At 46.6% G+C, this 576,716-nt stretch overlaps 3 protein-coding genes and 4 long non-coding RNA genes across 12 annotated transcripts; 3 read left to right on the plus strand and 4 right to left on the minus strand.

Annotated features, from left to right (window-relative positions):
• Positions 1–411: 411 nt before the first annotated feature.
• Positions 412–82,050, minus strand: apoba (apolipoprotein Ba). 3 transcript variants are annotated; one of them, XM_038800179.1, is made up of 29 exons: positions 81,872–82,050; positions 81,194–81,232; positions 80,496–80,611; positions 79,613–79,758; positions 78,437–78,590; positions 77,713–77,868; positions 77,476–77,597; positions 75,595–75,680; positions 72,898–73,123; positions 71,926–72,153; positions 69,051–69,168; positions 68,814–68,960; positions 59,195–59,406; positions 58,623–58,860; positions 55,464–55,643; positions 55,177–55,365; positions 54,590–54,757; positions 52,014–52,219; positions 51,755–51,919; positions 46,301–46,422; positions 44,294–44,504; positions 38,549–38,727; positions 35,112–35,311; positions 30,742–30,884; positions 18,907–19,298; positions 10,722–18,533; positions 10,247–10,361; positions 5,015–5,198; positions 412–2,011 (listed from the first exon to the last, which is right to left on the minus strand). In XM_038800179.1, the coding sequence occupies exons 1-29, from the start codon at positions 81,927–81,929 to the stop codon at positions 542–544; spliced, it is 13,782 nt and encodes a 4,593-aa protein (XP_038656107.1). In that variant the 5' UTR covers positions 81,930–82,050; the 3' UTR covers positions 412–541. The 3 variants fall into 3 exon arrangements, with proteins under 3 accessions (XP_038656107.1, XP_038656108.1, XP_038656109.1); XM_038800180.1 differs by lacking the exons at positions 75,595–75,680; positions 77,476–77,597; positions 77,713–77,868; ... (3 more) ...; positions 81,194–81,232; positions 81,872–82,050 and having other exon boundaries at positions 71,926–72,152; positions 72,898–73,117; XM_038800181.1 differs by lacking the exons at positions 72,898–73,123; positions 75,595–75,680; positions 77,476–77,597; ... (4 more) ...; positions 81,194–81,232; positions 81,872–82,050 and having other exon boundaries at positions 71,922–72,136.
• A 62,811-nt stretch (positions 82,051–144,861) lies between these two features.
• Positions 144,862–164,885, minus strand: LOC119967515. Its single transcript, XR_005461006.1, has 4 exons — positions 164,687–164,885; positions 155,106–155,203; positions 147,371–147,537; positions 144,862–145,090 (listed from the first exon to the last, which is right to left on the minus strand). It is a non-coding gene; the product is annotated as an uncharacterized LOC119967515 (long non-coding RNA).
• A 26,608-nt stretch (positions 164,886–191,493) lies between these two features.
• Positions 191,494–296,452, minus strand: LOC119967514. Its single transcript, XR_005461005.1, has 3 exons — positions 296,004–296,452; positions 206,822–207,003; positions 191,494–193,006 (listed from the first exon to the last, which is right to left on the minus strand). It is a non-coding gene; the product is annotated as an uncharacterized LOC119967514 (long non-coding RNA).
• A 240-nt stretch (positions 296,453–296,692) lies between these two features.
• LOC119967516 (tudor domain-containing protein 15-like) lies at positions 296,693–327,177 on the plus strand. Its single transcript, XM_038800183.1, has 3 exons — positions 296,693–296,860; positions 307,388–313,576; positions 326,454–327,177. Exons 2-3 carry the CDS (start codon positions 307,393–307,395, stop codon positions 326,510–326,512), a joined length of 6,243 nt encoding a protein of 2,080 aa, XP_038656111.1. The 5' UTR covers positions 296,693–296,860; positions 307,388–307,392; the 3' UTR covers positions 326,513–327,177.
• LOC119967517 lies at positions 309,237–367,888 on the minus strand. The gene is made up of 3 exons (XR_005461007.1): positions 367,488–367,888; positions 333,608–333,780; positions 309,237–309,454 (listed from the first exon to the last, which is right to left on the minus strand). It is a non-coding gene; the product is annotated as an uncharacterized LOC119967517 (long non-coding RNA).
• A 1,682-nt stretch (positions 367,889–369,570) lies between these two features.
• On the plus strand, positions 369,571–418,024 carry dusp23b (dual specificity phosphatase 23b). 2 transcript variants are annotated; one of them, XM_038800184.1, is made up of 3 exons: positions 369,571–369,692; positions 371,850–372,127; positions 417,372–418,024. In XM_038800184.1, the coding sequence occupies exons 2-3, from the start codon at positions 371,861–371,863 to the stop codon at positions 417,555–417,557; spliced, it is 453 nt and encodes a 150-aa protein (XP_038656112.1). In that variant the 5' UTR covers positions 369,571–369,692; positions 371,850–371,860; the 3' UTR covers positions 417,558–418,024. The 2 variants fall into 2 exon arrangements, with proteins under 2 accessions (XP_038656112.1, XP_038656113.1); XM_038800185.1 differs by having other exon boundaries at positions 369,576–369,712.
• A 981-nt stretch (positions 418,025–419,005) lies between these two features.
• On the plus strand, positions 419,006–438,526 carry LOC119967519. Of its 3 annotated transcripts, XR_005461009.1 has the most exons (5): positions 419,006–420,340; positions 429,322–429,458; positions 431,814–431,936; positions 432,649–432,780; positions 438,026–438,526. It is a non-coding gene; the product is annotated as an uncharacterized LOC119967519 (long non-coding RNA). The 3 variants fall into 3 exon arrangements; XR_005461010.1 differs by lacking the exon at positions 432,649–432,780; XR_005461008.1 differs by lacking the exon at positions 438,026–438,526 and having other exon boundaries at positions 432,649–433,599.
• Positions 438,527–576,716: the final 138,190 nt, after the last annotated feature.

Genomic DNA, 576,716 nt, shown 5'->3' on the forward strand with positions numbered 1-576,716 from the left:
ATTAGCAAAGCTGAACATGATAATTTTCCTTGCATATACTGTTGCTGAGGGCATAAATCCAGCACTGACATTTTGCAGCATTATTGATACCATTAGCATTTGTTGAGTCGTGATAAGTTTACAAAAGATTTAAGATTTAGATGATTGAGGTGAAAAGAACAGAACCCAATATAATCGGGGCTCACTCACCTGCTACGTAGGTGGTGCTGTATGGTAATAAAAGTGGAGGAAATGTGTCTCTCCTGTGCACTTGTTCAAGTTAAAGAGACTGTTGCTCAGCTAAAATTAGCCAAAAGGGCTTCATATTCTAACTTTAATCCTTCTGTTTATCGACTATCACCTGATTATTTGTAACAAACCACTTGTTTCATATTAACAAATATGAAAACGAAATGATACATGAAGAACTTGTCAAATTATTAAAAAGTTTATATTTATTACAATTAGATATGTTGACAGAACAAATGATTGTTTATTTTGAATTCACAAGCATAGAATATTATTCATGGTACATAGTTTGATTCATAACAATTTTAAATATTCAGTTGAATTTTAAAACTTTGATTGGTTCTTTGTTTTTTTCTCCATTCAGGGACTTTTTATCTTTTTGATAGCTCTCCATAATCTGTTGCCAGGTGAGAGCTGTGCTTCTTTGAAGGATTTGCTGTCCCTTAATGTGTAATTTACTGAGTGTTCTTTCATTCAATTGAGGCACATCATCAAACGATTTCCACTTAAGAGGGTGAGGAACATTAATTATAAGCTGCCCAGGTTGCCTTTTCACATAAAGCTCCATTCCACCAGTTAGTTTGTTTGCAATCTGTTCCAGGAACCTAAATAGTTGTTCAGTAAATTTGCTGAAGTTTTCAATGAACACATTAACTGCATATGCTCCTTGAGCAATTAACTCTTCATAGGGTTCATTCAGTTTCAAAATAGCTTCATCTAATTTAGTTTTAATTGTCCGTTTATATGCAGGTATTTGATTGTTAATGTCTGAAAATGTACGATTCAAAAATTCATTGACTGTCTTAATATATCCAGGAATTGTTCCTTTTCCAAACTCTTGTAAAATAGTGAGCGAGTATTTAAAATATGTATTAAAATATTCTGTTGTATTTGTAATGAATTTTACTTTCTGCTTCAGAATATTGGCACTTACAACATTGGCATTAATTAAGTCTTCGGACCAGGTCTGTGTATAACTTTTAAAGAAATTTAGATATTGTTCGGCATCAAGATGAGACATCTTTGTTAAAACATCAATCACTTTTGTTAGAACTTGTTTTAGAGACCCTCCTAACTGAGAAAGTATTTCTGAGGCTTTAATGGTTGAATTATTACCAGGGCCCATGTGAAACTCCAATTCTCTGATATATTCAACCGCATTGTCAAGATGACCTTTTACAATATTATCAAATTTCACAAACAATTGTGTTGTATGATTTATGGACATTGTGTATAACTCTTGTCCTGTATACTGGTCAGCAAATACAGGTAGTTGAAATTTGGTGTATTTAAAAAATTTGATTGCTGCTTCAATTAATTCCTTCAACTTACTTTGATATTCTCGTGTCAAATTTGAAATGGCATCTAATAATGTAGTGACCTTTTGCTCAAAGTCTACATTTGCTAATTTGTCTGCTGCTGTCTTAAACAATTTATTTGTGGCTTCTTTCACTTTTTGATACTGTGATGCAGTATCTACTGTAGACTGGAGGTAACTTCCAACTTCCTTAATACGATTGCGTGCTTTTCTGAATGCTTCATCAACACCCTGTTTGATCAAATCTTTGCCTTTTGAGGATGCAACACTCATCTCTATTCCAAGGTGTTCAGTGTGATATTTGTTTACACACTTATAGATGGCTTGAATCATCCTGGGTACCCTTTCCTTCAGGCCGTCTACCATATCTGTAGTTACATCATTTGCCCAGTTGAACTGCATATTAATGCTTTCAGGGTTCTCCAGTGAAACTTTACTAGCCAAAATTACTATTTCGGATGAGGTCTGTGGAAAGAAAATTTATGTACATTCATATTGCATGTAAAGACTAAGCTATAAATATTTTGAAATAGCTTAGAAGTGGCAGGTCAGAAAATGCATTCATCCTTAAAATGCAACATTTTACACGGGGTGGATGGAATTCTCCCATCCTGTCTGTGGCGGGTTTGATGGTGGTTTGGAGTGGAGAATCCAGCGGAAGCCGAAAAGTTAGAAACCAGCTGGTGTAAAAACAGTATGAAATTCTCCCAACACTGGGTTAACGGCAGGTTGGTTCTCCAACTGCCTGGTGATAGAATGCTTTCTTCATTTTATATCTCATAGTCGGAATTCTCCGTCTGTTGATATTCTCTGTTCATGCGCAGTGCATCCCTACCCGCCGGGTTTCCGGGCAGAATGGGCTGGCTCCAATGGGATTACCCGTTGACAAGCGACGGGAACAGAAAATCATGCTGCTCGCGTACAGCGTGTCACTGAGAAACATGCAGCTGGGGGACCGGAGAGTACAGCTCCATGAATTCTCATTAAAACAGACATTTGTTGATGTCTCTTCAGGATTTCCAATCTTGCATCAGCCAGTAGGAAATCACATCGGCATAAAACCATTTGGAAAAAAAAGAGTAACGTGCACTCAAAACTCTGAGGTGAGTGCAACATAGCATACCCGCCATAGCGCTGTGCCGATCCTGTTGAGCTGAATGCCATTCCGCTGTAGCGGATGGTTGTGTGCCCTCCAGCTCCTTTGCACGCTGTGGGACACATGGATCCTCCACTCCAATGGACCAAAGTTCAATCGGGGATGGGGCAAAGCCATTGGCTCATCGTGTATGCACTGGCTTTCCAAATGAGAATTAATAATAATATAATCATAATCACTCATTGTCACGCAGAGGCTTCAATGAAGTTACTGTGAAAAGCCCGTAGTGACCACATTCCGGCGCCTGTTCGGAGAGGCCGGTACGGGAATTGAACCCACACTGCTGGCATTGTTCAGCATTGCAAGCCAGCTATTTAGCCCACTGTGCTAAACCAGCCCCTGTCCACATTTCCACAAATTAAGTCAATTATCATGGCGGTTGGGACAGAAAGTCTTCCAAACTACAACCCGTTAAGAACCTAAGAAGCAGGGGTTATCACTGACCGCCTCCCCCGAGAAATTGAGCAATTCTGGGGTGCTAAATTGTACTGGGTGGAACGGGCCCTCTGGGGTCCTGTCTGACCCTGAAACACCCTGTGGCAGCTGCTGGGATTTCCTCACTACCCCCCCCCCCCCCCCCCCACCCGCCTCTTTTCTTTCTGGCCGCGCTATATTGTGGTAAAAGTATAATTGGTACTCTAAATTTATTTTTAAAAAAGAAATCCATGCTGGTTCTTTGTAAGTAACCCACATTTTCCATGTGACTACTAATTCTAACCCAATTAACTATTTCTAGAAACTTGCCCACCACTAAGAACGCCATGATCTCATTGAATGGTGGAGCAGGCTCGAGGGGCCAGATGGCCTACCCCTGCTCCTAGTTCTTATGTTCTTATGTATCCCCCACTAATCGATTTGTGAGATCTATGAAGAGAGTAGCCATTTGAGTATGTGATGCCCAAATGAGAATTTGATAGTGGAGGGAGCTGAGGGAGGGTTTATCCTGGTGGACCGGATGCGATCATTCATCCACTTCCTTCACTGAATGATTATCAGTCATGCCCCTATGCTGGAGAGGTGATGTGGTGTGCTTCTTGGAGCCATCCCTTGGGTAGAGGATATGCTGCTATGCCTGGAATCAAGATTTAAGGATGTTTGGAAACAGTTAATGTTTCCTAGTGCTTAAGTTAGAATTGGAACTTTAATGGACCACACTGATTGTTTGATAGACTGCACAGATTTCAGAGGATACAGGTGACACTGTGCAGTTGGAGGAGAAGTGATCGTAGAACCAAATAAAACTGGAGTTGAAGAGGCCAAGACTTGCTTTCCAGTTCTTATCACAAAGATATCACTGGGTTCCAGACATCCTGCATGATTGCATGAAGACTGGTTGGCTGCGGTGAATAATATGAGCATGCTGGACTGGCGTTTACATATAGGGCGGGATTCTCCATTTTAGCAGCAGAGTGTTGACACCATCGTAAACGCCGGAGTGTTTTACAACGGCGTCATCTGGCCACTAGGAGCAGCGATCTCCCAACCCACAGGGTGCCAGCACGGCACTGGAGTGGTTCACACAGTTCTAGTTGCCGATACAGGCCCCAGCAGGGCCGGCACGGATCTGCGCACCGGCCCCCATGCAACATGGCGGAGACCTACAGGGGCCCGACGCGGAGGAACATAGGCCTCCCCGGAATTAGCCTGCCCACCGATTGGTAGCCCCCAATCGCTGGCCTGGCTACCGTGGAGGCCCCACCCCCCCCGGAGTCGGATCCACCCCCCCGCCGCACCAGGACGGCCCGCAGCCAGAATGCCGAGGTCCTGCCGGGTTGGACCACACGCGAATGACGCAGACGAGACTTGGCAGGCACTCGGCCCGTCGAGCGCGGAGAATCGCCGGGGGCAGCCGTGTTCAGCGGCTCTCAACCGGCGCAGCGGTCGACCGCAGCAACCGCACCAGCGCCACTGGTCGCTGGAGAATCGGCGTGGCTGGATTCGCGCCCCCCCCTCGGCGATTCTCTGTCCTGGTGCGGGATTGGAGAATCCCGCCCATAGCTCCTGGATCTTTGAACCTGCTAGCTGACTGCGGGCAGACTAATCATGTCCCATCCCATCCGGTCATTCAGACAGATGCTTGCTAGTCCAATGTTAATGAGGCTGCAAGTGTGGAATTGGGCGAGGGTTCACACCATTCTAGCCGGTGGGAATGACCCCACCAGAAACACCCGCCACTGCTCTTCAAGACAAAAATGCAGAATTCCTCCCATTGTATGTGCAAGGACCGTGAATGGAAACATTCAATAAATACAGAGATAATTATTTTGGGCATTTAGTTCATGTTTATCATCCATAAAAATGAAGTTACTTACTGGTTTATGGATATATAGTTTTCCATTCAGAACATTTGATCCTTTTCTTTTGATTACCAGTCCTAGGAATCCAGTAGCTGGAGAGGAGACTGATGAAGTAATTTCACCATTATTCTCCTGCCAACGAATATTTAGGTCTGTGAAAGTTGGACTGGTAACATCTACCCTCAGATAACTTGTTAGTCTAGTAGAGAAAAATGTTAGAAAAATGAATCATTATTTACTGTATGAGAAAATGACATTTTCTCTTTGTACAATATCAGAATTCATATTTAAAGCGACTCAAGAAACAATCATGTTTTTTTATTTATGTAGCAGCAGATCACCATTTCCCAATTCTTGGTCCTGTAAAAACTGTGTGATCTATTGCACAAAATTAACACATGAACAGTGAAGATAAAAAACTTGTCCACCAAGTAATTTAAATTAAAAAATTATTTACGGGATGTGGGTGTCACTGGTTAGGCTTGCATTTATTGCCAATCCCTAGTTACCCTTCAGAAGATTGTGGGGACTTGCCTTCTTGAACCGTTGCAGTCCTTGAGGTATAAGTACACCCACTGTTCTGTTAGGGATGGAGTTCCAGGATTGGACAGCGAAGGACTGGCGATATACTGGAGGGGAATCTCCAGATGGTGGGGTTCCCAGGTATCTGCTGTTCTTGTCCTTCTAAATGGTAGTGGTCGTGGGTTTGGAGGGCGCTGTCTAAGGAACCTTGGTGAGTTACTGCAGTGCATCTTGTAGATGACACACATGGCTGCCACTGTTGGATGGTGATGGAGAGTTGAATGTTTGTGGAAGGAGAAGCAATTAGGCGGGCTGTTTTATCCTGGATAGTGTTGAGCCTTCTTTAGTGTTGTTGAAGCTGCACTCATCCTGGCAAGTGGAATGTACTCTATTATACTCCTGAATTATGCCTAGTAGATAGTGGACTTTGGGAGGTCAGGAGGTGAGCTACTTACCGCAGGATTCCTAGTCTTTGACCAGCCCTGATAGTCACAGTATTAATATTGCTAGTCCAGTTCAGTTTCTGATCAATGGTAACCCAGTGAATGTCAAGGGGTGATGGTTAGATCCTCTCTTGTAGGATATAGTCATTGCCTGGTACTTGTACGGCCAAATGTAACTTGCCATTTGTCAGCCCAAGCCTGGATAGTGTCCAGGTCTTGCTGCATTTGGACATCGACTGCTTCATTATCTAAGGAGTCGCAAATGGTGCTGAATATTGTGCAATCATCCGCAAACATCCCCACTTCTGACCTTGTGATGGAAGGCAGGTCATTGATGCAGCAGCTGAAGATGGTTGGCTGGGTTGGATTTGTCCTGTTTCTTGTGTGCAGGACACACCTGGGCAAATTTCCACATTGCTGGGTAGATGCCGATGTTGTAGCTGTACTGGAACAGCTTGGCTAGGGGTGCAACAAGTTCTGGAGCACAAGTCTTCAGTACTATTGCAAGAATATTATCAGGACCCATAGTATCTGCAGCATTTGCAGTATATGATCCTCTGCAGTCAGCCCCTCAATAAGCGCAGGCAAAATTGTGAGAATACACACTAAATTTATTGGGGAACCAATGCTTTAAGATACTAAAATACTTTAAAATTAAAAGTTATAACACCTGAAAAGACAAAAGGGAGCTAGGGCATAACCAGAGAGGGCAGCAAAAAATATAGGAACTGCAGAATTAGAGGAGTCTTTATAGCCTCGGGAAGAATTTTCCACTCCCATTTTCAGGGGGCAGGATCGATGGCGGGAGTTTTACGCTGGTGGGATTCCCCATTCTGATTGTCCAGCCCCCACCACTGACATAACTTGTCCACATTTAAATGCATTTAAATGTAATTATCAGGCCTTTTACACTTATAAAAAATTTAGTGTACCCAATTAACTTTTTCCAAGGGGCAATTTAGCATGGCCAATCCACCTAACCTGCAGATCTTTGGGTTGTGGGGATGAAACCCACGCAAACGTGGGGAGAATGTGCAAACTCCACACGGACAGTGACCCAGAGACGGGATCGAACCTGAGACCCCAAAGCCGTGAGGCAGCAGGGCGAGCGCACTGCACCATTTCTTCCCCGCCCCCTTGTTAGATTGTCCATTCTCGTCGCTGTGAGGGCACACCAACCTGATGCACAATGGGTACCTCACAGCGTACACCAGTGAAGCAGAATCTGCCAGAGGAGTTCAGCTGAGTGATTGGCTCAGGAAGGGTAAGGTTCATGCCTGGACACAGCCCCCTAACAGTGCTCCATCAGGCAGTGTCAGGGTACAGTGCCCAGGCACGACCCTCTCGTCCCCTGAGCTCAACTAAGGTCCTCTGGCAGATTCACTGGTTCTGCTCAACAGGGGCACACTGTGGAAGACCTGTCGTGGTTCACGCTGGCATGCCCTCACAATGACGTGAATAGACAATCTAACGGGGAGGAAAATTAGCCTGCCCTGCATCTTGGAATTTTTTTTTTTTATGTGTCACAATGTGGTGGAGGAAGCCGTAATTGGGACCGGCGGCTTCCAAGCTATTTTTACCACCTGTTACCACACTCTGCAAAAACATAAGGAACCCTCAGTAATCAAACCTATATTAACAAAACATGCACTATTTTATTTCTCATACCTCAGTCAAGTTGTCATACGGAAGGGGGACGTTTTGGGTATTCTGAAAGACATTAAGGTGGACAAGTCCCCAGGACCGGATGGGATCTATCCGAGGTTACTGAGGGAAGAGAGGGTCGAAATAGCTGGGGCCTTAACAGATATCTTTGCAGCATCCTTGAGCACGGGTGAGGTCCCGGAGGACTGGAGAATTGCTAATGTTGTCCCTTTGTTTAAGAAGGGTAGCAGGGATAATCCAGGGAATTATAGACCTGTGAGCTTGACATCAGTGGTAGGCAAACTGTTGGAGAAGATACTGAGGGATAGGATCTATTCACATCTGGAAGAAAATAGACTTATCAGTGATAGGCAGCATGGTTTTGTGCAGGGAAGGTCATGTCTTACAAACCTAATAGAATTCTTTGAGGAAGTGACAAAGTTAATTGATGAGGGAAGGGCTGTAGATGTCGTATACATGGACTTTAGTAAGGCGTTTGATAAGGTTTCCCATGGCAGGTTGATGGAAAAAGTGAAGTCGTATGGGGTTCAGGGTGTACTAGCTAGATGGATAAAGAACTGGCTGGGCAACAGGAGACAGAGAGTAGTGGTGGAAGGGTGTGTCTCAAAATGGAGAAGGGTGACTGGTGGTGTTCCACAGGGATCCGTGCTCAGACTACTGATGTTTGTGATCTACATAAATGACCTGGAGGAAGGTATAGGTGGTCTGATTAGCAAGTTTGCAGATGATACTAAGATTGGTGGAGTTGCAGATAGCGAGGAGGACTGTCAGAGAATACAACAAAATATAGATAAATTGGAGAGTTGGGCAGAGAAATGGCAGATGGAGTTCAATCCAGGCAAATGCGAGGTGATGCATTTTGGAAGATCAAATTCAAGAGCGGACTATATGGTCAATGGAAGGGTCTTGGGGAAAATTGATGTGCAGAGAGATCTGGGAGTTCAGGTCCATTGTACCCTGAAGGTGGCAACGCAGGTTGATAGAGTGGTCAAGAAAGCATACAGCATGCTTGCCTTCATCGGACTGGGTATTGAGTACAAGAGTTGGCAGGTCATGTTACAGTTGTATAGGACTTTGGTTCGGCCACATTTGGAATACTGCGTGCAGTTCTGGTCGCCACATTACCAGAAGGACATGGATGCCTTGGAGAGGGTGCAGAGGAGGTTCACCAGGATGTTGCCTGGTATGGAGGGTGCTAGCTATGAAGAAAGGTTGAGTAGATTAGCATTGTTTTCGTTGGAAAGATGGAGATTGAGGGGGGACCTGATTGAGGTCTACAAAATTATGAGAGGTATGGACAGGGTGGATAGCAACAAGCTTTTCCCAAGAGTGGGGGTGTCAGTTACAAGGGGTCACGATTTCAAGATGAAAGGGAGAAAGTTTAAGGGAGATGTGCGTGGAAAGTTTTTTACGCAGAGGGTGGTGGGTGCCTGGAACGCTTTACCAGCGGAGGTGGTAGAGGCGGGCACGATAGCATCATTTAAGAAGCATCTAGACAGGTATATGAATGGGCGGGAACAGAGGGAAGTAGACCTTGGAAAATAGGAGACAGGTTTAGGTAAAGGATCTGGATCGGCGCAGGCTGGGAGGGCCGAAGGGCCTGTTCCTGTGCTGTAATTTTCTTTGTTCTTTGAACCCACTTCCTAGTCCGCATAACGATCCAATTGCAGCTAAAGTAAATCTTACCATATTGGTTCAATTTAAGAATCTGGCATTTGATGCACGGCAGAACTTTTTGTTTCTGCGGGGAACACAATACCCTCACAATACAGCCCTCTTGATTTTCCTTTATCCTACAGTCAATCAGGAAAGGCTGTATAATCAGCAACTGATCAATTAACCTTCCGTTTGTGCTCCTGCTGCAGCTGTAAGCTCTGTCCTAAACCTCTCATTTTGGGTTCATTAATCAGATCATAGATCATTAAATCCCTACAGTGCAGACAGCCATTCAGGCCATCGAGTACACACCAACCCTCTGAAAGAGCACCCTACCTAGCCCATTCTTGGCCCTTTCCCTGTAATCCTGAAACCCACCCCACCTAACCTGCACAGCTTGAAATGAAATGAAATGAAAATCGCTTATTGTCACGAGTAGGCTTCAATGAAGTTACTGTGAAAAGCCCCTAGTCGCCACATTCCGGCGCCTGTCCAGGGAGGCTGGTACGGGAATCGAACCGTGCTGCTGGCCTGCTTGGTCTGCTTTAAAAGCCAGCAATTTAGCCTGGTGAGCTAAACCAGCCCCTGGTTTGGACTATGGGAGGATTGTGGGAGGAAACTAGAGCACCTGGAGGCATGCAGTCAAGAGGAGAAGGTTCAAACTTCACATAGACATTCACCCAAGGCCGGAATTTAACCCGGGTCCCTGGCACTGTGAGGCAGTAGTGCCCATAATGTCTTTGCATGCAATCCTTTTCGACAGGGTAGGAATCCCTTGAATGTGACTGACACTTTAATCTATTATTGGTTGTCATCCAAACCAGCATTAACATAAAATTTTAGCTCTACCAGTAAACCGGTTTATCAAGCTACTGATGACATTTTTTTGGTGATTAAGCTAAATTAAACTTTAAAACAGAAAAGTTATCATCTATAAATTTAATAAAAATATGCAACGTACCCTGAACGTTGAAAAGTACAATTCTGCTTCCAGTCAATACTTAAGTCAGGATGGGCAAATGTATATTTTCCATCAAGCTTGTAAGTATTAATGGTGGTGCTTAAGGTTGCACTTGCTATATAAAATGGGGGGGAAAAGTTTTAAAAATGCACATAAAATGTCATCCATTAATTTTAATGCTAAATTCTTCTACAAGAGATATATTGAAACACATAAACAAAGTAAATTGTCAATATTGTAAAAAAAAAATTATCTTCCATAACAGGTGCAATAGCATAAAAATGATGTATTTAAATAATCATTAAAAAATTGCTGAATTAAATTTTCTTGGAACAACCCATTAAGTAACTGTAAAAAGTAATGAGCTACCAGAGAAAAAGGGCACAAAGGTAAAATGTGTCAATAATGTGTCCAATGTGTCAATAATTAAATATGACAGTTTTTAGAAAAACAAACTGCTATATTTTCAACTTACCATCTATTTCATATTCCAGAAACCGCAGCGTAGAACTGGATGTTGCATCTACTGCTGCAATGAGGATTTCGGCTCTATTTTGATCCGATTTCACACTTGTAATCCATGTCGTATTGTATATCGGTGACACAACTTTGACATTTCCAGTAAAAGACTTAAATGCTGGCAAAACAAGTGCTAGAGGTAATTTTGCCTTCAATGGTGGAATCTCCACTGTCTTTGCTGGGATTCTTATTGTCGGTAGCTCAAAGTTTGCAATTTGCTTTGCAATGTTGTCCAACTGCAAATAATGTCCAGCAATTTTGAAGGATTTTGGTAGATCAAACTGAGAAACAGAGATTTTGAATTCTGGTACTGCAATTTCAAGGTAAGGAATCATGTAACCACTAAGTTCAAGGTAAGTGGAATCAACGGTCACTTTAGGAAAGCTAACAGTCGGCAAATTTGGCAAGGTTAGGTCAAATGGAAGAAAATTTATCTTTGGTGGTATAGCAATATCTGTTAAATTAATGGTGTATGATGGTATCTGAAGGGTAGTATATGGAACCATAAATTCAGGAGTGATGATTATCCTAGGTAATTTTAATTCTGAAAACTGGGATTTATATGATGGCACAACAATATTTATCAGTGGTATTATGATTGTTGGAAACTCAATTTCATCAGGAATGTGGAAGTTTGCGATCTGTGGCATCATTTCTGGTACATTTTTGACCCATTCAGGTATACGAAGAGTAATCTCAGGAATATTTATCTTTAGACCATTGGCTAACATCTGCACTGGTAAAGGGATAAATAAATTGTTTTCACTCTTTGTGAACACTATTAATGCAGATACATTTAAGTATTGTCGCTCCTCTTCACTGGTAGTCAAGTCAAATTTCAATATGTCCCACAAACTTTTTTCATATAACGGAAGCTCAATTTGTTTCAGAAAATTCACATATCCCTGCAAGGAACCAGTCAAGTCAAGATGTATTTCTGCTCCATTATTTAATAGTTCCACCTCATCACTGAAAACTGCCGATAGGAGGTGACCATTATTATTCCACTTTACCTTTTGCATCTCTGGTTTGATGATTACAGCTATATCATTTTGTACATCTGCTTTCTGCCACAGGTCACTGGTTTGATCAATCTCAGTTTGTAACTTTGCTGTCAAACTCCAGAATTCTAATTCTAATGTTGCTTTAGATTTTTGATGACCATTTGTTTCAAATACTGATGGAAGCATCAGAATATTATCAGCAGAATGATCCCAGGTGGCATAAATTTGATCCTTGGATGTCGCTACAGCAAGGTTTTCATTTGTTGTCATGTTCCAAACATTTCCAGAAGTTGAATCGACTGATGAACTTAACTCAAGTTTTACACTGGAACGTGTATTATTTGAACTGAGATAAATACTTGCTTCATTGTTCATACTGCCAAAAAATTTGTATTGCATAGTTCCTTCAATGTGAGCATTGGTTGACGTTTCCAAATTTAAATAAGATGCAAAGTCTGCCAAGGTAAGAGAATGGATGACACTTCCTTGAACAATGGGAACTTTGTTGTCAGTTGAAGGTACTGATAAACGGTATTTAAGGGAAATCTTTGATTGCACATTAGGCGTAGGTTTTGCTTTTCCATTCAGATTATGTTTGAAATTAAGAACAAAACCATCAAACAATTTAATTAATGCTCCAGTACTAATTGAAGCCTCCATGTTCCTCTTTGTTAAAGTAACGGTACTGTCATGGTTTCCTCGAATGGTATCATGGTTAACAGAAATAGTTGTTGCTAATTTCAGTCCTCGCCGTCTTGCCAGGCTTGTTGTTCCTTCTGCTTTGAAGTTTGAAGTAAAGATAGATGAAGATGAGACACTATAACGAGCAATTATGTCTGACTGGTTGAAGAGCTCAAAATGAGAGTTAAAAACTACTAAACTTGATTTAAGTGAGAAATCATACGTCAAGTTACCCATAGCAGGAACTTCGATGGTGTCTTGTATACGTGGCATTTTGATCTTTGGAAATGACAATGTATACAAACTGTCCGGTATATGTATCAATTTTAACCCAAGAAATGGTATAGCAAAAGTGTACGAAGGCATAATGAAATTAATAATGGGTAGTGTAAATGTTGGAGTAGTAATAGTTCTTGTAGTGTCAAAATTGAAAACCGGGATTTCTAGTCTATAAGAGGAGACTTCGATTTTTAGTCCTGGTATAGTATATCCTGGTATATGAAGCATTCTTGTTGCAGGATTTTCTTGCAGTCTATCATGCTGTATTTTCTTTAGTAACTTCAAGATATTGTTTCTTGCCTGTCGAAATCGATAAGCAGATGTCGTAAGGTAATCATTAATATTATTGTAAAGTGGCTCCATGTCTATTTTGAAGCTATGAAAATCTTTATTCTTTCTGTATTCAGTCTTTATACTTAAGCCAAGTGACTGTCGGGTTGTTCTCAAGAGGTTTTTCAGGTTTGTATGTTCCCACAAAGAATAATTATGAACCGGGCGAATTCTGAATGATGAATAAGGGAGTGAAATTTCAGGGATGGAAATGGGTAGAGTTAGGAAATCAAGGTTTGCATCGCCATTCAATTTAAGATGCATACTGATATTTTCTTCACTATTAGCTACATAAATATCATGCATATATTTGTACTGGTTGAATGTAGAATTTACTTTCCAAGAGAACTGTTGTTCATTTGGATTTAGTGTCAACTCATAGTTATTCAGAAACTCTAGTTTGCCAATGAGTGTCAAAGGGAAAGAAACCTTTACATCAGCACTATTCTTAGCTTCAAAGCCAACTGAAAATGGTTCTACTGTAAAGCTAAATGAATTTGCCACTGCCCCCACTGCTCTACCATTAAGGTTAGTATTGTGAGATCCTCTCAATTCCACTTTTAATGGTACTAGATCTGCTTTTCCATTCGCAGTCACAAAACAAACGACAACATCAGCGAAGTTTGCCTCGGAGTTCAAAGTTAATCTGGCAGAAAATGAAGGGGAGATCTCAGTCTTGAAGCTTTGTTTTATCTTTATATACTTGGTGTTGGTGTCACCTGAGAATGTAACAATAAGAACAGGTGCATCCATGTTCAACTTCAGCTCACTTTTGTATGCTCCTTCATCAGAATAGCCTTTAAAAGACCATTTTCCATTTGCAGTAGTTGTGATAGATAATGCTGCTTTTTTTTCATTAGGAGAGGTTTGAATGATGTTCAGAAGTGAAACTTGGCTTGACAGCTGTTTATGTGGAACATTGAGGTTGTGACTATAGGTTGTCTGCATTTTTGTGGTAAGTGCTCCCTGTATTTTCACTGTAGCTATATTTATTATTTCTCCATTATAGGCTTCAGTGGTAATTGTAATCTTAGTCTCTGCTTTTCCATTCACAAAGGGCCTTGTAAAAGTAAGATTACCCATATGACCAATGGTTATAGCTGTGTGGTCAAACGTTATGCTTTCACTGAGTTCCAAATGATTTTGCTCAGGAGCTGACAGACGGGCATTTGCTTCTAAGTCAAAGGATAGAGCGCTTACACTTGAAATACCTTTCGCTGTGATAAAAGCTAAAAGTTCAGTGCTATTTTTAACAACATTAATGTTATGAATACCTGCACTGGTATGGAGTCCATAGACAGGACAATTAAAAGTGAATGTACCACTGAGTTTTCCGAATGCAGGAACTGACACTTTGTGAGGTATACGAGGAAACTGGAATTCTGGGATCTGAATATCATCTAATGAGAAGTGATCCAAATTCACTTTTGGAATTTTTATATCAGGCATGTGGAATGCACTGAAATCTATTTCAGGAAATGTTACATCTGGCAATGACATAGCTAGGAAATTTAAATCTGAAAGTGTATTGAACTCTCCGATGAAAATCTCAAAATTGAGTATATTTTCTATAGTTGTGATAGTAAAATTCTTAATCTTTTCCAAATCAATTTGGATGGCAGGAACAAAAATTGAATCCAAGATAACAAATGGTGGTATATCAAATGTAGAAGGAATTCTGATTTCACTCAGGTTGTTTAAGTTGATATGGTAGGATCGAATGTTCAGATTAGTTAGAGGCACTTTAAATGATGGAGTATCGAACTCTCCTTTTCTGATAGCACGAATGCTTATTTCAAATGTAGGCATAAATATTACGCCAATGTCCAGTTCTGGAACAATAAAACCTTCTTCCAGGTACATTTCGATTTGAGACACAACTTCTTTGAAGTCGTATCTCGTTGCCAAAACCATCATTTCAATTTTTACATAATTATATGCTGCTGAGAGGTGACTCGCAATTGTTTCATAATAGTTCACAGCATCCTGCCAATATATTTGCAGTTCCTCTTGGATATCCATTTCATTGATCCTAACTCGGAGGTCCTCGAACATGTCCCCAAACGTGGCTCCCAGGTAATTTTGAAACGATGTAACTATACTTCTGAGCATGCCTATGAATGGGCTCATCAGTTCGTCCATGTTTTTCTGTTTCAGTTGCTCAATGTAGTGAACCATATAAGACTGAATTTCTTGTGAAAAAAATTTCACAGTCTTAACTTTCTGTAGAATTTCTAAGTCTTCCATTTTATCCTTGATGTCATTGATTATGGATAGGATCTGAGCATTTTTTTCATCAACAAAAGCATTATAATCAAACTGTCTCAAATTTGTAACAATGATGTTGAGGAGACCATTAATTTTGTCAAGCAGTTTTTGGTAATCATATAACTTTATCTGTTCAGTTGCATCATCAATGTACTGAATTATTCCATTGTATGATTTCCCAAGTATTTTTTTAAGAGAAATTATGGCTCCTTGTATTGTATCCTTTATCTTGGATGTTTTAACAAGTTTCACTGTTTCATCCAAAAGTTTCTGAACCAATATGTCAATTTCATATGTAGTGATTACCTGCTGCATCTTGGCATTAATGCTGTTAATGTTATCATTAATTTCATAGTGCTCCAACAGCCATAAAATCCCCTCATATATATTCTTAATTATTTTCTTCATCTCTTGATCATATGTATTCAGATATTGTTCCAGTTGTTCAATAAGTGCATTTAAATTAATTTGTTGTGTTAATCCATCAGCAAATTCCTGCAGATTGATATTCTGGAGGCGCAGGTATAGTTCTTTTAATATATCTTGGAGCTGAGTTTTAATTTGATATTCTTCCTCAAAACCTTGAATCCAATCAGCAAAGTTACTTTGTACAGCATTCTGGTAGTATCTGCTGGTAACTTCCTGCATTTGAATAATGGCGTTGCCAGTTTTTTCGCTTATTGCGTAATCTTGATCAATTTCTATCAATGCATTCACAGTTAGGTTAATGAAGTTTGCAATAGCTTCCTTCAATTTAGTTTTGTCATATCCTTTCAGATTGAAAAGAGCTTCTTGCAGATTGGTCAATGTACTGTTGTGAATCTGTATTAAAGCAGACGTAAGGTATTCGGGTATTAATTGATACTCTGTTACAAACACAAACACTTTATCCCTTACGTCGTTGACCTTGATGTCTAAATTCATGTCCCTAATGAAATCACTCATTTGGGTTAAAGTTTTCTTGCATTGCTGGACAAACTGATTAATTTGAATGTCCTTCAAGTAATTTTGAATGCCCTCCAAAGTATTTAAAATTACAACTTTAAATGACTCAAAGTAAGCGGGTAGGTGTTCCAAGAATGGAATGTCAATAACATGAACATCCCCATTTTTATCATATTTCAGATTTCCTGAAATCTGAATCTTCTGAAGCCCAGCTTGATCAACAGACTCAAGCACCTTGGAGGGAAGGAAATTAACTTTTTTTAGGCAACTAAAATCAACCTCTGCATCACTTGCAATATCTATCCCTATTTTTTCTGGATTGTTGTAGGCATTAATAGTTTGCATATAAGTATTATTGTTTAACTGACTCTTTATTATCCACTTGCTTTCCTGCTCAGTTGGAATGAGCATAATATTCAAACTGTTTTCCAGAAGTGACTTCAATCTTCTATCTGCCAGTTCATGTTCAGAAATTCCTTTAAAGTCATGATGAAGTGCAATGGCAAGTGGTTCTGCCTTCATTTGGAGCTTATTGTTAAGCTCGCCACTGTGCAAACCCCAGCCATTAATAGATCCCTTAGCAGAGGTATCAGCTGAAAATGTAAGCACAAAGGGTATAGCAGTAAAACGTACGTTATTTTGAAACTTCAGTGCTCTTGAATTGCTGGACATGTCACTAGAGAATTCTGCAGAAAGTCCATTAATTTCCAGGTTCAGCTTGTGGTTAATATTCATATTATTTAATCTTCCAGTTGTGTTTGCACTTAATAAAGTTTTCAAATCAGCATATTTCAAGATATAAATATGAACCAAGCGATTCTCCTTCTGCAATCCTGTCAATTCCCCCTTAAGTTCAACCTTGAAAGGTTCAAGTGAAAGTTGCACAATGTGGGAAGCATGTAGCTGTTGATACTGGAATTTGTTGTCAAAATTGATTGAAACTATGAAAGGTCGCATATGCACTTCAAATTTTTGCTTGTATTTGTTGTTAGAATCTAAATAACTGCCAGTCTCAATTGTATTTGAAGAAGTTAATGTCCAAGAACCAATGGTAAGGTGATTCATATGGTTAAATGTTGTTTCTTTGAACAATGCCTTTGTCATTGTGTTAAACATCAGCCCTTTCTCTTTATTAAACTGAAGATCAATTGTATTAGTTGCTTTAGTTTGCAAAATAACACCTGAACTGGTGACGTATATTCCACTACTGTTTGCTTTTCCTTCCATGTTCAAATTAATTAAATTACTTTTTTGATCATTGATACCAATGCTCATGATGGCTCCATGTTGATTAATGACAGTTGTGAATACATGTTTCAGCATGAAAGAATGCACATTTACACTTGAGGTCACTTCAGTTGACAGAGCACCGTTACCGAATTTCAGAATACCTTGGTTAGCTACACCAGCAAAGGCAGTGTCAGACTTTAGTTCAAGGGCACCATCATTAAATGTGCCAGACAAGATGCTGTGGAACTTCTTGTCATAATAATCTGCATTCCACTTATGTTCAACTTCAACATGCTCCCCCAGTACTAAGAGACTCAGACTGTTGGTTGTAGCCACCTCGTTGTACTTTCCAGTTGTGTTCAAGGAGAGACTAAGTCGGCCCTCACGATAGTTTAGCTCGTCTTTGGTTTCTAATGTAGCCCCGTACAGTGCTCCTCGCAGTTTATTCACCACTTTTAGTACTTCAGCACTTTTAATCAATTTTATGTTACTGGTGAAGTTACCATTGCTGAACTCGCCTGAAGTGTCACATTTCAGTTCAAATTTCTTAGCCTTTGAATTCATTTTTATGACATTTTTCAAATTTAACCATGATCCTTCGGTGTTTGATGAGAATGTGACAACATCCTTGTTATATTCGCCATTCATTTTGTTGGTAACTTGGAGCAATGCTGAATTAAAGTTCAAAGTAGAATCTCCTTTGCCTTCCTGGTTAATGGGATCAATTTTTTGTGAAGTCCTGTAATTCAAGGTAGCATCATATGAAGCTACATTTAAAGTTCCTGTTGATTGTCCTTCCATTTCTATGATTGGTGATTTATTCACATTAATCTTATACCATGAACGCAAAGAGCCTTTTGTTCCTAAGTTACTGAGTGCATCGCATTCATAGGTCGTCTCAATCAGGGTCTCATCAGGAGAATTATGCTTCTGAGATAGCTTTATGGAAGACTCTAGTAGTTTATGGTGAAATGACGAAGAGATGCTGCGAGTAAGCATGTCCTCTGTGTCTTGTTTTGAAAATGCAGAACCTATTGTACATAATTATAGACAAATATATTTTAAATTATGAATGCAGTAATGAAATGTATTCAAAGCTGTAATATTTCTAGCCATGAAAGTTCATAATATTTAATAGTTCTAATTAGGTTTCACACATACCAGATGCTGTTTTAACTATCATTATAATTTTGTTCTTTTTATTTGCCATAATATGAGCATCACATGTTAATTTCAAATTTTGAGTGGAAATCTTTGCCATGCTTTTTGTCTTCCTATCAAATTTATAACTTCAGACATGCTCTAGTAATCATACAATGAACAATTAATACTCTTAAAGGACAAGTATGTTTTCAGGAATCCACAGAATTTTATTTCAAAGATGTTCATGAAGAAGTCTCTTACCCTTCAGATGATAGGACAGATAATCCAGATGTGACACTGCTCGGATGTCTACATCAGCAGAAAATTGTTTACTGTCACTGTTATCCGTCGTGAAGTTAGAGGAATACTTGTAGTAATTACTGTTCATCTGTGTGGAGAATTCCAGCTTGTTAATTGAAGGGATGTGGAGATTGTATATTTCAGGAATAGTAATGGTTTGAGTAGAAGTTACTTCTTCAACAGTTGGCTTGCCGTACTCATTGGAATTCATTCCAAACACTTTCATAACCATTGGTTGTGCACTTAATATTTTTGAAAAGAATGAACTTCCTTTAGTCACTATTGCAGCAAAAGGAATTGGAACTTTAATAGTCCACGTATTACCGCTCAATGTGCCTGCGATGGAACCATGACTGCAAGGGGAAAAACAAGCAAAAAAAATAAAATGCAATAACAGAATAAAATTTTCACAAATGTATCAAAAGCACAGCCACACTAACAAAATAGACACCAAATATTGGGAAAAGGCAGTGATACATAAATGGTAGCACTGGAAAAGGAAACCAGTTGAAAATAACATTTTTAGTGGGATTTTGAGTCCAGGATGAATTGTAGCAAGGCAAAGAGAACTGTTTAAAAAATTCCAAATGGTAATTATCATCCACCAATAAATGAAGCAAGGATGAAGGATACTGACCAAAGGCAGGAAGAAATCACTATGGTAAGGGAAAGAGGATATAAAGAGATTTGAAAAGGCAGCATAAATCATTTATAAATGTCAATATTTGCATATTTTCTATTCTGGTCCAGTTTCTTTTTCTCTTATTAATTCTGGATTCATTGGTCCTGACATTTACAGGGAGGTGGAAAGGGGTTGGGGAAAGCTCAGCAAGGCATGTGATGTGAAGATGCCGCTGAACTTATAAGCAAGCTCTCAACCGGCTAATTGGGGAGTGGAGATTTATATGATAGGCCCATGCTCCTCTTGATGCATAAGGGTACTGCAAAAGGCACTTACCATCTTGAACTGACAGCTGCCACCTCAGTTTTACCACCACATTTCCTGAGCCTCAGAAAACCTGCACAGCAGTAGCTTTTACATTTGCTTCAGGCTCCCTATTACATTGTGTGAACCTGATGTTAATGACGTATAATGAGACACTTCAACATGCTTATTGTGGTGGATGGAGGGATTCCAATGAGTAGAGTCCCAACCTATTTAACCTCTCCTCAGAAGATAACCCCTCCACAGTAGTGATCATCAGAATGAATCTTCTCTGAACCACCTCCAAGTAAATAATGGCCAGATTTCTCCGGTCATTGGGATTCACTTTCCCACTGGTGGTGCACCACCGCCTGTGGGTTTTGTGGTGGTGTGGGGTGTTTTCAATCGGAAATCCCATTGGGTGACTGGAGAATCCCACCCAATATCTTTCCTTAAATGAGGGGACCAAAACTGCTCACAGTACTCCAGAAGTGGTCTTACCAATACCTTGTACATCTAGGGCAGGACCTCCCACCTCTTATACTTTTGAAATACGGGCTAACATTACATTTGCGTTCATGATTATCTGCTGCACCTGTTTGCTAGCTGCTTGGGTGGAATTCTCCCCCCCCACGCCACGCCGCCCCGGCACCCGCATGCAATTCTCCCACCCCCACCAAACCAGCGCGGCGTGATTCATGGCTGGCCGCTGGGAGAATCGCCGCTCGCCGTTTGTAATGGGCGAGCGGCAATTCTCTGGCCCGAATGGGCTGAGCGGCCGCCCCAACACGATAGGTTCCCGTTGGCGCCGTCCACACCTGGTCGCTGCAGGCGGGAACAGCGCGGGAACGCTGGAGGGGGCGGCCTGTGGGCTCATGAGGGGGGTTCTTGCACTGGGGGGGGCCTCAAAAGGGGTCTGGCCTGCGATCGGTGCCCACCGATCGGCGGGCCAGCCTCTCTGAAGGAGGACCTCCTTTCCTCTGCCGCCCTGTAAGATCCATCCAACATCTTCTTGCGGGCGGCCGCGGGGAGGACGGCAACCGTGCATGCACGGGTGACGTCATTTACGCGGAGCCAGCCACGTCATTTACGCGGCGCCACCGGCGCATGTAAATGACGCGGCACCGCTCCTAGCCCCCCGGGGGTGGGAGAAGAGGGGGCTGGGAGTGGGCTCCGATGCGGTGTGAAACACGCCGGTTTTCACTCCGGCGTCGGGACTTAGTCTCCCAATGGGAGAATTGTGCCCTTTGTGTTTCTTACATATGTACCCCAAGTCCCTTTGTGTTGCAGCTTTCTGCAGTTTTGCCTCCATTTAAATAATACTGTTCTTTTGTTCTCCCTTCCAAAATGAACTTTACATTTTTCCATATTATACTCCATTTGTCAACTTTTTGCCCACTTACTTACTACATCAATAATTTATTTGAAAACTCTTTGTACCCTTCTCACACCTTGCCTTTTCACCTATTTTGTGTCATCTGCAAATTTGGCTACAGTACATTTGCTTTCTTCCTTCAAGTCATTAATATATATTGTAAACAGTTGTGTTCCCAGCACTGATCCCTGTGGAACCCAAGTCTCCAACCTGAAAAAGAACCCCTTATCCCCACTCGCTGTTTCCTGCTTATTAGCTAATTCTCTATCCATTCCAATATACTACCTCCAGCACCATGAGCTCTTATCTTATGAATTAAGCTTTTGTGAGGTACCTTGTCAAATACCTTCTGGAAGTCCAAATACAACACACCTGCAAATTTCCTTCAATCCACTCTGTTTGAGATTTCCTTGAAAAACTCTAATACATTTAGTCAGACATGATTTCCCTTTCATGAAGCCATGTTGACTCTGTTGATTAGATTATGATTTTCCAAATATGCTGCTATTACTTCCTTAATAATTGATTCCAACATTTTTCCAACAATAGATGTGAGGCTAATCGACCTATAGTTACCCACTTTTTGCCTCTCTCCCTTTTTGAGTAGGGGTGTCACACTGGCAGTTTTCCAATCCCCCAGGTCCCTGGCGCGCTGTGAAGCAACAGTGCTAACCACAGTGCTACCGTGCCGTCCATCAATCCCTAGAATCCAAGGATTTTTGGAAAATTATAATCAGTGCATCCACTATCTCTGTAACTACTTCTCTTAGGATCCTAGTGTCATAATGATGGTGCATAGACACACACTGACTGACACACTGAAAGACCAATAAACACACAGAACACAGCAGCCAATCACCAGACAGGACACGGCCACTATAAAGCAAGAGGGCACTAGTTTTCCCGCTCATTCGGGATGCAGCCTCTGAGACTGCCAGAGCCCGTAATCAGTAGCACAAACATCTACCATGTGCTAGCAGTATAGTCTAGTCAGGTTAGCCATAGGTCTTCAGTCAACCTAACATAGTGTCGACCCACAGTGCAAGTATGTTTAACAGCTCATAGTTAAACAAAATAGAGTTGTACTTCTACAAGTGTTGGTATCCTGTCTCTCACAGCTCTGGTAAATGCAGTACTCACAGACCCAGCATACCCAACACATCACCTGGGATGTAAGCCATCAGGGCCAGGGGACTTATCTGCCTTTAGCCCCATTAGTTTGTTTAATACTACTTCTCTAGTGATGGTGATGGTATTTAGTTCCTAGTATTAATGGGATATTCGATGTATCTTCCATCGTAAAGACTGATGCAGAATATCTGTATAACTCTGCCATTTCATTGTTCCGCGTAGCTATCTCCCCAGATTAATTTTCGAAGGGGCCTATGCTCATTTTTACCTCTCTATTCCTGTTTCATTATTTAAAGAAGCTCTTATTGTCAGTTTTTTAAAATTCCTCGTTAGTTTTCCCTTGCAGTTTATTTTCTCTCTTTTTGAATTATCTTTTTAGTCCTGCATTGCTGGATTTTGAATTTATCCCAATCTTTGGGTCTCTCACTGACTTTTGCCTCCTTATATGCTTTTTCTTTCAACTAAATACTCACCTTAACTTCCTTGGTTAGCCATGGTTGGTTTATCCCTCTCTTAGAATCTTTCCTCCCATTCTTAACATCTTAACCTACCTTGGCGATGCCGAAGTCCAGCCTCCTCATGCTACCTGCGCGTTCCTTGCATGCCTTCCCCCGGTCACTACCGGCTCTGCTTTGTAGCTTTCAGACTCAGCCACGCCCATGACTGACCTTAACTTCCTGCTGCTTCCCCATAATAAAGGAACACTATCTATAAAAATGCTGAAATCCCAACATAATTAAACTTTTTATATGAAGTTAAGAAAAAAGGAACAACTTGGAATATTTTGAGGTGTGCATTTATTTTCAAAAGCTGCTGAAATCTTTAATTTTGCAAAATAACTGTCTGGATTTAATCTTACTAACATTGGGCTCAATTTAATAGGAAAAATTCTAAGTGTCATATCAGGCGCGATTTCCCGATGGCCGAACCGGCGAAAGCTGCCCCGTATTTAATGGCACTTAGTGCCAGAAATGATCCCACACAAACAACAGAGGAACTGGCTTTCAAACCGGATGATTCACCTGAACCGCGCCTGGCAGCTCTCTGCTACAAGGGGGAGCAGCTCATAAAAACTCCCTCTAAGCCAATTCCTAAGCAGCACACGATCATTGCACCACGAAGACCTGCTCCACACTTTGGATATGCCTACCTGGACAGGCAGGCAAGCAAGAATATCCTGTTTCCCCCAAGGGGGTCAGTGGTCTAGCAACAGGGCCGCCAATACGCCTGGGAGGTGGTGGCAGTGGCTGTCAGTTCGGGCAGCGTGACCAGGAGGACCAGTGCTGTACAGTGCAGGAAGAAGACCAATGACCTCTCCTGGAATGCACGAAAATACCCTCCCCCTGGCATCAGTTCCACCTGCCACCCCTCTGACCTCTGCACCGCCCCCTACCAACAAGTCAGCAGCTTGCACTTCACAGACTCCTCACGCATCCTCACAGCATATCACCAAGCCTGCGCCCCAGCACACCCTGGCACCCACCAGCAAAACCTTTTGATGTGGAACCCAAACATGCCACCTAACCCTAACCCTAACGCTAATTTTTTAATGCCCCCTCTCTCTAACCGCAGAAGACGTTGACCCATAACAGGTGGAAAGTGCCCAGAGAGGCGTTGGGTTCCAGACATCAGGGGCGGGATTCTCCGACCCCCCACCCCGCCAGGCTGGAGAATCGCCGGGGGGGGGGGGGGGGGGGGGGGGGGCATGAATCCCGCCCCCACTGGCTGTCTAATTCTCCGGCGCCAGGTTTTTGGCGAGGACGGAAATCGCGCCGCGCCAGTCAGCGGCCGTTGGCAGCCCCCACCCCCCCCGGTCATTCTTCGGCCCGCGATGGGTCAAGCAGCCGCCTGTTTTAGGCCAGTCCCACCGGCGTAAATCACAACAGTTCTTACCGGACCTGGCTCTGCGGGTGACCTCCGAGGTCCTCGGGGGGGCGGGGGGGCGGGGGGGGGGGGGGGGGGGGGGGCGCAGGGGGGATCTGGCCCCGGGGGGGGTGCTCCCGCGGTGGCCTGGCCTATGATCGGGGCCCACCGATCCGCGGGCGGACCTGTGCCGTGGGGGCACTCTTTCCCTCCGCACCGGCGGCTGTGAACCACTGCACATGCGCCAACTCACGCCGGTCGGCGGATGCCCTTCGGCGCCAGTTGGTGTGCCGCCAAGCCCCTTCCACGCCGCTTGGCATGGCACCAACCCCGCCGGCGCCGGCCTAGCCCCTGAAGGTGCAGAGGCTTCACCCCCATTGAGGAACGGGCCCTGGAGATCATGGGGCTGGCCAAGGATAGAGCAGTCACTGACAACGAGCTTGGTCTGAACTGCAGAGGTGAGGATCCACTGCCCCTTCACCCAGACGACTTGCCTCAAGTGAGTTGTCATGTCAGACAAAATGTTCCTTCCCTCTCATTGACCACATGCCATTTTCTCACAGGATCTCCACCTGATGAGGCTAGGTCATCCCAGGTCCTTCCCTGCCCCCCCCCCCCACCCCACCCCACCTTCCTTACGCCACCACCCAAGAGAACACCTCAGAGGAGAGCTCTGAGGAGACCGCCATCGGGTGTCACAGCTGTCATCCCAACCCTCCAGCAGCACAGAGACACACACCTCGAGGCACAATCTGGTGAGAACCAGATAGTTGCTGGTAAACATCAAGTGCTGTCAGGAACATCCAAGGGAAACAGCTGGCGGAGGATTGATGGATCCCAGGACTCATACTGAGCCTCTAGGAAAGGTCATTACAGAGTTGATGCAGTCACTGGGGCACGGCTGTGAGATTTAGGAGGAGATGTTCGCGACATGATACAGGCACAGGAGTATGGCACCGGCAATGCATGGCACCAAGGCCAACACTGCTAGGGTGACGATCGTAGTTGAAAGCCTTGAGCACGAGGTCAGCATCAGTGATGGTTGTCCAAGGTGTGGCTCAGTCAGCATCGACCATGGCTAGGGCCTCAATATCATGTTCCAGACTTTTGAGAGATGTTTGCCAGATGCAGGTGGACATTGCAGAGGCCCTGCAGAGTATGTCCCAGTCATTGAGGAGCATCGCCTTGGGCGCCAACACCATAGTGCAGACAACAGGGAGGCATCAGGACCGGCTGAACCGGAGGATGCATAGTCCCCTGGATTCACACCAGCTGTCCCTCTATCCCAAGAGGACCCCAGAGCCCCACGGGCACTGTCCGGGATGAGAGAACGCTGGTGGCTGACCCAGTGCCTTCCACCAGGGAGACTATGGTGGTCACCACCTCATCCAAAACCATCCCCTCCTGACACCTGCTTGTCTCAAGGTCAGTGGGCAGAACAGGGTGGCGTGGTGATGCCAGTGACACCGGTAGGTCAGCCGTGGCTTCCGGCTCCAACCCCTCCCAGAGGAGACCCGCCAAGGGCATAAAAGGCCACAGTGCCTCATCCCAGCCTTGCATATCCTACCTTCTCTCTGAGTGCCATCCGCCACGTCGGTTGTGCTGGAACAATGCCAATTTCTTATTAGCAATAGGCTTTAGCTGTGAAGCTGGAGGCTGCTCTCAGCCAAAGGGAGTTAAAATGACCTTCAGCATAGAACAAAGAATGGGCCTCTGTCCTGGAAGTGTTTGGCAGAACAGACGGGCAGGCGCTGAAGTTGCCTATTTTATGGGTATACACCATATTGGGTTAGACCCGCAGATGTTAAGCCCCTCAAACTTAGCCCAGGGGTGACCTCCTGACCTATGGCGCCCAGCCGCCCAACCAGGTCTGTTCTCACCCAGGTGAAAAACCAATCACAATTTCACAACCTACAAAATTATATTGCATTCTCTAAAACACTGGTTAAGCCTCATCTAGAAAATATAATCCTGTTCTGGACACCAAAGTTTAGCTACAATTTGAAGGCAGAAATAATTCACAAGAATAGCTCAGGAATGAGGAAATTCAGTTGCACAGATAGATTGAAGAAGTTGGGATTGTCCTCTTTGGAGAAGGAGAGGATTGAAAAGAAATCTAGTAGAGGTATTAAAAATTATTAGGCGTCTGGATAGCATAGATATGGAGAAACTGTTCCCTTTGGAAAATGGATCAAGAATCCGGTGAATTTAATCGAGGACACTATTCATAAAGCCAAGAATAATATATGCTTTATTAATAGCTCTCTCTACCTGTCTTGTAACCTTCAATAATCTTTGCATGTATACACCTAGGTCTGACTGTTCCTGCACCCCTTGAAGAATTTGGCTCCTTATTTTCTATTGTCTCTCTATGATCATAGAACATTACAGCGTAGTACAGGCCCTTCGGGCCTCGATGTAGTGCCGACCTGTGAAACCACTCCAAAGCCCATTTACACTATTCCCTTATCATCCATATGTCTATCCAATGACCATTTGAATGCCCTTAGTGCTGGCGAGTCCACTACTGTTGCAGGCAGGGCATTCCACGCCCTTACTGCTCTCTGAGTAAAGAACCTATCTCTGACATCTGTCCTATATCTATCTCCCCTCAATTTAAAGCTATGTCCCCTCGTGCCAGACATCACCATCCGAGGAAAAAGGCTCTCACTGTCCACCCTATCTAATCCTCTGATCATTTTGCAAGCCTCAATTAAGTCACCTCTTAACCGTCTTCTCTCTAACGAAAACAGCCTCAAGTCCCTCAGCCTTCCCTCATAAGATCTTCCCTCCATACCAGGCAACATTCTGGTAAATCTCCTCTGCACCCTTTCCAATGCTTCCACATCCTTCCTACAATGCGACGACTAGAATGTGGCCGCACCAGAGTTTTGTACAGCTGCAACACCATGGTGCAGACAGCTGCAACCTGTTGGCTCCGAAACTCAATCCCTCTACCAATAAAAGTTAACACACCTACGCCTTCTTAACAACCCTCTCAACCTGGGTGGCAACTTTCAGGGATCTATGCACATGGACACCGAGATCTCTCTGCTCATCCACACTACCAAGAATCTTACCATTAGCCCAGTACTCTGTCTTCCTGTTATTCCTTCCAAAATGAATCACCTCACACTTTTCTGCATTGAACTCCATTTGCCACATGTCAGCCCAGCGCTGCAGCTTATCTATGTCCCTCTGTAACTTGTAACATCCTTCCGCACTGTCCACAACTCCACCGACTTTAGTATCATCTGCAAATTTACTCAGCCATGCTTCTAAGCCCTCCTCCAGGTCATTTATAAAAATGACAAACAGCAGTGGCCCCAAAACAGATCCTTATGGTACACCACTAGTAACTGGACTCCAGTCTGAACATTTCCCATCAACCACCACCCTTTGACTTCTTCCAGCTAGCCAATTTCTGATCCAAACTGCTAAATCACCCTGAATTCCATGCCTCCGTACTTTCTGCAATAGCCTACCATGGGGAACCTTATCAAATGCTTTTCTGAAATCCATATACACCACATCAACTGCTTTACCCTCATCCACCTGTTTGGTCACCTTCTCAAAGAACTCAATAAGGTTTGTGAGGCACGACCTACCCTTCACAAAACCGTGTTGACTATCTCTAATCAAATTATTCCTTTCCAGATGATTATACATCCTATCTCTTATAAACCTTTCCAAGACTTTGCCCACAACAGAAGTAAGGCTCACTGGTCTATAGTTACCGGGGTTGTCTCTACTCCCCTTCTTGAACAAGGGGACAACATTTGCTATCTTCCAGTCTTCTGCCACTAATCCTGTAGACAAGGGATACAAAGATGACTTAAAGATCAAAGCCAAAGGCTCATCAATCTCCTCCCTCGCTTCCCAGAGAATCCTTGGATAAATTCCATCCAGCCCAGGGGACTTATCTATTTTCACACTTTCCAGAATTGCTAACACCTCCTCCTTATGAACCTCAAGCCCTTCTAGTCTAGTAGCCCGAATCTCAGTATTCTCCTCGACAACATTGTCTTTTTCCTGCGTGAATACTGATGAAAAATACTCATTTAGCACCTCCCCTATCTCCTCGGACTCCAGGCACAACTTCCCACTACTGTCCTTGACTGGCCCTACTCTCACCCTAGTCATTCGTTTACTCCTAACATATCTATAGAAAGCTTTAGGGTTATCCTTGATCCTACCTGCCAAAGACTTCTCATGTCCCCTCCTCGCTCTGCTTCGCTCTCTCTTCAGGTCCTTCCCAGCTAACTTGTAACTCTCGAGTGCCCTAACTGAACCTTCACGTCTCATCTTTACATAAGCCTCCTTCTTCCTCTTGACAAGTGTTTCAACTGCTTTAGTAAACCACGGTTCCTTCGCTCGACCACTTCCTCCCTGCCTGACAGGTACATACTTATCAAGGACACGCAGTAGTCCCCCTCTTTTAGCACTTTCCCTGAGCTTATTGAAATATCTAAACCCCGGCACCTGCAACAACCATTCCTGTCGCTGCTCTATCCATGTCTCCGAAATGGCCACAACATCGAAGTCCCAGGTACCAACCCATGCCGCAAGTTCACCCACCTTATTCTGGATGTTCCTGGCATTGAAGACATACTTTAAACCACCTTCCTGCCTGCCGGTACACTCCAGCAACTTTGAAACCTTACTCATGACCTCTCTACTCTCAACTTCCTGTATACTGGAGCTACAATTCAGGTTCCCAATCCCCTGCTGAACTAGTTTAAACCCTCCCGAAGAGCATTAGCAAATTTTCCCACCAGGATATTGGTACCCCTCTAGTCCAGGTGTAGATCATCCAGTTTGTAGAGGTCCCACCTACCCCAGAATGAGCCCCAATTATCCAGGAATCTGAAACCCTCCCTCCTGCACTATCCATGTAGCCACATGTTCAACTGCTCTCTCTCCCTATTCCTCAACTCACTAGCACGTGGCACGGGTAACAACCCAGAGATAATAACTCTGTTTGTCCTGGATCTAAGTTTCCACCCTAGCTCCCTGAATTCCTGCCTTACATCCCTATCCCTTTTCCTACCTATGTCGTTGGTACCTATGTGGACCACAACTTGGGGTTGCTCCCCCTCCCCCTTAAGGATCCCGAAAACATGATCCAAGACATCATGGACCCTGGCACCTGGGAGGCAACACACCAACCGCGAGTCTCTCTTGTTCCCACAGAATCTCCTATCTATCCCCCTAACTATGGAGTCTCCAATGACTAATGTTCTACTTTTCTCCCCCTTCCCTTCTGAGCAACAGGGACAGACTCTGTGCCAGAGACCTGTACCCCATGGCTTACCCCTGGTAAGTTGTCCCCCACAACAGTATCCAAAGCGGTGTACTTGTTACTAAGGTATAAACATTCTTCCTACCAAAATGTATCACCCACAATTCCCCACATTGAACTTCATCTGCCACCTATCTGTCTACTCTATCAATTTGTCTGTAACCTTTTGAAGATCTACACTGTCTTCTTCACAGTTTGCATTACTTCCAAGTTTTGTATCATCCACAAGCTATGAAAATGTCTCCAGTACACCAAGATCCGGATCATTAATGAAATCCTGCATAGTCCCTGAGGACAATCGGCTGATCTCCATTTTTGAGAGAGAGCTGACTGCTGGTGATTTGACCTGAAGAGTCACCACATCTCAGGCAGAGCCTTCATGAATAACCTTAGCTGGTATGGGAATTGAACCCGCACTGTTGGTACCACACCCCATCATGAACCAGCCATCGAGCCAAGTGAGCTAACTGACCCTTTGCCAGGTCAATAATATTTAATTAAGGCTCCCAATACTAACCCCTGGGGATCACCACTACAAATCCTCCTCCAGCCCGAAAAATATACACCAAACATTACTCTCTGTTTCCTATTATTCAGCTAATTTTGTATTCATGCTGACACTGACCCTTTTATTCCATGGGCTTTAACTTTTCTCACAGGTCTAGAGAAGACTGGAAGATTTTGTAAAGTGCTACAGTAATTTTGATTCTTACTTTTTTGACATTCCAAGGATGCATCTCATTCGGTTTCGGAGCCTTGCCAATTTTAAGTACCGACAGACTATTGAACACTTCCTCCTTATCAATTTTTAATCTCCTGGAGGCAGAGTTTCCTCATCTATCTCCTTGGTCAAGCATACTATAAAGTGGAGGGGTAATAATCCTAGTAATGGCAAGTGAACAGGCTAATCCCTGATCACCTGGTGGACATAGGAAGTGTGGCATATAGCAACCCTTTCTCTGACCATGTTATTTTTAAAATTAGGGCGGAAGTCTATGGCCTCTTCCACCTGCGGGATCTTCCTCTCTCACCGAAACTAATGGATCTTTGTCCGCTGTGACAAGGCCATAAAATCCTGCTGTTGGTGTCTGCAGACACGACTGTGCTGGGGAAAGTACTTTATCCAACATTGATATTAATTGCCTTGACAAGTTGTAAAAGCAACTACTTGCCCTTGAAACAAGAAACAAAATGACTTACCTCTTCAGAAATATGTTTTCTGGAGGATTAAAATATGATTTTATTTTCTCAAAATCCACTGTCCCCAGAGCCTTCAGATTTCTTTGAAAGGTGTCAAAATGTGGATTATTTAAAGCAGCCTGTTGTAACCAGCTATTGCCAGCCTGACAAAAACAAAAACAGTATTTTTTTAATTATGCCCTATAAAAAGGAGAAATATTGGTACAGGTCTGACTACTTCACACTTGGTCTTGCTGAGACATGCACACTTTGTGCTGCCTGTTCATCGAGTCACAAATCACAGAAGAGGGCCATTCGGCCCATCAAATAAACTGCTCCCTTAGAACATTCCAATTAGTCTTATTCCCCTGTTCTATCCCTGTAGTCATGCAAATTTACTTATCTTAAATGCCTCTTTTAATAACTGATCTAATCTGATTCCACCACCCTCACAGGCAGGAGCTTCCAGGTCATTACCACTTAAGGTTTACAAATATTCTTCCTCACATTTCCCCCCGAAACTCTTGTCAAAACTTACCTTTCCACTTTAAGGGATTTAGTTTACATGCTGGCTTGGATTTTCATTGAGGCGGGAAGACTCAGGAAACTTTAAAAAATGGTGATTACAGAATTCCTGACATTATCCCGAAGCTGTCTGATTTCTGAAAGTGCTCTCAGCCAGGCCTCATTATGTATGCCTGGCTGAGAGACCAAGCATTCATTCAGCTTGCTGAAACAACTTTTGTTTTTATTAATTTTTACAGGATGTGAGCTTCGCTGGCAAGGCCAGTATTTATTGCCCATCGCTAATTCCCCTTGAAAAAGTGGTGGTGAGCTGCCTTCTTGAACCAATGTAATCAATGAAGTGCTTTTTGGAGAGAGAGTTCCAGGATTTGCACCCAGCTGTAGTGAAGGAATGTGATATATCCAAGTCTGGATGGAGAGTGACTTGGAGAGGAACAGGATGGAGAGTGATTTGGAGAGGAACTTCCAGGTGGTGGGGTTCCCAGGTATTTGTTGCCCAAGGAGGGAGTGGTCGAGGGTTTGGAAGGTGCTACCTAAGGACCCTTGGTGAGTTCCTGCAGTGCATCCTGTAGATGGTACACACTGCTGTCACTGAGTATCAGTGCTGGGGGGAGTGAATATCTGTGGAAGGGGTGCCAATCAAATGGGCTGCTTTATCTTGGATGGTGTTGAATTTCTTAGTGTTGTTGGAGCTGCACTCATCTAGGCAAGTGGAGAGTATTCCATCACACTCCTGACTTGTGCCTTGCAGGTTATGGATAGGCTTTGGGGAGTCAGGAGGTGAGTTAGTCGCCATAGGGTTCCTAGCCTCTGATTTGCTCTTGTAGCCACAGTATTTATATGACGAGCCCAGTTCAGTTTCTGGTCAATGGTAAGCCCAGGATGTTGATAGTGGAAGATTCAGTAATGGTAATGCCATTGAATGTCGAGTGCCGATGGTTTGATTCTCACTTATTGGAGATGGTCATTGCCTGCCACTTGTGTGACGTGAATGTAACTTGCCACTTGTCAGTACAAGCCTGGATATTTTCCAGGTCTTTCTGCATTTGGACATGAATAGCTTCAGTATGAGGACTTGTCAATGATTCTGAACCTTGTGCAGTCACCTGCAAACACTGCCACATCTGACCTTATGATGGAAGGAAGGTCACTGATGAAGCAGATGCAGATGATTGAGCTTAGTACACCATCCTGAGGAACTCCTGCAGTGATGCCCTGGAGCTGTGACGATTAACCTTCAACTAGCACAACTATCTTCCTTTGTGCCGGGTATGTCTCCAGTCAGTGGTGGGTTTGTCCCGATTCCAATTGACTCCAGTTTAGCTAGGGCTCCTTGATGCCGTGCTCGATCAAATGCTGCCTTGACGTCAAGGGCAGTCACTCACACTTCACCTCTGGCATTCAGCTCTTTTGTCCATGTTTCAACCAAGGATGTAATGAGGAAAGGAGTTGAGTGACCCTAGCAGAGCCCATACCGAGTGCCAGTGAGCAGGTTATTGCTAAGTAAGTACAGCTTGTTGGCACTGTTGATGACCCCTTCCATCGTTTTACTGATGATTGAGAGTAGACTGATAGGTCAAGAATTGGCTGGGTTGGTTTTGTCCTGCTTTTTGTGTACAGGACATGTCGGGGCAATTTTCCACAGTGCTGGGTAGATGCCAATGTTGCAGCTATACTGGAACAGCTTGGCTTGGGGCGCAACAAGGTCTGGAGCATGTCTTCAGTATATTGCCGGAATATTGTCAGGACACATAGCCTTTCCAGTATCCAGTGCCTTCAGCTATTTCTTGATATCATGTGGAGTGCATTGTATTGGCTGAAGACTGACATCTGTGATGATGCGGACCTCTGGAAGAGACTGAGATGGATCATCTACTTGGCACTTCTGGCTGAAGATTATTATGAATGCTTTGGCATCATCCTTGTTGGATGTGCTTCTACTGATGTGCTGGGATCCTCCATCATTGAGGATGAGAATATTTGTGCAGCCTCCTCCTCTCGTGAGTTGTTTAATTGTCCACTACCATTCACGGCTGGATGTGGCAGGACTGCAGAGCTTGGATCTGATCCATTGGTTAGCTCTATCATTTGCTGCTCATGCTGTTTGGCATGAAAGTAGTCCTGTAGCTTCACCAGGTTAACATCTCATTTTTCAGTATACTTGGTGCTGCTCCTGGCATTGCTCTCTTCATTGAACTAGGGTTGATCCCTGGTTTGGTGGTAATGGTGAAATGGAGGATATGCTGGGTCATGAAGTTACAGATTTTGGGGGTGGAATATAATTCTGCAATAGCTAATGGCACACAGCGCCTCATGGATGAGGCTGAATTGCCACACAACACGATGGAGGGTATCCTCAATGTCAAGATAGGGTTTCATCCACCACAAATGTGGTGGTCACTCCTACTGATACAGTCATGGACAGATGCATCTGCAGCAGGCAAATTGGTGAGGATGAGGTCAAATGTGTTTTTCCCTCTAATTGATTCCCTCACAACCTGCTGCAGACCCAGTCGAGCAGCTATATCCTTCAGGGCTCAGTCAGTAGTGGTGCTTCCAAGCCACTCTTGGAAGATGATGGATATTGAAGTCCCCCTTTCTGAGTACATTCTGTGCCCTTGTTACCCTCAGAAACTCCTCCCAGTGGTGGTTCAAAATGGAGCAGCACTGACTCATTAGCTGATTTTGGACGGTACATAGTAATTAGCAGGAGGTTTCCTTGCCCATGTGTGACCTGAAGCCATGAAATTTCATGACGTCCAGAGTCGATGTTGAAGACTCCCAGGGCAACTCCCTCCTGACTGTATACCACTGTTCCGCCGCCACCTCTGGTTCTGTGCTGCCAGTGGGACTGGACAGACCCAGGGATTGTGATAGTGGTGTCTAGGGCGTTATCTGTTAGGTATGATTCTGTGAGTATAACTATGTCAGACTGTTGCTTGACTAGTCTGTGAGACAGCTCTCTCAATTTTGGCACAAACCCCCAGATGTTAGTAAGGAAGACTTAGCAGGGTCAACAGGGCTGGGTTGCTATTGTCGTTTCCAGTGCCTAGGTCGATGATTGGTGGTCCATCCCATTTCTTTCCTTGTAGAATTTGCTGTGGTTTTAGATACACTGAGTGGCTTGCTGGGCTATTTTAGAGGGCATTTAAAAGTCAACCACTTGCTGTGGATCTGAAGTCACATGTAGGCTAGACCAATTGAGGGTTGCAGATTTAATTTTCAAAAGGACATTAGTGAACCAGCTGTTTCTTTTTTAATAACAATCAATAATGGCTTCATGGGCTTCGTTACACTTTTAATTCCAGATATTTATTGGATTCAGCTTCCACCATCTGCGGTGGCAGGATATGAAACAGGGTCCCAGGATATTACCTTGGGTCTCTGCTTCACCAGTCCAGTGACAATACACCTCCGCTTCCACCATCTGCACCCCAGAGAAAACACAAATTTACAGCTCAGGCTCTCTGAGTCAATTTCAAAATGTTTTGGTTCAAGGACTTTCAAGAGGTTCTATTTGTGCTGTTGACACGTTTAAGGGCCTGCCTCTGTACTCAGCAGCCTCCAGAGGTCTTCAAGGGTTGGTAGCTGGCCCAATTCCAGCCCATACTGCCTTTGTGGTTACTTTCTCTCGAGGTGGGCAGGTTGAGCCAGGGATTTTTGCTGACATACACTATCCACCTTAAAGATAAAAATCCAGACCCCCGCTATTTTTGGAACTTCTTGTTTTTATGCCAGATTTCCAGCATTTACATAATTTCCCTGTTAGTGGACTGTATTTGTAGATCATTTTCCAAAATATCACAATTTTGAGTACTACTAAGCAGAATATCACATATTCCCCATATTAAAATTCACTGTCTTACCTCCATTGATTTGTCCAAAATGTGCTTTAGATTCATATCAGTTTCTGGAAGTTGTTGATCGAATAATTTGTCAAAATAATTATTCACATTCGTTTGGTATTGAGACATATCAGGCATTTCCATGTTTCTGATTTTCTCATTAATTGGTTTAAGATCAGATGTTACTGCTGAGTCCCATGCAACTTGAATCTTCTTGTTATCTAAAAGTGTAATAGAGTGGAATAAATTCACAAAGTCAAGATCACAGGTCATTTGATGATTTTTAAACTGCTCTATAAATTTGTTTAATGTGATCATTTTAATATCACTGTATACTACAGCCTGATCATGACGAATAGCTCGCCCACAACCTTGCATTATGTATGTGTTATAAGCGGAGGCAGCTGACTAATTAAATCACCAGTTGCCTCCACTAGAGTGCAATTTTGGTAGAACCAGAATGTGAATCCAGAGTATGCAGCATAGAAAAGATCAGAGGAAGTCTGAACTTGGTGGATGTATTTAGGCAGCCTGGATAACCTTTGGAGAGGCAAGACATCCTTTAGGAGAGTTAAAGCACCCTTTGGGAGAGGCATGGCATCCTTTGTGATGGTTAAAATTAAAGCAAATTTATGCATTTTTATGCGCAAATTCATTAGAATTGTCAAGCTGTCAAAGAGCTGTCCAGCTGTTTAGGGACTGTTAGTTTTCCATGAACTGTCCAGCTGTCAAGGAAATGTTGAGTTGGCATGGAACTGTCCAGCTGTGAAGGGACTGTTATCGAAGTGTCCAGCTGTCAGGGGACTCTTAAGCTGTCAAGAAGCTATCCAGCTGTGAAGAAATTGTCAAAGAGCTGTCCAGTTGTCAAGGATCTGTCTGGCTGTTAAGGAGTTATCCAATTATCATGGGCATGTTAGGGAGATATACAGCTGTCAAAGCTACCCAGAAAGAGTCAAACCATCAAAGCTACCCAAGAAATGTTAAAATTATCCAGGAAATGTCAAACCTAAAAAGCTACTCAGGAAGTATCAAAGCCGTCAAGGAATTTTCCAAGGATACTCAATGAGTTTGCATGGAGGAGTTAAATACAAAGGATGGTGGGTGAGGGACATGGGTTGGCATGAGTTGACATAAGTTAACTTGGATGGGGCATAGGGAATTTGTAGGGCTGAAGAATTGTGGGCGAGAGCTGGAGGAATGTGTTTTATTTAATTATGTATGCATATATTTATTTATTTATTTAAATACAGAGCTGAGACACAGATGCAGGCCTTGCATCCAGACTGCCTCTTTAACCAGCAACCTGCATCGAATTGGAAACGTCCACCCTGGCTCCTCTTTTAGCCCACAAACCCTGATCAAAAATCCAACTGAAATCACCTGACGGGTGGCATGGTGGCACAGTGGTGAGAACTGCTGCTTCACAGCGCCAGGGTCCTGGGTTCAATTCTGGCCTTGGGTGACTGTCTGTGTGGGGTTTGCTTTTTCTCTCCATGTCTGCGTGGGTTTCCTCTGGGTGCCCCGGTTTTCTCCCACAGTCCAAAAATGTGCAGGTTAGGTGCACTGGCAATGTAAAATTTCCCCTTAGTGTCCAAAACATTTGGTGGGTTAAGGGGATAAGATTGGTGCATGGGCCTAGGCAGGATATCCTTTCCAAAAGGTCAGTGCAGATTCATTCTGCACTGTAGTGACTCTATGACATAGAAAATCGATCTAGGGATGAAAATCTAGGCCTAACTCATTAGTATTCAAAGGTACTCAAGGTCCATGAGCAGTCTTGTGGGACGCTTTTAAATGGGGGCAAAGTCAATAAATTATCCAATCAATTTGTGCTGGCATGTGCTTTGAGCCATTTTGAAGCCCAAACTCCATTAACATACAGCCAGCAAGCTGCAGGCACCAAGCAGGAATCTTGCTTCATCAAAACAATTCCAAGAGAGTGGGTAATTAGCCAGTTCTCAGATTGACATAAGCAACAGATCAGGCTGAGGCAAGTGGGTGAGTGATCCTGAGTGAAGTTGACTAAGGGGCCAGTGGAGCAAGGAGCTTTTTCAGAGTTTTTTTCCCTGTGCACACCAAAAAAAAACCACGTTTCCTGGATCATCTTTGATTGTCCTTGCATGATCATTTTAAGGACTGCAGATTAGGCTGCTCAATTGAGCAGAGTGTGCATGGCACATGTCCCACATTTTTTACTTGTTGCAAGTTGAACTCGACAACTGCCATCAGAGAGGCAAGTAGTATATTTCAAGAGTCATCGCTTGTTTCAGACAGACAGACTGTTTGCCTATTACAGACCTGAAAATTGCCTCAGGTGGGCCTTGGCCTTTAATGGACTGGGAAAAGTGACCACACTCACTCGCCCACCATCACCTCTGATTTTCAATTGCTTTTCTCAGGCACAAACTGATGGCCACGGTTATAGATTTTTTTCTTGAGTATATTATTTTGCCCCATTCTCGCTTCAGAAAAAGTATGGAAGGTATCGGGCGGGATTCTCCAGCTGCGCCTGCCCGGTGACCTTCACATGTTCCCCGGCCCACCCGTGACAATCTTGCACCGGGCGGGGAGGAAGAATCCAGCCCATTAATATTGGAAGAACAAATGAGACTATTCAATTTGAATAATTAGTCATACAACACAGAATCACAGAATACGAATACTACATACAGTCCTGCTTTCTTTTCCCCCTTCCCCTATCTGGTCTCCACAATTTAACAGTTGAAGCCAGGACCTTACAGTATGAGGAATTGTAGGCATAGCTCAATTTCTGTTACACTGGGTTAGTGTGACACAGATGCCATTTTGGCCATTGGTTAGGATTATGGTACTCTACATATTCTACATCAAAATACAGTAACAGGTATATTTACCTGTTGACTATATAATCCTAAATACTATTAAAATATACATTTATTAAAAGATTGGAATTCTACTATTTTAATTAATGCTGTAATTAGAATTTTTCCCATTATCCAGGATCCCAGTTTATTAAAACATAGGGAAAAGGCTACATGAAATGTTATAGCTGCCAACATTTTGAGGGAAAATATGTTGGGATTGATAGTGTTAGGTTGGAGATTTGTGCTGATGGTTCCTAACTATATTATGGGTAGGCTAAGAACATTCCCATGAGCCAAGTAAAAAAAGAAACACAATAAAGTCACTCAGCGGGATTTTCCGGCTGTTCTCGCCAACGGGAACTACTGCGGCCAACCCTCGCCACAGGTTTCCTGGCAGCAGGGAGTGGATTCAATGGGAAATCCAATTGTCAGTGGTGGGATCAGACGATTCCGGCGCTGGCCATTGGCAGGCTGCCTCCCTCCGCTGAGAAACTTGCTGCGGGAGGCATGTAAATTGCCCCCCCCCCCCCCCACTCCGCCCCTCACTACCTGCTTCAACTTCAGAAAGCCTTTTATAAAATAGTAGGTACAAAATAAACATTATTACTAGCGTACCGTATTTGTAATTAGTTTGGTATGAAGCCTTAAGGTATGGAATAGAAGCTTCTATATTGAATTCTGTAAATGATTCATCAGACGAATGCCGAATCTGAGTTCCAACATTTGTATTTATATCTAGTTGAGGAATGGAGAAGATACCCTGCAGCAAGAGATCTTTCTGTTCATTGTCGTACCTTTAAAAGGAAAATATCACAGGTTGAATTGGTATTTTCATTGCCATTATATCTGCATTGCTCCCTATGTTACATGGGGTTACCTCAATGATGGTTGATCATATCAACCCTATTTTCTGGATTTGGTAGGAGGTTTTATTTGGGCCAGTGGGGAAAGGACGGTACTTGCTTTTGGACAAAATTTGTTGTACATCCCTGGTTGCCCTTAAACTGAGTGGCTTACTAGGCCATTTCAGTGGGGGCAGTTAAGAGTCAACTGCATTGCTGTGTGGGTCTGGAATCACATGTAGGCCAGACCGGGTAAGGATAGCAGACTTCCTTCACCAAAGGAAATTAGTGAACTCAATGGGTTTTTATTACAATCATCAATTGTAAATACAAAAGTCATCGTTTGACTTTTAATTCCAGATTTTTTATTGAAATCAAATTTCACCATCTGCCATGATGGGATTCGAACCCAGGACTTCAGAGCATTAGTCTGGGTCTCTGGATTACTAGTCCAGTGACAATACCACCAAGCCACCGCCTCTCCCTCTTCTCACCACTAACCTTCCCCTGTTACTCAGGGGATTGGTGCTCATCACCATGGCTGCCTGAAGCTTTGTCTGAGTAGTTTTGTGGAACATTGGTTCCTGCAGTAGGATTGAATCTGAAGCACCTCACTCACAAGGCACGGGTGCTGTCACTGGAGCCAAAAGACCAGTGTTATTTATCCCCGCATTGTAAATTCAACATTTTTAAAGATTTGTATATTGCAATATATTTTTTTATATTCATCAAAGTATCAGATGGCAGTATTGTAAATTGATCATTTTTAGCTTTAGAACTGAATGCTAGCATAATAATAATAATCGTTATTGTCACAAGAAGGCTTACATTAACACTGCAATGAAGTTACTGTGAAAATCCCCCAGTCCCCATACATCGGCGCCTGTTCGGGTACACAGAGGGAGAATTCAGAAGGTGGGATTCTCCCATCTGAAGGCAGAGTGTTGACACCGTCCAAAAAAACTGGAGAGTTTAATGACGGCGTCATCGGACTGCTATGTGTAGTGAACCTCTACCCTACAGGAGGCCAGCACAGCACTGGAGTGACCCACACTGCTCCAGCTGCCGATACCAGCGTCAAATGAACGCCACGGGTCTGCGCATGTGCACTGCGACTGGCGTAAATGCGTGCATGCGCGGTTGCGTCCTTCTCTGCACCGGCCCCAACGCAGCATGGTGTAGGGTTACAGGGGCTGGCGCGGAGCAAAAGAGGCCCCCACCAGGAGAGGCTGGCCCGCCGATCGGTAGGACCCGATCGCGGGCCAGGCCACGGTGGAGCCCCCACACCCCCCCCACCAGGCCGCCCCAGACCGGATGAATGCCGAGGTCCCGCTGGGTAAGGCCAGATATAAACGGCGTCAGCAGACCAGATATGAATGGCGCCGGCGGGACTCGGCCCATCCAGGGTGGAGAATTGCTGGGGGGGGCCGCTCCGGCACCGGTGACCGGCAAATCGGCGGGCCGGCGGGACTCAGGCTTTTTTGGGCGGCCACTCGGCCCATCCAGGGTGGAGAATTGCTGGGGGGGCCACTCCGGCACCGGTGACCGGCAAATCGGCGGACCGGCGCCCGGGCGTTGTCGCGCGAATTGCGCCCAGCCCGACATTTCTCCGACCTGGCATGGGCTGAGAGAATCCCACCCAGAATGTCCAACTCACCTAACAGCATGTCTTTCGGGACTTGTGGGAGGAAACCAGAGCACCCGGAGGAAACCCACGCAGACATGGGAAGAACGTGCAGACTCCGCACAGACAGCAACCCAAGCGGGAATCGAACCCAGGACCCTGGCGCTGTGAAGCACCAGTGCAAGAACTTGCCTGCCTAATATAGCAAGGACTGAATAAAAGATGAAGATCTGGCCAAAAACATGCTTGAGAATGAGCCTCAGATGGCTCCATTACTGCACACTGATAGTTTCTCTGAACATATGTTTGCTTGTAATTTTTTATGAGTGAAATTGGCATCTTAAGGCCAAGTTATTTTAAATTGCAAGCAGTACATTTGTGTTGTTGTTCTTAATTCCATTAAGTATTTGGCTGAGACCTTACCAAGTAAGTTCACATAGGATCTTGCAACTGAAACCGAGAGGAGGCCTTCAATCACTTGGGCTGGACAGGATGGACTGGATTTTCCAGTTCCGCAGTGGCGCGTTCTCCCCAACGCACGCAACACGCCATTGACCGCTGGTGGGATCTTCCAGTCTGCTGAAGTCTATGGTGTTCTGCATGGCTCACCTGCCTCAATATGGGTAAGGGCGGAAATTCCCACCCTATGTCTGAAGTATCCGTCTTCCTTTTTCTCATTAGTTATTGATAAGAATGTTATTACTTTCAAAATTTTGCGTTTTCTTTGATATATTTTTTTAATTTCTAAAATTTAACCACAAATTACCATCAAATTTCTCTCATCAAAGAAGAACGCCATTGCCTTCGATGTTTTCAACCTTCATATATTTTTAAAAGCTACTTTTTTTTCACAATTCTAACTAAGACTGCTATTTGAGTTCTCAGAGGCTTTTAGATTTAGTTTGATCACAATTGTTTGGTCTTTTGGCATTAGTAACACTGGCATTAGTTCAGTAATTTTTAAATAACAAAGAAATAGATGGATTCTCCACTTCACAACACAAGAACTGAGAATTGCAATCGGGCGGAGAATCACATAAAATAGAAAAAAATATCCCGCCGCCGAATCTGGCATCATGCTCCGGTCCCTAGCTGGTGGCAATATTGGCCCTCAGATCCATGTAAAACTGTTACTTTCATGAATTTTAATTTCATTAACAGCTTGGGTGCTTCATGGTCCATGCCTCTGTGATGCTCTGCCCTCTTAGGCATAAGTGTCGCAGGCGCGAATTAGTTCAAGAATTTACAAGGTGGGGCCTGGGTATCATGGCTGCAGAGGGGGAGCTGGATGCGATAAAATCTCTGAAAAAGCCTTAAAGGCTGTTGAGCTTGCTGGCGGTAGCTACTAGGGTTGGGGGCATAGCATGGAACAACTTGTTGCCAGGTCCATGGACTCAGGGGGCTGGATTCTCCAATTTTGGGGCTATGTCCCCATGCCGGCGTGGGAATGGTGGCATTTTACGCAAGAAAATCTGGCGCAAAATGGCCACCTATTCCCCATTTTTCTGGTGGCTAGCAGGACGGCAGCGTGGAGCACCCGGCTCTAGCTGCCGATACGCCCCGGAGAATTATCAGGTCCGTGGCTGTGCAAGTTGCATGGTGGCGGCCGCTCGTGGACCCGGCCCGCAAAATAGTCACCTCCTTCAGCTGGCTCACGCGCCCTGGACTACCCCCCCACAGTGCCCCCAGTTTTGAATAATATCTTCCCCTCCCTGCGGATCAGCCCTTCCCCGACTGTGGCAGCGCTGGATTGGGTCCGCAGCCGCCACGCCGCGTTCCCGATGGGTGAGACCATGAGACCCACGGCGTTGGCAACTCAGCCGGTCAAGCATTGTGCATTGGGGGCGGGCCGCAGGCAATATCCTGAGGCTGTCAATACGCTTTGACGGGGTCGGAGTGTCGCAAAATCAGCCCCCCCAGCCCCCCCCCCCCCCCACCACCCTGATTTCGGCGCAAACTTGGATTCTCCGGCAGTTCACCAAACCCGATTTTGGCGTCGGCCACCGGAGATTCCAGCCCAAGGTGTCCCCTCTGGATCAGGGTGGCCTAGGTCAGACTGTCTTGCTGCATTCTGTGTTTTAAATGCACCCTTCTGGTGCTACTCACAAGCTCCTGACTGCTTACACAGCTGAGCGCTCCCTGTGTCCTCTGAATGCTCAGAGAGCCTCTGGTCATCTGGGAGCCCACCCAAGCCGTCCCTCTGGAAACCCTCATACCCCAACTGTTTCATCAATGAGATGAGTGCGGCCAAGTTCAAACAGGGGCCCACCAGATGTTGGCAGTCCTCAGAAGCGCTGTCCCACTGCAGAGGAGGCAGTGGATCAGCAGAGCTCACCCGAACCAGAAGCCTCTCTGGTTCTCTGCCTCTCTCATGGCGTTGCCGGTGACTTCGCACTCCTCTGGATCACCAGCTGTCTCCTCCTGGTGAGGCTGGCAGTGCTAGTTGCCCCTGCCACCACCTCCCATGCACTGTTCAGGAGGTCGGGCTTGAGTCTGAGCCCTCTCTGGGGAAGAGAGTGTCCCTCCTCTGCTCACTGGCATGAAGTTGTGGGTCTGCCTTGCACTCCCAACCTTGTCATCTGTGAGCCATGTTCGTGGCTGCAGTGAGTGTAAGTGGAACGCTTAAAAACAGCTCCAGCTGTCAGGCTCTTTGGCATTAGTTCTGGACCCAGGAGTTACAACGCCTGCTGGGCTGGGAATTGCTCTCAATTTGCGCCGGCAAAGTGCTGGTCCATTTGCATGTCCTGACTGGCTTACCAAATAGTGCCCCAACGAAGAATGAATCTTAACGCTATTCACTCCTAGTGGGAACACGTAGGGCGTGATTCAACTACTGCGTTGTGCCCGACTAGGAGCCAAGCACAATGGGTAAATCCCACAAGCGTTCCACATTGTGCTCCACCCTGGGCGACTCGCTATGCTTGACATGATCTGGATCACGCCTTCGCTGCACCTGATCCAGATAATAATATTTAAATGAACAGTTAGGGTCATTTAAATTCCTGGGCGTTGCTTTCACCCGGTGCCCGGGAGTCAACAACCGCACCTGCAAGACCTAACCAGGTGCCGTTTTGCTCTGGTTTCTACAATCGTCATGATGGCACCTCAAGCATCTTGCAGATCATTAGAGACCCTGCATGGGCAGGAACAGGGCAGGGTAGTACCTCGACACATGGCACTGCCAAGGGTCTGACTCATGAGAGGTGCGTGGCGGGGGGGGGGAGGAGTTTTAGGGGCCAATAATAGGTTGGAGGGGGTGAAGGAGGGACCTGAAAGTGTGTGGGGGGGGGGGGGGGGGGGTAGAGATTCAAAGTGGCACAACAATCTGTGAGAAGCAGGTCCTACTGGCAAGCTCAGCTCACCCATGCAGGAAAAGAGCCCAAGTGCAGCCCCGATGGGGAGAAACTCCCCAAGGCCTAAAAAACTGACCAAGTGCCAGTGAATAGCAGAGTGAATCTCGGTGCTGCAGCCGGCGAAAAACACCCCACCAAATGTGCCCAAAAGCACACATTTAGGGTGGCACGCTAGCACAGTGGTTAGAACTGTTGCTTCACAGCGCCAGGAACCCGGTTCGATTCCCATTTGGGTCACTGTCTGTGCAGAGCCTACATGTTCTCCCCTTGTCTTCATGGATTTCCTCTGGGTGCTCCGGTTCTCTCCCGCAGGATGTGCTTGTTAGCTGAATTGGACGTTCTAAATTTTTCCTCTGTGACCCAAACCAGCGCCGGCCGGTGTGTGGCAACTAGGGGCTTTTCACAGTAACTTCATTGCAGTGTTAATGTAAGCCTACTTGTGACAATAATAAAGCTTAGCTTATTGCATTTAGATTTATTTCTGCTGAATCTCGCCCTTGGTCTCCCAAACAGAGAATTCCGGCCAACATTTGATACGCACCTTGCACGGCCTGTGAGTGTCACCTCAGGCACATTTCTGTTTGTGATATCCAATTTAACAACATATGCGGTGTTTTGTGGTGCAGATTTATCTTCAACTCCTAGCTTCATGCCCAACTCGACGTCAAATTTTGGAACCTGGACATCTCCTGTAAATGTTTGCTTATTGACGTTGTACTTCATTTCAACTGTAGCCTCTGCATTTTCGCTGCCTGTTTGGTTAGAAATAAATTATCATTACCATGACACTTCATTCCATTATATGTTCTTTCATTTAATTGTGCAGAAAATCATGATGAAATACATCTGAACTACTGCTATTGGTTGTTATTAGGCAAAGCGTTGTAAAATTCCCGAAATACAATCCGTTCCCTCAGTGAGCAGGTGACAAAAGTTATCAACTGCCGTTCGAGTGGAATTCATTTTATAGTCCTTCGCTACATATTTTGTTGTACATCAAAAATGAGCGTTAACTTTCTTTATCTTTATCCATAAGTAGCAGGAGGCAGTTTGACCCTCCTGAGTAAGTTATCTGTATTGCTTCTCATTCTTCACCAAGGCAGTGAAGGGCATTATCAATAGTCGTTAGATCAGAAATGCTGACGGAATTTAGAGGGCCTGTTTGCAGGCACAAATCCTATTAAGGCCGTTAAATCTCGTGAGAGGGTCATGATGGGATTTCCGCTGGCGAGACCTCGGTTTGAGATCCCCTGCGCCACCGGTGGCAGGATCAGGTTAGTGCTTTTTCTGGGTGTGAACAAAATTTCCAGGAATTTTAATACATCTGAATATTCTTAAATGGCTTTACACCCAAAAAAACATTCTGGAACTGCTACCCCCCACCCCAAACCATTGGAGGCGTAACATCACGCAACACATATCACTGCTGGTTTTCAAAAGTGAAAAACAGTCATGGTGACCACGCTAGGGGGTGGGGGGGGGGGGGGGGGGGGGGGGGGGGGGGTGGGGGGGTGGGGGGGGGGGTGAATATAGATCCCGGGCAGTGAGGAGCCTGGCTGGGCCAGTAGCAGGGCCTAAACGAGCTCCTTTTGGAGGTGGGGGGGGGTCGCTTTATATGTGTATGCAAGAAAGTGGCCCAATGGTTTTCATGGAGGGGGTTTTGAGCAGCATTGTGGTGTTGGGGAGGGTGCGGGGACTGTAGAGAGGTGGTGGGATGGTGCCAGTGATAGGGTGCGGGGTACAAGTAGGAGGGGATTGGGTGCCCCAATTCTGGTGGGAAGGGATTGGAATTCGGGTCACCCAGTGCTTGGGTGTGGTGGGGCATGGGGTGCCCGAATCTTTGCGTGATGGGTAGGTTCTTGCCCTTCTGCGTGTGGAGATTGGAGGTTCTCCTTATCCACTGGATATCTTAACCCAGACTGAGGGTTACTGTGAAAATGCGCGAAACTATTCCATTGGCTCATTTGCCAGGAATTGTCTGCTAGTGAGCTCCACTCCTGAGCCACATCGACTTATCCAGGATTAAGCTCAGTTATGACTGGCAAACAACCAGTGAGAAGTGGGAGAATAGCTGCCTTGTTAATTTTCTGAAACTTCTTACCAATTAGGCACTAATTTTAGTATATTTTAAGGAAGATCTCCGGGGGGGGGGGGGGGGGGGGGGGTCCCCCAGTTTGGTGTCTCACACCCATGCTCAGTAGAAGGGAGGTAAAATGTTGGGCACTAATGTCAGAATTCCATCCTGACCCTGCCCCTTCAGAGTCATGAGATATATTTGGGAGAAATGTCCAAACAAATCTCAGCAGAAACTCAGCCTTGCCCAATTTAGCCAGGTTACAGCCAATTCCCTGCAAATTAGTGCCTAATTGGGAAGAAGTTTCAGAAAATTAACAGGCCATCAGCAGCTATTCTGATGCACATCCATGGACATTTTGCTGGGAGTGTTCAAATGAGTACCATGAGCTTTTGACACTGCTGGATTAATATGTTAGCTAAGGGAATGCTGTCGATCCTTGACACCCTGCAAATAAAATGTAAATCAACGTACCTTCTGCTTGAACAGTAAATTTAAGGGAGTGTTCCATTTCCTCTTCAATTCTTTGTGATTGATAAGCAACTGCTGCCGCATAGTTTCTCACATTGCCTGTAGGTTCAATTTCAACTTCAAACCTAGGATTCAAAGAATGAATAAGAAATTTGAATGAACCAACACTAGATCAACTATAGAGAGGAAGTAGTTTTGCAAAACGAGATGTTACATCACCCCAAGGTACCTATTAATAACATTTTAAAACTTTATTCTAATTTTTGGTGACAATCCAGAATGCTAATTGGTTTGATGCATGAAATGAATGAGCATCATTTATTATATTTGTAGTAATAAAATTCAAATTATTTCTTTAAGTTTTAATGATTATGGCACAGTATCACAAAGGGAGGCAGTGACGTACTGGTATTGTCACTGGATTAGTAATCCAGAGACGCAGGGTAATATTCTGGGGACCACTACAAAACTTCCTCATGCTCAACAAATATCCAGTGACCATACTCTCTGCTTCCTATTATTCAGCCATTTTTGTATCCATGTTGCAACTGTTCCTTTTATTCTACAATCTGGAACCTTTCTCATAAGTCTGTTGTGTGGCACTCTGTTGAATGGCTTTCGCAAGTTCATTGCCGGGATTCTCCGAATCTCTGCGCCGAAATTGCGCTCGGGGGCAGAGAATGGGGCATCAGACCTGTGATTGGGTCCAATGCCTCCACGCGATTCTCCACGGAACGGAGAATCGGCATCAGTCACACGAGAGCGGTTAAGTCGGTGCCAGTCCGGGGGGGGCATTGAAAAAGCCTCTGCGGCGATTCTTCGCCGGCAGCTGGCTGAGTTCCCGCTGGCGTGGTTCCAACACGGTTCCACCCGGCGGGCACACAGAATGGCGGCTGCCCTGGTAGGGGAGGGGGGGTCCTCCAGGACGGCCAGGGTTCAGGGTTCCGATCGGGGGCCACCGATCGGCGGGTGCGGCCGATCTGGGGGGGGGGGGTGCTATATTGTTGCGCCCTGCTTGCTGTGTGGGTCTGCCATATGCACATGTGCGGACCCGTGGCGGGAAGTGCAGGGCCCCATATCGGCAGCCGGAGCTGCGCAGAGCACTCCGGCGCCCTGCTGGCCCCCTTCAAGTAAGTGAATCACTGGGCCAAGGGGCCCGTTGACCCCGGTGTGAAACTCTCCGGTGTTTTCGCCGGCGAGAACACTTAGCCGCCGTTTCAGAGAATCCTGCCCACATCAACAGCATTACCCTCATCAACTCTTTCTGTTACCTCCTCAAAATATTCCAGAAAGTTAGTTAAACACCATTTCCTCTCTAGAAATCCATGCTGGCTCTTCCCAATCAACCTACATTTTGCCATGTTACTGCTAATCCCAAATAAGTGCTTCTAGATGTTTGCCCACTACTGATGTTGAACTGACTGATCTGCAATTGCTGGAGCTATCTTCACAACCTTTTCTGGACAGGAGTGTAACGTTTGCAATTCTCCAGTCCTCTGACAGCTCCTCTGATTCTGGAGTACATTGGAAGATTATAGCCAGTACCCTGCTATTTCCATTCTGTTCCTTCAATATCCTTGGTCCCAGTGCCTTATGAACTTTAAGCACGACACAATTTCCACGACTATCACCATGTCCTGTGTAACATCTACCAACTTTGTAAAGACTGATGTAAAGTGTCCATTTAATACCTCAGCCATGCCCCTGCCTTCATGTTTAAATTCCCTTTTAGGTCCCTGATCAGCCCGCCTTGCACCACTCTTATTATTTATATGCCTATATATGATTTTGAGATGCTCCTTTATGTTGGCTGCCAGTCTGCTCTCATAATCCCCTTTAACTTCTCCAATGTGCTTGATGCACAATCAATTACACAAAGACGAGAGTTGGATACAATCGAGGCTTTATTACACTAAGATGTGTGGCCTCCTGCAGCAGCTGGTGAAATGGCTGCTGTACAGGGAGCACACATATTTATACTCCGCCTACTGGACGGAGCCAGCAGGCAGGGAACTACCCCCGTACCTGTAGTACAGGGCCTTACCATAAAGCGCCTACATCGACATCCTCTATATACAATATATACAGCAGTGGTGACTACCACAGTGCTTTTCCACCTCCCCTCTGAAATTTCTGCATTCATTTTGGCTCTCAGCTGTATTTTCTAACTGATACCTGTCCTTATCTTAATTTCTATTTGCCAGGAATGGGCAATAAGTGCCAGCCCAGCCAACAATATCCACATTGAATGAATTTTTAAAATCATCAATGTTAGTGTGCAACAATGACATGCAAATCACTGTTTTTTTTACAATCATAACCTCTGCCGGTGTGAATGGAAGTATATATAAGCTCACCATGAATTTGCCCAGTCAGCTGTATGAAGCATAGTGGGCTGTTTCTGAGACAAAGTGTTGATACCAACGGAGAATCCGTGGACTTTTACGACAGAAAAACCGGGATTGATTCCGCAACCATTGAGGGGCTAGCACCATTGCCGCGTGGAACACACTCAATTCCACTGAAAAATGGTACCGGATATGCCTTGTCCATGATCAACACTCGGGAGGCTGCAGCCACACATACACATTACAATCCCACACACATTCATCCCAGCTAAAAACATGGCAATGGTTGTGCTGTAGCGCATCCATACAGCTGATGGGTCATCTGGGGCCAGAGGACACATGGGGCGTGCCCTGGAAGGACACCTATATAACCCATGGCACCAAGTTCAAAGTGGGCTATTAACAGTGTGCCCAGCTTCATGGCTGCCTTGCTGGCTGCGGCAATGTTGAACTGTATCCGTCCACCCTGACCCCACAGTCCATCTCCTGGCCAATCCTACCACTCCCCCTAGCCCTGGCAGAAGCCCCCTGGCCAGCGGCACAACTGTCAGCACACTATATCCGTACCCACTCTCTCTCTTATAAGACCATAAGACGTAGGAGCAAAAGTAGGCCTTCAGCCTATTGAGGCTGCTCTGCCATGCAATGACATCATGACTGATCTGATATGATCATCCTCAACTCCACTTTCTCACTTATTCTCAAAACCCTTGATTCCCTTCCTGACTAAAAACAGATTTCTATCATCATTGTCTAAAATGCTTCCCAATTTCACTCCTAGATGTTCTAGCTCTAATTTTAAGATCATGTTCTGGATTCCTCCGTCAGAGAAAATTGTTCCTCTGCTTCTATCCCGTGAAATCCCTCCACATTTTAGAATTTTAATTAGATCACTCCTTAACCTACTGAACACAAGGCAGTATGAACCGAGTTTATGCAATCTGTCTCTGCATCTAAATCTTTCAGGCTGCAGTATCATTCAGGTAAATAAGTTCTACATATTTTCTGATACACAATGCCATTACTCTAGATGGGGTCTAACTACAAATTGAAAGTTGATGCCTTATTTTTCTATTCCAAACTGCTTGAAAGAGTAACCAGCATTCCATTAATCTTTTTGGTTATATTTCTTTGTACCTGTGCACTGACACATGGGTGGAATGTGAAGAATTTCCAAAGGCAGACATGAGGTTCCCTTAAATATATATTCATTCATGTAGGATGACCATGGGTGGCAGATACAGTCATAGCTTGACCACCAGAATTTAATTAGGTTAATTGCCCAACATCCTCATCAGAACGGATAATGACACAATGACACAGTGGTGAGCACCTCACTGCGCCAGGGGCCCAGGTTCGATTCTAGTCTAGTGTGACTGTCTGTGTGGAATTTGCATGTTCTTTCTGTGGCCCCATGGGTTTCCTCCAGGTGCTCTGTTAGGTGGATGTGCAGGTTAGGTGGACTGGCCGTAATCAATGCACGGGTTACGTAGATGTAGCAGAGAGTGGGTCTAGTAGGGTGCACTTGTGGAAGGTTGGTGTAGACATGAGGGGGTGAATGGCCTCCTTCTGTATGGTAAGAGATTCTATGGATTCTTCTAACTTACTTTCTCATATATTTACTTTATTCATTTAGTGTCCCCACAAAAAGTGGACTGGATTCTCCCAAAATGGAACTATGTCCCCTCGCCGGCGTAAAAACGCAGACGTTGCACTCTCGAGTTAACTGAAAAAAATACAAGCCAATTCATTACCTTCAGGGGACTAGCAGGTACCTGGAGTGCTTCATGCAGCTTTGGCTGCAGATCTGGGTCCCTGCACTTCCGGTTTCGAGTACCCGCATGAGCAGGGCAGTGGCCTCCAGCAGCCTCGCCGAGTGCCATGGCAGACTCGCACCATGGAGGCACCTGGAAGTGTAGGCCCCCCATCGGCCGCGCGCCCAAGAATCTGTCCAGCCTGATCTCTCCCCGGCCGCCCCAAGACGCGCCACCCACCAGGGCTGGCGCAGACTGAGTCCGCAGCCGTCACGCGAGTGTCTCGACCGGCCATAACATGTTAGTTCCATGCCGCCGGAAACGCAACCGGTTGGGAGCGGAGGATCGCTAGGCGGGCCTCTAGCAATGGCTCCCCCAGCCACGCAGAGTAATTCGGGCCTGATTTTGGCGTGAAATTTGATTCTCCGCGATTTCGGCGTGGGGCTGCAGAGAATCCAACTCAATGTTTTTTGTCTTTTGGCTGAAAAACATTCATTGAAAAACAAGTCGTTTATTAGCACATTCAGTGTAGGTACACATTTCCCAGGCAAAGGTACGAAAAAATGGTGTTGGTCACATGATCCTTTTGGGGCAAATATAAGAAAATTTGATGTTTTTTTCCTCCCAAAATACTGTGTTAAAGACAGAGCAAGTTTATAAGACAGTTGTTTAGTCCAAGGTTACCTAAGTCAAACTAATTTTTCCATCTTTCTCCATTGCAGTCAACAATGAAATATCCTTGACTGCACCTAATATGGAAATTGCAAGCTCTTTATAGGAAATTGCTAGATGACTCCATACTCCTTTTATCTCCAAACAACTGCTCCTGAAACTTCTCTCTTTAACCCCTGCGCGCAGCTCTAACAAATGCCAGAAGTGCATTGATTTCTTAACTTACAAGTTAGAGAACAACTTTCTGCCACCTCTTTTGGTTTCACTCACTTCCCTTGTCCACTAAGGAAAAGCTTCACTCTAATCCTACCCACATCCTAAATCTGAAATGTCACCCCCCACTCCCGTTCTCCACATCCTTTTGTTTTCTTTTCTCTCTCCAATTGTATTTAATCTAATCTTTTGCTTCCCAAAATTCAGTCTCACTCAGCTCCTCACCAGACCACTTAATGTCTTGGACTTAATGCCAACTGAACATTTTTCCCTGCACTGATATTATCCATTATCTTTCAAAATCATCATCAGCATCCTGCCTTTAAAACTTGGCTACCCCTCTTCCCATCTCTATGCCCTTCATCCTTCAGCTCTACAAACCTGTTGACAGCTTCTGAATCTGTGCCCATCTCTTCACAATATCTACCCATCATCATTGATGAACAATAACTTCCTAACACATTACTGACCTTAATTCTCCAGTGAGTGGACAACTGGGTGTATCAGGGTATGTGGCACTGCTGCAAATTGCAAGTCCTATAAACAATGGTTTACATGATTTCCAGGTTTGTCCTTTCTCCGTCAGGAATGCAATCTTCTCAGTTTTTGTATTATGTATCAAAGACAGTCCATTGCTGTATAAAGGGCAGATAAAGATCTTGTTAAATGTGTGGCCATGCTTTTGTTTCCGTGAAAATTAAAAGGATAAAGAAATAACCTTACACTGACCTAATACTTAAAAGTTTGATTGGTTCTTTGGGTGCTGGAATGCTGAATTTTATCTGATTATTACTCCTCTTGATCCGGGCTTCAAAACCAGATTCATGATACAAATTATGATTAATCTGTATTCCATTCCTGGCAAAATTAGGTACATTTACTCCCAGTTGGGTCACAAACTCAATTGCAACTGCTGGCTTGATGAGACCTTCACTCTGCAATAGAAGAAATATATGCTTTCATTAACAATTTTCCAAATCGGTGATCAATAAGTAATTTCCATTTTGCTGAAAAGACGTATTGCCGAAGCTTTTAATCTTTTCTGGAGAAAAAGATGCTAATTAATTGGCCATAGGTTGCCATGGAGAAATCAATAGGGCAGGGCGAGAGGCTTCCCAAGCTCCTGGGTAATTCAGTTAAGATTCAATGGTTGGGCAGCACGGTGGCGCAGTGGGTTAGCCCTGCTGCCTCACGGGGCTGAGGTCCCAGGTACGAATCCCGGCTCTGGATCACTGTGTGGAGTTTGCACATTCTCCCCGTATCTGAATGGGTTTTGCCTCCACAACCCAAAGATGTGCAGGGTAGGTGGATTGGCCACGCTAAATCGCTCCATAATTGGAAAAATGAATTGGGTACTCTAAATTTAAAAAAAGAAGAAAAAAAAGATGCAATGGTTGAACATGTTCCTTTTACTTGTAGAGAAAGTGCTCCTGTGTCTGAATGTATTTTGCTTCTTGCAAGTGAAATAAGCCATGTTATGAGCTCAACTCATTATCCAAAATTGGTTATTTTTGCAGCTATTTGAGCACTCATGGTTGTTTAACAAATGATGTCCGATCATTAAATCACACCTAACAGGAGACATTTTGTATTGGGCTTTGAAAATGCGGGCTGGTTCAGCATGATCTATATTCTGTCTATTCCAAACAACCCAAGGAGCATGCTGTTTGATTTAGCCAATCACTGGGGTGTGCGGCCTATATATGGCATCACACCAGTTTGAAATTTAATAAGAATATTTATTAAATATATATTATTTTTTTAAATGTATATATTAAGTATTGAAATTCAATATTAGCAAATAACTATACAACCAATTTATGATAATCAGTTAAACTTGTAACATTTATGTTTACTAGAAGCAACATACATTCATTTTTTATTATTTTAAAAATAATTTAGAGTACCTATTTCATTTTTTCCATTTAAGGGGCAATTGACTGGTCAATTCGCCTACCTTGCACATCTTTGGACTGTGGGGGCGAAACCCAGGCAAAAACAGATAGAATGTGCAAACTCCACACGGACAGTAACCCAAAGTCGGATTAGAACCTGGGACCTTGGCACCGTGAAGCGGCAGTGCTAACCACTGTGCCACCGTGCTGCCCGCAACATACACACAGAAATTAATTGTTTGGAAACAAAAGGTCTCCAAATATGTTCAAACCTTGTATCTTTTTTGAATTACCTGAGAGCTTGTGAACCTTATAGTTCCTGTTGCTTTAATTTATGGCAATGCCTCAGCCAATCAAAGTTTACTTGCTGACCAAACAGCACCCTTTTTATCTGTAGTGTATAAATTGTTGTGATAGTTTCAAATTTTGTATTCATGTGTTTATCCAGATGAGTACAAGATGAAAAGCTTGGCAACATAGAATCTCTAACAGTGCAGAAGGAGTCCATTCAGCCCATCATGCTTGTACCAATTCTCTCTGAAAGGGCACCCACCTAGGCCCACTCCCCCACCCTATCCCCATAACCCCAACTAACCTGCATATCTCTGGACACTAACGGGCAATTTAGCATGGTCAATATACCTAATCGGCACATCTTTGAACTGTGGGAGGAAACCGGAGCACCCAGAAGAAACCCGCGCAGGAATGGGGAGGGCGGGCAGACTCCACACAGCCACCCAAGGCCAGAATTGAACCCATGTCCCTGGTGCTGTGAGTTTGCAATGGTAAACACTGTGCCTCGTGCCGCCCCATGTCTCTCCTTTCTACAATATTCAAGTTCTGTGCTACCACAAGACTATCAATAAGTAAATTACATAGTAGGCATAATTTTTCACTTCATGCTTCTTGTGGAGAGCTTTGCAAATGAACATGCATAACACCATGCAAAATCAAGAAAGCTGACCCGGTATATACATTTGATGATTTTTAATCAATTTAAACTTAATTCAATTTTGTAACAACTCAATTTGTTTAGATTATATATGTATATGGATTTCATGACTAATGTATTTCCCAGTTGTATGTGAATGCAGAATTAAAGGATTGATTTCTCTCCCTGCTCTTAAATATTCTCACATGAAAAAACCTAAGGGCGGAATTCCTGTCTCCTCCTCTCCCACAAAGGGCAGGGTGTTTTGCAGCAGTGGAGGAACCCGGCATTGACTTTCCAAGATTTTCCAATCCTGCCGGGAAACCTGTAGCGGGCAGCAGGGGTGTGAGGGGGGGGACCTAAATTCTGGCCTGAATATTTGAAGATGTCAAGAGAAGAGTGAGGAAAAGATGATCTGTCAGTGATTTCTCCCATGAAAAATCAAGTCCTAATTTTGAGCAAAATTAGGTAAATATTACCTTCTTTCCTGAAAATCGTATCCCTGCTTTGGCACCAGGAGCAATTGTACCAGACAAAGACAACTTAAGAGGAAGACCAGCTCCAGTGGGGAGATTAAACTGGGTGTCCATGAAGATATAGTGAGCAAATAGGTCACCATTTGTACCTTTCTGCAAAGCTGCCATGAGCTAGAAATACAAAAAATAGTAAATATTAATATATAAAACAGATATTTAAACAGTTTAAAGTAATGTATTTTATACAGTTAGTTTTAAATAAAGTTATTTTTTAAAAAATCCTGTGCCTATTAGTATCTCATGCCAAGCTTTTCTTCTTTTAACAGCACAGAATTAAAGTTACCACATTATTGAAGTTTCACAGTATTAAGAATCATTCTTTGTATCTTTAAGAAGGCATAATCACATGGATCATCAGGTAATGTCTACTGATAACAATGCACATTCAAATTAGCCAATTGTAGTCAGAGGTACACGTTTTCTCAACCACGTATATTACAGCATCAAAAAGCCAATTCATTTTTAAGTTTTTTTTGACCAAATAATAATCTTTACATCTATTCTGTGCCTTGTTATTTAATGCATGGTACCTTTGGTGGAAGGCTTCGGAATAGTTGAAAAGCATTTGACATCATTTCTCTTGGCAGTTTGAAATCACTGCCTTTAATATATCCTAGTTCATTTCCAAATATTCTCAAAAAAGCCTCTGCTTCTGGTGTTTGTTCTTCAAATTTCTTCAGCATTTTGTGGAAATTATCTGTGAGCTTTTTCAATAAGTCCTAGTAAACAGTAGAAAGGTAAAGTATCGGTAAAACATGTCAGCATATTCTAAACAGTAAATTCTGGAACAAACTAAGTGTCAATCTCAGATACATACTTGTTCTGAATCTTCTTCATCTTTACTGATTCCAAACCAATTCAACATCACTTGTGATACCTTATCTGGAACTTTACCATTCATCCAGTATAATGCCTTCTTTGCACTGTCTGGAAAAAATCCTTTCGATCCAAAAATTGCTTCCAGAGATGGCTCAAATCCATTGCCATCCAGACCAAACTGTTTAAAGAGAGAATTTTAATTACTTTGTATGAATTACTTTTAAATTATGCATTAGCATTAATAATTATTGGTTTTAATATAATTCCAATTATTGTTATTTGTATTAGTTGTCCCTTATCTATTTTCCCATTCTCTGCCCTTCTTGCTTGTAATTTTCGATCTTTCACCTTGAGAGATATTCGCTCCAATACTTATAGGGAGGCTGGGAATCTCACACCAAGTTCTGTTCCCCCATCATCATTGTGTTCGCTGACTGATATTGACTCCTCAAATCATAGAATCTTACAAAAAGAGACCTTCGGCCCATTGTGTCAGCACTGACCATCAAGCATCTATTATTCTAATCCCATTTTCCAGCATTTGGCCTGTAGCCTTGTGTGCTCTGGAATTTGAAGTACTTCTTAAATGCTGTGAGGATTCCAGTCTCTACAACTCTTTCAGGCATTGAGTTTCAGATTACCACCACCCTCTGGGTGAAAAAGCTTTTCCTCAAATCCGCTCTAAATCTCCTGTCCCTTACCTTAAATCTTTGCACCCCAGAACTGACCCCTCTACCAAGGAGAAATGGTCACTTCCCTCTACCCTATCTGTTTACCTCACAAATATATCCCTCAGCCTTCTCTGCACTAAGGAAAACAACTCTAGCCTGTCTTCATAGTTAAAATGCTCCAGCACAAGCAACATTCTTGTGAATTTCCTCTGCTCCCCTTTCTAGTACAATCACATCCTTCCTCTAGTGTGGTGACCAGAACTGCACACAATACTCTAGGTCTGGCCTAATGCGCATTTTACACAGCTCCCTGATAACCTCGCTGCTCCTATATTCTATGCCTTGGCTAATAATGGCAAATATCACATATGCCTTCTTAACCACGCTATCTTACATCTTGCTGACTTCAGGGATCTATATACATGAACCCAAGGTCCTTCTGGTGCTGTATATATCTTGGCATCATTGTGTATTCCCTTGGCTTGTTAGTTGTCCAAAGTGCATTCTCATTCTCACTTAAAAATCCTTCCATGGTCTCAGTCTTTCCACATCTTTAATCTCCTCTAGCCCCACAATCCTGCAAGATATCTGCACTCATCCAATTCTGGCTTTTCGTTCGTATGCCCGATTTAAATTATTCAACCAATGGTTGCCATGTCTTCTCGGTGCTAAGCATTTGAATCTCTTCCCTTAACCTCTCCTCCTCCCTACCTCCCTTTCGTCTTTTAAGGCCTCCTAAAAGCTGCCTATTTGACCATTTTTTTCATTGGCCCAATAATATTGTTCTTCATGGCATAATGCCAGATTTTGCTTTATCACACACCTGTAAAATGCCTTGTGATACTTTATATTAGAGCTCTATATGAATACAAATTATTGATGCTGTGAGGTGAAGAGAAATAAGATGCAAAATGTCTGCCAAATGTTAACTCCTATTAATGTAAAGTAAGAGATCAGCACCTAACAAGGTGAATGGTGGGTGAAGGGAGGGTGACAAGTTAGGGGGGAGTGCCACGATATGTCTCTCTCTCCCCGGGGGCTATACTTATCTTGGCACCCCGGAGGGATCCCTTTGACTGTTCATTGTTTTAACAAAGAGGTTGTAAACCTCGCCAATATGATGTTACATCGGTGATGTATGAATATTTATTTGGGGGGGTGGGGAGGGGATCAAGTGCCAGGGAGACCCATTAATGCTTTTAAAATGTATTAAAATCCATCTAACTGAGATTCCCACCTTTTGTGGGGGTAAACCTTGTGTGTCACCAGCGAGGAAAATGAGGAAATGCAATCTTTCCAGAAAGAATTGCGTTTCCGGATTCTCTACAGATTTTCCACCCACATCACTATTCTCTCTGACGGCAATCATGGGCTGAAAATTGTCCCTGAGCTTCTACAGCAATGAGGAGAGGCTGTAATTGACAGAAGGATGGCCAAAGACTTAATAATAATAATTTTATTGTCACAAGCAGGCTTACATTAACACTTCAATGAAGTTACTGTGAAAAGCCCCTAGTCGCCTGTTCAGGTACACAGAGAGAGAATTCAGAATTCTCAGCTGGTACAGGAATTGAACCCGTGCTGCTGGCCTTGTTTTGTATCACAAACCAGCTGTCTAGCCCACTGAGCTAAACCAGCATCTCATTAAGGCTTCAGTAAGGGGCTGGGAGCAACACTCTTACTCTTCCTGCCAGACAAGGGGTGCTCTGAAAAAGCATTAACCAGCTGGAGCTGGCAGCCCTTGTATCATTTCACTGCCAGATTACCCAAGCTGCGAGAAACCTTGCCAGCAGCTATTACATTTCTATCAGGGTCCCAAATGCATTGTTGGAGTCTGAATTAAGTACTTTAAGGAAGAGCTCCACGTTTCCAAATTACACATGCACCCTGTCAACTTAAAAATGGTGGCAGGTGAGAATGCAGTGGGTTGGGGACACATTGGTTATTTTTAAAATTTTCAGTCATGACCCCAACCCACCCTCAACTGTCTGCAGCCCATCATGAGGTTGGGGGTTAATATTAAGGCCACAGTGTTAACTCGGCACCAGTAAGCCTCTGAATATAACAGCAAAAAATTCAATCATTACATGTGAGTTTAGTCAAGAAATACCAGTAGGTTATTTAATCCCCCCCAGCTGATTTCAGTCTTCACCACAGGCCGCTGCAAAGGGGAAGGTCTTAGTTAGCAAACACAGCAGGGAGCCTGACTTATTTTCCTCGCCTTAAAGTTGTTCTGCTTAAGATCAACTAACATAAATGTATGCTAGACATGAAACCTGAGACTTTCTTGCTCTGTATGATTAAGTTAAGCAGTAGCATGGCATTGGCCGACTGAGCCTTCGGGAAGAGCTAGCGGAAATGTTCAAACTTTCTCAATTTTAAAACTCTTGAATAAGTAGCTGATATCTGCTAAAATTTGTCTAGGGAGGATTTTAAGTTGTTTATAAATTAGAGGCAATCAGATTTGGGTTCATATGTGCACCTACCTCAAAAAGATCCATGGATTCACCAAAAACATTTAATGTAGTTTCCAGCATTACTGATCTTGGCAAGTATTCGCCTTGCTCAAAAATGACATTGCTTTGCAATCCAGCTGCCAGAGCATCCTGTTTTCCTGGAAGGTTTATTTTTTTATACACGTTATAGTTTCTAGAAAACTTTCTAAAATTCATGGGACCTGGGAGATGAACGTCTTGTAGAGCATCTGATAATTTGTTTTTCAGTCTGTGCAAAAGAAAGCACAGAATAATTTAGCTGAGCCACACATGAATAGTACTGTTACATTCGGGTGTTTCTTCAAAATGATCAGCAATACCCATACAACAGAATTACAAAGACATGGATGATTTTTAACAATTCTAGGTTCTAATTATTTAATAGACCAAGGGAAAGAAATATTCATTCTCATCAGCAACTTAAATCAACATTAGATTAACATGGACATTGAAATGACATAGGTAACGGTATATTTACAAGACAATGGACATGCCAGTATCTTCACAGTCAAACATGGGTGTGCACGTTAATCCTAAAATTTGAACAACAGTAGTTTACTTACACTTGGACATTGGGAGCCTCAGATTTGAGAATATTGGAGAGATGTGTGGAAACAAAGTTTTTTACTTGGATATTTTCAATCTTTGGTAGGTATCTTGCAATTTTTTTTAGATGGTTTGATGATGGTTCCTTCATCACTATTAAATAGGCTCCTAGCCTCCTTGGCACAGATCCTTTCACATCTTTGAATACTTCAAAAAGCACATTGCGAAGCTGAAATTAAAATTATTAATATGGTAACATTTTTATCTGCACACAAAACTATTCTTCAGTAGCTCTGCCAAAGGTAACGGTGGAAGTGACAATTGAACATCAGAAATGAGTAACTTGGGCTACAAACTCAACATGAGCAAAAGCGAGATCTTCCCGGTACACCCAAAAGTAAGTGGGGGCAGCACTAACGGGACTGCTGTTTAAACAAGCCCAACACAAATTCCGCTACCTGGGGATCCAAATAGCCCATGACTGGAAAGGGATCCACAAATGCAACCTCACCAGTCTGGCGGAGGAAGTAAAAAAGGACCTGCAAAGATGGAACACACTCCCGCTCTCCCTCGCGGGGAGAGTCCAGACGATCAAAATGAACGTATTGCCCAGGTACCTCTACTGACTTAGATCCATTCCGATCTACATTCCCAAGGCCTTTTTCAAAGCACTGGAGAAACTAATCATGGCGTTCGTATGGGGGTGGGGGGAATGAATGCAAAGGATCCCAAAGAAGGTCCTACAAAAAAAAAAATTCGGGGGTGGCGGGGTTGCCCTTCCAAACCTACAATTTTACCACTGGGCGGTGACGGACGAGCGAAAAATAGGATGGATCAAGGAGCCAGAAGCAGAGTGGGTGCGTGCGGAGGAGGCCTCCTGCATGGGGACCTCCCTCCGGGCCCTCGTCACGGCAGCACTCCCATCCCCACCCAAAAAACACTCCAGCAGCCCGGTGGTGATAGTCACCCTCCAATCCTGGAACCAACTACGGCAGCAATTTGGCCTGACCAAAATGCTGGACAAAGCTCCCATCTGCAACAACCATAGGTTCACACCAGCACTGACTGACGCCACCTTCAAAAGGTGAGGGCAGGACGGAGGGACACTGACAGTCAGGGACCTATACACGGGTGCAGGATCGCAACACTGGACAAACTGACAGAGAAATTCCAGCTAGCCAGGGGGAAAGAGCTAAGGTATCTACAACTCAAAAACTTCCAACGAAACAAGACAAGGACATACCCACAACTGCCACGATAGACATTATTGGACGCGTTACTGGACGCAAGCATACTAGATAAAGGAAACTAGCGACATGTAGGACCGACTGGTAGAGAGGGCCGACACCATACTGGATGCAACAAGAAAGAAGTGGGAGGAGGATCTGGGGATTGAAATAGGGTGGGGACTCTGGAGCGAAGCACTGCATAGGGTCAACACCACCTCCACGTGCGCAAGGCTCAGCCTGACACAGCTAAAAGTGGTACATAGAGCCCACTTAACAAGAACCCGTATGAGTAGGTTCTTCCCGGAGTTGGAGGGTAGATGTGAACGGTGCCAAGGAGGCCCGGCCAACCACGCCCACATGTTCTGGTCTTGCTCCAGACTTGCGGGGTACTGGACAGCCTCCTTCGAGGCAATGTCCAAAGTGGTGGGCACAGTAAGAAGTCTTACAACACTAGGTTAAAGTCCAACATGTTTGTTTCAAACACTAGCTTTTGGAGCACTGCTCCTTCCATTCACCTGAAGAGGGAGCCGTGCTCCGAAAGCTAGTGTTTGAAACAAACATGTTGGACTTTAACCTGGTGTTGTAAGACTTCTTACTGTGCTCACCCCAGTCCAACGCCGGCATCTCCACATCAAAGTGGTGGGGATGAAGGTGGAGCCATGCCCGAAAGTGACGGTCTTCGGGGTTACAGATCAGCTAGATTTATTCCTGGGGAGGAGGGCGGACGCCCTTGCCTTTGCCTCCCTGATCACCCGCCGTAGAATCCTGTTCGGCTTGCGGTCAGCAGCACCACCCAAAGCTGTAGACTGGCTGTCCAACCTCTCAGAATCTCTCCAAATGGACAAAATCAAATTCGCCATCCGAGGGTCAGACGACGGCTGCCACAGAACGTGGGAGCCGTTTACCCAACTGTTCCGGGATCTGTTTGCGGCCAACAAACAAGCAGCCAAGAATCAGGGGAAAGTAGCCAAAGCATGAGAGGGAGAGAGGGACCAGGAATAGGGGGGGGTGGTGGGGGGGGGGGGGGGGGTGGAGGGGGGCAGGGAACAAGAGAGGAGAACCAGGGAGGTGGGGGAGGAGGCAGATAAATGACAGTCCGAAGGAGGATATGCTAACAAACTTGGCATTTCCAGGAACAGAGAACAAGGTGAATACAGGCGAAAGACGGGAGGAACGGCTGAAGCGGAGGTGAGCGCGAGACAACAATGGTAGCGAGATCTGTCCAGGAGAAGCAAGTGACGACACCAACACCAATCCCATTTGAGTATTGCTCACTGTAATTGTTTCTCTGGCACCCAAATGTATATTTACCTCCCCAGTCTCCACACCCCTCCCTCCCCCCACAAACAGTCACCTACTTATGTGCTGTAAATAATTTTGCCAGTTGTACAGAGTTGCTGCTGTTGAGCTGGTGCACAATACCCTACCAGTTATTCTATTTAAAAAAAATAAATTTAGAGTACCCAATTAATTTTTTCCAATTAAGGGGCAATTTAGCGTGGCCAATCCACCTAGCCTGCATATCTTTGGGTTGTGGGAGCGAAACCCACGCAAACACGGGGAGAATGTGCAAACTCCACACGGACAGTGACCCAGAGCCGGGATCGAACCTCGGCGCCATGAGGCAGCAGGGCTAACCCACTGCGCTACCGCGCTGCCCTTCTATTTTAATTTTTATTATTACTTTTTTTTCGTATGTTTGGGTGTGCCCTTCTCTTCTCTATATATATATATTTCTTATTCTGTGTACATAACGGTAAATATACTTTGTTCAAAAACCCAATAAAAACATTTATTTTAAAAAAAGAAATGAGTGAGTGCAAAAAATGGACAAGATTCAAGTTCCACTCAATCATAGGTTAGTGAAGGTATCAATCTGCACAACAGCTGGGCACGACATTTGGCCTTAATACCCTGGATTAAGGGGGAGTAATTAAGCCAGTTTATCTGCTAATGATCACAACAAGTAGTTTGAGTTGGCAAAGCCATGTGTACATTAATTTTGAGTGAGTAAAGAATTTGGTTCAGCTCAAAAGATATTCTCACTCTGTCTACACTCAAAAAGAAAAAAATTGTCATTAAGGCGCGATACAAAAGGATAATCAAAACCCACCAAACCATGGCTCAGATGCTTTTAGTTATTTCTGCTCCACTGCTGATCACATTTTCATGCACAGACTGACATAGATGAGGGGGAGACAATAAAGGTAGAAGGTTGTATATTTTCATCCAAAGACACATGTAATTGGGGTGTAAAGGTTGAGAAACCACCCAATTGTCCTTGTTCTTTTACACCAGAGTACTGATCCCTTCCCTGAACATATTTCAACTCATCTTATGGCTCCTGCTCTATGTTAAAGAGCCAGATGCACAAATTTGCTGAAATTATCCTGGTTCAAAATTGTATATATTTAAATCCACCATTAAATTGGTGCATCAAAGGGCAGTATTTACTGGCCCCACCATCTCCGTGATTGTCCGGCCCTGATGAAGGTCAATGGATTTTTGGCTACCCTGCCATATCCCCATAGTGGGTCTCACCGCTGGAAAGATCCCAGCCAGTCATTTTTCTGTTGTTTTGCAATTTTCTGAAGGATTTAAAACAAAATTATCCTTTTCTGCACAGTCTTTTCTATTTCTCAGAATGCATTTTTAGAGCATCATGATTAAATGCATTGCCCAGTGTGCACGAGTAATGGATAACTTGATACTAGAGAAGAAATATTTGGTTTGTGTTTGATGCTTTCCTCGGGCCATGATTATGTGTGCTGACTTATTCTTGTTTATACCATTTAAATTAGGAACATTGGAAGTAGGAATAGAAACAGGCCATTTTTGGGCCTGCTCTACTATTCAAACCGATCATTTACCCCCTTACGCGATTGTTTCTATGAACCGCATATCACCCAACGTCATGAGGATCCAGAAATCCTCTCGACTTCTGTCTTGAACTTGGTGCACTGACTGAGCTACCACAGCCCTCTGAGGTAGAGAATTCCAAAGAATTACAACCCTCTGAGTGAAGATGTTCCTCTTTGTCTCAACTTTAAATGGCCTGCCCATTATTCTGAAATTGTGTCCGCTGGCTTTTGAGACACCAACCAAAGGAAACATCCTGTCCACATCCTGTCCACGTCCTATCTACCCTGAAACACCCTGTAATAATTTTGTAAGTATCAATGATATCACCGCCTCCCCCCCACTCTTTGAAACTCTGGAGAATACAGATTCAGTTTCCTGAATCCCCCTTCAGAAAACAATCCCTCATCCCAGGTGGATGGTGGATTTAAATAAATACTATTTTGAACCAGGGTAATTTCAGCAAATTTGTGCATCTGGCTCTTTAAGATAGAGCAGGAGCCATCCCAGGGAGTAGTCTAGTGTACCTCTGATGCACTTCTGCTGTGGCAAATGCATATTCCTCAGATAACTAAACCAAAACTGCACACAATATTCCAGGTGCTGTCTCACCAAGACTTTGTATAATCGCAGAAAGACATCTTTAGTCCTGTACTTAAACCCCCTTGTAATGGAGGCCAACACATCATTTGCCTTCCTAATTGCTTGCTGCACTTACATATTAACTTTTCATGACTCATAAACAACGACATCCAGGTCCCTTTGGACGTCAACACTTAACAATCTCCCATATTCAAAACACTATGGTATTTTCTATCAAAATGGATAACTTCACACTTACTCACATTATATTCCACCTGCCATTTTCTTGCTCATTCACTGAGCCTATCCAAATCCCCATGAAGCCTCCTTGCATCATCCTCACAACCCACATTTCTACTCAGTTTTGTGTCAACAGCAAATTTGGAAATATTACATCTGGCTCCCACATCCAAATCATTTAATTTTTTGTGGGCAGCACAATAGCATAGTGGTTATCACTGTGGCTTCACAGCTCTAGGGTCCCAGGTTTGATTCCCTGCTGGGTCACTGTCTGTGCAGAGTCTGCATTTCTCCCCGTGTCTGCGTGGGTTTCCTCTGGGTGCTCTGGTTTCCTCCCACAGTCCAAACATGTGCAGATTAGGTGGATTGGCCATGATAAATTGCCCTTTGTGTCCAAAAAGGTGAGGGGTTATTGGGTTAGGGGGAGAGGGTGGAAGTGAGGGCTTAAGTTTGTCGGTTCAAACTTGATGGGCCGAATGGCTTCCTACTGCACTGTATGTTCTATGTTCTTATTTTCCATATACGTTGTGAACAGCTATGTCCCAAGTCCTGATCCTTGTGGAATCCCATTAGTAACAGCCTGCCATCTTAGGGTGACCCATTTATTCGTACTCTCTGTTTTCTGTCTGTTAACCAATTCTCAATCCATAGCAGTATGCCATCGTCAATCCCACATGCTCTAGTTTTGTTTCTTCACCTCTTACATGGGACCTTATTGAAAGCCTTTTGAAATTCCAAACACGCCATTTCCAATGTTTCATCTTTATCTATGCTTCAAGTAACATCCTCAAAAGACTCCAAAAGGTTTGTTATTCTGGTGAATGTTAATAAAATTGGCATAAAATCTGGATGTAGACAGACATTTGGTAAAACTTCAACTTTATCTTCCTAATCATGTCCTCAAGGACATTCCACTTATTGGTCTCACGTGTATACCGACTCCAATAAAGGACCAACATGAACAATCAAGGACTAACACAAATAACAAAAAAACAGTACAGCACAGGAATAGGCCCTTCGGCCCTCCAAGCCTGCGCCGATCCTACCTGTCTGAACTAAAATCATCTGTACTTCCGAGGTCCTTATCGCTCAATTCCCATCCTATTCGTGTATTCGTCAAGATGCCTCTTAAATGTCTCTACTGTATCTGCTTCCACCACCTCCCCTGCAGCACATTACAGGAACTTACCACCCTCTGTGTAAAAATCTTTTCTCGCACATCTCCTCTAAACTTTTCCCCTCACACGTTAAAACTATGCCCCTAGAAATCGACTTTTCCACGCTGGGAAAAAGCATCTGATTACCCACTCTGGCCAAGCGACTCATAGATTTTGTAAACTTCTGGTAGGTGCCCCCCGCACCTCCCCCTCCCTCCATCCCCCAAACCTCCTTATTCCTAGAGAAAACAATCCAAGTTTATCCAACCTCTCCTCATAGCTAATACCCTCCAGACCGGGCAACATCCTGATGAACCTCTTCTGTGCTCTCTCCAAAACAATCACATCCTTCTGGTAGTGTGGCAACCAGGATTGTACATAATATTCCAAATGTAGCCTAACTAAGGTTTTGTACAGCTGTAGCATGTCTTGCCAATTTTTATACTTAATGCCACCACCAAAGACTTGCATGCTGTCTGCCTTCTTCACTACCTTATCCACCTGCATTGCCACTTTCATGATCTGTGGACTTACGGCCAAATCTCTCTGCCTGTTAATACTCTGCCTGTTAACACTGCCGTGTATTGTATAATTCCCACCTGTATTCGACCTTCTAAAATGTATTACGTCACATTTGTCCAGATTAAAATTTATCTGCCATTCCTCCGCCCAAGTCTCCAACCAATCTATATCCCACTGTATCCTCTGACAATCCTCTTAATTATCCACAACTCCACCATCCTTGTGTTGTCTGCAAACTTACTGATCAGACAAGCTATATTTTCCTCCAAATCATTTATATATATTACGAACAACAAAGGTCCTAGCACTGATCCCTGCGGCACACCACTACTCACAATCGTCCATTCCACTGCTACCCTCTGACGTCTATGACCGAGCCAGTTTTTTCTAGCTCACCTCTGACCCCGTGTGACTTCACTTTCAGTACCAATCTGCCATGAGGGACCTTGTCAACGACTTTACTAAAGTCCATGTAGACAACATCCACTACCCTTTCTTCATTAATCACCTTCATCTCTTCCTCAAAAAACTCGATCAAGTTAGTGAGACATGACCTCCCCATCACAAAATCATATTGCCTATCGCTAATAAGTCCATAGCCGCTCGTGCCGGTTTTGACGCCGGCATCAACACTTGGCTGGGATTTTGGAGAATCCCGGCCCATTTGTTTCCAAATGTAAGTAAATCCTGTACCTCAGAATCTTTTCCAATAATTTCCCTGCCACTGACATAAGGCTCACCGGCGTATAATTTCTTGCATTATTCCTGCTACACTTCTTAAACAAAAAAAACAATAATGGTTATTCTCCAGTCCTCTGGGATCTCACCCGTAGCCAATGAGGATACAAAGATTTCTGTCAAGGCCCCAGCAATTTCCTCCCTTGCTTCCCTCAGTATTCTGGGGTAGATCTCATCAGGCCCTGGGACCTATCTACCTTAATGCTTTTTAAGACACCCAACACCTCCTCCTTTTTGATATCAACGTGAACCAGACTATCTACACACCCTTCCCTAGTTCACCAAGTACACCTCTTTGGTAAATATTGATGCAAAGTACTCATTTAGGACCTCGCCCATTTCCTCTGGCTCCACGTATAGATTCATTCCTCTGTCCTTGAGTGGGCCAACCCTCTCTCTGGCTGCCCTCTTGCTCTTTCTACACGTATACTGACATATCCTGACCCTTCAAAAAAGACTAGTTGTATTTATTTTGACTGCTTTAAATGCATGCAGAGTGCAACTACAAGGAACTAATTTTCTTTCTATGGAGCTCTCAACAATCTCTTCTCCAACACAACAAGCTTTGGCAAATAGTTCCAAGTGTGTTCCAACCCTGAACTAACAAAGCACCCACCATACATTTTTCATCTACCTGACCCCAATAAGATCAGTGGTGGGGCTGAGGGTAAGCCTTTATGTTGGGATTGTAGCCATCTGGAATGGCCACTTCCAGAATACAAAATGGGTGATCGCAATGACTGTAGGGAAATATGGACAATGTTAAGAAAGCAAGCAGGCACAGAGCCTGGATGCGTATTGAGAAGGCAACTCCCAGATGAGACTGAAACTGTAAGGCAATTAGCATATTGATGGCCCATCTCCGGGAACAAAGGAAAGACACTCAAGTAACCGATACTATTGCAGACACCCCGGTGCCAGAAAGACACAAAAAAAGCAAGGCCAACAGCCACCCAGGACACACCCAGCCATCAGGACACCCACCCCTTTATTGGTCAAGATCAATACCAGTGATCAAGATACGGCCCAATTAAGCGGGGCCAAGTTCAAGGCCCGCCCAAAAGCGCGTGAAGCCCCTTCAGGTATAAGAAGCCCCCGAAAGAGAATCGCTCTCTTGGACTCGGCTCTCGAAGCGGAGAGACCCGTCCACCAGCTGCACCAGAAGCAAATAAGTCCAAGGTCAATGCTCGCCATCAGACGGATGACCTTAGCTGTTCTCCTGTTACATCTTCGAACCCAACAGCCTCATTGTTCCTCTGACTGAGTGGGCACCCGAAGTTAAGTATAGGCGTTAGCGTTAGAGATAGTTTAGTTTGTGGTAGTTTGTGCATGAGTAAATATTACTGTGTGTGTAAATAAATAGTATTGACTTTGAACTAACTAACCGGTGCATTGGTTCTTTGATCAGTATTCGGTTTTGAACCTTGTGGCGGTATCGAAAGATACCTAGTGACTCGAGAGCAAACATAATTAGGATTAAGGAAGGCGACCATATTGACCGCTATATTTAGAACCAGATAAATATAGCAACAGGATGTACGTCACCCAGGATTTTATAGGCGGCATTATTTAACGAATTAATCAAATAGTCAATAAATTGCTGTTAACTTGCAAATGTGGCACACAAACATAAATGTTGGCAAAAAAAATGGCCAATGATAAAATTCCCTCGATCCAGTATCACTCGAATCCATATTGTTGAATCTAAATGTTGCCGTGTAATAAACTGCGTTGCAGGTATACATAATTGTGGTTACTGCAAGGACACATTGGGTTGATTTCCAGAGAAGCTTCGAACCAAGCCCTCTTTCTGAGGTATCTGTACCCAAGAATAACTTCAAGGCTAAGAGGGAAGGGCAGATGATACATCTCCAATACTATCATCTGTAGTTATCAATTATGCCAAGTATAGTGGGAACCAATTCAAGATGGATTCCTTCCCAATTTCTTGCTTATCTACTCCTGGAATGTCCGATGTCCATTCCTAAAAGGGGAGGCCAGAAGTAATTAGCCACAGATATCTCCATCATTACTGAAAATAATAGATTACAAAATTGAAAATGTTCTTGTGATGGCACCTTAATAGAAAAGTAAGAGTCATTCTCAGTACTTATTCATTTCCAAGCGCTCAGAACGATGGGGACTGTTTCTCTCCCTCACTCTCTCATTCCCTCTCTAACTAACATACTTTTAAAGTTCAGAATTGATGTGACTTAAGAACTATTAATCAGTTGTTTCTTTGTTGTATCCTGTTTTATAATAAACACAGCAAATATTGTCATCTTTATGTCATCCAGAACTGACTTTACCTCATTGTTCAAAGTTATCTGTCTCAGAGCTTGAATTGCAGCTTGTTGAATAGAGGGGGAGACATTACTGTTGTTAATACATGCTATAAGATTAGCATTTATTCCAGGTATTGCATTCTCCATTGCCTGTCCCATGTTTCCCAGTGCCTGCAGAATGAAAACATAAACCACAATTATAGCTGTATTCAATCCATTTCCAAATATTAAATAATTTTTTAGCAAATCGTATACTGTTACCTTTAGAGTCAGGTAGACGCTGTCTTCATCACCAGAGCAGTCACTTCCAATTATGGACATCAAGTAATCAGCAACAGCTTTTACCTCTGGAACTACAGACTTTGTTTCATCGTAAAATCTAACAGGATCATGAAAGGATTAAGTGTTGAAATATGAAACTAATGTCATCTATAAAGTCATATCACAACATCAAAATATTTCAGTATTATTTTACAGCATGATATACCTATTTCTACGTAGAACATAATGTTAAAATAAAAGCTCTAACAGAATACTGTTTTACAATTGATTTGTCATATTTAATATCACTTCATCTGCTGCACCATTAAAATGACTTTGCAATTGTTGAAATCATAAAATAAGTGTATTCAAGCAAAGGTTAAGAGGTGTTTTGGCTGCTCAAGGATTTAGGGGATATGGGGATAGTGGAAGATATTGGAGCTGGGGGAGAAAAAATGCCACCATCTTGTTGACGTCGAACAGTGTCAAAGGGCCAAGTGCCTTACTCCACCTCCATTTTCTTAAGTTTCTTGTGTTTCCCAAATGATCAGGCTTGTGTGTATTATGAGCTTTCAATGTATGCTACACTATAATCATTCATTCATTAATAAAATCCTACTCATAAATAATAAACTATAGATTTCTGACATTTTATTTTCATTCAAGTGTTCATTTTATACCTTGCTGAAATTATTTTACAATCTAGACATTGTAAAAGGTAATCCACTAAATTAATAGTTTGCATTGACTATTTTATACAGGGTGACGTCAAAATATTTAAATGAATGTGAAATGCATGAAATTGTGCTTGGCTAAATTTTTACTGCTTGAGAAATGCAAACTGTCAATTTTGCAAGACCATGGGTGGCAGCCGAATAATCAGCGATGATCCCTGGCAAACGCCCAAGTGGCCACTGCTCATGATGGTGCTGTTGCAGATACAGGGAAATTGCCATTCCTCTGACTGGCTAGCAGCTCTCAAGAGAGGGATAACAACCCTGCTTTAGCTTAATTTAATGGGAAGTAGGGTTCAGATCCCACTGACTTCCCCTGATTAAGCTCCAGATAAAAAGGGTGGAGGGAAGCCTTCCCCCTCTGAGGGAGGTCAACTGAGGCCCTGAAGTAGCCAATTGAGGGCTACTTAATGGGTTTCCCCTGCCGCTGATGGTATTCAACCAATGGTGAGCGAGGAATTTGCCATCTGGGAAGACTGACCAACAAGATCTAGTAAGTTTCCCTGTAACCTAGTAGGGGGAAGGGTCTCTCATTCTCAGGCACTCTGTGCCTTATCAATAGGGAAGGGCCGGCAGAAAGCGACCCCTGACCCTACTTGTGAAGACCTTTTCCACTTCGTCAGCACTTCCCTCCCTGTATGCGGCCACTATACTGCACATACTTACCTCTCTTGCTCACAGGGCCAAATGGTCTACTCCTGTTCTTTGTTTGCATGTTCCTACGTTTCAGGGATCCAGCAACAATCCCTGGTGAAGGTACAAGTGGCCACCATTCTCAGTGGTATTGCCAGCATTGGAGAGCTGCTAGCCAATCACAGGCTGACAGTTCTCAGGCGCAGGATATCTTCCTTGTTTGGGGCTTAATACAACAGGTAGCCCAGAACTGTCCAGATTTCATCGGACTTTCTGGAAAAATGCAACTTGGGATTCACACCAGTGGGAGAATGGGCTCCCCCCATCACTAACATTAAATTCCACCCATGCTATGCCCAAGTGTAATGATGATGGGGGAGTGGGGTTCAAAAATGCAGCAAGCCGTGCAAAAGTCCACTGACTTTGGCGGAAAATCCCACCAGCGTAAAATTTCACAATCTCTATTTAAAGCTTTGTCATGAAGATGATGAATTATTTCTAACCACCTCATTTTGGTCACAACTTGTAACTAAAATATGGCAACAAATTGTTTTCAAGTAATTAACATTTTTAAAATTACAACATCAGTACTCTTCTGGACAGCAAATATTTTTTACGTCAACAGTTAGGCTAGCTGACGTATAACTGTTGAAATCTTTTCATGTAAAAAGAAGTAACAGTAACGCTTTTCTATTTGTTTAATATGCCAACAAGTAGAGCAACTCTCGTGCTCGAGTTATACCTTTCCATTCTGAAACTCTAACCCCCATTGCAAATCATATTAAAATCTCTCTGCCTGATTAAGAAAATTACAGTCAGCTATTTGATTTTCCACTAGATGGAGCACTGCAGGGTTTGTCCCCTCAGAAACCTGGCAGGGTAAGTATCACTCTTGATGAGTTTGTCCTATTAACTATTTATAGGAGTGTTCGGATAGCTAGCGAGGTCGGCATCCCAGAAGAACTTCCCTTTGAAAAACAAGCAGAACTAACTCTACATAGTAAGAAGTCTCACAACACCAGGTTAAAGTCCAACAGGTTTGTTTTGAATCACAAGATTTTGGAGCACAGCTTCTTCCTCAGGTGAATAAAGAGGTGGGTTCCAGAAACCTATATATAGACAAAGTCAAAGATGCAAGAAGATGCAAGTCTTGCATCATTGACTTTTTATATATATATATATATATGTTTCTGGAATCCACCTCTTCATTCAGCTGAGGAAGGAGTTGTGCTCCAAAAGCTAGTGATTCGAAACAAACCTGTTGGACTTTAACCTGGTGTTGTAAGTCTTACTGTGCTCACCCCAGTCCAACACTGGCATCTTCACATCATTATTCTACATAGATATTAATCTAAGTAAGGAAATAAAGGGAAAGGCATTTTTTTTAAAGATTGTTTGATATAGTTTCATAAGAATCCTCAGGATATTTGAAGTGAATAATACAACTCATATTTCTGGAAATGTTTGTCAAATGTACGAAAGATGTTCTTATCAACTACTGCACTTACTTTCTTATTGTGTGGCTCAGGGCGTAAAAGATACCCCGTGTATGCCGAAGTTTTGCCTGATTAAGGGTTTCCTGTATCATACTTGCAGACGGTGAAGCCATAAGTCCTATGGCATAGGTAACGGCATCTGCCACCATTGGAGGGAATTGATCACTTTGTAGAATTTTCAGGATCGCTCCAAAACACTCTGGAGTACCACACTGGAGAAGCGCTTGAAAAGTAACGAGCCTTTTGAAGTGTCAAAGGAAGTTTAAATAGTTACTCAGGTAAGTATTATATATCAAAATGAACAGGTTATAATAACAATGAGAATACATTGTTAACCTTTGAGGTAAAAAGCACCTTGGCCCTTTTAATTTCCCTGACTCAGGTGGGTACTTGACGGCCCAGCAGAAAGCCATGAGAAGATTGCCATGACCACAGCAAAGACATGCAAAGAGCAGTCAGTCATTTTACAGAATTTTTAGCTGCTTCCACCCTGTTTCTGTCTTGTAAATTCCCTCAAACCGTGTGCCAATTATGGCAACTCAGGTTGGAAGCAATGACCTCGAAGGATTATATTGAAAGGAAAATAACTTCGGACAACATTAAGAAATATTAATAATCCCTTAACAGCCTCAATATTATAAACATATTTTAAATTATAAATAGGAAGTTGGTAGTAATAACTACTTTTCTCACAGAGTAAAGGGTTTGAAGTGTGTTATCATTACCGAATAATTTCTTTAGCACCCACTCTTTTATTTACTTTTTTAATCTTTTCCAATTAAGGGACAATTTAGCGTGGCTAATCCGCCTAGCCTGCATATCTTTGGTTGTGGGGGTGAAACCCATGCAGACACAGGGAGAATGTGCAAATGCCACACGGGCAATGATCTCGGACATCCTAACCATAGTGCCGCCTGCACTCACTGATTTATTCTCCTTTTATGGATAGATACAGTGGAACAAGTGCCAAATTATCTGGATTACCTGGATGCTTCAATTTCATTGAGTTTAGGTAAAGCAGTTTCAAAAGTATTTTTCTCCATCCTCCTCAATTCAACGACAAACTTTTGAAACAGATTGGCTCTTTGTTGGTTCGAACCACTCTCAGGCAGTCTGACCAGATCCTGTAGTGATGAAAGTGCAGTATCTGCATTCTTTGCTCTACTATCAGCATGCTCCAAAGTCAATTCTTTCATGATTGTTGATTCATCTATAAAAAAATCATTTAAAACAAGCTCTTAGTGTCCACACTGAAATAAATATATTATCCATAATAATGCTGCTGCTCAAAATTATGAATGTTTTATAATCTTGTCATTCATTCCATAATGGGCATTACAAGAGGAGTTTAACAGATGGTTTTGGAGGTATGAAATGGGGTTATGTCAAGTCCACCTAACATCACCTGTTTGGGAACCAGGCTACAAGATCATTATAAATAGGAACACGATTTGGGAAGGTCACAGCTGTGAATTGCAGGGTTTAGAGTCAACCCACCCACAGAGGAGTGGAGGGGTGATTGAAATAAGTGGTGGGAGAACACTTTAAGCTATGTTGCGAGTGAGAAACAGGGAATTCTAGAGGCCATACTTTTTGTGGGTTGGTGAAATACTCCTGCACGCTCTGGACACATTTAGGAAAATTTCTGTCTTCCTCCCCTTCCCCAAGTTTTACTGTTGATGGGATAAAGTCAACAAAATTGATTAGCCTTCAGGGCGGCATGCGGCGCAGTGGTTAGCACTGGGATTGCGGTGCTTTACAGTCATTTGAATACAGTGGAATTGTATTCCCTATTGTAATGTAGGTAATACAGCAGCCAATTAGCTCAGAGTAAACTCCCACAAACTGCAATGAGATAATAACTACAATGTGATAATTACCAGATAATATTGTTTTGTGATGTTAATTGAGGTATGTACATGGGCTCGGACACCAGAGAAATTCCCCTGCTCTCCTTCGAATTAGCATAATGGATCTTTCACATCTACCCAAACAGGCAAATGGGACCTCGGGTTAATGTCCCATTCAAAAGACGGTGTTTTGAGGTTATTATCACAACATTAGGCCAGCTGCTAATGTTACTGCAAGTTCGTCCAATGTCTTGTTTCCCACCAGGTTTCAGCAGCAGCAGCACGGTAGCATTGTGGATAGTACAATTGCTTCACAGCTCCAGGGTCCCAGGTTCGATTCCGGCTTGGGCCACTGTCTGTGCGGAGTCTGCACATCCCACGTGTGTGCGTGGGTTTACTCCGGGTGCTCCGGTTTCCTCCCACAGTCCAAAGATGTGCAGGTTAGGTGGATTGGCCATGATAAATTGCCCTTAGTGTCCAAAATTGCCCTTAGTGTTGGGTGGGGTTACTGGGTTATGGGGATAGGGTGGAGGTGTTGACCTTGGGTAGGGTGCTCTTTCCAGGAGCCGGTGCAGACTCGATGGGCCGAATGGCCTCCTTCTGCACTATAAATTCTATGATAGTAGATAGTGAGTTGGTGGGAACTCACCAACCAGCACACTCCTGTGCTGAGAATGGTGCAGCGCCTTTCCATACTCCTTTTTTTCAGAATAATAATGAAGCTGCCGCCATTTGCAGTGCATGTGCTGACCGCAAAACTGAGGCCCAAGCAAAAATCACGAATGAGCATGATTCTGGTAAGAATTTAGCATATTCTTTCAGTTTCATCCTGGTATCATCCCATTAATGCTGAAAACTGGAGCGAAAAATAAATTAGAACCTCTATCTAATCTTGCCAGTAATGGTTTTGCCTACAATTTATCAAAAATCCTACTTTTACATTTATTTCCTGGAGCACATATGCGATATTGCGCTTATTTCCTATGATCATCCATTCATTAATAAGAAGAACATACTAAAATCCCTAAAATGGGTTTCCAATGAATGAATATTGAGAATGTGAAGTGATAAAATTACCCTTCATTTCAATATACAAAAACTTAAATTTACTGGGCTGGATCCTCCATCGTCAGGATGCTCAGTTTGGCCAGCAGCCCGGGGGTTTTCCAACAACGTGGGGCTGCCCCACAATGGGAAACGCCATTGGCCAGCCATCGTAATGGAGCATCCCGCGTAATGAGGCATGTTGAACCAGAAATCTGGCATGGCGGGATGGAGAAACTCGACCACCGTGTTCCAAAACATACCATATTTTATAGAGTTTTAAAGAAATGTAAAGTGACAAGCTGGAGACTTTTTTTCTCCATGTTAATAGAAAATATTTCCATGTGTAAAGTAAAGTCACCATAGTCCCAGATGCTTTCCCCTTTGAGTGGGGGGGGGGGGGAGCTGACTGGTGGTGATTTAACCTAGGGTCACCACACCTCAGGCGAGGAGCAAGGTTGAGAAGGTGGGGCCTTCATGAATAGCCTCAGCTGGTACGGGAATTAAACCCACAATGTTGGCCTTGTTCTGCATCATAAATCAACTGTCTAGCCAACTGAGCTGAACTGGCCCCTCAAGATATAAAACCAAGATGAAGGAATACTGTAAAAGGATCTATAAAACTATAATCTGTAAGACTTGGCATCTATGGAGAGAGAAACAGTATCAATATTTTGAGTCGGTGTGACTCTTCTTCAGAGATGATGCTGCCAGACCAACTGAGTTCTTCCAGCATTTTTGGATTTTATAGCTATAACACAGTCATCCATTAAGATCAATATCTTACCATTAGCAAAGTATCTGGTATTGGATGGACTGAAACTTTCAAGTTTAAGCGTCTGCTTTACTTGTGACATAACTCCGTGTGGATTCCTAATAAGGAATAAAATGTTAAATCACTATTACAAGTACTTTCTAATGGTTCGGTTGACAAAATTCAGTTTTAGGTTTCTAATTACATTAGGTTTAGATGAAAAACCATTTCACATATACTTGGACAAGAGGTGGAGGGTCTTCTCCAACTTTTGATGCTAACATTTTTAGAAAGATTCCTCTATTGCCCAGTAGACGTCCTTCATTTCAGCTGTGAGATTTAAAAAAAAATCTTCTTTGATATTAACTGATAGACATGTGGTTCTCTGATAACATCACAATGTAACGAGAGCTCTGATACTGGTACACAAAATGCTACAGACTTATACAGAGAACAATGGAGAAGTGCTGCTCCATGCCCAATTGCTACATTTCTGAAACAAGAACTGCAATTGAAGTGTTCTTACTTCCAGGAGTTCAATAAAAAAAGGTAATGGATGGAGGTTTTGAAACAGCTTCCACTGGTAAGGTGTGCAGAACAAACCAGCCATCTGACTTAAGCAACCTAAGGCCTCGCAAATTCTTTACTCTACTTGCTGCAGAGATCGAATTAGGCAACCGCCATGGAAGCTGGAACTAACTTAAAGATTTCTCCTGACAGCTTGATTAATTGTTTTGCATAGAGAAAACATTAATCAAATTAGAAGGTTGAAAAATTATAGTCTTTCTTTAACCAATTGGATAGTTTAGACATGAACTTCCATGTACAAGAACATTTATGGAGTATAGAATAATGCGGAAGATACATGCAGCGAACAATGATTAAGAGGAAATATGTCAAAGAACATTGTAATAGCCAAAGCACTAATAGTTTATTTTTCCTAAATTGCCACTATGGGTATTCAGCAAAATAATTATGTTTCCCAAAGGTTCTTAAGAGGATTCTTCAGAATATTTACTTTTTTCTTTGATAGTTACCGGTTTGAGAAATGCCATAAAATTGTATGGGTGTCTCAGTTTAAAATGCGTTCTAATATGAAGGTTCAGGAGAGGGAAGCGACAGGACAAGAGCGAAGTGAGCAGGAGGATCAGCATCAGAGGGGGCAAGAGGGAGATCAGGGAGAGAAGTGGAGACTGGGAATGGCAGTAAGCCAGGAGAGGCGGCGAGCAGGAATGTGCAAAAGGGATGTGGCGACTTGGGAGGGTAGGGAAGAGAAGTAAAAAGCTGGAGAGTAAACAAATAAAGTGGTGAGTGGGAGGTCAGGGAGACCAGGTGACCAGGGTATTCAGGAGAGGTGACGAGTCAGGAGAATAGGAAAGCGACGTGGCAAACAGCAGAGGTGGCAAACTGGAGGGTCAGGAAGGGAAGTAGCAAGTCAGAAGGCTCGTCATGAGCGGAAAGCAGTGAGCAGGCAGCAAGTTGAAAGAGTTACGAAGTTCAAAAGTTAGTAAGTTATTAGGAGTTCTTAAATGATTAATAATACATATGATGATTTTTGGGTCATTTATATTCGAGGCAGCCAATAGGTGTTAAATGTAAAAAATAAAGGTTATGAATGTAACTTACTCGTATTACATGTTTTCTAATGGGGAAAGTGCGAAACGAGATGTATAGAACATACATAACAACATCACGCAATACAGCCCTAAATCTACCGTACGAGTAAAATTAAAAAACCCAAACTCTTTAAAACACAGATTATTAACCTAAATTAGATATTAAAGATGTAAGAGCAGATATTCTTGTGTTTTCTTGCAATACTTTGCTGAAATATAGTTTTAAAATCTATTACAAGAAAATGTCAAGATCCGCAATCCAGAGGTATTAAGTGATACTTTAGGTGAAGCAACTTACTCATTAGAAAGAGACAGAAAATTGTGCTTTTCATTGCAAATGGCTTCTGTTACATGCTTCTTCGCATCGAGGGAATAGTTGCAAGATTGACTGCTACTCAGAAAGGATGGCATGACCATATGCTGCGTATATTAAGAAAAAGCTTTTAAGGAAGAGACGTCACATAATCAAACTTGAATTTGCAACAAAAAAAGTGTTTTAATAATATTCATATGTTAGTAGGTATTATTTTCTTACCGTTCCTGTAACTAGTGCCAAAGGACTTCTGTAGTCTGTGATTGGTGTGAATCTATTACAGGCAGTAAGATCTCTCTTGACTGTCATATGAGTAGCTACATTGTTTACTCTGTTGTTCACTGTGACCTCGCTTGTGCAGTTACCATACACAGTAGCCTGAGTTACAATGGAAAGAAATATTTACATTTTTAATAAATATAGATTTGTTTTAAATTTCTTCGACAGAAAAAAAAATGCTAATGCCAAACCTTTTGAAATTAACATCCCAAATAAAAATTGAATGATCTGGCCCTTTTCCTTTTCCCATTTCTTAGTTTCTCCTGCACTTTGGAAACGTTAGTGGATTTTGATTGAAAGTATATTTTTTATGAGTTTCAGGAAAATAATGATGTTTTGGAAATGTTCTGAATTATTTTTTTCTCAACATAAGAAAGCTCACATTCAAACGAACCAAACAAAACTGACTAAATTTTGCACATTTTCCAGGAGTTGACACGCAAGAAAAAATATATTTTCTTAAATTTAAAATTAACCAGTTTCAGTCCCAGGCTGAAAATTCTACACCAAGCTGTAGAGAGGCAGCTAATAATGTTCTTCAACAGTTCATAACATTTCAGCTTTGGACCAAGTAATTTTATTGTAGAAGCTCTGCTGTGGAAAGGACAATTAACTTTTTTTAGTAAATGCACTTGAACTGTTATGAACTAATTTTTAAAAATCTTACTATGTCAAATGTCTGTACATCTTCTTTAGATTCCATTGGCAGCAGAAGAGCAGAAATGATTCCTCTTTTGATGTTGAGAATATTGGCTGTTTCACTTTTACTTGGATATAGATTGACACTCAAATGTCCATATGTTGTGAATTTTAGTTCATACCTATGGGGGAAAATATTTCATAGAATTGAGAAGTATATCATTTGGCCCATTGTGAGCTAGGCAGTGTTGGCTCTTCACATAGATTGTTTAATCCAATCCCATTTCCTTGTCATTTCCCATATCACAAGATTATTACAGATGGGGAGTGTCACTTGATCCATCTTCATTAATCTTTGCATTTAAGCATCCAATTTTTTCTTGAGTTATTCCAGGATTTCCAAATTCCTTTTGGAAAATTTAGGTACAATGGCCTATTAATTGGACCTCACTGTGCCTGTTTTATGTATAAAATGTGCACAACTAAGGTCAATATTGAGGACCAACATGTCACAACCAAAGGATACCTAAAACATATCTAAAATTGGGCTGCACCATGTTTTAAACAGTTATGGATGAAGGTCCTTGAGTACAGACATGAGAGGTTGATAGCTGATTAAGAGGCCCTCTTTGAAATTGGACATTGCAAAGTTGAGGGGAGCTAGCTCACTCTGCTCCAAATACATCATTGGCTGTTACAGTCTAAGCAGCTATCAGCCCCAAATATTAAATAAGCCACAACTAATGAATACAATCCTATTAATTTAGTGATATTGTAAGCTAAGTGGCATCCACAAGTCACAAGGAGCAGTGGAAAAAGTCTACAAGCAGCATACAGTGAAGGGGCATTTGAAGCTTGTCCGTCAATTGTTTTCAATGTGATCTTAACTCATTTATTTTAAATTGTAAAATCAAGAACTGAAGAATGACTTATGAATGTGTTAAGTATTAAGCTGCCTGTAAGGCAAATAGTCATTTGTAGCATTGTATCTTTTTACAGACAAAGAAAGAAGGCAGAATGTATTGCTGAGCCCCGCTGCTCGTCTGGCATCATTTCAGATGAGGTGCTGTGGTCGCCTACACACTGTGTGTTGTTTACACCATTTTACCAGGTCTGGGACTGTTCTGCTAATGCTATCACAGGTGACATGAGAAGCCCCACTGAAATTCATGCATTAAGATTCAGAAATACTGATGTTCCTCACTTGGACATAGCTTCCTGAAACTCTTCAGTGTCCTTGGAAAGCACAAAGTTAGGTTTGCCATCAGCACTGATGCCGCTTACTTCCTTCAGGGTGCATGCCTTTATCCGCATGGAGTAGGCACAGTACTGAGGAACTTCAAGTTGCACCTGTTGAAAAGAAACCAAAATAAATAGATAGTTTAACTGTCTTTTCAATTTCAGTTTGTTTCTAATTAGTACACAAATTAGAGGCTTGTGTAACTAGAAGATACATTAAAATGCTGCTATCTTTATTTTTAGGAAATATTTTAAAATGCTTGAATGTTATTTTGGCATGTACAGTAAGGGAACTGGGGGTTGCTAGTCTGCACACCCTTAAAATATACAAGTAGACACATAAAGATATATCAATTTGTCTTCAAGATTTAAATAAAAATTGTATTTTACTGGGAGTTTCCAAGCACTGACAGAATAAGTAACCAATTAGCCTGCCACCCTGGAAGAGGTATACTGTACAAGTTTTGGTAGTTTGTTTGGAAGTGTTTTAAAAGGATAACTACACCTGGGCACAACAGTAGCAACTCCACTATATTCATTTTACATGTTTAACACCGTATTGACAGACCTTTTCACTGGGTTAGAATCAGAAACTTGTAAAATACATTATTTTTTATTTAGTTTTATAAATTGTATCTCTTACGTTATTTGGGCAGAAACATGTACATTTGAGCAAGCGAAACGTATTGAACGCACCCAAAATTAAATTATAGATGCAGATTCTGTCATTAAGAATCCATTTGAAAATATACAAAGATCAACTGGAGGCTCTTCAAATGTCTCTTCGTGAGTTCCGGATTGAAATGCTGCGTTTCTGGCACGTAGAAATACTGCAACTTTCAACTTACCCTGCAGGATATCTGGACACCCGAGCGGGAGCTTGCAGTCCCAGCTATTCCGTTGGAGGTTTCAGCTTCATAGTTGTAAAAATATGTCTTCAGGTTTTTGAAACGAGTTGTTCGTTCTGCATTGGGTAAAATAAGTACACGTTGTAATTATCAGGCCGGATAAACCTACATCCCCAGCAACCCCACTCTTTAGATTTATATCATAATGTTGATCGTCACTCCGGGTGCTAAGATTGACAGATGTCCTTGTCAGGATGGTTTGTAGGGCTGCACCATTCCAATACACCAACGGGCGGCGCTGTTCCACCAGAATGGTCTCAATGAAGCAAAACTCCCACAAACAAAATTCTTGACAGATTTTGTTCGGCAGATACATCCTCCATATGCGGCAGTCACCAGGAGGCAGGACGGTTGCGTCTCCCCCTTTATTAATCTTTTAGTCCTCCGACTCCCCGACTCCAAATTCCAGAATTGCCCCCAAACCCTACTTTTGGCATGACAGCGCCTCCGAATAACAACCTTAACAATTTAGTCCCTTCTGCGCAAATCGTGAAACTGCAGGTTTTGTGTATCACTGAATGCCGAGCAAACCAAGGTGCGATCTGACCTCCTCTGGTTTCCAGGAGGTGATCTCAAATGTCTAGCAACGGAGGTCAGGTCATTTTCAACTTTTACTGCAGTTAATGCATATGACTTACTTAAACAGTGTGCCGTTTCTTTGTCATCAGATCTGCCTTCTGAAAAATGAAGAAACATTTTTATGTGCAGATTTAAAAAAAACGCAAATGCAACTAAACTGGACAGCGTATCTTTCCTTTCTCCGCCACTGTCCTTGAGGCGAGAGACATTTCAACAGGTCATTCACTCTTTGAATGTTTTTTTTTGCTTCTGAGCAAACAGCCCCAGATCCCGACTGCAATTTTCTGTCTCGCGCTGGTGCAAAGGTAACATTTCTAAAATGAAGGGATTTCTAAAACAAAAGTTCAGCGCACCTAGTTTTTGAGATGTTTCAAGCAATTTGGGCTTAAACAGTTGAGTAGAATTGAATACTGCTTTTAAAATAAATCCTTTGATTTAACAGATTAACTTCGCGCGTTGTGACTCAAGTTCTTGGGTTGGTAAAAGTCATTTTTGTTTGAGCAATTTGAACGAATGTCAACTCATTCTATTCGACAGATAATCGTATTGCCTGTGAATTACCGCCTTTCCTCAGACACGCATTCACGTAGGTTGCAAAAGTGTAAATGGAATATACATTAATAATTCCAAACCTGCTACAGCCCACAGCATGTAAAACACGGTACCGAATACAACTGCATTTTACACCACATTCAATGGGCCCTGGATTACTGTGACAAACGTTAACGACAACTTACGTGCAACAACACAACTGCCGAACAGCAATAGAAAGCAGAGCTTCGTGATGAAGCCCATGTTGAGCTGTTCTTCGATCCGCTGCTGAAGTGACTCGGTTGTGACCTGGCGCAGTATTTATATAGTCACTGATACTGAGCCAATCTGTTGATGAAGTTCATTGCAGTTGCAAATGTTATCAGAAGGTCCAAAGGTCACAACTTCGGTTTTTTAAAAGCAATTGGGACAAAGAGAGCTGAGAATTTTTCATAACTTTTACAATTTTGCCCAAGGAATGGTTTTCCGTTCCTACTGACAAGCGAATCATCTTCTTCACGAGAAAAACACCGATGACCCGCGGTTGATTCTACACCGATATGATATTTTTTTTAAATGACCCACGCCTGTTGAAATTGGTTGGAACTGGTTTAACACGGACAGACTAAGGTGACATCATTAAACTCAGAGCGAAACTCAGGCAGTCCATCAAGATAATTTTAACTGCACAAGTGATAGTGCCGGTGGACATACTTTACCTCGAATGAATATAGGTGGAGTTTGTGGAGGGGTGGAGAGGAGTTAGTTGGGTTTTTTGACACAACAAATCATGACCTGCGATGATTTGACAAGAAGTTAGTCCCTATCGTGTGATTCGGCACAATAAAAAGCAAAATTCTTTACAGAGAGTCTAGGCCCTAGGACATCTCAAAGTGCTTTACAGCCAAGTACTTTTGAATTGCAGTCGCTATTTGTAATGTAGGGCAATGAAATAATGGAGGAGGAGGCTCCACAACTATCACCATTCTCAGTGATGGAGGTCCCAGCATCATGGTTGTCAGCCTTCAGCCAATTCAATTCACTCCACCTGATATCAAGAAACGGCTGAAGGCACTGGACACTGCAAAGGCGATGGGCCCTGACAATATTGTGGCAATAGTTTTGAAGACATGTGCTCCAGAACTTGCTGCACCCCTAGCCAAGCTGTTCCAGTAGAGCTAAAACACTGGCATCTCCCAGCAAAGTGGAAAATTGTCCAGGTATGTCCTGTACACAAGAAACAGGACAAATCCAATACAGTCAATTACTGCCCCATCAGTCTACTGTCAATAATCAGCAAAGTGATGGAAGGGGTCATCAACAGTGCTATCAAGCGGCATTTATTCAGCAATAACCTGCTCAGGGACAATCAGTTTGGGTTCTGTCAGGGTCACTCAGCTCCTGACCTCATTACAGCCTTAGTTCAAACATGTAAAAAAGAGCTGAATGCCAGAGGTGAGGTAAGATTGACTGCCCTTGACATCAAGACAGCATTTGGTCGAGTATGGCATCAGGGAGCCCTAACTAAACTGGAGTCAATGGATGTCAGGGGGAAAATTCTCCATTTGGAATCATACCTGGCACAAAGGAAGATGGTTGTGATTGTTGGAGATCAGTCATCTCAGTCTTGAGACATCACTGTGTAAGGGCAGCATGGTAGCACAGTGGTTACCACAGTTGCTTCACAGCTCCAGAGTCCCAGGTCGATTCCCGGCTTGGGTCATTGTCTGTGCGGAGTCTGCACATTCTCCCCGTGTCTGCGTAGGTTTGTCTGGTGCTCCGGTTTTCTCCCAGTCCAAAGATGCGCAGGTTAGATGGATTGGCCTTGATAAATTGCCATTAGTGTGCAAACAGATTAGGTGGGGTTATTGCATTGGGTGGAGTTGTGGGCTTAAGTGGGGTGCTCTTTCCAAAGGCCAGTGCAGACCCAATGGGCCGAATGGCCTCCTTCTGCACTAGAAATTCTATGATCTATAATCCTTCCTGGTTATTCCCTGTTTATTCCCCTATTTCCCCTTTCTTTTATTTTGCCATCACATTTTTGATCCATGGATGATTAATGGACATCTGTCTTTAAGGTAAGCAGCCTGTCTATTTTATTGGAACAGGAAGAATCCAGAACGCTGTGCTGGTTTAAACTCGAGTTGCAGACTGGCCGGCATCAGTGACAGAGCTTGGTTGGGACTTAGTTTGATTGATTTGGCTAGTGGCCAATGAATTAGCCCAAAGGCTGTTTCCTGCCTGGTATTGTGATCCTATTCCACTGAGATGCTTTTCAGAGTCCCACGGTTTCAGTTTGGTTTCAGTTTTGATTCTGGCTGCACAGTGTAAGAATTCAGCTATCTCTCTCCAGAAAGATACAGCCAACTCTCTGGCAGCTGTGTGGGCTGCCCCTCTCTCTCTAGAAAGACTGTGAGTCCTCTTTTCCTGAGACCACAGTGGCCTGAATGCAAACCTCAAATTGAAAGCAAAGTTTGAACAGAAATAAATGCCTCGCCAGAAAAAAGGTATGAGTAATGCATTTCTAAACAACAGAGAAGATCATTACTTGTTGAAAGCCAAATACTTTAATCTGCAAGCTGGCTGTGAAGAAAAGTGCATTAAAGACCATCATCTGAAACAAAGACTTTCTTCTCTCCGTTTGTCTTTATTTTTTTACCCCTTTCCACTCCTCTCTGTTTGTCTATCTTGTGTGTGTGTGTGTAGAGGATGGGGGAAAGTTAAGGTGGAGACTAGGTATTAGCTAATAGTTAACCAGTTGTATTTGTTGCATATTGCATTATAACTTTTGTTATATATGAACATCTTGCCAAGGTCATCCCTACACCCCCACTACTTGCTTTCAAACAACCATGCAACCTCAAACAAACCATTGTTTGCAGCAAACTACCCAGCCTTCACGACACCACATAACCCTGCCATGGCAATCTCTGCAAGACGTGCCAGATCATCGACATGGATACCACCATTACACGTGAGAACGCCACCCACCAGGTACGCGGTACATACTCTTGCGACTCGACCAACGTTGTCTACCTCATACGCTGCAGGAAAGGGGTCCCGAAGCATGGTACATTGGCGAGACCATGCAGATGCTGCGACAACGAATGAACGGACATCGCGCAACAATCACCAGGCAGGAATGTTCCCTTCCAGACGGACAACACTTCAGCAGCCAAGGGCATTCAGCTTCTGATCTCCGGGTAAGCGTTCTCCAAGGCAGCCTTCAGGACGCGTGATAACGCAGAATCGCCGAGCAGAAACTTATAGCCAATTTCCGCCCACATGAGTGCGGCCTCAACTGGGACCTGGGATTCATGTCACATTACATTCATCCCCCACCATCTGGCCTGGGCTTGCAAAATCCTACCAACTGTCCTGGCTTGAGACAATTCACACCTCTTTAACCTGGGGTTACCCCTATCTCTGGATCTGTAACGACTTAATCACCTGCTGATGCTCGCATTCCAAGCATTGTCTGGCATCTTTGAATTTGTCTATATAGATGTTTCTGGAACATACACTTCATTCACCTGAGGAAGGAGCAGTGCTCCGAAAGCTAGTGTTTGAAACAAACCTGTTGGACTTTAACCTGGTGTTGTAAGACTTCTTACTGTGCTCACCCCAGTCCAACGCCGGCATCTCCACATCATGGCTCCCATCGACACCGCAAACTGCCGGCTCAAAGTGGAGAGGATCTCCAAGAAGATCACACATATCGACACTGACATTAAGTTTCTACAAAGATGCAAGAAAGCAGACAAGATCCCAAAAGGACTGCAGATCACAAACCCACTCAGGTCGACCTACAACACAGACTACGCTGAGAGACTCTGCCGTTGCACCTCTCTCACACTCATAAACCACCTCATACGCCAGCTCTACAGCAGACGACGCAACCTGGAAACCAAGATAGAGGCCATATTCTCAACTTGCGCTCAAGACGCAGCAGACCAGCTGCGGAACACCGCCAAACAGATGAGACAACGATACTATGCCACCTATATGCACACCAAGAACAGGAAACTTGAGAAACTCTGCATCACCACCAGCAGCAACCAAGCCACCCCCTGTACCACAGTGGAAAACAATACAGGGAAATCTTATTGTCAACTTGTCGGACTACAGCCTTCAACCAGACAAAATCAAAGTCCTCAGCAGAGGGCTCAATTTCTGCACCACCATCAAAATGGCAGACACAGAGGAATTCATCAGGCGAATGAGGCTCCGGGAATTCTTCCGCAGACCCCAAGAGGCTAACAACAAACCCAAGGAGACGACCAATGAACCGGAACAGCAGACCGAGAAATCTGCGATCAGCAACCGAAGAGGAAAGAGTCGAATTGGACCCCTCCGGAAGGCCGCTGCCCTAGACTCGACATGTATGCTCAAGCTGTCAGGAGTCGCGTCAATGCCAGATTCATCAGTCGCATTCACAAGACAGCCCCGAACGTCACCCAAGCAGAACGCAACGCCATCCGAGCTTTCAAGACCAACCGCAACATCGTCATCAAACCAGCAGACAAAGGAGGGGCCACCGGCATACTGAACAGAACGGACTAGTGCAAAGAAGTGTACTGACAGCTCAACAACCAGGAACACTACAGACAGTTACCCGTAGATCAGATCAAGGAACACATCCGCCAACTCAACAGACTGATCAAGACCTTGGATCCAGATCTTCAGAGCACCCTACGTGCTCTCATCCCATGTACTCCTCGCATTGGAGATCTCTACCGCCGCCCGAAAATACACAAGGCCAACACATCAGGCTGTCCTATCGTTTCAGGCAATGGGACCCTGTGTGAGAACGTCTCTGGCTACATCGAGGGCATCTTGAAACCCATCGTACAAGGTACGCCCAGCTTCTGTCGCGACACGACGGACTTCCTACAGAAACTCAGCACCCATGGACCAGTTGAACTGGGAACATTCCTTGTCACAATGGACGTCTCAGCACTCTGCACCAGCATCCCCCATGACGACGGCATTGCTGCAACAGCCTCAGTACACAACACCGACAACTGCCAATCTCCACACGCAATTCTGCAACTCATCCGCTTCATTCTGGATCACAACGTCTTCACCTTCGACAACAAGTTCTTCATCCAGACACACGGAACAGCAATGGGGACCAAATTCGCACCTCAAATATGCCAACATCTTCATGCACAAGTTTGAACAAAAAGTCCTCACGGCACAGGACCTTCAACCGACGTTATACACCAGATACATCAATGACATTTTTTTCCTTTGGACCCACGGCGAAGAATCACTGAAACGACTACACGATGACATCAATAAGTTCCATCCCACCATCAGACTCACCATGGACTACTCTCCGAAATCGGTTGCATTCTTGGACACACTAGTCTCCATCAAGGACGGTCACCTCAGCACTTCGCTTTACCGCAAGCCCACGGATAACCTCACGATGCTCCACTTCTCCAGCTTCCACCCTAAACACATTAAAGAAGCCATCCCCTATGGAAACGCCCTCTGTATACACAGGATCTGCTCAGACGAGGAGGAGCGTAACATTGGATTGGATTTGTTTATTGTCACGTGTTCCGAGGTACAGTGAAAAGTATTTTTCAGCAAGCAGCTCAACAGATCATTAGAAAAGGGAATTAAACAAAATTCAAGAAAATACAAGAAAATACATGAGAATACATAATAGGGCAACACAAGATATACAATGTAACTACATAAGCATTGGCATCGGTTGAAGCATACAGGGTGTAGTGTTAATGAGGTCAGTCAGTAAGAGGGTCATTTAGGAGTCTGGTGACAGTGGGGAAGAAGCTGTTTTTGAGTCTGTTCGTGCGTCTTCTCAGACTTCTGAATCTCCTGCCCGATGGAAGAAGTTGGAAAAGTGAGTAGCCGGGTGGGAGGGATCCTTGATTATGCTGCCCGCTTTCCCCCGGCAGCGGGAAGTGTAGATGGAATCAATAAATGGGAGGCAGGTTTGTGTGATGGACTGGGCGGTATTCACGACTCTCTGAAGTTCCTTGCGGTCCTGGGCCGAGCAGTTGCCATACCAGGCTGTGATGCAGCCCGATAGGATGCTTTCTATAGTGCATCTGTAAAAGTTGGTAAGGGTTAATGTGGACATGCCGAATTTCCTTAGTTTCCTGAGGAAGTATAGGCGCTGTTGTGCTTTCTTGGTGATAGCGTCGACGTGAGTGGACCAGGATAGATTTTTGGTGATGTGCACCCCTAGGAATTTGAAACTGCTAACCATCTCCACCTCGGCTCCGTTGATGCTGACAGGGGTGTGTACAGTACTTTGCTCCCTGAAGTCGATGACCAGCTCTTTAGTTTTGCTGGCATTGAGGGAGAGATTGTTGTCATTACATCACTCCACTAGGTTCTCTATCTCCCTCCTGTATTCGGACTCGTTGTTATTCGAGATCCAGCCCACTATGGACGTGTCATCAGCAAACTTGTAGATTGAGTTGGAACCAAGTTTTGCCACGCAGTCGTGTATGTACAGGGAGTAGAGTAGGGGGCCAAGTACGCAGCCTTGCGGGGCACCGGTATTGAGGACTATTGTGGAGGAGGTGTTGGTGTTCATTCTTACTGACTGTGGTCTGTTGGTCGGAAAGTCAAGGATCCAGTTGCAGAGTGGAGAGCCAAGTCCTAGGTTTTGGAGCTTTGATATGAGCTTGGCTGGGATTATGGTGTTGAAGGCGGAGCTGTAGTCAATAAATAGGAGTCTGATGTAGGAGTCCTTGTTTTCTAGATGCTCTAGGGATGAGTGTAGGGCCAGGGAAATGGCGTCTGATGTGGACCGGTTGCGACGGTATGTGAATTGAAGTGGGTCAAGGCGTTCCGGGAGTATGGAGGTGATGCGCTTCACGGTCAGCCTCTCGAAGCACTTCATTACAACTGACGTCAGGGCCACCGGGCGGTAGTCATTGAGGCATGTTGCCTGGTTCTTCTTTGGTACCGGTATGATCGTGGTCTTCTTGAAGCAGGTGGGGACCTCGGAGTGGAGTAGGGATAGGTTAAAGATGTCTGTGAATACCTCTGCCAGCTGGTATGCGTAGGTTCTGAGTGCACGACCAGGGATCCCGTCCGGGCCCATCGCCTTCCGTGGGTTCACTTTCAGGAAGGCCGATCTGACTTCGGAAACTGTGACGGTGGGTATGGGTGAATTATGGGCTGCTGGGGCACTCGACAGCGGATTGTTGGTTATCTGCTCAAACCGAGCATAGAATGCATTAAGTTCATCGGGGAGGGGTGCACTGCTGCCAGAGATACTGCTCGGCTTTGCTTTGTAGCCCGTTATGTTGTTTAGTCCTTGCCATAAACGCCGAGAGTCTGTCTGACTCTAGCTTAGTTTGATATTCTCTCTTGGCATCTCGGATGGCTTTGCGGAGGTCGTACCTGGATTTCTTGTATAGGACAGGGTCGTCTGCCTTGAACGCCTCAGATCTGTCCTTCAGTAGGGAGTCAATCTCGCGGTTGAGCCATGGTTTCCGTTTGGGGAACGTACGTACTGCTTTCTTTGGCACGCAGTCGTCCACACATTTGCTGATGAAGTCTGTGACGGTGGTGGCATACTCATTTAAGTTAGTCGCTGAGTTCTTAAATATGGGCCAATCCACTGTCTCTAAGCAGTCACGTAAGAGCTCTTCTGTCTCCTCGGACCAGCACTGCACAACCTTCTTAGCTGGATTCTCCCGCTTGAGTTTCTGCTTGTAAGCCGGGAGAAGGAGCACCGTCTTATGGTCTGATTTCCCAAAGTGCGGTCGGGGGATGGAACGGTAGGCACCCTTGATTTTTGAGTAGCAGTGGTCAAGAGTGTTGTCGCCCCTGGTGGGACAGGAGATGTGCTGGTGGAATTTTGGCAGTACACTCTTGAGGTTGGCTTTGTTGAAGTCTCCGGCCACAATGAACAAGGCCTCCGGGTGTTCTGTTTCATAGTTGTTCATGACTGTGTACAGTTCATCCAGCGCCTTCCTCACTTCTGCCTGGGGTGGGATGTAGACCGCTGTGATAATGGCTGAAGTGAACTCACGTGGAAGATAGTATGGGCGGCACTTTACGGTCAAGTATTCCAGGTCTGGGGAGCAGTAGGTCGCCAGGGTCACTACATCCAAGCACCAGGAGGAGTTGATGAGGAGGCAAACCCCTCCACCCTTCGCTTTGCCTGAAGATGCCGTGCGGTCCGCCCGGTGAATAGAGAAGCCTTCAGGTTGTATGGCACAGTCCGGTGAGGCGTGGGTGAGCCATGTCTCTGTGAAACAGAGCACACAGCAGTCTCTTACTTCCCTCTGAGAGGTAAGTCTGGCGTTAAGTTCATGCAGCTTGTTTTCAATCGCTTGGACATTTGCCAGGAGTATTCTGGGGAGAGGGGTCTTGAAACCGCGTTGCTTCAGTCTAACCTGCAGACCGCTGCGTTTCCCTCGCTTTCTCGGTCGGCGGCTGCTGCTGGATGATCCTGGGATCCGATGGGAGACGTCAGCCCTTGTGGAAGGTAGGTGGTTGCGTCTGGCGGGGTCCAGGGTGCTAGCGAGGTCCAGGACGCTGTTTACATTTCCGGGGTCGTGTCTGGCAGGGTCCCGGGCGCTGGTTGAGGTAGCGGGGTTGCTGGGGGGGTGAGTTTGCGATCCGGATGGGTCCCGGTGTTCTGCGGGCGCGGGAATACCTTGCAGCGTGTTCGGGTCCTTGCGCGCAGTCTCTGTTGTTTCTGGGGTCCTGGGTCGTGGGCAGGGGCTTCCTGGGGCAGATTGGGCTAGGTCCCATGGTCTGTTCCCTCCCTGGGCGCTCCTGGGGTTCGATCTTGAAGTCGGCATGGTGGGGCCTCCATGTGGATTTTTCTTTCTTCCATCACCAGGTAGGTCGGGTTGCTGGGCGGGCCTCTCCGGGTCGGGTTGCTGGGCGGGTCTCTCAGGGTCGCGTTGGGCCAGGTCTTGCCGTCGGGGGTCGGGTCGGGAGCTCCAGGGACTAGGCCGGGCGATCCGGTCGCTTGCGTCGGTTGTTAGGTCGGGTTTGGAGCTCCGAGGCCCGGGTCGGTTCCAAATTGAGGTCGGGGCTTCACTTCCGGTTTGGGCCCGATCTTCTTCCAGATCACGGAGGTCAGGTCGGGTCGGGTCAAAAGGTCTCCAAGGGCCTCGGAGGATCTTCAAGCCTGCAAGAGAAGATAAAAGAGAGAGGTTAGTAATAATATTAGCTTTAGAATTAATTTTTAAGAGGTTAGAACGAGTATAAGTTAAGTTAAAAGTGGATCTGTTGGGGAGAGCTTGCAGAGAGTCGCCTCGCTCTGGCGCCATCTATAGACGCTGAAAGATGCCCTCGTACGAACGGGATATGGTGTTCGACACATCGATTGACAGTTCCAATGCGCCACAGCAAAAAACCACACCGACTTCCTCAGAAGACAAACACGGGACACAACCGACAGAGTACCCTTCATTGTCCAGTACTTTCCCGGAGCGGAGAAAGTACGACATCTTCTTCGCAGCCTTCAACACGTCATCGATGAAGATGAACATCTTGCCAAGGTCCTCCCCACACACCCACTACTTGCCTTCGAACAATCGCGCAACCTCAAACAAACCATTGTTTGCAGCAAACTACCCAGCTTTCAGAACAGTGACCACAACACCACACAACCCTGCCATGGCAATCTCTGCAAGACGTGCCAGATCATCGACAAGGATACCAGGATTACACGTGAGAACACCACCCACCAGGTACGTGGTACATACTCGTGCGACTCGGCCAAAGTTGTCTACCTCATACGCTGCAGGAAAGGATGTCCCAAAGCATGGTACATTGGCGAGACCATGCAGACGCTGCGACAACGAATGAACGGACATCGCGCGACAATCACCAGGCAGGAATGTTCCCTTCCAGTTGGGGAACACTTCAGCAGCCAAGGGCATTCAGCCTCTGATCTCTGGGTAAGCGTTCTCCAAGGCGGCCTTCAGGACGTGCAACAACGCAGAATCGCCGCGCAGAAACCTATAGCCAAGTTCCGCACACGAGTGCGGCCTCAACCGGGACCTGGGATTCATGTCGCATTACATTCATCCCCCACCATCTGGCCTGGGCTTGCAAAATGCTACCAACTGTCCTGGCTTGAGACAATTCACACCTCTTTAACCTGGGATTATCCCTCTCTCTGGATCAGTAATGACTTAATCACCTGCTAATGCTCGCATTCTAAGCATTGTCTGGCATCTTTGAATTTGTCTATATAGATGTGTCTGGAACATACCTCTTCATTCACCTGAGGAAGGAGCAGTGCTTCAAAAACTAGTGTTTGAAATTAGCTCACTGAGCTAAATCACTAGCTTTTAAAGCAGACCAAGCAGGCCAGCAGCACGGTTCGATTCCCATACCAGCCTCAATGGAATGTGGCGACACGGGGCTTTTCACAGTAACTTCATTGAAGCCTACTCGTGACAATAAGCGATTTTCATTTTTTTTTTCAAACATGTTGGATTTTAACCTGGTGTTGTAAGACTTCTTACTGTGCTCACCCCAGTCCAACACCAGCATCTCCACATCTTTGTTATAAATAAACAGTAGTTGTGTTTACATTTACAAACCTGTGACTGTGATTATTGGGCAGCCAAGAGAAATATTTTGAGTATTTCTATGAGAATTATTGGTTCATTCACTTGTGTTGTGACTCTGAGTCATGTTGGGCTAGAATTGACCACACACTAGCCAAGGTGGCGTAACAACTGCAGGTGTTCCCCAGGGTGGTGTCCTAGGCTCAAATGTCTTAAGCTGCTTCATCAATGACCTTCCTTCCATCATAAGTTCAGAAATGGGGATGTTTGCTGATGACTGCACAATTCATGACTCCTCAGATTCTAAAGCTGTCCATGTCCAAATGCAGCAAGACCTGGACAATATCCAGGCTTGGGTTGACAAGTGGCAAGTCACATTCATGCCACACAAGTGCCAGGCAATGACCATCTCCAAAAGGGAGGATCTAACCATCACCCTCTGACATTCAATGGCATTACTATCAGTGAATCCCTCACTATCAACATCCTAGGGATTTCCATTGATGAGTAATTGAACTGAACTAGCCATATTAATAGTGGCGACCAAAGCAGGTCAAAGGCTATTAATCCTGCTGCGAGTAATTCACCTCCCATGCAGCAGTGTGTACCATCGACAAGATACACTGCAGGAACTTACCAAGGTTCCTTCGTCAGCACCTTCCAAACCCAAGACCACTACCATCTCGAAGGACAAGAGCGGAAGATACATGGGAACACAACCACTTGGAATTTCCCCTCGAAGCCACTCACCATCCTGACCTGCAAATATATCGCCATTCCGTCACTGTCACCAGATCAAAATCCTGGAGCTCCTTCCCTCACTGCACTAAATGTGTACCTACACCTCCGGGACTGCAAGTTCAAAACAACAGCTCACACCACCTTCTAAAGGACAACTGGGGAAGGGCAATAAATGCTGGTCTAGCCAGCGATGCCCACATCCCATAAATACATTTTTAAAAAGGAAGTCACGGCCAATTTGTGCACAGCGAGATGCTGCAATCAGCAATATGGTAACAACCAGAAAATCTATTTTCTTTATATCAACTGAGGATAATGATTGGCCGGGACATCATAGATAAACTGCAGTGTTCTTCTTTACCATAATGCCATGGGATCTTTGATGTCCACCCTAGTGGAAGACAGGGGCATAGTATAACATTTAATTTGAAATCTGAAAGAGAGCACCTCCAATAATCCAGCACTCTCTTAGTATAGTATTAGAGTGTCAGGTTTGATTTTGTGCTTAAGTCCAGGGGTGGGACTTGAACCCACAACCTTATCTTGACAGACACATCCAAATTCAGAAACATAAAACAATTTACCATCTCCATCTTATCCCCTAAAATTATAAGTATGCGGCACATGTAAACCAGCACCACACTCCAAAGTAAATGACAGATACGGCCATAGCAGATACTGTGGATTTTTCAACAACATATCCAGATGCCTGCCAAACCATGGGCGAAATTCTCCGCACCTGCGGAAAGTCGGCAAACCGTCGTAAAAATCGGGACCGTTTTACGACGGTCGCGAAGGCTTCATTTCCCGACGGATTCACTTCCTGGAAATGGGCTAGTAGCGCGGCCGCGTCAATTACGTGCGTGATGACGACGGAACGCGACGACGACACGAACCCGCCCATGTGACGCCGCCCGACGCCGTAAAAAGGCGCGGGCGACCACAGAATCTGTCGGGCAGAATGTCGGAGCCTAGGCGAGCTGCTCCTCACTTTATAGATGCAGACGTCGAGGCGCTGCTCGATGCCGTGGAGCAGAGGAGGGGCATCATCCGCCCACGGAGAGGGCATCGCCAACCTGCCAGCACGGTACGCCAGGCCTGGCGTGATGTGGCTGCTGCCGTCAGTGCTGTGGGGCAGACCCCTCGCTCAGCAGAGCAATGTCGAAAGAAGCTACATGACCTCACCAGGTCTGCCAGGGTAAGTGCCATGAGGGTGCCCCCTAGTCACAACCATCCCCCCCCCTTAACTGCCTGGGGGGGGGGGGGGTGGGGGGGGGGGAGAGGGATTGGGGCAGAGTTATTTGAGGGTGGTTCACAAAGTTGTCACAGACCCAGCGCTCTGGCCCCGAGGAGAGATGCAATCATCTGATGACAACTTGCCCCCCCCAAACTGTGCCAGTATCTGAACGGACTGCTGATACCTACCGTTTGTAATGATCTACCTATGTTCCCTCCCCCAACAGGCCAAGGCCGGTCATAACCACCGTGAGCGGCACAAAACTGGAGGGGGTTCGCCCAACATGCACCCCCTCAGCACCTTTGAACAGAGGGCACTGGACCTTGTTGGGGGGTCTGCCACCCGCGATATCGCGCAATGCGAGGTTGGCGGAACTGCAGCAAGTGAGACAACCCTCCCTGACAAACACCCCCCCCCCTCCCCCATCCTCTGTCCCTTCACACACCCTGCCCACTGGGACACCTCCCCATCCTCTGTCCCTTCACACACCCTGCCCACTGGGACCGTCCAGCGGCCTGCCGAGCAAATCGAAATAACCCGTCTCATTCTCTTCCCTAGGACGTGATGCCGAACGACCAGGGCCGTCTGGCTGCAGACGGAGACAGGAATCTGCCGCCACCTCACCCGGGGCCTCACAACAGAGGGTGCCCGATCAGCGGGCAGCCCTATCCGCCCCAACCCAATCTGCGGACCAGGACGCACAGAGGGTTCGAAGTCCACCACCACCACCAGAAATGGCCAGGGACAACCCTCCTGTCGCTGAGCAGCCCCACACCATGGACGAGGACCTAAGCATTGAGAGCGTCGGGCTTGCGGCACTGCTTTCTCCCACCACATCCATCATCGCAGAGATACACACCCCGGCGGGCCTATTTAGTGATGAGTCTCCTGGGGCACAGTCTGGTTGGCACATCACAGATGAGCAGGTACAGCAGGTGGAGGTCGGAGCAACAGAGGGCCCGGACTCGCGGAGGCCAGACCAGGCCCAGGATGCAGCTGGCTCCCAGACGTTTTCTGAGTTCCTGGAGTTTATCAACCCACCCGCACAGCCGATGCCTCAGGAAACCCAGGGAAACAATGACGGGATGAGGGCTTCCTTCCAGACTCTGCAGACGCTGTTAGAGGAGTCGAACCGCGTCCAAGAGCAGGGAGTGGTGCCGCTCATGGCAGAGACCCAGTCCGACACCGCACGGGTGGCATCCGCGGTGGAGGCAATGGGTCAGGTTATGCAAGACGTTGGGGTTAATGTGCACGCGTCATCCTCGGCCCTGGACAGGGTTGCCCTCTCACAGGCAGCAATGTGCCAGAGCCAAACCGACATTGCCGGCGCCCTGCGGGCCATGGCCGAGTCTCAGCAGGTCATTGGCCAGTCGCAGCACGCCATGGCACAGTCCCAGCAGTCGATAGCACAGTCCCAGCTGTCAGTCGCGGAGACCATCAACCGCCTGACACATGTGCTGGATGGCGTCGTGCACACACAGGTTGAGATCGCACAGTCCCTGGTGGGAATGTCTAACTCCCTGGACTCCGTCTCTGCAAACCTTCGGATCCTGGTGGATACCGTTGCAGGCCTCCAGGACTGGCAGCGCCAGGTGTCGGTGGTGCGACGGGGAACCTCCCCGCTCGCACCTCTGTCCCAAAGTGAGGCCCGGGGGCCACCGGGCTCCCCGAGGGAGGAGGAGGTTTCGGGGCCCGTCCCATTAACTCCATCACGGGACGTCCCGGAATTCTCGGCCTCCCCCCGTCCCATCCCTGGTGCATCGGGTGGGCAGCAGGCAGAGCAGGGTGGCACAATGTCACCCGAGACGCCCGCAGAGCAGCCTGGCCCATCAAGGCCGGGTCGCCCCAGGAAACGCATAGCCAAGGAGAAACGAGTCGAGGGGGGCGATTCGCAGCAATCCTCCTCCACTCCTGCTGTATCATCTGGGGATTCACTTAGACGTAGTGGTAGGGCCCGTAAGGCAACTAAGATAGACACTGAGTAAGTTGGCACGGGTGAAGGGCACAGTTTAGTTGTAGGGGCTAGGGCACCTGTAAATAATTGTTAATATTAAACGCACTGTTCCACCTTACTTGTAATACCGTGTGATTGTTCCACAGCCACAGGAATCGTGATGGTGACCGAGTGTCGCTGGGGGTGACGGGTGGTGAAACCTCGGTGCCGGGTGTGCAGTCCCTGCCCCTACCCCCCTCCCACAGCTAGCCCACGCGGGCACGTGATGGAGTGTCAGTGACAAACTCAGCGGCCACCAAGGTGGATGGTTCAGCTAATGCCATGGGTCAGACTCTCTCTAACGATTCTGAGCTCACAGCTCTTCGCAGAGCGGGCTGTCATCATTCCACATGGCACTGATCACACCCGCTGACACAGCCATCAATGTTGTGCCATACCGTCTGTACCCAGTGATAAGCGTCATGTTGAAGTGGAGCAGTGTACACTGAGGGGGGGGGGGTTGTGGTGGTGGCAGTTGTGTGGTGACCCTCTGCATGACTAGCGATGCAGGTGGTGGTTTGGTGTTCATCGGGGACGTCACATGCGATGCGTGAACCGTGCTGCCACCATGGCGTCGCGTGCCCGCCGTCCTTGCCGGGTCCGTCGTGCCGCCTCCTGGACATCACCAGCACCTGGGTCGTGTCTGCGTGCTGCGCCCGCCACTCCGCCAGCGTCCTCCTCCTCCTCCTCCTCCTCCTCTGTGCTGGCACCACTGCCACTAGCTTCTCCCTCTGCCTCCTGCAACAGGTCATCTCCCCTCTGCATCGCGATGTTGTGCAGCGCACAGAAGACCACTACAATGCGAGCGACCCTGTCGGCCTGGTACTGCAGGGCCCCTCCGGAGCGGTCCAGGCACCTGAATCTCATCTTCAGGAGGCCAAGGCAGCGCTCCACCACACCCCTGGTTGCTGCATGGGCCTCGTTGTATCGTGTTTCTGCATTGGTCTGACGCCTCCGTATAGGCGTCATCAGCCAAGACCTCAGCGGATAACCCCTGTCACCTAACAACCAGCCCCTCAGCCGGGGGGGATGTCCCTCAAACATCGCAGGGATGAACGACTGCGCTAGTATGTAGGAGTCATGCACACTCCCTGGGAACCTTGCACAGACGTTCATGAACCTCATGTGGGGGTCGCATACCACCTGGACATTAATGGAGTATGTCCCCCTCCTGTTTGTGAACGCGTCCCTGTCCCCTGCAGGCGGGCGCATGGGGACGTGAACACAGTCGATTGACCCCTGAACCCTCGGTATCCCGGCCACACTGGCAAATCCACGGGCCCGTGAGTCTTGACTTGCTCGGTCCTCGGGAAAGGTGATGTAGCGATCGGCGATGGCATAGAGGGCGTCGGTCACATCCCGGATGCACCTGTGCACCGATGACTGGGAGATCCCAGAGACGTCCCCGCTCGGAGACTGGAAGGAGCCGGTAGCATAGAAGTTCAGAGCGACCGTCACCTTGATGGCTACCGGGATCGCGTGTCCTCCCCCCGTTCCACGTGGGGCGAGGTGCGACAGGAGTTCGCAGATATGTATCACCGTCTGCCTACTCAGCCGGAGTCTTCTCCTGCAGGTGATGTCCGGCATTGTTAGGAAAGAGACCCGGACACGGTACACCCTCGGCTTTGGTCGTCGCCTCTGACGCCGTGGCTGCACCCTCACTCTCTCCTCTTCCTCTTCCTCCTCCTCCTCCTCCTCCTCCTCCCCCCCCCCACCCCCCCCATGCTGCTCGACGACTGGCAACTCCTCGGCCCTTCCCTCTGCTGCTGCAGCTGGCCCTGCAGCCACTGCGGGTTGTGGGTGTGGATGCTGCTGCATCTCCAAATCCAGTAGAGCGGCCCCAACCACTGCGCAGAACATAGCCGTTCTGTTCCCATGCATCGTGCTAACCTACAGAAGGGTGGTAGGAGGCAGAGAAACGGGACATGTTAGACGGACGTTAGTCGACACCTCGGCAGCCGCCAGCCATGGGATACCAGTGTGTCCCGGTGGCCTGGTCGCGCTGCTGACACGCGGTCAGCCTAACCCCTAGTCACTTTCTGCATCCAACGGCCAGTAAACTATGGCCTCCTCACGGGTGCGTCAGTGGCCTGTGTCCGGAAGCCACAGGGGAACCAGCGGCCGTGTCCTCGTCACCTGCACACCATGGCATGGTGGCAGACATTTTGTTACGGGGTTGGACGGCTCACTCTCTACCTAACCCCCCCCCCTCCGTCGCCCCCCACTGCCCCCTCCGTCGCCCCCCACTGCCCCCTCCGTCTCCCCCACTGCCTCCCCCGTCGCCCCCCCACTGCCTCCCCCGTCGCCCCCCACTGCCTCCCCCGTCTCCCCCACTGCCTCCCCCGTCTCCCCCCCACTGCCCCCTCCGTCTCCCCCACTGCCCCCTCCGTCTCCCCCACTGCCCCCTCCGTCTCCCCCACTGCCTCCCCCGTCGCCCCCACTGCCTCCCCCGTCTCCCCCCCACTGCCCCCCCCGTCTCCCCCCCACTGCCCCCTCCGTCTCCCCCACTGCCCCCTCCGTCTCCCCCACTGCCTCCCCCGTCTCCCCCCCACTGCCCCCGTTCTGGACCCCCTCCCGTTCCCAGGGATGCCTTCCCCGTTGTGGCCAGACTCGAGCGGTGCGCTGAACGGTGCGCTGAGCGGTGCGCAGAGTGGTGCCCTGACCTCCTCCAAGCAGTCGTCAGCCAGGCCAACTGGTTGACGAATTTAAAAAGCAAGTGTGTTTCACGACGTCCAAACAGGGCGCCATGACGTCGGGACTTCGGCCCATCCGGGCCGGTGAATAGCGGGGGGGCTCTCAGTGGCGATTCTGGTCGTGTCAGGGGCGGGAAGGAGGCGTTTGTCGGGAAACGCGACTCCGACAATTTGCGGGGTTCGGAGAATAGCGGGAGGGCGTCGGAACAGCGTCGCCGTAAAAATTTCCGACGCCCGCTATTCTCCGAACCGTCGTGAGTCCGGAGAATCGCGCCCCATGAGTCAACTCGTCTCGTTGGAACTCTGTCTTTCTCAAGAGAGTTTCCAATCTTCACATTTGAAAAACCCACCTTGGAATTCTCTTCAAATATCGCTCCCACTCAGTTGGCTTCAAGGATCCACTTCCAGGGTTTCAATCTCATATTCTGAGCTTCCCTTTTGCTAAATCTCTGAGTACACTCAAACTTCACCTTCCAAACGCAATTTCAGATCCTCAGCCATGGCCAGAACACTACTGCTCCAAATGGCCTGCAGTAAGGAATCACCAACCTTAGGCTGCCTCCTCAGATCTTCAGGACTTCTGTCAAGCCCACCTTGCATCAAGTCTGCTCCCTGCAACCCTGTCTTTTATTCATAGCTTATTTATTGGCTCTTTTCTTTTGACTTAACTTATAGAACATCTTTCTGTTGCACTCTGATTTGGGATCTACTCTTTAGTTTAGGACCTTCTTCCTCTCCTCCTCCCCATGTGCTGCTGCCTGGAACACCTTCTTTTGAATGGTGTTCTGGTTCAGATTACATGCCCTGCAGTTACATGCTGTTTTACTTCTTTTTTCTTCTGCGCATGTACATAAGGCCGCTTTCTGGCTTAAAGATGTGATAATGAATAAACTGCATGTGTGGCCATTTCCGAGGCCCACCGGAAATTGGAGTTACTGGCCTCTAGACTCTCAATTTCTGACTTCTGGCTCATGATCTCAACATAAGGTAAGATTCATTTTGAGGTTCATAACATTGAAGTTGGTGTACTGCATTTATTAGCTGTATGGAGCTTATGGCCTCCTCCTCCTCCAATGCTCTCCTCTATCATCCAGCTGAGTACCACGTCATTTCCTGGTTCCAGTCCAGTAGTAGCCAAATAATCGGCTGCAATGGGTTCTCTTCCCATTCCTCAAGGTTAACATTGGAGTACTCCAAAAATTTATTCTTGGAAACTACCAACCCTCTTTGTGTATTTCTCATTTCAATGCTGAACCTCAGCAATATCACCTAAAAACATGTCCTGCTTGTCCCAACAGATGCAAACAATAAGCAGTTCACTGGTATTTATTTTTATTCGTTCATGGGACATGGGCATGGCAGGCTGTGCCAGCATTTATTCCCATCCCTAATTGCCCTTGAGGGAGCACTTGCTGTGGATCTGGAGTCACACATAGGCCAGACCAGGTAAGAATGGCAGATTTCCTTGCCTAAAGACATTAGTGAACCAGATGGGCTTTTACAGCAATCAACAATGATTTCATGGTCATCATCAGGCATTTAATTCCAGATCTTTATTGAATTCAAATTTCATCAGCTGCAGTGGTGGGATTTGAACCTGGATCCCCAGAGCATTACTCTGGGTCTCTGGTTTACTAGTCCAGTGACAATACCACTACGCCACCACCTCCCTGCATGAGGGCCACAACTGCAGCATAACTTCCGTGGAGCATATGTTCGTATCTGGGATTTCCAATGTGGTACAATGGGCTGCAGAGGAGCCCACACTGATGGTTGCACCAGAACCTGTCAGTTGGGAACCTGGGCTGTTCGCCCAGCATGTACATCAGTTTTTACATGGACTTTTAAAAGCTGCCCCTAGCATGTATACACTGGATAAAAGCAAATTACTGCAGATGCTGGAATCTGAAAAGAAAGAGAAAATGCTGGAAAATCTCAACAAGTCTGGCAGCATCTGTAGGGAGCGAAAAGAGCTAGCGTTTTGAGTCCGATGACTCTTTGTCAAAGCTTTGACAAAGACTTGCTGAGATTTCCAGCATTTTCTCTTTTGTCCGAGCTTGTATACAGCTCGGACAAAACCATTTACATCAATCGGAGTGTTAATAAATTCTGGCTCCTCTAGAACCCCGACTCATCCTACATCCCTAGCACCACACGCCATGCTCACTCAGTTTAATTTTTGGAAAACTCTCATCCATGGTTTTAATATCTCTGGACTTGACTACATCAAAGGTCACCTGGCTGGCCGTTCATCTTCCATCAAAAACTCCATTGCCTGTATCCTAACTTGCAGTTCTGATCTGTGTTCGCTGCCCTACATTGGGTATCATTTTAGAATGTTCAGCTTTGTTTCAGATTCCACCATGACAATGCCCCTTACTGTCCCTGTAACCTCTTGCAGGTCGACAACCCTCTAAGAAACCTTTTTGGTTGTGCGCTGAGGCATATCCAGCTGGGTAGCTGCAGCCATCTGGTATATCACCAGCTCTTTCAGGAAAAAGTGGTGTATGATCATTGTTATGGAATGTTGCGAGACTTTGTGAACCAAGTAGTGCGTATCATATTGAACCCTTCCATCATATTCAAATGGGTGTTTATCTAGTCTGAAGTACTAGATAACAATCCAGACTTAAGAACATGATGGTTTTCCCCCTTAGCACGGGGTCATGAGATTAAAGGCATTGCCTATACTGCTCATTACAAAACTGTATTGGGTTAAAACAGCTAATTCACCACAGATGGGAGATCAAACTTGCAACCTTACTGGTGAGTACCACTCTGAATCATTCAGAAGGACTTTTATACCATCTGTTCCCATCATCTTACTGATCCTTCCTCACAAGGATTGTGTGTGCAAGTATCAGTTTGACTCCTGTCAGCACAAAGGCAAGAATGTTCTCTTGCTTTCCAGAAAATCTTAGTGCTGTGTTTCTGACCTTGCAGTGGACCTGAATGCATCAATCAACAGGAAAACCTGGCTGCAAACAAAGACCAGAACCTGTCATCTCTCTCCAGAAAGCCTGTGAGTGCTGTATTTCTGAAATTGCAGAGACCTGAATTAACGTAGAATAAAATGACAAGCTGAAAGCAAGACTTGAGGAGAAGTAAGGTGCTAGAAACCAACGTCTGAAACAAAGACTGTTTTTACCGATGATATTTTATCCCTTTCTTTCCCTCTGCGTTTGGGTGTGTGGGTAGAGGGTGGCAGCAATTTAAAGTGGGGTATTAGGAATTAGATAATAGGTAACCAGTTATATTTGCTGCATATTTCATTATAGTTCTTGTTATAAGTAAACAATAATTGTGTTTACATTTACAAACTTGATGATTGTAATTATTGGGCAGCCAAGGCCAAAGACTTCAGGTATTTTTCCAAGAATAATTGGTAATTCACTTGTGTTGTGATTCCGGGTCAAGTGGGGCTGGAATTGACTGCGCAATTGCCCAGGGTGTCGTAACAGGACACATCCTCTTCCTGCCCTGCCACAACTGAGGCCTTTTAAGTTGATTATTAGTACCTACTTAAGAACCTCGTCCTACTGCTGCTGCTATTAACCCAGCAGTGAGTGAGGGAATGCATCATGTGGAAAGCACAACAAGCAAACCTGTGTGGAGTTGATTTCCAGGCTCCCAAGAGAAGAGGGGCTGCCATGTGGGCCTTGTTCAAAGGCACTCATTGCATGATAAAAGGACTTGAAATCAGTAAGAAGGTGATCACTGAGGGTCACTCCCCCACCCTTGCAGCTGATTTCCCCCTACACTGCTCCACTACTAATCCCAGCCTGTGACCATTCTCTTGCCATCACTCACCTGTGATCTCGGTCTTTCCACAATCTAAGGTCTTGGGTTGGCGTAGTACTGGCAGCAGCCATTCCCTCCCCAACAACTCTCAGTGGGAAGGACTTCTGCCAAAGGTGTTCTTGCTCCGAGGAAGGCCCACTGCTGGTCCATCCCGGAGACCCAAAACAGGGCAAGCACAGCTGCAGCCTGTTTGTCCTGCCAAACTTTCCCAGTTCAGAGGCTTGCTGTGATTTCTATCCTGAAAGTCAATTTTACTCTCTTTGACTGTGAGCAGCCTCTAACTTCACAGCTGAAGGCTATTTCAAATGAAGAATTAGCCTTGTTAGTGGTGATAGCACTTCACATTTCTCAACTCTCAAGTGCCTCCTTGAGGGCAGATGTGCCATGTCTCAGTGGATGATTAGTGCAGACAAGCAAACTTGATGCCTGAACAATGTGCCTGAACATTAGGAGTGTCAGCACCATAGAGGCAGCTGCCAACAATCAAACACTAAAGAGCAGGGCTTCAGCACTGTGGATCTTCTCGTAACCAAAGGGTAAGTATCAGGGGAGTGCACTTGAGCAGGGCCTGTGGTCTGGGGTCCAAGGGCCCCTGACGTGGCTGGTGTGAGTATGCAGAGCAAGGTTTGCCAGTGCAATTGGCTGACTAGATGGCACTCTGAGAGAAGGTGGCCACATAAGGGCGGGAGAGGCATGGGGGGATTTGAAGGCCCCAGGATGGAAGCCCAAACTGATTGTTGGTCTCTTTCCTTCTCCAATTCCTTCCAGATCAAAAAATGTTTTCTGGTGTCAATCTCGCAGTGGCTGTCCTCGGGTTACTGGTGGAAGATGAGGAAAGCATTTCATTTGATTTATTATTGTCACATGTATTAGTATACAGCGAAAAGTATTGTTTCTTGCATGCTGTACAAACAATGCATACCGTACATAGGGAAGGAAGGAGAGACTGCAGAATATAATGTGACACATATAGCAAGGTGTAGAGAAAAGATCAACTTAATACGAGGTAGGTCCATTCAAAAATCTGATGGCAGCAGGGATGAAGCTGTTCTTGATTCGGTTCGTACGTGACCTCAAACTTCGGTATCTTTTTCCTGACGGAAGAAGATGGAAGAGAGTATGTCTGGGGTGTGTGGGGTCCCTAATTATGCTGGCCTCCTTTCCGAGGCAGCGGGAATTATAGATAGAGTCAATGGATGGGAGGCTGGTTTGCGTGATGGACTGGGCTACATTCATAACCTTTTGTAGTTTCCTGCGGTCTTGGGCAGAGCAGGGTCCATACCAAGCTGTGATACAACCAGAAAGAATGCTTTCTGTGGTGCATCTGTAGAAGTTGGTGAGAGTCGTAGCTGACATGCCATATTTTGGCAAAAAATGCGAAAAAGCAGACACCGGAGAAGGCAGCAGCGCTGATGCAGGCTGGAAGTTGCTCCCCTCGTGCGGGGGGCTGCCGCACACCTTGGATATCCAGCCGTCCAGCAGGCTGAGGAGAGACCCAGAAGAGAATGCCAGTAACAGCACAAGACTGATTGGACCCCATGTGCCGCAGAAGACCGCATCTCAGCAGAGAGACAGAGCAGCACCTGTGCCACATCCTCACGGACATGGCACGCTGTGGAGGTGGATGACACCCACTGCCGGTGGCCGTGAAAGTCACTGCAGCTCTCAACCTTTTTGGCACTGGGTTATTTCAGGCCTCGAGTGAGCACCTGTGTGGCTTATCAAGTACTGGAGGAGGAGGTGTGTGACATGGGGCATTATCTCAGGAGGAGTAGGTGGACACGGAGAGGGTGGAGGACGAGCCCGAGGGATGAAGGACAGGTGGTGGAAAGAATGCGACATGCCAGCAGGACCAACAGGTGCATCAGTAGGTGACGGATGCTTGAATGCCCGAACATCAGATTTTATCACCTTTGCGTTGGACCAGGCCCACCAAGGTGCCCAGGCTGCAGGACTTGCTGCCATCACCGGAATGCCCTAGATCCAGGGGGCAATCAATCAATGGCACACAAGTCACCCTTCAAGTGGTGATGTACCATCAATTCGACTCAAGACACAATTAGGATCCGAACTGTGGCTATAATCAGCTAGTTGTTAGCCCGGTGGTCGACTACAGAGAATGGCCGACCGCCGGGAACTCTGGGTACTTATACCCCGCCTACTTGCCGCTCGACCAATTGGAGAGCAGTCACATGACTAGTCCCAACCAATCGGACGGGAGGCACATGACCAGCCAGAGCCAATGGGAAGCCAGTGCTCTGTACCAATGGCAGTGCTCATATCCATACCACCACAAGTGGGGCATCAGGCAGTACCTTATATTAACAGAAAGGAGTTCCACTCCCTGAATGTTCAGATTGTGTGCGACCACCACCTCCGTCTCATGCATGTGTGTGCCCCTAGCCAGGGAACATGCATGACATGTACATCCTGGGGTACTCCGAGATCCTTGGTGTCTTCGAGGACCACCCCAGGATGATGGGTTGCTTCGTGGGGAACAAGAGATACCCGCTGAGGCTATGGCTAATGACCAGTGTGGAGGCCTGAGACCGAGGCAGAGACCCGATATGTCCAATTCACCCAACAGCACGTCTTGCGGGACTAGTGGAAGGAAACTGGAGCACCTGGAGGAAACCCACGCAGACACAGGGTGAATCTGCAGACTCCGTGTCTCTGGCACTGTGAAGCAACAGTTCTAAGGGCTGTGCTACCATGCTGCTACTGAACCTCCCCAGTACCCACTCAGTGTTCCTCTTGATCTTTCGTGGTCTAGTGCTACGTCTAGATCGCCCCAGGATGCACATCAGAGGTAGCGGCGGCTTCTGCTTTCCGCACCCTGTAGCCTTTGATGTCCTTGGCAGATGTCCTCCGGAGGGCTTGGAGCCAGAAGGCCCCGGCTGACTTATTAGTGTCACAGGTGTCACTGTGCTATTCTCTTCCACCTGCTGCCCTTGAGATATGTTGGTGTCAGGAGGGGAATGCAGAAGAACTAGAGATCTCCATTGTCTCCTTTGTAGCAGGCCCCTGGTTGGCCTCCAGCACTACCTACTCCCTGATGGTGCCTATAGAACCCTGGGGGACTCCATATGAGGAGCAGCTAGCAGCTGAAGGGAGCTCCAAAGGCCTCTAGGTGCTGGAGGCCCCCCATTGCCTAAACCATGGTGTGACCACCCTCAGCGATGGTCCTCAGTGACTGGGCCATGCTCCGGCAATGTTCACCTGCATCAGGGAAATTCCCTTTGGTACATTTCACGCTGTCAATGCCCTCAGCCATGGTTGTCAGAGACTGAGCAATGCCTTGGGCACCACCACTCAAGTCCCAGACGTCGTGCTCCAGGTTTTCCACTGCGAGTGTCAGCCAAGCAGTGTTGGCCTAAGTGCCAGGCATTGCCGGTGCCAACTCCTGCACCCGGAACCTTTGGGACTCCTTCAATCAGCTTTCCAGTCACTGAAATGTCGCTGACACCCCCCACTGAATGTCACGGCTCTGGCCTGTCATCTGCATCAGCTCTGGGAGAATCTTGTTCAGAGGCTTGGCATCTGACTGGGATCCAGTAGACCTCTGACTGCTGTCTCCCTTGGATGTTCCTGCCTCTACCTGACGTGCATCAGCAACTGTATGTTGCTCACCAGATTGTGCCCCAGATATCTTCTCACTAATGTCGCCCATCGAGGTATCTGTCTCTGCGCTGGTGGAAGGTGGGTGTGATAGTTGTTATGCCTTGATGGCGGTCTCCTCTGATTTCTCCTCCGAGCTGCTCTCTTGGGTGATGGGCGGGATGGTGGGAACAACTCTGGGTGACCCGGCCTCATCTTATGGAGATCCTGGTCAGTGACAGGGAAGGGTCATTTAGTCTGACATAAATAACTCACTTGAGACAGGTCATCTGGGTGGAGGGGCAGTGGATCCTCACCTTTGTGGTGCAGCCAACCTCGTTGTCGGTGACTCCTCTCTCCATGGACAACCCTGCGATTTCCAGGGCCCATCTCTCATAGAGGTTGAATCCTCTGATTTCTGGTATCCCACCACCCTTCTAGGCCCTTTACCGATTATTATGGACTATCTTCTTGTGTGGAGACAAGGCATGATGTCCACTCCAAGAGTTTTGGAAGCTATTGGAGCCCCTGGATTCGTCAGGGACAGGACAGTATACTGGCACTCCCTCTGGCACCCGGGCACCCTGTCAGTGCGAACCTTGCACCCCATCTGTGTCAATCTGACACTCATCATGAGGATGAGTGTGCCAGGATGTCAGGGTACTCTGCCAGGCCGGTGGTGCTACAGAGCCTGGGTGCAAGGTCGGCACTGCCAAGGGTCAGTGCTTGAGGGGGGTACATGCCCATGAAAGGGTGGGTTGAATGGGTGTTATAAAGGATAGAGGGGTGAAATGGGGTATGAAGGGGAATCATGTAGGTCGGGGGGGGGGGGGGGTGAAGGGGAGTCCTGAAAAGGAGGCTGTCCTGAATTTGAGGGGGGGGGGGGTGGGCCTCAGTGACCCCATAGTGGGGTGTGCCCACTTGGGGTAGGAGAGGCCTGGGTAATGCCAATTTCTGAGGGAGTTAGCATTGTCTGTGGATTGGGGGCATGCCGGTCTCTCAAGCTTACTTAGAGATGGGGGAACCCTTTCAAAATGGTACCCCAGTCTCTGAGGAGTCAGTCTCGCTGGCGCGTTCAGCTCCCCACTGCTGAAAAAATTTCAAAGTGTGGGCTAGACCAGGGAGAAACTCCCCAAGGCCTATGAAAATGACTAAGAACATGATTTAACAAAGAAAACAGGGCGAGATTCTCCCAAAACGGGAGAAATCGTAAAGCTGCCGTAAAACCCGGGCGGGTTTTACGGCAGCGCACCCCTTCCCGATGGGGGACCGATTCTGGTCCCCGGTCGGGGCTAGCAGCCCGACGCCGTAGGCTCCGGTAAGACGGGCTTAACGAAAATCGTTAAGCCCGCTTACCGGAGTTAGCGCCGGCTGACGCGTCATATGACGTCAGCCGCGCATGCGCAGTTTGGAAGACTCCAACCCGCGCATGCGCGGGTGACGTCATCGCGTTTTTGCGCGAAACCCGCGCATGCGCGGGCCGGGTTGCCCCTCAGCCGCCCCGCGAATGGATACTGCGGGGCGGCGGAAGGACAAGTAGTGCGCGGGCATCGGGCCCGCTGCCCGCGATCGGTGCCATGGTTATAAAAAGCGAGTTGGTGACGCCGTTTTTACGAACGGCAAGACCAGGTGTGTTTGCCGTTCGTGAAAACGGCGGAAAGGGCTGGGACTTCGGCCCATCTATCAGCTGTGAATCGCTGCCGGCCGTAAAAAAACGGCGGCAGCGATTCGGGTCGGGACTTCGGCGGGGGGGTGGGAGAATAGCGGGAGGGCGGGAAAAATGTCGGGAAGGCCCTCCCGCTATTCTCCCACCCGTCGTGGGGGGCGGAGAATTTCGCCCACAGAGTCCATTTTGGGTGGGAATCGAGAGATGGTTCCGGGCACTTGTCGTGCCAGGAATGACCCTGATATCTAACGACACTCTGGTTTTATTCGGTCCACTGCATGGAACACCGCACCAAGGCCGCATATCCTGCACTGAGGATCTCCGATAAGCCCGGAACTCCTCAGGAAGAGATAATGGCGCCCCCCATCTTGCTTACCCCCCCCCCCCCCCCCCCACTCATCCCCAGACCCGACCAGTGCTCCAACTCACCTGTTTGGGGGTCCTCGAGCCCTGTCCCCATACCCCGCTACATACCGGCAGGGCATCCTCAGGCCTGATCCCCAGACCAGGAAAATGCCAGCTTTGCATTTTGGCATTGCCAGCCTGTTACCTGGGTGGCATTGTCAGTGCCAGCCTGCCACCCTACCCAGAAGCTGACCACCCAGGGGCCTCCGATCACCTACGAGATCCACCCAGGTGCCATTCCACCTGGCCCCTGTTTGAGGGGACCAGTGCTAAATGGTGCCCAGATGGGATCCCTTTGGCAAGGCCAGTAGATGCCGGGTGGCCGTTCGCTCCAGCCACGTGTCTGCGTGGGTTTCACCCCCACAACCCAAAACGATGTGCAGGGTGGGTGGATTGGCCATGCTAAATTGCCCCTTAATTATGAAAAATGAATTGGGTACTCTAAATTTATAAAATAAAAATTTAAAAGTCTGTGGCCTCACATTCTTAACCCTTCTGCGAAAGGGAAGCTTTGCCGATAGCTTTTTGTTGTAGTTTTTATAGGATGATCCTTTTCGGATGGCAAATTTCCTCCCCTGAAGGAGAGTACAGTGAACCAATACAGTTTTACAATATGATACTACCTTTTTATTCAAGGTATTATTTAATTAACAGAATTTTAAATCCTCATCTACCATGTTCAGATTTTAACACATTACTGCAGATCTTTGAATTTCTGACTAATTAACATAACAACTAAGTTACCGTGCCTATGTCAATTAATGCTTTTGTGAAAGAGAAACTTTGTACAAGAATAGTGGCGTCTTAAGACAAAAACACATATATCCTTGCCAGTAACCCCTCTTATTCCCATGATTGAAGTCCGAGATACCTAGAGGTGCAAGCTGATGTCTCACTGCTCCAGAGAACAGTTTATTAAGGTTTAATTGAAGTGCTCCATTGCACATGATTACCATGCAATCTTAAATCAGTGCTATCAAATTCCCATTTCACAGTTACGAAATCAAATCTGATAAACTGTGGTGGACTAACAGCAAGAATCAAAGGCCACATTTCAGGCAGTTGAATCACTGTGTTATTAAGGGAGGTCTACCTTGTTTTTACATTTCAAAATACTGATTTGTTGTTAACCAGGCAGAAAAACAACATCAACGAAGTCAAAAGAATCAGGCAAAAATCCTGTGTGTCATAGGTCAGAATTGTCTAGCTAATTTGTCTGCACTTTGCCCCAAGCCTTAAATTAAAGGCAATAGCTTGTTATCTCTGGCGTTTACTGGTAAACTGAGGAAAAAAGTCATAGAACTCTTGTGTGCACATTTCTTCAGAGTTGCAATGATTAAGTTAAAATTTGTATCGTTTGGAGAAAATTGTTTATTTCTGGAGGAGTAGAGTTTTCGCAGGAATTTTCCCAGCCTCTCATTGTAATTTTGATGAGGATTGGCAGAAATCTCAGAGAAACAGTGTAAAAGAAATTCTGGAGTTTCTGCTCATTTTCTGCTGAAATTCGAACAGGAGAATAGGAGAGCCTCATAGAAATTCTCGCCCCTAATACATGTTCCATGGAAAATCAATATGCTAATCTAAAGGTGGGCCCCAAATTTCCAAATAGGTGACAGGTTGGAAGTAGCAGGCTAAATTGTTCATAGACTGGACTTTTGCGCAGACTTTAGGCTCCATTTTGACATATTTTGGAAGACCCCATTTACATGGAATAATTTTGAAAAATATCATCCAAGAAATTTCCTTTTGACATCCCTTTGTATGTTGGAGAAAGAAAATGGTGAGCAAGAGGCAATCCATGGTAGCATTGGTAGGAGCGACAACTGCAGAATCCCTGTGGAGATGAAGTACTGTCTTCACACTGAGGATAACGTCTAGTGTGCTGTGTGTGCATTGCCACTGTGCTAAATGGGATAAGCAACTCAAAACTGAACATCCATGAATCGCTGACTACCATCAGCAGCAGGAGCATTGTATACAACCACAATTTATAACTTCAAAGCCCAACATATTTCTCCACTCTACCATTACAGTCAAGACAGAAGATCAACCCTGGTTCAATGAAAGAAGGACATGTCAGGAGGAACACCAGACATATCTAAAAATGAGGTGTTAACCTGATGAAGCTAAAACACAAGATGACTTGTATGCCAAACTGTGGAAGCAGCATGTGACAAACAGAGTTTTTTTTAAAGTGAATTTAGATTACCCAATTAATTTCTTCCAATTAAGGGGCAGTGTGGCCAATCCACCTACCCTGCACATCTGTGGGTTGTAGGGGGGAAACCCATGCAAACACGGGGAGAATGTGCAAACTCCTCACAGACAGTGACCCAGATCTGGGATCAAACCTGGGACCTCGGCGCCGTGCGGCAGCAATGCTAATCACTGTGCCACCGTGCTGCCCTGTGATAGACATAGTTAAATGATCCCACAACCAGATCTAAGCTCTGCAGTTTTGCCAGACCCAGTCATGAATTGTGGTGGACAATTAAACAACTAATTGGAGGAGGCTCAACAAATATACCGATTCTCAAGGATGGGGGAGACAAGCTTATCAGTGCAAAATACAAGGCTTAAGCATCTGCAACATACTCAGCCAGAAGTGCTAAGTGCATTATCTATCTCTGCTATTTTTATTCATTTACAGGATATGGTTTTCGCTGCTAGGCCAGAATTTATTGTCCGTCTCTATTTGCCATTCAGAAGGTGGTGGCGAATTGTCTTGTTGAACCACAGCAGGGGTGATGCAGAATTCCAGGATTTTGACCCAATGACAATGAAGGAACGGCAATATATCTCTAAATCGGGATGGTGAGTAGCTGGAGGGGAACCCCAAGTGGTGATCATTCTTGTCTTTCTAGATGGTAAGTCATGGGTTTGGAAGGTTCTGCCTAAGGAGTCTTGGTGAATTCCTGCAGTGCATCTTGCAGATGGTGCACAAGGCTGCCACTGTTCGTCGGTGGTGGAGAGAATGAATACAGTAAGAAGTTTTACAACACCAGGTTAAAGTCCAACAGGTTTGTTTCAAACACGAGCTTTCGGAACACTGCTCCTTCTTCAGGTGAATGAAGAGATATGTTCCAGAAACATATATATAGACAAAGTCAAAGATGCCAGACAATGCTTGGAATGCGAGCATTTGCAGGTAATCAAATCTTTACAGATCCAGAGATAGGGGTAATCCCAGGTTAAAGAGGTGTGAATTGTCTCAAGCCAGGACAGCTGGTAGGATTTTGCAAGTCCAGGCCAGATGGTGGGGGGTGAATGTAATCCAAGATCCCGGTTGAGGCCGCACTCATGGGTGAGGAACTTGGCTATAAATTTCTGCTCGGCAATTCTGCGTTGTCGCGTGTCCTGAAGACCGCCTTGGAGAACGCTTAGCTGGAGATCAGAGGCTGAATGCCCTTGACTGCTGAAGTGTTCCCCGACTGGTAGGGAACATTCGTGCCTGATGATTGTCGCGTGATGCCCGTTCATTCGTTGACAACAAATGAACAGGAATGTTCCCTTCCAGTCGGGGAACACTTCAGCAGTCAAGGGCATTCAGCCTCTGGTCTCCCCGTGTCCGCGGGGTCTCACCCCCACAACTCAAAGATGTGCAGGGTAGGTGGATTGGCCATGCTAAATTGCCCCTCAATTTGGAAAAAAAAAAGAATTAGGCACTTTAATTTAAAAAGTTTTGCTCAGGCTCCTTGATGCTATACCAGGTCAAATGCTGTCTTGATATCAAGGGCAGGCACACTCACCTCACCTCTGGAATTCAGCTCTGTTGTCAATTTTGAACCAAGGCTGAAATAAGGTCAGGAGCTGAGTGACCCTGGCGGAACCCAAACTGACTGACCATGAGCAGTTTATTGCTGAGTAAGTGCCACTTGATAGCACTATTGATGACCCCTTCCATCACTTTATTGATGATTGAAATGGGGCGATAATTGACCTGGTTGGATTTATCCCGTTTACAGGACAAACCTGGGCAATTTTCCACATTGCCAGGTAGGTGCCAGTGTTGTAGCTATGCAGGAATAGCTTGACTAGGGGTCCAGCAAGATCTGGAGCACAGGTCTTCAGCACTGCTGTCGGAATATTGTCAGGGCACATAGTCCTTGCAGTATCCAGTGTCTTCAGCATGATATCGTGCGGAGTGAATTGAATTGGCTGAAGACTGACATCTGTGATGCTGGGATTTCTGGAGATGGCAAAGATGGATCATCCACTCAAGACTTCTGGCTGAAGGTTGTTGCAAATGGTTTAGTCTTATCTTTTCTCTAATGTGCTGGAATCCTCCATCATTGAGGATGGGGATATTTGTGGAACCTTCTCCTACTCGTGACAATAACCGATTTTCATTCATTCATTCATTCCAGTGAGTTGTTTAATTGTTCACCACCATTCACGGCTGGATGCGGCAGGGCTGCAGAGCTTAGATCTGATCTGTTGGTTGTGGGATTGCTTAGCTCTGTCTATCACTTGCTGCTTATGCTATTTGGCATGTACGGGGTCCTGTGTTGTAGCTTCATCAGGTTGACACTTCATTCTCAAGTTGCCTGATGTTGCTTTTGGCATGCCCTCCTGTACTCTTTATTGAACCAGGATTGATCCCCTGGCTTGCTGGTAGTGGTAGAGTGGGGATATTCTGGCCATGATGTTTCGGATTGTGGTTGAGCACAATTCTAGTTGTTAGATCTGTTTGAAGTCTATCCCATTTAGCACGGTGGTAGTGCCACAAAAAATGACTGGGGTAACCTCAATGTGAAAATGGGACTTTGTCTCCACAAGGATGTGGTCACTTCTATCGATACTGTCAGGCAGAGATGCATCTGTGGCAGGAATGTTGGTCAGGATGAGATCTAGTATATTTTTCCCTCTTGTTGGTTCCCTCACCACCTGCCACAGTCCCAGTCTAGGAGCTATGTCCTTTAGGACTCAGCCAACTCAGTCTGTGCTGGTGCTACTGTGCTACTCTTGGTGATGGATATTGAAGTCCCCCACCCAGAGTATATTCTGTGCTCTTGCCATCCTCAGTGCTTCCACAAAGTGATGTGCAACATGGAGGAGTACCTATTCATCAGCTGAGGCGGGATGGTACGTGGTAATCAGCAGAAAGTTTCCTTGCCCATATTTAACCTCAGGTCCGAGTCAATGTTGAGGACTCCCAGGCACCTCTTTCCTGATTGTATACCACTGTGCCGCCTGCCACCTCTGCTGGGTCTGTCCTGCTGATGGGACAGGACATGCTCAAGAATAGCCATGTGGTGTCTGGGACGTTATCTGTAAGGTATGATTTTCTGAGTATGACTGGTACTTGGCTAATCTGTGAGACTGCTCTCTTGGTTTTGGCACATGCCTCCACATGTTAGTGAGAACTTTGCAGGGTCAACAAAGTTGTTGCTTCTGGTGCCCAGGTCAATGCTGAGTGCAGGTTAGCCTGGTCCATTCCTTTTTGTTGTCTTTGTAGCAGTTCAGAAGATCATACTTGGTGATAATCAGATCTTGCTTCTGCCAATACCCTGGTCTTCGGTGTCTCCACAGTATCTCAGGTTTGCTGTCAAAGAAGATGTCAAGTATGCAAAGTTCACTATAACAGCAAAGCTCAAGTAGTTTCTATTCTTGTTTATCTTTCTCAGACTATGATGATTTTGGCAGGACCACCCTTCATTGTCTGTGCCCACTCTTGCGCGTAAATCCTCCAGTAAGCAAAGATGTTCTGTTTTGGGATTCTGTTGATAGCAATGTCAAGCTCCTGATAGAACTGGTCTTTTGAATTTGTAGTAGAGTATGTTTGTGCATAGATGTTCACAGGCCCTGTTTGAATTGAAAGGCAGCTGGAGAGAACCATCTGAATCACTTGTTGGGGGTTCTAGCATCAAGAGTACTGCGTTCCTTGCAGCAAAGCCTACTACTTGCTCACATTTTGTCTGAATACTTCCTCAACGAGGTAAGGTTTCTCTTTCAGTGTCATGTTCTTGGCAAACCTAACCTCTTTTAGGGACATTTTGTCAATATTAAGCCTATTAATGTTGATCACTGCTGTCTTGTCTATGTTACCAACCAGCTGCAAGTCACCTGTCAATCCTGTGCACATGGTCCTGACATTCTAGTTTGCCAATCAAAGAGTTGTCATCTTATCTTTGTTTGTTTGTCTGTCTTGTTGAGGAAAGACTCCAAGTTCCAGGCTTCGATTGAAGATGGCAGTTTAGCACCTTTCAGCCAGGCGATACCCGACTTGAGGTGGTGGGGGCTGGGTGCGGTGGGGAGCGAGGCTGTGGGCATTGATGACTGGGATGTCCGACCAGTGGGAGATGGTGGTCTTTCCCACAATTTGCAAGTCTTCATGGCAACACACGGAAACTGGCGTGAGCTAAAGCTTCTGTCGCTCCTGCAATCAAAGACAACTCGACGGGGCAGCATGATGGTGCAGTGGTTAGCATTGCTGCCTCACGGCGCTGAGGTCCCAGGTTCGATCCCGGCTCTGGGTCACTGTCTGTGTGGAGTTTGCACATTCTCCCCGTGTTTGCGTGGGTTTCGCCTCCATAACCCAAAGATTTGCAGGGTAGGTGCCATGCTAAATTGCCCTTCAATTGGAAAAAAATGAATTGGGTACTCTAAATTTTTTTTTAAATGACAGCCTGACAGCACTAGGTCTCCATATGAATTGTGTTAGGCCTATCACTCATAACTGCTGTCTCCCGTGTTGTGTTAACCTACTGTAGCAAAACTGGAGTGTTCACTCCAGGGAGCAAACCAGGGCAAAATTTAGAGAGAACTCTGCCACCCAAATGTCAGCCTCAGCCCAAAGGAATGAAAATAATTACATTTGGCAATGGCTTGCTTGCAGGAATTGCCAAAAAGATAACATACTTCGACATTAATCTGCCTTTGGCTGCCACTCCAATTTTGTTTTTTCGGGTTTACTCCTTGAGCTTTCAACTCTCCTGGGGAATCTATTAAAGGAGTGGAGCTATTTTCACATAGCTTGGAGTTTGGTTCAGAAATGTTAAGGTCGAGTTCACATGATGCTGGGCTTCTACACTGCACATCAGGAGGCCAAACCATGTTGAAGTTTCTATGAAGCTTTATCCTGGGCCAATTTCCATGTGTCACCATGAAGACTTGTCAATGGAGAAGTTGTTTACTTACAGATTTACTTACACATTTTGCTCTCCTTTTCACTTTCTGTGTGTCCAACAAACCAATGCGATGTGCATAGTGTACAGGTGAAGAAAGTGAGCATGTTTTTTGCTTTAGTGTACAGGTATCCTTCTCTTTTTCATTCTCGACCACTGGCTCTCAAATTCACTTAAGTGAAATAAATCATCAGTTGCTCTGTATGTTCATTGCTGTCATATGAAATACCTTAATGATTCAAATCTGCCCACATCTTACTAGCTGTTTTCTTCCTCCGCCTTTGTTGAGGCATAAGGTGGCAGAATCAAGAGTTACAGATATCATGCTCAGATCACAAGGCAGCACCATTGTTTGGTCCTTGGGTTATGTATTTGTGTAAGTAGATATTGGACACTGAGTTTAGTCAAGTATATAAATAGTGTGAGATCTACTTCGCAAGTGATATCTGAAAAAGTATCAATAGAAGACACAAGCTTGTAACTGTATAACCCCCACGAGACCCACAGTGATGACCTGATTGATTTTCCCATAAGGCTCTTGGAATACCTGCTGAGGGGCGGAGGTCTAACAACAGGCTCATTAAACCCCACTGATAAAATCCAGCAGGGAAGGGAACCAACATCTTTGGATGGTCCCGACTGGGACTAGTTGTACGTCCTGCCGCTTTGCAGCTTTGCTTTGGCTTGTTGAATAAACCTTTTTGTTTGAATACTTCCCGGGACTCCTGTGATTGTTACAGTAACCAAAGCAAGAGCAGACAAATTAGGAAAAATCTTAAGTTGGTGTGTCCAGTGAACATTCTGTTTATGCTTAGCACTAGGGGCCGAAACATATCTCTGGTGATGCAAGCTATGCACGTGTTATTGTGTTAAGGTTAAAATTTAGCCCAATCATTGATTGAAAATTTCCTTACTCAAACAAAAGTGCTGCATTCTTTGCTTCTTCACTCATGGAGGCTGATCTGAAACTGATTGCACAGTTATACAAAAAAAATCAGTTCTGGAGGCTGTAGCCAAGAGGAGTATTGAAATTATTTTTTTTAGAGAAAGGATCCATCTATATGTAGTACTAGATTTATTCAGTGTGCTTATACAGCTGGAAGAATTAATTTCCAATGTTCAATGTGATGTGACCAACATGATCTGAAGAATTGAAGACTAGTGGTTAAATTTTCATTTAAGTCAGTTCTATTTCAATTACCTGGTAAGTAAATTGTGCTAAAATAAATCATTGTGTATGGGTTAATACAACAACAGTATTTGATATTCTGTTTGTGTATAAAATAATTATTGTTTCACACTGCTTTAAACATTATCAACATTTTTAAATCCCTGTTTTATTTTTCAAAAATAATTTTCTTTGGCATCACTGAGCTGAACAACTTCAGCATTTTACAAAATGAGGATACATAGAGTTTCTTAGTCCCCAATTATCTATGTGAACTAGATAGATGTTGCAATGGATTATACCATAATATAGAGAGAATGTTTCAAGGGAATTATTATAAATACTGAAGATGAATTTGGGAATGAGACATATATATGGACTTTTCATTATAATTTGCTGGATCCTTTCCATGTTTGCTGTTTTCTTAATTTTGTAAGTTTTCTTTATGTTCATGTAAATTTCAACAAGCATGAAACTAGATGACAGTTGATGTATTGACCTATAAACTGGATCAAGCCTGGTGCAACACATCTGCACATGCCTAATCAGGCCCGTGACAAGGTCACAGGAAATTGGTTCGCCAGCCTCATTTATTATTGGTGAGTTGCATGCTCCAGTTGCGGCTCCTGAGACATTTCCAGGTATTAGGAAAATAGCTTGTAATGATAATCTAAGGATGTAGGGGGGAAGATACAATTGGATGGGGTAATAACAGTAGTTGACAGAAACCAACAAACTTAATGTGGAACTGGAGGGAATATGACTGCTACTCATAGCACCAAACTTAAACAGGGAAAAAGTTTTCAATTTACATTTTTGAAGTAAACCTCCAGTGCTGTTGTGTTAGGTATAGGAAGATGGCAACATAGATCATCCATTCAGCACTTATGACTACAAACACTTCAGCCTGGTCTTTTACATTGACATGCAGCGCTCCCCATCATTTGGGGAAGTGAATATTTGTGGAATCTCTTTCATTGGTTACTTGTTTAAATGCCCACCACTATTCATGACAGGATGTGGCAGGTCTGCAGAGCTTGGATCTAATTCTTTGGTTGTGAGATTGCTATATTGCATTCTGGCTCTGCTATTAGCATGCATATAGTCCTGTGTTGTAGCTTAAGGTTCATACCTCGTCTTTAGGAATACATGCTGCTAATCCTGGCATGTTATACTGCATTCCTTATTGAACCAGGGTTTATTCATCTGATTGGGAAAGCAATTATAGTTCAATTTTGGGTTTTACAATCCATTCAACAGCTTCAGTTGACATAGTGTGAATGGCTTTGATACCAATGGAAATGGAACTCCCAGTGCAGAAGTTGCTAGTGGGCGATGGTCTGACTTGGATAGCCACAGTCACAATTCAAGCAGTGGGGATGTTCTATGATGACTGCACGATGTTCAGCACCATTTGCGAATCCTCAGATGCTGAAGCGGCCTATGTCCAAATGCAACAAGACCTGAACAATAGGTCTTGACAAAGACTTTGACAGCCATCGGACTCTAAACGTTAGTTTTTTTCTCTCCCTACAGATGCTGCCAGACCTGCTGAGATTTTTCAGCATTTTGTCTTTCATTTCAGATTTCAGCATCAGTAGTAATGAGCTTTCATGTAGGACTGAACAATATCCGGGCTTGGGCTGACAAGTGGCAAATAAGATTTGCTACACAAGTGTCAGCAATGAGTATCTCCAGCAAGCAAGAGTTTCAACATCACCTCTTGATTACAATGGCATTACCATCATTGAAACAGCTTCATGGAGATTATGTTTGACCAGAAACTGAACTGGACTAGCCTTATAAATATTATGGCTACAAGAGCAGGTCAGGGGCATGGAATCTTGCAACAAATAACACCTCCTCACTCTCCACAGCTTGTCCACAAGGCACAATTCAGAATACTCTTCACTTGTCTGGATGAGTACAGCTCTAACAACGATCAAAAAGCTCAACTCCATCCAGGACAAAGTATCCTGCTTGATTGGCACACTATTCACAAATACTCACTTCCTCCATCACCGATGCACATTGGTAGCAGTGTGTATCATCTAACAGATGCACTCCTTAGACAGCACCTACAAAACCCATTTATAAGGACAAGGGCGGCAGATACATGGGTACATCACCACCTGCAAGTTCCCCTCCAAGCCACTCACCATTCAAAATGGGGACGAAGAGTCTCTTTCTATGCTGTAAATCCCTATGACTCTATGTGTTTGAGATATATCACTGTTCCTTCACTGTCACTGGGTAAAAGTCATGGAACTCCCTTCCTAACAGCACTATTGGTGTATGTATAGCACATGGACTGCAGTGGTTCAAGAAGGCAGTTCATCAGTGCCTTCTCAAAGGCAATTAGGAATGGGCAATAAATGCCACCCTAGCCAGTGGGGCTCACATCCCATGAACAAATAAATAAACTCTGGACATTTCCCAGGTTACAGATGGTGATGTTTGCAGTCAACTGGAATGTGCACTGATGAAAGGTAGGGCTGTAGTCAGTTTGCAGAATATGGAGTGTGTTCCAGTAGGGCATTTGGGATTTCGTACATGTGTGGGGAAACTTTTTATGGTCCTGCATCAATGGATTAGCTATCAGCTGGTGATGTTCTTTGAGGATTATTTTCCCTGTGAACATCAGATTAATCAGTTGAGCTGTTCTGATCTCAATGTCCCAGAACTTCCTGGAGGTGGACATTTACCACATTTGTTGGGCTATTCCTGAGCCAGGTTCAGCAGCAGTGCTCTGTGGTTGGGTAGGTGAGAGCGAACAAAGCATTGTGTATCTAGTCCAGTTCAGGTATGAAGCTTCCCAGTTCTCTTTCGCCTGCAGAAATTTTGCTGACTGGGCTGACTTCTACAGTCAGAGAGAGATATTAGTGCAAAATGGCTATTTTCAGGGGTACTGTGAGTGTACTTGCTGGCTTTTACTTCTGTGTCAAAACCTCCAGCATCTGTTCTAACAGAGCACACACAAACTTGGGGCTATTTTTAAAACCTACTCTTTATATATTTCAAGTGGGAAGGGGAATCCACAAAACTTTGTCTGGGCATTCCAAAGAAAATCTCTTGCAGAGATGGCTATTATGTCACATTGCCTCTACTGGTGATGGCAATTAGTTTCTAGATGCTTTTACAAGTACCTTGTCTGGCAACAGGATTGGGTCCACTCTTTCTTAGAGGATGGCCTTCCAGCAATTCTGCCAGTGGCTTGTGTGTGTCCATTTAATTAAAAAACTCAGGTCTTATTGCAAGTCCAATATTTCTGGACAATTTGACGTTTCTTCCTTCATTATTACAACTAGGAGCTGTAAAACAACACCAGCAGCACTGATTCTGGGCCACTGGTGTGGTTGTTGCTCAGATGTTCCCAGGTGGTGCGAGAGAGTTTCCTCACCATCTGGCTTAAAATGTGCACAATCAATCTTCTCTGGTCAATGTTTCCCACCATGAAGCATATTCATCAAGGGACTAGAGGAGTGCTGTTGCCACATCGAGGTCTTCATTTCCCCTGTATTCTTTCAGGACCCGTTCATTTTCCAGGATACAGCAAGGGATGAAAGTTTTCCTGAAGGCCCGAGAAACAAATTTGGTGGCTGCCGGTTTGAAAAGTCGAGTAAAATGATTGTAGTTTTCAGGGTGAGGTGGGATTTGATTAATGATGGTTTCTACATGTCTGAGATGGACATTCCAATTGCCCTTCTGCAGATTCCAGCATTGTTTTGACTTTGAATTTATGTATGGTATTTCAAGACCAATCCAAATGAGGGCACTATTTTATTTTTACGTTTGTTTCACACAAACGTACCAACCTCACATATGATTGGTAAACTAGACATAGGTTTCTTTCACTTTACCACACACATCACGGCTCGGCATACAAATTTACCTTACGGATTCAGCAACTTTTACTTTCAAGGACCATACTACACACGACTAACTGCTCTAAGTCCTGTGCACTTGGTCATTTGCATATTCCCTTAAAGTGAGACCACACCATGCCCTTTTTTCACCCAAGATAACATTAAGCAAAAGATAGATTTCTAAGAGTTTAAAAAACCTAAAGTCATCACAATGTGATGTACCATCAATTGGACTCGAGTCGTGAAGAAGTTCCAAATATCAGGCTTTAATGAACTAGTTGTGTGCCCGGCAGTCAACGTACAGAGAAAGGCCGACTGCCAGCTGCTACGGGTTCTTATACCCCGCCTCGTAGGAGGGGCTACTGCCCTCTCGGCGAGCAGTCACATGACTTACCTCAGCCAATTGGCAGAGAGACACATGACCTGCCTGAGCCAATGGGCAGCGAGTCCTCTGCACCAATGGCAGCACTACTCTGAGGTACCGTAAACCTCCTAGTCATACCACCACATTCACCCCTTGTGGAGAAAGAAGCCGGGGGGGGGGGGGGGGGGAAGACGTGGAGAGGAGAAAAAGGGCGGGGGGGGGGGCGTCGAACTGGTAGTATGACTAGAGAGAACGAGGTGTACCGAGATGTCTGGTGGCTCCCCACTGGCCCGCGACGAATGTACAAAAGAACAACAATACCGCGCACAATGCACTTATGAACAATCGAGGAACAAACAAGCAATAAAAAAATGAAAAAGAAGATGCAACAGCGTTCAAGGGAACGCTGAACAACACGAAGAGTCCGACAAAAAGTCCAGTGGAACATCAAATCGACTTGATCAGTCTGACGGGTGCCTTCAATGTCCTGCTGGACCTGCGCAGTGGCACCGGTGATGTTGGAGCGGTGGTCGTCCATGATTCCGGAAGCGGCGGTCGTGGTCCTGTGTCCCCTGGTCGGTGCTAGCGAAGCTCTGGCCGGGGGGAGAGGGTTCCTGTGCGCTGGGTTGCGGGGGCGCTTGGGGGGGGGGGAAGGGGGGATTGGGGCTGGGGGAAGGTGTTGGTGTGGGGGCTGTGGCCGCACACCGGCGGGTGCCAGTTTCCGAAGGGTGACCGTGTCCTGCCGACCATCGGGATACTCCACGTACGAATACTGCGGGTTAGCGTGCAGTAACTGGACTCGTTCAACCAACGGGTTGGACTTGTGCACCCGCACACGCTTCCGGAGCTAGATGGGCCCGGGGGTGGCCAGCCGGGTCGGGAGCGGAGATCCTGAGGATGACTTCTTGCGGAAAACAAGAAGACGTTCATGAGGTGTTTGGTTTGTGGCAGTACAGAGGAGAGACCGAATCAAGTGGAGGGCATCTGGGAGAACCTCTTGCCAGTGGGAGATAAGGAGATTTCTGGACCGTAGGGCCAGTAGGACGGTCTTCCAGACTGTACCGTTCTCCCCTCGACCTGTCCGTTACCCCAGGAGTTATAACTGGTCTTCCTGCTAGAGGTGATGCCCCTGCTGAGCAGGAATTGACGCAGTTCGTCACTCATGAACGAGGACCCCTGGTCGCTGTGGATGTATGCGGGGTAACCAAACAGGGAGAAAATGAAGAGGAGGGCCTTGGTGTGTTGTGGTCATGTCGGGGCAGGGGATGGCAAAAGGAAAGCGGGAGTACTCGTCAATCACACTTAGAAAGTACATGTTGCGGTTGTTGGAGGGGAGGGGACCCTTGAAGTCCATGCTGAGACGTTTAAAGGGGCGGGACGCCTTCAGCAGATGCGCTTGCTCGGGGCGGTAGAATTGCGGCTTGCACTCTGCACAAATGTGGCAGTCCCTAGTTACAGTCCTACCTCCTCGATGGAGTAGAGCAGGTTGCGGGTCTTAATGAAATGGTAGAAGTGGGCTACCCCTGGATGGCAGAGATCCGCGTGGAGGGTGCGGAGGCGGTCTATCTGCGCACTGGTGCAGGTACCGCGGGACAGGGCATCAGGAGGCTCGTTGAGCTTCCCAGGACGATACAAGATATCGTAGTTGTACGTGGACAACTCGATCCACCACCGCAAGATCTTGTCGTTCTTGATCTTGCCCCTCTGTGCATTATCAAACATAAAGGCCACTGACCATTGGTCTGTGAGGAGGGTGAACCTCCTGCCGGCCAGATAGTGCCTCCAGTATCGCACAGCTTCGACAATGGCCTGTGCCGCCTCCTCCACCGAGGAATGGCGGAGTTCGGAAGCATGGAGGGTCCGTGAAAAGAAGGCCACGTGTCTGCCCGCTTGGTTCAGGGTGGCTGCCAGAGCTACATCGGACGCGTCGCTCGTAGGAGGGGCTACTGGCCCCTCGGCGAGCAGTCACATGACTGACCTCAGCCAATTGGCAGAGAGACACATAACCTGCCTGAGCCAATGGGCAGCGAGTCCTCTGCACCAATGGCAGCACTACTCTGAGGTACCATAAACCTCCTAGTCATACCACCACACAATGTATGGTGGTTGGCTAATCCTCACAGATCTTGTTATGGTATGACGTTCCTGATACCTTGATTTGTCATTTAGGCGTTCTTGACTTGTGGATGCAATGGCATCCTGTGTATTATTAGAGTGTTGTTGATTATTTTCGTGATGGTATTCCACCGTTTCAGTTTTCAAGTTTGGATGTGTTTTAGATGCAATTAGAATGCAGCATGTTGTATAGTTGTACAATTATTTTATCTGGCTTTGGTTTCTTCTAATGTAATTCCATTCACTGTTGTGACCTCATAGGATCTCGGCTCACTTCACACATCAAATATTTCTGCAAGTGACTAAGTTCCGAGGGTAGGATGCTTGGTCCAAACCCTTTTGTCCTATGCACAGTCTAGGCAGTTCTGCACCTGTACACCAGTCATTGGCTGTCTTTGCTGTCTCTTGTTTTTCCACAATGATTAGGAGGACATAGCTTAGCAAGGTTTTCCTAAATTGCCTTCTGCACATGATTTATGCCAGTGACGATAAGCACATATTCAAAGGTGTTGCTCTTCAGTGTAACATGGCAAAACCTTGTTCTGCTTCCCTGCACTTATGATTAATGCCTTAACTGTGTGAACCATTAGCTCAGCAAGAATGTTGGATGTAGGATAGTGTGTTAAGGCTCTCATGTAGTTTATACCCATTGAACACACTGTCCCAAAAATAGTCTACCAGTTTCCTTTGACCAATTGTCCTATATGATCTTATCAGGTGTACCAAACAAACTGAATATTGCGTTCATTGGGGGTGATCTTTCACCTGCTTTAGCCATCAGTGATGATGAAAACGTGGGCGCAAAATATTGCAAGAGTTGAGAAACGTGATTCTTGCCGGCGAGATCGTGTTTCCCGTTTTTCCATGTCCTCCCTGATGACATAATGAGTTCTCACCCACAAAGGGCAAGAACCTTATTGTAATACATTTGAATGATTTTAATGTAATTAACTAGCCCCACGCCACATGATCTCCCTTCACTTACTATTCATACCTCGCCAACATGACGTTGCAGTCAAGTGTGTACCGCTGGTGGCCCTGTGGAAGGATATTCCTGGGCAGTGCCCTGATACTGCCTCTTGGCACAGCTTGGTACAGTCTGTGCCAGATTGACACAAGTTGGCACAGGTCAACATTATCAGTTTGGCACAGGTTGGCACTGTCAGGTTGGCACAGCGGAGAACCCGGTTGCTTGTGCTGTGGTGGGAGGGCTGGTGCCGATGAGGATGGTCGTCCATGGGGGGTGCTGGGGGACATTTACATATTGTGCTGTTAGGGATGCTCTTTAAAGACGCCACCCGATCCTTGTAGACCTGGCAGGACATGTCGTGGGAGACTTTTTATTATTTTTTTATTTTTGTTAAATTTGGAGTACCCAATTTGTCTTTCTTTAAGGGGCAATTTAAGTGGCTAATCCACCTAACCTGCGCATCTTTAGGTTGTGAGGGTGAAACCCATGCAGACATGGGGAGAATGTGCAAACTCCACACAGACAGACCCAGGGCGTGATCAAACCAGGGTCTTCAGCACTGTAGGCAGCAGTGCTAACCACTGCACAACCTTACTGCTGCCTACTGCAGCAGACTGATACCGAAGACCACGGCCACTTATTTGTTTTTCAGTTGCCAGAAAATCTGGTCTAAAAACCCGGCTTCGCGGCTGGAAAGCTACACATTGGTTTTCAATCAGGGTCTGACACTCTGAAAAAATATGAGAAAATTCTGCCCCTTGTGTCTTCCACAGATATACTTGAGGTATCCTTCAATTGTCTGATGCTTGGAAAATTGGAAAAGTAGTCAGTGACTAAGAGAAAGTCCTCGTCACAGATAGTGAATAAATCTATTGGAATTTTTGACCAATGGTACAATGCAATCTCATGAGGGTGTAGCGGTTCTTTGTGTTAATGTAGTTGATGATAGATAGATAGATAAATACAGCACAGAACAGGCCCTTCGGCCCACGATTTTGCGCCGAACTTTTGTCCTAGGTTAATCATAGAATTTTGGACAATTTTTCATGGCCAATCCACCCAACCTGCACATCTTTGGACTGGCATGTATGCACATCCTCACTACCTTCTCAATACTGTTGTTGATCCCTGGCCAATACATTTTCTCTTGCCAGTGCCTTTGTGCCTATATGTTCCTGGTGGAACTATGGCCATATGTCCTGGTAAAGAGTTTCAGGTATATTCACCTATTTTACCTTGAAATACCTAGTTCATCTCTGTGCAGCATATGGCACTTCTTGTATTCTATCAGGCTAGCTTTCTACAATAACCCGCTATAATGCCTTCAGTTATGGATCATTGATTTTTCTGCCTGAAGGTGTTTTGCTTTATTAATTTATGGGAGATGGGCATCACTGGCTAGGCCAGCATTTATTGCCCATCTCTAATTGCCTTTGTCAGAGGGTACTCTTTGCCCTTGTTCAGAAAGTACATAGAACATAGGACATTCGGTGCAGAAGGAGGCCATTCGGCCAATCGAGTCTGCACCGACCCACTTAAGCCCTCACTTCCACCCTATCCCCGTAACCCAATAACCCCATCTAACCTTTTTTTGGTCACTAAGGGCAATTTATCATGGCCAATCCACCTAACCTGCACGTCTTTGGACTGTGGGAGGAAACCGGAGGACCCGAAGGAAACACACGCAGACACGGGGAGAACGTGCAGACTCCGCACAGACAGTGACCCAGCAGAGATTCGAACCTGGGACCCTGGCGCTGTGAAGCCACAGTGCTATCCACTTGTGCTACCGTGCTGCCAAGAGTCATCTTTACTTAAGAATGACTGTGGATCTGGTTCACGTGAGGAAGGAAAGTTTCCTTCCCTAAAGAACGTTAGTGAACTGGATGGGTTTTTATGGAAATCAGACTTCTAATTCCAGATTTTGTTTTATTCAATTCAAATTCAAACTCCACCATCTGCCATGGTGGGATTCGAACCGGGGCCACAAGAGCATTATTCTGGGTCCCTGGATTACCAGTCTAGTGACAATATCACTCTGCCACGTTGGTGTTGACCAAAACTCATCAGGTCAACATTGAGTATACCTTCAATAGAATTGCATCTCCTCTGAGTGTAGAACAGCATCACTTCTGGAGTTTCCTATGGTGTCAAATCGGTCTGAATATATCTGCTGCAGGTCATAAACTGATTCGCTACAATTGCTCTTGGCCTCTTTTGCCACACTTAGTACATTGGTGATCTTGTGCATGATAACAATGCTGGGTTCCATAAACATTGGTAAACCAGCTGGTCCGCTCGTGCCCACCAGGTAGAATTCTTGTGGTCTCCATGCAAACTTGTCATAGCTGGATTTCAATGTCAACAATGAATGAATGATCCATTGTCTTAATTTTTTTTGTCATTGCTTGTTTCATTGATTTCCAATGATCCAGAAACATGTCCTGGAGGATCCTGACTGGTAAGATGTTCACACTCACCCCTGTGTCAACATTGACTGTGAGCATCTGTTTGTTGCTTCTCTTCGGGTCTATGATGCTGAAAGCCTCAAAGTGTTCGACTTCATACTTACAATGTGGAAAACCTGGTCACTTTGTAATTGAAGATTCTTCCATTCTGAATCTCCACTCTTGTTCATATTAGGGGTTCAAACTTTGTCGGTGTACTCTGGGTGTCAATATCATATGCTGCCAGCATGCTGCACATACCTTTTGTTTGGTTGTATCTTAGTGTATCTGGTCACACCGCTGGAACCATAATGTCTCACACAGGAAAGGCGAAAGTCCTTTTAAACCACAAGCTTTGCAAAAATCCTGGAATGTGGGACATATTCACAGTGCGTGCAGCTGACCGCACTTTCTATATGGCTTGTTTGGTTTCTGCATTCTGGCTACTTCACCAATTCTAATAGCTGCATCTAATGCTTACAGGTGTTCTTGTCCAGCCACAACTTCATATTTCCTTTTTATTTAGCCGTGTGGCGAGATCATGACCTTTCTTTTTCTCCAAATAGTATTTTTTGCAAGTTTCAGTTGGTGTCAAAGCTATAGCCAGCTCCATTATCTGTTAAGATAGCTCAGCTTTGAAAAATTGCAGATCTTGCCCTTATCACAGAACCTGCTGACAAAATGATTAGTTAGATTCTTATGGCTGTTTCTGTAAGATGACAGCTACAAATGATGAATTATGAACTTCACTTGTAGATGACGCTGATCCTCCAACATGTTGCCTGGCTTAACAGGTTCCTTCCGATCCTCTTCAGACAGGCCTGAAATGTTGACTATGTGCAACCCCTTGTTTCCAGTAGCTACCTTTTTTTTCACCACTTGTGTATTCAGTTCTGTGACGGATAAATTGAAAAAGCATTGTTTCATCCTTTCTTTGAAAAGGCTAAATTTGACCTGTGGCCTTCCAATTGATGCTGGGAATCTTGTGATCATCTTTCTGATGTGTTGGGGATTTGTAATCTCTTTATTCAATGGAGAGACTCATCAGTGTAGCTGCTGTTTCTTTCCTTCTGTCTTGTTTTGAGACTGTGGTTCAGGTTTTTCCCCCCATTTCAGATGCTTTCGTCTTTTGCGTGGGACTGTTCACCTGAGGACAATGAAATTATCCCACATGTCAGAACCAGTTTAACAGCGCAACTCTGAACCAACTTGTTGCTCCCATTAACCACCGATCTGGCGGGGCCACAAATCAAGTACCCACTCCAATGCAAATCACCCTCTGTAGAGGGACTCTATCTCTCATGATTTTGATGTACAGCCTCTGTATTGAGTTAAATCATGTTGCGGCTCATCCTGTGGCATTCAAATTCACATCACTGCCATCATGTTATGTTTCTGTGTTTGCCTCACACAATTTTACCAATCTCACACATAACTGGTGAACTAAATGTCGGTTCAGTTCATTTGATGATAGGGCATAGGATGGCTCAGCAGGCAGATCTTTATGGATTCAGCAAGTATTATTCATGAGGACAGCACAGCTGAAAATCCCACACCGCACTACTAGCTGCTAGTCACCTGCAGCTCTACAGCCTGGTAACTTGCTCATTCACAAAATCCCTTAAAAGTGATCTCACAACATATGCTGTTGGGAATGGGGGAAGGTAGGCAGCACTTCTCAGGAGCATATCCGTTGTCGGCTATTGTCACTGTAGGTCAAGAATCAAAGGTCAGGCAAGTATGCCTCTTCTACCTGGTGGAGTGGAATAGGAGGGAGAGAGCAACTTTTGCACAAGCATCCTGTTAAAGTAAGTTTTCCAACTTGAAAATCTGTGATTCGATCAAGAAGGTGACTGAAACCTGGCCATTAGGCTCCCGATCCAAGCAGCACAAATCCATTGGAACTAGAGTTGATCTCTTGACTTGGTGGCAAGGATAATGAGGGCTATTCCAAGCCATAAGGCTTCTGGTGGTGCACACATTACCACATGGCAGTTTTACACTGCTAGATCATTTGTGAATCTATCCTTTTTAGGACTAGCAGTGACACACAACACAGTAGTGTCCTCAGTGTGAAGACAGTATGGAGAATATTAGATGACAAAGGTTCCCTCTGAGGGTGGACCTCTCTTTGCACCTGTTGTCACCTCAGCCATTTCATGACATCTTTGATCACTGGAGGGAACTACCATCTGGAGAACAGTTGGCATCCAATGTTTCATTGTGCCACTGACTGGTTAATGCTACAGACTGTATCAGGCATTCCATGCATTCAGTGGTCTGTTCCTGCATTTACTCTGACCGATTCCATCGCTGTCCATAAATTCAAAGCACCAAGACATTGTAGAGCACATGGAATGGATTCCTCCATTCTCATGCCTCAAGTAACAGTACCTCAACTAACTCTGACATGTGGGTACAGAGAAACCTAGGTTTCTAGTACAGCAGCCTGTTTTGTGACTCCTGAGACACTGCTGTGCCACTATTAGAACAATGTTTCTCTCCCTCACCACAAACAGCTTTTTGTTCACATAATATCTTGAAGTCTGTACTCCAACATCACTAAGGTTCTGATCATAGACACTGCTGTGCTTGTCTTCCCTATTGTCACACATGAACTTTAGAAAAGTTACAGCATAGAAGGAGGCTATTTGGCCCATTTTGTCCATGCCAGTCCACGGGGATACTGGTGCCATTTCTAATCCCATCTTCCTGCACCCGGTCCATATCCCTGTAGCTTAAGCATTTAAGGTGCAGATGCAGGTATTCCACCACCAACTTGGGCAGCTTATTCCAGCCACCCACTACCCTTTATCCAACCTGAGGACCCCCCTCTCTCTTCCACTTTGGTAACTGGTGAGCAAGTGGCATGCTTTATCTTTGACTCAGCTTTCTCACTGTTAAAGGACAGTGTATTTAAATTTCGGGTCTGTGTAATTAGGTTGTTAAAACTAAAGGAAGGCCTAAATGGTTTGCTGGAAGATGAAATGCATTCATTCACACTTGTAGACAATGGTAAAGGCAGCTGTGATGCTGGTGGACAGACTGAGTTTCCAAGTCCTGAGGAAGTGGTAAAAATGTCAGGTTGTAAATGGGTACCGTTTGAACTATCCTGTCGATTCCACTATGCAACAAAGTTGGGCTCTAAAGAATAGCTAATCAGTATTTTTACTTGGATGTAAGGCCAATGTTATTCACTTCATCATGGAGCAAAGAATTGATGAAGTAATTGTAAAAATCAGATGATTGGTTTTCCCAAAATAACATTGTGAATATCACAGCTCAGTGGGATAGTCTGCCAGTGTCTGGGAGAGAGAGAGCAGCTTAAGGCTGAAAGTCTCTGTGGTTCATTGCACCAGACACTTGCACTCAGATTGAAAATAAAAAAATCAAGAAGAATTAAAACAAAGCTATAATAATTACCTGGGAGGATCTCCATCAATACTCACCATGAAGGATAGTTTTGTGGTGAGAAGTTACCAGGTTGAGAAAGAAAAAGAACAGAACTAAACTCTTGGGGACTAATAATTATTTTCACTGACTTTGGGATTGAAGATTTACTTAAATGACTTACTTATAAATTACACCTCATTGTGGGCTTTACCATTGTTTTAAAAGTTCTGCAGTCATTTAAAGTATAAGTGTCCTACAAGGACAGTTTTTTGTTGATAGTGATTTTATTATTTTGTTGCAGTGTATATCTAAAAATGTAAAATATTCTAACATCATCCTTTCAGTTGTTAATTGGATGGTCAACTTTCTTTTTAAAAGTCACATTTTTGGGGAGCATAGCAAATTAATTTGACTGATCCACAATCCAAGTTTTATTTCCAAACTCAATATTCACCTGAAACTCCATCTGGATTTTCCTGCTGATGTAAAACAAATTGGCTTTGAGGAAACATAAATATCCTCAAAAATAATAACAAACTATTTATTGCAGGCATATGTGCTAGTGCCCTGGGGTTTCTGCCTGTCTTTGCCAGGGTTGTTGCAGATGATCAGAAGACCCACCATAGAAGTTCAAGTCCCTTAGCTCCAAAGCATACCAAAACCAAGTATAAACCAACTCTGTAGCCCTTCGCAACTGCAAACAAAAGCCCTACTTGAACCCTAAGCCCAACTCCAATTGCAACCCAACTCAGAAAGATTTTATTTCATGTGCATTTCATGTGAAGTAAGTCAGCACCAAAACTAATGAGGTTAGCGACAAGGTCAATGATGGAGAATCAAGATCAACGGGAGACCGAATCAAGATAAGTCAGAACAGCAAATAGACTAGAAGTAGCAGAATATGTTGCAGGTTGGAAGCAAGAAGGTCAGTGAAACAGCAAAAACATGACTGGAGAGAAAAAAGGCAGTCAGGGAAATTATGGTACAGTTCAGTCGCATGGTTGGGGATTTATCATTGCAGAATTAAATAAGGAGTGTTCACAACTGCATAGAATTCAGGTTTTGTGACAAAGGGACAAAATAAATTTTACAAAAAGGAGCACCTGGTGATAGAATGATGGTCATGTGGCATATCGGGTAAATTCCCTGCCTCTTAGCCAGAAGCTCTGGGTTCCAGTTCAACCCCAGGACTTTATGGCCATGATCTGTATTGGTCTAACATCGACTGCAACTGGATGCAATAAAACGAGAAACAGGCTTCCGACACAGGAGATGGTCCAACACTGTTTTATTGAACCTGTTGATTGCAGTACATAATCTGCTGTGGGTTGACACTCTATTAACCTAACTGATAACCTCCTACTGGCTTGACCAGACTAGCTCTCTATCACATAGTGATGATGTTCATTGGCCTGTGCACTGTGAATATCTCCCTGGCCGTGTCCTGTGAGAGAGAGAGATCCTTAAAGTGGTGGTGTCCTGTCTGGTGATTGGTTGTTCTGTGTTGTGTGTGTTCATTGGTTATCCTATGTGTCAATCACTGTGTGGTAGTATGACTAGAGGTACTACAGTACCTGGGAGTGTGAGCTACTATTGGTGGAGAAGGCTCGCTGCTCATTGGCCCAAGTGTTGCTTTCTCATTGGTCAAGATGAAGGTAGCTTCGTCCAATGAGGCGGAGTATAGGAACCCGTGTTTCCCAGCAGCCATCATTCTTTCTGTACTCAAGCTGCTGGGGAAACATCTTGTAGATTAAAGCCTTCAATTCGGACTACTCCTTCGTTTCTGTGGTTATTGATCGCGCATCAATTTAATCTACAAGATTTTAAAGGATAGAGCTCCGCATGAAGCCGGAGTGTCTGCGACTCTGCCCCATGCAGCTAATGCAGCAGCCACATTCAAGCATTGGCTAGCTTGTTTTAACAGCTACCTCATCGGAAAATGGAAAACGTACCGACGAGGGAGTAGAAGCTAAACATCCTCCACTCGTGCGTCAGCACCGCCATCTACACGCTCATCGAGGACACGACCGACTACGACACGGCCATGGAACTGCTCAAAGGACACTTCATCCGGCCGGTAAATCAAGTTTACGTGCGCTACTTACTGGCCACAAGGCAGCAGATCCCTGGTGAGTCGTTGGACGATGTTTACCCTGCAGTCCTCGTACTGGGGAGGAACTGCAGTTGCGCACAAGTGTCGGCTAGTGAGCACACTGAACTCCTCATCCGAGACGCTTTTGTTGCGGGCATGCAGTCCCCACAGATCCGCTAAAGACTATTAGAAAGGGAAACTTTGAGTCTCACAGAGGCACGGGCCCTTGTTAACTTTCTAGATGTCGCGAACAGAAACGGCCACTCATACGCCCCCGACCATGCACGGGCCCCCTGGGCAGTGTGGAATTCAGCCTCCCTCTCCCCCCACAGACTCGGACTCACCCCAGGCCTGCGCCGCAAGACGTCCCGAAAAACCCGCTGGCCCCCGCTGTTATTTTTGCGGCCAGGCGAAACACCCCCGACAGCGTTGCCCAGCCCGATCGGCAACGTGCAAGGGCTGCAGGAAGAAAGGCCACTTTTTGTCCGTCTGCCAGGCCAAGACGGTCGTTGCAGTCCCGGGCAGCGACTGCGGGACAACCCCGTCCCCTCTCGCCAAGGGCTCCATGCGGTCCGCGAACTTCTCTGCCCCATCCCCCAAAGCCACCTGCGGCCTCCAGGCGCCGCCATCTTGTGTTTCCGATGCCACGTGCGGCCTCCGGGCACCGCCACCTTGTGCCTCCGATGCCACGTGCGGGGTACGGGCGCCGCCTTTTTGTCCACCCCCCGCCATGTCCGACCGATGGGCGCCGCCATCTTGGATCGGCTCCAAGGACCCCGGCGCGGGTGACTACGCACCGCCCGATGATGACTCCAATTTTCTGCCACGATTCGCTTCAGTCACTCTGGACCAGTCTCGACCCCGCACCCTCGCCACGGCAACACCGAAGGTCCTGCTCAATGGACACAAAATGACCTGTCTACTGGACTCTGGGAACACGGAGAGTTTTGTACACCCTACCACGGTAAGACGCTGCGCTCTCCCTGTATATCCCATCAAGCAAAAAATCGCCCTGGCCTCTGGCTCCCATTCAGTGGAGATCACGGGGTATTGTATAGCGGACCTCACGGTCCAGGAGAGGAAGTTTAAAAATTACAGACTCTACGTCCTCCCCCACTTCTGCGCGGCTGCACTCCTGGGGTTAGACTTCCAGTGTAACCTCTAGAGCCTAACATTTAAATTCGGCGGCCCTATATCTCCCCTCACTGTCTGCAGCCTCGCAACCCTCGAGGTCGATCCCCCGTCCTTGTTTTCAAACCTCACCCCGGATTTCTAACCTGTCACCACTAGGAGCAGACAATACAGTGCCCAGGACCGGGTCTTCATCAGGTCCAAGGCCCAGTGGATTCTGAAGGAAGGGGTAATCGAGGCTAGTAACAGCCCCTGGCGAGCACAAGTTCTGGTGGTAAAGACCGGGGAGGAGAATAGGATGGTCATAGACTAAGGTCAGACCATCAACAGGTTTACGCAACTGGACGCATACCCTCTCCCCCGTATATCCGACCTGGTCAACAGGATCACACAGTGCAAGATCTTCTCCACGATAGACCTGAAGTCTGCCTACCACCAGCTTCCCATCCGCGCGAGCAATCGCAAGTACACTGTGTTCGAAGGAACGGGTGGCTCTACCACTTTCTAAGGGTTCCCTTCGGTGTCACAAACGGGGTCTCGATCTTCCAACAAGAGATGGACCGAATGATCGACCGATATGGTTTACGGGCAACCTTCCCGTATCTCGATAATGTCACCATCTGCGGCCATGATCAGCAGGACCACGACACCAATCTCCGCAAATTCCTCCAAACCGCAAAACTCCTGAATTTGACTTGTAACAAAGACAAGTGCGTGTTCAGCACCGACCGCCTAGCCACCCTCGGCTACGTAGTGTGAAATGGAGTGATAGGCCCCGAACCGGAACGCATGCGCCCCCTAATGGAGCTCCCCCTCCCCCACTGGTCCAAGGCCCTGAAGCGCTGCCTCGGTTTCTTCTCGAATTACGCCCAGTGGGTCCTCAACTACGCCGACAAAGCCCGTCCCTTCATCCAAACAGCCACTTCCCCCCTGTCGACGGAGGTCCGCCAGGCCTTCAGCCGCATCAAAGCGGATATCGCAAAGGCCTCGATGCACGCTATCGACGAGTCCCTGTCCTTCCAGGTCGAGAGTGACGTGTCCAACGTAGCTCTGGCAGCCACCCTCAAGCGGGCAGACCCGTGGCCTTCTTCCCTCGTACCCTCCATGCTTCCGAAATCCGCCACTCCTCGGTCGAGAAGGAGGCACAGGCCATAGTAGAAGCTGTGCGACATTGGAGGCATTATCTGGCCGGCAGGAGGTTCACCCTCCTAACAGACCAACGGTCAGTGGCTTTCATGTTTGACAATGCACAGACAGGCAAGATAAAAAATTAAAAGATCTTACAGTGGAGGATCGAGTTATCCACCTACAACTACGACATCTTGTACCGTCCGGGGAAGCTCAACAAGCCTCCCGATGCCCTGTCCCGCGGCACCTGTGCCAACGCCCAAGTGGACCGCCTCCGAGCCATCCATGTGGACCTCTGCCACCCGGGGGTCACCCGCTTCTTTCATTTTGTTAAGACCCGCAACCTGCCCTACTCCATCGAGGAGGTCAGGACAGTCACGAGGAACTGGCACATCTGCGCGGAGTGCAGTCGCACTTCTACCGCCCCGAAAATGCGCATCTGATAAAGGCTTCCAGTCCCTTTGAACGCCTCAGCATGAACTTCAAAGGTCCCCTCCCCTCTACCAGCCACAACACGTACCTCCTCAACGTGATTGACGAGTACTCCCGCTTCCCGTTCGCCATCCCCTGCCCCGACATGACCACAACCACCATCATAAAAGCCCTCCACAGCATTTTCTCCTTGTTTGGATTCCCTGCTTACATACACAGCGACAGGGAGTCCTCCTTTATAAGTGATGAACTGCGCCAATTCCTGCTCAGCAAGGGCATTGCCTCAAGCTGGACGACCAGTTATAACCCCCGGGGTAATGGACAAGTCGAGAGGGAGAACAGCACGGTCTGGAAGACCGTCCTACTGGCCCTACGGTCCAGAAATCTCCCAGTCTCCCACTGGTAGAACATCCTCCCAGACGCCCTCCACTCCATCCGGTCGCTACTTTGCACGTCTACAAATCAAACTCCTCATGAACGCCTTCTTGTCTTCCCCAGGAAGTCTTCCTCAGGGACCCCGCTCCCGACCTGGCTGGCTGCCCCCGGGCCCATCCTGCTCCGGAAACACATGCGGGCGCACAAATCGGACCTATTGGTCGAGAGGGTCCAGCTGCTCCACGCTAACCTGCAATATGCGTATGTGGAGCACCCCGATGGCTGACAGGACACGGTCTCTCTACGGGACCTGGCGCCCGCCGGATCCCCACCATCGCCCCCGGCACCAGCCCCACCCACCCCCGTCCAACTGCAACTACTCCCCACAGGTGCTCCCCTCCCTGGCTCGCCAACCCCCTCACCGCCTGGAGGACCAGACACCCCCCCCCCCTTACTAGCTCCGTCTAGGGGTGTTGAAACCTCCATGAGGACTGAATCATCGCTCCCTGAGTCATGGATGCCCGCAGCTCCAACATCTTTGACGAAGCTCCGCCGGTCGCAGAGGACGTCCAAGGCCCCCGATCGTCTGATCGAGTCGATATGAACTCTTAATGGACCCTTTTTTTTCTGACTCTGTAAATAATTTGCCGTGTGATAACACAACTCTGTATATAGTTACGGGCCATTGGGCAGCCGCCGTTGGAGCGGCATAATCCCATATCACTAGTCATACTACCAGTAAATTGTCCCACCCGCACTGGACCCCCCCCCCCTCCCCCGGTTCCTTTCTCAACAAGGGGTGAATGTGGTAGTATGACTAGAGGTACTACGGTCCCTGGGAGTGTGAGCTACTATTGGTGGAAACGGCTCGCTGCTCATTGGCCCGTGTTGCTTTCTCATTGGTCAAGATGAAGGTAGCTCCGCCCAATCGTTCTTTCTATATTCGAGCTGCAGGACAAACATCTTGTAGATTAAAGCCTTCAATTCGGACTACTCCTTCGTTTCAGTGGTTATTCATCGCGCATCATACTGCCTGTCTGCATCACATGATATACATGAATAGATATTATGACAAATGGAATTCAGCGTCCAGTGATGTACCACAGATATCTATGTTGGGTCCTTTATCATTCATCATTTATATAAACAACGTAGATAACTATTGGGGGGTAGGATCAGTAAATTAGCAAATTACACAAAAATGGGCCAGGTAGTTAACTGTTGAGTGTCTTGGGTTATAGGAAGATATAGACAGGATGGTCAAATGGGCAGTCAAGTGTCAGATGAAACTTAATCCTGAAAATTATGAGGTGATACACTTTGGAAGGAGTAATTTGACAAGTATTGTATTAACAGCATGACACTAGGAAGTTCGGAGCAACAAAGGGACCTTGGTGTGTTTATCCATAGATCTCTGAAGGTAGAAAGACACATTAATAGGATGGTGAAAAAGGCATATGGGACACTTGCCTTTATCAATCGAGGCATAGATTACAAAATCAGAGAGGAATAGAACTTTAGTGAGGACACAGCCGGAGTACTGGAACTGTGTGCAGCCCTGGTTGTCATATAATAGGATGTGATTGCACTGGAGGGGGTGCAGAAGAGATTCACCAGGATGTTGCCAGGGATCATAAATTGTGAAGAGAGGTTGGATAGGCTTGGGTTGTTTTTGTTGGAGCAGAGAACACCGAGGGGTGACCTGATCGAGGTGTACAAGATTATGAGGAGCATGGACAGGGTGGTTAGGGAGCAGCTTTTCTCCTAAATTGAAGGGTCAGTCATGAGGAGACACAAGTTCAAGGTGAGGGGCGAGAGGTTTGGGAAGGGAATGTGAGGAAGAAACTTTTTACCCAGAGGGTGTTGATGATCTGGAATGCACTGCCTGGGAGGGTGGTAGAATTTCTCTAAAAGTACCTGGATAAGCACTTGGCACATCATAACATTCAAGGCTATGGACAAGTGCTGGAAATTGGGATTAGGTAGGCAGGTCAGGTGTTTTTCAGGTGTCAGTGTAGACTTGATGGGCTGAAGGTCTCTTCTGCACTGTTTTGATTCTGCAATTATGAGTCATTTTCTGTAGAATGCCAAGCTCCTGACCTGTTCTTGAAATCACTGTTTATATGGCTGCTCCATTTAACTTGCTGGGCAATGCTGATCCCCTCAGATGTTAAGTGTTGGAGGAGTTGACGACAGAAATAGCACTAAATGTCAAGGGGGAGTGGTTAGAATTCCTCTGTTCAAACTAGTAATTTTTGGGCACTTGTGTGGCAGCCTAAGCAGACTTATAAATGGAACTGAACACTGCATAGTCATCAGAGGACATCCACACTTTTGGTTTAATGATGGATCAGCTGAAGATAATTGGGCCAAGAACCCAATTACCATAAGAGTCTTGTAGCTGTGTCCTGGAGCTGAGATGATTGGCTTCCAATAACCATAACCATATCGCCAGTGTAACGTGTGGCTGCACAGCAACTTTAAGAGGTATGGTTGCTCTTGGTGCAATTCAAACTGAGCATCGGTGAACAGGTTATTGCTGAATAAGTACCATTTGAGAGCACTGTCAATGACTCCTTCCCTCATTGATCGGGTGGTAATTGGTCTTATGAAATTTATACTGTTTCTTTTTCTGGATGGAACCTATAAAACATACAGCTGGACAAGTTTCCACTTGGTCATGTAAATACCAGGGCTATAACTGCACTGTAACCCCTTAGCTAAAGGTGTAGCCGATTCTGGAGCACAAATCCTCAACATTACAACCAGGATATTGCCATGTCTTTGGTGTATCTGGTGCTCAGCCGATATTTGATATCACAATGAATGAATCAAATTGGCCAAAGATTGGCAATAAAGATGGTGCAGATCCAAAAGTAAGTCACGATGAGTCAGTTATGCAGCATTTCTTGATAAAGTTGGTTGCAGATGTTTCAGCCTTGGCCTTTGTACTGAGGTATTGGGCTCTGCCATCAGTGAAAATGATTTGCTTAAGTGCAAAGTGTCACAACAACCATGTTCACAACATGAACCCCCAAAATCAAATAAACGGCAGTTTGCACACCATTAATATTTGGATGCCTCCCGACAATAGAAAAACAGTTCTTCACGTTAATGACCATAATCTCAAGAATAGCCATGACTCTCTCATTATGCAGCAATTCATGGTGTCCCCATTTTGGAAGTAACCCTCTTTCTCTCGCTCTTTGCATCCATGGTTGCTAACTCCCTGTGAAGCCAACTGGCAAGAGAAACGTACCGTTGCATGTACATCTTAGCATCTGTTTGCTGCTTTCAGTTGCCACCTTCGTCTTCAGGAATAGTCTGTCATGCAATTTATATGCAGTAAGAGTTTTAGTGTTTGTGCTGAAAACTTCAATACCTCCCACAGGACCTATCAGTTCTCAAACTTGGAGAAATCTGTTCAAAAACTATGAATGTATTCACTTTTTTTGACAACAAACCTCTTTCTGATTTGTAACCACAAATGCCCCAGGCAAACTGTATTGACTTGATCAATGCCCTTCTTTCATCCAGCTGGTCATAGATCATAGAATTTACAGTGCAGAAGGAGGCCATTCAGCCCATCGAGTCTGCACTGACCTTTGGAAAGAGCGCGCTACTTAAACCCACGCCTCCACCCTATCCCCATCACCCAGTAACCCCACCTAACATTTTGAACACTAAAGGCAATTTAGCATGGCCAATCCACCTACACATCTTTGGACTGTGGGAGGAAACCGGAGCTCCAGGAGGAAACCCACGCCATCACAGGGAGAACGTGCAGACTCCGCATTGACAGTGACCCAAGCCGGGAATCAAACCTGGGACCCTGGAGCGGTGAACCAACAGTGCTAACCACTGTGCTAGCATGCCGCCAGTGTTTGTGCTCTTATTGGAAATTGGTCATCAGGCCCAAATTAGATCAACCTTCTTTGGAAAATAACCTGCAGAGTGAGCTCCAAATCTAAAGCATCAGAAGCAGTGTTGCTCAGATGTTTTCATTATATGAGAGTAGAACTATTATCTGTTTGGCAGTGCTATAAATGTGCAATGAGCTCATTACCATGCTGTCGTACGTAGCCCCCCCCCCCCCCCCCCCCCCCCCATTTGTGCAAGTATTAGATAACACATGGCATTCTTAAGTCTGATAATACGCTTTTTAAAAAATATAGCAGCTTCCTTGGAAAGTAGGGGGCTGGATTCTCCGCACCCTGCGCTGAAATCGTGGCCGACGCTGGGGCGGAGAATCCATATCCCCGCACATAATCGGGACTGGTGCCAGTTCCCCAATTCTCCTGGCATATCACCTACCTGCGGCCATTGCTGGAGGACCACCCTGCCTTTCTCCACCCCCAACCAGACCTGACGGCGTGGATCTGACATGGGCTTGCCAATCAGGATAATAGCGGGGTGGCTGCGGACTTAGTTCGTGGCCACCCTGGTCGGGGGCGGGCTGATCGGAGGGTGGTAAGTATCTGCAGCAAAAGCTGCTAGTTTTACGTTGGTTCACTGCTAGTGCCCTGCAGGGCTAGGAGGGGCACCACACCACGTGGCAGTTCTGGAAATGAAAATCTGCCAGCGGTCTGACTAGCCAATAGCTCTTGGGGGTGGGCACCTGACCTTTAAAGGTACAGGAACACCAATGCCAAGGAGCCAATATCCTGTGCATCACTTAAAGTAATCCTGAACTGCTTAAAGCTGGATTAAAGAGGAAGAGAGCTGCTTTGTGGTTAAAGAAGAAGCTGCCATTCATACAATGTGACTCCAACCTGGGAAACATTGAAGAATGGCACAATATAAGAGACAATAGATCACAATATTTTCTGATGCTGCACTGGAGGATGACATAAAAAGAGAGATGATTTGTATCTACAGGGGGCTGAAGGCCTTACATTCAGAATGCAGTAAGAGTAATGTGGAAGCAAATGAACATAAGAAATAAGAGCAGGAGTAGGCCTTTAAGCCCTTGGGGCATGCTTTGCCATTCAATGAGACTTTGACGCCATTTTCCTGCACTTCATGTTTTTAATATGTAGAAATTAATAGATTGCAAAACGAACATACTCAATGACCGAGCCTCCATAGCTTCACCACCCTCTGAGTAATGAAATTGTTCCTCATCTCTGTTGGGTTATTAGGGAGGCACAACGGAAATTCATCCCAAGGAGGAGAAAACATGCTTAAGGGGAGGACAAGGCATCCATGGCTGATGAGGGATGTCAAGGACAGCATAAAGGCTAAAGAAAAAGCATACAACGTGGCCAGGATTAGTGGGAAACCAGAGGATTGGGAAGCCTTTAAAAGCAAGCAGAAGACAATTAAAAAAGCATTAAGGAGGAGAAAATGAAGCAAGCTAGCTAGTAATATAAAGGAAGGGAGGAAGAGATTTTTTTCAATAAATAAAAGAGAGAGACAAAAATAGACATTGGACCATTGGAAAATGAGTCTGGAGAAGTAATAATAGGAAACAAAGAAATGGCAGATGAACTGAATAGTTACTTTGCATTAGTCTTCATGGTGGAAGACACCAGTGGGATGCCAGAGCTCCAGGAGAACCAGGGAGCAGAGGTGAGTGCAGTGACCATTATTAAGGAGAAAGTTCTGGGGAAACTGAAAGGTCTGAAGATGGACATGTCACCTGGACCAGATGGACTACATCCCAGGAACCTAAAAGAGATAGCTGAGGAAATTTTGGAAGCATTAGTGATGATCTTTCAGGAATCATTGGAAGCAGGAAGGGCCCCAGAGGACTGGAAGATGGGTAATGTAACGCCCCTGTTTAAGAAGGGAGGGAGGCAGAAGACAGGAAATTATAGGATGGTTAGCCTGACTTCGGTCATTGGTAAGATTTTAAAGTCTGTTATTAAAGACGAGATCGTGAAGTACTTGGAAGTGCATGGTAAAATAGGACTGAGTCAGCACGGCTTTGTCAAAGAGAAGTCGTGTCTCACAAATCTGTTAAGAGTTCTTTGAGGAGGTAACAAGGAAGTTAGACAAAGGAGAACAAGTGGACGTGATTTATTTAGATTTCCAGAAGGCCTTTGACAAGGTGCTGCATGGGAAACTGTTAAATAAATTAAAAGCCCATGGTGTTAAGCGTACAATCCTGGCATGGATAGAGGTTTGGCTGATTGGCAGAAGGCAGAGAATGGGGATAATGGGGTCTTTTTAAAGATGGCAGCCGGTGACTAATGGTGTGCCTCAGGGGTCTGTGTTGGGACCACAACTTTTCACAATGTACATTAATGATCTGGAAGAAAGTACTGAAGGCACTGTTGCTAAATTTGCAGATGATACAAAGATCTGTACAGTGAAAGGTAGCATTGAGGAAGCAAGGCGGCTGCAGAAGGACTTGGACAAGCTAGGAGTGTGGGCAAAGAAGTGGCAAATGAAATACAATGTGGAAAAGTGTGAGGTTATGCACTTTGGAAGGAGGAATTTAGGCATAGACTATTTTCTAAATTCTTCGGAAATCAGAAGCACAAAGGGACTTGGGAGTCCTTGTTCACGATTCTCTTAAGGTTAATATACAGGTTCAGTCGACAGTTAAGAAGGCAAATGCAATGTTAGCATTCCTGTCAAAAGGGCTAGAATACAAGACCAGGGATGTACTTCTGAGGCTGTATAAGGCTCTGGTGAGACCCCATTTGGAGTATTGTGAGTAGTTTTAGGCACCGTATCTAAGGAAGGATGTGCTGGCCTTGGAAAGGGTCCAGAGGATGTTCACAAGAATGATCCCTGGAATGAAGAACTTGTCGTTTGAGGAAAGTTTGAGGACTCTGGGTCTGTACTCATTGGAGTTTAGAAGGATGGGAGGGGATGTTATTGAAACTTACAAGATACTGCGAGGTCTGGATAGAGTGGACGTGGAGAGGATGTTTCCACTTGTAGAAAAAACTAGAACCAGAGGGCAACATCTCAGACTAAACAGACGATCCTTTAAAACAGAGATGAGAAGGAATTTCTTCAGCCAAAGGGTGGTGAATTTGTGGAACTTTTTACCGCAGAAAGCTGTGGAGGCCAATTCACTGAGTGTCTTTAAGACAGAGATAGATAGGTTCATGATTAATAAGGGGATCGGGGTTATGGGGAGAAGGCAGGAGAATGGGGATGAGAAAATATCAGCCATAATTGAACGACGGAGCAGACTCGATAGGCTGAGTGGCCTAATTCTGCAATGTCTTATGGTCTTCTCTCAGTCCTAAGTGACATGCCCCTTACTCTGAAACTGTGGTTCTAGATCCGTCCCAGCCAGGGAAACTTCCTTCCTGCATTTACCAAGCTGAGCCCTGAAAGAATTTTGTATGGTTGAACAAGATCACCTCTCACTCTTAGAAACTCTAGAGAATAAAGGCACAGTCTATTTAATATTTCCTGATAGGACAATCCATCCATATCAGGAATTAATTTAGTGAACCGTTGCTGCAATCCTTCTATGGCAAGTATATCTTTCTTCAGGTAAGGAGATCAAAACTGCACACACTACTCCAGGTGCAGTCTCACCGAAATTATTGTGGGGTATCTTTACTGTAATACTCAAATCCTCTTGGAAAAAAGGCCAACACACCATTTTCCTTCTTAATTGTTTGTGGTACCTGCATGTTAGCTATCAGTGATTTTTGAACAAAGACACCCACGTCCCTTCAGAGGGACAATTCCCAGCCTCTCACCATACCAGTGCATTATTCCACATTATATTCTATCGCCATAGAATCTCTGCAGTCATTAAGCCCATTGAGTCTGCACCAAATCTCCAAAAGCGCACCCTATCTAGGCCCACACCTGCGTTCTATCCCCATAACCCCTTAACCCCACCTAAACTGCTCATTTTTGGACATTAAGGGGCAATTGTAGAATGGCCAATTCACCCAACCTGCACATCTTTGGTGCAGGAAACAGAGCACCAGAGGAAACCCATGCAGACACAGGGAGAATGTGCAAACTCCATATGGATAGTCACTCAAGGCCGGAATCAAACGCAGGTCACTGACGCAGTGAGGTAGAAATACCAACCACTTTTCCACTGTGCCGCCCTCGAAGATCTAGTTGTATGGCATAGACATGGGTGTTAGGCACTTGTAGATAGTGTTCACTTCTGTAAATAAGCTCTCACTTATTACAACCTCTCTATGGCTCCCTGTTCTGATGAGATGTCTTTCTGTAGTGCTGCTCAGACACTGACCAGGATTTTCCCTTCTGGGGATTAGGTCCCCACGTCGGCAGGAGAACCGGTGTGAACGGCCCCTGAAAGTGCGGAATTCTCAGACTAGGTGGGATGGCGCCGCTCCAGACAGCGTCGAAGGGACTAGTGCGAGTTTGCGCATGCGCCAAAAGACAGGCATGATCTCGCACATACACGGAACCGCCGGACATGGTTCCGCGCATGCACAGACCAGCCGACATATTTTGGTGCATGCGCGAGGGGGTTCTCTTCTCCGCGGCAGTCATGGCGGAGCCCTACAGGAGCTGGCGCGGAAGGAGAAGTGCCCCCCACGGAACAGGCCCGCCTGCAGATCGGTGGGTCCCAATCGGATCCCCCCGCGCCCCCTCGAGGACCGCCCCCGCCGACTTACCTGTCAAGTCCTGCCGGTATGTGAATCGAGTGATTTACGCCTGCGGGACTGGTCAAACATGGAAGGCTGGTCTACCCATCGGGGCCTGGAGAATCTCCGGGGGGGGTGGGAGGGGGGCAACGGCCCCCGATCGGCGTTGCGTGAATCCCGCTCCCGCCTGAAAAACGGTGCCGGAGAATACGGCGGCCGGCGTCGGGGCAGGATTCTCCGACCCGACGGGGGGGGGGGGGCAAAGAATCCCGCCCATGTTCCTGTCGCACAGAAAGGCATAGTGCTCACTCCAGAGCTTCCTCCATGTATTCTCTGAAAGCTTTCCAGCACATTAGTGGCATCCCTCACATATCAGTGATGCTTGTTTCTCGTAGGTAGAGAAGATGTCTCCCACAATATATAGGGTTACCGTCATTCATCCCAGTCATTGGCAATGTGTGCTCTCTGAACATTTTTCCTTGCTGCTTGACCCAATAAAATGTTCACCTAAGCCTCCATTGTCACTGAAACTCAAGGGCACTAAGGAGCACCTTAGATCAGGAGAGGTAAAATTGTCCATGTGACATCACCATATGACTCTGGCCAATGAGCTGCCTTTAGGCAGATAGGATTCAGACATTCAAAGTAGCGCTTTTGAGTATCAATGCACTATTCCCACTGTAAGTCGTAATCACCTTCCTCAACATGAAGACTATGGACAACTGCTCCTTCGCAATGACTCGAGCCTTATCTGTGAGGGCGTGTGCAGCCAGTTGGAGAGCCATGATCGTAGAAGGGACACCATCATCCTTCATGAATTGGGCATCCCGATTTCATCTGTCCCATTTGGCCATTGTCACTGTCTCACGGCCAACATTCTCGCCATTCAGGACCTCCTCTTCATCATCCGATTTGATGTCCTCCTCAACCGAGGAAGCATGCTGGTCTTCCATCTTCTCTTTAGGCAGTCGTCCCCCCCCCCCCCAGCATTGAAATGCCAGGTTTTGAAAGGCACAGTAGATGAGCATGATAACTACACCCGCTGCAGATTGTACTGCAGGGCTCCACCAGACTGGTCCAGAATCATTTTCAGCATCCTGATAGTCTGCTCTATTATAGTTCAAGTAGCAACATGAGCCTCTGCTGCTCCCTCCTCACCCTTGTAGGTGCCCTCCCTCCCGATTCAACAGTGCTGAGTGGCGGAAAACCCATTACATCACTGGCGGGGAGTGGCAGCGAGTTTAAATGCGATTTTGGGCCTCTTGCAGGACTTTCCTGTCGATATCCTACCTAATAGGAATGGGAGCGGAAAACCCCAGCCATGATTTTTATTCCGTTTCGCACTGTCAGGTCAGTTACTTTTATCGTTTCTTCCTGTCAGGATACAAACAATTTTATTTGCTATTTTAGCCATATTCCTTCATTGGTTGGTAACTCATTCCTCACTGGGTTTGTGCAAGGGCCTGGGCGTTGCTTGCAGGGTACATTCTGGTATGGGTGCCATTTCCATTCATATCAACCATCATTTGAATTTGACAGGTGGTTTGACAGCTTGATGAAATTCCTGGCACTGTAAGTAGTTTTGAGGATGGCGCAGAGGTGGGGTCTGCAGATAGATTTCATTAACATGGTCAGCACTTATTGCTCATCACTAAAAATGTCATAACCTAAAAATTATCAAGGCGCATGAATGAACTTGACACCAATTTGACAAAGGATTTCCTGCAGAGCTTGGAGTTCATCCTTTCCAGCATGAATAAGTGGAAAACATCCATTTGCACACTTGTGGATCCAACCGTTATGCAAAATCTGACATATGATGCCACAGCTTCCATCGCAGCACAGGTAGCAGCCATCCAATGTCTGAGTGCTATTGGTATTGGCTGGGGATTGGGCAGGAAGGTGGTGGTGGGAGGTGTGGAGCAAAAAGGGGTCAAGGTATTTAGCCATAAAGATTAATAATCTTTATTATTGTCACATGTAGGCTTACATTATCACTGCAATTAAGTTACTGTGAAACAGTGGTCGCAACACTCAGGTGCATGTTGGAGTACACTGAGGGAGCATTCAGAATGTCCAATTCACCCAACAAGCACACCTTTCGGGGCTTGTGGGAGGAAACCAGAGAACCCGGAGGAAACCCGCAGACATTGGGAGAAAGTGCAGACTCCGCACAGTGACCCAAGCAGGAATCAAACCTGGGACCCTGGCACTGTGAAACAACAGTGCTAACCACTGTGCTACCAGGCCATCCATGGATGTAGCCACCTAAAGGTTTCTATGTTAGGATGGGGGATGAATTTCTGTAGTGTTTAGGAATGGTGAAAATTGTTCCAAATATTCCTCAACCTTGCGCAAAATGGTGCCGATTGCTAAATGAAATAACCACTAATCCTCTGTTGTTGGTTATGAAGTGATATTCTGGCACATACAGTGAGTGAATCACCTGATTGGCAATTCAGGGCAACCTACCCAGAGTGACAATGTATCGTGACTGACTGGAATTGACAGCTGGACTAAGTGCTGTATACAATAGCTACCAACCCAAAAACATGTATTGAAAGATGGTGCACTTTAAAAGATCTGATCAACAGTAGTATACACCAGGTGGATAGGATATGAGCAAATTATAGCTAAATAATGGCCAGAATTATACGCTCCCCACTCCTCCCTCTACCCTGCACCCGGTGGGATTCCCTCCAAGATCCTATCCATCTCGGCCTAGTCACGATTTTATGCCAGGGAGGGCAGGGCCTTGGATGGAAAGTCTGCCCTTTCCCCAATAAAGCCCTTAAGTGGCCAGCTGATGGCCTTTTTCTGTTCAGCCTCAAATTTTAGGCTGGTAGGCAGATGATAGGTTGGGAAGGGAAATCTGAAATTGAACAAATATTCAATCTCGGGTGGAAATTATTAGGGGAGCACCTTACTAAGATTGGGGCCTCCCTCCCCTTTAGGGCCCAGTGATCTCCGGACAATCCTTCCTTCCCCTAACCTATTCCCTGAGACCCTGATTTCCCTCTAGTAACCCCCATGGTCCCCTACCCTTACGTGACCCCTGCCATTTACCTTTCCCTCAGTTAACAGCACAATTCCACGTAGCTAGCTGCAGTGCGTTTCCTGGCCACTGCAGTGCAGTTCCTGGAATCACTAGGTCCTCCTCCTAGTGATAGGCAGAAGTCCCACCTCCTGCCAATCAACACTTGTTAGAGTTAACCATTGGGCTTGCTGGTGTCAGCGGCAATGTGCTTTCTGGAATCTCTTCAAATGTCTGCAAGTTCTAGCCAGTTTGTTTCTTGTTTACTGCTTGCCCATTGTAAGGCTGCATATGAATTTAAGCTCCTTTATTGCATCTCATACTTCAGTACAGATCAATTTATAATAAAACATTCAATATGTTGGACAGGCAAGAGCAGTGACACTGTCTACTTTCAGAAATTAACCAACATGCTGACATTCGGCATGCATGGCATGCTGTTCAGTGGGAAAATATATAAAATGCAGGCAATGCTGACTACCAGATATTTCACATTTTTAATGCATATGTAGGCATCACATTATATAGCTGGTCAGAAGTAAACCATTAACATAACAATTGAGGACGGTATCTCACCACTGTGGTAATTTTGCTGCCAGTTTCAATGCCACAGATATTTTGAGTTGTTACTCAAATTTTTTTTAAAGGCTGAGGGCAGGGAAATGGGACTAAAATAAAAACTCTTAAGAGAACCAACGCAGGCGTGATTGCACAAATAGATCTTTGTACTGAAAACATATTATAAGAGAGATAATTATGCAATTAATTAATTGTGTTTGGAAGCAGTCTGAACTCTTCAGCTCGATTCTTCAGGAGATGGGCACATCAAATCTCAGTGGGCAAAGTGCTCACCTCTCTTATGCGGAGTGCTTTGAAGCTGAATAAATTGGAACTCCCAGCATAGGCAATCACCATCCTTAGCTCCATCCACTCAGCGACAATGGCCTGCTGTGGTCGGGTAAAATTATCACCTCAAATCAAGTGCTGCTGGAGTCTCACTCGTCTAGGGCATGGTATAGCTGGAACCAGAGTTACAGTGAGATTCTGCTTAACTGGCTAGAAAAATATATCAACACCTTTATGTACAATGCCTAAATCACTGAGATACCAAAATAACTTGAGCTTGGGGTACCTTATTGAAGGCATAGGAAATATCTGGAAAATATTAGTTTTATTGATGGTTGTCAATAAGAGGGATATGATTAAATTGGAATCCTAGCACCTCTACAGAAATTTTAATTGTTCTTATCTAACCAGCTGTAAAATTGCCCTTAATCAGAGTAAATTGGTCTGAACAATCAGGTAGTGATATTTATGTGTAATGCACAGGTCGCAGACTCTGGGACTTTGCACATGAATAATCCAGGTTGGCTTAAACTTTGAACAAGATAATAAAATGCATATGTGTGGCAAGAATTTCACCTGGTGATAAATGCAGCTACAAATACAGTTTAAAAGATTTGCCATCTTCGTTTAAATGTGGTTTTTTTCATTGAAACTATTTATACATATTTTCTCTCAGTTAGGTTTAGTGGACAACGTTCTACAAAACTGCATTTACTTCCTCCCCTCTTAATGAAATGATCTAGCACCTAGGGCTTGGAATAATATGAAAATGGCACACTAGGCCTTTCAGTGGTCCTTTAAAATTATGTTTTTGATCTTTAAAACCACAAGCAAAATCCAGCTCTATTCAAAACCTGAAACATAAGATTAGACTAGTTTGAATTGCAATCCTTCAAGTGGCATCCATATCTTGTAATAATGTTTCTGTCAGTTTGCCATGAAGCTTAAAGTTTTTGATTGTCAGAATGGTCCTTTCATGAGATTATAATGTATGTACTTACAAAGCTGTTCAACTGATCTATTTTAAAAAGGTAGCAGGTGGATGTCCATTGAACAACTATTGTTTCCAATATTACATGCTATATTGATTCATATTGGCACGACATGCTGGCAATGCGTGGTCAATTCCAGCCCCACTTGGCCCAGAGTCGCAACACAGGTGAATTAGGATTTTATTAAAAATATCCAAGGTCCTTGATTGATAACTTTAAAGCAAGAACCTTTTATTGCATACAGTATTAGAATTAAACAGACAGAAAATGTAACTATCTAATACTCCTTTCCCAAGCCCCCCTTCCCCCCCCCCCCCCCCCCCCCCCCCCCACTAACTACCGCGACACACATAGCCAAACAAAAAAGAGGGGCAAGGGAAGAAAATATTATAAAAATAAAAGATTAAGAATCCTTGATGCGCAGGGGTGACTCCTAGCCAGTGTCTTTCTAAAGTTCAGCTTTCGTCTTGATACTTCTTCCTTCTAGGCTTGAGATATTTTCTCTCTGGCAAGGCTGTCTACTTTCTGTGCAAATTCTGCATCATTCCAGGTTCATAGCAAAGGATGCACCGGGCAATCACTGCTTTCAGAACAATAAAGCAGTTCTTTCACTTCAGCAAGCAGGAGATAGAGAGCATTCTTTTCGCTCCAAGGTCTAAACACTTCTGCCCAGTTCGCTTAGAAAGTATCATGCATGAATCAATCACTGACTATTGTCAGCAGAACATTGTCCCTGGCCAACTCACCTGTTGCCAGTCAACCAATTGATCTGACTCCCTCCAAACCTGATTCTGAAGACCATTCGTTACTGAGGAGTTTGGCTTCTCCTCTCCAAAAGCAAAACCTGGGAACATAGTATCCTGAAAGCAGGCTGCTTCAAATTTGAGTCTTCTGCTTAAAGGCACATTCCGATAATGGGTCCACGGGCCACATTAACAAAATAACATAAAATCAATGGGATCAAAGGAAATAAACAGAAAGGACTCCTGCAATAAACTACTTGATTTTCAGTTTTGAAAGATGTTTGGATAGGGAACAGGTGGAATTTGCAAGATGTCAGCCTAATGTTTGTTGAAACACTTCTCAAGGGCTCATGACCATTGTGTTGGCATTTATAGCTTGTCAATCAGAGGGGTTGAAAATGAAAGTTGCTCAACCGTGAAGCTCAACTAAACCAGATTTTCAGAGAAAATTAAAGGTGGGAATGTTGGGGTTGACTTCTGTTGAGTCATTTACATATAATTTTTTTGAGTTGCCTGCAGCAATTCCCATTGGTTAATCTACACCACTGTCAAATTATGGGCTGATTTTTCATGCTGATGCCAACAGTGGTGTTTTATGACAAGAAAATGGTGCAACAGCTGGACCAATTCAGCAACTCTAAATGGCTAGCCCCATTGCCACCTGGAATACAACAAGTTGCACGCAAAACGGCGCCGGATTCGCCATGTCCGTGATTGGCGGACATGAGGCTCAAACGCTGCAGCTGCAGTTAAATGATCAATCCCCCACACATCCTGTCCCAGCCACCAAGATGGCTGGAAGGAGAGCAGTGCCACGGTTCAGGAACGATGAGCTGGACATTCACCTGGACGCTGTGATGGGGAGGTGGATGACCCTGTACCCTGGCCCGCGTGGAAGGCAGCCAGGCACCGCCATTCACCATCCCTGGGCGAAGGTGACAGGGGCGGTCAGCGCCGTGGACAAAGTCATCCGGACTGGCAGGAAGAAATTGCATGACTTCCTCAGGGCGGCCAGGGTGAGTAGACAGTGCTGTTCCCCTGGCACTAACCCTGCCCGCCCACAACCCAGCCCTTCCCCCTCAGGTGACCGCTGAACCCCCATTCTGCCCCACATGACAGCACCCATGCTAGCCAGGTGCCATGGCCATTGATGCCATCAACTACCCAGCCCCTGGGCTGCATGTGTCAGAACGTCTAATAGTTTGTTGTTTGTGGTTGCCCCCCCCCTCCACCCCACCACAAGGAGAAGGCTGCGCCCAACCACTGAGAGCGGGAGAAGACCAGACCTGCAGCTTCTCACCGCGCCCGAGCAGAGGGCACTGGAGGTGGTCCGCGGCACGGGGGAAAGGGAGGTCGCCAAGGTGGCGGGCGGTAGTGGGCGAGCAAGTGAGACCCTTGAAACATGTGTGGACAACCCCCACCCCACCCCGCACCCCCCTCAGCCCACGCCCCCCTAGCCCGCTGTCTAATCATACGAGTCGTCTTGTGTCTTACAGGACTTGCCGGAGATTTCATAGAACTTACAGTGCAGGAGGCCATTCGGCCCATCGAGTCTGCACCGGCTCTTGGAAAGAGCACCGTACCCAAGCCCATACCTCCACCCTATCCCCATAACCCAGTAACCCCACCTAACACTAAGGGCAATTTGGACCCTAAGGGCAATTTAGCATGGCCAATCCACCTAACCTGCACATCTTTGGACTGTGGGAGGAAACCGGAGCACCCGGAGGAAACCCACGCACACACGGGGAGAACGTGCAGACTCCACACATACAGTGACCCAAGCCGGGAATCGAACCTGGGACCCTGGAACTGTGAAGCATTTGTCCGAAACACTATGCTACCATGCTGCCCCAGAAGCTAAAGTCCCCTGGGAGTTATTCCACCAACTGCCCAGGTGAGATTCGAATCCAGGTCTACCATCACCCTGGATCTCTGGATTACTAGTTCAGTGACAATACCACTACACCACTGCCTTCTCTAAGATGCGGCCGGTCCATCCGGTGCCCCCCTCCCTCAGCCAGTGCCAGAGCCAGTGCCCCCGCAGATGGCTGAGCACTGAAGGAGAGAGCAGCCCGAACACCAGCCCTCTGCCCGAGACTCAGAACACCCCAGAACTCGGGTAGGAGGAGGATACCCAGAGGGAGGTGTCCCAGTCCCAGAGGAACTTCCCGTCACAGCTGTCTCCAACACCCTCCACCATTTCACAGACTATCACCTCGGTTGGCCACTTTAATGAAGAGGATTCTGGGATACTATCTGGTGCACACCACGCATCGCATCCGGTACAGTAGGTGGAGGTAGGAGCAGCCGAGGGGTCGGAGGGGACTCCTGGAACCAGCTGCCGTCCAGATGGGTCCTAGGCACCTGGAATATCCAGTCCCAGCCACAGTGGAGATGCAGTCAGAGACCCAGGGACTACAGGAGGGGTGACGATGGGTTTCCAGCACCTGCAGGCACAGGTGGAGGAATCCATCCGCGAGCAGGAGTAGGGGGTGGTGCCGGTCATACATGCCATCCAGACATCCGCAATGGAGGCAATAGGGGACGATGGTGTCGGATATGGGTCAGAGTGTGCAAAGCCTGGTGCATTCTGTACAGGCGGGGGCCGAGGCCCAGGAGTGGGCTGCCCTCTCATAGGCAACCATGTGCCAGAGCCACCTGGACATTGCAGCAGCGCTCCTCAGTGTGACCCAGTCACAGCAGGCCACAGCTGAGAGCGTCAGTGGCATTGCCCAGGCGCTGGCCGGCTTGGTGCAGACACTAGGTGGGGTGACCCAGTGCCACAGGGAGGTGTCCCAGTCCCAGAGGAAGGTGTACCAGTCCGAGGGAAGTGTCCCAGTCCCAGAGGAGGTGGCCCACACTCAGAGGGAGGTGGCCCGGACTCTGGCTGATGTGGCACGGTCCCAGATAGAGATGGTCCACTCCCTGTGCTCCATGACCATGAATGTGCAGACCTTGTTCGAGAGCAGAGTGGACCTCCAGGACTGGTAGGTGGTGGTGGGGAGGGAGGGGCGCCTCAGAGGATGGCTATGTTCATACCCCCGGCCCACCGAGTAACCGGGGGCCATCGGGCACCCCGAAGGAGGAGATGGTTCTAGGGCACATGCCGGTGATTTGGGAAGGGGAGGTGCCGGAAGAGCGCAGCACTCCGGACTCACTGCCTCCTGTCCCTCATGCATCTGGGCAGCCACCCGGGACACCCAAGCAGTGGCCGAGCCATCCAGGCCGGGTCGCCCCAGGAAACGTGCACCAACGGGGACCCTTGTCGCAGGGCAAGAGTCACAGCAGCCAAAGGAAAATGTTGGAAATTCTCAGCACATCTGGCAGCATCTGTAGGGAGAGAAAATAGCTAACATTTCAAGTCCAGATGACCCTTTGTCAAAGCTAAAAGACAAAGAAAGTGGGAAATATTTATACTGTGGGGTGAGAGAATGAAAGATGAGTCATAGCCACAGCACTCAAGGGAACAGAGTGTTAATGGCAGTCCCCAGAGAGAACAAAAGGTGTGAAAGGTTAACAGCAGAGAAACTAATATCAGAGGGTAAACTGTGACAGATGTCGATGTAATAATAATAATTTTCACTGTCACAAGAAGGTTTGCAATAACACTGCAATGAAGTTACTTTGAAAAGCCCTTAGTCACCGCATTCTGGCACAGTTTCGGGTACACAGAGAGTTTAGAATGTGTAATTCACCTGACATCACGTGTTTTGGGACTTGTGGGAGGAAACCGGAGCACCCGGAGGGAACCCACACAGACACGTGGAGAACGTGCAGACTCAGCACAGCCAGTGACCCAAGTTGGAATTCGAACCTGGGACCCTAGAGCTGTGAAGCCACAGTGCTAGGGGAAGGGGAAGCAAAGAGAGAGTGATTGTTTAAAGTGGTTGGGGTGCTGATCAAGGAGGCTGCCTCATCTTGGATCGTGTTGAGCATTTTCATTGCTGTTGGTGTGCCACTAAAGACCATTAATGGGTAGGGCCTTCTATTGAGAGTTCTGCTTCTCATTCCTCTGAGCACTGCTTTCTGTCACTGCTGCATCTCCAAGTCATGTTGTAACCTATTACAACAGCAGGCATTCTCCTGATACAACAAATATTCTGACCTTGTCAGGATCCCACATCCCTCTCTTGAAAATCGAAGAAGTTAGCAAAACTTCTCCAGTTACAAAAGTATTTGCATTGACACTAAACCAACAATAGGCAAAAACCACTTCACCTGAAAGTTGGATAGTTAGCCCTTTCAATAATCTTCATGGGGAGAGGTGGTATGTGTTGCAACAGTCCTTACGCTGCTGAATACATAATCAGCTGGGGCGAGGAGATGGCATTAACTCTAACATCCCTATCCCAAATAGCAGATTGTGCATCAAATCAGCTTTAGAGGCTGTTTGACGTTACAATCCGTCAATCTGCACGCTTCCTGCACATGCACACCAGTGCTCTGTCGGTCAAAGTGGGCTGTGTGCACCAGAAGTTACTGGAGACATTCCACTGGTTTTTTTTTTCTAAGTTCGGGGTTTCCATAACATTGGCAAAAACGCTGCTAAGAATTCTAATTCTGCAGCCAATAACTTGTATGGTTATAACAAGTTGCATTTTCGCTTGCAAATCTTTTTTATCCTCAATGCAAAACTTTAACATGTACAAGCTAGTTTGGATTCTTCATTAACATATTGGCTAAGTCAACAGACATGGAACAAAACAATACTGATTCAGAACTAATCCAGCAAACATGCAGGGTCTATTTGATTGTAGTATTTGCTTTAGATAAAACAGTAATGTTCTCTGCCGTGACAGTTATTTAGCAGTAAAAACATTGGGAAAATGTTATATCAGCAGCTCTGTAAAGATACAAAAATGAGATTGCACAGATTTTTCTGCATGATGGAAATTATTTCTAAAGCTGCTAAATTGAACAAAAAATTGTACAGAATCCTAAAAACTGTCAGAACAAAATTAAATCGTTCAAAATTGGAATTAAACAATGAACAATTGGAAATGAATGGAAAATGAAAAACCTTTAGTCTTTTAGGTGGTGTAACAGAGAGTTCAATAATTGTACCAAGGTGAGATTGGCCTTGGTGGTGTCGCAGTGCACAGAAAAACTTTACTTAGATACCGATGAGAACGTTATTGATTTCCCATAATCTAATACTTGTTTCTGTTGCTCAATTTTGCTTTTAAACCTCTACATACAAGGGTCAGATTCCCAAGTGCAAACACTGTAAGGAAGAGAGAGCAGCAAAGTTTAACTGTGGGTAATTTGTGCAGACTTTTTTCCATTATTAATTCTGATTTTTTTAACGGTGTAGCAAGTGCCTAGTTTGACAGGTTATTATCCATTCTTAACTGTAGCTGTGTGGATTGGAATGGCTGCTGCTATGTTTCCAATGGTGACCACAGCAGATAGTGGTGTTATCGTCAAAGGGAGTTGATTAAATTTCTTTTGATGTCTTCAACATTATTCTAAGGGGCAATTTAGCATAGCCAATCCACCTAACCTGCACATCTTTGGACTGTGGGAAGAAACCCGAGCACTTGGAGGAAACCCACACAGACACAGGGAGAAAGTGCAAATCAACAGTCACCCGAGGTTGAAATTGAATCCGCTTCCTGGTGCTGAGGCAGCAGTGCTAACCACTATGCTGCTGAAAATAAGTGTTGGGGCACACAGTGGCTAATGGCCAATGTGCCTCAGTCAACATAAGGTGAGTAAGATCAAGGAAAATTGACAATGCCTTCTGCACCTTTGTGCTCTGAGTGAACTCTGTGTCACCAAGACCTTCTTTCAACATGAGAAGGCACCATCTTCCCAGAGTTCTCCTCATCGCATATACCACAATGCAGATTGTGGTACTGGGCATTCTTGTCAGCAGCAGCGAGAAGTGACTATGAAAATTACACAGATCCAAATGCGACAGCCTGCCACATATCAACATCCTTTGCACAAGCAATGATATCATGCCTGCACTCCACAGCCGCTAGAATGAATGCTACCTACCAAAGATTTATGAGGAAGTGCTGATGATGTTATAAATGAAGTTTGAGGAAGCACAATCACCCATGAAGCAGCAGGAGCATAATTTATAAAGATGGACTCTGAAACAAGAAATGGTTCAAAATCGACTCAGCTAAGATATCTCATGAAAAAAAAATATCGAAGCACCTTCCTGACACACAACAGAAACCTAAGCACTAACATTGTACAACATGAAAGTAGCCAAAGAAAAACATGCAAAATGACAGGGTGAAACCGTACAAACACACACTTGATCAACTTATGGCAAAAAAATCTACTTGTGACGATTGAAATCTACAGGCTATGTACAAAGGGATCAATACGGCGTTTGGCCTTGCCATTGCCAAAGTTGCTGCCTTGAAGTCAGTGTATAGTAAAGTACTCTCGACAGAACATGTCCTGCTGCGCCAAGCACCACTGTGATCTGTACTCACGGACATCTCTCAGTCCATACTTGATGCTCACCCTTAACTTCCTGTCGTGGAGGAGTTAGATGAAGAACCTTCATCACTTGAACTTAAGAAGACCATGTACCACCTAGCGAACAGAAAGGCAAGGGCCAGCTGTTTCCTGAACATTAAGGACACAGTGGACAACGTAATCTTGTCAGAGTTACAGCTGCAGAGCTTTTGGAGCCAACTGTGTCTCATCCACCAAGTGTTCCTGGAGTCGGGGCAGCACGGTGGCGCAGTGGTTAGCACTGCTGCTCACGGAGCCGAGGTCCCAGGTTCAATCCCGGCTCTGGGTCACTGTCCGTGTGGAGATGGCACATTCTCCCAATGTTTGCGTGGGTTTCACCCCCACAACCCAAAAATGTGCAGGCTAGGCGGATTAACCATGCTAAAATTGCCCCTTAATTGCAAAAATGAATTGGGTACTCTAAATTTTTTAAGTGTTCCTGGAGTCGTGGGTGGAGTTGGAGCAGTGCATAGCAGGAGGCCATAAAGGGGATAAAATGCTGAGGACAGTCCTCGTCAACCAGAGGCCGTTTAGATGAAGATCATTCCTACAACCCAGAGTAGATAAGCCTTGCCTCGATTACCTCCAAATTTCAGAGAGACGATGACATTCTCTGAGATCATTGTGTATATCTCAATTGGTTGTCATGGGCCTGTGTGTCATATTGCAGGATGACGTAAGTCCTTTGACTCAGAGGTAATTAAGGCCTCTGACTCAGAGATAATCCATTCATCTCTTGCACCCATGTGTTCTTTCTCAGAGATTCACAGATGTTTACAGCACAGAAGTCCATTTGGACCATGTTCACGCTGATCAACAAAGATCTGACTAAACAAATCCCATTTTCCAGCACTTGGCCCTTAGTCCTGGAGGTTCTGGCAGCGCAAGCAAATATCTAAATACTTCTTAAATGTTACTATAGTTTCTGACTCAAGCACCCTTTTAGGCAGTGAGTTCCAGACTACCACCACCCTCTGGGTGAAAATGTTCTCAACCCCTCTCTTAACCTTCTGCTTCTTACTTTAAATCTATGTCTCCTGTTATTGACCCCCTTACTAATGGAAAAATTGCCTTTCTTTTCACCCTATCTGTGCCCCTCATAATCTTATACACCTCCAACTGGTCCCCCCTCAAACTTTGCTTCTCAAAGGAAAACAGCCCTAGCCTGTGCAGTCTTTCTCATAGCTCACACCTCCAGCCCAGGCACATCCTGGTAAATCTCCTCTGTATCCTCTCCACTGCGATCACACCCTATAATGTGGTGACCAGAACTGCACGCAATACCCCAGTTGTGGCCTAACCAGCATTTTATACCTCCCTGCTCTTGTATTACATGCCTCAGTTAATAGATGTAGGTATCTCATATTACTTCTTCACCACCTTAGCTACCTATCCTGCCACCTTCAGGGATCTGTGGGCATACACTGCAAGGTCCCCTAATTGTAAGTACTTTCCAGGGTCCTACCATTCATAGTGTAACCCTTTGCTTTGTTAGCCCTTTCCAAGTGCATTAACTCACTTTTCTGGCTGGAATTCTATTTCCCACTGCTCTGGCCACCTGACCAGTCTACAATAAAAAAATTATTATAAATTAGTATATAAACATTATTATTACATTTGTTAAACATGACCTACCCTTCGCTAATCCATGCTGACTATCTCTGGTTAATCTGTATCTATCCAAATGCAGATTTTTCTGTCCCTCAGAATTTTTTCGAGTAACTTTTCCACCACTGAGATGAGTGTGACTGGCCTGTAGTTTCCTGGTTTATTCCTTCCTCCTTTTCAATCATGGGGCAATATTAGCAGTCTGGCACCTTACCTGTGACCAGAGAGGATTTGAAAATTATGACCAGTGGTCCTGATATCTCCTCCCTTATCTGCCTCAATAACTTGGGATACATCGAATTAAGGCCTGCCTATTAATTCATCTTTAAGACCACTAAACCTGTTAGTTCCTTCTCTCTCTCTGTTAATTTCCTCTAATATTAGTCCTCCACCCTGATGACTACGCTTGCGTCCTCCTTTTCCATTGTGAAGACCGACGCAACGTATTCTTTTAGGACTATACCCACACACATTATATGGTTACTTATATGGGGCGGGATTCTCCGACCCCACGCAGGGTCGGAGAATCGGCCGGCAGCAGCGTTATTCCCGCTCCCGCAGGGTTTTTAAATCTCCCACCGGCCAAAAACCGGCGTTGTGCAAATCCCGCCGGCAGCCTCTGAAAACAGCTGGCGCCGGCGGGATTTCATTTTTTTTTTAGTGTCCACAAATCTCCGGCCCGGATGGGCCGAAGTCCCGCCGACGTGGCCATGGGTCACGTCGGCGAAAATCAAAGTTGCTTTAAAACGGCGTCAACCATTGATGATGGTTGACGCCGTTCAGTGACGGGGGGCGAATGCGCGTGGGGTGGGTAGCGGCATTGGAGCGCGGTAGAGGAGGCATTGGAGCGCGGTGGGGGGCACGGTAGAGGAGGCATTGGAGCGCGGTGGGGGGGCGCGTTAGAGGAGGCATTGGAGCGCGGTGGGGAGATAGGGGATGGGGAGGAGGTAGGGGGGAGAGAGGGGTGGGGAGGTAGGGGGGATGGGGTAGGGTGGGGGGGGGGTAGTGGGTTGGGGGTGTTGGGAATAGAGAGATCAATCACTTACCTCGAGTGCCGGTAGATTGGGGGGGGAGGTGTTTGTTAAGAGAGAGAGATCAATCAATTACTTTAGTGCTGGTAGGTTGGGTGGATGGATGGGGGGGGTGGTGGGTTGCGGGATGGGGGGGTGGGTTGCGGGATGGGGGGGTGGGTTGCGGGATGGGGGGGTTTGCGGCATCGGGGGGGGGGTTGCGGCATCGGGGGGAGGTTGCGGCATCGGGGGGATGGGTTGCGGCATCGGGGGGGTGGGTTGCAGCATCGGGGGGGTGGGCTGCGGCATCGGGGGGGCGGGTTTGCGGCATCGGGGGGGGTTGCGGCATCGGGGGGGGTGGGTTGCGGCATCGGGGGGGGGTGGGTTGCGGCATCAGGGGGGTGGGTTGCGGCATCGGGGGGGTGGGTTGGGGCATCGGGGGGGTGGGTTGCGGCATCGGGGGGGGGTGGGTTGCGGCATCGGGGGGGGTTTGGGGGCAGCGGCGTGCAGAGAGGGGGGGGCGACGGATGCCCGGGGCCAACGCACCGTCGCCCCCCCCTCTGTACGCCGCTGCCCCCTACCCCAACCACCCCCCCTCACCACCCCTACCTCCCTCCAACGCCCCTACCCCCCCCCACCACCCCTACCCCCCTCCCCAACCCCCCTCCCCACCACCCCTACCCCCCTCCAACGCCGCCCCCCCATCTCTCGCAACGCCGCAACCCCCCACCCTCATCGCCGGGTCCCCCCCCCTCAACGCCGGTACCCACACACCCCCCTCTCTCCTCCTCTCCCCCTTCCTTCCTCCCCCCCTCTTTCCTCGTCCCCCCTTCCTTCCTCCTCCCCCCCTTCCTTCCTCCGTTAGTGGGGGGGGGGGGTGTGCGGCGTTGGAGTGGGGTAGGGGTGGTGAAGGGGGTAGGGGTGGTGAGGGGAGGGGGTTAGGGGAGGGGGTTGGGGTAGGGGCAGTGGCGTGCAGAGGGGGGACGACGGTGCGTTGGCCCCGGGCATCCGTCGCCCCCCCCCTCTCTGCACGCCGCTGCCCCTACCCCAACCCCCCCTTCACCACCCCTACCCCCCTCCAACGCCGCACCCCCCCACCCCCCACTAACGCCGCACCCCCCCCCCCCCACTAATGAGGAAGGAAGGGGGGGAGGAGGAAGGAAGGGGGGAGGAGGAAGGAAGGGGGGAGGAGGAAGGAGGGGGGGGGGTACAGGCCTTCAGAGGGAGGGGGGGTGTGGGTACCGGCCTTCAGAGGGAGGGAGGGGGACGGGGTGTGGGTACCGGCGTTGGGGGGGGGGACCCGGCGTTGAGGGGGGGGGACCCGGCATTGAGAGGGGGGGGGGTTGCGGCGTTGCGAGAGATGGGGGGGCGGCGTTGGAGGGAGGTAGGGGGGGCGGCGTTGGAGGGGGGTAGGGGAGGCGGCGTTGGAGGGGGGTAGGGGAGGCGGCGTTGGAGGGGGGTAGGGGAGGCGGCGTTGGAGGGGGGTAGGGGAGGCGGCGTTGGAGGGGGGTAGGGGCGTTGGAGGGAGGTAGGGGTGGTTGGGGTAGGGGGCAGCGGCGTACAGAGGGGGGGGCGACGGTGTGTTGGCCCCGGGCATCCGTCGCCCCCCCCCTCTCTGCACGCCGCTGCCCCCAACCGCCCTCCCCCCCCGATGCCGCAACCCCCCCCCCCCCGGTGCCGGGTCGCTCTTCTCCCCCCCCCCCCCAATGCCGGGTCGCTCTTATTCCCCCCCCCCAATGTCGGGTCGCTCTTCTCCCCCCCCCCCAATGCCGGGTCGCTCTTCTCCCCCCCCCCCCACCAATGCCGGGTCGCTCTTCTCCCCCCCAATGCCGGGTTGCTCTTCTCCCCCCCAATGCCGGGTCGCTCTTCTCCCCCTCCCAATGCCGGGTCGCTCTTCTCCCCCCCCCCCCCCCCAATGCCGGGTCGCTCTTCTCCCCCCCAATGCCGGGTCGCTCTTCTCCCCCCCAATGCCGGGTCGCTCTTCTCCCCCCCCCCCCATATGCCGGGTCGCTCTTCTCCCCCCACCCCACTGGGTCTCTCTCTCTCCCCACCACACAAACGCCGGGACTCGCCACTTCCGCAGCTGGAGAAACCGACGCCTATCGTGTCAGTCCGCTGCTGGCCCTTCCGGGAACGGAGATTGCCAGCTTAAAAGAAGGCCCGGACGCCGGAGTCATGCACACCGCTTTTTCCCGCCGGAAATGGGCGTCACGTCGGTCCGCGGAGAATTTCGCCCCTGGTCTCTAATTGACCCTATTCTTTCCCGTTATTCTCTTGCTCTTTATATGTTTCACTTACCTCGAGTGCCGGTAGATTGGGGGGCGAGGTGTTTGTTAAGAGAGAGAGATCAATCAATTACTTTAGTGCTGGTAGATTGGGGGGGATGGATGGGGGGGGGGGGTGGGTTGCGGGATGGGGGTGGGTTGCGGGATGGGGGGGTTTGCGGGATGGGGGGGGTTTGCGGCATCGGGGGGGGTTGCGGCATCGGGGGGGGGTGGGTTGCGGCATCGGGGGGGTGGGTTGCGGCATCAGGGTGGGGTTTGCGGCATCGGGGGGGGTTGCGGCATCGGGGGGGTGGGTTGCCGCATCGGGGGGGGGGGGGGGTTTGGGGGCAGCGGCGTGCAGAGAGGGGGGGGGGGGCGACGGATGCCCGGGGCCAACGCACCGTCGCCCCCCCCTCTGTACGCCGCTGCCCCCTACCCCAACCACCCCCCTCCCCACCACCCCTACCCCCCTCCCCACCACCCCTACCCCCCTCCAACGCCACCCCCCCATCTCTCGCAACGCCGCAACCCCCCACCCTCATCGCCGGGTCCCCCCCCCTCAACGCCGGTACCCACACACCCCCCTCTCTCCTCCTCCCAACCTTCCTTCCTCCCCCCCCCTCCTTCCTCCCCCCCTTCCTGCCTCCGTTAGTGGGGGGGGGGGGGTGTGCAGCGTTGGAGTGGGGTAGGGGTGGTGAAGGGGGTAGGGGTGGTGAGGGGAGGGGGTTGGGGTAGGGGCAGTGGCGTGCAGAGGGGGGACGACGGTGCGTTGGCCCCGGGCATCCGTCGCCCCCCCTCTCTGCACGCCGCTGCCCCTACCCCAACCCCCCCCCTTCACCACCCCTACCCTCCTCCAACGCCGCACCCCCACTAATGAGGAAGGAAGGGGGGGAGGAGGAAGGAAGGGGGGAGGAGGAAGGAAGGGGGGAGGAGGAAGGAGGGGGGGGGGTGTGGGTACAGGCCTTCAGAGGGATGGGGGGTGTGGGTACCGGCCTTCAGAGGGAGGGAGGGGGACGGGGTGTGGGTACCGGCGTTGAGGGGGGGGGACCCGGCATTGAGAGGGGGGGGGTTGCGGCGATGCGAGAGATGGGGGGGGCGGCGTTGGAGGGGGGTAGGGGGGGCGGCGTTGGAGGGGGGGTAGGGGAGGCGGCGTTGGAGGGGGGTAGGGGAGGCGGCGTTGGAGGGGGTAGGGGAGGCGGCGTTGGAGGGGGGTAGGGGCGTTGGAGGGAGGTAGGGGTGGTGAGGGGGGGTGGTTGGGGTAGGGGGCAGCGGCGTACAGAGGGGGGGGCAACGGTGTGTTGGCCCCGGGCATCCGTCGCCCCCCCCCCTCTCTGCACGCCGCTGCCCCCAACCCCCCCCCCCCCCACCCGGTGCCGGGTCGCTCTTCTCCCCCCCCCCCAATGCCGGGTCGCTCTTCTCCTCCCCCCCCCCCCCCCAATGCCGGGTCACTCTTCTCCCCCCCCCCCCCCCAATGCCGGGTCGCTCTTCTCCCCCCCAATGCCGGGTTGCTCTTCTCCCCCCCAATGCCGGGTCGCTCTTCTCCCCCCCCCCCCCCCCCATATGCCGGGTCGCTCTTCTCCCCCCACCCCACTGGGTCTCTCTCTCTCCCCACCACACAAACGCCGGGACTCGCCACTTCCGCAGCTGGAGAAACCGACGCCTATCGTGTCAGTCCGCTGCTGGCCCTTCCGGGAACGGAGATTGCCAGCTTAAAAGAAGGCCCGGACGCCGGAGTCATCCACACCGCTTTTTCCCGCCGGAAATGGGCGTCACGTCAGTCCGCGGAGAATTTCGCCCCTGGTCTCTAATTGACCCTATTCTTTCCCGTTATTCTCTTGCTCTTTATATGTTTCACTTACCTCGAGTGCCGGTAGATTGGGGGGCGAGGTGTTTGTTAAGAGAGAGAGATCAATCAATTACTTTAGTGCTGGTAGATTGGGGGGGATGGATGGGGGGGGGGGGGCGGGGGTGGGTTGCGGGATGGGGGTGGGTTGCGGGATGGGGGGGGGTTGCGGCATCGGGGGGGGTGGGTTGCGGCATCGGGGGGGGGGGGTTGCGGCATCGGGGGGGGGGTTGCGGCATCGGGGGGGGGTTTGCGGCATCGGGGGGGGTTGCGGCATCGGGGGGGTGTGTTGCCGCATCGGGGGGGGGGGGGTTTGGGGGCAGCGGCGTGCAGAGAGGGGGGGGCGACGGATGCCCGGGGCCAACGCACCGTCGCCCCCCCCTCTGTACGCCGCTGCCCCCTACCCCCCTCCCCACCACCCCTACCCCCCTCCAACGCCGCCCCCCCATCTCACGCAACGCCGCAACCCCCCACCCTCATCACCGGGTCCCCCCCCCTCAATGCCGGTACCCACACACCCCCCTCTCTCCTCCTCCCCCCCTTCCTTCCTCCCCCTCCCTCCCTCCTCCCCCCCTTCCTGCCTCCGTTAGTGGGGGGGGGGGGGGTGTGCAGCGTTGGAGTGGGGTAGGGGTGGTGAAGGAGGTAGGGGTGGTGAGGGGAGGGGGTTGGGGTAGGGGCAGTGGCGTGCAGAGGGGGGACGACGGTGCGTTGGCCCCGGGCATCCGTCGCCCCCCCTCTCTGCACGCCGCTGCCCCTACCCCAACCCCCCCTTCACCACCCCTACCCCCCTCCAACGCTGCACCCCCCCACCCCCCACTAACGCCGCACCCCCCCCCCCACTAATGAGGAAGGAAGGGGGGGAGGAGAAAGGAAGGGGGGAGGAGGAAGGAGGGGGGGGGGTGTAGGTACTGGCCTTCAGAGGGAGGGGGGGTGTGGGTACCGGCCTTCAGAGGGAGGGAGACGGGGTGTGGGTACCGGCGTTGAGGGGGGGGAACCCGGCGTTGAGAGGGGGGGGACCCGGCGTTGAGAGGGGGGGGGTTGCGGCGTTGCGAGAGATGGGGGGGCGGCGTTGGAGGGGAGGGCGGCGTTGGAGGGGGGTAGGGGGGGGGCGGCGTTGGAGGGGGGTAGGGGGGGGCGGCGTTGGAGGGGGGTAGGGGCGTTGGAGGGAGGTAGGGGTGGTGAGGGGGGGGGGTGGTTGGGGTAGGGGGCAGCGTCGTACAGAGGGGGGGGGGGCGACGGTGCGTTGGCCCCGGGCATCCGTCGCCCCCCCTCTCTGCACGCCGCTGCCCCCAACTGCCCCCCCCCCCGATGCCGCAACCCCCCCCCCCCCCCCCCGATGCCGGGTCGCTCTTCTCCCCCCCCCCCAATGCCGGGTCGCTCTTCTCCCCCCCCCCCCCAATGCCGGGTCGCTCTTCTCCCCCCCAATGCCGGGTCGCTCTTCTCCCCCCCCCCCCCCCCCCCCCCCCCAATGCCGGGTCGCTCTTCTCCCCCCCACACCACTGGGTCTCTCTCTCTCCCCACCACACAAACGCCGGGACTCGCCACTTCCGCAGCTGGAGAAACCGACGCCTATCGCGTCAGTCCGCTGCTGGCCCTTCCGGGAACGGAGATTGCCAGCTTAAAAGAAGGCCCGGACGCCGGAGTCATGCACACCGCTTTTTCCCGCCGGAAATGGGCGTCACGTCGGTCCGCGGAGAATTTCGCCCCTGGTCTCTAATTGACCCTATTCTTTCCCGTTATTCTCTTGCTCTTTATATGTTTCAAAAATGAAGGCATTGATATGTGCGGATGAGGTAGAAGCAGACTGCGGAGTACAATACCCCCATCACCTGAAATAATCCGTCTGCCCATCCTTTGGTGTCCAAGACCTACAGCTTCCTGGCATTCTATAGGGTTCCTGCATAGATATAGGTGTATTCTCTTTGGCTGCTGCTATTTGAGGTGTTGCTGTCAGAGGGGCTGAGGAGAAAAGTAGACTGGCATTCCTTCTCACTCTGTGCTTAATGTTACTTCCCAGACTACAGGAGGAGGAGTGGCATGTCCAGGTGAATCGCTCATCTCTTACCTGACCATTGCTGCACAGAACTCTTGGCTAGAGTGATGATATCTGGGTCCGTTTGCATACTTAGCAGCCACTTGGTAGTCCTGCTGAATCTGGCTATCCATGAAGGTTGCCAAATTCTCCATGAAGGGAGCTATACACTTGCACATTTCAGACATGGCAGAACTCAATGGATGGAGCCCTATACGGTATCACATAGCTGCATATAACCTCTCTGAGATTTACCAGATTTTCCCCAGTGTTGCTGCATCTCAGGTGGTTTTGTATGGCCGTGACCAGAAGGTCGTCATCCGCCTGGAACTCAGTATGGACCTTACCTTCAACAGCCCTCTGACTGGCTGGTCCCTCAGCTTTGGCAGCTTCCATCAGTTGCTCCAGCATGTAGGTGATGTGCTCTCTGGATTGTGACCCTGATTCTAGATGTGATTCTATATTAACCATCTGTATCTGTGCTGGTGCAGCGTTTATCGAAAAGACTCTTTCTCAGAGGTGGACTGCAGAGTCTCAGACAATGAAGCAAACCTTCTCTCTGAAATGCAAAAATCTGTATCTGAATAAAAAATTAGCTTCACCTTTTTCAGAATCTCAATTTTGATCCCTCTCTGCCGAGCAAGCTGAATGCCTCATTATTTTCTTCATTCTGTAATCCTACTTCACCACCCATGATTACTCAGCCACCCTTTCAGGTACCTGTGACTGGATGATTAAATTCCGCTCTTTGAGTCAATAATAGCTGCATCATTTTATGACGTTCTGTATATTCACTGCATAGCAATTATCAGAGTAATGGTTTCTCCTTTCCCCAACCTTATCATGTTCAATTTTTCTGACTTGGAAGTAGGGGCTACATTTGACTCTAGGTTACTGAATCGCACATATATGATCATTCTTGCTTCATGGGTTCCTCTCCGGCATCTCAGTTTATAAGGTTGTTTTTTTTTACTAATATTCCAACTAGAGACATTCTAACGAGAGGAAAATTTAACAACAGGGACTGACACAGACAAGTGTTGAACTGCAAGGTGTAGCCTAATTCTAGGTTTTGGGCTGCAGTCATCACAAACCATTTAGTTTCTCAGCGAAAAACAAAATATATCAATAAACTTAGTAAATTAGATCACTGTATGCATATTAAAAATGCAGGCAATTGTTTCGAAAAACATTATTGCTGTCATTTTGTAAGAAATTCATCCAGTTCAGAATTGTGAGTACTGTTCAATACTAAATTGTCATATCAGTAACTACAGTATTAGAAACACTCTATGATTTCATCGTTATTGGTGTCACAAATTATGTGAGTAAATTGGAGTGGTGTATTTGAAGTAAAGTTCTTAGCAGTAATGCCTTGCAATAGAGATTGAGTATCAGTTTTTAGCCAACTGGAAATAATGTGATAATTTTAGGGTCAGCCACTGACTCCAGTACTTCAGTAAATACTGAAGATGTTACAGGTGAATAATGGAATGGCTTGTAAATTGAAAGATGCCTCTTGTTAGGCTGCAATCATTGCCCATCCCAAGATGGCGAAGGGCCAGCTCCCTAATTTTAGGGAAGATTAAAATTTCTCATTGTGGCCACCCCTCGCCGCCGGTAAACCCGGTGCAACGGAGAATCCTGCCGATGGAGAATCCAATCGATCTTTTTTTCTGTACCATAAATGTTATTGATATAGTTATTTAAACATATATAATTAAAAGTGTTGGTTAGGTTTCTCAGCGTCTTTCTATTGATTTAATTTCAGCAAATCAGCATGTTTTAAGTTAGTTATTGCAACCAAATAGAAAAATAATAAATTAATCAGAGAAAAAAAACGGGGTGGATTCTCCGCTGGTGGGATTCCCCCTTTTGCCAGCGCCCTGGGATTTCCCCGACGGCGTGGGGCTGCCCTACAATGGGAGACTCCATTGACCGGCCGGCGTAACAGAGAATCCCGCCGGCAGATCAAGGCTGAAAAGTGGCGTGGCGGGCCGGAGAATCCAGCCGTTGGAGTTACACTGAAGATTAATGTACCGAGGTTCATGGCTATACTTACTCTAATTTCAGAATATCTGCACATCGACGTTTACTCTTGAACATATCCCATTGGTTTAGACTGTTCCAAGCCAGTTTATAACTAGAAATCATATTAGCAAGCCATTTTAAATGTGTTTTTAAGCACCTGATGCTTGCAATGATATTGATTTAGCCTGGAGCGGGCTTTTCACAGACAAGGAGCGGTAACTGCAAAAAACACTTGCTGATCGAGAATACAGTTCTCAGCCAATTTAACTCCTCGGTTTAATTTGATTCATGACTGTTAGGAATGGGGAACCTGTCCCATTTTTAACACACCATTTCCATTGGGTCCCTAGAAACCTTCTTAAGATGAAAATGCACCTCTTTTGGGAGTTGCTTTGTGAGATTGCTTCAAAAGTTCATGCAGCAATGAATTTTCTTGCATCAATATGCTGGAAGCAAACATCCAGATTTTCAGGGGTCCCCAGAGATAATGGCCAAACAAGTAACAAGGAAAGACATTTACTTTTCAACTAATGCAAAGACAATTCCAAAGTACATCAGGCATTGACAAAGATTCCAATGATTATTACCACCAGCAGCAACACTACTAGAACTTCAGTGTAAGAAATGTTTAATGGTCTCGCAGCAGCCGCAAGAGTGAACTGAGCTCTTAATTTCTCTGGCAAAAATACCTGGCAGTAGACATTCTCCCACTCCGAAGTTTCTGTCCAGCATTATATCCTTCACCACCAACCACATAAGTAAACAATATCACAGTCCAAATATGCCCTTAATCTTGTTTCTTGCTTTCACTGTGGCCAACAACATGGTTCTGTTCTCATGTGGTACCAACTTCAAAAGAAGAAAATCTTCAGATGATTTTTTTCCTGACTTTACACTCTAGCCACTTGTTTTCCATTTATTCCTCTCCGCTGTGGTTAGATTTTGCTTCTGCTTCTTCTCAGCATATACACAATGAATAGAGGAGAAACTCATTCACTGCCACCATTCCTAGAGCACATCACAAGGGAGTTGAGTAAGATCCAATCTGAACTTGAGCAGTAAGTTTTCAGGATGAGTGGTCACTTGAGAGCAGTTGGGCATGGAAGTTTTGAGGCGTATCTATCTGAACAGCGTTGTGTTCTGTGATCTTATCTAGCAATGAATCTACAGAATTGCTGGTGACTTGGCCAGATCTCGGATTTATTAATGCACACATGGTAAGGTAACAATCAGAGACAGACCAAGTTATCACAGAGTTGCAGTAGACTCTCCTGGAACTACCCTTATGTGTGACTGTCTTCATGTACACTTTACAACCTTCTGCTGGTAGCCAGATGTCACCTGAGTTATATCTGACGCCACCTGCTGGTGGGAGGTTGCACTGCTGAGTACATTAAATATTATCTGCAAGCATATCACCACAAACAGGACCCTGATGTTGACTTGGATTGCTTTGTGAACTTCACGAAAACACATAACCAGCCAACTTAACAACCTCAAGTTGTCACTTGCTACTGCCTACCCTGTGAATGACTACCTAACTCTTTCTTGTCAGTTCTAGTCAGCTGCCAAAGCTTCCAAAAGAATAACATTCTGAGGAGAGTAACTATTTTGAGGAGGTGCCATGCCCTACACCCTTCCCAGGAACAAGCACAGAGATTGGCACCTTGGGACAAAAGAGAGACCTTGCAAGAGTCTGCATATCGTGACATGCCCAGCAGGACTGAGCAGAAGGACAACATAGTAATCCTACAGGCTGTTGGTGTTGGGAGATTCAGTGATGGGATGCCATTGAATGTTAATGGGAGATGGTTAGATTCTCTCTGGTTGGGGGTAGTCATTGCTTGGTTCTGTGTGACCACACCTGGAACACTGTATCCAATTTTGGTCTCCTTATTTGAGGAAGTATATACTTTCATTGGAAAGTGAAAGTTCACCAAATTGGATCCAGAGTTGAGATGATTGTCCTATGAGGAGAGGCTGAGTAAAATGTGTCTGATTAATGGAGTTCAGAAGAATGAGAGGTGATCTCATCAAAACATTCAAAATTATAAAGGGACTTCACAGGCTAAATACTGAAGTGTTCTCCTACCTAATGAATCCAGTTTTACGATAAGAGGCTGGTATTTTGGAACAGCGATGAGATTTTTCTTATCAAAGATTATGAATCTTTGAAAAGCTTACGAGTCTTTAGAATTCGGAGGGGGCCATACTAGACTTGGTATTGGGAAATGAGCCAGGCCAGGTGATTGATGTTTCACTGGGGGAGCATTTTAGGTTTGGCGACCATAATTCCATGAGATTTTAGGTAGTTATGGATAAGGACAAGAGTAGGTTGCGGGTGGGGGCCAATTATATCCAAATAAGACAGGAACTGGGGAATGTGGATTGGGAGCGGCATGAGGGCAAATGCACGTCTGACATATGGGAGGCTTTAAAGGCCAGTTGATTGAAGTGCAGGACAGGCACGTCCTCTAAAAAATGAAGGATAGAAATGACAGGTTTGGGAACCATGGATGTCAAGGGGAATTGTGACATTGTAAGCTTCGTCAAAAGGAAACATACGCTAGGTCTCGGCATCTAAAAACTGATGAAGCCCTTGAGGAGTACAGTGAACCTAAACGTGGAATTAGGATGGCTAAAAGGAGTCATGTTGCATTACATTCACCCCCCGCCATCTGGCTGGACTTGCAAAAAATCCCATCAACTGTCCTGGCTTGAGACAATTCACACCTCTTTAACCTGTGATATTCCCTCTCTCCAGTTGCTCCATCTGGACCTGTAAAGACTTAATTACCTGCAAAGACTCGCATTCAAAGTATCGTCTTGCATCTTTGACTTTGTCTATTGTTTCTTGAACCCACCTCTTCATTCACCTGAGGAAGGAACTGTGCTCCGATACCTAGTGATTCAAAATAAACCTGTTGGACTTTAACCTGGTGTGAATGGAACACTGTTGTGATGCTCCAATCTGTGCATGCAATTTTAATAATGTCTGTACTGTAATTAATTATTTTTTACCTTCCTTTACCATCAGTATATTTAATTGATGATTTTAAATTTGACTTGATGATTTTTGGAGTGGACCGAGTAGGGAGCAGCTTTAGACCCTGTAACTGCAATTTTAGCATCATAGCAGTGTGCTTGTTTCCAGCTGGGAAGTTTGCTTGATTTGCTGGCCTGTTCCTTGTCAGGTGGGCAATACTCTGGAGAAAACCACAGGCTAGTAGGGAGTATGCAGCTGGACTTATTGTTGTGTAATGTGCTCGGAGGGGGTATGAGTGGTGGAGAAAGGAGTGGTTTGTGATCTAATGGCAAATAGGGAAACAGGTAAGCTTGGTGGACAGTGAGGAAACACTCCTACCCTGTTGCACACATTGTGCCGTTAAGACATTGACCTCATCAATAAAACAAACCTTCCCTCCCTTCAACTGAACATTTCTGAGGCCAAGAAGACCAGGAAGCAGCATCTGAGATACACAGGCTCATTACATTTCAATGGCCAACCCACCTCCTATGAGCAGGTTAGTCAGCCGCCCAGTATCCCTTTTCCATTAAACACAGAAATGGCAAGTTGGGGTCTGATCTGAGATTGCTTTGTGGCCACCGAAGTTGGCCATTCCCTGAATACAAAATGGAGGAATGCAAAGCATATAGGATAAAATGGACAATGTTTGCAGCGCCAGCAGGCTGCACCTAGCAGGTGTAGATTCTGTCTGCTAAGAAAGCAGACAGCACCGAAACGAACATTCCGCATACTAATGAGGCAATCTCCGGGATAGTTTACATGTTAATGGAACGATTCCAGAGTCAATGGACACAAATGGGGAAGCAACTGCAACATTGTAAGGGATACCAGACACTCAGGCACCAGCAAGGTTCAAAAACAAAGAGCCTGAAAGCCCGCCCAGTAGCTAAGGAACAGCCTCAGTATTGGGGGGGATTCAAACATATCGATTGGGAAGAGACCCAATCGATTCCAAGCAGGTAAGGGAGTCCGCCCAAAGGGGCGCGGATCCCTGAGACCTATAAAAGATAGGTCCCACACATGGTTGTCTTCTCGTCCAGCCTTCCTCTCTCCTTGACTAGCACTCCTCCGTGGACCAGCACCTCGACCAGCTTTTGCCAAGAAGACCTTGAACAAGAGAAGGAGAGGGTTCAGACAGCAGCCGCCAGCAAGTAAGTGTCTCACAGCGATCGCTACCAGAGATAGACACTCCTGACCTCTTTTAACTTATACCAACCTGAAGTCTGCAGACCAGAGCAGAGCAAGAGGCCTTGTTCCCTGACCCGGCAGTTCCTTCGAGATAAGTATTAGTTTATTTAGCGGTAGGAATAGCTTAATCCTTTTAGCGTGTGCATGGGTAGTTATTATAATTGTATTATAATAAACTCAGTTGCTTGAACTTACTAATTGGTGTATGGTTTTATTGCTTTGAACTTCACCTTGAACTTGTGGCGGAATCTTAACGATACCTTGCGACTCCAGAGCTAAGTAAAGAAACAGATCCAAATTGAGTGTTAAGCACACTCACCCAGAACGACCAACAGCTTAAATCTTTGTATCTCACTCGTCCAAAAACCATCCGTTTTGGGGGTTAAAACTTCCCTTAATGCATCAGATGATTGCAGCATCTGTTGTTTACAATGCTCATTATTTATCAATGTCAGATGACCAGATACAGAAACAAAGTTGATAAAGTTCTAGGTCACTTGCTGTTGACAAACGCACTGTTCTCTTCCAATGTTTAAGTAAAACATTTTCAAAGAAAATATTAACAGATTATCTCTTGGAACAAACATTGAAAGAGGCATCGGATGTTTATAAGCTGAAATGGTCTAATTTTCAAATAACTGGTGCGTGCCCCATCGCAGAATTGAAATAAAATCAAATATCTTTGAAAAGATAATACGCAAAATTTTTTAACTCCCATCCTATTTGAGGGCCATGTGAGCACAATGACCACACCACCCATTTAGTATTGCCGCTCCTGAGTTTCTGGGATCCATTTGAATATAGCCAACCATCTATGGACACTAGATGGGCACCTTGATGCACCATGCTGGCTATGGGAAGACAGAAATCCTATGTTGGGCCAGCTAGCAGCTGGACCTTGGAAAGAATCAGTCCTGGTCCTTGAACAGGGCACAGACCATTGAGCCACAGAACCTTTGCGGAGCCAAGAATACGTGTGCTTCTGACTCAATAACATTTTCTGGGCTTTGTGATTTGGCTTTGTAGAAGTGTATAGCCTGCTTATTTATAAGCCTGCTTCAATATTACAGCAAATGAACCTTAAGAATCCATTGAAGCAGTCAAAGATCCCCTTTTTCTATTGATATCTGTAAGCCGCCACTATTGTACAAGGAACCGATGGCCAGCAAATCACTGACAATTTAGTTTTATTTATTAATTCACGGGACATTGGGAGTTACTAACTAGGCCAGCTTTTACTGCCCAATATTTCTAATCGCCCATGAGGTGGTGAGACACCCTCTTGAACCACTGCAGTATTCACAGCTGTGCATGTAGGTCCACCAAAGTTAGGAAGAAAGTTCCAGGAATTTGATCCAGTGACAGTGAAGGACCGGCAACACAGCTCCAGTCAGGATAGGGTGTGGCTTGGATGGGAACTTGCAGGTGGTGGTGTTCCCATGTATCTGTTACCCTGTACTTCTAGGGCAGAAGCCTTGACCAATTTCTGAAGTTCATCTTGTCGATGGTGTGCACTGCTGCCGCTGTATGGTTGTGGTGGAGGAATGAATGTTTAACATTATGGACAGGGTGCTGATTACTGAGTTGTTAACTTTATATAGCTGCTTTTTTCCAAGATAACCGTTTCTCAGGGCTCTTGGGATGAGGATTCTTTCAATTGGCACGTTACCGGCAGAGCTGGAATACCACATGGCAACATGAATCCACTATAAACCTGCTGCAATTTCCTTCAGCAGCCCTCATTTGCAATGTGAAGTGAGTTTGGAGCAATATCACTTCTGAAAAGCTTCCCATTGTTGGGAGGAAGAAACCTGCAGTTTTAAAGTCTGCAGCTAACAAGGGATGTATCGGGGGAAAACCAGCAACAATATTCAAAGCAGTAACAGCAGCATAAGTTCATGCTTTTGGCTTCCCTTAGAGCTTCCTGCTACATTTCTTCCTTCTGTGTATATAATGTAGAGAGGAATTCGTATTGGAAGGCTCATTCCTCAGATACCAACTAAGTAACTCTCTTGAATGATGACAACTTCCAAAGTATTGCAGAGTACAGGGGAAGATTTTTCAAGTATAAGTGTTATTTCCCCTTATAGTACATGAAGTGAGTACCATGCGAAAGCCAAAAGACTCCACAAACAATTATAGTTAACCAAGCATTCACTCCTTGATGAATGAGTTCAATAATCTCCTGTAACTGTCCAAGGTCAGTGAATGAAACTTCAAAAGCCATATCCTACCAATTGGACCGCCAGCCTCAGACACTATGAAATGTATGATATCCTCATCACTCACCTATCAACAATGACTGTCAATCAGGACTGTTACCTAACATTTATATCTGAATTTGGGTTGTGGGGGTGAAACCCTCGCAGACATGGTGGGAATGTGCAAACTTCACACAGACAGTGTGGCATAATTGCATTTATTAGCCAAATATATAATATAAGAGCAGGGAGGGTATGATGGAGCTGTATAAAATGCTCGTTAGGCCACAGCTAGAGTACCGTGTGCAGTTCCTTCATAGGAAAGATGTGATTGCACGAGAGAGGGTGCAGGGGATATTCATCAGGCTGTTGCCTGGGCTTAAGTTGTTTTCTTTAGAGCAGGGGAGGCTGAGGGGGGAACCTGATTCCGGTGTACCAAATTAAGAGGGACATAGAAAGAGTTGATAAGAAGGAACCATTCATTCCCCTTAGTAGATGAATCAATACCATGGGGCATAGATTTAGAGAGGATTTGAGGAAAACCTTTTCACCCAGTAGGTGGTGGGCATCTGGGTCTCAATGCCTGAAAGGGCGGTAGAGACTGCAATTCTCACAATATTTAAGAAGGACTTAGATGAGCATATGAAACATCATGGCATACAAGGCTATGGAGTGCTGGAAAATCGGATGAGACTAGATAAGTGCTTAGGGGCGGCATGTGGCGCAGTGGTTAGCACTGGGATTGTGACGCTGACGACCCGGGTTCGAATCACGGCCCTGGGTCACTGGCTGTGGGGAGTTTGCACACTCTCCCCATATCTGCGAGGGTTTCACCCCCACAACCCAAAGATGTGCTGGTTAGGTGGATTGGCCATGCTAAATTGCCCCTTAATTGGAAAAGAAAAATAACTGGCTACTCTAAATTTATAAAAACAAAGAATAAGTTAAGTGCTTGATAGCTGGCATAGACACGATGAGCCGAAGGGCCTCTCTTGTGCTGTAAAACTCCACGGCTCTTTGACACAGAACCACATTCAGCACAGTTGCAAGTTCCACGCCCAGATCTGATAAGAAGCATTAACTTCCAGCTATTCACATCATGCAAACAAATTGTACTACACTCACTGACATATTTCCCTCTCCCTTGTAGGTGGTGCGCAATCTGAGAAAGCAGGAGCTACCTCACCCCTGCATGCCCCTAATCCCTTGTTGGAAAAGATGTTTGCCATCATTGAAGTGGTCATTGATGAAGCCATGGCCAGTGACAGGGTTCAATTACAAGATGGTCTTATCCTCATGCGTCAGCCTCCTCAAATCTCATTTATACACTAATCCACAATCTATTCTGCAGATGATATGAGCATGCACCTCTTGTTTTCCCTCCCCAGTTTTATGATTTGTGCCTTTGTCCTTCCTGACAAGAAGTACCACTTGACAAAGCAGTGATAGAAGAGCAATAGGTCATCATCAAAGTGCCAAGCGAGAGACATAGGCAACCATAGTATTCCAAACTTTCCGAACATAGCAACAGTGAATTAACTCATGGTTGGAATTCAGGTTAAGGTAGTCTTTAATGTTGTTAAGCTACTTCCTTCCTGTTAGTCTCTCGCTCCTCTTCCGTTAATCTTCCAATGATGATAACCTTCCTGCATGGATAACATGCTGAAGAACTCCATTTGTCTTCTTTTAAAATTGTTTAGGTGCTGTCTTCCATCCTCATTTAGTATTTCTTTTTTAGTTCATTCTCTCTTCGGATCCCTTTAAGCACCATTGATTTTTTTTCCCCTGCTTTTCCAAAGCTTTATGCTTCACATTCATAATTCTTTACTGATTGGACAGAACCTTTGGTACATAGATTCTCATTTCAGGCCTCAATCGGATGTTTCTTAGAATGTTGCTTAATGTTCTAAAAACACTTGGATCCTCCAATTCTTTATCAGATTTCAGTAACATTTTTGACAATGGATGTTTCTGTGCTTCTTAGATAATTCAAATAATTGACATGTTCTAACTTGCTTTGATTTGTCCTTTTACTTTATTATTGTCATTGTGTATGTTTCTTGCAGTTATGTGTAAGCCCCTTTCTATCACTTTCCTTTATGCTTATGTATTATTTATTGCAAATCTTCATAATTTGTTGTATGTTGGCAAAGATTATATTGTTAATGACTCTCCCTCCTTTCTTTATACATTCCATCCCTTCATTTTCTCTGTACAAGGTTAAATAGTCTGGTAATAGAATGCAACCTTGGTTAACCCCTCTGTTCATCACTATTTAATCACAAAGTTTGTTCTCAAATCTGGTCATCACTATTTGACTCTAGTAAATATCCTTGATGAATTGATTCTTTGGTTTCTAACTCTCGGGTTGTTTCAACAATCTGTTTTGTTCGTTCATCTAGTTGCATTGCTTTCCCATTTTCATTTCCTTCACTGCAAGTTACATGTTTTCTCACCAAGTTTCTGTGCCTGTGACTTCATTTTTGATTGGTGGTAGAGGTCCTCTGTCATCATCATTGACGTAGCAGATGTTGTTAATGACTCTCCCTCCCTTCTTTATTTCTCTAAGATTCAATCAGCGTACGAGGAAATAATCTGGTGATAGAACACAACCATACAATTCTTAAATGCAACCAGGGGTTGGTTAGCTCACTGGACTAAATCTCTGGCTTCTAAAGCAGACCAAGCAGGCCAGTAGCACGTACCAGCCTCCCCGGACAGGCGCTGGAATGTGGCGACTAGGGGCTTTTCACAGTAACTTCATTGAAGCCTACTCGTGACAATAAGCGATTTTGATTTCATTTTTCATTGCAATCTTTCCCTGATTTTGTCCTTTTATATTGGTATCAAACCATCATACGCTTTCAAACATCATCTGGAGTTACAAGCACTTCTCGTCTCCAAGTTTAATGACCAAGTTGAAGTTCCTCTGGAGGAAGGTTCTTCATTGGCTCAATTGAAATCCATTTGTCATTCAGCTACTTTTTTTCTTCTCTGCCTTTCCTTTTTATTTCTTGGTTCAATCTGTTATATTCCGATTAGAATCATTTTGATTTTTGCCTTTCTTCCATCATTTTTTCTGTACCTATTTTCTTCAAAAAGTGCCGTGTACCCTTTCGTATCTAAGAGCAGGCAAATATCATCCAAAAAGCATTCAATACTGCATTGTAGTCTGAGCATGGATCATGGGAAAAGTCCATTGTAGAAATTAAATCAAAGTTTACTACTCAGTGTGCTTGTTACTAAGACTAGGATGTTTGAAAAGCAATATTAAAACGTTTGGTGAACAGAAGAAATAGTCACAATTTATTTCTGCATATATATTGGCATGAATTCTTCTGAGGTTGTGATTCACTTTTCCTGCCAGCAGCGCACTCCCACCCTGGCTTCAATGGGAAATTCCATTGACAAATGGCTAGAGTACAGAATCCCGCTGCCACGAATGGCGCGCCACCGAGAAACATGCAGCTGGGGGACTGGAGAATCCAGCACATCATCCCAAGGAACTTTCAAACCAATCAGAAGAAATATCACAGTAGCTACAGCAAACGACTAATCCATAATTAGCAGGGTTAAATATTTACTCTATTAGCTATCACTGCTTTCATATGACAAGAAAAGCATATAAATGGGATGTTTAATTTGACTACCTGTGACACAGCCTCCTGAGGTGCAGAGTGGAAAAATGAGGTTCCTCCTGAAATAGGTCCCAGTGGGCAGGTTGATGTGATGTAACCAATGTCCTGGGACACAACTGCACTTCAGTTAGTCCATCATTTTCAACAGATAGAGCAGGTGGCTGTACAATCAAGTCTTGTACTGGTTTGTATACACACTATCCACAAGAGAAGACAAAGCCAAGGAGCTCTGCCATTGGGTCAGTGATGAGGTGCTGGTTCATTATGCTGTCATTCATGATTCTATCCATGTTAATAATAAGTTGATATAAGCTGCATGAGCATTAGTTGCTGTTTTCCAGAGTAGCTGGTGTGATTTGAAGTGCTTTTGTGTTGGATTTTCCAAGTCTTTGTGAATGGGACATTTAGTGCTACTCATGATATTTTCAATTTCATGGAGCAGGATGGCATCGGGAAGAAGGGCTGATGGGAGAGTACTGACAGCCACTTAGTTGGAATGAACTTTGACACATTCCTGACACTGTCCTCACGACAGCATTTAGGTGCATGCCTCCAGTTTTGGTAGGGCAGCTGCGGGCCATGAGGTAGGGCAGTATTCTCCAGCACAGTGGACGTTTTTCAACCATCTCTGGAGATGTTCTCCGACCGGCAGGCAAGGCATACATAGGTAAACTCGAGCCTTTTGACCCCGACGATAGGGCCCAGAATGTCGAAAGACTTCAACTTTTTTTCCACACGAACAGCATCACCAGTGACGTGAGGCAGACTGTCACCTGACTGACCGCCGTTGGCGGACCGACTTATGCACTAATCAGGAACTTGACTTATCCGAACAGGCCAGATGGGTTGCCATTCGCCGGGTGGGCTGTCACCTAAATGGGCCTCACGGGCTTCTCACCGCAAATCACGGCTCACCAGCTGATTCGCCAGGAATGCGCTCACCAGCCCACCACTAACAAGGTTGAGCAGCAATTGCTCAGCTAACCCCAATCAGCTCGCAACAGTGGTACCGGGAAGACCGACCCCAAGATTCGGGGATGCTGACCTGGGGAGGCTGCTAGACGCGGTGGAGGCCAGGAGGGCTGTCTTGTTCCTCCGAGAGTTATGGAGAGTCAGCCACAAGGTAGCCAGTGCTGCCTGGAATGAGGTGACGGCAGCGGTCAGCTCGGAGTGTGACCAGGATTGACCTCCAGTGCCGGAAAAAAGGTCAACGATCTACACCGGGCAGCAAGAATGAGTAGACACCAACACCCTCCAAGGGAGCATCAATCCCCCCCAGACCCTCCCTCCAGAGGGGAAGAGATAGCAGAGCCAGAGGCGGTCGTAAAGAATCGGAAGAAACCGGAAGACCAAAGATTGTACCGTTTGCGGGAATACCAGAAGGAAGGAAGACTAAAAGACATCTATCCGAAAAAACGTCTAGACTGGGGTAAGAAAATATTTTTTCACCCATCAAAAGTCTTAAAGCAGCACCGGCTAGTGCAACAAGCCCCTCTAGAAAGGACCTGTAAAGAAAGAGCTATTCAATCTGGTGCAGGCCGTACAACTAAATAAAATACAACTGCTAAGTTGTGAAGGTGTAATTTCAAATGACGACATGAGTACTTTACTGATTTATGCAGTCGCTAACGATAAGTTTGAATTACAGCCACCTGTTTCCGACCAAAAAAATTGGACTGGATTTGTTTATTGTCACGTGTACCGAGGTACAGTGAAAAGTATTTTTCTGCAAGCAGCTCAACAGATCATTTAGTACATGGAAGAAAAGGGAATGAAACAAAATTCAAGAAAATACATAATAGGGCAACGCAAGATATACAATGTAACTACATAAGCATTGGCATCGGGTGAAGCATACAGGGTGTAGTGTTAATGAGGTCAGTCAATAAGAGGGTCATTTAGGAGTCTGGTGACAGTGGGGAAGAAGCTGTTTTTGAGTCTGTTCGTGCGTGTTCTCAGACTTCTGTATCTCCTGCCCGATGGAAGAAGTTGGAAAAGTGAGTAAGCCGGGTGGGAGGGATCCTTGTTTATGCTGCCCGCTTTCCCCTGGCAGTGGGAGATGTAGATGGAGTCCATGGATGGGAGGCAGGTTTGTGTGATGGACTGGGCGGTATTCACGACTCTCTGAAGTTCCTTGCTGTCCTGGGCCGAGCATTTGCCATACCAGGCTGTGATGCAGCCCGATAGGATGCTTTCTATAGTGCATCTGTAAAAGTTGGTAAGGGTTAATGTGGACATGCCGAATTTCCTTAGGAAGTATAGGCGCTGTTATGCTTTCTTGGTGATAGCGTCGATGTGAGTGGATCAGGACAGATTTTTGGTGATGTGCACCCGTAGGAATTTGAAACTGCTAACCATCTCCACCTCGGCCCCGTTGATGCTGACAGGGGTGTCTACAGTACTTTGCTTCCTGAAGTCGATGACCAGCTCTTTAGTTTTGCTGGCATTGAGGGAGAGATTGTTGTCGTTACACCACTCCACTAGGTTCTCTATCTCCCTCCTGTATTCTGACTGGTCGTTATTCGAGATCCGGCCCACTATGGTCGTACCGCCAGGAAAGTTGTAGATGGAGTTGGAACCAAGTTTTCCAACGCAGTCGAGTGTGTACAGGGAGTAGGGTAGGGGGCTAAGTACGCAGCCTTGCGGGGCACCGGTATTGAGGACTATTGTGGAGGAGGTGTTGGTGTTCATTCTTACTGATTGTGGTCTGTTAGTCAGAAAATCAAGGATCCAGTTGCAGAGTGGAGAACCAAGTCCTAGGTTTTGGAGCTTTGATATGAGCTTGGCTGGGATTATGGTGTTGAAGGCGGAGCTATAGTCAATAAATAGGAGTCTGATGTAGGAGTCCTTGTTTTCGAGATGCTCTAGGGATGAGTGTAAAGCCAGGGAAATGGCATCTGATGTGGACCGGTTGCGACGGTATGCGAATTGAAGTGGGTCAAGGCATTCCGGGAGTATGGAGGTGATGAGCCTCACGAAGTACTTCAGGACCACTGGGCGGTAGTCATTGAGGCACGTTGCCTGGTTCTTCTTTGGTACAGGTATGATGGTGGTCTTCTTGAAGCAGGTGGGGACCTCGGAGTGGAGTAGGGCTAGGTTAAAGATGTCTGTGAATACCTCTGCCAGCTGGTCTGCGCAGGCTCTGAGTGCACGACCAGGGATCCCGTCCGGGCCCGTCGCCTTCCGTGGGTTCACTTTCAGGAAGGCTGATCTGACTTCGGAAGCTGTGATGGTGGGTATGGGTGAAATATGGGCTGCTGGAGCACTCGACAGCAGATTGTTGGTTACCTGCTCGAACCGAGCATAGAATGCATTAAGTTCATCAGGGAGGGGTACCAGAGATACTGCTCGGCTTCGCTTTGTAGCCGTTATGTTGTTTAGTCCTTGCCACAACCGCGAGAGTCTGTCTGTGCCTCTAGCTTAGAGGCTAGAAAATCAAAAATTGATTTTAAGGCAGGATTTATGGCGGAAGTCTAAAATAGGCCCTGTTCCTCCCAAGGGAAGCGCACAGCTTCCCACAACTTCAAAGGGAGGCCGAGCTGTAACCAGAGATATCTATTGACGATATTTGGGGAGACCTTAAATCTTCTATTTCCCATAGACATTTTGGATTGTCTAAAGTAACTACGAAAATTGAATCAAATATGGGATTCCTAAAGGACAGTGGTCAATTGGCGACATTAAAAGAGTTTGGGGAAAAACCACACAATTGACCAACAAAAACACGAAATGGTCTTTTGTAATAATGCAACAGCTCCGTAAGCTACAAGAGACAATCACAAACACAATTGCGAACTTAAATCTGCCAAAGAAAAACACGTGGCAGTCACAGACCAATTGCGAGCTGCAAAATCTGAGCTCAAAAAATCTGATCAAACTGAAACACGATTGGCAGACTCCAACTGCAGAACTCAGCAATTACTGTTACAAATTGGTGAACACCAAAAGAGAAATACTGACTCAGAATCCACAGTTCAACAGTTAAGATCACAAATTGATACACTAAAAATTCAAAATAACCATTTACTTGAGGAAAAAAGTACTTGGGAGAATGAAATGGACACCATGAAATGTCATAACAAATTACTGACAGACAAATTAACAGCTCAGAAGCCTTCAAATCTGTCTTTAAAACCTCAGCTATATCTCAATTCTCCAAAGCAAACAACTCTGCCAGAGGAAGATGCAGAAATAATTCTAATCATGGCTGTACCGCTTGCAGATCCCACAATGCAGGATCTGCAAGCTGCTACTGACATGACAACTATCGTTCTGGGTTCAAGGGGGCCCTTGCCCCAGAAAACAAACTGTTATCTCACTCTGAGACCGACCAAGACATGCTGCTGGCCCCGATTCAAAAGCCTCTCATGGCAGCTTCAACAGACTCCTAGATTGTTTAACAAAGAAAGCCTGTTCAATTGAACAATGATAGTTACAAAAAAGATGAACCCCAAACTGTTCAAAACCATTTAAAAGATCTCACAGACTATGATTAAATGTTTCAAACAGTTTGGAAGGAATATTCCAGAATGGAACTCCAGCCACGAGAGGAAAACTGTGATGAGTACATTAGACACCATTCAAAACCGCTTTTTGTCAGTGGTTTAGACCAGAGCTGTCTACAGCTTTAAACTGGGAGCTAGAGGGTACTACCTTCAGGACTTTCACAGAACAATGCATTAAACCGGACTGTAGCTTGCAAGTTAATAACTGTAAGACCTCAGCCCAGTCCGAACAAGTAACTGCTAAAAAAGCAGTCGCAGCAGAAATTACTTCCTTTCCTCCTCCGGTAACACCAACTGCGAGCCTTGTTTTTACTCCAATAAAGAATTCCAGAAAAGACAAGGAATACCTTTTCTGTGGTGAAGTCGGTCATTTTGTGCGAATTTGTGCACTTTCAGATTTCATGATGACAAAATGGATTCAGATGACCAAGACCCGCTCCCTTACTGTAGAGATACGCCCCAAGTCACGTATCGCCAAGAAGGCTATAGCTACCCAACACAATTATGTTGCCAGAAACTATTGACTTGAGAAGGGATAACTGTCATTTGATGAATGATGCTTTATTAATTATTGTAAAAAATTAACAAGCCTTGTTAGTTCTGCTGACCAACAGATTACGCATGGCAAGTTTAACAGCCTAGAACACCTGGCGAATCCATCTACAGAAAACCAAGTCCATTCAGAGCAAGATTGATTCAGTCATATATTCAACAAGTTATTGTGTTTGGTATTTTAAAATAATGTTTAAAATTAGTTTGGAAATTAAACTTCATACAATGTGGAAGCTGTTTTAAACTCTTATTTAAAAAAAAATTAAAACCTCTAGGATCAAAGACAGAGGTTTGAAAAGATAACCCATGTTCAGAGCACACTGTTCCCAATACAAAGATAAGGATGTTTGGCAGCCAGTCCATTTGGGTGATAAAAAAATGTTATACAAATTGCATTATTCCAAGTTATCTGCCCATTATATAGGCCCCTTTTGTTTCTGCAGGGAAATTAACCATTTCTCCAGGCTTTGGTGCACAATGTTGCACATACATCCCAGATATTCAGAAGATGTCAAAGACTTGGCAATACACATCCAAAGCAAAGTTAAAAAACTTGACCAATCCTTTGATTACACTCTTTGGGGTTGGCTTTCCGGATGGTTGGGTGGCACAGGAATTAACATCATTCAGGGACTTTTCCTATTTTTGCATATTTGGACTTATCATTTCGGACTGATGTTGCTGATCAGATACTTTGGCTAATGCAAGCCTACCCATAGTTCCACACCAAACCATGTGGTTCATAGTAATCCATATGCACTACCAAGCCAATAACATCAAAATGGAAAGTTTCTGTTGATTTGCTATTTACTGCATTATTAATCATTTATTAGTGAATTATATTAATAATTTTATTACTGAATTACATAATCAATTTTAATAATCATGTTACCAATTATTACTAAATCACATACTCAACTTCAGTTATTTTACTGTATAATCATTTTATTTGTATACATGAAATAATAATTATTAATCATTTATTACTGAATCATGTAATCATGATATCAATTTTTTTAATAAATGTTTTATTGAGGTATTTTTTGGTTTTCCAACAACACCAAAATAAACAATGTACATGAATTTTAACATAGTGCAAAAGCCATCTTCCTCCCTTACAGGTCCCATCCTAACTCCTTTACTAACCTCCTACTCTAAACTAATCTAACCCCCCAGACCCGCCCCCCCCCCCCCCCCGCTGACGGGTGAATTTTTCTGCGAAGAAGTCGAAGAGCACTGCCACGTCCGGGCGAACCCTAACATTGATCCTCACAAGGCGAACTTAATTTTTTTCCAGAGAAAGCTAGCCATGTCAGTTAGCCAGGTCTCCGTCGTCAGGGACTTTGGGTCCCTCCAAGCTAATAGAATCCGTCTCCGGGCTACCAGGGAAGCAAAGGCTAGAACGTCTGCCTCTTTCTCCTCTTGGATTCCGGGTCTTCCGAGACCCCGAAAATCGCCACCTCTGGACTCGGTGCCACCTTTGTTTTTAACACCTTGGACATGAACTCCACAAACCCTGCCAGAATCCCCGAAGTTTCGGGCATGACCAGACAGAACATACGGACATGGTTCCCTGGCCCTCCCGTACACCTTGCACACCTATCTTCTACCCCAAAGAACCTGCTCATCCGGGCCACTGTCATGTGGCCCGGTGAACGACCCTGAATTGTATCAGGCTGTGCCTGGCACATGTTGTGGACGCGTTGACTCTACTCAACGCGTCCGCCCAGAGGACCGTCCTCCTCCAAACTACTTCTTCCCACTTGCACTCAGGCCCCTCAGTCTGCGTCTCCTCTGACCCCATGAGTTCCTTGTAATGTCAGAGACCCTCCCTTCTCCCACCCACACTCTAGAAACAACCCTGTCCTGTATCCCCCTTGGTGGTAGGAGCGGGAAGGTTGAGACCTGCCTGCATAGTAAGTCCCACACCTGCAGCTACCTAAATTAATTTCCCCTCGCTAATCCAAATTCTCTTCCAGCTCCCTCAGGCTAGAAATGCTCCCCTCTATAAGCATATCCCTCATACTCTTATTTCCTGCTCTCTGCCATCTCCGAAACCGTCCATCAATCCTTCCCGGGCAAACCGGTAATTATTACAGATTGGAGGCCACACCGATGCTCCCTCCGCTCCCACATGCCTCCTCCATTGCCCCCAGACCCTCAGGGCCGCCACCACCACGGGGCTGGTGGAGTACCGTACCGGTGGGAACGGGAAAGGCGCCGTTACCAATGCCCCCAAACTGGTGCCCTTGCACGAAGCCGCCTCCACACGCTCCCATACCGACCCTGCCCCCACCACCCACTTCCTGATCATGGCTATATTCGCCGCCCAATAATAATTACTAAGGTTCGGCAGCGCCAGCCCTCCCTCCCCCAGCTCCACTCAAGCATCCCTTTTTTACTCACGGGGTCTTACCTGCCTGTACAAAGTCAGTGATTACCTTATTGATCCGTTTAAAAAAGAACCGTGGAATAAAGATGGGGAGACACGAACACAAACAGGAAACTCGGGAATCTGCACCCCCCCAAGCTAGGACAACGGGAGCGCATCCCTCGTCCGAAAATCGTCCTTCATTTGGTCTACTAACGGGCCAATTTAACTTGTGTAGCTGTTTCCATTCCCTGGATGCCTAGGTACCGAAAGCATCCACCTACCACCCTAAAACGGCAGTTCCCCCAATCGTCTCTCCTGCCCCGTTGCCCGGACCGCGAACATCTCACTTTTCCCCATATTTAGTTTATACCCCGAAAACCGGCCAAATTCCCCCAGAATCCTCATAATTTCTTCCATCCCCTCCAATGGATCTGATACATATAGGAGCAGGTTGTCTGCGAGACTCTGTGTTCCACTTCCCCTGGACCAGCCCCTTGAGGCTCTCAGTACAATTACTAGCGGCTCTATGGCTAACGCGAACAACAGTGGGGAGAGGGGGCATCCATGTCTTGTCCCCCGATGCAGCCTGAAATAGTCCGATGTTGTCCTAATCATCCGTACGCTCGCAACAGGAGTCTGATACAACAACCTGATCCAGTCAATAAAGCCCCAACCAAATCCGAACCATCCCAGTACCTCCCGCAGATATTCCCATTCTACCCAATCAAAAGCCTTCTCTGCGTCCATTGCAACCACTACCTCCACATCCCTATCTTCTGGGGCATCATGATCACATTTAACAACCTTCTATCATTGGCCACCAACTGCCTACCCTTAACAAACCCCATCTAGTCCTCCTCAATCACATCCGGAACATAGACTTCAATCCCAGAGGACAAGATTTTGGCCAGCAGTTTGCGTCCACATTCAATAGATTTATCGGCCTGTTGGACCCACATAGCTCCGGGTCCTTGTCCCGCTTCAGGATCAATGAGAGCGTGGCCTGTGACATAGTCGGGGAAGCACCGCACGCTCCCTTGCCTCATTGAATGTCCTCATCAACAGCGGCCCCAAAATCCCAGAGAACGTTTTATAAAACTCCACTGGGTACCCGTCCGTCCCCGGGGCTTTACCCGACTGCATGGCTTTCAGACCCTCTGTTATCTCTTCCAACCCGATCGGGGCCCCCAGCCTTTCTACCAACGCCCCCCATCCACCTTCGGGAAATTCAGCCCCCTAAAAAGTGCCTCATCCCCTCCAGCCCAGTTGGGGGTTCCAACCCATACAGCCTACTGTAAAACTCCTTGAATGCCTGATTCACCTCTGCTGAGTCTCCAACCAGGTTCCCGTCTCCATCCTTTACTTTCCCAATCTCCCTGGCTGCCTCCCTCTTTCTTAGCTGCTGCGCAAGCATTCTGCTGGCCTTCACCCCATGCTCATAGATCCCCCCCCCCCATAGCTGCGCTACCGCCCTCCCTGTAGTTAACAAGCCAAACTCTGCCTGTAGCTTCCGTCATTCCCTGCCTCTGGGGTCTCAGCATACCTCCTGTCAACCTGTAATATCTCCTCTATCAGTCGGTCCGTCTTTGCACTGCCTGCCTTCTCCCTATGGGCCCGTATCGAGATCAGCGCCCCTCCAACCACCCACCACCTTCAATGCCTCCCAAACCACCACCGCCAAAACTTCACCCGTGTCATTGACTTCCAGGTAGTTCTGAATATATTTCTTCAGCAGCCCGCACACCTCGTCGTCAGCTAAAAGTCCCATGTCGAGCCTCCAGTGCGGGTGCTGGCTACTCTCCCTGCTAACCTGTAGGTCAACCCATTGCGGGGCATGATCTGAGATTGTGATCGCCGAATATCCCGTGTCCACTACCCTGTGAGTAGAACCCTGTTCAAAATTAAAAAAATCAATCCAGGAGTACACTTTATGCATGTGTGAGTAGGAGAACTCCTTCACTCTCGGCTGCCCAAATCTCCATGGGTCCATCCCCCCCATAAACCCCTTTAGCATTGCTGGCATCCGGCCTGTCCTTCAGCTCGACCAGTCTAACCCAGGGTCAATAACTGTGTAAAAGTCCCCTCCCATGACCGACTTATGCAAATCCAGGTCCGGGATCTTCCCCAGCATCCTCTTTATAAACTCCACATCATCCCAATTTGGCGGGTATATATTTACTAGTACCACCTGCAACTGCTCCAGTTTCCCACTGACCATAATGTACTGGCCTCCCACATCTGCAACTATTCTTCCTGCCTCAAATACCACTCGCTTATTAATCAGGATCGCGGCCCCTCTAGTCTTCGAGTCCAGCCCCGAGTGAAAAACCTGTCCAACCCATCCCTTCCTTATCAGTTGCTCTAAGGTGTGTCTCCTGTAGCATTACCATGTCCGCCTTCAGTTCTCTCAAATGCGCGAACACGCATGCCCTCTTAACCGCCCATTTAGCTCTCTCACATTCCATGTCATCAGCTTAGTTGGGGGGCTTATCGCCCCCCCCCCCCCTCGCCGATCAGTCATCACCATTCTTGGGCCAGTCTCCAGCCCGCGCCCCATGCATCTGCCGGCCCGCACCCAGGCAGCCTCCGCCCCGAACTCCTTTCTGTCCCATAGCAGAAGTCCCTCCCCTGTCAGCAGAGCAACCCCCTCCCCCAGTAACAGCACTATGCAAACCGACCCCTTCGACGAGCCTAACATCTGCTCACCCCGCACTGCGCTTCCATGAGCTAGCCCACCCAGCTAGCTTGGTGATCCCCGCCCGTGGCGCCAGACATTCTCCCACCTATTATTCCCTCCCCCCCAAGCAGTCCCAACACAATTGCCCTAAAAAAAACCACAATAAACAAAGAAAAGATCAAACAGAAGATCCAGTATCTAACAAACACAACTCCATTCCCCATCAGTGCAAATGTAAACGTTAACTCACTCAGCTCTGCAACAGGCTCCAAATCAATACAGAAGGCATTACAAATAACGTCCCCAAAAATAAAAAAAATTTTTAACGTGAGCGTTGCAGCAAATTTCACAGTCCTCAGTCCGCCACCAGTCCTTTCCTTCTAGCGAAGTCCATCGCTTACTCGGGCGACTCAAAATAGAAATGTTTCTCCTTGTACGTGACCCAGAGAAGGGCCGGATACAGCAGTCCAAACTTCACCTTTTTCTCAAAAAGGGTCGACTTTATCTGATTGAACCCCGCTCTTCTCCTGGCCACCTCAGCACTCAGGTCCTGATAGATCCGCAGGATACTGTTCTCCCATTTACAAATCCATCTCTGCCTGGCTCACCGTAAAATAGGCTTCTTGTCCGACAACCTGTAGAATCTCACCACCATTGCACTTGTGGCTTCCTCGCAAACGCTCTGTAAGCTCTGTCCACCTCCAAGGGTTGGGAGAACATCCCATCCCCCAGCAACTTCTCGAACATGCCCGCTATGTATGCCCCAGCGTCCGCTCCTTCAGACACCTCTGGGAGACCGACGATTCTCAAGTTTTGTCGGTGGGACCTATTCTCTAGGTCCTCCAACTTCTCAAGGAGCCTTTTCTGCTGGTCTCTCAGCATCCCCACCTCCTACTCCATTGCAGTTTGATGTTCCTCCTGCTCAGCCAGCGCCTTCTCTACTTTCTCAATCGCCCGATCTTGGGCATCCAATCTAAGTTCCAGCCGCGCAATCGATTCTTTAATCGGGTCCAAGCATTCCTGCTTCTGATTGGCGAAGCCCTCCTGAATAAACTGTATCAGCTGCTCCGTTGACCGCTGGGTCGACAAGCCAGGTCTCTGGTCATCCGCCATGCTTTCTCTCACTGCAGCTTCAGCCCAAACCTTCTCTGTTCGTCTATTTCTTCCTTTGCAAGCACTTCTAGTCCGCCTCTCCATGCACCGATGTAGGAAACCACTTCACAACTGAGTCTACCATCAACTTTCCAAATCAAGTCCGTTAACAAAATCGGGGGAAAAAGGTCCAAAGGTCCGAGCCGAGCGGGAGCCACCAAATGTGCGACCTACTCCTTCATTGCCACCACCGGAAGCTATGATATAAATTTTTTATCAATATATCCATTTTTAATAAGTATATCAATTAAACAATTTATCAATTTTTACTAAGTTATCTAATCAATATATTATCAAGTTCAATTATTAAATGTATTAATAGTTTACAATATTTTATTTGATTTGTTTTATTGAATTATCAAGATGTTTGTGATGCTTGAAATGCAAAGCTCTATTGTTGAAGGCTGTTTTCAAACAAGTAAACCATCAAAGACAATGTGAATGAGTTCCTCTTCGTGCTTTTATCTATCCTATTTCATTTCTTTTTCCTTCTATTTTATTATGATTCATCTCACTTAATCTTTCGATTTATCAAATGGAGGACTGAAGGGATCTGACTATTTCTGATAGGTTAAAAAGGTTAATTAATTAGCCTTTGAATTATGGGTTTAAAAATCTCAGTTTTAATGTCATTTTAAATGGATTCCATCATGACACTGCAAAACTGTACAAACTTATCAGTCTTCAAAGCACATAGCTTACAGAAATAAGACATAGTATTTGAAACCATTTGCAAACGAGCTAAAAGCAAATGCAACATTTCTACTGAAGGTCAAGTTGACATTAGAGTTCATATGAGCTTTCCATTGTTCGAAAGAAAATTGTAGGATTCAACACATACCAGTCCAATGATAAGAACAGAGTTTGCATACCAACCCACACTAAATAATTCAAAGATGCAACATGGCTGATAATTCAAAGGTAATGTTGCATATTGAAGACTGACATCCTAATTATCGAATCAAATGTACTGAAGACTCACCCAAACCAATCAGCATGTTACAGGGGCAGGAACAGATTGACTTAGACTGATAACAAATTTCTTAAAGGTAATAGTATTAGGTTATTATTTCCATTCTAGAATCACCTTATACGGTTTGTCTGGCTATCTACTATCTTTGTTTCATATTTTCCATTACCACTTCTAACCTGCGCAGCTGTTTGCTTTGAGCAAAGAAACCGTTACTGCTTTTGCATTTTGAATTCAAGTCGTTCTGTAAGTTACAAAGTATAATCATCTCAAGTAAAGCCTTCTGCTGGCAGGGGCCTGTATTGAGAATATTTGATTTTGTAACCACAAGAAGATTACTCTCTTTATAATCAATAGATACCAACAAAATTTCATTTCACATCCGAGAAGTCTAGTGCAAATTACTGCCTAGGTAAGTGTATAGGAGAATACATTAACACAAAGGCAGTCTTCAACAACCCTTCTCCCGCTTCAAACTTCCTTCCATAACCCCCCCCCACTATGAGCCACGCATGTACTAACCATGCCCTCTCTTGTGTCTCTTCAGGAAAATCTCTCCCATAATAATTGGGAGATGGCCCAAACTGACGAAGGGGTGCCGGACCCAAGAATCCTCACCTCCTTCGAGGGGCATGCCCTGGAGGTGATCGTGGTTGCCAAGGACAGAGAGGTCACTAAGTGGAGATTGTCAGACATCGCAGAGGTGAGGAACTGCCAGGCTCCACCCGGAGGACCTGCCAAATGTTCCAGAAAACATTCCAGAAGACCAACAATGAAGCACAGGAATAGTAAAACCGTGCACATGTAGCAACACTTCAGGTGGTGGAGAGGACAATTGGATTTTAAAGTCATGGTTTTGATGCCTGGACAGGTCAGGGGGCACGTTACAATATGCACCTCAGATTTCAAAGATTATAGTAGTATGTTCTGCATTGCATAACTTTGCCTGTCAGTGGGCAGCACAGTGGTTAGCATTGCTGCCTCACGGCACTGAGGTCCCAGGTTCAATCCCGGCTCTGGGTCACTGTCCATGTGGAGTTTGCACATTCTCCCCATGTTTGCGTGGGTTTCACCCCGACAACCCAAAGATGTGCAGGGTAGGCCGATTGGCCACACTAAATTGGCCCTTATTGGAAAAAATGAATTGTGTACTTTTAAAAAGAAATGTTCCCCTTAGCAAGGACTGAACCTTCACCAGATCACGGCACCAGAAATGGAGGAGCTCGGAGAAGGGCAATGTGGAACCTGATGCAGTCATGCCTTCTTGAGGAGGCCCAGCTCCTATTGACGCAAGGGGACTCGGGATTGCATGGTCACTGCTGCTTTTGGTACTGAACATTAAATTAATGATATATGCCATCACTCATTCCCTTTCTTACTCATTCCCTACCCTCCCTCTTTCATTATCTTCCCTCCTCCCTATTCACAAAAATGAGGCAACAGAACTGTCATGGTAAAGTTAAAAAATATTTTATTAATAAAATTTGAAAAGTGAAGGTAGTTTTTATTCTAAATACCATACTGCAGCTGCCTTAAGTTCAGTATTAATATGGTGTCAACATTTTGTATATCCAACATTACTTTTGTTAATAAATGTTTTTCATTTAACTTTACGGATTGCTACAAATGTTGTATTGCAACATCAAAACACAACTGTAACTGAATAACATAACTGAAGTAACAACAAATCTGAATCTGAAAATTTTAAATGAAGGCACACATTTTCTAATAAAACAACACAAACCAAATCAGTCAGGTATAAAAAACAATTTTACAGTTACGTCATTGGCCAGCACACAATGAATATAGGGCAGTTTAAGAAAACAGGCATAAGAAAAGGGGGCTGGATGAGGGATAGTAGACAGTGTTGCAAGAACAGGAGAGGGATCCAAATTCCTTCACCATCCACGTGACGTAACTTTCTGTATCCTTGATGGCACTGCAACCTTTACAGCAGCATCTGTCTGAACTGGGCAGCTTTTGGCCAGAAGGTGCAGCAGAGGTTCTCTATTTTATTGAGAATCTCACAAAGAGGACTTGTTTTGCTGCCTGTCGTCAGCTCAGTTTCTGCTGTATCAAAATCTCATTGTGATGCATCCGAAGCAGATTCTGTTCTTGAGAAATCTGCATGTGCTGAGCACTGACCTCTGCTAGTGTCTGGACCTGCTGGGAGACATCATTGCAATTGGATCCTTGCACTGGCCTCAAAACCTTTAGCCCTCTGCGATACATCCTGACACAGACACTGAATGATCAATTCATCACTGCCATCATCACCGGTCCGATCTGCATGTGAGGTCCTGGAGGTGTGGATTCATCCACTGCCAATGCCACACTTCATCCCTAAAGGCTTGGGTGCCCTCCCTCCAAACACAGCAGACATATCACAACAGGCCTCCTCCTGCTCAGCCACCATTATACTCAGTATTAACACTGGATCTTCTCAGCATCGCCTTCAAGGTTGAAATATCACTCTCCTGCAAGGTCCCCCCTCGTCTGCTGCAGCTAGTGCTGCGCTGCTGCAATGCACTCTCCTCCATTAAATCCATCTCACGTATCTGCTGTTGTATGAAAGTTACCTACATTGTGCTCCATCGGTGACCATGACACCCAGAGCTCAAAAAAAAATCACAAGTTATTTTGCACAAATTACTGTCACCTTGAATAATCAATTAGGTTTACTTTTACCTTAACTCAGCCCTACATCTGAATGACTACTGTTTCTAATGGTGGCTTTGGACGCGCAAAGACCCCATGTGCGCTCCTTCTGTTCAGTTAGTTCCTTTAGTGAGCCTCCCCCCCCTCCCCCCCCCCCTCCAGTCATTAAGCGCTCCTGGACATTATGGGCTTGTTTTGCCCTGCAGGACAAATGGAACTGTTGTTTTGAAAATCTTACTATCCTGTCCTGAGACGTATTTAACAACTTCTGGAGGCAGCTGAAAGCGTGTACCAAAGAGATTTTGTCTATTGTAACACTGTCACAAAGCACGCCGATGTTATCTGAGAAGGTGTCCCACCTTGAAACACTGGTTCGTGGGGGTGTATAGTTTTGTTTTCTTTTGGTGTGAGGAGACAAATGAAACTCCAGTGAGAATAACAGCCCAGTCACCATGTAACAATTATTAAAAACTATTTAAATGTATGAATTACCGAACACACACAGTTCCTATAGAACATACCCTTTGTCATAAAATATATCTGCAACACCTGAACACTGAGACAACCCAAACAGCTATTAAAATAAAGAAAAGCCAGATGGGATACACGCAACTCAGTGTAAACTACATATACAGAACTTTGAGAGTACTATCTCAAATATTTGATTGGGACGGTCCAAGAGATATACATATGTTAATGTATAGTCAAGGAAGTTGACAGGGCAGACAGCCGAATATACAGAAGGCATAATCAAAGAACAACAGAGGGAACATTGCCCAGACGCTGAGAAGCCAGGAGTGGCAGCTACCATCTAGCAGCCTCAGAAAGCAGACAGGCCAGTTTCCAACCACCAAGCCTAAGGCCAAGTTTACAGCAAGTAAGATTCTAAATTTAAGATTCAAGACAGTGCAGAAAACCTTTGTAACAGTCGCTGGACCAGAAGAAAGATGGTTCGTATCATCTCTGTATTGTATGTTAATAGCTGGTTTTTCAATTTGGATGGTGTTTGGGGAAAACTTATATTTTTCTTTGTTAATTCAGAAAAGGTCAACTGTCTGCTGAATGGTTAATGTTTCCTGCAGAACCTAAGGGGGCGGAGAACTTGGAATGATGCCATTTGCGTCTTTTCACACAATCTAAAAACGTATTCATGTTCAATTACTTTTATTCGTAAAGGCATTTTCTTTCATTTAAACTTATTTTAATTTCCGATGTTTCAGTGCTTTAGAGAAATCTCAACACAAATCACTTAAATTATAATCTTGAACTCACAATATCAGATGACAAAAAATACAACCCACATAGCACTTCATGCTTTTGACTAAATTAATTGGTTAAACAGCACACAGATTCTCACAGCTTACAAGTATCAGTTAACGGCTAGCATTATCTCACAGCTAGACAAATCTGAATTCCCTTTTAGACAGGAAACCATCTGTTACGCTTTTACCTTAATCTTCAATTTACTTTACTCCTGTTTTTTTTCGAGAAGGGGGTTAGCTTTATTTGATTCCTATAGGTTTTCCTACCTAATTCCGTCACTTTCTTTTCATTTTCTTACTCATTTTGACTCACTGATCTGTCCTCTTTAAGGAGTTCACCTTCTTTTTCACTCCGGATATCTTTACCGAGGCTTTGGGACGACCTATGAGGGGGTGTTGAGTTTATTGCTCATCGTTCCTTCTGAAAAATACTTTGGAACATATATATATATATATATAATAACAATGACCGCGGAAATCATTTACAAATACTACAGGGAGCGCACGCCGATGTTTATCCTTTCGCGAACCTCAAAGTCTTTTTCTAATGTAAAATCAATATTAGTCTCTATGGCACCTTTTTCTTCCCATGCAGCTATCGTTAATTTATTAATTAAGATAGCTTATCCTAGCATGAGCCACTGGCCAGCAATTAAGGCTGCCGATCACCACCCCCCCCCCCCCCCACATTTCAGCTGGGGTCGCGCTATGGCTCTTTCCCATTCAGCTGAGAGAGTCCTATCTATGGAGTCCTTTTAGGGTTCATGTCCAATTAAATTAGGGAAACAGCAACGACTACGCCAATTTCTCGTTCGATTTAAGGAAATTTATTTACACAAATAATTGCGGAGAGAGTGTGTTCTGGCTGCATAGCCAGTCCACAGCACTCTGAAATTCGACCGAAGAAAGCATATCTTTATAGTCTGAAATAATAGCTTGAAGTAAACAGCCATGTTTATATTAAATAGACCTTGGTAAGATGAAATACGTAGTGCGTATGTTCTTGTCCTTGGCTAAAAACAACTCGAGTACACATTTTGTTATCTTTCGGAGGACAATCATAATAAGGCCAAGACCGAAATATTAAGCAGTATTTTGTTTACGTTACCTGACCTACATTTTTTTTCATTCAAAAGCAGTGTTAAACTATATAGTCAAGCATTTCCCCAAGCGTGCTTCTAAGTTGGCAACTCATTAATTTCCCTTCCACAATCTGTCTCTCCTCCACAAGCTGTTCACACTTGATTATTATCTGAACTGCCATTCTAAACTTTACCAGGGAGAGGCATACCAATTGAGGTCTTGTTGCTCGTTATGCTCTCCTTAATTTGCTGTTTTAATTATGCTTGCTCAAAAGTCGGCAGGTATCTTTTCGATACCGCCACAAGGTTCAAAACCGAATACTGATCAAAGACTCGATACACCAGTTAGTAAGTTTGAAATCAATGCACATTTATTTACACACAGTCAGATTATACTCATGCCCAAACTCTACTCACTAAACTACAAACTAAAAGCCTATACTTAGCTTCGGATGTCCAATCAGTCAGAGGACAATAGCCGTTGTCCGATTCTGAGGCTGCTGGCATCAAACTGGTATAGAATAGTAGCCGGAGCGCCTATCTCATAGCGTGCGTTGACTTTAGACTTACGTGGCTGGTGCTTGGCGGGTCTCTCATCGCTGAGAGCCAAGGCCAAGATAAAGGTGAAGAGAAAGAGAGTGATCTGTCCTTGGGGGCTCCTCTTTATACCCAAGGAACTTCGCGCCCTTTTGGGCATGGGCCTGAACTTGGCCCCAATTAATTGAAACCATGTTCCTAATCATTTGTATTGATTTTCTCGAATAAGGGGTAGTTGCTTGATCGCTGGGCAGGTCCTAGGTGACCGTTGGCCTGCCTTTGTTTTAGTCTCCACTGGCACTGGGGAGTCTGCCCTGGTACCGATTGCTTAATGTTTCTCTTTTGTCCCCGGAGATTGCTCATTACTATGCTAATGGCTTGTAGTATCGGTTTTGTCTAGGAGCTGCAAACTCCAATCCACAGGCAAACACTGCACCTGCTTGTTATCTTAGCACTATCCAATTTTCCCATTACCCTTTGCAAGTGTCCATTTTGAAATTGGGACGTGGCCACCCCAAGTGGCTACAATCTGTTGAATACCGTCTACTGCTGTCACCATGCAGATTCATGACATGAACTCCACCCCCCTCCTCCGCTTTTTAAAAATGAAATGTCTTAATTTGAGTGACGTGTTATTTCACAACCCTTCTTTTTTTAATTTTATCTCATTAAGAATCACAACATTTTAAAGCTTGCATTGACAGAGAAAACTAACCCAGAAAACTTCCCACCGTCTCTAAAAGTTTATTTTATATTCGGGATAAAGAGTCCGCAATGAAGTTTTCTTTCCTGGTACATGAAAGATTTAGTTACGTGGTTCCAATAACAACCCCCATCGAGATGTCCAAATGATCCAATCTTGGAATTTCTCCAGAAATTCTGAATGGTTGTGGCCCATGACCATGTCCCAGATATCAAAGTTTGGACCTTAACAGAAACACTTTTCGCTAGGTTCATCGCAAGATTGGCTTCTTCTAATCGGCCAGATTGTTCCCTTATGTGGTGCAGCTGCTCTTCCCACTTCTGCATGAACGCCACTAAGTCACTACTGTATACGGCACAGTGATTCCACCCTCGTATCTGTCTGTTTGTAATCACTGAAGAGTTGCAGGGACGTTCTTCCTCCTGACCGCCTCAACTTGGATTGATAGTCCTCGGGGCAATCCCACCAACAGCAACCCGCCTTTACCTCTCAGTCAGAGGTACTTGCCCATAGCCTTTTAGCAAGGATATGTGGGTGATAAATTGTGACAGTCCATTGTTTTTGATGCTGTCCTTCCAATCGTGGAATTATGAAATCAGTCCTTCTGGATTACGGCAGTCCCCCTTTATTGTCCCATCTGGTCACTGGTTTCATCCAGCTCGCGCACCATGGGGAGTTCCAACCATTGGAGCTCAATTCAATTTAAGGGTAGCATGGTGGCACAGTGGTTAGTACTGCTGCCTAACAGTACCAGATATCTGGGTTCGATTCGAACCTTGGGTGACTGTCTATGTGGAGTGTGCATATTCTCCCCATGTCTGCTTGGCTTTCTGCCCGGATTTCTTCCGGATGCTCTGGACTGTGGGAGGAAACCAGAGGAAACCCAAGCAGACATGGGAGAATGTGCAGACTCTGTACAGTGATACGTGGGTTTGAGTAGGGTGATCATGGCTCGGCACAACATTGAGGGCCGAAGGGCCTGTTCTGTGCTGTACTGTTCTATGTTCTATGGATTGACCATGCTAAATTGCTAGAATTATAGGGAAGTCACTGTCAGAATTTGACCCCATCGTCTTCCCCTGCTCATTACTGACAAGGACCCCCTGCTTGTTCTCATCTCCTCTAAGCCATACTTTCTTAACATGTTCACATTACACACTCGTGTGATTGCGTCTATCTGGGTTGTGTACTGGACAGCTTTCTTCACTCATTTTCCTTTCAAAGTACCACGGTCCACTGAATCTAGCTTTCAGAGATTTACCTGATACAGTTAACAACCTGAGTACTCTGTCTTGGTTATAAAACTCTGAGCCTGAGCCTTCTATCAGTGCTGACCTTTGCTCCCTACTGGGTTGTCTTTAATGTCTTACCTTTGAGTCAGTATGTTGTAATTCAATCAACATCTTTGAATTGAATACATTTGCCTCATTCTCTTGTCTGTCTCATTATAATTCCAGCTGGCTAAAAATTGATCTGATAACCTAAACTCACTGGCCTCGCTCTGTGCTTGCAACTCAGCCCCCTTCTATCTTAATGCGGCCTCTGACTGCATCGGGTGCTCCGGTTTCCTCCCACAAGTCCCGAAAGACATGTTGTTAGGTGAATTGGACATTCTGAATTCTCCCTCTGTGTACCCGAACAGGCATTGGAATGTGCAGACTAGGGGCTTTTCGCAGTAACTTCATTGCAATGTTAATATAAGTCTAATTGTGACAATAAAGATTATCACCACGTGATCGAGAAATATTGCGGGGGGGGGGGGGCTTGTTTGGAATCTCGCTATGATAGGATTTGCGATCGGCCGTTCAACTATAGAAGGCATCACTACTATCTCAGATCCCGCAATGTCATTCCCAAGAATGAATGGATTGCCTGCAATGGGCAAGGTTTCTATCAATAGTACCTGTCTTCTGGTACCTGTACTCTGTAAGCTTATTTTACTAAAGGAATTCCTTTCCTTTCTGATCAGCACTGTTTCTTTTAATACCCTTTCTGGTCAACAAATATCTTTATCCCACGACATTAAGGACTGACTCAGCCCTGTATCTCCTAATATTTTAATATCTTTTGACCTTTGTTCCAGGAAATATTTGAACCTGACCACCAAATTCTTAAACATGTCTGCCACCTGCTGGTCATTCTGTCCCTATGCAAGTTGTGCACACAATGGGGCTGGATTCTCTGCAGCCCCACGGCAAAAACGCCTTTGGCGTGTGGACGGGGAATCCAATTTCACGCTGAAATCAGGCACGGCGATTCTCTGGGCCCCGAAAATGGGCATGTTTGCCATCGTGCTCATGTGTGGACTCCAAACTGGAAGTGCAGGGGCCCTTATCCACAGCACAGCTAACACTGGGTCCCTGCTAGCCACCTGCAGGTGAGTGAATTGGCTAATCTTTTTATTGGAAACCCTGAGTAAACGCGAGTGGGGACATAGTCCCATTTTGGGAGAATCCAGCTGATGTTCTCTCCTATTGTCTATTCCTTTACTCGGTGTACAAATCCCACCAGTTTCTCTAGTTCTCCAGCCTCTAATTTCTTATTTCCAGTTTTAAGGTATGTAATAACCACTGGCTGTCCATTTAATCACCGGCATAGTGATTTGGTGAGGCTCAGTTTATTACAATGAAAACATCCGTCCAAGATGTTTGGACTATGGGACTTTGTTCCAATTCAGCTAAATCGTGCCCTCTATCTTTCTTTTTTATCTTACTCCTTATTATTTTCACTCCTCTGAGTTTGTTTTGTCATGCGTGGGTAGAGGGTGGGATGGTTAAAAGGGGATAGTAGTCAACGAAAGACGTGCTGTTAGGTGAATTGGGCATTCTGAATTTCTCCTGTGTACCCAACAGGCGACGGATGTGGCGACTAGGGGCTTTTCACAGTAACTTCATTGCAGCGTTAATGTAAGCCTACCTGTGACAATAAAGATTATTATTATAGGTTGGCTTGTTGTTATTTCACTGTAATTACTGCATATTTCATTTTGGTTTCTGTTATAAGTAAACAGTAATTGTGTTTCAACTTACAAACCAGGTAACTGTAAATTATTGGCCAAGGGCCAACAGTTTCAGGAATTTTATATGAATGATCGGTTAATGTGTTGGGATTCCAGGACCTGTGGGGCTGGAATCGACCTCACACTAGCACAGGGTGTTGTGACATATTTAACTTTGTGCTCACAGGAGGAACGCGCGTCTGTCAGAAATCTAGGCGATGTAAATTATTTTCAAATGAGTTAAATGTTGCAACACACACCTCATATCTGACTTTCTGATGTATGCTCCCAGCAGTGACATTCCCCTCTAGAATGCAATGTCAGAAAATTAACATCATACTATCAATATCTGTCAACAAGTACTTCCACGTTTTCACACTGGACAGGCAACTTCAGATATTTGGTCACCATTGCCTTGATGACATTAGCTGGTGAATTCTCAATAAATTAGTACAGGGAGAGCAAAGCTGTATTTTCCTATCCTAAAGTGGGATGAAGTGGAGGCGAGATAGAGCAAAAAAATGGCCACTAAGCCGCACAGCCACTTCCAGAGCCAATCATTTTCAGTGATCCAGAGAGGGCATTGTGGTGAACCACTGTGCACCTGTATTAGTGATGTACGGTAGGACCTGCACTACAGGTTCGCCGGTAGCCCCTGCCAGCTAGCTCCGCCCACAAGGAGCTGTATAAATATGCGTGACCTCCTCCTGATCAGCTGCAGTAGGAGGCCACGCATCTGACTGTAATAAAGCCACAATTGTACCAACCTGAGTCGTTCGTGCATCAATTTATTAGTCAGATTTTTCTACATTATGGACATCAGGATCAAACCAGATCGCCTGCAGCTGGATCCGCACTCGCACGACGCTAGAAAGGACTTTAATCAAAAGCTGGCTTGTTTTGAGGCCTAATCAACGCTGCGACCCCCACGCCGACGAAAGCTCAGAAGATCCAAGTTCTATACTCCAGGTTGAGCTCCAGCGTGTTCCCGTTGATCCAGGACGCCCCAAGTTACGCGGAAGTAATTACACTCCTAAAAGAGAACTACGCTCAGAAGACAAACACACTCTTCGCAAGACATGTGCTCGCCACTCGCGTACAAGTACCTGGTGAGTCGATCGAAGACTTCTGGCGGGCTCTTATCCCATTCGTACGGGACTGTGACTGTCAGGCCGTCACGGCCACTAAACATTCCAATCTCCTCATGCGTGACGCATTCGTAACGGGGATTGTGTCGGACCCCATCCGACAACGACTGCTGGAAGGTTCAACCTAACGGAGACAAAAACTTTAGCGCTCTCCATGGCGGTCGCATCTCGAAACGTCCAAATCTACCCCACTCGCCGCGCGGCCCACCCCTCCTGGACCCCGCAAACACCCCCCCCCCCCCCCCCCCCCCCCCCCCCCCCCCCCCCCCCCGGCCTGGGGCCCCATCTAATCAATATGCCTGCGCCGCCCACTAGCTACGCACCCTGGGGGTCCCCGCTGCTACTTCTGCAGCCAGCAGAAGCACCCCCGGCAACGCTGCCCAGCCCGCACCACCAATTGCAAATCTTGCGGTAAAAAGGGGCCACTACGCAGCTGTGTGCCAGGCCCGTGCAGTCGCTGCTGTCGTGCCCGCAATCGTGCCCGCAATCGCCCCCTCCCCCTGGCCGAGACGCACAATGGGTGCCGCCATCTTCTCCTCCCGGGGCCATGTGCGACCAGTGGGCGCCGCCATCTTCTCCCCCCAGGTCCACATGCGGCCCGAGGGTGCCGCCATCTTGCCCCGCCCCCACAATGTGCGCACCATGGGCGCCGCCATCTTGCCCTGCCCTCACAACGTGCGCTCCATGGACGCCGCCATCTTGTTCCCAACAAGTCCTCTGGACGCCGCCAGTTTGTCTCCTCCCACAGGACTGGACGATGGATCCTAGTCGCCGACGCTCTCCATCTGAATCCTCGGACGACCACCGCACCTCGCCTCGATGACACTGGACCAGTCCCGTCCTCACAACCGGGTCACCGCTTCGATGACAGTGACAATCAACGGCCACACACGACATCTTGCCTGCTGGACTCCGTGAGCACCGAAAGCTTCATTCACCCAGACACGGTAAGGCGCTGCTCCCTCGCGGTCCACCCCGCCAACCAATGGATCTCCCTGTCCTCCGGATCGCAATCTGTCGCGATCCGAGGGTTCTATGTGGTCAATCTCACTGTTCAGGGTGTAGAATTCAGCGGTTTCCGCCTCTACGTCCTCCCCAACCTCTGCGCTGCACTATTGCTGGGTCTGGATTTTCAGTGTAATCTCCAGAGCCTCACCCTCAAATTCGGCGGGTCCTTACCTCCACTCACCGTTTGCGGCCTCACGTCCCTCAAGGTTGACCCCCCCTCCCTCTTTGCCAATCTAACTGCGGATTGCAAGCCTGTAGCCACCAGGAGCATACGGTACAGCGCCCAGGACAAGGCCTTCATCAGGTCCGAAGTCCAGCGGCTGCTTCGGGATGGTATTATCGAGGCCAGCAATAGCCCCTGGAGAGCCCAAGTGGTAGTAGTTAAAACTGGGGAGAAACACAGAATGGTTGTGGACTACAGCCAGACCATCAATCGGTACACGCAGCTCGCGCGTACTCCCTCCCATGCATATCTGATATGGTCAATCAGATTCCACAGTACCGGGTCTTCTCAACAATTGACCTGAAATCCGCCTACCACCAGGTCCCCATCCGTAAATCGGACCGTCCGTACACTGCCTTCGAGGCGGATGGTCGGCTCTATCAATTTCTTAGGGTTCCCTTCGGTGTCACTAACGGGGTCTCGGTCTTCCAAAGGGAGATGGACCGAATGGTCGACCGGTACAGTCTGCGGGCCACATTTCTGTACCTGGACAACGTCACCATCTGCGGCCATGACCAGCAGGACCACAACGCCAACCTCTCTAAATTTCTCCGCACCGCCGCTCTCCTCAATCTTACACACAAGGAGAAGTGTGTGTTCCGCAAGACCCGTCTCGCCATCCTCGGCTATGTAGTCCAAAACGGACTCCTGGGGCCCGATCCCGACTGCATGCTCCCCCTCATGGAGCTCCCCCTCCCCCAAGGCCCTCAAACGCTGCCTTGGGTTCTTCTGCTACTACGCCCAATTTCCCCTCACGGCCGAGGCACAACAAGCACTCGCCCGTATTAGAGCAGACATAGCCAAGGCTGGGATGTACGCAGTAGATGAGACACTGCCCTTTCAAGTAGAAAGCAACGCTTCAGATGTCGCCCTCGCCGCCACTCTAAACCAGGCAGGCAGATCTGTGACATCCTTTTCCCGCACCCTTCATGCCTCTGAAATTCGGCACTCATCCGTTGAAAAAGAGGCCCAGGCTATCGTTGAAGCTGTGTGACATTGGAGGCATTACCTGGCCGGCAGGAGATTCACTCTCCTCACTGACCAATGGTCGGTAGCTTTCATGTTCAACAACACGCAGCGGGGCAAGATCAAAAATGATAAATATTGCGGTGGAGAATCGAGCTCTCCACCTATAATTACGAGATTTTGTATCACCCCGGCAAGCTCAACGAGCCCCCAGACGCCCTCTCCCGAGGTACATGTGCCAGCGCATGACCCGGGGGTCACTCGATTGTACCACCTCGTAAAAGCCCGCAATCTGCCCTACTCCATCGAGGACGTACGGACAGTCACCAGAGACTGCCAGGTCTGTGCAGAGTGGAAGCCACACTTCTATTGGCCGGACCGCGCGCACCTGGTGAAAGCATCCCGTCCCTTTGAACGCCTCAGCGTGGATTTCAAAGGGCCCCTCCCCTCCACTGACCGCAACACATATATCCTCAGTGTGGTCGATGAATTCTCCAGGTTCCCCTTCGCCATCCCATGCCCCGATATGACGTCTGCCACCGTCATCAAGGCCCTCAACACCATCTTCGCTCTGTTCGGTTTCTCCGACTACATCCACAGTGACAGGGGATCCTCATTCATGAGTGGCGTCAGTTGATGCTCAGCAGGGGTTATCGCTTCCAGCAGGACGACCAGCTACAACCCCCGGGGAAACGGGCAGGTAGAGGGGGAGAACGGGATGGTTTGGAGGGCCGTCCAGCTGGCCCTATGGTCCAGAAACCTCCCAGTCTCTCGCTGGCAGGAGGTCCTCCCTGATGCACTACACTCCATACGGTCTCTACTGTGCACCGCCACAAAAAAACACACCCCATGAATGTGTTTTTACGTTCCCCAGGAAGTCCACATCCGGGGTGCGGTCCCGACTTGGCTCGCAGCTCCAGAACCAGTCCTTCTACGTAGGCATTCCGACTCCACAAGGTGGAGACAAGGTCCACCCTTGGTGGACAGGGTACACTTGCTCCACGCCAACCCCCAGTATGCCTATGTGGAGTTCCCCGACGGCCGCCAGGATACGGTCTCACTCAGGGACCTGGCTCCCTCAGGTTCCACTCCCACACACTTCCCCACCCATGCACCACCCTTCCCTCCCCCGGTGCTCTCAATGTTAGCCCCACCAGGTCCATCCTTCCTTCCCCTGCCCATGCTAGAGGACGAGGAAGATTTTGGCACGCTCCCGGAGTCATCCGACTACTGGCCAGCACCAACACCGCTAGCACCGACGTCACCGCCACCGTTACGTCGCTTCCAGCGAACCGTCAAACCACCGGACCGACTTAACCTCTGACGTGCACCGGACTACCAAAATGGGCATATTTCTTTCAACTCCCCACTGTAAATTATTTGTAAATCTGTATATAGTTCCACGCCACCCCCACCGGACTCATTTTTAACAGGGGGTGAATGTGGTGAACCACTGCACCTGTATTAGATGTACGGTAGGACCTGCACTACAGGTTCGCCGGTAGCCCCTGCCGGCTAGCTCCGCCCACAAGGAGCCGTATAAATATGCGTGACCGCCTCCTGATCAGCCATTTTGCCAGCTGCAGTAGGAGGCCACGCATCTGACTGTAATAAAGCCACAGTTGTACCAATCTGAGTCTTTCGTGCAATTGATCATGCATCAGGCATGGGCCTTGGAACAGATCTGTGCCTATTAAAAGAGCAGTTAATTTTCCAACTTCAGACTGAATAGAGCTTTGCGTGAGAAACCCGGGATTCATGAGCTCACAGGGGTTATGCCTGGTGAGGGAATGTGTGAATAAAAACAGAGGAGAGTCAGAAAGCAGAGAAACATTTTTGAAGTTCAGGTGAAATCTTCCAACTGGTTGAAAGCGTTTGCTGCATTGACTTCAAAGTTGCAGGAGGAGAATCACGTGATGTGAGCACGTGATGGCCAGTACAGCAGCAGTTTTTAGCACTGTTGCTTCACAGCGCCAGGGTCCCAGGTTTGATTCCCGCTTGGATCACTGTCTGTGCAGAGTCTGAACATTCTCCCCTTGTCTGCGGGGGTTTCCTTCGGGTGCTCCGATTTCCTCCCACAAGTCCCGAAAGACTTGCTGTTAAGTGAATTGGACATTCTGAATTCTCCCTCAGTGTACCTGAACAGGCACCAGAGTGTGGCGACGCGGGGATTTTTACAGTAACTTCATTGCAGTGATAATGTAAGCCTACTTGTGACATTAAAAATTATTATTATTTTCGCAAGCTCTGGCGGCACTTAATTATTTGATGCTGTTTGGTATGATTTGTGTTATGTTCCTGGAAGATCCCAGCTAAACTTTGGCATTGGAGAGCCAAGTTAAGTCAAGAAAATCCTTGGTTGAATGACGCAGTCGGAGGTGGCCAGGGTGGAGCCAGTTTGCAATGGCGGTCTCGCTGGTGGGCGGGCCTAAACTTTGAGATAGCGTTGGTGTCGAGATGTTGGCTTTCATTGTGAGTAAAGTTGTGGACGACAGTGTCTGCTCCCCGGCAGGTTATTGGTGCTCATATCGATGAATTGCAAGATATTCTAAAGAGAATGGATGAAGTGGAGGAGGGAATCCGCTCAGTCGATAGGACAGTTTTCTTGGTGGGGACTCACCTTCAGTCCTTGGAAATCCTGCAGCATGGAATGTTGAACAGTCTGGCTGTTTTGGGGAGAAGGGGCCGGAGAAGGCGTATCTGTGCGTCTAGTCTCCGGAGTGGAACTGGGGATGAATTCCCGGCCAAATTTAAGAACTGGCTGCCATGCTTTCACAATCTCAATTTGAAGGCTGGGCATTTTGAGTTTGATGGAGCACATTTTGTCTGGTCTTCAAGACCTGGGGTTGAGTGGAGACCGCAACCTCCAGTCTTACTTTGTCTTGCCCTCGGTGTTCGTCGAGAAGCATTAGAGGCGGCCAGAACCAACGTGTCGACATCACCTGCGAGGGCCTAGGTGATGCAGGGTCTTCGGTAGAACTCTGGATAGATCCTGATTGTTGCTGGATGATCATGTCATGGCTTTGATCTTTCCAAGCTGCATGGATAATTATATTATCCTGCAGTTCATCATTAATCCTAAACTTTCTTCCTTTGTGACTTTATGCTTGACTTGTTACTGCCTTTTATCCCAATATATGTGATATCTGAGCTCAGAGACATGTGTTGCCTGTTGTACTGTAAAAATTATGCTGAGATGGTTGCATGGCATGTACAATATTAACCTGTTTTTTTCCTTTTTTATGTGCTATAATCCGTGCTTTTATCTTTGTTCTGCCATTAATTCATTCTGATCTCTTAATGTGCCGCCATCAGCACCATTCCTAGCCTTAATCACCCCCATTTACATTCTCTGCCCACGGTATCTTTGTCAATCTCCACCTATCGCTGGCCCCCTATCCAGCCCAACTGCTCCAAACCGCCACAACAGTATAAATCTGGCCCGATTTCCAGTTCTCTCCAGGTTTGACAGAGCCAGACAGACTCGAAGCTTTAGCTCCCTTCTCGCTCCACAGAGGCTGTCAGACCTGCTGAGATTGTCCAGTATTTTCTGTTTTTGTTTCAGATTCTAGCATGCGCAATAATTTGCTTTTATATTTGCATGAAGACTTGCTGGTCTTCTCTTCTATATATGTGGAATAATGATGTACTGTACTTGATTTGGGGGTTTTTCTGTGTCCTGTGATTGTATGTAAGCTATCCCCTTAGACCCAAGACTTTTGCGAATTCTTTCTTTGTTTTTTTTCTTTACTTTGGAGTTAAATAATTATTGACTGGATCCTGCAAAGGTACAGGCAGGTGTGTAATATGACAAAAATACATCATGAAGCGTCACTGGCACCTTTGATATGATCGGAATTGGGTGAAGGTATGTTCTGGTACATACCCAAACAGGACACGAAAACCTTATCCTACATTTTCTTTGGCTGAATGAGCAATCGCTACGCATGAAGGGGTGCACCATTTTTACCTTGTTTTCATGGCTTTAGTCTCTTCTCCAGTTTTTCCCCCGTTTATCCGTTCACCGTATTCCCCGGTATAAAAGGAAGCAACAAGTTTATTGTTGGCTTTTCTGTATTAATGTACGCAGAAGCATTTATACTGTAATGTACCAGTTTTGAGGGTTTAGACATAGACATAGAACAGTACAGCACAGAACAGGCCCTTCGGCCCTCGATGTTGTGCCGAGCAATGATCACCCTACTTAAACCCATATACCCGTAACCCAACAATCCCCCCATTAACCTTACACTACGGGCAATTTAGCATGGCCAATCCACCTAACCCGCACATCTTTGGACTGTGGGAGGAAACCGGAGCACCCGGAGGAAACCCACGCACACACGGGGAGGATGTGCAGACTCCACACAGACAGTGACCCAGCCGGGAACCGAACCTGGGACCCTGGAGCTGTGAAGCATTGATGCTAACCACCATGCTACTGTGAGGCGTTTGTTGCGTAATTTGTAAAAATAGAAAAATTCTAATAAAAATGCACACATATATATAATTCAGGTTCGCCGACATCTTTGCCAACGGACTCTCCTGGGGCCATTAAAGGGTTCTTGTCCTCACCCTCGGTGGAACCAAACCTGCCATCTTGGAATAAAGAATATCATCCCAGTGGGGAGCCTGAGAGTCTCTGGAATCCCCGAAGAGCTGGCTTTACTCACCCTGTTCATCATGGATCACTACTCTGCATGGCTTCTTGTGGATCAGCGATAATGAATGTTCTTCACAGGACAAGCTACACAAGGCCCTACCCCGCGTGTAGCAATAGTCAGCATCTTACTAGTTACAAGAGTGAGCCATACCCTGAAAATGCCTCAGGAGAAGCCTTGTACTTCAACCAAAATCCGTGAAACCTCCCCCTCCAGAGCCAAGTGAGTCCGCACAAGCATGTTTCAACATGTAGCCTTCCCGAGCAAATGGATTCCTATTTGCTTTGAAGTTTAGCTCTTGGCTCATTGTTGATGGTTTTCATTGTGAGGGTAATTATCATTCAGCAACCTTTCTTTCTCTGTCTCTCTCTATTTCATTCTCTGTTTCAGCACGGTGGCATAGCGGGTGGCACTGTTGCTTCGCAGCTCCAGGGTCCCGGGTTTGATTCCTGGCATAGGTCACTGTCTGTGAGGAGTCTGCACGTTCTCCCCATGTCTGCGTAGGTTTCCTCCCACAAGTCTTGAAGGACGTGCTGTTAGGTAATTTAGACATTCTGAATTCTCCCTGTATACCCGAACAGGCACCGGAATGTGGTGACTAGGGGCTTTTCACATTACCTTATTTGAAGTATCAATGTAACCCTACTTGTGACAATAAAGATTACATATCGATACATACATTAAAAGAGGGGCAGGAGCTCCTCTTGAGAGGGTGGAAGAGCAAAGGTGAGGCCCTTGCTAGCCTGGTATCATACAATCAGACTGTCCGGGCACATTCTGAACAAGAGGAAGGATGCACCCAGAAATGGGTTATGCAACATAACAAATAGAGGGCAGCGAAGTTTTGGAATGGCAGAATGCACAAATAAGAAGGGATCCCAACATCAGCAGGCTACAGAATAGGTGAAGACAGAACTTACCAGACCAGACAAAGCTACCTGAACATTATAGAATGCCCTTGGCAATAAGAAATTAACACCTTGCTCCACTCATGGTCAAGCCTTGCCAGTCGTCAAGTGTTGTCTTGGATTTCTTCATCACTGGATCCCTTCAAGTGGCAGATTCTGTGACATCTCATAGTTTTCGACGCACCATTATCATGCTGTTGACAGTAAAGGGGGTGAAAAAATAACGTTAGAGATGCAAAGAGGGATTATGAGAAAAGACTCGCAGCCAACATAAATGCGATCTCAAATTGCTCTGTAGGCAAATAAATAGTAAAAGGGTGGCAAAAAGAGAAATAGATTAGGCAATTAGGGGTCTAAAAAGGAATTTACACATCAAGGCAGGGAGGATGACTGAGGCATTAAATGAATACATTTCATCTGACTTTCCAAGGAGGACGATATCCAGGGCATGGTGACAGGAGGGAACTCTGGTCATTAGAAGAGTTCAAAATTGAGGAGGAGGAAGTGTTGTATAGACTGTGTACTTAAACTTGACAAGACACCAGGACTAGATGAAATGTATCCAAGGATATTGAAGGAAATGAGAGTGGAAATTGCAGGGGGCGCTGTCCATAATCTTTCAGCCTTCCCTAGATTCAGAAGAGGTGCCAGAGAACCGGAGATTTGCTGTAATGTTGTAAGGATAAGCCCAACAATTACAGACCAGTCAGTTTAACTTCAATGGTGGGGAAGTTTCTAGAAATATTTATTCAGGGTAGAATTAGTAGTCATATTAAAAAATGTAGGTTGGTTAGGAAGAGGGAGCATGGATTTCTAAAGGTGAATTCATAATCCAGTGGCAGAAAACCATAGCCTGCTAACAATAGAAGACTTCACGTATCCTTTGCTGAAAAATCGTGATCCAACTCCCAATCTGTGCGACTTGGAACCTGCAGCGACTCAATCTCCACAGATCCCAGCACAACGCAGGAGGAATGTAGCCACGCGACCTGATGATGGGACTAGATTGGGAACACCCACTGAGGACATCCTTTGACAAAGCAGTTTGAAAGTGAACAGACAAACAGGGATTCCTTGCTATTATAAAGATATTTTTTCTGTTTTTGTTTTGTTATCTCTTTAAAAAAAATTAATGCTTTTGTTATTAACTCATGCAAAGTCTAAGTTTTATTTTTTTATGATAGAAGAGAATTATTATTCAACATTTATAGTTTATCTAATTTAAATCTGTAATATTACTAAATCTGCAATGTTATTGAATGACTTGTGACATTCTTAAAGGTATTCAGATGTTTTAATTTAGAATGTGGCAACTCAAGATTTACTAATGGATACCTAATTGAATGAGGTTGAACAGAGATGAGTTAATATTGTTGGTCGTGGAAAATCTAAAGCTCCAAGAAAACTTCAATCTATGGCTTGAAAGCAAGTCGCTGCAGTAGTCACAGCCATCAACATAGTGCCGAGGACAGCAGATCCATGCCGGAAGAAACTTAATGCTTTAATGCATACATAAAATAATCAATAAAACTTAAAATCCTGGTTTCTGGCTGTAAAATTTACGGAAGGGAAGAAACCGCTGTTCTCTCAACTCTGTTCCTGAGGTGTCAAATGCAATTTTGATAAGTCACAATGCAATCTCTTTGCTAACTTTCTGCGGTGTCATAAAATGCCTTGAAGTGACTTGGTGATGGTTCAGACAGTCATAAATATTTGTTATGAATCTGCATAGAGACTGCAGTGGACAGTATTCAAAGGACCTGAACTGGCATGCTTCTCTCCTGGTAACAAGTTTAGAACAGCAGTTTAGATAATAATGAAATGTGAATAGCTTATGGAATTGAAAGAGATTATAGACAATTAGGAAGGTCCATGAGATACACATATGTTAATGTATAGTCAAGGAAGTTGATAGGGTAGACAGCCAAATTCACACAAGGCATAATCAAAGAACAAGGGTATAACTGCCCAGACACTGAGAAGCCAAAAGAGGCAGTTACCATCTAGCAGTCTCAGAAAACGGACAGGCCAGTTATCAGCCAGCAAGTTGGAAGGCCACGTTTACAGCAAACAAGCTTCTACATCTTAGAGCCAAGGCAGTGCAGAAAACGTTCTTAACAGTAATTTTACAATATCTTTTCATTTAGCAGCGTGCATCTTGACGTTTTTTAAAAAAGTATTACCGAAAACCGTGCTATAAAACATTTGCTTTAGATAGGGGGCCTTTGCAGGGAATGCACGGCCGTGGCTGCACGTAGCCCCGTTTTGTGCACTGAGGAGCTCCGCTTGACGGAACTGCTGTGTATTGAAAGATCGGGACGCCATTCAATCTCCGAGGCCCCTGAAGTTACCCCTGCCCCATCCCAGTCCCAAAACACTATGAGAGGGTCTCCGCCATCCCCCGCCCCAACATCTGAGCAGGGCATCCCCGGCCCGATCACTACCGCATTAAAACTGCCTGACTGGCAGTGCCAAGGTGCTCAGTTGGCATCAGCAGTGCCAAGATATCACCTTACCCAAAGTGTGTGCGCCTGGGAGCCTCCGATGCTCTGAATGGCGCTTGCCCAAGGTCTCTGAGGCGAAGGAGATAGATCCCACGCCTTGGGAATCTGCACATTAACGTGAGACAGCTGTCTCACTTTAACGTGCAGATTTGTTGATCCCGTCCACAATGGGTGGGATTTGCATCGCAAAGTCTTATGAGCCGCAGCAGATCTCACGAGGTGTTGCCAGCTGGGTAGATCCCAGGAGTGGGGTCTCCTGACTTTCATCGGCCACGCTGCGCCAAGCAGCCATTCGGGTGCAGAGTGGCTGTAAAATTGCACCCACAGTTCTTGCTTTCAATGTTGGGATTCTTTTGCAGCAGGTTGTCCTCCCAGCACACTAAGCGATCAAAGCCAACATGGTACATTTGGTGACGATCTTCCAGCAGAAACATACATTTGGCACTCACAGGCAGTAGCATATCTTCTGGAGGGACACTTTGGCCTTTATTAAACTGGGCCTTCAACTTAAAGGATCATCTTCAGACCTGTTTTCTTCGACTCTTTGTCTCATCTCAAACCCAACTCCCAGCTAGAGTTTTAATCTCACTCCTTTTACAGTTTCACCAAACCAACCTCCAGCCTTCTGGGGAAGGAAAACATTTCTTACATGGGATTTTTAGAGAGAGTTCAACATTTCTGAGAGAGAGAGAGAGAGAGAGAGGGAGAATGAGAGAGAATCAGAGAAGCTTCTTCCAGCTTCTGAACTAAAAGTGAAACTGAAAACAAACTCAGCATAACTGAGGAAAGAGACATTTCAGAGAAATCAGAAACTAATCACCACGGACCAACTGCAAAGCCCAGCATTTTGAGCCAATTCATTGGCCAAGTCCATCAATCTAAATTATCACTGATGTCAGTCAAATAGTTCTAGAATCTGCTTGTTTGAATGATAGGCAGCACAACCCTGTGGAATCTGCTGGTTTGAATTACAGGCAGTTACTTGCAGATCAACCTTCAATTTATGCCAGCCTGGGATTCTGTTCGAATTGAAGGCACAGTCCCATCGATCCTCCATGGATCAAAAGATGTTAATAGTGAAAAATAAAAATAAAAGGGGAAAGCAGAGCACAAACAGGGTTTAAACAGCATCCTTACAAATACTACCCTTATAGAACATAGAACAGTATAGCACAGTACAGGCCCTTCAGCCCACGATGTTGTGCCGACCATTTATCCTATTCTAAGATCAACCTAACCTACACCCCTTCAATTTACTGCTGTCCATGTGCCTGTCTAAGAGTCACTTAAATGTCCCTAATGACTCTGACTCCACCACCTCTGCTGGGAGTGCATTCCACACACCCACCACTCTCTGTGTAAAGAACCTACTTCTGACATCTCCCCTGTACCTTCCTCCAATCACCTTAAAACTATGCCCCCTCGTGACAGCCATTTCCGCCCTGGGGAAAGGTCTCTGGCTATCCACTCTATCCAAGCCTCTCATCACCCTGTACACCTCTATCAAGTCATCTCTCTGCCTTCTTCGCTCCAGTGAGAAAAGCCCTAGCTCCCTCAACCTTTCTTCATAAGACATGCCCTCCAGTCCAGGCAACATCCTGGTAAATCTCCTCTGCACCCTCTCCAAACCATCCACATCCTTCCTATAATGAGGCAACCAGAACTGGACACAATATTCCAAGTGTGGTCTGACTAGAGTTCTACAAAGCTGCAGCAAAACCTCGTGGCTCCTAAACTCAATTCCCCTGTTAATGAAAGCCAACACACCATACGCCTTCTTAACAACCCTATCAACCTGGGTGGTAACTTTGAGGGATCTATGTACGTGGACCCCAAGATCCGTCTGTTCCTTCACACTTCCAAGAATCCTGCCTTTAACAGTTTATTCAGCATTCAAATTCGACCTTCTAAAATTAATCACTTCACATTTATCAAGGTTGAACTCCATCTGCCACTTCTCAGCCCAGCTCTGCATCCTGTCCAAGTTATTTATAAAAACCACAAAGAGCAGAGGTCCCAGAACAGATCCCTGTGGGACACCACTGGTCACCGACCTCCAGGCGGAATACTTTCCATCCACTACCACTCGCTGTCATCTTTCGGCCAGCCAGTTCTGTATCCAGACAGCCAAATTTCCCTGTATCCCATACCCCCTAACTTTCTGAATGAGACTACCATGGGGAACCTTATCAAATGCCTTACTGAAATTCATATACACCACATCCATTGCCCGACCTTCATCAACGTGTCTCGTCACATCCTCAAAGAATTCAATGAGGCTTGTGAGGCATGACCTGCCCCTCACAAAGCCATGCTGACCATCTTTAATCAAACTATGTTTTTCTAAATAATCATAAATCCTATATCTCAGAATCCTTTCCAATATTTTTCCAACCACAGACGTAAGACTGCAATTCCTAGGGATTTCCCTATTCCCTTTCTTGAATAGGGGAACAAAATTTGCCTCCCTCCAATCATCCAGTACTACTCCAGTGGAGAGTGAGGATGCAAAGATCATCGGCAATGGGGCAGTAATCTCCTCCCTCCCTTCCCGTAGTAACCTTGGTTATATCCCGTCAGGCCCAGGGGACTTATCTATCCTGATGCTTTTCAAAATTTCTAGCACATCCTCCTTCTTAATATCAACCTGTTCGAGTCTATTAACCTGGTTCACACGATTTATATTTCCTGAAAGAATCTAGTTCAACCAGTTTAGTCACCTGGCATGTTACGTTTTTGGTAGAGACTGGTAACTTTTAAAAAGAAATCCTAACTTCCAGTTATTAATCTGAAAAGACCACACAGCACGATTAATTTTTTTGAAAGGAAAAACCCTTTACTGACAAAAATTAACAACTTGCTTTCTAAATTTGCACTGTACCCACAATGGTGAGAGTTTCTTTAACTCAACAATATCATCCACTACGGTGTTACTTGACAAGTTTCCTTTTTTGGAAACAACCCGCAGTGCATTTTCATTCTTAGTTGTGCTATAATGTGGTCTTTCGGGCAACATTAGTTGGACACTACATCAAAAACTTCTGGCCTCATCATGGTGAGAAATACATTAACTTCATCATCCTTTAATTTCCTTTCATCCAAATTTCAAGCCTTCATTCATAATTACTCCAGTCCTCTTTTTTAGGGTTGATTTTTCCCCCCATGACCCGAAAAATGCAACATTGGCAATGTTTGCGCTTACTCATCACAGGCACAACTCGGTCTAAATTTATAACTGTTCACAGCTCATACACCTGTGATGCAAAAATGTGGTAGTATCAACGCAATGGGTAGAATTTTACATTGGCTTGGAAGGCGTATGCCCAACCTGGAAGACATTTAATTATTATCCCCTTGGCAGCTTTTTCTTCAATTGTCCGTCCTTTGGATTTATATCAACATCAGAGAGATTCTAACACACAATGTCAGGCATCCTAAAGTACCTTCAGGGAGTCAGCTTACATCTGAATGACGTCCTGGTTCATGGGGTTATGGAAGATGAGCATAAACAAAGATTCATGGCAGTCCTGGAGCAGCTGCAACTGAACGATAAATGTGAGTTTACCAAAACTTCCATCTGGTTCCTGGGCTACACCATCAGGAAAAGAGGTATCACAGCAGACCCACACAAAGCCAAGGCATTTACCGACTTCCTCACCCTTCCTCTGTCTTTGGTGAACCAGTCGACAACATTTTTGCCTCACTTGGTACAAGTTACGAAACCATTGAGACACCTGCTCAAGAAAGGCCAAGTGTGTTATTGGGACTCCTAACAGAGCATGAGTTCATTCATATCAAGGAAATGTTGCTCTCTATGTGCGTTCTGGCCCGCTATGACCCAGCCCTGCCCACCACCATAAACAATGCTTTGTCCACAGGTTTTGGGGCAGTTCTCTTTCGAAGGAATTGGATGGCAGTTGGCAACCAGTCTGCTACACTTCTAGAGGACTATTGGACACAGAAAACAGCTATGTCATATTTGAGAAGGAAGGGTCTGTGAGAATTTCTCTATACATTATCTGCCTCAAAATTACGATCAAGACAGATCAATAACAATTTGTCTCCTTGTTAAATGGTTTCAGGTCTCATCTACACTCATGGAATTATCCTACGAGACCATTTACGTCCAGGGAGAGAATCAGACAATGGCAGATGCATTTCCAAGGGCCACTGTGGAACCTCAGACCAAACCCACAAGACCTACCAGCCAGCAAGACCCAGCTCCAACAGATCCACCAAGAGCAACTTGGTGATGAAGAATGTACCCGCATCTGCAGCTACTGTGAACAGGGCGGCCTTGTCACAAATGGTTGAGTCAAAACATGATTTAAACAGCTGAGCCAGTCTTGGTGGCCTGCTGAGTGCAGCAGGCTATTATTCCTGCGTGTCTTGCTTCATTTCTGCATCCTGGAGGCCATTCCAAAACCGGAAGATGCACCTCATTTGTGCAGGTGTTGTTATCAGCTCCAAATGCTTCATATTTTCTGCCATCTTTCAGCAGTGTGACTATATCAAGACATTTATCTTCTTTCAAAAGATCTTTTTGTGAAGTTTTGAATGGCGTTGAAACTATCACCAGATCTGTTATATTATGAGAAACGGGACAGGATTCGCCAGATTCGTGATTGACACTCAGGAGGCAGACAAGCTGCAGCCGCATATACACTTCACTCCCCACTCAGACCATCCCAGTCAATAAGATGGCAAAATAATACGATTTACGGATGCAAAGCTGGAGAGCCTGCCGGACGCGATGGAGAAGAGGCAGGCCATCCTATACCCTGGCCTGGGAAAGAGGCTACCAGCCATCGCCATGCCTGGTTACAGGCGGCAGAGACAGTCATCAACACCAGCAGCACCATCCGGAAAGAGCATCATTGCTGGTAAAAAACTGCATAACCTCATCGTGGCCAAGGTGAGTAGGCAACTCTGTGCCCCGAGCACTAAACCTCCCCCACCCTACCGCTAACCCCCCAACCCAGAGGGCGTCTGAACCCCCACCCTGCACCACATGCCGGCACCCATACCAGCCGCCATAGCTGGGTGCCTGGCCACTGAGGCCACTATCTACCCACCCCATGTACTGCATGCGTCGGACTGTTTAACACTCATTTTCTGTCCCTCCTGCCCCGCCACCTTCCCAGAAGGCCGCCCATAATCTCCAGGAGTGGGAGAAAACTGGAGGGGGACCGGCAGACCTGTGACCCCGCAACGTGACTGAGCAGTGGGCCCTAGACGTGGTTGGCGGCCCAGAGGAAAGGGAGAACTGGCCCCAGGCAAGGAAGTGAGACTGTGTTGAGTTCCCGTTCCCTGTGACAGATGTGTCAGCCCCGCCACCAATACCACTTCCCACCCTCACGCCACTCTCACCCTGATCTCCACCCCACCCCCCCAGCCCACGGTCTAATAATGCGTCTTGTCTTTTGTCTTGCAGGACCTGCTGGTGATGGGACCGGTCCATCTGGTGTCCACCGCCCCCAGCCACAGCTGGAGCCCCCCCTCCCATGTGTCGAGCAGCAATAAGGAGAGCAGTATGGACAGGGGCAATATTCCTGTCACCCAAGTCCCCCGAAGCTTGAGTCCAGGGATGACACTGACATCCTGTCACAGCTGTCTCCAAAACCCTCCACCAACCCAGAGATACTCACCTCGGTTAGGCACTTTAGTGAAGAGGCTCCTGGGACACTATTTGGTGCTCATCCTGTACATCAGGTGGAGGTAGGAACACCCGAGGGGGCGGACTGTCGTAGGGTGGGCCGACCTTAGGAACTAGCTGCCGTACAGATGGGTTTCAGGCTTCTGGAACAGACAGTCCCATCGATGTGGATGTTGTGTTTGGTGTTCGATGTCTAGCAAGGAATCGATCAAACAACTTGACTTGTCCAAACAAGGATTCTTATTCAATCACATGTGGTAAGATAGCGATCTGTTACAGAGCAAGTTATCATGGGGTTTCTTTGTACTCCTCTGAAACTGCATCTGGCACGACTATTCACTTATATGTTTTACAACCATCTGCAATGGCCAAATGTACCCCCACTTATAGTGGAGTGCCTTGTCACATGACCACTGTCCTGAGACCGCATAGTGTGTTTGTAGCACCACCTGCTGGTTGGAGGTCGCTGTGGTGATATGATTTGCATAGCTGTCTGCCATTGGGGCAGAACACCGGCTTACCATTGGCCCTGGTCGGTCATGTGCCTCTCGACCGATTGGTCGAGAGGCTGAGTTAACCACGCCTCCTTGCCGAGGTATAAATAATCAAACGCCCAGCGGTCGTCCATTTTATTATAGACAACCGCAGGGCTAAGTTCTAGTTTATTAAAGCCTTACTTTTGTAAAGCAACTCGTCTCTCGTGCAATTGATGGCTCATCAATTTAATAAACTAGATTTTTGAATATGGAGTTCCGCATCAAGCTCGAATGCCTCCGTATCAGCCCGCAAACACCGAACTCTGCAGAACTTTTTCAACATTGGCTGACATGCCTCGAAGGATACCTGGAATCTGCAACCAGCCCCCTTACGATGGCACAGAAGCTGCACATCCTCCACTCCAGCGTGGGTATCGACGCCTACGCGATAATCAAGGAGGAAAAGGATTACAATGCAGCAATACTAAAGCTGAATGGACAATTCATTAAACGAGTCAACAGGGTATTCGCCCGACATCTGCTGGCCACCAGACAACAGCTCCCCGGTGAGTCACTCAACCAATATTACCAGGCCCTTGCTATCCTGGGGAGGAATTGCTCCTGCCTCGCAGTCTCAGCTACGGAGCACATGGAACTACTGATCAGAGACGCTTACGTGGCTGGGATGCAGTCCCCCGCTATCCGCCAGCGGATGCTGGAAAGAGATGACCTCAGCTTAACTGAGGCACGGACTCTCTCCACCTCCCTGGAGGTCGCTGATCAAAACGCCCGCGCCTATGTTGCCAGCCGTGCCTCCTGGCACGCTTCCCCACTGCCATCCGCCGCCCCCGACCTCCCTCAGGCCTGTGCCGCGGGATGCCCCGACAAGTCCACGGGGCCCCGCTGCTACTTTTGCGGGTTCGCGAAACACCCTCGCCCGCGCTGCCCAGCCCACTCCGCCCTCTGTAAGAGCTGTGGGAAGAAGGGCCTCTTCTCCACTGTCTACCAGGCCAAAACGGTCTCTGCGGTTCCTCTAGACGCCACGCAACACTTCCCCCCCCCCCCCCCCCCCCCCCCCCCCCCGGGCCCCTGCGCCCGGCCTGTGCGCCTCTCTCTCTCCTCCGGGCCCTCTCGGTCCCCTCCTGAGCGCCGCACAACTCTTCCCCCACCCGGCCTGCGCGCCTCCCTCGCTCCTCCGGGCCCTCCCAGTCCCCTCCTAGCAGCCGCGCAACACTCTCCCCCTCCGTCCCAGGGCCCCCGCGCCTGGCCTGCGCGCCTCTCTCTCCTCCGGGGCCCCTCCAGCGCATCGCGCTCCTCCCAGCTCGCCGCCCCCGGGCCTGGCCTGTGCGCCTCACTGCCCCCGCTCGCAGCCGCTCCAATCGGCCCGCCGGCACCGCTAGCCCCGCCCCCAGCAACCACGAGGGCCCCACGGGCGCCGCCATCTTGGGGCCCCGACTCCACGTGCGGGTCCTGAGCGCCACCATCTTGGGATCCTGACTCCACGTGCGGATCCTGGCCACCGCCTTCCGGGACTGGCACGCAAGGTCCTTCCAGCATCTACTCGGACGACAACGACGAATACGGATTTTCTCCACGCCTTGCGGCCATTCAGCTCTACCAGTCACGTCCACGCACGCTCGCTAAAACGACGACGCTCATCTACCTCAACGGCCACGAGACGGGCTGCCTGCTGGACACCGGGAGCACGGAAAGCTTCGTTCGCCGTGTCACGGTAAGACACTGCGCGCTCCCTGTCCATCCTGTAAAACACAAAATCGGGTTAGCCTCAGGTTCGCACTCCGTCCACATCACCGGGTGCTGCATCTCAGACCTCACGGCCCAAGGGAACGTTTTAAAAAATTATAAATTCCTTGTCCTCCCTGACCTTTGCGCACCGGCACTCTTAGGACTGGACTTCCAATGCAACCTGCAGAGCTTGACCTTTCAATTCGGCGGCCCTATACCCCCCCTCACTGTCTGCAGCCTCGCGTCCCTCAAGATAGACCCCGCCTCCTTGTTTGCTAATCTCACCCCGATTGCAAACCCGTCGCGACACGGAGCAGACGGTACAGCGCCCAGGACCGGTCATTCTTCAGGTCCGAGGTTCAGAGGCTGCTGACGGAAGGGGTCTTCGAGGCCAGCAACAGTCCTTGGCGAGCCCAGGTGCTGGTGGTCCGGACTGGGGAGAAAAACCGGATGGTCATCGACTATAGCCAGACCATCAACCGGTTTACACAACTGGACGCGTATCCTCTCCCCCGTATTTCCACAATGGTAAACGATATCGCGAAATACAAGGCCTTGTCCACTGTGGACCTTAAGTCCGCTTACCACCAGCTTCCCCTCCGCGCGAGTGACAGCAAATACACCGCGTTTGAGGCAGATGGGCGCCTCTACCACTTCCTTAGGGTTCCATTTGGTGTCTAGCACCGACCGTCTAGCCATCCTCGACTACGTAGTGCGTAAAGGAGTGATAGGCCCCCACCCCGAACGCATGCGCCCCCTAATGGAACTCCCTCTCCCCAATACCCTCAAACGCTGCCTGGGTTTCTTCGCGTACTACGCCCAATGAGTTCCCAACCCCTCTGTGGAAAAGGAAGTCCAGGCCATAGAAATGAAAAATGAAAATTTGAAAATGAAAATCGCTTATTGTCACAAGTAGGCTTCAATGAAGTTACTGTGAAAAGCCCCTAGTCGCCACATTGCGGCGCTTATTCGGGGAGGCTGGTACGGGAATCGAACCGTGCTGCTGGCCTGCTTTCAAAGCCAACAATTTAGCCCAGTGAGCTAAACCAGCCCCTAGTCGAAGCGGTGCGACATTGGAGGCACTATTTGGCCGGCAGGAGGTTTACCCTCCTCACAGACCAACGGTCAGTAGCCTTCATGTTTGATAATGCACAAAGGGGTAAGATCAAGAATGACAAGATCTTACGGTGGCGGATCGAGTTGTCCACGTACAACTATGAGATCTTGTATCGTCCTGGGAAGCTCAATGAGCCCCCTGATGCCCTGTCCCGCGGTACCTGCGCCAGCGCGCAGATAGACCGCCTCTGCTCTCTCCACGCGGATCTCTGTCATCCAGGGGTGACCCGCCTCAATCATTTCATTAAGGCCCGCAACCTGCCTTTCTCCATCGCGGAAGTCAGGACAGTAACCCGTGACTGCCACATCTGCGTAGAGTGCAAACCGCACTTCTACCGCCCCGAGCGCGCACACCTGGTCAAAGCATCCCGCCCCTTCGAACGTCTCAGCATTGACTTCAAGGGGCCCCTTCCCTCTAACAACCGCAACATTTACTTCCTGGCGGTAATTGACGAATTCTCCCGCTTCCCCATTGCCATTCCCTGCCCCGACATGACCACATCGACCGTCATTAAGGCCCTCCTCTCCGTCTTCTCCCTGCTCGGCTACCCGACGTACATACACAGCAATCGGGGGTCCTCATTTATGAGCGATGAGCTGCGTCAATTCCTGCTCAACAGGGGCATTGCCTCTAGCAGGACGACCAGCTATAACCCCCGGGGTAACGGACAGGTCGAGCGGGAGAATGGTACCATCTGGAAGACCATACTACTGGCCCTCCGGTCCAGAGATCTCCCTATTTCCCGATGGCAAGAGGTTATCCCCGATGCCCTACATTCGATCTGCTCACTCCTCTGTGCCGCAACTAATCAGACACCTCTTGAACGTCTTCTTGTTTTCCCCAGGAAGTCATCCTCCGGATCCCCTCTCCCGACGTGGCTGGTTACCCCTGGACCCATCTTGCTCCGGAAGCATGTGTGGGTGCACAAGTCCGACCCGTTGGTGGAACAAGTCCAGTTACTCCACGCTAACCCGCAGTATGCGTATGTGGTGTACCCCGACGGTCGGCAGGACACGGTCTCCCTCCGGGACCTGGCACCCGCCGGCGTGCGGCCTTCCCCCCTCCACCACAGACCCCGCCCTGTTTTTTTTCCCCCCCAGCACCCCACTCAGGTCCCCCCTTCCCCATCCATGGCGTCTCCACAGCCAGCTCGGGTGAGGGAGACTATTCAAGGACCATCGCTCCCGGACTCCAGGACGTCAGTGGAACCACCGCCATCAGCCGACCTGACGTCACCTCCTCCACTGCGACGGTCTGCCAGAACGTCACGGGCCACGAAAAGACTGATCGAATCCATCTAAATTTCAACAACTCCATGGACTTTGTTGGGACTTTGTGTAATATTGCTTATTGTCTGGGCCAGTGGGAAGCCCCCAAATTTGATAAAAGGAGAGAAAATTTTTGTCCTCCCGGCTGCTACTCATATCACCAGTTCGTGCCCCCCCCCACCCCCCACCCAGGCTCTCGTTGATACCCCCCGGCTTCTTTCTCCGCAAGGGGTGAATGTGGTATGATTTGCATAGCTGTCTGCCATTGGGGCAGAACACTGGCTTACCATTGGCCCTGGTCGGTCATGTGCCTCTCGACCGATTGGTCGAGAGGCTGAGTTAACCACGTCTCCTTGCCGAGGTATAAATAGTCAAACGCCCAGCGGTCGTCCATTTTATTGTAGACAACCACAGGGCTAAGTTCTAGTTTATTAAAGCCTAACTTTTGTAAAGCAACTCGTCTCTCGTGCAATTGATGGCTCATCAGTCGCACCACTAGCCATGCTTGATATTGCTTACAGACATATCACCACATTTTCCTTCCTCAGAAAACATTAAGATTTGTTTACAACCAATATTGATCTTTTAACTTTATACAATCATGATAATGTCTAACAATGTGAATGAGTTTAACTCGGATGTCCATAAACATGATATGGCTGGCCAGTGTCCCTCTCTTTCGCACAGGTCATTTGCCTCCCTCACAGGATCACTGTTGTTGCCAGCCTCTTGGAAGACTTGTTTACGTGCCAGACTCTTGCTTCTTCTCCACTTTGCCAAGCTTGCGCCACCAGCCTCTTTCTTTTGCGCTTCCTGCCACAACGCCGTTTCCTGCTTCTCTTTGTTTCTGGTTTGTTCGTGGGATGAGCAGGCTCTCACAGTCTTCTCCTCTTTCTCCTTTTTGATCTGAGAATGGAATGACGAAGTCTCTTGTGTTTGTGTTTAGACTTGGCAGCCTCTAGTTCTATGCTGGTCTTCACCCTGTGTTGTAAGTCTCTGGAGTTTCAGGTGAATCCTGAGGGGCCGACGCGTCATCGCTGGGTTGTGTGACCACGCCCACTTCCGTGGCCTCAACGAACTGTTGAAGCGCCTCGGTTTCTGGTGCTTGAGTGGAGATTGGAATTGCAGCAAAAGGTGCCGCCCCTTCTTGGCTCACTTGAATATCGCTCAATCGCTCTTCTTCACTAGAGATCACGATGCTCTCTGGTCGTGATGATCCAGGCGTTGGGTATTCTTTGTCAAATTCAAGAATGCACGAGTGATCCGTGGAGCTGCATAGCAAGATTATCATCAGCTCCTCCTCTAGGTTACTCTTGGAGTTGCCAATCACTTATACATCCAGGTTGCTGTCCTGGTATTCATCATCAATGTCTTCCCATTCATCATCAGTGTCCTCAAGGATCTCCACTGTCTCGGTTTTGGAGTCGACAAGCTCTCCAGCATCATATAATGCTGTCATCGTCTGCATTATTAATGTCTTCCCACTCATCCTGAGTGTTCTTTATGATCTGGGAATCGACTACAGGAATCATTCAAAGACATGGAACGAGTCACCACGTACCTCTGGAGCCAGTTTCTCTAATATTGGGATTATTTCTTCTGTTTCTAGCTTGATCAGTGGCTGGTCCTCTGTGGTATCAGCAGCTTCGTTTGCAGCTTCTATTTTCGAGTGCGCCATCTCCGAGCTCCCGCTCTTCGCAGTGGTCTGGAGGGCACCTCGTCATTCCGTCCAAACCACTGGAGTAGCGCTTCTTCTGCCTTTTCATTGAGCCCATCTTTGCTCCTGTGAAAATGATCTACAAGCAGTTCATACTGGTCTTCTTCGAAATCTTCAAACAGTCATCATAGGATTCAGCATCTTCTGCAATGATTTCCCCTGTAAAATATAACATTGCACACAGAATTATGTGTTCACGCAGTAGGCCGCCAAGTTCAAAGTCCGCCTTGAGTTTGGTTGCTGAACTTTAGCTTAACTTTCCATGCTGTGGAACTTCAGGAGGACTAGAGAAATTCATTTTCTTATGGTACAGTTTTCGTGATTGTTCTGCGAGTGCTTCAACCTTTGTGCTTCGGTTCAGTTTTAGTTGCTTTCATTTTTACCTTTTTGCCCTCCCTCCAGTCGATCTTACAGCCAGTGCACCCCATTTCTGGTTTATCAAAGAATGATTTAAGCAGCCGCGAATCCAACTGATGTGATCACTCATTTGTGAAATACTCATTCAGCTTGAACTTAAACTCCAGAGTGAAGCCTCAGTTTCTCATGCTCTGTCCATTTAACATTCACACCTTGCAGATGCTTTAATACGGGCTCCTCGTGTTCCTGCACCATGCCACTAAGCACAGGCATGTTCTTGAAGACTGTTAACCAGAATTACGGAATGCTCACTGGCTGTTCCATCTCTCCATCTGATTTGTCGTCTTCCACCTGGATTCCTTCTGAATCTTCATCAACCGTGCGCACTGTAATATCTTGTAGGGATCTGTAGTGTTCAGCAAGCCAGCCATTTTCCGGGACACACAGTCGCTCAACTGAATTCAAGGGTTCACATGAATCTGCTCCTATGATGGATTCAATGTCCATGTTTACAATATGAAACAGTAACATGTACCTCATGTTGTCTGTGGAGTGCTCAAGTTCGCATGCACCGAAGGTTTCCATTGTGCTTGTTCCAAAGTACACTGGCAGCCCTGGCCGATCAGCAACTTTAAGCTGCATGTTCAGCTTTTGCAAAGCAGACCAACTGAGGAAGTTGTGTCTCATTTTCGTGTCAAAGTCGCATAAAAATAATGTGTTATTCAGGAATACCATTGATTTCCATCTAGTTTTAATGGTTTCTGGAGAGTTCTTGCTAGCTTCAGTCTTAAAATTTTGTTTTCATCAATTTTTATTCGGACTCTTCTGGTTTCTGGTCATGATGAGATTGATGAAAAACTGTTCTTCGGTATTCATCTCATCAACTACATTTAGGTCTCAGGCCGAAACATGGAGTTGAACTGCTGCTTGGATAGCTGCTAGTTTTTGTGTACATTGCAGGATATCTGAAGCTGGTGGGGGTCTCTCATCTCAGTCCTTCCATTTTACGCTTCAGCTTCCTCTAGTGCAGTCAGTCGCCTCAGCCTGCAGTTCATCAGTTTGGTCTGTCTGCTGAATTCCTAACTTTGCCATTGCCATCTTGAAATCTTCAGCACACTTGGTACCATGTTGTGTTTGGTGTTCTATGCCTAGTAAGGAATCTACCAAACAACTTGACTTGTCTAAAACCAAGGATCTTTATTGAATCACACGTGGTAAGATAGCGATCTGTTGCAGAGCAAGTTATCATGGAGTTTTTTTGCACTCCTCTGGAACTACACCTAGCATGACTGTTCACTTGTACATCTTACAATCATCTCCTGGTGGCCGGATGTGCCCCACTTATACTGGAGTGCCTTGTCACATTACCACTGTCCTGAGACTACATGGTGTGTCTGCACCACCACCTGTTGATCGGAGGTCGCACCACTAGCCATCTATTCTATTGCTTACAGGCATATCACCACAGTGGGGATGCAGTCAGAGTCAGGGACTACATGAGGGGTTGTCGGCGAACATCCAGCACCTGCAGTTGGAGGAGTCCAACCACATGCAGGAGGTGGTGCCGACCATGCGTGCCACCCAGGCCAACCCTGCAGGGGTGGCATCCGCTGAGGAGGCATTGGGGAGCAAGGAATTCAGTTATGGATCAGCAAGTCCAAGTCCTCGGGCATTGTGTGTTGGCGTTGGCCGAGGCCCAGGACAGGGTTGCCACCTCACAGGCAGCCATGTGCAAGAGCCATTTGGAAATTGCAGCCGCGCTTCTGAGCATGGCCCAGTCACAACAGGCCATGGCTGAGAACATCAGTGACATTACGCAGAAGCTGGCTGATGTGGTGCAGACACAGAGGGAAATGGCACAGTTACTGGCGGATGTGACACCGATCCAGAAGGTAGTGGCACAGTCAATGGGGGATGTGGCGCAGTCCCAGAAGGCGATGGTTCACTGCCTGTGCTCCATGGCCATCAGTATGAAGACCCTGGTTGAGATCAGAGCGGGCTTCCAAGACTGGCTCCGCCAGGTGACGAGGGAGCCTCAGGGGACGCTCCCCTGTCCCATGTAGTAGCCTGGGGGCTACTGGGCTACAGGCCTCTGGCGTAAACGATTGCACAGATTCACTGCCCTGAGAAAATAAATTCCTCCTTATCGCTGTCTTAAATGGGTGACTCCTAACTTTGAGATTATGCCCTCTGGTTCTCGACTTTCCCAAGAGGGGAAACAACCTCTCAGTATCGACAATTTTCAAGCACACGATGGATGATGCAATTACTCTTCATGTCATCCAGCTCAATCTTTAGCTCCTCCTGTATGTGAACACTGCATTTCATAGGAGAGTAAATCAATCAATTTCAGATCTTGACGTAACAACACTATGCCAAATTTGTCTAGTTACATCTGTTGTAGGTCATGGACTGACTCAATGCAATTATTCTTGACCTCTTCTGTTGGGATTGGAATGTTCGTGATTTTGTGGTTGGTCACAATGATGAGGTCCAATCTTGCCTCCACACCTGCTACTGCTGGGATGCACGTGTCCACCAGTAAAAATAGTTGCGAATTCCATGCAGACTTGTGTATCTGCATTTCAGTGCCAACGTACCTATGGAATGAATGGGTAAGTTAGTGCGCAGTTAGTTTCTCTGCCATCGGTTGTATCATTGATTCCGGAGATCCAAACACATGTTCTTCGGGATCCAGACTCTGCCTGTGAATGTGACTGCTGCATTTCTTTGAGCATATGATGTTGACAGTAGCAAAATCTTCTGACCTTTGACGTCACCCACACATTGTATCATACTCACAATTTGGAAAACCTGTTCATTCTCTAGTTGAAGGTCTTTCTGCTCTGCATCTTCACCTGGTCTGTCTTCCTGCTAATCTTGTGTATGTACTTGCATTTATGTGGTCATCTGGCACAATGTTCCTGCTGCCAGTTTGCTGCATATACTTTCTGTTTGTTTGCATCTTTCCTTTGGTGGTACATGTGGAGCCAGATTTCCTGTATTGGTGAGCCTAATCGCCGCTTATCCTGTGTTACGATCCCAACTGATATAACTGCTGGAGAAGTCAGATTGCAGGATGGCACCTGGTTTCATAGAACTAACTTATACATTTTTCTTAGATATGTGGAAGGCAGCTACTGGACAGAGTGACATGACTGCTGATGAGCTTTTCATAAAAGATCGAGTCAGATAACAGGATGGAACCTGGCTTCATATATCCTAACTTATATTTTTTGTTTAGTTATGTGCAAAGCAGCCACTGAACACAGTAGTAACAGTACTGCTGATGAACTTTTCACAAGAGTCAAACATTTGTAAAACCAGAAAAGGTTACCAATAATACATGATTCTTTCACCCCGGCAAAACCTTTACAGACATATACAGACAGACGAGGATAACACAATTTGCAATATCTATCTTGATAAGTACACAGTCCATGTAAACCAATAGGCAAACTGTAATCAGACTCTCCATAGTCTGAAGCCAAATGATAGATGCCATCCAAAACAACATCAACCCCCCCCCCCCAAATGCTCGTCACACTGAGAGCCACAGGGCTCCCTGGAACTCTGACTTTCATATGAGGGTTTCCAAATCTCGCATATGAAAAACATGCCTTGGAATTTACTCCGAAACAATTTGTTCTCTTGGAGGTCGACACCAAAGATCCACCCCCAGGCTTCCAACCTATTCATCTGCCAGAGATCGCCACGTGCATTCAGGCTTCCACGCAATCACTCAGATACCAAGTCATGTCAACAGAACATATTGATTCACAGGTTTTATCAAAGTGTCACCAACCTTTGGGTCACCCAGACCTCTGGCTGTCACTCAGACCTCTGGCTTCTGTCAAGCTGACTTTAAATCTGTTTCCTAAAACTGAGCCTTTAAATCCGAGCTCTTTTCCTGCTTCTTACCTTACCTCCGCTGAGCAGAACCATTTTTAAAATCAGATTCCTGTTCTTTGTTCCTTTGAGTTCACAAACCTCCTGGAACTCATTTCTGTCTTATAGAGGTGACCCCAAATTTAAAAACTGAGCCTCCGAGTTCTGATCTCACCCACAAACGGAAACATCCTTTCAACGTCCACCTTGTCAATGCCCTAGAGGATCATAATTATTCCAATGGAGACACCATTCACCCTTCTCGACACTAGTGGAAATAAGCCCAGCCTTTCCAAGTGATCCTCATCAGAAAATAAATAAGGAGACTAATAGTACAGAAAGTATTCGACATGTAGTTTCTCTAATGCCTGATATTTATCTGATCACACTGAAATTATGCGTATCTACTATTCAATGTCTACACCATCTACTTGTTGGTCTAGCAAGACATCTGCATTTTGTTTGCTGGTTGGTTAAGCTGGTCAGTGTCTCTAAAGTAACCATTTTGCCACCAGGTTTGTAACAGACTTCAATGTTGTGGCCCTATATTTTATCATAAGTCACTATGGTCTGGGTGGCGAACTTGACATTATCTTGTGCCAAATCATTTCCAGTCCGGTGGTTTGTGGTCAGTTAATCGGTACATATGTGGTGAGCACTGCTGCTTACGCTCAGGATTCGATTACGGCTTTGGGTGACTGTGTGGAGTTTGCATGTTCTCCCCGTGTCTGCATCGGATTTCTTTGTATGCTCAGGTTTCATCACAGAGTGTAGGTTAGGTAGACTGGCCATGCGAAATTGCCTCTTAATGTCCAAAAAACTGCAGGTTGGGTAGGATTACCAAGGTAGGACAGGCCTTAGGTAGGGCACTTTTTCGGTTTGGGGAGGGGCTGATTAGCCTCCAAGTGCACGGTAGTGATTCTGTGGATATGGGACCCTTGATTCCTAATACCAGAACGAGTGTCATGCTCTACGTTCAAATAATTGGATTGCACTTGTGGTAGTCGGTTTTCCTTCTTGTATAATGCACGCCTTTAATCTTTTCTGACATTCATCAGCTTCTAAGATCGTCTGATTTCTTTGGTCATGGCACTGTAGGACATATGTCTCTTCTGGCAATGCCTCTTTAAGTGACTCGAACGTGTGTTGATGGTCCTCCTGCCATAGATATGGAACATACTTGCCATAGATATGGAACATCCTTAGAAGCTTTCTTAGTGATTATGCTTTCTTAGGCATGCCTCATATCTTGGAGTTTGCCTGGCTCACGACAGATCCAAATACTTGAATAGTGAAACCAATAAAGTTAATCTGACCCACATTCATTGGCATTTATGCTGTTGAAGACAAGTCTTTCACGATGACCATTGCAATATGATGGTGAAATATTGTGTGGGCACAAAGTTAGATTTAGACAACTTGGGTCCAAGCATATTTGGCTTAAATCATTAATTCTCAGTATGCACATTATAGAACATGATGTTCACGCACATGAGAGATAGTACACCACCACTTCTGGCATCAAATCTGGCTCCTTCACCCGGCTATACCTTCATACACACATGCAGATTTTTGAGGATAACACACCTTACAAAAAAAAATCCCAGTAAGGACAGTCTGTGTAAACCAATAGGCAAACTGTGATCAGACTCTCCACACTTAGAAACCAAGTGATAAGATGCCATCCGTATCTATGGATTTCACATCAATTCCCCCTGGCTCTTGAGTATTCGATCATACTTTCACCATTAGGTGTCTGTCAGAAAACAATGGTCAAACAGGCCAAGTAAAATGTAGCAGAAACCTCATGGATTCACACTTGAATGTGCACCATTATTAAAGGGGCAAATCCATCATTGAGCATTTGGCCCTTGAAACTAGAACTCAGATCCACTAGTTATTCATGGATTTTGAAAATATTAATAGGGTACTGATGCACCATCGATTGCACGCGAGGCGAGTGATTTACCAATGTCAGGCTTTAATTAACTAGAACACAGCCTGGCGATCGTCTACAGTGGAAAGGCACGATCGTCAGGCTTCTGAGCATTTATACCTCGTTGGTAGAGGCGTGGTTAACTCAGCCTCTCGGCCAATCGGTCGAGAGGCACATGACCGACCAGGGCCAATGGTAAGCCGACGTTCTGGCCCAATGGCAGACGAGTATGCAGATCATATCATCACAGGTACCCCTTCAATCAGCTCAAAATACTGACCCTGAACCCCTCTCACATGCTTCCAGTTCACTCTTTTATCCTTTTATCAAACTTGATTTTCCAACTGCACCATCGCTCAGTAGCAGTACCCGACAGCTTCAAATGCCCACCTCTTTCTTCACATCCTCCCAAATTATTACTGCCTCCAAATTCTCATCTCTCCCATAACTCTCCAGTTTACGCCTGATGTACATCAATGACCACGCGATGAATGGTGAACTATTGTGGCTTTATTGTGCTGGATGTAAAGCCTACTGCAACTGGACCCAAGAAAGGGGGCAGTGCAGGAGAGCGTACACTTTTATACAGAAACTGCTGGGTGGAGCCAGCAGGCCGGGTTTTATCGTAATAACTGGAGTACAATGGCAGTGTACCATAATACATGTAATGTACGAACAGTGGTTCACCACAACGCCTATTACCCTTGAGCCCATCATTGTTCATGTTGACATTTCAGTTTGTCACCTGTTTAAATTTTTTTTCACATTTTCTTCAAAATTTACACCCACCAACAAACATTAAATGGTAACGAATACAATGTCAAGCCCCTTATTAACAACAACGATCCCATCTTCCCACCAACCCCCAAACAACAGCCCGCATGACAATATGAACATCAAATAAACAAAAAACAAAAAGGAATCAGGAATCGCCCATAGTCACCATTAACATATATAGTCCACCCCAACGCTAATATTCAAGGCCATCCAATCCCCGAAAGTGTACAATGAATGACACACATGAATTGTAAACCACTCCACCCCCCTCCCAGACTCCTCCCCTCCACTTCCTCTCAAAAACACCTCTCCCAGTATCGGTCCCTTCCCCCAACGTTTCACCCGGATAGGCTCATCGAAACCTGTTCTACCAGGCTCTGATGGCCGCAGCCGCTCCCCCCACCACACTCCCGTTCACTGACATGCTTAAACCAGCCAGTGTGGAGGCCCCTGCCCGGGTCTCAATCCCATCCCCCCCCCCCCCCCCCCCCCCGGGCCCGGTCCTAGGAAAACAAAGAAATCCCCTTAACACACAACCCCAGCATAAATACACAAGCCCCAAAGAACTATAATTGCAAAACAGAATCCCAACTCTTACCTTCTCCAAATAGACAACGCAACTCGTTTAGTACATATAACAACATGCAGTGAAAAAATAAAGCTACATACTCTCCTACCAACCCCCTACCCTCAGTACACGACCAATCCTCAGTCCCATTCCTCAATTCTGGCACAGTCCTTCTGCCTTCATAAGCACCTCCGCCGCTTCGGTCTCATAATAAAAATCTTTGAATTTGTAGGTCACACTCAACACAGCTGGGTGCACTATGCCACACCGCACCTGGCTGTTATACAGTGCTGTCTTCACTTGGCCGTTGGCCGCCCGCCTCCTCGCAAACTCCACAGTAAAATCCTGGTATATGCGTATACCAGCTCCAGCCCACTGCACCTCCTGCTTCTGCTTTGCCCAGTACAGGACCTTCTCCTTCATGCGCTACCTACGGAAACAAATAGCCACTACTCTTGGTGGTTCACTCGCCTTTGGTAGAGGCCTCCACGACCTATGAGCCCGACCCAGTTCGTACCGAGAGGGATACCCCCCCCTCCCAATAGCTCCGCTAACATCATGGCAAAATGCTCCGTCGGCCTCGGGCCGTCCACCCCTTCGGACAGACCCTGGATCCTCAGATTCTGCCACCTGGATCTGTTTTCCAGGTCCTCCATTTTGGCTTGCAGACCCTTGTTGGTCTCCACCACCCTCCGCAGAACCTTACCCATCGAGATGAGTTGCAACAATGCCTCTTCCACTTCCTTTAGTGTCTCACCCTGCTCCCACACATTGGCCGATGCTCTTGATACCGCCGCCCACACCAGGACAATCGCCTCCTCCTTTCAATACCGCCCATCTCCTTCCTCATCGCTTCCATGTGCTTTGTGAACTTTTTTCAAAGTTCCACTCCCATCGCCTCGGTCATCCTTTCTGCCGTGAACTGTGCGGCCTCACCCGGCGACCCAGCCTCCGTCTTCCTTCCAGTTCATGAGCCGACCTTTCCACTCGACAGCTCATTTTCATTAGCCCCCTTTTTCACGGCCGTTTTTCTTTGGGATTTAGACATCTTTCTTCTTTATGTCTTCCTGCACTTATTTTTATCAAAAATTGCCCCGGGACCGGGTATCAAACTCCAAAAAAAAATCAAGTCTTGAGCGGGAGCCCTCCAACGTGCGACCTCCTCCTACATGCCACCACCGGAAGTCAGTTCCTGTTAAAGCTGATGCCCCATAGCATTTTGTTGACCTGAACCCCCCTCTTTATCGAGTCCAGCTTTAACTTCTAACATACCTCCTACACGTCTCCACCCCAGGACTCACAACCATCCAAAGAGACCATCCAATGCCCTACTCCCCCCATGACCGCTCAATTTTAGACTAACCAAATTAAAATGCCTCGCCATTATGGGCAGAACTGAGTCGTGTAGGCCATGTACAACCATTAATTATGCCTGTACAATGTGGTACATTCCCTGTACAGTCTATTGAACAGATCTTCAACATTTGCAGACAATCTCTCTGGGTGGTTTTTCACCCTTCCCCTGGACAATTTGGTAAAATATTCTGAAGGACAGTCTTCCACACTTCCCCTCCGGCTCTTTCCCAAACCCCAACTTGTCCTTTCCTCCAGTCCTGGCTCTGTGCTATCCCATCCCCGATGGACATTGAAACCTCTTATATCTCCATCTCAACCTTTCCCTCTGCCCATTGTGTCCCCACCCAGTTCTGCCTTCTTGTCACTTCATGTTCTTCCCTCTGTTTTTGCACCACCTTTTCCAGCCACCATCACAAGTCTGCAACTCGGGTCCTGGTCCCACTCCCCAGTCCTGACTCTGTCAAGCACTCCACCCTGGTACCTGTGCCCCTCCACCCACCCCTGCCTCTGTCTCACCCTTCTCTATGTAAGTCAATGAATAAGTAAAATGTATTTCTGACAATCTGGCCAGTGTCTGCAATGTTTCACACATACTCATGGTTTTCTTGATATCATTGTTGAACCCTGACTAATACACAGTACCAAGCGCACCTCCTTCGCTCTACGCCCGTATATTCCTGATGTAACTGTGAAATTAGATCTGGGTGAAAAGCTTCAGGTAAAATAACTTGTTTATCCTTGAAATCAGACCTCTTGGAACACCTAGTTCAGCTCCACACGAACATAACCACCTGAGTGTCTGGTACTGCTTTTATTAGATCAGCTCTGTGCCAGTTTCCACAAATAGATACATGTGGAACATTATGCTGCCGAATCACAATGAGTATTTCATGTTCCATGTTCAAATCATTGATTTTGTTTGTGATCATTTTCCTTCTTGCATAATGCAGACTGCTCATTCATTCTGACATGTATCAGCCCTAAGAGTGTCTCCATTTGAACATAGGAGGAGCCGAAATAAGCCATTAGTCTGCTCCGCCATTCATTGAGATCATGACTGATCTAACAACTCTACTTCAACGCCTTATCCAATTAATCCTTAATCCCCTTACTGATCCTGAGTTACATCAGGAACATATGGGCATAGAAGAAGGAGGTGCGCATGCCAAACGGTGTATTAGTCAGGGATCAAAAAGACAGTGAGGATGTGTGAAACATTCCAGATATACTGTCTATTTCAGTCTTGAGCATACTTAATGATTCTGACTCTACAGCCCTCTGGGGTAAAGAATTCCACAAATTCACTGCCCTCTGAGAGACCTCTTATTCTGAGAATTCTATGTGCTTCTCAGTGTTGTCTCTCATTCTTCTAAACTCCAATGAGTACAGGCCTAATCGAGTCAACCACTCCTCATAAGAAAATCCCTCCATGCTGGGGTCAATCTAGTGAATCCTCTCTGGACTGCCACCAATGTCAGTATATCGTTCCTTTGATATGGGGACAAAAACTGTTCATAGTATTCTTGGGTAATAGTATTGTGGAAAAAATGTCTTTGCTGTCAATGCCTCTGGAAGTGACTCAAACAAGTGTTGATGGCCTTCCCACCATGTATAAGGCACATCCTTCTTTAGCAACTCTCTAGGTGAGTGTGCTCCCATAACAAAGTTGGGTATATATGAGGCGAAGAAGTTGAAACAAAAGAAGCATCTCTTCAAGGTCTTTCATTCCTGGGGACAAAGTATTTCGGGTTTGCCTGGGTTAGACATTCCAAGGCGAATAAAAGCCAGTGGAATACTTTTAACGTGTAATTGCTGTCGTAATGTGTGGGGGGATGTGTCAGTAAATGTACATTAATCAAGATCCCGCAATGAACAGAGATAATAACCATGAATTTGAATATGTGGAACAAATAAAGTTAATCTGTTAAAGACGAGTCCTTCCTGATGAGCCGCTGACATTTGGGTTCAAGCGCATGACGGATGATGCCATTATTCATCTTGTCATCCAACTTAATCTTTAGCTTCTCCTGTATGTCAACAATGCATTGCCTCGAAGAGTCAATCAATCAATCAATTTCATATCTTGATGCACCACCTCTGGCATCAAATTTGTTTGGTACATCTGTTATAGGTCATAGACAGACTTGATGCAATTATACTTGACCTCTTTTGTTGTGATTAGTATCTTAGTGATTTTAAGTTTGGCCATACTTGCTACTGCTGTGATACATGTGTCCACCAGGAAAAATAGTTGTGAATTTCATTCAGACTTGTGTCTGCATTTCATGGCCAATGTAGATATGGAGTTAATGGGTGCCGCATTCTACGCAGTTAACTTCTCTGCTATCAGAGAATTGTAGCATTGATTCCGGCTTTGAGATACATGTTCTTCGGATTCTGACTGATAAGATATTCCTGCTCGTGTCGACTCTGGCTGTGAGTGTGTCTGCTGCTTTTCTTTGCAAAAATGATGTTGATAGTAAAAAGAACCTCCGATGCTTTGACTTAATTCACACATTGTATTACATTCACAATGTGGAAAACCTGTTAAGTCTCTAGCTGAAGGGTTTTCCACTCTGCATCTTCACCTGGTCTGTCTTAATGTTAATCCTATGTATGTGCTTGCAAATTGGTGGTTCTCTGACACACAGTTACTGCTGCCAGTTTGCTGTATATACTTACTGTTTTCCGGCATCTTTCCTCTGGTGACACCTTTAGAACCAGAGTTCCTGCTTTGTCCAATATCCTTTTATCCTGTGTTTTGATCCCAGATGTGTGTTGTTCCTCGTGTCTTAATAAAGCTCGCAGTCTCAAGTGTGGAGAAGATGCTTTATTGTGGGTTCGTTCAGTTTCCAGAGCTCGACCTAGAACTACCTTCCAGTGCTAACTACCAGCTTTGCTTGCTGTGTGTGCTTACCAGCCCGCCTGCTGTGAAGAGTGTGTCCTCACTTCCTGTCCTGATCTATTTATATGGCTCTCCCGTGCTCCCTCTAGTGGTCGCTCAGTTGTGTTGCATCTGGTTAACTTGTGATCACCACATCCCCCTTTTTCTCTTAACATATTTTCTGAACATCGTTAAAGAAAATTGTACATCCTGTCCCAGTGTATTTATAGCTCTCCCGCTCGTGTTTGCTCTGTTGTTTTTGTATCTGGTCAATCTACAATCACCACATCCCCCTCTTTCTCATTACATAGTTTCTGTACATCATTAAGGAAAATTATACAAAACAGTAACTTATGATATGCGTATCTATACAAGTGATGATGCTATTGCTTTAGTTAACAAAGCCAATGTATTTATATGTCCAAACTTAATAAACACATTTATGAGTCCAAACTTGATGAATTTGTTCAGAGCTTTTTTTTTCTTTTTGTTGTTGATGACGTGGTGATATTGATATTGCAAGTCCGCTGTGAATGTTGTTGGTGTTCCTTGTTATCTTAAGTACCCAATGCGTCATCCCGAGGGTGTTTGCATGGTCATATCACTGATGTTGACTGGCATGGACTTTTTTTTTGTGCTTGTGGTGTTGATTTATTGTCTCATCCGCCTTGGATGCTGGTGTGCTTGCTTGTTCTGGAGCAGACGTGAATTTGTGCGATTCGTTGTCATCCCATGACATGTTTGTAGTCTTGTTATCGTTTTGCAGTGTGCTGTGGCATCGTCCATCATGTGCCAAGTAGTGCCATTGTGTACAAGTCGTTGTTTCATTGCTGTTGTTTCTGTCGTTCCTGTTTTTGTTGTTTCCGTTTCCGTACTTGTCGCTGTTTTTGTCGTTTCCGTCTTTGTTGTTGTCGCTATCTTTGCTCCTGACTTTGTTGTGTTTGTTGCCATTCTTGTTGTTTCTGCCTCTGTCGTTGTCGCTATCTTTGTGCCTGACGTTGTTGTTTGTCTTGTTGCGCTTCATGTTGCTTTTATTCTTGCTGTTGTCGTTCTCGTTTCTGCTGTGCTTCTTGCTATTGTTGTTTGTCTTGTCGCGCTTCATGTTGCTTTTCTTCTTGCTGTTGTCGTTCTCGTTTCTGCTGTGCTTCTTGCTATTGTTGTTGGTCTTGTCGCGCTTCATGTTGTTTTTGTTCTTGCTGTGTTTCTTTTGACTTTTGTTTTTCTTGTTATACTCTATGAGTGTCCCGAGTGGATAATTTGAGTCATTCCGTCTCGCGAGTGGTGCGAATGATCTGATGTTGCATCGGTGCAGGTGACATCAATCAGTTGTGGAGAATTGGATTCCGCATCTTTGCTTTCTTGGTGCTCGTCTTCCGGAGTCAAAGTCTTCTTGATTACATTTGACGCGGTGTCTGTGGACTCTCGGCGCTCCTCTTCTGGAGTCCAAATCTGCATGATTTCAGCTGACGTGGTTTCTCTAGACTCTTGGTGCTCCGCTTCTGGAGTTAAAATCTTCATGATTTCTGTTGATGTTATCTCACTGGACTCCAGGTGCTCCTCTTCTGGAGTCAAAATCGGCATGGTGTCTTTTTGTTTGATGTCTCTGGACTCCAGGTGCTCCTCTTCTGGAGTCAGAATCTGCATGGTTTCTTTCGGCATTGTCTCTGTGGACTCCAGGTGCTCCTCTTCTGGAGTCAAAATCTGCATGTTTTCTTTCGGCATCGTCTCTCTGGACTGTTGGGTGGCCCGACTCTGTGCTTCTGTACAGACAAGCTGAGAACTGTCAGTCTCACTGTGATCCTGTACGTCGAGTGCGAGCACCTTGTCACTGTTTTCGCTCTGTGCTTCGGTACAGACAAGCTGAGAACTGTCAGTCTCACTGTGATCCTGTACGTTGAGTGTGATCACCTTGTCACTGTCTTCGCATGCAGTGGGCAGAGGTGCATTGTCTTCTTCTAGTTCCTGTGAGCGTGTTGGACTTTCATAGTCCGCTCTTTCTTCTTGTTCCTGTGAGCTTGGTAGACTTTCGTAGTCTGCTTGCGGTTGCTCAGGTACAGCGGGTTTACCTTCATGGTCTTGTTCATGCTTGGTGTCCGCCCGGGAGTGTTTGCTTGCATCCCTGTTGGCGTCTTTCATCACTCGCACTGTGGAGCCTCGTAAGAAGTCTTACAACACCAGGTTAAAGTCCAACAGGTTTGTTTCAAACACGAGCTTTCGGAGCACGGCTCCTTCTTCAGGTGAATGGAAAGGCTTGTTCCAGAAAGTTCTGGAACAAGCCTTTCCATTCACCTGAAGAAGGAGCCGTGCTCCGAAAGCTCGTGTTTGAAACAAACCTGTTGGACTTTAACCTGGTGTTGTAAGACTTCTTACTGTGCTCACCCCAGTCCAACGCCGGCATCTCCACACACTGTGGAGCCTGTCATCGCTCGCTCCGTGGAGTCTTCCTGTGCTCTCTGTGTGGCGTCGTCTTCGTCTTGGGTATTGCTGTCATCCAATGCATCGACGAGCTGCCATGGCACCATGGTGTTGGATTCATCCACCATGAGTAGAGTCGTGTTGAGCTTTGCAACGGTGTCGCTGATGCTGTGATCAGCATGTCCAAATAACTCCTCCATGTCTGAGTAGTATTCTTTGAAACCCATTTCATCTTCGTTGGCTTCTTCTACCACGAGTTGATTCGTGTTGAACTTTGCGACCGTGTCGCTGATGCTGTGATAAGCATATCCGACTGACTCAGCTGTGTCTGAGTAGTATTCTCCGAAAACCAAATCATCCTGGTTGGATTCTTCTACCACGAGTTGATTCGTGTTGAACTTTGCGACCGTGTCGCTGATGCTGTGATAAGCATATCCGACTGACTCAGTCAGGTCTGAGAGGTAATCGTCGAAAAACAAATCATCTTTTGTTGTTTCGGAATTCTTTTTGTTCGCTTCACTGTGTGTGGTGAAGGCAGCTTTTTCCAAGGTTTTGTGCAAGTTGTTTTTCACTGTTGGTTTAAGTTCAGGCGTTTTTCTGTGTTCTGAGGCAAGAAAATTTGGTTTTACCACTTTAAGTGTCTTGGTTTCAATTTTCGGGCATTTCCCTTTTAAGTGGGCGTGGTCAGGATTCTCAGACGTCATGCGTTGGCATGACTTGCGCATGCGCAAATCGGCTTTCTTGCCTTGTGCGGTTCGGTGTCCATCGCGCATGCGCGGCTTGCGCATGCGCATGACGGTCCGCGACGAAGACTTTTTTTGATTGCGCATGCGCGGCTTGCGCATGCGCATAACGATCGGCGTCGCGATCTTCTGTAAACTGCGCATGCGCGACTTCCGGTTCCGGCGCATGCGCAGACGCGATTTGTAGTTCTTTGCTTACCAGAGACTGCAAAATGTGCTCCGACGCCATTTTATCGCGGATTTCAGCGTTTTTTCTTTCTAAAAGTTGTAAGTTACCTTTTCTTTCCGATCTGGACTGGATTTCAGCGTTTTGGCTTTGTGAGAAATTCTTTTTATTTCTTCTTTTTGATCTGTACTTTTCATTCGCGATTTCTTGCTCTTTTCGTGATTTTTTAAGTTTTGCATCACTCAGTCTCTGTGCAGTTTGGACTCTGAGCATGCCTTGCTGTTCAAATTTCTCACAGTACTCTTCAAATTTGTTTAGTAACGTTTGTAAGCTGTTTTTGTCTTCACCTTTTGAGTATTTAAATCCATTATAAACTTTCCTAGCTTCATGTCCTTCGATGAGGATTGCTATTTTAATTTCGTCTGAGGCTGCTGCTGCATCATATGCTATGATACCGAAATCGAACATTTGTTTAAACCTTTCCCAGACACTTCTTACTTTTCCAGTCGTGTCCAGGTGAAGTGGGTATCCAAGGCACATCCTCTCATCAGCAATGTCTTCCCAAGTCGAATGTCCAGCAGGAGATCTCCATGCCATTCTTGGTTGAGATTTCCATGCCATTTTTTTTTTGTTTTCTGTATCTGCAGCTGAGTTGTCCTGTCATAAGCGTCTGAAATCACTCCTGGGTACCATGTGTTGTTCCTCGTGTCTTAATAAAGCTCGCAGTCTCAAGTGTGGAGAAGATGCTTTATTGTGGGTTCGTTCAGTTTCCAGAGCTCGACCTAGAACTACCTTCCAGTGCTAACTACCAGCTTTGCTTGCTGTGTGTGCTTACCAGCCCGCCTGCTGTGAAGAGTGTGTCCTCACTTCCTGTCCTGATCTATTTATATGGCTCTCCCGTGCTCCCTCTAGTGGTCGCTCAGTTGTGTTGCATCTGGTTAACTTGTGATCACCACATCCCCCTTTTTCTCTTAACATATTTTCTGAACATCGTTAAAGAAAATTGTACATCCTGTCCCAGTGTATTTATAGCTCTCCCGCTCGTGTTTGCTCTGTTGTTTTTGTATCTGGTCAATCTACGATCACCACAAGATGGACAAGTCAGATCACTGGACCTGACTGATACTTTTTGATCCTAACTTCAACGTTTTGTTTAGCTGTGTGCAACACAGCCATTGAACAGAATGTGACAGGACTGCTGAGGAGATTAATGATAATACATTACTCCTTCACCCTGGCAGATATAGAGATATAGACAGATTTCTGAGGTTAACACAACTTGCAAAATCTAACTCAGTGAGTGCATGTGAACCAATAGGAAAATTGTGATCAGACTCCCCAAAGCCTGAAACCAAGTGACAGATGCCATCCAAAACAACATTTATGGATTTCTCATTGATTCCCTCTAAACACTTGTCACACTGGCAGCCAACTCGTCTCATGGAAACTCTGCCTTTCACATAAGCGTTTCCAGACTTTGCATATGAAAAACATGCCTTGGAATCTGCTCCCAAACAATGCTTTCTCTTGGGTGTCTACACCAGTGTTTTTCAAACCCCCCACCCCAAGACCCACTTTTGCCAACTGGCCAACTTTCGGGTCCCATGCCATGATTAATGGGTGCTAACTTTAAAAATAAATACACAAGATTGTATTTCCCTCAAAAAATGTTTACAATTTTTAAAATCATACACTGAATTCTGCACATTTATTTTCCCTGTGAAGAGATGACCCCTCCCCAACCACCAGTAAAATGTGGAAAATGATAAATCCCTAGCTCCCAATTTCATAGTCAAAAATATTAGGAGCATATTTCAGCTTTATAGAAATAGTAAATTGACAAGGGAATGCATTTCTTGCACACAAGCCCAGCTGACTGACCAACAGGAAAGGACAAGCAGCACCTTACACTGAAAAATGACACTTCACATAATAAAACATTCGGATTTAAAAAATGATAAAATACATATAAACACTACGAATGCTCTCCGGATGCAGGATATTCAGATTTTGGTTCCATACCACTGAGATGATTGCAATAGTGTTGCATGCAGTTGTTATTCCAATATCTTGTGTAACAAGTTGATGGAGCAGGAAAACATCCAAATGCACACCACACAGAAGTCATAAAAAACAGCCATTTGAATAAAATGCATAAGTGCTGGTACCATTATACCTTCTGTGCTCAGAACAAGGTTTTTCAAAGAATGGAGCTGCGTATTTGCATGACTGTGTTAGATCCCTTTGTCTCGGCTTTTGAATATCACAAAAACCACCGAAGAATATCTGCCACCTGGATGTGAGACTGAAGGGGAGGTTCATTCATCTTCCCATCACCTGGATTAATTCCACCCGACCGCAAATCTTGTCCAAGCAGGATGGATTATCTCCATGGGGCATTAGCCTCCCAATGTAACAGATGCTTTTAACCCAAACACTAGCAATTTTAACACGACCACTGACAATGGTAACAACTCTACCACCCGCTCCATTCCGACCAGCAACAATCACATCTTCAAACACATTACTGCCACGCTGTCCTGACCCATTTTTGTTATCTGGATGATTGGCAATGCAACTTTGCTGAGGATTGCCATAAGGTACATCTGCTTCCATCTGGATCTGGATGCGCGGCATGGCTAGCACTGTTGCTTTACAGCACGAGGGTCCCAGGTTCAATTCCCAGCATGGATCACTGTCTGGGCTAAATCACTGGCTTTTAAAGCAGACCACGCAGGCCAGCAACACGGTTCGATTCCCGTACCAGCCTCCCCGGACAGGCGCCGGAATGTGCCGACTAGGGGCTTTTCACAGTAACTTAATTGAAGCCTACTCGTGATAATAAGCGATTTTCATTTTAGCTATCTAATCTAAGTCACTGGTAGAAATTGTAAAAGGTCGAGGCCTCAGAAAAGGTCGCTCAGAACACGTCACATCCTACCAATCAGACAGGCCCATTTAACCGTACTCTGTTTTATGCAAACCTGGCTAATAGGTTATCCCCTGGACCATGAGCTTTTATTTTTGCAATAACATCCGAGGTGCTTTCTGGAAGTATCTATCCACAGCATATGAGACTCCTTCAAAGAACTCCAGCAATTTAGTTAAACATGATTTTACTTTCATAAAGCAATGCTGACTTTTCCCAATTATGTTGAGCTTGTCCACATGCCCAGCTAAATCTCTTAAAAAATTTATTTTCAAACCTCCCACAATAGATATCAAACTAGTTGTCCTATAATTCCTTGTTTTCTTCCTCTCTCCCTTCTTGAAGAGGGGTTTTTGTTATTTTCAAGTCTGATTGAACCTTTCCACAATCTAACATCTTCCCCAGAATGTTCCATTTTGGGGGCTCCTCATCTATTCTTCTCGAGACGGTTGCACTGCGGGGGGGTGGGGGGTAGTGAGCTATGAGCTGCAGCATCTGAATGTTGTAGAGCAGCACTGTTGGAGTCTGTCTGCAGTTGGAGGGTAGGCTGGGTGGGCGAGGTATCTATCCACAGCATATGAGACTCCTTCAAAGAACTGGTGTTATATAAAGACTTCCCTCCTTCTTGACTCCGAGGCTCCCCGAAGGGCGCAAAGTCCTGTTTCTTGTGAGGGTATGCTAACTGTCCCGGTATCCCCTTTGTGAATGTGTACAGTATCATATCTTGTCACACATTCTTTGGCTCATCCGAGAGTTCTCTTTTTGCAGTTTCCTTTACTTACTTGAAAGTGTGCTAATACAAGCTCCTATTTTATTATGTCTTCGGGGGTTTCCTTATTTTGTCATGAAGAGGATTGTAACCCTCCCAAGACACACAGTTGATGGGTGTCTTGACGATTTTCCTGTTCTTTGTTGCTGGGATTTCCTCGGATTGCGCAATCTTCTAGTATCGGAAAATTGCCGTAAAACGGCCACCGATTCCCCGTTTTGCAGGGGGAGAGCAGGGAGCAAGCGTAGAGCTCGCAGCTCTAGCTGCCGATATGCCTTCAGCACTTCCAGTTCTGAGGCTGTGCATGCGCACGGTGGCGGCTTGCAGCAGCCACACGTGCTCGATGGTGAACTCAGCCCGGGGACCTAGACCACTAAAGTAGTGCCCCTCGTTGGCCACTTGCGCTCCCGGACCGCCCACCCAAAGTGCCCCCAGCCCCGAATGAGTCCGAAGCCGCCATGCTGAGTTCACAAACTGTGTAAGCACATGTAACCCACGCCATCGGGAACTCGGCCGGTCGGGGACATAGCTTCGCCGGGTGGGCCTCAGGCAGTGGCCTGAGGCTGTGGATAATCGGTGCGGCATACTCCTAGAGTACGTCGCTTTTCAGGGGGCAGAGTTCAAAATCCGGCGCCGCTCCCGATCTGGGCGGCAAAACGGATTCTGATTCTCTGCCCCATTGCCAAACGCAATTTTGGTGTCGGGGACTGGAGAATCCAGCCCCTTATGTCTGAGAAAAATATGTCTTGTGTTATTCATGCCTCTGTTATGATTGGAGTTGGGCGAGATATGTTCTGGTACGTGTCCAATCTTGGCCTAAAAACAGCCACATCCTATATTTTGGTTAGCTGCACGAGCATTCACTACACATGAAGGTATACACCATTTCACCATGTTTGCATGGCTTTATCCTTTTCTCACTCAATCTCTATTTTGCCTGTTGGTACATACGGAGGGATCAAATTTAATGATGAAGCTGAACCAAGTAGTTTCGTTCTTGTGTATTTTTCTGTATTTATGTATACTGAGGCACTTATGCTGCACTCTTCCATTCCTGCAGATTTATTCCCTTATCTTTAAAAATGGAAATTCTCTTAATAAAAATATATATTTTTTAAAAATCATCTGCCTCATTCACCACCAATCCAGCTAACCTTTAATCAGGTATTCGCTGCTCCGTGAAACAATCTGTGGAGGAATCGGTATATACAAAATATTGTGTGTGGCATTTCTTGTGATCTTCTCATCTTTATTATTTATTTGAGAGGAATCATTGCTACTTCGCATATTGTATTTCTTACTTGCTTCATGCAAGTTTACCAAATTAATACTGGACAAATAAATTTGAGTTCACTTTATTTGAAGATGTACGACAAGATTGAGCAGACAGATTTATTAAAATACGAACGTCCAACATAGGGGAAGTAGACATTTGTTTCCTTGGGCATGCTCTGCCATTCAATAACATTTATGGCTGATTGTTTGTGCTGAGTTCCACATTCCCCATCTACTCCAGATAACCTTTGATTCCCTTGTCAACAAGAATCCTATTTACCTCCACCTTAAAAATATTCAGTGACTTGGCTTCCATCGCCTTCTGTGGCAGAAAAAGTCGCACAACCTTTAGAGAAAAAAATTATTCTAATTTCTGTCCTATAAGGACATACACAAATTTGAAAATGGAGCATTCAAGTTCTGGACTTACCGACAAGAGAAAATGTCCTTTCAACGTCCAACTTGTCAATACCTTTGAGGCTATAATACTTCATCACGCCATTCTTCTATACACTAATGAAAGCAAGTCCAACCTTTCCAAACTACCAGAAAAGATATTCCAAATATCATAGAATTCCTGCAGTGCAGAAGCAGGACATTTAGTCCATCAAGTCTGCTCCCACCCTCTGAACAAGAACAATCTACCTAAGCCCTTTATGCGTACTCCGTTTTATGCCAGCCAGCCGATCTTCAATCCAGGCTGATATGTTATTCCCGAAGACAGGTCAGCCCACGGCGCCATCAGTTTGCTCAGATCCCTGGCGATTTTAATTTTGCCAAGTTCCTCTCTCTCCTCCACCTCCCGATTTACAGCTATTACCCGAGTTTTTCTTCTGTCCTCTATCCCAGCATTTGCCAAACTTTTCCAACTGCAGAGCCCCCAGTGCCCTCCAAGAGCATCGGGAACCCCAAACAATTCTCAGAATGTCAATGTCCCTTTTTTGCTGCGAGATTAAGGGCAAGCACAGAAATCAAATATAGACAAGTTTTTTCTAGCTATGCATTTATCACCAATAATTTTATCACCACAAATATTATTACGACCTGAATGCTGAATTTCATGTTGTCTTCAGTGTGAGGAGATACTTACTCCATTGAGCACAAATCCACTTGATGTCAGAGGTGATGTTGGAGGGTTGGATTCTCATTTCAGGTGAGGCATTCACTGTTGCGTGGCAAAAAACTGAAGGCTGACCTTCCTGTTATCTTCAGTGTGCGGATGGACCAGATTCGCACAAAACCTGTCAGGGGTGGATATTGGAGAGCTGGATTCTCTTTCAGGTGCAACATTCAGTTGGCTCTGCTTTTGTGTCCTCTGTATAGAACATGGAAGCAAAATATCTGTTCCATTCATCCCCCATTTCCTTATTATTTACTATTAAATCTCCATTCTCATGCTCTGGAGGACCAACATTCATTTCACTTTCTTTTTTGCTGTTCAAATACCTGAACTCTTGCTATCTGTTTAACATCCACAGTTAGAATCCATTCATACTCTAATTTCTTTCTCCAAACGTTTCGCACATTCTCTGCCGTTCTTTATATTCTGGCCGTTCATCAGACCAAGCACCCAACTTTGTACAGTAATGTTTGTTAAGTCTGATGATTCATCAGTTATTTTCAAACAGGAAAGTACAGCTGCAACTCCATGACACCACATGTTGCTACTTAAACCAAAATAAACTATAAATAAGGTTCGCAAGTCGCATGGTTCACATCACCACTACTTATTAGCATATTATCTCTTAAAGCGATATCACAATAATCATCATCTAATCACCACATTCTCCAAGAGGACAGTTTCACACGAAGGCACAAATTGATGGTCAAGAGAACTTTCATGGAATGACAAGAAGCAAAGAAAGACACTAACATTGCCTCATTGTCACTCAGGGCCACACCTCTGAAGACTAACATAAAATTACCTTCAGAGCTACACAATGGTAGAAAATCCTAATCGTCATCGCGAAAAAAAGCCCCATACTCCAAATGGAGTCAGTAACTTAACAACTCATTGATACATAGGTGGGGAGGAGGTGAACACTTTAACAAGCATCTTACTTTCCTACCTGAGTTGTTGATAGGACAAAGATTGCATGCACAGGATCCAATCATGACAACCTGGAACTCAGCAAAAGATATTGGTGACGCTGAGACTTCAAGGTCATACACATCATCAAAACTGAAACCAGTAAGTAAATGACAAAGAAATGAGTCCATATTCAATGTGTAAAAGAGCTGCAAAACAGAAAAGGTCACTAACCCCACTGACATGTGGTGCAACTTCAACAAGCAAAACATCACCAACATCAGGCACAACATCACCAGTATATTGTGCAAACTCTTCACCAACAGCAATTAATGCCAAATCCACGAGATGGAGGCAAAGCATCCATGTAAACAATACTAACAATATTATTTTTTTTAAAATTAATGATGCAAAAGGTACATTGAGGCAAAGAGGCATTATTTTAAGCCAGAGGAATACAATATTGTTCTACTGTTCCAGCATGATTTGATACTTGTACATGTCTATCAAAGATACATTTTCCACGGTATTAGTAAGGTGTTGATCAAGAATATATCAGTCGGGCAGCATGGTGGCGCAGTGGGTAGCACTGCAGCCTCACGAGGTCCCAGGTTCAAATCCGGCTCTGGGTCACTGTCCGTGTGGAGTTTGCACATTCTCCCAATGTTTGTGTGGGTTTTGCTCCCACAACCCAAAAAGTGTTCAGGTTAGGTGGATTGGCCACGCTAAATTGCCCCTTAAGTGGAAAAAATTGGGTACTCTAAATTAATTTAATAAAAAGAATATATTAGTCCACAGCGTGAGGTGAGATTTGTGAAGTACATTGGATGATAAGCGCCTGCATCCATCAAAAAAGTGATTATTTTGAACTTCAAGAAACCAGAATACATCTAGTTCCAAATGCTAGCCTCCAGGGAAGGAAAAACGTACCAACCTTCACTGAAGCAGATGTTTATATCAAACATAACAAACTGACATCATTTCAATTAGATTAAAACAGCAACAATTTGAATTTACAAAACACTTTTAAGATGTCTTCGAGGAGCCAAACAAAATTCAGCTCTGATCTACATTAAGATTAATCCACTAAGCTTCACATATTAACATCTGTCTGTAGACAATGGAAAGCACCCGGGATGAATGCCACTTCTGGGTTAAACATCATCTGTCCTCACTGTGGAGGCTGATTTGTGAGTGACAATCCATTCCACAGCTGGCATTGTCTCAAGATCAACTGGATTTTCTTCCTTTCGGCAAACTCTCCTTTCTGCCATCAGATTACTTAATTTGTTCTCTGTATTTACACGAGTTGCTTAGCAGCTTGTCTCCAGGTGACCTGTTCATCAACAAGAGCTTCCCATGCACCAACTCCAATACTGCTGACTTCAGGAAAAGCAATATACTGCAGATGCTGGAAATATGAAAGGAAAACAGAAAATGCTGGATAAACTCAGCAGGTCTGGCAGCATCTGTGGATTGAGAAACATAACTTTTAGCTTGAAGAAGGGTCATAAGGACTCAAAAGTTTAACCCTGTTCCCTCTCCACAAATGCTGCCTGATCTGCTGGATTTATCTCACATTTTCTGTTTCTATTTCTGGTTAGCTTCAGGTATTGCTGAAAAAGGTCTTTGTATCGCATGGCATGGGTGACTTGTTGGTCTCATACCAATAGCAAGCGCGCCAAACTAGTCAAATGTTGACCATGAAAATACTGCCGATTACTGTAAAAAACCTATCTGGTATCACTTCAATATGGGAAACAAAATCTGCTCTCCTGACTGGTCTAGCCTCCAAGTGACTTCAGACCCACAAAACATGCTTTACCTTTAACGCTTTCTGAAATGGCCTTCAAGCCACTGAATGAAATTGCTGCCAAGGGTGAAAGGAATTAAACCAGATGGACCACCCGGTATCAACCGAGGCACACAAGACAATAACACTGTATCCAATCCTTACTACCATCAGCATGATACGATCAGCCACGGGAAAGATTATCGTGAGAATACTCCTGAAAAGCCTCCTCCCAGTAACTGAAGAGCTCCTCGCTGCGTCTCAGTGCAGCTTTCGCCCATCAGGAGGTCAATGACATGATAGAACATAGAACAGTACAGCACAGAACAGGCCCTTCGGCCCTCAATGTTGTGCCGACCCATGATCACCCTACTCAAACCCACGAATCCACCTTATACCCGTAACCGAACAACCCCACCCCCCCTTAACCTTACTTTTATTAGGACACTACGGGCAATTTAGCATGGCCAATCCACCTAACCCGCACATCTTTGGACTGTGGGAGGAAACCGGAGCACCCGGAGGAAACCCACGCACACAGGGGGAGGACGTGCAGACTCCACACAGACAGTGACCCAGCCGGGAATCGAACCTGGGACCCTGGAGCTGTGAAGCATTTATGCTAACCACCATGCTACCCCTAATCCAGATGAATCCAGGAAAAGTGCAGGAGCAGCATCAATCTCTGTATTTGACTTCTTTGATCTCGCAAAGGCCTTCGACTCTGTCAACCATGAGGGATTATGGAACATCACCCCATTCAGCCTGCAGAAATTTGGCACCATTCGCCGCCTGATCCACAATGACATCCAAGGTGTGATCCTCACCAACAGAACCACCAGACACAATAAGTGTGCAAACTGGGGTCAAATAGGGCTACGTCATCGCACCAATGCTCTTCTCCATTTTCCCACACCCCATCAACCCGAAACCTCTCTATGAAGTGGAGCTAATTTACTGGACAAGCAGGACACTGTTCAACCTCCGACGCCTCCAGGCCAGAACCAAGACCACCCCAATCTCTGTCATCGAGCTACATTATGCAGACGTCTGTGTGTGCGCGCACTCAGAGGTCGAGCTACAAACCATCGTCGTCGCATTCACCAAGGTAGATGATAGAATGGGCCTCAGGCTAAACATCCGGAAAACAAAGATTGGGTACCACACAAAACTGTCTCCCGACGATCAAGATCCAGGTGAGACCCTGGAGGGATCATTTCCCCGATCTCGGGAGCCCCCTCTCGGGGCGATCAGATATTGACTTGAAATCCAGCATCAACTCCAATATGTCAGTGCAGTCTTCGGCCACCTGAGGAACAGTGTTCGAAGACAAAGACCTTAAATCCAGCACCAAGCTCATCTTCTACAGAGGAGCCGTGGTCCGCACCCTCCTGTATGCATCAGAAACATGGACAATGTAAAGCATACACCTCAAGTCCCTTGAGAAATATTGCCAACGTTGCCTGCACAAAATCCTGCAAATCGACTGGCAGGATCGGCGTACCAACGTGAGCGGCCTCTCCCAGGCTAATATCTCCAGTATCGAGGCACTGGTCACGCTTGACCAGCAACGATGGGAGGGCGACATTGCCCGCATGCCCGACATAAGACTCCTGAAACAAGTGCTCTACTCTGAGATCCGCAAAGGCAGGCAAGCAAGCAATAGAAGGGCAGAGGAAAGGCTACAAGGACACTTGGAATAAATGCAACATCCCCATCGACACGTGGGAATAGCTTGCCTTAGAATGCAGAAACTAAAAAATAAGCATTTATGTAACTAAATTGACATTTAAAAAACAAAAAAAATCACCTCGGGCATCATCAAGCACCACCTGCCAAACCTGTGGCAGACTCTACGGACCCAGGATTGGACTATTCAACCTCTGCAGAACACAGTCCCCCTGAGTGGAAGCAAGCCATCCTCGACTCTGAGGGACTGACCAAGCAAGCAAGCAAGATACGGTAAGGTACATACAGCCAGTAATCTACTTCTTCTTCAGCGATCACTCGCTAACAAGCATGATTGTCCACCTAAGAAACGTCGTTTTACTGGTCATGGGTTCTTGCATGGCTGAGGAGCCCGATCCTTGGCCGGCATCTGTGGTAAACCACCGTTACACCTTTATTAGGTGATGTATGGTAGGACCTGTACTACAGATTCGCCGGTAGTCCCTGCCTGCTGGCTCCGCCCAGTAGGCGGAGTATAAATAATATGTGTCCTCCATGAAGCAGCCATTTTGCCAGCTGCTGTGGGAGGCCACACATCTTAGAGCAATAAAGCCTCAGTTGTATCCAACTCTCGTCGACTGTGCATCAATTTATTGCTCTAAGATTTTCTAAAAATGGACCTCCGTTACAAACCGGATCGCCTGCAGCTGGATCCACAATCAAACAACGCCAAAAAGGACTTTAATCACTGGCTAGCTTCTTTCGAGGTGTATATCAACTCAGCGTCCAGCGCTATCTCGGAGTGTGGTGGTATGATTAGCATAGCTACCTGCCATTGGTGCAGAACACCGGCTTACCATTAGCCCTGGTCGGTCGTGTGCCTCTCGACCGGTTAGTTGAGACCAGTCATGTGACGACTCCCCGATTGGTTGAGAGGCTGAGTTAACCCCGCCTCCAGGGCAGGGTATAAATACCCAGTACTCCCGGCGGTCGTCCTTATACTGTAATCGACCGCAGGGGTAACATCTAGCTGATTAAAGCCATACCTTTGTCCAGCAACTCGTCTCGCGTTCAACTGATGGTACATCAATTTAAACAGCTATAAATTTGACGATGGAGCTCCGGATCAAGCCCGAATGCTTCCGCATCAGCCCGCAAACTCAGAACGCATCGGAAATCTTCAAGCATTGGCTGGCGTGTTTCGATGGCTACCTGCCGTCCGCAAGCAGCCCCCCCACCATGACACAGAAGCTTCATATTCTCCATTCCAGCGTGGGCATGGCGGCCTACGCGATGATAGGGGAAGAAAAAGAGTACGACGCGGCCATGGATAAGCTGAAAGGACAGTTTCTTAAGCCGGTAAACGAGTGTTCGCCCGACATCTGCTGGCTACCAGACAACAGTTCCAAGGTGAGTCATTAGACGATTTTTACCAGGCCCTCGCTGTCCTGTGGAGGAAATGGACCTGCCTCCAAGTTTCAGCCACTGAGCACATGGAACTTTTGATCAGAGATGCTTACGTGGCCGGGATGCAGTCCACCGCTATCCGCCAGCGGATGCTGGAAAAAGACGACCTCAGCCTAACTGAGGCACGGACTCTCTCCACCTCCATGGAGGTCGCCGACTTAAACGCCCGCGCCTATGTCCCCAGACGCGCTGCAGCGCCCTGGGCCTCCTGGCACGCTTCTCCACCGCCATCCGCCGCTCCCGAACCCCCTCAGGCCTGCGCTGCAGGACACCCCGACAAGTCCGCGGGGCCCCGCTGCCATTTCTGTGGGTTCGCCAAACATCCCCGCCCGCGCTGCCCGGCCCGTTCCACCCATTGTAAGAGCTGCGGGAAGAAGGGCCATTTTCCGTCGGTCTGCCAGGCCAAATTGGTCGCTGCTGTGCCGCGCAGCGACCGGGGATCTCCTCCTCCGGGCCCTTCCAGCGTACCGCGCCAATTACTCCCCCCCCCGCCACCGGGCCCCTGCGCGCCTCTCTGCCCCCGCTCTCAGCCGCTCCGATTGGCCCGCCGGCACCGCTAACCCCGCCCCCAGCAACCACGAGGGTCCTGCGGGCGCCGCCATCTTGGGCCCCGGACGCCATGTGCGGGTCCCAGGCGCCGCCATCTTGGGTCCCCGACTCCACGTGCGGGTCCTGGGCACCGCCATCCTGGACTGCCACACAAGGTCCTGCCAGCACCTACTCAGCCGACGACGACGATGGATCTTCTCCACGGCTCGCGGCCATTCAGCTCGACCAGTCACGTACACGCACGCTCGCCAAGACGACGACGCTAATCTACCTCAAAGGGCATGAGACGGGCTGCCTGCTGGACTTCGGGAGCACGGAAAGCTTCTTACACCCTGACACGGTAAGACGCTGCGCGATCCCTGTCCACCCTGTAAAACACAAAATCGGGTTAGCCTCAGGTTCGCACTCCGTCCGCATCACCGGGTGCTGCATCGCGGACCTCACGGACCAAGGGAAGGTTTTTAAAAATTATAAACTCTTGTCCTCCCTGACCTTTGCGCACCGGCACTCCTAGGACTGGACTTCCAGTGCAACCTGCAGAGCTTGACCTTCCAATTCGGCGGCCCTATACCCCCCCCCTCACTGTCTGCAGCGCTGCAAGGAGTGGATCCCCCCTCCTTGTTTGCTAATCTCACCCCCGATTGCAAACCCGTCGCGACCCGGAGCAGACGGTACAGCGCCAATGACCGGACCTTCATCAGGTCAGAGGTCCAGAGGTTGCTGAAGGGGTCTTCGAGGCCAGCAACAGTCCCTGGCGAGCCCAAGTGCTGGTGGTCCGGACTGGGGAGAAAAACCGGATGGTCATCGACTACAGCCAGACCATCAACCGGTTTACGCAACTGGACGCGTATCCTCTCCCCCGTATTTCCGCCATGGTAAACGAGATTGCGAAATATAAAGTCTTCTCCACTGTGGACCTCAAGTCCGTTTATCACCAGCTTCCCCTCCGCGCGAGTGACCGCAAATACACCGCGTTCAAGGCTGATGGGCACCTCTACCACTTCCTCAGGGTTCCATTCAGTGTCACAAATGGGGTCTCAGTCTTCCAACGGGAGATGGACCGAATGGTCGACAAGTATGGATTACGGGCTACCTTCCCGTACCTCGATAATGTCACCATCTGTGGCCACAACCAACAGGACCATGACATCAACCTCCGAAAATTCCTCCAAACCGCAAAACTCCTTAACCTAACTTACAATAAGGATAAGTGCATGTTTAGCACCGACTGTCTAGCCATCCTCGGCTACGTAGTGCGTAACGGAGTGATAGGCCCCGACCCCGAACGCATGCGCCCCCGATGGAACTCCCTCTCCCCAATACCCCCAAATCCCTTAAACGCTGCCTGGGTTTCTTCGCTTACTATGCCCAATGGGTTCCCAATTACGCCCCCACAACTCAAAGATTTGCAGGGTGATGTGTTGGGCAGGCTAGGTTGATGTGGACTGCACTTGATGCAGTGTAGCGAGAGATAGGCTTCCAACACTTGAGGAGATGCAACATGATTTTATTTAAAATCTAAACTATTATACATGTTCAACTGTGGGTTGACACTATGCTGACTTGAGTGGAGACCTGATGCTAGCCCTACCAGACTTACTAGCTACCACATGGTGTTTGCACTGGCTAGCTCACAAGCTCTGACTGTCTCAGAAACTGGGTCCCAAGAGAGCGGGAAAACTGGTGCCCTCTGGCTTTATGGTGGTCGTGTCCTGTCTGGTGATTGGTTGCTCTGTGTGCTTACTGGTCATCCTGTGTGTCAATCACTGCCTGTCTGCACTTCATTATATACATAGATGTATATTATGACATCCCCCTTTTTTAAATATTGTTTGTGTTCAGATAATAAATATTAAGGTGCATGTGCGTCTGGATATGTATATGTGCGTGACTACATACAGAATGTGCTAAAATTAACTTATATACATAGGAAGGTGTCGCTAGTGCATATATAGGGCAGATGAAATGGTAAAAAATGCTTTTAAAATGGTCAAACCGATGAGGTAACAAAATTGTGCGAACATTCAGCCTATAAGTTTAGTCTTTGTGGCGGGTGACGAATTCTGGTTGACCACCTCAATGGTGAATCAGGGGTCGCCTGCACTTGGATAGGCGGGACTGCTGCCAATGCGGTGGTCGCAGAGGTCGTCAGGATTGCTGGTAGATCGGTGGCCTCATGGTAGGACACATCCGAAGGAAGCATTGTGTGAGGTGGGACATTACGGTTGGGTGTCGAGCGTGGAACTCTACGCAGCACCCGTCTGTTTTGTCGTAGGAAGGAGCCATCAACCATGCGGACGAGGAACGATCTCGGGGCCACTTGCTTGACCACCACAGCTGTTGCAGACCAGCCGCCGTCAGGCAATTGTACACGAACATGATCAGTTGGGACCAGCTTGGGGAGATCCGTGGCATGAGCATCGTATGCTGATTTCTGTTGGGCCCGAGACTGCTGCATCTTTTGTATGACCGTGAGGTTGTCAAGGTCTGGAACATGGATGGCTGGGACCGTGGTTCGCAGAGTGCGATTCATGAGCATCTGCGCTGGAGACAACCCAGTGGACAGCGGGGTTACTCTGTATGCCAGCAGCGCCAGGTTGAAGTCGGAGCTGGAGTCTGCAGCCTTGCATAGTAATCTCTTGATGATATGGACCCCTTTTTCGGCCTTCCCGTTTGATTGCGGGTAGTGGGGGCTGGAGGTGACGTGACGAAAGTTGTATAGCCGGGCAAAATCAGACCACTCCTGGCTGTAAAAACAGGGGTCTTTGTCACTCATCACCGTGAGCGGTATGCCATGCCTGGCAAATGCTTCTTTGCATGCTTTAATCACCGCCGTCGACGCGAGGTCGGACAGTTTCACCACTTCGGGGTAATTGGAAAAGTAGTCGACCAGGAAGACATAGTCACGCCCCTTGGCGTGGAAAAGGTCGACACCGAATTTGGACCATGGGGAGGTCACTATCTCATGTTGCTGCAGAGTTTCTTTAGGTTGAGCTGGCTGAAATTTCTGACATGTAGGGCAGTTGAGGACCATGATGGCAACGTCCTGGCTGATGCCCGGCCAATAGACTGCCTCCCGAGCTCTGCGTCAACATTTCCCGACCCCCAGGTGACCCTCGTGGAGTTGGCCGAGCACCACAGCTCGCATGCTCTGCGGAATCACGATTCTACTGAGCTTCATGAGGATGCCGTCCACCACCATCAAGTCGTCCTTGAAGTTGTAAAACTGGGGACACTGTCCCTTCTGCCAGCCATTCGGGAGGTGCTGCATAACACGCTGTAGCAAAGGATCCTTGGCCGTTACCTCACAAATTTGAATGACCCTCTCATCAGAGGCCAGAAGGTTGAAGGCACAGAATTGCACCTGCGCGTCGATTTGGCATACAAAGTTAGTTTGCTCACACGGTATGATGATAGACCTGGAAAGGGCATCTGCAACAATGAGATCTTTGCCTGGCATGTAGACAAGTTCAAAGTCGTAGCGGCGTAGCTTGAGAAGGATTCGTTGTAACCAGGGTATCATGTCATTTAAGTCCTTCTGAATTATGTGGACTAATGGCCTGTGGTCCGTCTCAACCGTGAACTTTGGGAGGCCATACGCGTAGTCATGCAACTTGTCGATTCCCGTTAAGAGGCCCAGGCATTCCTTTTCAATTTGAGCGTACCCTTGCTCAGCAGGTGTCATGGCTCTGGAGGCATACGCAACTGGGGTCCAGGAGGAAGAGTCATCCTGTTGGAGGAGCACCGCCCCAATACCGTCCTGGCTCGCATCAGTGGATATTTTGGTTTCCTTGCTAGGGTCGAAGAACGCCAGAACCAGGGCTGTGGTGAGTTTTGCCCTCAGTTCACGCCATTCTTTCCCATGAGCGGGCAGCCACTGGAATTCCGTCGACCTTCTGACGAGATGGCGGAGGGCTGTGGTGTGGGACGCCATGTTGGGAATGAACTTCCCGAGGAAGTTGACCATCCCTAGAAAGCGGAGGACCGCCTTCTTGTCCTCTGGGGTCTTCATGGCGTTGATCGCCGAAACCTTGTCAGCATCTGGCCGCATGCCTTGCTTGGCCCTGTTGAGTCGGAGGCCATGCTCGTAGATTCTGTGGAATACCTGCTTGAGGCGAACAACGTGTTCTTGAGGAGTTGTGCACCAGATCATGACATCGTCAACATACACTCAGTACCCTCCATCATCTCTTCCATGATACGGTGAAATATCTCTGAGGCAGAGATGATGCCAAAAGGCATCCGGTTGTAGCAGTAGCGACCGAACGGGGTATCGAATGTGCACAGCTTGCGACTGGATGCATCCAGTTATATTTGCCAGAACCCCTTGGCGGCATCCAACTTCGTAAAGAATTTGGCATGAGCCATTTCGCTGGTCAACTCTTCTCATTTTGTTATCGGGTAATGTTCCCTCATGATGTTGCAGTTTAGATCCTTGGGGTCGATGCAGATTGGAAGCTCCCCTGATGGCTTCTTGACGCAGACCATGGAGCTGACCCAGTCCGTGGGTTCTGTAACCTTTGATATGATGCCCTGGTTCTGGAGGTCCTGCAACTGCTGCTTGAGGCGGTCCTTGAGGGGTGCCGGCACCCGACGTGGTGCATGAACCACAGGGGTGGCATTTCGTTTGAGTAGGATTTTGTATCGGTATGGGAGTGTGCCCATTCCGTCGAACACACTGTGGTACTGCGTGATGATGTCATCAATTTCAGCCTGGAAGTTTTCATCAGGTAAGGCCGTCGCCTGTGAGGATGACATGGTGTGGACTAGCTGAACCAGGTTCAGGAGTTTGCAGGCACGAGCACCGAGCAGGGATGCTCTGTCAGGTCCTGCGATCTCAAATCACAGTGTCGTTTTTGTGGTGAATGTGTAACCACTATAATTCACACTGTACATTACTGTGTCCCTGTGGGCTCCATCTATGAGCCATTGCGCGGCGGTATAAGTGCTGCGGTCCTGAGAGTCCGCCCTCAGTTCACTACAGTCGCAGGCAGGCTCAGTTGTAAGTCGATTAAAGCCACAGTTTACTTCAACTCGTGTCTCTGAGTGAATTGATGGTCACATCAATTTAATCGACTTAAAAATTACTATGGAATCAGCCCTCAAACCTGACCGACTGGAACTCGATCCACAGGCCGCAGAGGCAAAGAAAGTTTTTTTGCATTGGCTTCAGTGCTTCAAGGCCTACCTGGCTGCGTCGACTACCTCCTCTGTTACAGAAGAACAGAAACTAAGTCTTCTCCACGCACCTGTGAGCCATCGTATTCCTACTCAACTTGATGAAACTGACTCTTATACTGAGGCCCTCGCGATACTCGACCGCCTGTACGTGCGGCCCGTGAATGAAGTCTACGCGCGACACATCTTTACAACTCACCGCCAGCGCCCTGGGGAGTCGCTAGAAGACTATCTGCGCGACCTTAAAGCCCTAGCACGCGACTGTAACTTCCAGGCCGTGACAGCCTCCCATCTCATGGAACTCGCCGTCCGAGACGTGTATGCTGCAGGGGTCCGATCCAATTAACGAGGTCAGTTTCCAAAGCCTAACTGCATTCCCGGCCGATCACGCAACACCATCATGGACCCGCGACCAAAGACTGCCCCAGACCTGCGCCGCGCGGCCACCCGCCCACCACGGAGGACTATCATGCCCCAACACCCCCGGCAGCAATGCCCGGCCCGCAACGCGACCTGCAGCAGCTGCGGGTGAAAAGGGCACTCTGCTAAGGTCTGCCTGGCCAAAGCAAAAACCTCGAACCCTAACCCGAACACTCGCTCCTCTGACGCCCAGGCCTGCAGACCCCGCAATGTGGCAGCGTGTCTGCCGACTCCACACAAGTGCGACTGAAGGGGGCCGCCATCTTGGCGATCCTCCCCCACGCGGCCAGCCATGTGAGATTCATGGGGGCCTCCATCTTGGGCGCCATCTTCCTCGCCGCTCGCCACGTGTTATCCATGGGGCGGCCATCTTGGATGCCATCTTCCTCGCCGCCCGCCACGTGCGATCAACGGGGGGGCGCCATCTTGGCCTTCACCCACCACGCCACTCGAAAATTACGACTCCGCGGACATTCATCACGGGGCCGCTCCAGCACCGCCGACCACGCCACCAACTACCCGCAGCTCAGTGCAGTCACTTTGGATCAGTCGCGGCCAAAGCATTTCAAGAGCTCCATGATGTCCGTCCAGATCAACGGATACGAGACACCGTGCCTGTTCGACTCCGGGAGCACTGAGAGCTTCGTTCACCCAGATCTGGTAAGGCGCTGCTCGCTCCCGATATTCCCAACACAGCAAACAATCTCCCTCGCCTCAGGGTCGCACTCAGTTCAAATACAGGGGCGCACTACTGCGACGCTAACAATACAGGGTTAGCCAATTTTCAATTGTATGTGCTCCCAGACCTCTGCGCCCCCTGTCCTCCTAGGACTGGATTTCCAGTGCAACCTCAGGAGCCTAACACTCAGCTTTGGCGGACCCCTTCCCTCACTCACTATATGTAGTCTAGCAACTCTGAAAATCGACCCACCTCCACTCTTCGCTAATCTCACCGCCAACTTCAAACCAGTGGCCACTCGCAGCAGGAGGTATAGCCTGCTGGACAGGGTGTTCATCAGATTCGAAGTCCGGTGTCATTTGCGTAAAGGAGTCATAGAGGCCAGTAATAGGCCCTGGAGAGCTCAGGTGGTGGTCAAAACCGGGGAAAAGCTCCGGATGGTTGTTGATTACAGCCGGACCATTAACCGGTTCACGCACTTTGATGCGTACCCCCTCCCCCGGATTGCAGACATGGTAAATCAGATCGCCCAGTACCACATATTTTCCACGGTGGATTTGAAGTCAGCATACCACCAGCTCCCAATCCGCCCGGAGGACCTCCACTACACGGCGTTCGAGGCAGACGGCCGCCTTTTCCATTTCCTCCGGGTTCCCTTTGGCGTCACAAACGGGGTTTCGGTGTTCCAACGAGCAATGGACCGAATGGTAGACCAGTACGGGCTGCGGGCCACTTTTTCGTACTTGGATAACGTCGCCATCTGCGGCCATGACGCCAACCTCCATCGATTTCTCCAAACCGCCCAAAATCTCAATCTCACCTATAATAAGGGGAAATGCGTTTTCCGCACTACTAGACTAGCCATCCTCGGCTACGTCATAGAAAACGGGGTCCTAGGACCCGACCCTGACTGTATGCGCCCCTCTTACAACTCCTTCTCCCTCACTGTCCCAAGGCCCTCAAGAGGTGCCTCGGATTTTTTTCATAATACGCCCAGTGGGTCCCCCAGTATGCGGACAAAGCCCGCCTACTATTTAAGGCCACACTCTTCCCACTGTCAGACGAGGCTCGCCAGGCCTTCAACTGCATTAAGGCGGACATCGCCAAAGCCGCCATGCGGGCGGTAGATGAGTCCGTCCCATTCCAGGTGGAGAGTGACACCTCAGAAGTCGCTCTCGCTGCCACTCTGAACCAGGCAGGCAGGCCAGTAGCGTTCTTTTCCCGCATCCTCTCCGCTTCGGAACTTCGACACTCCTCAGTCGAAAAGGAAGCCCAAGCCATTGTGGAAGCCACTGGGCACTGGAGGCACTACCTCGCTGGTAGGGGGTTTACCCTCATCACCGACCAGAGATCGGTTGCCTTTATGTTTGACTACTCGCAGCGGGGCAAAATCAAGAATGACAAAATCTTGCGGTGGAGGATTGAACTCTCCACCTATAATTAAGATATAGTATATCGTCCTGGGAAGCTCAATGAGCCCCCAGATGCCCTGTCCCGCGGCACATGCGCCAGCGCGCAAGACGACCAACTACAGGCTATCCACAATGACCTCTGCCATCCGGGTCACCCACTACATCAAGGCCCGCAACCTGCCCTTCTCCACCGAGGAGGTTAAAGCCGTCACCAGGAATTGCCCGATCTGCGCGGAGTGTAAACCGCACTTCTATAGACCAGACAAGGCCCACCTGGTAAAGGCATCCGGCCCTTTGAACGCCTGAGTATTGATTTCAAAGGGCCCCTCCCTTTGAACAACCGTAACATCTACTTTCTCAATATTATAGGCGAGTTCTCCCGTTTCCCTTTTGCCATCCCATGCCCCGATATGACCACCCCCACGGTTATCAGAGCCCTGCACAGCGTCTTCACCCTATACGGTTTCCCCAGCTACGTCCACAGTGACAGGGGTTCGTCCTTCATGAGCAACGAACTGCATCAGTACCAGCTCGGCAAGGGCATCGCCTCGAGTAGGACTACCAGCTATAACCCCAGGGGGAACGGGCAGGTGGAGAGGGAGAACGCGACGGTCTGGAAGACCGTCCTACTGACCCTATGGCCCAGGAATCGCCTGACATCCCACTGGCAGGAGGTCCTCCCCGATGCGCTCCATGCTATTAGGTCTCTCCTTTGTACGGCCACAAACCAGACTGCTCATGATCGTTTATTTGTCTTCCCTAGGGGAACTACCACGGGAGCCTCGCTTCCATCCTGGTTGAGGACACCAGGCCCTGTCTTCCTTCGGAAGCAGGTCTGGACACAGAAGACAGACCCCCTGGTAGAGAGGGTCAAGCTCCTGCATTCGAACCCCCACTACGCGTTTGTCGAACACTCCGATGGCCGACAGGACACCGTTTCCCTCCGGGACCTGGCACCCGCTGGTTCCACTACCACTACAGCCGATGTACCCCCCACACTACACCCCACCCGACCTCCCATGCCCTGCGCCCCTGCACCTATTTGCTTCCAACGCTCCCTTCCACCCGACACACCAGTCCGTAGGAACGAAGCTCAGGAAGAACCACTCCCGGAGTCCACCCTCGGACTCGCACCGAACATCCTTCCACAGCCATCTGAAATGGCTGCAGCACCAGTGCTTCGTCGGTCGCAACGCACGATTCGGGCGCCGGACCGACTGAACTTGTAGACCCGTCACCCCCGCCGGACTTGATTTTTTTTAACAGGGGGTGAATGTGTAACCACTATAATTCACACTGTACATTACTGTGTCCCTGTGGGCTCCATCTGTGAGCTGTTGCACGGCTCTGCCCACAGGGGAGATGAGGAGCATGTACAGGGCTCCGCCTCTATCAGAAAGTATAAGTGCTGCTGTCCTGCGAGTCCGCCCTCAGTTCAGTAGTCACAGGCAGGCTCAGTTGTAAGCCGATTAAAGCCACAGTTTACTTCAACTCGTGTCTCTGAGGGAATTAATGATCGCATCAGCTTTAAATGACTTATTGGAAACTCCGAGTTGGCATGTGGCACTGGCAGCTATGGCATTGCCATTGTAGTCAAGGAGCTGGTAGGCCGGTGGAAGAATGCTTGGTCTGACGCTGATGGTGTCGAGATCTGATTTTGAAATGAGGTTCGCCGATGCGCCGGTGTTCAGCGAGCCTGGTTGACTGTGAGGACAGCACACCACTCGTCATCTTTGTAATGATGCCCACCCGGTATGGGGATTTGAGGCACTCAGCATCAGGATCTGCTGGGCTGTCGGGGTCGGTGTCTGGCATGGCCTGCTGTATTGAACGGACGCTTCTGCGCCGTGGCTGGGATCGCTGGATATTGGGCAGTGGAGCAGATCTGCAAAGGGCTGCATAGTGGCCAAGCTTGCCACACTGGAGACACCGTCGTGATTTTGCTGGACATTGCCGCTTTAAATGGGCGGGGCCACAATTCAGACACGTCGTGACGCCAACGTCAGCGTGTTCTGTGCGCCAACGCGCATGTGCAGTCGAATGTCGTACGCACCTGTGCCAGCTGGTCGTCGGTTTCGTCGTCCCCTCGGTTGTGGCGTGCATGCGCTGGAGCCCGGCAATAGCGCTCAAAATGGCCACTCTCGCCGATACTTAGGCCCTGCATTTGTGCAATGGCCTACACCCATTCCGCCTCGTGGGAGGTTAGCTTTGCCGTTTCTGCCGCCCTGATGTGGGAATACCGATTGTTAGCATGTTCGTGGAGAACGCATGTTTCGATGGCGATGGCAAGGGTGAGCTGCTTGACTTTCAGGAGCTGTTGGCGAAGGGAAACGGAGTGGACTACGAAAATGATCTGATCCTGGATCATGGAATCAGTTGTCGAGTAATAGTGACATGACTCCGTGAGGATGCGGAGATGGGTCAAAAAGGATTGAAAACGTTCATCCTTACCCTGAAGCCTCTGCTGGAAAACGTTCCGTTCAAAGCTCTCATTCACCTCAATGTCGCAATGGCTGTCGAACTTCAGCAGGACTGTTTTAAATTTCGTCTTGTCTTCGCCTTCAGCGAATGTAAGGGAGTTGTAGATGTGGATGGCGTGGTCCCCGGCTGTGGAGAGGAATAGTGCGATCTTTCTGGCGTCCGATGCGGCCTCGAGGTTGGTAGCTTTGAGATAGAGTTGGAACTTTTGTTTGAAGATCTTCCAATTTGCACCGAGGTTGCCGGAGTTGAAGAGGAGGGGGGACGTTTTCCATGTCATCGGATGGCTGTTTGCTGGTCAACGCTGATTCACTCAAGGTAGGTCCGTCAATTTTCAGCATCACTACCTGGTACCATGATGTGTTGGGCAGGCTGAGTCGATGTGGACTGCACTTGATGCAATGCAGCGAGAAACAGATGTACTTTTATTCTTCCTGAATTCACGAGACCAAAACCGTACGCAATAATCGAGAGAGCTTTTTGCAGTTGTGTATGAATGTGAGTAATTACAGGCATTCCTCTATGGAAGCAAGTTCATTTCGGAGCATGATTATTGTCGACTTGAGCATATTGACAAGAAAATCTATTTAGAACTCCAGCAAGACTGCAGAGGTTACCCTTGAGTTATGACTTTGCTCTGAAGTACAAGCTTGGAAGAGAAATGTTAAAAGCACTATTTTAATTTCTGCCGAATGAGAAGCAGAAGATAAAATATCCTAGTGTATAGGCCTTTAAGCAGTGATGCAACACCACCAAAACGGACTCAAATTTGAGATGAGACAAGCAGCAGAGTTACAGATCCTCTTCTCAGCAACAGATCCATGGACGGCATGCTAGGGTAAAGTACAGACAGCCAGAAATACAACAGTATTGGTTGATCAGAGATAACATCGCACTGGATGATGATGCTCTGCTGTACGGATTGAGGAAAATATTTCACAAAACAATGCAGAGAATTTCTCCAGAATATAAATGAAGCCACATAAAAATGGAGTATATGTGTGCACTAGATAGTCATCTGTAGACTTCCGGTGGGGGCAATGCGGAGCTAAGCTGCACATTCGTCAGCTCCCGCTTTTTTTGGATTTTCGGGCTCTTTTAATGAAATGAAATGAAATGAAAATTGCTTATTGTCACGAGTAGGCTTCAATGAAGTTACTGTGAAAAGCCCCTAGTCGCCACATTCCGGCGCCTGTTCAGGGAGGCTGGTGCGGGTTTTAAGAGCCCGCAACGGCGCTGTTTCGACTTTTCCCCCGGGGGGAAACACAGCAAGTGTGCTCAGCAGCCGGTGGATGGACTGGACTTGCAGCGGAGCGGTCCAAAAATCGGTTTTACCTCAGAGAACGGCGAGAGGCAGAAAAGGCAAGATGGCGGCGGGCGGGGAAGCAGCATGGCAGCTGTGGGTGCGGGAGCAGCAAGAGCTGCTTCAGCGCTCCTTCAAGGAGCTCAAAGCCGAGATTCTGGAGCCGTTTAAGGCCTCACTGGACAAACTGGTGGCGACGCAGACGGCTCAGGCCGGGGAGATTCGGGAGCTGCGGCACAAGGCCTCGGAGAATGAGAATGAGCTTTTGGGCCTGGCAGTGAAAGTGGAGTCGCACGAGGCACTGCACAAGAAATGGCAAGCGAGGATGGAGGAGATGGAGAACCGCTCCCGCCGGAAGAATCTACGGATTTTGGGCCTCTCGGAGGGGCTGGAAGGTTCGGATTTGGCGGCCTATGTGGTCCTAATGTTAAACTCGCTGATGGGTGCAGGGTCGTTTCGTGGTCCCCTGGAGCTGGAAGGCGCCCATAGAGTGCTGCAGCGGAAGCCCAGGCCGAATGAACCGCCCAGGGTGGTGCTGGTACGTTTTCACCGCTTGGTTGACCGGGTGTGCATGTTGAGGTGGACGAAGGAGAGGAGCAGCAGTTGGGAGAATACGGACGTTCGGAGTTTTCAGGACTGGAGCGTGGAGGTGGTGAGGAGAAGGGCTGGCTTCAATCGAGCGAAGGGAGTGCTCCACAGGAAGGGGTGAAATTGGGCCTTCTACAGCCGGCTCGCCTCTGGGTCACGTACAAGGACCGTCAGCTCTACTTTGACTCTCCGGAGGAGGCCTGGGCTTTTGTCCAGGCTGAGAACTTGGATTCGGACTGGGGGGAAATGTACTTTGCTTGGAGGCTTTGTCCTCTTGGGTATCCTTTCGCCCATAGTGGCTGTGTTTGCTGATGGTTGTTTCCTGTTTGTTTTCGCCGTTTTTGCTATTGAGGTATGGTTATTTGGGTTCTTGCGGGGTTTCTTTGGGGCTGTTGGTTATTTATTGTGGTGTTTTTTTTGTGGGTTGGGGAGTAGTTTGGGGTCCCGATGGGTCATGTGTCCGTCTTTTTCCCGCGTGTTGGGTCGAGGGGCGGGGATTGGGTTGGAAGTGCGGGCTTTCTTCCCGCGCCGGAGGAATTGGGGGCGGGGCCAGCACTGAGAGGGAGGGATTGGCGGCTGTGTTGCATCCGGGTGGGAGGGTCGTGGTTATGGCGGGAGTAGCCGGGGTCAGCAGAAGTCAGCTGACTCACAAAGTGTAATGTTGGGGGTAACGCAGCTAGGGGGCGGGGGGGGGGGGGGGGGGGGGGGGGGTTGCCCCGGGTTGCTGCTGCAGGGACTGTGAGGGAATGGATGGTGAAGGGGCGGGGGGGGGGGGGGGGGGGGTTTGCCACCGTGGGGAGCGGGCTTGGGGATTCCCCGGGCACATTGTGGGTTGAGGAAGGGCTATGGCTGATCGGCGTAAAGGGAAGGGGACGGCCCCTCCGGTTCGGTTGGTCACATGGAATGTGAGGGGGCTGAATGGTCCGGTGAAGCGATCCTGGGTCTTGGCTCACTTGAGGGGGCTGGGAGCGGATGTGGCTATGCTCCAGGAGAGGCACCTCAGGGTTACAGATCAGGTGAGGCTAAGAAAGAGTTGGGTGGGACAGGTGTTTCACTCGGGGCTTGATGCAAAGAACTGTGGGGTGGCAATTTTGGTGGGTAAGAGCATGTCGTTCGTCGCGTCCAAAGTGGTGGAGGATAGTGCAGGTCGATATGTGATGGTGAGTGGGAGACTTCAGGGGGAGCGGGTGGTCTTGGTTAATGTATATGCCCCCAACTCGGATGATGCGGGCTTCATGCGGCGTATGCTGGGCCTGATCCCGGACCTGGAGACAGGGAGATTGATTCTGGGTGGGGATTTTAACACGGTGCTGGATCCGGCTCTGGACCGCTCGAAGTCTAGGACGGGCAGGAGGCCGGCAGCGGCCTCAGTGATGAGGGGGTTCATGGATCAGATGGGAGGGGTGGACCCTTGGAGGTTTTTGAAGCCGGGGGGGTAGGGAGTTCTCCTTTTTCTCCCATGTTCATAAGGCGTACTCCCGGATTGACTTTTTCGTGCTTAGCAGGGCGCTGATCCCGAGAGTAGCGGGGGCGGAGTATTCGGCGATAGCCATTTCTGATCATGCTCCACATTTGGTGGACCTGGAGCTGGGGGAGGGGAAGGATCAATGCCCGCTGTGGAGGTTGGATGTGGGGCTTTTGGCAGAGGAGGAAGTGTGCGGTCGGATCCGTCGGGGTATCGAGGGGTATCTGGAAACCAATGACAACGGGGAGGTGCAGGTTGGGATGGTTTGGGAAGCGCTAAAGGCAGTAGTTAGAGGGGAGCTGATCTCTATTTGGGCTCACAGGGAGGGGGGGGGGGGGAGAAGAGGGTCGAGAGGGAGAGGCTGGTGGAGGAGATGGTCAAGGTGGATAGGAGATATGCAGACACCCCGGAGGAGGGGCTTCTGAGGGAGCGGCGCCGTCTCTGTGGTGAGATAACCACTGTAGTTATGTGTACTGCAGTAGGGGGATGTATGCCTGTACCTGTAATACAGGTTCCTCCGGTCAGCGCCTGCCGGCTAGCTCCGCCCACAGGGAGCTTGTGTATAAATATGTATGAGAGCTGCTCAGACCCTCAGTCTACAGTTGCGGATGGAGGGACAACATCGTACAGCAATAAAGCCTCTATTGTACTAGTCTCTCGGCTTTGAGTATAATTGTTAGCGCCACAATTTATTGCTGTACGATTTCCCAGTCACCACGGACATCAGCCTGACCGTCTGCAGCTGGATCCACATTCGCCTCACGCCAGAAAAGACTTTGATCACTGGCTCGCAGTCTTAGAGGCCTACATCTCTTCAGCACACCCTCCCCCGACGGAGGCTCAGAAAAAGCAACTCCTGTACTCCAGACTTAGCTCCAGCGTCTTTCCGCTCATTCGAGATGCGACCGACTACACCGCAGCTATGGAACTGCTCAAGGAGAATTATGCACCATCGACGAACACCCTGTTTGCGAGGCATCAACTTTCTACTCACGTCCAGCAGCCGGGTGAGTCGATTGAGGACTTCTGGAGGGCCCTTATACCTCTGGTACGAGACTGTGACTGCCAGGCCCTCACAGCCGCGGAACATTCGGACTTACTCATGCGCGATGCCTTCGTTACAGGCATTGCATCGGACCCCATCCGGCAACGACTGCTGGAAGGGGTCGCCCCCGACCTCGCGGCCGCAAAGGCCCTGGCGCTCTCCATGACGGCCGCCTCCCGTAGTGCGCATTAGTGCGTAGTCCCCCCTGGGAACGCTTTTAGGTATATGCAGGTCAGTGACTTTGTTAAGAGGCAGGTGGAGGAGTTTCCGCGGCTGCCGCCAAGGGGGGGTGCAGGACAGGGTGCTTTCGGGGATGCGGGTCGGGGAAGGGAAGATCTCAGCTATCTACCAACTGATGCAGGCGGAGGAGGAGGCCTCAGTAGATGAGCTCAAAGCGAAATGGGAGGAAGAGCTAGGGGAAGAGATTGAGGATGGGACGTGGTCGGACGCCCTGGAGAGAGTGGATTCTTCCTCCTCTTGCGCACGGCTCAGCCTAATTCAGCTGAAGGTGCTGCACAGGGCTCACATGACGGGAGCAAGGATGAGCTGGTTTTTCGGAGGGGAAAGACAGGTGTGGGAGGTGTTCGGGTGGCCCGGCAAACCACATCCATATGTTTTGGGTATGTCCGGCTCTGGAGGGGTTTTGGAAGGGGGTGGCGGGGATTTTGTCGGAAGTGGTTGGGTCTAGGGTCAGGCCGGGCTCGCGATCTTTGGGGTAGCTTCGGAGCCGGGAGTGGCCGGCATTCTGGCCTTTGCGTCTCTAGTAGCCCGGCGCAGGATTCTGTTACAGTGGAGGGATACGTGGCCCCCGGGTTCGGAGACCTGGGTCAACGTCATGGTTGGGTTTATCTAGTTGGAAAGGATGAAATTTGCCCTGAGGGGGTCGGTACAGCAGGGAAAAAGGCAGTATTCCCTGCATCCTGCATTCCCCACTCCTCCTAGTGTCTGTAAACCAATAGATTGGAGACATCATTGAAACTTCCTCTTGCCTGCTCTTCTCTCCAAACCAGCGTCAAGCCATTGGCCTGCCCAATTTAGACATGGCATCCCAAGGCAAACCTTTGCAGGTGACCTGCAAACTAGAGGTCCATAGGTGCTGAACATCCCCTTCAGACAAGACTGTGCTTTCATAAAGTGGGTCTTGTTCAGTGTGGTTGGAACTATGTTCAAAAACCTGCCCGACCACAGGCAACTGTCAGCTTGGCACCATAAACCTCACAATAAATAACCTTGCCTTACACAAATACCACATAAGCATTGCGAAATAAGCCATGGAATATAAGCCACGATGATTATGATTGAGTAGTGTTCATGGAGCTTCTGTCCAGCAGCCCTGGCTCTTGATTATTCGATCGTACTTTCCTTGTTACCTGTCTCTTTCAGGAACAGATGGCCAATCCGGTCAACTCAACTGTAACACAAAAATCTCAAGGATTCATCCCTAAATGTGCATCATTGATAAATTATCAAACTCCATCAATGGGCATTTGGCTCTTGAAACCAGAAATCAGCTGACATTTGTTCGCCATGGTCTGAGAAAATAATTAATAGGGTACCCCTTCAATTAATTCAAAATACTGATCCTGAATTCCTCACATGCCTTGAAATCATCCCAACCAACGAGACCGTCCAATAACCCCCACCCCTTGACTCAATTACTGATTTACCAAATGCATCCACGCCATTATGGGCAAAACTGCGCTCCCAAAGAGGACACCAGAGCTCAAGTTATGTATGCAATATACAGTTCTCTAAATGCGACAGTAATGTGGTACATTCCCCGGACAATCTATTAAAAAGGCCCTCAACAGCATGACCTAATTTTCAGACAATCTCTTTTATATGTACCTGGGCGGTCTTTCACCATTCCATGGACAATTTATTAAATTTTTCTCATCGCTGGCCCTTTCCCCAATCCACCAAACATGTCCTGCCTCAATCTAATTACTGCCCTCTCAGCCTTTCTCACACCGAGTCCTGGCTCTTTGCCACCCCATCCCCCATGCATCTTGTCATGCCTCCATCTTAACGTGTCATCTGGCCACTATGTCGTCGTCCCCCACCCCCACTCCACCCAGTGCTGCCTCAATCTCACACATGCCCTCATTCCAGCACCCCTTTTTCCAGCCTCCATCACGTTTGTAGCTCTGTCTTGTGATGTCCTGATTCTGTCTCACCACCTCACCATGGTACCTGTGCCTCACCACACAGCTTGATTCTGTCTCACCCTTCTCCTCCTCTGTCTTCCGATATATTTAATCCCGGAGTAATATATGGCATATCATGTGCACATTCTTCACTCTATGCCCATATGTTCCTGATATAACTGTGAAACTAGGTAAAACTGAAAGGTTTCAGGTCAAATAATCTGTTTTCCCTTGAAAATCTCACTTCTTGAAATATTTAGTACAGCTCTGCACGAACAAAGCCATCTGAGGATGTCTGATACTCCTTTTATCATATCAACCAAACCTCCTACGATGAGACTCATAATTCACTAAATCATTCATCATTTGCTACTTTATCCTGAAGTTGATTGCCCTTGTATTGGCCATAATTCATCAAATTGTCATTGAGCACACCTTCAATGTCGATCTCTGCCATCTACTTATAGGTATAGCGAGACATTGGCACTTTTCATTGGATTGGGCAACCTGGTAATTGTATGTGAAGTAACCATTTTGCTATCAAACTTGTAATGGACTTCAAAGTTGTAGCTCTGACTTGTTATCAGATGCCATTGGAGTCTGGGTGGTGCACTTATCAGTGGCTTGTTAAAAATCATTTCCAGTGGTTTGTGGTCAGTTTTCTCAAGAGTCATCATCAAAAGGCACATGTGGAACATTGTGATGCTGAATACAGAACAAGTGTCTCGTGTTCTTTGTTCAAATAATCGGATTGTGCTTGTGAAAGTCAGTTTGCCTTCTTGCAACAGTGCTCATCCATTTTATCTCCATGTCGGAGCAGAATAGGCCATTAAGCCCATAGAGTCTGCTCTGACATTCAATTAGATCATAATTGATCTGATAATCCTCAACTCCACTTTCCGACCTTGATCACCTTACTGATTAAAATTCTGTCTAACTCTGCCCTGAACATACTTAACGACCTAGCCTCTACAGCCCTCTGGGGTAAAGGATTACACACCAATTCCTGCCCTCCGAGAAAATAAATTCCTCCATTTCCCTCTTAAATGGGTGACCCCTTACTTTGAGATTCTGTCCTCTAGTCCTAGACTCTCCCACAAGGGGAAATAATGTCTCAGCATCTACCATGTCAATCCTCCTGAGAATCCTATATGTCTCACAAGTGTCGCCTCTCATTCTTCCAAACTCCAAAGACTATAGTCCCAACCTACTTATCCTCTCCTTGTAAGAAAATCCCTCCATACCCAGGATCAAACTAGTGAATCGATGCCAGTCTATCTTTCCTCTGGGACAAACACTGTTCATAGTGCTCAGGAAAAAATATATTTTCAGGAAATGCCTGTTGAAGTGAATCAAACACATGTTAATGACGCCCCCCACCATATATATGGCACTAACTTCCTGCAGCCATATATATGGCACATCCTTCCTTAGCAGCTAAGTGATTGTGCTCCGTTCACAAAATTGTGTGTGTATGGTGCTAAGAAGTTGAAACATGTGAAGCATCTCTGCACTTCCTTTCAATCCTGGCCATGAGGCATGCCTATTTTATTGGGTTTGCTTGGGTTAGAACAGAGCTAAGAACTTGAATTGAACATTTTGAGTTCCAGCACATGATGGATGATGTCATTACTCGTGATGTTATCCAACTCAATCTTTAGCTTCTCCTGTACGTGATCACTGCATTGCCTAGGGGAGTCAATCGATCAATTTCATATCTTGAATCACCACCTCGGACATCAAATTTGTCTGGGTACATCTGTTATAGGTCATGGATGGACTTAATGCAATTATTCTTGACCTCTTCTGTTGCGATGAGTATCTTGGCGAGTGTGTGTTTGGTCACAATGTTGAGTTCTTAGCGTGCCTATACGCTTGCTACTACTGTATGTGTCCTCAGTTAAAATACTTGTGAATTCCTCGCATTCCTGTGTACCTGTATTTCAATGCCAATATACCAATGGAATGAATGGGTGACCCATTCTCCGCAGTTAGTTTCTCTGCCATCGGTTGGATCCTTGATTTTGGTGATCTAGACATGTGTCCTTGGGTCCTGACCGATATTCATGCTCACTCCAGTGTCGACTGTCTGTGAGTGTGTCTGCTGCATTTCTTTGGGCATATGATTTTGACAGTGACAAGAGCTTCTGACTGCTTGACTTCATCCACGCATTGTATCACATTCACAATATTGAAAGCCTGTTAATTCTCTAGTTGAAGGTCTTTCCGCTCTGCATCTTCACCTCGTCTGTGTTCCTGTTAATCCTGTGTATGTGCTTGCCTTCTGTGGTTCTCAGATGCACTATTGCTGCTGTATATACTTACTGTTTGTTTACATTTTTCCTTTGGTGCACTTCCGGAACCAAACTTGCTGCACTGTCGAGCCCAATATCCTTTTATCCTGTGGTACAATCCCAGCTAATGTTACTGATGGACAAATCCGATCGCAGGATGGAACCTGGCTTCATAGATCCTAACTTTTACGTTTTGTTTCCTTACCGTGTTTGGGGGAGGCTGAGAATCGTACCCCTCCCAAGAAGCCCAGTTGGTGGGTGCCATGACGATTCTTCTTCTCCTTGTTGGTGGGGCTTTCTCGGTGGACGATGGTCTAAATCCTCCAGTATAGATAGGTACAAAGCGATTCCTCTGGTGTGGCTGGAAAGAAGTTGTGCCGTGTAGCGAATGGGTGTGGGTATATTTGGTTAACTGCCTTATTTATATGAGAGTGTAAAGTACCAACCTATGTGTTGAATTGAGGGCAGCATCCTGTTATTCTCCATTGCTTGGGATGTTCCTTCTTTGTCTGGATGTCTTGAGAGGCTGGGTTAGGTTTCAAAACATAGTTACTATTGTCCTAACTTACTCGATCATGCTTTTTTCTTTTAGTCTTCTGGTGGGGTGGCATGTGCCAAAGACCATGTGCTCATGGCATATTCTGGTATCCAGTTATCTTGTGATCCTCTGCTTTTGGTAGTACCTTTTTAATCCTGTCATTGTCAGTGTGTTGGGAGGCACCAATGGCAATGATTACAATCTGAACCAACTGTATGTATATTTGCTGGTCTTCTCTGTACAAATGTTATGAATGATGGTCGTTCTGCATTGTGCTGGATTCTTGGGATTTGTTGCATCTTGCGGTTAGAACTGAAGTCTTTGTGATTTTTTTTCTCTATTTCCTTTTTATTATTTTGGGGTTAAGGAATCATTGACTGGTTCCTTCAAATTTACAGACAGATCTTAAATCCAAGGAAGACGCCATAATGTGTTATTGATGCCTCTGGTATGACTGGAGTTCGGGAGATATGTTCTGTTTCTGAACAAGGCGCAGAAAGCTTACCTGTTCATTCTCTACTGTACTGTACATGCAACCTATGAAGATGTACATCATTTAACCGTGTTTTCATGACTTTATCCTCTTATCCCTTTCTCTTGCTTAACTGTTGGTACACACGGAGGCATCAAGTTCAATGATTAAGCCAAACCAACTGTATTGTCTTTTTCTGTATTAATATATCCTGAGGCACATATGCTGTTCTATATCATTCCTAAGGATTTGTTGCACTATTTGTAAAAATTCTGATTCACCAAGGATCCAGCTACCCCCAAATTAGGTCTTCACTGCTCTGTGAAATAGTCTTTAGAGGGATCCATCTCGCAGTCTTCACTGGTAGACAAAATCTTGTGTGGCATTTCATGTGATCTTCAAACATTTATCAACTGCTGAAGAGGAATCACTGCTGCTTTGCATGTATTTCTATATTTTGCTCCATGCAAGCTTACCAAATTAAATCTTGACAAGTAAATCTGGGTTCAATTTGCTACCTATGAAGGTGTGCACCATTTAACTGTGTTTTCATGACTTTATCCTCTTATCCCTCATTCCCTTGCCTAACTAAAACCATATCTGCCTTAAAAGTATTCATTGACCCGGCCTCCACCACCGTCTATGGCAGTGTTTCAAAGTCGCACAAACTTCAAAGAAAAAGCCTCTCCTAATTTCATCCTATAGGGGTGTCCCCAAATTCAAAATTGGAGCCTCCGAGTTCTTGACTCACCCACAACTGGAAATGTCCCTTCAACATCCATCTTGTCAATACCCTGGAGGATTATATATATTCCAATCGAGCCACTCTTCTAAACACTAGTGGAAGCAAGTCCAGCCTTTCCAACCTATCCTGACCAGAAAATAAATTATTCCAAATATCATAGAATCCCTTCAGTGCAGGAGGCCATTCGGCCCATCTGGGCTGCACAAACCTTCTGAAAGAGCACTCTACCTCGGCTCAATCCCCCACCTTATCCCCGTAACACCACCTAACCTTTGGACACTAAGTGGCAATTTAGCATGGCCAACCCATCTAACCTGCACATCTTTTGACTGTGGGAAAAAAACAGAGTACCCAGAGGAAACCCACAAAAACTTGAGAAGGTGCAAATTTCAGTCACCATAGGTCGGAGTTGAACACGGGTCTCTAGCACTCTGAGGCAGCAGTGTTAACCACTTTCCCACCATACCATTATAAATATCAATCTAGCAAAACTCCCCCTCTGATCTGCCTTCAAAGCTCTTCCAGCTTTTCTTATATAAGGAGACCAATACTGCCGATAGTATTTGAAATGCAGTTTCACTAATGCCCAATATGTATCGCACCAAAATCATATAGACTATTACGCAACATCTACACCATCTACCTGTTGATCTAGCAAGACATCTGCATTTTGTTTTCTGGTTGGATAACCTGGTCAATATGTCTGAGGTAATCATTTTGTTTCCAGCCTTGTGACAGACTTCATAAGTCACTGTGGTCCGGGTGATTATTATCATCTTGTGCCAAGTAATTTCCAGTCCAGTGGTCTGTGATCTGATTCCAAAAAAGAATCATTGATTAAATAGGTACATATGTGGTTAGTTATACTGCCTCACAGCGCCAGGCATCAGGGTTCAAATCCGGCTTCGATTCCGCTTTGCGTCACTGTGTGGAGTGTGCACGTTCTCCCCATGATTGTGTGGGTTTCCTCTGTGTGTTCTGGTTTTCTCCCAAAGTCCAAAGATGTGCAGTTTAGGTGGATTGGCCATGCTAAATTGTCCCTTAATGTCCAGAGTGCAGGTAGCGTAGGGGAGTAGGCCGAGGTAGGGTGCACTTTGACCCACATTTCTTGCTGTTGAAGACGAGTCTATCACGATGACCTTTGCCATCTGATGGTGCAACATTGAGTGGGTACAAAGCGAGATTTAGACATCTTGGCCGGGATTCTCCCTTCTGGGGACTAAGTCCCCATGCCAGCGGAAGAACCGGCGCCAACCACTCCGGCATCAATAGCCCCCGAAAGTGCGGAATTCTTTGCATTTTCGGGGGCTAGGCGGACGCCAGAGGGGTTGGCGTCGTTCCAGCCGGCAGCGAAGTGACGGCACGGGTTCACGCATGCACCGAAGGGCCGTTGTGATCTTGCACATGCGCAGAACAGCCGGCATGATTCCGCGCATGTGCTGACCGGCCGGCGTACTTTGGCGCATGTGTGAGGGGTTCTCTTCTCCGCACCGGCCTTGGCGGAGCTCTACAGTGGCCGCACGGAAGAAAGGAATGCCTCCACGGATCAAGCCCGCCCGCAGATTGGTTCCCCCCCCCCCCCCCCCCCCCCCCCCCCGAGGACTGCGCCCGCGACTTACATGCCAGGTCCCGCCGGTACGTGAGCTGAGTGATTCACGTCGGCTGGACTGGCCAAAAATGCACATCCGCTCAGTCCATTGGGGCCCGGAGAAACACCAGGGGGGGCTGCCAACGGCCCTCGACCGGCGTGACGGGGAGTCCCGCCCCTGCCCGAAAAACGGCGCCGGCGAATATGGCAGCCGGCATTGGGACGGGATTCGCGCCTCCCCCCGGGGATTCTCCGACCAGGCCCCGGGGGGGGGGGGGGGGGTCGGAGAAAAACGCCCCTTGGGTCCAAGCATACTTGAATTATACCATTATTTCTCAATACACGTATGATAGAACATGATGCTAATGCTCACAACTATCGTACACTACCACCTCTGGTGTCAAATCTTTCTGGGTACATATGAAATAGGTCCTGGACGAAGTCAATGAAATTACTCTTGATCTCTTGTGTCGCAATTGGTATTTTGATGAATTAATGTACGATCACAATGTTGAGTCCCTTGCGCATCTATAGCCTTACTGCAGTTGTCCGCTTGCATCCACTAGGTAGAAATCTTATAATGTCCATGCAGACTTGCCATATCTGTATTTCAATATTAATGAACCTATGGAATGAATAGGTGACCCATAGGTGACGCAATTAGTTTGTCTGCCATAGGTTATAGCACTTACTTTCAATATCCAGGTCCTTGTCCTTCGGCATCTGACTGGCAAGATATTCATGCTTACTTGTGTCGGTTTCGGCTGTGAGCACCTGCTGCTTGCCACGTTGCATATAACCGTTTGATTTCATCCATACATTGTATCCTATTCACAATATGGAAAGCATAATCAGTTTCTAGGTGAAGAGCTTCCCACTTTATATCTTCACCTGGTCTGTCTTGCTGTTAATCTCGTGTAGGTGCTTGCACTAATGTGGATTTCTGTTGCACTCTCTGTTATTGCTGCTGGTGGGACCTGTACGAGAGGTAAATGGCTTTTGCACTATGTTTATGGTTTCATGTATATTGTTTATTTTAAAAAGAAAAAGGGGAGCACGGTAGCATGGTGGTTACCTCCATGGGTCCAGGGTCCCAGGTTTGATTCCCGGCTGGGTCACTGTCTGTGCGGAGTCTGCACGTCCTCCCCGTGTGTGCGTGGGTTTCCTCCGGGTGCTCCGGTTTCCTCCCACAGTCCAAAGGTGTGCGGGTTAGGTGGATTGGCCATGCTAAATTGCCCGTAGTGTCCTAAAAAGTAAGGTTAAGGGGGGGGGGTTGTTGGGTTACGGGTATAGGGTGGATACGTGGGTTTGAGTGGGGTGATCATTGCTCGGCACAACATCGAGGGCCGAAGGGCCTGTTCTGTGCTGTACTGTTCTATGTAGCAAGTGCTTTCTCTTTGGTTCCATCTTTCCTCTGGTTACACCTCCAGAGCCAGATTGACTGCATAGGTGTGCCTGATGGCAGCACGGTTCCTCAGTGGTTCGCACTGCTATCTTGCACCTGCTGGGACCCAGGTTCAATTCCAACATTGGGAATCTGTCTGTGTAGTTTCCACGTTCTCCCAGTGACTGTGCGTTTCTCCGGGTGCTCCTCTTTCCTCCCATAGTCCAAAGATGTGCAAGTTAAGTGGATTAGCCATGATAAAATTGCCCCTTAACCTCCAGGCATGTGCAAGTTGAGGGGATTGGGTGAGAGATTGGGGCTAGGTAGGAAACTCTTTCGGAGCGTGCGGACTTGATGGGCTGAATGGCCTCCTTCAGCACTGTTGGGATTCTATAATTCTTTATACGGTCTAGCTTATAAATATCTTGCAATGCAGAGAGCTTCGTGCTGGGTGCAGCAGGCCACACTTCTCATATGACTTGCCTGGTTTCCACATTGTGGCTACAGCACCAATACTGACAGTATGACTGTTGACTCATGTCTCTGGTCTAAAGCTTGTGATGATCTGCTTTGCAGTTTAGCAGTATATCTTATTCACAGCCTTTCAGGAGAGCTCCCTGACTTCACATCAAATCTTTACTGCAAAGAGAGCTCACAGATACTGGATTCTGCTTGCATCAGCCTTTTCTGCAGAGGGTTCATTTCCAGTGACCTTTTGGTGAGAATTCACTGGTTAATTCTGGAAAAACAAAATGGGAAAGAGTGGTTTTCTTTTTTAGGTGCCAAAGTGAAACTGAAACTCTTCGGTCTCTGAACCACTTCTGTGGGAAGAGATCCAATCACCATCGCCTTTTAGGCCAACTCATTGGCCACCATCCAAATCAGTCAAACCGAGTCATCACTGATCTGTCCTGCTGCTGGCATCCTCTGCTTGAATTAAAGACACAGGTCACTTAAAGCTGCTTTCCCTTTAAGTCACAGGTCCATTAATCATCCATGAATCAAAAATGTAACAACAAAAATAAAAAGGGGAAATGAGAGGATAAACAGGGAACAAACGGGAGGTACCCTTACACTAGATTCCATTCATACTCTTATTTCCAGGTTCAATTCCCATCTTGGGTCACTGTCTGTGCGGAGTTTGCAAGTTCTCCCTGTGTCTGCGTGGGGTGCTCCGGTTTTCTCCCACAAGTCCCGAAAGACGAGCTGTTAGGTAATTTGGTCATTCTGAATTCTCCCTCCGTAACCTGAACAGGCAGCAGAATGTGGCGACTAGGGGCTTTTCACAGTAACTTCATTGCCGTGTACATGTAAGACTACTTGTGACACTAATAAAGAGTATTATTATTCTTTCCCCGGATTAACCTTTTCCACATTCTCTGTTGTTCTTCACATTCTGAGCAATCATCTGACCAGCAACGCAACTTTGTAATATTTTCTTCCCTTAAGTTTGATGATTCATCAGTTATATTTAACAGGAAAGTACAGCTGCAACTCCATGACACCATATGACACCATAAACCGAAAGTAATGCTGAACGGTTGCTCGTCGCACAGTTTACATCATCACTACTTACTAGCACATTATCTCTGAAAGCAATAGCACAACAATCATCATCTAATCACCACATTCTCCAAGAGGACTCAATTTTACATGAAGGCACAAACGAGATGGTCAAGAGAACCTTCATGAAATTACAAGAAACAAAGGAAGACATAAACATTGTCTTATTGTCACTCGGGGCTACACCTCTCAAGGCTAACATGAAATTCCCGACATAGCTACAGAATGGTAGAAAGTACAAGTCAACATTGTCAAAAAAGACGCATACTCCAAGTGGAGGAAGCAAGACAGCAACTCACTGATGCACAGGTGGGAGCAGGTGAACACTTCAACGAGCATCCTGCGACTCTACCCGAGTTGTTGAGAGAACAGACATTACATGCACAGGATTTAAACATGAAAATCTGGAACCCAGCAAAAAAGATAACCCAAATTCCCCCAAGACCTGCATAATCTCTTCCATCCACCTTAACGGGACAGAAATATACAGGAGTAGGTTGTCCGCATACGAGACCTTGTGTTCCACCCGCCCACCCCGGACTAGTCCCTTTCAGTCCTTTGACACTCTTAGTGCCATCGGCAATGGCTCTCCCGCCAAAGCAAACAACAGTGGGGAGAGTGGACATCCCTGCTTCGTCCTCCAGCTCAGTCTGAAATATTCCAAACTCACCCCGTTCGTCCGCCCACTCGCCACTGGTACAGCAACCGGACCCAGTCTACAATACCCTGCCCAGGACCTTCTGCAAATACTTCCACTCCACCCAGCCAAAGGCCTTCTCCGCATCTATAGCGACAACCACCTCCACCTCCCTCCCCTCGGAGGGCATTGTGATGACATTCAAGAGCCTTTTAACATTGGCCGTTAGCTGCTTTCTTTTAACAAATCCCGTCTGGTCCTCCCCTATCACCCCTGGAAAACAATCCTCGGGGGAAATTCTCCGACCCCCAGCAAGGTCGGGTGGCAGAGATTCTCCGCCATCCGGGAATTGGCGGGGGCGGGAATCACGCCCCGCTGATCGGCGTGACGTGCGTGCCGATCGGCGAGGCCCCTGCGGCAAATCTCCGGCGCGCGATGGGCCGAAGTCCCGCCGCTGGGAGGCCTCTCCCCCCGCTGAGGTTTGTATCACCTCTGGTGGCGGCAGGATCGGCGGAGCGACTGGGCCCCTGGGGGGGGCGCGGGGCGATCGGACCCTGGGGGGTGCCCCCATGGTGGCCAGGCCCGTGATCGGGGCACCCCGATCGGTGGGCGGGCCAGTGCCTTGGGGGCACTTTTTCTCCTCCGCCGCCGCCACGGCCTCTGCCATGGCGGAAGTGGAAGAGAATCCCCCGGCGCATGCGCAAACCGGCGAAGGCCTTTCGGCCAGCCCCGGGCCTAAAAGGCCTTTGGTTCCGGTTTTGGCGCCATTCGGCGTGGTGCCAACCGCTCCGGAGCGGGCCTCGCCCCCAAAAGTGCGGAGAATTCCGCACCTTTGGGGAGGCCCGACACCGGAGTGGTTGGCGCCACTCCCCTACACTGGGACCCCCGTCCCGCCGGGTAGGGGTGAATTCCGCCCCTCTTTTCTCAAGGTCAAAATTTAACGTCAATATTTAATAGGGAGATTGATCTGTATGACCCGCATTGTTCTGGGTTCTTCTTCCACTTCAAGATCAATGAGATCGAAGCCTGTGACATTGTTGGGGGTAGAACCCCACTGCTCCCTAGCCTCATTAAATGCCCTCACTAGCAGCGGATCCAGCACCCCAGAAATTCTGCTGGGTATCTGCACGGCATCTACTACTTCCACAATCCCGATTGGGGCTTCCAGCCCCTCCACCGACCCTTCCTCCATCTTCGGAAACTCCAAACCCTCCAAGTATTGTCTCATCCTCTCCACCCCAGCTGAGGACTCCGACTCATACAGCCCAATGTAAAATTCCTGGATCACCCCGTTCACCCCCGCTGGGTCCCCTCTATCCTTTACTCTTCCGATCTCCCTGGCCACCTCCCTTTTCCTGAGCTGGTGTGCTAGCATCCTACTGGTCTTCTCCCCATACTCATATACCGCCCCTCTTGCCTTCCTCAATTGCCACACCGCCTTCCCTGTGGATATCAGACCAAACTCCATCTGCAGCTTCTGCCGCTCCTTCAACAGCCCCGGCCTCCGAGTACCTCCTGTCCACCTGGAAAATCTCCCTAACCAGCCTGTCCATTTCCGCCAATTTCACCTTCACCCTATGAGCACGCAACAAAATCAGCTCCCCCCCTAACTACTACCTTCAGTGCCTCCCATACCGTTGCTGTCGAAACCTCCCATGTCATTTATCTCCAAATAATTCTGGATGGCCTCCCTCATCTGCCTGCACACCTGATCATCTGCCAACAGTCATATAGCTGATCTCTTTTATTTTAAATATTATTAAGGTATTTGCAAAATTTTTATAACAATAACAATAACATTGGCATGGTAAAATAAACATTTCCCCACCCGACCCAATCTTCGCACACCTCAACCATCTGACACCGATCTGCCCGCCCCACTTCAGAATGCTGCTTCTGCAGACATATTAATTTTCCCCGAGAAAGTCGACAAACGGCTGCCACCTCTGTGAGAACCCCAACATTGACCCTCTTAAGGCAAACTTTATTTTCTCAAGACTGAGAAACCCAGCCATGTCACTAACCCAGGTCTCCACGCTCGAGAGCTTTGAGTCCCTCCACATAAAAAGGATCTGTCTCCAGGCTACTAGGGAGGCAAAGGCCAGGACGTCGGCCTTTCACTCCCTGAAGTCCCGCATCTTCTGACACTAGAAAGATCACTACCTCTACACTCGGCACCACCCGAGTTTCTAGCACCGTGGACATTGCCTTCGCAAACCCCTGCCAAAACCCTCTGAGCTTCCGGCATGCCCAGAACATGTGGACATGGTTTGCTGGGGTTCCCGCGAATCTCACGCATCTATCTTCTACCCCGAAAAACTTGCTCATCCTCGCCACCGTCATGTGTGCCCGGTGGACCACCTTAAATTGTATTAGGCTAAGCCTGGTTCATGATGGGGAGGAATTGACCCTGCTTAGGGCGTCCGCCCATAGAGACCCGCCTCTAACTCTCCACCGAGCTCGTCCTCCCACTTGCCCTTAAGCTCCTCCACCGGGGTTTCCTCCGCCTCCAACAGCTCCTGGTACATATCCGACACCTTCCCCTCCCCCACCCAGGTACCAGAAACTACTCTATCATGTATCCCCCGTGGCAGCAGCGGCGGAAAGGCCGGCACCTGCTTTCTCAGGAAGTCCTGCACTTGCAAATATCTAAAACCATTCCCTGGCAGCAGTTTAAATTTATCCTCCAGCGCCTTCAAGCTGGGATAGCTCCCATCTATAAACAGGTCCCCCATCCTTCTAATTCCTGCCCTCTGCCAGCTCTGTAACCCGTCATGCAGCCTGTGCAAACCTGTGGTTGTTACAAATCGGGGTCCAGACCGACGCACCCTCCACCTTATACCTTCTCCATTGCTCCCAGATCCTCAGTGCCGTCACTACTGCCGGACTTGTGGAGTATCGGGCCGGCGAGAACGGCAGAGGTGCCGTTACCAATGCTCCCAGACTGGTGCCTTTACATGACGCCGCCTCCAGAGGTGCGGCAGAGCCAACCCACCCTCCCCTCGACTATGCTCCAACCACATTTTCTTCACTCGCGTGGTTTTATTTGCCCATACAAAGCCCAAAGTGATCTTGTTCACCCGCTTGAAAAAGGCCTTAGGGATGAAGATGGGGAGGCACTGAATGACAAACAGAAATCTGGGGAGGATCGTCATTTTCACGGTCTGTACCCTCCCCACCAGTGACAGTGGAAGCATGTCCGATCTCTTAAAGACCCCTTCCATTTGCTCTACCAACCGGGATAAATTAAGCTTATATAGTGCCTCCCATTTCCGAGCCACCTGGATTCCCAGATAGCGGAAGCTCTTCCCTACCGTTCTAAGCGGCATCTCTCCCAGTCTCTCCTCCAGCCCTCTAGCCTGAATCACGAACATCTCGCTCTTCTTCCCATGTTCAATTTATACCCCAAAAAACTGCCGAATTCCCCCAAGATCCGCATAACCTCCCCCATCCCATCCAACGGGTCCGAAATGTACAAAAGCAAATTGTCCGCGTAGAGGGAGGCCCAGTGCTTCACACCCGCCCCGAACCAGTCCCTCGAAGCTCTTAATGCCATGGCTAGTGGCTCTATAGCTAGAGCAAATAATAACTGGGGGGGGGGGGGGGGGGTCATCGTCCCTCGATGTAATTTAAAATACCCCGACCTCAGCCGGTTCATACACACGCTGGCTACAGGCGCCTGGTGGAGCAGCCGCGCCCAGCTAATAAAGCCCTCACCGAATCCAAATCTTCCCAGCACCTCCCACAGGTACTCCCATTCCACCCGATCAAAAGCCTTCTCCACATCCATCGCTACCACCACCACCTCTCCTCTTTCTGAGGGCATCATAATAACATTTAAAAGCCTCCGAACGTTGGCCTTTAGTTGCCTGCCCTTAACAAATTCCGTCTGGTCTTCTATCTTTGTAGCCAATATCTTAGCCAACAACTTGGCACCCACATTCAAAGACGAGATCGGCCTATATGACCCACACTGCTCAGGGTCCTTCTCCTGTTTAAGAATAAGTGAAATCAAGGCCTGCGACATTGTCAGGGAGAGGATTCCCTTCTCTCAAGCCTCGTTAAATGTCCTCACCAGCAGTGGGCTCAATATCTCTGAGAACTTCTCATAAAATTCCACCGGGTAGCCATCCGGCCCCATTGCTTTTCCCGACTGCCCCTTGATAATTTCCTCAATCTCAATTGGGGTTCCCAGCCCCTCCACCATGTCCTCCTCCACCCTCGGAAACGTCAACTGATCCAGAAATTGCCTCATCCCCTCCATTCCAGCCGGGGGTCCCGACTTATATAATTTACTGTAAAATTCTTTTAAAACTTTGGTCACCCCCCTGGGTCCAAGACCATGTTACCATCCCTATTCTTCACTCTACCAATCTTTCTGGCCACCTCGCTCTTCCTAAGCTGTTGCGCCAACATCCTACTCGCCTTTTCCCCGTACTCATGCACCGCCCCCTTTACCTTCATCAACTGTTCCATTGCTTTCCCTTTGGTCAACAACTCAAACTCCGCCTGCGACTTCCGCCGCTCCCTCAGGAGCCCTGTGCCCGGGGCCTCTACGTATCTCCTGTCCACCCGGAGTATCTCCTCCACTAATCTCTCCCTCTCTACCCGTTCCCTCTTTTCTCTGTGGGACTGAATCAAAATTAATTCCCCTCTTTTTTTTTGACATCCCCCTCCCCTCACGTGATGGATTGTGACACCCCCCCTTCCCCTCACGGGATGGATTAATTAGTTCCCCTCTAACAATTGCCTTCAAAGCTTCCCAAACAGTCTTGCAGATACCTCTCCCGTGTCATTTGTTTCCAGGTAGTTCTGGATGGACTTATTCACCCGCCCGCAGATCACTTCATCCACTAGCAACCCCATATCCAATCTCCATAATGAACGTTGCACTCTCTCCTCACTAACCCGCAAATCCACCCAATGCGGGGCATGATCCGACACTGCAATTGCCAAGTATTCTGCCCCGCCACCTTCGGTATTAGCACCCTGCTCAGAACAAAAAAGTCAACACGAGAGTAAACTTTATGGACGTAAGAAAAAAAAAACTCCTTCGCCCTCAGCCATGCAAACTTCCATGGGTCTATACCCCATCTGTACTATAAAGCCCTTCAATTCTTTTGCCACAGCCGGCCGAGTCCCTGATCTGGATATTGACCAGTCCAATTCCGGATCAATGACCGTGTTAAAATCGCGCCCCCCCACCCCCCCACGCCGACTAGCCATCACCCTTTCTAGGCCAGCCCCAAGCCCGCGCCCCCCGGTTCCGAGTATCACATTCCCAAGTAAGTAAACAGAAGCAAAAAGAAAAAGCTAACATAAACCAGTGAAGAGACAATCACTTAAAACAAAACCCAGTCTCCCGAGGAATAGCTCTAACTTCAAGGCCCCTCCCCCTGCATCAAATCCCTGCAAGACAAAGCACCACAGCCCATTATTTCACGAAGAACATAAAATCTCTTTTCTTTTAAAAAAACAGTATTACGAACCACCACGACAAAACTTCTCCCCAGCTTAAATGTCCTTTAAATCGTCTCCAGCTTCTTTTCTTTAATGAATGTCCATACATCATCCACGTCCCGTTCCTCGTGCATAACCCACAGCCGCGCTGGGTACAGCATCCTGAACCTTACCTCCTTCTTGAAGAGGGTCACCTTTTCCTGACTGAACCCAGTCTAATTTGAAGGTGTACATGCAAAACAGACCCGAGGAGTTCGAGTGCAAGCAAGCATCCAGCAGAGGGCAGCAGAGCGGAGCTACTGATTGCCTGTTCCGGGGAGATTTGCATACGTGCAGTGCGGTCAGCCTAATTTGAAGGTGGTTTGTGAAGGGACTGTTGTCAAGTGACAATTAAACCCGAAACACTTCCTCAGTGTTTCCCTCCCAACCCCCTCCTCTAACCAAAAAAAAAACAACCGTGGTTGTCGGGAAGGTAAGGTTATCTCTTTAAAAACTTACCTTGAAGGGTGACATCACAGCAAAGCAGTGACCTGATTGGCTGGCAAGGAAAGTGCTCCAATTAGCAGTTGCTGGGAGAAATTTAACTCTTCGTGTGTTGGTGAGTATTGTGATTGGTAAGTAAAATCTTTATTCATTTCACTTAATAATTATTTGATACTATATTTGTAATCAGTTAAGGTAAAGGGTAATAATGGCAGGAGATCCCAGACCCGTGTTATGCTCCTCGTGCGCAATGTGGGAGTTCAGGGACGCGGCCGATGCCCTGACTTCTTCATGTGCGGGAAGTGTGTCCAGCTGCAGCTCTTGTTAGACCGCATGGCGGCTCTGGAGATGCGGATGGACTCACTTTGGAGCATCCGCGATGCTGAGGAGGTCGTGGATAGCACGTTCAGTGAGTTGGTCACACCGCAGATTAGGATTGGTGACGGAGACAGTGAATGGGTGACCAAAAGGCAGAGAAAGAGCAGGAAGGCAGTGCAGGTGTCCCCTGCGGTCATCTCCCTCCAAAACAGGTATACCGTTTTGGATACTGTTGGGGGAGATGACTCACCAGGGGAAGGCAGTAGTAGCCAGGCTCATGGCATCGTGGCTAGCTCTGCTGCACAGAAGGGCGGGTAAAAGACTGGCAGGGCTATAGTCATGGGGATTCAATTGTAAGGGGAGTAGACAGGCGCTTCTGTGGTCGAAAATGAGACTCCCGAATGGTATGTTGCCTCCCGGATGCTCGGTCGGGTCAGGGATGTCTCCGATCGGCTGCAGGACATACTGAAGGGGGAGGGTGAACAGCCAGTTGCCGTGGTGCATATAGGCATCAACGATATAGGTAAAAAAAAGGGATGAGGTCCTACAATCAGAATTCAGGGAGTTAGGAGATAAGTTGAAAAGTAGGACCTCAAAGGTAGTAATCTCAGGATTGCTACCAGTGCCACGGGACAGTCAGAGTAGAAGTTCAAGAATAGTCAGAATGAATACGTGGCTTGAGAGATGGTACAGAAGGGAGGGGTTCAGATTTTTGGGACATTAGAACCGGTTCTGGGGGCGGTGGGACCATTACAAACCGGATTGTCTACACCTGGGCAGGACTGGAACCAATGTCCTAGGGGGTGCTTTTTTTAACACTGCTGGGGAGGTTTTAAACTAATGTGGCAGGGCAATGGGAACCAGATTAGGAAGTTAGAGGTCAGTAAAGAAGCAGCAACTAAAGCCAGTAAGGTACGAGACAATAAACTCAATGTGACTAAGGGGAAGAGTAGTGTAGCCACCTAAGATGGACACTGGGCTACCAAAATGGAGAACTGCTAAGGCTGTAGGGAGAAAACAGTTTTAGCCAGGACAAGCAGTTTGCAAAGGCTAATTAGCATTCTGCACGTATCGAAACCAGTTTATGGCCAGGTGCAAGATCTCAACCAAAGGTGTAAATGGCAACAACGCTTTGCATAGTAATGAGGTGATCCAGATCTGGGCCCACACAATAGAAACATTTGAGTTTGAATGGATACTTTGAGTGGACGCCCAGACGAAACGGCACCAGAAGTATCCATCACATAAGACCCTAGAGACCGCCCCACCCATCGAGAAGAGACCCTCAGATTGGGGGATTTGTAAGATATCGATTGGGAAATGACCCAATCGATACATGGCAGGTAGAGGCCCGCCCCGAAGAGGCACGGACATTGGGGGACCTATAAAGGTAGACCCCGCACATGGTTCTATCCGTTTTTGTGCTCCGGCTTGGACTGCTGTTTTGGCTCCGGCTCCGCTTCTGACTCCGACTCCAGCCTCCAGATCCTGTCTTTCATCACCGGCCGTTGAGCACCAGCCATCGTTCAGTAAGTGCCAAACGACGCTCGCTACGTGACCCCGGCATTACCTATACTCTAGCCGACTATTAGAGAACAGAAGGTGCAGTCCGGAAAGGAACAAAGGCCTTGTCCCCTGACCTTGCTGGTTCCTACTTAGGTAAGTATTTAGTCGTTTAATAGTAGAAATAAGTATTAGTCTTTAGCGTATGCATGCGTATTTATTATATTTGTATAATAAATATCAATCGTTTGAACTTACTAATCGGTGTATAGTTTTATTACTTTGAACCTGACCTTGAAATACTTGTGAGGTGTCTAAATACGGCACCTGGCGACTCCGAGCTGAAATTACATACACAGAGCTCTAGTAGTGTTAAGCACACGGCCTTTAAACGGAGGCGTGTTAATACACTCCAATAAACGCGTAATACACTCAAGTAAAACGTGCAACAGTAGACAGGGAAGAGATGATGAACGCAAAGGTGGCCTTAGGTGCATTTGTTTTAATGCGAGAAGTGTAGCAGGTAAGGCAGATGAACTTAGGGCTTGGATCAGTACCTGGGAATATGATGTTATTGGTATTACTGAGACTTGGTTGAGGGAAGGGCAGGACTGGCAACTGAATATCCCAGGGTATAGATGCTTCAGGAGGGTTAGAGAGGGAGGTAGAAGGGGTGGAGGAGTTGCATTACTTGTCAGAGATATCACAGCTGTGATTAAGGAGGGCACGATGGAGGATTCGAGCACTGAGGCAATATGGGTGGAGCTGAGAAATAGAAAGAGTGCAGTAACATTGTTGGGACTTTACTACAGGCCTCCCAAAAGCGAGCATGAAGTAGAGGTACAAATATGCAGACAAATTATAGAAAAATGTAGGAGCAATAGGGTGGTTGTGATGGGAGATTTTAACTTCCCCAACATTGAATGGGATTCGTGTAGTGTTGGAGGCGTAGATGGAGCAGAGTTTGTAAGGAGCATCCAGGAGTTTTTTAGAGCAGGATGTAAATAGTCCAACTCGGGAAGGGGCCATACTGGACCTGGTATTGGGGAATGATCCCGGCCAGGTGGTTGATGTTTCAGTCAGTGATTACTTTGGGAATAGCAATCACAATTCCGTAAGTTTTAGAATACTCATGGACAAGAACAAGAGGGGTCTGAAAGGAAGAGTACTAAATTGGGGAAAGGCAGAGTATAACAAAATTCGGCAAGAGCTAGGGAATGTGGATTGGAAGCAGCTGTTTAAGGGTAAAACCACACTTGAAATGTGGAAGTCTTTTAAGGAAAGGTTGATTAGAGTGCAGGACAGACATGTTCCTGTGAAAATTAAAGATAGAAATGGCAAGATTAGGGAACCATGGATGAAATTGTGAGACTAGCTAATATGAAAAAGGAAGCATACATAGGATCAAGGCAACTCAAATCTGATGAAGCTTTGGAGGAATATCGGGAAAGTAGGACGAATCTCAAACGCGCAATAAAGAGGGCTAAAAGGGGTCATGAAATATCTTTGGCTAACAGGGTTAAGGAAAATCCCAAAGCATTTTATTCGTATGTAAAGAGCAAGAGGGTAACCACTTAAAAGACAAAAGAGGGAATTTATGCGTGGACTCAAAGGAAATGGGTGAGATTCTTAATGAGTACTTTGCATCGGTATTCACAAAGGAGAGGGACAAGATGGATGTTGAGGCTAGGGATGGATGTTTAAATACTCTCGGTCAAGTTGTCATAAGGAAAGGGGAAGTTTTGGGTATTCTGAAAGACATTAAGGTGGACAAGTCCCCAGGACCGGATGGGATCTATCCCAGGTTGCTGAGGGTCGAAATAGCTGGGGCCTTAACAGATATCTTTGCAGCATCCTTGAGCACGGGTGAGGTCCCGGAGGACTGGAGAATTGCTAATGTTGTCCCTTTGTTTAAGAAGGGTAGCAGGGATAATCCAGGGAATTATAGACCTGAGTTTGACGTCAGTGGTAGGCAAACTGTTGGAGAAGATACTGAGGGATAGGATCTATTCACATCTGGAAGAAAATAGACTTATCAGTGATAGGCAGCATGGTTTTGTGCAGGGAAGGTCATGTCTTACAAACCTAATAGAATTCTTTGAGGAAGTGACAAAGTTAATTGACGAGGGAAGGGCTGTAGATGTCGTATACATGGACTTTAGTAAGGCGTTTGATAAGGTTTCCCATGGCAGGTTGATGGAAAAAGCGAAGTTGTATGGGGTTCAGGGTGTACTAGCTAGATGGATAAAGAACTGGCTGGGCAACAGGAGACAGAGAGTAGTGGTGGAAGGGAGTGTCTCAAAATGGAGAAGGGTGACTAGTGGTGTTCCACAGGGATCCGTGCTCGGACCACTGATGTTTGTGTTCTACATAAATGACCTGGAGGAAGGTATAGGTGGTCTGATTAGCAAGTTTGTAGATGATACTAAGATTGGTGGAGTTGCAGATAGCGAGGAGGACTGTCAGAGAATACAACAAAATATAGATAGATTTGGGCAGAGAAATGGCAGATAGAGTTCAAACCAGGCAAATGCGAGGTGATGCATTTTGGAAGATCAAATTCAAGAGCGGACTATATGGTCAATGGAAGGGTCTTGGGGAAAATTGATGTGCAGGGAGATCTGGGAGTTCAGGTCCATTGTACCCTGAAGGTGGCAACGCAGGTTGATAGAGCGGTCAAGAAGGCATACAGCATGCTTGCCTTCATCGGACGGGTTATTGAGTACAAGAGTTGGCAGGTCATGTTACAGTTGTATAGGACTTTGGTTCGGCCACATTTGGAATACTGCGTGCAGTTCTGGTCGCCACATTACCAGAAGGATGTGGATGCCTTGGAGAGGGTGCAGAGGAGGTTCACCAGGATGTTGCCTGGTATGGAGGGTGCTAGCTATGAAAAAAGGTTGAATAGATTAGGATTGTTTTCGTTGGAAAGACAGAGGTTGAGGGGGGACCTGATTGAGGTCTACACAATTATGAGAGGTATGGACAGGGTGGACAGCAACAAGCTTTTCCCAAGAGTGGGGGTGTCAGTTACAAGGGGTCACGATTTCAAGGTGAGAGGGGGAAAGTTTAAGGGAGATGTGCGTGGAAAGTTTTTTAAGCAGAGGGTGGTGGGTGCCTGGAACGCTTTACCAGCGGAGGTGGTAGAGGCGGGTACGATAGCATCATTTAAGAAGCACCTAGACAGGTATATGAATGGGCGGGAACAGAGGGAAGTAGACCTTGGAAAATAGGAGACAGGTTTAGATAAAGGATCTGGATTGGCGCAGGCTGGGAGGGCCGAAGGGCCTGTTCCTGTGCTGTAATTTTCTTTGTTCTTTGTCTCTTGGGAGTTCCAACTCCGCTCCCAGGTCTTGATTAATACATAACGCACAGTTCTCCCCCTTGCTGCTCTGTTCTTTCTTGGCCCATGGCATGACGTGTTCCTTATCCGTAAAACGGTGAAAACGTACCACCATGGCCCTCAGCGGGTCATTCGCCCTGGGCTTCCCAGCGAAGGCTCTGTGCGCTCTATCCACCTCCAGGGGCCGAGGGAATGCCCCAGCCCCCATCAACTTCTCCAGCATGCCCGTCTCACATATGCCCTCGCATCCGATCCCTCACTGCCTTCAGGGAGGCCAACAATTCTGAGGTACTGACTCCTGGACCTATTCTCCAGGTCCTCCAGCTTCTCCTGCATCCTTATTTGGCGGTCGTCCAACACCTCCACCTTTTTCTCTAGCACGGTTATATAGTCCTCCTGGTCGGATAACTTTTGTTCGAACTCCTGTATCGCTTTCCTCTGGGTCTCCTGAATCAAGACTACTTGATAAATCAAAGCCATGATCAGGTCCAGCATATCCTTTTTCAGCTTGGCGAAGCAATCCTCAAAAAACATCACCAGCTGCTCCGTCGACCACTGTGCCGTCTCTCCGCGGTTGCTTCTCATTACACCCCCCCCCCCCCCCCCCTCCCCGCTCACCGGTAAATCCATCCAGTGTGGGGCATGGTCCGACACAACAATCGCCGAATACTTGGCAGCCACCACCCCCGCCAGCAAAGCCCTGTTCCCAAACGGAAAAATCAATCCGGGAGTTCATTTGTGTACATGGGAGAAAAAAGAAAACTCCTTCACTCTTGGTCGTCTGAACCTCCACGGATCTACCCCTCACATTTTTTCCATAAACCCCTTAGTTCCTTGGCCCGCTGCTGGCACCCTCCCTGTCCTTGAACTCGACTGATCAAACCTCGGATCTCTAACGGTATTGAAGTCCGCCCCCATGATCAGCTAATGCGAGTGTCCAGGTCCAGAATCTTCCCCAACACCCATCTCATAAACTCCACGCCGTCCCAGTGTGGTGCATAGATATTCACTAATAACACCGGCACCTCCCCCAGCTTCCCACTCACCATAACGTACCTATCACCCCCCCCCCCCTGCAAGTCCGCCACTATGTTCCCCACATCAGACATCCGCATATTGGTCAAGATCACTACCCTCCTAGTTTTAGAGTCTAGCCCCGAATGAAATCCCTGTCCAACCCACCCCTTCCTCAGCCTAGTCTGATCCACTATTCTCAGGTGCGTCTCCTGTAACATTGCCACATCCACCTTCAAACTCTTCAAGTGCACGAACACGCAAACCCTCCTGACTGGCCCATTCAACCCTTTCACGTGATCAGCCTGGTCAGGGGGGGTGGGGTGGGGTCTGCCCCACCCCCTGCCAATCAACCATAACCCTTCTTCGGCCAGCCTCCAGCATGCGTCCCGCGCCTCCTCAGGCCCGCCCTCGGGCGCCCACCGTCATTGACCACCAACCTGTCTCCAAACACCAGTCCCTCCCGTCAGCAGATCAATACATCCCCTATAACAAAATAACAATCCCAACCCCTCACCAAACTGATCACCTGCTCGACCCCACTGCGCTTCCGTGAGCTAGGCTGCAGCTAGCCTGGTAAACTCCGTTCATGGTGCCAAGCATCCTACCCACCCACTGATCTCCCCCCCCCCCCCCCCCCCCCCCCCCCCCCCCCCCGAAACATCACAATCCCCAACAAACGCAAAGAAAATTCTGCCCACCATCCCCCATTAAGAACAAAGTTAACCCGCAAACAAAACAGAGCAACGGCCCCAAATTCAGTGGAAAATAATACAGACAAAACCCAAAGAAAAAAGAAATTTGAGCAGCATATCAAGAACACAACTACTCGCCCCCAAGTTCAATGTCCTCCATCACCTGCCATCCCGTCCTTAACAACGTTCATCACCTCACTGGCGATCTAAAATAAAGTTCCTGGCTGTCATAAGTGACCCACAAACACACTGGGTATAACATGCCAAACTTCACCCCTTCTTAAAGAGGGCCGATTTCACCCAAGTCCTCGAAAATACGCAGCTCGTTGGCTTCCCATTTGCAGCTCCTCGTCTGCCTGGCCCACCTCAAGAGCTGTTCCTTGTCCAGGAACAAGTGCATTCATCCCACCATCGCTCTCGACGGTTAATTCCTTAGCGGCTTCCTCATAAGCACCCTGTCCACCTCCAAGGGTCGAGCAAACGCACCATCCCCCAGCAGCTTCTCAAACATATGCGCCATGTATGTCCCTGCATCCAATCCCTCGCTGTCCTCCGGAAGGCCATCAATCCTCAGGTTCTGCTTGCGCGACCTATTCTCCAAATCCTCCACTTTCTCCTGCAGCCCATCTCTACCACCATCGCGGCGAGCTACGCCTCGTACCCAGCAACCGCCTCTCCCTTCTGTATCGCCTGGCCCTGGGCTTCCAATCTCTGCTCCACACCATCAATCCCAGTCTTAATCAGATCCAGGTATTCCTTTCTTTGCTGAGCTAAGCTCTCCTGGAGAAAAATCACCAGCTTCTCCGTTGACCACTGGGCCTGCAGTTTCGTTCCCCGATGCTCCGTCATATTCTCCTGTGCTGCAGACTCCACTCCCGTGTTCGACCAACGATCTCTCCATTTCATACCACTTCTGGTCCACGAATCCATACACTGGTGGGGAATCCTTATCTACTTCACCAGCCTATTGTTTTCTCAGTCAAATCCACCGTAAATCAGGGAAAATGGTCCCAAAGGTCCACCAGGGGAGGGAGCTACCAAATAAGCAACCACTAATTCCATTGCAACCCCCGGAAGTCGTGTTGTAACGTCAATAACCAATACATTGGCAACATCAAATACAACATGGCCAGTACATTGTGCCAACTCTTCACTGACAGTAATTAATGCCAAATCCATGAGGTTGAGTATTCATGTAAATAATACCAAGAGTGTTACATTTGAGAATGGAAAACAAGCTATAAAAAAAGTATTAAGGTTATGAATTTCATTAAAGAAGTTTATTGTTAATTTTCTTTAGATTTAAAAATGTTAATGTTGCAAAAGGTAAATTGAGGCAAAAAGGCATTTTAAAGGAAAAGAACGTTATATTGTTCTATCATTCCAGCATGTTTTGATGCTTGCATTGTGTGTATGAATACATGTGTCAAAGATGCAATGCCCTTGGCTGCATTACTCAGGTCTTGATCCAGAATATATCAGTCAACAGCATGGGGAGGGAACCCTGTGGATCAGGGGTGGGCAAACTTTTCCGTGCAAGGGCCACATTCAGAAATTCACAATTTTAAAGGGCCGCATAGTATATTAATTAATAGTCCCGGTTGTAACCAATTAGCGTGCAGCATATACCTCAGCGCTTCCCCCGGTGGCATCCTGCCTTTAGCCCTCTTTTTCTTTACTTTTCAAAAATGGCGCTTCACCCGGTTATGATTCTGGGCGCCTCATATAGAACATAGAACAGTACAGCACAGAACAGACCCTTCGGCCCTCGATGTTGTGCCGAGCAATGATCACCCTACTCAAGTCAATGTATCTACCCTATACCAGTAACCCAACAGCCCCCCCCCCCCCCCCCCATTAACCTTATAAAAAAAATATAAAAAATAAAAAAAAAATAAAAAAATTTATGACTTGATCTTGGTGGGCCGCATAAAGACCTTTGGCGGGCCGCATGCGGCCCGTAGTTTGCCCACCCCTGCTGTGGATGATAAGCTCCCCCATCTGTCAAAAACAGTGATTATTTTACACTTCAGGGAACCACATCAGGGAATCGTGCCGAATGTTGACGCACTGTTCCTGCTGCCACTTTGCTGCATGTACTATCTGTTACTTTGCACAGTAAGTCTTACACCACCAGGTTAACAGTAATTTCCTCATGGACATTCCCCTCTGGTCTTTGCCACCCTCACCTTCTCATACCTCGGTTTTATCCTTCCTCTCTCATATTGTGGTAAGAGCACACAATATATTGAAGGGTGTGAAAGCTTTGACTACTGACCTCTAATTCATAGGTGAAGTGGACTCACCCAGTGGGCACAACGTTTATTCAGAAATCTGTGAACCAGGGATGTTCAGATTTTAGTGACTGGAGATCTACTTTTTCAAGTCATCCTAACATGATTCCCCCAGCAGTGTCTTCCCATCCTCACTTGTGGTGATATGTATGTGCACATCAATGTGCACACCACTCTTGCACATCATCATGTAAAGATTTCCTCCTCTAAAGGGCATTAGGGCAGCACGGTAGTTAGCATAAATGCTTCACAGCTCCAGGGTCCCAGGTTCAGTTCCCGGCTGGGTCACTGTCTGTGCGGAGTCTGCACGTCCTCCCCGTGTGTGCGTGGGTTTCCTCCGGGTGCTCCGGTTTCCTCCCACAGTCCAAAGATGTGCGGGTTAGGTGGATTGGCCATGCTAAATTGCCCGGTGTCCTAAAAAGGTTAGAGGATGGGGGTGGGGGTCGGGTATAGGGTGGATACGTGGGTTTGGGTAGGGTGATCATTGCTCGGCACAACATCGGGGGCCGAAGGGCCTGTTCTGTGCTGTACTGTTCTATGTTCTATTAGTATAGCATGTGGGTTTTTGCAGCAATCTGGTACTTTTGTGGTAACTGGTTCCTGGATTTTAATCAAGTTTAATTTGTTGAATGTAAATGCTCTAACTACATAATGGGACTGAAACTCTTGTCCTCCAGATTATTAATCCAGGTCTCTGGAGTACAAATCCTGAGACATAACACCTGATTTGACAAAGAGTCATTGGACTCGAAACGTTAACTCTTTTCTTTCCCTACAGATGCTGCCAGACTTGGTGAGATTTTCCAGCGTTTTCTCTTTCGTATCTGATTCTGGCCCCAAGTAGAAAAAGGTTTGATGTGTAATTATCAGTTGCCACCCCAGTTAACAGGTAAAAGTTATGTGCTAACTGTATTCTGTTTTGAACACACGAGAATAATTTTTGCAGCTGCTTCACCAAAAAGTTAGAACAATAATAATTGAGTTTCTATTGTATCATTATAGCAAGTCTATTCTTATCTTTTCCGCAGAAAAAGCTCGACCTCCAAGCATACGCAGAGCACAGAAAGCCCGTGAACAATGGGAGATTTGTTTCCTATTGACCGGAATTGACATTTTGAAACCCCTAACAAACAGAATATCCTAATTAGATGCTGGCAGGGCACCTAATATGCTGGGAACCTAACCTGCACCCACACACAAGTTCCTTTGCTGGAGGGGCAGAAATTCCTGTCTTTGGTATACAATTGTCTTCGAAAAGTGGTCAATGACAAGGACAGTCATCACCACGGATAGTGAATAAATCTGCCGCTATTTTAGACCAAGAATATAATGAAACTTAATGTGCATGTAAAGGGTTCCTTGATTTGACTATTGTCTCTGGCATGCTTCATACATCCTCACTGTCTTCTTAAATGTCATTGTTGATCGCAGACCAATACACGGTACACCTTGCCAGGTCCATATGTCCCCGACTAAACTGTGCAAATATGTCTTGGCGAAAAGCTTCAGGTATAAACACCCGTTTTCCCCTTGAAAAACGTAACACCTGGAATACTTGTTTACCTCTGTACCATATCAGGCCAAGCTGAAGAGACTTGAACTTTCTGTTAATCCCAAGAACAATGCAGCCAGGAGCTTTAACTCATAACAGCTATGCTGGTAAGGTCAGTGGGGAGGAACCACGCAAAGCACAATTCAAAACAAGTCCTCAACGGTGTATCAGGCGGAAGATACTAATGTGATGTCAATGGTTGTGATGGCGAATGAAGGCTGCAGCAGCTGTGAGCTCCCCAGTCGTTGGGTTTCCCTTGCCACTGGAACTGGACGAGTCTTCTGTCAAGTATCATGTGTCTGCTGATGTGAAACAGCATTCCCACATTAAAAGAAGTCCTGCACAAAACACCCACCTAGAGGGAAACTAAAACATCCCCAAACAAGCAAGTCCTGCAGCGCTCAGCGACGAGAACAGCATTGTGTGATCAGGAAGTCCCTAGCTTTGGACCGGCACGTAGGCGGTGGAGTTTGATTCAGTTGTCTCGCTCTTGGAATAGGAACAAGAGGATGTTTTGGCACCTTTCCTCACGAATGAGCTGCCCTCTTCAGGATCCGCTTTGTTCACCCTGCAGGGGAAAAGGACTAGAAACGGTTCTCTAAATAGTCTGATCCGTCCCCAACTTGGCTGAAAACCGCATCAAGCAGGCTCATCTACCTGTGATCAGAAAATCAAAGATAACTGAATTTAGGAACCTGGAATGCACAAACGCTTATGGATAATGTGCAGAACAATTGATTGGAGCGGAGAACAGTAGTCCTGCTTGCCTGTGAACTCAGGAACTTTAACATTGACGTTGCTGCCCTGCAAGAGCCATAAGGAGCAGGTGAAAAGCAGCTGAAGGAACAAGGCAGCGGTTACATCTTCTTCTGGAGAGGAAAACCCGAGGATCAGCCCAGGACACATGGAATTGGATTTGCCATCAAGGACAAACTGATCAACCGACTTTTAAAGCACCCTGTCAGCATCAACGAGTGCCTCATGACACTCTGACAACAGGCAACAGAAGTGAGCACTTATGCCCCATCCCTGGATGTCAATAACAAGTCCAAACAAGGCTTCTACTCCACCCTGGACACCATACTCTCCAACATTCCAAAGGGGGAAAGGTCATCCTCCTTGGAACCTTCAATGCCAGGGTCAAATAGGGCTCCCAACTCTGGAAAGGAAGGCTTGTTGGGAACAGCAACTCCAACCTGCTCATCAAATGTATAGAACACTATGCTTGTCATCACCAAGACACCATTCTTCAAAAAGACAAGATCGAGACTTCCTAGAGACATTCAGGATCAAAGCACTGACATATGATCGACTGTCATCGTGCAATTCCGGGGGCAAATGGATGTCCTCATCACCAAAGTAATGACCAGTGCAGGTGACTGCTGGACAGACCACCAGGTCATCTCCTCTATGTCCATCAAATTCCACCAGAAGCAGAGGAAGGTGAAGAAACAGCTAAGCAAAAAGATCAATGGTGAGCAGCTTCAAAAGCCAAGTATGCCAGTGAACGTCCAACAATGTCTTCACCAAAATCTTCTAAGCATGCATTCTAATGGACTGGGAAAATCTGGAAAGAGCTGAAGACAGTCATAATCTCAATCTGCGAAGAAACCATCAGCTACAAGATTAGGAAAGAGTAAGACTGGTTTGACGAGATTCATTGGCAAGGAGGAAAGCTCACCGTAACTAGCAAAATGACAACACCAGCAGGACAAAGAGGAGAGCTTAGTAATCAGCCAACACAGAGGAACAAACAAGGGAAATCAAAAACCAATGGTGGACGGAGTTGCAACTCCACGTCAACAAGCACGACGCCTGGGCTTCCTCAGTGCCACCAAGGCTATATGTGGACCTTGGCCTCAAACTGGTGCCGTGTAAGATCACTGGCTGGGAAACATTTATTGCTTCCCCAATTGTCCTTGAAATAAGTGGTTTGCTGGGCCATTTAGAAGTTTAGAGTGAATCATATTGCTGTGAGCCTGGAGTTGCATGTAGGCCAGACCGGGTAAGGGTGGCACATTTCTTTCTCTAAAGGGAAAATTTATAAGGAATAATTTAAATAAATTCCCTAATATGGACAGACTGATCAGTTTCTAATTGAATGTCTTTACGCTTTGCATCTTCACCTGGCCGAACTTGCTGCTAACCTTGCACTTGTGTAGATCTCTTCCCCACTCTGTTGTTGCCACAGTACTTTTTGTATGCTGCACATACTTTTTGTTTGGTAGCACCTCTGAAGCCAGAATTCCTGCATATCCGAGTCCTTTAAATCCATACAGTTTACAAAAATCTTGTAATTTAGACATCTTGGCGTTGGAAGCACCAGGTCATAATACCCACCAGACTTGTTTGATTTGTGTCCTGGCTACAACCAACACTGGTCATTCCATCTAATGTGTGCAGGTGTTGTTGTCCATCTACAACTGCTTCATATTTTCCGCCATCTTATAACAAATGTCAATATTATGATCTTTATTTTCCTCCACGTTTTTTTAATAAAGCTTCTATTGGCATTGATGCAATAACACATCCATTGTTTGTTCGGACTACTCAGCTTCTGAGATATCATAGTTCTTGTTCTTACCACAGGATCTACTGACAAACTGATTGATTCTTGGGTGTTTTCTGTAAACTATAAAACATGTATTCGGAAGTTCACCTTTATGTAAAGCTGGTCCTCCAGCTTTACATGAGGCTTGTCTGAGAATGATCAGATTTATCCTGCCAAGTTACGTTCAGACAAGCCTTAAGTGTTGATCCTGTGAAAATCTTCCTTTCCATTGGATATCTTTATTTTCACCACTTCGTTATCAGTTTAATTACGGATAAATCTAATAACCAGTGCTCCATTCTTTTATCAAAAAGCCTAAGTTCCGATATGACATGCTGGGTAATTTGGTGGCCAGCTTCCTGACGTTTCCTGCCTTTTACGAATGATGTTGGTTTGTAGAAGAGTCTTAAATCTTTATACCACAGGAAAAGTCTGCAATGTGACAGTCTTTGTTTCCTGCTGTTTTTTTGTATACTGGAGGTTGGACATTTTTTTCTCTTGTGTATGGTGTCTGTTGTACAGGAATGGGGACGAAAGATGTTACAATGGTCCTACAGGTTGTATTGTTTGACTCAAATGGACTGCCTGATTCACCATCAATCCAGCTACCCCCAAATCACATATTACCTGCTCTGTGAAAGTCTTTTTTGGGATTCTGTCTCCCAAAGTCTCCAATGAACACAACAAATCTTGTCTGTGGCATTTCCTGTGATCTTCAAATCTGTTTAAGAGGAATTACTGCTGCTTTCCATGTTGCATTTCATGTTGCTTCATGTAAGCTTACCCATCTTACACTGAACCGCAAATTAAATTTAAACATGTAATGCAGGATTGCTCAGCAGACAGATTTATTAAAATCATTCATCAGCTAATATTAACAGAAAAGTGCGACTGCCACTCCTTCACACTAACTAAACTGAAAGCAACTCAGAACGTTTGCTGCTCACATTTGCATATTCTCTCAAGTGATATTGGAACAATTGCCACCTCATCACCATTCTGCAAGGACACAGCATTCGCGAAAGGAACCCAGTGAAGGTTATTGATAAAGCTGAAAGCTCAAACATACATCATTGAGACTGAAACTGGTAACTAAATAAGAGTCCATATTCGACCTACAGCAGAGATAGAAAAAAATCATTATCAGGCACATCATTAGTACACTGTGCCAACCCTTCACTGAGAGCGATGGATTCCAATTTCCCAAGATGGAGGCAAACCTCCATGTAAGCACCGCAAACATTAATTTTGAGAAAAGAAAACAAGCTATTAAAACTTTTTAAAAATGTGGTTCAGTTTATTTATGATAGTTGATTGTTAATTTTCTTCAAAACTGACAGTCAATCTTTGCAAAAGGTACATTGAGGTAAAAAGTCATTTTTTTTTAAACAAAGGGGAATGATATTGTTGTACTGGTCCAGAATGCTTTGTTGCTCGTGTTGCAAGTATCAGTATGTGTGTCCAAGGTGCCACATTCATGGCTGCATCAGTCAGTTGTCGAGCAACAATATATCAGTCCACCGCACAGGGCTGGGTCTACTAAGTATATTGGACGAGAAGCTCCCGGATCAGTCTAAAACAGTGATTATGTTGAAATTTTGGCAACTTCAAACCAAATAGTAACTAATGCCTATCTCCAAGTTAGTCTACCAACCTTTGCAGAAGTAGGACGCTCGTGGTTTAAAACATGACAAAGCGGCACCATATTATTTGGATTTATATAAAACCTTTAAGTTGCCTTATGCAACATCAAACAAAATTAGACTCTGATCGAAATAGACATTAAATCAGTTGACCAAAAGCTTGGACGATAGAGGTAGGTACTGAGGAATTTAAACTGGGGGAAATATACAGAATCGAGAATGAAGAAAAAAGTTATTAATCACTCTTTCAAAAAGTTCCGTTAAATTATAAGTTGATTGTTAATTTTCATAGAAATAAAAACTTGAGGAGTTTAAAGCTGGAGTAATACACGCGATTCATCCAGAATTACCGTTAAACTGCATCCACGGAGACTCCTCCTGTCCTCGATTACTTGTTGCAAGCGACACCGAATAAGTAATAAAAAATACTGAACACGTTGGATGATATCAGCAGCAGGTCTGGCAGCATCTGTGGACAGATAAACTGAGTTAACGTTTTGAGTCTATGGATAGCTTTGGTGTGAAACCTCCAGTCGAGCCCGGGTTGGTGTTCCTGAGGAGCTGCCGCCTTCCCGCCTGAGCAGCGGCGCACGAGCCCTGCCCGGACCAGCAAACGTCCACTCGTCTTTCCCGCGCGCAGGCTCTTGGCGCGCGCAGTTGGCTGTCCTGACAGTCGACACGCCTGACAACAAGCGGCGTCCGGAGCTCGGATTGGATTAGCGCGCCGACCAATTGACGTGAGAGCCAGAACATGCGGCGGGCGCCAAGTGGAGGAGGGCGAGGAGAGAAGCTTCGCACGTTGGCAGGTGAGCGAGGCGCTGCGCAAATTGGCAGGTGGGGGCGGGGCGAGACACTGCACACGTTGGCACGTGGGGGCGGGGTGAGACGCTGCGCAAATTGGCAGGTGGGGGCGGGGCGAGACGCTCCGCACGTTGGCGGGTAGGGGCGGGGCGAGACGCTGCACACGTTGGCACGTGGGGGCGGGGCGAGACGCTGCAAACGTTGGCACGTGGGGGCGGGGTTGAGACGCACGTTAGCGGGCGGGGCGGACCTGACCTGTGTGCACGGGGCCGTGGCGATGCTGGTTTGTTGTGATGGGAAATTTGTGTCCATTGTGAGAAGGGGCTGAAATTGGGAAGTCTGAGGCTTCAGCGAGGGCAAGCAGCGTGTCCACGGGAGAGCTCAGCCACGGAGGCGGATAGTGTTGGTAAGAAATAAAAGTCGACAACTTTTGAGTAGGGTGATCATTGCTCGGCACAACTTGTACTATTCTATGTTCTATTAAGTGTTGAATTCTTAAAAAGTTCACTTGGGGCGTAAATATTTCGGCGTCAGCTGTGTACCGGCGCGCGCTCTGCGGGTATTTACAACGGTGGCCAAGCCTAGCAACATCCCCCTACCCCACCTAATTTTTGTTCACTTTTTAAGTGTGGGGTGTTCCGTTAGGTACACTTTATATTGTTCTTTGAAAGCCTTTATTTAGAAGCATTTGCCTGTGGCTTTCACATGCGGTGTGTCACCTTTGCCAATTTGTAAAATTTAAAGCAATCCAATTCACTTAATAGTGATGACTATGAGAAACATCTGGAGGATGGTTTGGTGCATGCAAGTAATTGATCAAAAATGTTAAGAACATTGGTCTTTTAATATGTTCACTAATGCTTTCGATCGTGGTTTGTTTTGCCAATTTTAGTGTTACCCCCATGAATCATTTTGCTTCAGCTCCATTTGTTGAACAAATATATTTCATCTATTGCATGTTTTGAGGTTCATTGTTAGGATGTGGGCATCACTAACAAGTCAAATATATATTGGCCACTCCATGTTACCCTTGAGCTGCCTTCAAGCATGGCTGCAGTCCATGTGATGAAGGTACTTCACAATGCTTTTTTGTAGACCCAGTGATATATTTCCAAGTTGCAGCAGTGAGAGACTTGGATGTGAGCTTGTATAAATGTAGTTGATGGTGGCCCCATGCAGCTGCTGCCCTTGTGCAGGCGATGGGTGCCATGAGTTTGGGTGTGCTGTCAAAGATGTCTTGGTGAGTTGCTATAAGAACATAACTCGGAGTAGGTCATCGGGCCCCTCGAGCCTGCTCTGCCTATAATAACATCTTATGGATAGTGTGTTGATGGTGGCATGGTGGATGATCTGCTGAACAAACAGGCTGCATTTCCCTGAATGGTGTTGAATGTCTTGGGTTATTGCAGCAACACTCCAGGCAAGTAGAAAATATTCCATCACACTTTCAGCCAGTCCCTGGAGACAGTCCCCTAACTTGTTAACTTTCCAAACGAGGAGAGTGAATGCCTCCACCTTGTGCGTGAGGTTGGGGCTGATACAGCTGAAGGTGTTATACAGAGCACAACTCACGAGGATGAGCCGATTCTTTGAAGCAGTTGAAGATGTGTGTGAACGGTGGGGTGGGGTGGGTGGGTGTGGGGGTGGGGTGGGTGGGTGGGCGTGGGGGGGCGGTCTAATCACGTTCATATGTTTTGGTCCTGTCCAAAGCTAGAGGATTACTGGAAAGTGTTTTTTAGGGTAATTTCTAAAGTGGTGCACGCAAAACTGGACCTGGGCCCCCGGGAGGCCATATTCGAGGTGTAAGACCGGTCAGGGTTGGAAACGGGTTCGGAGGCAGATGTTGTAGCCTTCGCCTCGTTGATTGCCCAAAGACGGATCCTGCTGGGTTGGAGAGCAGCCTCTCCATCCTGTGCCCTGGCGTGGCGGGGGGATCTGTTGGAATTCTTGACTCTTGAGAAGGTTAAGTTTGAACTGAGCGGAAGGATGGAGGGGTTCTATAATTCATGGGCATTATTCATTATGCACTTTCAAGAACTAGATAACATCAAAAATTATTTGGGTGGGAGGGAGGGCTGGGGGTAGGGGGGTGATGGGTGTTAATGGGGGCTATGGGGATTCATGATTCCTTTTTGTCAGTTGTTCATGTGAACATGTGGGCAAATGTTTTGGGTTTGGTGAGAGGATGGGATCGTTATTGATATGGGGATTGATATATTTGTTACTGATTATTGTTGGTGGGTGTAAATTTGGGAGAAAATGAAAAAAAGAGGAAAATAAAGAAATATTTTTAAAAAACTTTCCAAACGAGACCCCAATTTTGTTATGCTCCCAGGTGAGGCGGCTTGTTCCCCTTTATTCAATACACCCACCCCTTGGTTGGTCACAACAAGGCTAATTTGAAAGGAATCCTTCCCCATGGATATTTTTCCAGTCCAAATATGTTTGCTCTTTAAAAGGAGCTGATTTTATCAGGTTTTGTTGAATCGGGGGAAAAAAGTTAGTTACTACAATCCTAAGGATTGTAAAAAAAAAAGTAATGAAAATGCAACACACACACTCACACACATACACATTCTGACCAGAAGTGAGAGAGGTTGAGGCCAGATAAGAGAACAAAATATATAAATCAATCTTTGCCTTTTCTGAGTGTAAGATGGCAGTAGGTTACACCAGTTAATTTTGTTGATTGGACAGGGAACTGTCTATGGATGCCATTTATATGGAGTTCCAGAAGGTATTTGACAAAGTCCCACATAAGAGACTGTTAACTAACGTGGAAAACCATGGAGTTGAGGGCAAATTATTGACATGGTTTGGAAATTGGTTGAGTGGCGTGTGACAGAGGGGGGATAATGGATAATTCCTCTAATTGGCAGGTGACTAATGGTGTACAACAGGGATCTGTGTTGGGGCCTCAATTATTCACATTATTCGATAATGACTTGGAATATGGCACAGAAAGTCAAATATCAAAATTTGCTGATGATACAAAGTTAGGTGGCATGGTAGACAGCCTCGATGATAGCATAAAATTGCAAGGAGATTTGACAGACTAGGTGAATGGGCAGAAGTGTGACATATGGATTTCGATGTAAGCAAGTGTGCGTTTTTGACCAAAAAAGTAGAGTGTACTTTCTAAATCAAAAGAGGTTAGGTGCAGTAGATGTCCAAATAGACTTGGGGGTTCAGGTGCATAGGTCCTTAAAATGCCACGAACAAGTGCAGAAAATAATCAAGAAGGTTAATGGAATGCTCGCCTTTACATCTAGTGGATTGGAGTATAACGGCAGGGGCTATGCTGCAGCTATACAAAACTCTGGTTAGACCCCACTTGAGCAGTTCTGGGCACCACAACTTAGGAAGGATATTTTGGCCTTGGAGGGAGTGCAGGTTTGCAGAAATTATACCTAGATTGCAGGAACACAGAACATAAGAGTTGAGTTGCTTGGTGAGAATACTCAAATTAGACCTGTTTTTGCTAGAATTTAGCAGGTTATGGAGTGATGAAAAATGAAAATCGCTTATTGTCATGAGTAGGCTTCAATGAAGTTACTGTGAAAAGCCCCTAGTCGCCACATTCCGGCGCCTGTCCGGGGAGGCTGGTACGGGATAGGGGTAATAGATAAGGGTGATCTGATACATCAACAGGTAAAGATAGGGTATGTAAAGGTAAGCTGTTTACACTGTTTGGAGATTCTAAAACTGGGGGCTATAGTATAAAAACAAGGGCTGGACCATTCAAGAGATTTATTAGGAAGCGCTTCTGCACTCAAAAGGGTTTGGAGCACTCCCACAAATAGCAGTTGAAGCTTGATCAGTTCTTAATTTTAAATCTGTGACAGATATTAAGAGATACGGGCCAAAGGCAGGTTTATGGAGTTGGGTCACAGATCAGCGATAATCTCATTGAATGGCGTGACATGCTTGAGGGGCATTCAGCCCCGTGCTGCTATTCCAGTCGAGCTGACTCTTGCAATTTGGCAGTTTGCTTGGAGACACTGGTGTGCTGCGCTTTCCTCCAGCAAGAGAGAGGGAGATGCTTCTTCACCTGCTTGTCTTTTTGAAAGAGTGACTCACTGTTTCTTCTAGTTTTTTGTGAAGTAACCATAGTACCAGATGACCATTGGCCATTTATGGGGGGGAGCTGACTGGTGGTGAGGATCACCAGACCTTGGGCAAGGGACAGGTTAAGAAGGCCTTCATGAATAAGCTCTACCGGTACGGGAATTGCACAAGCACTGTTGGCTTCACTCTTCATCACTTATCACCTGTGGCAGCACGGTAGCATAGTGGTTAGCACTGTGGCTTCACAGCACCAGGGTCCTTTCCCCTGACTCCTTTTTAGGTACGACATTACATGTTCTTTCGGGACCAGTCGGTCAAGTATAATCCACATAGAAAATTTCCAGAAAGTATCTTTGGAGCTGTGATCCAATGTGTGACACACACTTTGTGACACATGACTCTGACCTGTTCTTGTAACAATGGGATTCATGTGACTGGTGTTGAAGTCTTAGATTAATAGGAGCTCCCAACAATATTATGGGAGTTTGATGATGAAGATAGTACCATTGAATGTCAAAGTCAGGATCTCTTGGTGAAGATAGATATTGTCTAGCAGTTAGGTTCTGAGTACCATTTATGCCCCACAGCCCATTGGTGAAGTGGGATTGACTGGTCTTAACATTTGACTGAATGTGACATCCAGGAACCTGAGCAAAACTGGAATTGCAGAAAACTCATTGCTGGTTGGAATCATACCTGGCAGAAAGAAAGATGGTTGTGATTGTTAGAAGTAAATCATAGTTCCAGGACAACACAGCAGGAGTTTCTGAAGATAGTGTTCTAGGCCAAACCATATTCAGCTGCTTCGTTAAATCATAATTCCTTCCATCATGAGGCCAGAATGAGGATGTTCACTGCACAATATTCAGCACCACTTGTGACTCTTCAGATAATGAAGCAGTCCATGTTCAAATAAACTAAGACCTGGACAATATCCAGGCTTGGGCTGGTAAGTGAGCAGGAACATTCATTTCACACAAGTGGCAGGCAATAACCAAAGGAAGAATATAACTATTGCTCCTTGACATTGAATTGCTTTACAATTGATGAATCCCCCACTGTCAAATCCTAGGGGTTATTATTGTAAAGGTCCTTCCTGTTTATTTCCTTATTTCCCCTTTTATTTTTGCCGTTACATTTTTGATCCATGGATGATTTATGGACGTGTGCTTTTAAGATAGCCTGTATCTTTAATTTAGGCAGAAGAAATTAGTGGTCTGGGACTTTAATTCAAGCAGAGGATTTCAGCAGCAGGAGAGATCAAACAGGAGCTGTAGACTGACCACCACCAATGGCAGAGATTGGGACTCAGTTTAATTGATTTGGCTGTTGGCCAATGAATTGGTCCAAAAGACTGAGCTCTGCTTGGTAACAGGTGGTAATTGGATCATATCCCACTGAAATGGTTCAGACAGCCAAGGACCTTTCAGTTTTTATTTTGGCAACACAGAATTGAAAGATCCAGCTAAATCCTCTTCAAAAAGCTGCTGCTGATCCCCTCTAAAAAAGATCCAACTAAGTTTCTTCAGAAGGCCACTGTGAGGGCTGAGACTCTCTTCAGCTTCTGGGTGCCATTCTCTTGAGACTGCAGAGGTCTGACATAAAACTACAAGCTGAAAGAAAGGTTTAATGTGAAATAAAGTGTCTCTACAGCAAGATAGAGGCCTGAATGCGAACCTTGAGCTGAAGGCCCAGTTTCATGAGCAGTAAAGTGTCTCTCCAGAAAGCCTATGAGTACTGCATCTTTCAACCTGCAGGAACCCAGAATGAATGATTCTGAAAAGAAGACCATTACCAGCTGTAAACCACAGATTTTAACCAGCAAGCGTGCTATGGAGAAAGTGTGCTAAAGAACCGCCATCCCCCACACCCGGAGTTTGTTTGTATGTTGTGTGTGTGTGTGTATTTGTTATCCAGTTGTATTTACTACACATTTCATAGTTCTATGTATAAATGAACAGTAATCATGTTTAAAATTACAAACCTGGTGACTGTAATTATTGGGCAGACAAGGTCCAAAGACTTCAGGGATTTTTATTGGTTAATTCACTTGTGTTGTGACGCGCAGGGCTGGAATTGACTGTGCACTTGCCCAGGATGTCATACCATTATTGACATGAAACTGAACTGCACCAGCCATTTAAGTACTGTGGCTGAAAGAGAAGGTCAAAGGTTAGGAATCCTATGGTGGGTAACTCACCTTCTGGCTCCCCAAAGCCAGTCCACCGTCTGAGATATGTGTCAGGAATGTGATGAAATGCTCTCCACTTGCCTGGATGAGTGCAGCTCCAACATCATTCATGAAGCTTAACACCATTGGATCTCTTATTTTCAAATAAGAGACAAGGGTCCGGTGGTAGTGCGAGATTGTGTTTTATTGCAAAATACTTAGTGCACTTCAAAAACTACAAAAATACAAACCAAAATAAACAAAAGCCCAGCGGGGCACAGGGAAGAAAATAATGGAAAGAGAACAAAGACGAAGAGAGCGGGCAACACGTGCTTTGTTACCTTTTATACCTGTACGGATTGATACCGTCCCCTTCTCTGCTCCCTATTGGCTTACAGTTTTAAATCGTGACTTCTGAATAGTGGTCTTTATCATCACTCGCATTAGTATCTAAATTGCTGGCTGTAATCCCTTTGTTACATTGTCACATTTGTAGTCTGGGTTCTGCAAAACTGATGTGTTCCCACAGACTCAATGTTATGAAAACTTGCTTTTTAACTATTTCCCTACAGCTCCACCTAGGACACTCCATCCACAACTTGGTGGCAGCAGTGTGCACCACCTGCAAGATGCACTGCTGGAACTCAACAAGGCTCCTTAGGCAGCACCTTATAAACAGAGAATCACTACCATCTAGAAAGACCAGGCAACAGATGCATGGGAATGCCACCACCTGGAATTTTCCTTTCAAGACACACTATTCTGATTTGCAACACCAGGTTAAAGTTCAACAAGTTTGTTTCAAATCACTAGCTTTTGGAGCACAGCTCCTTCTTCAGGATTCCCCTGAGGAAGGAGCTGTGCTCCAAAAGCTAGTGATTCAAAACAAACCTGTTGGACTTCAACCTCGTGTTGTAAGACTTCTTATTGCGCTCACAGCAGTCCAACGCCGGCATCTCCACATCATATTCTGACTTGGCAATGTATGGCCATACCTTGATTGTCGCTAGGTCAAAATCCTGGAACTTCCTCCCTAACAGCATAGTGGGTGTACTACAGTGACTGCAGTGGTTCAAGAAGACAGCCCACCACCACCTTCTCAAGGGCAATTAGGGATGGCCCAGTCAGTGACACCCGCACCCCATGAATGAACTTAAAACATGTATTAAATGTAAGAGGCATAGATTACAAAAGCAGGGAGGTTATGTTGGAGTTGTATAGAACTTTGGTAAGGCCACAGCTGGAGTACTGTGTGCAATTCTGGTCACCACATTTTCGGAAGGATGTGATTGCATTGGGGGGTGCAAAGTAATTCATCAGGATGTTGCCTTGGATGAAACATTTAAGTTTTGAAGAGAGGTTGGATAGGCTTGAGTTGTTTTTGTTGGAGCAGAGAAGACTGAGGGGTGACCTGATTGAGGTGTACAAGATTATGAGGGGCATGGACAGGGTGGGTAGAGAGCAGCTTTTCCCTTTCGTTGAAAGGTCAGTCACAAGGAGACACAAGATCCAGGTGAGGGTCAGGAGGTTTAGGGAGGATTAGAGGATAAACATTTTTACCCAGAGCATGGTGACGGTCTTGAATATACTGCTGGGAGGGTGGCAGAAGTGGGTTGCCTCACATCCTTTAAAAAGTACCTGGATGATCAGTTTGCATGTCATAACATTCAGCTATGGGCCAAGTGCTGGCAAATGGGATTAGCTAAGAAGGTCATGTGTTTTTCATGTGTAACTGCAGACCCGATGGGCCGAAGGTTCTCTGCTGCACTTATGTATTTCTGTGATATCTTTAACCTTTACATGTAGTAAACATAAGGATACATTAGGATCTGTGAGGATTCTGTGTCCATATTCTTCATTGGTTTACAATTTTCAAAACTGAAACAAGTTGACATTTAGGCACAAAATGATTGATGAAATCACTTTTGATTGACAGAAAAGGTCCAGTAATCTATGTTGATACCCCACTAACCCACACATCCACCTGCTATCCAGAGGAGAGCAAGTGAGTTCTCTCTTAGAGCTGGCCAACATTATCTCTTAACCAACACCCAAAACAGATTATCTGACCACTCTTTGCATTTGTTCTCTGTAGGAACTTTTTTTAGAATTAGAATTAGAACAGTACAGCACAGAACAGGCCCTTCGGCCCTCAATGTTGTGCCGAACAATGATCACCCTACTTAAACCCACGTAACCCGTATACCCATAACCCAACAATCCCCCATTAACCTTACACTACGGGCAATTTAGCATGGCCAATCCACCTAACCCGCACATCTTTGGACTGTGGGAGGAAACCGGAGCATCCGGAGGAAACCCACGCACACACGGGGAGGACGTGCAGACTCCACACAGACAGTGACCCAGCCGGGAATCGAACCTGGGACCCTGGAGCTGTGAAGCATTGATGCTAACCACCATGCTACCGTGAGGCCCCTAACTTGTTCATAAATGCACAATATCATGTTTTCCTAAATTGTCAATTGGCTGGCTACGGCTATGGTAAATCCTGCGCAAGTGAAAGCTGTGATACAAATGCCTGTTGGTTCTTTCTAGTTACTATTTTGCCATGCTAATTTATGTAAGATAATTGTGTTTTTTAAATATTTTATTGAGGTATTTTTTGCTATTAGAACAACAACGCAATAAACAGTGCAAAAGCTGTCTCCCTCCCTTACAGGTTCCACCGTTATTAACCCCCGACTCTTAGCTAAACTAAACCCCCCCACCCCCCTTCTGCTGACGATTAATTTTCTGCGAAGAAATCAACCAATGGTTGCCACCTCCGGGCGAACCCTAACAGTGACCCTCTCAAGACGAACTTGATTTTCTCCAAACAGAGAAAGCTAGCCATGTCCGATAGCCAGGTCTCCGACTTTGGGGGCTTTCAGTCTCTCCAACCTAATAGTATCCGTCTTCGGGCCACCAGGGAAGCAAAGGCCAGAACATCTACCTCTTTCTCCTCCTGGATTCCCGGGTCTTCCGACATCCCAAAAATCGCCACCTCCAGACTGAGCACCACCCTTGTTTTTAACACTGTGGACATGACATCTGCAAACCCCTGCCAAAATCCCCAAAGCTTTGGACATGCCCAGAACATGTGGATATGGTTTGCTGGCTCTCCCCCACATTTTGCACACCTGTCTTCCACCCCAAAGAATCTGCTCATCCGGGCCGCTGTCATGTGAGCCCAGTGAACGACCTTAAATTGTATCAGGCTGAGCCTGGCACATGTTGCGGACGCATTGACTCTACTCAACCCGTCTGCCCATAGACCATCCTCTATTTCTCCTCCAAACCCCTCCTCCCACTTGCGCTTCAGTTCCTCGGTCTGCATATCCTCTGACCCCATAAGTTCCTTGTAAATGTCCAAGACGCTCCCTTCTCCTACCCACCCTCTGGCAACTACCCTGGCCTGAATCCCCCTTAGCGGTAGGAGCGGGAAGGTTGACACCTGTTTACGTAGGAAGTCCCACACCTGCAGAACAGCTTCCACAAAACAAGAAACTTTATTTTTTAAAGAACAGAGAAACAAAAAGAATTAAAAAAACATGAACGTTGCAGCAAAGTTTAAATATTCTCAGTCCACCACCAGCCCTTTTTCACGAAGTCCAGCGCGTCCTCCGGCAACTCAAAATAAACGTGCTGTTCCTCGTACGTGACCCAGAGACGGGCCGGATACAACAGTCCGAACTTCACCTTTTTCTTAAAAAGGATCGATCTAATCTGGGGGAGGGAATGAGGGGGGGAGGAGGGGGAGAGGGAGGAGGGGGGGAGGGGAGGGGTGTCTCCCATTCGCGGCTTCCCCCGTTCGCGGCTTCCTGACGAGTGCTCTGAGCCGTGTCCACCTCCAAGGGTCGGGAGAATGCCCCATCTCCCAGCAGCTTCTCAAACATATCTGTGATGTATGCCCAATGTTCGCTCTTTCGGACCCCTCCGGGAGCCCAATGATTCTCAAGTTCTGCCAGGTCCTCCACCGTCTGCAGGAGCTTCTTCTGCTGGTCTCTCAGCATTCCCACCTCCAACTCCACTGCAGTTTGTTCCTCCTGCTCAGCCAACGCCTTCTCCATCTTCTGGATCGCCCGATCTTGGGCGTCCAATCTAACTCCAGCCGCTCAATCGACTCTTTTATCAGGTCCAAGCAGTCCCGTTTCTGCTTAGCAAAGCTTTCCTGAATAACTTGAATCAGCTGCTCCATTGACCGCTGGGTCAACAAACCAGAGGTCTGCCATGCTGTCTCCCACTGCAGCTTCAGCCTAAGCCTTCTCTGTCTTTCTGTTTCTGCCTTAACGAGTACATCTAGTCCTTCTGTCCATGCACCGATGTGGGAATTCAGTACACAATTGCCTCTGACTTCAGTTTTACAGTTCAAGTCCGGTAGAAAATCGGGGGAAAAGGTCCAAAAGTCCGACCCACGTGGGAGCCACCAAATGTGCAACTCACTCCTTCATAGTCGCCACCGGAAGTCATAAGATAATTGTTTGCAGTACCTAGGTTATTGACTGTCTAAGATAGCAATGGTGCATATGTGTAACATAGTTTATCCTTGTAACTATTTATCTTGATGTTTGGGTTGTTTAACTCTGCATTTGTGTTGATGTACAATTGTTCAATATTTTGAGTTTAAGGTAGGCTTTCAAATATTTGAATTTTCCTGTTTCAATAATTTATTCTCAAATCTTTGTTTTACAGGCCTTATGTGTTCAACCTTTACTTCACCTGTTCACACCGACCACCTTGATCTGAATATAACCCATGTGGAATGTTGTCCAGAAAAATTATTAGTACGTTTCTGGGGTAGGAAAATTAACGTGTGTGAATTGGACTATCATATATTGCACAATGAAGTGCAGAATGCAGCAAAGACTAGTGCCAACATCGCAATTGGTGAGTTTTGTTTTGCAGAGGACCTTTACAATGCGGGATGGTATCGAGGAAAGGTAATAAGAAAGGATGAAGAATCATACGACGTATTTCTCATAGATGTTGGTATGGTATTGACAGTTGAACCTGGACACATTGCTTCTGCCAAGGAGAGTTTATTTCAATTACCTCCAAAAGTAGTGAGTGGAATATTTGCCAATATAGTGCCAGTAAAAGGAACATGGTCCCCAACAGCAGTCAAATATTTTTTGTCACTGGTAACTTTTCAAATCAAAGGTTACGTTGAAGATATCTTAATGGATCAAATTATGTTGGTGGAAGTCCCCAATATTAACCAAAAACTTTTTGACCTTGGTTTAGCAAATATTCTTGATGGCAACACTTTCCATTTTATACTGAAAATTTCAGAAGATTTACTTGGATCCCCTGGCTATGAAAATACTAAAACTGGGTGCATAAATAAAAGCTGCAGGAAGCCTGTGCTCGATAAAACAATTACATTATCTCCTAGTTTCCAACGTATCTTGGATGCTTTGAGTCCCAGTTTGCAAACTGGTGTTACAGAGGCAGTAAAAATAACATGTGCTTCAGGTCTTCATAACTTTTATTGCCAGTTGAAAAGGCTGACTTCCGAGCTAGAAGCAATGACTGGAGACTTGAATTGTTACTATGAAAATGAAGGAAAAGAATTAAACGATGAGCCCATTGACAATTTTGGTGCACTTTGTGCTGCAAAAGGTAAAGATGGAAAATGGTACAGGGGAATTGTAAAGCAACTCTTAACCTCTGGCCAGATAGAAGTTTGGTTCATGGATTATGGAAGGACTGAAATTGTATTTCCTGATCATATTAAAAAATTGATGCCAAACTTTTTTATGATGCCACTGATGTCATTTCCTTGTGCACTAACTGGCTTATCGAACCAAACAAAAAAATGGATAAGATTGCAGACTGAAATTTTCAAGGAATCGTTGTTTGAGGATACATTAATTATTTGTATTGATTCCTACTCCTGTGAAGAGCATTTATACTATGTTACGTTTTACAAGCAGAAAAACATTCATATCCATCAGATGACTGGAATGTTGGCAGAAACAAATTCAGTGATTGAGTGTTGCCCAAAGATGGAAAATAAGGATATTGATGGTCAATTTGGAAAATTTTCAGAAACTAAGATTACAGCGCCTAGGAAAGTGACATGTAAATCAATGCGTGGTGGATTAGGATCTGTTGGAATGAAAATAAATGCTTCCTATGTTGGATTTGTTGAATATGTAATTAACCCATCTGACTTTTGGATTCGAACGTCGGAACACAATGATGAATTTGAATGCTTAATGATCAGCATTATAAACCACTACAGCAAGATTGGCATAAATGAAGAACTCCTTCAGGAACCAGTACCTGGTTTATTTTGCTGCGCTAGGTATAGCAAAGATCTACATTACTATAGAGCAGTTATTACTGAAGTGCTTGACAACCAACTCCGAGTGTTTTTTCTTGATTTTGGAAATACTGAAGTTGTACATTTTAATGCTGTGAAATCCCTGCTTCCTGAGTACACAAATCTACCTGCTTTGGCTATGAATTGTTCTGTTGCTCATGTTTTTCCTATTGAAGAAGTGTGGACAAAAGATGCCACTAACTTCTTTAAGAATGCTGTATTCCATAAACAACTTTTTATTGAAGTAATCTCAAGACAGGGCAGCAAATATATGATTGATATGAAAGATATGGAATGCAAGGAGCAGTCATCTATTGGTACACTAATGCTTCAAGCTGGGTACGCTGATTTTTGGAATGTGCAGTCAGATGATGCATTGCTTCAACAGAGATGTACGATGGAATCTTCGCGAGCTAGGACAACCAAATTCACTGCAAATGAGAAAAGGAAATACACAGATAAAAACTCAACATTGGAAAATTCATATGGCATTCCAGTTTCAAATATCCTGGTATCTACTGTTTTATTTCCAGCTGGTACAACGAGTAGTAACTTTTCATCTGTACATCTTACCATGCCAACGTGGATTAAAGAGTCCAAAATAGCATCACCATACAGACAACAAGTGTTTAAACTTGGGTCTGTTCTTGATGTGAGAGTATCTCATGTAAATTCTCCAGCAGAGTTTTGGTGCCAACTGCAAAGAAACTCAAATCAACTTCACTTACTTATGAGGAATATGCAGCATTATTACAGTACTCCAAGGGATGTTTTTCAACTTGGACATGTTGGGTGTGTTGCAAGGTGCTCTAAAGATGGTCTATGGTACAGAGCATCTGTTATTCAAAGGAATTTTCCAAAAGAAGAGGTTACTATATTGTTTGTTGATTATGGCATGCAACAAAAAATAGCCATGAAAAATCTTCGTGCTATTAATCCAGAATTTCTTCGACTAGAAGGACAGGCATTCAGATGCACTCTTAATAGCATAATTCGATCTGTAAACCATGATCCTTCTGTTTGGGATAAAATTTCTTGTTGTACATTTAAGCGATTCATTGGCAATAATTTAATTTCTGGTGGGCACCTTAAATGCACAATATTTGCTATGGCTCTGATGGATGGAAAGGGTCTGTGTAATGTGGTAGACCTTCATACACCATTGATTAATGTATGCCAGTTACTTTTGGATATGGGACTCGCTGCTTGCGTTGAAACACCATGTTCATTTAGTCCTGCGGTTCAACTATACACGCCTTATTACAGTGCCCATGGTCTAAAAGTTGGATGTGAAGAAAAAGTGTATGTAACTCACGTGTCTAGTCTGTCAAAATTCTATTGTCAGCTTGATAAAAATACTATAATTTTGGATACACTTAGGACTGAGGTGGACATTGTTATTAAAAAAATGCAAGAACAAAGATTAGACCTGGACAAAACCAGTATCTGCTTGGCAAGGTATTTTGAAGATGGTCAGTGGTACCGTGCTTTAGCCCGTTCAGTGCATTCACCTGGACATTTTAAAGTGTTTTTCATAGACTATGGAAACACGGAGATAGTTGATAAAAATGATGTGGTTCCAATTCCCGAAGATGCAAAAGACCTGATTTTGATACCAATGCAAGCGGTGAAGTGCTGTTTACCCCTTAGTCTTTCAAAACTGCCAGATGAAAGTATTGCCTTGTTTAAACAAATTGTAATTAAACAAACTGTAATTGGGAATCCTATCACCGCATTTGTGATAGCAAAGAAGTCTGATGGTCAGTTGGTTCTTGAGCTTTATGATGGAAGTGTGAAAATCAGTGCTCAAATAACAGAACAAAACATGCATCATCAGTATCGACGAGACGTAATTTGCCTTGATGAAACAAAATGGAAAAGTGGCAAATCTTTCCATCCAACAAAAAATGTTCCTTCCACAGATATACTGGTAAATAAGAAACCTGATTACATAGCACACTTGATCAAAGAAACAAACCAACTTATCCATTCCTACATGGGACACAAAAATAAAGACCAGAACTATAACCTTGAAAAGAAAAATACTGAATGTAAGGCAGGAAACTATTACAAAAATAAATACTCAAAGCATCGCCGGAATGAAATTATCCCTAAATTTACTGCACAGTTAGCAAAACTGAAAACAACATATAGCAGAAAGAACACTGGTGAAACAGGCCAGGCAAGCAAGGCAACACTCCCACTAGGAAAGATGAAGATGACATCTTATCAAGTGATTAACTCCAAGGAAATGTTGCCATCTACTGTACTTTGCCACCTTGTGCAAAACAGTCCTGCAACACAAAAGGCAATGGATCGCTTTGAAATGATATGTCGAACTAGAAAACACTGTCAGGGCAAACGGCTTCTTAAAAATCTGATGGATTTGCCTCCAGCTAAGCTGATCACCAGGTTAAAGTTTGAAAAATATATTGAAAGTGGAAATAGTTCTTCAGACTCCTTCATACAACTGGTACATAATGAGCACAGAACCCCAGACCAGGGAAAAGAGATGGGTGGAGTAACATTTACCGAATCTAAAGATAAGAATTTTCAGAGTACACACGTAAGTGATGATAGTGATGTGTCAATCGAAAATGATGCTTTGCATTCTACTGTTGTAAAGAAAATCAAATTGAACCCATTGTTCACAAAGTTCATTGATCTTGCCAAAATTCTAGATTTGACTTATTCTAAAACAGACCTGTTTAAGAAATTCCTGAAGCCAAAATTGCAGGGTCCGAAATCTGATGGACTGCGGTGTTCTGAAGTTGTTCCACATTTTGCAAATAAGCTAACTAGGGAATATATAGTTTGTGAGTTTGTACAACAGTTTAATCAGTTTTGGAAGATTCATCTTGCTCATTGCACTCAATCCTCAGCTGGCAAATTCTTAAGTGTGACAACAAAGAGCAAATCAACCAGCCAGGAGGCTTTAACACTTAACAAAGCTTCAGAAATAGAAATTCTTATTTCTGAGTTAGATCTATCCTTGCAGGACATGAGGAATGCACCTAAGAAAATGAGTGTTGAGGATAAATACTACTGCACAGCAATTAAGTCTTATGAGCACCAGTGTATAGTCAACAAAGAATTTGTATTTCAGATAGATAAAAAATTACTTGAGAAGCTTATCTGTTCGAGAAGAATTGTTTGGTCTGTTAAAGCTGTCACTCTGCTAAGTGTGTCAAACGATGGAAACTTCAGCATCAAACTTAATGCAAGTACTGAGGAGTTGTTTCCCTTAACTCTGGCTGTTGGTGAAGATGTAAAAATAGAAAATATATCATCTTCAAATGCAATTGAGAGAAGAAAATGTAAGTCTCAACAATTTTCTGAGCAGGACAAATCTATAATCAAACTTCTTCACTGGGAAGATAAAAGGGTGGAATTCGGTTGTCCTGACATTACTTTATTGCAGTGGATTAAACTACCAAATGACAGCATTTTGAACTTTATTGAACAAGTCATGATGTGTCCATGGAACACCATTGAAACCATTAAGCAGCTATTAAAATATATATTACCTCCCGTGTTTGCATTAAATGACCAGAAATTTATTGAATTACTTAGAAAATTGGATTCTGGATTTTGGAAGATTGCGATTTGCCAAGATGCGACTTCTCCTACTGAAAAATATCAAGCAATGGTCCACAAGAGTATCAGTATTACGTCGCAAAATGATTCTTCTGATTTGGATGGATGGATGAATAAAATTTCTCTTTCAGAAATGGAGATCAGTATAGCATCAAAAACTTTGCTTTCTGTTGATAACAGCATGATGTGCTTGTCACTGAACCCAATTTTGTGTGGCCCTATTCAAACAAGAGTAGAGTACACTGGCTTTGCTACTTCTGTGATTGACCCTTCAGAATTCTACATCCAGCTTGAAGGTACCTTTGAAATAATGGAAACACTCTCTTCACTCCTGGCTCAACTTCCAGACGAATTTCATCCTTTACCTCAAGACATATTAAATCCTGGTGTAGGTTGCCTAATCAAGCTTGCCACAGATGAGCAGTGGTCTAGGGTGGAAATTTATGAAGTTAGTCAGCAGTTTGTTCTTGTTAGAGCTGTTGATTATGGACATTATATATTTGTGCCATCTTCGGATTTGAACAGACTAAGGGAACTTCCGAAAGAACTTGCAGAAGTCCCACGCTTGACTAATCACTGCAGTTTAAATAATGTGGTGCCTTCATTTGGACATAACTGGACAGATGAAGCCATCGTTTTCTTTCAAAAATCCTTAAATGAACAGTCATTGACTGTATTTTTCAGACAGCGTATTTCTGAGTTGTTTTGGGAGGTAGATCTTTTAGTAAATAATAAGAGTGTCGCTGAAGATTTACATACTGCGGGACATGCTGCTTTTCGGAAAGAAATTGGCAACTCCTTTATGGAAGACTCTATTAGTTCTGAAGAGAGCTCACAAATACTGACTGAACCTATTTTAGAGCAACAAATTGACAAAAGCAATGATGAGCTTACAATGGCTTTACGAAATGAGGAACCTGCCTTTATGAATTTTGACTCCAGTTATTCAGTAAAACGTGAGTAGTTATTTTCTACAATATTTATTTTGTAATGCATGCCATTGCTATTTGTTTTATAAATAGAAATTAATGCCATTTCAAATTAGGCAATGATATTGAAAATATTTAATATTAAAGTCCTTTATGCATTTAATTCAACAATTTTTTAAATCACAAATGAGGAAGATCTTTTGAGTTGCATGGAAGTTAAAAAGCATCATTGTCCATTATTCCTTAATAGCACCTGGCATAGTAGCTCATTTTTAAGTAATTCAACAACCACGAAAGGTTTCCAGAGGTCATCTGTTGCTGGAAAAAGAACTACCTAGCATCCAATCTATTTCTTCCATTGTAAAATTTATGCACGTAACTCATCCTCTTCAACCAATCTAATTGAAATAATTTGTCAATTTGTGACCATTCTAATTCTTTATTTTGTAGGTCACAATCAAATCGTTCTTTCACATATGCTTCGAAAGATTATAGACTCCTGGAGTCTGTTTGGGTGACTAAAGTGATATAAACTGGGAAACATTTGTGTGATCCTCAACCTCAGTTACCAATTATTTGAGGGGATGGAAAACCAGACACTATTCTAAATTACGTTGTGTTTTTTAGTGGATACCCCTCTAAATGCAATACAGGACTTTATTTCCTTCAGCTATGGTTTCACTACATCAGTTGAAACCTTCAGACAGCACTGAAACATGATAATAGGATCTTTTTCTTTTACCCCAGTTCTTAGTCCTAATTGTAGGTATGCCGAGCATTGATTCGGGCCTCCGGTAGGAGCACTATTTTTCTTTTATTAACAAATACAAGCCCACACTCTCAATCCATGAAATTCTTCACATTCCTAAACATGTGAGAATTTTCATATCAGCAAGTAATGTTCTTTGTAACTTCCCTTTGGTCATTCCACCTGGAGCAGCAGCTCCAACATCCGCTTGGAAGACCCTGAAGCAATTATTGGCCTGCAGTCATGTGGATGTTTCTATCCCCATTTTGAGGCACACAGACCTGCAGTTGTGATTGCCATGCAAATGTCCCAGTTACCAAGTTCAGGTACTAAGGAAAGACCTATCTAATTGAGAATTTTAAATGATAAAAGGATTCAAAGGAGTAGAGACTGATTAACTAATTCTTGCGGGGGAGGGGGTGGGTGGAAATAAAGAACATGGAACACCACTTTAATGTTGGAGCTAGGCCATTCAGTAATAATCTTTATTATTGTCACTAGTAGGCTGACATTAACACTGCAATGAAGTTACTATGAAAGTCATCACAATCCAACACCTGTTCAGGTACACAGAGGGAGAATTCAGAATGTCCAATTCACCTAATAGCATGTCTTTTGGGACATGTGGGAGGAAACCGGAGCACCCTGAGGAAACCCACGCAGCCACAGAACGTGCAGACTCTGACAGTGAGTCCAAGCGGGAATCGAACCCGGGACCATGTGCTGTAAAGCAACAGTGCTAACCACTGTGCTACCATGATGCCAGATGCACTTGATGCACTTCCACCAAAATATAGCAAAGCTTTGAATTCTCTTCCTAAAATGCTGTAGATTTTCAGTCAGTTGAATTTTCCAGGCTGTAATTGAAAGATTTTTGTTCAATAAGGGGATTAAGAGTAATTAAAGATAGGTAAATTGAGTTGAAATTTTGATCAGACACTATCTAACTGGATGAGAACAGCAGGCTCGAGTAGCTGATTGGCCTACTTCTGCTATTCCCTATGTTGCTTTTTTACAAAATAGTAAGCGGCGAAGCATTCCTTTGACCAGCAACTTATTTAATACAGAATAGTCAATTATTATTACCTGAAGGTATTCTCCCATAATTAAATTTCTAAGTAATATAATCACTTAATTGACTTCATTGCTATTTATCTTTGTTTAGCAGGAAGTATATTCCATGAAATGTAACTCCTTCAGGATTCTAATGCTGTCAAAGCATCTTTTTTACATTTTTGTAATGTAGGCCTGCCAATAGATAATACATATTCCAGGAAAGTTGCTTTTCAGTTCTGTAGACATTGGCAATTTTTGAGTGTGCTGTGGGTTTTAAATGACAAATTGGGTTATTGCCTTAGTTCCAAAATAGAATTATTTTCATGTTTGAATATGATGCAAGTTGTGTGGGAAATGTTAGATGGGGGTTTGTTACAACCCCCTCAGGAGCCAAACCCTACATTGTATATGAAATGAAAAATGAATGAAATGAAAATCGCTTATTGTCACGAGTAGACTTCAATGAAGTTACTGTGAAAAGCCCCTAGTCGCCACATTCCGGCGCCTGTTCGGGAAGGCTGTTACGGGAATATGGTTCCCCTTCTACATCTTGGAGAACAAACTCCCCAGATGATTGTGGGGGTGGCGGAGCCTCTCCTTATTTGGGAGGAAGCTCACAGGATATAAACCCTGACGTGGGAGCAGGTCAGGGAGAGTGACCCTGGGAGGTGAGGAGTAGTGTACTTGTGCTATTGTGAGTAGAGTTAATAAACCTAGTTGTTATCCTGCCTACCTCTTCGACTATCACAGGGTTCTAGGATTTTTGAACCTGTGGCGCTAAAGACACATATATTTCTAAGTTAGGATAGTGTGTAACTTGGGAGTGGAACTTGCAGGTGGTAGTGTTAGAGTGTGCCTGATGCAGTTGTCCTTTAAGGTGTTAGAGGTAATGAGTTTGGGGATGCTGTTAAAGAAGTCTTGACAATTTGCTACAATGCATCTATAGATGGAACACACTAACCACGGTGTGTTGGTGGTGGACGGAGTGCATGTTAAGATGATGGTGGATAGGGTACCGATTCATGGTAACTTTATATACTTGTGAGAATAAAAGATTATTATTATTATGGAAAATGCCTTGTTCTGTTCGTTGGAGTTGCACTTATCCAGGCAAGAGGAGGATATTCTATCACATTCCTGACTTGTGGGTTGGGTTGATTTGAACCAGCATGGGTAGTGGTGTGCTTCTCTCTTTTTGTACAATACAGGAAGTCCTACTTGGGCTCTTTTCCTGACTTCTTCCTCAGATCCATAACTGGTTGGCATTGCGACCTACTCCCATTCGGTCCAGTCATTGAGTAGATTCTTGCCCAAGTCCATTCTAATCGTTCTAACATTAAAAAAAATATCCCCTTGAATTCTTTGAATATGGATTCTCTACCACATGTTTTTGTTAAAGTGGAGTTCATAAATTAAATAAGCGCATTAATATACCATATGGCCTGTTTTGTGTTCTGATTTCTATGACTAACATAAAATCAATTTAAATGAATAACCCTTAAAAAAATTTAACTGACTACTTAGCTTTTCCTCCCCCTCCTACTTAGAAAGAGACCTTGGGTGACTATAGCAAAACTGTTCTTGTTGAATTTGTTACATTGAAGCGGAAAATCAAGAGCACTGAAGCTGAGGTAGGGATTTAATCCGAACAATATATACTTCGAGCAGCCAGAAAGAACCCAAGCAACCTCATAGAGCAGATAATGGTTTTCTTTGCTTGTTTTAAATAGTAATAATCAAAGGGAAATTCACAAAAAGTGTGAATTTTCCTTCTCAGATGTTTACTGTCGAAGGCCTAAATAATTTAAAAAGGGAGCTTTTGAAAATGTAATAGACGCTGCCATCTGGTGGCTCTCTATAGAGATCGCCTTGGTCTGTCCCAGCATTTCCTGGACCAGCTTTAAAGGGTCAAATACACTAAAAGGTGAGTGGTGTCACTGAATCAAGTGGACATTTATTTTGAAAATGGTCATAAAAATATTAAAATATTTGTTATTTTGAACAATACCTCTACATTCACTGCTACCTTCTTCAAGAGCACCCTCTATTGATAGACTGCCCATCTGATGGCAAACCACAAATTTCTCAAGTTATGGTGACATGGTGAAAACTGAAGTTTCTCAATCTGTACTATTGTCCCAGCTCCATTCTCTCTTGTGTTCATTTGTATTCAGCTAACCGCAACTGCAGCACAAAATCTGAACTGAACTTCAACCCTTTCAACCGATAACACACACCCTGCAAACAGCTACCTCACCTTTTGGTACATCAGAACCCTTATCCATAATTCTTGTTACATTATACTTTGTCGTTTTCCTCTTCACCAACCACCCCAAGGTGCGCTTTATTCTTAAAACTATTATTAATCTCTTTCCTGAGTTTTGTAGAATTGAATGGGCCATCATTTTAGCATATGGCATTCTAAGTTAAATGGGGCATTGATGGTGGACGATGTGAAACTTGGAAGCAACATCAGGTGTGAGGAGGATGGTGTACAACATTAAAAAGACATAGACAAATTGGTGGAATGTGTGGACAAGTGGCAGATGAAGTTCAATGTGGAGAAATGTGAAGTGATTTATTTTTTATTTGTAGGAAAAAAACAGACACATAAAATAAAAGGTACAATTCTAAAGGAGGTGCAGGAGCAGAGGAACCTGGATGTATACACAAGTCACTGGGGTGGCAGGACAGCTTGAAAGAGTGGTTAATGAAGCATAGCACCTTGGCCTTTATTAATAGTGGCAACGAGTACGAGAGCAAGAAGGTTATGTTGAACTATTATAAAGCACTAGTTCGGCCTCAGCTGGAATATTGCATGCAGTTCTGGACACTGTATTTTAGGAATGATATGAAGATATCCTACGTAAACCTACATTACAATCCCTCTAAGGCCAAAATACCTTTCCAAAGATGTAGTGGCCAGAACTGCTCACCAGGGTTTTGTATCGCTGCAGTATAACCCCTGCCTTTATACTCCAATCCTCTAGATATAAAGGCTAGCAGTCCATTAGCCTTCTTGATTATTTTCAGCACTTGTTCGTGGAATTTTAATGACCTATGCACCTGAAGCCCCAAATCTATTTGGAAATCCACTGCACTTAACCTCTTCCCATTTAGAAAGTACTCTGCTCTATCTTTTTGGTCCAAAATGGATAAACTCACATTTGCTTACATCAAATTCCACCTTCCACAATTTTGCCCATTCACCTTGTCTGTCAATATCTCCTTGCAATTTTATGCTATCATCTAGGCTGTCTACAATGCCACCTAACTTTGCATCATCAGCAAATTGGGATATATGACTTTCTATGCCGTGTTCCAAGTCATTAATGAGTTAGTTTTTTTTATTATTTTCTGCACTTGTTTATGACATTTTAAGTATCTATGCACCTAAACCCCCACATCTTTTTGAACATCCACTGCACCTAACCTCATCCATTTATAAAGTACTCTATCCTTTTTTGATCAAAAATGGATAGCCTCACGTTTGCTTACATTGAATTCCACCTGCCACAATTTTTCCCATTCACCTAGTCTGTCAATATCTCCTTGCTATTCTCCAGGCTATCTATAATGCCACCTAACTTTGTATCATCAAAATTGGATATATGACTTTTTATGTCATATTCCAAGTCATTAATGAATAGTGTGAATAAGTGAGGCCCCAACACAGGTCCCTTTGGTACACCACTGGTCCACTCCTGCCAATTAGAGTAACTATTCATTCTCCCCACTGTCTTCGCCTGTCACTTAACCAATTTCCTAACCATGTCAATAATTTGCCCTGAACTCCATGGGCTTCCACCTTACTTAACAGTCTCTTATATCAGACTTTATCAAATGCCTTCTGGAAGTCCATATAAATAGCATGCATAGACATTCTCCTGTCCACTGCCTCAGTCACCTCTTCAAAAATTCAATAAGATTTTTCAGCAAGACCTTCTATTCACAAATCCATGCTGGCTCCTCCTGATCGACCAACAATTTTAAAGATGTTCAATTATGCCATTGCTGATTATAAACTCCAGCAATTTTCCTACCACAGATGTTAGGCTAACCAGTCTGTAATTGCCTGGTTTCCTCCTTTCATCCTTCTTGGAGTGATGTGCAATTTTACAATCCAGAGGGACGACTCCTGAATCTAGGGAACTTTGGAAGATCATAATTAGAACATCTACAATGTGCTCCCCTACTTCCTTTGGGACCCTCTCATGGAAACAGTCAAATCCTGGGGAGTTGTCATCTCTTTAGTTGCATTAATTTCCTAGTTAGCGATGCTGTACTTCACGTTAATTGTATTAAGTCCCTGTCCTCTATCAACTATTGCTTTTTTTCAGGACTTCCAGCAAGTTATCCTCCTTTACGCCTGTAAACAGTGAGGCAAATTAATTGTTCAACATGTCTGCAATTTCCCCATTATCAATGACTATCTCAATTTTCAGCTTTTAGTGGGCCTACATTGCTCTTCGCCACCCGCTTTCTCTTTATATAACATTTCTTCTTATTGATCTCCCTTGCAAGTTTCCTTTCATAGTAGTTGCTCTTATAAGCAGCTTTGTGGCCCTTTGCTGGTCTTTGTATCTGTCCCATTCGTCCAGATCTGTGCTATGTTTTGCATTTCTGAAGCCATTTTGTTTAGTTTTAGGCTGTCCCTAACCTCTTTAGTCAACCATGCTATTTTGTTTTTGTGACGTGGAGCCTTTTCCTCTCAGGAGTATGTACTTGTTTTGCATCTCATTAAATGTTTTATTAAATATTCTCCACTGATCTTCAGTCATTTGACCCATTAACAAGAGTTTCCCAGTATACCATGAGCAGTCTCTGTGTCTCATCCCATTAAAGTCAGCCTCACCCAAATCTAAAATTCTAGTGTCTGAAATATTATTTTCACTTTCAAACGCTACACTGAATTCAATCATTTTGTGATCACTATTTGATAAATGTTTGCACGCAGTTGGACTGCTAATTAAATTGGGCTCATTACTCATAACTAAATCTAATATTGCCTGTCCCCTTGTTACATCTGGAACATGTTGCTGCAGGAAACTATCCCGGACACATTCCAGAAATTCACTGTTTTTCTGACGGGTGCTTGTCAGCCTCTCCCAGTCTATGTGTAAGTTAAAATCTCCCATTAATACTGCTCTGCCTTTGTTACACACATGCCTAATTTTTGCCTTTATACAATCTAGTGCCTCAGAACTGCTACCAGGGGGTTGATGCAAAACACCTATTACAATTTTAGATCCTCTTTTGTTCCTCAGTTCCACCCATATGCTTTCCCCTCATTCTATCCTCCCTCACTATTGAAGTGATGGTGTCCAATTTCTCATCAGTAAGGCTATTCCTCCTCTGCCATATTCTCTGTCCCTCCTTTAAACTTTTATATTTAATTCTCAGTCCCGACCATCCTGCAACCATGTCTCTGTCTGTAATAGCTACTACATCATAATCTTCACTTGAATATGCCTGCAGCTCATCCAGATTATTCTTTACGCTCCATGCATTTGTATATAGAACTCTTAATTGGGCTATTCACCATAAGCTGTCGCTCAGCGGTGATGTGTTTGCTTGTTTATTATTTTTAATTTTTGGTTTAACCAATAAATCTGTTGTTTTGTCATTAGCTGGAGTTCCTGAAGTTGGGTTCCTGAGTATTTCTTTACTCCCTGCCCTGCTCCTTGTTTTTGGAATTATACCGAGTTCCCCTGAGTCCTCTTTCTCTACTCCGCCCCATTTGCTGGGCGTGATTCTCCCAAAGGGAGACTTAAGTGCCGACGCCGGAGTGAAACTGGCGTCGGAGACCGCTCTTCGCCCCCTATTCTCCCAGCCCCCCCCCCCCCCCCCCCCCCCCCCCCCCCCCGGGGCTAGGAGCAGCATTGCACGAATCTTGGGCGCCCGGCCTTGACGCTTGCGTCAAAGCGGCGCGCCGAGAATAACGCAGCCGGCGGCGCCTAAGCGCCGTCAACCGCGCATGCGCAGGTTGGCCGGCTCCAACCCGCGCATGCGCAGTTGCCGTCTTGCCCTCCGCTGCCCCGCAAGACATGGCGGCTTGATCTTGCGGGGCGGTGGAGGGAAAAGAGTGCGTCACTTCGAGACGCCGGCCCGACGATCAGTGGGCACCGATCGCGGGCCAGACATCTGACGAGCACGCCCGTGGTGCTCGATCCTCTCTCCGCCTGCCACAGGCCCCACACTTACCTGTCGCGCGATGTTCACGCCGGCAGCGACCAGGTGTGGTTGCCGCCGGCGTGAACCGGTCGGGGTCGTCAGGCCGCTCGGCTCATCTGGGCCGGAGAATCGCCGGTCGCCGAGAAAAGCGTGGGGGGCCGGGGGGGGGGGGGGGGGGGGGGGGGGGGGAGAATCACGGGGGGTGCCAGGGCGGCATGGCGTGATTCCCCCGGCCCTCCCGCGATCTCCCCCCCCCCCCCCCCCCCCAGCGTGGGGAGCGGAGAATCGCGGCCGCTGTTTTAATGTCCTTGTGAGCACCTTATTTATCCTTTCCGCTATTACACCAGTCCCAGGTTTGTTCACGTAGTGGCGACTGCCCCAGTGGTACAGATCCCTCCTGTCCCGATACTGATGCCAGTGCCCCATGAAATGGAACCCCTCTTTCCCGCACCACTCCTTTAACCATGTGTTTACTTCCCTACTTTTCTCATCCGTATGCCAATTTGCACATGGCTTGGGTAGTAATTGAGAGATTATAACACTTGAGGATCTTTCCTTTAATTTTGTTACTAGTTCCTGGTGAGGCTGATTAGATGGGCAGAAGAGTGGTAAATTGAATTTAAACATGAAAAGTGTGAGGTAATGCATTTTGGAAGGACTAACAAGACAAGGGAATGTACGATGGTTCACAGATCTCTGAAGACAGCAGGGTAATTCGATATAGTGGTCAAGAAGGTCTATGAGATTGTTGCCTTTATTAACCACGGCATTGAATATAACAGCAGGGAGGTTATGCTGGGGCTGCATAAAACGCTGGTTGGGTCCCAGCTGGAGTACTGTGTACAGTTCTGGTCACTACACTATAGAAAGAAAGTGATTGCACTCAAGAGGATGCAGAGGAGATTGACCAGGATGTTGCCTGCGCTGGATCTTTTCAACTATCGAGAGGCTGGATACGCTGGGATTGTTTTCTCTGGAGCAGACAAGGCTGAGGGGGACCTGATGAGGTGTATGAATTATATAGCATGGACAGGAAGGTATGTTTCCCCTTAGCGAAGGGTCAATAACCAGTGGGGCATAGATTTAAGGTAATAGGCAAGAGGTTTAGAGGAAAAACCTTTTCACCCAGAGGGTGGTTGGATTCTGGAACTCACTGTCTGAAAGGGTGGTAGATGTAGGAACCCTCAACGTTTAGGAAATATTGAAATCAGCACTTGAAATGCCATTGCATTCAAGGTTACGGACCAAGTGCTTGATGGTTGGCACAAATATGATGGGCCAAAGGGCCTCTTTCCCTGCTGTAAAACTCTGGCTCTATGACTTCCTATGATTCCCCAAACAGTCCTCTTTCCTATCTTGCCTATATTGTTTGTCCCAACATGGAACACAGAGGGTTCTCCCCCTCCCACTTCAATATCCTTTCAAGCCAGTTAGAGATGTCCCTCAACCCGATACCAGGAAGGCAACATACCATGCGGGACTTTTGGTCCTGCTTGAAAAGGATGAGATCAGTTCCCCTAATTATACAATCCCCTACCACTTGGTTTTTTGCTCTACCAGTTTAAATGGCCTTCTGAAGCATGGTGCAGTGGTCAACTAGCCCAGGGGTGGGCAAACTACGGCACGCGGGCCGCATGCGGCCCGCCAAAGGTCTTTATGCGGCCCACCAAGATCAAGTCATAAAAAAAATTTTTAATTTAAAAAAATTTTTTTTTTTTTTAATTTTAAGGTTAATGGGGGGGCTGTTGGGTTACTGGTATAGGGTGGATACGTTGACTTGAGTAGGGCATGTGTTTCATGTGAAGTTTCTACTTTAAAATATTAATTAATAAAAATTAATTGCTTTTTTTCCTTTAAAAACCTTTTATTTTGGCTATTTTAAATATTAATTCTTTTACTTAATATACTATGCGGCCCTTTAAAATTGTGAATTTCTGAATGTGGCCCTTGCACGGAAAAGTTTGCCCACCCCTGAACTAGCCCATTCTCCCAGCATCCCTTTTCCTCAACTACACAGGGAGCAAGTAATTGGTACCTGTTAAACAAGGTCAAGAGCTGAGGCTCCTCCATTTCTGAATTCAGGATCCCTCTACCTGCCTCACTTGCAGTCACACCCTGATGTCCCTGATTACTAGCTGAATTTGAGGTCCTTAATCTCCAGGTGTGATTGCCTCCTGAAACAAAGCGTCCAGGTAACACTTCTCCCCCACCCACCCCTCCCTATCCTCTCCCGATGTGCTGCAGTGTCTGAAGCTCCGACTCCAGCTCATCAACTCAGCTGGAATTCCTCGAGCAGTAAACACTTGCTGTAGATGTGGTCACTGCAGCTCACAATGGGATCTACCAGCTCCCACATCGTACAGCTACAGCATGCCACCTGCCCAGCCATCTCTACTTAGTTAATTAATTAGTATTTCTTTTTTATTCAAATTTAGTGCACCAATAAAAGACATTTATTTATTTTGTATGCCTTTCAACATCTTAATGTGTACTATTAAAAAAAATCAAGGAAACATCCATTTAAAGCTTTTACTAGTTCAAAAGTTGCACTTCTGAAGAGCTACAGTAGTTGAACAACCTGCAATCATACTGTTATATAAAGATCAACTTTAGGATACAGAGATTATACAAATTTGGATAAATTTGTGTATTTACAGCAAATAGAACGGATTCCCCAAATGCAAGCCTTTTCCAACATGACTTCCATATATTTTTGATTTTGCTGAGTGGTTAGGTTAGGTTATCTCATATTTGAAGTTTGTAAATTCTGATTCTGCAATAGTTTTTTTCTCATTGGCAGCACATCTGTGTGTCTGCCATATCCGTGAAGTTCCAAAATATCATTGTTTTATTAAAATAAAATTTAGAATTTATTCCAGAAACATTTCTTGGGTGCGATTTTCCCACCAGCCAGGCATGAAATCTTATGTAAATTAATGGCTCATTTAAATATCCAGGCACTATTTAGAACTGGTTTCCATAATTGTGAACCAGGCTTGATGGCATCCATGAGGGCCTCGCAGGCCATTGGATCCCCCATCGGGTGGCCGGGGACAGGACCATGGCAGTGCCTCCTAGGCACCCTGGCAGTACCAGCTTGGTGGTGCTAAGGTGCCCAGTTAACACTGCCAGGAACACTGCGAGGGTGCCAGACAGGCATTAGTAATGTGCCCTGGTTCCAGGTTAGCACTGCCAAGGTTTGGGTCCTGGAGTGCCATGCCCATGAAAGAGGGTTTTGGGGGGGGGGGGGGGGGCAGAGAGAGGTTGGGGGGGGGGGGGTTCCTGATAGTGAGCAGTCCTGAAAAGGGTGGGGGATGAATTTTGGGGGGCGGTGGGTGTGGAAGTGGGGTTCATGATAGTGGGTGGTCCTGAAAGGGTGGGGGAGGAGTGTGAGAGATCGGGAAGCCTTTCAAATTGACACCCTAATCTGTGAGGAGCTGGTCTTGATGAGCTCTTCCCCAGTGCAGGAAAACATCCCAAGTGTGATCTCGACAGGGAGAAATTCCCCAAGGCCCAAAAAAGGCAAAGTTGAATAGCGGGTCAATCTTGACACCGCAGCCACCGAAAAACTCCCCGCCACACACTCCCAAAACCGGACTTGGAAATGTTTTTGGTGAATCGTGCCTGTTGTTTATTTTGCAGTCACAAAATTTTCCATCATTTTTGTTGACCTACATCAGGCATTGTCAAACTCAGCGGCGTGACCCGCGGGCGGGTGTCGGGAGGGTCACGGAGCTGTCCGTCGCGGCACTCCCGATCGTGCAAATCCACGCGCAACAGCCTCCGCAACCAGCTTTTAATAATTCCGGCTGCGAACGGCCTTCAAAATGGCCAGGACCAGATTTTAAAAATTCGGCCGTGAGCACCGATGATCGGGGAAGCATGTGCAGTGCAGCCGCATTTTTAAAATCTGGTCGCAGCCTTTTTTTTTTCAGGTTCGTGGTCCAAAGGGGCCATTAGGGCCAAAGGGGCCCAAAACCATTTCCCATTTTTGTCAGCAACAAACGAGGTAAGAGAAAATGGTGGGTCGCGAAGGTCGGCCGGTGTCGGTCGCGATGGTCGGCCTGCGTGGGTGGCGAAGGTCGGCCGGCGTGGGTCACGAAGGTTGGCCGGTTGGTAAAAATGGGTCCCCGGTAAAAAAGTTTGAAAAACACTGACTTACATTAAGCTTTAAAATTTGCATTACATGCTATGAATCATTTCAGATGTTAGTCACTCTTTAACACTGACCTTTTAATTGTGACAATATCACAGACGCACCACCATTCTGGCATAGTTATCCACAGAATTTGACTTGATGGGGCTCTTGAGAGAATAGTCTTAGTACAGTTAGTAGTTATTATTCTGCTTGCTTCCAAGAAAATAAAATCCTTAAGTATATTATTAATGTTTTCATCATTTGTTGTTAAGAGCACCGCATTAACTTTTTTTTTTAAATCACGTACTCATGTCTTTGATACATTAAATAATGTTTGAGTATCTCGTCCCCAATTATACTATTATTTTTGTACAGTACAGCAATAACTATAATGAAAAGAGACTTAGAATTTCTTGAGTCTGTTGGCACATGGAATTGAAATCTTGTTTTGAGAAAGACATTGTGAAATCTATTTGAACCTATTTGTAAAATTTCAAATTCCGCACTTAAAACTTCTCTTTATTGTCATGTAAAGTCAGCTAACATTATGCATTGGTGGGTCTATTGTATTTTATCTGTTATCTTTCTCAAAACAATTTAATATAACTAAATTTTAAATAATGTTCTAATTAGTTAAATAACATAGAAAATGCTATCTGCTAGCATTGGATACAAAAAGTAGAAAAATATTACTTAATTAATTAGCAATTTCCAATAAGTTTTTTTTCAAACTGGTAAAAGTACATGCAGAAATATGTATGGTACTAGATTATGCTTTTTATCTTTAGGTGTGGACATACCTTTAGAAATATGTCTTTCTGCAAGATTACAAGATTGGCCTCTGTAGTGATGTCATTTTCTTCAGTGTCTTGATTTGAATCATGCTCAAAATCGGTTAAACATACTTGAAGGCTTCGATTAAAGTGAAGAATTTAGTGGAACAAGCAACCATTTCAAAGTAGTATATCTTTGAAAGATATCACAAATGCAAAAGTTGTAATTAATGTAACTATTTTAAGGTATTAAAAAATAAGGTTAAATAGTCCATACAGGTCAGTGAAGACCAAGTATCTGACACTAGTTTAACCAGGGCATGAAACTAATTTTCTTTTGTTGAAACTGCTTGAATTGCAGATTGATTTTGTTAAAATTCGCTTGTTTGAAATTTATTTTAGAAATCTTGAAAGGATCTATTTCTTCCCATGAATATTGATGTCCTTATTCAAATATTTCAATACAAGATTATCTGTCAAATTTAATTTAAAATGTTTGATAATAAATCCAGTCAGTCATATCTTGAGAAAAAAATGTTACTTGTGCAATGTTTGAAACAACGATGTGTAGGATGCTATTTTTTAAATTTATCTTGTTGAAATAAAAGGTTTATTTTGTGTTGAGCTGTAAAGATGTGGATGTATAGTTTTTATGTTGTTTGAAAAATAAAATGTAGAGAATATTTGTTGGGAACTAGAGGTGAAACATGGATTGGAGAATACAAGAATAACAAACATATTGAATGGTTTATTTCTTAAAGTCAACATAACCAGAAATGAATTGTGATTTTTGTCTGTCAAAAACATTAAAACAAACTTAAGTACTAGCTAGTCCGATCTACTAACCACTGAGTGAAAAGCAGTGATTGCCCTTCACTTTTTAATCCTTTTACAGAACAAAATAAAGATTGGGGCATACACATGGGATTAAGGAGGTGGAACGTGAAGTACCATAACTAAACTTAAAACAAAACTATGACATTTAATCATCATGGAGAAATTGTACATTCCACAAGGCTATTTAATTAAGGTTTACCAGTAGTTATAACTTGGTGCACAATTTACAATCCAGTTGCACCCTTTTCAACCTTTTTCATGGGTTTTTAAGTACGCTGAAGTCCATGTCCAATCAATGAGGATTTCAACAATGCACCAACAGTGGAGAATCTGACAATTTCTATGTGTAACTGCAGTGTGAATGCTAGATGTTGTAAGTTTCATTGAGTAAGGCCATGCACAAAAGGTTTTGCTGTCAATACAACCACAAAATGTGGGCCATGGTATTCTTGTAACCTGACAAAATTGGATTTTTGAAAAAAATTATATTCAAATAGATCGCTTGAGTAAAAGTAGGCATTTTCATGAATTTAATGTTTATATTGAATTTTGGGAATGAGCGGTTATAAATTGTACAAGACCTATGAGGTTGAAGATATCATTTTCCCTGTGTGTCTTGCTGAATACAAACTTGCCCCGCTGAGGGGATGGAGAGCCCTAACTCCTACATGGTTAAGATCTGTATGGGGGCAGCATGGTGGCGTAGTAGTTAGCACTGCTGCCTCACGGCGCCGAGGTCCCAGGTTCGATTCTGGCTTTGGGTCACTCCGTATGGAGTTTGCACATTCTCCCTGTATTTTGCAAAGATATGCAGGGTAGGTGGATTGGCCATGCTAAATTGCCTCTTAATTGGGGGGAAAAAATGAATTGGGTACTCTAAATTTATTTTTAAAAAACAACAACAACAAAAAGATCTGTATAAGTCGGCCAGGTCTGGAACCGACAGCGCAGACTGGGATCTGGTGTATATTGTAAATATAATTGCTTTGCAGTAAACCTTGAAGACTGTTCGAACTAGTTTGTGGTCTACAAAATGGGTGTTGAGGATGTAACTGGATGACTGTCAATGCTGCTATACCGTTGGGTGAACCATCTCCTTTACTGTGCTTGACCAAGGTTGGATTTTTAAAAAAATGAATATGCCTTTGGAAGATTGGACGTGTTTGCAAGCGTAGGGGATTGGACACAGTACACAGAACGCATGCATTACTTTTTCCGGGTGAACACGATCACAGATGATGACCTATCTGTCTCTTTCAGATCTCCCCTCACCCTCAACTAGGTTTGCTTTCACTGCAAAGACTTCGTACAAAACAAAAGTCTATAAGAACTATTTGTCAATTCACTTATGTTGCAAATGTTCTAAATCTTCTGGTATCCTGAGCATCAGAGAATGTACATGAGTTGGGTGTTTCACAGAAGAACACACTCTGACTGTAATTGGCTACCTTTAAATTTCTGATGAGCTCATTTTTCACTTAGTTGCGGGCAGCAGGGTGGCGCAGTGGGTTAGCCCTGCAGCCTCACGGCGCCGAGGTCCCAGGTTCGATCCCGGCTCTGGGTCACTGTCCGTGTGGAGTTTGCACATTCTCCCTGTGTCTGCGTGGGTTTCACCCCCACAACCCAAAGATGTGCAGGGTAGGTGGATTGGACACGCTAAATTGCCCCTTAATTGGAAAAAATGAATTGGGTACTCTAAATTTATAAAAAAAAAAAAAAAAATTTTTCACTTAGTTGTTTAGGCACCTTGGGCTAGGGCGCAGTCAATTCCAGCACCTTGACTCGAAGTTGCAACATAGGTGAATTGACAAATAATTCTTTTAGACTTTTGTTTTGTACGAAGTATTTTTTATTCAATGTTTTAGCATTTTAACATTTTACAAAACAAAAACATTACAGCCCCAAATACAATAAACCCTGAACCAACCCCTTCTGCCCCCAACAGTTGATGCTAATTAGCTCTCTTCAAAATGCAAAATAAGCAAACCCCCTCACTTGTGGAACCCCTCATTTGCTCCACTTAGGGCAAATTTCACCTTCTCAAGATGTAAGAAATCCATCAGATACCTGAGCCACAGGGTAGGGAAGCTGACCTCCACCCAACAGAGCGTGTCTGCAAGTGAGCAACGAGGCGAAGGCTAAAATATCTGCCCCTGCTTCTATCTGTAACTCCAGCAGATCCAACACCCTGATTATGCCCCCAGGGGACCGATTCCAAATCCGCATGCAGGATTGCCAACATGGTACTTAAAAACAACCAACAAAATTTCTCCCAACTTTGGGCAGAATCAGAACATGGTTAGCTGGACCCCTCCCACACTGTTTGCAAGTATACTCTACTCCCTCAAACTGCTGGCTCAACCTTGACTTCGTCAAATGTGCCCTTTGCACCACCTTCAACTGTATTAACCCAGTCTCGTGCAGGAGGTTGAGGCATTCACCCTCCTCAACACCTCGCACCACAATCCCTCCTCCAGTGCCAGCCCCAATTTCTCCTCCCACTTGGCCTCAACCCTCTCCATGGACACCTTATCCTCCTACAAAATCCTACATAAATGGCCAAGGTGACTCTGACCCTATTACCAACAGCAACTCCTCCAATAACAAGGAGGCAGGCACTATCGGAAAGGTCGGAAAAATCTTTCCAGTAAAGCCCCCGCACCTGCATATACTGAAACCCCACCTCACGCGGAAACTTAAACTACCCCTCTCCGAGCTTGCAAACCACCCCTCCAAAACAAATCCTTCACCCCTCTCTCTTCACATCCCAAAACCTCGCATGCATTCTCTCCATGATTTCCTTGGATCGGCATCAACCTTGACCCCATTCCCAACCTAAAATGCTGCCAAAATTGCCTCCAACAGACAGACATTTAACACAGTGGGCTAAACAGCTGGCTTGTAATGCAGAACGAGGCCAGCAGCGTGGGTTCAATTCCAGTACCGGCCTCCCAGAATGTGGCGACTATGGGTTTTTAACAGTAACTTAATTGAAGCAATTATTATTAACAGGCTGGTTTAGCATAGGGCTAAATAGCTGGCTTTTAAAGCAGACCATGGCAGGCCTGCAGCACGGGTTCAATTCCCGTCCGGGGCCACGTGCACACCAAATACCCGAAATGGGTTGTTGCCACCCGAAACAGCACCCCTAGAGAAGACACCACACAATACTCGCTTTCCCCCAAATGTATCTCCCGAAAACTCATAAGCAGACCCATTATGTCCAAAATATATAACAGCAGATCATGTGTACAGAGAGACCTTGTGCTCCACCACCACACCTTCACGATCCTCTTCCATAATTCCAAGCATCCCAGTGCACTAGCCAAGAGCTCCATCGGGCATTCAAGACTCATTCTATGATGCAATGGAAAGTATCTTGAATTCATGTCACTCGTTTGCACACAGGCCATCAGATCCCTAAACAATTTCACACATGCCACAAACCTAGGCTCAATCCCAAACTTCTCCAACTCTGCAAACAGATAGCTCAATTCCAACCAATCCAACGCTATCCCCGCATTCAACAGCCCCTCCACCTCCAACTCCCTTCTGCTGGAGAAAGCACCATTTTCAGCAGTCACTGCACATTCAATGACAACTGCCTACTCTTAAGGAACCCCGTCTGATCCTCCCCAATTACCTTCGAAAGGCATTCCTCCAAACTCAACGCAAAAACCTTTGTCAGATATGGGCCACACTCCACCGCATCCTTATCTTTTTTAAGCAACAATGAAATGGATGCCTGACCCATCGTTTCCGGCAAGGACCCCTGAGCATCGCGTCCTCAAACATTTCTACCAGCAACGGCGCCAACTTATACTTAAACTTTTTATAAAATGCCACAGGCAAACTATCTGGCCCTGGTGCCTTACCCGTCAGCAAATTCCCTATTGATGCCTGCACTTCTTCCACCCCCACACCTTCTATCACCCCTACCAGCAGGCACTCCAATCGCCCCAAACACTTCCTCATATCCGGCGCATCTTCCGAAGGCTCTGACCTAAACAGGGCCCTAAAAATACTCTTCAAAAACCTTGTTCACCTGCTCCGGCGCCATCACCAACTCACCCGTCCCATCTTTGACCTGCAATAGCTCCTTCGCTGCTGCTTGCTTGCAGAGTTGGCCTGCCAACATGCGAATGGCTGCCGAACTGTCTTCCCCATAGACAGAAGATTGAAACTCACCTGTAACTCCTTTCTCCTCCCCAGAAGTCCCAGATTCAGGTCGTCCGCATACCGCCCATCTCCTTCCAAAATCTTCTCTACCAAGTGTTGCTGTTCCTCCTTCGCTTCCCTATCCACCCCTCACTACTGCCTTCAACGCTTCCCATACCTCACTGAAACTTCCCCATTATGATTGCACCCCACATAATCTTCGATCACACTTCCCATTTTAGTACAAAAATTCAGGTCTGCCAACAGTCCCACATCCAACTTCCATCTCTGGACTGACCCCTTCTCCAGAACCACATCCACCCAATGTGGAGCATGGTCCGAGATCACAATCGCTGAATAGTCTGCCTTCCTCGCCCCAGCTAATAGAGCCTTTCCCATTACAAAAAAGTCGATCCTCGAGTACGTCTTGTGCACAGCCGAAAAAAAACAAGTGCTCCCTGTCCTGCAGATACAAGAAACTCCACGGGTCCACCCTTCTCATCTCCCCTGGACGGGGTCAGCAAAAGTGGCTGGGACCTGTCCACCTTCAGCACCAACACTATGTTCCAGTTCCACTCCCAGTATCAACTCGTGAGTATCCAAGTTCGGAATGGCGGCCAGTGTTTTCTTTACAAACCCAACATCATCACAATTTCGGGCATGTATGCTCCCCATCAGCACCAACTTCTCCTCGAACGCACCCGTTACTATCACCCCCTACTCTTCGAATCTACCACCACCTTCTGCATCTGGAAGCTTGCCCCCGGGCCTTGCTGTCAAAGCCCGTGTGAAACACCTGGCTCACCCAGCCCTTCTTCAGTTTCATCTGGTCATTCACCTCAGGTGAATATCCTGTACAGCACCACATATGGCTTTTAAACTTTTCAAGTGCAAAAATACTCTCGCTCTTTTTATTGGTCCCCTCAGCCCTCACACGTTTCACGTCACCGCCCTGACCGGGGGGGGGTCTCACCCACCCCATCCCTCCTATCCGGCATACCCACTACTCCAGGCCCCGGTCATCAGGCAGAACCACCGTCAGCTCCCTGCGCCTCATCCTTCCCAGAATCCCCCAAAACACTTCCTCCCAAAAATACCATTCACACCTCCCAGCCCCAGTGAAACCTGTCCATACAGGATCCAACAATCATAGTCCCTCCCCCACCTCACTTCTGTTCACTAGCCAGCCTGCATTTGCTTGTGAGGTGGCCCCTGCCAGAGCACCATCCCCCCACAAAAAAGACCCAACACCCAATCCCGCTGTACCTAAACCTTCCAAACTCCCCATACAATTGTCTCACAAACCCACCACGAGAAACACGCAAAGTCCCAGCCAATCTCTACCAACCCCCAAACCCTCCCCCATATCACACCGAACATAAACAACAACCCTCAAATAACAAGAAAAATGATAGGGGAGAGACATTAAAAAAAAAAGAAAAAAAGTCCTAACTCATCTCTGTCCCGGTCTTTCAGCCTTCACGACAGCCTCCGCCATCTCAAAATTAAAGCATTGTGAGTCACCCTCAGCTTCGCTAGGTAGACCACTCCAAACCTTACATTGCTACTATACTACACCGCCTTCACCCGAGCAAAGACCGCCCACCCTCTTGGAAGCTCCACCATAAGATCTTGGTATGTTGGAATACCAACACCTTCCCACTTCACCTCTCGATTCTGCCCATTTTGAGGCCTCCTTCATCTGGTAGCTGTGGAAGCAAACTAGCACAGCCCTCGGTGGTTCATTCGTCTTTGGCTTCAGCTGGAGTGACCGATGAGCCCTGTCCAACTCGTAAAGGGAGGGGTCCTCCTCCCTCATCAACTAAGTGAAATCTCTGCAATGTACTCCGTCGGCCTCCACCCCTCAGGCAGTCCCATGATCCTCAAATTCTGCCTTTGTGACATGTTCACCAGGTCCTCCATTTTGGCTCTCAACCCTTTTTGCTCTCCCACCCTCCGCAGCTCCTCACCCATGGAGGTGAACCCGTCGTTGTCCTGCAATAATGCCTCCTCCACTCCCTTCAATACCTCTCCTTGCTCCTTCATCTCCGTCGACGTCTTAGTCAAAGATGCCTTTATCGGGGCGAGAGTCTCATCTACCCACTCCTTGAGCGAGGTCATCATCTTTTTCTGATGCATATCGCAGAGCTTGGAAAACAGCTGCTCAAACTCACCTGACACCACTTCAGTCAGCTTTTCCACCATATTGGGCGCTGCCCCTCCCGATGAACCAGCACCCGCCATCTTTCCTCCTGTTGGGACTCAGCCACATTCACCGACGGACTTTCGCTCATCCCTTCTTCCCGATTCTTCTTCTGCAACTTAACCTTCTCAGATCTTCCAACACCTAAACATTGAAAACAAAACCTCTAAAACTGGGCATAAATGGCAAAAAACCTAAAAATATAGCAGGAACCACCCAACGTGCGACCTTCACCTCCATGTCACCACCAGAAATCCAATCCTTACAAATATGTCGCGATCTTTGGCCCTAGACTGCTCCAATATCTCACAGACACCAGGGGGTGGATTCTCAGCCAGCGGGATGCTTCATTTTTCCGGCAGCCCGGTGGTTTCCCGACGGCGTGGGGCTGCCCCACAATGGGAAACCACATTGACCGGCCAGCACAATGGAGAATCCCCCCGGCAGGGTGAGGCAGAAATGTGACGCGGCGGGATGAAGCATCCTGCCGCAGATTTCTAAGTAAAAGCACAATAGCCATTTATTTACAACAAGAGTTAAAACATGTAAGGCAGCGCAGTGGATTAGCCCCGCTACCTCACGGCGCTGAGGTCCCAGGTTCGATCCCGGCTCTGGGTCACTGTCGGATTGGAGTTTGCACATTCTCTCCGTGTTTGCGTGGGTCTAGCCCCCACAACCCAAAGGTGTGCAGGCTAGGTGGATTGGCCACACTAAATTGCTCCTTAATTGGAAAAAGTGCATTGAGTACTCTAAATTTATTTTTAAAAATGAGTTAAAACATGCAATAATTTAACTAGATATGACCTGCTAATCTATTACTTTACCCTTTTGCCCATTCCACCCTTTACCCAAACACATACAAGGGGAGGAAAAGGGGTAAAAGGATCGGGGATTAAAATATGGGAGTCAGAGAGACGTGTTCTTATTGCTGAAGCCTTTGTCGTCAGCTATCTTGCTGCAGGTTTAATTGACTCGAGAAATTAATCAAAAGTTGGCGGGACTGTTCTGTGAGGAGAGACTGGTTTGACTGGGCCTGTATTTACTAGAGTTTAGAAGGATGAGAGGAGAACTGATTGAATCATATAAAATTCTAGCAGGGCTGGACAGACTCACTACAGGGAGGGCGTTTTCCTTGGTTGGAGATTCTAGAACCAGGTGTCACAGTCAAAGATATAGGGTAGATCATTTAAGACTGAGATTAGGAAAAATATCTTTACTCAAAGAGTGGTGAAACTGTGGAATTATCTGCCACAGAAGGCTGTGGAGGCCAAGTCACTTAATATATTCAAGAAATAGATAGATTTTGAAAAGATTTTAATGGCGTTGAGTGGTAGGGGAGAAAGTGGGAATATGGCATTGAGATAGAGGATCAGCCATGAACTTATTGAATGGTGGAGCAGGCTCGAAGGGCAAAATGGCTTACTCCTCTATGTTTCAAAGAAAGGGGTGTGATGCACAATCAATTGCACGAAAGACTCAGATTGGTGCAACTGTGGCTTTATTACAGTCAGATGCATGGCCTCCTACTGCAGCTGGCGAAATGACTGATCAGGAGGAGGTCATGCATATTTATAGGGCTCCTTGTGGGCGGAGCTAGCCGGCAGGGGCTACTGGCGAACCTGTAGTGTAGGTCCTACCGTACATCCCCTAATACAGGTGCACACAGTTAACACAGTGGATCACCACATTCACCCCCTGTTAAAAACTAGTCCGGCGGGGGTGGCGTGAAACTATATACAGATTAGCGAATAATTTACAGAGGGGAGGGGGAAAAAGGTATATGTCCATCTGGTCTGGTCTGGTGCCTGTCAGAGGTTAACTCTGTCCGGTGGTCTGACAGTTCGCTGGGAGCGGTGTCGGCGCCGGCGACGTTGGTGCTGGCCAGTAGTTGGATGACTCCGGAAGCGTACCAAAATCTTCCTCGTCCTGTAGTGTGGGCAGGGGGAGGAGAGATGGACCAGGTAGGGCTAATGGTGGGAGCGCCGGGGGAGGGGAGGGTGGCGCATGGGTGGGGAAGTGTGTTGGAGTGGAACCTGAGGGAGCCAGGTCCCTGAGTGAGACCGTATCCTGGCGGCCGTCGGGGAACTCCACATAGGTATACAGGGGGTTGGCGTGGAGCAGGTGTACGCTGTCCACCAAGGGGTCCGCCTTGTGGAGTCGGAAATGGCTACGGAGAAGAACCGGTCCTGGAGCTGCGAGCCAAGTGGGAGCAACACCCCGGATGTGGACTTCCTGGGGAAGGTAAAAACACGTTCATGGGGTGTGTTATTTGTGGCGGTGCACAGTAGAGACTGGATGGAGTGCAGTGCATCCGGGAGGACCTGCTGCCAGCGCGCGACTGGGAGGTTTCTTGACCGTAGGGCCAGCTGGACGGCCCTCCAAACCGTCCCGTTCTCCCTCTCTACCTGCCCGTTTCCCCGGGGATTATACCTGGTCGTCCTGCTGGAGGCGATACCCCTGCTGAGCAGGAACTGACGCAGCTCATCGCTCATGAATGAGGATCCCCTGTAGCTGTGGATGTAGTCGGGGAAACCGAACAGAGCGAAGATGGAGTTGAGGGCCTTGGTGACGGTGGCAGATGTCATATCGGGGCATGGGATGGCGAAAGGGAACCTGGAGAATTCATTGACCACACTGAGGATGTAGGTGTTGCAGTCGGTGGAGGGGAGGGGCCCTTTGAAATCCACGCTGAGGCGTTCAAAGGGGTGGGACGCTTTCACCAGGCGCGCATGGTCCGGCTTGCACTCCGCACAGACCTGACAGTCTTTGGTGACTGTCCATACTTCCTCGACGGAGTAGGGCAGATTGCAGGCTTTGACGAGGAGGTACAATCGAGTGACCCCCGGGTGACAAAGGCTATCGTGCAGGGCACGGAGTTGGTTTACTTGTGCGCTGGCACATGTACCTCGAGAGGGCGTCTGGGGGCTCGTTGAGCTTGCCGGGGCGATACAAAATCTCATCATTGTAGGTGGAGAGCTCGATTCTCCACCGCAGGATTTTATCATTTTTGATCTTGCCCCACTGCGTGTTGTTGAACATGAAAGCTACCAACCGTTGGTCAGTAAGGAGAGTGAATCTCCTGCCGGCCAGGTAATACCTCCAATGCCGCACCGCTTCAACGATAGCCTGGGCCTCCTTTTCACTTTTCAACGGACGAATGTCGAATTTCAGAGGCATGAAGGGTGCGGGAAAAGAATGCCACGGGTCTGCCCGCCTGGTTTAGAGTGGCGGCAAGGGCGACACCTGAAGCGTCGCTCTCTACTTGAAAGGGTAGTGTCTCGTCTACTGCGTGCGTACCGGCCTTGGCTATGTCTGCTCTAATACGGGTGAAGGCATGTTGTGCCTCGGCTGTGAGGGGAAATTGAGTGGACTGTACAAGTGGGCGGGCCTTGTCCGTGTAGTTTGGGACCCACTGGGCATAGTAGGACAAGAACCCAAGGCAGCGTTTGAGGGCCTTGGGGCAGTGGGGGAGGGGAAACTCCATGAGAGGGCGCATGCGGTCGGGATCGGGCCCCAGGAGTCCGTTTTGGACTACGTAGCCGAGGATGGCTAAGCGGTTGGTGCTGAACACGCACTTCTGCTTGTTGTAGGTGAGGTTGAGGAGAGTGGCGGTGTGGAGAAATTTGGCACGGTTGGCGTCGTGGTCCTGCTGATCGTGTCCGCAGATGGTGACGTTGTCCAGGTACGGAAACGTGGCCTGCAGTCCGTACCGGTCAACCATTCGGTCCATTTCTCTTTGGAATACCGAGACCCCGTTAGTGACGCCGAAGGGAACCCTACAAAATTGATAGAGGCGACCGTCCACCTCAAAGGCAGTGTATGGACGGTCCGATTTACAGATGGGGAGCTGGTGGTAGGCGGATTTAAGGTCGATCGTTGAGAAGACCCGGTACTGTCAATCTGATTGACCATATCAGATATGCGAGGGAGAGGGTACGCGTCAAGCTGCGTGTACCGATTGATGGTCTGGCTGTAGTCCACGACCATCCTGTGTTTCTCCCCAGTTTTAACCACCACCACTTGGGCTCTCCAGGGGCTATTGCTGGCCTCGATGATACCCTCCCGAAGCAGCCGCTGGACTTCGGACCTGATGAAGGCCTTGTTCTTGGCGCTGTACCGTCTGCTCCTGGTGGCGACGGGCTTGCAATCCGCCGGTAGAGTGGCAAAGAGGGAGGGGGGGGGGTCAACCTTGAGGGTCTTGAGACCGCAAACGGTGAGTGGGGGTAGGGGCCCGCCAAATTTGAGGGTGAGACTCTGGAGATTACACTGAAAGACCAGACCCAGCAATAGTGCAGCACAGAGGTTGGGAGGATGTAGAGGCGGAAACTGCTGAATTCTACGCCTTGGACAGTGAGATTAACCACACAGAAAACTCGGATCGGGACAGAGTGGGATTCGGAGGCCAGGGAGATCTGTTGATTGGCGGGGTGGACCACGAGGGAGCAGCGCCTTACCGTGTCCGGGTGGATGAAGCCGTCGGTGCTCCCGGAGTCCAGTAGGGAAGAGGTCACGTGGCCGTTGATTTCCACCATCGTCGAGGCGGTGGCCAGGTTGTGAGGACGGGACTGGTCTAGTGTCATAGAGGCAAACAGCGGGTGGTCGTCCGAGGAGTCAGATGGGGAGCGTCAGCGAACTGCATCCAGCGTTACAGCCCTGTGGGGGAGACAAAATGGCGGTGATGGCGGCGTCTGGGGGGCCTGTAGAGAAGATGGCGGAACCCATGCAGCGCACGTTGTAGGGGCGAGGCAAGATGGCGGCGTCCATGGAGTGCATGATGCGGGCGCGGGGCAAGATGGCGGCGCCCATGGAGCGCACGTTGTGGGGGCGGGCAAGATGGCGGCGCCTACGGGCCGCACGTGGACCTGGGGGGAGAAGATGGCAGTACCCACTGGTCGCACATGGCCCCGGTCGCAGAAGATGGCGGCGCCCATTGTGCGATCGGCTGGGGGAAGGGAGCGATTTCGGGCACGATAGCGGCGACTGCGCGGGCCTGGCACACCGCCGCAAAGTGACCCTTGTTACCGCAGGATTTGCAATTGGCTGCGCTGGCTGGGCAGCGCTGGCGGGGGTGCTTCTGCTGGCCGCAGAAGTAGCAGTGGGGACCCCCAGAGTGTGTGGCGTGGCGGGCGGCGCAGGCATATTGAGCAGGAGTGGCCCCAGCCGGGGGGGTCGTTTGCGGGGTCCAAGTGGAGTAGGTGGTGTGGGCCGCGCGGCGAGCAGTGTAGGATTGGACGTTGCGAGATGTGACTGTCATGGAGAGCGCTTAAGCTTTCGACGCCACTCGGTCGAGCATGGCCCCTTCCAGCAGTCGTTGTCGGATGGGGTCCGACGCAATCCCCGTCACGAATGCGTCACAGATGAGGAGATTGGAATGTTCAGTGGCCGTGACGGCCTGACAGTCACAGTCCCGTACGAGTGGGATAAGAGCCTGCCAGAAGTCTTTGATCGACTCACCAGGTAGTTGTACGCTAGTGGCGAGTACGTGCCTTGCGAAGAATGTGTTTGTCTTTTGAACGTAGTTCTCTTTAAGGAATGCCATCGCTTCAGCGGGAACACACTGGAGCTCAACTTGGAGTACAGAACTTGGATCTTCTGAGCTTCCATCGGCGCGGGGGTCGCAGCGTTGATGTAGGCCTCAAAGCAAGCCAGCCAGTGATTAAAGTCCTTTCTAGCGTCTGGCGAGTGCGGATCCAGCTGCAGGCGATCACGTTTGATCCTGATGTCCATCATGTAGAAAATCTGACTGTAATAAATTGATGCATGATCAATTGCACAAAAGACTCAGATTGGTACAACTGTGGCTTTATTACAGTCAGATGCGTGGCCTCCTACTGCAGCTGACAAAATGGCTGATCAGGAGGAGGTCATGCATATTTATACATCTCCTTGTGGGCGGAGCTAGCCGGCAGGGGCTACCGGCGAACCTGTAGTGTAGGTCCTACCGTACATCCCCTAATACAGGGGCACACAGTTAACACAGTGGATCTCCACAGGGTGCATCTTGTCTTCAACAGTCAAGTGTGAAAGAGAGAGATAGACTGTGGCTCTTCGAGCCTATATCAAAAAGAAGTGTGCTTCACTCTACAAAATTCAGTCTGTGTGAATTCAGCAGAACATTCCGGAACATCACCACTGGGCCAGACCAAATAGCACTGATACTAGGCATCTCCAGAGGCCAAACCAAATAAGACGTCTGGGATAGGGGTTTCCCTTTTTTAAAAATTAAAAGTGCAGTTCATCCAAAAGGCATACATCTCCAGGCACAAAAGGTACATTAGCAAAGAATAACAGAAAAATAAGGGAAATACACAAAATATACCAGGTTTAAATAGGAGGATCCTAACACAGCAGGCCTCTGCTTATACCTCATACACTGAGCTCAGTGACAGAGACTAACTCAGTAGTTAGCCAGTGTAACAACTGAGCACCACAATCACACCCCCAGTCATCTCTTTCCCCAAATCCCCTGATCCAACCTGATAATGCCCCCTGTCCATATACTGAACCATTCACTCAACCACTCATCCAGTCTCTCGCTCACCCATTCAACCACATTCAGCACTCATCAATTCATGAATCCTGAAAGACTTGAAACCTTAAAAAATCTATCTGAGTATGGCAGCTCCTGTTATGATATAGGGCTGGTCACTATATATATATAAATGACCTGGATAAGGAAAACAAATGTAACATTTCCAAGTTTACTGATGTGATGAATGTAGAAATATTAATATATCATATTTCATATTTGTAATGTTATTTAAGAAAGCCTGGTTTGAAATACATGCATGTGTAAAGTAAAGCTGTAATGAAGAAGTTGCAACTATTGTTTCTAATCATTTACTTATTTTGCATATAGATGGCTTTGGGCTATTGTTTGATTGCTGGAGATTCCCTGTGGTGTAGATAATTTGAGGGATAGTGTTTAGTCCTAGCTAAACAGGTCCAGGAGCACCTTAGTGGGATACAGATGATGTAATTAATGGGAGGAGCCGGGTCTGTCTCTGATTTTGCAATCTGATAGACTATTTTAAGTTGAACAGCAGTTTGCCATCGGATTTTCAGGTTGTTCCTAAATGGGTCTCTCGCCAAAGGTCTGCACAGATGAGCAGGTAAATCTGATTGTTAACATTATTAAGTGGCATTTGAATTGTATTGGATTGCTTAATTGGAATATAGTGTCAAGTGCAGACAGTAACTTAAAAATTCTTTCCTTTTATTTAAGAAATGTTTAACTGTTAATTGTAAAGCTATTTCGTTGATGGTTAATTCTGTGTTTAAATCAAAGTTTGCTTCAACATAAAAGATACCTATTGGTCAGAGTCATTCACTCCTGGGGTGAAGGATCCTTTCCTCACAGATTCACCACTCCCATAAACTGAAAATTGTTTGGCGTTTCTCGTCCTGTATCCTAACAAAAGTTGGGGCCTGGTCTGGTGTCCGAACACTGACAACACAAAACTGGGAGGAATTGTGACTTGGAGGATGCAAGGGGGCTTCACAGTTATCTAGACAAGTTGACAGAGTGGGTAAACACATGGTAAATCCTGTACAACTGGCTAATAAGTTATACACTTTGGTGTGAAAAACAAAAAGTATTATTTAAATGGTGATGTATTGCAAAATGCAGATGTACAAGGGGATCTGGGTGTCCTTGTACACTAGTCAATGAAAGTAGGAGGTAGGTGCAGCAAGCAGTTAGGAAGGAAAGTGGTAAGTTGGCCTTCATTACAAGAGGATTAGAGCTCAGAAGTAGATACATCTTACTTCAGTTATAAAGGATCTGGTAAGACCACACCTGGAGTATTGCAAACAGTTTTGGTTTCTTTACCAAACAAAGGATACACTTGCCATGGAGGAAGTGAAGATTTATGAGGCTGATACCAGAGTTGGCGGGACTGTCCTGTGAGGAGAGACTGGTTTGACTGGGCCTGTATTCACTAGAGTTTAGAAGGCTGAGAGGAGAACTGATTGAATCATATAAATTCTAACCGGGCTGGACAGACTCACTACACGGAGGGTGTTTTCCTTGGTTGGAGACTCTAGATCCAGGTGGCACAGTCTAAAATATAGAGTGGACCATTTAAGACTGAGATTAGGAAAAATATCTTTACTCAAAGAGTGGTGAAACTGTGAAATTATCTGCCACAGAAGACTGTGGAGGCCAAGTCACTTAATATATTCAAGAAATAGATAGATTTTGAAAAGATTTTAATAGCGTCAAGTGGTATGGGAAGAAAGCGGGAATATGGCATTGAGATAGAGGATCAGCCACGAACTTATTGAGTGGTTGAGCAGGCTCGAAGGGCAAAATGGCTTACTCCTCTATGTTTCAAAGAAAGGGGTGCACCTTGTCTTCATCAATCATTTCTTGCACTCAACGGGGGATCCTTGAACTGACCTATCAATGCTACAGCCAGGAGCGAAAGTGCCAGCTAAAAAATTGCAAAAAGATTTGGTCACAGGAATCTTTCTGTTCAGCGACAACATGTGCAGCATCAAAGCTGATCAGATCTGGGTGATGTATAAGCTTGCAGATGAGTGTAAATTACAAAATAATGTCAAAATAGACAATCATCAAGTGGTGCATTTTAGCAGGAAGAATAGTGGAGTCATATATCTTTTCGAAAATTGAAGCCTAAATAGAGTAGAGGAGAAATGCTAAAGAGAATACTCTTAAAAATTATTAAAATTAGCAACATAAGTTAACATGTCCATAAAACACATTTCTAAAAATATATAATTAAAAGGGAAAGTTATTTAAGCTTCTGTAATAGCTTGGTTAGACTATAGGGGCTGGTTTAGCTCACTGGGCTAAATCGCTGGCTTTTAAAGCAGGCCAGCAGCACGGTTCGATTCCCGTACCAGCCTCCCCGGACAGGCGCCGGAATGTGGCGACTAGGGGCTTTTCACAGTAATTTCATTGAAGCCTACTCGTGACAATAAGCGATTTTCATTTCATTTTTCATTTCATTTTCATTTCACTTCATTTCATATAGTGCTGGTCTCCATATTACCAAAGTGATATAACGGCATGGGGGAAGGTGCAAAAAGGATTTACAAAGGTGATGTCAGAACTGATAGATCATAACGCTAACTGAACAAACTGGCACTGGTCTCTAAATAGGATTCAGCTGAAGCATTAATAATAATTAATTTTACAATAATTAAGGTGTTTGATTTCCAAAACTTTGGGGAGTCCAAAACTGGGAACTATAAAATAAAGAAAGTCACTAATAGATCCAATAAAGTACATAAATAATGCAGTGACAACTCAGCATTTGAGCGAAAGCTGCTCCGAGCATTCAAGCCCCAGGCCAATGGCTGCATAATTTTATCTGCGTGATAGTGTCAGAATCAGACAAGGGCACCACAATAGACTGGACCTTCTTTGCCAAGCAGGATTTTGTCATTTTGAAGCCGTGGACCTCTGTCTGCAGGATTTTCATAGCAGTGGTGATAGGATGCCAGACCAGACCCTAACATTTGTTACGATGCCAGACCAGACCCCAATTTTTGTTACGATGCCAGACAAAAAGCCCAAACCATTTTTTGTTGTAAAACTGAGGCAAGGATACTTCATCCAGGTGTGATGACTCATACCAATAGGTATCTTTTATGTTCAAACAAACTTTAATTTAAACACAGAATTAACCACATGAAGATCACAGAAAAAAAGCTTTACAATGATCAGTTAAACAGTTATTTTTTTTAAAATTTGTTTTTATTCAAAATTTTTCAATAATTTTTACAAACCACGACAAAAAGAAAAACAACAAAAAGAAAACATAGCAATAAAACAGAAAACAACTTAACCCTTTAACAATTTAACAAAATAAGGTGGGGTATCTGCCCTTTACAAATGGAATCCATCCACTGCCCAAGCCACCCCCCTCCCTCCCCCCCCCAACCTCCCCCTCCACCCCCCTCTGGTTTGCTGCTGCTGCTGACCTCCACCTAACGTTCCGCGAGAAAGTCAAGGAATGGTTGCCACCGCCTGGAGAACACCTGCAAGGACCCACGCAAAGCAAACTTTATCCTCTCTAACCTGAGAAATCCCGTCATGTCACTGACCCAAGCCTGTACGTTTGGGGGTTTCGCACCCCTCCACATTAACAAGAGCCTTCTCCGGGCTACTAAGGAGGCAAAGGCCAGAACTCCGGCCTCTTTCGACTCCTGCACTCCAAATATCGCTATCCCCCAGCTCGGTTTTACCCGAGTGTCCAAGACCTTGGACATAGCCTTTGCGAAGCCTTTCCAAAATCCTGTAGGTGCCGGGCATGCCCAGAACATATGGACATGATTTTCCGGGCTCCCTGAGCACCTCACACACCTGTCCTCCACCCCAAAGAACTTACTCATTCTCGCCACTGTCATATGCGCCCGTTGCACCACCTTAAACTGAATCAGGCTAAGCCTGGCACAAGATGAGGAGAAATTGACCCTGCCCAGGGTGTCAGCCCACAGACCCTCACCCAGCTTCTCCTCCCACTTGCCCTTCAGCTCCTCCACCGAGGCCTCCTCCGCCTCCTGCAGCTCCTGATATATTTCCGATATCTTGCCATCCTCTACCCACACGCCCGAGACCACCCTGTCCTGTATCCTCTGGGCAGGCAGCAGTGGGAATTCCCCCACCTGCCTTTTCACGAATGCCGGAACCTGCATGTACCGAAAGGTATTCCCTGGGGGGTAGCCCAAATTTCTCCTCCAGCGCCCTCAGACTAGCAAAAGTCCATCAATGAACAAGCCCTCATCCTTTTGATACCCGCCCTGTGCCAACTTAGGAACCCCCCCCCCGCGTCTATTCTACCCGGAATGAATTTGTGAATATTCCATATCAGAGCCCAGACTGAAGCTCCTGCCTCCCCCCTGTGCCATCTCCACTGCCCCCAGATCCTCAATGTCGCCGCCACCAATGGACTCGCGGTATACCGCGTCGGCAGAAGTGGCAACGGTGCCGTTATCAGTGCCCCCAAGCTAGTATCTTTACAAGATGCCGCTTCCAACTGTTTCCACACCGCCCCCTCTCCCTCCACTACCCATTTCCAAATCATGGATATATTCGCTGCCCAGTAATAGCTGCAAAAGTTCGGCAGCGCCAACCCACCCCCCGACTGCGCTCCAAGAACAGTCTCTTAACATGCAGGGTCTTGTTTGCCCACACAAATCCCGCAATAATCCTATTTACCCGTTTGAAAAAGGACTTGGGGATGAGAATGGGAAGGCACTGGAAGACGAACAAGGACCTGGGGAGGACCGCATCTTCACAGATTGCACCCTGCCCGCTAGGGAAAGCGGCAGCATGTCCCACCTTTTAAAGTCCTCCTCCATCTGATCCACCAGCCACGCTAAATTGAGCTTGTGCAGGACACCCCAGCTCTTAGCCACCTGAATGTCCAAGTAGCGAAAGCGCCTCTCCACCATCTTAAGCGGTAGCTCTCCTAGTCTCTTTACCTGGCCCCTTGTATGTTTGACAAAAAGCTCGCTCTTTCCAACATTCAGCTTATACCCCAAAAAGTCTCCAAAATCCCTAAGAATCTGCATGACCTCCCCCAATCCCTCCATTGGATCCGCAAGGTACAGGGGCAAGTCATCCGCATACAGTGAAACATGATGCTCCTTCCCTCCACACACATCACCCCACCCCCAGCCGAACAGCCCCCTCCAGTTTCTGGACTTCCTCAACACCATGGCCAGCAGCTCAATTGCCAGGGCAAACAGCAGGGGGGAAAGGGGACACCCCTGCCTCGTCCCTCAATGTAATCTAAAGTACCCCGACCGCAGCTGGTTCGTCGACAAACTCGCTACCGGGGCCTGATACAACAATTTGACCCACGCTATAAATTCCTCCCCAAACCCAAATCTGCCTAACACTTCCCACAGGTACTCCCACTCCATCCGATCAAAGGCTTTCTCCGCGTCCATTGCCGCTACCACTTCTACATCCCCCCCTTCCGAGGGCATCATGATCACATTCAGGAGCCTCCGCACATTCGTATTCAACTGCCTGCCCCTCACAAACCCCGTCTGATCCTCATTGATCACTCCCGGGACACAGTCCTCAATCCTAGTGGCCAAAATCTTGCCCAACAGCTTGGCATCCACATTAAGGAGCAAAATCGGCCTATAGGAACCAAATTGCAACGGGTCTTTATCTCGCTTGAGGATAAGCGAGGTCAGAGCCTGCAACATTGTCGGGGGAAGGGTTCCCTTTTCCTTAGCCTCATTGAAAGTCCACAAAAACAGCGGACCCAACAGCTCCGAGAATTTCCTATAAATCTCTAAGGGATACCCATCCGGTCCCGGGGCCTTGCCCGCCTGCATACCCTCTAACCCCTTAACCAGTTCCTCCATCTCGATAGGGGCCCCCAATCCCTCTACTCACCCCTCCTCCAACTGTGGAAACCTCAGCTAGTCCAGGAATTGCCTCATCCCCCCCAAACCGGGGGTTCTGACTCGTACAGTTTGCCATATAAGTCCTTGAAGACCTCGTTAATCCTTGCCGAGCTCAGCACCATGTTACCGCTCCTGTCTCTAATTCCCCCAATCTCACTGGCGGCCTCTCTCTTCCGCAGCTGATGCACCAGCATCCTACTTGCCTTCTCTCCATACTCATACACTGCTCTCTGTACCTTCCTCAGCTGAGCCTCAGCCTTCCCCGTGGTAAGCAAGTCAAACTCTGCCTGCAAGCTCCGGCGCTCCTTCAACAACCCCTCCTCGGGGGATTCCACATACCTCCTGTCCACCCAAAGTATCTCCCCCACCAATCTCTCCCTCTCCATCCTATCCCTCTTCTCTCTGTGGGCCCTAACCAAAATTAGCTGCCCTCTGACAACTGCCTTTAGCGCCTCCCAGATCACACTCACCGAAACCACCCCATTGTCATTGGTCTTCACATAGCTTTGGATACACCTCTGAACCTGCCCACAGACCTCCTCGCCCGCCAGTATTCCCACGTCCATTCTCCACAGAGGGCGTTGGCCTCTCTCCTCCCTCAGCCCCAACTCCATCCAGTGTGGGGCATGGTCCAAGATCGCAATGGCCAACTACTCCACTCCCTCCACTCTCGGGATTAGTGCCCTACTTACCACGAAGAAATCAATCTGCGAGTACGCCTTGTGCACATGGGAGAAGAAGGAAAACACCTTGGCCTGGAAAATCTCCGCGGATCTACTCCCCCCATCTGGTCCATGAACCCGCTCAGGACCTTGGCCGCTGCCGGCCTCTTACCCGATCACGACCTAGACCTATCCAAGCTAGCTGGTCCAGGACCGTGTTAAAGTCCCCCCCCCCCATTACCAAACTGCATGACTCCATATCCAGAATCCTACTCAACATCCGCTTCATGAACCCTGCATCATCCCAGTTTTGGGCATACACATTCACTAGCACCACCTGGGCCCCCTGCAACCTGCTACTCACCATAACATATCAACATCCATTAACTCGAGTCCAGCTTCTCATTCTTGATGAAAGTCCACGCCTCATCCAGCGTGTCAAAATAATGGTGCCGGTCCTGATATGTAAGCCACAGCCTCGCCAGCTGTAACAGCCTGAACTTCACCCCCTTTCCATGGAGTACCGCCTTGGCCCGGTTGAATCCCGCACACTTCTTGGCCAGCTCTGCACTCCAGTCCTGATAAATATGGATCTCGGTGTTCTCCCAACTGCTGCTTCGCTCCTTCTTTGCCCATCGCAGGACACACTCCTTATCAGTGAAGCGATGGAACCTTACCACCATAGCTCTCGGCGGCTCGTTCGCCCTCGGCCTCCTTGCCAGGACTCTGTGCGCCCCATCCAGCTCCAGGGGCCGCGGGAAAGTCCCCGCGCCCATCAGCAAATCCAACATCGTGGTCACATACGCCCCAGAATCCGATCCCTCCACGACTTCAGGAGACCCAGAATCCGCAGGTTCTGCCTCCTTGACCTATTCTCCATGTCCTCCAGCATCTCCTGCCATTTTTTGTGCAGTGCCTCGTGCGCCTCCCTCTAACCGCCAGGCCCAGAATCTCGTCCTCATTATCAGAGGCCTTGTTGATCGCCATCCCCTGCAACTTCTGGGTCTCCACCAGCCTTTCAATCGACGCCTTCATAGGGACCAACATCTCCGCCTTTAAATCCGCAAAGCAGGTTCTTAAAAACTCCTGCTGCTCCCGTGACCACTGGGCCCACGCTGCCTGATCTCCGCCCGCCGCCATCTTGCTTTTTCGCACCCGTTCTCCTCTCTTCTCCAAAGCCGCTTTTTTGTCCGCCCCACTCCTGGTCCACTCCATACAGCGCTGGGGGACCCTCACTGTTTCCTTCCCACACCGGGAATTGTCGTCAAAGTGCCGCTGGAGCTCCTTCAAAGGACCCAAAAGTCCGTTATCGGCGGGAGCTGCTGACCGTGCCACCTACTGGAAGAGGCCAGTTAAACAGTTATTAAACGCAAGGAAAGCCTTACTGGGTGAGATTCTCCATGTGAGAGACTAAGGATGGGATTCTCCGTTGGCTGTGCCAAAAGGCGATTGGGCAGAGAATTGGTTTTGACCCTGAAATCGTGTGTGTGTGTGTGTGGGGGGGGGGGGGTCACGCCAAATCCCAATTTTCCGGTGCCTCGACAATCACGTCAATGCGTTCTACTCCGCATGTACAGTAAATGCCGTTTGCATATCATTAGCGGGCCTGACCATTCTCCGCGATGCTCCGCCTCCAATGGTGGAATTCCCAATGGCAAGGTTCACTTTTTTTTAATTCATGGATGCAGGCGTCACTGGTTAGGCCAGCATTTATTGCCCGTCAGTTCAGGTGTCTGGACCGCTCTGGTGGGAGCCTCCAGTATAGCGTTGGGAAGGTCAGCCACATAGTGGTGGCCTGCTGCATACTCCTCAATATCGCACAGCAAAGGGGTGATGTGCTGGAGGAGGATGAACATCAGTCCTCGTTGGACATGGGCAAGACGTGGGGCCCGAGCAGGCATCGGAGACTGCACAATGTGTGTGCCAGGGCCAACGCGCATGGAACACTCTAATCGCCTCCAGGTTCACCGACGAGGGGGAACTGGCCAGAGCATAGACATACCATCCCACCTGCCTCCAGCCACCCCCCTCTCCCACCACCTGCAACCCCGCAATCCCCTCTGTGACACCAACTGCCTCCTACATGGCGTGGGCCCTGGGTTAGCAGTAATAGTGGATCTGGCACAAGGCTGGAGGATGATGACAACACACTCTAGGATGTGCTCTGGTGCTCGTCATCGTTTGACAACGTCTGACTCCTGCCCACTGTGGCACCTACTACCGTCCACCTTGGTGATCCCTATATGCGATCTGCCCGTTCCATCACACAGCTCCTGGGGTGGTGAAGGTGGGAACGGAGGTGGGGGGAAACACCGGAGCGGTGAGCGCTGGCTGAACTGCAGTCCCTGGGCCAATTCCACCCACAACCCCCAACCATCCTCAGCCCCCCACTCCCACCCCTGCGCACCTTCGGTGGCCAGTGCAGACCAGCCCATCCCTCACACACTTCTGACAGAGCACCAAGGCAAATTGTAAAATTGTGCACAGGTGTTCAACTTAACTGGTGTCTACGTTTCTGGCCTTACAGGTCCTAAAGCAACACCTTGGTGGATCCCCAGATGGTAAATCAGGAGTGGAGGCGGCCTGCTGTGATTCCCACCCTGTGACCTGGGTCCTCTTTGGCGGCCGTCTTCTGCTGCGACCAACCTGGACGGGCCCACTGCCCATGTGATGGGACAGGAGGGTGGGTGGCATGGACCCCATCACCTCCTTCTCCCTTGGGGTGCCTGGTGGCCCCCAGCCTACCCCATGGGATGAAGGTGCGAGCGGAGTTAACCCCTGAGGCTCCCTGCCACCTGGCATTGGCAGTCCTGGAGGCCCACTATCGTCTCGACCAGGGTCTGCATGCTCGCGGCCATGGAGCACAGGAAGTAGACCACCTCCATCTGGAACTACACCACGTCACGCTGCAACCGGGCCACCTCCTTCGAAGCCCATTCGCTGGCATCACCTTGCACCCCACCCTGCACTTAATACCAACACCTGTACTGTCCGCCTTGCCAGGTGCCCTTCACAGCAGGCCACTATCTATAAAGCCTCTGTGCAACCTGCTTCTGAGTATCTCACACTGCCCATTATGTGCCCCTCCAGGAGATGATTGCCCATAACCGTCGGGAGCAAGAGAAGACCAGAAGGGGCATGCCAGATTTATGGGCCCTGACAGCCACTGAGCAGAGGGCAATAGTCATGGAGGTAGGAGATGGGGCCATCTCCCAGGAAAGCATGGGTCGACCAAGTGAGCCCCTAATGCACTGTGATGTCCCTACAAGCTCCTCTGCCCCTAACTACTCCTACCTGAGATCCCACCATGTGTCTTTTGTCTTACAGGAACACCATCAGATGAGGCCGGACTGTTCAGGTCAGGTGTACCTCGCCACCAGCTGCAACCCCACAACACCCCAACGTACCAGTCCAGGGACGACACCAACCTATCGTTACTGCATTCACCTTGATCTACCATCAATTCGACTCAAGATACAATTAGGATCCGAACTGTGGCTTTAATCAGTTAGTTGTTAGCCCGGTGGTCGACTACAAGTAAGGCCGACCGCCAGGAATTCTGGGTACTCATACCCCACCTCAGAGGCGGGGACTACTTGCCTCTCGACCAATTGGAGAGCAGTCACACGACTAGTCCCAACCAATCGGACGAGAGGCACATGACCAGCCAGAGCCACTGGGAAGCCAGTGCTCTGCACCAATGGTAGTGCTCATATCCATACCACCACACTCACCCCTTGTGGAGAAAGAAGGCGGGGGGATGTAAGTGGGAGAGAGAGAGGAGGGGGGGGCCAGGGACTGGTGGTATGAGCGAAAATCGATAAAGGTGGGCTGCCCATGGGCTCGTGGCAAAAACAATACTACTACTATTAACTACTAACAACAGAATAACAGAAAATGTCCAAAAAAAGTCCCATGGCTGCATCAGATAGACACGATCAGCCTGTTGGGTGCCCGTGGTGTTCTGGAGGACCATCGCAGTGGAGCCGGTGACGTCGGGACAATGGTCGTCCTTGCCTCCGGGTGCGTCGGTCGTAGATGTGCCTCCATACTCCGGGCCGGTGGTGGAGACGCTGAAATTCGGGACGAGGGGGCATGTGCGCTGGGTCGTGGGGGCGCTGGGGGGAATTGGAGTTGGGAGGGAGGTGTTGATGTAGTGGGGGAAAGCCACACGCGGGCGGGTGGCAGGTCCCGAAGCGAGACCGTATCCTGCCGACCGTCGGGATATTCCACGTACGCATATTGCGGGTTGGCGTGGAGTAACTGGACTCGCTCAACCAACGGGTCGGACTTGTGCACCCACACATGCTTCCGGAGCAAGATGGGCCCGGGGGTGGCCAGCCAGGTCGGGAGAGGGGATCCTGAGGACGACTTCCTGGGGAAAACGAGAAGACGTTCATGAGGTGTTTGATTAGTGGTAGTACAGAGGAGAGACCGGGTTGAATGAAGGGTGTCGGGGATGACCTCTTGCCAACGGGGAACAGGGAGATCACTGGACCATAGGGCCAGCAGGATGGTCTTCCAAATGGTGCCATTCTCCCGCTCGACCTGACCGTTACCCCGGGGGTTATAACTGGACGTCCTGCTAGAGGCTATGCCCCTGCTGAGCAAGAATTGACGCAGTTCGTCGCTCATAAAGGAGGACCCCCAGTCGCTGTGGATGTACGCGGGGTAACCGAACAGGGAGAAGATGGATAGGAGGGCCTTTATGACGGTTATCGTGGTCATGTCGGGACAGGGAATGGCGAAAGGGAAGCGGGAGTATTCATCGATAACACTCAAGAAATAAGTGTTACGGTTGGTGGAGGGGAGGGTGCCCTTGAAGTCTATACTGAGAAGTTCAAAGGGGCGGGATGCCTTGATCAGATGTGCTCATTCGGGGCGGTAGAAGTGCGGTTTGCACTCGGCGCAGACGTGGCAGTCCCTGGTGACGGTCCTGACTTCCTCAACGGAGTAGGGCAGGTTGCGGGTCTTAATAAAATGGTAAATACGGGTGACCCCTAGATGGCAGAGGTCCGTGTGGAGGGAGCGGAGGCGGTCGATCTGCACGCTGGCGCAGGTACTGCGGGATAGGGCATCGGAAGGCTCGTTGAGCTTCCCAGGACGATACAAGATATCGTAGTTATACGTGGACAACTCGATCCGCCACTGCAAGATCTTGTCGTTCTTGATTTTGCCCCTCTGTGCATTATCGAACATGAAAGCTACTGACCGTTGGTCTGTGAGGAGGGTAAACCTCCTGCCGGCCAGATAGTGCCTCCAATATCGCACAGCTTCGACTATGGCCTGTGCCTCCTTTTCCACCGAGGAATGGCGGATTTCGGAAGATTGGAGGATTCGTGAAAAGAAGGCCACGGGTCTGCCCGCTTGGTTCAGGGTGGCCGCCAGAGCTACATCAGACGCGTCGCTCTCGACCTGGAATGGGAGGGACTCGTCGATAGCACGCATCGTGGCCTTTGCGATATCCGCTTTGATGCGGCTAAAGGCCTGGCGGGCCTCCATCGACCGGGCAAAGGAGGTGGACTGGATGAGGGGGCGGGCTTTGTCGGCGTAGTTGGGGACCCACTGGGCGTAATAGGAGAAGAAGCCCAGGCAGCGTTTGAGGCAGTTGGGGCGAGGGAGTTCCATCAGGGCGCGCATGCGTTCGGGATCGGGGCCTATCACTCCGTTACGCACTACGTAGCCAAGGATGGCTAGACGGTCGGTGCTGAACACGCACTTATCCTTATTGTAAGTTAAATTAAGGAGTTTTGCGGTTCGGAAGAATTTTTGGAGGTTGATGTCGTGGTCCTGCTGGTCATGGCCGCAGATGGTGACGTTATCGAGATACGGGAAGGTGGCCCGTAAACCGTGCTTGTTGACCATTCAGTCCATCTCCCGTTGGAAGACCAAGACTCCATTTGTGACACCGAATGGAACCCTGAGGAAGTGGTAGAGGCGCCCATCCGCCTCAAATGCGGTGTACTTTCGGTCACTCGCGCGGATGGGAAGCTGGTGGTAGGGGGGCTTAAGGTCCACCGTGGAAAAGACTTTCTATTTCGCGATCCTGTTAACCAGGTCGGAAATACAGGGGCGAGGATACGTGTCCAGCTGCGTAAACCTGTTGATGGTCTGACTGTAGTCAATGACCATCCGTTTTTTCTCCCCAGTCCGAACTACCAGCACTTGGGCTCGCCAGGGACTGTTGCTGGCTTCAATAACTCCTTCCTTAATGAGCCTCTGGACCTCGGACCTGATGAAGGTCCGGTCCTGGGCACTGTATCGTCTGCTCCGAGTGGCGACAGGTTTACAATCTGGGGTGAGATAAGCAAACAAGGAAGGGCGGTCCACTTTGAGGGACGCGAGGCTGCAGACAGTAAGGGGGGGGAATAGGGCCGCCGAATTAGAAGGTGAAGCTATGCAGGTTGCACTGGAAATCCAGGCCCAAGAGTGCTGGAGCGCATAGACAGGAGAGAATGAGGAGTTTGAAGTTTTTGAAAACCCTCCCCTAGACCGTGAGGTCCGCTGTGCAGCACCCGGTGATTTGGACGGAGTGCAAACCCGAGGCCAATTCAATTTTATGTTTAACTGGGTGGATGGGGAGCGCGCAGCGTCTCACCGTGTCGGGGTGGAAGAAACTTTCCGTGCTCCCGGAGTCCAGCAGGCATCTCGTTTTGTGCCTGTTGAGCTGGACTATTGTCGTAGTCTTGGCAAGCGTGCGAGGTCGCGACTGGTCCAGTTTGATGGAAGGAAGTCGTGGTGAGAGTTCCAGATCCTCCTCGGTGGCAGAGTAATCGCTGGCAGGGCTTCGGTGTTGGCCCAAGATGGTGGCGCCCAGGACCCGCACGTGGATTCAGGACCCCAAGATGGCGGCGCCCGTTGGAACCTCATGGCGGCTGGGGGCAGTGTCAGCGGCATCTGCGGGCCGGTCGGGAGGCCCGTGGGGCCGGGAGGTGGGCCGGAGAGGTTGGTGCGCCGCGCTGGGCCCTAGGGGGCCCCGGAGGGGGCGATCCGCGGTCGCTGCATGGAACAGCAGCGACGGACTTGGTCTGGCAGACCACCGCGTAGTGGCCTTTAGAACATAGAACAGTACAGCACAGAACAGGCCCTCCGGCCCTCAATGTTGTGCCGAGCCATGATCACCCTACTCAAACCCACGTATCCACCCTATACCCGTAACCCAACAAACCCCCCCCCCCCCTTAACCTTACTTTAATTAGGACACTACGGGCAATTTTAGCATGGCCAATCCACCTAACCCGCACATCTTTGGACTGTGGGAGGAAACCGGAGCACCCGGAGGAAACCCACGCACACAGGGGGAGGACGTGCAGACTCCACACAGACAGAGACCCAGCCGGGAATCGAACCTGGGACCCTGGAGCTGTGAAGCATTTATGCTAACCACCATGCTACCCTGCAGCTCTTCCTGCAGCTCCTACACAGACCGGAGCGGGCCGGGCAGCGCGGGCGGGGGTGCTTGGAGAGACCACAAAAATAGCAGCGGGGCCCCGCTAGTTTGTCGGAGCGACCCGCAGCGCAGGCTTGGGGGGGGTCGGGGTCCGCGGAGGATGGGGGTGGCGCGTGCCATGAAGTCCACGGGGTTGCTGCACGGCCGGGGGCGTAAGCGTGGGCGTTCAGGTCAGCAACCTCCAGGGAGGTTGCAAGAGTCCGTGCCTCAGCTAGGCTGAGGGCGTTCTTCTCCAGCAATCGTTGTCGGATGGAAGGGGACTGCATGACAGCAACGTAAGCGTCTCTAATTAAAAGTTCCATGTGCTCAGTCGCCGAAACCTGGATGCACGCGCACGTTCTCCCTAGAGCTGCGAGGGCCTGGTAAAACTGTCGAGTGACTCACCAGCGAACTGTTGTCTAGTCGTCAGGAGATGCCGTGCGTATACTTCGTTGACCAGCCGGAGAAAGTGTCCTTTGAGAATCTCCATGGCTGCATCATAATCGCTTTCGTCCTCAATCATAGAGTAGATCGCTGTGCCCACACATGAGTGGAGGATCTGGAGTTTCTGCTCCTTGGTGGGCTTGCCGGCTGCAGTTGTCAGGTAACTATTAAAACACGCCTGCCAGTGTTTAAAGATCGCAGGCGCATTTGCAGCATGCGGGCTGGTGCGGAGGCAGTCAGGATTGTTGCGTAGCTCCATTCCAAAATTCTAGCTGATTAAATTGATGTACCATCAATTCGACTCAAGACACAATTAGGATCTGAACTGTGGCTTTAATCAGCTAGTTGTTAGCCCGGTGGTCGACTACAGAGTAAGGCCGACCGCCGGGAACTCTGGGTACTTATACCCCACCTCAGAGGCGGGGCCTACTTGCCTCTCAACCAATTGGAGAGCAGTCACATGACTAGTCCCAACCAATCGGACGAGAGGCACATGACCAGCCAGAGCCAATGAGAAGCTCTGCACCAATGGCAGTGCTCATATCCATACCACCACACACCTGTACCCTCCACCTGCCCTGAGACTATCACCTCGTTGAGGCATATTAGTGAAGAGGTTCCTGGGACACGTTCTTTGCTGTATATAAGGTGGAGGTAAGAACTACCAAGGGAGCGGACAGTTGGAGGGCTGCCCGTTCCCAGGAATCAGTTATAGTCGAGATAGGTCACGCACTTCTGGAAAGGATGGCCCCATCACTGTTGGAGATGCAGAGCCAGGGTCTACAGAGGGGGTGTCAGCTACCTTCCAACGCCTGCAGTTGGAGGAGCACACCACCTTCGGGCTCAGGAGACAATGCCGACAATGCATGATGCCCAGGCCAGCACTGAACGGGTGACGTCCGTAGTTGAAGCCTTGGGTTTCAAGGTGACGGCCATGGGTCAAGACGTCCAAGACTTGTGGCACACTGTATGGGAAGTGGCTGAGGCGCAGGACAGAACAGCCCAGTTGCAGACAGCCATGTACCAGGCCCACATGGATCATGCTCCAGAGTTTGGCCCAGTCTCAAAGGGTCTTTAGCTGAGGGCATCAAGAGCATTGGCAGGGCTCAGGCTGACCTGGGGCAGGCACAGAGGGACATGGTCCAGTCCCTGTGCTCCATTGCTGAGGGCATTGAAATGAGAGTGGGCCTCCAGGACTGGTAGTACCAGGTGGCGGTGGAGCCTCCAGAACACACGCTGGCCTCACCGCTTTCCCAAGCAGTAGCCTGGGGGCCACTAGGCAACCTCCAACCTCACTGGCTGGCCCCTGGTCCTCCGCAGCAGGTTCCTGTTGTGCAGGGTTGTCCTCGAGCAGGCCTTGTGCCTGCAGCCTCCATGCTTGGTGGCTTGTGTGCGGGCAGGGCCTACGGATGCGGCTCGGCTAGGAGGCTGGGCACCTGCTTGGAGCTTACCTGTAGTGTGATGTGGGTCCTGGGTTTGACACTTCTGATCAGTGTACTGAGGAGTGCGCATCTGGTGGGCCACTGATTGAAATTGGCCATGCCTAATCCATTGATGGGTCAGCTGGGGTCTGAGGGTTTCCACATGGGTGGCCTGGGTGAGCTGCCAAATGACCAGCACCTCTGTAGATAATTTACAAGACAGTGAGTAGACAGCAGAGTGAGCAGCCAGGGACCTACAACCTGTACACAATTGCTAATTTTAAAACACTTACCGCAGCAATGATGGTCCATGCCCGGCCACCCCAGTCCCGAGGGGGACACCCCGAATCCACGGCGCTGTCACCAGGTTTTAAAAACTTTTCTTACCTCCTCACTCTCCCTCAGTGCTTCCCAGGGTCCATCCGTTCATCGTGTATTCCCTTGACTTGTTTGTCCTGAGCAAGTGCATCACCCCCCACTTATCCAGATTGAATTTAATTTGCCACTGACCGGCCCATCTATATTCTCTTGTAATCGATGTTCCGATAGCTCTGCTATTCAATAAGACCATGGCTGATCTAATTGTGCTCTCAACTCCACTTTTCTGTCTGCTCTCCCCCCTCCCAATAACCGTTGACTCTCTTGTCTATCAAAAATATGTCTGACTCTTGAATAAATGAAGGAACCCAGCTTCCACATCTTTTTGGGGAAGAGAGTTCTACATACTAATTACTCTGCGCGAAATAAATTCTCATCTCCATTTTAAATGGTAGGCCTCTTCCGTTTTTAAACGGTGTCTCCTAGTTCTAGTGGAAATATTGGGTAAATGTCAAGGAGGATCTCCAAGATAAAGAGCCGGAAGGCCCTGCTCTTTGAAACCACCCACGCATTCCCCTCTCATACATAGAACATAGAACGATACAGCGCAGTACAGGCCCTTTGGCCCTCGATGTTGCACCGACATGGGAAGTCAAAAACTAAAGGCCATCTAACCTACACTATGCCATTATCATCCATATGCTTATAATAAACTTTTAAATGCCCTCAATGTTGGCGAGTTCACTACTGTTGCAGGTAGGGCATTCCACGGCCTCATCACTCTTTGCGTAAAAAACCTACCTCTGACGTCTGTCCTATATCTATTACCCCTCAATTTAAGGCTATGTCCCCTCGTGCTAGCCACCTCCATCCGCGGGAGAAGGCTCTCGATGTCCACCCTATCTAACCCTCTGATCATTTTGTATGCCTCTATTAAGTCACCTCTTAACCTTCTCTCTAACGAAAACAACCTCAGGTCCATCAGCCTTTCCTCATAAGATTTTCCCTCCATACCAGGCAACATCCTGGTAAATCTCCTCTGCACCCGTTCCAAAGCTTCCACGTCCTTCCTATAAAAACCAAATCCAATGTGGCCTCGCCTCTTGTTGGCCTGTCAACATATTGTGTCAGGAAACCCTCCTGCACACATTGTACAAAGAATGACCCATCTAATGTACTCGAACTATATCTTTTCCAATCAATATTTGGAAAGTTAAAGTCTCCCATAACAACTACCCTGTTACTTTCGCTCTTTTCCAGAATCATCTTCGCCATCCTTTCCTCTACATCCCTAGAACTATTAGGTGGCCTATAGAAAACTCCCAACAGGGTGACCTCTCCTTTCCTGTTTCTAACCTCAGCCCATACTACCTCAGAAGAAGAGTCCCCATCTAGCATCCTTTCCGCCACCGTAATACTGTCCTTGACTAGCAGCGCCACACCTCCCCCTCTTTTGCCCCCTTCTCTGAGCTTACTAAAACACCTTAACCCCGGAACCTGCAACAACCATTCCTGTCTCTGCTCTATCCATGTCTCTGAAATGGCCATAACATCGAAGTCCCAGGTACCAACCCATGCTGCCAGTTCCCCTACCTTATTTCGTATACTCCTGGCATTGAAGTAGACACACTTCAAACCACCTACCTGAACACTGGCACCCTCCTGCGAAGTCAAATCTGTGCTCCCGACCTCTATACTCTCAATCTCCCGTATCCCAAAACTACAATCCAGGTTCCCATGCCCCTGCTGAATTAGTTTAAACCCCCCCAAAGAGCACTAACAAATCTCCCCCCAGGATATCGGTGCCCCTACATTAGCACAGGCCTCTGTTTCTTTGATTCTGAAGAAAGTCAAGGACCAATTGGAATTTGGTTCACACAGGCATATAACATTATTAAATACAATGTAAAGATTTGGGCCAAATTACTGGCCAGACGATAGGAGGGGTTTGAGCCGCAGATAATGGCAGAAGTCCAAACAGTGTTTGTGAGAGGGCGGTAGTTGTCCAGTAACATTCGGAGACTATTGAATGTGGTCATGACCCTGTCGGGCAGCAGTGTACTGGAGGTGATAGCAGCGATATATGCGGAGAAGGCCTTCGATTCTGTTGAGTGGTGACATTTGTTTGAGACTCTGAGGTGGTTTGGGTTTGGGCCGACATTTGTGTTATGAATACAATTGCTCGATGCATCCACCTAGGCGAATGTCTGAACAAATGGGGTGGAGTCAAGACATTTGAAGCTACATAGGGGAACGAGGCAGAAGTGCCCGCTGCCACCATTATTGTTTGCACTGGCAAACGATTGAGCTCCGTGCCTCGGAGGAGTGGCAGGGTATTTATTGTGAGGGGGTCAGGGAGCAAGGGGTATTGTTAAATGCAGGCGACTGATTGCTATATGTGGCGGATCCAATGGATAGCATAAGTAGAATTATGGCATTGCTGGGAACATTTGGGGCCTTCTCTGGGTATAATTTGAATATAGGAAAGAGAGGTCTTTCTGTAAATGAGTTAGGAAGGAGCACTGATAGAAACTAACCTTTTGTTTGGTAAAAAGGGTTCAATTTAAAGAAATGATTTAAAGAAATCATAATGGCTGACTAACAGCCATTACATTTCATATTTGACGAGCATAAAATGGCTGACTGCTTGAAGATCCGATGACAAAACTGCAAACGTTTTCAGGGTCAATCTGAGAGAAAAGCCCTTTGTGTTCAAGAATTTGGGCTGGCTTACAGCCATTGCATTTCATAGTTGACATATGAAGAAACCATAGCTGGCAAGGGCAAATTGACCAATGAAAACTTGCATGAAAAGTTCTTTGTCTTCGAAAGAAATGGATGACATCCAGGTACATGTCCAGGATAACAGCATTCTATGATAACTACAGAAATCACCCCCCAAAGGAATTTACTAAAACAACTTCTTTAGATTATCAAAATAATGTTTCAGTCAGTCGACAGACAAATGATGAGATCAAATTAGAAGGCTTAGAGATGATTTCAGACCAATCAAAGCTTTGAAGGGGCTGAGACTTCATAGATAATAATTCCCTTAAAAGTTTATGTATCGAGACAAAAACATTATTCGAGAATCAACGCAACTTATTCTCTAAAATCTGTTCTATCCTCTTGCTTTGCAAATCTATTTTAAATTGCGCAGTTATCTATGTACTGTGCATATTTGATTTGAATTATTAATGCATCTTGAATTCAACCTCTCTATAATTGCGAGAGACAATCACTTCGACTAAGCTTCCTGCAGGGTGAAGTTGAAAACATCTTAAATTCTGTACAAGAAAACCAATCGTCAGTAGACACACAAATTAAAGTGGCTAATTGATATTAAAACCCAATTTAAGCTCAAACTCAAGTTCTGTTCAATTGATATATGTGCAGCAACACAGATATATATTAACGAAAAGTTCAGATCCAACAAGCATGAACCTGGGGCCTTGCTGTGCAAGATTACGAATGTTCGCTTTAGAAATTTGGGGATCCAGATTGAGCTTGACTGGGCAACAATGCACAGATGGAATTTAACAGGACCTCCTAAAGAGGTGGAATGCTCTGGCAGGGAGAGTACAGGTTATAAAGATGAACGCGTTGCCCAGGTTTTTGTTTATTTTCAATCGCTCCCAATTTTTCTTCCCAAACTTTTTTCAGAGGGTCGATGGATTAATCTCTGAGTTTGTATGGGCAGGTAAGATGCCATGGATTAGTAGGGTGCTGCTGCAGAGGAAAAGGCAGGTGGGGGGGGGGGGGGCTAGCACTACTGAATCTGCTCTAATACTACTAGAATTGTGGAATCATAGAATTTACAATGAAGGCCGGTCTGCACCAGCCCTTGGAGAGAGCACCCTACTTAAGCCCACACCTCCACTCTAACCCCATATCCCAATAACCCCATCTAACCTTTGAACACTAAGGGGCAATTTAGCATGGCCAATCTACCTAACATGCACATCTTTGGACTGTGGGAGCATCCGGAGGAAACTCACGCAGACGTGGAGAAAAAGTGCAACACCACATCCGAGGCCAGAATTGAACCGTTGTCCCTGGAGCTGTGAGGCAGCAGTGCTTATACTGTGCCATCGTGCCGCCGAAACTGGGGAGCTAATTGGAGAAGGTGAGGCAATGGTGGGCAGAGGAGGGGTCTGATTAGGTATGCGTGGAGGAGGACTGCTGTGAGGGGTCGGGTTTGAGAGCTGTGTTAACGGCCCTGCCTCGGGAAGTGGTCTCTTCGATAAAGATTTGGAACCAGCTGAGGAAATGCTTTAAAGTTGGGACAGGGATCGGTGCTGGCCCCGTTGTGTGGGAACCACATTCATGTGCCTGGTAGGACGGATGGGATATAGAGAGGTGATGAAGGGAAAGAGTGAGGGACCTGTATTTAGAGGAGCAGTTTGCAGAGTGGGTGAAGTTCCGCAAGAAATTCAAATTGCCTCGGGGAAGTGAGTTTAGATCCCTACAGATGTCGGATTTTGCATCTGGGTTTGTATGGGCAGGTAAGACGCTATGGGATAAGGTGCTGCTGCAGAGGTAAAGGGAGGTGGGAGGCTAGCGCTACTGAATCTGCTGCAATACTACTAGAATCATGGAATCATAGAATTTACAGTGCAGAAGGAAAAAAACGACCCGGGTTCCCTTCATTACCACAATACATGCTCCTGGAAAAAGTGCTGATTCCAGATATATAGATAGAGAAGGTGAGTGGGGATCTCCATGGATGGCTGGGAAAGAAAGCGATGGCACTGCTGATCAGGATTAAGGGCAAATGGGACGAGGAGCTCAGGATAGAGCTAGAATGGGGACATGGAACAACGCAACCTCCTCTTGCGTGATGATAAGTCTCATTCAATTTAAGGTTGTGTACAGGGTGTATATGATACAGGCCCGGATGGGTGGATTCTTCCCAGAGTTGGAAGATCATTTAGAAGTGAGGGAGGGAACTAGTGAACCACACTCATATCTTCTGGCGGTGTGAGAAATTGGAGGGGCTTTGGAGAGGAGGTGGCATTTAAGGTCCTGTCGGAGTTGCTGGCATAACGCCATGTCTCTTGGCGGCAATATTTGATGTCAGAAATGCCTGAGCTACAGTGGGAAAGGGGGCTGATGTGCTGGCCTTCGCCTCCTTGATGAGCCAGCGAAGGATACTGCGAAATTGGGGATGGCAGTCAGGATGAAGAACATACAGGGTTTATGAGCCTGGAGAAGATTAAGAGGAAGGGTTCTGCGCGCAATAGTATTTGTTCTTATCCATAGTTAAGGAATTGTTTGTCACCGAGGGGGAGGGGGGATATAAAAGGGAAAAATTTGTACAAACTGTATATTGTGGTATGTGTGGATGCTCTTTTTAACAATATTTGGTTTGAGTTTGGAATAAAATATATTTTTAAAAATGGCAGCTGCTGCCGTAAAAAGGGTGTGTTTCTTACCATTCTGAATCCCAGTTGCTCTGCACCAATGTATCGGCGGGGGGGGGGGGGGGGGGGGGGGGGGGGTGCGCTTCACTGCTCATATCTCATCAGCCTGAGTGAGGAAGGTTGTGCGAGACAAAGGCTGTGGAGCTACAGCATGGGCAAGTCAGGCGAGAGTGGCGATCCGAAGGAGATTACAACTCTGAGGAAGTTATGGACCGTGGTTTGAGGGGCCAAGATGTGTGCCCAAAACTGTGAGGAGTGTATCGCCAAAGAGAAACAGAAACTGGGCTTGTAGAAGCGACACTCCCTCTTCACTGTGATTAGAAATCTAGTAATCAGGAGTGAGGTGTTCTCTGTGTTGTTTTACATCGTGCAGTTCTGGCTCACACTATGCTTTTCACCCGAGCCATCTTCCACTTATCTGGAGATCAAAGATGGAACATGTTTACACGACACCAAATATAAATCTCAAAAGAGGGGAGAAAAATACCCAATGTTGTCTTCATCCTGATGGTCACCTTTCTATGCGGCCACAAAGAACTGTATGAATACCTTGGTACATAAACACCGAGTGTCACTACGTGCTGAGGTTCTATCTGTCCCTGCTGTTGTGAAAGATGAGTCTGGCCACTTTGCCATGAAACACTTCATTCACTTGCCCCTCATGGAAAAGTTGGTGTCAGAAAACACCTTTGAGCACAAGTCCATAAAGCAGTGATCCACACGTAACAACCTCAAGGCTCTGCAGGATAAGAAGATGGTAGATCCTGCAGATGGTTAACTGAGCAGTCTTTAAAAGTCTTTTGGCACAATATCTTATTTACAGAACTTACAAACATGTACCAAGATTTGGCATGGCTGGTGATGGGAGGGCCCATCCTGTCAAATGATGAGATACACCAGTAGTCTCATAACCTATCCTTCTGACATGTGCTTTTGCAATGAAGGTCATGAAAGAGATGCATTGGCTTTTGTCGAGATTCATCCCAAGAAGCTCCATTAATTAGACTATGTGCTGTACAGGCTGGAGAACTGTCAACTTGGTGAAGGACACTCTTTGGTCTGCCTGAAACTTATTTATCTTCCAATGCAAAGAGTTCTCCATGACTTGGTGTTACAGTCTGACACATTCCGAGGTCTAGGATTACATTCTGACTGACACACAGCACTCACCATAAAGCTTCAGTGGGGAAAGCCGCAATCTAATGTCTACCTACCACAGTATTTAGAAGGGCTGGAAATGGTGTCCAACCATTTCACCTGAAATGCACTTTTTAAATATAGCCTTCAATTACAAGTGAAGCGAGGCAGCTCAAGAGTGTCATATAATGTATGGAATGAAATGAACAATACTGCACTTTTGGGAATGTCCAAATTGAAATGTTATGCAATATAGCTTTACAAACTTTATGATTAAAGTATGTAGAAAAGTTCTAATAAAGAGTTCAGGAGAAACCCCTGACCGATCCAGAGTGAGGTTAGAAAATAGAACTTGCTATCACACAGACCATTGATTCTGTGGAGTGATTATCTCAAGCCATTGCCAGTGGGCGGGCCTGGGGGTGCGGGGTGTAGCCATCTGAGATGGCCACCTGCAAAGGACCATGGGAATTATGGCAAACCCAGGACTCAGACAGATACAGAGCTTCTGTGTATTTGAAACGCAGGTAGCTAGACCCGATCGAAACCCCTGCTCGTTTGCATTCTAATGGCCCATTTCCCCAGAACAATAAGTCTGCACTCAAGAAACCAATACAGCCACAGACTGATCAGCGCCACTCCCTTTACTCAGAGAGCTCAACTGCCAATATCAATGACCGCTAAGGACCCGCCCAGCCATCAAGGCACCCGCCCCTTTATTGGCCAAAATCAAAGGCAGTGATCGAAGCCTGTCGAATTATTGGGTCCAAGATTAAGGACTTCCCCAGAGCGTGTAACTCTAGTGGGATAAAAAGAGACACAGCCATGTGTTCTGCCTCTTTTGGACCCGGCCTGTGCCAGCCTCCTTTGAATCCGGCCAGTGCCAGTCCAACTGCAGCATAACGACCAGACAGCCAAGTTCAAGACCAATGATCGCTACCTGACGGATGAGCCCAGCAGAGACAGAACCACTTCTTCAAACCAGCCACGTGATCAAGATAAAGGCCTTATCCACTTGCACAGTGCCGGTCACCTGAAGTTAAGTATAGGTTATTGTAGTTGATAGGTGTAGTGTAACGTGTAGCATATTGTGCTTGCATGTCGAAGTAACACGTGTGTAAATAAACCATCTTTGAACTGGAACTGACTAACTGGTTGTGTGGCCATTTGACCGATATACGGGAAAGCCTTGTGATTCAGTAAGAGAATTAGAAACACCCACAGTATTGGCGACGCTGTTGGGACATAACATCATATCATAAAAAGAGCTTCAGTATCATATTGGTCACTCTAAAAAGCAACATTATTGGTGACGCTGGTGGGATAGTATTCCATCACATTATTGGCAACAGGGGGAGGAAGAATTCAGTGGCAGACCCAAAAATCAGTTTTACACTGGTGTGAATTTACAGCAGGCTCTTCTGCTGGTGCCTGCCATGGCACATCAGTAAACCCACTAGAGACTAGTATGAAACTCATTTGCATGCCGCTAATGGGTTGCAGATAAAGGCCCAACCATCTCTGCCGATTCTCCACAGTGCCGGGTAAAAACATGCTTGTGCGTAATGTGTCTGGAACAATGTGGCACACAGAAGTTGGTATTCACCTGAACAATGCCTGGGGCTGCTTCTGGAGTTCACGATGGAGGCCACCGGCAACCCTGGACTCCAGAACACCACATCAGAAGGTGGGAGGAACATCAATTGGACCTTCCAGATTCGGTGTCCTGTAGGTATGCCATCTTCCAGTCTCAGAATGTTTCAGGAGTTCCATCTTTTTTCTCAATTGGTCCATCTTCCAGCCTAGGAGTGCGACCGGAGGTCCATCTTCATTTTCTTCACTATGGGTCAATGGGGTTAGATTCCTTTTTCAATATGGTGCCCAGGTAGGATGGAAGACATTGCACCATCAGGCCTACCCCGCCATGGAAATTGGCACAAAACACCCAAATCCATAATTAATTAGGTCATAGCTGGCAGATTCCGTGTGTTCTACCACTGGCCTCCATGTTCCCAACCCCGCCATGGGGCTCCGTCGCCACATGGGATAATGCATCACCTAATTAGTCACACTAAAATGCAGGCACACCTTTTTTCACCCGATCTTCCAAGTGACTTACCAGCCAGGTAAAAATTGTGCAGTGGAGCGTTTTTCTGAGGCCTTCAGTCAAGTGCAGAGAAATTGAGAGTAAGGAAAACAAGCTCCCCTTTTTACAGTACTGGCTGTCTTAAAGCTCCAGTCACTTTGAGAAGCCGGGGTGATGGTCAGTGTATAAGAACAATGAACAAAGTACAGCACAGGAACAGGCCCTTCGGCCCTCCAAGCCTGCGCCGACCATGCTGCCCGTCTAAACTAAAATTTTCCGTACGTAGACAGGTCCCGTCCTTTCCATGCCTTCCACCAAGGGGGATCCAGGACAGGGTAATTTCCAGGGGTGAGGTAGGAGAGGGGAGAGTCTCAGATATTTATAATGAGCTTATGGGAGCGGAGGACACAGGGACCGAGGAATTGAAACTTGGGAGAAGGGGCTTGGTGGGGAGTTGGAGGGAGGCGTATGGGCAGACGCTCTTGAGGAGGGTACATGGAACCACGACATGTGCCAGGCTCGGTCTGATTCAGTTCAAGTTGGTTCACCGGGCCCACATGACGGTGGCCCGGATGAGCAAATTCTTTGGGCTGGAGGACAAGTGTGCTAGATGTGGGAGAGGACCAGCGAACCATGTCCACATGTTCTGGGTGTGTCCAAAACTCAGGGAATACTGGCAGGGATTTGCAGACGTCATATCCTGCGCACTGAAAACAAGGGTGGCAATGAGTCCAGAGGTGGCGATTTTTGGGGTGTCGGAAGACCCGGGAGTACAGGAAGGGATAAAGGCCGATGTTGTGGCCTTTGCTTCCCTGATAGCCCGGCGACAAATACTGTTGGCCTGGAGGGACTCATAGCCGCCAAAGACCGAAGTATGGCTGTCGGACATGCCAAGCTTTCGCGGCTTGGAAAAAATCAAGTTCGCCTTACGAGGATCACGAGTGGGGTTCGCCCGGAGGTGGCAACCATTCATTGACTTATTCGCAGGGAACTGATCGTCAGCGGGGGGGGGGGGGGGGGGGGGGGGGGGGGGGGGAGAATAGTGTAGAGTTGGGGGGAAGAATAGGCGGGTCTATCTGCGAGAGTAGTACTGTTATTTGCACTGTGTTTTTTGTAATTGGTATCTGCACACTGATGTATATTGTTACTGTTTACCATGCCAAAAATACCTCAATAAAATTGTCTGTAAAAAAATAAATAAACTAAAATCTTCCGAGACTTTCAGGGTCCCTATCCCTCCATTCCTTTCCTATTCATGTATTTGTCAAGATGCCCCTTAAACCTCCCCAAACTATCCTCCCTGCTTCCTCCACCATCTCCAGCAGCAAGTCCCAGGCACCCACTACACTTTAAGGTAAGTGGACAGGATCAGGGTGTGGGTGTCGAGTTGGGAGGGTGTCAGGTTAGCTAGTTGTTCGGGAAGTATGGGGTTGGGGGATCATGTGTCAGTGAGAGGGTGGTCAGGTGGTGAGTGTGGGGTTGACCAGTGGGAGGGGGAAGTCAGGTGATCAATGGGTGGTTGGTGAGGTAGTCAGGGGGTTCTGGGATTGGGGAGTGTTTAGTGGTGTTGTTGGTTGGGTGGGGATGTAGCGGGGGGTTGAAGAGGCTGATTGCAGGTGTGAGGGTAGTTGGGGGGAGTGGGAAGGGTAGTCGGAGTGTGAGGATGTAGTTGAGTGTTGGGGAGGGTGGGAAGTGGTGTTTAAGAATCCCACGGATAATGGGGAGGGTAGTTTAATAGCCCATGGAGGGTCCTACAGGTAATCAGTGAGGTGAGGTTGTAGTCGGATTTGGAGAACGTAGTTGGGGATCGGGAGGCTGTTCAGGATGGGGGTGTAGTCATGGGTTGGGGAGGGTTCTCAAGGGGTCCTGAGGTTAGTTGGGGATGCCAGCCATCATTGTGATGGGGAAGAGGGAGGCAGTCAGGGGCATCCCGTGGGGGTTTGGAGAAGTCAGTACTATAGTTACCCAGGAGATTGAACTAGTTTTGCTTCTAACTTTTCCTAGGTAACTACCCCTGTAAAACTTTAATTTAAATTGGATTACCAGGTGGTTCCAACTGCAGGGCAATGCCCAATGGAAGTTTGGACTTCCTGGGTAAATTCCGTACAACCCTTACATGGGGACTTCCAGGTTGTAATATCTTTGTATAAGATTCACCTTTGGCCAGCTCTGCAATGTTACAAAATTGACCTCCGGCCGGCTTTGCAAAGTTATTACACAGGCTCTGCCCAGGTACAACACCCCAGAGATCAGAAGTTATGTGTCATGAAGCATTTGAGGTAACTAGCATCAGAAACGGCCCTCGGGTTGCTGGCGCCCCGGGCAAGCTGAACTTCGGCGCCCTTACAAGTATAATTTTTAAATACAATTTGGCCCCTGATATCGCAGCAGGAGCTGCCCATGTACAATATTACCTCTCCAGCAGTAATTTTCAACAGTGAATACTTGTGAGAATTTACTTGCAAAACATGACACCAGATATTGGTTCATAAGAGAAAAATTAAAGAGAACAAATAGCCAAAAACCTTGACCTACCTCTTTTTAGATTCAGGACCTCAGACGCCAATTGTCTGCTTCTTCATTGCCACTTAGTGAGAAGTGCAAAGGGTTTGGCAGCATACAACCCACATCTTTTTTAATCAAGGTTAACTCGGCAAGGAGTGCCCAGAAACTCCCTCCAATGCTATTTACGGCAGCAAAATCTGCCTTCCTTGTGTGTGTGTGTTTTTTTAAACAACACTTCGAGAGCACCAGAAGTATAATGAAATTTCGGGAAGCTTGCAATTAGACCCAGTTAATCTAAAATACCTGACTCTCGCTGACCTGAGCTGCGCATTCCAAGGGGGCTAAATAGCAGCTCAGAAACTGCAGCGCTCCGAGGAGGAAAAATTCCGAGCCAGTCTCAGAGTGTGAGGCATTATTCTCCTAAAGTTTGCTTTCAGCTTATTGTAGCCCAAACTAAGATTGTGAGGGTTTAACTCACAATTTGTTTAGTCTCTCTCTCTCTCTCTCTCTTTCCTTCTTCTGGTTCCTTTTCTCTTCAAACAAGTTAGGTTTTTGTCTCATGATGGCGCCCCCTAGCACATGGCGCCCCGGGCGACTGCCCGAGTTGCTGGTACCTTGAGCCGGCCCTGTCTAGCATATATGTCTTTGGGTGGAAGTTCGAAAAATACATAGTGGAGAAAGGAGTAGTTGGAAGGCGGTTCATTGCGAACAGGGCCGGCTCAAGGCACCGGCAAATCGGGCAGTCGCCCGGGGCGCCATGTGCTAGGGGGCGCCAGAGACTCGGGTCCCGCGCATGCGCAGTTGGGCCGGTGCCAACCAGCGCATGCGCGGTGGCCGCACTCCCCCAGGGTGGCCGCACTCCCCCACGGTGGCCGCACTCCCCCAAGGCGCCCCCCCCCTCTGTCCGCCCCCCCCCGTTCCGCCCCCCCGCTCGGTCCGCTCCCCCCCCCGCCTCGGGTCCGTCCCCCCGCCCCCCCCCCTCGGGTCCGCCCCCCACCCCCCCCTCGGGTCCGCCCCCCCGTCGTCCCCCCCCCTCGGGTCCGCCCCCCCCGCCCCCCCCTCGGGCCCCCCCGCCCCCCCCCCTTGGGTCCGCCCCCCCTTGGGTCCTCCCCCCCCTCTCGCCCCCCCCCCCTCTCGGCCCCGCCCCCCTCTCGGCCCTACCCCCTCTCGGCCCCGCTCTCGGCCCCGCCCCCGCCCCCCCCTCTCGGCCCCCCCCCCCAAGGGCGCCGAAGTTCAACTTGCCCGGGGCGCCAGCAACCCTAGGGCCGGCGCTGATTGCGAATGTTGAAAGGGCTAGAATACAAGAACAGGGATGTACTTCTGAGGCTGTATAAGGCTCTGGTCAGACCCCATTTGGATTATTGTGAGCAGTTTTGGGCCCCGTATCTAAGGAAGGATGTGCTGTCCTTGGAAAGGGTCCAGATAGGTTCACAAGAATGATCCCTGGAATTAAGAGCTTGCTGTATGAGGAATGGTTGAGGACTCTGGGTCTGTACTTGTTGGAGTTTTGATAAATGAGGGGGGATTGAAACTTACAGGATACTGCTCGGCCTGGATAACAAGATACTGTGAGGCCTGGATAACAGGATACTGCGAGGCCTGGATAGAATGGACTTGGAGAGATTGTTTCCACTTATCAGAAAAACTAGAACTACAGGGCACAATCTCAGACAAATGGATCGATCCTTCAAAACCGAGATGAGGAGGAATTTCTTCAGCCAGAGTGTTTTTAAGACAGTGAAATATAGATTCTTGATAAATAAGGGGATCAAGGGCTATGGGGAGAAGGCAGGAGAATGGGGATGAGAAAAATATCAGTCATGATTGAATGGCGGAGCAGGATTGATGGGCTGAATGGCCTAATTCTGCTCCTATGTGGTACGGTTTTATAGAATAGGCAAAACGGGCTGAATGGCCTCACCCAGTGCTGTGACGGTTCCATGAGTCTTGCTTTTTGACTAAGCACTCAATCTTGGCTGGGGGCAATGTGCTGTTTCATGACATTCTTGTGCCGCACCTTGGGACATTTTACTCCCTTAATAAATCATTAAAATGCAATCCATTGCTGAGCATAGGGTGAATCCGCCTTCTACCAGGTGATGCTGCCTCATCCAGCACTCTGATAGGCTGGGAGCTGACACTCATGCTGCTGTTGTATAGAGGCCGCTGCTGGCTGTGTGTGTGTGTGTGAGAGGGACTGCGGCCCTTTGAGCGGAGCTGAGGGTGTTTGAAAAGGTACGCACTTAATCGTTGCGGTAGGTGACGCAGAAACACTCAAAAAGTAACCCCCGCTGTTTGTTTTCAGGGTTTCGGTATTTGTAATCGCTGAATGGGAGTGTTTACTTTGTGCTGTTAGTGTTGGTCAGGAAAGCAAGGCTCCGGCTGTCCTTCATTAAAACTGAGCTTTCCCAATGTGGAGCAGAGAGAGCCTGCACCGGGCCACGGGGCGTCTCTGATTCGGAGCAGGGAACCCGAAGCAACTCCCGTGCTGAATACCCTTTTGCTTGCTTCTACCTTGTCTATCCCATTGACTCTCGCTGAACTAAAGTTCAGGGAAGGGGATATGATGGCGGTTCCTTATTGGTGGTTAACGGTCTGAATTGCAACACCATTCGTTACCACCAGACCAGTTGGGGCAAGTATTTCAAGTTTAATTGTGGGTTGTGTTTTAATGTGAAATAAAAACAGAAAATGCTGGAAATACTCAGCAGGCCAGGCAGCACCTGCGATGATAAACAGTGATAGACTCTCATCCGAACTGAAGAAAGTGAGAAATAATAATCTTTATTATTGTCACAAGTCAGCTGACATTAACACTGCAGTGAAGTTACTATGAAAATCCCCTAGTCTCCACATTCCGGCGCCTGTTCGGATACATTGAGGGAGAATTCAGAATGTCCAATTTTCCTAACAGCACGTCTTTCAGGAAACCCGCACAGATGCGGGGAAAAGGTGCAAACTCTGCGGACGTGACCCAAGCTGGGAATTTAACCTGTCACCCTGGTGCTGTGAAGCAACAGTGCTAACCACTGTGCTGCCATGCCGCCCATTTAATAGGTTTTGAGGCAGTGGAAAGGGGACGAAGAAAAACAAAGATCTGTTTTGCGATGGTGGGCAGGAAAGATTAAATGACAAAAGTCAAAGAAAGTGGCTTTTAGTAATGACACAAAAATATGTATCTAGATGGGGGTGAGATGTGAACAGCAGTTAGGAAGTTTTTTGAATGCCACCTGAAGGGCTACAGAAAAAGTAGACAAAAATGAACCAGCAAAAAAACCAAGATGGATGGAGGCAAGGTTTATGATTTAAAATTAATGAATTCAATGTGAGTCTAAAAGCTCAGAGATAAGGTGCTGTGTTCCTTGAGCTTGTGTTGTGCTACATTGAAGTGTTGATGATTATGTGGGTCAGCTGCATTTGCTGCCAACGCCATACATATGCAGTTCATGTCTGTTGCTCCGGGGGCATCATTCTGAGCGACTGAGTAGGCAGCATCCAGGACCGAAGATGGTGTAAGTGGATCATCCTTTATCTATCCTTAAGGCATCCATTAAGTAACTGAATCAGTTCCAAATTCACTAGACAGAGAAAATACCCAAACTTAAACTGTACCAACATGTATTCATCAAATTATTTTAAATTGTATTCTCACAGTTTTAACCCTAAGTGGGACAGAAGTGGATGAAATTGATTATTTTTACTCCATATGACTTATCCCCTTTTTCAAATGCACTTGCAATATTTATCGCCAATATCATTTCGGCTGCATTTGTTGGGTTTCACTGTGCCTCTGAGGAGGAAAGCATGACACGAGAGCAATCTGATATCACTGCATATGCACATCAGTTTACCAACTGGCTAAGGCTGGGTGCCTCAGACTGTTGTCATTGGATTTCTGCCCATCCATAGACTAAGACATGGGTACCCGTGGCCATCTTACGTTGGCAGAACTTATGAGGGACAGGCAGAAAAGTATAGTCAAGGCCACATCAGATCAGCTATGATCTTACTGACTGGTGGAGCAGGTTAGAGGGGCCAAGTGGCCGTCTTCTGTGGCAATTTATAATGTTAGTCTTTGGAATTCTCTTCCATAGAGAGCAGTAGAGGCTGGGTCATTGGATATATTCAAGGCTGAGTTAGATAGATTTTGATCGAAAGAGAGTTAAAGGTTATGGGTGGCAAGCAGGAAAGTCAAGTTAAGGATGTATGCAGATGCGTTATTTTTACTGAATGGTGGAGCAGATTGAGGTGCCCAATGCCTACATCTATTTCTTGTGATTTTATATCCTTTATAGCCTTCAGGATCATTCCAACATAGTGGAACTGCCATTAAAAAATATGTAATTTTTCTTAACATCTTTCACGATTGTAAAAACATTGCTTTTTAAACAGGTGAATTAAAAATGGCTTCTGCTCCACACAATTTTTCTTGGATTGAACCCAATAAACTAGCTGGAATGGCCATGCCACGGTTACCTGCTCACTACCAGTATTTGTTTGATAATGGCATTCAAAACCTTGTAACACTTTGTGAGAGGAAGCCTCCATACCATGATACCTGTCCAGGAGTGAAGATTCACCATATCAAGATCGATGACTTCTGCTCACCCTCTTTTGAGCAAATCAAAAGATTTCTTGCTATTGTTGATGAAGCCAATGCAACGGGTGAGGTATGAATGGCCATTTATTACTTTTCTATATTGAAATTCATGCATGACATTGCTCACTTGTGTGCTGGTCTTAGTGGAAAATGTCACTCGCATCAGTGTGATGCAGCTTGCTTAATCTATTGTTTAAACATTTGAGATCCTCTGCCATTTCAAGGTAATTTGAGGTAGGCTGGGCATTTTTCAGGTACAAAAGTGGTCGCCTTGTGATGAACAGAAAATAATAACCTGATCAGAATAGCTATTGTTTCAAGCTTGCCAGGTGGAAAAATGGCTAGGGCTCGATTTACACAAAGTCAATGAGAATTACAGTGGCAGTGTGATGCCAGGTATATAGGCTGTACATCCCAACTACTGGCTGACAGAGTCAAATAGCATGTTCTTTCAGTTGTTTGTAACAGGCAGAGTACAGACCATACTCAATCAGCATGCACTTGCAAAACCCAAAACAAAACGTCCACTATTAGATGTGATTCTGCGATTGGGCAACAATTGCTGAACAATCTTGAGGGCACTATTAGCTACACAAACAATAATCAGCAAGCTCATAACGTGACTCATTTGTCTCGCTAGAGGCGACATGCATTCATGCGCAGGGATCCTTCTCTGCAAACAAAAGGAATATGTTCAAGCCTTGCACTTTTTTTTTTAAATTACCTGGGAGCTTGGGGATTTGGGTTCCTGTTGCTTTCCCTGTGGCAAAGCCTTAGCCAGCGAATCAACTTTATTAATTCATCGAATTGTGCTGAATAAGCTTATTCACGTTGTGTTAATTCAGCAAACTTTAAATATATTTATAATATGAGGGGTTGGATAGTACACTCTATTTTTAACACTGATACTTTGATCTAAATTTAGTCCTGACTAATGGGAAGAAAATATCTCTGCGAGCTTTAATATTGCCCCACCTCATTCCCAAGAACCAGGCGGAACAGAGTCTCCTTTCCTCATTGGACCGAAAGCATACTGCTGTAAAAATCTTTCCTTTTCTTAAAATATATTTTACTCCAAACAGTAGAAAAAGTTTCCACAATCATAAGAAACACACAACCACATTAGACAGTTTGTCATTTTATATCTTTATAAACTAACTAGTTTTACACCAAAACAACTCTCCCATCTCCCGCTTCCCCGCCCCCTATTAATTGATGGCAACAAACAGATAAATGGCCTCTACCTCGGGTGGAATCCCTCCTCTGACCCCATGGGAAAACTTAATTTCTCCATTTGCAGAAATTCCGCCACATCCCCCAACCACGCCAAAGCCCTTGGTGGTACGGCTGACCACCATCCATCTGTCGCCCGGCAACCAGAAAGGTAAAAGCCATGACATCTTCCCCCTTCCCGCCAACAACTCTAATACGCTGAGAATTGCCATCAAAGGGCACTGCACCAATCTCGCCCCACACGATCGTCAACAAAGTCTTAAACAATGATGCCCAGAACTCAACTAATTTCCAGGAGAACCAAATCATAGGCACGCGATTCGCCGGCCTCCCCTGAGTACCTATCGCATCTATTCTCCACCTCCAGGAAGAACCCACTGATATGCGCTCCAGTCAAATGAGCCCTGTGAACCATTTTAAATTAAATCTGGCTCACCCTGGCACAGGAGGAGGTCGAGTTCACCCAGTATATATTTCACTCCAGGCCCCTCCCTCCAGTGCCGCTCCCAGCTCCTCCTCCCTCTTCCCCTTTACCTCTAATGGAGCCTTCCTCATTCCCAGCAACCATTCATATATATCTGAGATCTTCCCTTCCTCCAGCTCATCACATGATAATCTATCTATCAACGTATGACTCGGAAGCTGAGTGAACAGAAGAAACTCTTTGTAGACAAAGACCTGCATCTGCATATATTTAAATTTGCTCCCTCTTGGGAGCTGGTATTTTACCAGCCTCACAAATCTACCCTTCACAGACAGATCCCTAATCCTCTCGAACCCCCCCCTCCCCCTCCTCCAAGTTCCTACATGTTGCGCCTATCCCCGACGGTGCAAATCCATGTTTTTCACAGATTAGTGACAGTACCGACATGCCCTCAATCTGAAGTGCCACCTGAGCTGATCCCAAATTTAAGGGATGAAATCACCACCGCGCTCACAATATATCTAGCTGGGGAGAATGGAGGCGGACGGTGACCAATGCCTTCAAGCACACCCTGACGCAAGAAGCCTCCTTCATTTACCCCACCCTGACTCCCTCTCTCCCCACCACTGCCACACTTTTTCTACATCACCAACCAGTTAATATAATAAATACGGCAGCTCTAGCCCCCCAGAATGCCAACCCCTTTGTAGGAAGATCCTTGATGCCCGCCCACACAAATGCCAAAATTAACTTCTCCACCCTCACAAAAAATACTAAGGAAGGAAAATTGGGGATGTGGAAACATCTGGAGAATGTTCATTTTTGTAGTCTGAACTCTACTCGCCAAGGAAAGCAAGAGAGCATCCCACCTCTTCAGGCCCTGTCTCACCCCTCCGTTTTGGCCAGCTTGAATTGCAAGGTTCCCAAGTCTTCTACCTAGGGAATTTACTGGAAAGACCTCACTCTCTTGGCCATGTTATGTTTGTACCCCGAGAAGGATTCAGACTTATTTAACAACCTCATTATCCTCCCCAGACACGAGTGGATTTGCAGCGTACAGTACAGGAACAAATCGTCCACATACAGGATTACTCTGTGCTCTCCAAACCCCCCTTTCAATGTCCCTCCATTCCTTCGATGGCCAGTGTGACAGCCAGGGTTCAAAGCTAACGCAAATAGCAACGGCGACAACGGGCATCCCTGTCTCATACCCCAGTGTAACCAGAAGTATCCCAAACACGCCACATTCTCTCTTACACTCGCAGTAGGGGCATATAACAATCTCACCCAGGAAACAAATGTTGGCCCAAACCCAAACAGTCTTAAGACCTCAAAAAGATACCTTCATGCCATCTGATCAAAACTCTTCTCTGCATCCATAGAAATATTTTTTCTGGCACCTTCCCCCTAGACATGGTCATGACCATATTCAAAAGCCACCTAATGTTACTTGACAACTGTCATCCCTTCACAAAGCTAGTTTGATCCTCGGAGACCACCTCTGGAATGTACTCCACTAGATTCTCGCAAAGGCCTTAGCTAGCACCTTCATTCGTGTTCAACAGGAGATGGGCAATTAAGATCTGCATTCCTTATCCTTCTTTGGAATCAGGGAGATGGACACCAGCGGCAACGAATCGTTATACATCCCCAGTAGATGTGAAGCTAGAAATTGCTTGTAAAATTCCGCTAGACCTCGGTGCCTTGCCTACCTGATTACATAGACCCAATGGATTCCATTGTCTCCTGCAGTCCTAATAGCACCTCCAACCCATGACCCTTCCCCCTGTCTACACCAGGAAGTCCTGCCCATATGAAAATTACTCTGCTCTAAGTCCACCACCAGGGTCTCGGACCTATGCAGTCTACGATAAAATGCCTCAAAGGCTTATTGATCTTATGCTGAGCCGTCACCTGCCCTCATCCCTTGTCCTTAACCTGAGCTATCTCTCGTGTAGCCACCTGTCGTCTCAACTGGTGAGCTAACAGACGGCTGACCTTCTCCCATATTCATAAAATACACCCCACGAGCGACGAAGTTGGCTCACTGTTTTCCCAATCGATACCAGATCGAACTCCACCTGCAGCCTCTTTCTCTCCGCTAACAGCTCTTTTGTCGGGACTGAATACATCTTATCCACTTCCAAGATAGCATCAACCAACCTCTGCCTTTCCACCGTCCCAATCTTATCCCTGTGGGCCTTTGATATTATCTTCTCTCTGACCACCACCTTCAGTGCTTCCCATAACCCCGAGGCTGATACTTCCCTATTCTGATTAAACTCAGTAAGAAGTCTTACAACACCAGGTTAAAGTCCAACAGGTTTGTTTCAAACACGAGTTTTCGGAGCGCGGCTCCTTCCTCAGGGAAGGAGCCGCGCTCCGAAAACTCGTGTTTGAAACAAACCTGTTGGACTTTAACCTGGTGTTGTAAGACTTCTTACTGTGCTCACCCCAGTCCAACGCCGGCATCTCCACATCCTGATTAAACTCCACATAGTTCTTCTCTATCGCCGAGGCTACCTTGTGAAACTTCTTGTCTGCTAGGAGCACCAAATCTAACCTCCACAGGAATCAACCTGCTTCTAACCTCGCGTCCACATAATATGGTGCATGGTCGGATACCACTATTGCCATATATTCTGCCCCCACAATCCCCGGGAGTATCGATTTCCCCACCACAAAAACTATTTAGGCGTATACCCAATGCATGAATACCCCAGTTCCTTCACCATTTGATGTTACTAATGACTTGGCGTTAAATCAATCCACCTTTGGGCCCAAATCGCATTTGAAATCACTGCCCCCCCCCCCCCCCCCCCCCCCACATGATCAATTGATGAGAGTCAAGGTCTGGAATAACCACCAATGCCATTTCATTAAACTTTGTGTCACACCAATTAGGTACATAAATGTTAACTAAGACTACCAAGGCCCCTGTTAGCACCCCACTCACCATCATTTACCATTCCCCTGGGTGCAGGACGTTGTTGGCCATTCTAAAAACCACCCTCTTATTGAACAGGAACACAACCTCTCTTGACTTTGAATCAAAACCTGAGTGGAACATCTGCCCCACCCATCCCTTCCTTAGCCTTGTCTGATCCTTCACCCTCAAATGCATCTCCCGCAGGAAGACAACATCCGCCTTCAAGCTCTTCAAATGAGCAAAAACCCGGGAGCTTTTAACCGGGCCATTCAATCTCCCCACATTCCATGTCACCATACTCACCGGGGTCTTGAACCCCCCACTCCACTGAGGTCCGCCATCCCAATCTAATATGGAGATCTCACCAGGGATCCAAGCTCCCCTTGAGCTCAGATCCCCCAAGATGGATTCTGTCTGCATCCCCGCCTACACCTAACCACAAAGACACCTGTGGCACCAGTACCCCTCTCCTTCGAATGCTCCACCCTGCCAACCAACTCTCAATGACACCCCCCCCCCTGCAAACAAAGGGAACCAACCCACTGCTGCACCGCCCCCTCCCACTGCTTCCATTTACTAGCATCCCTGCTGGCATGGTGACCCTCACTTGGAGAACCACACGAAAAAACACCCACGTAGCCCAATCTACTCTTTCCCCCACCCAAACCAGAACACACCCAAGCAAGAAAAAAACACAGGAATCAGTACCATCCCAACAACAACCTTAATGGAAGAACCAGCACATGCAATCATAAAACCGCCAAACAGTCAAATTGCGAAAACATTAAAACTCGACATTATCAACATCAGTCCTCCCCAAAAGTATTCCTCCTAATAAAGTAATTTTCCTCCTCCAGCATATTCAAGTATGTCCTTTGCTCTTGAATGTGACCCACAGTTTTCCTGGGTACAGCATCCCAAATCGCACCTTGCACCTAAAGAACACTGCCTAGGCCTTGTTGAAGTCTGCTTGACATTTGGTCAGGTCTCCCCCAACGTCCTGATAAATACGCATCAGATGACCCTCCCATCCACAATCTCGTTTGGATTTCACTCACCTTAAAAATCTGCTCCTTCTGGTACTTATGCAACCGAACAATCACTGCCCATGGCAGTTTTCCAAGTCTCGGCCTTTGACGCTGTGATCGGTGGGCCCGATCCACCTCCAGGGGCTTCTTGAAGACCCCATCCTCGATCAGCTTCCCAAACATCTTGCCATGTAATTGGCGGAGCATGTGCCTTCGGCACCCTCTGGCAGCCCAACTATTTTTGTTTTGTCACCTGTTTCAACTTTCCTGGTCATCAACTTTGACCTTCAACGCTTTGTGAGCCTCTGTCAGCATTGCTATCTCTGCCTCTAGAGACCTGATCCGGTCGCTGTGGTCCGAGACCAACCTCCTCTGCCTCCCAAATCAACTCCGTTCGCTTCTCCACCCTCTCCAAAGCCCCACGAGGAGGAGCAATTGCTACCTCCATCGCCCTGGACAGGTCCTCGTGCACTCTTGCCGGTGCTTCTTAAATTCTCCCATGATAAACTCCATTAACTGCTCCTAAAGGCAGTGGGGGGAGCAACAACAACACGTCCAGTTCCGCAATATCAGGGGCTGGTTTAGCATACTGGGCTAAATAGCTGGCTTTTAAAGCAGGCCAAGGCAGGCCAGCAGCACGGTTCAATTCCCGTACCAGCCTCCCCGAACAGGTGCCGGAATGTGGCGACAAGGGGCTTTTCACAGTAACTTCATTGAAACCTACTTGTTACAATAAGCGATTTTCATTTAGTTTCATTTTAAATTTCAATACTTCCCTTTGCTGCGCCACGAGGGTCATCTAACACTTGAGCAGGGCTTTATTTGATTTAAGCCTGATATTGTAACCAGCTTGTATCCCACATCAGAGGAGAAACCAACAAGCTTCAATTTCTTTGTTCTGTTTCCCACCAAAACGCCCATTAACCAGGTGGAAAGAGCCAAACCTAAGCCTCTAAGCCGAGCCACCTTGTGTGTGACCAATCAGCTCATGGCAGCCGCTGGACGTTCCTAGAAAAAATTCCTTCAACACTCTTGGAACTCCTTTCTGCCCTTCACATAACTACAATCCTGGGCTGGATTCTCTGTCCCGCCATGCCAGATTTCTGGTTCAGCACGCTGGTGGAATGCTCTGTTTCACCGGCTGGTCAATGGGGTTTCCCATTATGGGGCAGCCTAACGCCAATAGGAAACCCCCGGGCTGCTGGCAAAACAGAGCATTCCGACGGTGGAGAATCCAGTCCGCTGTCTGTACTTGGAGAATTAAAGTCTTCCATTATAGAGACTAAAATATTTGCATCTCTGAAATTTCCATGAAAATTTGTTTCTCTACATCCTTCTTACTAGTTGGTGGCTTACAGACTACATTGAGCAATTTAATCTCACCTTTTTTGTCCTTCGCTCTAGCCAAGTAGATTTTATCCTTGACCCCTGTGGGACATCCTCTTCCTCTAGCACAATGGTGTTCTCCTTAATCAATGCTGCCTCCCCTACCCATTTTCTTTCCTTCTTTCCTTCTTTCCTTCTTTCCTTCTTTCCTTCTTCCTTCTTTCCTTCTTTCCTTCTTTCCTTCTTTCCTTCTTTCCTTCTTTCCTTCTTTCCTTCTTTCCTTCCTTCCTATCTTTATTAAACGCCTCATATCTAAGAATACTTAACACCCAGTCCTGCCCTCCTTTGAACCAGGTTTTGATATTGCCACAAAATCATATTTCTACGTGGAAATCTGCACCTGTAACTCATCAATCTTATTTCCCACTTCCAAGTATTCACATGCACACACAGAAACCCTTATTTAGACTTTGTTACTTTCTGCCTTACCCCTGACCCCACTTGTTAACATACTATTCCCTACTCTAGCGCTATCATCTCTCTCCCAGTATTCTATTCAATTTGATATTCCTCTCTGCTTGCTTACCACACCCCTGCCACGTTAGTTTAAACCCTGCCCAGTAGGACTAGATAAACACTCCACAAGGAACTCCGCCCGGCTTGATTTAGGTTCAACCGGTCTGGCCTGTTGTAGCTACTTGGGTTGGCCACTTCCCGACTTTAAAATGGAGATTTGCTAAGAATGCAGGGAAATTCAGCCAAGGACAGAAAAAACAAGCAGGTGCAAAATCTCCTGTATATTAGAACTTGCAGAACCCAGACAGCACTGAAACTGATGACCATCTACATATTGATGAGCGTTCCCCGGGAACAATTGAAGCAGTTAAGATAATCAAGGCCAAGCCAGACTCCTCGGCGCCAGCAGGAGCCAAGACCAAGGAAGGCCAACGGACACTTAGGAACCACCCAGCGATCAGGGAACAGCTCCAGTATTGGAGAAATCGATCCAAGTGATCAGAACTCAGTCCAATCACTTGGAATCAGGTACAGGGTCCGCCCAAAAGGGCGCGAAGCCCCTGGGGACTACAAAGTAGAGTCCCCAAGTTCAATTTGTCCTTCTTGTCAGCTCTCAAAGAACTCTTGACCGTGACTCTCAACTCGGAGAGACTTGCCTAGCAGCTGCACCAACCAAGTGTCCAGTCAACGCATGCTGCGAGATACGCTCCTAACCCTTAGTCCATACCAGCTGGAAGCCTGCAGACTCGGGATCGAACGAGAGGCCAATTGTTCCCCTGACTTAGTGGGTCCCTTTTCCAAAGCTAAGTATTGGCCTTTAGTGGTAGAAATAGTCTAGTTCTGTAGTATTTTATGCATGAGTAGTGATTGACTGTGTATATAATAAATGTGTTTTGATTTGAACCTTACTAACTGGTGTATTGAGTTATTGATCACTTGAACTTGAACCTCGTGGTGGTATAAAGATACCTGGCGACTCTAGAGCAAGGTTATAAAACAGAGCAATTAAGTGTAAAGCACACTTAGCAAAACGAGAAACATTTAGTGGCGAACTCTGCCGGGACTTGACAAGTGGACCCCCCCCCCCCCCCCCCCCGCCCCCACTCCGAGAGAACCCAGAAATTTGAAATTAGAATCCAATTGGGAATAGAAACAACCACAAGTGTTCAAGCAGTTCTGATCAATCCTCATAATTCGGAAGTGTGTCAATGCATGCGCGCTAACAGGGATATAAGGTAAACCTGATAGATTTTGTTGCGAAAAACTGTCGGGAGTTTGTATTCTCGAAAATAGCGAAAGCCGTACCCGTGTTTACAGCACCGCCTTAGTACCCTTTGTTCCAAATTTAAAAGAGAGCATTCAGATAGGAAAAATGGCAATGAAGGCAATGGAACGCCTCAAGAATTTGTGGTCGCAGCGACCGGCAGCAGAGTAGGTCAGTGTCCCGTTTGGGAAGTTGAGATTAGAAGGTACCTCAAAGGGAAGGGATGGCCCCTTTTGGAGTGACTTTTGTTCAAATGAGGAAACAGGTCCCGGGAGTATAGGACATACTTGGTGGGAGAACCTGAGCGAAATACATAAGAAGAGCTGAGGGAAAGCTCGCAAGCTGATTGCAATCGTGTCCTGTCTGGCACAATTACGAGGCACAGAGGAGGTCGTTCGGACGCTCCGCAAAGAGATAGAAGAGAGGAATCGAATGAGCAAGGTTGACGTTAGTGAGATCGAGAGAGAGAGAATATAGAGTTAAAAGGAAGTTAGCAGCAAAGGTCGGAGAGGTGGATGATGCCAAGAGGGCACACCAGTCTTGTCTGGCGCATCTGAGCAGCTTCCAGGCCCAATATGAAAAGGCCTATCAGGACACGCAACGTGCAGTCCTGGTAAGAGAAGAGACAGAGAAACAGGTAGAGGCATTGCAAAGGCAGTGCAGCGATCTAAAAGCAGCGTTAAGAGCACTCCATGCTGCCACCACGAAACAGAGACAAAGCTCAGTGGATCAGCCAAAATGCCGGAAGCAGATTGCAGAACTGCAGTCTTTGCTTTCAGTTCAAAATGGGTTTCAAAGCACCTTTGGATCCCAGTTAGATGAAGAGGACGGCCCTGATTGGCAAGAACTAAACGAAACTGCGCTTAGATATGTGCAGGGCACATGTGCGCAAGGAAAGCCCCAAAAGAGAAAAGCACCCCAATCCCCCACGGAGCAGATAGATCAGGCACCCATGAATCCAGTCACCACCCACCGCACAGTCACATCAGACAGAGAAGCGCAATTCCTATACACGCCCCCCCTTAACCGTGACCCAATTACGGGACGCGTGCGACAAGATCACACCGTTCCTCCCCACCTCAGACCCCCACCAATTCTTTGCTAGAGTGAAACAGCAGGCGACCATGTACGGCCTGGATGAGCATGAGCAAGTGAAGCTCACAGTTTTAAGTTTAGACCCTTCTGTTGTAGCAGCCCTTCCCGACCCACAGAACGTAGCAGGAGGCACCTTTGCAGAAATGCACACAGCGATCCTAGCCGCGATCGGTTACAATAGAGGTGACCCAGTAGAAGGCCTGAATAAGTGCAGGCAGAAGAAAACTGAACACCCCACAGCGTTTGCTGGAAGCCTGTGGATCCATTTTACAGCAGTATTCGGAAACTTAAACCGCGCCCATTTGACCCCCGATGACATGGCCAAATGGACCCGCACCCTTACCTCCCATGCCACAGAGGCAGGACAAAGAGCTTGTACTAACTATGACCCCTCAGAAGAAGCACACAACGAGAAATGGGTTTTAAAATGGTTGTCCCGCACTTGGGAGCAATCTGTTCGCAATAAACCCGCAATTAGAAAACCCGAGGAAGCACAGGCAGAGGCAGATATCCAAGCAGTTAGAGCGCACCAGAACCCCGCATGGGTGAACGAAGGCAGGAACAGCCCCCCCACAGAAACCACAGGAGTGTTACAACTGTGGACAATTAGGTCACTTTGCACGAGAGTGCAATGCCCCACAGAAAGCACAGAGAGCCCAACAGACAGGCACTCTAAATAGGAATAGGGCAAAGCCTATTCAGTGTTAGCACCCGTTCAGACCAGTCGGACATGAACGGCACAGACTGACGGTGTTCGGGCTCCCCCACTTGGGTCTGCGACACCCTTTGGGATAGGTCCGGCCGACCGGTCGTTGCAGTGAAAATACGGGGACAGCCCATTGAATTTCTCTGGGATACAGGAGGGTCCCGCATCACAATGAATTCCTCCAACATGTTCCAAAAAGACACGTAGCCCACTACAGCCACTGTCACCCTCAGCGGCTTCACAGGCCACTCACAGCAGGGACACATCACAGCCCCTGTATCCATTCAAATTGGCACCATTACAACAAAACACCCCATAGTTTTGGTCGATCTGCCCCACACAGCAGAACACATTTTGGGCATCGATTTTATGAACCCGCACAACCTGTCATTTGACCCAGTAAATCAATGTGTCTGGAAAATGGCAAAGTCAGCAAGAACCCTGCAATGCTCACAGTAGGTGAGTATGCTAATAAGATTAGCGCAGTGGGCGATTTTTGGTTTGACCCGACCACGATTAGCGCAGACAGGTTAGGGCAGTTCTCCAGAAAAACAGGACCGCATTTGCAAGTCATAAACATGACTGTGGCAGGATGACTGGTTCGGTTCAGATTACAGGACCTGACCCTAGACCCCAAAAGCAATATGGATTTCCCCAAGAGGCAGAGGGAGAAATCTCAAAAGTAATTGACAGTTTATTAGAGCAGGGCATACTTAGATCAGTAGCCTCTACTAATAATGCCATGATTTGGCCAGTGAGAAAACCCGATGGATCATGGCGACTGACCATCCATTACCGGGAACTCAACAATATCACCCTCATCGCAGCCCCCACAGTAGCCACAAGTTCCGAGACCATGCTCAAACAGGGACTCAACTCACGATATTTTACGGTTTTGGAGATTCTGGTCCATTCCATTGGCAAAGGCGTGCCAGTATAAATTTTCCTTCACATTTAAAGGTCAGCAATATACGTGGATATGTCTCCCACAAGGATTCCACAACTCACCTTCCATTTTCCACCGACAGCTGGCAAATGGTTTAGCTAAATTTTCTCGTCCCAAATGTCTGGTCCAGTATGTGGACGACCTATTACTGCAGACAGACACAGAGGCAGAGCACATTGCACTTCTGTCAGAGCTCCTGGAACTCCTACAGCAAATTGGATGCAAAGTAAACCCCAAAAAGGACCAAATTTTGGAAGACAAAGTGATATGTTTGGGAACGATTATAACGCACAGTAAACGTGAGATCGAGCACAAAAGGATTGACTCGATTGTCAAATTGCCCCTTCCCCAGAATATTTCCGCCCTCCGGTTTTTAGGATTGGTTGGCTACTGCCGAAATCACATAGACGGTTTCGCCACAAAGGCAGCCCCACTCTCTGACCTTCTAAAGAAAGGAGCCCCTTGGGAATGGCTTCCGCAGCATACGGATGCTGTGGATGCTTTAAAATGCGCACTCATCGCAGCCCCCGCACTACAGGTTCCAGACCCACTCTCCCCCTATGCTATAGAGGTAGCTAGCACAGATCACACCCTTTCAGCCGTGCTCCTCCAGGAACGGCACGAACAGTTAAGACCCATGGCTTACGCCTCCAGAGTTTTAGATCCTGTGGAGCAGGGATTTTCAGCCTGTGAAAGGCACCTGCTCGCAGTTTTCTGAGCAGTGCAATACTTTTCTTACATAACCGGACTAAACCCCATCACAATCCTCACGTAACACACCCCCACACAACTCTTACTAGACGGACGACTAAAGGATGGCACAGTCAGCCAGATCAGAGCAGCCAGATGGGCCCTTCTTTTGCAGGGACGGGACATCACAGTTAAAAGGACCACGACCCACACTTTCCTAGCCGACAACCTCCAGTACCCAGGCACCCCCCCCCATGAATGTGAAATCACCTCCCCACTTAATAACACAAGCCCCTTTATTGCAAAGACACCCCCCAGAAAGATAAGAAGTTCATCCCAGAACCCCAGCACACAGACACGTGCGCAACCTTAAGAATATATGTGGATGGTTCTTCCACTATATTAGATGGAAAGCGCATTACAGGATGCGGCATTTATGTTGAGGACGTGCAGGGATGCGCTCTAGAAGAAATTTCATTAAAACTACCAGTGCACTTAGGCGCGCAAGCAGCAGAACTGGCAGCCATTGCATATCTAGTAGATCACCCAGATTCCTTTCCCAGCCCAGCAGACATCTACTCAGACAGCCTCTATGTCTGTAACAGCCTCACAGAATTCCTACCCCTGTGGAAAGCAAGAGGAATTGTTTCCGCGGACGGTAAACCCCTCCCTTCAGCCCCATTGCTCCGCCACATTTTAGATAAAGCAAAGGACAGGATCTTTGGCATCATTAAAGTAAGAAGTTGCCACCGTTCCTCCCCACCTGGAAATGTAAAAGCCGACGCATTGGCTAAAGCAGGTTCCAGGCATGGATATCTTTGGAAGCCCCCCCCCCCCCCCCCCCCCGGTAAATGCAGTTCAGGTCTCACAGACAAATATTGAAGATTTAGTGCAGGCCCAGAAGCAAGATAGCCATCTCAGGGAGATTTTAAAAGGAAAGTTCCAAGCCCCGTACGATGGGTTTAAAAACGTACTGACCACACATGATGGTGTGATCCTAAAAGACACCCTTTATGTGGTTCCTGAACAGGACAGGAATCAGCTTATTTGTTTGTTCCATGACCGTCATGGACATCAGGGAATGGACCCCACTATAGCCCACCTCCGGCAGCTCTGTTGGTGGCCGAATTTAAAGGAAGACACCACTCACTATATAGAAAATTGCCTTATCTGTGCCCAAAACAATCCGGACAGATATGCGAAGAAGGCTCAGCTTAGCCACACCCGCCCCGTTAATGGCCCCTGGACTAACCTCCAGATTGATTTCATAGGACCGTTTCCCCCTTGCAGGAATGGTTACAAATATGTGTTAGTAGTCATAGACACATTTACAAAATGGGTTGAGACATTCCCATCTAGGACAAATACAGCAAAGACCACGGCTAAGATTTTAACCCACCACATCTTTACGAGATGGGGACTCCCCCGCGCATTGAATCCGACCAAGGATCCCATTTTACGGGACGTGTCATGAAGAACATCCTCACGATATTTGGCATTACACAAAAATTCCAAATAGCATACCACCCCCAGTCAAGTGGTATCGTGGAACGAATGAACCTCACCCTAAAAGCCACCCTCAGGAAAATGGTCCAACAAAACAACACCACTTGGGATTGAGTCCTCCCTTTTGCGTTAACGTTTTTGCGTAATACTGTTTCAACTTCCACAGGTTTCACCCCACACACTCTCATGACCGGATGCCCCATGAAAGGCACTGAATTTTTATTAGGACTTGACTTGACCAGCCCTGAAGTGACGGCCCTCACCCACGAAAACGCAGTAAAACAGTTAGTTGAGAATGTAAAAACGGCTCAGCTAGCAGCCGCAGTAAAATTAGGCACACGAAAGAAACAGAGCAAGGCCTGTTTCAATAAGACAGTGCATACGACTGCGTTTGAGGTAGGACAGCAGGTCATGCTATCTATTTACAACCCCAGCACATTCCTGTCGCCAAAGTATTCAGGTCCGTACTCGATTGCTCATCAATCTTATTTCCCATTTCCAAGTATTCACATGCGTACATAGAAACCCTTATTTAGACTTTGTTACTTTCTGCCTTACCCCTGACCCCACTTGTTTTTTTTTTAAATAATTTTTATTGAAAGAGTTTTTCCATACAGACATTTACCCCTACTAATTTTTAAATTATTTACAACACAATCCCTCTAGGCAAATGTCCCTCCCTCGCCCGCCCTCTCGCGCGCACCAGTCCTCCCCCCCCCCCCCCCCCCCCCCCCAGGCGACCTTAACAACCAAGGCAGCCTACAGTTTCAGACATGAGCAGCGAGCAGGCTTGCCCGCGTTACAGTCGTGCGTGTCCCCCCACGACCCTTGCTGCCCCCCCCTCCCCTCCCTCCCCCCCCCTCTCCCCCCCCCCCCCCCCCCCCCCCCCGGGTTGCTGCTGCCACGACCCCGAACGTCTATCTCTGATCTAAAAAGTCAAGGAAAGGTTGCCACCCGCCTGGCGAATCCCTGTACCGACCCTCTCAGGGCAAATTTGATCCTTTCTAGCTGAATATAGCTAGCCATATCGTTAATCCAAGTTTCAACGCTTGGAGGCCTCGCGTCCTTCCATTGAATTAATATCCTTCGTCGAGCCACTAGGGACGCAAAGGCCAGTATTCCGGCCTCCCTAGCCTCCTGTACCCCCGGTTCTACCCCGACCCCAAAGATCGCAAGCCCCCATCCTGGTTTGACCCTGGACCCCACCACCTTCGACACCGTCCTTGCCACCCCCTTCCAGAACCCTTCCAGCACCGGACATGCCCAGAACATATGCACATGGTTCGCTGGGCTTCCCAGACATCTGACACACCTGTCCTCACCCCCAAAGAACCGGCTCATCCTTGTCCCCGTCATGTGAGCTCTATGCAGCACCTTAAATTGAATGAGGCTCAGTCTCGCACACGAGGAGGAAGAGTTGACCTTCTCCAGTGCATCCGCCCACGTCCCGTCTTCTATCTGCTCTCCCAGCTCCCCTTCCCACTTGGCTTTCAGCTCCTCCCCCGATGCTGCTTCCGCCTCCTGCATTATCTTGTAGATGTCTGATATCTTCCCCCCTCCGACCCAGACCCCCGAGAGCACCCTATCACTCGCCCCCTTACTGGGGAGCAGGGGAAACCCCTCCACCTGCCGCCTAGCAAATGCCTTCACTTGTAAATATCTGAACATGTTTCCCGGGGGGAGCTCAAACTTCTCCTCCAGCCCTCCCAGGCTCGCAAACCTCCCCTCTATAAACAGGTCCTTCAGCTGCCGTATGCCCACCCTGTACCAGCTCTGAAATCCCCCGTCGATGTTCCCCGGGATGAATCTATGGTTCCCTCTTATTGGCGCCGCCAACAGACCTCCCATTTCACCCCTATGTCGCCTCCACTGCCCCCATATCTTGAGGGTGGCCGCCACCACCGGGCTCGTGGTGTACCTCGTGGGGGGGAGCGGCCATGGTGCCGTTACTAGGGCCCCCAGGCTTGTGTTGCCACAGGACGCCCTCTCCATTCGTTTCCAAGCTGCCCCCTCCCCTTCCATCATCCACTTGCGCACCATTGACACATTTGCCGCCCAGTAGTACCCCGAGAGATTGGGCAGTGCCAGCCCTCCACTGTCCCTACTCCGCTCCAAAAAGACCCTCCTCACCCTTGGGGTGCCATGCGCCCACACGTAGCTCATGATGCTACTCGTCACCTTTTTGAAGAAGGCCCTAGGGAGGAAGATGGGCAAGCACTGAAATAAAAACAAGAACCTTGGGAGGACCGTCATTTTGATTGACTGCACCCTCCCCGCCAGCGACAACGGTACCATGTCCCACCTCTTAAACTCCTCCTCCATCTGTTCCACCAGCCTGGAAAAGTTCAACTTGTGGAGGGTCCCCCAGTTCCTTGCCACCTGCACCCCTAAGTACCTAAAGCTCTTTCCTGCTCGCTTGAAGGGGAGTCTCCCAATACCCTCTCCCTGGTCCCCCGGGTGTATCACAAAAACCTCGCTTTTGCCCAAATTTAATTTGTACCCCGAAAAGTCCCCAAACTCTGCTAATAGTTCCATTATCTCCGGCATTCCCCCTTCTGGGTCTGCCACGTACAGCAGTAGATCATCCGCATACAGCGATACTCGATGTTCCTCCCCTCCCCTAGTCAGTCCTCTCCACCCCCCTGAACCCCTCAGTGCCATCGCCAACGGTTCAATCGCCAGTGCGAAAAGTAGGGGGGATAGGGGACATCCCTGCCTGGTCCCTCGGTGGAGCCCGAAATACTCCGACCTCCTCCCGTTTGTCACTACACTCGCCGTCGGGGCCGAGTAGAGCAACTTCACCCACTTAATAAACCCTTCCCCAAACCCAAACCGTTTCAACGTCTCCCACAGGTACTCCCACTCCACCCTATCGAATGCCTTCTCCGCGTCCAGCGCTACCACTATCTCAGCCTCCCCCTCCACTGCCGGCATCATAATTACATTCAGCAATCTCCGCACGTTCGTGTTGAGCTGCCGCCCCTTCACGAACCCCGTCTGGTCCTCATGGATTACCCCTGGCACACAATCCTCTATTCTAGCTGCCAGGATCTTTGCCAGCAACTTGGCATCCACGTTCAGAAGCGAGATAGGCCTGTAGGACCCGCACTGCACGGGGTCTTTATCCCGCTTCAATATCAGGGAGATCAGAGCCTGCGACATTGTCGGGGGCAGAACCCCCCCCTCTCGCGCCTCATTAAAGGCTCGTACCAGTACCGGTCCCACCAAGTCCACATTTTTCTTATAGAATTCCACCGGGAACCCATCTGGCCCCGGCGCCTTCCCCGCTTGCATCTGACCTATTCCCTTGACTAGCTCCTCTAGCCCTATTGGCGCCCCTAGCCCTTCTACCAGCCCCTCCTGGACCCTTGGGAACCTCAATTTGTTTAGGAAGTCCTCCATTCCCCCTCTCCTTGTCGGCGGCTCAGACCGATACAACTCCTTGTAAAAATCCCTGAAGACCCCGTTCACTTCTTGCCCCTTCTGCACTACCTTCCCGCCCCTCTCCTTCACTCCCCCAATCTCCCTAGCCGCATCTCGTTTGCGAAGCTGGTGTGCCAGCATCCTGCTCGCCTTTTCCCCATACTCATAGACCGCGCCCTGTGCCCTTCTCCACTGCGTCTCTGCCTTCCTGGTGGTCAGCAGGTCGAACTTGACCTGCAGGCTGCGCCGTTCTTCCAGCAGCCCCTCCTCTGGTGCCTCCGCATATCTCCTATCCACTTCCAATAGCTCCCCCACCAGCCTCTCCCTCTCCTGCCTCTCCTTTCTTTCTCTATGCGCCCTTATGGAGATCAGCTCTCCCCTGATCACTGCCTTCAGGGCCTCCCAGACCATCCCCACCTGCACCTCACCCGTGTCATTCAAGTCCAGATAGCTCTCAATGCTCTTCCGGACCCTTTTACACACCTCGTCGTCCGCTAACAGCCCCACATCCAGCCGCCACAGCGGGCGCTGGTCCCGCGCCTCCCCCATTTCCACATCCACCCAATGCGGTGCATGATCAGAGATCGCAATGGCCGAGTACTCAGCTTCCCGTACCCTCGGGATCAGCCCCCTGCTCAACACGAAGAAATCGATTCTGGAGTACACTCTATGGACGTGGGAGAAAAAGGAATACTCCCTCGCCCTCGGCCTACCAAACCTCCATGGGTCTACTCCTCCCATCTGCTCCATGTACCCCCTCAGCACTTCTGCCGCTGCCGGCCTCCTATTGGTCCTTGCGCTCGATCTGTCTAGCCCGGGGTCCAGCACTGTGTTAAAGTCCCCCCCCATGATCAAGCCCCCTGCCTCCAGTCCCGGAATGAGGCCCAATAGGCGCCTCATAAAACCCGCGTCATCCCAGTTCGGGGCATATACGTTGACCATCACCACTTTCTCCCCCTGCAGCTTACCCTTCACCATCACATACCTACCCTCCTTATCCGCCACCACCTCCTCCGCCACGAACGACACCCTCTTTCCCACCAGAATCGCCACCCCCCGGTTCTTTGCGTCCAATCCAGAGTGGAACACCTGTCCCACCCACCCCCTTCTCAGGCGAACCTGGTCCACTACCTTCAAATGGGTCTCCTGTAACATTGCTACATCAGCCTTCAGTCCCTTCAGGTGTGAGAATACCCTTGATCTCTTGACCGGCCCATTCAACCCCCTCACGTTCCAAGTGATCAGCCGGGTCGCGGGACGACCCGCCCCCTTCCCCTGCCGATTAGCCATGTCCTGTTCCCTGCTCGCCCCGGGTCGACCCTCCCCTTCTGACCCGCTCCCCATGGCGATGTCCCCCTCCCCCCACCTCTCCAGTCCTCCACTTCCCGTTTCTGGTCTTTTCAGCAGCAACCCGGTGTCCCTCCCTAACCCCCCTCCCCCCCCCCCCAGGCTAGGACCCCTCCTAGCCGCGATGTACCCTCCATCGTACTCCCGTAAGTCAGCTGGTTCACGCTGACCCGGCTGCTCCTGCCCCACTCCGACTCCCCCCGGCTCGGGGGGGGGCCTCCCCCCCCCTTGCCACTCCTCCCTGGCCCCGCTCCAGCGCGGGAAAGGTCGCCATTGCTAGCCACGCCCCGCACTCCTCCCCTCCCCCCTCCTCTGCCCCGCGCGCGGGAAAACAGAGGAAAGCCCGCGCTTTCGCCCTGCCACACCCCACCCCGCCATCTTCAGTTCCACCCCCGTCCCCGTCCATGCCTGTAAAAGAACCCCCCCTAGGAGCCCATATCCCCGATCTGCTCTCCCCCCCGTCCCACCTCCCCAACTTAACATTATAAATAACAGATAAATAACAAATAACAATGTACTTAACAGTCGCCCTCTACCAACAGCATAAATAACCATAAATAACCATAAATAACCACAATAACAATAACTAAGGGAAGTTGGCAAAGGGGGAAAAAACATCAGAAGAAAAACCACAGCAAGAGTTCAAAATCCAAACAAAGAATTCAGCTGAAAGTACCCGAGCGGCTACGGCCTCCAAGTATCCCCTGGGTCTAATTCGAGTCCAGTTTCTCTTCCTGTACAAAGGCCCACGCCTCCTCTGGGGACTCAAAATAGTGGTGTTGGTTCCTGTAGGTGACCCACAAGCGCGCTGGCTGCAGCATTCCGAACCTGATCCGTTTTGCATGTAGCACCGCCTTCGTCCGGTTGTACCGGGCCCGCCGCTTTGCCACCTCCGCACTCCAGTCCTGGTAGACCCTCACCGTCGAATTCTCCCACTTGCTGCTCCTTTCCCTCTTGGCCCACTCCAGCACTCTCTCACGGTCGCTGAGTCGCTGGAACCGCACCAGCACCGCCCTCGGGGGCTCATTTGCTCTTGGCCTCCTAGCCATGACCCTGTAGGCCTCTTCCAGCTCCAGGGGCGAAGGGACGGCCCCTGCCCCCATCAGGGAGCTCAGCATTTCTGCTACATATCCCGGGAGGTCTGACCCCTCCAGGCCTTCTGCCAGGCCCAAGATCCTCAGGTTCTTCCGCCTCATTCGGGTATCCAGCTCCTCAAAACGGCTCTGCCATTTCAGGTGGAGTGCCTCGTGCACCTCTACCTTTCCCACGAGGACCGTGGCCTCCTCCTCCCTCACAGTCATCTCCTGTTGCAGCTCCCGAATCGACGCCTCTTGGGTCGCCTGGGCTCCCATCAGCCTGGTGGTCGTCGCATTCATTGACTCCAAGAGCTCCATTTTCAGCTCCGTAAAGAAGCGCAGGAGAGCGGCCTGCTGCTCCTCCGCCCATTTCCTCCATTCCTCGGGTGCTCCACCGGCCGCCATTTTGGTCTTCTTCCCCCGCTTTTTTTTGGGAGCTGCTGTTGCTTTCTTTACCACCCCACTCCGGGTACCGACCATAAAGTTGGTCTGGTTCTCTTCAGGGAGCCTTCCCCCACCGGGATTTGTCCTTACAGCGCCGTTGGGGCCCTCCAATCGGCCCGAAAACACCTTTGTAGCAGGAGCAGCCAAACGTGCGACTTAGCTGGTCATAGCCGCAACCGGAAGTCCCCTGACCCCACTTGTTAACATACTATTCCCTACTCTAGCGCTATCATCTCTCTCCCAGTATTCTATTCAATTTGATATTCCTCTCTGCTTACCACACTCCTGACAAGTTAGTTTAAACCCTCCCCAGTTGGACTAGATAAACACTCCACAAGAAACTCCGCCCCGGCTCGATTTAGGTTCAACCGGTCTGGCCTGTACAGGTTCTCATCTCCCTGACAACAGTCCCAATGTCCCAAGAATCAAAAGCCCCCCCTCCTACATTACCTATCCAGCCACACATGCGTGTGCTTTATCATCACTTTTTTATGCATGGTACAGGGAGTAATTCAGGTCTTTTGACTACTTGCTAATTTTTGACCTAGTTTCCTTAATTCTGATTGCTGGACCCTATCCTTCTTTTTGCCCATGTCATTTGTACTAACAGGGAACACAAATGCTGGCTGTTTACCCACTCCCATCGGGATGCTCTGCAGCTCATTGATATCCTTTGCCTTGGCACCAAGGAAGCCACACATCATCCTGGATTCACGTCTACAGCCAGAAAAATGTTAATCTGTTCCCCTAACTATTGAATCAGCTGACACTATTTCTTTTCCAGTCTTCTTTGTACCTCTTGGCACAGCTGAGCCACCCAAGGTGCCATGGACCCGGCTCTGATTGCACTTCCCAGATGAACCATCACACTCATCCGTATTCAGTACATAATACTGGTGTGAGAATGGGATGTACTCGGGGATTCCTGCACCACCTGCTTGTTCACTTTTCGCTATCTGGTGGTCACTCAATCTGTCCATCTCCCTGCATTCACTTAAATTGTGGGGATGCAACATCTAAAACCATGCTATCGATGATGCTCTCAACCATGTGTATGTACTGCAGTATTGCCAGCTGCTGCTCTATAAGTTCTGAAATTCTGAGGTCAGGCTTCTGTAGCTGATGATGAGTCCTGCACAAATGGTTATCCAGGACACGGGAAGCATCCTGGAGTTCCCACACAGCACAGGATTTGCACTCTAAAGTTGGAGCAACCCTACCATTACTACTCTTAACTTTTTTACTGCTAATAAACCTTAAACCATACTAATAAACTGAAAATGGCTTATTGTCATTAGTGGGCTTCAATGAAGTTACTGTGAAAAGCCCTTAGTCACCACATTCCGGCGTCTGTTCAGGGAGGCTGGTACAGGAATTGAACCCAAGCTGCTGGCCTTGTTCTGCTTTACAAGCCAGCTGTTTAACCCACTGTGCTAAACCAGCCCCTAATATTGACAATCCCTACTAATATGTAATACACCTTACTAGTGGAAATAAACTTAACTTAAAAATAAAAGATAAGACTCACCTGCTACTCACTTTTGACTTGGAACACAGAACAGTACAGCACAGTACAGGTCCTTTAGCCCACGATGTTGTGCCAACCATTTATCCTCATCTTAAGATCAACCTAACCTAGCACCCCTCAATTTACTGCTGTCCATGTGCCTGTCTAAGAGTTGCTTAAATGTCCCTAATGACTCTGACTCCACCACCTCTGCTGGCAGTGCATTCCACACACCCACCACTCTGTGTAAATAACCTACCTCTGACATCTCCCCTAGAACTTCCTCCTATCACCTTAAAATTATGTCTCCTCATGATAGCCATTTCCATCCTGGGGAAAAGTCTCTGTCTATCCATGCCTCATCACCTTGTACACCTCTTGTCAAGTCACCTCTCTGCCTTCTTCGCTGCAGTGATAAAAACCCTAGCTCCCTCAACCTTTCTTCATAAGACATGCCCTCCAGTCCAGGCAGCATCCTGGTAAATCTCCTCTGCACCCTCTCCAAAGCATCCACATCCTTCCTATAATGAAGCAACCAGAACTGGACACAATATTCCAAGTGTGGTCTAACTAGAGTTCTATAAAGCTGCAGCAAAACCTCGCGGCTTTTAAACTCAATCCCCCTGTTAATGAAAGCCAACACACCATACGCCTTCTTAACAACCCTATCAACCTGGGTGGCAATGTTGAGGGATCTACGTACGTGGACCACAAGATCCCTTTGTTCCTCCACACTTCCAAGAATCCTAACACTGTATTCAGCATTCAAATTTGACCTTCAAAAATGAATCACCACATTTATCAAGGTTGAACTCCATCTGCCATTTCTCAGTCCAGCTCTGCATCCTGTCAATGTCCTGTTGTAACCTGCAACAACCCTCCACACTATCTACAACTCCCCCAACCTTCGTGTCATCGGCAAACTTACTAACTCACCCTTCCAAGTCACTTATAAAAACCACAAGGAGCAGAGTTCCCAGAACAGATGCTTGCGGGACACAACTGGTCACCAACCTCCAGGTGGAATACTTTCCATCCACTGCCACTCCCTGTCTTCTTTCAGCCAGCCAATTCTGTATCCAGACAGCCATATTTCCCTGTTTCCCATGCCCCCTAGCTTTCTGAATGAGCCTACCATGGGGAAAGTTATCAGATGCCTTACTGAAATCCATATACACGACATCCACTGCCCGACCTTCATCAATGTGTATCGTCACATCCTCAAAGAATTCAATGGGGCTTGTGAGGCATGACCTGCCCCTCACAAAGAAATGCTGACTATCTTTAACCAAAATATGTTTTTCTAAATAATCATAATTCTCTCAATCCTTTCCAATATTTTTTTCACCACAGACGTAAGACTGATGGGTCTGTAATTCTCAGGGATTTCCCTATTCCCTTTCTTGAATAGGGGAACAACATTCACCTCCCTCCAATCTTCCGGTACTATTCCAGTGGAGAGTGAGGATGCAAAGATCATCGCCAACAGTGCAGCAATCTCCTCCCTCGCTTCTCATAGTAACCTTGGGTATATCCTGTCAGGCCCAGGGGACTTATCTTATCCTGATGCTTTTCAAAATTTCCAGCACATCCTCCTTAATATCAACCTGTTTGAGTCTATATACCTGGTTCACACTGTTGTCATAATCAACAAGGTCTCTCTCGTGAATGCTGAAGCAAAGTATTTAGGGCCTCCCCCATCTCCTCAGACTCTATGCACAAGTTCCCTCCAGTATCCCTGATCAGCCCTACTCTCACTCTGATCATGCTCTTATGTCTCCCATAAGTGTAGAACTCCTTGGGGTTTTCCCTAAACCTTCCCGCCAGGGTTTTTTCATGCCCCCTTCTAGTTTTCCTCAGTCCATTTTTGAGTTCCTTCCTGGCTACCTTGTAACCCTCTAAAGCCGAGTAAGATCCTTGCTTCCCAAAACCTTATGTAAGCTTCCTCCTTCCTCTTGACTAGAAGCTCCACTTCTCTTGTCATCCAAGGCTCCTTCACCTTACCATTCCTTCCTCGTCTCAGTTGGACAAAACTATTCAGCACTCGCAGCAAGTGCTCCTGAAACAATCCCCACATTACTGTTGTGCATTTCCCCAAGAACAATTGTTCCCACTTTATGCTCCTGTCTAATAGTAGTATAATTTCCCTTCCCCCAATTAAATACCTTCCCATACTGTGTGTTCCTATCCCTCTCCATGACTATGGTAAAGGTCAAGGAGTTGTGGTCTTTGTCACCAAAATGCTCTCCCACCAAGACATCTGACACCTGGCCTGGTTCGTTGCCGAGCACAAAGTCCAATATGGCTTCCCCCTAGTCGGCCTATCTACATATTGAGTCAGGAATTCTTCCAGTACACACCTGACAAATCTGCTCCATCCAAACCATTTGCACTAAGGAGGTTCCAGTCAATATTAGGGAAGTTGAAGTCACCCATGACAACAACTCTGTTACTTCTGCACTTTTCCAAGATCTGCCGCCAATCTGTTCCTCTATCTCACTGCTACTATTGGGGGGGGGGGGGTCTACTGAAAACTCCAATAAAGTGACTGCTCCTTTCTTGTTTCTGACTTCCACCCATACTGACTCAGTAGACAAACCGTCCTCAACTACCTCCTTTTCTGCAGCTGTGGTGCACTCCCTAATTAACAGTGCCATTCCCCCTTCTTTTTTACCTCCCTCCCTATTCTGAAAACATCTGAAACTATTCCTGCCCCTGTGAAATCCACTTCTCCGAAATGGCCACAACATCGTAGTTTCAAGTACGGATCCATGGTCTAAGTTCATCTTCCTTATTCCTGACACTCCTTGCATTGAAATAGACACACTTTAACCCCATTCCACTGAGTTCCAACTTTGCCCTATCACCTGTCTATCCTTCCTCACAGACTTGCTGCATACTATTTCTGCCTGTTCGACAGCAACCCTATCCTCTGATCCATAGCTCTGGTTCCCATCCCCCTGCCAAACGAGTTTAAACCCTCCCCGAAGAGCTCCAGCAAACCTCCCACCCAGGACATTGGTGCCTATCCAGTTTAGGTGCAATCTGTCCTTCATGTACAGGTCCCACCTTCCCCAGAAGATATCCCAATGATCCACATATCTGAAGCCTTCCCTCCTGCACCAGCCCTCTAGCCACGTGTTCAGCTGCACTCGCTCTCTGTTCCTTGCCTCACTTGCACGTGGCACTGGTAGCAATTCTAAGATCGCTACTCTGCTTGTCCTGCTCTTTAGCTTCCAACCGAACTCCCTAAAATCACTTTTTAGATCCTCATCCCTTTTCTTAGCTATGTCGTTGGTGCCTATGTGCTGCACAAATTCTGGTTGCTCCCACTCCCCCTTAAGAATCCTGTAGACTTGATGCGAGACATCCCTGGCACCCGGGAGGCAACATACCTTCCGGGAGTCTCGCTTGCGACCACAGGATCTCCTATCCATTCCCCTAACCATAGAGTCTCCTATGGCTATTGCTTTTCTGTTCTCCCTCCTTCCGTTCTGAGCCACAGAGACAGATGCAGTGCCAGAGACCTGGCTGATGGCCTTCCCTGGGAAGGTCATCTCTCTTTCCTCCCCCCCCCCCCCCCCCCCCCTTAACAGCATCCAAAATTGTATACTTGTTTTGAAGGAGAACGGCCCCTTAATTGGAATTTAAAAAAAAACCTAAGATTTTCCTTTAATATCCCAGCTTCATTTTTGTTTCTTTTCAAATCCGGCTTGCTGCAGCCCGCCTCTGGCTCTGTTTCTGACTCTGTCTCGAAGCTAAATGAAGGCCCCAAAGATGGCTCTCAAATGATTCTGTCCTTCAGTTCTAGCCATACCCTTGCATGTTTGCGTCTGAGTCAGTGCCTCACTCTGTCTTCAAGGTTACGTCCTCTACATTTGTGTTTTTGTCATCTAATTTAATTGGACTGGCAGTTCTGGCAATTTTTTTAAAATCTGGAGATAGATAAAAATACTCCACACCTTCTCGCTCTCTCTCTCTCGCTCTCTCTCTCTCGCTCCCTCGCGGTCTCTCTCTCTCTCTCTCTCTCTCTCTCTCCCACCACCTGTGCATTGATCGACTAGCACTCATCTTTGAAATGGAGATGTAAATTATTGCCCATTAATGGAACTGGAAGATTTTGTTATGTCAGCTGCTCCGTTATGAATACTTGGCTGAGTTTCAAAAGCTTCAGCTGAGCAGGTGGTCTTCAAACGATTGAACGTTTACAAGCATATACTAACACCATGTTATCTTTGTAATTTCTTGTTTGGTAAACAAGCAGGCACTTGGGCCTTTTGTCCTTGATAATGTGTTTGTATTCAGAGTTTACTTTATATTGTTCATGCTTAATTCCAAAGATTTAAAATCCAATTGCTATTGCATGCTTCCTGAGGAATGTACATACCAGGTAAGGTTAAGTGGGAGGCACATAGGAGGCAAGAGGTGGCCTGACCAATCTGAAGGGGGCACGGATGATAATGGGGGCATTGACAATCTGAAGGGACATGAGTGGCGTGGGTGACCTGAGGGGGTGGGTGAATGGGCTGGCATGAGAGGAACAGGGGGTTAGGGAGGTGAGATGAGATTTAGGGAGCCTTTAAATACTTTTGGAGGGGGAAGGACCAGATTTTAAAGAATGGAGCTCCGAATCAAGCCAGAGTGTCAGCCCCCACGCGGCAAACTCAGCAGCAACCTTCAAACACTGGCTGGCGTGCTTCAACGAGTACCTCAGGATGGCCACGACTGCACCCACAGAGGACCAGAAGAACTACACCCTCATCGAGGATGCGGACGATTTCGAGGCCGCGATGGCCCTGTTGAAAGGACACTATATTTGCCTAGGCAACCAGGTCTACGCCCGACATCTGCTAGCGACAAGGCGGCAAATCCCAGGGGAATCGCTGGATGAATTCTACTGTGCGCTTCTGGTAAGAGGTAGGAACTGTGACTGCCCACAAGTTTCAGCCAGCGACCACACACAACTTTTAATCTGGGACACATTCGTTGCAGGTATGCTGTTCTCCCAAATCCGTCAGCGGCTGCTAGAGAAAGAGACACTGAGCCTCTAGGAGGCACGGGCCCTTGCTAGCTCCCTGGATGTAGCCTCCCGAAACGCCCGTGTGTACGCCCCCGACCGCGTGGCAGCCCCTTGGGCAGCATGGAACCAGCCTGCGGCCGACCCTGATGCATCCCCCATCCCCCCACAAGCTTGTGCCGCGCGGCTACCAGGCAACCCCGGGGGGCCCCGTTATATTTGCGGGCAAGCCAAGCACCCCCGGCAGCGCTGCCCGGCCCGCTACTCCACCTGCAAAGGGTGCGGCAAAAAGGGCCATTTTGTAGCAGTCGCCGCCGTCTCCGGGGGTGAACCCTGGCCACCACCACTACTCTCGCCACGGGCGGGCGCCGCCATCTTCGTTTTCCCGAGCCATGTGTGGCCCCTGGGTGCCACCATCTTGTTCCCCAGGGACCACGTGCGACGCATGGGCGCCGCCATCTTGCACACCCTATGGGGAATTATAAACCTAGTAATTCACACTGTGTTCTATTATATGTATTGTGTCCTTGTGGGCTCTGTATATGAGCCGTTGCGCGGCTCTGCCCATAGGGAGAGATGAGGAGTTTGTACTGGGCTCTACCCTTGGCTCCGCCCATGGCACCGCCCATGGCTCCTCCCACTAACTGGAAGTATAATGCTCTGCAGTCGTGAGCCTGCTGCCAGTTCATCTCGTCGCAGGCAGGCTCTGTTGTAAGACTATTAAAACCGCTGTTCACTTCCAATCACGTGTCTTGTGAATTGATGGTCACATCAATTTAATAGTCTTAGAAAACTTGAAGAAAACTATGGAATCAGCCCTCAAACCTGACCGCTTGGAACTCGACCCACAGCCAGCAGAGGCGAAATAAATCTTTCTACACTGGCTCAGATATTTCAAGGCCTACCTGGCTGAATCAAGCACTTCAGAAACTATGGAGGAACAGAAACTCAGCCTACTGCACGCAAGGGTGAGCCACCATATCTCTACTCAAATTAACAGTACTACCTCGTATACGGAGGCCCTGGCCATGCTCGATTGAATGTACGTGAGGCCCATCAACGAGGTCTACGTGCAGCACATTTTTACGACCTGCCGCCAGTGCCCCGCGGAGTCGCTGGACGAATTCCTGCGCGATTTAAAAGCTTTAGCTCAGGACTGCAATTAACAAGCTGTATCAGCCGCCCAGCATATGGAGCTCGTTGTCCGAGATGTATACGTGGCAGGGCTCGGGTCCAACTATGTGCGCCAGCGGTTGCTTGAAAAAGGGGCCCAGAACTTGGAGGACACTGTAGAGTTAGCTACAACTATGGAGGTCTCGTTCTGCAGCCTCGCCTCGTTCCCCGTGGACCAAGCGACCCCAGCGACCCCATCATGGGCCCACGACCAGCGACTGCCCCACGCGACCACCCATCCATCCACTACGCAGCCCCAGTGTGCCATTTTTGTGGGCAGCCCCAACACCCATGGCAGCACTGCCCGGCCCGCAACGCGACCTGCAGCAGCTGCGGTCGCAAAGGACACTATGCCCGGGTCTGCCTGGCGAAGAAAACCCCCACTCCAAACTCTCCTTCAGCTCAGAGCACTCGCTTCCCAAACTTGCAGGCCCCGAAATGCTGCAGCCTGTATGCCAACTCCGCCCCCACCTGACACGTGCGACTCATAGGGGCCGCCATCTTGGGATCCATCCTCTTCAACCTCTGAAACTCACCTCGAAGATTACGACCTCAGCGGACAGTCATCACGAGGCCACTCCAGCACAGCTGATCGAGCCGCCGACTACCCTCAACTCAGCGCGGTCACGTTGGACCAGTCACGTCCGAAACACCTCCGCAACTCGATGATGACCGTTAACATCAACGGGTACAGTACACTGTACCTCTTCGACTCCGGGAGCATCGAGAGCTTCGTACACCCAGATCTGATAAGACGCTGTTCGCTCCCTATTTTCCCTGCATGGCAGACAATCTCCCTCGCTTCGGGCTCACACTCTGTTCACCTCCAAGGGCGCACAGTCGCGACCCTAACGATTCAGGGCGCCAGCTACTCGAACTTCCAGCTGTACGTACTCCCCGAACTCTGCGCCCCACTCTTACTGGGACTCGACTTCCAGTGCAACCTCAAAAGCCTCACACTCAGCTTCGGCGGGCCCCTACCTCCACTCGCTATCTGCAGTCTAGCGACGCTAAAAATCGACACCCCTCCACTCTTTGCTAACCTCCCTCCGGACTGCAAACCCGTAGCCACTCGCAGCAGGCAGTATAGCCTGCAGGACAGGGTGTTTATCAGAACCGAGGTCCATAGGCTCTTATGTGAGGGGGTCATAGAGGCCAGTAACAGCCCCTGGAGAGCTCAGGTGGTGGGCGTCAAGACCGGGGAAAAATTCCGAATGGTAGTGGACTATAGCCAAACCATTAATCGGTTCACGCTCCTCGCTGCGTACCCCCTTCCCAGGATTGCAGACATGGTGAATCAGATCACCCAATACCGCATTTTCTCCACGGTGGATCTGAAGTCTGCATACCACCAGCTCCCAATCCGCCCGGAGGACCGCCACTACACGGCCTTTGAGGCAGATGGCCGCCTCTTCCATTTCCTCCGGGTTCCCTTTGGCATCATGAATGGGGTCTCGGTGTTCCAACGAGCAGTGGACCGAATGGTGGACCAGTACGGGTTGCGGGCCACGTTTCCGTACTTGGATAACGTCACCATCTGCGGCCATGATCAGCAGGACCACGACGCTAACCTCCATCGATTTCTCCAAACTGCCCAGAAACTTAACCTCACGTATAACACGGAGAAATGCGTTTTCCGCACGACCAGGCTAGCCATCCTCGGCTATGTCATGGAAAATGGAGTCCTGGGCCCCGACCCGGACCGCATGCGCCCCCTCTTACAACTCCCTCTCCCTCATTGTTCCAGGGCCCTCAAAAGGTGCCTGGGATTCTTCTCGTATTATGCCCAGTGGGTCCCTCTGTATGTGGACAAAGCCCGCCCACGATTTAAGGCCACACTCTTTCCTCTGTCATGAGGCTCGCTAGGCCTTCACCTGCATCAAGGAGGACATTGACAAAGCGGCCATTCGGGTGGTGGATGAATCCGTCCTCTTCCAGGTGGAGAGTGACGCCTCAGAGGTCACTCTCGCAGCCACTCTAAATCAGGCAGGGAGACCAGTCGCCTTTTTCTCCCGAACCCTCTCCACTTCGGAACTTTGACACTCCTCAGTCGAAAAGGAAGCACACCCATCGTGGAAGCTATACGACACTGGAGGCACTACCACGCAGGTAGGAAGTTCACCCTCATCACCGACCAAAGATCGGTTGCCTTCATGTTTGACAACTCACAAAGGGGCAAAATTAGAAATGATAAAATCCTGCGGTGGAGGATCGAACTCTCCACCTACAAGTACGATATTATGTATCGACCGGGGAAGCTCAACGAGCCCCCAGATGCCCTTTCCCGCGGCACGTGCGCCAGCGCGCAAGACGACCGCCTGAAAGCCATCCACAATGACCTCTGCCACCCAGGGGTCACCCGGCTCGCCCACTACATCAAAGCCCGAAATCTGCCTTTCTCCACCGAGGAGGTAAAAGCCATCACCAGGAATTGCCCGATCTGCGCGGAGTGCAAGCCGCACTTCTATAGACCAGACAAGGCCCACCTGGTAAAGGCATCCCGGCCCTTTGAACGCCTGAGCATCGATTTCAAAGGGCCATTCCCCTCGACTAACCGGAATGTGTACTTCCTGAACGTCATCGACGAGTTCTCCCGCTTCCCTTTGCTATCCCGTGCCCCGATATGACCTCCCACACAGTCCTCAGAGCCCTGCACAGTATCTGCACCCTGTTCGGGTTCCCCAACTACGTACACAGCGACAGGGGTTTGTCCTTGTGACGAGCTGCGTCAGTACCTGCTCGGCAAGGGCATCGCATCGAGCAGGACTACCAGCTACAACCCCAGGGGGAACGGGCAGATGGAGAGGGAGAACGCGACGCTCTGGAAGACCGTCCTACTGACCCTCCAGTCCAGTAATTTCCCGACATCCCATTGGCAGGAGGTCCACCCGACATGCTGCATGCTATTGGGTCCCTCCTATGCACAGCCACCAACCAGACCCCTCACGAACGGCTATTTGTTTTTTCTAGGGGCACTACCACGGGGATTTCGCTCCCAGCATGGTTGAAGACACCAGGCCCGGTTCTCCTCCGGAAGCACGTCCGGGCACACAAAACTGACCCACTTGTAGAAAGACTGCTCCTACTCCACTCCAACCCCCAATACGCTTTCATCGAATACCCTGACGGCCGTCAGGGCACTGTTTCCCTCCGGGACCTGGCGCCTGCAGGATCCAACTCCACCACGACGGCTGCCGAGGTACCCCTCACACTACACCCCACCTGACCCTCTGCGCCCCCGCGCCTACAGGTTCACGGCCTGTGCTCCGAGCCCCCGCGCCTATAGGTTTCTTGCGCTCCCCATTGCCTGTCGAACCAGTCGGGTACAAAGCTCGGACCAAATCACCCCCGGAGTCCACTATCGTACCCTCACCGACCGTCACTACCCAGCCACCCAAAGAGGCTGCAACCCCGGTGCTTCGCCGATCCCAAAGGACGACGCGGCCGCTGGACCGGCTCAATTTGTAGACCCATCACCCCCGCCGGACTTGATTTTTTTTACAGGGGGTGAATGTGGTGAATTATAAACCTAGTAATTCACACTGTGTTGTATTATATGTATTGTGTCCTTGTGGGCTCTGTATACGAGCCGTTGCGCGGCTCTGCCCATAGGGGGAGATGAGGAGTTTGTACTGGGCTCCGCCCATGGCTCCTCCCACTAACCGGAAGTATAAAACTCTGCAGTCGTGAGCCTGCTGTCAGTTCATCTCGTCGCAGGCAGGCTCTGTTGTAAGATTATTAAAACCACTGTTTACTTCCAATCACGTGTCTTGTGAATTGATGGTCACATCACTCTGGAGCTGTGAAGCAACAGTGCTGTCCACTGTGCTGTGCCTACTTTGTTGGCGAACTGAGGCAGATCTGCATTCCTCACATACTGCACTGGGGCTTGCAAAATGGCATGTGAAGTTGCACGTGTCATGTGTGCAATTTCAAAGTCGCAAAAGTGCACAGGTCAGGCTTTCCTGCTCCCAAATGAAGATTTGGCCCACAGACATCTGTATAATTGCCTTTGAAAGGAAGCATGCTGATCTGAGCACATTACTGCAGAAATTAATTACAGTAGGTGCTTGTAAGGTTGTTGCACTTAACAGAAGGAGGTAAGTATATCCTTTCAATGTTGCTAGTTTCACTTTAGCATTGTTTGCCAGATAGCCTCTTCTGTGGCTTGCCCAAGCACAACTTTTCCTGCAGCACTTTTGCGCTTGGTCTCGGCTCCTTCCCCCCCCCCCCCCCCCACCCCATGCCCGGCCTTGCTTTCACTCTTGCTCGTTTCCTGCCCTCTGTTCTTCCCTTAGTTCCTGGGGTCTGTTCTTGCTGACCTGCTCCTGCCGCTAGCTTGGTTCTTGTTTCCACTGCTAAACTTGCACGAAAGTCGTGGGCTCCATCTATTGGCCGATATTGATTGGTGCAGGTTGCTAAGACTTCAGCTGCTACCTGCACCGACCAATATATGCCACTAGATGGAGTCTGAGCAATCTAAATGAACTGTCATATATAAGTGAGTGTACCGTAATTCTTCTAAACATTTCACATTGCAAAGTATTTATTTTATATTTAGGGATACATTTTAAGTTGCAAGTTATTTTAGCTGGGGCTGCAAATGTTTGGTTGCTGCACAGTGAGTGCACTTTTGCTAAAGGAGAGTGCTTTTGGAGTTGGATGGAAAAGAGGTAGTTGGGTGAAACCGGGAGAAGGTGAAGCTAAACTGAATACGGAACTCAGTCTCAGTCCAAGCAGGAACGGAGTGCAGCTGAGTTTCACAAACACCATTGTCAGATTCCCATTCTCATTGACCTCGCAGTCAGCGTCGCAGTGAATCATAGAATCCCAACAGTATCGGAGTCCATTTGGCTCATCGAGTCGTCACTGGCTCTCTGAAAGAGCACCTCACCTGGGCCTACTCCCCAGCCTTATCCCTGTAACCACATAATCCCACGTAAATTTTGGGGACAATTTAGAATGGCCAAACCTGCACATCTTTGGACTGCGGGAGGAAACCGGAGCACCTGTAGAAAACCCACGCAAACACTGGGAGGATGTGCAAACACGACACACAGTCACGCAAGGTTGGAATTGAACCAGGGTCCCTGGCTCTGTGAGGCAGCAGTGCTAACCCCTTTGTCACTGTGCGGCCCCCAAGCAATCGTGAGTTTAAAAAGTTTTTTTTGAACAAAGTGATTAACTGAGAAATATCACCAATAAGTGCAAGTCAGGGTCATTATAATAACGTAATATAATAGGAAGTAAAGTTAGTGTAAGGGAGATAAATTAATATTATTCTTATATAAGTATATTTTTTTAATGAAGTTAATAAGGGGCGTTAGGGTAGTCATGGCAGGAGAGCTTGCACCTGTGTGGTGGTCCCCCTGCACTATGTGGCAAATCATGGAAGCTTCAGTTGTCCTTACAGCAGTAAGGAGGGACATCATCTTTAGAAGGCTCTTCTGGGCATGCAGAAAGTGTGTCCAACTGCAGCTACTGGCTAAGCACATTTCAGAGCTTGAGCTGAGGGTGGATTCACATCCATCATGCTGAGCAAGTCATGGATAGCACCTTCAGTGAGATGGACACACCACAGGTGAATATTGAACAGGCAGAAATAGCTGGGTGACCATCAGGGAGAGTAGAGGAAGGCAGATAGTGCAGGAGTCCCCTGTGGCCATCCCCCTTTCTAATAGATATACCATTTTGGATATTGTTGGGGGAGATGACTGTGTAGGGGAAAACGGTGGCAGCCAGCTTCATGGCACCATGTGTGGATCTGCTGCACAAGACGGGAGGAAGAAGAGCATTAGGGCTTATTTGGTAGAAGATTTATAACGAGAAATGCAGGTGCTTCTGCAGCTGCAAAAGAGACTCCAGGATGGTATGTTGCCTCCCTGGTGCTAGGGTCAGGGATGTCACTGAACGGTTGCAGGTCATACTGAAGGGGAAGGTGAACCGACAGATATTGTGGTACTCTGGCATAAATTAGGGAGTGAGGAAGTAGATTTGAAAACTGAATCCGAAAGGTAGTAATCTCTGGATTACTTTGGTGCCACCTGCCAGTGAGTATAGAAATAGAAGGTTAGTCCAGATGAATGCATGGCTGGAGAGATGGTGCAGGAGGGAGGGCATTAGATTTCTGGGACGTTGGGACCATTTTGGGGGATGGTGAGACCTGTACACGATTTGCACCTGAACTGAAATGGGACCAGCATTCTTGCAGGGAGGTTTGCTAGTGCTATTGTGAAGGATTTAACCTAACTTGGCAAGGGGCTGGGATCCTGAGTGAAGGTTCAGCAGGGATAAATGTACAGCTAAAATTAGATGGGACGTCAAGTGAGTCAGGAAGAATTTCTAGACCAGTTAAATCACATGTGAGTTTGGCAAGATTGGATATTTTAATGCAAGGAGACTGATTTGAGGGCACAAAGTCAAACATGGGGTATGATGTAATTGCTATCACTGAGATATGGTTGAGAGAGGGGCAAGATTAGCAGCTCAATATTCCAGGCTACAGGATCTGCAGGTGCGATAGGTAAGGAGGTAAAAAAGGAGGGGGGTGTGGGAGGTCGCAATTTTGATCAGGGCATCAATTACAGCAGTAAGGAAGGACATCATCTTTAGAAGGCTCTTCAGCTGAAGCCAAATGGGTAGATCTTAAAAACAAAAAAGGATCAAACACATTGCTGGAAGTGTTCTATAGGCCCCCTAACAGTCCAAGAGAAATAGCAGATATGTAGGCAAATTTCAGAGCAGTGCAAAGGTAATAGTGGGGGATTTCAACTTTCCCCCAATATTAACTGGGTAGTCATAGTGTGAAAGGTTTAGAAGGACAAGAATTCTCAAAATGCACTCAGGAGAACATTTTAACCAGTACGTGGAAGATCATACAAGGTCCTGGACTTCACTTAAGATAACAAAGCTGGGCAAATGGTTGCAGTATCAGTGGGGGAGCATTTTGCAGACAGTGATCATATCGCCGTTAGATTCAAGAATGTAATGGAAAAGGACAAGGATGGGGCTGAGATCAAAGTTCTAAACTGGGGGAAGGCTGATTTTAATAAGATCAGGTATTATTTGACCAGAGTGGACTGGGAGTAGGCATTTTTTAGAACAGTGGGATGCAGTAATTAATGAAATAGGGAAAGTACAGGGCCAACATGTTCCAATAAAGAAAAAGGTTGGGACCAACAAATCCAGTGAACCCTGGATATCGTGGGATATGCAGCTTTGGATAAGGAGAAAAAGGGAGGCTTCTGCCGAATATAGAGGGCTCTAAACACCCCAAGCCCTCGAGGTGTCTAGAATATGCAGAAGGCAACTTAAAAAGGGGACAAGAAAGTGTCCTGGCAGGTAAAATAAAGGAAAATCCTAAGTTTTATAAGTACATTAAGGGTAAAATTACAACTAGGGAAAGAGTAGGACCACAGTGGTAATTTGTGTGTGGAGCTGAAGGATGTTGGTAGGCTTTTAAATTAATACTTTGTGTCAGTGTTCACTAGTAAGAGGGAGAGTGAAATCAGGGAGAAGGACTAACAAAATGAAAGAGATTAACATAGACAGAGAGGAGGTTCTGTCTGGTCTGGCAGGCTTAAAGGTAAACAGATCTCCAGGGCCGGATGAAATGCATCTCAGGCTGTTGTGAGGTAAGGGCGGAAATACCAATGACGCCGGCAAAAATTTTCAATTCTTCTCTGGCCACTGAGGAGGTGCCAGAGGACTGGAGGATAGCCAATGTGGTTCAAGAAGGGAGGAATGGATAAACTGGGAAACTATAGGCCAGTCAGTCTAACCTCAATGTTGGGGAAACTATTGGAAACAATTCTGAGGGACAGAATTAATCTGTATTTGGAGAGGCAGGGATTAATGAAGAATAGTCAGGATGGTTTTGTTAAAGGGAGGTCATGTTTGACCAGCTTGATTGAATTTTTCAAAGAGCTGACCAGGTTTGTAGAGAAGGACAATACGCTTGACATAGTCTACTGATTTCAGCAAAGACTTTTAATAAGGTCCATATGGGAGACTGATAGCAAATGTAAGAGCTCATGGGATCCAAGGACGTTTGGGAAATTGGATCAGGGATTGGCTGAGTGGCAGGAAGCAGAGGGTGATGGTCGAGGGGTGTTTTTCTGACTGGAATCCTGAGTCCAGTGGGGTCCCATAGGGATCAGTGTTGGGATCCTTGCTGTTTGTGGTTTATATAAATCATTTAGACATGAATGTAGAAGGGTTGTTCAGTAAGTTTGCGGATGATACGAAAATTGGTGAGGTGGTAAATAGTGAGGAGGATAGCCTTAGATAACAGGAGGATATAGACAGGTTGGTCAGATGGGCTGAACAGTGGAAAATGGAAATCAATCTGGATAAGTGATGCATTTGAGTGGGACAAACAAGGCAAGGGAATACATGATGAACGGCAGGACCCTGGGAAGCACTGAGGATCAGACAGACCTTGGTGTGTATATATACCGGTCCTTTAAAGTGGCAGAGCAGGTGGTTACAGTGGTTAAGAAGGCATAAAGTATACTTACCTTTATTAGCTGAGGCACAGAGTTCAGAGCAGGGAGGTCATGCTGGAACTGTATAAAACTAAAGTATTGTGTGAAGTTCTGAAATCCACAGTATAAGAGGGATGTGATAGCACTGGAAAGGGTACAGAGGAGATTCACCAGGATGTTGCCTGGATAGACAGTGGTTGTTTTCATTAGAGCAGAGGAGACTGAGGGTGAACACGATTGAGAGTAAAATTATGAGGGGCATAGATAGAATCGACCGACAGAAACGTCTCACCTTAGTGGAGGTATCAATGACCAGTGGACTTAGGTTTAAGATAAGGGGAAGTTTAGAGGGGATGAGAGGAATAACATTTTACCAGAGGGTGGTGGCAGTCTGGGACTGGAGACCGAGACCCTCGTAACCTTTAAGAAGTATTTAGATGCGTACTTGTGATGCCAAGGCATGCAAGGCTGTGGACCAAGTGTTGGAAAATGGGATTAGAATACTTAGCTGTTTTTTGACCAGTGCAAACACAGTGGGTTAAAGGGCCTTTTCTGTGCTGTATGATGCTATGACAGTATTTCAACTTGAATAGTGTTTTTTCCAGGTGGGAACTGACTGAAGAAACCTATCTCTGGCTTTAACATTGGCAACCTATGTTTAATTTAAACTCTCAGTTTTCAGGAACAAAACCTTGTCATCTCATTGCCTCAAGGGCAATTGGGGATGGATAACAAATGTTGACCGTGACAATGACCCCATATCCCAGAAATGAATAATTAAAATAAATAATCCAATTCGCTTTTGAAGGCTATTATTGAATCTGCAATGGGACTATTTAGCTCATTTAGCTAGGTAGCTAGCGTGAGGTTCAACTAACAGCAATAGTGTGGGTTCCAGGGCTCCAAGAGCATGGGGGTGAATTCACCCTCAAGCACCAAAAAACCTGCATAAGTTCAAAGACAAGGACAACCAATGAGAGAATGGCTGCCCTCACATGTGGGAGAGATCTAATCTGTGAAGAAGAGCTCCTGTGATCACAGTTTGTCTCAGTCATGCTGGCTGTTTCAGCTACTCCAAACACCGGTTCCCTCCCTTTCTCTGCTGCCCCTCAAGAAACCGAATCTATGATTGGAGGAGCTGCAAGGGCAGGAGGGGGAAACGAACGTGTGATTGGAGAAACAGGAGCAGTTACTCAGGCCAGACCTGCAGCTGCAATGCAAGAGACATCCAGCTGCACCATCACTAATCATTGGCATTGCTCTGGGAGGGCCATTAAAGAATGCCAAAATGAACAGAAGAGAGAGCCGTCACGGTAACCAGGTCTAGGGGAACAGTTGCACAGCCTTGCGGGAATGTTCAATGAGGTGCATAGCCAACGGGCAGGTGAGGGCTTTAATTTTGGCCAGGGGTGGGGACAGGCCCAAGTCTCTGCAGGGAGGTAGGCCTGAATTTCAGGCAGGGGCCTGGCCTGTGTTCTGGCTGGCTGGTAGGCGGGGGTTGGTGCTGGACCAAGTCTGGCCAAGGAGAGGTCAAGACCCGATTCTTGGCTTGGAGGGGGGAGCCGGCACAAGTCTCTGCCGAGGGGGCAGGAGGGTCAAGCTGAGCCCCGGCTGGGGAAGTGAGGGGAGCGATGGTGGTGGTGAGGTCTGGGATCATGTCCCTAGATCGAGTCCTGGTGATGTTACAACTGTGAATCCTGAATCTCTGCTGATGGTTGAGTTGGGTAGGGGAGAGGGGGTGGTGGTTGGGGGAGGGGGGGCATGGTTTGGAAACGGAGGTATGTGTGGGAAATGGTGGGTGTAGAGTTTTACTGAATCTTCTATCACCAAGGGAAATAGAGAGCTGGACTGAAACCTATACGAGTACATAAAATAATACTTTTTAGCAAAGTACAAACATTTGGACCTATGAATTATTTGTATTTCTTATTTTTGTTAGTTCAATGGATGTGGGCTTCACTGGCTGGGCCAGCATTATATTGCCCATCCCTAACTGTTCCTGAACTGAGTGGCTTGCTAGGCAATTTTAGTGGGCAGTTAAGAGTTGTCGGTTGTTGTGGATCTGGAGTCACATGTAGGCCAGACCAGGTAAGGTTATCCGAATTCCTTCCACAGGGCATTGGTAAACAAGATGGGGTTTCACGGCAATCGAAGATCATTATTCTTTTAATTGCAGATTTTACTGGATTTGAATTTTCACCATGGTGGGATTTGAACCCAGGGCATTACCCCTGGTCTCTGGATTCCTGGTCCAGTGACAATACCGCTGTACTACCGCCTCCCCCTGGAGGGAAACAATTTAATTCCACCAAATATGAATTCTCCTCCTCTAGTTTGATTAGATAATATACCTGCCATTATTATTTTTAACATGGTGCAAAGAACACTGATTTATGTTCCATTAATGAGACATAGATTTAATGGACTAAAGCGTGGGTGATCATTTGAGGATGTTCATTGATTCAGAAAAATCATTGAAACGTGAAGTCTGTATGACTTAAACCATTTGTTACCTGATGGTTAACTTGGTGCTGCAGAATTAATTTGTGTGTATTTCTCTTGGGCCGCATGCTGAATTTGTTCATCAGTAATCACTTTTTAAGAAGAAGTGTTGAACGGATAGAAATTAGCAAAGAAAATCGAAGGAGTGCTGGAGAGTGCGAATTGCTTGCAGTTAATATTTAAAATGGGCTACAGATGTGAGACTCGTTCTCAATAAGTTACCTTTTGCCAAATAGTTTGAATTTTCATTTAGGGAACTGATTATGGGAGATCTATTTGTGATAAATTAACAAAATCATCTTGTTTATAGATTCTAATTTAAAATATTTACCATATGTTTACTTCACAGTTCATATTAATATTTTAGAGATTTTCAGTTTGGGAAGATTAAAGTTTAATTTTAGAAACTGGATAAATTCAACTAAAACAGCCAGGTGTCTATTACAATTGAAATGTTGAAGCCATGTTGACTTAAGGGGTTAACATCTAGAAAGAAAGTTATAAAATGGCAAATGGGGTGAAGTCCCAGGGTGGGGACAGGAACTGAAAGTGCTTTCTGCAGTGGAGGCTGATGGCCATTAGTATTGTATCGCACTATGCCGGCCTTGTTAATTATTCAGGCGGAGTTTGTCGATGTTTTTCGTGTTGGAGTGGGCTGGGTACATGATACATAAAATATAGGAACAGGAGGAGGCTTTTTGGCCCTTCGAGCCTGCTCCGCCATTCATCATGATCATGGCTGATCATCCAATTCAATAGCCTAATCCTGCTTTCTCCCCATAGACTTTGATCCCATTCTCCCCAAGTGGTATACCCAGCCGCCTCTTGAATATATTCAAAGTTTTAGAATCAACTACTTCCTGTGGTAATGAATTCCACTGGCTCACCACTCTTTGTGTGAAGAAATGTCTCCTTATCTTTGTCCGAAATGGTTTACCCTGAATCCTCAGGCTGTGACCCCTGGTTCTGGACACACTCATCATTGGTAACATCTTCCCTGCATCTACCCTGTCTAGTCCTGTTAGAGTTTTATAAGTCTATGGGATCCACCCTCATTCTTCTGAACTCAAGCGAGAACAATCCTAACCTAGTCAATCTCTCCTCATATGACAGTCCCGGCATGCCTGGAATCAATCTGGTTAGCCTTCGCTGCATTCCCTCGAGAGCAAGAACTTCCTTTCTCAGAGAAGGAGACCAAAACTACACACCATACTCCAAGTGTGGCCACACCAAGTTCCTGTACACTTGCAGCAACACATCCCTGCTTCTATACTCAAAATGAACGGCAACATACCATTAGCCTTCTTTACCGCCTGCTGCACCTGCATGATTACCTTTAGCAAATGGTGCACAAGGACAGCCAGGTCTCGCTGCACACTCCCCTTTCCCAATTTACAACCATTCAGGTAGTAATCTGCCTTCCTGTTTTTGCTTCCAAAGTGAATAACCACACACTTATCCAAATTATACTGCATCTGCCATTGGTTTGCCCACTCGCCCAACCTGTCCAGATCTTGCTGTAGGATCCCTGCATCCTCGTCACAATTCACCCTCCCACCTAATTTGGTGTGTACCTCATCATCATATCTGGGCACCATATTTACAAGGTACCCAGACATCACACTTGCCCACCTTTGAAGGAGACAATGACCAACCAATCATGGGGACCATCAGCCCCAAGATTCAATGATGTCTCCTTGGAAGGCCAGCTCAATGCAGTGGAGGTAAGGAGGGGCATCATCTGTGCAGATAATGGAAAGAGGAAACCGAGCCTTCATGGGAGCACATTTCCAGCGAGGTCAGTGCCCAGAGCCTCCTGCAATGAGGATTGCCCTGCAATGCCATAAATTCATGAATTACCTCATCCATTCTGCCAGGAAAAGTTCATGATCAGAATCACAGCTAAATAGTTAAAAGATGAATATGTGGGATTGACTGTGCAAGTGCCTGTTGCTTCAGACACTTTATTAGCTGCCTAAAATCAATCTCAGTTTCTTTAGCAACATGAAACAGTGTTATTAATTTGGCAGTCAAAAATGCAGAAAATTGAAGGCTAGGCAAGAGGGCAGAGCTGAGCAAAATGACGGTTTGTCATTTTATTTTCAAAAACTGTAAGTGTTAAACAATTCTCATGGCTTCCTCCTTTGAATTCTAGGATAAGTGGGAGGGGTGTGGTTGTGGTGTGGGAGTGCACCAGAAATGAAGGTGGGCACAGGGCCCTACTAATTGTAAATCTGTCTCTGTTATGGTTGTTGATCTTGGACATATCTAAGGGGCCTTCATGATGATTCCCTTATTTCCCCTTCCTTTTTATTTGCTGTTATCATTTTGATCCATGGATTCTTAATGGACATGTATCCATAAGTCAAGCAGCGGAGAAAATGAGGAATTCAAAAAGTAGTACACACTATTAGCTCTGATTCTGTGGCATCGTAGAGATGTGGTGGGTCTCATTCGATTGGTTGGCTGGTGGCCATTGAATTGGCCAAAAGGCTGCATTCTGCCCAGTAACAGGTGGTGATTGGATCCTGCCTGAGTGAGATAAACTGCAGAGATCTGAATAAAACTACAGTGATAACTATTAGACTGGAAAGCAGAAATTTTGACCTGCAAGCCTGGTTTGAAACAATTGTGCTAGAAACGATCATCTGACTTATTGTTTTCACCCTTCTTTGTTTGTCTTGCCTGTGTGTGTGTATATGTGTGTATATATATATATATATATGGGGGGAAAGAGTTAAAGTGGGGTATTAGGAATTAGATAATAGTTAACCAGTTGTATTTGCTGTATTTTCCATTATAGTTCTTGTTATAAATAAAAAGTAATTGTTTAAATTTACAAACCTGGTGCCAGTAATTATTGAACAGCCAAGTATCAAAAGCTGCAGGTATTTTTCAAAGAATTGTTGGGTAATTCAGTTATGTTGCAAGTCTGGGTCAAGGAGGACAGGAGTTGACTGTGCCCTAGCCCAGGTGTCGTAATAAATAGCCCAGCTACACTTTCACTGTTTCTGCAGAGTCCGCACACTCTCCCCATGTCTGCCTGGGTTTCGTCCGGGTGCTCGGGTTGCCTCCCACAAGTCCCGAAAGACGTGCTGTTAGGTGAATTGGACATTCTGAATTCTCCCTCTGTGTACCCGAATAGGCGACTAGGGGTTTTCACAGTAACTTAATTGCATGTTAATGTAAGCCTACCTGTGACACGAATAAAGATGATTATTATTATAATGAGATCTGATGTGTGATGTAGTCCTTAAACCTTGGTCTGTGTCACTCAGAATCTGTTCAGTGCAGGAAGGCAAAGACGTTGCCAGGGCTTACGAGTTTTGATCTGCAAGTTGCCTGATTTTGTGATCATAATGTCCTTCCAATTGGGTGTGAGATTCCACAATGTTGAAGGGGATTCTATTCTTGTAACTCCTGCTGGTAGCTCCCGAACAAAGGGCCAATTGTTTGGTCACGTGAAGGAAATAGTACAAGCCCCAAACAATGATCCTTTCCAACAAGAGTGAATTCGACCATTGCCCCATGACTTTCAATAACATTGCAATCGTTGAATCCAATTGCACACTGAGCCTTTTCCCTTCACGTGCTCATCTGTCCCAATGTCCTAGCATAGCAAGTATTACATACTGAGGTTCACCTTCAGTTATCCATTAAGCTGATCTTCATCTCCATGCACTCTCTGCTATACCATCGATCACCACCATGAGGCTCTGAGTGGTTGTGAGCAGTCATGGTTGTTGTTATCTTCCAGATGCACTTAATTACCTATTCCTCTCCCTCATGATCAACATTCCCCGCTAGCCCCCATGTAAGGTTTGTCATTGCCATGGTTACCCTTCAACCTCCTCCACCAGCCTCTGTCTTGTGCAGGTCCATGTCAAAGCCCCCCATTTGCCTGAGAAGTCCACCTCGTGGCAGTGGTTCATATATAGATCATATCAATGATTAAGAATATGTTAGGTAGGTGGTTGATAGAAATAAAAGGATATTGGAGCATTGGGTCAATTGAGCCATGAAGCCTTTTGCAATAAAATGGCATAGAAATTGTACATGATTGAACCTTTTATAGCCTTTGCTTGTTCTACTTTATAGCTAGTAATTGATGCATTTGCCAAACTTGTTTGTATCTCATTTTTCCATGTAATTGTAAATAAATCTATTATTTTCTTTAGTCTATAAATTCCTCCAGTCCATGTGTAACATGGTATGAAATCCCTGCAAATAAAACATAATTAATGCTCAAGGCTGTGAAACTCGGCAAGGAAAAATGGAGTAGGAATTAGGAGCAGAAGTAGGCAATTCAGCCCTTCAAGCCTTCATCGCCATTCAGTCAGATCATGCTGATCTCCACCTACCTATCTGTTCCCTCTATCCTTTTAACCTGTTTTTTAAAATCAGAAATGCAGATGTTGTAATGAAGAAACTGCTACAAAATCTGTTGTAAATAGCCCCTCCACAAAATCTTTTCAATTGTGACACCTGGGAATAGTGCAGTTGTTTAAAATAATTTTGCAAGGATATTTTCTTTCTTGTGTTTGAAATTAGATATGACACCATAGTCTCCAGAGTAATTTTGCTTGATTGAAGTTGAAATCACAGCCGTAATAAAGCTGATTTGCTGTGCCAAGAAGCTGTAGTAATTTGCAGATGAATGATGTTACTCGTGATAGGCAATAACAACCAACCCAAAGGAATTTGTACTATTGCAATTAATCTGTGTTGATGGACTGTAGAAATGAATTGCAGATTCTACCTAAGCCTTGTCACGGTGGCATAATAAGCATCACTTCCTCCCTAAAATGCTGAATTTCTAAGTTTATATTGAACCATAGCTTTGAAATTACTCACATATGAATACTTAAACAAGCTTACACATCATTAAATAAACAGGATATCTTTAGCTAGTAAAGGAATTCTGTAAAAATACATTACAGTTTGTGATAATATTGCTAACAGTGGGAGCGATTCAGCCAACGCATTGCGCCCAGTGAATCCTGGGAGTGGCTCAAATTGGGCTTCACGCCAGGCTGATCGCGAGTCATTTGACTTGCTACACCCGGCCCAATCTAGGGCAGTGATTTTCAAACTTTTTTGCCCTGGACCCACTTTTACCAACCGGCTGACATTCTCGACCCACGCCGGTCGGCGTTTGCGACCCACCATTACCATTAATTTGACAGGTGAGCCTGCTTGGTCCTCACAATCTCACTTGCTTTGTCATTCAATGTTACATTTCTGATCACAACTTCAGGTAATGGTTTAAGATCTCACTGAGTCCGTTTGAAAAAAAATCAAAAGGTTTGTCCTCTAACTCGCCTTTGAATTTTAGTAGGTTTTAACCTTTCATTTGCCAGTGCTTCCCTGCAAATAGCATACATGAACTTTGCATTTTGACTTGCAGTGGTACAATTAATAACCCATAACTCAAATAATTATCTTTATGCTGCATTGTCCCTGTTCGCTGCTTCTTCATGGGTTGCTCACCAGAGGCCCAGAGCTCACACCAGCACTGCTGGCAGCTACAAAATGGAGGAATCTCTCTCGTGTTCATGACATCCGTGTACAGGGCGCATGACCTGCCCTCTGCTGCCGCTCCAGGCAGGAAGACTCCAGAGATTTAAAAAATAATCTACACTTGGGTCAGCGCGCGCTGACTTCAGGAGGAGGTGGTCTGCCCTGCTGGGATCTGGGCCTGTGCATTGGAGCCCCTCTGGTTCTCGGGGACAGGGCAGGATAGTACCCTGGCACCCGAGTAACTTGTCAGTTCCATTGTGGCAGTGCCAGGCTGGTGGTAACAAGGTGCCTGGGTGCCAGGTTGGCACTGCCTAAGGTTCAGGCCTGGGTGGCCATGTTGATGAATGAGGGGGCTGAGGAAAGTTTGGGGGGGGTGAAGGGAGTCTGAAAGCGGGGTGTCCAGAAACTGGAGCGGGGAGAGGTGTCGAGATCGGGACAGCTGTTCAAAACGGTACCCCGATCTGTGAGGAGCCGGTCCTGCTGATGAGCTCAGCACACAGTGCTGGAAATCTTCCCCAAGACATTTTTTGGGTGAATCGCGCACAGTATTTTTAACATAATCTCTTTCATAGCCTTGAGTAGAGTAGGCTGGTTAATTGAATGGATTGTCATTTGCTCACAGCAGTTCAAAGGGAAATAACATTTTGTAATTTAACAAAAATAATTTGTCTTAATATTATGTTTTTTTTAGATTCAATTTATTTCAGTTTGGAAAACATTGCAATGTTGACAGTGTACTGTGGGGATAACCAAGTTAAGATTTACTGGCTTACTAATCTGCTCCGAGTTTCCTCCCACAAGTCCTGAAAGTCGTGCTTGTTAGGTGAATTGTACATTCTGAATTTGCCCTCTGTGTACCCAAACAGGTGAAATAGCTTGGCGACTAGGGGATTTTCACAGTAATATTGCAGTTAATGTAAACCTACTTGTGACACTAATAAAGATTATTATAATAAAGATGGCTCAGAGTAAGTCAAAATGCTTACAACTTCGGCTGTGGATCTCGAACCCTGGAAAGGTTTTTTGTGCATACCTGTCTGTTTTTTAAATTGGCAGTTACAAATTATAGTAATTTTGCAACAAAGTGGTGAATTGCTAGTGAACTAATCAAGCGATGGCAGTGCTAACTGGCTTTGTTTATTTCATCTATTTCTAGGGAGTTGGAGTCCATTGTCTCCATGGTTTTGGGAGAACTGGAACAATGCTTGCTTGCTATCTTGTAAAAAGTAAGAAAATAACAGGAGTTGACGCGATTGCCGAAATACGAAGAATTCGTCATGGTTCTATAGAAACCAGTGGACAAGAAAAAACAATTATACAATTTCATCATCATATAAAATAAGTAATTTTTCATATTCAACAGTAAAAATATTCTGTTAAGGCTTCCTCACAGGATAGCTATTTCAAAGCGTTTTTTAAAATTCCAAGTGATGGTTCTTTGAAGGATGAATTAATCTTACCATTTCTGGGATGCTTTGCTTGCATTCACTGCGATAAAGCTGTAGTTTTCTTTTTAATTTTCTGCTGGGTTTACCCATCATTAACACTTATTGTGGTAGTTTGTTCAGAAGAACTGGCTAGCCAAAATATATATACCTCACTGTCATGCCATTCTAATCTATAATGGTGCTATACTCTACCTTCTGCTTGAGAGAAGGTATGTTTAAGGTTTGCTGTGACATGCCTAAATGCAATGGCTGTGCAAAGGTGTTTAAATGTTAATTAGCATTGTTTCAAAAGATGTTCAAACTGGCAAGGATGGTTTCTTTCCAAATTAAGAGACAATAAAATGTACTTTTCTAGAAATTATTTATGAAGTTGTGTGCTTTTTATTTTCCCCCTCTGAACTATTTGGATTGCATTGTTTCTAAACATTTTAGGTCAATGACTCTCCACAGTGTAAACCTCTGATGCTATCAGGTGGAATTGAAATGCTCCCTCTTGCCTCCAGGTGGCTTTCCAAGAATATTATTGTTCTAGAGGCCTGAAAATAGATCACCTGGACATTTTCAACTGGGACCTTGTTCAACAAGAGACTTAAAATGAGGAAAAAATATTCAGATTTTAAAAAGTGGGGAATAAGTACTCACATTTTCCCACTTTCTTTTTTGGTGGTGATTGTAGCATATCTCCTCCCACTTGCTCCACGTAACTTTGAAGCCTGCTTGATCTGAATAATATTTGAACTATTTTGTCGGCCTCTAATGCACCTTATCCATTGCAAAACAAAGTGGGATGCCTCTGTGGTTAACCCTTTGCTTGCTGTTTCTAAAATTTAGATTAAAAAAAAAAACATGTTGCGGCACCCTGTTTATACAAAAATAGAATTGCTTTGCCTTTTCACAGACAACCCTAGTTTCAGCCTTGACATCGTAATGATTATGGATTATTTGACACCAAGAACATTCAATTAATAGAAAATAAACATTCCTATTGCACTCCTACTGTATTAACTTGCTCAGCACTTTGTCCTCTGCTTCCTTGAGCTGAACTTGAATTCTTAAAAACTAATGTTTCTGTGTTCTATGAAGAAATTCCAAGCATCATGAAACAATATTTTGCAACAGCTTGTGTATGAATGGAACCATGGAAGCCTAGGTTTCTCCAAGAGCTATGGGGCTGGATTCTCCGCCCTGCCACGCCACTTTTCAGCCTCGACCCGCCAGCGGGATTCTCTGTTACGCCAGCCGGTCAATGGGGTTTCCCATTGTGGGGCAGCCCCACGCCGTCGGGAAACCCCCGGGCACCTGCAAAACAGAGAATCCTGCCCATTGAGTTTCATGCTTTTTTTTTAAGTGAGTTCCTGATTGGGAGATATCCTGACAGGATCCCTGTCAGATGGAGAACGCTGCAGCCTAGGAAAAGGTAGATTTTCTACTGTTTGGAGGTCACAGCCAAAAGCAAGAAGGTCATCAATTTGTAATTATTGTTGTGTGATTGTGAGAATATAATTTGGGAGAAATTCCTTTGTGCGGGGGGTTGTTGCACAAGGCAAAGAGCATGCAAGTTCCAGGTCTTCAGGATAAAGATAAGGATTAAGACAAGAATAGGGCAAGAAGGCTATTTAGTTTGGGCCGTGAGCATCGGCTTGGGTCACTGTCTGTGCAGAGTCTGCATGTTCTCCCTATGTCTGCATGGGTTTCCTCCGGGTGCTCCGGTTTCCCCCCAACAAGTCCTGAAAGACGTGCTGTTAGATGAATTTGACTTTCTGAATTCTCCCTCAGTGTACCCGAAATGTGGCAACTAGGGGGTTTTCACAGTAACGTCATTGCACTGTTAATGTAAGCCTACGTGTGACAATAATAAAGAGTATTATTAAAATAATAACTGGAAATACAAAAGTTTACAAGTTGCGATTTCTGCATAGGACAAAACAGCTTATTGGCAAAGTGATTAATTATGGGTCAGTTGATAACTTTAAAAACTCATTAAGTTGAGAGGGAAATTCAGGATCACAAAAAACAGTAATTTTAGCTCAAATTGCATCTGAAATAGATTTACTTTGCTAACTGTGGATATTAAAGGATATGGAACAAGATGGGTGGAAGGAGCTAGGATGCAAGTCAAGACATGATCTGATTGCAGAACAGATCTTGAGGGCTGAATGACTAACTCCTGTTCCTGTGTTTGTCTGCCTATATCTAGCTTAGAGAGTGACAATGGGTGGGTCTTCGTTTAGAATGTTCTTACCTGCCAGACATTCTATCGTGTTTTTCTCCAGAAAATGAAAATCATGGGAATTGAGTTTTTAAATTAGAATGGCAAAAAAAGAGGGCTAAAACCCTTTTTATTCCACGGTTGGTCAAAAACAAAATGCTTGTCCACAAAAAAAAACAAAGTGTTGAAAGTTCCTTTTAAAACAATTGATGTAGATGCCTTTTTAAAATATATTCTGCATCCTGGATTCCAATCTTGTATACAAAAATTGATGCAATTGCACACTAGTGATTGCACTAGAAAATTGTATGGGCAACAAAATAACATGAGTCAGCTCATCAACATATTACAATTAAACTTTGATCTGTTTCAGACACGATCATCCATCTGCCTTCATATTTGTGACCAGAAATGTAAATGAAGTACTTTATCTCATCTCTGCCATAATCAATTGCTGTCATGTTTACGGTAGGTTTTGCTCTGACGCCCACTCTAGGACATAACCAATTGTAAATGTATGCACAGCCATGCAAGATTAAACACTCCAAGTAAATGTTTTCCCAAAGGATGATGGCTATTTGAAAGTGAGCTCAGCTGGCATGATCTCAATGAATGGCAGAGCAGTAGGCTTTTTCTGCTCCTATATGTAATGGTGACTGAGAATCTTGAGACTGGGTCAGACACACACATCCCGACTCTCTCCACACATTCTCTCCTTTTCTCTCTCATGTTCACTGACTATCCCTCCCTTTTGCGCACACATTTTCTCTTAACACTCATTCTTTTCCCCCCTTCACACATCATCCCGCATCCTCTCTCACACCCCTCTTTCTCACACTCGCCCTGTCTCTCTTACATACACACATTCACACTCTCCCTCTCTCCCACATTCCTACTTTCTCCTCTCTCACACAGAGACATCCACTCACTCTCTACCTCACTTTTAGTCACAATCTCACCATATCCCACTCTCTCACAGACTTCCTCTCGCCCTCTCATATACAAACATTCGCTCTCCCTTTCTTTCCACCACACCGTTTATCTCCCTCCCTGACATACTCATTCACCGTCTCCCTTACACACACCCTCTTTTGCACACTCTCCCTCTTTTGCACACACTCACCCTCTCAACAAGACCCTTAAACAACATCCACCCCTGCTTCTCCCCAGGCACTTTGAACAGTACCTCCAGGGGCCACACACAAATGGCTTTGGGGCCACAATTTGGCCATATGTTGGACAAGCCCGATTTAGATCTTGTTGAGTTTGCTTGATTCACCTTTTGGGAAGGAGAGTTATATACTTTGCTGAACTTTTCTTACAGAAATCAAATAAGATGAGTATATTCCATGATGTTGCAAACATGTTGAAAAACCCGTTTATTTGCTTGGTGCTTTTTGAAAAGTAATTATGTTCTTAAAATAGAGTTCCACAACTTGTTATGAGAAGGAAACTGACTCCCCTCTAGTCAGGCTGCTCGGTTGGTTACACAGAGTTTATTTTTCACAAAGATATGCCTTTTACAAATCAGAATGTATTTAACTATTTAAGCTGTGAGCAATGAGGAGCCAATCAAACAATGTTTTCTCAGGCGCAGGGAAGAGCAAATTTATTAACCAATAAACCTGAGAAAAATAATAAGAACACAACCTCAAGTATCCGTCCCTCATGCAGAGACGCATACACACCAGGTACTGGAAATAGGGGGAACTAAAGTCCAATAAAAAGAGGTAAAATAACATATGATTAGATGCCCTTTGATTGTCCTTGAGGCGCAAGTTTTAGTCACTGCAGCCAACTTGGGTTAGCTAGTTCCTTGGGATGCAGTCAGGGGATGCAGTCAGGTGTCAAAGATATTGCAATTATTACGAGATCTTGGTTCGCTGGTACGCTTCTGGTAGACTTGGGGCGGTATTCTCCCCCCCCCCCCCCCCCCCCCCCCAACGCCGGGTGGGAGAATGGCCAGGGTGCCGCGTGGGTCACGCCACGCCGACACCCACATGCGATTCTCCCACCCCCCCCCGAAACCAGCACCGTGAGTATCGCGTCGGGCCGCTCTGAAAATCGCCGCAAATGGCGAGCGCCGATTCTTCGGCCCGGACGGGCCGTGCAGCCGCTCCGACATGACCGGTTCCCACCGGCGCTGTCCACCCCTGGCCGCTGCTGGCGGGGAATTGTGCGGGAACGCTGGGGGGGGGGGGGGGGGGGGGGGGCCTCCGATGGGGTCTGGCCCGCGATCTGTGCCCACCGATCGGCAGGCCGGCCTCTTTGCCCCCCCGGGCCTACCTCCTTACGCGGCCGGCCCCCCAGAACACTGGCGCCATGACGTGCGTAAGACGTTCCCCGCGCATGCGTGGGTTGGCGCGCTGCCCATTTGGTGCCGTGTACAGAGGTCGGAGCGGCGTGAACCGCTCCAGTGCGATGCTGGCTCCCTGTGGGGGCCAGAATAGGTCGCACCCGAGCCTTGTTCGCGTCGTCGTGAAACGCGACGGCATTCACGACAGGGCGGGCACTTATTCTCGGGAGCGGAGAATCCCGCCCTTGGTTTCTCAAACCAGGTGACACACTTATTCCAAAAGAGAGAGAGTAGCCTTCAGCATGTATCCTCTGCTGGAGACTTTCTCGACACCACCTGTGTCACTTGCAATCTCTTTGGTGGCTGGGAGCCCTGCCTTGAAATAGTTCACCCATTTTGTATTTCCAAGAGGTGTTGGCTGAGTCTGTCTGTGGCAGCAATTGTTTCAATATTCAGTGCTTTGCACTTTTATTGTCTCTTCCTTAGTTACATATTTTAATGGGTGATGTGATGAATGTTGATATTTCAGAAATAACATTATATGCATTTGGTGCAGTAAAGGTTAAAACCTTGTTAATGTGTGTGTGGCTGCTGCAGTGGTTTGTAAGACAGCTAGGTGTTTTTGGGAGCCAGAGGTGCAATTGAAGCATTGTACAAGTTTGAGGGTTCTGTAGCCACCTGGGTTGGCCACTTCCTCACACAAAATGGAAGAACGCAAAGGTTACAGGGTAAAATGGACATTGGCAAAGAAACAAGCAGTCTGCAGAATCCACTGTATTCTAGCTGCTACAGAAACCAGACAGAATTGTAACTGACGAGCTGCGCATATTAAGTGAGCGATTCACGGTGATTCCCAGGCACAATGGACACAACAGTTAACTGCAATTGAAACATTCTATGGAAGGTCAGACATTCCGGCGCCAATGGAGTCTAAGACAAAGGACACCAATAAGGTGTAAGGAACCGCCCGGTGATCAAGGAACGGCCCCGTTATTGGGGAAATTCAAATCAATCGATTGGGAAGAGACCCAATCAATTGCAGGTTTAGAGAGGGTCCGCCCAGGAGGAAGCAAAGCCCCTGGGACCTATAAAAGTCAGGTCCCAGGACTGATTCATCCTTCTTGACCAGCCGGCCCTCCCAGCAGAACCCCTTTGCAGTAGAAGAACTTTGAGAAGGAGAGGCCTGGTCAGCAGCCGTCATCAAGTAAGTGCCATATAACACACGCTACGAGAGTAGACACTCCTGACCCCATTAGTCCACACCGACTGGAAGCCTGCAGATCCAGGACAAAGCAAAAGGTCATTGTTCCCTGATCTGGCAGTTCCCTTATTCCAGATAAGTATTGGCCTGTTAGTGGTAGGATTAGCCTAGTCTTGTAGTTTTATATGCATAATTAGTAGATAACTATTATAATAAATGTGTTGTTTGAACTTACTAACTGGTGTATTGAGTTATTGGTCTGAGCTTGAACTTGAATCTTGTGGCGGTATCTTAACAATACCTGCCGACTCTAGAGCTAAGCAATAAAACAGAGCCAAATTGAGTGTAAAGCACACTCACCCAGAACGAGCAACAGTTCCCTGTGGAGCATTTAATTAGAGATGTGTGTTCAGTTAGTAAGATGATATGATTAATGGGAGGAGCCAGGTGTTGAAAGCAGTCGGGTGTTAAAGATTTAGTTTTAGATTGGGATGTGAACAGAAGTCAAGTATTTGATCTCGATACAATTCAGTAAAAGATCTGTCTTGAGACAGACTAGCAGTTTCCTTCCATACAGTTTAGTTAGTCTTGGGAGAAGCAAGTCAAGCGATGAAGACAGTTTCTCAAGACTTCAATGTTCTGACAGGGTCAAGTCTCTTTAGAGCAGTCTCAAAAGACTTCACTTTTTCAACTCCGGACATGCAAGTATTCCTGAGTGCATTTAAAAATGGATTGGGATCTAAGATGGTTCAGTTGTTTGAGTGGAAGTAAAGGTAGCAGTTCAGGTTTATTGTGTCACTGTATTGATTAGCATTAGTTAAGGGGTTGCGTAAGCTATTTTCCAGAGTGATAGTAAAGACATTTTAATACTGTGTTACTAATAAAGTTTGTTTTAATATACCATATCCCTATTTTGCATTAAATCATTCCTGGAGTGAGGTATCCTTTCCTCAGTCTTACAAAATTAAAATGAAATATTGGGATTTCTGGCCAGTATCCTAGCCACTGTTGGGGTCTGGTTCGGGATTGTAATAGTGTCTGGATTATAGGAAATGTCTCTGAAAGTGATTTGTTTCTTTCTCACCCTCACCTTGGAATGTGACCTTGTATTGTTAAGTTGTTTGCTCCATCTCAATTCAACTTGCAAAACATCTAGTCAGTTGAAAGCGGAAAAATCATACTTTGAAAAATAAAGGGCAGTTAAAGCCCCTTGACAAACTGAGTTAGAGATTTGAATGTTGTTTATTTGCTGCAATAACATTTTACATTTTTCATTCATAAATTTCTTGTCAAAGTGATTTCAGTTGTGAAATAATAATTATGCTTAAAGTGAGTTATGTCTAAATCAATCTCTATCAAAGAAGATCAGGGAATTCTTTATGTATTATTCAGTGCTGCACTCTCTATGAACTCTCACCGTTTATGTGTTGCTGTATATGGGCTATTCCGCTGCTTTTACTCCAGACAGTTTCCAAAATGGAATATTTTTAAAGTTGAGTAATTTTCCTCGGCCCAACATTTTTAGGAATTTTGTGCGCAACAAATGTAAGATTTAATGTTTTGTTTCAGAGTTGAATATTCAATGTTGATGTGGATGGAAACCCTGAAAAATGTTGATATTATACACTGCCACTTATTTATGGGACAGAACCAATTGATAGGTATATGCTTATCGCTTGGTACTGACATTTAGATCCTCATGCTAGTGCAGCTGGAAGTTCCTTTTTGAAGTTGGGCGTAAGGTACATTGTTGGGAAGGAATGAGATATGATTTATTGCTTTAAAGTGCATAGAATACGCAACACAGAAATGTGCTGTTTGGTCCAAGTAGTATGTGCTGTGCTGCTGTTTATGCTTCACACAAGTCTCCTCCCATTCCATCTACCTTAACACAACCTTGTTGAATAAATTATATTCCCATTTCTGTCATGTACTCATCTAGTTTCCTTTAGAAAGCATCTGAACAATTTGTCTCAACTCTTTCTGTGGTAAGTTCCACATACTAACAATTTATCAATTTATGGAGAAAATAGTTAGTTCCCTATGTCCCAATTGAATTTTTCATGGAGACCTTGAATTCATATCACCTAATTTTGGATTATCCCACAAGAGGAAAATTCTAATGTCTTGTATTATAATGCATTCTTCCTCACGATTAGTTATATTGCCCTCCACCCCCAACCAGTTTGATATCATCTGTAAATTTTGATAGTTAAAATCTAGTTAATTTATATATGTTTTGTGTGAAAGTGATCCCAGCATTGATCATTACAGAGTACTGTTCTATACCGTCTCCCAATCTTTACCCTATTTTCTCTTTTTTTTATGCAAACATGTCTAACCTGATGGTGATAAAACGTAAACAATAAATTGTAATCTGAAAAGATGGTCCTGAATATGTTTAAGTAGTGTGCACTAGAGCTGTTGAGTATGAGCCAACCGATGCGTCCTTATGAATCGCAGCAAGTCTGATACAGGTACAGCAGGCAATTAAAAAGGCAAATGGAATTTTAGCGTTTATTGCAAAAAGACTGGAGTATAAAATTTGAGAAGTGTTGTTGAAATTATATAAGGTGTTGGTGAGACCACATCTGGAGTAGTTTTTATTAAATGTATTTTATTACAAACATGTATCAAAACAGGTTACAGCGAGAAAACACCCTGGCAAACATCCTTCCCCAACAATCAACTATACAGTCTGTACAGATTTTTCCCCTTTTACACCCCCCCCTCCCCAGCGATGAACAGCTCCTCAAACACGGCCACAAACATCCCCCACCTTTCCTTAAACCCCCCTGTAGAGTCCTTTAACTCATACTTTATCTTCTCTAATCGCAGGAAGTCGTACACGTCACCCAACCAGACCACTACCTCTGGTGGCGATGCCGACCGCTCCTGCAGCAAAAATCGCCGCCATGCAATCAGAGAGATGAAGTCCAGGACATCGGCCTTCCTCCTCTCCATGAGCTTCTCTGAAACCCCAAATATCGCCACCAAAGGGTCCAGGTCCACTCCCTCCTCCACTATCCTAGCTAAGACCGTGAACACTCCCGCCCAGAATCTTCCCAATTTTTCACAACCCCAAAACATATGCGCGTGATTCGCTGGCCCCCACTCACACCTCTCTCACTCATCTTCTACCCCCGAAAGAACCCACTCATTCTCGTCCCAGTCATATGCACCCTGTGCACCACCTTAAACCTTAAACTGTATCAGGCTCATCCTTGCACAAGAGGAGGTCCCATTTACCACAAGAGGAGGTCTGTTTACCACACTTGGAGTATTGTGTACAGTTTCAGTCTCCTTATTTATGGAAGGATATGGTGGCTTTGGAGGCAGTTCAGAAGAGGTTCACCAGATTGATTCAAGGGATAAAAGGGATGACGTACGAGGAAAGATTAAACAGTTCAGGCTGATACTTGCTGGAGTTTAAAAGGTTGGGAAATGATCTACTTGAGCAATATAAGTCACTAAAAGTGATTGATAAAGTAGAAGTAGACCAAATGTTCCCCCTTCTAGGACAATCTAGAATGAGAGGTCACCCAGATGTAGCTTGAGAGGAGATTTAGAAATGAGATGAGGAGGAATTACTTCTCGCAGAGGGTGGTGAATTTGTGGACTCGCTGCCCCATAGTGTGATGTTTGCTAAATGCACAACAGCTACAATATTTATCATGATCATGCCATGATTTTATTTTTGAAGAGTCTGCAAAAAACGAGTCAAATCTTTCTTAACATTTTTCAAAAGTTTGTTAACATTTCAAGGTCAACGGACATTTGTACAATATGTATAAAGTTCCAGAATGTTGTTAATTATAGAGGTATCTTCAGTAATGGCAATGTATTAAAAACTAATGCAATGAGAAAACAAATCTTGATCCACCTTTCAAAGATTTTGTTGTTTTGTTCTCAGCTGTTCTCTGCCACTTTATCAATGGACTAGGGCTAGTTGGTCAGCTTGCTTATGTTTTTGTCTCATTGACGGCTGCCATATACCTGTTTTGTATTCATTCATGGTTATGCCTATTCAACCATAAGTATTTGCATCCTTTCTATATAGCACTTATTATCTACTTCAGCATTATCACTTGCACTCTGTATTTTATACCTTCAGAATGTAAGGCTACGTATTACAGGACATTTGATCAGATGACTCTGAAAGCTTTTTTATTTTTCCAGCTCTCTTCCCTAAGAAAGTAAAGATAACTAGTTTTCATGCGGCCATGTATAAGTTTACTATCATTAGCTTACCTAACATAAAATCATGGAGTCATTCAGCACAGAATGAGGACATTCAGCCCATTATACATAAGCTGGATCTTTGGTGGAGCGAACCAATGTGTCCCTCTCCCCTACTGTTGCCGATTTTGATGAAAATGAAATGAAAAAATGAAAATCGCTTATTGTCACGAGTAGGCTTCAATGAAGTTACTGTGAAAAGCCCCTAGTCGCCACATTCCGGCGCCTGTCCAGGGAGGCTGGTACGGGAATCGAACCGTGCTGCTGGCCTGCTTGTTCTGCTTTAAAAGCCAGCGATTTAGCTCAGTGAGCTAAACCAGCCCCTGATGAGTGGAATACTATCCCACTAGCATCACTACTAACTGTTGCCAATTCTGCACCGGAGGCGCCAATAATGTTGCCGCCCTTAATATCGAGTAATATTGCTTTTCAGAGTCGCCAGGTATCAGATGATACCACCACAAAGTTCAACCAGATATTGATCAAAGACCCAACAACTAGTCAGTTAGTTCCAGTTCAATAATGCTTTATTTACACAAGATTAACTCACACATGCAACATAAAAACACTACAAGCTAAATTACACCTAACACTACAACAACCTGTACTTAACTTCAGGCACCCGGCTTTGGCAGAGGAACAAGGCCTTTGTTCGGATCTGAAGTGGCTGGGTCTGGAGAAGTAACTTCGGTTCTGCTGGGCTCATCCGTCTGGTAGTGATCGTTGATCTTGAACTTGCTTCTGGTCGTGGTGCTGCAGTTGGCAGGTTTAGATAAAGGATCTGGATCGGTGCAGGCTGGGAGGGCTGAAGGGCCTGTTCCTGTGCTGTAATTTTCTTTGTTCTTTGTTCTCTTTGTTCTAACCTGCCATGCTGTGAGAACAATCCTAGCTTCTCTAGCAACTTGCCATAACTAAAGTTCCACATTCCAAGTACGGGGTAATAAATCGACTCCCTGCCTTCTCCAAGGTCTTCACATCTTTCCTAAAGTATAAGGCAAAGAGTGACCATAGTACTCCAGCTGGGACCGAGCCAATGTGTTTCAAAAATGACGATAATTTATTTGCTTTATACGGGATGGCTCTATTAGTAAAGTAAAGAGTTCTGTTTGCCTTTTAACAGACTTCTCAGCTGCTCCAGCCACTTTCAAAGGTTTATGTGTGTAAACCCACAAACTTCTTTGTTCCCACAGCTCCTTTAAAGATACCATTTAATTTTATTGCCTCTCCTCATGCTTCCTACTTCACACACCTGTGATAAATTTCATCTGCCAAATGTTTTCCATGTCGCCAGTCCCGTCTATGCCATCCTGAAGTGTTTTACTATCTTCCAGACAGTCTATAAATTTTGAATTTCATGTCATCTGCAAACTTTGTTCTTAACGAGAACTGCTGTGGAACAGCGATGTTCCCACTAATAACACAAGCACATTTTATAGCCTTTGCTCTTGAAGTTAACTTGTCTAGACTAGTCAGGAACATGAATAGGTAAATAGTCATGGTAGTGCTAGGAAAATTACAAATTTTATAGATTGAATGATCTTACTTGGCTTTCTTTCTGCTGAATGTATAACGGAAGCTGTTGGGGTGACACAGTTGGGATGGGCTAAAGGGCAGTTGGGGGGGGGGGGTGCGGGGTGAGGGCAGAGTGTGAATAACATGAACTTCAGGACAGCCACTCTATGCCCGGTTTTTTAACCTGATTCCTTTTCCCAGCTTATCTTGCCAGACCTTCCAACTCAGGTCAGGTGCGATCCAGGAAGTGAAGTGAATCCCCAGGACCTAGTGTTGAAGTGCAGCTGAGTCAAAGGGACGGATGCTCCCTTTTCTACAACACTAACTTACATGACCAGGTAAGTTTAAACGACATTGACTTTACTATAGAAGATTAGGAAGATGAAACAATTTGCAATATCTAACTTATACTCTAACATTAACAGTTAATAGGCGGTATGGGTGAATTAACAGGAAATCTTTACTCGACACATGCCACACTGCTGTAAATGCCAAATGCAAGCAAAACAGATTCCGTGGATTTCTAAATAACCCATCCAGATATCAGGAACACTGAGCCAACCAACCCCCTGAAATTTCATCTCTCTCACAAGGGTTTCCAATCTTCACCATCAAAATTTCACTTTAGAATTATCTTTACAAGTCATTCCAATTCAGACAGCATGAACAAATATCCACCTTTCGGGATTTCAATCTAATTTCCCAAGGTTTGGATCCCCTTGGATATGCAGTTAAGCATTTACCCAGAAGCACAACTTCAACTCTTCTGTCATGCCAAGCAGAATACTATTGAATGCCACAGAATACTATTTGCCATAGCCAAGAGTCACCAACTTTCTGCTCCCTTCTTTAATCTTCCTAAACCCTCCTTGATTACCAGGGCTTCTTTAGATGACTCTTTGATTAAAGAATTAAACAGCTTTGACCAGTATATATGATTGTTCAAACTTAACTGCTCATACAAGGGATCAAGGGAAGTAATCCTGTTAGCAGAGTTCAAAAACTGTCTGGTGTAACCTTAAAACTCATGTGGAAGAACAAAGAGTTTCCAAAGCCTGAGATGCAGCAATCATAGCAAATGACTATGAATTGACCCATTAACCTTGAATTCAGAATAGACCTGGGTTCGGTAACTCATAGAAACTAGAGAGTGTTAGGGTGGAGAAAGAGGAAACAGAAACCAGCACCAGAGAAAGGGAGAGCAGTGAAGAAAAATTGGATCAGACTCCCACTTTTAAAGGAAAGAACCTGAATGCCAAAACAACAGCAACATGGGCTTTCAGTATGGGAAACCAGGGCATATTAAAGAAAGTTTTTGGCAGGCTAAGAAATCAACAGGGTGCACTGCAGTCAGGACAATGTGCACTGCTTGTAGCAAAGGTTGCAGCCAACTGAAAGAATAACAAATAGCACAGTGCTGGTAAAAAGTGTTATTGGCAAATTCTTAAGTTCTCTTAATTAAAATTTACCTACAGAGTATGTTGGTCTGTTAGTGACGATTGGGCCATTCCAAGCTTTCAAATGTGTGTGTGTGTGGGGGGGGAGGGGATATACCTATTACCAGGCAATGAATATTTAGCTGGAAGAGCACTTCCAGCCAAGGCATTACCCAGTATAGGTAATGTTACCTCTGTTGCTTTCGTAGAATGCCAAAAACTTAAAATTAGTGCCAAATCAATTATAATTTTGTTTGTTGGATTCATTTCTATGGAAAGAGTATTGAGCCAGTCTAAAAACATTTATGTGGGAAATTCTATTCTAAATTTTATTCCATGTGGTTACACTTATGATTCATATATGCAAATACAATAAGTAAGTTATGTGTGGTGAGAATAACATTTGTCTGTATAACTCTAGAATCTTAGTGATGAAATGCTACTGTATTGCATGTGATCTGTATGACCAGATAAGCAGCTTGCAGGTCATTCCATCATTGTGATTGGAGCACCTGTTGTTGCTTCCCTCCCATTTTTCCAGCCGCATATAAGAGGCACGATTCACCGGAAAGATTTCAAAGTCTGTTTCCGGAGTGTTTGACAGGGTGTTTCATGACGGCTCCACTGCCGAGATTGACACCACTATTCAGGCCACACTTAGACCGTTTGCTTGCACTGGAGAGCTGAGCTAGCCAGCAGAACCGGCTCCCCACGGACTAGTGCACCCTTTTGAAAGACTGCTGTCTCCCACCCCTCCTTTTCAGGACACCTGCTATCAGGACCCCCTCCTTCATCCATCCCAACCTTTTTGCGGCCCCCCATGGGCATAGCTCCCCTGACCCTTGACAGTGCCAACCTGGCAACCAGGCATCTTGACACTGCCAGCCTGGCACCCTGGCATTTCCCAAGGCACCCTGGAAATGCCACCTGGGCACCCTGATAGTGCCTGGTTGCACTGCCAGGTTGCCCAGGTGGTACTTCCAGTGTGCCAGGCTGACATAACCAAGATGTCCGAGTGCCAGGGGAGAACCACGGTACTACCCTGCCCTGTCCACGATTATTAAGGGGCACTAATGGCCTATGAGCCCCTCCAAAATGTCATCACGCCTGCTCCACGATTGTAGAAACGGCGCCCGGTTGAGGCTGAGCAGGCACAGCCGCTGACGGATAGATGAGAATGCATCTCCCAGAAAACTAACAAAAGGCTTGATGAAATGGAAGAAAGAATCCTGAACGTCGAAAATGTTTCTTCTTCAGCTGAAGCTCGCATTCAATCCTTGGAAAACAACCTACGTGGTATATCAAAAATTCTGGGAGACTTTGAGAAGTGCGGCTGGGAAAATGATGTCCACGTCGTCCGCCTGTCAGAAGGAGTGGAGGGTAACACTCCTGCTAAGTCCTTTGAAAAATGAAAATCGTTTTATTGTCACAAGTAGGCTTCAAATGAAGTTACTGTGAATAGCCCCGAGTCGCCACATTCTGCCGCCTGTTCGGGGAGGCTGGTACGGGAATTGAACCATGCTGGCTTGCCTTGGTCTGTTTTAAAAGCCAGCGATTTAGCTCTGTGCTAACCAGAACTGGCTACCACGTTTCCTTAAGTTGGATGTGAAGGCTGTGCTTTTCGGGTTGCAAAGGGCATTCGGTATACTGTTCAAATGTTAACACCTCCCAATAAACAGGATATATGAAAGAGAAATAAAGGAATAAACCGGAAGCAAATAGGAAGGGCCCTAACAATATTGCCACTGGGTTCCATTCTAAGATTAAGCTCCCCTTTCTTTTATTGTTATATTTTTGATCTATGGATGATTAATTGACATGTCACTTTATGGCAAGCAGACTGTATAAGAAGCCTGTATCTTTAATTCAAGCAGGAAGAATCAGGAACACTGCTGGTTAAAATTAGAAACTGTATACTGGCTGGCATCAGTGACAGAGGTTGGGGGCACGGTTTGATTGATTGGCTGGTGACCATTTGGTCAGCCCAAAAGGCTGTGCTTTTCCTGATAACAGGTGGTGGTTGGATCTGATCACACTGGAATATTCTTTCAGAGTGCACAGTTTGAGTTTGGTTTCAATTTTATTCTGGCAGCCCGGTGAAGGGGTCCTGCTACCTCTCTCCAAAAAAGGATCCAGCTAACTCTCTCCAAAGGCCACTGTGAGGGCTGACTCACTCTCCAGAAAGCCTCTGGGTGCTCTCTCCTGGAACTACAGAGGCCTGAAGGTAAACTACAAACTTAAAGCAACGTTTGATGTGAAATAAGATGTCTCTCCAGGAAATGCTGTGAGCAATATGGCTCTCTCCAGAAAGCTGTTAAAACGACTGCATTCTTGAAGCCATAGATACCTGAATGAATCCACGGTAAAACTGAAGGCTGGGATTGAAGCAAAGCTGCTAAATAACCACCACCTGAAGCAAAGGCTCCTATCTTTAGACTTTCATCCTTATTATTTTTCATCCCTTTTCAGCTCTCCGTATTTATCTGTCTTGTGTGTGTGCGTAGAGGATAAGGTAAAGTGGGAGTTTGATTTAAATTGTAGTTAACCAGTTGGTAATATTTCATGATATTTCTTGTTGTAAATAAGCAATAATTGTGTTTAAGCTCACAAACCTGGTGACTGTAATTTTTGGACAGCCAAGGGCCAAAGACTTCAGGATGTTTTATAAGAATTATTGGTTAGCTTGCATGTGTTATGCCTCCGGAGCACACGGGGCTGGAATTGACCATGCACCAGCCCAGGATGTTGTGATAGCATTCTGCTTTTGTGTCCTTTTCTGGATCAAGGCCATCATGTGGGCTGGAGCTGAATGGGTTTGACAGAATCAAATCGAGCAAGTTATTGTTAAGTAAAAGTGGCAGCATGGAAATTGGCTGTTGACTTTTGCTCCGTTTTCACAAACAAGATGCATTTGAGCAACTCACCTTTGGTAATTGCCACCAGCCCTTGGAAAGAGCACCCTTCAGAAGCCCACACCTCCACCCTATCCCCTAACCCAGTAACCACACCCCACCTTTTTGGACACTGAGGGCAATTTGGACTGTGGGAGAAAACTGGAGCACCCGGAGGAAACCCATGTAGACATGGGGAGAACATGCAGACTCCGCAAAGACAGTGACCCAAGCCAGAAATCGAACCTGGGACCCTCGAGCTGTGAAGCAACTGTGCTGACTACTGTGCTACTGTGTTGCCTGCTTTGGATAGCTTGGCTAGTGCACTGCCTTCAACTCAGATGTACTTTGAAATTAGTTGAGAAAGTTGGCAAGAAACAAATGCCATTGCCACTTGGCACTTATGGCTGAAGCTGTTGAAAACTCTTCTGGGATGGAGACTCGGGCATCAGGGAAAAATCGGGATCGGACCCACGAGCCATTCAGAATGCAATGCTTCAACCTCACCTCCCCCCCCCCCCCCCCCCCCCCCCCCCCAACCCACGGCGGTGGGAATGAGATCCACGCTGCAGGCCAGCAGGAGCACGTAAATAAATGGAAGTAGGTTTTATTGACCCATTTTCATCTATTTAGTAGGCCTGGTGCCTTGTGCTCTGGCCTCCCATGATTCCCCAGTCTCCATGGCTGTGAATCACGTGGGTTTGGATCCCTTGTGATTTCGGCCAGCGTGGCCCTGGCGTGGTGGACCTTGTGGTGGGCCTGGCCCCCAGCAAGATCCATCAGGCCAGGGCCACGCTGGTAGAGACCATCCGAGAGCGTCCCCCACCCAACAATGCACTGCCTGCCCACTCCTCCTCTACCAGATCTCCCCCACCCATCCCGCTCCTGGGACTCTTGTAATTATGGGGACCACCCTTAGGGTCTATATACTAAGCGGAGCCCCCAAGGGTCTCCCGAAATAGGGGGACGCTCTCCAGGGACCTGTGAATAGAGGGGATCCCCCAGGACCCCCTGGGGCTCCCCTATTACAGGGGCCCTTATGTGTTGTCTCATTATAGGGGTCCCCACTGTTACATGGGTACCTGGAGGGGTGGGGCAGGTCAGATTTCCCTGTTACAAGGGGCCCTGGGAGGGGGGTGACGGTCAGGTCAACCCCCCCAACCCCCGTACTTGGTGGTGGCGGGAGCACCCAGACAATCCCAGGGTGGGGGCTGCTGTGCAATGTCAGGCAGAGGGTGAGGGCCCAATTTCTGGTGGAGGGCGTGGCCTGCCTCGATGCCTCGTTATCGGGCCACCTGCTCAAAATGGCGGCTCGATTTCGGGATTCCCTGGGAATCCCTCGCATTCCATGCCATGGCACACATTTGCATACACTGAGTGGTACCCCTTTTGATTTGTGTACAGCTCTGCCCATGCATGTTCCTCCCCCACCCACCCCCACATCCCTGGCCCTATCGGAGGCCATCCTAATGCCAGTGGTACCATTGTCTGACACTGCCCCCCCCCCCCCCCCCCCGCCAAGGTTAGGCACCGCAGCCCCGCAGTCCCCGAGGGGGAGGAGAGGAGGTAGGTTTATAGGTGTGCGTGACGTGGGTTACTGCCAGGGGCAAGTGCTGCCGAATCACTGAGGAGGTAGTGCAGGTTTTTGGAGCACTGCTGGCAGGTCCGGACGTTGTTGCCTACGGCGCACTCAGCCTCTGCCACCTGCTTCCATGCACGGTGAATGGCAGCAGCTGGCAGCATCTTTCCCAGTGGGGTTACAGGTTCTTCCACTGCTCCTCCACCGCGTTCAAGAGGGTCCCCAGTTCGGCATCTGTAAACCTCGGTGCTGCTCTCCTGACTGCCATCTTGTTGGCTGGGATGGTATGTGTGGGGAGTGTAGTATGTATATGCGGCTGCAACTTGTCAGCCTCCTGAGTGTGAATCACGAAACCGGTGAATCTGGCACCGTGTCTCATTGGAATTGATTGTGTTCCACAAGGCGCCGGTGCTAACCTCTTAGCAGTCGCAGAATCGGTCCACCTGTGGCGCCAGTTTTTATTTTTTTATTTTGATTTGATTTATTATTGTCACATGAATTAGTATACAGTGAAAAGTATTGTTTCGTGCATGCTGTACAAACAATGCATACCGTACAAAGGGAAGGAAGGAGAGACTGCAGAATATAATGTGACACTTCTAGCAAGGTGTAGAGAAAAGATCAACTTAATATGAGGTAGGTCCATTCATTGATGGCAGCAGGGAAGAAGCTGTTCTTGAGTCGGTTGGTACGTGACCACAAACTTTGGTATCTTTTTCCTGACGGAAGAAGGTGGAAGAGAATATGTCCGGGGTGTGTGGGGTCCTTAGTTATGCTAGCTGCCTTGGTATGCTTTCAAAGCCGGCGATTTAGCCCTGTGCTAAACCAGCCCCTGGATGGGAGGCTGGTTTGCGTGATGGATTCACCTACGTTCGAGATCTTTTGTAGTTTCTTGCGGTCTTGGGCAGAGCAGGCTCCATACCAAGCTGTGATACAACCAGAAAGAATGCTTTCTATGGTGCATCTGTAGGAGTTGGTGAGAGTTGTAGCTGATGTGCCAAATTTCCTTAGTCTTCTGAGAAAGTAGAGTTGTTTGTGGGCTTTCTTAACTATAGTGTCGGCATGGGGGGTACCAGGACAGGTTGTTGGTGATCTGTACACCTAAAAACTTGAAGCCCTCGACCCTTTCTACTTAGTTCCTATTGATGTAGACAGGGGCATGTTCTCCACTACGCTTCCTGAAGTCGATGGCAATCTCCTTCGTTTTTATGTCATGAAAGTCCATGAATTTTGTGTTGGGGTCAACACTTAGTCTCAGAAATGGAGAACTTCACCCATAGCGTACCAAATTGAGAAACCAGCCCAAATCAGCTTTGTTTTTCATCTGTGCTTAGATTCTTGGTGCTTAATTTTAAATATTGAAATTGAGTCTAAATTTTATGTACATCACTTGCCCCTGGCAGTATATACTTTAGCCTTACTCTCTTCCCTGTTCTGAACGAATAATGCACCCAGATCCTGAGCAGTTGCAAGATTCTTCAGAGCTTGCGGATGGATGGGGTAATAGAAAAGTTAAGTTATATTCAGCACAAAGATCAAATTTTATTTACGTTACTTTATTTGAGCAATGTGGCATGTGCGGACCAATGCTGTAATGTTATCTGGAGCCAACTAGGGCTGCTGGAACTGAGCATTCATGAGCAGGATATTGGTAAGTGCTACTTGACAGCACTGTTGATAGCTCCTTTCTTCATTTTGCTGATGATTGAGAGTAGGCTAATCGGGTGCATTACTGAATGTTTTCTGCTGTTGGCATGGCTGTTATTGGTCCCGGTTCCCTGTATTAATTTAGTAAAGCAAAAAAACAGAACATGAGCCGATGAGGAGTTATTACTACAGGATGTTTGTGTGATATGCAATAACTTGGTTTTGAAAATTCACTGTTACTCTTGACCTGTCATACAATATCTTAGAATGTAAAAAATATAAAAGAAACAGACCAGAAAAAAACAGGAGACTAGAAAATAGATTGTGCCAAAAAAAGGACAGGTTGACTCGCTGTGCTAGTTATTACTTATTCAGGGAGCACACAACGGTATGTATTCAGCCTGCTGCCACCCCACAATACTCATTGACTGCGTGCCTCTAGGGATGGTGGTAGTGATAGCAGGACACCAGCACACTACAGGCAACCAGCACTGCATAAAGGAGAGTTGTATTCTGGGTGAAACACGTTGGGCGGGTTTCTCTGTCCAGCCGCACCTGATTTCTGGTGCAGCACGCCATCGGGATTCTCCGTTTTGCCACTGGTCAATGGGGTTTCCCACTGTGAGGCAGCCCCACGCCGTCGGTAAACCACCAGTCTACCGGCAAAACGGAGAATCCTGATGGCGGAGAATTCTGCCTATTAGCTCCTCTTAGACCACAAATCCATTACTCGCCCTGCATTCTCCTCGTGTCTGTGTGGGACTCACAACCCAAAAGATGTGCAGGGTAAGTGGATTGGCCACGCTATGTTGCCCTTAATTGGGGAAAAAAAGAATTGAGTACACTCAATTTATTTTTTAAAAATACATTTCTCGGCCTCTTCTGATTCTCAATCTGGTTGCCAGCAGTTTCTGACCGGCAAGCAGTTTGCCGCTGCTCCCCTACTCTAGCCTGGAGTTAAAATAGCATGGGCCTTGATGACATTATGTGATCATTGAAAGATACCGATGACTTTGCTGCCTACAAATTGCAATCAATAGATTAACTAAGAGTCTGGTTCCCTTTAACTGGCCCCCTTCATCTGCATTATGCCAGTGAAGGGGAGTTAAAAGTCAAAGCTTTCGAGTCAAACATATCGGCAGGTTGAAGAATGGTGGCCCACTTCAGTATTTTACTTCAAACATGCAAGAGGAGGATGCTGCGTATTCAAATTTATGAAATAAGAGCAGAAAATGCCAGCAAAACTCAACGGTTGTTGCAACATCCCTAGATAGAGAAACATAGTTGACATTTCGGGACTGCAACCTTTTATGAGAACTGAAACATTAAACTTTTGTCTTTTTTCTCTACAGATGTTGCCTGACTTTCTTGAGTGATTCCAACGGTTTCTGTCTTTATTTAACATTTCCAGGATCCTCAGCATTTTGCTTTGGAATCATAGAATCCCCATAGTGCAGAAGGAACGGGGATAGGGTGGAAGTGTGGGCTTAAGTGGGTCGGTGCAGACTCGGTGGGCACTGTAAGTTCTATGCCTATGTCTAAGAGGTCACTCGGCCCATTGAGTCTGCACCAACACCCTGAATGAGCATTCTATCTAGGTCCACTCCTCTGCCCTATCCCCATGACCCCACGGATTGATCATGGCCAATCCACCTAACCTGCACATCTTTGGACGCTGAGGGGAAATTTAGCATGGCCAGTCAAGTTTATGAATCAAATTTATGATTCGAATATTACTGCTCCAGCTTCTCTCAGTTAAATAATAATAATCTTTATTGTCACAAGTAGGCTTACATTAACACTGCAATTAAGTTACTGTGGAAAAGCCCCTCGTCGCCACCTTCCGGCGCCTATTCGAGTACACAGGGAGAATTCAGAATATCCAATCCGCCTAACAGAACGTCTTTCGGGTGGAAACTGGAGCACCCAAAGGAACCCACGCAGACACGGGGAGAATGTGCAGACTCCACACAGATAGTGACCCAGGCCGCGAATCGAACCTGGGACCCTGGAGCTGTGAAACATCAATGCTAACCACTGTGCTACCGTGCCGCGTGGTAGAGGACTGGGAATTTGAACTTATGGGATGTAATTTTATGGCCCCTGTTGGCAGGATCTTCTGGTCTTGCTGTAGGCTTTTGAATGGTTTGCTGCATTTTCTGACCCCGCCCCTGCCACAATAAGGCTGTACGATTCTGTCCATGGAAGTTTTTGAATATAAATTTGTGTGCCTGGGGTTCTTCATGCATTACTTTATGATCAGAGATTCAATCACTTCTAATAAGATTGAAGCTATATTTTTCACACAATTGTTGTCATGTTAATGGGGGCTCAGTTGCCCCCTGGCCTTCCTTTCTATCAGTGTTTTAATTACTTCCTCCTGAATGCTGGATAAAGGACCCTTCGTCCTCATTTCAACCTCGGGCAGAAGATTTGATTGTTGAATCCAGGGGGCCCGAAGTCTGGGCTGGATGTTATCTGAGAAGCAGGTAAAAATATTTCAGCTGACATGGTCAAAAAAGACTCCCCACAAATTCTTCCAAAACTCCAATAGTGCATTTAAGCAAGCCTCTGGCAGCAGACTTCAAAGCTGTCCCCTGCCCCTTAAATTGCAGTATGTGTGCAGTTAGCCCACTATCAGAGGGTATGGTTTACACCACTGCAGAACTCTTGCCAAGAAGAGGAGAGATCAATGCTGCCACTTTGGTTTCAGGTGTAATGCACTTCACTTTATGCTACCTCTCCCAGGGAGAATTCATCTGATAATCTATTTACATATTAACCATTTATAGATTTAATAATGTTGAGCAGGAGAATGTGACTTTCATGTGAGTCACAATCAATTTCATTTAGGTTATGTAGCTGCTGTTTGTTTTTGTTCCAATTTCCCTATTTTAATGATTTGACAGAAGAGCAGTTTCTTTCTCTGCAATTCTGCTTTTCTAGTGATGTTCGCTGTTAGTATATCCTGTCAGCAGCAGAGAGCAGCATTCAAGAGGAGAATGTCTGAATGAGAAGATGAGTTGTGCATCTCCCAACACAAGCCATGGAAATTAACATTGTTCTGTGAAAATATCCAGTTTTGCATGTTGGCTGGAGAACTCCTTGCAGCTTCTCCAGAACAAGGAAGTGGGCTTTCTTGTATATCTTGACCAGAATTCTCCGGCTGTTGGGATTCTCTGTTCCCACCGGCAGCGCACCCAGCCCATGGGTTTCCCAGCAGTGAGAAGTGGCTTCAATGGAAAATCCCATTGACAAACGGCGAGAAGGTAAAATCCTGCCACCAGCGAATAGAGCGCTGTCTAGAAACACATGGCTGGGGGACCTGAGAATCCAGCGACACTTAGCAACTTAGAGGAAAGTTGGGCAGGGAGGCTTGCAGGTCTGTATAAATGCTTGAGCTGGATTGTCCGGTTGTAGAAGAGAGTTATAGAATAATTTACAACACAGGAAAAGGTGCTCAGCCCCTTGAATCCATGCTGGCTCCCTGCAGATTAATGCAGTCAGTACCACTCCCCTGTTTGAACCCTTGTAGCCCTGCAAGTTTATTTCCATCTCGTGCTCATCTAATTAAAAAAAAAAATTATTGGTTGCTTCTGCTTCCAGCACCCTTGTAGGCCAAGGGTTCCTGTTTATTAACACTGAGTATAAAAATTCTTTCCCACATTCCTATTACATCTCTTGCCCAAAACCCTAAATCTGTGTCCCTTGATTCTTGCACCAGTTGGGAAGAATTTTCCCCGTCTCCTTTAAGTAAGCCTGTCATAATACCTTTATTATATAATTATTCTATTATACCTCCACTGAATCTCCTTTAATCCAAAGAGAACAACCTCTGCCTTCCCAACGTAACCTTGTAATTAAAACCCTCCATCCCTGGAACCATCATAGCAGATCTTCTCTGTACCCTCTCGAGGACCTTCCACCATTTCTAAAGTGTGGTCACCAGCACTCGATGCAATATTCTAGCTTAACCAGAGTTTTATAAAGTTCGGCATACCTTCCCTGCTTTTGTACTCTATGTTTCTATTTATGAAACCCAAGATTCCATATGCTTTGCTAATAACTCTCTCAATATGTCCTGCCTTCTTCAAAGATCAATGCACATGTATCCTCTGGTTCCATCTGTTCCAACAGACTCTTTAGAATTGTGCTATTCAGTCTACATTCCCTCTCCTTATCATTTCTGCCAAATGCATCACACCACATTTCTCTATACAGAATTCCATCTGCTCAATAAATATTCGTTTTTTAAATATTAAAACAGAAGAGTGTAGATTATTTGTTTTTTAACACTACGTTCTATTGTTAGTTGAGTTGAGGTGATACAGTTGCAACATTATAAAGCATTCCACCAAAACAATGGCTTCTTCATGGGCTAATTAAATCTTAGAAGTGTGCAAAATATGTTATATTAGGTACATTAAGTAATGCAACACAATTCTGATCTTCTAAAAATGACTTCTAGTTTGTCAGATTTATATTCACTCCTTTCCATAATGTTACTTAAATATAAATCCAAACTAAAAACAAAAAATGTTACAAATACATAGCAGATCTAACAATATTTCAAAAGTGAAAAAAAAGACTGGTTAACATTTTGGATGAAAACTCGAAGTACAATTAGACTTACTGATTGACAAAAACAACAACACCGTTATGCGCAAAAACCTTTTTTATACAGCAAGTGTAAATGGGACCCAAGACGATTGGTGAAGCAAGTGCGGCCATAAACCTGCAATTCTCCGGCTGTTTATATCGGGAAGGCTATGGTTTTACGTGGCATGGTTGCTAGCCCCTCACCAGTCAGAGGATCGGTGCTGGGGCCTTGCCGATTTTTCCCACGTAAAACGTCACAGAACCTCCGGACATAGCCCGAAAATCGGAGAATACAGCCCCTCACCTCCCATTACCTCCAATATATTTATACAAAAATGATGGGGGTGACAGTCCCAGATAGGGCACTGTAACTAATTGTGGTGGCTCGGGACATACACTGGTGATTTCTAATAGTTAACAAAGGAGTTTATTGGTGAAAGGCAAGGACAGTTAAGTGACAAACACAGAACACAAACGTGCAGGATTCTCCACCTCCCCACGCCGGCAGCTAGAATTGTGATTGGGTGGAGAATAATGGGTAATGCATAAATTATAATTTGTACCCGGTGCCATGGCTGTTGAGGGGGGATGGGGGGGTCCGTGCACTCAGGGTTTCTCCCTCAGGATTGGGGTGGCCTTTGGAACCATCGTTGACACACTGCCCCTCTCAGAATAGAGGCCTCACAAGCGACACTATCAGCTTGTCGCTTGTCAAAGGATTGAGGATAGGAAAAGCACGTGGCTCGAGCGGAGAGCCAGCGCCGACACAATGGTTTGAATGGCCTCCACGCTCTTGGGGAGGCGGGGAGTGCCATTTGAAAATGAAATGAAAATCGCTTATTGTCACAAGTAGGCTTCAAATGAAGTTACTGTGAAAAGCCCCTAGTCACCAAATTCCGGCGCCTGTTCGGGGAGGCTGGTACGGGAATTGGACCATGCTGCTAGCCTGCCTTGGTCTGCTTTCAAAGCCAGCGATTTAGCCCTGTGCTAAACCAGCCCCATTGGGACATCCTAATGTCATGGGAGGGCAAAAGGAGACTATCCCACCAGCAATGAAAATTGGAAGAATATGATATTTGAAACATGAAAGTAACACTGAGAATGCCGGAGATTTTAAATGAAAGGGGAAAGTCCCACGAAGGGTTAACAGCCGGTCAAGTAGTGCCACAAGACCAAGACAACTCCTTTCCAGAAAAAGAAGCTTTACTGAATTAGGTTTTGGTAACACAAAGTGGTAGTTACAAGTCAGCAAGGGGGTTTTAGTTACAATTATATACATATATACCTTAATTTACATTTTTTGTTTACACATTTTTAGAAGTTAAACTTTTTAGCAAATAATCAACTTAGAAGGGTCAGGATTTTGGTCCCAATTTAGACAAGGTTAGAATACTTGTGTGACAGACTGATGCCAGTTGAATGCAGAAAAGCGAGCTGCTTCACTGACCACACTTTATGGTAACACTAGTGTTACGGGTCAGGGTTTAGAGAATTCCAAAAAGTGTATCATGGAGTTCACCTGACCCACAACTTTTAATAGATTGTGGTATGGGGAGCACATGGCTCACACTACAGGTATGGTACAGCAGAAATGGAGAGGTATTTTTAAAAACAAAACAATAATTATTCTATGAACTCAAGTTAACCTTTTTAAAACAAACAGTGAATATCTTAGCAACCATTAATTCAAATACACCCACAAAGAATACAACACTAAGTAATCTGGATGCTGTTCTTTTAACATCCAAAAGACTTAACAAACCTTCAAACAGGAGCACATTAGGTTTACATTCAATAATAAGACCTTTTACAATTCTGGGTTCACCAAATGATTAAGAGATAGTCCTTCATGGCACACTTCAGATGCAGCTCCCTGAAAAACAGACACACCCAAGCTTTTTCTCAAACTGAAACTAAAAAACAGAAGTAGAGCTCAGCTCCACCCACACTCTGACATCACTCCAGTAACATGAGCAGCTACATTTCTTAAAGGTACATTTCTTAAACACCCATTTCTTAAATGTACTCTCACATGATACTAGGGTTTGATATCAGAACATTTGCTGAAGAGGCAGCAAATAATGTATGACCTATCAAGCAGAACCCGATAGTTCAAAGACTAACAATCTGTAATTGAAAGTGGTATTAGACAAAGAAGCAACTTGCCTGCGGTTTTCCAGTGGGGTCATGGAGCAGCTAAAGTAATTTGCTTTCCATAAAATTATGAAACAGCGAAAGAAAGTACTTTTAATAAAAGGTCATGAAAAAACTAAAGCTACTCATAGAGCTATATAAACCCTGAAAATTCAGCAGCCAATTCAGTCATTCTCAGTAATGGGACAGAGCACATCTGAAAACCGAGCATCCCAGTGATTCCATCAGCGGAAGACCGAAAGTTAAAGAAGACAGATTGACAAGATAGACTTGAAAGTCTTACAACTAGTCCGAACAAGAAAAGTTCTTTTTACCTTTCTGTAAAAGTAGTTTTTTATCTTTTTAACTTGAAAATAAAGTTAAGCTTAAATTGATAACCTGAAAGAGTGGTTATTATTATTAGAAAGTTTACTTTACTTAGCAAGCCGGACCCGTGTGTATGCTACTGAGTGGTATGTAAACTGAATCTTCTCGGAAGATATGGATTATACCGGAAGATAACTTGAAATAATAGTTTGACCTGATTAGCATCCACCTCGTCTGCCTATGAGTCAGGGAAAGCAAAGGAATCCCTGGACCACCATTTAGAATTACAGCGCTCTATCGGGCATAGGGGGATTATAAGAATAGTGGTGAAGTTTGTATTTCACACATCACCAAGGCAGCCTGTGCATAGGAGGTTGCTGAGGTCACTGGGCACAACTTGGTCCGTTGCACATGGATTCAATGCCATAAAAGATTCATATCAGCGCTCTGAAAAAGTGAGTAATGAGTTGGCATTCTCCCATGTGGAGAAGTGTAGAAAGGTGCCATTCTTTAATTGCGCTCATGGGTGTAGGAAGTGGAGACTCAGAAGACCCTCTGTCCCTGTGTGTCCCTCAGGAAGTCAATGCAAGGGATGGATGTGGCACCCAATCTCTCAGCTGGGTGCACATCCAACAATGGTGAGCAGGGAGTACAGACATGTCTCACGTTGGCAGACGGTCTGCCTGTCATCACTATGGGCTCCTCTGTGACACTCCTCCACCTCTCTGCCAGTCACCGTGACATTCTCAGCATGAATGACAACTGAGGAGTGTCCAGCCATGTCGCTGAGCATACCCTCTCAGACAGAGTCTGCTCAGGCCCTGATGACCAGAGGACAACCGCCAAGGTCATCGTGACCAAAAGGATAGCACAGAGTCAACAATCTGCATCCAATGCCACTGTCAGGGGGGAACCGCCAAGATATAGCACCCGCAAACATAAGTTTAAGGCACAGTGAGCAATTGGTTTGCAAACATTTTTTTTTCAATATTACGTGTAGTTCACAAGTTAACGTTATCAATCAGGTATTTTTTTTGTTTCACTTCTCAAATGTCATGAAGATAACTAATTACTTTGCTCACAAGTGATGAGTGTCCTATGTACTTGATTGGTTTTGGCCTCATCGGTGCCTGGGGATAGAGGGTTGGGGCAGCAAATTTTATTACTGAGGCAGCAATGCAACATTGGGTTCAGGCAAGGTTTTGTCTGAAATGTTTGGGAAGGAGTGAGTATCCTTGGGCTCAGAAGAAAGGCAAGCCGTGCCAGCCGAATTGAAGGAGCATTGAATCAAGACCACTCTGGTGTCTCTGCCTCCCGGGAGGTTCTTTATGTCTGATTTATTATCTTCCAGGCTTCCCATCCGAGTCATCATGGATTCCTCCTCTGAGGCGAGTGCACCTGCCTCAGTGTCCTCCTGGGCAGCAGTTCCCCACTGAAAGACGGAGCCTCCTGCAGCACTGCACCTCTGTCATGTTGAGGTTTCGGATTGCTGCCTTTACACCCTGGTAGCTGGATAATGGCGTAAACTGTGTGGAAATCCTTCTGGCCTCTCTGCTGGCTCGGAAACACCCTGTGCATGCACCTCCGATAGAAGCAGGGAGGTTGTTTCCACCAGCGGGTGAACTAGATAAGGTGGAACTTCTTCACCCAAAGCGTTGTGAATCTGTGAATCTGTGGAATTCCCTGCAGAGTGAAGCAGTTGAGGCTACCTCGTTGAATGTTTTTGAGGCAAAGATAGAAAGATTTTTGAACAGTAAAGGAATTAAGGATTATGGTGAGCGGGCGGGTAAGTGGAGCTGAGTCCACAAGAAGATCAGCCATGATCATATTGAATGGCAGAGCAGGCTTGAGGGGCCTACTCCTGCTCCTAGCTCTTCTTGCATTCTGAGATGACTGCGACCACCTGGCCTCCCTTTTCTTCGGCCACTCACTTCCCCCTCAGAGGAGGTGCTTCCAGCTGAATAGGTAATACCACTTTGCTGAAATGCATATGGGGCTGCCCTGTGCACTGTCAGTGCCAAAGCATTGGAAATCTCAAAGCGATATTACAAGACTGAAATGTTCTGAAAAGTCCACATGATATGCACAAACAAAATTCTCACAGAAGCCCACACCAAATTCTCACTAACTCCTATCAATTCAACTTGCCTTTGTTCCTCTCTCCTTTTATCACGTCCTTGGATGGCAAATTGGCAAAAATGGATTGGCTGCTGTCTCTGTTGCCCGTGCACCTACTTTAAAATCACACAGGCAATGTAAAACCCAAGCTGATTCACATTTAAATCATTTGAATTGCCTTCATAATTGTCCAACATCCAACTTGTTTTTGAACCTGTCGACAGCTAACACCGAGTTGCGCGGCTGACGTCTTTCCACGCGGTTTTGCACATTTTGGGGTTGGGCGTGCATCTGAAAATTAGATACAAAATTCCAGCCTTTGATTCTATGACTGAAACTTAGCAAGAATGAACAGTTACAGTTATGAAAAAACATTTGATGGTATAATTTCTTTTTGTGGAGTTGAGAAAATTAAAAGGTGAGCCGATTAAGGAATTCTTGCTTATGAAAAGTTGTTATAAGATAATAAATCATTTCCACTCGTCAAGGAGATGCCAATGAGAGTATCAACTCAAGATAATCTCAGAAAGAATGAAAATGGAAGGACAGAAAATATCTTTGCACAGGAGATAATTAGAAAGTGAAATTCTCTGCCATAAACTGTTGTTGAAGCTGATTCCTTCAATTACTTTAGAACGGAGTTTCTCGTGGCTTATAAAAGAGGAATATTAATCAGTTTGGAGAGCATGCAGGAGTGTGAGCTAGATTAGATGACTCACAAAGAAAAAAATACTGGCACAAGCCTAATGCAAAAAATTATTTGTTTTTCTCCAGATAATTCTGCAACAATTATTCCTCAAATGATGGGCACGATTTAACGAGTCCTGTTTTGGGCATGGTTTAGCAGGGTGTTTTTCAGCACCAAGAAAAATTCCACTATTTAACGGGACTTTGCTGGGTTTTTTGGCCTTGGCGAGGAACACCCCACTGAGGCCACACTGACCTAATTTCCTGCACGGACGGCTCACCAATGAAGAGAGACTATACAGGGATCAGGCACTATTTTTGAATGCCGTCCCGATCGTTCCCCACCGGCTCCCACAGCCATGGCACCGCGGCCTCCAGACCCACCCACTGCATCCAACTTAACCCCTTCCGGGGTCCTCCAGCCATGCCTCACCCCACCCTTTAAGAGCAAGGCATCCCTGGGCCCGATCCCTGGAATGGGAAACCTGGCACCTTGACACCTTGCACTGCAGGCCTAGCACCCTGATAGTACTCCTGCCAGTCTGGATGTGCCACCCCAGCACTCTAGAAATGTCAGGGTGGCACTGGGTGGCAGAGCCAAGGTGCCAGGCTGGCAGTGTTGAGGTGGCAGCTGGAGTGCCAGGGTACCACCTTCCCAGAGTTCGACCACCCAGGGGTCTCTAATAACCTGGGAGACCCTCCCATCCGTCCTTACGCCTGGTCTACATTTGTGGAAATTAGTGCTAAACGACATCCTGGTGAGGTCTCACAGGTGAGGCTGGTAGTTCCCAGGCACCAGTTGAATACGGTGCAGATAAATCAACCTAATGGCTCACTCAAATATGTTAATCTGGATCTTGCCCAGTAAGGGCGAGATCCAGATCGCAACGTCTCGAGGTCTCTTGCGAGATTCAACAACCTCGTTGCGCATCAGGTCAGGGCCGATAATACAATTAAGCCAGAATTCTCTGAATCAGGGTAAAAACTGTATCATATTATGACACGTCTTCATCCAAATGTTTAATATCCTGTGGTTCTAAACACTTATGTAAGGGTCCTTCTAGTTTATTCCCTGTTATTCCATTATTACCCCTTTTATTGTGCTGTTACATTTTTGATCCATGGATAATTAATAGTCATGTGTCTTGAATTCAACCAGAAAAATTCACAAGACTGTGCTGTTTTAAAATGGATTTTCAGACTGGTCGGCACCAGTGAGAGAGAAGGGTTGGGACTTTGCTTGATTCATTTTCTTGGTGGCCAATGAACTGACCCAAAAGGCTGGTGATGGGATCTTATTCACTGGAATGCTTTTCAGAGTACCAAGGTTTCAGTTTGATCCTGGCAACCCCGAGGAAGGTTCCGCAATCCTCCCCCCATTTTTCTCCAGAAAAGCTGTGTGGGTCTTGATTCTGAACTGGCAGAATGCCTGGATGAATCTATTATGGGAGAACCATTACAAGCTGTGCAAGCAAAGTCCAGACCGACCAACTCTCTCTCTCTCTCTCTCTAGAGAGAGAGAGAGAGAGAGAGAGAGGCCTGAATACAAATTGATACGAACTGACAACAAAGTTTGGAGTGAAGCAAGGTGTCTCTCCAGAAAGCCTGTGAGTAATGCATTTTTAAACTACAGAGAAACAGAGCGAATGAATCTGCAGAGACGACCATTACAGGCTGTAAACCAAATACTTTAATCTGTAAATTTGCTGAAAAGAAAAGTCTGCTAAAACCATAATCTCTTTTTTTCTTTCACTTATGATTTTTACCCCTTTTCACCCCTCTGTGTTTGTCTGTGTTGCATAAGTGTAGAGGGTGGTGGGGGGAGTGGGGGGGAGGTTAAAGTGGAGACTAGGAATTATCTTTTAGTTAACCAGTTGTATTTGTGCATAGTTCATTATAGTTCTCATTTAAATTTGTAAACCTGGTGACTGTGGTTACAGGACAGCCAAGAGTCAAAGACTTTCGGTATTTTTATAAGAATTGCTGGTGTTCTTTGTGGTGAAACATTTTCACCAGTACATTTATGGCTGTCAATTCACTATCATGACTGATCATAAGCCTCTGCTTGGGCTTTGCCTAGAGGCTAAGGTAATTCTGCCCATTGCTTCTGGGCTGATCCACGTTGGGTCTTGCTCGCTGCCTACAAGTATTCTCTGAAGCATAATCCAGGGACACATAATGCATACCGATGCAGTGAGCAAGTTGCCTTTGCTGACCGGACCCTTGTCGACCCCCACGACGGTTGAGGTAATCGCAACTCTAGATTTCATGGACTCATTGCCAGTCACAGCATTGTGGATTCGTGAATTGATCCAGACGGACCAAGTCCTATCAAACGTTTGGCATGGAGTCTTTTACGGTGGGCAGCATAGACACCTCCCAGGCGCGTTGAGGGCATTTTCCTCCAAGCTATCAGAATTCAGTCTCGAAGACAGTATCCTACTGTGGGGGGCACATGTGATCGTCCTGGATAAAGGGCAGGAGCTGATCCTAAGTGGCCTCCACAATGGTCATCCCGGCATGTCCAAGATGAAGATGTTTCACGGAGTTATGTATGGTGGCTGCTCCTTGACGCTGACATTGAAAAGGTGGCCCAGCAGTGCTCTGTTTTCCAGGAGCATCAGAAACCTTTGAAGGAAGTCCTTGATTCCCATTTGGAAAGGGACACGCAGGGCGCCTCCGATGGGGAAATCTTGTGTCCACAGGTCAGGGACTTGCAGTCGTTAAGGCTTTTGTCTCAGAAGCGCCATTTACCCTCTATATACATTACCCGATCTGGCACCTCGGGTGCATGAGGCCAGCCTGATGCCAAAAGAGTACACGCCCTTCTTCGCCAAGGTCTCCAGCGGATTCTGCGATTTTGAGAGAGGGGGGGGGGGGGGTGAGGGAGAGATGTTGTAACCTGCACAGATCCTTTGGGTAGGCTAGAGAGAAGACAGCAGTGAAGCACTGGTGCTGTGTAAATATTAGTGTAAATAAGGTTGAGTTGCATTTGACTCTTCATGGCCCTCACAAAATAAAGTATTTCAAGCATTGTAGTATGTCACTTACATAAATGCAACGTGCAATTTTCCCATGGGATTTCCTCATTTGACTGCACCTGGACCGCACCTGGAGACTGAATAGCTTCTACTCCTCCATGTGAATGATTGGTTACTGTCAATTCTACTTCACAGACTCTCCATTTTCTGTACATATTCAATATAAGTAAACTCTTTTTTGAGTGCCGAACTGAAGTTGTCTAAACCCACCTCATTTATGTTACAGTACTATATGTGTAGAATATATTGTAATAAAAACAATTGTGCATGTGTCTGGTGGCACAGAATAACACTGAATCGACGGCTTAATCCCCTTACTCTGAGTGCAAAGTGCTAACTCTGCTAAAGTAACCCATCATTGCTGCAAACAATTGCTGCTAGAACTTTTCATTTATTTTGATACGGCAGTTTTTCCATACTGACCTGTAATCTAATTTGTATACCTTTTCAGCATTTGTAAAAGGCACACAAGCTTACATCACACAAAATTAGATTTTTCCTTCTGCTCAGAGATGTACTGAACGTAATGGGTTTTAATAAAGTCATCACACAGACCTTTGAAGAGCTTAACACTCAGTATTGTATGCTGTGTCACACTGCCAAAATGGGGACCTCAAATTATTATATTGATCACTTCTTGGATACAGTGTGCTTTAAATATATGCAACAAAGCAGTAAATCATTCTGATCAGTCACCAATCCAATCAGTCACCAATTTGTAAAAGCATTGATATCAACATATAAACATGTAAAAAGATGTTTGATTTTTCCTATCAATTAGAGCACATCTTCTAAAATGTCTTCCCTTTTTATTTGCAAGGATAATTATATATGCTAGCATTTATTTGAACAAAAGAGGAATTGAAAAGTAAAATAAAATCAGTGAAACTTATTCAACTCAATCTAGCTAACTTAACTAATTTACTAAGTGACTTGGTTATTCTTGAGAAGATTTCACTTAATTGGACATGTTTAATGCTGCTCTAATTTGTATCACAACAGCCTTCTCGAGTGATTCTCAGTAATCTTTTACTTGGAGCAGTGCAACAAATGAAGATTTATACACTGAATGCACTTTCGGTGGTTTAGCCAATTTTGCTAATATTACATATTGCTTGTCTTGTGAGCGCACAATTATTTTTAAATAGTGATTGTTCAAGAGATGAAACTTAAATACTGGGCACCTTACTGATTTCAAAAAAGAACGTAACGTATTTTGAGTGAATTAGACCTGGCCAATGTGAGATGTGCTGCTTGGATCTAACATAGAACATAGAACATTACAGCGCAGTACAGGCCCTTCGGCCCACGATGTTGCGCCGTCCTGTGAAACCCCTCTAAAGTCCCTCTACACTATTCCCTTATTATCCATATGCCTATCCAATGACCATTTGAATGCGTTTAGTGTTGGCGAGTCCACTACTGTTGCAGGCAGGGCATTCCACGCCCTTACACCAGAGTTTTGTACAACTGCAACATGACCTCATGGCTCCGAAACTCAATTCCTCTACCAATAAAAGCTAACACACCGTACACCTTCTTAACAACCCTCTCAACCTGGGTGGCAACTTTCAGGGATCTATGGACATGGACACCGAGATCTCTCTGCTCGGCCACACTACCAAGAATCTTACCGTTAGCCCAGTATTCTGTCTTCCTGATATTCCTTCCAAAATGAATCACCTCACACTTTTCGGCATTAAACTCCATTTGCCACCTGTCAGCCCATGCTGCTTTATACCAAGTGACATGGTAGCACAGTGGTTAGCACTGTTGCATCACAGCGCCAGGATCCCTGGTTCAATTCCTGGCTTGGGTCACTGTCTGTGTGGCGTCTGCATGTTCTCCCGTGTCTGTGTGGGTTTCCTCCGGGTGCTCCCAAAAGTCCCGAAAGACGTGCGTGTTAGGTGAATTGGATATTCGGAATTCTCCCTCAGTGTACCCGAACAGGCGGCCGGAGTGTGGCGACTGGAGGATTTTCACAGTAACCTCATTACAATGCTAATGCAAGCCGACTTGTGACGCTATAAGGATTATTATTATAGTAAAGTGGCGCTTTCTGCATCCATTTGGCTTTAATACTGGTTACGTTTTTATGCTTACAAAGAGCTGCAATGACAGATGGCGCTTCTCTAACATTAAAAAGATTAAAAAATTTGTAGTCTTAGCACCATCCTACCATCATTACTTGGAAGGAAATAAAACTTACACCTTTCCACTGCCCCATTTTAATCAGCATATTGAACTATGTTGCTGTGCAAAAGCAGCCTCGGGGCACAGATTTGCAACACATCAAAATCAGCTAATTTGCCAGTTCTACAGAAAACGTTACTCTACCCCCAAGTACCAATATAAATTGCATCATAAACATACTTCAGGCTATGATTTGAACTGGAATTTCAGCTCTGACTCCAGTGACTTACCCCAAGGACTTTGAAACTGTTCCTCGATGTGATATATGAACAATATTTTAATTTTCCAGCTCTGCACAAAACTGAAATTAGCACATGCCTAATGTCTGGTGATACATGTTTCTGGGTGCAACACTTGATAAATGATGTGACCAATACCCAGTAGAATTTGGCAAACAAACATATTTGGCAGAACTGATTGGAGTCTCTCATTGATGCCTGGTTTACTGAGCACACTATCACAGAGAAGAACATTCATCATCATTAGTGAATAGTAATTCATTTGATCTCAGTTGCATGGCTCCTGACATAGCTCAGGCAAACTGACAAATTATTTCTGGAAGCAATTCTTGTTAATAGACTTAACATTTTTACCTTTTCTCTCAAAATGAAAATCCTTTCCTGTTTACAAAGTGTGGTGGCAAGGAACTTGTTCAACTAATGAATCTATTTCCAAAAGCTAAAAGTAGTATTTAGAAAAGTTAGCCAGCATTTTGTGAAGCATATAACTAATAGGTGACAATTGATTTTCAATAATTTTCAAGTGGAAGGAAACTTCATCCCAGGATTTTGAGCATGTGTCATACTCCCTGCATCTGAATCATCAGGCCTGAGGCTCCCCGGACATGGATCCTCAGTATCATTTCAATAGAACATAGAACAGTACAGCACAGAACAGGCCCTTCGGCCCTCGATGTTGTGCCGAGCCATGATCACCCTACTCAAACCCACGTATCCACCCTATACCCGTAACCCAACAACCCCCCACTTAACCTTACTTTTTAGGACACTACGGGCAATTTAGCATGGCCAATCCACCTAACCCGCACATCTTTGGACTGTGGGAGGAAACCGGAGCACCCGGAGGAAACCCACGCACACACGGGGAGGACGTGCAGACTCCGCACAGACAATGACCCAGCCAGGAATCGAACCTGGGACCCTGGAGCTGTGAAGCATTTATGCTAACCACCATGCTACCGTGCTGCCCCATTTGCCAATTTGCCAATGGATCCATTTGCCAATGGATCTGGCAAAGTGACGAATGGTTGCCAATGAAGAGAAGACCAGGATCAGGCCACTAATAGTGTTCCAGCTGCCCTGGGTGAAGTGGGTTCAAGAGCCATAGTTGAGGCCAGGGATTGGAGGGCTGGGTTTTTGGATCAGGCATGCTACTTACCTTTTTGGGTGGAACTAGGAGTCAGCCCCTAGGCTTGGGATCCCAGAATGCAGTCACAATATGCAATTGATGCAAAACTGATGCAATTTTCTGACATGGGCTAAAGACATTTCATTTCCACCCTTTCTCAGTATAGTGAATGCTTCAATTGCACCTGGAAATGTGTGAACAGCACCTTAGCAGTAAAATGGATGTTGCACAGGCTGATTTCTTGGCATTAATTTTCATTTTGTTATATATTTTAATTTATGTCCTCCAATTTTGCTCTTTTTCTGTACAATGGACTACTGGCAAAGGACAATCCATTCTTTGTGCATGACCAGAGAGAGAGTCCACATCTGGATTGAGGCATAGACAGTGCGTTTCAAACTTCGGAATTTGAAGCGGAGTGGGGATTAAATTGGTATGTCTTTCCCGCTTTCCTTATTTTATACGTCTAGGAGTCAAGAGGTATTGATTATACTTTTGAAGCTTAACTAATGTGTGTGTCATCTCAGACAACCTTCGCTCTATTTGAGTAAAGAGCTGCAAAGCACACTCAGTGAGAATTGAATGAGTCTTTCCCTCTTTCCTTATTTTATACGTTTAAAAGTCCAGTTAAAACGTTAATAAGGAGCTGCTCAACCCAGATAGCTGAGTGTCAGTTAACTGTCCATCACCTGAAGCCTGAGTAGGAGTTAAGAGATGTATATTACTTATTTTTGAAGCGTATTGGGTGGGAGTCATCGGAGTCAAGCCAGACAATCTCAGCTCTATTTAATTAATGAGATTCAAAGTGCAGTCACGGTGATCTTTGCGAGCAAGGAGAGGGAGAGACCAGATTCCAAGTGAGGCACAGACAGAGTGAGCTTTAAACTTAGGAATTTGAAGCAGAGTGGGAATTGAATTGGTGAGTCTTTCCCTCTTTTAAAAATAAGTTTAGTAGTCTGGTTAAAAATATAATAAGGAGCTGCCCCCCATTCAGATAGCTGAGTGGCAGATAACTGTCCATCACCTGAAGCCAGATTAGGAGTCAGGAGATGTTGATTACTTACTTCTGAAGTTCAACTGGCATCTGAGTCATATCAGACAATCTCATCTCCATTTACATAAAGAGCCTCAATGTGCAGAGAGTGAGAGTGAGAACATCTGGAGTTAGGCACAGAGTGACCTCTTTCCTTTTTTATAAGTTTAGTAGTACAGTTAAAAGGTTAATAAGGAGGTGCCCCATCCAGATCATAGATTTTACAGTGCAGAAGGAGGCCATTTGGCCATCGGGTCTGCACTGGCCCTTACAAAGAGCCCTACTCAAGCCCACGTCTTTACCCTATTCCCGTAACCCAGTAACCCCCACTTAACCTTTTTTGTTTGGTCACTAAGGGCAATTTATCATGGCCAATCAACCTAACCCGCACATATTTGGACTGTGGGAGGAAACTGGAGCACCCGGAGGAAACCCACACAGACATGGGGAGAACGTGCAGACTCTGCACAGACTGTGACCCAAGTCGGGAATCGAACTTGGGACCCTGGAGCTGTGAAGCAATTGTGCTAACCACTGTGCTACTGTGCAGTTAGCTGTCCATCACCTGAAGCCTGATTAGGAATCAAGAGGTGTTGATTAATTACTTTTGAAGATTAACTGGTGTGTGCCATCTCTGATAACTTCAGCTCTCTTTCAGTAAAGAGCTTCAAAGCGTAGTCACAGTGAGCTTTGTGCACGAGCAGAGGAAGACCCACATCTGGATTAGGACACAGATAGTGTGTTTCAACATAGGAATTTGAAACAGAGTGGGAATTAAATTGGTGAGTCCTCCATCTTTTCTTTTTTTTATAAGTTTAGTTCAGTTCAAAGGTTAATAAGGAGCTTCCCCACCCAGATAGCTGAGTGGCCCATCAGTTGAAATCTGATGAGGAATCAAGATTTATTGATCACTTGCTTCTGAAGCTCAACTGGCACCCGAGTCATATCAGACAATCTCATCCCTATTTATGTAAAGAGCCTCAAAGTGCACTCACTGGGAGCTTTGTGTGGGAGCAGAGGGAAAGGCCACATCTGGAGTTAGGCACAGACAGTGTGAGGTTTGAAGTTGGGAATTGAGTTGGTGAGTCTTTTCCTCTTTCTTTTTTTATAAGTTTAGTAGTCCAGTTAAAAGGTTAATAAGGAGCTGCCTCACCTGATGCCTGATTAGGAGTCAGGTGGTGTTGATTACTTACTTTTGAAGCTTAACTGATGTGTGAGTCATCTGAGTCATCTCAGACAATCTCAGATCTATTCAAGTAAAGAACTTCAAAGTGCAGTCACAGCAAACTTTGCGCATGAGCAGAGGGGGAGGCCACATTCAGAGTGAGGCACAGGCAGAGTGAGCTTTAAACATGGGAATTGAATTGGTGAGTCTTTCCCTCTTTCCTTAGTTATACCTGATTAGGAGGCAAGAGGTGTTGCAGAGAGTTTAAACTAATATAACAGGAGAATAGGATCCAATGTCAGGATTCAGAGCAGGGGGAATCTAGGAAAAGAGAAAAGTAAAGCAAGGAGACTGAGAAAAGGGATAGGCAGAGAAATCAAGGGCCTGTATCAGATAATGATACTGAAAAGGTAGTAGGGATGGGACAAGGAACGTTAAAAGGACCTGTCTTATGATTTTGAATCTGAACATGCGGAAAATTCAAAATAAAATGGATGAATTCGTTGCGCAAATAGATGTAAAGAGATATGATATAGTTGGGATTTGGATTTGTTTATTGCCACGTATACCGAGGTGAAAAGTATTGTTCTCTGTACAGTTCAGAGAGCTCATTGTGTACATGAAGAGAAAATACATAGGACAAACATAAAGACACAATGTAAATACATAGACACAGTCATCGGGTGCAGCATACAGGAGTGTAGTACTACTCAGTAGTGAAGATGTATGAAGAGATCAGATCAGTATATAAGAGGGTTGTTTAGGAATGTGGTAACAGTGGGGAAGAAGGTGTTTTGAAATTGTGTTCTCAGAATTATGTATCTCCTCCAATGGAAGAAGTTGGAAGAGTGAGTTAGGTGGATGGGAGCGGTCTTTGATTATGCTGCCTGCTTTCCCAAGGCAGCGGGAGGTGTAGACAGAGTCAGTGGATGGGAGATGGGTTTGTGTGATGGACTGGGCAAAAAAACATTCATAGGCATGGTTTACAAACTACCAAACTGCAATGGTAATGTTGGGAATAGCATTTCACAGGAAATTAGCGATGCATGTGATAAAGGAACATTTGTGATGATGGGTGTCTTTAATTTGAATATAGATTGGGTGAGCCAAATTAGTCACCGTACAATAGAGTAGTAATTTTTGGAGTGTATACGGGATGCTTTTCTCGACCAATATGTTCAGGAACTAACAAGGGAACAGGCTAACTGTTGGGTGTTGTGCAATGAGAAATGATTAGTTGGCAATCGAGTTGTGAGAGATCCCTTGAGGATGAGTGACCACAATATGACAGATTACTTTATCAAGGGGGATAGTGAGTGATTTGATTCTGAGACCAGGGTCCTGAACTTCAATAAAAGTAACTATGATGGTATGAGGCATGAATTGGCTATGACAGACTGAGAAACATTACTGAAAGGAAGGAGAGTGGACAGGCAATGGTAGGCATTCAAGGAATGAATAGGAGAACTCCAAAAGTTGTTCATTCCTATTTGGTGCAAGAGTAGAAAGGGAACTGTAGCCATTGCATGGTTTGCAAGGGCAATTAGATATAGTATTAGATTCAAAGAAGAGGCATGCAAATAGCAAGGAAAAGCAATAGACCTGAGGATTGGGAACAGTTTACAATTCAGCAAAGGCGGACAAACAATTGATTTAAGAAGGGTAAAATACAATTTGAAAGTAAGATAGCGGAGAACATAAAAACTGTCTGTAAACCTTTCTATAGGTATGTAAAGAGGAGGGGTGGCACAGTGGTTAGCACTGCTGCCTCACAGCGCCAAGGACTCGGGTTTGATCCTGGCCCCAGGTCACTGTTTTAATGGAGTTTGCACATTCTCCCTGTGTCTGTGTGGGTCTCCCCCTCACAACCCAAAGGTGAACAGGGCAGATGGATTTGCCACGCTAATTGCCCATAATAAGAATTTTCTTTTTAATTTGGGGGGGGAAAAGTTTTGGGGAGGCGGTGGTGTAGTGGTATTGTCACTTGATTGGTTAACCAGAGACCCAGGGTACTACTCTGGGGAACCAGGTTCAAATATCACCACTGCAGATGGCGAAATTTGAATTCCATAAAATCTGGAATTAAAAAAGTGATGACTATGAAACCATTGTTGATCGTCGTAAAAACCCATCTTGTTCGCTAATGCCCTTTAGGGAAGGAAATCTCCCATCCTTACCTGGTCTGGCTTGCATGTGACTCCAGACCCACAGCAATGTGGTTGACTCTTAACTGCCCCCCTCAGGGCAATTAAGGATGGGCAATAAATGCTGGTACAGCCTGTGATACCCACATCCCATGAATGAATAAAAAAAAGGTATGTAAAGAGAAAAAGATTGATTAAAAACTAATGTAGATCCCTTACAGTCAGAAATGGGGGAATTCATAACAGGGAACAAATAAATGGCTGAGGAACTAAATTTTTACTTTGCTCTGTCTTCACAAAGGAAGTTTTGAGAAACGCAAGTTTTAATGAGGAGCTGAAGAAATTAGTATTAGTAAGGAAATGGTTTTGGGAAATTAATGGGATTGAAAATGGACAAATTACGAGGGCCTGATAATCTTCATCCCAGAATACTTAAAGGTAGCCTCACGGTAGCATGGTGGTTAGCATCAATGCTTCACAGCTCCAGGGTCCCAGGTTCGATTCCCGGCTGGGTCACTGTCTGTGTGGAGTCTGCACGTCCTCCCCGTGTGTGCGTGGGTTTCCTCCGGGTGCTCCGGTTTCCTCCCACAGTCCAAAGATGTGCGGGTTAGGTGGATTGGCCATGCTAAATTGCCCGTAGTGTAAGGTTAATGGGGGGATTACGGGTTACGGGTAATACGGGTTACGTGGGTTTAAGTAGGGTGATCATTGCTCGGCACAACATCGAGGGCCGACGGGCCTGTTCTGTGCTGTACTGTTCTATGTTCTATGTTCTATGAAAGTGGTCCAAGAAATAGAAGATCCATTGGCGGTCATTTTCCAAAAATTCTTTGGACTGTGGAATAATTTCTACAGATTGGAGGGTATCTAATATATCCCCGCTATTCAAAAAGGGAAGTAGAGAGAAAACAGGGAACCATAGACCAATGAGTCTAACGTTGGTAGTAGGCAAGTTGTGAGAATCTATTATCAAGGATTTCATAACTCAGCATTTGGTAAGCAGTGGTGTAATCAGACAAAGACAGCATGGATTTATGAATGGAAAATCTCCGAATAGTTCCAGAGATGTAGAGGAAAGGATTGCAAAGATGATTCTCGACAGGAGCGAGAGTAACAGGGTAGTTGTTATGGGGGACTTTAACTTTCCAAATATTGACTGGAAATACTATAGTTCGAGTACTATAGATGGGTCAGTTTTTGTGCAGTGTGTGCAGGAGGGTTTTCTGACACAGTATGTAGACAGGCCAACAAGGGGCGAGGCCACATTGGATTTGGTACTGGGTAATGAACCCGGCCAGGTGTTAGATTTAGATGTAGGTGAGCACTTTGGTGATAGTGATCACAACTCGGTTATGTTTACTTTAGCAATGGGCAGGGATAGGTATATACCGCAAGGCAAGAATTATAGCTGGGGGAAAGGCAATTATGATGCTATTCGGCAAGATTTAGGATGTATAGGATGGGGAAGGAAACTGCAGGGGATGGGTACAATCGAAATGTGGAGCTTTTTCAAGGAACAGCTACTGCGTGTCCTTGATAAGTATGTACCTGTCAGGCAGGGAGGAAGTTGAGCAAGGGAACCGTGGTTTACTAAGGAAGTTGAAGCACTTGTCAAGAGGAAGAAGAAGGCTTATGTTAGGATGAGACATGAAGGCTCAGTTAGGGCACTTGAGAGTTACAAGTTAGCCAGGAAGGACCTAAAGGGAGAGTTAAGAAGAGCGAGGCGAGGACATGAAAAGTCGTTGGCGGATAGGATCAAGGAAAACCCTAAGGCTTTCTATAGGTATATCAGGAACAAAAGAATGACTAGAGTAAGATTAGGGCCAATCAAGGATAGTAGTGGAAAGTTGTGTGTGGAATCAGAGGAGATAGAGGAAGTGTTAAATGGATATTTTTCATCAGTGTTTACACTGGAGAAAGACAATGTTGTCGAGGAGAACACTCGGGTTCAGTCGACCAGGCTAGATGGAATTGAGGTTCAAATGGAGGAGGTGTTAGCAATTTTGGAAAATGTCAAAATCGATAAGTCCCCTGGGCCAGATGGGATTTATCTTAGGATTCTCTGGGAAGCCAGGGAGGAGATTGCAGAGCCTTTGTCCTTGATCTTTATGTCATCTTTGTCGACAGGAATAGTGCCGGAAGACTGGAGGATAGCAAATGTTGTCCCCTTGTTCAAGAAGGGGAGTAGAGACAACCCTGGTAATTATAGACCTGTGAGCCTTACTTCGGTTGTGGTTAAAATGTTGGAAAAGGCTATAAGAGATAGGGTTTATAATCATCTTGAAAAGAACAAGTTGATTAGCGATAGTCAACACGGTTTTGTGAAGGGTAGGTCATGCCTCACAAACCTTATTGAGTTTTTTGAGAAGGTGACCAAACAGGTGGATCAGGGTAAAGCTGTTGATGTGGTGTATATGGATTTCAGTAAGGCGTTTGATAAGGTTCCCCACGGTAGGCTATTGCAGAAAATAAGGAAGTATGGAATTGAAGGTGATTTAGTGGTTTGGATCAGTAATTGGCTAGCTGAAAGAAGACAGAGGGTGGTGGTTGATGGCAAATGTTCATCCTGGAGTTCAGTTACTAGTGGTGTACCGCAAGGATCTGTTTTGGGGCCACTGCTGTTTGTCATTTTTATAAATGACCTGGAAGAGGGTGTAGAAGGATGGGTTAGTAAATTTGCAGATGACACGAAGGTCGGTGGAGTTGTGGATAGTGCTGAAGGATGTTATAGGATACAGAGGGACATAGATAAGCTGCAGAGCTGGGCTGAGAGGTGGCAGATGGAGTTTAATGCGGAAAAGTGTGAGGTGGTTCACTTTGGAAGGAGTAACAGGAATGCAGAGTACTGGGCTAATGGCAAGATTCTTGGTAGTGTAGATGAACAGAGAGATCTCGGCATCCAGGTACATAAATCCCTGAAAGTTGCCACCCAGTTTAATAGGGCTGTTAAGAAGGCATATGGTGTGCTAGCCTTTATAAGCAGGGGGATTGAGTTTCGGAACCACAAGGTCATGCTGCAGCTGTACATAACTCTGGTGCGGCTGCACCTGGAGTACTGCGTGCAGTTCTGGTCACCACATTATAGGAAGGATGTGGAAGCTTTGGAAAGGGTTCAGAGGAGATTTACTAGGATGTTGCCTGGTATGGAGGGAAGGTCTTACGAGGAAAGGCTCAGGGAATTGAGGTTGTTTTCGTTAGAGAGGAGAAGGCTGAGAGGTGACTTAATAGAGACATAAGATAGTCAGAGGGTTAGATAGGGTGGACAGTGAGAGTCTTTTTCCTCGGATGGTGATGACCAACACGAGGGGACATAGCTTTAAATTGAGGGGTGATAGATATAGGACAGATGTCAGAGGCAGTTTCTTTACTCAGAGAGTAGTAGGGGTGTGGAATGCCCTGCCTGCAACAGTAGTAGACTCGCCAACTTTAAGGGCATTTAAGTGGTCACAGGATAGACATATGAATGAAAATGGAATAGTGTAGGTCAGATAGGCTTCAGATGGTTTCACAGGTCGGCGCAACATCGAGGGCCGAAGGGTAGTGTTCTATGTTCTAAATCATGCTTGACAAATTGACTCGAATTCTTTGCAGATGTAATTCGTAGAGTTGACCAGGGAGAACCGGTGGATGTGGTTTATTTGGACTTTCAGAAGGCTCTCAACAAGATCTCACATAGTAGATTACTGTGTAAAATTAAATGCATGGGATTACGGGTAGTGTCTTGAGATAGATAGAAAGCTGGTTAGCAAACAGGAAGCAAAAAGTTGTAATAAATATGTTTTTTTTTCTGATTGGCAGGCAGTGGCTCGTGGGATACCGCATGGATCTTTGCTAGGTCCCCAACTGTTCGCATTATACATTAATGATTTGGACGAGGAAACTAAATGGACTATTTCCAAATTTGCAGATGATATAAAGTTGGGTGGGAGGGTGAACTGTGAGGAGGATGCAGAGATTCTTCAGTGGAATTTGGACAGGCTGAGTGAGTGGGCATATGCATGGCAGATGCAGCATAACATGGATAAATGTGAAATTATCCACTTGGCAGCAAAAATAAGAAGGCAGATTATTATTTGAATGGGTGTAAATTGAGAGAGGTCGGTACTCAGCGAGATATTGGTGTCCTCGTGCATCATTCCCTGAAGGTAAGCACGCAGGTATAGCAGGCAGTAAAGAAGGCAAATGGTATGTTGGCCTTCATAGCGAGATGATTTGAGTATAGGAATAGGGATGCTTTACTGCAATTGTATATGGAATGTGGAAATGCATCTACTGAGTTCACCTGCTGAAGCGGCTGCTAAGTCTGGCCTAAGAGTGACCAATATCTCCCCAAGAAACAATCACAAGTTGGCTTGTAATGTTAGCTTAAAAATAATTCTTCAGGGTTATTGACTGTGATCTGGGTGGGCCCCACTTCCACTGGTTGTTGGTCGATACTCCTCACTTATCCCAACAAAGGCCAGAGAACAGGGACTCCTGACATAAGGAGACCTTACCACTTATTCCAATGGCCTTGTTTGGAGTGGGTGGAGATTCTATCCCTATAAACACATAATGAGAAGTTCAACCAAACAAAGGTAACGGCAGGGTTACACTGGAAAGGCCAGCAAATTTTAATGACGAACCAAATTTAATGACAAGGCCAAATTTAGCAGAGCATCGAACAGCACCTGCCATTAATTAGACTTTCCCTTGCAGGTGTTTATTTTTTGTGCCACAAATTACTGCAACTGTAAGCTGCTAATTTTGCAGCGAGGGGAAACAGGACATCTGGGACCCGAGTAAACAGCCCACTTGTTTCACTGTTCCCTTATCCTGCCAAGGTTTGAGTTCGGCTTAGATTTCCCTTGACCCTGCTATTGGATAGAAGGCTCAACGGTGCCAGTAAAACTGCATTATTGGAAACATGGCTTTTGGGGAGTTGAGAATAAAAAACAATTTCATGCTAACCTGTGACCCAGACCATTAGTTTCAGTAGTTGATCACTAGGAAAGCTTTTGAAGTTTATCCAAATGGGATTGTTTACTCCTTTCCCTTTTATTTTCTTTGTAATCTCCTCCCATCCTGCATTTCTTCCCTTGGCAGACTCCCAGAACCATATGTAATTAGGGCTAATCAAAGAGATTCAGCCCAGTGGGAAGTTGGTGAGCATAATTCTCGTCATGCTCTGGTCGTGGTGCCAAAATATACTCAATGCAGCATAAACTCCAACACTGGGAGGAAACTCATTCCCTAAACATTTGTTACCAAAGTGACCTTGCATTTATCCACATTACAGTACATTATTTTTAGCAGCAGCAAACCACGTATTCAATGAAGAATAATGGACAGCCCTAATAAGGGTCATCATCCTAATTAGTTTTAATTTAATTGAAGTTAATCTAATATTGACACAGATGGTTGCTTACGTGTGTTAAAAATAAATAATCAGTAAATTTGGAGATTTATTCATTTGCTGCCATGTACACAGCTTTCGGACTGTAATATTTTCAGATTATGGATCTTGTGTTGAGGATGTTACTGTGTCTTTGTGAATTTATCAGAGGGGTAAATAAGCAGTACTTTTATCTTGTCCATACCTCTCAGGCGTATTAACAACAGAAGAGTGAGGGCCTCACGGTAGCATGGTGGTTAGCATCAATGCTTCACAGCTCCAGGGTCCCAGGTTCGATTCCCGGCTGGGTCACTGTCTGTGTGGAGTCTGCACGTCCTCCCCGTGTGTGCGTGGGTTTCCTCCGGGTGCTTCGGTTTCCTCCCACAGTCCAAAGATGTGTGGGTTAGGTGGATTGGCCATGCTAAATTGCCCGTAGTGTAAGGTTAATGGGGGGATTGTTGGGTTACGGGTATGTGGGTTTAAATGGGGTGATCATTGCTCGGCACAACAGAGGGCCGAAGGGCCTGTTCTGTGCTGTACTGTTCTATAAAAAAAAAAAAAAAGAATCAGTTGTCTGAACTGATGTGTATTTCTCAGATTTGTTAACAACAGAAGGGTGGTTGTGCAGATCTGTACATAGTTCTCGGGCATATTTACCTGCAGAAGATTAGATACTGAATTAGAAGTGGGACGGCCTCTGCCCCATAGGCTCAGGCATGGGTCGACTGCTAAATGCACAAGGCCATCTTCTTAAGATCTTGGCTGCTGTCTTAACCAGGTGTTAGGCTGTTTTAAAGATCTAAATGTTTAACATGTAATGCTTGGAGAACCCCATTGATAAATTCATCAACGATGAGTGAAGCTGGCATGCCCCGTTCAAGATTCCTCAGATTGATGCCACCAAAGAAAGGTAAATTAAAATATTGATTTCCTCCCTCAGTTAATTCAAAATTGCCCCTCCTAGGACTTGCCTAAGAATCAATGCTGTGAGTCAGGCAACTCCAATTCACACCAAAGATCTCAATGAGACCCAAGTATTGATTTTTATTGATCCTCCGGAATCTTGGTTCAAGAGGTCAAATTGTCCCCTTGTTCTGTATCCGGGTACTTATTCCATGGTCTACAGAATTTTACCCTTTCTCTGAATCAAGTTATTCAATGAACAATAAAAAATTACTATTCATGTCATACCTTGCAAAAACATATCAATGTTAGGTCATGGCTTAAGAAGCAATATTTGTTTATTAGCTACCACTGAATCTATGTCTTGGAAATTCAGCGGAGCTGCTTCTGCTTAATAAGGGTCACTTACTTTGCTGGTTGTTTGATGGAAACTCCTGTACTTTAATAATAATGAGTGAAGTGTTTATCAGCTTTAAAGAGGAGGTTTACAGTTGCAAAATCTTTTACTTTGCTTGATCATTGTGAATCTTGCAACCCATTGATAAATTAGTACTTTCAATGTAATAGCTAGCATAGGTAAAGAATGACATTTAGTGACAATTGAAAGTCCCCCATGTAAAATATTGGATTGATCCTGCATTTGTTTGAAGCATCTGGATTAACTATTGCTACTGCACTAAATAAAGAGCTAAAGCCATTAGAAATGATTCATACATTGAGCAGCATATTACCTTGACATCGTAAGAACAAACGGTTCTCAATCTCTTTCTCCTCTAAATTGTTGTCGTCACCTGTCTCCTCAAAGAACTAACCCTTGACCTCAGTCCTGGGAAACTACTGTCCCATCTCCAGTCACCTTTTCCCCTCAAATCCTTGAACCTGTAGCCTCCCAAATCTGTTCTCGGTATTCTTGGAACTGGTGTTTGAATCCCTCAAACCAGGTTTGGCCCCTGTCACAGTACTAAAACAGCTCTGACCAAAGTCACAAATGACAGAAACTCTCCGGCCATTGGGATTCTCTGTTTCCCCCGGCACCGCACACCGCCGAAGGGTTTCCCATTGACTAGTGGCGGGAGTAGAGAATCCTGCTACCAGCAAGCCGCGTGCCACCGAGAAACACATGGCTGGGGACCATAGAACCCAGCCCCCAGTGTGACTGTGATAAAGGTCACTTTTCCTCTGCATTTTGTGCATCTGTCTACATCTTTCACATGTTTGATTACGCCGCCATTTTCCAATGCTTTCTATTGCTGTGCAGTTGAATGGGACTCGCCTCACCTCGTTTAATTCTTATCTAATCATAGTCTGAAAATCATTTGGAATGGCTGCTCTTCCTGCTTCCCCACCATTACCTCTGTGGTCCCCCAGGATCGCTCCTTGGCCCCATCCTATTTTTCATCTGCATGCTGCCCCTTGGAGACAGTATCCAAAGGCACAGCATTAGTTTCACATGTGTGCTGACAACACCCAGCTCTATCTCACCATCGCCTCTCTCAATTCCTCCACTGTTAAATTATCAGATTGCTTATCTGACATCCAGTACTTAATTAGCAGAAATTCCCTCCAATTAAATATTGGGAAGAATAAATTCATTTTTCAGGCCCTGCTCTAAATTGAATTGCCTGGACTGACTACATCACACTCCTTGACAATTACAGTCTGAAATTAAGCCAGTCTGTTCACATCCCTAGTGTCACATTTGATCCCAAGATGAGCTCCGACCTCATATTCATGCCATCAATTAGATTGTCTATTTCTACCTCTGTAATGTTGTTGCAGTTCATCCTGTCAAAACCATCTGCTGTTGAAACCCTAATTTCATGCCTTCATTACCTCTGGCCTGAATTATGCCAACACACTCCTGGCTGGTCTCCCATATTTTATATTCTATCTGTCATAAACCTGTAACATCTAATACTCTGCTGCCCGTGTCATAACTCACAGCAAGTCCTGTTCTCTGATTACCCCTGTGCTCACTGGCCTACATTACACCCAATAAGCAACAACTTGCTTTCAAATCTCTCGTGGCCTCACCCGTCCAGCTCAGTAATTTCTTCAAACCCTACAGCCCTCTGATAGACTGCATTCCAATTCTACCTGGCCTCCTGATTGTAATCTGGCCAACAATTGCCTTCAGTGCTTAGGCCCCAAGATCTGGAATACCCTCCATGCCTCTCCACCTCACGTTCATCCTTTTAAAACTCTCATTAAAACCTACCTCTTTGAACAAGCATTTGGTAATCTGTCCTAATTGACTTTATTCTACTGTTGTCATACTTTGTTTTATAATGCTTCTGTGAAGTTCCTTAGGACGTCTCATTATGTTGAAGACGCTATGTAAGTATAAACTGCTGTTGAACAATATGGTTGAAAGCACGGGGTGGATTCTCCATTACCCAACGCTGATATCGGGATTCCCGGTGGAGAATGGAGCGTCAAGGGAAGGACGGGTTTGGTGCGTGATGTTCCAATCCTCTGCTGGTGGCCTCAGCATAGAACCCACCTGGCTTGATTAGTGGGTTGAAAGTCGGACTCAGCCCCCACAACCATCCCTCCCTGTTTTGCACTGACTCTGGATGTGGTGCACATTTGCCCAAGTATGGCACTGACACAGTTGACCCCGAGGTGAGTCAAGAGGGTCATCGCACAAATTAGGTATTCCCGCCCGCCCCCAGTCCATCAGATGGTCCCCCTATCTCCCCCACAACACAAATCTTGACCCCCTTCTGCCAACAAGTAGAGGCATCTTCCCCCAACCACAGGAATAAGGGGTCCCCTCCCCCCACAGCGCTCCTGCATGAGTGATCTGACCCTAACCCTATCCAACCCCCTCATAAAACCCACATCAGATCCGCAACAGACTCCGCATCAGTGACCGCCATCAGAGACCACTGTCAGTCATCACTGCCTGAAAGGTGAAGAGCAGTCCAGTGTTGCTGTGAAAAGAAGGAACTGAAAATACTTAGCTGCATTTGATGTGTTGAGGAGATGTCAATCATAGCAAGACTGCGTATAAACATTGTGGTTAGCATCAAAGCAGGGTATTGAGATCCATTGAAGCGTGAAGGAAATGATGGATAAACAAACCACCAAACAGCTGTCTCTGGAGTAATAAAATTGTCATTCACTTGCTGATGCAAGGTATTGTTCTGCGAAATTGAATGGAAGATTTGCATTTCAAAGGCTTTCAGGGATTTGAAGAGTTTCAAAGTGTACTTGGTTTTCAATGAATTTTCTGATACTTGTAACAACTGTTGCTTTAAACACTTTTTTTTGTCTGAGGCAGCAGATGTTAGGGAAGGGTAAGTGAATATGCAATGATGTTTCACTCTATTGCCTGGACTGCTCTTTAGCTTTCTGGCAGCAGTGACTGATGGGGGTCTATGTTGGGAGGCTCTGTTGGGGGCCTCTGCTGAGGGGTCTGCTGAGGGCTTTGAACTGGGGGGTTGGTGAGGGGGGTGGTGTCTCCTTCATGCATTCATGTTGTGTGGGGGTGACCCTTTATTTTCATGGTGGGGGGATGTCCCTATACATTAGCACGGGGGGAGGACAGGATTTGCATTGTGGGGGCCAGGGGCCTGCTCAGTAACAGGCTGTCCGTTCAAAATGGTGGCCTGATACCAGGATTGTGACGGAATCTGCGAGCTCTCCTCCATGCATAAATTAGCATGGTAAAGGAGAGGGATTCACATGCTGGGCCCTGCTCCTAGCACCATCATACACAATAGCGATTGTCCGTTGGCGGGTGCACTTGGGCTTCATAACGGAGAATCATGACCTTTGTTTAATTTTAAAGGATTAGTTAATGATAAGAGTATGAATTCTTACATTTTTAATGCTTTATTTCTTGTTATATGGCTACACTTTCAACTGGATCTGAATATCACTGTGACTTTTGGAATCATTTTCGTAAAACATAGCGAGCAATGTGATTGGTTGAAATTGCAACTTGTGCTTTGTGCCAATCAGGGAAGCAAGACACTTTGTTCCCCAAATCATGGATTGGGAATAGGATATAGCTCATCAATGTCACTTGTCAGGCTCAGAATTTCTGTTGCATAGAGAAACATCCTAGCTTAAATTCTGTTCAGTTTCAGAGCATGTTGAAAACGTGCCATAGTCCAAATGGCAGACACATCGAATGTGATGATATATCCACACGAAATTCAATGACTTTTACCTTCCCATCTGATCTTGAGAAAGTGTGCCATTCTTTTTAAGAGGCACAGTTTGCCCAGTCTCATTCATCAAAGTACAAGGCTAAAGAACACTGTCAAACTGAAATTACCAGTGGAGACATTCATCATATATTTAAACTCACTGCAGATATTGCAAGATTTTTCTGATGAGTATACTCCAAAATCCTTTACCCTACATTTTGTATTACCCTGAGAAATTACTGACATAGAATCTGTATGATATGCAGTGGACCACACAATAGGATTCCCACTTTACTTGACCTTAAATGCTGATGAAAGAGGAGCAGGAGCCTGTAAGGGAAACCAGAGTAACCGGGCTGCATCAGAGGAGTTTAGACCCATCCTGACACTAACCATCCAGCAGTATCCATAAATCCAGATGCACTTACCTGGAGCTATTTCAGGAGACTGTGCTTCAGAAAGGAAGCTTTGGGAAAATCCAGTTCACCGCTAAAGCAAGATCTATATCCAAGGCCAAAAAGCACATACAATTTTCGCCAATAAATTTATCACTGGTTTCGATATTTTGCCACAGGGAGCTTTAATCAGATCAGCCAACTTTCTGTGCACTCTTTTGTAAGCAAGCCGCTGATATGTTTTTTTGGCAGAACAGCTCAATTTCTACGATTTGAAAGTGCTCCAAGACAGATGACTGAGAACTGCCATGATGTATTTATATGATGTAACTGCTGCAGTCCATGGAGTGCGTACACCAACAGTGCTGTTAGGAAGGGAATTCCAGGATTTTGACCCAGTGACAGTGAAGGATTGACAATATAGTTCCAAGTGTGACAGTATGCGGCTTGGCGGAGAACTTGCATTTTCTTTCTTCGGTGCACATCTTTCTGACTAGGCTTCAGCTACTTCAAGTTTTTTATATCTTGGGATGCTGATCTAGGTTATTATTTATAATGCCACCTTGCATATCACTGCTGATCACCATGTTTTGTTATGGCATTGTGTCCACCACTGCCAACTGTATTATGTTGTTGGCTCATTGAGAGCATCTTGAGATTTTTTTATTTACACTTGAACCATTTGTTGTTTGTCTTTAAATATTTACAGATCCAAGATGTTGTCATGCATGGTGCTGCTTCTGCACGCAGGTGGGCTTCCAGAATGTTCTCTGAGTGGGTAGCACGGTAACACAGTGGTTATCACTGCTGCATCACAGCTCCAGGGACCCGGGTTCAATTCCAGCCTCGGGTGGCTGTCTGTGGAGTCTACACATTCTCCCCGTGTTTATGTGGGTTTGCTCCGGTTTCCTCCCACAGTCCAAAGATATGCAGGGTAAGTAGATTTGCCATGCTAAATTACCTTGGTGTCCAAAAGGTTAGGTAGGGTTACTGGGTTGCGAGAATGGGTGGTGATGTGGGCTTGAGTGAGGTGCTATTTCCAAGGGCCAGTGCAGACTTGATGGGCTGAATGGCCTCCTTCTGCACTGTAAATTCTATGATCCTATGATTTGATTACCAGGTGACTAGGCATCATATCATGGGTGGTGCTATTCTCAAGTCCTATGTTAACCCTTGTTCTGCTGAGCACCTATACATACACCTTTACAGGCATATAATACAATAACTCTTAATCCCATGTCTCCAGATATGATCAGCAATACTGTAGAAAAATAATTACAATGAAGCGCACACTGAGAGAAAAATAAGAATTGAGCAAGCCATTGAGATGTTTAAAGGAATGTCAGGCTATGGTAAGGGTGACTTGTAAGTGGTCAGTGTTTCGCAACAAAAAAATGACTGTACCAAAGATTTTCCGAGATACATATGAGGACATTACTGATGCTGAAGAGCAGGAAGCAGTTGCCATGGCACTAAAAAAGAAATAGTGGGATGTGAGTGTCTCTGGAAAGGCCATTCCCTAATTGCCCTGGAGAAGATAATGGTGAGCCACTGCCTTAATTGTTGCAATCTATGTTTGTCAGTGCACCAACGCACCAACAGTTCCTGGTTTCTGACCGCAGGATGAGGCCTAGTTGGATCATCCACTCAACATTTCTGGTTGAAGATGATTTCAATCCTTCAGGCTTGTCTATTGAACTGACAGTATTGAGGATGGAGATATCTCTGGAGTTTCTTCCCCCAGTGAGTTGTTTAATTGTCCACCACCATTCATGACTACAGAGCTTTAACCTTATCCATTGATTGTGGAATCACTTAGCTCTGCCTATTTGTTTAGCATACATGTAATCCAGTGCTGTATGTTCACCAGGTTGGAACCTCTTTCCAGGTCTATTTGGTGCTGCACCTGGCACACATTCCTGTACTTTTCATTGAACCAGGATTGGTCCCCTGGTTTGGTAGTATTGGTACCGTGAACGTTATGTTTGGCCTTGAGGTTACAGATTGTGGTTGAATACAATTCTGTTTTTGCTGATAGCCAACAGCACCTCCGAGAGAGAAAGGGTCTGAAAAAAAACAGTGCAGAGACACACAGTTAATGGCTGCACTTGTGAGGAATCAGTGTGAGATTGAGAAACTGAGAAAGAGAGACTGAGAGGAATAACAACAGTTAAAAGTAGCGATACGGTGGGGAGTCAATGGCAGACGGAGAGAATGAGCATGTGGAAGATGAATGAAATAAATAAAATGTGTTATTGCAGGAAACCAGCTGAGTAATTGGTTGGTGAGCATCTGTCCTGTTCTCTGTCTAAACATTTAAGGGCATTGTTTAAACTTGAAGCCAGAAAATTAAAATTTTCAGTCGGATTAAGTATAATAATGTGAATTAATGAAAATACAATATTGGCAGAGAGCAGGTCCAGAGGCATTAATTAAAATTAATATTTTAACAAAGATACCAACTAGATTCTAAGTATAGGGAACAGAGATTTTGTTTACATCATGGATATGCAGCTGTTGCTTACATTTCTAACACTACATGGGAACTCCAGGACATTTTGGGGAAAGGGGGGTGGGAGGGGGTAGATGTAGGGGGAAATCATGTGTAGGAAATGTGAAATATCTCTAGTTGCTTGCGCTAGATTTCTGAGCTTGAGGGGTAGCTGGAATCACACCTGATTTCTACAGGGCCCCACAGGGCTCTCTTTCCCAGCCTTTCCACGTGTCTCTCCGGACCTGCCTTTATTTGTTTCATTCACTGGCTGCCACAAATGTCCTACTTCAGCTGCTTTACATCCGCAAGTCCTTAGGGACGGCATGGTGGCACAGTGGTTAGCACTCCTGCCTCAGTGCAAGCGACCCAGGTTCGATTCTAACTGTGTGGAGCTTGCATGCTCTGCTCGTGTCTGTGTGCGTGGGTTTGCTCCGGTTTACAGTCCAAAGGTGTGCAGGTTAGGTGGATTGGCCACGCTAAATTTGCACTTGTGTCCAAAAGATCCGGTGGGGTTACTGGGTTACGGGGATAGGGTGAGGCGTGGGCCTAGGCAGGGTGCTTTTTCAGAGGGTCAGTGCAGACCCGATGTGCCAAATGGCTTCCTTCTGTACTGTATGTGATGATATGCATTCAGCTTCAGCACCCCCTTCGACCACTGGATGGCAGTGTTAACCCACTATGTGACCCTGTGGCTGGGGAGTAGGGTGTAGGTTATGCTAATGGATACGTGTATTTTGCAGTAACTCTACAATAGTTAATTAGTTTTAGTAGTTTATTATTTTATTTATCTTAGTTATCTTTATCATGCAGTTGTTCCATTATAAATTATTTAAATTAGATGTCCTGTAGTTGATCATTTACTTCGGCCAGCCTACAGAGCATGACACTGTAATGATTTATGATTCTATGATACTCTTAGAGATTTCTCCCTGCTTCTTCAACAGGATCTGTGCCTTTGTTTTCTGCAACTATGTCCTACATTCTTTGTGATTTACCTGTTCCTTTTGTAAATAGAAACTAGTTTACATTTGAGATGGATCGATGGTCCAGTTTTAGAGTTATGTAGTAATTACCTAACATATGTCACGTTACGAAGGGCACTTCTGTTACTGGACTATGTTTTTGCAGTGTTTTTTAAGTTTCTATAATTTTATCGATTTGCTATGAAAACCAATATACAGAGATAATCAGTGCAGCAGAAGTCATGAGTCTGGAAGGAAATTTGTATTGCAGCCCATCTGCACTCTATTTCTTGCGAACACTTGGTCCATTCATCTCGTCTTGCCTCCATTTTTGAGGGGTAATGTTGCCAATAGGAGTCAAGTTCCATGTGAGCCCGGTCTGCTTGCAACATAACTCCAGACTGCAATGCTGAATGTTGATCTTCCCAAAAGGATAGCATTTCCATACTTGTAATTAAAGTCAGGACCAGTTTTATGACGAGTTTGTCTTGTTGTAATTTGACGAAGGCTCCAACTGGACAGTGAGAGCAGGCTCCTGTTCAAAGGCACCATCTCTGCCGTGTGCCCCTTTACCCTTTCCGCAGTTAATTACTCTTGGCCTCTAGGTCAGAAATGACTACTGCAAGTAAAATTCCTGCTAGCATATGCATCCTTGGACATTTTATTATAAATTCCAGTTTACATCAATTTAAAATATATTTGAATTAAATGGAGCATTAATAATATCACCAGATATTGAGGTGGTAAAAATCACATAATTTCATTTTGCAATCACACAGCTACTTTGCTAAAACAATCAATTTGATTTCTCTCCATATTCCCACCAATCAAAGATTGATCGAAATATAGAGAGCAAGTCCACAGAGAAAGTCAGATTGCTGTGTCCAAAAGGGAAAATCTTGTCAAACACTGTTTTCTTTTGCACATTATTTCACTCTCATTTATATTTAAGGTGATTTTTGCAGTTTATTCTCTGGATTAAGAAAGCAGGACTTCTATATTGCAGGCCTTATTTTTTTTTTTGAAGCAATAATGTCTTTTGTAAGATACTAATGTTGTTCCTTTCTTCATGATTAATTATGCTTCTATATTTTTCTGTAAATGACTTGATGAAGAGGTTTATTATTTATCACTGTGCACTTGATAGTGATATAAGGATAAGTATCAAAAACTCAATAATATTTAAAACATGTTTGAAACAACGACCCGGATCTTCTGAACATATTTCATAATCCTTCACTAGGCATTCAATCTCATTTTCTTGTGTTGATTTCGATATGTCAAGCTGGATACTGCTAAAATGAATTTTAGGGGACTGAAGTGAGCACATTGGTATTCTTATGGTATTCTTGCAGTTGACCATATAGTTGGCCAGTAAAATTATCAGAACATTTATACTGCTAATTGCTCCCTGATTCTTGAACAGTGAAGTCAAATCGTGAAAATGTTCAATGTGTTCAACTATTTGTCATTAAAGCCTGGTTAAACACCACCTAGATAGTCTCTCACAATAGCTTTGTGAATAATAATGCAGTATGGTAATAAACCATTTAGACGCAGATGGTCCCTATCTATGCTGAGCTAGGTGATCTTACCCAGAGCATTAGCAAAGATAACACAGTTGTCTTAAATATTCCTGCCCATTGAGTGGAAAAATAGCCAAGGTTCCGAATTCTAATTGGATAGTGATCCCTGCCAGGAAGTGTGCGTGCGAATCATATCTAAACCAGGGTCGAGGACAATCAAAGAGAAACTGCTGAGATTCGTAGTGTAGACTTGATGATAGATAATGGGTAATTAGGCGAAGCACTAAAGGATTGCTGGCACTCTTTGAACTGTATCCCAGCATGAATTAGCATCACAAGAGAAGAAAAAGAAACAGCTTGCTATAAATAGTTGCATTCCACTGTGTGGCACTGTGCTCATGTCTTTTGAAAACAAATATAATGACATGTATGTGGGCAAGTGGGGCCATCACTTGGTTGCCTAGCTAAGAGCAAAATGTCATGATGCTGTAGAAAGACTCTGAAGTATAATTGCTGCATTGTTTCAGGGCAACATGAACAATCAGGGTGTGACCTACATGGATTAAACTTCACAGTTCAATCTTTGCATTCCTTCAGGCTATTCTTGAAGATAGATGGTTGTAATAAATTATTTCTGTGATGCACTTTTCCTCTTCTCCTTTCCCAGTTACATTGGGAACTAAAACAGCAAACTGCATTTTGCAGATTACTTTTGTCCTATTTCACAACCATTTTATAAATTTTGCCTGCCAGTTGATGCTGGTGTTTTTGGGTCTAGTTTTACCTGTCTCTTTATGAAGAATGTGGAACATTCCCTGTTCCAGTCCTACTCCTGCCTCATCTTACCACTCTTTTATCGGTACATCGACTACTGTTTTGGTGCTGCTTCATGTTTCTGTCTAGATCTTGTAAGGTTCTTTCCTGTTTGTTCCTTTATTTCCCCTTTCTTTCATTTTTGCTATTACAATTTTGATGCATGGATGAGAAATGGATCTTGACTTCATGCAGCCTGTATCTTTAACACAAGCAGAAACAATGGCCTGTATCTTTAAATCAAGCAGGAAGAATGTGGAAGGCCTTAGTGATGACTTAATTTACTTGACTTGTGTGGTGGGCTAATGAATTGGCTCAAATGTCTGTGCCGTGCCCCGTGATTAGTAACGATTAGTCCTGGTCCCACTGACATGTTTTTCAGTGTCACAAGGCTGGAGTTCGTTTCACTTTTGATTCTTCTGGCTGGATGGAGGAAGCAAAGCAACTCACTCCAGGAATACCCAGTTAATTCTCACCAAAAAGCCACTGTGAAAATCTGATATCCCCTCTCCCCTCTCCCCTCTCCCCTCTCCCCTCTCCCCTCTCCCCTCTCCCCTCTCCCCTCTCCCCTCTCCCCTCTCCCCTCTCCCCTCTCCCCTCTCCCCTCTCCCCTCTCCCCTCTCCCCTCTCCCCTCTCCCCTCTCCCCTCTCCCCTCTCCCCTCTCCCCTCTCCCCTCTCCCCTCTCCCCTCTCCCCTCTCCCCTCTCCCCTCTCCCCTCTCCCCTCTCCCCTCTCCCCTCTCCCCTCTCCCTCCAGAAAAGGTTGATGTGAAGCAGAGACCGGAATCTGATAACATTATTTAAAAACAGACTGATGTGAAGCTAGATGCCTCTCCTGGAAAAGCTGTAAGATATACTGCTGAGTTGCGAAGATTATTACATGCTTTATTTCAGAAACTTTAATCCACACTCATTCTGTGAAGGAAGTGCACTAAAGGACTCATCATCTGAAGCAAGGACTCTTATCTTTTCACCTTAATTCTTATTATTTTTCCACCTTTCTCCCCCTTCTGTGTTTACCTGTCTTGTATCTGTGGGTAGAGGGTTGGGCCATTAGAGAGGAGTCGGGTATTAGCTCACAAATGAGCAGCTTTGTTTACTGTATATTTCATATTTGTTCTGGTTATAAATAAACAGTAATTGTGTTTCAATTTACAAACCTGGTGACTGTAATTATTGGGCAGCCAAGGGCCAAAGATTTCAGGGATTTTCATAAGGATTATGTTAATTCACTTGTGTTGTGACTCTGAGGCACAGGAGGCTGGAATTGACCGTGCACTTGCCCAGGGTGGTGTAACAATCTGGAAAAATGTATCAATATCACTTCCAATTTCTACTATCACTTCATATGGTCCATCTCAGATACTTTCCTTCGCTTCCTCAACCTTTCTTTTTTTTTAAAAATTTAGAGAATCCAATTCTTTTTTTCCAATTAAGGGGCAATTTAGTGTGGCCAATCCACCTACCCTTCACATCTTTGGGTTGTGGGGTGAGACTTACACAGACACAAGGAGAATGTGCAATCTCCACACGGACAGGGTCCTCAGCGCTGTGGGGCAGCAGTGCTAACCACTGCACCACCGTGCTGCCCTTCCTCGACCTCTCTATCTCCATTTCTGAGGATAGAGTATCCACTAATATCCATTACAATCCCATTGACTCCCACAGCTACCTCGACTACAGCTCTTCATATGCCACATCTTGTAAGGACTTGATCCCATTCTCTCAGTTCCTTCGCATCTGTTCCTATGATGCCACTTTCCAAAACGGTGCTGCTGACATGTCTTGCTTTTTCCTTAAATATGTTTTCCCACCTGCTGTGGCTGACCCATCGTCCACATTTCTGCTCTGACAACTTCCCCTCTCTTCCAGACCAGGACAGGGTCTCCCTTGTTCTCACTTTTCATCCCACCAGCCTCCGATTTCAAAGGATCATTCTCTGCCAGTTCCACCAACTCCAGCATGATGCCACCATATCTTCCCCTCACTCCCCATGTCAGCTTTTTGCAGTGACCGTTCTCTGGGTCAGAAACGTGTCATGGTCAGAAACGCTTTGGGGTCAGAACCACATTAGGATCAGAAACGTGTGATGGCCAGCAATACGCCATGTCTGGAAAGGCGTCTGAGTCAGAAACACATTTGAGGTCAGGAATGCATCAGAATTGGAAACACATCGGGGTCGGAAATGCATCAAGTCGGAAACACGTCGGATTGGAAATGCGTCATGGTCGGAGACACGTCGGATTGGAAATGCGTCATGGTCGGAGACACGTCGGATTGGAAGTGCGTCATGGTCGGAGACACGTCTGATTGGAAGTGCGTCATGGTCGGAGACACGCCGGGGTCGGAAACACGCCAGGGTCAGAAACCTATAATGCACTGGGGTGGGAAATGTGTCGGGAACAGAAATGCGTCATGGTTGGAAAAATGTCATGATCGGAAACACATCAGGGTCGGAAACTCGTCATGATTGGAAATGTGTCGGAGTCAGAAATGAGTTGGGGTCGGAAATGCTTTGGGGTTGGAAACGCGACAGGGGAGGAAATTTGACAGTATCAAAAACGGTCGGAGTCAGAAATGGGTCAGAGTCGGAAACGCGTCAAGGTCAGAAACGCGTCATGGTCAGAAATATGTTGGTGACAGAAATGCATCATGGTCAGAAATGTGTTGGGCTTGGAAACGCGAGGGGGTCAGAAACGGGTTGGGGTCGGAAATGCACCATGGCCAGAACTGTCATGGTCGAAAATGTCTCATGGTTGGAAAAGCGTCATGGTCAGGAACTCGTGAGGGTCGGAAATGTGTCATGGTCAGAAAAGCGACATGGTCGGAAATATCTCATGATCGGAAATGCGTGGGGGCTGAAAATGCGCGAGGGTAGGAAACGAGCCGGGGCCAGAAACACGGTATGGTTGGAAACTTGTCGAGGTTGGAAACTTGTCGAGGTTGGTAACAGGTCATCATTGGAAATGTGACGGGTTTGGAAAAACATCAAGGTCGGATACGCGTTATAATCGGAAACACGTTGTGATCAGAAACGCCTCCGTGTCGGAAATGCGTCATGTCGGGAACGCAGCATTGTCAAAACATGTCATGGTCGGAAACGCTTCAGGATCGGAAACGTGTTGTGTTGGGAAACCTGTCATGGTCTTAAATGTATCATGGTTGGAAATGTGTTGGGGTTGAAATGCATCGGGGTCGGCAATACGTGGGGATCAGAAACATATTGAGGTAGGAAAGGGATCGGAAATTAGTTCAGGTTGGAAGTGCGTCATGGTTGGAAATGCGATAGGGTTGGAAATGTATCTGGATTGTAAATGCATCATTATCTTAAAAGCGAGGGGTGCAGTGAGTAGCACTGCTGCTTCACAGCACCAAGGACCTGGGTTTGATCCCGGCCCCGGGTCACTGTCTGTGTGGAGTTTGCACATTCTCCCCTTTTCTGTGTGAGTCTCACACCCAAAACCGATGTGCAGACTAGGTGAATTGGCCATGCTTAATTGTCCCTTAATTGGAAAAATATGAATTCGGTACTCCAAACTTATTAAAAACGTCATGGTCGGAAACATGTCGGGATTGGAAACATGTTTAGGTCGGAAATGTGACTGATTCAGAAACGGGTCTGGGTGAGAAATGGGTCTGGGTCGGAAACGCGTCATGGTCTAAAACACATCATGTTTGGAAATGCGCGGGGTTGGAAACATGTCATGGTCGGAAAAGCATTACAGTTGTAATGCATCAGGAGTCAGAAACACATCGTAGTACGACTTGCGATGGGCTGGGAAACGCTTCGGGGTGAAAAACAGGTCTGGGCCTGAAATTCGTCATGGTCAGAAATGCATCATGGTTGTAAATGTGTCACGGTCTAAAATGCGTCATTACTGGAATGTGTTGTGGTTGGAAACACGGTATTGTTTTAAATGCACCATGGTCAGAAACGTCATGATTGGAACGTGTCGGGGTCATATACGCATCATGGTCAGAAATGTGACTGGTGCCGCAGTGGGTTAGCCCTGCTGTGTCACGGCGGTAAGGTCCCAGGTTCGATCCCGACTCTAGGTCACTGTCCGGGTGGAGTTTGCACATTCTCCCTGTGTTTGTGTGGGTTTCGCCCCCACAACCCAAAGATGTGCAGGCTAGGTGGATTTGCCACGCTAAATTGCCCCTTAATTGGAAAAAAATAATTGGGTACTCTAAATTTATATTTTTTTAAAAATGTGACTGGGTGGGAAGCGTGCCGTGGTCGGTAAGGCGGCATGATTGGAAATGTGTCTTGATCGTAAATGCATCATGGTTGGAAACACATTGGGATTGGAATTGCGTCATGTTGGGAAATGCTTCATGGTCGGAAATGCATCGGGGACAGAAACATGTCATGGGCAGAAATGTGTTGGAAATGCATCACGGTCGTAAACATGTATGGTCGAAAATGCGTTGGGGTTGTAAATGCATCATGGTGGAAAAAGAGTCGGGGTTCGAAACTCGTCACGGTCGCAAACGCATCACGGTTGGAATTGGGACAGGCTGGGAAATGCGTTGAGGTGAGAAACGCGTCGTGGTCAAAAATGCGTCATGGTCGGAAACGCATCCTGGGCAGAAATGTGGCATGGTTGAAAACATGTCGAGATCGGAATCGCATTGTGTTGGGAAATGCGTCAGGGTTAGAAATGCATCACGGTCAGAAACACGTCATAATCTGATGTACGTTGTGGTTGGAAATGTGTCGGGGTTTAAATCTGTCATGGTTGGAAACGAGTCAAGGTTGGAAAGGCATCATGGTCAGAAATTTGCTGGGGTCAGAAATGCGTCGGGGTCGGAAATGCGACGGGGAGATAAACACGTTGTGGTCGGAAAGCCATCACGGTTGGAAACGCTTCATGGTTAGAAATGCATTGAGGTCAGAAACGTGTCAATGTTGGAAACATGACGGGTCTGGAAATGCTTCTTGGTCTGAAACGCATCATTGTCGGAAATGTGTCAGGGTTGGAAACGTGTCATCATGGGAAGCACTTCAAGGTCAGAAACGCATCGGTGTCGGAAATGCATCCTGGTCAGAAACACTTTGGGGTTGCAAATGGGCCGGTCTGGGAAACGCATTAGTTTTTTAAAAAACATTTTTATTCTCCTTTCCCACATTTTCTCCCAAATTTACACCCAACGGCAATAAGCAATAATCACTAACGAATGCAATGTCAATCCCCATATCAATAATAACAATAGCATCGGGGGCAGCACGAGTGGATAGCATTGTGGCTTCACAGCGCCAGGGTTCCAGGTTCGATTCCCCATTGGGTCACTGTGTGTGCAGATTCTGCATGTTGTTCCTGTGCCTGTGTGGGTTTCCTCTGGGTGCTCCGGTTTCCTCCCACAGTCCAAAGATGTGCAGGTTGGGCGGATTGGCCATGACCAAAAAGGTTAGGAGGGGTTATTGGGTTATGGGGATAGGGTGGAAGTGAGGGCTTAAGTGAGTCGGTGCACACTCGATGGGCTGAATGGCCTCCTTCTGCACTGTATGTTCTATGTAATCCCACCCTCCCACCAAACGCCCAAACATTAGCCCAAGTGTTAATATAAACAAATAACAAAAAGGGATCAAGAATCAGCCATAGTCACCATTAACACATTCAGTCCCTCTCCTCCCAGTGCCCCCCCCATGTTTGATGTAATTCAATTCTCGCAAGTACATAATGAATAACTCCCATGAATTGTAGAACCCCTCCATTCTTCCCCTCAGTTCAAATTTGACTTTCTCAAGAATCAAGAATTCCAGCAGGTGCCCCCCCCCCCCCCCCCCCCCCCCAACCATGCCAGGGCACAGGGTGGAGAGGTCGATCTCCTTCCCAACAGGATCCGCCTTCGGGCGATCAATGAGGCGAAGGCTACAACATCTGCCTCCTCACCCGTTTCTAACCCCGAATATGGCCTCCTAAGGGCCCGGGACAAGTTTCATGTGCACCACTTTAGAGATTTCCCTAAAAACCTCCTTCCAGTAATCCTCCAGTTTTGGACAGGACCAAAACATATGAATGTGGTTTGCAGGGGCCCCCCACAACGATCATACACATCATCTACCCCCGTCAAAGAGCTGGCTCATCATTGCCTTTGTGTGCTCTATATACCACCTTCAGCTGCATCAGCCCCAACCTCGCGCACGAGGTGGAGGCGTTCACCCACCAGAGCACCTCACACCAGAATCCCTCTCTCAACTCTTCCTCCCACTTTGCCTTGATCCCATCCATGGGTGCCTTCTCTTCCAAAATAGCTCCGTAAACCACTGACACTACCCCCTTCTCCACTCCCCCTGTTGTCAGCATCTTCTCCAGCCATGTGGAGACCGGCTCCACCGGGAAGCTCTGTATCTCCTTTCTGGCATAGTCTCGAACCTGCATGTATCTGAACATTACCCCCTGCTCCAGCCCATACTTCGCTTCCAGCTCCTTCAATCCTGCAAACTGACCCCCAAGAAACAAATCTTTTAGTGTCCTAATTCCTTTCTCCTCCCATCTCCGAAAATTTCCATCCCACTTTCCTGGCTCAAATCAATGGTTCCCCCGAATCAGCATTTCCCTTGACATTGCCCCCAACCCGAAGTGCTGCCGAAACTGCCTCCAAATTCTCAATGAAGCTATTATTACCGGACTCCCTGAGGATTTCCCCAGGGCCATCGGAAGTGACCCTGTTGCTCGCGCCTTCAATCCCGACCCCTACACAAACTCTCTTCCATTCTGACCCACTGGGAGTCAACCCCTGTGACCCAGCTCTGTACCGTCTACACATTCGCCACCCAGTAATAATACATCAAGTTCGGAAGACCCAACCCCCTACCTGCCACCCTCTCTGTAGTAGCACCTTTCTAATTCTGGCCACCTTCCCTCCACATATGAATGAGGTAATCATCCTTTGAATCTCTCTTTAAAAAAAAATGCCTTTGGCAGGAAAATCGGTAGGCATTGAAAAATAAACAGAAATCATGGAAACCCTTCATGGTCAGAAACACATCATGGTCAGAAGCGTGTCAAGATCGTAAACGTGTCGGGGTGGGAAGCGTGTCAAGGTCAGAAATGCATCACATAGGGCAGCACGGTGGCCTAGTGGTTAGCACAACCGCCTCACGGCGCTGAGATCCCAGGTTCGATCCCGGCTCTGGGTCACTGTCTGTGTGGAGTTTGCACATTCTCCCCGTGTCTGCGTGGGTTTCGCCCCCACAACCCAAAAATGTGCAGAGTGGGTGGATTGGCCACGCTAAATTGCCCCTTAATTGGAAAAAATAATTGGGTAATCTAAATTTATAAAAAAAAAGAAATGCATCACATAGAAAATAGAAACGGGAGGAGGCCATTTGGCCCTTCAAGCCTGTTCCGCCATTCATTATGATCATGACTGATCAGCAAGTTCAATACCCCGATTTTTTCCCCCCCCCCCATTTCTCTTGATCCATTTAGCCCGAAGAGCTATATTCAATTCCTTTTTGAAATTACACAATGTTTTGGCCTCAACTACTTTCTGTGGTAGCAAATTCCACAGATTCACCACTCTCTGGGTGAAGAAATTTCTCCTCACCTCAGTCCTAAAAGGTTTACCCCTATCCTCAAACTGAATCTACCTTTTTTAACCTGTCTAATCCTATTAGAAATTTTTTAAGTTTCTGTGAGATCCCCTCTCACTCTTCTAAACTCCAATGAAGATGATCCTAACTGACTTAGTCTCCCCTCATATAACAGTCCCGCCATCCCAGGAATCAGCTTGTTCAACCTCCGCTGAACTTCTCCATAGCAAGCACATCCTTCCTCAGATAAGGACACTAAAACTGCACACAATTCTCTAGGTGTGGCCCATCAATGTCCTATCCAATTGCAGTATAACATCTCTATTCCTATACTCAAATTCTCTCGCTATGAAGGCCAACATACCATTTGCCTTTACTGCCTGCTGTACCTGGCTGCTTACTTTCAGCGACTGATGCATGAGGATCCCAATGTCTCACTGAGTATCCATCTCTCTCAATTTACACCCATTCAAAAAATAATCTGCCTTCCTATTTTTGCTACTGAAGCAGATAACCTCACATTTATCCACATTATATTACATCTGCCTGCTTGTCCAAATCCTGCTGAAGTATCTCTGCATCCTCCTGACAGCTCACCCTCCCACTCAACTTTGTATCATCTGCAAATTTGGAGATAATAATCACTTATTGTCACAAGTAGGCTTCAATGAAGTTACTGTGAAAAGCCCCTGGTCGCCACATTCCGGTGCCTGTTCAGAGAGGCCGGTACGGGAATTGAACCCGGGCTGCTGGGCTTGTTCTGACATACAAGCCAGCTGTTTAGCCCACTGTACTAAACCAGCCTCTATATTTAGTTCCCTCGTCCAAACCATTAATATATAATTTGAACGGTTTGGGGGTCCTAGCACAGATAGTAGTACCCCACTTTTTACTACCTGCCAATCAGAAAAAGACCTATTTATTCCAACATTTTGCTTGCTGACCAGCTTTCTATCCATCTCAAGACACTACCTGTAATCTCTCCGGTTCTCCCTGGTCAACTCTAATAGTTACACCTTCAAAAGAATTCTAGTAGATTTGTCAAGCATAATTTTTCTTTCGTAAATCCATGCAAACTTTGTTTGATTACACAACTGCTTTATTACACAACTGCTCTTTTTCCACCATGATGCATTTACAACCCCAACAAGGTCAGAAACGCGTGAAGATCAGAAACGCGTGCGCCATGGTCGGAAACCTGTTGTGGTCAGAAACACATCATGGTACCTGACATTTAAAGGTCAGCGGTGTGGTCTTGGCAAGGATTGCAACACAAAATCAGAATTTCAAACTCAAAGTATCTTTTTTCAGGTTGGGTGGTGTGGCTGACTTACTTTCTCTGCAGCAAGTTCCTACCACGGGTCCGAGGTGACTCCCTGTCAAAGGCCATTAGGCCTGCCTCCTATAGGCATACAGCATTGGAATTGTGATGAGGGTCAGGAAGCTGTGGAGAAGATGAAATTGCTACATTGCTCAAGATGTGCCCATATTTGAAGAAGCTGGTCACTTCCATATTTATTGCTGTTATCGAATACTCACCAACTCTGTCCTGACATTTTATATGTGCATGCACTAACACAGGCACTGACTGACTCATAAAGAATTAGTTAGGCACTTAGGAAGACAGTCACAACTGAGTTACTGAGGATTAGCCAAACTGTGGAATTTTCTCGTGGCTTTTCCTGCTCATCCACATTACTTGAATGAAAATCTAATTTAAGGAAATATTACTTCATTTAGATAACACTTTTCTCAACTTCAAGATGTTCCAAGTGCTTAGCAGCCAATTTTGAAGTGTAGCCACTGTGGTAGGAAACATGGCAGCAATTTGCACACAGCAGGGTCCCATAAACAGCAACGTGATGATGATCACTTTAATCTGGTTAAGTGCTGTTTGAGGCATAAATATTGGCCAGAACATCAAGGATAACTCTTCTGCTCTTCTTTGCAAATGCCACAGGATCCGTAACATCTCTCTGAAGGGGAGACCGGCCTTGGTATAATGTCTCTCTCATCTGAAAGACACTGGGGTGTCAGCCTGAATTACATGCTTGAGTCTTTGGATTTGAATTTACAACCACAACTTGACAACTCCGAGGTGAGAGTGCCACCAACTGAGCTACTAATTTACACACATAAACAACATTTCCTGCAACACTTCCATCAAAGTTATGTGGCTGAGGTAATGAAACACGGAGGAGCTTCACCTTCTCAATCACAAAATCATTTTTTGGAACAGAAGAAGGCTATCGAATGGATTTCATCTTATGTTCGAACCAGAAAGTGTTTAAGTGATTCAGTACACGTTGCAGCATTTTACAGAGGAGTTAATTTCCCATCACCCCTGCTCCCTTCACTCCATAGAATCCCGACAGAGCAGGCGGAGGCTATTCGGTCCATCGAGTCTGTGCAATGAGAACTCCACCCAGGTTCACTTCCTGACCTATCCCTGTAACCCCATAAACCACCTAACCTGCACATCTTTGGACACTAAGGGTCAATTTAGCATAGCCAGTGCTCTAACTTGTACATCTTTGGACTGTGGGTGGAAACCAGAGCACCTGGAGGAAATCCACGCAGACACGGGTAGAACGTGCAGACTCCACTCAGACTGTAACTGTTGCGACATCCCGGGCGAGTGTGCGAGCAATTCCATCCCTACATGACCCGGAGTCCCAACACAAGTGAATTAACCAATAATTTGTATAATGTCTCTCAGATCTTTGACCCTCAACTGCACAAATGACTGACAGGCACCAGATTTGTAAGTGAAACACAACAACTGTTTATTTAAAACAACAACAGAGATAAAACATGCACCGATTGTAATAGAATAATTACCTATTAACCTATGAATCCCCCCATTTCCCATCTCGCCCTCTACCCAGACATACGCAAGACACATCAACTAGGGTAAGGGTAAAAATAAAAAGGATCAATATGAAATGGAAGATGAGTGTCTTTGCTTTGGATATTGAAATCATTACAGGCTGTTCTCCCAAGACACGGAGTGATGGAAATCACTGGTTGGATTGTTAATGGGGGTCCACTGGCTGGAACCCTCAGTCCAAATTCCCAGGTGTAGGATTCCATCTGGGGAGTCACATTAACTTGTTTTAACCTGGGCCTTCACTCAAAAGAGCAACCTCAGGCCTGTGTAATTTCTAGCTGCTTCCAACTCTACCAGGATGACTAACAACCATTCTGAGATAAGAACAAAGAAAATTACAGCACAGGAACAGGCCCTTCGGCCCTCCCAGCCTGTGCTGATCCAGACCCTTTATCTAAACCTGTCTCCTATTTTCCGAGGTCTACTTCCCTCTGTTCCCGCCCGTTCATATACCTGTCTAGAGCAGAGTTCCTCACGTGAGATTTTAAAAAGATGGTTAAACCATTGACCCTGCTTGCAGCTGGAGCTGGACTGAATTTTCTTTGCAGCTCAATGGCTGTCTAGAGAGAAAGGTCTTTACTCTGGATCTTCAGAAAGAATCCATCAGGTGAGAGAGAAATCAGAGCTCTGACCCTCCAGCTTTTGTTCAAAATGGAACTAGAACATTGGGCTGGATTTTCTGTTTCAGAGACGATGTGCTGGTCGCGGGACTGAATCAGTGGTATTCTACGACCACAGAATCGGCACTGGCACGGTGCAATTCAGGATCCGTTATGGGCTAGCCCCGAAGCCTCGTGGAACTAGAGCAATTCCAATGAAAAACGGTATCCGATTCGCCAGGTCGGGATTGCTATTCAAGAGGCTGAAAAACCGCATACAAGCACTTCACTCCCCACACAAACTCAGGACAACTCAGTGGGGGCTCATTTGGTTCTCGATGCCGACTTTAACCTTGGCACCTGCCCACTGACCAGGTCCAGTGCCTGCTGCTCCATGACAGTGAGGGGCCGCAGGTCCATCAGGCCCCCTCCATTCTTCACTCCCTCCTTGACTTTCCATCACAACTGTCTCCCAACATCCTCTACCACCCCAGAAACACTCAGCTAGGTTGGGCATGTTAGTGAAGAGACTTCTGGGGCACCACCTGGTGCGCATCACACACGTGCAGTGGTACATCAGGTGGAGGCAGGAACCCTCGAGGGGGTGAATGGCCGGAGAGCGGCCCGATCCCAGGGACTAGCTGCCATCCAGACAGGTCTTCGACTTCAGGAAATGGCAGTTCCACTGATGCTGGAGATGCAGACACAGAGATGGGTGCTACATGAGGGGTGTCAGCAACCATCCAGTACCTGCGGGTGCAGTTGGAGGAGTTCAACCACCTTCAGGGGCAGGAGGTGATGTTGACCATGCTAATCACCCAGGACACCACCGCACAGGTGGCGTCTGCAGTGGAGGCCTTGGGGTGAAGGTATCGGCCATGGGTCAAGATGTCTAAGGCCTGGGGAACTCAATGCAGGCGGTGGCCAAAGCACAGGACAGGGCTGACCTCTCACAGGCAGCCATGTACCAGGACCACCTGACATTGCAACGGTGCACCAGAGCTTGGCCCAGTCACAACAGGTCATGGCTGCAGGCCAGTCACAGAGGGACCTGGCACAGTCCCAGAGGGAGGTGGTCCAGTCCCTGTGCCCCATGGCTGCAAGAAATGAGACCCGGGTTGAGATGAGAGTGAACCTCCAGGATTGGCAGTGCCCAGGTGGCGAGGGAGTCCCTGGAGTTCGTTTCAGCCGCAAACCCATCCCAAGAAGTATCCCAGAGGCCATCGGATACCCCAAGGGTCCTGGAGGTGATGGGGCCCCACAGGGAGGTGCCAGGACACTACAGCATCTCTGACTCCTCCCAGCCACCCCCTCCTGTCCCTGTTGCATCTGATGGGCAGTGGGTAGAACAGGGTGGCACCATGCCAACTGGGATAACTTCTAGACAGCTGGGCAAATCCAGACCTGGTAGCTTCAGGGGACAGGTGCCAAAGGGGATCCAGGTCGCAGAGCGGGAATCGCAGCAGGCCACCTTCACCCCCGATGTACCACTTGGAGATCCATCTAGATGTGACGTTAGGGCCTGTATGGCCAGATGGTTAGACAGCAGTTAAGCTGGCATGAGTGCAGCACACAGGATAGCAAAGGGGGCTAGAGCGCAAAGCTGTAGATACACGTTCACCTGTTCACATGAAACACCTATTCACTGAAGTTCCAACCTGCCTCGGTGCTGTGTCAGAAGGGTATGAGGAATGGGCTGGGCTGGCTGCAGCCGGGGCTCTGGCAGGGGGGATGGTCAGCGGCTGGAGGGGGTTTGGACCTGGGCTCACAGGTCAACCATCGTTCACCTCCCCCATACCCTGTCCCCACATCCGCCACCCCAAAGGTCTGGTGGGACCGTGTGATGGAATGGCCAGCTCGCATGCAGGGATCACCCAGGTGGATACTGGAAAGTGATACTGTGGGCAGGAGCCAGACATTGTCAAATGATGTGGAGTACCAGAGCTCGTCGTAGAGCGGGTTGTCATCATCCTCCATCCCATGGACCAGACCCGGTGTTACCGTCAACCCAGGGCCCACACCCCATAGTGGGGCAAGTAGGGAAAGGGAAGGGGTTGCAGGTGCTGGTGGGGGGAAGGGGGTGGGGGGATGGGATACCCATGCTGCCGTCAGCAAGGCCACCTAGTCAGTGAATCTGGAGGCGATTAGAGCATTCTGTGTGTGGCAGCCCTGCGCACACGTTGTGTGGCCTTCTGTGCCTGCCCGGGCCTCATGCCCTGCCCAACTTGGCCCTCCTCCACATCCTCCTCATCGACGAGGCCTGACGTTCACCCCCTCCTCCAGCATGCCGCCTCCTGGTGCTCGATGATGTGGAGGACATGGCAGGCCCCACGATACGGGCGACCCTCTCGGCATCATACTGGAGATACCAGAGTGGTCCAGGTACCTGAACCAGGATGCCAATGCACTGCTTGATCATGACCCTGTTCGCAGCTTGGTTGTCGTTGTAGTGGCCTCTGGATAGGGGCCATCAGCAACAATGGTGCAGATACACCCTGCCGCCCAGGAGCCAATTCCTCACCCGAGTCCCTCGAAGTTGCCAGGTGCCATCGAGTGTGCCAGGATGAAGGCGTCATGCATGCTGCCCAAGTGCAGACTTGATATCATGCGCCGGTGCTCGTAGGAGTACATGCTTCCGTCAATCACCCCATGGACTTGGGGCATCCTGGCAATGGCAGCGAACACTGCTGCCCGGGCATCTTGATGGGCTTTGTCTACTTTGAAGCTGATATATTGTGCCGACCAGAAATACAGGGCCTTCGTTATGGCACGGATGTACCTGTGCACCAAGGTCTGTGAAATCCCGGATAGGTCTCCATTCGGCGCCTGGAAGAATCACGTGGCGAAGAGTTTCAGGGCGACTGTCAACTTGACCATCATCACCAGGAGCGGGTGTCCTATCCCATATCCCCCGCGATTCCAGGTGCACCATGATCCGGGAGATATGCTGTATGGGCCTTGCGTTCAAACAAAGTCTTTGACATGCCTGGTCCAGCAGCTCCTTGAATGACAGGCCTGATGTGGCGCCTCCTTCTCATCCCCTCCTTGGCCTACTGGGCTGCCGGATCTCCATCTTCACCGGTTGGCTCTTGTTCATCTGGGACAAACACCGCTGCCCTCCTTGAGCAGCTCTTGCTCATACAGCCTCAGTGCATTCCCCAGGCTGCCAGGATTATGGCAACCATATCTGGTTAGATTCCAAAATCCATTGTCTGCAGGGCGTGAAAAGCAGAAATGCTAGTATGATGCGTACTCGCGTGCCTAGCCAGGTCCAATCGGCTACACGGTGGCCCTGACCTGCACTGCAGCCCCTGCCCCGCGTGACCTTCTCTCTCTCCCCCCCCCCCCCCATCCCCTCACCCACCACTCGCTGCTCTGCCCTGCAGGCCACATTCTTTACCCCGTTGGTGGCTGGCACTCTGGGGGCATCTGGTCCTGGCACCTGCACTGCTAGCAGGAGTACTGGTGGCTGGTGCTACTCACACCAGAGGTTCACTCTGCGGCCCCTGTCTAGCAGCCTCCTGTAGGGGCTACCTTGTGTGTTGCCTTGGGGTGGGCCGCATGATGCCCCGTGGCTTCTGGTGCCCGGTTGTGGGTGGGAGGAGGGGGTTGGTGGGGTGGAGGTGAGCTGGAGGGACACATTGGGTGGGGGGGTGGGTGGGTGCACCCATATGGTCGGTGTTGCTCTAAGCAAACGCGGACAACGGTAGGTGGTCATTGGGGTGCACAGCAAGGTAGCTACCTTGCAGGCCTCAGCAATGTCAGATCATGCATGGATACCCAGTCTTGGGGTCAAACCGACCCCACGGCCCATCCCCTGGTCATCGCCGCTGCTCCAGCAGACAACCCCCACAGCCATGCCAGTGGCAGCCATGTTGACGCCTCTGGAACAAGTCCTACCTCCTTTCAATCCCTCAGCAGCCTGTTTCCCGATTGTTAAAACCTCAAGTGAACCTCGCCGTCAGTAATTCCTCCTGGTGGAGGCGAAACATTGTGCGAGCCCGGAAAATACAAGAACGGGCCTGTTAATGATATGCCAATGGAGTTTACTGTATGTGCAGAGGAGAATGCTTTCATGCCGTTGTTGAGGCACCGGAATATGACATTCCATCAGGCGCCCAGTGCGGGCCCCAATTTTCATCTGATGTGCGTTTCCCCACCTGATTGCGAATCCCACCCTAAGTGTTGATGCCGGGACTGAATTGCGAGTGTTCCCCTATCCCAATGAAGGTGTCAGTCCCAGAGCCATTCAGGACATGCCAATGGGCCAGCACTCTTTCCATCTAAAACTAGTGTATTTCCAAGTCATGCCGGTGTGATACTCACTGGGATCAGGATTGGCACTGGAGAGCTTGACAAGCTGGAGCTGCATATAAGCACTCAACTCCCCACACACTCTCATTCCGGCCAAGATGGCTCCACGAAGAACGGCCCCGAAGTTCACAGATGCAGAGCTGGGCATCATGCTGGATGCCGTGGAGGAGAAGTGTGACACCCCTTACCCCAGGATGGGAAGGAGGCTGCCACCTGTCGAGGTCAACTGGGCCTGGGTGGAGGTGGTAGAGGCGGTGAGTACCACTGCAAGGACTGCACAGTGTCGAAAGAAGCTGCACAACCTCCTCAGGGAGGCCTGGGTAAGTCATCACCTATGTGCCCTTGGCACCACCCCGTCCTACACCCCTACACCACATCCTCGAAACCCTCCCGCCCCCCCATGTGGGCTGTACAGCAGTGCTGTGTGAGGATGGGCAACCCACCAGGCCAGCCAGGCTGAGCCACAATCTCTGTGTCCCTGGCATCACCCTTCTCCCATAGCCCCCCCCACCCCACACCCTGTTGACCAATGTTTCGAACTGCCTCAGTCCTCTATGTGAAGGGTATGAGGGATGGGGTGGGCTCAGTGAAGAGGATATGCCTAATGTGGGGGGCTGGTGGGAGACCAGTGGTCTGGTGTGGGGGTGTTGGAGGATGGCATGGGGCAGGACCCCCAGGGCAGTCCAACATTCCCCTAGGGGTCACCCTCAGAGGCGGCAGGAGACGGGGCCAGAAATGTGAAGGTCCATATGGTGCGGCCTACCTGCTGGGTGGCCCATCACCACTCAGGACCCCCATGGTGACCCCACCACCCCTGACCCCATCCCCACCAGAAGATGTGGGCCTGTGAAATAGAATGGCCAGCACTTATGCAGGAAGCACCAAGGCGTACGGTGGAATGTGATACCAAATCCAGGGTGAAGCTGGTGTGAAGCTCGGATCGGGAGGGGTGCTGGCATGGGGGAATGGAGTGCAGGAAGGGGGGGGACAATGGACGGGTTGGGTGGCTATGTGGGGGGGGGGGGGGGAGGAGGATCGTGGGGAGGTGGTACAGGGAGACTGAGCTGCCAGTGGCCAGGCCCCCTAGTCAGCGAACCTGGAGGTGATGAGGTTCTCTAGTTTGCGAAAGCCCAGGGGGACACGTTGTATGGCCTCCTCTGATTGGTGGGCTTCATGCCCTGCTGATCCTGGCCATCCTCCTCCTCCTCGGAAACCTGGCGTTCCTCATCCTCCTCCTGCTCCAGCATGTCCCCCTCATCAGAGTGATGTTGTGTAGGACACAGCAGGCCAGCATGATGTGGGAGACCCTCCAAGGTCTATATTGGAGACTCCTACTAGAGCGGTCCAGGCATCAGAACCGCATCTTTAGAACGACGATGCACCGCTCAATGACACTCTTGGTTGCTGCATGGGCATCGTTAAAGCAATTATCCATGTCAGTTTGGGGCCTCTGGACAGGTGTCATCAGCCACGACAACAGCGGACTACCCTTGTCACCCAGAAGCCAACTCCTCATACGAGAGAGCATCTCGAACGTGTTGGACATCATTAGGACCACTAGGACAAATGTGACATACATGCTGCCTGGGTTATCGGGTGCAGACCTGCATCATGTGCAGCCAGTGGCCACACACCAGCTGCACATTCATGGAGTAGAAACCCTTTAGATTGATAAAATGCACCCCCTCATGAGCTATGTGTCCCATCGATCACCCCATGGACCTGGAGAAAGCCGGTAATTGTGGAACGCCCGTTGCCCGGCAACCTGATGGGTTGGTCCACATTAAAGTTTATATAGTCCACTACCTGGGCATTCGTGATGATGCAGCTGCACATGCGGACGGACATCTGCAATATCCCAGACAGGTTTCCACATGCTGCCTGGAAGGACCCTGTGGCGAAGAGGTTCAGAGGGTCCATCACCTTAACGGCTTCTGCGTGTCCTCCTCCATAGGGTGTCCTCCTCCATAGTTCCACAATTCCAGGTGCGCCATTATCTGACACGGGTATGCACGTCCGCCCGCCACTCCAGTAAAATTAGCCGCTGTGCAATCAAAGAAGTGAAGGCCACGACATCGGCCTTCCTCCTCTCCATGAGCTCCGCGCCGCACCCCTTGCCCCATTGGTGTGTGGCACCAGGGAGGCTCTGACCTCACCACCCATCAGGAGCGGCAGTGGTACCGGTGGCTCGTGCTACCCAAGTCAGCAATATGCTCTATGGCCCCTGCACCCCCTGTGGGGTCCACTGTGGGTGTCCTCCTTGGGTGTACCATGTAATAACCTGCTAGCAGGGTGGCACCAGGTCGTGGGGTGGGGTGGGGGGTCACTGTGTACCTGATGGCATGCATGCGGGCAGGGCCCATAGATCGGCTGGGAGTGGGGGTTGGCAACTGTTGGGACCAAAGTTGTTATGTGCTGTAGGTCTTGTGTGCAGCACCCGAGCTGTGGCAATAGTCCGGGAGCAGGATGGATGGGAGCAGGGGCTTGGTGAACAGGCAGGGCTTGGAAACAGGTATAAAAAATGAAATAGCAGAATAAAATAAATTAAAAGAAAAAAACAAGGGACAGACAGGGATTAGCAAGAGGATCCTTACATAACACAAGGCCAGAATTGAGCTTGGGTACCTGGTGCTGTGAGGCAGCAGCACTAATAGCAGTCGCGAGTCCGTGTAAGGGATTGGGTGACAACACGCACCTTGCGAATGCAACTCCTCCTGGCAAAATGGGGTGCTCTTTGTCTGGCTGCCACCTTCCCTGGTGTTAACATGGGAAAATGGCAAGCATGAAAAACGTTTGGCTAAACTTTTTAAAAATCAGCTGCATCTGCATACCTTTTTAACCTTGTGCTTCAAAGCCTTAGTACTTTTCCCCCACTCCATTTAAAATAATTTAAAATTCTGATTGTTAAATGTTCATGCATGACCAGGCTTGATGTTCAACTTCAGTAGCATCTGCGAACCTTTGACCCATAGTCCATCTCATTCTAATTGCCTCTAGGACGCAGCTGGATGATTGTAGGGAAGGGATAAAAACTAGTCATGCAAATACATTCTCTGTCAACACGAGGTGCTCATAGAATCTAACTTAACATGAAAAGAAATTGCACCAAAAAGGTTCCTGCAGTTTCTGCAGAAGCAAATTAATTGGTTTCTCAAGCCTTACCCACGTATTGCTAATCATTTCCTGATTACCGTAAATATTTGTCTCATTAACTTTTCCACCGAGCAACAGTTATCCTACTTTATTAATTTTGACTGAAGCTGGCCCTGTATTTTTGCAGATTATTAGAGTTGTCAGTGGTCTTTTTATTCATATATATGGCTGCAGATTTAACAGGTATCAACACAGGGTTTGAGGCGGGGCCTGGCAGAGGGGACAGTCTTCAGGCACAGTTTCTGAAGCATTTTTACCTTTTTAGTGGGTTGAAATTCCAAAAGTGGCCAAAGCACTATCACTGCCTTCTTGGTCATAGAAACATAGAAAATAGGAGCAGAAGGAGGCCATTCGGCCCTTCGAGCCTGCTCTGCCAATCATTATGATCATGACCGATACATCTATCTCAATAGCCTAATCCCGCCTTCCCCCCATATCCTTTGATCCCCTTCACCACAAGTGCTATATCTAAATGCTTACTTGGTGAATAAGGCAGTCAATCAGAGGCTTGTGTATTTATATATTCTATATAATGTACATAGAACATAGAACATAGAACAGTACAGCACAGAACAGGCCCTTCGGCCCTCGATGTTGTGCCGAGCAATGATCACCCAACTTAAACCCACGTAACCCGTATACCCGTAACCCAACAATCCCCCCATTAACCTTACACTACGGGCAATTTAGCATGGCCAATCCACCTAACCCGCACATCTTTGGACTGTGGGAGGAAACCGGAGCACCCGGAGGAAACCCACGCACACACGGGGAGGACGTGCAGACTCCACACAGACAGTGACCCAGCCGGGAATCGAACCTGGGACCCTGGAGCTGTGAAGCATTGATGCTAACCACCATGCTACCGTGAGGCCCCTCACGGTATTTGAAATAAGACTTTCAAAGTCTGTAAAACAGAATAAGTACAAGTATGTGCCTCGCTAATCCAGCCACTTCCACATTCTGATCCTCCTCAAAACTAAAAACTAAGGATTCCCATTAGAAAGCCACATTTCCAATTCAATACTGCCCTTCCTCACTGAAAACAGCAGGAAAGCTTTGATTGACCCTTGAGAACATCAAATGTCTAAAATCAATTCCATGGTCTAAATAGGACACAACTACAACTCCTGTGAAATAAGTGGCCTCCTCGATGGTATCTTCCTCAGGGGCACTGTTGTTCTGTTCATGAAACCTCTTTTAAGTGGGTTTAATTTGGAAGTTGGGCCTGTCTAACTGCTGTCGTTATGTTAAGTGTGGCTGAGGTAAAGGGAAATGGTGGGTTTCTTGAAGCTAATTCTGGTACAATGTTATTGTAGCAAATTTGAATTATGTTTTACTCTTTTCAGCTCACCAATAACTGACCATAAACAAAAAGTGGTTAGAAAGGAACCTCTAATTATGCATAATGGTCTTTTCCTCTTCTAAAAGTTCCATGCTCTTAAAGTCCTCACAGCTTTACAACAACCGTGATGGTTTTCTGCCAGTGGGTTGAAAACGACAATTAAGGCCATTACAGGGTGAGTGAATCCAATTAGTTGTAACTACATTACATTTCCAAATAGATATGTGGTGTGCACACATGGAAGTAGAAGTCATGCTTATCTTTTATTTCCTAAATGACTGCTGTTTTACCACAGCCAGTTAGCACGGCAGGCATCATTTGTCATTAACAGGAACAGAGGAATATTCTAGTGCAATCTGCTCTTCAGCATTCAAATTAACTTTTCTCACTTCTAATTTACCTTTGTTGAAATCCAAATAGGCTGAATCTGTCCAGAAAAATAAGCATGATGCACTTGCATGAACAATATATACCACAATGTAATCTTCAACTTGTATGCCCAAGATTTACACTGTTGTCTCCTCTACCCTACTACTTTTATCCACCCCCCTGCACCCCTCTCCATCCATGAATCACTTCTGATTGGAGTGGGAAGCATGTTGGCAACAGTACCAACACAGGCTGCGACATTCCTTTTGTATCTTTGAAATGGAAGACTGCTTCTTTGGTTGAGTGACCCGAGGGTATGGTAAGCATACATTTACACCATAAGTATACTATTGGTGCACAATTGTTTCACTTTGCACCAGTGCTATATTGGTCCGGTGTAAATCTTTAATTAGGGGGCTGAATTTTAGCAGCCCTCTGGAGACGGACAGGAAAGCAGGAGGCATTGGGAGGGGAAAGCGGCCTGTCGTTATCCACTTCCCACCTTGGCTCCACATTACCTGCTGAATATTTCCAGCATTTTATGTTTTTAATTAAATTGGCTGTGCTAGAAATTCATTGTGCAATCAATTGAAGAATGCTCCTTCAGGAACTGCAGATCTTTCAGTACCTTCTGTTTTCCAACAGAGGACATCTTGTAGGGTTATAGCTATTATGCATAAAATATTTTCAGTATGTATTCTGCATAACAAGATGTAGACAAAATGTCCTTCACCTACCTCCTTGTTGGAGAGGAGGAGTCATCAACAACATCGCTATTTCTTTCTTCGAATATTCTCACGTGCCTGATTTATTTCCTGACTAAACAAGTGGCTATAACTTCACAAGTACATGCACAGAATGTTTTTATAGTGATGTTTTGTGAAAGAACTAGAATAAAGGATTTGTACAATAATATAGATCAATAACTACAATGACTATAAATGGGTTGCTTGGTGGAATAACTACTCTTTCTCTTCCTTCCTCCCTATGATCTGTGTTTCTCTGATCTATAAGTTGACAACCAGAGTGGCAAATATTATGATTGGGTCTGGCATTAAAGTTTATTAAGAAATACACAGTAACTGTGGATTACATAGAAATGCATAGGAATTTACAGCATGGGAAGAGGGCCATTTGACCTCATATGTCTGAGTTGGATTTTTTTTGTGCTCCACTTGAGTTTCTTCCTGCTCTATTCAAATCACCTCAGTTCATATAAAATATAATTTATGCAAAGCTATCAAGTAACGGCTGCTGGTGGCTTTGCTATTGTGTTCATTCATCTTTGTTATTGTTTCCTTCAGTCTGAGCTCCCACTACCAATAAATTGGTTTCTCCCCACTCTCAGGTTGAAATTATGTGTTTTATTTTCTTCCATGAGATTAATGACCAAAATGCATTGCCTCACGGTAGCATGGTGGTTAGCATCAATGCTTCACAGCTCCAGGGTCCCAGGTTCGATTCCCTGCTGGGTCACTGTCTGTGTGGAGTCTGGACGTCTGCACGTCCTCCCCGTGTGTGCGTGGGTTTCCTCCGGGTGCTCCGGTTTCCTCCCACAGTCTAAAGATGTGCGGGTTAGGTGGATTGGCCATGCTAAATTGCCCGTAGTGTAAGGTTAATGGGGGGATTGTTGGGTTACGGGTATACGGGTTACGTGGGTTTAAGTAGGGTGATCATTGCTCGGCACAACATCGAGGGCCGAAGGGCCTGTTCTGTGCTGTACTGTTCTATGTTCTATGGGATATTCCATTTTATGTCATTTGGCTTGGACTTAAAAATTGTCATGAACCCTTTAAAGGTCAGTAATTTGACTGCTGTGCTCCTGAGAAAATCGACCGTATTGTATATGGAGTCAGTCATGAACCAATTTCATTACTGGGCCTGAAACAACTCCTGGGACCCTGATTTGCATAAGCAATGAGCCCAACACCAGTTTCAGGTTGGTGCTTTGGGTGACTTCAGCATGTCCTAAGCTATATGGTGTGCAGGACAATTCTGATGCAAACTGAAAGCATGAAGGACACACACTGACTGTTGTGTCTTTTTAGGTGTTGTATGAACAATTTTTAGTTCATGGGGTTTTGTGAAACTATTGGGATTGGGAAGAAAATTTGTAAAACTGTCCCTCAGATGTTTAAGTAGGTTAGGTCAAATCTGTGATTAGCTACAGCCCTATTCAAAAGGACCGAACACTTCTCAATACATTGCTTTCTCTTTAAAGTTTATTTGTCCTGGTTGCATTTTTAAGCATGTTTAAATAACCTCATAGAACATTTGGGGTAAGTGGTCAAATGTGTCTCAAACATCTGACGTAAAGGGATCATGTTGTAGACATTTTTTTATTCTAGAAATCACAGTTAGCATTAGGCTGTGCAATCATGTTTCTAAGAACTGCCTCTTCCTATCTCCTACCACTAGATGATACTGCTCTTCCATGCATCACGCCAACAAAATTGTTAAAAGTTATCAAGACAAAGAAAAGCTTTTTAAGGAAACTAATTCTAGATTTGTGTCGTGTTCTTCCACTTAGTTCCAGATTTGTTCACATTATGGAACTTCTGTTGACTGGGATAACCTGTACACTATGCTTGTCATGACCGTGTAATATTTTAATTTTGTGATATACAGTTATAGATCTAAACTAAAAGTCAAGTAGATGGTCTTTTGACTTATTCAATGAATTGCCAACATGGCATTTATACTGTTAGCAGTATGAAAATGATATTTTATTGCACAACACGTTGGCCGTGATTTTCTGGCCATTCACGCCGATGGGTTGTCTTGTGCCACCGACAGTGCACCCCTGCCATGTGTTTCCCAACGGTGAGAAACCCCGTTGACAGTGATGGGACCAGAAGATCCCGCCACCGGCCAATTCCCGTCGCCGCAAAACAAGTGGCGGGTTGCTCGGTAAATCCCGCCCATTGTATGGAATGTAAAAGATTATAATCTCATCAATTTAAAAAGGATTGATTACTGTGTATTTCCTAAATGAAAACAATGTTTTAATCCGGCAAACACTATGTAATGCATGATTAATGATTCTTTGTAATTGAATGAAGCCACTATTTATTTCTCAGAATTATTGATGTTACCTGAAGTGATTATCTAAGGTACAGGTTAATTTTCTTATTCCATTTCCTCCCAATCACGATACATTCTTTTAAACTAAAAGCTATTGTACGTTCATTTGCCACAAGTATTGCTGTGCTCTGTGAGAAGATAATTGTGGTTTCAACTGAACAAATCCATTTTCACAAAGAGTTATGACAAGAAATACATTTTGTTTTTGCTCCTGAACGTGCTGCATTCTATTCTGTTTAACTCTGTTTTGGTGTTAATCCATCCCGAAAGGTACCTTGTCACTGAACAAATGTAATAAGTGGTTAATTATGACAGCTGTTCATGCTATAGGCTATGAGGAGTGTCTTTGAGGGCATCTGATTTTTATTGGTCTGTCATCCTAACTCTGCAATTTTCTGTAATTGCTAACTTATTAATTAACTTACTAATTTTACTCTTGCTGGTTTATATTGGCAAAAGCCATTTTTTGTAACTTCAACCCTATTTTCCTATGAGCTGATACCGTCTTTTAATAATTAGACTAGAGGGTCCTGGAAGTATGTCAATATTTGGATGAAATTCCCCATGATAGCAGTTCCCAAACTATTGGCTGTTACTCCACTGGGGTCATAGAAACAGCTAATGGGGTTGCAAGCTCTCCCTCATCCAAGACTGCGCCCCACACCGGCACTGAGGTCCAGGAGCCATCAAGCCCAGGACGACTCCTCTTTTAGTCTCTCTCATTGCCGTATCATTGTGATCTTCACTTTACTGCTGCATTTTTGAGGTAAAACCAGCGGGTTCTATGGAAAAATATATCCTTCCATGATTAAATCTTTCTACTGGATTTATCTTGGCACTGTTGCCTTCGTTTCAAGGGCATTTAAAAGTGTTCCCTCCTGGGCCACATTTGCACACCAGTTTGAGTTGTTAAAACACTTCCCCCTTGCCCCCCCCCCCCCCCCCCCCACCAGCTAGCTCATCAGTGCCTGTGTGTGTGTGAGGGGGGAGGGGGTAGAGGGTATGTGTTTGTGGGGTGGGCAAAGAGGGTCTGAAATCTTCTGTCGACAATTGAAAGATTATTTGACTCATCTCATATTAAAAGCAACAATGTCAAGATGATCTTCAGGGAACCTTTTGTGTGATGTTTCAGTAATGCTGAATGAAAATGTGAACATCAATTGTATCACTGTCTGGCCAAGGCCCGGAAACTGGAATGACTCACATGGGATAATGGACTTGCGAGTATATAAAGTAATAATATTTTTGCAAAGTACTTTAAAGACACAGATTTTTATCTTTATGTGATGTATTATTGGAGGCTGGCAAATGTAACCCCACTATTTAAAAAGGGAAAATTACAGACCAGTTAGCTAACATCAGTAGTGGAAAAGATCCTAGAGTCTATTATAAAAGATGTGATAACAGAACATTTGGAAAGCATTAACGGGATTTCACAAAACCCAAGCATGGGTTTATGAAAGGCAAATCATACTTACCAAATCTACTGGAGTTTTTTGAGTATGTAATGAATAGAATAGATGAGGGAGAACCGGTGGATGTGGTATATTTGGACTTTCAGAAGGCTTTTGATAAAGTCCCTCATAAGAGGTTAGTGGGCAAAATTAAAATACATGGGATATGGGGTAATGTATTGGCATGGATCAATAATTAGTTGACAGACAGGATACAGAAAGGTGGAATAAATGGGTCCTTTTCCAAGTGGCAGGCAGTGACTCGTGGGGCACCGTGGGGATCAGTGCTTGGGGCCCCAGTTGCTTATGATATTTATAAATGATCTAGATAAGTGAACCATTTCCAAGTCTGCTAATGTCACAAAACTGGGCGGAATTATGAGTTCTGAGGAGGATGCAAGGAGGCTTCAAGGTGACTTAGCCAGGTTGAATGAGTGGGCAAGTACATGACAGATGCAGTCAGTGCAATGTGGCTAAATGTGAAAAACAGAAAGGAAGCGTATTATCACAATGATGACATATTGGGAAGTGTAGTTGTACAAAGGGATCTGGGTGTCCTTGTACACCTGTCAGTAAAAGTGGAGAGGCAGGTGCAGCAAACATGTAGGAAAGCAAATGGTTTGTTGGCCTTCATTGCAAGAGGATTTGAGTTCATAAATAGAGACATCTTACTGCAGTTATACAGGGCCTTGGTGAGACCACACCTGGAGTACTGGGTGCAATTTTGGCTTCCCTAGCTAAAGAAGGAAATACTTGCCATAGAAGAAATGCAGAGGAGATCCACTAGGTTGATACTAGGTTGGCAGGACTGCTCTATGAGGAGAGATTCGACAGGGTCTGTATTCACTAGAGTTCAGAAGGATGATTGAAATGCATAAAAGTCTAACTGGGCTGGACAGACTAGATGCAGGGAGGATGTTTTCCCTGGTTGGGGAATCTAGAAGAACCAGGGGATACAGTCTCAGAATATGCGGTAGACAATTTAGGACTCGGATGAGGAAAATGTCTTTACTCAAAGGATTGCTAACCTGTGGAATTCTCTACCACAGAAGCCAAATCACTAATTGTACTCAAGAAAGAGATAGATTTTTAAAGATTGTAATGGCATCAATGGGTATAGGGAGAAAGCAGGAATATAACATTGAGATAGAGGATCAGGCATGATCATTTTGAATGGTGGTGCAGGCTTGAAGGGCCAAATGGCCTATACTTGTCCCTAGTTTCTATATCTATGTTTCTATATGTCCCAACAGAAGTGCTTGTAAGGTGAATTGGACATTCTGAATTCTCCCTCAGTGAACCCGAACAGGCGCCGGAGTGTGGCGACTAGGGGATTTTCACAGTAACCTCATTGCAGTGTTAATGTAAGCCTACGTGTGAAATTAATAAAGATTATTATATGTTGATCCATAATACACAAACATTAAGAATTATACATTGTTACTATCTTGCTTTACTGCTGTTTTCATAATTAAAATGGGGTCACATTGGAAAATAATTTGGGAAGCACTGCCCTACGCAATAAAAGTTTAAAAGCCAATTGAGTTGGATTCCCATTCCACGTGAAATTACTTACCTGTGAATCCAGGTGATCCTATCTTGCTCAACCTTCTGATTCAGACCAGATGAGATCAGTGTAACACAGCACGTTCCGAACACCTATGTTTAGGGCAGCTCAGTTGCAGGTAAGTAAACCACGCCCCCTTATTATGGCACTAGCTGTCATAAACCTGGTGAGTTTAAAGGTCCAGCCAAATTCAAAGGTCTGAAGTAGCTAGCCAATTTAAGGGTGTGCACATTGGAAGGGTCATGTTACCCTAGCGCCCAATGGAGAATGAGCACAAGCATCTCGGTGCAGAGGGTGGGATTTTTCATCCAGTTGGGATCCTTGTACAGAGAATGAAGATATCATCCACAGTGCTTTGTATATAGTTTGTATTTATCATTAAAGCCATCATTGTTAGTTAGACAACTAGTGGTCACCAATTATTGCATTAACTACATTGGCGATGAGGAAAACAACAGCAACTCTGATTGCAACAAAATAATTTTGAAGGAAAGTTTGATTGTAAGAGTTTCAGAATGTCCAATTGAGCCTAGCCTGAAAAAGAACAAATAGTAATCATGTCTCTCTTCAGAAAATTAAAAGCTTTCAACATTGCTACAGAAGACTGGGTACAGTATGTGGGCCAGATTTTGAATGTTTTTCCATGCTAATGAAATAGTGGTGGAGGATAAGAAGAAAGCTGTGTTACTGACTACATGTGGGACCCAAACACACAAATTGATCTGAAGGATAACATTCTCGGATGCTTCCGACACACAGACATTTGCAGAGCTCATAGAGCTAGCAAAGGGGCATTACCATCCTAAGCCCCCAGTAATATTACAAAAGTAATATCATGGGGAGAAGCCAAGGAGAAACCATTGCAACCTTTGAAGCAAAGTTAAGACAAATAATGGAGCATTACGATTTTGGGTCAATATTGAATGACATGTTAAGGGACCAATTTGTATGTGGTATAAACAACATAGATCTACAGAAAAAATTGTTAGCTGAAACAGAGTTAACTTTTAAAAAGATGCTGGAAATGGTGTCAACAATAGAGAGCATCAAGAAGGGTTCCCAGGAGCTGTAAGGTATACATAGCGACGAGGTCCACCAGTTCAGTAGGAAACTGCTAGCAGCAGTGGTGCCAGGAGTGAAGGTGCTGGTAGAGAGAATAAGGCAGAAGCCTGAAAAGCCACAAAGTATCGAAGATTTAAACAACAGCCTATGAATAATACAGAGTGCAGGCCAAGTCACTCTCCAGAAATGTGCAGATTCAGAGAATTAGAGTGCTTCATGGGTGGAAAAATAGGATGTTTGAGGCACAAATGTTAAAAAAAAGTTGTGAGCGGCGGGGGGACCCTTCACTGGAGGAGGCCTCTAGGACAGCCAGGCTCGTGATCAGGGGCCACTGATCGGCGGCACACGCAATCTGGGGGGGGGACCTACATTGTTGGGGCCAGTTTGCGTCGGCCATATTGCGCGGGGCTGCTGCTGCGCGCATTCGCGGACCCATGGCTGGACGTGCAGGGCCCAGGAGTAGTCATGCAGCTCTGCCTGCCGATACGGGGCCCTGCAAGACCCCTTCAAAACAAAGAATCACTCTGGACTTTCTCCAGGAAAGTTCAGAGTGATTCGTGCCCGTTTTCCTGCAGGCGTGGGCACAAAGCCCCATTTTCAGAGAATTCCGCCCAATTCTATGTTCTATAATCCAGCAGCATGGATAGTATGGAGGATTGCCCAGCGGGTGAACGGAATGTTTTGCCGCTGAATAATGTGAAAGCAGGCAAGGTACCCCCATCACAGTGGTGATGTTCGTGAACGGTCAGCCACTGAAGATGGAAGTAGACACAGGGGTGTCAGCTACTGTCGTGAGCAAGCAGACCTACCTGTATCTCAAAGAAGTGGTTCATCCCCTGAAGTTGAAGAATACTGCAGCTAGATTGGCTACATATATCAGAGAGGCCATACAAATAGTAGGGGTGACCATGACTCTAGTGAGCTATGGACAGCAGTCTGCACAGCTACTGTTGTTAGCAGAGTCGGACCAAGGACCGAGTTTAAAGGCTGGAAATTCTTAAAGTGAAAGAGGGGGAAAGGCATTAAAAAAAAACTATGATGTGTTCCAAAAGGAATTGGAAAAGATCAAAGGATTGCAAACAAAAATCCATGTAGACTCGGAAACCACCTTTGATTTTTTAAAGCAAGATCTGTATCTTACAGATAAGTAAAGAAGGTAGAGACAGGACTAAAATGACTGGATGCGAGGGTATCATTAGTCCCTATAATCTGCAGAGTAGGCAGCACCCATTGTGCCGGTAGTCAAACCAGACAATACTATCTGTAGCTGTGGAGATTACAAGCTGATGGTAAGTTCAGCCATGAAACTAGATAGGTACCCCATCCCCAACATAGAGGATCTATATGTCAAGTAGGCTGGGAGTTTGACATATACTAAACTGGATGTGAGGCACACTTACCAACAGTTATAACTGGGTGATGCATCAAGAGGATATGTCACCTGTTATGGTACTCAAACCAGATCCCAATTTTACATTAGGAAACCAGACGGGACCCCAACAATGAGACATGTATGGCAAAATTCAACTACAATGCCATGCAGTGTCGGCCAAAAAATATGTTTTTGTATAAATTTTTGCTTGCGTTTTCCTTACTCCGAAATGACACTCCACTGGAACCACATGCTTTACTGCAAAACCTCCTTTCTATAACCCACCAGTGATACTTGATGAACTTCTGTCCATTTTTCACCTGCCTCAATATGTAAAGGTCTCCACTTCCTCATTAATGCAACATTTCAAATGTAATAACCTTCCGGTATACATTCAGATTCTATTTCCTGCCTCACAGCGTCGAGGTCGCAGGTTCGCTCCTGGTTCTGGGTCATTGTCCCTGTGGAGTTTGCACATTCTCCCCGTGTTTGCATGGGTTTCGCTCCCAAAACCCAAAGATGTGCAGGGTGCGTGGCTTGGCCACGCTAAATTGTTAGGGGCTGGTTTAGCTCACTAAGCTAAATCTCTGGCTTTTAAAGCAGACCAAGCAGGCCAGCAGCACGGTTCAATTCCCGTACCAGCCTCCCCGAACAGGCGCCGGAATGTGGCGACTAGGGGATTTTCACAGTAACTTCATTGAAGCCTACTTGTGACAATAAGCGATTTTCATTTCATTTCATTTACCAAATCCAAAAGCTTAGTTTTAGCCATCCTTCGTAAACCACTCTGAGCGATCTCTTCCACACCCAGGGAATTTGTAGCCACAGAAATTGCTACTGTACCAGTCACTCCTTATTTAAACTGTCAGAATTCAACCCCGAAAGAAAGCACCTATTCCTCGCACTCAGTGTCTTTAAGTTTAATAGTCCCAAGGTAACCTGGGAATTATACTTTTTAATCCGGGCAAGAGCCCCCAATTTTTGTTACAGTACCCGGACTAGAGGCCGATTTTATATTAGGAAACCAGATGATACATTTTTCAATTTGTAAATTGTGAGGAAAGGATACTTTGCTCCAGGAATGATTCCACTGACGACTAGGGATCTTTTACATTAAAACAAACTTTATTATGACCATAGGATTAAGCCCATTAACAGCCAAGAAAAAAAAAAACAGCTTTTCAAGTAACAGTTAAACAGTTCTTAAAGAAAATAAAGAAAGGTCTTTGACCTTACTTTCCCATCTACCTTTAAAATTTCAATAAAGCAAAATCTCCGCACACAGACAGGTCAAGTGCCACTTAGCAATACAATTACTGTTCATGTGCTCACAGATTTATTCACAATGTCCTTGGGAGAGAAGCTTTCAGAAGTCAGTCTGCGAAACACATCTCCTTTCCTCTGAAACCAGAGCTCTAAAAATGAAATGAGAAACAACAGACACAGGCGGGACTGAAAACAAAACTAAAAACAGATCCTGCCCCATGAGTGACATCACAGCCTGCTTTACTGTTAATCCCTTAATCACAGTTTTAGCAGGCACATAATCTGGATACCGTTAGCTCAGTTATTTTTTTAACATTACTGCAGTAGACATATATAAATATATATTAAAAATTACTACATTAATTACACACCATAATACTCATATGGGGTTATGCAGATATGCACATCTACTCTTTGGGGTTTTATTGTGCCACCTTCCAGTGAACCATGGAGAATTTGCTGCAGGGTTTGCCCAGGGTTGTCATTTAATTGGGCGACATTTTAATAATGAGATCCACTGAAGAGGAACATCTGACCAAGAGATTTTAGGAGGTGTGAGTGCCTAAAAAAAGAGAAAAATAGGGCAGCATGGTGGTGCAGTGGGTTAGCCCTGCTGCCTCACGGCGCCGAAGTCCCAGGTTCGATCCGGCTCTGGGTCACTGTCCATGTGGGGTTTGTACCATGTTTGCGTGGGTTTCTACCCCACAACCCAAAGATGTGCAGGGTAGGTGGATTGGCCACGCTAAATTGCCTCTTAATTGGAAAAAATAAATTGAGTACTCTAAATTTATTTTTAAAAAGAGAAAAATGCACCTTCCAAGCAAACGAGATGGTTTATCTTGAATTTTGGGTAGATGCTCATGAGGACAAAGTTAGAGCAATTAAGGAGACACTGGCATCTAGGAACACCCCAGAACTCAGATCTTTCCTGAGGATGATCCACTATAATGGGTGATTCCTCTGAGATTTATCAACATTGCTCGCACCGTTGCATGTGCTGTTAAAGAAGCACCAGAAATGGAGTTGGAAAGCATTGCAGGAAGAAGCTTTTAACCAAGTTAAGCAAGCACTACAGTTTTCAGGCATATTGTTACATTTAGATCCCTATTAAAACATTCTACTTACATGGCATGCATCACCATATGGGGTAGGGGCTGTGTTATCCCACACAATAGAGGACGGGTCCGAGGGACCCATTGGGGAAGTCTCAAAAAATCTAACAGATGCAAAAAGAGGATACTCCCAAACTGAAAAAGAGGGCCTTGCTATTATCTATAGCATCAAGAAGTTTCATCAGTACATATACGGGAGGCATTTTACTATCATCACAGACCACAACCAACATGGGACGTGCCACCAATCTCTGCGGAACACCATTGAACACAGGCTTCCAGTCGCAAAAACAACCTTCAACTATCACGCTCTGTCTCCTACCAATAAGTAAGTGCGGAATTCTCCACCAGGCCCGATACCATCGTGAACCCCAGAGAGGTTCACAACGGCATCAGAGGCCGCTCCTGGCCCCCTATTATCCCCCCGCCGGGGGGCTAGGAGGGCCGTGCCGTGAATCTCGGCAGCCGGGCCTTGTTGCTGGCGTCAAGGCCCGGCGCGCCGAGAATGACGCGGCCAACATGCCTAATGACGTCAGCCGCGCATGCGCGGCTGACGTCACGACGGCTGACGGCTGAAACCCGCGCATGCGCGGTTGCCGTCTTCCCCTCCGCTGCCCCGCAAGACGTGGCGGCTTGATCTTGCAGGGCGGCGGAGGGGAAAGAGTGCGTCCCGTTGAGACGCCAGCCCGACGATCGGTGGGCACTGATCGCGGGCCAGTCCCCTCCCGAGCACGGTCGTGGTGCTCACTCCCCTCTCCGCCCCCCGCAAGCCACAAAACAGCTGCTGGTGCCATGTTCATGCTGGCAGCGACCAGGTGTGGTTGCTGCCGGCGTGAACTGGTCGGGAACGGCCGGCCGCTCGGCCCATCCGGGCCGGAGAATGTAGTCTACACGGACTTTAGTAAGGCTTTTGACAAGGTCCCGCCTGAGAGGTTGATAAAGAAGGTAAGAGCTCATGTGATCCAGGGCAATTTGGCAAACTGGATCCAAAACTTGGGGCGTGATTCTCCGCTCCCACGCCGGGTGGGCATTTCGCGACACGCCGCTCGGAGAATCGCGGGCCGCCGTTTTTCACGGCGACCGCGATTCTCCGACCTGGATGGGCCGAGCGGCCAGCCGTTCCCGACTGGTTCACGCCAGCTAGATCCAACACCACCCTCTCCCTTGTAGGACTTCTGCGTATTGACATAAAAAGTTCTGCTGGATGCATTTTATGAATTCCGCCCCCTCTCAGCCTTTCACACTTTGACTATCCTGGTTAATATTGGTGAAGTTGAAATCCCCAACCCGGTTTTTCGTACAATTGTCATAGGTTTTCCTACATAGCTTCTTCCCCGCTGTTACCAGAGTCCTGAATGACTCTCTTATGGACTGAACTGACCTCCTCACACATCTTCTCTACTGCGTAGTACTGCACTCTGTATGCTCACCCGTTGCCTGTGTCTATGTATTTACATTGTGTATTTATCTATGTCCTATGTATTTTCTCATGTATTGAATGAACTGTCTAGACTGTACTGTTGCTCGTTCTGGGTGAGTGTGCTTAACACTCGATTTGGCTCTGTTTCGTTACTTAGCTCTTGAGTCGCCAGGTATCGTTAAGATACCGCCACAAGTTTCAAGGTCAAGTTCAAAGCAATAAAACAATACACCAATTAGTAAGTTCAAACAAATGAGTTTATTATAATACAATTATAAACTACTCATGCACACGCTAAGATGATTAAGCTATTCCTACCACTAAATAAACCAATACTTATCTTAAAGGGAACTGCCGGATCAGGGGACAAGGCCTCTTGCTCTGCACTGGGTCCGCAGACTTCAGGTTGGTACGGGTTAAAAGGGGTCAGGAGTGTCTATCTCTGGTAGCGATCGTTGTGAGACACTTACTTGCTGGCGGCTGCTGTCTGAACCTCTCCTCTCTCTTGGTCAAGGTCTTCTTCGGTAAAGGCTGGTCAAGAGGGCTGGTCAAGAGAGGAGGGCTGATCAAGAAGAACAAACTAAGTTTGGGACCTGTCTTTTACAGGTCCTAGGGATTCGCGCCCTTTTGGGCGGATCCTCTATCTGCTGGGGATCGATTGGGTCTCTTCCCAATCGATTTGTTTGAATCCCCCCAATACTGAGACTGGCCTTCGGCTACTGGGCAGGCCTTCAGGTGCTTTGTCTTCGATCCCCGCTGGTGCTGGGGTGTCTGCTATCCTATACAATGTTGCAATCACTTCCCTATTTGTGTCCATTGTCCCTGGGATTGTTCCATTACTATGTAAACTATCCCGGAGATTGCCTCATTAGTATGCGGAATGTTTGTTTCGGTGCTGTCTGCTCTCTTAGCAGACAGAATACACAGTGGCTTGGTGCAGCCTGCTTGTGCTGCAAACTTTATCCATTTTACCCTGCAAGCTTTGTGTTCCTCCATTTTGTATTGAGGGAATGGCCAACTTTGGTGGCTCCACTCCCTCCTTGTGATCCTCATGAGACATCATGAAGGATCACCCAAGTACGGTGTCTTTGGGTTCCCTGACCTCAGTGAGTTCCAAGACTTCTATACTTTCCTCAATTATGGCAAAAATTTTTAACTAACAATTTCTGATTGGCGCTATGTCAAAGGGGACATGCATTACCAATTGAAATCGGGAACCTCCAACGATCCTCAATAAACTACTCTCATCTCATATTTAAATAATTCTACAACATTCTAAATCCTTAATCATTCACACAACAGCATCATTACATTTCATTCTCTCTGACTCGGCAGTCGAGCTCAGAGGTACATCATTAATGGAAAGAATCTCTTTATTTTACAAAGGCATCGAGTGTAAAAATAAATACTTGATTACATTTCCAGGGGTTCGGGGGACTGGTGGAATCCAAAAATAGGGGATCTCACTCGATACACTGTTGAGGCACGAGAGCGGTAGGCTCACCTTCTCCATTTCCTCATCCTGAGGGTTTGGACTATAATGCAGATGATCGCTATTGCTAAAAGTGATTCTATAACATACGACAAGGAGTACCATGTCAGAAATCTGGTACACCAGGTCGGGGTACTGTTACCATTTACTGGGCTGGGGTGGTCTGGGTTTGGGAGAAGTTAGCAAACGTTGTACTGTGGGAAAGGGGGTTCGCGTCCACGCGCAACCACACAGATGCCACAAAAGCTAAAAACATAGCAATTGGAGTGCTCTTCATCTTCTCTGTCTCTTCTCTTCTCTTTCCTTCTTGGGATCTTGCTGTGCGGTTGCTTCGGTTCCTCTCTCGAACGTCTGAAAGCTATGTGATCAAGCATATTATCTGTTAGTGTTCAGCTTAATATCTTGACTTTAAGTATATCTGTCCTCTTGTTCCAAATTTCCCTTTATGATGGTCACCTCCATGTGACTCCCTCATTTTCTTTTTCAAAAGCGGATTTAGGACCAGACATATACTTATCTACTAAACCAGTGCGAGCCGTCTCGCAGAGTGTTGCAATTTACCATCCCAAAATGTTCCTGGATGTAAATAGCATATGGAGTGGCGGCCGAAGGGCTACCTTAAACAAAATGAAACCAAGCTTTAGAAATGAGAAAGGTCGAATGAGTTGCGTATGGGCCGCGATGGGTAAGAGTTTAATGGGATCTCCGGGTAGGGCGTGCTGTAGGTTCCATCAGAAAGGACACCGTTTATCTCTCAAGCGGTTCCTTTTACTTCATCATCTGGACACCTCATTCATTGTCCTCTGCAAATCTCACAGCGTATGATTAAACCCGCCAACAAGGGTGCGGCTGTTGTTGTCTGAACACCAACTCTCAGGCAATTCCTCCAATCTCCCCAGACCATGACCCCATCACCGAGCATCAAGCCATTGTTTCCAGGACTGTCACTGACCTCACCGCCTCTGCAGACCTTCCCTCCACAGCTTCCAACCTCATAATCGCCCAACCCCAGACAGCCCACTTGTACCTCCTCCCCAGAATCCACAACAGAACTTCCCAGTAGACCCATAATGTCAGTTTGTTCCTACCCCACCAAACTTATTTCTTCCTAACTTGTCCAGTCCCTTTCCAACCTACATTCGCGATTCCTCCAATGCCCTACACCATATCAACAACTTTCAGATCCCCGGCCCTAACCGCCTCCTCTTTACCATGAATGTCCAATCCCTCTATACCTCCATTCCCCAACAGGATGGTTTGAGTGCTCTCCGCTTCTTCCTCAAACAGAGACCTTAGGGCAGCACGGTAGCATTGTGGATAGCACAATTGCTTCACAGCTCCAGGGTCCCAGGTTCGATTACGGCTTGTGTCACTGTCTGTGCGGAGTCTGCACATCCTCCCTGTATTTGCGTGGGTTTCCTCCGGGTGCTCCGGTTTCCTCCCACAGTCCAAAGATGTGCAGGTTAGATGGATTGGCCATGCTAAATTGCCCTTAGTGTCCAAAATTGCCCTTAGTGTTGGGTGGGGTAACTGGGTTATGGGGATAGGATGGAGGTGTTGACATTGGGTAGGGTGCTCTTTCCAAGAGCCGGTGTGGACTCGATGGGCCAAGTGGCCTCCTTCTACACTGTGAATTCTATGAACAATCCTCATCCACCAACAGTCTCCTCCGTCTGGCTGAACTTGTCTTCTCACTGAACAATTTCTCCTGAACATGTCTCACTTCCTCCAAACAAAAGGTGTGGCTCTGGGTACCTGCATGGGCCCCAGTTTTGTGTTTCTCTTTATGGGGTATGTGGAACATTCCTTGTTCCAGTCCTACTCCGGACCCATCCCACAATTCTTTTTATCAGTACGTCAATAACTGTTTTGGTGCTGCTTCATGTTCCCGTCTGGTCCTGGAAAAGTTTATTAATTTTCGTCCAATTTCCACCCCTCTATCGCTTTCACATGGTCCATCTCCGACAATTCCCTTCCTTTCCTTGACCTTTCTATTTCAATTTCTGGGGATAGACTGTCCACTAATATCCATTACAAACCTACCAACTCCCGCAGCTACCTCGACTACAGCTCTTCACACCCCACATCCTGTAAGGACTCCATCCCACTCTCCCAGTTCCTTCACCTCTGTTGCATCTGTTCTAATGATGCCACTTTCCAAAATGGTGTTGCTGGATATGTCTTCATTCTTCCTTAATCGTGGTTTCCACCCACTGTGGTTGACAGGACTCTCTAACCGTGTCTGCCCCATCCCCTGCACCTCTGCCCTCACCCCCTCTCCTCCCTCCCATAACCAGGATAGGGTCCCCCTTGTCCTCACTTTTCACCCGACCAGCCTCCGCATTCAAAGGATCATCCTCCACCAGTTCTGACAACTCCAGCATTATTTCACCACCAAACACATTTTCCCCTCACTCCCCCTGTCAGCATTTTGCGTTCCCACCACAAGACCCTGGTCCACTCCTCCATGCAATCGCAGAAGGTGTAACATCTGCCCCTTTACCTTCTCCCTGCTCACTACCTCAGGCCCTGAACACTCTTTTCAAGTGAGGCAGTGTTTCAATCTGGTCTATTGCATTTGCTGCACTGAATGTGGTCTACTCTACATTGGAGAGACTAGATGCAGAATGGGTGACCGCTTTGTAGAACACCTCCGCTCCATCCGCAAGCAGGACCAGACCTTCGTGTCACTTGCCATTTCAACTCACCGCCCTGTTCTCATGTCCACATGTCTGTCCTTGGCCTGCTGCAATATTCCAGTGAAGCCCAGAGCAAACTGGAAGAGCATCATCTCATCTTCCGATGAGGCACGTTACAGCCTTCCAGCATTAACATTGAGTTCAACAACTTCAAACTGTGAACTCTCTCCACCACCTTCACCCCGTTTTTATTTCTATCCATTATTTCTATCAATTTATTTTTATTTCTTCCATTATTTCACTCACCATTGTTCTCCCTCCCCCCACCCCACTTGGGCCATCCGTTCCTAGATGCCCTTTGACACACTGCTCACCTTAGTTCTGCCATTGACACATTCTAATCCCTTTATGTGCCACTATCAGCACCTTTCTTCGCCTTAATCTTCTCCATTTACATTGTCTTCTGTCCTCGACATCTTTGTCAGTCTCCACATATTGCTGGCCCCCTATCCAGCCCCACCTCCCCCCACTACAGTGTAAATCTGACTCTATTTCCAGTTCTCTCCAGCTTTGACAAAGCGTTATCCAGACTCAAAACGTTAGCTCCCTTTTCTCTGCACATATGCTGTCAGACCTGCTGGGATTGTCCAGTATATTCTGTTTTTGTGTGATGCGCAAACTTTCCAGGCACTGCAATTCAACATCTACTTTGGTGAGCAAGGTGTAGGGAACTGGGTGCGCTGAAGCACCTGGTCAGGCCTCTGGGTCCATGTAGATGCATGCCTTGGCCCCCTTTATCTTGCCCAGGCCCTCCTGGAACACCTCTGGATATTTTCCCAGGGCTTCATCCAGATTTCCGATGCCCATCTGGAAAATCTGCTGCCAATTGAAGTGGAATACTCAAAGCCAATCACACCCCAACAGGTAGGTTGTGGCTCTTGCATCATGACCAAAAGTAGATTGATAGTCTGTTGCCCGCAGATTACCAGGGTCATGGTCGTTCCTATGATGCTCAGCAGTTTCCCCATTTTAAGTCACAAATTTGGCCTTGGTGTTCTGCAGGCTGAGTGACAGGATTTCTGTGCAGAGTCAGTGCAAGGTCTGCTGACCAATGATGGAGACTGTGGCCCTGTGTCCATATCTATCACCAGTCACCTGCAGTTTAACCTGAATTGGCACCACCTTCGGGACCGTGATGCAGTTCAATTGCATCATGTTGTCCTCCTTCGGTGGGGCCACGTGTAAGGCCCTGGCTCAGGATGACGTCATCGTCTATCCAGAGCACTCTCTATTGACTCTCTAATGCGGCTTGATTGCCGTGTGCTCTGTGTCCACATGCCGGATTAATATTACCGGAACTCCCCTTGTCTTCAGGGAAGTTGTCCTGCTGGTCTGTGGCGGCTTCCCAGAAGCGGTATTGTACCCTTGGTTCTTGCTGTGGAGGTGACCTAGACATTCTGGCATTTCCCTGCGATGCCCATGGAGCCCGTTTTGGAGGTTGAGCAACATTATGGATAATGTTTTTTTCCACGTTTCCGCAGTATAGCAGTGTTGAACTGGTACCGTTGCATAATTACTGAAGGCTTCGAGTTGCAATGTTCAGACACCAATGCAATTAATTAATTAAATGAATGTGAGGCTCTTTATAATGATGAAGGTTGGAGCCCCGCAAGCTGTCAGGAAGATTACCTTCTGCCAATTCTCTCTCAAGTTGCCATTCGCCTGGAAGATGTACCTCATCTGATCTGTGTACTGAACCCAAAATTCCAGGCCTGTGTCAAAGGCCTCCAGTTTCCTAAAAGACACCATTTTTAAAAGTCGTTCTGCATGTTGCTGCATGGCAAACTCCCGGAGTGGCTAGATAGCCAGAAAGTGTTCACGTTTTCCATTTACCTCATCGCCAGTATTAAGACCCAGGAAGCTGGTGGTAAAAAGAACGTAGATCTTGAGGTCGGTTAAAGGCTGCTATGGCAGTAAACTATACATACAACGCAATCCCTTTAGGACATCATGCCCTGTCCGGCCAGCCTTTATACACAATTCCTACAAGTTCCAGCTGGATGGGCCTCTGCCCACTTGCAGGCAGGGAAGCTCATATTCCATGAGCCCCATGGGGAGATCAATCATAGTATCCCCGTGGGCCTCGTGAGCATTATGGCATCTTGCTTGGCCAATCATGCATTGTCTCAACCCAAGTATGAAGAGCTCTTGGAAAAGCTGGTTAAAACAGAACAAAACATTTCCCCCTCGACCTGGAAGGCCATCTGAAAATTGGTCACTGAGCGCATGATCTTGTGATGTTTCTTGCTGTGTATTATAAGGTTTTGTCTTATACTTAATGATGAGTATTGGTGGCAGTGAACTGGAAAAGGCTCCTTTCTGTGTAATAACATGTTACTCAATCAGTATAAATGAACATGCTGAATGCAAAAACTGATCTTTTAATTAATACACCCGAAAGTGGGATTAGATGGGTGCAGAAACATCAGTATTTAAATACCACACTGTGATTTCCAACTTGCTATGTGCTTTAGCACTAGCTTATATAAATGTTAGCTAGATATTAGTTGTAGGAGCTGAATTAAGGTGTGTATTAATGGATGTAAAATTCATAATAAATTCATGAACTAGAAATTATTTGTTATGTGCTCAAATAGTTAATATAGCAATGGAGTGGCTGAGATTATTTGAGGGTCTATAATATTGCATAATTCAAGAGGAGTTTGTTGGACTCCCTACTACCTTGCTGTGTTTCATCCTTCTTCACTCCACAACATCTCTATCTCTCAGTATAATAATCAACCAGCTTCACGCTAGTTTAATAGATGAATAGACTTGTTAAATTCATGCACCAATGATTATTACCATTGCACTGATGAATCTGTGGTCTTACACTTTCATCCAATGTTAAAACCTAGCCACCTCACCATTCACATTATATTAATGTTCCCCTCCAGGCGACATAATGTTGTGCTTCTTTGCTCAGGTACATAGATTTCTCGACTATTAGAATCCTTTATGGTTATTTCTCTGCCTTCCAACTTCTCCATTAATTGGCTGAAAACATCACTGAAATGATAGCTGCTCTCACCTTCTCACATCTTTACCTTTAGAGCATAGAACACGAAGTATGGGCGCCATTTGATGGGAAAAGGTCGAAGTGCTGTATCAGGCACGACTTCCCAGGCACTTCCCGATAGCTGGGCCAGCAAGGCCATGGCCTGTATTTAACGATACTTAGTGCCGGAAATGATCTCCCATGAGCTTCAGAGAGGTACTGGCTGTCTCATTGGCTGATTCGCCTGGACCGCGTCTGGCAGCTCCTAACAAAGGGAGCTGCTCATAAACCGCTCCCTCCGAACCAGATCCCAGGTAGTACACGGCCTTGGCACCATGTCGACCTGCTCCACACTTCGGGGATGCCGACCTGCCCAGGCTGCCTGGATGCCGTGGATGCAAGATGGGACACCCAGTTCCCCCGAGGGGTTTGGAGAACGAGCAACCGGGCCATCAATACTGCCTGGGAGACAGTAGCATCGGTCATCTGTTTGGGCAGCATGACCATGTCCAATGCAGAAAGGAGACCAACAACCTCCACAGGCATCAGACCTGCCTGTCACCCCCCCCTCTGACCCCTGACACCCCCCACCACAACAATTCAGTGGCTGGAATCCACTCCCACCCCCACAACATACAGCGCCTGTGCTCCAGCATAACGTGGCACCCACCAGCACAACCCCTCCATGTCCAGGAGCAGAGCCCAAATATGCCACTGCCATAGACCTCCCCTGATGCATCAAGTGTGCGGCTCACTATGCCATCTCTCTGCCCCCGCAGGAGAAGTTAGCCTGTAATAGACTGGAAACAGCCCAGACGGGTGGCGGGGTTTCGGACATCAGAGCCCTCACATCTAATGAGGAACGGGCCCGGGACATCGCGGGGCTGTTCAAGGAGAGAGTAGTCAGTGACAGCAAGGTTGGCTTGCCCTGCAGAGATGAGGCTCCACTGTCCCTTCACTAAGATGACCTACCTCAAATGAATTGTTCATGCCAGACAAAATGATCCTTCCCTCTCACTGACCATGTGTCCATTGTCTCGCAATTTCTACATCTGAAGGGGCCGGGCCGGTTTCCTCTCGCGGTCTGTCCCTCCCTGCCCCCCCCCCCCCCCCCACTACCCAAGAGAATACTTCGGAGGAGAGCACCGAGGAGACCATATCGAGGAATCGCAATTGTCATCCCCACCCTTCACCAGTGCAGAGATGCACATCTCGATGAGCGACACTCGTGGAAAGGCTTCTGGGCACAATGGTGAGAACCATACAGTGCTGATGCATATCAGGTGGAGGCAGGAACATCTGAGTAGTCAGCAGTTGGAGATCTGCTGGATCCCAGGACTCAGCTGAGTCCCAGTCAGATGCCGAGTCTGGGCAAGGTTATTCCAGAGCTGATGCAGACACTAGGACATGGCTGTGAGTTCAGAAGGGGATGTCAGTGACACTCTGGTGAGTGGATAGCTGATTGAGTCCCAAAGGCAACAGGTCCAGGAGATGATGCCCACAATACGTGGCACCAATGCCAACACGGTTAGGGTGCCGACCGCAGTGGAAAGCCCGCAGCACAAGGTCAGAATCTTGAGTGGTGGTGTCCAAGGCCTGGCGCAATCTGCGTCAACCATGGCTGAGGGCCTCGACAGCATGTCCCATTTGCTGAGGGACATGTCCCAGATACAGATGGTCATTGCTGATGCACTGTAGAGCGTGGCCCAGAAGCAGGTGGACATTGCGGAAGCTCTCCGGAGCATGCCCTAGTCACTGAGGAGAATCACCAATGGCGTCAAAACCATGTTGCAGACAGCGGGAAGGTGCCAGGAGTAGCTGAGCCGGATGACATAGAGGCCTCTGCAGCTCACTCCTTATGCCTGTTCATCCCATGGCGACCTCTAGGTCCCATGAGAACCATCTGGGAGGAAGAAGTGCGGGAATCCAACCCCGTGCCTTCACCAGGAAGGACGAAGGCGGTCTCCACCTCAGCGGAATACCCCCATCCTGACACCGGCGCGTCTCAAGGGTAGCAGGCAGAACAGGATGGCACGGCAACATCAGTGACACCTGTAAGTCGACCAGGGCCCTCCGCCAGACATCCCCAGAGGAGCCCACCGAGGGCATCAAAGGCCATAGGATGCGGAAAGCAACAGGCTGCCTCCACCTCTGATGTGTATTCTGGGGATGCTATCTAGACGTACCGGCGGTGCACGGAAGTTTAAGAAGATTGAGGATCACTGAGCGGGCACTGAGGGGGGATGGAGTGCACCACCTGTAGCTTGGGACAATGAGGGTTTAAATGTTCACAGCTAAAACATGTTATACGTGATACATGTGGGGCGGAATTCTCCGCAACCGTAAAAAATCGGCAAAGCCGTCGTGAACTCGGCCGAGTTTCCGAGCCACTGAGGAGCATCTGGAACTCTCACCACGACTGGCTTCCATCAGACTCGACCAGTCGCGACCACGCACGCTCGCCAAGACTACAACAACGGTTCAGCTCAACGGACACAAAACGAGATGCCTGCTGGACTCCGGGAGCACGGAAAGTTTCGTCCACCCCGACACGGTAAGATGCTGCGTGCTCCCCATCCACCCAGTTAAACATAAAATTGAATTGGCCTCAGGTTCGCATTCCGTCCAAATCACTGGGTGCTGCATAGAGGACCTCAAAGTCCAGGGGAGGGTTTTCAAAAACTTCAAGCTCCTCATTCTCCTCCGTCTATGCGCTCCGGCACTCTTGGGCCTGGACTTCCAGTGCAACCTGCAGAGCTAGACCTTTCAATTCGGCGGCCCTATTCCTCCTCTTACTGTTTGCAGCCTCGCGTCCCTCAAAGTGGACCCCCATTCCTTGTTTGCTAATCTCACCCCAGATTGTAAACCTGTCGTCACTCGGAGCAGACGATACAGTCCCCAGGACCGGACCTTCATTGGGTCTGAGGTCCAGAGGCTCCTTAAGGAAGGAGTTATCGAGGCCAGCAACAGACCCTGGCGAGCCCAAGTGCTGGTAGTTCGGACTGGGGAGAAAAACCGGATGGTCATCGATTACAGTCAGACCATCAACAGGTTTACGCAGCTGGACGCGTATCCTCTGCCCCGTATTTCCGACCTGGTTAACAGGATCGCGAAGTACAAAGTCTTCTCCACGGTGGACCTTAAGTCCGCCTACCACCAGCTCCCCATCCGCGCGAGTGACCGCAAGTACACCGCGTTTGAGGAAGATGGGCGCCTCTACCACTTCCTCAGGGTTCCATTTGGTGTCACAAATGGAGTCTCGGTCTTCCAACGGGAGATGGACCAAATGGTCGACAAGCACGATTTATGGACCACCTTCCCGTATCTCGATAACGTCACCATCTGCGGCCACGACCAGCAGGACCACGACATCGACCTCCAAAAATTCCTCCGAACCGCAAAACACCTTAATTTAACATACAATAAGGATAAGTGCGTGTTTAGCACCGACCGTCTAGCCATCCTTGGCTACGTAGTGCGTAACGGAGTGATAGGCCCCGATCCCGAACGCATCCCTCAAACGCTGCCTGGGCTTCTTCTCATATTACGCCCAGTGGGTCCCCAATTACGCCGATAAAGCCCGCCCCCTCATCCAGTCCACCTCCTTTCCCCTGTCGATGGAGGCCCGCCAGGCCTTTAGCCGCATCAAAGCGGATATCGCAAAGGCCACGATGCATGCTATCGACGAGTCCCTCCCATTCCAGGTCGAGAGCGACGCGTCTGACGTAGCTCTGGCGGCCACCCTGAACCAAGCGGGCAGACCCGTGGCGTTCTTCTCACGAACCCTCCGCGCTTCCGAAATCCGCCATTCCTCGGTGGAAAAGGAGGCACAGGCCATAGTCGAAGCTGTGCGATATTGGAGGCACTATCTGGCTGGCAGGAGGTTTACCCTCCTCACAGACCAACGGTCAGTAGCTTTCATGTTTGACAATGCACAGAGGGGCACGATCAAGAACGACAAGATCTTGCGGTGGCGGATCGAGTTGTCCACGTGCAACTACGATATCTTGTATCGTCCTGGGAAGCTCAACAAGCCTTCCGATGCCCTATCCCGCGGTACCTGCGCCAGCGCGCAGATTGACCGCCTCCGCTCCTTACACACGGATCTCTGCCATCCAGGAGTCACCCGTTTCTGCCATTTTATTAAGACCCGCAACCTGCCCTACTCCGTCGAGGAAGTCAGGACCATCACCAGGGACTGCCATGTCTGCGCCGAGTGCAAACCGCACTTCTACCACCCCGAACGAGCGCATCTGATCAAGGCATCCCGCCCCTTTGAACGTCTTAGTATAGACTTCAAGGGTCCCCTCCCCCCCACCAACCGTAACACTTATTTCTTGAGTGTTATCGGCGAATACTTTCGCTTCCCTTTCGCCATTCCCTGTCCCGACATGACCACAACAACCGTCATAAAGGCCGTCCTATCCATCTTCTCCCTGTTCGGTTACCCCGCGTACATCCACAGCGACCGGGGGTCCTCTTTTATGAGTGACGAACTGCGTCAGTTCCTGCTCAGCAGGGGCATCGCCTCTAGCAGGACGACCAGTTATAACCCCCGGGGTAACGGTCAGGTCGAGCGGGAAAATGGCACCATTTGGAAGACCATCCTGCTGGCACTACGGTCCAGAGATCTCCCGATTCCCCATTGACAAGAATTCATTTCCGACGCCCTGCATTAAATCCGGTCTCTCCTCTGTACTACCACTAATCAAACACCTCATGAACGTCTTCTTGTTTTCCCCAGGAAGTCGTCCTCAGGATCCCCTCTCCCGACCTGGCTGGCCACTCCCGGGCCCATCTTGCTCCGGAAGCATGTGCGGGTGCACAAATCCGACCCGTTGGTTGAGCGAGTCCAGTTACTGCACGCCAACCCGCAATATGCGTACGTGGAATATCCCGACGGTCGGCAGGATACGGTCTCGCTTCGGGACCTGGCACCTGCCGGCGTGCAGCCTTCTCCTCCTACATCAACACCCCCCCCCAACCCCAATTGCCCCCAGCGCCCCCGCGCCCCCACGACCCAGCGCACATGCCCCCTCTTCCCCGATTACAGCGTCTCCACCACCGGCCCGGGGTACGGAGACACATCTACGACCAACGCTCCCGGAGGCAAGGACGACCATCGGCCCGACGTCACCGGCTCCACTGCGACGGTCCACCAGAACACCACGGGCACCTGACAGGCTGATCGTCTCCATCTGATGCGGCCATGGGACTTTTCTTTGGACATTTTTGTGTATTCTATTGTTTTTAGTAGTAGTATTGTTTTGCCACGAGCGAGTGGGCAGCCCACCCTTATCGATTTTCGCTGCTCATACCACCAGTCCTCGGACCCCCCCCCCCCCCCCCCCTCTCCCACTTACACCCCCCCCCCCGCCTTCTTTCTCCACAAGGAGTGAATGTGGTGGTACGGATATGAGCACTGCCATTGGTGCAGAGCACTGGCTTCCCATTGGCTCTGGCTGGTCATGTGCCTCTCGTCCGATTGGTTGGGACTAGTCATGTGTCTGCTCTCCAATTGGTCGAGAGGCAAGTAGGCCCCACCATTGAGGTGGGGTATAAGTACCCAGAGTTCCCGGCGGTCGGCCATTCTCTGTAGTCGACCACCGGGCTAACAACTAGCTGATTAAAGCCACAGTTCGGATCCTAATTGTGTCTTGAGTCGAATTGATGGTACATCAGGCTGCATCAACGAAAATGAAAATGGTTACTCACCTCCTCTGATCCTCTCAGCAGCCATTATGCTAGGTTCCTGTTTTTAAACAGGAGTGCTAAACGGCGATTGTGAGACCTCTCTCTCACTGGGGAGCCAGTTAGTTCCTAGGAGGCCGTTAGATTGGGCTTCCATCTCATTAATGAGATGGAGATTGGCCATAATTGGTGTCTGTTGGTGTCTCCTCACATCTAGGAGGGATCAGGAACCCGCCAACCGTAGCGGGCCGGCTAGATAGCAAACCAATTTGCGCTCGGCACGGATCCCAATTTTGGCCACTCCCATGATTTAACCGGCGCACACAGATCAGCGCCGCACCCAAAGTGGCTGTTAAATCCGCCCTAAGTTTTTTTGTCAAGGTTTCCTTTGCTGTGTGTGAATTCCCATATTAGTAACTATGCCTCCTAAATCTGTTTCTCCTCACTGAGACGGTTTACAGAAATGAGTTTTCCTCTATCTCAGCTCACCCTGTCATTTTTGCCATCAACTCACATTGTGAAATGCATGGTGCACGTTATAATGAGGCCTGCGCATCATCCACCTGAAACAGGGCTACAAATAGAAGATTTATCCCCAAGGAAAATTGGACTGTTATTTCTTTGAAAGAAATTGTGGCATTTTAAAGTAAGATTTGTAGAAGTCCAAGAATTGTAAAAAGATAGTGTTAAGAATCAACACTTAACAGCGGAGTTTGGTGACAATTCATTATCGTAATTTGCAACTTTGTTATTAGGTACATAAATTCTGAATAAAAATAAAATGATTGGGTTCTGTTCTACAATGCCTGAAGCTGTAAGCTGTGGTTATGTGCAGTGATGTGAACCAGTGCTAATAGACAGTACAGCCCTAACTGTTCCAATAATTGAATTTCACCCTAGCAACTGTGCTTTGAACCGATTATTAGTAAAAATGACAGTGATGCTGATAAACTGGAAAAGCACTGACATTTTATTAACAATGTATTTGCAATGCAAATTTGACTTTCAAAATAACTCATCATGATGGTAATCCATCATAATTTTCTAATGACAAATATAATTGGATTATCAAATTCGTACTCCAATTTTAGCTCGTTACATGCCTGAGTGGCTTGGAGAATTGCTGCCGTCTCACTGTTCATCAGTGTGTACCTGGTAATAAATTATCTACCACAGTTTTGAAATGGTAAAAGGTAAATATTAGATAAGTAGGCTATTGGTGATCAAAGTTTATTGATTTTATTGGTCAAGTGCTCTAATAAAATGTTCCAATAAGAAGTGTTCAGATATAAGATGATAATTACCAATTTAACAGACTATGAAACGCTTATAACAGTGACTATTTGTCCTTGAATAAATTGGCAAAAATTAAGTTGTCACATAAAACATAGAGTGCAGAAGGAGGCCATTCGGCCCTCTCGACCCTCTTAAGCCCTCACTTCCACCCTATCCCCGTAACCCAATAACCCCTCCTAACCTTTTTTTAGTCATTAAGGGCAATTTATCATGGCCGATCCACCTAACCTGCATGTCTTTGGACTGTGGGACGAAACCGGAGCACCCGGAGGAAACCCACGCAGACATGGGGAGAACGTGCAGACTCCACACAGACAGTGAGCCAGCAGGGAATCAAATCTGGGACTCTGGCCCTGTGAAGCCACAATGCTATCCATTTGTGCTACCGTGCTGCCCTAATATATTACTACCTCTCATTCATGCTATGTCCCAAAAGCATGTTCCTGTGGTGGCTGCTAAACCCTTTTCTACTTTCCCATTTTGTTCCTATTCACCTGTTTGTGTGGTTTACTGATGTCAGGTTTGTGTTATAATTATTGCGTCTTGGTGAGCCTGACTATTTTCAATGCTGGTGCTGTCCCTCAATACTGGACCTTGGCAGTGAATGTACCCAGTATCAAAGCTTATAGAAATTCAACTTGGTCAAATGTGTACAAACTAGAATAGAAATTACGTTTTTTTTTGTCATGATGCAGGCTCCAAGGGAGCTTTTTCCGCTGATGTAAAACATGCAGTATCAGAATATCCATCCTTAGACAGCCTGTCTGATCTTCCTATCCATGGAATGAAATGGCGAAGCATCCAGGTTATATAATGCATAGAAATTACAATATGCTGTTTATACCATTGTGGAAAGTTAAAATGATCAATCTAACTATTTGATGTTGAATGTTCATGAATATTAAGTAACAGCAACATATCGGTTTACATACAGTAACACGTTTTGGATTAGTGGGTTTTGACCTTTTTTTTGTCTGCTTCCTCATGAGAACATTATTCAAAGAAGAGCAGTTAGTTTTCCCAGTATCCTGGCTAGCATAAATCTCTCAATTAAAGCTACCAAAAACTGATTATCTAGTCCTTTTATTTTTGACTTGTTTGGACTGAGCTCTGCGCAAACTGGCTGTTACATTCATTAACTTAACAGTGCAACTGAAAACAACCCACTGGCTGCAAAGTGCCTTGCTATACGAAACAGTGCTATGTACATGCAAGTGCTTTCTTCCTAGTGTGGGAATTTTAATGCCTTGTATGTCCTTCATTAATCTCATCTGTCTTTATCAGAGGCTACAAAATTTGTATGTATAACGTATGTAATGCTGGTGTCATTTTGGGATGAAAATGGAATCCTCACTGCTCGAGCTCACTTCCATTGTGATACCTGTTAAACACCATCTTAGTGTTAGTGTGTGTATGAGCCAGAAGTATACAAAGTTTGCCGATTTCAAAATTTGTTTGTGTGCAACGCTGATTTGAGCCCAGTGCTGCCACTTTGTACCTCACCTTGTCTTAAAAACACACAGCAGAATATACACGAAGCTACATGGAGGACCCTTCCCCATATGGAACCAGAGGATTCACACAGCACAGAAGGAGGCCATTCAGCTCATCGAATCTGCACTGACTGTCTGAAAGAGAACCTAGGACCACTTCCTTGCCCTATCCCCTTAACCTAACCTGTACATGTCTGGACACTAAGGGCAATTTATCATGGCCAATCCACCTAACCTGCACATCTTTGGACTCTGGGAGGAAACCCACACAGGCACAGGGAGAAAGTGCAAACTCCACACATACAAGTCACCCAAGGCTGGAATTGAAACAGGGTCCCTGGTGTTGTGAGGCAGCAGTGTTAACCACCGTCCAGCCATAATTTGCTTCCAGAGATAGGTGCTGGGGGTAGTAGTCACCTTACACAGCACCATGAAATGGAGATAGTGCAGAGGCAGCAAATAAGAATATAATGAACACCCTGGTGGTTACCATTGATCAGCACCTGAAATGGACTAGCTATATTAATACTGTGGCTACCAAAGGTCAAAGGCTAGGAAGCCTACCCCGAGTAACTCACCTCAAAGACTGTCCACCGTCTACAAGGCACAAGTCAGGAGTGTAATGGAATACTCTCCACTTGCCTGGATGCATACAGCTCCAACAACACTCAAGAAGATCGACACCATCCAGGACAAAGAAGCCCACTTGATTGCTACTCCTTCCACAAACATTCAAACCTTCCACCACCGTGAACAGTGGCAGCCATGTGTACCATCTACAAGATGCACTGCAGTAACTCACCAAGGTTCCTTTGACAGAACCTTCCAAACCCACAACCACTACTATCTAGAAGGACAAGAGCAGCAGATATCTGGGAACCCCACCACCTGGAGGTTCCCATCCAAGTCACTTACCACCCTGATTGGGAAATATATCGCCGTTCCTTCACTGTCGCTGGGGCAAGATCCTGGAACTCCATTCCTAACAGCATAGTTGGTGTACCTACACCTCAATGACTGCAGCAGTTCAAGAAGGCAACTCCACCACCTTCTGAAGGGCAACAAATGCTGGCCTAACCAGCCACGCCCACATCCCGTAAATGAATTTACAAATAGTTGCTTGTAGAGGGGAGAGGAGGAGGGAGAGAAGGGGCTTTCCTGGAGCATTTCTCTTGCTTACACTTGACCCATGAGGACTGAGTCACCTACAATTCACCTAGGAGGAGCTCACAGAAATATGTAACCTCTTGTCACCTGACCTGTAGTCCTTGCGGACGACATGGACAATGCAGCCAATGCCTATGAAGATGCATTAGCATCAGAAAGAGACCTCAGTCATGGGGAAGGCATGAAGGTGGCCAGTTAAGCACTTAATTCCATTGGGCTTCTGCCATAGAACTGATGGGAGTTCTCCATTGGTTCTCCAAAGCATGGGCATGACCCCAAACAGTCTGATATAATCCTGGTTGATGTATTTATTCTGCACCTGTCCACTGTACCATTTGTCTTTTGGCCTCTATGCCAAGCTAGAGGGTGGCTGTTAGGTACCGGAGGAAAGTGGGGGTTAGCTTATTTCTCCATTCTGTAATCCAACCATATGTAGTCAGTTTGCACACAAGGAGAGACACAGCACCATGAGAAATATCATCGAGCAGATGATTGGGATGCTGAAGCAATGGCTTAGCTGCCTCAACAGTCCTTAAGTACTTATCAAAGTTTGCTGACTCATGGTGGTCTGCTGCATCCTCTGCAACCTGACCATCAAGATGGCACAACCCTTGCCACCAAGCATACAGTGAGCAGCTCAGGAGCAGGACAAGAAAGAGGGGAGGCAGCCAGCACATTCACATTCCAAATGAGCCATCCAAAAGAGTCTCATTTCACTCCGGTAACTTTGAGTGCAACTTCATTAAACAATTGTCCCACACTTTATGATCCTTTGTTAGAGACCATCAACCATCACAGTGCACTCGGTCACAATTCTGAAATAAAAACTAGCACAAAACAACAATTCTACAATAATTTTGTCCATCGAAACAATCAATACACCATAAAATAAACAAGAAATCATCCTGTTTTATTCCCATAGTGCCTGTGTTGGACCTGTGTTTGACTATCCTAGGGTTTCTTTGTGATGCTATCCTAATAGTTGCAGCATGGTGGAAGGCTGCTAGCTTTCATTGATAGAAACAGCATGATGACCTTAAGATAATTGAGAAGTGGCACTGGACTGCACCATCTTGATGAAGGTGAAATGGGTCTGGACTGGCTGGCTGTGGGTAACAACAGGGGCATTGGCGGAGTGGCAGTGGTGAGAACATGAATGCTGTCATTCTGAGAAAAGACTGCAGGTTAGTGCACCATGGAATCAGCGCCAATTCCCAGGGGCATTCCCTCAACAATCTTTGTAATCTATTGGAAGACAGATTGCTGGACTGCTGAAAAATTCTGCAAACGCCTTTAAGTGCCTGTATTTGCATGGCAACAAGCTGAGATTTCATGATCTTAGTCTGAGCTTTCACCGCAGCACTGAGACATTAGGTGGCCTCTGCTTGTGCTGCAATGAAAAGTGAGACATTGGTTGTCACAAGTTACACCAGAATCTGGACCACAACCGTGCTCATGGTGTTGCCCACCGCTTCCATGGTGGACAGTATGGGCTCCAAGCTCTATGCAAAGCCCTGTGCTGAAACCAGACTCCTCAGTGCTCTTCGACAGTGGCAGCAGGCTTTCTGGAAAGCCTGTCAATGCACAAAGCATTTCTGTATGTAGTCGATCAATCTTATTCTATACACTGCCAAACAATTACTCCATTGCAGTCCTCTGTAGTCCTTCAGGGAACTGGCACTCATGTTATCCTTTCTCTCCTGGCATAGCTGCGACTCACATATACCCGGTGACTCATCACATGCAGGTCCCAGCCTTTTGCTACCCTCACAAGTTCGCACAGTGCTAATATCTGAACTGCTGGATGCAAGTGAGACAGAGTAATGGTGTTTCTTCCTCATTAGCCTCTTCTTCTATGATTTCAGCTTCTCACACCTCTGTCTGACCATGTGATTGTTCTTGGATAGCTGAATGCATGAAGAAGCAAGGGTAGCAAGGTGGGGAGCACGGTAGCATGGTTGTTAGCATAAATGCTTCACAGCTCCAGGGTCCCAGGTTCGATTCCCAGCTGGGTCACTGTCTGTGTGGAGTCTGCACGTCCTCCCTGTGTGTGCGTGGGTTTCCTCCGGGTGCTCCGGTTTCCTCCCACAGTCCAAAGATGTGCGGGTTAGGTGGATTGGCCATGCTAAATTGCCCGTAGTGTAAGGTTAATGGGGGGATTGTTGGGTTACGGGTATACGTGGGTTTGAGTAGGGTGATCATTGCTCGGCACAACATCGAGGGCCGAAGGGCCTGTTCTGTGCTGTACTGTTCTATGGTAGTATTGGAATGAAGGAAGGGCCAAAGAAGTTGATACATCGCTATACGTTCTGTGGCTTGTAAATTATTACAGATTGCAGGATGAGGGTGAATTGGGATGTGAGAAGATGGCTTAGGTAGGAACATAACCTCATTCTTCATGGGGGTGAGGAATGTAATGTATCCACACCCACGAAGGTTAGGTTTTTCTGTTCTTAGTTAAATACCACCTGTCCTGCAAGAATCAGAAACATGTCAGCGAATGTGGTGCAATGTGTATGGGTGATTTAGATTTATTGCCAAGTGTACTGAGGTACAGTGAAAAGTATTGTTCTGCTTACAGTCCAGGCAGATCGTTCCATGCATGAAAAAACCCAAGACTTATGATAAATGCACAGTGTAAATACATAGACATAGACATCGGGTGTAGCATACAGAGAATAGTGCTAACAACAGTAGAGAAGATGTGGAGAGAGATCAGTTCAGTCCATAAGAAGGCAATTCTAGAGTCTGGTATCAGCAGGGAAGAAGCTGTTTTTGAATCTCAGACTTTTATATTTTCTTCCTAATGGAAGAGGTTGGCAGTGAGAATAACCTGGGTGGGAGGGGTGTTTGATTATGCTGCCCTTTTTTTTCAAGGCAATGGGAGGTGTAGACAGAGTCAATGGGTGGGAGGTGGATTTGCGTGATGGACTGGGCTATTTTCATGACTCTCTGTAGTGTCTTACGGTCTTGGGCCAAGCAATTGACATACCAGGCTGTGATGAAGCCAGATAGGATGCTTTCTATGTTGCATCTGTAAAAATTGGTAAGAGTCAATGTAGACATGCCAAATTTCCTTAGTTTCCTGAGGAAGTATTGGCACTTTGTGCTTTCTTGGTCGTAGCATGACATGGGTGGACCAGGATAGATTGTTGGTGATGTATGTACCTAGGAATTTGAAGTTATCAACCATCTCCACCTCGGCTCCGTTGATGCAGACAGGGGTGTGTACGACATTCGCTTCCTGAAGTTGATGACCAGCTCCTTCGTTTTGCTGATTTAAAAAAAAATTTAGAATATCCAATTCATTTTTCCAATTAAGCGGCAATTTAACGTGGCCAATCCACCTAACCTGCACATCTTTGGGTTGTGGGGGTGAAACCCACGCAGACACGGGGAGAATATGCAAACTCCTCACAGACAGTGACCCAGGGCCGGGATTTGAACCCGGGTCCTCAGCGCCGTAGGCAGCAATGCTAACCACTGTGCCACCGTGCCGCCCTTCGTTTTACTGATGTTGAGGGAGAGATTGTTCTTATTACACCATGCCACTAGGTTCTCTATTGCCCTCCTGTACTCTGGCTCATCGTTGTTCAAGATCCAACCCACTATGTTCATATCATCAGCAAACTGGTAGCTGAATTTTGCCACACAGTCGCGTGTGTATAGGGAGAATAATAGAGAGCTAAGTACGCAGCCTTGTGGGGCCCCAGTTTTAAGAAGGTGTTGTTGTTTATCCTTACTGATTGTGGTCTATGAGTCAGGAAGTCGGGGATCCAGTTGCAGAAGGAGGAGACAAGTCCTAGGTTTTGGAGTTTGGATATGAGCTTGGCTGGGATTATGGTGTTTAAAGTGGAGTTGTAGTCAATGAATAGGAGTCTGACGTAGGAGTCCTTGCTGTTGAGATGCTCCAGGGATCAATATAGGGCCAGGGAGATAGCGTCTGCTGTGGACCGATTCTGGCGATATGCAGATTGCAGTGGATCAAGGTATAAAGTTGATGTGTCTCATGACCTACCTCTCAAAGCACTTCATAATTACAGGTGCTAAGGCCACCTGTCACAGTTGAATAGATGACAGTTTGTCAAACTGTGAGGTTTAAGTGTGCACCTTTCAGCATGGTTATGTGTGTAAGGTGAGACGAGTCTATGAATGTGTGAAATTAGTCAGAATTAGAGATTTTTGGGAGATGATGGATGCAGCAGTGTGAGAGGCTTATGGTTTATTTGTAAGGAAATGGCACATGAAGATGTATGTACTGACCTTGACCACTCTTGTGAGGTTATTGAACTTCTTGTGGCATTGTAACCATGTCCTCAGGAGAAGAACGCTGTTATTGACCTCAATGTATTCCTGGCCACTGAAGAGAAGTGGACTTCTTTCCACCAAGACCTCCAGTGCTGCATTGGAGAATTTTAACATATGCCCTCTGCCCTGTTGCACCATTTTCCCAGGATCCTCCAGTTTTTCTCCTTTACCATTTCCAGTCTCTGCTGCAGCCAGAATGCATTTAAGGTGTGCAGGTTAGCTTTAAGTCGTGTTGGCTTTGTACAAACCCCCCGCTGAGGCATACAGCTGCACAACAGTGGGCGACATGCCACAATCATTATAATCAATGGGTAGCAGACAGTTTAGGTGTTGCCTGCTTTACTTTGTATAGACATGGATTAATCACGATGAATCAAAAAGTCTGCTCTCATTTTTAGGACAATGGAATTTTGCCCCTCCAACAATATTTTTTGAACATTCAAAGGTTGACTTATATTCTGTGAGCTATGGTACATTAAAAAAATGACCTTTTGGTTTTATATACATAATTTAAGGATTGAGCCAACTGTGTTGATATGCATATACACATTAATGTATATTGTTGTCGATCAGTGTACATAGTTAGCGGTATGACCTCCAACCAGCAGGTGGTATCAGAGATCTATCACGTGATCACAACCCTCCAGTTGGTAGTAAGTCGCACACGAAGATAGACACACTTAGAGTAACTCCGGGAGAATTATCTGAATTCATTTAGTCGCCATCATCTTTATTATAGTTCATCAGTTATCTTTTCCATATGCTTGTTAATAAATCATCTTTATAGTGAAACAACTATATGTTCTGTGTGCATCATTACAATGGTTATGTCACAGAACACAACACTGACCTTCAAGATGCTTCTTTCTGTTTGTTTGACAACCCCATAGATGGATTGGTGCTATCATTCTAATTGGAGCAGCTGAAATTGTGTGTAATGTCCATTCTAGTGAATGGAAATTTGAGCAGTATGTAGTACATTTCTTGGTTCTCAGTCTCTGACAGAGGGGCATGATATTAGAACCTCATATTTCACAGCCCTCATATTGGAACTGTCTGTGAGAGATGGTGTAAGCAAAATCATTTTTTCTTAGTTTCTTTGGGTGTGTTTCTCCAGCTGTCCAACTGCCTGTTTCTCGGCAGTGGGAGGCGGTGTGCTTTTTGCTGGCGGAAGGGTTCTCTGCTTTCGCTGCTGTCAATGGGAATTCCTACTGAAGTAACTCCGTGCTGCCGGGGTAACCCACACATGGGGGTGCGCTGCTGGCGGGGCCAGAGAATTCCGTCGCCAGCGAACGGCCTGAGAATTCTGGCCTTTAAGTACCCTAAATGACAGCATATTATTTGACCTTTTGAAGAATGAAAAATTGCTCAAAAATGGGGGTCGACCTGAATATAAAATGTGAACCTCTGGTGGTGGTGTAGGTGGCCATTGTGGTGAAATGTGAGAAAACAACACCAGTGATTCAAATTAAATTCATTCAATGACGTTCTTCCACAAAGATAGTTTGAACTACAATCAAAATATTTCGAAAACCATCATGGCCTTCAGGACCTTATGCAAAGATTTTCTCGAATTCATCCTGTGTCATTTTGATAATGACATTACTGTAAGGAGGCGGCACAGTAGCACAGTGATTGGCACTGTTGCTTCACAGTACCAGGATTCCAGGTTCGATTCCTGCTTGGGTCACTGTCTGTGCAGAGTTTGCACGTTCTCCCTGTGTCTGCTTGGTTTCCTCCGGGTGGCTTCGGTTTCCTCCCACAAGTCCCAAAAGATGTACTGTTAGGTGAATTGGACATTCTGAGTTCTCTGTACCTGCACAGGAGCCAGAGTGTAGCGACTAGGGCCTTTTCACGGTAATTTCATTGCAGTGTTAATGTAAGCCTACTTGTGACAATAAAAGATTATTATTATTATTATTCCACTCCGGATCAGATGTGGCGCGCTTAGTTCTCAAATAATCCCTCCATCACATATCGCCTTCCTTTCCATCCATTGAATTGGAAATTCTGCTTTTCTTAGTTATCTGATGACTGCTAGTGAATTAATAGCATTCCACGATTTGATAATGAAACCACACAAAACATTAAGCAAGGCAGCACACATATTTCCACTCTTTGTAAAGGTCTCTTTCCCCCTCTGCAAACCACCTCACGGCGCTGAGGTTCCAGGTTCGATCCCGGCTCTGGGTCACTGTCCCTGTGGAGTTTGCACATTCTCCCAGTGTCTGCGTGGGTTTCGCCCCCACAACCCAAAGATGTGCAGGCCAGGTGGATTGGTCACCAAAAAATGCCCCTTAATTGGAAAAAATGAATTGGGTCCTCTAAATTTATTTTTAAAAAGCAATCCAGGAGTGTGTTAGAAATGGACAAGTCTCGAGGGAACAGTGGCTGGAATGACTGTTTCAGCAGAAGATGAGCTGAGGCAATGGCCTCAGTGGGGGAGGAAATGCATGGTCATAAATTCATCGAGGTGAAATATGACACTATGAACAGGCTGGTTCAATCTCAAATGGTTGCCAGGGAGAGGGATGAAACATTGGTTAAGGAATGTAGTTTGTTCAAAGGAACCAAAGCAAAAATTATTATGAAATATTAAAGAGGAAAAAAATTCTGTTTGTCCAACATTGCATGTCAGGAAAGCAGTCTGATGATTGAGGTGGAGGAGTTGAAACAAATGGTGTTAAGTTGTACAGAAAGGAAGGGAGTTCAATAAAAATTCAGAAGTAGCTGGAATAATGTGAGAACAATTCCTTCATAAATGAGCACAAATTCTTCAGAAATAAAAAAAATCACTGTTGCAACAACGATGAGCTATAATTAGCCAAATAGGGATAAAGACACTTGCAAGGGAACATTGAAACAACAATAGAAAATCATTTAATCAATGATTAAATGAAATGAAAATCGCTTATTGTCACGAGTAGCCTTCAAATGAAGTTACTGTGAAAAGCCCCTAGTCGCCACATTCCGGCGCCTGTTCGGGGAGGCTGGTACAGGAATTGAACCATGCTGCTGGCCTGCCTTGGCCTGCTTTCAAAGCCAGTGATTTAGCCCTGTGCTAGGGCAAATTGAGAATTCCATGAGATTGATACTAGGATAGAGGGCTGTCAATGGGGTATGGACACAGACATCCAGAAAAAACGTAAATACATTGGAATCCAGGAAATGGCAGATACTGGGAATGTGAGTGAAGGCAATCTATTTGGTCAGGCAGTGTGTTGTCACACTGCTTGGATCAGTTAAACATGAGAAGACTGAAGCTGTCAACTTGCTACAAATTCCTTGCCATTGATTCTATTCTCCATCTTATAGCAGGTTGAAACTGACTACTTGACCTCGAACAGTGCTTTATTCTGACTTCATATTCTTTTCATCATTAACATCACATGCCTGAAGATAGGTGGGACAGCAAATTGTGAGGACACAAAGAGTTGGATTTTCATTACAGGAGATGGGTCTGTTTTTGTATCAGAAACCCACCTCCAGTGGGAAACTGACTGAAGTTCAGATTTTGTTAACCCTTAATTGCTATGGAGGCCAAAATGAAGATCAGGTGAAGTGAGGGACTTGTTCAGACACCCACAACAGCCGTCAATTTTTTTGTTATTCATTCATGCGATGTAGTCATTGCTGGCTGGACCAGCATTTGTTGCCCATCCCTTAACTGCCATTTAAGAGTCAACCCCATTGCTGTGGATCTTGAGTCACATATGGACCAGGCAAGACCAGGTAAGATTTCCTTCCTTGAAGGACGATAATGAACCAGATGGGGTTTTACCACAATCAACAATGGTTTCCTGGCCACCATTAGACTTTTAATTCCAGATTTAATTGGATTCAAATTTCACTATCTGCCGTAGTAGGATTTGAACACCAATCCCCGAACTCTGTGTTACTAGCCCAGTGACAATACCACTCTGCCACCGCCTCACTGAATCTGTTGGTTGCCCTGAGATTGAGATTTTCTGCCAAAGCCTTCCATTGCATCAGAAGGAGCTGAGATGACATAGGGAAGTCTGAGGCCTGGCACCCGTGAGGGAGACAAGGGAGGGTGGCAAGAGTAGGTGGCGGGAGTAATAATAATAATTTATTCGTGTCACGGGTAGGCTTGTATTGACATTGCAATGAAATACTGTGAAAATCCCCTAGTTGCCACATTCCAGCACCTGTTCAGATACACTGAGGGAGAATTCAGAATGTCCAATTCACCTAACAAGCATGTCTTTCAGGACTTGTGAGAGGAAACCGAAGCACCTGGAGGAAGCCCATGCAGATACTGGGAGAACGTACAGACTCTGCACAGACACTGACCCAAGCTGGAATCGAACCTGGAACTCTGGCGCTGTGAAGCAATAGTGCTAACCACTGTATTACCATGCTGCCTTATATATCACCTCTTTGTGCAGCAATGTCAACTCTCTGTTCAGTGTCATCTCTCTCTTCTCCTAATTCTTCCTCCTCTCTTACCTCCTCCCCCCAAATCCTTCCAGGGCCTCACCATCCTCATCTCTCTCTAGAGAATCGCTTTAAGGAGTATCACAATGACTGAAACCCATGCAAGAGGGTATTGCAAGGCACAACCAGACCAATCCATTCACCTGAGGAAGGAGCAGTGCTCCGAAAGGTAGTGTTTGAAACGAACATGTTGGACTTTAACCTGGTGTTGTAAGACTTCTTACTGAGACCAATCCAGCTATGAGACCAATATCTTCTGAGCCTGCCATACCCAGTCAGTTGTGAAGCTGATGTGTTGTTCGGCCTTGGTGAAGAGGGCATTGGTCAGCTGGGTTTTACATCGATGTGCAGCTCACCTGTGAGATGCCATAGAGGTCGACATGGTCGAGGACGCAGATGTTTGTGACTATCTGCCTAGAGAGTCACAGTTTCCTTCAGCATTGATTTTCAGTCATCTACAGGTCTCTTTAAACCTCTGACTGTGGACCCTGTTCTCAGGGAAATGTCGCCTTCTCCTTTGTACCCTTCGTTCCTCTTCTCTGACCTCCTGATGCTGACTAATCTGCCCTCTACAGGCTGGAGCTCCACATTCCCAATGGCCCTTATTTCTGGCAGTGCAGCACCTATTTCCAGCTGTACTTTTCCTGGTGCTCAGGTGGAGTTCAAACATCTTTGTTCCTTGAGTTTCAAAGAAGAGTCATATTTGACTTGAGACGTGAACTCTGTTTCTCTCACCACAGGTACTGCCAGACCTGCTGAGTTTATCCAGCACTTTGTTTTTATTTCAGATTTTTCAGCATTCTCAGTATTCTGCTTTTATTTTACTTGCCCATTGCCTGATGCCGACACTATACCAGGAGGTTGATGAAATTAACCCCCCCCCTCAACTGAACTGGCAAAATTTGTGACAGTGACTTCCCCCCTGACCTGTGAGAGCTGCTGCAACTTTCATTTCAATGGGGGAAGACCTTTAACCTATGATAAATATATATATTTAGCTTTCAAAATTTTTCTGGTCTCCATGGTCCTTGTCTTCCTTCAGCTAGCCCTCAATGAGATTAATTGGCCTGTTTAGGAGAGTGGGCGAGCTCGGAGGTCATGGCACTCACTAATATTACTATTGCCAGAAATGAAGATGGGAGGACTGGTCACATGACATTCCTGCCATTGCTGCCATTTCTACTGACTACCGACCTCTATTTCAGTTCAACTCAGGCCATGAAAATACGGTCCAAAGAATCTGCATAGGAATATCGATAGGTTAAGTGAATGGGAAACGTTTGGCACATGGAGTATAATGTGGGAAAATGTGAGGTTAGGTCGGAAGATCATAAAAACATAATATTATTTAAATGCTGAGAGACTACAAATGCTGCATTACAGAGGGGTCTGGATGCACTTGTTTTTTTAAATGCCTTCATTGGATGTGGGGGTGTTGCAGGTTAGGACAACATTTGCTGCCCATCCTTAACTTCACTTTCTAAATAAAGCATCCCACAAAATTCTTAAGAGAGGTCAATTCGCCCTGTTTCCCACTGTTAATGGATTTTTTAATGGATCCTGTAACTGCACAGGGCATTGGTGAGACCACACCCAGAGTACTGCATGCATGTTCGGTCTTTTTATTCAAAGAGGGATATAATAGCATTGGAAGCATTTCACTAGGTTGATTCCTGGGATTAAGGGATAGCTTTATGAAGAACTATTTTTCAGTACCCTATGTGATGAAATTTTCTTAATCGTCTCAAATATGCACAAAATACAATTTCAAAATTTGACTCAATTTTTATCTCTTTGGAAACAAAGACCGCAATACATTATAATTCGGATTAAATAGTAAATAATTGAATTTGCACATTCCTTTAGTCAGGACAAAATATTGAGGCAGATACTGAGGCAAAATATGTTGAGGCAAAATATTGAAGCAGGGGCGGCATGGTGGCTCAGTGATTAGCACTGTTGCCTCACAGCAGCAGAGACCGAGGTTCGATTCTGATCTTGGGTGACTGCGCATTCTCCACGGGTTTCTGCGTAGGTCTCCCCCAGGTGCTCCCACAGTCCAAAGATGTGTGGGTTAGGTGGATTGGCCATGCTAAATTGTCCCTAAGTGTCCAAAGGTTGGGTTGGGATAGAGGTGAAGGACAGGAAATTGGGCCTAGATAGGGTGTTCATTTGAAGGGTCGGTGCAGACTTGATGGGCCAAATGGCTTCCTTCTGCACTATAGGGATTCTATGTGAACAGTGTTCAAATGAACATGAGCCACAATTATGCACATAATTCACTTATCTTCAAGTTAGAAATCAGATATCAGTGAGATGCTGCAGCATGAACTGATATGTCAGTGCATTGCATATGCTCTGATTATCTTAATAATACAGTGAGCTACAGTAAGCAATGAGCAACTGTCAAATCTCCTTTTCTATTGAGAAGAGGGCAAAAGTAACAGCAATCAAACTGTCTTGGCTGGCAGGTTGTTGTTGGCTGCTGGTCTTACTTGATAGAACATTACTCTTAGCTCAGTGCCATCTGAATGGACCAATGTCTTTGTTCAGTCAATGCCCTGCTATCATTTAACCTGTCAAGACTAAGAATCTGAGAGTGTATGACAAGTAGTCAAAGCTGATTTATAAGCATCTGCTGGTAAAAATGCTACAATATGTTATTTGTTTTTTGATAGATTACTCTTCTTTCTGCATCAAAGGTCTCATTTTACTCATCATTTTTAAAGTGTTTGAAATCCATTGCCATATGAAATTCTTGACTATTTACTAATTTGCGTTATATGCAAATATCCCACAATATCCAACTCTTTAGATTTACAGTAGAAATGCATCATGATGTGACATATGTGGGGTTACTGGGTTACGGGGATCGGTTGGAGGTGTGGGCTTAAGTAGGGTGCTCTTTCCAAGGGCCGGTGCCGAATGGCCTCCTTCTGCACTGTAAATTCTATGATTCTATCTTCATATACTGGGCATTTCAGGTTGAGGTCTTTAAATATTTTCAGAGAACGTTTGATAATATCTGAGGCAGAGATGCTCAAGTTTTGGAAACATTCATAGAATCCCTACAGTGCAGAAGGAGGCCATTTGGCCCATCAGGTTTGCACTGACCCTTTGAGAGAGTATTCCATCCAAACCCTCTCCACTGCTATATCCCAATAACCCTTAAACATAACATACAGATCTTTTGACACTAGAGGGTAATTTAGCATGGCCAATCCATCTAACCTGCTCATGTGGGCAGCACAGTAGAATTGGTTAGCACTGTTGCTTCACAGCTCCAGGGTCCCAGGTTCGATTCCCGGCTTGGGTCACTGTCTGTGCGGAGTCTGCACGTTCTCCCTGTGACTGCGTGGGTTTCCTTGGGTTTCCTCCGGGTGCTCTGGTTTCCTCCAACAAGTCCCAAAAGACATGCTGTTAGGTAATTTGGACATTCTGAATTATTCCTCTGTGTACCCGAACAGGCGTCGGAATGTGGCAATGAGGGGCTTTTCACAGTAACTTCATTTAAAGCCTACTTGTGACAATAAGCGATTTTCATTTCATTTCATTTCATTTTGTTACAGTGTAAAGTAGGCATAAGCCTACTTATGCCAATAAAGATGATTATTATTATCTTTGGACTGGGAGGAAACTAGAGTACCCAGAGGAAACCTGAAATGAAATGAAAATCGCTTATTGTCACGAGTAGGCTTCAATGAAGTTACTGTGAAAAGCCCCTAGTCGCCACATTCCGGCACCTGTCCGGGGAGGCTGGTACGGGAATCGAACCGTGCTGCTGGCCTGCTTGGTCTGCTTTAAAAGCCAGCGATTTAGCCGAATGAGCTAAACCAGCCCCTGCACAGATATGGGGAGAATGTACAAACTCCACATAGACAGTCACCCAAAGTAGTAATTGAACCTGGGTCCATGGTGCTGTGAAGCAGCAGTGCTAAGCACTGTGCCACAGATTCAGTTGATCCTTATTAAGTTTGCCCAGAAAAGCAAGGAGCTAACGCACAGGTAGCAGCCTGGAGCAGCAATATTGAATGGGATCCTCACATCCATTAAGTTAAGTTTTCTGGTGCTGGGAATTTTTGAAGCCAATATCTGGCTGGATTTAATATTAATTGGCAAGGATATTCATGGGAAAGATGCCACTGAGACTTCCACAACAGGAGGACCTGCAACAGAACCAACAAACACAGCAGCATAAAGCTATGGAAAAGGGCAAAGGAAGCCTCACTGAATGTCCACATTTCACACCAGGATATCGTACTTAACATGACAGAGGAGCAGGATACGAGGAAGTTATGCTTCAACAGGTAACCAGGCAGCCATTACTAATCTATTGCAGCAGGAAATGGAGCAAACACAGTCGGCAGCAACTCTCAGCTCAAAATTTGCAATTCTCCTTTGTGTATATTTAGAAGATTCAGAAAATTACTCCACAGAGGATTAACAAGACTAAAATGGATAGAAAAAAAAAACAGAGTCTCAAGAGGGATAACCAAAATCTTAGTCAAAGAAGTGGGTTTTGGAGAAGAGAAACATAGGAAGGAGAAGTGAGATATTGAAGGAGAAAATTCGAGGATATTAGGTGGCACTCTGCACAGTGGTTAGCACTGCTGCTTCACAGAGCCAGGGACACGGTTTCAATTTCCGGCTTGTCTGTGTGGAGTCTGCACGTTCTCCCCATGTTAGCGTGGGTTTCCTCAGAGTGCTACGATTTCCTCCCACAAGTCCCAAAAGACATGCTTGTTAGGTGAATTGGACATTCTGAATTCTCCCTCCGTGCACCCAAATAGGCGCCGGAGTGTGTCGACTAGGGGTTTTCACAGTAACTTCATTGCAGTGTTAATGTAAGCCTACTTGTGACAATAAAGATTATTATTAAAGTTGTTTGAAGATATGGCTACCATGTGCAAAGAAACAAGGCTGGTGGGGCAGGCCAGGGGTGGGTGGAAGTGTTCTTCCACAGGAACATCAGAGGAATGCAGAATTTTGAAAGGTGTTCCGAATGGAGGAGGTTACAGAGTTAGAGGGAGTTTAAACATGAACATGAGAATTTTAAATCGGAGTCACTGGTTTGACAATGCAATGCGTATCAGGAAGGAATAGAGTGCAGGTGATTGGGACACAAGTGTATGATAATATAATCAGGAGAGTATTGAATAAGCTGAAATTTTTGAATGGTGAAGGATAGGAGGTCACTCGGAAAAGCATTGGGATGATAAAGAACACAGCAACCCTTCAACATCCTCTCATACTTCTTTACATTTTCATCTTCTGCTATTTCTTTCTCCTGCCATAACTGACCCTTCTGAATTGAACAATTGTGCAAAAGCAGCGAACGTACAAATGTTGAGTGTTGTTTGGGGCCACCTTGTAAGAACTTTTCAGATTGGACCAGGTACCTTCACTTGAGGACTTCCACTTTGTCCAATGTGAGCTCTGGTTTGTGTATGGCTCTCATGGCATCGGTTCTCAGGGGAAAATAATCACCTCTTATTTCCAAGTGGCCAACCAGCTAACTACTGGTTTGGGTTGAAAACAGGGGTGAGTGGACTTGTGTAGTTGGGATGTTATCATTGTTACCTTCAGGAAACCAGGCACAGCTCTGCTTTTTCTGCTGCACAACATACGGCTGGTTCATGAACGGGTTATCTGGGAAAATCTAGAGGGTCTCCTGGGCATGTGCCATGAATAGTTTCAACCTGCTGTGCTCTTCACAACTTTGCCATTCAAAAAGGATTATTGGACCTTAATGTTTCTGACAAGTAGGCCCTGGTTCTCTTGGCAGCAGTACTTCATGGATTGACACAGAGACGATCCTCAGTACTGAAGGAGTCATCAGGACTCATCGAATCACAAACATGCTATCCTGTACAACAGAGTCTAAGTTTGACACCATCTCCCTCCCTCTCTCCTTATGCCTCCACTTTCAAATATACGGCCATGGGGCCACACAGGGTTTCCACTGTCACCAGAATATGATAGTAAGAAGTCTTACAACACCAATTTAAACTTCAACAAGTTTGTTTCAAACACTAGCTTTCGAAGCACTGCTCCTTCCTCAGGTGAATCGAGGAAGGAGCAGTGCTCAGAAAGCTAGTGTTTGAAACAAACCTGTTGGACTTTAACCTAGTGTTGTAAGACTTCTTCCTATGCTCACCCCAGTCCAACGCTGGCACCTCCACCTCATGACCAGAATATGAGGCACACATTTCTGAAAGAATAAAGGGAGGGGTCACCCGGATGGAGGCTGTGGATGAACATTATGGGACATGGGCAGTGTAAGTGACCATACAATCTGCCTGTTGTAGACAGCAGCTCCTCAGCACTGCACTGGGCAGAGGGAATGGTGAGGGTTGGCCAGCTGTCAGAGGCTGGATCACCATGGAATTGTTTTGTAAATTTAGAGTACCCAATTATTTTTTTCCAATCAAGGGGCAATTTAGCGTGGCCAATCCACCTAGGCTGCACATCTTTGGGTTGTGGGGGTGAAACCCATGCAAACACGGGGAGAATGTGCAAACTCCACACAGACAGTGACCCAGAGCCGGGATCGAACCCGGGACTCAGCGCCGTGAGACTGCAGTGCTAACCACTGTGCCACCGTGCTGCCCTTCACCATGGAATTTGAGGGAAATGAAGGGTCAAGGGATGCATGAACTTTATGAATGTCTTTCTTTCTCCCTCTCCCCCTCTCACAGATTAGAGACGTGTTTAGGACTGCAGCCAGCTGTGCTAACGATATACCTGGCCAGTTCTGCCATAGCCTTTGCATGGTGGTGAGAATGCTAGGGCTACAGGCAAAATGCGCCACTACAGGGGCCTGCCGCTGAACAGCAGGGTCCAGTCAGTGAGGCCCGTGCCAGCTACCCATCAGGCTGAGGACCGGGTCAGAAGGCTGCACTACAATAAAACCATCTTCAAAGGAGGCGTTAGTCCATCAACGAGCTACCCGACACCATGTACCAACGAATACTCCAGCTACACAAGGGGCCATATGGCAGGGTATGCCAGGGTATGGTTGACTTGGCACATTGAGGTGGAGGAGGATACCTGCTCCTGGTGACTATCAAGCTTATGGCTGCACTGAATGTTCATGCCTCTGGATCTTTCCAGTGCTTGAGCAGGATTTTGCAAACAACTGCATACAGGTGTATCCGCAATGTCAAGGATGCCCTATTCACGGCTGTTTTTAGCTTTACTGCTGTGAAAACAACCTCTCTCTAAATGTCGGAAAAACCAAGGAACTGATCATCGACTTCAGGAAGGGCAGCACGACACACACTCCCGTCTACATCAATGGCTCCGAAGTGAATATGGTTGATAGTTTTAAGTTCCTGTGGGTCACCATCGCCAACAGACTGTCCTGGTCCACTCACGTTGATGCAACAGTCAAGAAAGCCCAACAATGTCTCTACTTCCGATGGAAGCTAAAGAAATTTGGCATGTCTGCATCGACTCTCTCAAATTTCTACAGATGTGCGATAGAGAGAATCCTATCTGGCTGCATCACAGATTGGTATGGCAACTGCTCGGCCCAAGATCGCAAGAAACTGCAGAATGTGGTGAGCTCAGCCCAACGCATCACACAGGCTTGCCACCGCCACATTGATTCTGTATACACCTCCCGTCCGTATACACCTCCCACTGCCTCAGGAAGGCAGACAGCATTATCAGTGACCCCTCCCACCCAGGCATTGCCTTCTTCCAGACTCTTCCATCTGGCAGAAGGTACAGAAGTCTGAAGACCCACACATCCAGACATAGGAACAGCTTCTTCCCCACAGCTACAAGACTCCTCAACGACTTCCCCTTGGATTGATCTGTTCCCTGTAAGAACACTATTCACATTGCCCTATGCTGCTCTTGCTAATGTAATTGCTTTGTTTGGCCCCTTGTTCCGCACTGTAACCAATCACTGTTTGTCGATGTACCATTTGTCAATGTACTCTGTTGATTATTCTTTTTGTCTACTATGTACGTACAGTGTATGTTCCCTCGGCTGTAGAAAAATACATTACACTGTACTTCGGTAGATGTAACAATAAATCAAATCAAATCAAATCAAAATCAAACCCAGAGCACCATGGCAGGCCTTTTTAGCCCCTGTTGCTGCCCCAAAGCTCTTTCTGGGGGAGGTGGTCACAACTCGAGATAGACTCCTTGTGTCTGCATGGGTTTCCTCCGGTTTCCTCCCACGAGTCCCGAAAGATGAGCTGTTCGGTAATTTGGGCATTCTGAATTCTCCCTCTGTGTACCCAAACAGGCGCCGGAATGTGGCGACTAGGGGCTTTTCACAGTAACTTCATTGTAGTATTAATGTAAGCCTACTTGTGACAATAAAGATTATTATTATATTATTATGATACTGCCCCTCTGAATGAAAATTTGACTATTTGGGACACTATCTTCCAAATCTGTTTTGCGGAGTTGGAAATTTGCTACGAACCAGAGTCGGGAGTGAGAATTTGGTCCTCAGTGCCAATTCACTGTCTATGATTAACCTGATTTTAAGTTAGAACATCTCTTTAAAAAAATTCTAGTTATATTGGCATATATACAGCAATAGTTGATAAATTAATAGAATCAGAAAGAAAGCCAACAAAATCTTTTCTAATGTACTTACTAAGTGTCCTTGTGTCCAAACAAATCCAACTTCATTTTAGAGCTTCCTCGATGGCTCACAAACAGGTGAAATTAACAGAAACTCCCAACAATGATTAGTCTAGAGGCATGACCGGTGCTATGGGTTAAGGCTGCATCAGTGTTTTTTAAAACTAGCTCAGAGATCACAGAAACCCAATTCCAGCTAAAATCCACAATGGTTTAAACTAGTTACCAGCAGATTTTGGCCGAATTGCCCTGAAACACCCAGCTTAATTTAAAATCCAGGACCTTATGTATTGTGACATGGAGGTGAATTAAAGTTTGGTCTGTGCCTTTAATGCCAAAAAATCTCAAATTGCTTTATATAACCGTGAGCCTGGGGCCAATTCGAGTTTAATTCCTGGTGAGTAAACTTTGCAGATTTCTACATTTTTGGCTTCAAATTGAGTTGTGAACTGGCTAAAAATACAATAGAAAATCTTGAATTGCCCTCAGCATGAATAATGTTTTTCTCTTTTGTTAATACTTTCAACACTTTGAAATGTGACAGATGCTCTCAAAACAGAATTTTTGAGATGGCAGAGTAGTCCAGTTATAAACATCTACGCCAATAACTAATTACTAACAATTTGTTTGTTCTTAATCTGCACACCCTGTATGGTGTTGAGAAGGGAGAAAATCAGCCATGGTTTCTGCCCCTGATTGCTATCCATTTGCTCCTGCAGGGAAGTGCATATGTGTAGACATCAGCTGAGGGCAGCAACAGGCTGAACTGTGGTGTCAACACTCAGGATCAGATATTTGCAGAGTTGAGAAGACGCCGTGGACCTAAGGAAATGGTGGGCAGGATCTGGATGTGGAAGTCCTGCTGTTAGGGAGTCAGGATGGGGTGTGATTCATACAGGAGGGAATCCAAATTCAGCAGGATCATTTAACCTGAGTGTTGAATTCAAACAGGTACCATTTTGGATTTTTCATTGGTTGTAACTCAAAGTGTGAGAATCACCAATTGATGCAGTAGTTGTAAATGATCCTGAAAGGTGGATAAAGTCGGATAAAGTCTATGTAACTGCAATGATCTGGAGTTTTATAAATTCCACACTCTTCAAATATGAAAGAACAGGCTGAAGCTGTCAGTTAAAATTCAAAGAAATATGGTCTTAAGCGCTTTGATGGCAGGCTATCTGGTGAAGATGAGCAAAACATTACCATTTGTTTATGTCATTCAATGGAGTTCTAGGTTGACATTTTGTGAGGGATAACATTACATCATTATGAATGCTTGGCTGAGTTTTAAAAGCTACATTCTTCTTAGTGGAGGTTCTGGGTTCTCAGTTTTATTGAGAAAGAGGCTGGTAAAGGTTTAGCTGTCTTTGATGCAGAATTTGAAAATAAATATTTCTGTTTTTATTTGAGACTAACCATGAGGGGATTTAAATTTCTGAAGGAGAATTTTTCATAACTAAATGTATATGAATCAAAGATTTTTCATTACCAAGTTTATATGATGTGGAGATGCCGGCGTTGGACTGGGGTGAGCACAGTAAGAAGTCTTACAACACCAGGTTAAAGTCCAACAGGTTTGTTTCAAACACAAGCTTTTGGAGCGCAGCTCCTTCTTCAGGTGACTGGAGAGGTATGATCCAGAAACATTTATATAGACAAAGTCAGCGATGCTGGACAATGCTTGGAATGCGAGAATTTGCAGGTAATTAAATCATTACAGATCCAGAGAGGGATAATCACAGGTTAAAGAGGTGTGAATTGTCTCAAGCCAGAACAATTGGTGGAATTTTGCAAGTCCAGGCCAGATGGTGGGGAGTGGATGTAATGCGACATGAATCCAAGATCCCGGTTGAGGCCGCACTCATGCGTGCGGAACTTAGCTATAAGTTTTTGCTCGGCAATTCTGCGTTGTCGCGTGTCCTGAATCTGCCTGGAAGAACGCTTACCCGGAGATCAGAGGCTGAATGCCCTTGACTGCTGAAGTGTTCCCCGACTGGAAGGGAACATTCCTGCCTGGTGATTGTCGCACGGTGCCCGTTCATTCGTTGTCGCAGTGTCTGCATGGTCTCGCCAATGTACCACGCTTCGGGGCATCCTTTCCTGCAGCGTATGAGGTAGACTACATTGGTCGAGTCGCACGAGTATGTGCCGCACATACTCGTGCGACTCGACCAATGTAGTCTACCTCATACGCTGCAGGAAAGGATGCCCCGAAGCGTGGTACACTGCTGTGCCAACAGTACATGCCCCGAGTTCATGTGGTTGAGACCCTGGGGAAATGTGAAGCTTATGACAGAGATGGACTCCTCTATTTACATTCCTCGAGCTCCCACTGCCTCAGGGAACTCTGCCAGATGTCCGCCGTCTGCTGCTGATTATCTAAACCAGTGGTGGCCAACCTGTGGCCAGGGGGCCACATGCAGCCCATGTGGGTTCTGAGTGTCTACGAGACATGGTGCTGACCATTATCTATGTGTAGAGTTGTTACATGCCGCTGATTAGTTTTTCCCCACTGCTATGACCGAAGTGAAACACACATAAAGCACAGGAAGTGAAGTGAGGTAGGTACTGATTGCACACAACATTGACTGTGAGAGCCATGTGCTTCCGCTGTGTCCAAAGTGTAAATATTTATTTTATTTTACCACATGAAGTTGATGACAGTTCTATTAATATATAATTAGCATTTTCTGTAACTCGTTATGAAATATGTGACGTGTATTAAATGTATTCAATCTTATTCATAGGGTCATGATTAGTCAACAAGTCTGATTTCAATCTTGTGGCCCACTGAGGTGAAGGAGGGTCACTTGTGCGACCCACTCACTATCATAGGTTGTCCATCAAAGATCTTAAACACTGTTCCCCATAAGGTGACTCTAGGGGCTCCACGTTTCTGTCCAGTGGAGCTTCATTGGGACTTTCCTCGCTCTTCCGAGGGGGACCATGCACAGGTTTGTCTGGCACCTCCTCTTACACTCTGATATAGTGACTTTCAACCTGTGCCACTGACACTACACACCTGTCATCCCTCTGAAGCACTTGGCGGTATTTAGGCTAATGTGATGTGGCACTGACTCCATCATCGTCACTTCCTTCTTTTGATGCCCAACGGATGATGGAGCCAGGTGTTGGTGCAGGTTTGGGGAGGAGGATTTAGTGGTGTATTGGGTGAGGGAGCAGAGCCAGGACCTGTCTGAGACACTTAAGGAATTATTTAGATATAGAACTTCCCATTTTGAAAGCACTCTCTGATGCATGTCATTGCATATGATGCTTACACTGGCTGGAAGACCAGTTAGCACTGCTGCCTAACAGCGCCAGGGACCTGAGTTCAATTCCGGCCCCGGGTGACTGTCTGTGTGGAGTTTGCACATTCTCCCGTGCCTGTGTGGGTTTCCTCCGGCTGCTCCGGTTTCCTCCCATAGTCCGGTGCAGTTTGGGTGAATTGGCCATGCTAAATTGCCCCTTGGTGTCCAAAGATTTGGTGCGGTTACAGGGATAGGGAGGGGGAGTGAGCCTAGATAGGACGCTCTTTCAGAGGGTTGGTGCATAATGGAAGGGCCAAATGTCCTCCTTTTGCACAGTAGAGATTTTATGACTCCACCTCAATGTTGCACTTCTGTAATACCACTGTCCCATTGTGTTGACATCAAGATCAAATATAGAGCTGTTCAGGAACCGTGGCAATCTCCATGGCCACTTGCTCCATGGGCTCGATGCAACTCAGCCAGGATGACCCACCTCCAATCTCGGCCATCTTAAGTGCTGTCTTTTGCGCTTTTAGTCTTCAATGAGAACATGAATTTCTGTTAGCCTGATCCATAGTGCATAGAGGGGTATTGCTCGTCACTGTGTCTGTGCATTGGAGCACTTATTCACATGTGTTCTGTGCACATATCCATGAGCCATATGTACTTACAAGCCTTACTTCTGCAGCAGAGGTATGTGCCATGTCTGGCACCTTAGCTGCAGCTTGCAGATATGATCCTTCACTTGGAGCTCTGTGTGGATGAGTCAAGCTATAGGGCTTCTCCCCTCTTCCAGTCCCCTCTCACCAAAACATGAAAGTCCTGGTCAGAGTGTGGGGCAGCTGGTCCCATGCCTTCCCACAGGTCTCCAGCAGATACACAGAGCTGGATTCTCCAATTGCTGACGGCGAAATCGTGTTCGGTGATTGGCCAGAGAATCTGTTTTTACGCCGGAATCGCGGTGCCATTTTTCGGATGCTCCGGCCCCTCAAAAACGGCCTAATCGTTGAGTGCACCATACATCAGGACATCACCTGAGGCCCTTCCCTGATGTTCCGCCCCGATGGTCTGACTTCCCGATGGCGTTGGTCGCTTGTGCTCACAGTTTTCGGGGACCTCGCGTGGCGGCTGCAGACTGTGTCCAGCCCATAATACTTATTTTCATTGTTCATGTGTCATTTAGGCATTTAGTTCAATTGGTTAATTAATTATGGAACATTGAGTAATAAGCTTAATTCTTTCCTGCAGAACATTACGTACTTACATAAAATCTCTTAATTCTCTTAAGGTTGAATGAATAAGGTAGTAGGAATAACAGAGAAGCAATTAAAAGTAAATTTAGTGTACAACTTTTTAAAAGCATGTTTCACTCAGTCTGACAGTGTCAATATCAGCATGATGAGAGGTAATCAGCCTAAAACTTTAAACTCGACTTCATTCTTCACAGATGCTACAGACCCGCTGATTATTTCCAGTATTTTCTGATTTTATTTCAAGCGCTCCTCGCTCAGACATAACACAATTAGATTCAGAATGATGAATGTTAAGGGTAGATTTGCAAAAATCATCCCAATGACAAAATATTGAATTCATGGCAAGTGGAAACTTTGAAATCTGTCTAGCAGTCACAATCGCAAAACACCACCTTCTGCACAAATATGACATTCTTCCAATTTTACATCTGCGATGAATGCAATAAATTATTATATGTTATATTTTCTATTTGTGGCAGTAATGTTACATAAATAAAACCCTGGTTTAACATACATACAGTCAGTGTGTCTACTAAAACTGTAATTTAGGTGTTGTAAAACGTGAGGTAACCATAGTTCCTAACTATTTATTTGTTTACATATAGATGGATAATAGGATATTATTTTGATTATTTGAGATTCCCTGGAGTATAGATAATTTGAGGGATTGTCTTTAGTCCTAGCTAAGCAGGTCATGTGACACCTTAATAGAATACAGATAATACAATTTATGGGAGGAGCCAGGCCTGTTTGTAGTTTGACATTTTGCCAAATGCTGTTATGTTGAGCAGAAGGACCTGAAAAGGCAGAGGTGGACTGGCTCTGCTCTTAAAAGGGTCTTGGCATGATTCTCTGGAAAACCTAGCCTGGACTCATTCCCATTCAAGCTTTACAGTTGGGAAATTTTTTTATTAGCTCCTCAATTGTCCATTGAGTAGAGAATGTAATGCCTGTGATATTTAAATAAGTTTGAGACAAAACAACTCAGAAATTAATTTAGACGATGTTAACCTAAATACTATAATTGAAGTAATTTGCTCAAGATTGCGACTATAATTCAAACTGTGTGTTTTTAATTCATTGGGTGTGGATGTCATCGGCCGGCCCAGCATTTATTGCCCATCCATAACTGCCCTTGAACGAAATGGTTTGCAAGGCCACTTCAGAGTCAACCACACTGCTGTGGATCACATATTGGCCAGAGCAGGTAAGTGAACCAGATGGGTTTTACAATAATCTATAACATAGAAACATAGCAAATAGGAGCAGGAGGAGGTCATTCAGCCCTATGAGCCTGCTCCACCATTCATTATGATCATGGCTGATTATCCAACTCAATAGCCTAATCCTGCTTTCCCACCCATGTCCTTTAATCTCCTTCGCACTTTAATCTCCTTCACACAAAGTGCTATATAGCTAACTGCTTCTTGAAAATGAATGGTTTCATTAAACTTTTAATTGCAGACTTTACTTCACATCTCTTATTGTGGGATTTGAACTCAGGTCTTTAAAGCATTCCCCCTGGGGCGGGATTCTCCCCTACCCAACGGGGAGGGCGGTCCCGGCGCTGAGGAGTGGCGTGAACCACTCCGGCGCTGGGCCGCCCGGAATCCTCCGCACCTTCAGGGGCTAGGCCGGCGCTGGTCGGGTTGGCGCTTTGCCAACAGGCGCGGAGGGGGCTTGCCGCCACGCCAATTGACACCGAAGGGCCTCTGCCACCCGCCGCGAGTTGGCGCATGCGCGGGAGCGTCAGTGTGTGCAGTGTCATCCCAGCACATGTGCAGGAGGGGTTCATCTCAGCACCGGCCACGGTGGAGGTACACAGCAGTTGGTGCGGAGGTAAAGAGATCCCCGCATGGCACAGGCGCGCCCGTGGATCGGTGTGCCCCGATCGTGGGCCAGGCACCCCCCGGGGCCAGATACCCCCGCGCCCCCCCCCCCCCCCCCCGAGGACCCCGGAGGCTGCCCGCAGAGCCAGCTCCCGCCGGTAGGTACCAGGTCTAATTTACGCCGACGGGATCAGGCTAAAACGGACGGCCGCTTGGCCCATCGCGGGCCGGAGAATCGCCGGCGGGGCCGCTGCCAGCGGCCGCCAAACGGTGAGGCGCGATTCTCGCCCCCGCCAAAACCCCAGCGCCGGAGAATTCGGCAGCCGGCAGGGGCAGGTATCACGCCACCCCCCAGCGATTCTCCGACCCGGCAGGGGGTCGGAGAATCCCGCCCCTGGTCTCTGGATTACTAATCCAGTGACAATACCATTGTACCACCAATCCCTGCAGGATTTGCACTATTCATGTGAGATGTATTGTCAACTTGCCATAGATACTCTGAAGATGTAATAAATCATGATCATGAAAAATAAAGAAAACTCAATTAATTTGTTAATTAAATTGAAAATGATTCACCTAGATCAAAGTCCCAGAATTTCACTCCCGGGTCAGGTGTACAGAGATAGGAGAATTCAGGTCTCGGCAAACCTGTGTAAGGATCTTCCTGTTTAAACCCTGGGCGGGATTCTCCGACCCTGCGCGGGTTCGCACCGGGCCCACTGCACATGCTCGCATCTACCGGTGCCCATTCCACGGCCAGATCAGCAGCTGGGGTGGTTGAACCGCTTCTGCGCACTGCTGGCCCCCTGTAGGGGCCAGAATTGGTGATCCTGGGGCCGTGTTGACACCGTCGGGAAACGCAACAGCATTTCCGACGGCGTCAATACCTAGCCTCAGGATCAGAGAATCACGGCCCCTGTTTATTTTGCTTATTACAATTTTTGTCCCTGGATGATTGGATCGGATTGGATTTGTTTATTGTCATGTGTACCAAGGTACAGTGAAAAGTATTTTTCAGTGTGAAGCTCAAACAAATCATTTGTACATGAAAAGAAAATACGTAATAGGGCATTATATGTAATAGGGATTAATGGGCCTGTGCCTTTAATGTAGACATTGCCTTTAATTCAAGCAGGAGAGATCAGTGATGATTCAGTTTGACTGGTCTGGCTGGTGGCAAATTAATTGGCTCAGAGTGCTGGGCTTTGCTGATAGCCCATTGCGATTGGTTCTGATTTCCCTGGAATGTCTCTCTGCCCGGTAAGGCTGGGTTGTTGTTTAGTTTTCACTTTCTGTTCAGAAGCTGGAAGAAGCATCTCTGAAGTTTCTCCCTCAAAGATCTGATGAATTCTCTCTAAAAATCCAGAGTAAGAACCCTTCTCTCTTATCAGTAAGGCTGGATGTCATTTTAGTGAAACTACAAAGGATTGAGCTTAAAATTTGGGTTAGAAGCTGGGTTTCATGCGAAACAAAGAGCCTTATGAAACAAGGAGTCTCAAAGTGGACCTTTGAGTTGAAGGTCTCAGGAAGAAATCCTACTGTCTGTGAGTACTGAATGAATGTTACTGCCAGGAGACTATCAGCAACGGTACACCAGTGGCTTGGATCTCTCAGCGTGCTGGGAGGACAGCCTACTGCAAAAAATTCAACATCGAAAGCAAACACTCACCAATTTTTATCTTAAACCTTATTGTTTTACCCCTGTCCACCCCTTTGTGTTTGTCTTGTGTGTGTGTGTGTGGGTAGAGAGTGGGACAGTTAAACGGGGGGGGGGGGGGGGGGGGGGGGTAGTAGGTTAGCTTGCAATTATTCTGTTGTAATTACTGTATATTTATGTCATAAATAAACAGTAATTGTGTTTCCAAGGGTCAAACAGTTCTGGAATTTCACACAATTTATAGGTTAATTCACTTGTGTTGGGACTCTGGGGCCTGTGGGACTGGAATCGAAGCACACTAGCCCAAGGAGTTGTAACACCTGTCCTTTAGAAATGGCTGCAGGAGCTTCTGATTTTCAGTCCAGGTGCAGTCACGGGCTAGAATAGGTGTTGGGATGGATGATCCTTGAAGTAGTGATGGATATGAGGCAGGCCCGGCACAGCTTGGTTGACACTGACACAGATAAAAGGTGGGTATTCTGAAAGACCTATTTGAGAGGTTGGTTGTCAATGGTAAAGTACATGTGCCTCAGAGGAGATATCATTGATTTGCCAGATGAGTGTCCAAGCTGTAAATGTCCAATTGTTAGCTGCCGTGGAACAGATGGCTCAATATGGGCTTTCCCTATGGAGGGGCAAGTGGCATTGCTGCTGCCTAATCAAAGTGTAATCTACTGAACCATTGAAAGCATGGAATGGATTCCCAAGAAACATCTATGGAGATGGCATCATCTCACCACCAATTTCTGATATAGATACTATGTCATGTAGTTAGCTGCTAAAACTGAGTGGGTGGATGAATGATGAACACTGCTGTGCTCACTATCCTATCCACCTGCTCTCCTGCCACCCATCTATCAGGAAACACCCACACTGCCACCCTTGAACAGATTCCTCAGTTTGCACATTGTCACATCATAACATTGCGACTGTGAGGGGGGAGGGGGGGAGGGGGGGGGGGGGGACAGGCTGTCGGAGGTTGCAGTGTTCAGCATGTTACCTTGAAATTACAGCTGCAACATACACATCCATCAAACCTTCCCAGTAAACATTGAACCAGGGGCTGGTTTAGCTCACTGGGCTAAATCGCTGGCCAACTGATTGGGAGTAAACAAGTTGCTGCTGGGGATTTGAGTGCTACTTAAAAGGTACAATCACCTTTTACTGTTCTTTTGCTGCTGGAGTTTGAAGACTGTTAAAACACAAGGGAGCAGTGTGGCAAGACTTCACCAACATCCTTTCAACATTGATGCAAGAAATTCTGTGAGCACATCACCTTCAGAAAGTGAGTGCTGTGTTACCCGACCTGATAGGAATCACCATACAGGCAGTGCTTGACCATTGGCATCTTGCCTGATATGTGAGAGGACTGGAAGTAGGACATGAGGCCAGGCTGACGATTACCAGCTGTAGCAGGAGAGAGGGAAAGGAGGACGAGGTGGATTCCGGCCCCTTGCAGGTAAAGGATATTCCTCCTCTACTGGACCTTCAGTGCCATGCCTCAGAATATGTGTGCCTTCCCTTTTGCCCCTGATCCATTCTGCAATATCTGCTATGTGTCAGCCAGCACACTTAATACCTTCAATGTAAGTGGTTGTGTGGAGCCCAGATAACGGTGGCTAATCACCACTTGAGTACTAAACCTGCTGGTGTTAGTTTTAGCATTTTTTTTTTTCTTTTTTAATAAACTTAGAGTACCCAATTCATTTTTTCCAATTAAGGGGCAATTTAGCATGGCCAATCCGCCTAGCCTGCACATCTTTGAGTTGTGAGGGCGAAACCCACGCAAACACGGGGAGAATGTGCAAACTCCACACGGACAGTGACCCAGAGCCGGGATCGAACCTGGGACCTCGGCGCTGTGAGGCTACAGGGCTAACCCACTGAGCCACCGTGCTGCCCCAGTTTTAGCATCTTTAGATAAATTCAAGTTATTGTGATCAGGAGTTAGTACCGATCTTGTGCACTAAAGCTAGACTGCCTTTGTTTGTGATTTTCTTTACTTTGATACATAACTTTTTAAGGGGCTGGCCCTTATTTTATCTTTCAATATGTTGATCTAGCTTAATTGGTTATCCAAAATAGTATGACCTTCCAGACTTCCAAAAAGGTGTGTCAGCACCCATTTAGCACCTGCTTTCATCCGTTTACCGAGATCTTCTAAATATGCCTTCAGATTAATATGAGCATCAGGGAAGAGCTTCTATTTATATATATACATATACAGCAATTGGATAACTGCCACTATTGAGTAATTTTTTCTCCTTTTTGAATTACCACAGAAACAAAGAATTCACTGCTGTTGTAATGGGAGGAATCAATGGAATGCCTCTTATGAAAAATACATGGATACCCCTCAAAAAAAAACATTGGGAATGAAAGGAGAAACAATTTATAGTTGCAGCTGTCAATGTCCATCATGATGAAATAAAATGGCAATTGTCTTCAAAATTAATTTTTTACCCCCTCCACATCCAAAGGACATTGATCCTGCAATGGGTTTTCCAAAATAATTCCAGACGATGTCAGCTCATTCTCAGCAAGCAATTGTTCTGGCTGACCCATTATTATCACAACGCCTTCTGCTCTGCCAGTCCATTTCCTTTTAGTACTGATCTTAATCCCATTACAAAAAGGCACTGAATCACAGAGTAAGTAAGATTAGTGATTAACATTTAATGCCGAGAATGTTCTTCTAATCATCAAATAATATTCAGTGGAAAGTCATGGTTCTTGGCATGTTACATGCTTTTGAGTGATGTAACTGAAAGTGGCCTGACATTCTTCATAATCTCCAGGTCAAAAGCAGAAGAGTGAGAATGTGACTGCATCATTACAACCCACTGTGGTTTCCAATCTCACGAGTGAGAAGTACAATCTGATACAAGTCTATTTTCATTGAACATATTGTCAGCACTTGTCTTCTTGAAAAGACACCTTAGTGTGATAATGCCGAAAAGAGCTGATTGTAAAGAAAGCAAATGTGTGGATAGCATTCAATCGTGAAACAATAGCCTTCCTTCTTAAATATCATTGGATCTTGTTCAGAGTTTGATTGTGCTTAATCCTGAGTGAACTGAAATCTTTTCAAACATATTAATCTTTTGAGTGCTCTTCAGTCCAAATTTTCATTTTGAACAGAACAACAACAAGTGACTGGAAATTGTTAATTCTAAATATAAGCAGAAAACGACTGAGATCACGGCAGTGCAATGGTTAGCACTGTTGCTTCCAGTGCCAGGGTCTCAGGTTTGATTCCCTCTTGGATCACTGTCTGTGCAGAGTCTGTACGTTCTCCCCGTGTCTGCGTGGGTTTCCTCCGGGTGTTCTGGTTTCCTCCAATGAGACCCGAAAGATGTGCTGTTTGGCGAATTGGACATTCTGAAATCCCCCTTTGTGTATCCAAACAGGCGCCGGAATGTGGCAACTAGGGGAATTTCACAGTAACTTCATTGCAGTGTTAATGTAAACCTTCCTGTGACAATAAAGATTATTATTATTCTTAGATCAATAAAAGGGTGCTTTCTGGTACTCCACATGATTCATTCTTTTAATACCATGTCTTGTGTTAGAAAATTGTGAATTTGAGGTCCCCATTTCATTTTGTGGAGCGCACATCATAAAATCACAAAGTCATCTACTTGAACATCTGATTAGTCCCAAGAAGCATTTTCTCCATCAGTTTGCCTGAACTTTCCAAAAAGCATCAAAGACCTCCAAAATAAAGAAACATGGTTTGTTTGAAGTGGTCATTTCTGTTCAGCTAGTCCTGCATTTCATTAGTTTTTAGATCACTCTATTTTTCTTTTATATAGATATAAATGGACAATGAAGTTAATCAGTATCACAGTTCTATTTCCCCACAGAAGTTTGGCAACTTGAACTCATCAAAAGTACTTGAAAATTATGTTGGACAATTTTTCTTTTTTGTCACTTAATATCAGCATCAAGCAAGTTCAAGTCAAGTTTAGCATTGCCATATGCTAACTGAATCCCCTGTTGCTCTCTGCTCCGCAGTATGCCTTTTTTCTGATTACCAAAGATAATTTCTTGGTGTGTGATTATTTTTTCCACTGCTAATACCGGGACAGATTACATGCCTTATGGTGCCACTGCAACATGTGCCTGTGCGCAAATGAGTTGTGTCATGATATGCAGACACACACATAATGATGTACAGGCAGGCACAGACAAGCAGCTAATGGAAACAGAGAACAGGACATGACCAGTAAGTAGGCAGGACACTCAGGAGTGGAACCTGACTATAAAAGACATGAAGCACTGACACTCCGTCTCTTTCCACTGATGAACACCTAGAGAGTCAGTCAAGGGTGTTGTTACAATCTCACACCTCCACCACATGGTTAAGAGCTAGTCTGGTTCAGTCAGACAGAGTAACCACGCTTAAGTTAGCAGAGCTCACAGAGAACTGTGCTAACTGTGCTATTAGTTCAATAAACCTGATTGAACTAACTTCAAGGTCTGGAGTATCTTTTTGATCTAAGCTGCATCCAGTTGCAGCCAGTGTTGTACCAGTGTACCTAACACGACATGATACCAAGAGACTATTAATTTAAGGTGGCTTACCTCAGTCCATGACGTGACGACCAGCAACTGTATCCCGGCACATTGGGGAAGATTCAGGCTCCTCACCAGCTCAGGACCTCCGGCAATCTCAGTGCCAACTGGCAGACATTCAAGCAAAGTTTCTGCTGTACATCGCAGCCTCGGACCTCGAGGGTGCATCTGATGCAAGAAACATTGCACTTCTCCTCTCAACAACGGGTGGTCAAGCCATCGAACGCTTCAACTCGTTCAACTTCACCGACGGCCAGGACAAGACAAAGTTTCAGACCATCCTTGGCAAGTTCGATAGTTACTGTGAAGTGGATACCAATGAAATCTTCGAGCGCTACATATTCAAACAACGTCTTCAAGGTAAAGATGCATCTTTCAATGCCTTCCAAACTAACCTCCGCTTGCAAGTGCTGTCCTGAAACTTTGGTGATATTGCTGACTCCATGATCAGAGACCAAATCGTGTTTGGAGTTCACACTGATCCTCTGCGAGAGCAGCTCTTAAAAATCAAGCTTATGACCCTGCCAGTCGGGATTGAAACATGTACAGTGCATGAGTACGCAAAAAATCGGTATTTCCAACACAAATCGACTGAAAATGAGAAACTTGCCTCCCACGAGCAGAGAGTGTGCAGGCTATCTCCCAGATGCAGCGCCTCAGCATTGAAGACAGCGGCCATCTCACGCGCATTTCCCAGAGCCCCACGCATGCGCGATGCGAACAGGATAACGAAGCAGCCGGCACCCACACTGCACAGGTGCAGACGTCTGCTGACAGCACTGCGCATGTGTGATGATGTACACCGCGTCATGATGCGGACGTCATAACGTGCCTGAACTGTGGCTATGCCCACTTAAAGGGACACTGCCCTGCAAGAGGCAGGCGATGCTTAAACTGCAGGAAGCCTGGACACTATGCAGCCTTGGTCCGCACCACCATCCAGAGGCCAGTGCTCCGAATTCCGACGACGGCGCATCCAGAATGTGCAACGATGATTACAGGATTTTGATCCTGGCAGTACAACGGATCCAGAGGATGAAGGCCTGGAGTCCGCCTACCCAATGGGCATCATTACCACATGTTAACATGCCACACCTAACTTATCTCGCATTCAGTCCATCCTCGCTGTGGATTCGGAGGATGAATGGCGTGTGGTGATGCAGGTCAACCGCTGCTCCATCCAGTTCAAGCTGAACACAGGTGCTTCTGCCAACCTCCTCTCACAGGCAGACTTCAAACACATCAAGAAGCCCCGCAAGGTCCTTCCAACAGCCTGCCAGCTCCTGGACTACAATGGTAATGCCATCACGGCACTGGGGTCCTGCCATCTACCATCTCCAAATGGAGTACCCATGCACAACTAAGGTTTGAAATTGACAAGCCGGACAGGGCATCCCTACTGGGCGCGTAAGCCTGCAAAAAGCTAAACCTGGTTCAGCGGGTTCAACGGCATCCTCCAACGTGGATCTTCAAGCTGGCATTGACGACATCCTCGCTCAGCATCCAGATGTGTTTGACAGGATGGGCACTTTGCCATATCGGTATAAGATCCTACTGTGACCTGATGCCAAGCCCGTGGTCCATGCACCATGCCTGGTCTCAAGGAGCTGCAGCAGCAGGGGATCATTTCCAGGGTAACCGAACCGACTGACTGGGTCAGCTCGATGGTGTTTGTTAAAAAACCCTCTGGAGACCTGCGCATCTGCATTGATCCCAAGGATCTCAACCAGAATATAATGCGTGAACATTAGCTCATCCCGAAGCGGGAGGAATTCACCAGTGACATGGCACATGCAAGGTTTTTCACAAAGTTAGATGCGTCACATGGATTCTGATAAATCCAGCTGGATGAATCCAGCAGAAGGCTCTGCACCTTCAACACACTGTTTGGCAGGTACTGCTATAACCGTATGCTGTTCGGCATCTTCTCAGCATTGGAGATATTTCATCGCATCATGGAGCAGATGATGGAGGGCATCGAAGGGAATCGTGTGTACGTGGACGACATCACCATATAGTCCACGACCCCTGAGGAGCATGTTTCCCGTCTCCAGCAGGTATTCCGCCGTGTCCACGCCAATGGCCTGAAGCTGAACGGGACCAAATGTTGACACTCAAGTTCCTAGGAGACCAGATCTCTCAGCAGGGCGTGTGCCCCGATACAGACAAGGTCAAGGCCATCGCAGCCATGAAGGTCCCAGAAGACAAGAAGGCGGTATTGAGCTTCCTGGGCATGGTCAACTTTCTGGGCAAGTTCATCCCAAACATGGCCTCACACACCACGGCCCTACGAAACCAAGTGAAGAAGTCCACTGCCTTTGAGTGGAAGGCAGCACATCAGGCAGAGTGGTTGGAGCCGAAAGCCAAGCTCACCACTGCACCATATTGGCATTTTTTGACCCAGACAGGGAGACGAAAATCTCGACAGATGCGATCCAGGATGGCATCGGTGCGGTCCTGCTGCAACGCGATGACACCTCATCCTGGGCACCAGTTGCCTCCGCATCAAGGGCAATGACGCCCACTGAACAAAGGTATGCACAAATAGAAAAGGAATGCCTCGGCCTCCTCACTGGCATTCTCAAGCTTCACGACTATATCTACGGGCCTGCCGACATTACAGGCCCCTGGTCCACATTATCCACAAGGACCTTAATGACATGACGCCTCTGTTGCAGCGCATCCTCCTCAAACTCAGAAGGAACCCTGAAGTCGTGAATTCTCAGACCTCACATCTCGGACCGTCATCAAGGCCTGTAAGGAGACGTTCTCCAGGCGTGGTATCCCACTCACTGTCATGAATGACAATTGCCCGTGCTTCAGCAGCCATGAATGGTCTCCCTTTGCCCAGTCGTATGAGTTCAAACACGTCACTTCCAGCCCACACTATCCGCAGTCAAACGGAAAAGTTGAGAAAGGGGTGCACATAGTGAAGCAGCTCAACTGCAAGGCTGCAGATTCTGCGTCTGATATTCACCTTGCGCTGCTTGCATACAGGGTGACCGCACTGTCCACTGGCATGTCGCCGGTTCAACTCCTGATGAACAGGGACCTGCGAACGACACTTCCAACCATACACTTGCCCAAACCCGGATTACCACCCGGTGCTGCAGAAGGTGCAGCAGATCCGAGATCGACAAAACCAAGGCTATGATGCTCATGCCACTGATTTGCCCGTGTTATCCCCATCAGACACTGTTCGGGTCAAGATCCCTGATGGAGGCTGGTCAGCTCCAGCTGTCGTTGTTCGTCAGGCTGCCTCCCCCCCCCCGCTCGTATGTTGTGAGTCTGGCTGATGGTTCTGTTGTGCGACAAAACAGACGGGCGCTACGCAAAGTTGCCTGCCCGCAACCACATTCTTCTCCATTTCCTTCTGTTGTTTTGTCACCTTCTGGTACCTCCACTCACAAGGCCACCAGTTAGACTTCAATCCCGCCCATCAAGGCGCTGTTGTCCCCACCACCACCTCTTCGGCAGTCGAATAGGATCAGACGCAAGCCACAGAGACTGGACTTATGAACATTTGTTCTGTTTGCTATGTTCTGTGTTCTTGCATTACACAGCTGTTTTCACATGTACATATGTTCACATCCACTGCATGCATATATTCTTGTAGACACAAAAGTCATCCAAACATAAATAAAAGGGAGATGTCATGATATGTGGACACACACATAATGATATACAGGCATAGACAAACAGCTAATAGACACAGAGAACAGGACATGACCAATAAGCAGGCAGGACACTCAGGGGTGGGATCTGACTATGAAAGACACAAGGAACTCACACTCCACCTCTTTCAACTGATGAACATCCAGAGAGTCAGTCAAGGGTGTTGTTACAATCTCACACCTCCACCATGTGTCTAAGAGCTAGTCTGGTTCAGTCAGACAGAGTAACCACACTTAAGTTAGCAGAGAGTCGAACTCACAGAGAACTGTGCTAACTGTGCGATTAGTTCAATAAACCTGATGGAACAAACTTCAAGGTCTGGAGTATCTTTTAGATCTAAGCTGCGTCCAGTTGCAGCCAGTGTTATACCAGTGTACCTAACACGGCAAGATGAACTTTCCACTGAGAACGGGGCTTACTCAATTGAGAGCATCGTTCATGGTGCAGGGTGGGAGCACCAGGATCAAATTATTACTCGGCTTCTTATGCCCTCACCGTGGGTTGATGGGCAGAAGCGTGAAGAAGGTTGGGCACAAGGGTAAAGGAAGTGGTATTGGTGGTATTGGAATTACAAGGCGTACCAAAAAGTTAGAAATAGGTTACTTCATTCCAAAGTAAAGACGCAAATAGCCCCATGCGGGACCATCCAAAGATGCTGGTTCCACTCTGGGCTGGCTTTTATCTGAAGAAATTAACAAGCTCCGCTGTTGGACCTCTGCCACTCAGTGGGGAAGCTCATATACCACGAGCCCAACGGTGAGATCAATCGGGTCGTCCCCGTGGGTCTCGTGGGTGTTACAACAGACAGCGATGCCAGAAAGGTCGTAAGAGGCAAAGACTCGGATTCTGAAGTGTTTTCTTTTTCATTTGCATTGTTGTCTCCCCTTGAAGACCAATTATAATTGGGTGGAATGTGCAGCTGCAATGATTCAGCTACATTTTGTATGATAACCGAATTTTCAGAAGGGTTGTAAAACCTGGGCTGGAGTCTCCGCAGACGACTCCAAAATCGCGGGCGGTGCCGGGGCGGAAAATACATTTTGGTGCATGAAATCGGGACTGGCGCCCGTTCCCCGATACTCCGGAGAGTATGCTGCACTGCAAAGCACCTACGTTCGGCCATTGCTGGAGGCTCGCTTTGCTATTCTCCGTCCCGAAAGGCCGAAGTCCTGACGGCGTGGATCTAATATGGCCCTGCCGGTCAGGATACTAGCGTGGCAGCTGCTCAGTCCGTGGCTGTCCTGGTGTGGGGGCGGGCCGATTGGAGGGCAGGGGGAGCCTTCTACGCGGCCGGGCAATGTTCGGGCGGACGGTTGGGGTTGGGACCAACCAAAGATGCTGGTTCCACTCTGGGCTGGCTTTTATCGGGGGGTTGATTTTTAGTGTCCAGCTCTGCGATCTGAGTCCCCCATGTAGCATGGCATGGCTGCTGGAGGCCGATGCCGTGTGCAAGCGCGACCTCCGACCCGGAAGTGCGGGAGCTTGTAACTGCAGCAAAAGCTGCTGGATTTACTCCAAGTCTTTGCTAGCCCTCTGTAGGACTAGGAATATGTTGCCCTTTTTCTGGCGGGAAAGTCCACAGTTTTGACGATGGCGTGGGGACATAGTCCAAAAACGAGAATCCGGCCACCAATGTGCATTTGGCTTACTGGGCAGCTCAGAGATGCTGAGGGGGTGGTTCAGCACACTGGGCTAAATCGCTAGCTTTGAAAACAGACCAAGGCAGGCCAGCAGCACGGTTCAATTCCCGTAACAGCCTCCCCGAACAGGTGCCGGAATGTGGTGACTAGGGGCTTTTCACAGTAATTTCATTTGAAGCCTACTTGTGACAATAAGCGATTTTCATTTTCATTCAAATGTCAGCAATTCATGCCTGATTCTCCTGAGGGTTAGGTTGTGTGCCACCGTTGTAATTATTACAAGACCCCGAGCGGGATTCTCTCAGCCCAGGCCGGGCCGGAGAATTGCCAGCATGGGCGCGAATCACACGACGCTACCCTGACGCCGGTTCGCTGATTCTCCGGAGAGTGGAGAATCGGTGCCATTGGCGCTGGCGCTGGCGCAGTCGGCGCGGCGCCGGTTGGGGGACGCTCAACGGTCCCCCTCACCCCCGGCGATTCTCTGCCCTGGATGGGTTAAGTGGGCACGCAAACAATCCGAGTCCCACTGGCGCCGTCCTCTTACGCACAGAAAGAGCTCTTAGCCCTACGCAATGATGCGTTGGGGCAATCGCGCCGGTCCCACTGCGCATGCATGCGTTGGCGCTGGTCCTACTGTGCATGCGCAGATCCGCGGTGCCCATCTGATGCCGGGATTGACAGCTGGAACGGCGTGGGTTGCTCCAGTGCCGTGCTGGCCCCCTGTAGGGGTCAAAATCGCTGCTCCTGAGGGCATGTTGACGCCGTCGAGAAACGTGACGGCGTTTATGATGGAGTCAACACAGCCTCAGGATCAGAGAATCCCGCCCCCCCATTGTCCCTTTAAAAAAAATAAATTTAGAGTATCCAATTCATTTTTTCCAATTAAGAGGCAATTTAGCGTGGCCAATCCACTTACCCTGCACATCATTTGGGTTGTGGGGGCGAAACCCATGCAAACACAGGGAGAATGTGCAAACTCCACCCGGACAGTGACCCATAGCCGGGATCGAATCTGGGACCTCGGCGCCGTGACACAACCCTGCTAACCACTTGTGCCACCTTGTTGCCCCATTTTCTCTTTTTGAGTGAGATTTATTTCTGAATTTTGCTGATTTATTTGAAAGAATGAATTGTCAACCCAGACCTACTAAGAATTGGTGACTGCAGATTTCCCAAGTTGATTAAATTTCAGGATCTTTAATTATTATTATTATGAGGTGAAAAACAAAGGTGAAACCTTTGTTTGAACCATATGTATTTACATCATGCCAATAATCGGACATACTGAATTCTCCCCCTGTGTACCCGAACAGGTGCCGGAGTGTGGCGAGTAGGGGATTTTTACAGTGCAGTGTTAATGTAAGCCGACTTGTGCCAATAATAAAGATGATTATTATTACTATAATTATGACAGTCTGGCCCACATTAAAACTCTGATTTAAGGGTGAAATGTAAAGCCCCTTGCTATTCATTCCCTTATTTCCTATTTCTTTTATTTTGTCGTTATTGTATTTGATCCATGGGTCTTTAAGGGAGACATACCTTTAATCGAGCAGAGGAAATTAGGAAGTCATAAGCTGCAAAACAGTACACTGTGCTATAAAGATTTAGATTTTGAACAGAAGAACCGAGAAATTGGAGGGATTTGGTTCAAATGATTGGCTGCTGGCCAATGGATTGGCTAAGGACTGCAACAGAGAGAGGTTGGATCCTGCCAGGTGGGGTGTTTTCAGAGAGCGAACCCAGCAGAAAGCTTCTGGATGCTGAGAGGAGACGTTTTGTGCTGTTTTCTCTTCTCTCTTCCAAATGTTTCCTGCCTGTTGTTTGAGTCTGCAGTGATCTCTCGACCCTGATTAATCTACAGTGAAAAGCATTGCAGGCGGAAAGCAAAGACTGAAGAAAGGTTTAACTGGAAGATGCCTTACTAAACAGAGACTCATATCTTTTTACTTTTAGTATTATTCTTACACCCCTCTTTCCCCTCTGTGTTTGTCTTGTGTGTGTGTGTGTGTACATAGAGGGTGTGGTGAGTTTAAGGGGGAAGGGGGGTAGAAATTAGATTATAATTAACCAGTTGTAAGTTCTGCCTATTTAATTATAGTTATTGTTATCAATGAAGTCAATTGTGTTTAAATTTAAAAACCTGGTCACTGTACCTATTGGGCAGGCAAAGATCAAAGACCAAAGATTTCGGATATTTTTAAAAATTAAGAGTTAATCCAGAACAATTGGGGCTGGAATTGACCACACACTCGCCCAGGGTAACAGGAAGGACATAGCACCATCTCTTATAATTTTATTTTATTACACATGCTTTTTGATGTTTTTAGATTGTATCCCAGATAGAGAAAAAATGTTAAATCAAATTTTAATTGCATATATATAATTGTGTACAATTTCAAACAACATACCTCAAGAATGGCTTATAAATTTTAATGGAGATAAATAGGCTAAAGTATTTTGGAACATCAACATTGAAATCTTTTATTTTGGATCTTATCCTAATCTACATGATTTTAGAAATAAACAGAGATAAAAACTGGGAGTGGACTGATCTCTGCAGATTAGGATATTAAAATAGATGAATTACTTCCCACATCCCACATCATTCTCTATAGTTGTCCACAGCGCTGTGAAAATGAGCTTGGGGAAGCACTAATTGCAGTGCAATAATCCCAATACACAGGGCAGCCATTGCTGAACAAACCACTAAGATAACACAAAGTCAATTTTAGCCAAAGGGAATGATAGTTATTGGGGAAAGGTACACAGACACCATTTATATCAGCTTTTCCTTGGGGTACTTCATTTAATTATTTATCGAAGTCTTTCAAAAAGTTTTACAACGCCTCTAATTAACCACGAACTGCAATTCTTTAAAGGTGCTTTGCAGCAATGGTTACTTCAGTTAATTGAGATTTATTTCATTGAATTTTCCTTTTGTGTATGTTCTGGGGCACATTTGTTTCCATTACCAACTCTTGCCAGCTTTGTTACTCAACTGATTTGTTTAAACACAATTTTTGAATTATTGTAATTAACTTTTTTTTTATTCAGCCAGTGTACGAACTATGTAGAAGTGGAGATGAATCGTGACACTGCTAATGTGTAGCACTGATGCTGCATTGCTTTGTATTAACACTTCTTTCATCAGCATAGACAACAGCCACATATTAATTCATCATTTGTGTTTGTGGCAGTGTTTGTGTTGTGTTGCACCAGGGGAATTAAAAGCATGGAAATTCTTTCAATATGAAATTGCAATTTTAAAGATTTTGCAATAACACACGGCCCTCAACCAAATGACCGATGGCGGCAGCATGGCCTGTGCAGCAATATCTGCATTAGTTTACAGAATCACCTGTCTCTAGCAGCATAATTCCTGAATGATAGTAATATAGAAAGAAGAAAGGTAGAAAGGGCTTTTAATTATGTAGCGCTTTTCTGAGCATTGTCAAGTGCTTTGCAGCGAACAGAATACTTTCTCAAGTGTAGTAACGGTTATAAATTTGTGTTACTCAAATTAATGAAGGGCCCCTGATTTCTTAACTTTCTTTCATACTTTGAATTCCTACTATGCCATAAGCGGTTGCCAAAGGCATTTTTTTAGGTGGTTGCTAATAGATACAAAGATTGTCGACCATTTAATGGGGATAATAATAATCTTTATTAGCGTCACAATTAGGCTTACAGTAACACTGCAATGAAGTTACTGTGATAAGCCCCTAGTCGCTACACTGCGGTGCCTGTTTGGGTACACTGAGGGAGAATTCAGAATGTCCAATTCACCTAACAGCACATCTTTCAGGACGTTCTGTTTGCCCAATTTCGCTCCATTTGTTGAACCCAGGCAATTTAATATACGCAGCTACCACACCAGGAAAGAGTGCCTCATTGTACCTGAGCCGGGGCACAGCCATATGGCTCAAAATCAATGTCTTGTGGAATTTACCTGTATATCTGTATGATTGGCAGCTCGTTTGGAGCTCATAAGAATGGTACTTAATTTATTGTGCCTTGGATAGGCCAGAGAGACACCGGAAAGCATCAGTATCAAACCTCATCATAAAAGTTAATACTCAGAAAATGTCCAGTTTAGTGCTCATTGTAGTTTAATACAATGTGAATGTTTATTATTTCTTGCGGTACACTGGGGGATCATTCTGCCTGTATCTGCTGTAGTTTTAAATTATGTCATTACTGTGGTGCACATATTGGTTAATAAATCTATTTGACAGTTAATAGACTAAGGCACAGTCCAGTGAAATTTTCTGTTGCCTTGGTGGTATGAGGGCACATGATATAAGGTAATTAACATATCAGAAGAAGGATTCCTTATTTGATTTTAATGCTCATTATAAATATCAAAAATGTTCACAGTGGAAAACCATTCAAGAATAGAGAGAACCTCTCACCGACAAGAGCAATCGTGAGACGCAGGACCCATCAAAAGTAACATCAAAAGTAAAAAAAGCCTCATATGATAAAACAAATATACTGCCTATAAAACCCCACATTTTGATCCAAATCATTGGTCTGATCACCAAAGAGAAAATGCTGGAAAATCTCAGCAGGTCTGGCAGTATCTGTAGGGAGAGAAAAGAGCTAACTTTTCGAGTCCAGCTGAGCCTTTGTCGATAAAGGGTCATCTGGACTCGAAACATTCGCTCTTTTCTCTCCCTACAGATACTGCCAGACCTGCTGGGATTGTCCAGCATTTTCTCTTTGGTTTCAGTTTCCAGCATCCGCAGTAATTTGCATCTATCCATGGGTCCAATAAGTTCATTTGCTAGATTATTTTCAAGTTATTATGTCTGGTAACTTGGTACTGAGAAATGCTAGCCAATGTCTCACATGGATATTGCCTGCTCAACTGCTGAAAAAGAAAGAGGTTGAGGAGTTGGCCAATTATAGTTAAATTTCTTCACAGCCTAAAACAGATAGTAGTGACCACTGAAGTCATTTTAACTCAAGGTGACAGCAGGACCTGGGTTCTGACACGGTGACTGTGACACTCTCAACCTCACAGTTTGGATATAATCAGGGTAGCTGCAGTGTATCATTAATTTTCTAAGGCATAAATAAAATATTAGAAACTTCCATGTCATAAGTTCATTGAATATCAATGAAACCTCAAGATAGTACTAAGCCCCAAGATAGTACTATCATGCAACCTTCATTATCCACTTTCATAAAGAGAGCTCCTTGCATCTCAAGTAAATAATTGAATTTGGCAGACATATGCCCGCAGGTTTTGGGTTTGAGATTGTGGTACAGCAGTATCAAGGAACAGAATGAAGGTAAAAAGAACACAATAATTTAATGACTATGTCGGGTTTCAACTTGACTTATGTCAGGCAGGAAGTGATCAGATTAATGGTAAGTGCTAAGGTTTCTCAGGGATTTAATACATGAAAATGCTGGCAAATAATAAAGGTTGTTCAGAATGAAATTGCTTTTGCTTAAACTGACATTATTTGGTAAATGAGGAGTAATTTGTAACTTGTGTGGGCATTGGTGGTGAGGTGGGCGTGGTGGCGGGGGAGAGGTGTTACGATCATATCACCTGCTTTGTGTCCTTGAAAGACTGGAGCCATTTTGGTGGCCAAACTTAATATCAATTTTATCAGTGAACTGTGTGCATTGAACCAGAGCTCATAAACAGCTCGTCGAATATAGTGTTACAATCAAAGAATTTATGTTAACGTCCTTGATGAGACCCCCAAATTTGGTTACGATCTGGTTAAATTGGGCAAAATTGGAAATTCAATTTAGTTACTAAGAGAATAAAGCCACAAGATTCATGACTTTAAACAAACAGAAGAATTTTTACTATAGAAAAATCAACAAAGCAAAGTCAACACTATCTACCTTATCGACTAACATACAGAATTAACTGGAAGTAAATATGAATTAACAGGCAAACTATGATTGAACACACTACAAGCGGCACATCAAATGGCACAACAATCAAAAAGGCAAATGGTGAATGGGCTGCTGATTTTGGCACTGCACCCCCCTCCCTCCCCACCATATCATGGGGGAAAGCTGAGGGATGGGCTAATCCCTCCCTCACTGAAAGCATGGTTGGTGCAGGATGGCAGTACAATCAGTCCACTGTTTCTGTGAGGACAATGTCAGAGTATGATAGTAACTTTCTAGTCCAGATTTTTGTGGTTGAGAGGGGTATCATGAATATGGAACTTTCTTAACCCCACGAGCCCATCTCCATCCTGCAGGAGTCCTCCTGTTCTATTTTTGTTTTGGAGAAGCAAGCATTGGCTGAAGGTGGACTCACTGCATCTGGAGCGAGGCCAGAGGCAGAAACAGGCCCAGAGATAGAGTAGGGGCAATTCTAAAGCGCCCGGCATTGAGACTTGTCTTCATGGATAAAAACATGAGCAGTTTGAAATAATAAATAAGCAATACAGGTCAATTTACTGGCCCATGACCCCCACCATCATCCTCCATACCCATCCTCACCACACTTTACTCTGCCAGGCGCTCACCCACATGTTCACTTTTGGCTATTCCTTCAAATGTCCAAAGAACTTTCAAAATCAACAAAATCTGAATAAACCTTCAGGGGAAACCCCCCCCCCCCCCCAAAGTCAAGTCAGCTCTGACTATGGGTGCCACAGTGGGTAGCACGGTAGCACAATAGTTAGCACTGTTGCTTCACAGTTCCAGGTTCCCAGGTTCAATTCTGACTTGGGTCACTGTCTGTGTGGAGTTTGCACATTCTTGCCGTGTCTACAGGGTTTCGTCCGGGTGCTCCGGTTTCCTCCCACAAGTCCTGAAAGATATGCTTTTAGATAATTTGGACATTCTGAATTATCCCTCTGTGTGCTCGTACAGATGCCGGAAGGTGGCGATTAGGGGCTTTTCACAGTAACTTCATTGTTAATGTAAGTCTACATGTGGCAATAAGGATTATTATTATTATACACTTCCTGTTTCCAGGTCATAATTCAAAGTCTCACCTATCAGAAATAAATCAGGAAGTCTCTCCAAATGTGGCCTCCTCAATACAAATCATTGGGATTTCAACTGGCTATTTTTAAAATGGTGCCAGCAATTTAAAACAACAGGTAGCTAGAAATCACACTGATGTACCATCAATTGGACCCGAGACACGATGAAGATCCAAACTGTGGCTTTAAACCAATGGGAAACCAATGTTCTGCACCAATGGCAGTGCTCCCATTCATACCACCACATTCACCCCTTGTGGAGAAAGAAGGTGGGGGGGGGGGGTTCCGAGGACTGGTGGTATGAGCAGAGACACTCGAGAAAGGTGGGCTGCCCACTGGCTCGTGGCAAAAAACAATACTACTACTACATTATGACGCAACAAAATAACAATAGAGTCCAAAAATAAAGGTCCCATGGTCGCATCAGATGGACACGATCAGCCTGTCGGGTGCCCGTGGTGTTCTGGTGGACCGTTGCAGTGGAGCCGGTGACGTTGGGCCGATGGTCGTCCTTGCCTCCGGGAGCGTCGGTCGTAGATGTGTCTCCGTACCCCGGGCCGGTGGTGAAGACGCTGTAATCGGGGGAGAGGGGGTATGTGCGCTGGGTCGTGGGGGCGTGGGGGGCGCTGGGGGGAATTGGGGTTGGGGGGGGAGGTGTTGATGTAGGAGGAGAAGGCTGCATGCCGGCGGGTGCCAGGTCCCGAAGCGAGACCGTATCCTGCCAACCGTTGGGATACTCCACGTACGCATATTGCGGGTTGGCGTGCAGTAACTGGACTCGCTCAACCATCGGGTCGGACTTGTGCACCCGCACATGCTTCCAGAGCAAGATGGGCCCGGGAGTGACCAGCCAGGTCGGGAGAGGGGATCCTGAGGACGACTTCCTGGGGAAAACAAGAAGACGTTCATGAGGTGTTTGATTAGTGGTAGTACAGAGGAGAGACCGGATTGAATGAAGGGCATCGGGGATGACTTCTTGCCAACGGGGGATAGGGAGATCTCTGGACCGTAGGGCCAGCAGAATGGTCTTCCAAATGGTGCCATTCTCCCGCTCGACCTGACCGTTACCCCGGGGGTTATAACTGGTTATCCTGCTAGAGGCTATGCCCCTGCTGAGCAGGAATTGACGCAGTTCGTCACTCATAAAGGAGGACCCCCGGTCGCTGTGGATGTACGCGGGGTAACCGAACAGGGAGAAGATGGATAGGAGGGCCTTTATGACGGTTGTTGTGGTCATGTCGGGTCAGGGAATGGCGAAAGGGAAGCGGGAGTACTCATCGATAACATTCAAGAAATATGTGTTGCGGTTGTTGGAGGAGAGGGGACCCTTGAAGTCTATACTGAGACGTTCAAAGGGGCGGAATGCCTTGATCAGATGCGCTCGTTCGGGGTGGTAGAAGTGCGGTTTGCACTCGGCGCAGACGTGGCAGTCCCTGGTGACGGTCCTGACTTCCTCAACGGAGTAGGGCAGGTTGCGGGTCTTAATAAAATGGTAAAATCGGGTGACCCCTGGATGGCAGAGATTCGTGTGGAGGGAGCGGAGGCGGTCAATCTGCGCTGCCCATTGGCCCAAGTATCATGTCCTCTGTATTCTCATTGGTCGAGAGGAAGGTAGCTCCGCCTGCGAGGTGGGGTATAAGAACCCGTGTTCCCCAGCAGCCAGGTCATTTCTGTACTCCTGCTGCTGGGCACATTTCTTGCTGATTAAAGCCTTTCGTTTCAGACTATTCCTACGTTTCGTGTCCATTGATTGTGCATCACATTATAAGAAGATGGAGACAAGGGGGTCAGGTGACTTCTCTTCATGACTGCAAAAGCTCATGAAAGTGCCCAAGGTGGTAAGTAGCTTGCTTTAGGTCACGGCAGTAAAATGTAAACAAATATTTTGCAACATTCCATTGAAAAGACATCAAAAAGGCAATAGCATTATTTTGTGGAGTTAACAGCTACGATTGTCTAAATATTTACATAACTGATTTGCGATGAGCACACACTTAGTAGATGCAGAAATAAATTCGCAAAAATGGGTATGGGGGGGGGGGGGGCGGGGTTGGGGGGAGCATTCTATCATAACAAGGTTCAAATGGCTGAGATTCAAACCTCATTGTGTGTCAATGTAATGTCATCCGGGGCCATATGTGTGGACAATTGGAATCACCAATTCTATGGTCGCCTGACAGAAACCAGCTTGTGATAAAATATTAGTGCACATCTTGAGCAGCAGCCTCAAGTCAGTCATTCTTGGAGGCAAACAGACCACAGGGCGATGAGATTCTGCCTAGCAAATAAAAAACCCAGCCTCAAATCTCGCCCAATGGATCTCAAGATGGCGGTGGAGCATGGCGACTCGATGAGAGCTCTCCCCCACCGTGTCGCGTCTTTTCGTCCGACGTCACTTCGTCCAACGACACTTCGTCCACGTGTTTTGGTCCAACGTCTTTTTGTCCGCCCGTCTTTTGGTCCAACGTCACTTCGTCCAATTATCCAATTACAAATTAGCTCCGTATAAAACCATTTAATTGATAAAATTCAAGTACAATACAGCAAGTGAATTTAATTGCTAAAATGCAAGTAATTGATAAAATGCAAGTAAAATGCAAGTTGAAAAATGCAGTTTAAAAATCTAAAAATGCAGTTAAAAAATCTAAAAGTTTACTAATTACTTAAAATTCCCGAAATTACTTAAAATTGATGTAAATTCTAAGCAACATTCCTCAAGAAATCAATTTTTGTTGTAGAATCATATTCAACGACCAATCTTTTGATGCGTTCAGTTATTTTCTTATATCACGTACATGAAGTCGACTGATCTCCCTGAAGAATTTGAGCCTTTTTGCCTATTATGAACCCTTCCTCTTCCTTCAGAGTTTTGATTAAATTCCAGATATTCAAATGAGCTCCACCAGCCGAACGCTTCTTTTCTCACATCTCCAGTATTCTTTTCCTAGGTTTGGACTGCTCGAATGAAAATCGTAGATATAGTTATTTCCATCAGCTACTTTCCGTTTACTCTTCGTTGACACAATGAACTTTGCCATTTCGGGATGGGCGAATTAAGAAAGAGAACGATAATATCTATCCTTTAACGAGGCTCGTTAAAGGAAAGAGAACGATAATAACTATCCTTTAACGAGGCTCGTTAAAGGAAAGAGACCGGTAATAAAAATCCTTTATTGCATATTATACCTTGCTATGTGCATTAGAGAAGATTTCTATTTACAAAAAGTTAATGTGGGGAGTGGAGTGGAGTGCTACAAGTTACAAAAAGACAAGTTACAAAAAGTCTTTGACAAAAAAATCATCCGACAAAAAAACGTAACAAGTCACAAAAAGTCTTTGACGAAAGAAATCATCGGACAAAAAGACGTTGGACCAAAAGACGTGCGGACAAAAAGACGTTGGACCAAAAGACGTGGACGAAGTGTCGTTGGACGAAATGACGTCGGACGAAAAGACATAGCACCCTCCCCCACAGATCATCTTCCGACACCTTTTATAACCATACTAACTTTTTATAACTGAATTCTAAAACTAATATTTTCTCTAACCATACTCTTTTATGTTTACTTACAGGTCTGGTGATCTTCTGACGTCCATAGACCAACCCACATGACCCAACCTGGCAAGACTTGTTCAGCAACTCGACCCTGACCTCAATCTGGAAGCGGAAGAGGCCTGACACAGAGCCCCGACCACGACCTTGCCTAGAAAGCGATCTGGCTCCTGGAGCGCTCGACCCAGCTTATAAAGTGCCCCCGGCTTCTGAAGTGCCTGACCTGGAAAGTCCGAACCGGCACCCAGTCATGTGACCTGTGGTATTATGCATCACTGTAAATGCACAAGGGGTTAATGTAAATACACTACAACTAAGTAAACACTAGAGGGAGCATCAGGGACATCATTGCATGCAGGCATACAGCTAATGAACACACCGAATAGGACACGGCCAATTGGCAGTCAAGACACCCAGAGGTGACACTACCACAAGGGGGCATTACACAACCCATATATAAAAGGACACGGCACACATGCTCTTTCTCTTTCCACAGGCGTCAATTAGAGAGAAGGACAGGGGCAGATCAGAAGCATCACATCCACCACGTGGCTTAGAGCAGACTGGTTAGTTAGACTGAGTTACTATAGCAAAATTAGCAGGAGAGTCGAACTCAAGTAGGAGAATTGTTAACTGGTCAATAAATGTGTGAAATCTATCTCCAAGTCTGAACACTTCCTTTGTCAGAGCATACATCAAGGAAGCAGCTTATGCTACATCAAGAAGCTAACATAACATGGTGCCTGTGTGCCTGTTGAATCGGTATAGTTCAACTCAAGATATCCGTGTCAACCAGCAACAGCACCCAGGCAAGATGATTGAGATTCCGGTTCCTCAGCAGCGCAGGTACCACGGCAATCTCAGTGCCAACTGGCGTGCATTCAAGCAGAGATTTGAGATCTACATGTTAGATGGAATGGCCGATGCTGAGAAGATAAAGCTTCTAATCACCATTGCGGGTGAAAGTGCAACAGAAATCTTCAACTCCTTCAAGTACTCCAAAGGGCAAGACAAGAGAGACTTCCAGACAGTCCTGGACAAGTTTGAAAACTGCTGCGAGGTAAACACAACAGAAGATATCGGTAAAACTGGAGCCTATACTCACCATGAGGCAAAGGTAGGCTTGCAACAGAAGCAAACAGCAATTTTGATTGGCAGCCATCTTGAGAAAGAAGTCGCACATGCGCAGTTCTCCAGAAGACGTGAACCGGCAAAACAGTGTGGCGCAAGCGCAGGAAGCCACGCATGCGCAGTTGCAAAAAGGGCACACAGTAAAGAAAAAGCAATCTGCGCATGCGCAATCCATTCCTACGCTCTACGTCACAAGTATTATGACGTCAGAGGCTCCGGACCATGCCCACTTAAAGGGGAAATTCCTGAAAATAATGAAAAAAAATTTAAAACCAGAAAACACAATTCTTTCACCTGGAACGACAGCACAATGCCTGAACTTCGAACAGTAGCTGAAAGTAACCTCTGTAGAATCCTACAACAAGCAGTTAGCACCACCCTAAGAGATGATTTAGTTCTTGAAGACTACGACTCAGACGTTGATTTCTTCCTTGGACATAGCGAGCACAATGACAGCTCCAACACAAAAAGTGATGATATGGTCCTTGAAGATTACGACTCGGAAGATGATTTCATCATTGGACGAGGCGACCTCAGTACCAAATCCGAACCGCAACGAGATGTGTTGTACAGTGAAGCATCCGACACAGTCATGGACAGGTTCTTCGGATTTGAGGATCCTCAGCCCAGCATAGACAACATCCCGACCCATGAGTACAGGATTCTGCTGTGGCCTGACGCCAAGAGATAGAGAGCGGTAAAAGCCCACAGAGAGCGGCCTGACGCCACAACAGTGCTCTACGCACCACGAAGAGTCCCTGACTCCACAGAGAGAGTGGTCCACGCACCACGAAGAGTCCCTGACTCCGCACAGAAAGCGATGTCAGACTCCACAGCGAGGCCACTGCACGTCTCCACACAGAAAGACTCCACAGCGAGGCCACTGCACGTCTCCACACAGAAAGACTCCACAGCGAGACCACTGCATGACTCCACACAGGGAACGATGCCAGACTCCACAGAGAGAGCGGTACAAGCCTCCACAGTGAGCTCGTTGACAGACTCCACGATGGAAGCAATGCAAGACTCCAGAGCGCAGTCCTTGCGTACAAGACCATGAAGGTCTAGCAACCTTATCTGAGCAACCAGCAGCAGACGATGCAAGTCTGCCACGCTCAAGTGCACAGCAAGACAACTATGACAGTCTGCCACGCTCATGTGAACAACAAAAAGACTCTGACAGTCTATCCAGCTCATTTAACCGACAAGAAGACACTGAAGGTCTACCCACTGTATGTGCAACAAGTGACAAAGGCTTCACAATTCCCATACAAGATGTGCGGCATCTCAGCGAGACTGACAGACCTCAGCTGATATGTACAGAGGCACTCGACAATCAAAGTGAGGTTACTAGTGACTCCAGTGACACCATGTTAATTCAAACCTCATCCACTCGAGCCTCTCCACAAGAAAATGCATTCCTGAACGTTTTGACTCCAGACGGGGAGCATCAAGACACCTCAGATGATTCAAGTGAACCTGAAATGACTCCGGACGGGGAGTGTCAAGAAACCAAAGCTGATTCAGGTGAACCAGAAAGGACTCCAGACGGGAAGCATCGACAAGCAAAGATGATTCTAGTGAACCGGACATGACTCCAGACGGGGAGCGCCGAGGAATCAGAAACGGCACGCTCAATGAAACAGCAGATGCCACAAAGGACACTGACACAAGTAACTTTGTGAAGGACTCAAACTCTCCACTCAGTGTGGTCATTGAGCGCAACAAACGCAACAACAACAACAACCTACAAAAACAACAACAAAGACAACAACAAGAAGCGTACTAGAGGCAACAAACTCAACAACAAGCATGTCAATAACAACAATCACTATGACGATAGAACAACAACTGGTATAACATGGTACAACTCTGCCCATGAAGGACAATGTTACTGCTCAGCTCAGTACAATGACAAACCATTGTATGACAATGCACCTTACCAACTCACGTTTGCTACACTACAGACAAGCAAACCAGCTTTCAGGAAAGATGTCATCAAGAATTGCTACCACAAGCATAGAAACAAAAATAGTCCACCTCAGACGACGAAGTGATATGACCATTTGAACACCTCCTGATGACTTCTTGGTTACGTAAACACCAGGACACTGACAGCGTTCACAAAGGAATGACAACATCAACATCGACACTTTCATAATGCACAAGAAAGCCACTCGACCATGTAAATTCATGAACTTTGGACTCATAACTATTATTTGGTACTGTATAATCATCACTGTCATCATAACTTGTACCTGCCATCACTTATCTACCTATTTTGTTCAATTTTCATTAACAAAGTACAGAAATATGTAACACGAGAAAAGGAGGATGTGGTGATATGCATCACTGTAAATACACAAGGAGTTAATGTAAATACCCTACAACTAAGTAAACACTAGAGGGAGCACCAGGGACATCATTACATGCAGACATACAGCTAATGAACACACAGAATAGGACACGACCAATGGGCAGTCAAGACACCCAGAGGTGACACTACCACAAGGGGGCATTACACAACCCATATATCAAAGGACAGGGGCAGATCAGAAGCATCACACCCGCCACGTGGCTTAGAGCAGACTGGTTAGTTAGACTGAGTTACTATAGCAAGATTAGCAGGAGAGTTGAACTCAAGTAGGAGAATTGTTAACTGTTCAATAAATGTGTGAAATCTATCTCCAAGTCTGAACCTTCCTTTCTCAGAGCATACATCAAGGAAGCAGCTTATGTTACACGAAGAAGCATAACACAACACGACCCAGCCCGACCCAACCTGGAGACGTCTACCCAGCGCCCTGACTCACCGCAAGGTGGAGAGAGGATCGACAAATAGGCACAACCAAGCCTAGATCGAGGCCTAACCTCAGGAATGCCTGACACGACCACTGACTCTGTAACCGACACATGACCTGGTCCAATCTGACCCAGGAAGACATTGCCAGCGACCCAAACCCAACCTAAACACCCCCAAATCAGCAAAGACCCCATGTGAGGACCTGAACATGCTGAAAACTATAAACGTCCTCATGAAGCCCGGGGCCTGATTGGTTCGCGAAAATGCCCTCGCAGTGACCCAAAAACCACAACCAGAGCCCAGGACCCCTCCAAACGCAACCGCTTACCTTCCAGGTGGTCAGACGTCTCACATCTGATCCCGGGAACTCCCAGCAACAGCCACCGACCTAGGAAACGAGGGAATCATGGTGGTCTGCAGTTGAGACTAAACAAAGCAGTTTCAAGACTCACCTCCCCAGCATACTCCTGGCAAATGTCCAAACGATCGAAAACAAGCTGGATGAGCTTAACGCTAGATTTACCTCTCAGAGTGAAGTGAGCTCTATTTCACAGAGACATTGCTCACCCTTGCCTCACTGGACTGTGCCATACAACCTGACAGCTTCTGGGCAGCACATGGCGCAATGGTTAGCACTGGGACTGTGGTGCTGAGGACCCGGGTTCGAATCCCGGCCCTGGGTCACAGTGCATGTGGAGTTTGCCCATTCTCCCCGTTGCTCTGTGGGTTTCACCCCCACAACCCAAAGATGTGCTGGTTAGGTGGATTGGTCACACTAAATTGCCCCTTAATTGGAAAAAAATAATTGGGTACTCTAAATTTATTTTGAAAAAATTCAACCTGACGGTTCTCAATACACTGGATGGACCGCACGCCGTCCTCTGGCAAGGCAATGGATGGAAGGGTTTACCTCCTCACCTACTCCTCCTGGGGCTCAGATGTGGAGACTCTGGCGAACAATGCTCCCCTGGCCTGGAATACCTAACTGTGAAGTGCTGCCCGTACTACCTCCCATGGGAGTTCACTTCTGCCATCATCATGATGGTCTACATCCCACCCCAGGCAAAAGTGAAGAATGCGCTGGCCGAATTGCAGACAGTTATAAATAACAATGGAACAGAATACCCGGAGGCCTTGTTCTTCGTGACCGTGGACTTTAACCAGGCTGACTTCAAGAGTGTATTGACAAAATTCCACCAACACATCTCCTGCCCCATCAGGGCCCCAATATCCTTGACCATTGCTACACAAACGTCAAATGTGCCTTGTGAACCATCCCCCACAGCATTTTGGAAAATAGGACCGCAAGATGGTGCTCCTTCTCCCAGCTCAGCGGATAACGCTTGTCGCCTAGCAACCAGCCCCTCAGCCGGGGGGACGTCCCTCAAACATCGCAGGGATGTACGCAGAAACTTAGAACATAGAATATAGAACAGTACAGCACAGAACAGGCCCTTCGGCCCTCGATGTTGTGCAGAGCAATGATCACCCTACTCAAACCCACGTATCCACCCTATACCCATAACCCAACAACCCCCCCCCCAACCTTACTTTTTTTTTTAGGACACTACGGGCAATTTAGCATGGCCAATCCACCTAACCCACACATCTTTGGACTGTAGGAGGAAACCGGAGCACCCGGAGGAAACCCACGCACACACGGGGAGGACGTGCAGACTTCGCACAGACAGTGACCCAGCCGGGAATCGAACCTGGGACCCTGGAGCTGTGAAGCATTTATGCTAACCACCATGCTACCGTGCTGCCCCTGGATGTGCTAGTGAGCGGGAGAATCTGGTAAAGAAGGTCGTCAATGTTGATGCGAGGCAACAGAAGAGCTCCTACGTGACTGCTTGGAGTCAGTGGACTGGTCCACATTCAAAAACTCAGTGGCCGACCTAGATGTGTATGATATCTCCGTCACAGACTTTATCAGTAAGTGTGTAGAAGATTGTCTACAAAGAAGGTAGTACGTGCATTCCCCAACTGGAAATCATGCTTTAACTAGGAGATCCACTCCCCACTGAAGTCCAGGTCTCAGGCGTTCAAGACAGGTGATCTTGACCAAGACACAAAATTTAGGTATGACCTCTGCAAAGCCATCAGGGATGCTAAGAGACAATACCAGACTAAGCTAGAGTCACAAACTAACGACACGGACTCTCGTCGGTTGTGGCAAGGCTTGAACAATATAATGGGCTACAAAGCAAAGCTGAGCAGAATCTCTCGCAACAGAGCACCTCTCCTAGATGAACGCAACACACTCTGTGCTCGTTTCGAGCAGGAAATCAACATTGTCAACTGCCTCAGCAGCCTCGGACACACCCATTCCTATCTTCGCAGCCTCAGAAGTCAGATTGGCTTTCTTGAAAATGAACCCTCGGAAAGCAACAAGTCCTGTGGAGTCCCTGGTCGTGCACTCAGATCCTGCGTCGATTGGTGGGTATGTTCGCGGTCATCTTCAATCTCTCCCTACTCCGTTCCGAGGTTCCCACCTGCTTCAAGAAGACCACTATCATACCGGTGCCAAAGACAAACCAGGTAACGTGCCTCAAAAACTACCATCTGGTGGCCTTGACATCTATCACTATGACGTTCTTTGGGAAGTTAGTCATAAGACACATCAACCCCATACTCCCAGACTGCATTCATCTGCTGCAATTTGCATACCATTACAACTGGTCCACAACAGAAGCTATCTCCCTGGCCCTACACTCATCCCTGGAGCATCTCGACAACAAGGACTCCTACATCAGACTCCTATTTATTGACTACAGCTCCACCTTAAATACTATAACCCCAGCCAAGGTCATATCCAAACTCCAAACCTGGGACTTGGTTCCTCCCTCTGCAACTGGATCCTTCATCTGACCCATAGACCACAATCAGTAACGATAAACAATGACCACTACTTCACGATATTCCTCAATGCTGGGGTCCCACAAGGCTGCGTATGTAGCCCCCTACTATACTTCCTAAACACACATGACTGTGTGGCAAAATCCGGCGCCAACTCCATCTACAAGTTTGCTGATGACACCACCATAGTGAGTCGGATCTCAAGCAACGATGAGTCAGAGTACAGGAAGGAGATAGAGAACCTAGTGGTGTGGTGCAGCGACAACAATCACTTCCTCGCTGTCAGCAAAACTAAAAAGCTGGTCATCGACTTCAGGAAGCGAAGTGTCGTACATGCCCCTGTCTGCATCAATGCTGCCAAGGTGGAGATGGTTGCCAGCTTCAAATTCCTTGGTGCACACAACAAACTGTTCTGATCCACCCACGTCGACGCTATGACCAAGAAAGTACAACAACGCCTATAGTTCCTCAGGAAACTAAGGAAACTCGGCTTGTTCACATTGGCTCTTACCAATATTTACAGATGCATCACAGAAAGCATCCTACCTGGCTGCATCATAACCTGGTTTGGCAACTGCTCAGCCCAAGACCGTAAGAAACACAGCCCAGTACATCACGCGAACCCGCCACCCATCCATTGACAT

Source organism: Scyliorhinus canicula, chromosome 6, assembly GCF_902713615.1.
Source record: "Scyliorhinus canicula chromosome 6, sScyCan1.1, whole genome shotgun sequence".
Lineage (NCBI taxonomy): Eukaryota > Metazoa > Chordata > Chondrichthyes > Carcharhiniformes > Scyliorhinidae > Scyliorhinus > Scyliorhinus canicula.

What these genes read in the sequence shown, in the direction of transcription:
- LOC119967516 (XM_038800183.1), top strand. Translation starts at nt 307,393, where the DNA reads ATGTGTTCAACCTTTACTTCACCTGTTCACACCGACCACCTTGATCTG. An exon ending in CTCCAGTTATTCAGTAAAAC is followed by an intron (nt 313,577 to 326,453) that starts GTGAGTAGTTAT and finishes TTTTATCTTTAG; the next exon opens with GTGTGGACATACCTTTAGAA.
- dusp23b (XM_038800184.1), top strand. Translation starts at nt 371,861, where the DNA reads ATGGCTTCTGCTCCACACAATTTTTCTTGGATTGAACCCAATAAACTA. An exon ending in AAGCCAATGCAACGGGTGAG is followed by an intron (nt 372,128 to 417,371) that starts GTATGAATGGCC and finishes ATCTATTTCTAG; the next exon opens with GGAGTTGGAGTCCATTGTCT.
- apoba (XM_038800179.1), bottom strand. Translation starts at nt 81,929, where the DNA reads ATGGGCTTCATCACGAAGCTCTGCTTTCTATTGCTGTTCGGCAGTTGT. An exon ending in ATTTACTGTTCAAGCAGAAG is followed by an intron (nt 44,505 to 46,300) that starts GTACGTTGATTT and finishes CTAACCAAACAG; the next exon opens with GCAGCGAAAATGCAGAGGCT. An exon ending in CCAAACTAATTACAAATACG is followed by an intron (nt 35,312 to 38,548) that starts GTACGCTAGTAA and finishes TTACACTTTTAG; the next exon opens with ATAACAAGAAGATTCAAGTT.